This window comes from Chiloscyllium punctatum, chromosome 17, assembly GCF_047496795.1.
Source record: "Chiloscyllium punctatum isolate Juve2018m chromosome 17, sChiPun1.3, whole genome shotgun sequence".
Taxonomy (NCBI): domain Eukaryota; kingdom Metazoa; phylum Chordata; class Chondrichthyes; order Orectolobiformes; family Hemiscylliidae; genus Chiloscyllium; species Chiloscyllium punctatum.
This window is the reverse complement of record NC_092755.1, coordinates 47,353,129-47,904,062: the sequence shown is the minus strand read 5'-3', so window position 1 is coordinate 47,904,062 and position 550,934 is coordinate 47,353,129. Positions and strand designations below refer to the sequence as shown.

The window sequence follows — 550,934 nt, the reverse complement described above, 5'->3', positions numbered from 1 at the left end:
ATACATACACACACACACACACGCGCACACACAAAACTTCCTTCTTTTCATGCTGGACTTTTATGGAAAATTTTAAGAGTGCGGTGTAAAATAAAATTGCCCTAGCTCCGAATAATGCCAAGGAGCCCAGCTTTCAACCTTAACCTTTCAGTACAATTTTAACGCAAACCTGGAAGAGGGATTGAGGGGCTCGCATGTTCCCGAATCACAATCCCAATGGCATCCTGTGCTGGGGCATCAATGTGCACTCAAAAACTGGTTAGCACTGACGTAAAAGTGGAAATACGTCTTATTCAACACAAATGCGATTACCTGGCTCGAGATCAGATTCATTTGGCCATGTGATCTCGTGATGCCATCCTGACTAAGCCCATTTCCTCTGCACTAACATTCCAGTGTGACAGTATACTGTCTGCTGATCTAAATCAAGACCAAAATGAAGGGATAAAACAAAGACTCCTGCATATGGATATGCAAGACACCTATACATCGTTGGTATGTAGTGTATGACAAAACTAATTTACAGAGTCAAGGGTGACTGCAGTGGCATCAAGGAGAAGCATTTATGACAAGAGCAGCTATTACGATAATGTAAACATGATAGATCAGTTCTATTCAGTGGGGTTCCACAAAAGGCAATAAGATAAGGAATCACATAGTCTGTTTTAGTGATGATTATTGGCCAAGACACCAGAAAGAACTCCATTGAGTTCAAAATGTAGAGGGTCATAGAATCCCTGCAGTATGGAAGCAGACCATTCAGCCCATTGAGCCTGCACTGAACATCCCACACAGACACACCCCCCCTCTCCCCCCCCCCCCCCCCCCCCCCCCCACCTTACTTTATTTGGCATGGCTAATCCTCCTAGCCTGCACATCCTAGGACACTATGGGCAATTTAGCATGGCCAATTCACCCTAACATATACATTTTTGGATTATGGGAGAAAACCCATACAGATACGGGGAGAATGTGCAAACTCCACACAGGCAGTCACCCAAGGCTGGGATCGAACCCGGAAACCTGGCATTGTTTTTCTTTTAGCTCAGTCACAGGATGAGGGTGTCACTGGCCAGGCAGCATTTATTGCCCATCCATACTTGCCCAAAGTGGTGGTTAGGAGTCAACCACATTGCTGTGCAGTCTAGACTCACATGGGCCAGGTAAGGATGGACTTTAGTGAACTGGATGGGATTTTCCAACAATGGATTTTCAGTCATCATTAGACTCTTAATTCCAGATTTTTATTGAATTCAAATTCCACTATCTGCTCTGGCAAGATTTGAACTCAGGTCCCCAGAGCATTATATAGGTCTCTGGGCCATCACCTTCTGTTGTAAGGCAGCAGTGCTAACCACTAGGTCACTGTGTCACCTCTTTTCTGTCAATCTGGAGGTTGGATGAGGCTATTGTTTGGCATTTTGTCCAAAGGTAGCTTTTCTAACAGTTCTGTGCTCCGTAGAGTGAGAGGTGCTTTCCCAAGCTTTGGTCACTCACAGCCTTTGTGACCTGGATGTGATATTATTGAGGGACATTAACAGTAGAGAACACCCAAACAAAAATGGTAAGATTCAGAATCATACACTACAATGATGCATTTTGAGACCCGCAATACCAGACTCGTGTTCCAGGCATTGTTGAAGCCTGCATTCGAGATCACATACCTGAGTGCACCCTCAGAACCGTAGTAAGGCTCATTGTCAGTCGTTTCACAGAAGTAATTTCTGTCCCTGTTGTAGGATTTCTTGCCCTGGCAGAGCCGGCACAGATTGGGGAAGGAGGTGCCTGCGCCTGGAGCGCAGGCGGCACTGAAGAATTTACTGGTGGCTGCAGAAATGAAACAAAGGGAATGCCATTAGCGGCTGACCAAAGACTCCAGCACGAACACAGCACAGTTTTCAATCCCGGTTTCTTTATCAGGAATGAGGACAGCTTTGAAAAGACCAATGAGTCAATGAAACGTGAACCAATTGGTTGGTGCCTGTTAATGCCCCACACTGATGCCATCTGACCTCAGAGAACCATCTGCATCACCCACCTATCTCCAACCTCGACCACTTAATATTTAATTCAGTGGCTCGTCAACTTTTTAACTGACTGATTCCTTCTCTAATCGGGGGGAAGGTACAGAAGCCTGAACACATGCACCAGCCGGTTTTGCAACAGTTTCTATCTTACTGTTGTTAAAATACTGAATGGACTCACAAACCCCTCACATTCGCCTGTACCTGTGTTTTTGTTTTTGCCATTGTTTATCTATTATTTACTTAACTCTGCAATCTGCCTGTATTACTCGCCAGACAAAGCTTTTCACTGTGTCTCGGTACACGTGACAATAAATTCAATTCAATTCAGTGGAGGACCACAGAGAGGCAGCTGGACCAGAGATCTATCATTCAAAAATACTTCATTGAGTCTTGAGGCTCTCTCTTTACAAGAGGAGGTCATTTAGAATTCCCACAGTGTGGAAGCCAGCCCATTCAGCCCATCAAACCCACACTGACCGTATGAAGGTCATCACATCCCATGGCCAGTCCATCTAACCTGCACAAGTTTGGACTGGGGGACGAAACCAGAGCGCCCAGAGACAACCCACACAGACAGGGAGAGAATGCGCACACCCCACACAGACAGGCACCCGAGGGTGGAATGCGAACCTGGTTTGCTGGCACTCTGAGGCAGCAGTGCTAACCACTGAGTTGTCATACCACTCATCAAAGGAATGGATCAACGTTTGGCCCATTGTGTTCCACGATTCTGTGAAATCATACCTGAGCTGTCTACAACTCAGTTTATGCATGTTTGATCCATACTCTTTGAAACCACTCAATACTTAATTCAGTGGTTCGCCAACTTTTTAACTGACTGATTCCTTCTCTAGCAAGAAGCACTCAGTTTCCCACTAAACCTACAGGCCCTTCGGCCTATCATGTCTATGCTGACACAAGATGCCAATGTAATTTAAAACCCTTTTGCATCTGTGCTGTCCATATCACTCTGTTCCCCACCTATTCACTTATCTGTCAAAATGCCTCATAAACATTTTTATCTGTTTCTACCAGCTCCTCTGGCAGTACATTACAGGCACTTACCACCCCCTGTGTAAAAAAACGGCCTCTTGCATCTCCTTTAAACTTAACCCCATTTATCTTAAAAATGAGCGACAGGGAGAGGCTGAACAGGCTGGGGCTGTTTTCCCTGGAGCATCGGAGGCTGAGGGGTGATCTTATATGGATTTATAAAATCATGAGGGGCATGGATAGGGTAAGTAGACAAAATCTTTTCCCTGGGGTCAGGGAGTCCAGAACTAGAGGGACATAGGTTTAGGGTGAGAGGGGAAAGATTTAAAAGGGACCTAAGGGGCAACTTTATCATGCAGAGGGTGGTGCATGTGTGGAATGAGCTGCCAGAGGAAGTGGTGGAGACTGGTACAATTGTAACATTTAAAAGGCATCTGGAAGGGTATATGAATAGGAAGGGTTTAGAGGGATGTGGGCCAAGTGCTGGCAGGTGGGACTAGATTGGGTTGGGATATCTGGTTGGCATGGACGGGTTGGACCGAAGGGTCTGTTTCCGTGCTGTACATCTCTATGACTCTATATGTCCTCTTATTAACAGACAGCCTACCCATTCTATCCATGCCTCTCATAATTTTGTAAACCTCTATCAAGTCAGTCCTCATCCTTCAATGCCCAAGTAAAAACAAACCAAGCTTGTCCATTCTCATAGCTGATGCCACCCAAACCAGGCAACAGGTTTTTAAAACTGTATCTGTACCCTCCCCAAATCCTCTAGAGTGTGACAACCAGAACTGTCTACAATATTCCAGGAGTGGCCAAAGTAAAGTTCTATGCAGCTGAAACATGACGTGTCATCTTTTATACTCTATGTTCCAATCAAGGAAGGCAAGTATGCCATACGCTTCCTTGACCAACTTACTTACCTGTGCTGCTACTTTCAGGGAATTGTTGAACTCGATGCCTAGATCCCTCTGTATGTTAATTCTCCTAAGCATACTATAAAATACTGTGCCCTTCTCTCCTGCATTAGACTTTCTAAACTGCATCACTCCTCATTTGTCTGGATGAAACTCCATCTGCCATAGCTCTGCCCAAGTGTCCATCCTCTTGTAAGAAGATGGCAGTTCAAATTATGCACATGAACAGTCATTGGGCAAATGTGAAGCCACTTTGAGGCTAAGGTACTGAGGCCCCATCGATATCTCATTAAATACGAAACCCATTCAGATTTCTTGTAAATGCACTGACCTCTGAGAAACCAGACGCATGTTATTGATGGAAACATATAACCAAGTTAAAGATGGGGAAAGATAAATGTGTTAATGATGGAACAAGGTGCAAGTGTAGTACCAGGTTGAATACTTGTGGTGGAGGCGTAGTTTAAAGAAATCCCATATTGTGTAAATTGTCAGTTTGTCATGTATTTTGTTATAATATTAATTGGGTTAAATAAATAAACATTATTGTTTATTACTATTAAAAGTTGGCTCGCAGTTTCTTTGCTCAATATAAGAGTTAAAACATACCGCGTGTCAGGTGCCGCACTGGATTAATAAAGACCGTTCCCTCCTTGACTACTTGGTCAGGTCCATGCCCCCCAACAACCCACCCTCCAATCCTGGCACTTTCCCCTGCCACCGCAGGAACTGTAAAACCTGTGCCCACACCTCCTCCCTCACCTCTATCCAAGGCCCTAAAGGAACCTTCCACATCCATCAAAGTTTTACTTGCACATCCACTAATATCATTTATTGTATCCGTTGCTCCCGATGCGGTCTCCTCTACATTGGGGAGACTGGGCGCCTCCTAGCAGAGCGCGTTAGGGAACATCTCCGGGACACCCGCACCAATCAACCACACCGCCCCGTAGCCCAACATTTCAACTCCCCCTCCCGCTCTGCCGAGGACATGGAGGTCCTGGGCCTCCTTCACCGCCGCTCCCTCACCACCAGACGCCTGGAGGAAGAACACCTCATCTTCCGCCTCGGAACACTTCAACCCCAGGGCATCAATGTGGACTTCAACAGTTTCCTCAGTTCCCCTTCCCCCACCTCACCCTAGTTCCAAACTTCCAGCTCAGCACTGTCCCCATGACTCGTCCGGACCTTTCCTACCTGCCTATCTCCTTTTCCAGCTATCCACTCCACCCTCTCCTCCTTGACCTATCACCTTCATCCCCTCCCCCACTCACCCATTGTACTCTATGCTACTTTCTCCCCACCCCCACCCTCCTCTAGCTTATCTCTCCACCCTTCAGGCTCATTGCCTTTATTCCTGATGAAGGGCTTTTGCCCGAAACGTCGATTTTGAAGGTCTTTGGATGCTGCCTGAACTGCTGTGTTCTTCCAGCACCACTAATCCAGCACTGGATTAATAGTCTAGCGATAATACCACTCGGCCATCACCTTCACAAGTAAAAGATCTCACTGGTATTATCAAAACAAAAGCTGACTCAAAGCCATATGAAAAGATATTAGACCAGTATACTCTAAGGAGCATCATAGAGGAGGAGATGTAAAGGGGCAGGAAGGTAGAAATAGGAAATTCCAGCACTTCCGGCCGAAACCTAAGATGGTCACCAATTGTGGAGGATTTGGAAAAAATGTTTGAAGGTTGTGTTTAAGAGCATCACAGAGAACTCTGTGATGAGGAGTTATAAGGTAGGAGGAGATTAGAAAGATTGGTGAATATATGCAATGGTGGATGCGAATTTTAAACAGACATCCTCATTAGAATGTCCGCACTGATCATTAACCATCAAAGTCATTCTCAGGTACTGGCTCAGTGATTTAGCTGTGACTGGCTCCACTGAATGTTTTTACAGTTAGAGCCTTCTGCGGGCCCAGTCCCTGGAGATAATCTGCATCACAGCAATGGAATTTACAGGGACAATCCTGGTCTCTCTCACAACCAGATCCTTGCAGACAAGGTGGGGACAGGGTGTTCCTGGAGAGCTGGGAGACTCGGAAGGAATGCTGGGGAAGGGCTGAGAAAATAGCAGAAAGCTACATTCCCGGCTGTGAACCTGGAGCGGCAGAAGTGCGTGCAGGTCAGCTGTCTGCTGATCAGAACGGGAGGCTAATTTATATCAGAAAAGACTCAATTAATGGTGATTTTTCAGGGCTGGGGGCTGCTCCCTGCCTGTCATGTGGAAGGTTTCCAGCCTCATGCTGGCAACCTCCACTTGGTCATAAATTATGGAGGTTCCACAGCTCTGTAAGGGTCCAGGGACAGATAAGGCCAGGTCAGCCTAAAGTCCTAGACAGCTCTCCAGAGGGCCGGCCTTACATTTCCAACTAAAAGGAACATGGCTAAAAATAAAATTATGATTATCTCTAAGAGACAGAATCCTGTATCATTCATGGAAAATGATTTTGGAACTGAAGGTTCCAAGGCTCCGTTTGTTATGTCTTGTATAATCTATATGTCATAGAAAAAGAATCATAGATTCCTTACAGTGTGGAAACAGGCCATTTGGCCCAACGGGTCCAAACTGACCGTCCAAAGAGTAACTCACCCAGACCCATTCCCCTATCCTATTACTTTACATTTACCCCTGATTAATGCACCTAGCTTACACATCCCTAAACACTATGGGCAATTTTGCACAGCCAATTCACCTAACCTCCAAGGCTTTGTCTCAGGCTGATTGATTTGTGAGTGAGTTCTGTTTCTCACAATTGGGGGCTTGGCCGGGATACAAAACTCCAACCGCTCGACACTCTTGGGACGACGGGGGAGGTGCACCTTGCCGATTTTGGTGATCTTCGACTCCCTTGCTTGTCGTTCGCGGTTTGGGCGAGTACGATGCGGTCTGGGAGACCCTGGAAACAAAGCAGGCAGATGCGACGGGTTCGGTCGGGCAACTCATGTGCACAAGACCTGGGTAGGGAAAGGTCTTAAAGGATATATCCAGGCGACCGGGGGCAGTGATATTTGCTGCAGGAATTACCGCAGGACATGGCGCACTGAAATGACCAGGGAACTCTGCGCACAGACCAAGGTAAGAAAAGAGACCTTTAAGTATTGCCTTGGTGGTCGGGATGTATGACAAGTACGGGGAATTGGCGATATATAAAATAAAGCATATGTCCATGGAAAACAGCCCTTGTCAGAAGGGCTAGTAGCTGAAGGGCTACTGAGGGAGCACTTCGTAACTAACTTATGGTCAGAAGTCCAGAAAAATATTCAAAAGCTAGAGGAGTCATTGTGGGAAGCTCAAAGTGTCTGTGAGACAGGGTGTCTGTGTGTGTGTGAGAGAGAAAGAGAAAGATTGTACAGCAAGTAGAAAGTTTAACCCTTTGTGATTCAGTTTGAATGCACATTTGTTTGTTGGTGATTGAATGTTAACAGTTGTATGTCCAGCCATGATTTAGCATATAATTGGCCAGATTAATTAAATTTGCAACAATGAGAGGCACGGGGAGTGTAACGATCACTCTGTAAATAACGTTAAAGGGGATATATCCTGCCCGACAGTTCTTTGGGGAGAATGTTGGGTAATTGGGAACTCAACTCCCAGACGTGGGAGAAAGATAAGGCTACAATGATAAACTATTGTTGTTTTGTTTGGACTAGAGAAAGTATTAAGGCGCCTGGTATTTTTTTAGCCCAAATATGGATCCGATGAGGATTGGCTGTGTCAAGATCTTAATATATACGTCAATCGAAAAGAACCATGCAGTCAAAAAGAGTCCGATTATTTGGCTTGTTGGATAGGGAGCGCGGGAGTAAAATTATGTCCCATGAATACGGAGGAATCAGGGAAAGAACAGACAAAAAAATGAACAAGGGAAACCACAATGGGATCCCTGAACGTGTTTGCTGCCCCCATATACTACTCCCCGCAACGAGCTGACAGCTCCTGAAGTAGAACTGAGTCCAGACACAGAAAGGGGAACAGACTCTGAACTAAAAGATGCAGAACCTGGGGAGGGGGCGCCCAGAGTCACTCGCACTCGAGCCACCACACGTAAAGGAGGGGCAGAGATAATGGAAAATATAAAATTATGTCCCTTACGAGAGGTTCCAATTGGGGAAGGTACAATCGGATATGTAAACGTTCCCTTAACTAGCAGTGACATTAGGGTCTTTAAAAAGGAAATGAAAAGTTTAATAGAGGATCCGGTTGGACTAGCCGAACAATTAGAGCAATTCCTAGGGCCTAATTTATATACCTGGGGAGAACTGATGGCAATTTTAGGAACGTTATTTTCAGGGGAAGAACGAGGTATGATTAGAAGAGCAGCTTTATAGGAATGGGAAAAGAGGCAGCCAGTTGGGGAAGAAGGGGACCCTGCAGAACAGACATTCCCAAATGTTGACCCTCACTGGGAAAATAATGACAGGGAAGAGAAGGAGACAATGCGGGATTTACGAGAAATGGTAGTATTAGGAATTAAAGAGGCGGCACGTAGATCACAAAACTTTGTTAAGGCCTTTGAAGTGCGACAAGAGAAGGATGAAACCCCTTCTGCATTTCTCAAAAGGCTCAAGGAGGCCACAAGGAAGTATTCGGGAATGGATCCCGATAATCAGATAGCACAGGGACTCTTAAAGGTCCAGTTTGTAACTAAATCATGGCCGGACATATAAAAGAAATTACAGAAATTAGATGGAAGAAATGTTATGCGAGGCACCGAAAGTGTATGTGAAAAGGGAAGACGAGAAGCAGAAACAGAATGCCAAAATGATGGTGGCGGCAGGAGAAGAAATAACAAAAAGGAGAATGGGATCAAGGGATAACAGGAAGGGTAGGGGAGGACACGAAAGACAAAGGTCGGACATCGGGGGAAGGAGGCAACAGGCAGGATGTTACAATTGCAGAAAAGGGAAACCGTTTCCCTCATGACTTTAGATGAAGATTTGGGGAGTCAGGGGTTCCTCCCTCCTGAGACCCACCAGGAACCGTTGATAAATCTAAAGGTGGGACCTGAAGGGGAGGAGGCAGTATTTTTGGTGGATACGTGAGCTGCACGGTCATCCCTAAGTTTTAGACCCACCAGTGTTAAATTGACTAACAAGAATCTCAGGGTTTCCAGAGTAAAAGGCAAGGAATTCTTGGTGGTAAAAACAATGACTGCAGATGCTGGAAACCAGATTCTGGATTCGTGGTGCTGGAAGAGCACAGCAGTTCAGGCAGCATCCAAGGAGCTTCGAAATCGACGTTTCGGGCAAAAACTTTTGCCCGAAACGCCAATTTCGAAGGAATTCTTGGTGCCTATTTTTGAGCCAACCCTAATTCGAGGAAATGATGAGGAAGTGACAGGACAATTACCAACTGTAGAGTTCAATGATAAGTTTTTAAAGAACTATATTGTGGCGCTCGGCTCTTCTTTGTCTGTCCTTAGGAAGAAAGGTCTGTTGACCCAGACACCTCCACTTGAGTTCGCTGGACATCGGATACAACCGGGTGATTGGGTCCTGATAAAGACCTGGAAAGATACCAAACTACACCCAAGCTGGGAGGGACCGTTCCTAACCCTCCTGACTACTGAAACAGCCATCCGAACTGCTGAAAAAGGGTGGAAGCATCACACTCGTGTTAAGGGCCCTGTGGACGCTCCTTCCCCTCCAACAGAGTGGCAAGCTCATCCTCCAGACAACCCTCTGAAAGTCAAGCTGAGCAAACAGAATGGATTGAGATAAGACACTATTAAGTATTAGTTAAAAAACTGTATCCCAAAACAATTGTAAGTGTTGCATGGACTCACTCCTCCCTGGCATACAAAGGGTTAGGGAGTAGACAGATAGGGTTGTGAGCTGAAATGAATGGTTAGCTTTATATGGTCACGATAATATTGGCGCCAGCTGCCAAGGGGGGGGTGGGAAAAAAAATCATTTTACTGCTTTTTGTCAGAATTATGCTAAAGTAAAGGGGCATACTGACTGTTGGGTATGTGCTGAGATCCCACACCATGGGGAATCTGGAATTCCTCTCACGGTAAGACCACTTACCAAAAGAGAAGTGTACGATTTACAACAATTTGACTCGGGCTCAAATGACACAACTTGGAGATTTGAAAGGGGTAATTATAACTTTGTGGGATGGTTCCCTCGACCAGCCCCGAAAACTCTGGGTGCTATCGATGGCCTTAAAGTCTCCCCACTGAAAGGAGCAGTAAATACCACTTGTTTCTGTAATCAGAATGATACCGCACCCTTCCGATTCGGAAAATCATCTTATGTCTACACCAGCCAAGCCACTGCCACGACCATTCCCCAAATATTAAACGGAACATATTAGGTATGCAGCCTGAAGGCCTATCCATTTATTCCTGGGGAGAAATACATTCACATGACCGAATGTATAGGAATGCATGCATGTTATGATGTTGATCAAACACTGCCTCAAAGCCAGAAAGGTTGGAGTGGCTGCTGCTACCTCGCTGATATAATTCCCCACTTGAGGCTGTTAAAGAGAGCCCCAAAAATACCTCGGAATAAACAGGGAGAAAGGTGAGTAACCCGGGAAGTAACCGAAGGAGATTCCCTCCTCTGGACTTTGATACCTATGTATGGGACCGCTCGAGCAGGAGTAGAAATACAAAAGTTGGCGGCTTCCCTGGAAGAGTTAGCCAACAATACTGCCGATGCGTTGGCCGAAACCCAATCCCAAGTAGCAGCCATAACGACCGAAATGATTGCCACTCGGCTAACGACTCTTCAGAACAGGATGGCTCTGGATTATATTCTGGCAGAGAAGGGTGGTACCTGTGCACTAATTGGAGAGGAATGTTGTATGTACATACCTGAGGTCTCCTCTAACATTACTGATATCTCCAAACATGTGCGAGACAAAATCGCCAAGATGAGGGAGGCCGGTAATCGGTACCGGAACGAAAAAGAATGGGAATGGGGGAATTGGGGATTGACTGGATGGGGAAGGTGGTTAGTCAATCTGGCTATCTATGGATTATTGATATTAGCGGGTCTGGTGGTAGGGTTCAATGTCCTAAAATGGGTAATGAGCCGACTGATGACATCCCTTGGGGAGGGAACCCAAATACATCATCAGATGCTTTTACAATCAGCAGGTGATACGCACCAAAGGGAAAGTCAAAGAATGTTCCTAGAGTTCGAGGGACGAACAACACAAATGTAAAATGATACCGTGTATAAGTTGTGAACCTCATCACCAAAAGGCGTAATAGGGCAGAACATAAGAAAATGAATTAAAAGGAGACTTAATAAGTGCAAAAACAACAGTTAGAGAAAAAGAAAAAGGGGGAATTGTGGGAGACTAGAAATGCAGTTTCTGCAGGTGGGGGGAGGGGTGTTGCGGGGGTGAGACATTATACAAACAGTCACGGAATTCTTGTAGCATGTAGCATGTCGCATACTTAAGGCTAAGACTTTAATGAATATAGAGGGTCTTTTAAAGAAAATAGTTTTAACTAGGAAATAACTATGAAGGGTTGTAGCTGACCACAAAAAGAAGCAGCAAGAGCATTTCACAATAAAGTATGATAAGAGAAACTGGATAAAAGAACAAGCTGTAACAAACAAGGAACAAAGAATGCAGACAAGGACAGCAGGATGGCCAGGTAAGAAAATAACTAACAAGTGAGGTAATCAGCTTATGATAGGATGGGAAAAGGGAGGTGTGATTCCGCAACTTGTAAATGAATAAGATTGCTTACCTGCTCTGTTTTCGCGCGCATTTCTGCTTGATTGCAGAGGCGTCCGGTACTTGCAAGGCCATAATAAATTGTTCTTGTTTCCAAGGCTTTGTCTCAGGCTGATTTGTGAGTGAGTTCTGTTTCTCACAATAGGGTAAATAGACAAAGTCTTTTCCCAGGGTGGGGAAGTCCAGAACTAGAGGGCATAGGTGTAGGGTGAGATGGGAAAGATTTAAAAAGGATCCCTAAGTGGCAATGTTTTCACACAGAGGGAGTGATATGTGTATGGAATGAGCTGCCAAAGGAAGTAGTGGAGGCTGGTACAATTGCAACATTTAAGAGGCATCTGGAAGGGTACATTAATTGGAAGGATTTAGAGGGATATGGGCCAAGTGCTGGTGAATGGGTTTAGATTAGGTTAAGATATCTGATTGGCATGGACGAGTTGGACCAAAGGGTCTGTTTCTGTACTGTACATCTCTACAACTCAATGATCCCTCCTAAAGAGCAGATTTCTACATTTGTGTTCAGCCAGATCCAACAATGACATAATAAGCAGATAATTTCCTTTTACAAGTTAAGGGATACATTTTAGCCAGACCATGGGGAAGAACTCCCCTTTTCTTGGAAATAGTGTTCTGGTTTGTTCATATTCACCTGAATGTAGGACTATTTGTCACAAAGGGATATACAAAATAATGTTACATCTGCTAAACAGGTTTTGCTTTCTTACTGGGTTAATCAGAGTAAGTATATCATTGCTCACTAGGGACTAATAGTGATAAAATTACAGACATAATGGATTAGGGTCAGTGCTGGGAATATCCATGTAGAAAGTTAGTCTTTGTAAATAAAGTTCAGGGCAGTCGCACTACAACTACAGTGCAGGTGCAAAGTATTAATCTGAAATAACAGCCTTTTCTCACAAAATCTGATTGCAAACACATACTTCAATTTCTTTGCATTGAATGAAATAGAATTAACACTACAGGTGTACTCTAAGGGGAGGTGTTTGCTTAGTTGTACTATCATCAGACTATTATTTCAGCGATTTCGGTATTGTTCTGGGGACCTGGTTCGAGTCCCACCACAACAGAGGTTGGAATGTGAATTCTATTTTTAAAAAATTTGGAATTAAGAGTCTGATGATGACCATGAATCAATTGTCAGAAAAACTAATCTGGTTCACTAATGCCCTTTAGGGAAGGTAACTGCCATCCTTACCTGGTCTGGCCCACATGTGACTCCAGACCTACAGCAATGTGGTTGCCTCTTAACTGCCCTCTGGGCAATTAGGGATGGGCAATAAATGCCAACAACACACACATCCCGTGAACAAATAAAACAATTCAAAAAATTCAAATCCACACCTAAAATTGTAAATTTAAACAGATGTTATCACTAGGGTTAACTACATGGTGTAGAGCAGTGCAAACAGTACTCAGACTGTGTGAGTACATTTTGAACTGGTCTTTGAAGTTGAGGATTTATGATCTAACCAACAATAGCCCTGACTGAATGTAGTTCTTTGGGACAGCAGTCAACAGCATCAGGCGTTAGGTCACCGTAAAAGACACAAAGCATGTCGGTCTGGACTTTAAAGGTGGTGTGCATTTTATTGACCAGTATCTACCATTCAAAAAACACAAGAAAAATAAGTGTACAACTCCAATGTCAACGCACCTCAGTCACAGTTAAAAGGGATTATTTTCTATGGGGTTCAGTGTGATACTAATTGAAATACTTTAAAAGGAATGCTGTGGCAGAAGTTACTGAGGAATTGGGAGTGGGAGAGTTGCAGATTTCACAGCTAATTCAGCACAGCCCGAAACCTTCTGATCCAGAGCAAAAGATTCATGATTTTGAATTCAAAGATTGCAAAAGGGGGTTACCTTCGATTACAGTTTGATTCTTGTGCCAGTGAAGGTAATTCCGGGACAGGAGAAATCCAAGGGGAATATTCCAGCCGGCTGTCCGTCGAGCACCATTATGACAACTTCTCTTTCCTTTTAGCTTCTGGATGTCCAGGCTTTCATTCCGGACCACAGCCACAGAATACAGACAGCCGCCTTGCAGACAGAACAGGAAGGAAGATAGTTACAGCTTAGACTGAGAGTAACAGGAAAAATCCCTTTTTATTCTTTGTGTCATTGAAAGAAGATTGTGGCTCTCAGACATGACCCAGTAAATTTGTTCTCACACTAATCAGGTTCAGCATTATGGATGGATCACTTTTTTAACCTACTATTGTTTAACAATTTGACTGAAATTACTTAATGCGATATATTCCCTTTCACACGCCAAAATTAGAAACAGAGCAGGTAGCAACAGCAACAACAATTTATTTTTATATAAAGCCCTTCATAGTGAGGCCTCACAGTGGCTCAGTGCTATTCTATAGCACTCCCTACTTCCTGTGTAATCACAGTGAATTCTGTAAAGTGTCCATGTTATTTATAGTATTCCCTGCACCTACTATTCTGAGGATAGATTCTGTCCAATATTTACATTGTACAGCTATTCTGCTCTCTATAGAGTGCAGTCTGTACTATATAACACTCTATATTATACTATACTATATAACACTCTATATTATACTATACTATATAACACTCTATATTATATTATACTATACTATATAACACTCCTCCCATTCCATATAAAGTAGCAAGAGTGGATTGTGTTGAGTATCTGTCTTGCATGGTCATTGCTTTCTAATGCCCCTTGTTTAGTGAGGGTGGATTCAATACAATATCCATATTACAAAGTACTCCCCGCTCCCTGTACAGTGAGGGTAGATTCTGTTCAGTATCTATATCACCTAGCACTCCCTGCTCCCTGTAAAATGAGGATGGGTTCTGTACAGTTTGTATTACATAGCCTTACCTGCTGCCTGTGCTGTAAGGGTGGATTCTATAAAGTACCTATTTACATTGCACTCCCCACTCCCTGTACAGTGAGGGTGGTCCACCAAGTGAGCACCGACCATCCAAAGACCATCGCACCATATCGCCATAACTCCACATTTACTGTGACTAATCCATCTAGCCTGCACATCCTTGGACAGAATGGGCAACTTAGCAAGACCAGTTCATTTAAGGTGCACAACTTTGGATTGTTGGAGGAAACTGGAGCACCCAGAGGAAACCCATGCAGATGTAGGGAGAATGTGCAAACTCCACACAGTTTCACCAAGGGACCTGGGTCCCTAGTGCTGTGAGATAGTAGTGCTGAATATAGATACTGCACAGACTCTGCTGTTCATATACAGGAAGGGGGGGGATTGTTTTGTCATACAGATACTTTACAAAATCCACACTCACTGTACAGGGAGCATTATTTAATACATATATACTACAAAGGATCCACCTTCACAATACAGGATACAGGTAATGGTATGCAATACAGTAGAAGAATAGAAGAAGCAGAGACTGTTAAGTGATAGAGCTACTGTACATAATCCACAGTCATTACACAGGGAGCAGGGGTTGCTATGTAACACAGATACTGTACTGTACAAGAAGCAGGGAGAGATATAATGTATATTATAGATACTAAACAGAATCCACCATCATGATACGGAGAGCTGTGTGCTATATAATATAAATTTTGTTCAGAATCATTTAGAATTTATAGGAACCAAGGAGGGCTATGTAATACAGATAATGTACAGAATCCACACCCATTATACAGGGAACAGAGTGTGCTATGTAATATAGACACTGTACAGAATCCACCCTCACTACACAAAAAGGAGAAAGAACTTTGCAATATAGACTCACTACAGAATCCATCCTCACTATACAGGGAGCAAGGAGTGCAATATAACACAGGAAGGGTACAGACTCCATGCTCATTATGCAGGGAGCAGGGATTGTTATCCAATACATTTACCGCACAGAACATCAGAAATTGGTCAGTACATAGTGTCCTTGAGACCTGCAGAAAAAGGAGAGGCTGGATTCTGCCAGGGTGCTTAAAAATGTGTTGCTGGAAAAGCGCAGCAGGTCAGGGTAGCATCAGGGGAGAAGGAGAATCGACGTTTCGGGCATAAGCCCTTCTTCAGGAATGAGGAGGGTGTGCTAAGCGGGCTAAGATAAAAGGTAGGGAGGAGGGACTTGGGGAGGGGCGATGGGAATGCGATAGGTGGAAGGAGGTTAAGGTGAGGGTGATAGGCCGGTGAGGGGGTGGGGGCGGAGAGGTTGGGAAGAAGATTGCAGGTCAAGAAGGCGGTGCTGAGTCTGAGGGCTGGGACTGAGAAAAGGTGGGGGGAGGGGAAATGAGGAAGCTGGAGAAATCTGCATTCATCCCTTGAGGTTGGAGGGTTCCTAGGCGGAAGATGAGGCGCTCTTCCTCCAGGCATCATGTTGCCATGGTCTGGCGATGGAGGAGGCCAAGGACCTGCATGTCCTTGGAGGAGTGGGAGGGGGTGTTGAAGTGTTGAGCTACGGGGTGGTTGGGTTGGTTGGTCCGGGTGTCCCAGTGGTGTTCTCTGAAACGTTCCGCAAGTAGGCGGCCTGTCTCCCCAATATAGAGGAGGCCACATCGGGTGCAGTGGATGCAGTAAATGATGTGTATGGAGGTGCAGGTGAATTTCTAATGGATATTGAAGGATCCCTTGGGGCCTTGGAGGGAAGTGAGGGGGGAGGTGTGGGCGCAAGTTTTGCATTTTTTGCGGTCGCAGGGGAAGGTGCCGGGAGTGGAGGTTGGGTTGGTGGGGGGTGTGGATCTGACAAGGGAGTCGCGGAGGGAGTGGTCTTTCTGGAACACTGATAGGGGAGGGGAGGGAAATATATCCCTGGTGGTGGGGTCTGTTTGGAGGTGGCGAAAATGACGAAGGATGATCCGATGTATCTAGAGGTTGGTGGGGTGGTAGGTGAGGACCAGTGGGGTTCTGTCCTGGTGACAATTGGAGGGGCGGGGTTCAAGGGCGGAGGGGCGGGAAGTGGAGGAGATGTGGTCTAGGGTGCTCCCCAAGCAGACTGTCAAAGTCATTTGGCAGAATGCTTCATCACCAGAGCTTTCCAACAAGCACCAAGATGTCTCTCAGCTGGTGGTGAGATCCTTTATGGTCAGTCTGTGCCACTGCCCACTGCCCTCGAAGCAGCTGTGGGAGGATACAGACTCCTCCTGGCATGAGGCTTTGCAAAGGAGAAAGGTGCACTGGTTTTTGTTGAGGTTCATCCCGAGCAGTTCCGTGACTCTCTGCTCTACAGTCTGTTCCCTGGGACGTACACTGAGACAAACATCAACTGCACCCAGAGGATCATCAACTTGGTGAAAGATGCTCTTTGGTCTGCCCGAAACCTGTTGGTCTTCCAAAACAAGGAGTTGACCTTGACCGAATGTTATAGACTGGCACATAGCAAGGACCAGGACTATGTGCTGAGGGGTGCACTAAAGTGTGGGGTAGCTGCCACTAGGCACTGTGGGGAAAGATCACTATCTGATATCCTTCTGCTGAAGTACAATAAAGGTTCATTCAGTTATTGGACATTCATAGTACTTCGATGTATGAAAATATTGTGTGGTATAAGGAAGACATGCCTGGGGTTTGTTTGTTCTTCATATATAAAGATTGTTCAGAATCAAACTGCTCTATTGACTATCAACGTATATAAAGTATATTTCTGAAATAAAATATACTGTACAGAACATTCCCTCACTGTGCAGGAAACAAAGAAAAATCCAAAAGAATGTTGGAAATCAGAAACAAAAACAGAAATTGCTGGAAAAACTCAGCAAATTTGGCAGCTTCTGTGGATGGAAAATCCAGCGAACCTTCCTCAGATCTGATGGTAGCTGGGAAAAGATTGATATTTATGCACAAGATGGGGTAGGGAAGGGGCTGGGAGTAAACAATTGTTGGAAATAGATTCCAAAGAGAGAGAACAATAGTTGGACCAAGTGGGTAAAGATCAGTCTGGTGGAATGAATAGCAGCTAATGGGGACTGTTAGCAGTTGACAATTGAACTCAATATTGAATCCAGAGGCTGCAGAGTCCCCAAGCGGAAAATAAGGGGCTGTTCTTCCGGCTTGGGCTGAGCTTCCCTGGAGCACTGCAGCAAGCCTGAGACAGGGATATTGGACAGGGAACGGTGGGGGGGCTGGGCAAGTGGCAGGTAACTGGAAGCTTGGAGCATTTTTTACAGACAGAACAGACGTGTTCTGCAAAGCTGCCACCCAGTCTACATTCATTTCCCCCGGGGAAGACAAGACCACACGGTGAGCAGCGAATGCAGGAGGCTGGATTGTATGAAGTGCAGGTAAAGTGCTGCTTCACCCTGGAAGGTGGGTTTGGGCTCTCGGATACTGAGGAGGGAGGAGGGAAGAGGGAAATAGGCAGGTGTTACACCTTCGGCTGTTGCAGGGGATGGCGCCATGAGGCTATTGGGTGTGGTGTTGGGGGTGAAGGAGGAGTGGACCAGGGTGTCCCAGGTCCCTGCGGAATGTTGACAAGAGAAGGGAGGGGAATATGTGTCTGATGGTGGCATCCCACTGGAGGTGCCAGAATTGGTGGTTAATGATCCTATTGCTGATGGTAGGTGATGACAAGGGAGACTGACTCATTGTTGTGAGAGGGAAGAGAAGGGGTGAAGTCTGAAGTACAGGAGATGGGTTGGACCTGGCTGAGGCCTCTGTCTACCAAAGTGTGCTGGGGGATCCTTGGGTGAGGAAGAAGGTGGGCTTTTCGGGGGCACCCTTATCAAAGTTGGGCATCATCAGAACGGAGGGAAAACGTGAGGACTGCAGATGCTGGAGATCAGAGTCGAAGAGTGTGTTGCTGGAAAAGCACAGCAGGTCAGGCAGCATCCGAGGAGCTGGAGATCAACGTTTTGGGCAAAAGCCCTTCATCAGGAACACACCCTCACCATAAGGGAGCAGGGGATACTCTGTCATGTAAACAGGGTATAGAAACCACCCCCATTATACCGGAAATGTTGAATGGTACAATATTAGAAGTAACTCACCATCCTTATACATTTCCTTTGCCGCAACAGTGAGATCATAAAATCTTGCAGCAGTGTAGATATCACCAGCATCTAACGAAATCGCATCTGCCTTGTTTCCCTGGAAAATAATTTGTTTGTTGTGGCTGTGTTAGAAGCTATTTGGATCGAAACATGTCTCTGGTAGTGATGCAAATATTGAAGTATCGTATTGGCTGCCAGTTGTATGTAGCAGTTAATATTTAATCTCATGGTTGTTAACAGAAGTAAATATCAGAGACTGCATATGATCATTGAAGTAACTCTATGAAGGCTGGTATGCCCTCACCAAGTTGCTCTTCATTTACACATGATTTGGAGATGCCGGTGTTGGACTGGGGTGTACAAAGTTAAAAATCACACAACACCAGATTATAGTCCAACAGGTTTAATTGGAAGCGCACTAGCTTTCGGAGCGTCGCTCCTTCATCAGGTGATAGTGGAGGGCTCGATCGTAACACAGAATTTATAGCAAAAATTTGCAGTGTGATGTAACTGAAATTATACGTTGAAAAATTGATTGTCTGTTAAGCCTTTCATCTGTTAGAATACAGTGGTAGTTTCACTTCTTGTGATTTACACATGAAAGAAGTGAAATTATCACTGTATTCTAACAGATGAAAGGCATAACAGACAATCAATTTTTCAACGTATAATTTCAGTTACATCACACTGCAAATTTTTGCTATAAATTCTGTGTTACGATCGAGCCCTCCACTATCATCTGATGAAGGAGCGTCGCTCCGAAAGCTAGTGTGCTTCCAATTAAACCTGTTGGACTATAACCTGGTGTTGTGTGATTTTTAACTTCATTTACACAAGCATAGTACATGACACTGATTCAACTAGTACCTAGCTCCTAGAGTGAGCAGAACTCCTGACAATCCTGTTTATATCTGTCAGCCAGGGCTCTCTGATTGGACCAGGTTAGCATCCCCAATCAGGGAACTCATATTCTATGAGGTTCACCTGCTGACCTCATTCTAATCACTACAATAATCAATGTCATTCTTTTACCATCACCACCTGAGATAAAGTTTTGTAGCTTTATCATTTATTAGTCGGTCTTTGATTTCATGGTAACACTTTTGCTTCCATCTTGCACTTTGGCTGTGGGATACAATCCTACTCCATGACTTGAGAATATCTTCTAAGATGTCACTTGATGGCAGTACTGACAGAGTGTTGTGTTAGTGGGGATGCCATCTCTCTGTCGGCCATTAAACAAAACTGACCTTCTCTTTGCTTCCAGTGAGCGTTGACGATTCTGTGGTTCCATTTGGAAAGGAGGAGGACGTTCCTCCCAGTGTTCTCAACAGCATTCAATGCCTTAAACACCAGCAAAGGATAAAAACAGGGCCTAGTTTGTGGGATATTTCTGCGGACAACATTACTAGAAGGAAAACCAATAAAACTGGAGGATGTCATAGAATCCTTATAGTGTAGAAGCAGACCACTCAGCCTATCCCAACCTTCTGATAAGCATCCCACCCAATCCACATAACCCTGCATCTCCTATGTCTCACCCACCTAGCCTGCACCCTACAGGCAATTTAGGATGGCCAATCCACTTGTGCATCTTTGGACTATGGGAGGAAACCCAAACAGACATAGGGGGAATGTGCAAACTCCACACAGACAGTCACCCAGGACTGGAATTGAACCCAGGTCCCTGGTGCTGTGAAGCAGCAGTGCTAACCACTGGGCCACCCAAAGAATGGGATATACTGGTTCAACTCATCTAGTATACGTCAAAAGCGAGGTCTAGTACCATCATTTCCAAGGTTTTTAAATGGGTTTCCCTAATCTTTCCCGAAATGACAGTCTCTGTCGGCAAAAGGACATGGTAAAGCACAGTGAAACGTTTCATACAAGTACCTACAAATACAGGCATTCACTTTAAGAAGTAAACAGGAACTGAAGGCAAATTAATTGACTTTGTTTCCTTACCCGTATCTTCTTGATGCAATCCTTTGTATTATGCGCTTGAATGCAAGACAACTTGGTGAAAGAATTCTTTGCTGTGGGAGGCAACACTGCTTGCAAGGCTTTGGACAGTTCAGCACATTTTCGCTGCTCTGCCTCAGAAAGGTTGCACCACCTGAATTTCTTCGCTGCAGGGTTCAAAACAATATTTATATCAGGAACCACTTTAATGATTCTATTCGAAATGGGCTAATGGATCTGATGTGGTTATTAGCACAGAGCTTGGGGTCAACATACAGGCTGGAGCAGGTCACAGGTTCGACCTGGTTACAGAGTGGAGACAGTCTGGATCCCACTTCCTGCCTTGTCCAAATTGAATGAGGTTAGAAACACAGCAATATGCCTAAAATAGGTTCTGACACTGACAACCAGCTAACAACGAAAGCAAATCCTGCAGATGCTGGAAATCTGAAATAGGGAGAGAATGGTGGAGAAACTCAGCAGGTCTGGCAGTATCTAAGGACAGAGCTAACGTGGTGAATCAGGCCAGAAAAAGAATCATCGCATCATAGTCACAGAGTTATCCAACATGGAAACAAACTCTTTGGTCCAACTCATCCATGCCAACCAAATATCCTAAATTAATCTGCTCCCATTTGCGAGCACTTGGCCCATATCCCTCTAAACTATTCTTATTCATGTACCCATCCAGATGCCTTTTAAATGTTGTAACTGTACCAGCCTCCACCACTTCCTCTGGCAACACATTCCATACACACATCACCCTCTGTGTGAAAATGTTACCCCTTTTATTTCTTTCCCCTCCCATCTTTAACCTATGCCCTTTAGTTTTGAACCCCCTGCGCTGGGAAAAAGGTCTTGGATGTTCACCCTATCCATGCCCCTCATGATTTTATAAACTTCTAGAAGGTCACCCCTCAGCCTCCAACGCTCCAGGGAAAACAGCCCCTGGTTTGAGTTATAAAGCACGGTCGGATAGCCTGAGATCTTTCTCACTGGAATGTGGGAGGTTGAGAGGTGACCATAGAGAAATTTATAAAATAATGGATAAAGTTAATAGGAGTTGATTTTTCCCTAGATTTCAAGACTACGGGGCACATTTTTAAGGAGAAAGGAGGAAAATTTTAAGAAGACATGAGGGGAAAACATTTGGATAAGTACATGAAGAGGAAAGGTTTGGAGTGATATGGGCCAACAGCAGGCAAATGGGACTAGATTACTTTGGGATTATGTTCAACATGGATTGGTTGGACCCAAGGGTCTGTTTCCGTGCTGTATGAATCTCTGACTCTGTTCAGTCTCTCCCTACAGCTTAAACCCTCCAACCCTGGCAACATCCTTGTAAATCATTTCTGACCCTTGCAAGGTTAGCGACATCTTTCCTATAGCAAGGAGACCAGAATTGGATACAGTATTCCAAAAGTGGCCTCACCAATGTCATGTATACCTGCAACGTGACATATCAACTCCTAAACTCAACACGAGAGTATCATTTGCTTATGGGCACAGTATCTTCTCAAATGCATGAGTCAAACTCTTGTATTTATTCACTCGCTTTAAGTTAGGAAAGTTGAATAGTTCCAGTCTTCATTCCAGACTATCCAGTACAGAACATACTTTCTTCTCTGAGTAAGAGTCAACACACAACTGAGACCAGTGCATCAACATTGAGGTCATTTCCAAGGAAGAGGGAGAGTGCAAGAAAGACCGGGAATGGTCAGATGAGGGATGCAGAGTTCTTGCTGCACTTATTGGTGGCTACTCTCTGGCTCCCACATGGATGGCAGGTGGGATGGAGTGAGCCAATGGGGATATTGGCAGCAATCAGCAGGATATGGAGAAGACACCAACTCCAGGAAGGCCGAAGGAGGGAGTGGTACTTTGAGACTGGAGGGAGGGAGATAATTGAGGCTGGGGAGGGTGAGACGGGGAGTGGAAGTTGAAGCAGATCCTGGGATGTGAGAGGAAGAAGCTGGAGGGAGGGAGAGATTGGGGTTGGGAGAGCAATGTTTAGGAGCAACGGTGAGGGGGTACCGGGCCGAGAGAAAGGTGGGGGAATGGGCATCAGGACTGGGTCAGAGAAGAGATTTGGACCAGTGGGTAGGGTGAGATCCTGAGGATGGCGATTGGGATTGAGGAAAGATAGGTTGTAGTTGGGGAGAGAAGATCATCAGGGTTTGGGGCAGGTGGGAGAATAACCGGTCAGCAGGGAGAGAATTTAGGTTGGGCTGTGAAGAGGAATCTGGAAGTTTGGGAACAGACCCTTCGATCCAAGTCGTCCAAGTTTCCCAAACTAACAAGTCCCATTTGCCTGTGTTTGGCCCATATCCCTTGAATCCTTTCCTATCCATGTACCTGTCCCATGTCTTTTAAATGTTGTAACAGTACCTTCATCTTCCATTTCCTCTGGCAGTTCATTCCAAATAGAAACCATCCCCATTGTGAAAACACTGCCCCTCAAGTCACTTTTAAATCTTTCTCCTCTCATCTTAAAATTATGCCGTCTAGTTTTGAATTCCCCCACCCCAGGGAAAAGACCTTTGCTATTCACCTATGCCCCTCATGAGTTTATAAACCTCTATAAGGTCATCCCTCAACCCCCTACGTTCCAGTGAAAAAGACCCAACCTAACCAGCTTCTCCTTATAACCCAAACTTTCCATACCTGGTTACATCTTTGTAAATCTTTTCTGCACCCTTTCCAAGTTAATGATATCTTTCTAATAGCAGGACAACCAGAAGGATATACAGTATTCAAAAAGTGACCTCACCAACATCCTGTACAACCGCAACATGACATCTCAACCTCCAATACACAACGTACATTGAGAGCTGTGTATAGCTGCTGCAATTTCCATGCATTGACGATAGCATGTTTGAGCATTAGGAAAGTTAGGGTGAATGTCTTGATGGGATTAATTGGGAGATCTACCTAAACTGGATTGGTGGCCCATGCATGCTAGTACATTGTTCAAAACTAGAAATTGGGTAATGTGTCAACTATTATGTCCTATTTGATGAGGTTCTGCGACCATCAAATCTGATTTATTTAATCTATCTAAACTTTGACCCACTCCTTGGAGGTTTGGTGAAGTGAAGTGACCGAGGGCCTGAGCAGTGTCGGTTGGAGGTCCGGTGTGTGGAAGTGACCGAGGGCCTGAGCAGTGTCGGTTGGAGGTCCGGTGTGTGGAAGTGATTGTGGGCCCGGAGCAGTGTTGGTTGGAGGTCCGGTGTGTGGAAGTGATCGTGGGCCCAGAGCAGTGTCGGTTGGAGGCCCGGTGCAGTGAAGCGACCGAGGGCCTGAGCAGTGTCGGTTGGAGGCCCGGTGCAGTGAAGCGACCGTGGGCCCAGAGCAGTGTCGGTTGGAGGCCTGGTGCAGTGAAGCGACCGAGGGCCTGAGCAGTGTCGGTTGGAGGCCCGGTGCAGTGAAGCGACCGAGGGCCCAGAGCAGTGTCGGTTGGAGGCCTGGTGCAGTGAAGCGACCGAGGGCCTGAGCAGTGTCGGTTGGAGGCCCGGTGCAGTGAAGCGACCGAGGGCCCAGAGCAGTGTCGGTTGGAGGCCTGGTGCAGTGAAGTGACTGTGGGCCTGAGCAGTGTCGGTTGGAGGCCTGGTGCAGTGAAGCGACCGAGGGCCCAGAGCAGTGTCGGTTGGAGGCCTGGTGCAGTGAAGCGACCGAGGGCCCAGAGCAGTGTTGGTTGGAGGCCTGGTGCAGTGAAGTGACTGTGGGCCTGAGCAGTGTCGGTTGGAGGCCTGGTGCAGTGAAGCGACCGAGGGCCTGAGCAGTGTTGGTTGGAGGTCCAGTGTGTGGAAGTGATTGTGTGCCCAGAGTAGTGTCAGTTGGAGGTCCAGTGTGTGGAAGTGATTGTGGGCCCAGAGCAGTGTCGGTTGGAGGCCTGGTGCAGTGAAGCGACCATGGGCCCAAAGCAGTGTCGGTTAAAGGGCCGGTGTGTGGAAGTGATTGTGGGCCCAGACTGTTGAACTTTTATCTTTATTCCTTTATTTTCCCATTTAATACTAGGAAGGACCGTTATTTCTTTATTTTTGTAGTTCTATTAAAACCAACCGTAATGCTTAAGTTTTAACTGTGTTTCTCTCTTTGACTACTTGTATCTATGTTTTGTACTTAAGTACTTTCATACCCAGGATGGCGCCGTGTATGGCAACATTGTATACTTTTCACTGGACTCCTGTATTACTGTCTGTGAGTACGGCTTAAATCTATGTGAATAAAGCTTAAATCAAATGAAATCAAAATTCAGGCGCACTCTGTCAGCTATACTTTCCATGAGGGTATAAGATACTTCTTGGTGTCCTTAGTATGAAACTTCTCTTATTGGAAACTTAGATGTGGAAGATATTTACACATCTCATTGCTGCGGAAAAGCTGCCAACATCATTAAAGACCCACTGCACCCCGGTAATGCTCTCCCACAACCTCTTCCGTGAGGCAGAAGATACAGAAGCCTGAACACACGCACCAGCAGGTTCAGGAACAGCTTCTTCCCTGCCGTTATTAGACTGATGAATGGACTCTCTAACTCCAAAAAATGCAGAGCTTGTTAATATGATTCTGCTGAGCACACATCCTGTGCAGTGTAGTCAGTACACCTTACTCTGTTTTTTTCACCCCTTGGACTGTATGCCCTTGCTTATTAAAATCTGCCTGTACTGCACTCAAACAAAACTTTTCACTGTACTTAGGTACACATGACAATAAATCAAATCAGCTCAAATTATATAATCACTTTGGGGGATTTACTTTCCTTTACTTTCAGAATAGATACTGACAATATGTGAAGTCAGTCACATCTTCACAACAATGCACAGAGAGAACATTGACATGAACTTGATACATTTTGGTGAAAACGTCAATCCTTGGAAACAACCTTCAACTACAAGATTTAACTACAACCTGTCAACTATAAGCAGCTATTAAAAACCTATTTGTGTTGAAATTCAAATTGGATCAGGCCAATCTTCATCTCCAGGCATTGTTAATCTGCAGTGGGAGTTACATATAAACGTATGAAATAGATTCAGATGTAGACCATTTGGCTACTTGGGCCTGCTCTCGTTGAAATCATGGCCAATCTCTTTGTGTTTTTGCATTCCACATTCCCAATATAGGCGGCCCAGGGGTTAGCACTGATGCCTCACAGTGCCAGGGACTTGGGCTCGATTCCAGCCTCAGGTGACTGGCTGTGTGGAGTTTGCACCTTCTCCCTCAGTCCACATGGGCTTCACCCCAGTGCTCTTTTTTCCCATTGTACAAGATGTGCAGGTTAGGTGGATTGGCCGTGGGAAATGCAGGGTTACAGGGATGGGGGATGGGGACGGGTCTGGGTGGGATGCTCTTTGGAGGGTCAGCTGAATGACCTGCTTGTACACCGTAGGGATTCTACGACCTACCCCCACCTCCACCCTCATAACTCTTGATTTCCTTGCCTAACAAGAATCGATTCAGCTCTGTCTTACTGTCAGCTCAATGGCTTCATCTCCACCACCTTCTGAAGTAAGGTTCCAGAGTCACACAACCCTCTGAGAGGAAATAATCCCTTCTCATCTCTGTCTTGAAAAGGTGACAGTGCCACTTAGTTCTGGACTGACCTACAAGAGGAAACATCCTTCCTACGTCTACCTTATCAAGACCATGTGTCTCACAAATACACCTAGAACACACTCAAGATGTTTTCTCACTCTCCAGGAAGGGCATCAAACTTAACAGCTTCCAGAAGCTGGGCGGCACGGTGGCACAGTGGCTAGCACTGCTGCCTCACAGCGCCAGAGATCTGGGTTCGATTCCCACCTCAGGCGACTAACTGTGTGGAGTTTGCACGTTCTCCCGTGTCTGCGTGGGTTTCCTCCGGGTGCTTCCAAAGATGTTTAGGTCAGGTGAATTGGCCATGCTAAATTGCCCGTAGTGTTAGGTAAGGTGTAAATGTAGGGGTATGGGTGGGTTGCGCTTCGGCGGGTCGGTGTGGACTTGTTGGGCCGAAGGGCCTGTTTCCACACTGTAAGTAATCTACTCTAATCTAAGAGACAGAGAATGGATTGATGAGCTGTAAATTTGGGTGTCAAAACAAGCTCAAAAAAGCTAAAGTTCAACACAAATCAGAACTCATCTCAAAGAGACTAAGCATGAAGTTATTCTCTTCAGTGTGAAAAACAGTAAGGGACAGCATTATTTAAATGGTAATGTATCAGAAAGCATGAATGTACAAAGGGATCTGGGTGCCCTTATATACCAGTCAATGAATGTAAACAGGAAAGTGCAGCAAGCAATTAGCAAAGCAAATGGCATACTAGCCCTATTGCAAAAGGACTTGTGTTCAGAAGTACAGGTGTCTTACTGCAACTAGTGAGAGTAGAAATAGGGGGATAGAGGATCCATTTTTGGATCATTGGAATCTCTTCTGGGGTAGAAGTGGCCTCTATAAGAAAGACGAGTTGCATCTGAATTAGGAGGGAACTAATCTACTGATGGAGAGATTTGCTAGAGCCACCCAGGAGTGTTTAAACTAATGAGGGGAGGGGTAGTGGAGTTAGGATCCAGAGAAATAGGGAGAAAAGGGATTAGTCAGAAGCTGGTGCAGTCGTGGAAAGGAGCAGGTCAAATGGTCAAGGCAGGCAGGAGCATAGCAGAGAACAAGGTGGGACTGATAAAGTAAACTACATTTATTTCAAAGTAAGAGGCCTGACAGCGAAGGCAGATGGACCCAGGGCATAGTAGGGAGCATGGGACCTGAATATCATGGCAATTACAGAAACATGGCTCAGGATTGGACAGAACTGGCAGCTCAAAGTTCCAGAATACAGATAGGAAGGATAAAAAAGTGGGGGGGGGGGAACGGTGCAAGAGAGGAGGAGGATGAGCGTTTTTCATAAGGGGTAACATTATGGGTGTACTGAGGGAAGATATTTCAAGGAGTACATCCAGTGAAGTTATTTGGGTGGAACTAAGAAATAAGAAAGGGATGATCACTTATTGGGATTGTACTACAGACTCCCCAGTAGTCAGCGGGAAATTGAGAAACAAATTTGTAAGGTGATCTCAGTTATCTGTAAAAATAATAGGGTGGTTATGGTAGGGGAGTTTAACTTTCCAAACATAGACTGGGACTGCCATAGTGTTTGGGGTTTGGATGGTGAGGAATTTGTTAAGTGTGTACAAGAAAAATTTCTGATTCAGTCTGTGGATGTACCTAGTAGGGAAGGTGCGAAACTTGACCTACTCTTGGGTAATCAAGGCAGGGCAGGTGACTGAGATGTCAGTGGGGGAGCACTTGGAGGCCAGTGACCATAATTCTATTAGTTTTGCAATAGCTATGGAAAAGGATAGATCGGATCTAAAAGTTAAAATTCCAAATTGGGAGCAAGGCCAACTTTGACGGTATTCGACAAAGAACTTTCAAAAGTTAATTGGGATATTCACAGGTAAAGGGAAAGTGGGAAGCCATCAAAAAATGAGATAACAAGGATCCAGGGAGAGTATGTCCCTGTTAGGGTGAAGGGCAAGACTGGTAGATATAGGGAATGCTGGATGATTAGAGAAATTGAGGTTCTGATCAAGAAAACTAAGAAAGGATATGCCAGGCATAGAAGTAGCGATTGAGTGAACCCCTAGAGGAGTATAAGAATAATAGGAGAATTATCCACATTAAGGTGGATAAATCCCTGATCAAGTGCATCTTAGAACTCTGTGGGAAGCTAGAGAAGTGATTGCTGGGCCCCTTGCTGAAATACTTGTATCATCGATAGTCACAGGTGAGGTGCCGGAAGACTGGAGGTTGGCTAACGTGGTGCCATTATTTAAGAAATGTGGTAAGGACAAGCCAGGGAACTATAGACCGGTGAGCCTGACATCAGTGGTGGGCAAGTTGTTGGAGGGGATTCTGAAGGGCAGGACTTAAATGTATTTGGAAAGGCAAGGACTGATTAAGGATAGTCAACATAGCTCTGTGCATGGGAAAGCACGTCTCATTAACCTGATGGAGTTTTTTAAAGAAGTAACAGAGGGATTGATAAGGTCAGAGCAGTGGCCCTTGTCTATATGGACTTAGTGAAGTGTTCAACGAGGTTCTGTAAAATGGTCTGGTTAACAAGGTTAGAGCACATGGAATACAGAGAGAACTATCCATCAGGATACAAAATTGGCAAGAAGGTGGGAGACTGAGGGTAGTGGTGGAGGGATACCTTTTGGACTGGAGATCTGTGACCAGCGGTGTGCTGGGTCCATTGGTGTTTGTAATTTTTATAAATGATTTGAATATGAATATGTGAGTTTCAGTTAGTAAATTTACAGATGACTCCAAAAGTGATGGTATAGTGGACAGCAAAGAAGGTTACCTCAGAGTACAAGGGACCTCGATCAGATGTGCCAATGGGCTGGGGAGTGGCAGATGGAGTTTAATTTAGATAAATGGGAGGTGCTGCCTTTTGGTCAGGCAAATCAGGGCAGGACTTATACATTTAATGGTAAGGTCCTGGGGAGTGCTGTCAAACAAAGGGACTTTACAATGCAGCGTTCATAATTCCTTGAAAGAGGAGGTGCAGGCAGATAGGGTAATGAGGAAGGTTTTTGGTAAGCTTGCCTTTATTGGTCAGTGCATTGAGTATAGTATTTGGAAGGTCATGTTGTGGCTGTACAGGACATTAGTTAGGCCACTTTTGGAATACTGCATTCAATACTGGTCTCCCTGCTACAGGAAGATGTTGTAAAACTTGAAAGGGTTTGAAAAGATTTACAAGGATGTTGCCAGGGTTGGAGTATATGAGCTACGGGGAGAGGCTGAACAGGCTGGGGCTGTTTTCCCTGTAATGTCGAAGGCTGAGGGGTGACCTTATAGAGGTTTATAAAATCATGAGGTACATGGATAGGGTGAATAGTCAAAGTATTTTCCCTAGGATAGGGACATCCAAAACTAGACAGTAGAGGTTTAAGGTGAGAGGGGAAAGATTTAAAAGGGACCTGAAGGGCAATTTTTTCACACAGAGGGTGGTGTGTGGTGTGTGTAGTGGTGGAAGCTAGCACAATTATAACACTTAAAAGACATCTGGATGGTTATATGAATAGGAAGGGTTTAGAGGGATGTGGACCAAATGCTGGCAGGTGGGACTAAAGTAGGATATCTGTTCAGCATGGACGAGTTGGAGTGAAGGGTCTGTATCTATTCTGTATATCTCTACGACTCTAAGTATAAAGACCACATGTGGGAGGATTACATATAATTTTGGTCTCCCTACTTAAGGACGAATATATTTGAAATAAAGGGGGAGCTAGGATGATATCAGCAATGGTAGATTAGATTAAATTAGATTACTTACAGTGTGGAAACAGGCCCTTCGGCCCAACAAGTCCACACCGCCCCGCCGAAGCACAACCCACCCATACCCCTACATCTGCCCCTTACCTAACGCTATGGACAATTTAGCATGGCCAATTCACCTGACCTGTTATGTGCCCTGTAGGACTGTTATGTGAGAAGAGATTGGTTCAAATGCATCTGTATTCACTAGTGTTTAGATGGATGAAATGGGATCTGAAGGAGATCTATAAAATTCTAAGAGCACAGGACTGACTAGATGCAGGGAGGATATCTTCTCTGTATGGAGACTCTAGGACCAAGGGACACACGCTCGGGATAGACCATTTAAGATTGACATGAGGAAACATTTCTTCCCTCTAAGGATAGTGAAATCTCCACCATGAGATATAGGACCAGAATTAGGCCTTTTGGCCCATCAAGTCTGCTCTGCCATTCAATCATGACTGACATGTTACTCAATCCCATTCTCCTGCCTTCTCCCCATAACCCTTGTTTGTCTCAGTAATCAAGAACCAATCAATCTCTCTCTTAAATATGTTTAATGGTTTCAGAGCCGTCTGTGGAGTTCCGCAGATTCACCACCATAGATTAGATTAGATTAGATTAGATTACTTACAGCGTGGAAACAGGCCCTTCGGCCCAACAAGTCCACACCGCCCCGCCGAAGCGTAACCCAACCATACCCCTACATCTACATCTACATCTACCCCTTACCTAACACTACGGGCAATTTAGCATGGCCAATTCACCTGACCTGCACATCTTTGGACTGTGGGAGGAAACCGGAGCACCCGGAGGAAACCCACGCAGACACAGGGAGAATGTGCAAACTCCACACAGTCAGTCGCCTGAGGCGGGAATTGAACCCGGGTCTCTGGCGCTGCGAGGCAGCAGTGCTAACCACTGTGCCACCGTGCCGCCCACTATGCCACCGTGCCGCCCATCTGGCTGAACCTCTGCTACAGAAGGTTGTGAATGCCAAGTCACTCTGTATATTCAAGAATGACACAGATACATCTTTAGATTTTAAAGGCATCAAGGGGTAAAGAAAGAAAGAGGCATACGACATTGAGGTAGAGGATCAGCCATGATTGCACAGAATGGTGAAGCAGGGTTCCCAAGTGCCAAGTAGGGTTCTCCTGCTCTTACTTTCTATATTTCTATGATACTGCTGACCTAATAAACCAGCCATTGGCAACCACACAAGATTGCTATTGTGAGAAGCTGGCATCCTACTCATGGATGCACCTCGTTACATAATGATCAGGGAGAACATATCTTCTGTACACCCTGTAAGAGAGTTAAGAATGGTGTTGGAGCTAAATGCCTAAAGCCAAAAAGGTGTGCATGCATGTGTGTGCACGTGTGCATGCATATATGTGCATGCGTGCACATATGTCCATGCATGCATGTGTGTATGTGTGTTTGTGCATGCATGCATGTGTCCATATACGTGCATGCATGTGTGCTTGTGTCTGTGTTGGATGGGGGGAGTGGAAGTAAAGAGTTTAATGTTTATAGTTGAACGTTAATGGTTGGAAGCGCTACTGTGAAGAACTTAGGGGAACCGTGGAGTAAATGGATAATTATACCTTGACTGTGGATAAGTAACTGAGTTTGTATGTACGAAGGTATGTCATAGTGACATAAGACATTATGGAACTGGAGTCTGAGTCAGTAGGGTTTGAAAAGATGCCCTCTCTTACCAAGTCTTTTAAATAGTTATAGAGTTCTACAGTCATAACGGCATATCTTTGTTAAAACTTGCTAATTTTCATGCACAAGAATGTCAACTCATCTTACTGGAGTAATTTCCATTTATCACCATGGTTAGACTCAGGTATATGATTGAACAATCATCAGGCAATACATTAACTGAAGAATGGGCATCTGGAGAGAAAATGCAACATATTCAGATTGAGTACCCATTGTTATTATTGTGGAATTTATTAGCACCAGGGGAATGAAGGGAGGAATTTTAACTTTTACAGGAACAATGTATTTAACAGTTAAACTCCTAAAGGAAGTGGTCATTATTTTGTTTTGTGCTAATAGGAAACTTGTCACTGTATTATTCTACTGGAAAAACACTAAATTGAAATTTACACTTCTTTCATTGTTGGGAATAATTTAAAACTTTCGTGGACTTCTCAAATGTTAATATTGATCTCTCTCTCTCTCTCTCTCTGTGTACCTTCTCTGTGGCTGTAACTTTGCATCCTACACCGTGTTCTGCTATCCTGATGTACTTTGTATGGCACGATAAGCCTGTCTAGCCTGCAAAACAACACTTTTCACTGTATCTCGGTACATAGAGTCATAGAATTGTACAGCATGGAAACAGATGAAACTTTCAGTCCAACTCATGCATGTCAACCAGGTATCCCAAATTAATCTAACCCCATTCACCAGCATTTTGCCTATACCACTCCTATTCATGTACCCATTCAGGTGCCTTTTAAATGTTGTCATTGTACCAGTCTCCACCACTTCCTCTGGCACTTTTAGAGAGAAGCACTAAAGTCTGCCTGACTCCTATAATCAACACAGCACACCATGCATTACAGTCAACATCAACTGTCTACCTTGTGTAAGTCTCTCCTTCCCTTCCCAGGCGTGTCTTGTTGCAGTTTACATTGCTCATTCTATCTCTTCTCTACACTGTCTTTCACATTTCCCAAGTCTTGTTGCTCTTCCTATTGCCCTAGCTTTGTGTTGTTCTTCTTCCAGTCCAGCTCCCACATTCTTTCTTTCTCCTAGCATGTGTGGTTCTTATCCTTTTCCCTCAGAGTTGGTCCTCCTGCCACCCTTCTTCTCACAGCTGAGTTAGTCCCTCCAAATCCCCTTTTTCAAGCTTGTGTTTTTCGCTCTGCTGGTCACCTCGTTGTCTCTCTCACTCTGCACTGCATATTTGTTTCTCTCGGCCTCATTTTTATTCCCTCCATTGTTCCTAAAACATTTATATCTTGTTCTTGTTCTGTTTGATGTACATGTGATGACAATAAATCAACTCAAAAATAAACTGGACTCTGCTGAGTCTTTAGTGCTTTGAGTATTGTCCCTTTTCATTAAATTTTTCCCCTGTGCTTTCTTTTTTAAGTAGGCGATCTTCTTCTGATATTTTCCCTCAGTCTTTGCTTTGTATTTTTCCATCACTTTATTCTTTTCTGTTGAGAAGTGATAGCACAATTAGAAGATCAAGCAGAGAGCTCCTACATGTTTCCTCTGCAACTACACACAAGTTGATGCCAAATGCAGCCTGGGTATGACTCTAGTTTTTCTCACCAGCTTCCGTCAGTATGTCCCAGCTTTGGCAAGACTTATACGAGAGATGAATCCAGTTTAGGTGCTCCGAGCCCCATCTGACCCTATCCCTGTTCTGCCCTGCTCAACGAATATTCTGAATGGTGATGGCTTTTGATAGGCATTCATTAGCAACAATGTGAGTGACAATGGAACACAAATTTAAGACAATAAAATTCAGAGGCGGAAATCAGGATTTTTTTTGACACAATGAGTAGTTATAATATGGAATGCACTGGCTGAAATAATAAATTTGGAAAGAGAACTGGACACACACTTGAAAAGGAAAAATTTGCGAGGTGAATGAAAGAGAAATGGGACTAATTGTATAGTTCAGCCACAGAATCAGATTAGACCAATGGATTGTGCTGTAAGGTACTTCAATAGCACCAATGTGGAGGTAATGTTCGTCCAGGTGCTACCTAAAATGGAGCTCACACCTTTTTCTATCCTGCTCTACAGAACTTACCTCAGCTCCACTGAAAATTCCAACAATACAACATGTTACGTCTGTGAATCAAACAAAAGGACTCTCATTTGGACACCATTTTTCAGGATCTGATACAATCCTGGACCAGACCATCAAATTTATGTTACAGAATGGCAAGGCACCAGGAACATTAGCCAAAGTGTGAGGCCCAAGAAACTGACTAAGAAAATAAAGCCACAAGATTTCATGGTTTTGAATAAAAATAACCTTTACGGTACAATGTTAGAACAATAATACAATATATAACAGATGTCTAACTTACTTTTGAATACCCAAAATGTATTAACTGTGGTTGACTGCCTTTTTTATTCATTCAGGGGATAAGGGCATCAATGGCTGGGTCAGCATTTATTGCTATGGATCTGGAGTCACATGTAGGCCAGACCAAGTAAGGATGGCAGTTTCCTTCTCTAAATGACATTAAACCAGATCGATATTTCCGAAAATAGACATTGGTCGTGTTGTCATCAGCAGACTCTTAATTCCAGATTTTTATTGAATTCATATTCCACCATCTACAGTGACGTGATTCGGACCAGGGTCCCCAAAACTTATCTAGGTCTCTGGATTAACAGTCCAGTGATATTACTATGCCATCACCTCTCCTAACCCAATATCAAATGTCCAATAGCAAACGTGGTCAGGACAGATCCCTTGGATTGCTCAGAAATTAACAATATCAAATCTCATTAAACTTCACAGAGGATCACAATTCCTCGCTTTTGTTGATCTGCCTGAAACTACTGTTTAAAGCCAGTCTGACATGGACTGTCTCAATGATTGTTCAAAGTTCTGATCAATTACTCTACTTTCCTCAGATTACACACTGAAAGAGCACGCTAGTAGTCATTGTTAAGCATAACTCTAGCTTTTCACGAAGAGTTTGCCTCACTAACCCAGTCCTAACCTAGGTTTTTACTCAAATTTCAACCTTGCTTGATTGTATTGGGGAAATACTGCTTGTAAACATTTCAACACCATACTCCCAGTTTTCCTGAAGAATGAATTCTCACAGGCTTCTTCTAAAACCCTCATGGCTTTCCCAACACAGAGCCGGTGATCTTCCTATCTTCACAGCTTCCCAGGACCTCTCCAGAGTCCTGACTCCAAGGCTTCACTGCCTAATAATTCCAGAGGTTCTTCCTTCAGTCCGAAGCCACAAAGCCATTCAACGGTTCTTGATTTCTCACTGAGTCCCCTATCACACAGAATCTGTATGGTTCAGCCACTTTCCCTGTAGAATGGCCAATTGCAGCGCTCTTAACATAGACACCACATCTCTCTCTGCTGGTCTCTGCCTCCTTCTCCCACTCATTGCTTGCAACCCCTCTCCAATAACTCCTGGAACAATCCAGAGTAATCTGTTCAAAGCCTTGCAATACTGGACAAAACTGAATTATGATATCTAATAAGTCTTGGAACTATCTGTACCATAATTGATATGAGTTGCCCAGTACAAAATAAATGGAAACAAATAGAGGATTTTTATCACAAGTCTCAGAATATCCAAAAACACTTTTCAGCCAATCGAGTACTTAGAAGTTTAGTCACTGTTCTAAATTTCATTACCAGTATTTGGAACAGCCAAGTGCATTATAGCAGAAACGCCTGTTCTTACAATGCCTTTGAAATGTCAAAGCAATGTGCTTCACAGGATAATTATAAAGCAAAATTTAACACTGAGACATATAAACGGATACTTTAAGGTAAAAGCTTGGTCAAAAAGGTTTGTTTTAATGAGTGCCTTAAAGGAGGAAAGAAAAACAGAGAGGCGTGAAAGGTTAGGGAAAGAATTCCCTAGCTTAGGTAGCGGAAGGAATGGCCACCTCAAGTGGATGGATACAGTTGGGGATGCTCAAGAGGCCATAATTAGAGGAGCACTTAAAACTCAGGAGAATTGTGGTTTGAAGGGATTGCAGGAGTAGGGACGACAAGAAAACAGAGGTGGGAATTTTCAAATTTCAGGTCTTGCTTAACCAGAAGTTAATGTAGCTCAGAAAATACTGGGGTGACAGGCGAAGAGGATTTCGTGGGAGTTAAAACATGGGCAACAGTTTTGGATGACATCAAGATTATAGAAAGTTTGTGTGTCTAGCCAGAAATGAGTGATTGTGGTTAACTCTCCAGGTAACCAGAGCAGAGCCTGAGACAAGGTCAAGATTCGGCCATATTACTGAGGTTAAAATATGTGGTTAATAGCTCATCCCCGGCTCAAATGTGACACCAAGGTTGCCAACATTTTGGTTCATCCTCAGACTGTTAGGTAGAGTTATGGCTAGGGTGCAAAGTTCCTGACGAGATGTAAAGGCAGTAGCTAGTAAATTAAAGTGTAGTATATTAGACAGAGAAGTACATGCCATTACATTATGCAATGAAGTATATTAACCGCACCGGCTAGATTGTTCTTGCTGTATAAATTCAAAAGAGCAAACTTACCAAAAGCAATTGCAATAAAAGAGATGAAAACAATTGCTCCTTTCATAGTGAAATGTCTCATATTTCTCTTTGCCTCTCACCAGCAATCTCCTGTGACAGATTCCAGCAACTGCAAGGTGTGGTGCAGTGTATGACTCAGATAGAGAGCTGCACACATTCCCACTAAGATACAAATTGCATTCCAAACTGTTCCTGCTGACGTCTGGGTCCAAGGCAATTTTAGGGGCGGAAAGCAGTGTGTTATCCTTTGCTTAAAATAATAATATTCGGAAGCTACTGGCAACTGGGTTTGAAGTCACAAATCTTCATATGGAAATCATTATCTTTCTTTTTTTTATTGCAACCAGATTGCGGTCAGAAGTTGAAAGGGATGGAAGCTGGCAATATTGTAAGCACTTGTCAAAATCGCAGCGCAGTTCTACATTGCGGCATTTTAACTGTTTCAGGGCTATGGTTCTAATTACAGCAAACTTTCTGGATACCAGAAAAATTGTTAAAGAAAGTTCAAAGTCGGTGACAAAAAGTCTTGAGGTCAAATGGTTGGAAAGTTTCAGATTCAAAATTCTCTGGTTTCAATAAAGAAGAAAGAAATTCCATTTTCTATTTCACGTGGTGATAGTGGGTAGTGTCCCTGCCTCTGAGTTAGAAGCTTTGGGTTCAAGTTCTAGTCCAGATGCAATGGTTGTGGAAGGTGTAGTCATGACATGGCCAAACAGGTCAATTTGTAAACCTTTCTGGTATATGGTATTGACAGGCAGTAAGCTCAGAAGATTTTCCTGGTCAGGTGCTTGATGGAAAGCAATCTATACAGACTTCTACAAATGCAACATACAGTCACACAGACTCCTTAGAAGTGGCCAGTAGGTGATTGATTCAGTTAGCTGGACAGTTGGTGTCGATCAGATTTGTGCCAAGAGCATGGGATTCACTCCCATTCTGGCAAGGGTGGATTTAGAATTAGCTTTCTGAGGGTGGTGTGATGGCACAGTGGTTGACACTGTTGCCTCCTAGCTACAGGTACCTGGGCTCGAGTCCACCCTCGGGCGACCGTCTTGTGGAGCTTGCATGTTCTCCCTGTATCTGTGTGGGTTTCTTCTGGGTGCCATGGTTTCATCCCATGGTCCAAAGGTGCGCAGGTTAGGTGAATTGGCCATGCTAAATTGCCTACAGTACCCAAGGATGTGCACACTAGGTGGGTTACCCATGGGAAATGCAGGGTTGCAGGGGTAGGGAGTAGGTCTGGGTGAGAAGCTCTTTGGAGGGTTAGTATGGGCTGAATGGCCTGATTCCACAACAAAGCAGGTCTATGATTGTCTGGTTATATTTTTTTCCTTTCTTACTCCCCCACTATCCGCCTAACTGCGGTAGTGCTTCTATTTTCCCCAGCACCCATGTGTGTGTGTGTGCAAGTGTGAGACACAGTGAGAGACACAAGGTGCACAAATCTTTATTCATTTTTTACCACCAGGAAGAAAGGAAACACCCGAGTGGCCAGCGACGAGCAGTGCCCTTCACATCAAAGGGCAATGCTGTGTGATCAAACAGTGAAGGGGAGGGCAGGGATTAAATCAAAATAGAGTTGGACGGGAAAATAATACACTCCACTCCCTGCGGCGCCCACCTCTCCCTGATTGCCTGGTATTTTTAAATATAAAATCCCCTCCCCACACTAGTGCCAAACAGCAGAAGCACTTATTTCTTCTCCAAGTTTTTTTTCCAGGTTAACTTTTGTTTTTTTGCTTTTTAATTTTCCCCCATACTACTGCCCAACTGCGGTAGTGCTTATACAGTAGCGCCTCGACATACGAACAACCCCGTTCACGTACAAATCGGTTTACGAACAGGATTGTATGTAAAAGTTTGCTTCAATGTACGTACAAAATTCAAGGTAACGAACGAAGCTCCGAATGCAAAAAGCCCGTGTGCGACCACGTGGTTTCATTGTTCTGCTTTGCTACTCGCTTGTTGAACGCAAAAGCGCTCGGGCCCCACCTGATCTCATTCAGTTCGTCTTTGGCGCGTGCGTTGTGAACAGCCGTCCAAGAATTCTTCCGCTCTCCGAACAATGGGAAAAGTTGATTCAGTTCACAAACTTTTCGGTTCGCGAACCGGGTCCCGGAACGGATTAAGTTCGTAAGTCGAGGCGCTACTGTATTTTCCTCAGCACCCATGTCGCGTGTGTGCAGGTGTAGGACACAGTGAAGAAAAACAAACGTATAAATCTTTATTTATATTCTACCACCAGGAAGAAAGGAAACACCCGAGTGGCCAGTGACAAGCAGTGCCCTTGACATCAAAGGGCAATGCTGTGTGATCAAAAAAGTGAAGGGATTAAATCAAAATAGAGTTGGAGAGCGAAATAAAACACTCTACTCCCTGTGGTGCCCACCTCTTCCTGATTGCCTGGTTATTTTTTTTTAGTAACAAGCCTAGGTGCAGGCAAGGCCCAGGCAACAGCATTGGTGCAGAGGCGCAGACAAGCCCCAGGCTGTAGAAGTGGGAGCAGGCCCAGGCTGCAGCAGCTCAAAATAAAGAAAAAAAAACAAACACAAAAAAACCATAAAGAAACCCAAAAAACAAAACAAATATCTTCTCTAAACAAGGGGAAAGAAAAAGAAACTCTCCTCCTCAGTAACAGCAGGAACACATTGACTGCGGCACCAGCCAGCACAGAGTCAATTCCCAGAACTGAGGAGATTCCAAATCCTCTGTATATATTTTTTTTCTTTTTTTATAATCTTAGTGGTAGGAGCAGGGCCAGGCTGCAGCAGCCTGGGTCAAAATAAGGAAAAAACAAATGCAAACCAATGATAAAGCAACCCAACAAAGAAGCAAATATCTTCCCTAAAACTCAAAGTCAAAGAGACTCTCCCTCTCAGTACCAGCAGGAATACACTGACTGTGGGCCAGCCCACAGTCTCCTGTTCATATTTTTTCTTTTTATTTCTTTCACCATATTACTCCCTAACTCCGGTAGTGCTTATATTTTCCCCAGCACCCATGTTGTGTGTGTGGAGGTGTGAGACACAGTGAAAGATACAAGGTGTACAAATCTTTATTCAATTTCCACCACCAGGAAGAAAGGAAACACCCAAGTAGCCAGTGACAAACAGTGCCCTTCTCATCAAAGGGCAATGCCGCGTGATCGGGGAGGGGAGTCAAAATATAGAGTTGGAGGGGGAAATAAAACACTCCACCCCCTGCGGTGCCCACCTCTCTCAGATTGCCTGGTTATATTTTTTTCTACCACCAGGAAGAAAGGAAACACCCAGTGGCCAGTGACAAGCAGTGCCCTTGCGAGAAACAGAACTCACTCACAAATCAATCAGCCTGAGACAAAGCCTTGGAAACAAGAACAATTTATTACAGTCTTGCAAGAACTGGACGCCTCTGCAATCAAGCAGAAATGCGCGCGAAAACAGAGCCTGTTAGCATTCTTATTTAATTTACAAGTTGCGGAATCACGCCACCCTTTTCCCATCCTATCATAAGCTGATTACCTCACTTATTAGTTATTTTCTTACCTGGCCATCCTGCTGTCCTTGTCTGCATTCTTTGTTCCTTGTTTGTTACAGCTTGCTCTTCTATCCAGTTTCTCTTATCATACTTTATTGTGAAATGCTCTTGCTGCTTCTTTTTGTGGTCAGCTACAACCCTATAAATTTATTTCACAGCTTAAAACTATTTTCTTTAAAAGACCCTCTATATTCATTAAAGTCTTAGCCTTAAGTATACTACATGCTACATCTACAAGAATTAACACCCCACGCCCCCCACCTGCAAAACTACATTTCTAACGTCCCACAATTCCCACTTTTTCTCTTTCTCTAACTGTTGTTTTTGCACTTATTAAGTCTCCTTTTAATTCATTTTCTTATGTTGTGCCCTATTACGCCTTTTGGTGATGAGGTTCACAATCTTATACACGGTATCATTTTACATTTGTGTTGTTCGTCCCTCAAACTCTAGGAACATTCTTTGACTTTCTCTTTGTTGCATATCACCTGCTGATTGTAAAAGCATCTGATGATGTATTTGGGTTCCCTCCCCAAGGAATGTCATCAGTCGGCTCATTACCCATTTTAGGACATTGAACCCTACCACCAGACCCACTAATATCAATAATCCATAGATAGCCAGATTGACTAACCACGTTCCCCAACCAGTCAATCCACAATTCCCCCATTCCCATCCTTTTTCATTCCGGTACCGATTACCGGCCTCCCTCATCTTGGCGATTTTGTCTCGCACGTGTTTGGAGATATCAGTAATGTTAGAGGAGACCTCAGGTGTGTACATACAACATTCCTCTCCAATTAGTGCACAGGTACCACCCTTCTCTGCCAGAATATAATCCAGAGCCATCCTGTTCTGAAGAGTCGTTAGCCGAGTGGCAATCATTTCGGTCGTTATGGCTGCTACTTGGGATTGGGTTTTGGCCAACGCATCGGCAGTATTGTTGGCCAACTCTTCCAGGGAAGCCGCCAACTTTTGTATTTCTACTCCTGCTCGAGCGGTCCCATACATAGGTATCAAAGTCCAGAGGAGGGAATCTCCTTCGGTTACTTCCCGGGTTACTCACCTTTCTCCCTGTTTATTCCGAGGTATTTTTGGGGCTCTCTTTAACAGCCTCAAGTGGGGAATTATATCAGCGAGGTAGCAGCAGCCACTCCAACCTTTCTGGCTTTGAGGCAGTGTTTGATCAACATCATAACATGCATGCATTCCTATACATTCGGTCATGTGAATGTATTTCTCCCCAGGAATAAATGGATAGGCCTTCAGGCTGCATACCCAATATGTTCCGTTTAATATTTGGGAAATGGTTGTGGCAGTGGCTTAGCTGGTGTAGACACAAGATGATTTTCCGAATCGGAAGGGTGCAGTATCATTCTGATTACAGAAACAAGTGGTAATTACTGCTCCTTTCGGTGGGGAAACTCTAAGGCCATCAATAGCCACCCAGAGTTTTCGGGGCTGGTCGAGGGAACCATCCCACAAAGTTATAAGTACCCTTTTCAAATCTCCAAGTTGTATCATTTGAGCCCGAGTCGAATTGTTGTACATCGTACACTTCTCTTTTGGTAAGTGGTATTACCGTGAGAGGAATTCCAGATTCCCCATGGTGTGGGATCTCAGCACATACCCAACAGTCAGTATGCCCCTTTAGTTTAGCATAATTCTGACAAAAAGCGGTAAAATGATTCCCCCCCCCCCCCCGCCCCTTGGCAGCTGGCGCCAATATTATCGTGACCATATACTGACCATTCATTTCAGCTCACAACCCTATCTGTCTATCCCCTAACCCTTTGTATGCCAGGGAGGAGTGAGTCCATGCAACACTTACAATTGTTTTGGGATACAGTTTTTTAACCGATACTTAATAGTGTCTTATCTCAGTCCATTCTGTTTGCTCAGCTTGACTTTCAGAGGGTTGTCTGGAGGATGAGCTTGCCACTCTGTTGGAGGGGAAGGAGCGTCCACAGGGCCCTTAACACGAGTGTGATGCTTCCACCCTTTTTCAGCAGTTCGGATGGCTGTTTCAGTAGTCAGGAGGGTTAGGAACGGTCCCTCCCAGCTTGGGTGTAGTTTGGTATCTTTCCAGGTATTTATCAGGACCCAATCACCCGGTCGTATCCGATGTACTGCGAACTCAAGTGGAGGTGTCTGGGTCAACAGACCCTTCTTCCTAAGGACAGACAAAGAAGAGCCGAGCGCCACAATATAGTTCTTTAAAAACTTATCATTGAACTCTACAGTTGGTAATTCCCCTCTTCCACCCAAGAAAGGTAATCCAAACATCATCTCATAAGGAGAGAGGCCTATATCACGCCTAGGTGCAGTCCTAATGCGTAGCAATGTGATAGGTAAACATTTTGTCCATGGTAATTGAGTCTCTAGGACTAGCTTAGACAATTGCTTCTTTAAGGTTTGATTCATTCGTTCCACCGTCCAGAGGAAGGCGGGTGCCAAGGAGTGTGGAATTCCCAAGAGATCTCTAATCCCGCCATTACTTCTTGTAAGACCTTAGAGGTAAAATGGCTACCTTGGTCTGAATCTATACTTTCCACCACTCCATATCGAGGAATTATATGTTCGAAAAGAGTTTTCACTACTCCCTTCGAGGTGGCTGAGGACATTGGAAATGCCTCCATCCACCCAGTTAGGTGATCCATTAGGACTAATAAGTACTTTTGTTTCCCTACTGGGGGTAATTCTGTGTAATCTATCTGTATTCTTTGAAAAGCTCTTACTCCAGGGTTTCTTCCACCTCTTGGCCCCCCTCTCATTACTTTCGTATTAATCTTTCAGCAAGTCGGGCCTCCTGCACATACCTACTTGGCTAATGTGTATATCCCTTTACACCCGTACTTCCTTAACACTATGTCACACATAGCCTGGGAGGTCCAATGACTGCCTTGGTGCAAGGTGGTTAGGATGTTTCTCATGACTGGTTTACTCAACAACTCCCTCCCATCCGGGAGGATCCATCTTCCTTCGGTTGTCTTAGCCATCGTTACAGTTACTGCACTATCCTCCACCCCAATTTTTAAGCCCAGCAATATAATTAAATCCCTACCTAATAGATTCCTTCCAATGTCAGGAATATATAGTAATTGTCCTGTCACTTCCTCATCATTTCTTCTAATTAGGGTTGGCTCAAAAATAAGCACCAAGAATTCTTTGCCTCAAAGTTTGGGAGAAGATTTGTAGCTCGGGTGCTCGTTGTTGTGGTTCTGTTCGCCGAGCTGGGAATTTGTCTTGCAGACGTTTCGTCCCCTGACTAGGGGACATCCTCAGTGTTTGGGAGCCTCCTGTGAAGTGCTTCTGTGATGTTTCCTCCAGCATTTGTAGTGGTTTGTCTCTGCCGCTTCCGGTTGTCAGTTCCAGCTGTCCGCTGCAGTGGCCGGTATATTGGGTCCAGGTCGATGTGCTTATTGATTGAATCTGTAGATGAGTGAACCTGGACCCAATATACCGGCCACTGCAGCGGACAGCTGGAACTGACAACCGGAAGCAGCAGATTCAAATCACTATAAATGCCGGAGGAAAGATCACAGAAGCACTTCACAGGAGGCTCCCAAGCACTGAGGGTGTCACCTAGACAGGGGACGAAACGTCTGCAACACAAATTCCCAGCTCGGCGAACAGAACCACAACAATTCTTCGCCTTTTACTCCGGAAACCTTAAGATACTCTTTAGTCAATTTAACACTGGTAGGTCTAAAACTTAGAGATGACCGTGCTGCTCCCGTGTCCACCAAAAATATGGCCTCCTCCCCTTCAGGTCCCACCTTTAGATTTATCAAGGGTTCCTGGTGGGTCTCAGGAGGGAGGAGCCCCTGACTCCCCTAATCTTCATCTAAAGTCATTAGGTAAACGGCTTCCCTTTCTCGTGCTAATCCCGGGCATTCCCGTTTAAAATGCCCCACTTTCCTGCAATGGTAACACCCTACCTGTTGCCTCCTTTCCCGGGTATCTGACCCTTGTCTTTCATGTCCTCCCCTACCCTTCCTGTTATCCCCTGATCCCATTCTCCTTTTTGTTATTTCTTCTCCTGCCGCCACCATCATTTTGTCTTTCTGTTCCTGCTTCTCGTCTTCCCTTTTCACATACACTTTCTGTGCCTCATGTAACAGTTCTTCCATCTGTCTTTCACTCCATCCATCTAATTTCTGTAATTTCTTTTGTATGTCCGGCCATGATTTAGTTACAAACTGGACCTTTAAGAGTCTCTGTGCTATCTGATTATCGGGATCCATTCCTGAATACTTCCCTGTGGTCTCCTTGAGCCTTTTGAGAAATGCAGAAAGAGTTTCATCCTTCTCTTGTCGTACTTCAAAGGCCTTAACAAAGTTTTGTGATCTAGGCGCCACCTCTTTAATTCCTAAAACTACCATTTCTCGTAAATCCCGCATTGACTCCTTCTCTTCCCTGTCATTATTTTCCCAGTGAGGGTCAACATTTGGGAATTTCTGTTCTGCTGGGGCCCCTTCTTCCCCAACTGGCTGCTTCTTTTCCCATTCCTATAAAGCTGCTCTCCTAATCATACCTCGTTCTTCCCCTGAAAATAACGTTCCTAAAATTGCCATCAGTTCTCCCCAGGTATATAAATGAGGCCCTAGGAATTGCTCTAATTGTTCGGCTAGTCCAACCGGATCCTCTATTAAACTTTTCATTTCCTTTTTAAAGACCCTAACTTCACTGCTAGTTAAGGGAGCGCTTACATATCTGATTGTACCTTCCCCAATCGGAACCTCTCGTAAGGGACATAATTTTATATTTTCCATTATTCCATTATCTCTGCCCCTCGTTTACGTGTGGTGGCTCGAGTGTGAGTGACCCAATATTCTCCCCAAAGGACTGTCAGACGGGATGTATCCCCTTTAACGTTATTTACAGGTCGATCGTTACCCAGGCAACTCCCCGTGTCTCCCATTGTTGCTAATTTAATTATTCTTAATGAGGTCCGGTGTCATCTTCTTCCACACCCCCGTCAGGGGCCTGACTAGACACCTGACTAGACACCTTACTCGTCCGATTAATCTGGCCAATTATATGTTTTATTTTTGAGACTTCAACTGTTCTCCATAAATCACTTTTATGTAAGGATAAAAGAGATGAGTTAGAAACTGATAGTAAGGCAGTCATGACCTGTAAAAAGAACAGGAGTTAATATTTTATTTCACAAACTGTAAAATCCTTAACCTTAAAAGAAATCATGTTAAAATTTCCATAGTAGAAATCAGATTCAAAACAGTCCCGGATCTCAAGCTCCAGGGAACAAAGCACAAACATTCAGTCACCAACAAACAAATGTGCATTCAAACCGAATCACAAAGGGTTTAACTTTCTACTTGCTGTACATCTCTCTCTCTCTCACACAGACACCATGTCTCACAGACATTTTGAGCTTCCCGCAACAACTCCTCGAGCTTTTGAATATTTTTCTGGACTTCTGACCATAAGTTAGTTACGAAGTGCACCCTCAGTACTAGCTACTAGCTAGTAGCCCTTCTGCTACTAGCCCTTCTGACACGGGATGTTTTCCATGGACATATGCTTTATTTTATATATCGCCAATTCTCCGTCCTTGTCGTATGTCCCGACCACCAAGGCAATACTTAAAGGTCTCTTTTCTTACCTTGGTCTGTGCACAGAGTTACCTGGTCATTTCGGTGCGCCCCGTCCTGTGGCAATTCCTGCAGCAAATACCGCTGACCCCGGTCACCTGGATATATCCTTTAAGACCTTTCCCTACCCAGGTCTTGTGCACAAGAGTTGCCCGACTGAACCTGCCACGTCTGCCCGCTTTGTTTCCAGTGTCTCCCAGTCCGGATCATACACGCCCAAACCGCGAACGACAAGCAAGGGAGTTGGAGATCACCGAAATCGGTGAGGTGCACCTCCCCCGTCGTCCGAAGAGTGTCGAGCGATCGGAGTTTTGGATCCCAGACGAGCCCCCAAATTGCGAGAAACAGAACTCACTCACAAATCAATCAGCCTGAGACAAAGCCTTGGAAACAAGAACAATTTATTACAGTCTTACAAGAACTGGATGCCTCTGCAATCAAGCAGAAATGTGCGTGAAAACAGAGCCTGTTAGCATTTCTATTTAATTTACAAGTTGCGGAATCGCGCTTCCCTTTTCCCATCCTATCATAAGCCGATTACCTCACTTGTTAGTTATTTTCTTACCTGGCCATCCTGCTGTCCTTGTCTGCATTCTTTGTTCCTCGTTTGTTACAGCTTGTTCTTTTATCCAGTTTCTCTTATCATACTATAAACTTTATTGTGAAATGCCCCTGCTGCTTCTTTTTGTGGTCAGCTACAACCCTTTAAAGTTATTTCCTAGCTTAAAACTATTTTCTTTAAAAGACCCTCTATATTCATTAAAGTCTCACATTCATTAACATCCCACCACCCCCCCCCCCCCCCCACCACCTGCAAAAACAATGTTTCTAATCTCCCACACCCTTGACATCAAAGGGTAATGTTGTGATCAAACAGTGAAGGGGAGGGGAGGGGAGGGGAGGGATTAAATCAAAATAGAGTTAGAGGGGGGAAATAATGCACTCCACTCCCTGGGGCACCCACCTCTCTCAGATTGCCTGGCTATGTTTATTTCTTTTTTTTACACAAGGTGCACAAATCATTATTCAGTTTCCACCACCAGGAAGAAAGGAAACACCCGAGTGGCCAGTGACAAGCAGTGCCCTTCACATCCAAGGGCAATGCTGTGTGACCAAACAGTGGAGGGCAGGGACTAAATCAAAATAGAGTTGGAGGGGGAAATAATGCACTCCACTCCCTGCGGCGCCCACCTCTCCCTGAACAACTCCAGAGTGTTGGTGGACACCGTGTGCTCCCTTTCCAGAGACACCCGTGCTCTAACATAACCGCGGAAGAGGGGCAGGCAGTCGGCCCTAACGACCCCCTCCACAGCCCGCTGCCTCGACCTGTTTATGGCCAGTTTGGCCAGGCCCAGGAGCAGACCCATGAGGAGGTCTTCAGACTTGCTCTCCCCCTCCATACCAGGTGATTGCCTGGTTATTTTGTTTTTTTTTACCCCCACATTACCCCCCAACTGCGGTAGTGCTGATTTTTTCCCCAGTACCCATGTTGTGTGTGTGCAGGTGTGAGACACAGTGAGAGACACAAGGTGCACGAATCTTTATTCAATTTCCACCACCAGGCAGAAAGGAACCACCCGAGTGGCCACATCAAAGGGGAATGCTGTATGATCAGACAGTGAAGGGCAGGGCAGGGATTAAATCAAAATAGATTTGGTGGGGGAAATAATGCACTCCACTCCCTGCAGTGCCCACCTCTCCCTGAACAACTCCAGGGTGTTGGTGGACACCGCGTGCTCCTTCTCCAAGGACACCCGGGCTCTAACGTAACCGCAGAAGAGGGGCAGGCAGTCGGCCTTAACAACCCCCTCCACAGCCCGCTGCCTGAACTGTTTATGGCCAGTTTGGCCAGGCCCGGGAGCAGACCCACGAGGAGGTCTTCAGACCTGCCCTCCCCTGATTGCCTGGTTATATTTGTTTTATTCAGAGTGAACAGAACCTCTGACATTCCTGTTCTTTATTTTTTCTTTTTTTTTATTTGGTCCAGCTCCCTCAAGAGCCAGATCTCAGAGTGAGCAGAACCTCTGACACTTCTATTTTTTTTTCTCTCTTTTTCCCCCATACTGCCTAACTGCAGTGGTGCTTATTCTTTCCCCAGCACCCATGTTGCGTGTGTGCAGCTATGAGACACAGTGAGAGACACAAAGTGCACGAATCTTTATTCAAATTTCCACCATCAGGAAGAAAGGAAACACCCGAGTGGCCACACAAACAGCCACGCAGCAATCTAAAACTTACTGCAGTGTGGACAATCAGGTCATGGCCCCTTTAAGATTTGCATGTAAGTAGCCATTCAGCAACTTTAAGGGAACCACACAGTGCAACAAGTAAGACATATGTAGTGAAAGGAAATTGGAGGGATCATCACTGACAAGGCCAACATTTATTGTCATTCCAACATTTTTAAGGAGGTCGTAGTGAGCTGTCTTCTTCAATCATTGCAGTCGCAGTAGTGAAGATAGAATTCCCACAGTGTGGAAGCAGGCTATTCGGCCCATTGAGTCCACACTTACACTCCGAAGAACAGCCCACCCAGACCCAACTCCCTATCATATCCTTGTTAACCCTGCATTTCGCTCGGCTAACCCACCTAACCTGCACATCTTGGCGACAGTGGGAGGAAACCAGAGCATCCGGGGGAAACCAGCACAGACCCAGCAAAAATCCTTAAATGGCAATATATTTTGAAGTAAAGTTGGTGCGTGACTTGAAGGGGACTTGTAGGTGGCAGCGCAGGGGAGAGAGAGAGGATGGTGGTTGGCGGTGAGATGGTAGCACTGAGGTGGGGGGAATCAAGAGATTGACCCCAGCGTGGAGGATAGATCAAGCACAGCGTGGAGGATAGATCAAGTCTTCAAAGGGAAAGCCCAGCAAGGAGCAACTGCAGGCTCATGACTAAACAATGAGCGTAATTTGAAACTTTTAACTTTACTTCTTATTTATTGTTTTATACTGAGAAGAACTGTAATATTGAACTATTAACTTATTTGTTGATTTTTCTACTTTTTGCCTAAGATGTTTTTACCTAGGTACTTGTACCTAGGATGGCACCATATGGGGTGACATTATACACTTTTCACTGTACTCCCATACCCCTGTACTTGGGTACACGTGTCAATAAAACCTAATTCTAATTCTAAAGTTCCATGCCTCTGCGGTCCTTGCCTTTCCAGATGGAGAGGAAGAGAATTTTTTTTAAAGAGGGATGTTTCCCTGTGGCATTTCTTTCGCAAGAGAGCGGTGAAGTCAAGGCAACTGAATATTTTTAAGGCTGAGGCAGAAAGATTCTTGACTGACAAGGGAGTCAAAGTGTCTAGGGAGTAGAAAGGACAGAAGATGCTCCAAACAAAATAGCCATGATATCTGTAAAATGGTGGACCAGACTTAAGGGATCAAAAAGCTTACTGCTGCTTCTAATTCATATGTATGTTCATATGTTCTAAGCAGACAGCTCACAGGTTTAGGAGGTTCTTTCAAAGAAGCTTTGACAAGTTGCTGAAATGTATCTTATAGAAGTTAATCACTGTGACGGAGGGAGTGAATGTGTAAAGTGATGCGATAAGGTCCCAATCAAGCTGCTTTGTCCTGGGTAGCTTCTTGTCTTTTGAGTGTTGTTGGAGCTGTGCTCATTCAGTCAAGTGGGGAATATTCCATCACACTGTTGACTTGTGCTTTGTAGATTCTAGACAGGCTTTGGGAAGTCACCCATTGAAAATACTCAGTCTCTAATTTGTAGTCACAAGTACTTATGTTGTTGAACCATTTGTGTTCCTGGTCAACGGTAATGACCAAGATGTTGACAGTAAAGAATTCATTGAGAAAAATGTCAAGGGGCAAGGATTATGTTATCTCTTGTAAATGTGTGGCATGAAGGTTACATGCTACCAATCACCACACGCTTGGACGTTGCCCAGGCCTTTTGCTATGGCCATGAACTTGTTTATTATCTGAAAAATTGCAAATGAAATTAGAAATTCTCAGTGAAAATCTCTATTTCTCACCTTATGACAGAGGAAAGATGATTAATGAAGCAGCAGAAGATGGATGTGCCAAGAACACTGTCCTGTATGATGTCCTTGGTCAGAGATGATTGGTTTCTAAAACCCACAATCATATGATTCCAGCCAATGCAGAGATTTTCCTTCATATCCATTAATTTCAATGTAACTAGAGTTAATGTCGTTCTCAGTTAAATGTTGCCTTCACTTCTATGTCAAACTCTCATGTTTGAACAAAGCGGGCAATTAAATATGGAGTTGAATGTTTCTGGCAGAATCCAAACTGAGCATTGGTTAGCAGGTTACTAGTTACTACGTGCCACTTAATAGCCATGCTAATAACCTCTTCTATCACCTTGCTGATGACTGATAGAGTGGTGACTGGAGTTTTCCTGTGTTTTGCAGGCTGGACATACCTGAGTAAATTTCCAATTTGTTAAGGACATGCATCTGATGTAAGTGCACTGGAACAGATAGACTAGAGGCATGGCCAGCTCTGAAGCATCAGTCGCAGCACTGCAGCCAAGATGTTGCTTAATAGAAAGTCAATTCATGTCAGTGACCAAAGGGGTTAGGTTTAATGGAAACTCGTGCCAGTTAAGAAAATAAGCAGCAAATATTTGGATGATGGCAAGTGGAGGAAGAGAGACCAGCCAGGTGGATGTTAGTACACAGTCAGTTTGAAAGGCAATAAAGGCAGGGATCAGAATTTCAGTAGATGAGCTGTCGCAGGGACAGAGCTGGACACAATGGGGAACATTGGTCGTCTAATGATGAGGTGAATCTCCTTCCCCAAAAGACACCCCTTTTACCATAAAGGGTACATTTGACTCTTCTAGCTGCCCTCTCTCACCATCGCCATCTGCTGCGGTGGGTTCCAGCACAACTGCTCGAGCCCCCTTCTCAGTCAGTGACTCCCTTCACCATCACCACCTGGTGCTGTAGGTTCCAGCATGTCTACTCAAGCTCCCCTTCTGAGTGCCCTCTTTCACTATTGCCACCTGTTATTGCAAGTCACCTCCTACTTCTCGCATGCAGTCTGAAAAATATAATTATGAGCAGTGCATACACAGGGTTTGGACTCTTTAATTCAGCTGGAGAAGATGTTTCCATTTATGGATGAACCCAAAAGTAGAAGCATTAGAATTGATGTATTTTTGGTCCTTGAAAGTTATCAGGCCTATGACAGCGGGGGTGTGGGAGCTGCATGCAAGAGTTTTTTTTTAGATTAGATTCCCTACACTATGGAAACAGGCCGTATGGCCCAACACATCCACATCGACCCACTGAAGAGTAACCCACCCAGATCAATTATCCTACCCTTCATTTATCCCTGACTAATACACCTAACTCTACGGGCAATTTAGCATGACCAATTCACCTGAGCCGCACATCTTTGGACTGTGGAAGGAAACCGGAGCACCCGGAGGAAACCCACGCAGACACAGGGAGAATGTGCAAACTCCACACAGACAGTCACCGAGTTGGGATTAGTACCTGGGTCCCTGACGCTGTGAGGCAGCAGTGCTAACCACTGAGCCACCATGCTGCTCCAGTTGGTAGGCGCCGTAAGCTTGAGAGAATGCGGATGTGGTCAGGGAGAAGCTGACTGCAAAACATCGTAGGTGGGATAGTTCTATTTTCTGTGGAATGTTTAAGTAACACGTACTTACCTTGTTGTTAAGCATTTGTTTTGTGACAAGATTCAGGTCTATGAGTTAGGTAACACCCACCATTAAAAAAAAACCTGTGTGATTTAAAGGTGGCTCGTAGATGGTAGTTCTTTATCAGAGCTCCTTGAGAACTATTGTTGCATTAGAGTCCATGACCTGAAAGGTTTGGCTGGTGACCTCCACTAAGGGGTGTGGTCAGGACCCACAGTTTGGGAAGCCCTGCAAATAAATTCAAGGAAGGATTCACAAGAAACTTTGCTCCTTAGGGAATGGTTAGAATGTTGAACTTGCTCCCTCATGGATCATTTGGTTCAAAGATACTTTTAAGGATATCCAGATGTCTACATCAAGGAGAAAGGGATAGAATGATAAACTAAATTGACTGGAAGGCAGCTTCAGTGGAGCGTAAACACCAGCGAAGATGAGTTGGGGAGAGTTGAGGGAACTGGCCCTCATCTGTAAATGCAGCCAAACCAATTTTGAAAGAAGAGATTAAGTACAAAAGATACTCTCTTACTCCTGACCACTATTCAATAGATACTGCAGATAGTGAAAGTTCATGTAAATATAAACAGAATTCTGGAAATATTCAACAAGTCTAGTAACAAAAAAATTAGAAGGAATAGTCCATTTAGTCTATTAAACCATTGATGATGATCACGGTTGATCTGACTGTAGCCTCAACTACACTTTCCTGCTTATCCCCACTTTGCCTCCCTTGTTAGTCAAGAATCTGTCTCTCGCTGCCTAAAAATATAATGCCGCAACATTCACTACTCTCTGAAGAAATCTCCACAGGCATCTGTGTCAAGAGGCTATCCAATTGCTCCATCGACTGCAATGCTCCTTTTAAATTTTCTTAGTAGACTTACACACAAAGACAGACAAGCCATAGGTATTAAGCATGCAAAAATAAAATGTAGTTCAGGAAAATACAGTTTAATATTACCAGTCTGGATCACAGGATGCAATGAGTTGCTTTCTTTTTCATCCCTTTAATTCCTTTTGAGTTCTTTGCCGATGAAATGAACTTACTTGCACACTGATACTGTCCTTCATTTGCTGATTGAACATTTGCCCTTTCATTGTCTTTAAATGTGTTTTATTCCTCTTTCAATAGGGAATGTGCAGAGTAAGATTAATGGAAGGCAGCTATGACTGAAGATGTTCTAGTACATCCACATTGGAGAAAGAAACACAGAGCAAGATTGTTTCATGCTTTGCAAACCCGTTCAAGCCATTGTCCCTGATCAAGAGTCAATCAAGCAGTTTTTCTTTAATTCAGAACACTTTGGTTCCATGGCGTTTATTTCTGCTCTCGTTGCTCCAGGTAAACACAGCATTGCATACAACTCACAACGCTCCCTAATAAACACGGTTTTTAAAACTGCATTCTCTTTGGCATGGTCTCCTTGGTTTAAGGCATCCTTTTCCAATACATAGCTTGAAAATGAGAAAAATGCGCTCTTTAAGGCAGATCGAGAATCTCGCATGGTATGTTGCCTGCTCAGTGCTTGGGTGCGAGACATCTCTGATCGGCGTGAAAGGATATTGGAGCAGGAGGACAAGGATCCAGTTGTTGTAGTCCACATTGGGACAAACAATATAGGGCAAGGCTAGGAAGTAGGATCTGAGGATTTATCAAGCACTAGGAACAAAAATTAAGGAACAGGTCATCAAGAGTGATAATCTCTGGATTACTACTCAAACCATGTGCAAATGAGTTTAGGGATAAGCAAATTAGGGAAGCAAACATGTGGCTAAAGGAGTGGTGTGAGAAAGAGGGGTTCCATTTCATGGGGCATTGGCATCAGTTTTGGAACAGGAGAGATCTGTATTGATGGGACGGTCTCCACCTGAATCAATCTGGGACCAGTGCTCTAGCCAAAAGGATAAATAGGGTACTCACTAGGACTTTAAACTAGTGAGTAAGGGTGAGGGAAGACGACAGCAATTATTATGGGGAATAAAAAGGGAAGCAGCAGGATAGCATGTGGTTTAATTACACAGCAGACTGTGAAAGAAGCAAACAGGAAGGATATTTCAGAAGATATCAATGGAGATGTTGGAATTCATAAAGCGGGTACAAAAACTACCATAAGAGCACTTTACCTGAATGCTTGTAGCATTCATAAGGTACATCTTTGAAAGTTGCCACCCAGGTAAATAGTGCGGTGAAGAAGGCATATGGCGTACTGGCTTTTATTGGTAGAGGAATTGAGTTCCGGAGTCCTGAGGTCATGTTGCAGTTGTATAAGACTCTGGTGCGGCCGCATCTGGAGTATTGTGTGCAGTTTTGGTCGCCATACTATAGGAAGGATGTGGAGGCATTGGAACGGGTGCAGAGGAAGTTTACCAGGATGCTGCCTGGTATGGTAGGAAGATCGTAGGAGGAAAGGCTGAGGCACTTGGGGTTGTTTTCATTGGAGAAAAGAAGGTTTAGAGGTGACTTGATAGAGGTGTACAAGATGATTAGGGGTTTAGATAGGGTTGACCGTGAGAACCTTTTTCCACATATGGAGTCAGCTATTACAAGGGGGCATAGCTTTAAATTAAGGGGTGGTAGATATAGGACTGATGTTAGGGGTAGGTTCTTCACTCAGCGAGTCGTGAGTTCATGGAATGCCCTGCCAATAGCAGTGGTGGACTCTCCCTCTTTATGGGCATTTAAGCGGGCATTGGATAGGTATATGGAGGATAGTGGGCTAGTGTAGGTTAGGTGGGCTTGGATCGGTGCAACATCGAGGGCCAAAGGGCCTGTACTGTGCTGTAATCTTCTATGTTCTATCATCATAATGGCATAAATCATTGTGAATGAATATGATTTGGTAACCATTACAGAGACATGGTTACAGGATGATCACAACTAGGAATTAAACATCCAGGGGTATCAGACTATTCGGGAGGACAGACAGGAAGGTAAGGGAGGTGGTGTAGCTCTGATATTTAAGGATGATATCAGTGCAATGGTGAGAGATGATATAGGTTCTATGGAGAATAAGGTTGAATCTATTTGGGTGGAAATTAGAAATTCTAAGAAGAAAAAGTCATTGATTGGAGGCCATTTGCCCGAAACGTCGATTTTCCTGCTCCTTGGATGCTGCCTGACCTGCTGTGCTTTTCCAGCACCACTCTAATCAAAACTTTGGTTTCCAGCATCTGCAGTCCTCACTTTTGCATAGTCTATAGGCCACCCAAATAATATCATATTGGGATGGGCAATAAACAAAGAAATAACTAATGCCTGTAAAAATGATACAGCAATTATCATGGGGGATTTTAATCTACATGTCGATTGGTCGAACCTGTGATAGTTTTCTTGAACAGTGTGTAATGGAACCGACGATGTGACAATAGAATCCAATACCAGGGTCCTATGGATGAACAAAAGGAGACTATAACAGGATGAGGGAGGAGTTAACTAAAGTAGACTGGAAGCAAAGACTGTATGGTGGGACAGTTGACAAACATTTTTTTTTCATTTAGATTCCCCGACAGTGTGGAAACAGGCCCTTCGGCCCAACATGTCCACACCAACCCTCCGAAGAGTAACCCACCCAGACCCATTTCCTTCTGACTGATGCACCTAACACTGTGGGCAATTTAGCATGGCCAATTCACTTGACCTGCACATCTTTGGATTGTATGGGGAAATGAGCACCTGGAGGAAACCCGCACAGACACAGGGAGAATGTCTGCGTGGAGTTTGCACAGACAGTCACTCGAGGCTGGAATCAAACCTGGGTCCCTGGCGCTGTGAGGCAGCATTGCTAACCACTGAGCCACCATGCCACCCCAAAGCAATTTCAAAGCCCCACTTTCAAAGCAATTTTGCAAAGTGCTCCATAAAAGTATATACTAGTGAAAAAGGAATCCAGGATGAGTTGGACCGAAAGGTCTGTTTCTGTGCTGTACATCTCTTATGACTCTATGAAAAGGAATAATCTGCCATAGATGTCTAAGAAAATAAGGGAAGCTATCAAATTGAAAGAGAAGGCATCCAAAGTGGCCAAGATCAGTGGGAAACTAGAAGATTGGGAAAGCTTTAAAGGTCAACAGAAAGCCAAAAAAAAGCTATAAAGAAAAGTAAAATAGATTATGAGAATAAACTAGCTCAGAATCTAAAGACAGATAGCAAAAGTTTGTACAAATATATAAAATGTAAAAAAGTAGTTCAAGTAAACATTTGGTTCTTCAGAGGATGAGAAGGGGGATTTAGTTTTGGGATATGAGGAAATGGCCAAAGCATTTTGTGTTGGTCTTCACAGTGGAGGACACTAATAATATGCCAGTAATTGACAAAGAGACGAAGATATATGTGGAACTGGAAACAATCATTATTAGGGAAGAGGGAGTGTTGGGCAAGCTGATGGAGCTAAGGGTAGACAAGTCTCCTGGCCCTGATGGAATGCATCCCAGGGGGCTAAAGGAGATGGTAGAAGAAACAGCAAATGCACATGTGGTAATTTTACAAAATTCACCAGACTCTGGGGCAATTACAGAAGATTGGAAAACAACAAATGTGACACCACTGTTTAAAAAAAGAGGATAGACAAAAGAAGGGGAATTATCGGCCAGTTAGCTTAACTTCTGTAGTGGGGAAAATGCTTGCGTTTATTATCAGGAAGAAATAGCAAAGTATCTAGATATAAATTGTCCTGTTGAGCAGATGCAGCATGGGTTCATGAAGGGCAGGTCATGCTTAACTAATCTACTGGAATTCTATAAAGACATTATGAGCATGGTGGAGAATGGGGACCCAGTGGATGTGGTGTACCTAGATTTCCAAAAGGCATTTGACAAGGTGCCACACACCTTGGTGCAAGGCACTACAGGTAATGTATTAGCATAGATAGAGGATTGGTTGACTAACAGGAAGCAAAGAGTGGGGATAAATGAGTGCGTTTCTGGTTGGTGATTGGTGACTAATGACTAGTGGTGTGACTTAGGGATTGGTGTTGGGACTGCAATTATTCACAATTTACATTGATGATTTGGAGGCGGGCACCACCTGTAGTGTGTCAAAATTTGAAGATGCCACTAAGATGAGTGGTAGAGCAAAGTGTGCAGAGGAATGTGAAACTTGCAAAGGGACATAGATAGTTTAAGTGCATGAGCAAAGGTCTGGCAGATGGAGTACAATGTTAATAAATGGAAAGTCATCCATTTTGGTAGGACTAACAGTAAGAAGGACTATTGCTTGAATGGTAAAAAAAATTGCAGCATGCTACTATGCAGAGGGACCTGGGTCTCCTTGTTCATGAATCACAGAAAATAATTAAGGCGGCAAATGGAATTTTGTCCTTCATTGCTGAAGGAATTGATTTTAAAAGCAGGGAGGTTATGTTGCAGCTCTCTAGGGTGCTGGTGAGGCCACACCTGGAGTACTATGTACAGTTTTGGTCTCCTTACTTGAGAAAGGATGTGCTTGTACTAGAGGGGGTGCAGAGGAGGTTCACTAAGTTGATTCTGGAGTTAAAGCGGTTGGCTTATGAGGAGAGACTGAGTAGACTGGGGTTATATTCATTGGAATTTAGAAGAATGTGGGGAGAATCTTACAGAAATGTATAAAATTGTGAAGGGAATAGATAAGATAGAAGTAGAGAGGATATTTCCACCTGTAGGTGAAACGAGGACAAGAGGGTAGAGCCTCAAAATTAGGGCATCAGATTTATGCCTGAATTGAGAAGGAACTTCACCCAGATGGCTGTGAATCTATGGAATTCCCTGCCTCATGACGTAGTTGAGGCTTCCTCAGTAAATGATTTTAAAGTACATAGAACATTACAGCGCAGTACAGGCCCTTTGGCCCTCAATGTTGCGCCAACCTTTGGAACCAATCTGGAAGCCCATCTAACCTACACTTATTCCATTCTCATCCATATGCCTATCCAATGACCATTTAAATGCCCTTAAAGTTGGTGAGTCTACTATTGTTGCAGGCAGTGCGTTCCACGCCCCTACTACTCTGAGTAAAGATACTACCTTTGCCATCTATTCTATATCTATCACCTAAGTTAACTATCAGCTAAAATAATTAACATTTTGAACAGTAAAGGCATTAAAGGTTATGGTGAGAGGGTGGGTAAGTGGAGCTGAGGCCACAAAAAGATCAGCCATGATCTTATTGAATAGCAGAGTGGGGTTGAAGGGCCAGACAGCCTACTACTGCTCCTAGTTCTTATGTTATGTTTATAGAATATACTTGCTGTTATTTGAACCAAAAGGAATGGAGCCTCTAATCACAGATTGACCTAGATATGCAAGTTTCTATTCCAAACAGGAGATTCCATTGCACCAGATCACTTCCTATTGCACTGAGTTGATGAGCTAAGAAGCACTTCATGTTCATCCAGGAATAATAAATATTTGCCCAAATTATTGTGTGCATGTGCCAGACACCAGATTGTGTTTGTGAATAAAATGATGATGAGAGTTTCAGCATGAAGGGAACCACTATAGAAGCTGAGTTAAAATGACATTTTACAAACTCTCTTGGTAGTTCAGTGGATAAACATACTGAATTGATCTTTCACCTCCCTCTCTGTCTTTTCAGGAAGAGTATGATACACAAAGCTTGTGCTTATGTCTGCTGAGTCGAAAAAATTATTTTGCCTGGAACAGATTGCCAGTTTATCACACAACTTTGGGGGTGGTTGGGGGGGAGACACCACTGACAATATCAGCATCAAGCACAGTTGACCGGTCATTCTTACCGCATACAAAGCTAAGAACTAGGTGCTGGAATTTGACGTTTCAACGTTCCTTCGTCATTCAATAAGATCATGATTGATCTGATTTCTTTTATTCACTCATGGGACGTGGTTGTTGCTGGCTGGCCAGCATTTATTTCCCATCCTTAATTGCCCTTGAGAAGGTGGTGCTGAGCTTCCTTCTTGAACTGCAGCAGTCCATGTGCTGTAGGTACACCCAAAATTCTGTTAAGGAGGGAGTTCCAGGATTCAGACCCAGCAACAGTGAAGGAACGGTGATACATTTCCAAGTCAGGAAGGTGAATGGCTTGGAAGGAACTTGTGGGTGATGTTCCCAGGTATCTGCTGCTCTTGAACATCTAAATGGAAGTGGTCACGGTTTTGGAAGGTCTAAGCATCTTGGTGAATTACTGCAGTGCATCCTGTGGATAGTAGGTAGTGACAGAGCAGCCCTATGGTCTGCTGGTAGTCTTGTTGAGTTATTTGTTATTGGTAACCCCATGGATGTTGATAGTGGAATGGTAGTGGGGCTTTCAGTGATGGTAACTCAATTGAATGCCAAGCATTGGTGGTGAGATTGTCTCTTACTGAAAATGGTCATTCCCTGGCATTTGCCACCTGTCAGCTCAAGGCTTGATATTGCCAAATTGTGTTGCATTTGAACATGGACTGTTTCAGTATCTGAGGAGTTGTAAATGGTGCTGAACATTGTGTAATCATCAGCAAACATCCCCACTTCTGACCTTATGATGGAGGGTAGGTCATTGGTGAAGCAGCTGAAGATGGTTGGGCCTAGGATACTACCCTGGGCAATTCATGCAGAGATGTCCTGGGTCTGAGATGACTGACCTCCAACAACCACAATATCTTCCTATGTATCAGATATGACTCCAATCATCTGACAGTTTGCCCCCTGATACCCATTGAATCCAGTCAAGTTTAGCCTTTATTTAAGGGCCTGTCACTCTCCTCGCCTCTCTGGAATTCAGCTCTTTTGTCCATGTTTGAACCAAGTCTGTAATGAGGTCAGGAGCTGAGTGACCCTGGGGGGGGGGGGCCAAACTGGGCGTCACTGAGCAGGTTATTGCTGAGCAGGTGCTGCTTAATAGCACAGTTGGTGACACCTTCCATCTCTTTACTGATGATCAAGAGTAGATTGCCGAGGCTGGGTGGAATTTGTCCAGCTTTTTGAGTCCAGGTCATAAGTGGGCAAATTTCCACATTGCTGGATAGATGTCAGTGTTATACATATACCGGAAGAGCTTCTCTAGAGGAGCAGCAAGTTCTGGGGTCTAAGTCTTCAGTCCAATTGCTGGAATATTATCAGGTATTATGTGGTATCCAGTGCCTCCAATCATTTCTTAATATCACATAGAGTGCATCAAATTTGTTGAAAACTGGTCTTCATAATGCTGGGGACCACTAGACCTGGCTGAGATAGATCATGCTCTCGACACGTCTGGCTGAAGGTTGCTGTGAATGCTGGCTCTTCCATCATGGAAAATGAGGATATTTGTAGAGCTTTCTGCTCCAGTGCATTGTTTCAATGTCCACCACCATTCACAAATGGATGTGGCAGGACTGCAAAACTAAGATGGGATCACTTAGCTCTGTCTATCACTTCCTGGTTATGCTGTTTGGAATGCAAGTATTTTGGTAGCTTCACCAGGTTGACACCTCATTTTTAGGTATGCTTGGTGCAGCTCCTGGCATGCCCTCCTGCACTCTCTTTTGAAGCATGGTTGATCCCTGGCTTGATGGTAATGGTTGATTCAGGGATATGCCAGGCCATGAGTTTGCAGATTGTACTGGAGTATAATTCTGCTGCTGGTGATGGCCCATAGCACCTCATGGATGTCCAGTCTTGAGTTGCTGGATCGGTTTGAAGTCTGTCCCAATGAGCACAGTGATAGTGCCACACAACACGATGGAGGTTATTCTCAATGTGAAGGTGGGACTTTGTCTCCACAAGGACTGTGCAGTGGTCACTCTTACTGATACTGTCATGGACAGATCCAGCTGTAGCTGGCAGATTGGGGAGGGTGAGGTTGCATATGTTTCTTCCTCTTGTTGGTTCCCTCACCACCTGCTGCAGACCTAGTCCAGCAGCTGCGTCCTTTAGGATCTGACCAGCTCAATAATAATACTGCTGCCAAGTCACTCTTGATGGTGGACATTGAAATCCCCCACCCACCGTACATTCTGCGCCCTTGCCATCCTCAGTACATCCTTCAAACGTTGTTCAACATGGAGGAATACTGAATCATCAGCTGAGAGAGGACTGTAATCAGCAGGAGGTTTCCTTGCCCACGTTTCACTGGAAGACAAGAGACTTCATGGGGTCCAGAGTCAATGTTAAGGATTCCCAGGACAACTCCCTCCCAACTGTATCCCATTGTGCTGCCACCTCAACTGGGTCTGTCCTGCCTATGGGACAGGATGCATCCAGGATTGCTAATGGTGGTGTCTGGGACATTGTATAGTATGATTCTATGAGTATGACTGTCAGACTGTTGCTTGTCTAGTCCGTGAGACAACCCTCCCGATTTTGGCACTCGCCTAGGGTGTTAGTGAGGACTTTGCAGGGTCAATAGGGTTGTTTCTGCCATTTTCTTTTCTGGTGCCTGGGGCAATGCCAGGTGTCCACTCAATTTGTTTCTTTGATGAGACTTTGTAACAATTGATACAACTGAGAGGGCTTGCTCGGCCATTTCAGGGGGCAGTTGACAGCAAACTATATTGCTCTGGATTAAGACTCACATGAAGGCCAGATCAGGTGAGGATGGCAGATTTCCTTCTCTGAAGGACATTAGTGAGGCAGATGGGTTTTTTCAACAACATAATGGTTTCATGGTCATCAGTAGATTCTTAATCCCAGATATTTTTATTGAATTCGAATTCCACTATCTGCTGCGATGGAATTTGAACCCAGGTCCTCAGCACATTAATAGTCTAGCTTTAACACCCAGGCTATTGCTTTCCCTTCAGGTCTACATTCTTACAATCCTCACTAACCTTGACTCCCATTGCTGTATTGGAAAAATCTGCAGCTTAATATTCAGGTAACAACTGTATCTTCCAAGGCAACCAAGTCTTAGGGTGAGGCTTGAACCAGGAGCTTCTCATTCAGACAAGGATGTTACCCAGTGCACCATTAGACATCGCCAGAAAAAGCTGGAAAGAGTTAACAAAACACCACATTTCAGAATTATTTCATCCCAGCCTAGCTTGATTAGGGGGCTACTTTTGTCTAAGAGTCACTGGACTATAGAGAGGAAAATCATCTATTTCCATTCATTACTGCTATTGTATAGATTAACAACTGTACGTATTCAATTTTTACTAGTCTACATTCTTCAGAGGTTGGTTACTGTTCACTTTAGGCTTTACAAAAAGGCCTCCTGTTCACTCAAGTGGTTTTAACTAGTTAGCTCTTCACCTCTTGTTCAATCTTTCTCTTGAAAGAAACTAGGACAAAATAACCTCTTAAAGTTACAGCATCGTCGCAATCTTCACACAGACATGGACCTTCACTCAGACACTCCCCCTCACATTCAGTCATTTGCACTCCCTCATTCACAGAGATCCTCACTTACTCAGTCACTCACATTCATATCCTCAATCATGCCAAGCCAGACTCTTAACTGGAGTCCGACCAGGCTCCTTTCAAGTGCATCATAACTTCACTGTGCTCGAACAGGGTGTTTCTCTCCTATGAGATGTGCAAATTGGGTAGCAAGATATGGGCCTTAGTTAATTTTTGTTGGGAAATTAACTTTCCTCTGCCTTCCTGAACAAAGCTATTTTCGGGTGGCTTTATTTTAAAACACATTAGGGACATTGGGTTAAAAACACACATACACCTCTTTGGTCCCCCTTATGAGGACTATTTTCACGTGCTGGTGCAGATTTTGGAAGCCGTAAAACATGCATCTCCTTGCAGAGTTCGAAACCAGTGGGGGAAACCTGCTGGGGAGTCAGAACCTTTCAGAATGGTAAGTGCAAAATGTTTTCACACCTTTGAATTAGATGCTGTAGGGAAATTAGATGTATCTTCAATGCAGTAATTCATTATAAGGGTCTGTAATGTAATGTTAAAGTAAATTCACCATTACATTGTCCACCATTCAGTAAGTCTTCACATTACTTTTTCCATTGGACGAAATGCCAGCTTGCATTTAGCACTCAGTATCCTTTGCACAGTCAGTAAGGACAGATCACATCCACAGTGAGGCACAGCCTGAGTGAGTATATAGTTTGGGGAATTTGGAGGGAGTGTGGGAATTCAGTGCAGAGGGGAATAGGTACTTTTTTGGCTCATAGCTTGTAAGTGTTTTTTTAAACAGGATAATTTAAAGCCCAAAATCGAGGACCCAGCATAAAAGATTAACATCACAGGTAAACTGTTAGTTTATTGGTCATAGCTCCTCATTTCACTGTCTATGACAGATTATTTTCAGACTGAAGTTAAATAGGGAAAATACTTACAGCTTATGAACCAAAAGACCATTAGGAAAGCTTTAAAAATCAAATTAAGAATTAAGTACAGAAAATAGAGATGCAGGTCCAGGTCATGTTGTACTTTCATGATGTGGGAGCTGGTGGACTCCATTGTGGTTCATAGTTACGAGACCTGTAGCAAGTGTCGATTGCTTGGGGAACTCCAGCTCAGAGCTGATGAGCTGGAGTCTGAGCTTCAAACACTGACACATTAGGGAGGGAAAAGTTACATGGATGCTGTTTTTCAGTCACGCTCCTTAGACTAACTACCCCAAATTCAGTCAGTGGTCAGGACAGTAGGGTGTAACTACAAGTGAGGCAGATAGAGGGATCCTGGAGGGAGTGCTGAAGGAGCCTCATCCTTTGAGTTTGTCTAACAGGTTGAAGCTTCTCGTTCCCTGTATGGATGAGAGTGTAGACTGTAGGGAAGATGAGCAAACTGACCTTAGCACTGTAGTACCGGGAGCTATTCAAGTTGGCGGAGAAAAGAGAAATGTAGCTGTGTTTGGGGATAGCATGGTCAGGTGAATAAACTGTGGCAAGGATTGGGAGTCCTGGAGGCTGTGTTCTCTGCCTGGTGCCCAGATTCAGGATATTTGATTTGGGCTGCAGAGGAATTGGAGTGGGAAAGGAAAGATCCAGTTGTGGTGGTCCACATAGGTAAGAATGATTTAGTAGAGAAGAGGAAAAAAGTTCTGCTGAGGGAATGTGAGGCAGCTCAGGGCTAAATTAAAAAGCAGAACTGAAAAGATAATCACCTCTGATTTACTAACTAAGCTATCACAAATTGACACAGGGTCAACTAGATTAAAATGGCAAACGTGGCTCAAAGATTGGTGTGGGAGAAATGGGTTTGAATTCATGTGACATTGGCTAGTTCATTGACTAGAATTGGGAAGGAGGGAGTTGTTCTGTCGGGACAACCGAATCACGCTGGGACCCAGAGCCCTGGTAAATCACAAAACTAGGCATGTGGGTAGGACATTAATTTAAATAGAGGGGTGATGGGTTCAGTTGCATAGCAAATTATGGAAAAGGTTAAAGGGGGGGGAAAAGAGCTCAACAGAGGTTATTAATGATTCCAGAACAGGTAATAGGACAGAGAGTACAGAGAGGCTCAGAGATCTAACTTCAGGCACAGCAGATAAGGGGACAACTGTGAAAAGGGTGTAGTCAACACAGGGTGGAGTGTGTTGTACTTAACTGCACACAATATCCGAAACAAGGTAAATGAGCTTGAAACACAGATTGATATTGAGAGGTATGATATTGTGGTGCAGAGACGTGGCTGCAAGGGGATCAGGCTGGGCACCTAATAGGAGAAAGTGAGTTCTGCAGACGCTGGAGATCAGGGTCGAAAAGTGTGGCTCTGGAAAAGCCAAGCAGGTCAGGCAGCATCCGAGGAGCAGGAGAATCAACATTTCATCAGGAAGGGCTTATGCTCAAAACGTCAACTTGGGATGCTGCCTGACCTGTTGTGCTTTTCCAGTGCCACACTTTTCGACAGGGGACTAAATAGCTAAGGGTACATGTCCTATTACAAGGACAGGCAGATGGACAGAGGGGAGTGTTGCTTGTTCGTAAGAAATGAAATTAAAATCGATAGCAAGAGGTGACAGAGTTGGAAAGGGTAAAATCTGTGTGGGGAACTACAAAGCAAAAAAGACTGCTATGGGAGTGTGTATAGAGCTGCGAGCAGTTGTCAGGATGAAAATAATTCAGGAGGTAGAAAAAACGTCTAAAAATGGCACTATTACAATAATCATGGGGGACTTCAATATGCAGGTGGACTGGGAAGATCAGGTTGGCAGCAGATTCCAAGGAATTTGTGGAATATCTACAAGATTTTTTGGAGCACCTTTGATAGAGCTAAAGCATGGCAGGCAGAGGAGGGGTCTGACTGAAATTTACAGAATACCGAGAGGTCATCGAGACACAGAAATATACAGCACGAAAACAGACCTTTCGGTTCAACTCGTCTATGCCGAGCAGATAACCTCAATTAATCAAGTTCCATTTGTCAGTATTTGGTCCATATCCCTCTAAGCCCTTCCCATCCAGATGCCTTTTAAATGCTGTAATTGTACTAGGTTCTACCACTTCCACTGGCAGCTCATTCCATACAGGCACCACCTTGTGCATGAAAAGGTGGCCCCTTAGATCCCTTTTAAATCTTTCCCCTCTCACCTTTCACCAATGTCCTCTGAAGTCCATATAGATCGTGTCTACCACTCTGGCTTCAATCCTCTGTTATTTCTTCAAAAAACTCAATCAAGTTAGTGAGACACAATTCCCCACCCTGAAGCCACGTTGACTATACCTAACCAGTCCTTGCCCACCCATGCAGATGCTCTCTCATATGCACACACATACACCCCCCACACTCACACCCACACCCTCACACAGACACATCCCCATTGCGCTCACACACACACACACACACACTTAACCAAGCTTACACACATGGAGTAGGAGCAGCAGAGTCTGTGTGCGTGTGAGTGTGTGCGTGTGAGTGTGTATGCGCGCGATAGAGTGTTTTTGGAAGAAGTAGCAGAAAATTGTTGAGGGACCAGGACCTTGAGTTCATGTCACAATACAGGTGACCCCACTGCACAATATACTCTCTCACACACTCACACACCCATGCAGACCCTCTCGCATATACAATCTCTCTCTTATGTGCACACACATATAACCTGGTATTGTGTGAGCATTAATAACACAACTGTTTTGTGACTGCTCAAGATACAGACTCTAACAATGTACAAAAGTCATGAATACAATCCCCCTCACTATGTTGTCACATTGTTCAGTCAACAATCTTCCAAACAAACTCTATAAAAACTTGAAACACACAAGGCAAGTGTTAAAGGAAAGGCAATATTCTGCGTAAGAATTTTGTCTGATTTCAGTGCTGAGCATTGAATTGCTCGGTTTTATTTGCAATCCCCATTAATAGAATTATAGAATTCCTCCACTGTGGAAACAGTCCATTTGGCCCATTGAGTCTACATTTTCAACATTCTGCTACATCCTCCTGACTTGCCTCTGAAAAACACTGATGCATGTAATTCTGGCATTCAACCAGAGTCCTAACCACAGGAATACCCATCCAAAACTTCAACCTTTTCAAAACATGTTCTTAGTCTTTTCATTTGTCATAATCTAATCAATGATGATATCAGTTTTCCCTCATGCGAAGCACCTTGGGCACGTTTCACATATGACTCCCCCCAGCACCCAGTACCACTCCTGCCCAGCACCTGCGCCCCCTGTCAACACCCATTCCCCGCATTTTCACCCCACTCTCTCCCTTCCCTGCCCAGCACCTTCCTCAGCTCACCTCCCCTGCCCAGCACCCGCACCCCACCCATTCCTACCCCCCCTTTCCAAGCCCCTTTTTCCACATCACCCGTTTCCACGCCACCCGCCCCCACCCTGTCCCCACCACCTGCCCCCGTTTGCACACCACCCGTCCCACGCTACCCGACCCATTTTCATGCCACCCATCTCCACGCCACCCAACCCCCCCTCATCTGCCACCCATCTCCACGCCACCCGACCCCCCCAACCGCCACCCGCCTCCTCCTTTCCGCGCCACCCAATCCCCGCCACTCTCCCCCTCCGCCTTTCCGCGCCACCCCATCCCCACTGCCCACCCCCTCCTCCTTTCCGCGCCACCCATCCCCGCCACCCTTTTCCTCCTCTTCGCACCACCCCATCCCCGCCACCCTCCTCCTCATCCTTTCCACCACCCATCCCCACCACCCCGCACCTTCCCACCACCCCACCCTTTCCACCAGCTTCCCAACACCCATCCCCACCACTTTCCCTTCACTCTTCCCAACACCCATCCCCACCAGCTGGCAACTTCACTCCATTCTTCCCAACACCCATCCCTATCACCCAATACCTTGCTACCACTTCCCCACTCTTTTCTGCATGGAGTGAACATGGAAAAAATGTTTTCATGAATAGAAGAGACTAGGGTCAAAAGAAGCATCCTCAGAGTGAAGGGATGACCTTTTAGACCTGAGATCAGGAGGCATTTTCTCAGCCAGAGATGGTCCATCTTTGGAACCCATTGCCACAGAGCTTTGGAAGCCAAATCATTGAGTGTATTTAAGACCAAGGTTCTTGATTAGTAAGGGAAACAAGGGTGACGGGGAGATGGCAGGAGAATGGGGTTGAGAAACATATCAGCCATGATCGAATGGCTGAGCAGACTCAATGGCCAAATGGCCTTAATTCTGCTCCTATAGCTTTTAGTCATACGATCTTATAAAATATAGAAAAATGTGTTGGCGAACTTTCTTTGTTATTTTAGCACTAAAATTTGAATGTATAGATAGCTTTGACTGTGAGAAAAGTATCCCTTATGTTGTCCCTCAGAGTATTGTGCTAGGAATTCAATTACACCATACTCAGGTAGATCACAAAGTTTAAAAATTTAATGTTTATACACAAATTCCCCAATTTATCTGTTTCTTAGAGCCAGGTTGACAGAATACACAGATCAGGATTATTTACTTAACAAGAATTAACATTTATGACAAATAAATAGATTCTAGCCACTGATAAACAATGATGAACCATCAACATAAACCCCATCTATAAAATCCCCTATGCATGCAGACAGACACAAAAGACTCGGTTTTATGGGTGGATGGAAAGACTGGGAAATTAGTTCAATGACACCTGTCCACATGATTCACTGAGATCCATTTGGCTTGTCAGAACTTATTGCTTCTCAATCTTCCTTCTCTAGGAACTTTCATTTGCTTACATGAGACATAGGGTGACTAGTTTGGATGTATTGCTTACAGCAACTGATGGGGAAATAAAGTGGCTTTCTTCAGGCTTGAGGTGTTTTTCTTCACTGCCTTTTTAAAGAAAGCTCCTTCATTCCGAAGGTCCAATGGCTTCTGACCAAAGATCCACACCCACAGGCTGTTCAGCTAATTGGGACCTCATGACATAGTTGTGGCTGGCAGAATGTCTTTGTCAGCAGCAACTGGTTAGCACTCCATAGACCAAACAGCTTCTTGTTGCCAGGGGAATCTCTCTTCACCCTTCACCTATTGCCTGAACAATGTAAACAGTACTTACAATGAGAGTTAAGTAACTTCCTTTTGAAAAGTGCAACAAACTTATCCATAATCTTTGGTTTTTTTATAGTGTTCCTCCTCCCATTTTCAGTCATAGAGTCATAGAGATGTACAGCATGGAAACAAAACCTTCGGTCCAACCCGTCCATGCCGATCAGATATCCCAACCCAATCTAGTCCCACCTCCCAGCACCTGGCCCATATCCCTCCAAACCCTTCCTATTCAGGCACCCATCCAAATACCTTTTAAATGTTGCAGTTGTACCAGCCTCCACCACTCCACCAGGGGGGGGGTGGAGCATGGTAGCATGGTGGTTAGCACTGCTGCCTCACAGTGGCATAGACCCGGGTTCAATTCCCTCCTCAGGCAACTGTCTGTGTGGAGTTTGCATATTCTCCCCGTGTCTGCGTGGGTTTCCTCCGGGTGCTCCAGTTTCCTCCCACAGTCCTAAAATGTGCAGGTTAAGTGACTTGCCCGTAGTGTTAGGTGAAGGGTTAAATGTAGGGGAATGGGTCTGGGTGGGTTGCACTTCGGCGGGTCGGTGTGGACTTGTTGAGCCGAAGGGCCTGTTTCCACACTGTAAGTAAACTAATTCTCCAAAAAAAAAGTAATTTAACTTCCTCTGGCAGCTCATTCCATACACATACCACCCTCTGTGTGAAAAAAGTTGCCCCTTAGGTCTCTTTTATATCTTTCCCCTCTCACCCTAAACCTATGCCCTCTAGTTCTGGACTCCCCGACCCCAGGGAAAAGACTTTGTCTATTTATCCTATCCATGCCCCTCATAATTTTGTAAACCTCTATAAGGTCACCCCTCAGCCTCAGACACTCCAGGGAAAAAAGCCACAGCCCGTACAGCTTCTCTCTATAGCGCAAATCCTCCAACCCTGGCAACATCCTTATAAATCTTTTCTGAACCCTTTCAAGCTTCACAACATCTTTCAGAGAGGAAGGAGACCAGAATTGCACACAATATTCCAATAGTGGCCTAACCAATGTCCTGTACAGCCGCAACATGACCTCCCAACTCCTGTACTCAATACTTTGACCAATAAAAGAAAGCATACCAAATGCCTTCTTCACTATCCTATCTACCTGCGACTCCACTTTCAAGGAGCTATGAATCTGCACTCCAAGGTCTCTTTGCTCAGTAACACTCTCTAGGACCTTACCATTAAGTGTATAAGTCCTGCTAAGATTTTCTTTCCCAAAATGCAGCACCTCGCATTTATCTGAATTAAACTCCATCTGCCACTTCTCAGCCCATTGGCCCATCTGATCACGATCCCATTGTAATCTGAGGTAACCCTCTTCGCTGTCCACTACGCCTCCAATTTTGGTGTCATCTGCAAACTTACTAACCTTACCTTTTATGCTCGCATCCAAATCGTTTTTGTAAATGACAAAAACGAGTGGACCCAGCACCGATCCTTGTGGCACTCCACTGGTCACAGGCCTCCAGTCTGAAAAACAACACTCCACCACCCTCTGCGAGGTGTCACCATCTATTTCGCTACTTTTTATATCTTCCATATCCTTTTCCACAGTAAATACCAATGTAAAATAGTCATTTAGTATCTTCCCCATTTTCTGCGGCTCCACACAAAGGCCGCCTTGCTGATCTTTGAGGGGCCCTATTCTCTCCCTAGTTACCCTTTTGTCCTTAATTGTAAAAATCCTTTGTATTCTCCTTAACTCTATTTGCCAAAGCTATCTCATGTCCCCTTTTTGCCCTCCTGATTTCCTTCTTAAGTATACTCCTACTGCTTTTATACTCTAAGGATTCACTCGATCTATCCTGTCTTACCTTACATATGCTTCCTTCTTTTTCTTAACCAAACCCTCAATTTCTTTAGTCATCCAGCATTCCCTATAACTACCAGCCTTCCCTTTCACCCTAACAGGAATATACTTTCTCTGGACTCTCGTTATCTCATTTCTGAAGGCTTCCCATTTTCCAGCCGTCCCTTTACCTGGGAACATCTGCCCCCAATCAGCTTTTGAAACTTCTTGCCTAATACCATCAAAATTGGCCTTTCTCTCTTTAGTGGGTGACATGGCGGCTCAGTGGTTAGCGCTGCTGCCTCACAGACCCGGGTTCAATTCCCACCTCAGGCAACTGTCTGTGTGGAGTTTGCACATTCTGCCAGTGTCTGTGTAGGTTTCTTCCAGGTGCTCCGGTTTCCTCCCACAGTCCAAAAATGTGCATGTTAGGTGAATTGGCCATGCTAAATTGCCTGTAGTGTTAGGTGTAGGGGTCTGGGTGGGTTGCTCTTTGGAGGGTCAGTGTGGACTTGTTGGGCTGAAGGGCCTGTTTCCAGACTGTAAGTAATCTAATCCAACTTAGAACTTCAACCTTTAGATCTGGTCTATCCTTTTCCATCACTATTTTAAATCTAATAGAATTATGGTCGCTGGCCCCAAAGTGCTTCCCCCACTAACACCTCAGTCACCTGCCCTGCCTTATTTCCCAAGAGTAGGTCAAGTTTTTCACCTTCTCTAGTAGGTACATCCACATACTGAATCAGAAAATTGTCTTGTACACACTTCACAAATTCCTCTCCATCTAAACCCTTAACACAATGGAAGTCCCAGTCTATGTTCAGGAAGTTAAAATCCTCTACCATAACAACCTATTATTCTTACAGATAGAAGAGATCTCCATACAAGTTTGTTTCTCAATTTCCCTCTATTAGAGATTCTATAATACAATCCCAACAAGGTAATCATCCCTTTCTTATTTTTCAGTTCCACCCAAATAACTTCCCTGGATGTATTTCCGGGAATAGCCTCTCTCAGCACAGCTGTAATGCTATCCCTTATCAAAAATGCCACTCTCCCCCTCCTCTCTTGTCTCCCTTTCTATTCTACCTGTAGCATTTGTATCCTGGAACATTAAGCTGCCAGTCCTGCCCATCCCTGAGCCATGTTTCTGTAACTGCTATGATATCCCAGTCCCATGTTCCTAACCATGCCCTGAGTTCATCTGCCTTCCCTGTTAGGCCCCCTGCATCAAAATAAATGCAGTTTAATTTATTAGTTCTACCTTGTTCCTGCCTGCCCTGACTGTTTGACTCACTTCTGTTCTCAACTGTACCAGTCTCAGATTGATCTCTTTCCTCACTATCTCCCTGGGTCCCACCTCCCCCCATTCCCCCCCCCACTTACTAGTTTAAATCCTCCCGAGCAAATCTCCCTGCCAGTATGTTAGTCCCCTTCCAATTTAGGTGCATTCTGTTCTTCTTGTACAGGTCACTTCTACCCCAAAAGAGATTTCAATGATTCAAAAATGTGACTCCTTCTCCCATACACCAGCTCCTCGGCCATGCCATTCATCTGCTTTATCCTCCTATTCCTGCCCTCACTAGCTCGTAGCACTGGGAGTAATCCAGATATTACTACTCTCAAGGACCCCCTTTTTAAATTCCTGCCTAACTCTCTCTAATCTCCCTTCAGAATTTCAACCGTTTCGCTTCCTGTGTTGTTGGTTCCAATGTGGACAATGACCTCTTGCTGGCCCCTCTCCCCCGTCATGCTGCACCCTCTGAGACATCCTTGATCCTGGCACCAGGGAAACAACACACCATTCTGCTTTTTCGTTGCTGGCCACAGAAACGTCTGTCTGTACTTCGGACTAGAGAGTCCCCTAATACAATTGATCTGTTGGAACTCAATGTACCTCTTGTTGCACTAGAGCCAGTCTGAAAACCAGAAACATGACTGTTTGTGCTACGTTCCCCTGAGAATCCATCACCCGCTACATTTTCCAAAACAGCATACCTGTTTGAAATGGGGATAGCCACAGAAAACTCCTGCACTAGCTGCCTACCTCTCTTATCTTTCCTGGAGTTAACCCATCTATATGACTGTATCTGAGACTTCCCCCCCCCCTTCCTATAACTGCCATCCATCATATACTGTTGCTGTTGCAAATTCCTCATTGCCTCTTACTGTTTCTCCAACTGATCCATTCGATCTGATAAGATTCTCAACCAACAGCATTTATTACAGATATAATCCACAGTAACCCTCAAACTCTCTTTTAAACTCCCACATCTGACAAGAAGCACATATAACTCTACTAACAGCTATTTTTTACTCCTTCACAGTCTACAGACCCAGAAAATAACACCATCTTATTCCTCTACAAAACACTGCCCCAGGTTAAAGTAATAGTTATGGCTTCTATTTTAAGAATAATCCAGTGACATATCTCAAAAAAATACTCAAGAAAGAACCCACTCTACTCACTACTGCAGACTTTCTGTAGGCCCCACTTAAAAACAATACACTTATCTGCTTCTGTGCTGTGAACTTCACCCAAACAGTTCCCCCAAGATCAGTTGTGAATTTTACCGCTTGTTAATTTTCCCAGACTCACTCCAGTGTCCAGCAATACATAAAGTCAAACACCAAAGGCAGTAACTGTGCAGGTTCACTGCTGCCTCTCTCCCTCTCTCCCTGCACTGACCTCACCATGTGCTTCCTTTGTCTGTTCTGAAAAGGGACTGGAACTCAAGTCCACATGGAATTTTTAAGGTAAGTTTGTAGGTATTTGAGAATAAGGAGCTGATACATTAAAAGCATAAAGTGGGTGATTGGAACTAAATAATACAGTTCTTTTAAAGAGACAAAGTATAATTTGGATAAATCTGTGCCCCTCTCAGGCCAATATCTCCTTCCTCAGCAACATGGCCCACAACTGAGCACATACCCCAGGGGTGATCTCACCACACATTTGATTTTCTTGCTGTTTTTTGAGTTACAAACATATCATAAATATTTCCCCACTGACAGAACAGACAAATCATTTTCCTTACACAGTTAAATGCAAATGATATTCAGATCCTGATGACTCTGCTGACTGTCACAACTTGTTTGGAGATCCCAGTCTTCAATTTTTTTTCTCAACTAATATCCAAACCAGACTGACTCTACTTTTCTCCTGACATCTGTTATTTCTTCCACTTTCCCGTCATCACAGCCAGCACTCACTCAAGCACCAGTTACAGCAGGTCTGTGCCAGGAGCGTTAATCCCCAGAATCAGAACAACAGATTTAAAAAGACACAGTCTTTAAAACTATAGTACCTTCAAAAGGTATTTAAAAACTCTGAGTACCTGCTCCCCTTCATTGATTCACAGTTAATCTGGATGGGTATATGAATAGGAAGGATTTAGAGGTATATGGGTGAAATGCTGGCAAATGGGACAAGTCAGATTTGGATGACTGATCAGTGTGGACAAGTTGGACCGAAGGGTTTGTTTCCATGCTGTATGACTCTATGTCTGTATAAATGTTGTAACGGTACCTGCATCTACCACTTCCTCTGGCAATTCATTCCACATATAAATCAATCTCTGTGTGAAAAAGTTGTACCTCAGGTTCCCTTTTAAATCATTCTTCGCTCAGCTTAAAACTATCCCTCTAGTTTTGAATTCCCCCACTCTAGGGAAAAGACCATTGCTATTTACCTTATCCTTGAAAAGCTTTTCTGCATCCTTCTCCAATTTAATAATATTCTTCCCTAAAGCAGGACGACCAGGACTACACAAGAACTCCAAAAATGGCCTCATCAACATCCTGTACAAACACGGTATGACATCCCAACTCCTAAACTCACTGGTCTGAGCAATAAAAGTTCCAAATGCTTTCTTTACCACTCTGTCTACCTGTGATGCAACTTTCTATGAACCCCCTAGGGCTCTCTATTTGACAGCACCTCTGTTCCATATCTCAAGTTTTATCTTCATATATAATATGCATTAAAGAATTTGTCTTTTCTCTGTCTGAATTGTGAATGAGTATGTGTGCATTTGGGATTTTAAAAGGAGTATAGTTTAAGTTGTATTGAAGTAGATTAGGAGTCCTTTCTTTTCTCTATTATTTGTTAAAATTGTTTGATACATTAAATAAAGTTATTTTCCTGTTAATGATGAAACCTGGAGTGAACTACTTTTGTCCTGAACAGCAGTGCATCATGCAAACTGGTCATCTTGGTGGTCTAATTAAGATGTAATAAAGTTAGGGATGGCTTGTGAAACAGACGGGCACAACTATCAATGCACACTTCCTTGTTAAGTTGCGACATTGCTTTGAAACAATACTATGATTCTGTGAGTGAAAGATGTAGAGAGGGAGGGAGAGTCAAATAGTCAACCGGAGAGTTGAGTCAGAGGCATGCAGCAATACAAAGAACAGAGATAAGAATGCAGAGAGAGTGATGGAGAAACACGCACAGAGGCTGTAATGTGACAGATGGGAGAGCCTTGCAGTTACACAAACAGAAGAGAGAATGAAGAATTTAGACTGTGTGACAAGAATGTACAAACACAGGGAATGAATGGCACTTTTCTATGAATATTATCACATGTTCATGGCTAGAAAAATAATTAGTAATCTATCCACACAGAACAAAATGTTTTGTGTATGCTTTTGACACTATAAAAAGCAGCATTCTTTTTCATTTGTTAGGCCTTTATGTTTTTCATTTAACTATTTCTAACTTTGTTACCAAACTAAAATTTTCTCTTTAAACCTTTTCCCAATTCTCCCCAAAGCCATCTCTGCCCTCATGCAACAACAAATAATTCTCTGAAACGCATGGGATTCTTCACCCAGTCCTTGCTCCCCTAAAAGTAAAATGTATAGCTTTTTACACAGTATTGGTTCAACATTTCCAGAAATATTCACAAACTCACCCAATTTTTTTTCTAATTGCCCCTTACTGGTTGAAGGATTCAAATATCTGGATGCAAGTTTGCTAACTAAGCTGGAAGGATCATTTTTCAGGTATTTCATCATCAGTGAGCCTCCAGTAAAGCACTGGTGTTAGTGACCCGCTTTCTATTTATATGTTTAGGTATCCTTGGGTCAGTAACGTCATTTCCTGTAGTGATGTCATTTCCTGTCCTTTGATCCCAAACTCGCTGATTCCAATATCTTTGAAAACACCTTGACTCTTAATTTGATTAGCCTATTTCCAAGTCCTTGCCAAGGTGTCCTTGGCATTGTAGAATTGTTGATTTCTTTTTGTTCATTCATGGGATGTGGCTGTTGCAATGTTCATCTTTTGTTGCCCTTGAGAAGATGGTGGTAATGGCTTTCTTAAAAAACTCCAGTCCATTTGGTAGTACATCCACTGTGCCGTTAGGGAAGGAGTTAATAGTGAAAGAATGCTGATATACTTCCACGTCAGGATGTTGAGCAGCTTGTAGATGGTGGTGTTACAATGCACCTGTTACCCTTGGCCTTTGGTAGTAGTCATAGTTTTAGAAGATGTTATCAAAGATGCCTTATCTGCAGTGCATCTTGTAGCTGGTACACACTGCTGCTACTGAGTAACGGTGGTGAATGTTTGTGAATGTGGTGCCAATCAAGTGGAAAGCTTGGTCCTGGATAGTGTCCTGAGTATTGTTGGAATTGAGCAGTATCCTATCACACTCCTGACTTGTGCCTTGCAGACAATGACAGGCTTTGGGAAGTCAAGCAATTTACTTGTTGCATAATTACTAGTCTCTGAACTGTTCTTGTGTTTACAAAGATAGTCCAAATCATGTTCTGGTCAACTGTAACTTCAGCAGGTTGATAGCAGGGAATTCAGCAATGATAATATCATTGAATAGTGGATTAGTGGTGCTGGAAGAGCACAGCAGTTCAGGCAGCATCCAACGAGCAGCGAAACCAACGTTTCGGGCAAAAGCCCTTCATCAGGAATAAAAGGGCATGCACTGAGGAAGCAAATGTGGCTGTGGTACCGAGTTTGTTTCACAACATGGTTGAAGAGCTTCAGAGCAGAGGAAATGACCTGGGAGTTGCAGTGGGAGAGGGACTCCCTGAGATTCTTGTAGAGAGAGGAGGAAAACTTCTTCAAGGAAGGCATCCTTGCAAGAGGATTCACAGTAGGGTTAAAATCAACAAGGTAAAAACAATGACTGCAGATGCTGTAAACCAAATAGTGGATTAGTGGTGCTGGAAGAGCACAGCAGTTCAGGCAGCATCCAACGAGCAGCGAAATCAACGTTTCGGGCAAAAGCCCTTCATCATTCCTGATGAAGGGCTTTTGCCCGAAACGTTGATTTCACTGCTCGTTGGACGCTGCCTGAACTGCTGTGCTCTTCCAGCACCACTAATCCACGATTTGGTTTTCAGCATCTGTAGTCATTGTTTTTACCTAATATCATTGAATGTCAAGGGACGATGGTTGGATTTTGTCAGGTTGGAGATCTTCATTGCCCGGCAATTGTGTGGTACAATGCTACTTGCTATTTCTCAGCCTAGATAAGGACTGTTGTTTAGGACTTATTGCATTTAGGCATGGACTATTTCAACCCAGTTAAGCCACAGATTATGTGTGCCAGTTCTGTAGATCCTGTGGCCATTAAAAACAAGAGATCAGGGAGCCCTCCTTGTGCTTTGGCCAGCATTCTTCCCTAAATCAGCTTCCCCAAGAAGTGATTAACTCACCATTTCTACAATCACATTTTGTGGAATTTTACTGTGCAAAACAGGTCTCATTGTTTTCAGTTAATTGCATGTGAAATGTTGTGGGATATTTTTGAGAGATGCAATATAAATAGTTATGCTATCATAGCGTGGCCAGCTGAGCCCTGACTTCAGTGATCCATGAGAGAAAATGCATGAGTGCATATGTGCCTTTCTCTCTTGTTTGCATATAAATGAATAACACACCCACAACCTGTGACCTCTGCTCTGACTATACAATTTGCTTTCCACGTTCAGCAGTTATTCCTTAAACTATCTGATTTTCCTCTGCTTTGTGCCTGGGTTATGTCTATTTCCCAGTTACAAAGCATAATAAAAAGAGAATGGAGATGCATTATAGAATGGTACAACACGGAAGGGCTTACTTTGGTGTAACCTTGAGCCTGGTGTCTCAAAAAGGCAGTAGAGCAAATGTAAATGAGGGAAGATTGGGAAATCAGAAAATAATTTTCCTGGCAATAGGCTTGGAAATGGCTCAAACATTTCACTGAAGCTGGGATACCCAATAGAATGAAGATCCCTTGCATTTATATAGCACCTTTCATGACCTCAGGATGTCTGAAAGTACTTTACAGTATTCACTTTTGAAATACAGTTGCTGTTGAAACATAGGGACACATTGCATGGTAGTCAGGCCTGAACAGTTAGCAGTGAGATAATTTATTAAGCTGTAAAAGAAAGAATTGCATTCATATGGTGCTTTTCACAACCATTTAAGTGTCATAACATTCAAGGTCTAGTGTGGGAAAGTTGGACGAGTGTAGGTAGTGGTATATTTTTGATATTACTGACTCAACAAGCTGAAGGGCCTTTTTCTGCATGATATGATTTTATGATTCTAAACACTGACTGTCTCAAAATACTTCACAAAATACTTTACAGTGCTGTACTTAATCAAAAGTGCAACAAATATGTGTACAACCAACAATGCTGTAACACCCAGATGATTTACTTTTGATGATATGGATTTTGTAAACCTTCTGTTCCGCATGCACCGAAGCAGTCAGTATAACGGTTCATCTGAAAGATAGCAAATGTCAGCTTTGAATTTTCTGATCCTGACCCTGGAGTGGAACTTGAAGCCAGAACCTTGTGCTGCCAACAGATCCACAGTTGATTGGTTGAACCAGATTTTGGTCAGTGCTTTGGGAAGTCTGCCTTGCTGTGTCTGCCACCATGGAGGGAGGCTGGTGGATGGGATGTGAGTGGGTGGCTGTTTGATCCCAGACATCAGATGTGATGGAGTACTCCCTTCAGGGGTCAGCCCAGATTGGCAGAGGTTGAGTTGTGTCAGATTGTCCTCACCATGGCCTGGGATGGCTCAGCTCTCTCCCAGGGTGACTCACTCACTCACACCCCCCCTCCTCCTCCTCCTGCTGCTCCCTGAGGCTGGGGAAACCTGCTCTGCCGTCGCCATGGCAACAACCTGCCAGACCCGGGGCATCCTGGGAGGTGATCAGGGCGCGGGGCCTGATTGGCCGATTGCTTATGGGGGCGGGGCTTCGGCCATGGCGGCCTCTAGAGTGGGCTTGTTGTCAGCGCGGCTCCGGGCCGCCGGACCCGGGTAAGGACAGTGCCGGGGGGTGGGTACCGCGGGCCCGGGTGAGGACAGTGCCGGGTGTAGGGTACCGCGGGCCCGGGTGAGGGCAGTGCCGGGTGTAGGGTACCGCGGGCCCGGGTGAGGACAGTGCCGGGTGTAGGGTACCGCGGGCCCGGGTGAGGGCAGTGCCGGGTGTAGGGTACCGCGGGCCCGGGTGAGGACAGTGCCGGGTGTAGGGTACCGCGGGTGAGGGCAGTGCCGGGTGTAGGGTACCGCGGGCCCGGGTGAGGGCAGTGCCGGGTGTAGGGTACCGCGGGCCCGGGTAAGGCCTGTGTTCGCGGCCGGACTGGGCACCGATGAGAATCTCAGCCGGAATCGGGCAAGGCCCCAGCCCCGCAGAGGTGCCTCGTTAGGGTTGTCAGGCGGGCACTGGGTGTGTTCCATGTGGGAGAGAGTGATGGGGGTCGGCGCTCACGCTGTACTGAGAGTTCAGGAACAGCCTCTTCCCTCACCCTCACCCCCCCCGAGATCTCTTCCCTCACCCTCACCCCACCCTGAGATCTCTTCCCTCACCCTCACCCCCTCCCCCGAGATCACTTCCCTCACCCTCACCCCCTCCCCCGAGATCTCTTCCCTCACCCTCACCCCCCCCGAGATCTCTTCCCTCACCCTCACCCCCTCCCCGAGATCTCTTCCCTCACCCTCACCCCCCCCCGAGATCTCTTCCCTCACCCTCACCCCCCCCGAGATCTCTTCCCTCACCCTCACCCCCCCCGAGATCTCTTCCCTCACCCTCACCCCCCCCGAGATCTCTTCCCTCACCCTCACCCCCCCCGAGATCTCTTCCCTCACCCTCACCCCCCCCGAGATCTCTTCCCTCACCCTCACCCCCCCCGAGATCTCTTCCCTCACCCTCACCCCCCCCGAGATCTCTTCCCTCACCCTCACCCCCCCCGAGATCTCTTCCCTCACCCTCACCCCCCCCGAGATCTCTTCCCTCACCCTCACCCCCCCCGAGATCTCTTACCTCACCCTCACCCTCACCCCCCCTGAGATCTCTTCCCTCACCCTCACCCCCCCCGAGATCTCTTACCCTCACCCCCCCACCCCGAGATCTCTTCCCTCTCACCCCCTCCCCTGAGATCTCTTACCTCACCCTCACCCCCCCCGAGATCTCTTACCCTCACCCCCCCACCCCGAGATCTCTTCCCTCTCACCCCCTCCCCTGAGATCTCTTTCCTCACCCTCGCCCCCGCCCGAGATCTCTTCCCTCACACCCCCCCGGATCTCTTACCTCACCTGGGTTATCTCTGACAGGAGAGTTAAAGTCGGTCACTCCTGGTAATGACAAATGGCCCAACTTAAATGACATCCCCTAGCCCCCTCTGAGAGTGAGGGATCATGACCACTCGAAGTCCACTTTAGGCGAGATACGAAGGCATTAGAAAGAGAAAATGCAGAAAATTTACAAGAATGGTTTCAGGAATGAGGAACTTACTTATGAGAGTACAGGTAAGTGGAACTGAAGCACCCATCAGCCATGATGACTCGGTGGATTCAATGGCTTGAATGGCCTTGCTTCCACTCCTACGTTTTATGTTGGAGAAGCTGGGAGCATTCTCTTTGGAGAAGACTGTTGAGAGGAAGATTTAGTAGAGGTGCTCCATATCATGAGGAGTCAGGATTGATTAGGTACTGGTTGACTGCTTGAATGTTTGCAAACTGGTACTAGGAATGGTAGGCATTATCATTTTGCTAGAACTTTTCAGCAAGGGGCAGTAAAAACATTCCTGACTGAAGGGAAGAATTCTGGGAGAGTTGAGGGTCAAATAGGGTTTTGGAAACCGGAGAAGCACCGATACCCATGATCTCTCTCCCTGGCCCCAGTTCGATGCACATTAGCTGTCTTGGATTTGAACTGGAATTCTGGATTAGTGGTGCTGGAGAAGCACAGCAGTTCAGGCAGCATCTGAGGAGCAGTAAAATCGCCGTTTCGTGCAAAAAGTCCTTCATCAGGAATACAGGCAGAGTGCCTGAAATTGACAATTTAGGCCTGTGGCTCATTCTGACAGACCATAAAGTCAGGTTGAATGAACTTTGCTTGGACTCCCTTTGGTTTTAAAACACTCCTGAGCTAATTAAGGTTTAACATTGGGCAAGGATTAAATAAAGTAGGCAGAATGTATTTGCTTTGTTTTTGACTGTTCCTGTGAAGGCATTACAACAGATCCCCTCAGCAAAGGAAGCTTTCACCTTGGAAGAATCACACAAAGAGGAGGCTTTGCCTTGGTAATAAAATGTTCACTTATGCCTGGGCTCTCTGAGATTGGAGCAGAAGTGCAGCTGTCAGTTAGGCCTTCCAGAATGGCTTTTATAGAATCCCTTCAGTGTGGAAGAAGGCCATTCAGCTCATCAAGTCCACACTCGCCCTCCAAAGGATATCACACCCAGGCCCACAGCCCTACCCTATTCCTGTAACCCTTAATTTCCCATGGCTAATCCGCCTGCACATCTTTGAACAACTGTGGGAGGAAACTGGAGCACCCGGAGGAAACCCATGCAAACACTGGGAGATGTGCAGACTCCACACAGTCACCTGAGGGTGGAATCGAACCTGAGTTCCTGGCCCTGTGAGGCAGCAGTGCTAACCACTGAGCCACCGTACTGCCCAATTCCTTGGCAGCACAATTTCCCATTTTCTCCAGTTTTTAGATGAGTCATTGTTTGTACTGTATTTTGATAGTGCTGTCTTTCTTTTCTGATTTCCAGTATGCTGTGGTCTGTACACCAACCCTCGCTGACTGCAGGCTGTTCCAGGCCGTGCATTCGGAACTTTTCCAATTGTGAGTATGCAATTTTCCGGATTACATTATGTTAACTCCGAATCGCGTTTTTCAGGACCTCAGTCATGTTGCTGACCAGTACTGGAGATCAATGGTAGTTTGACTCGATGGAAATGTATACTGACCCAGGGAATGTGGATGATGGGCTTCTGAAATGAACTCAAGCAGCTAGTTGGCACACTGAGACTTCATAGATGCAATGATAAAAATTGATCAGCTGGCTTTTAACTGTGTAAGTGTTAATCAGGGCATCAAAGATCTCATGGGTGGAACCCCCTTCCTCCTTTTTGAAAAAGTGTCTTTGGATCTTTCAAGTTCATATGGGAGAGCAGTCAGGATTTTGAATTTTAAACACTCACTTGAAAGGTAGCACCACTGACGGGTGAAATGATGTGTTCCATTCTGTGGAAAGGGTGTTGAACCCAACACTCAGTGACTCAAAAGCAAGGTGATCGACACACTGAACCACGGCAGACACTAAATCTAATTCAATATCGGTTCAACTATGTTAGACTAGACTCCACATGGGACACTATAAGCCAGTAGTGCTCCAGGTCCGGGTTAGTACATTCAACTTAGAAAAATTATTAAATCTGCCATGGGTGGGGGGGGGGAAGAGAACCATTTGGTGCAATGAGGTTTATAAATGGCTGATCTGAAGCTTGCTGTTAGCATGCTGCACAGTTTTGGATCTTGGCGGACAAGTTGAAGGAGCTAAGACACCATTCTTGACCTTTTGGTTCAGTCCTGATATTAACTGCATCAAAGTTTGTGCGAAGATTTGTAGCTCAGGTGCTCGTTGTTAGAACAAACAGTGTGTTAGAACAAACAGTCTTACAGCAAATTCAACCCAAACTCTGGGTCAGATATGTAGATGATACCTTTGTAATAATTAAAAACACAGAAATAGAGAACACACACAGGATCATCAACGCCACACTCACAGGAATCCGATTCACTTGAGAGGAAGAAAAGGACAACCAACTCCCATTCCTAGACGTGATGGTACAGAGAACACTGAACGGAGAATTCACCACAAAGGTATACAGGAAAGCCACACACACAGACCAAGTCCTGAACTACAAAAGCAACCACCCCAACACACACAAAAGAAATTGCATCAAGACCCTGTTCAAAAGGGCCACAACACACTGCAGTGCACCAGAACTGCAAAAAGAGGAAGAAGAACACCTATACAATGTATTCGCCAAAAACGGATACCCCCGCAATTTCATCAACAGATGCCTAAGGGAAAGACAACGGAACGAGGACATGCCACAACCCAAAGGACTAGCCATGTTACCATACATCAAAAATATTTCTGAACTGACAGCCAGACTACTGCGACCACTAGGACTCCTAACAGCACACAAACCAACAGCCACTCTCAGACAACAACTCACCAGGACAAAGGACCCGATACCCAGCATGAGCAAAACCAACGTAATGTACAAAATCCCATGCAAGGACTGCACAAAACACTACATAGGACAACAGGAAGACAGTTAACGATCCGCATCCATGAACACCAACTAGGCATGAAACGACACGACCAGCTATCCTTAGCAGCCACACACGCAGATGACAAGCAACATGAGTTCGACTGGGGCAATACTACTATTATGGGGCAAGCCAAACAAAGAACAGCCAGGGAATTCCTAGAGGCATGGCACTCATCCACAGATTCAATCAATAAGCACATCGACCTGGATCCAATATACTGGCCACTGCAGCGAACAGCTGGAACTGACAACCGGAAGCAGCAGGTACAAATCACTATAAATGTCGGAGGAAACATCACCGAAGCACTGAGGATGTCACCTAGACAGGGGATGAAACGTCTGCAACACAAATTCCCTGCTCGGCGAACAGAACCACAACATTAACTGCACCAATCCATACAACTGGAGCTTGTATGAACTTTACCCTCTACTGCTGTCAGTAGCCTAAGCCTCTCTGCAATTGGCAGGCTGTGTCATATTTTCCTCTTTGATAAATTGACTCATCTGATCCCCATAAAGAATGAGTTCAGGCCAAGGGCCCGTCTGGTGCAGTGGTAGTGTCTCTACCTTTGAACCAGAAGGCCCAGTTGAAGTCCCATCTACTCTGAGCTGTGTACTGGCATCCCTGAACAGATTGATTAGGAAAATACCTCGAGTTGAAGCCAGAGCCAGTGTTGTTCCCAACATGCGTACAAGATCAAAATAATACACTCTGGACCTCTGTGTGTAGTCACTTCCAGTCATTTGAATTCATTTAGTCCAGGAAACTAGAAAGACAGGCCCAGATTTTGCGTCATAGTGAATACAAAACCTCACTGAAGGAATTTCAGTAGCTGGATGAGAATTGCATAATCATGGTCAGCCCTATTCAACTGGGCATCTGTAAGGTATAAGGATAAGTGCATGGGAAATGGAGGATTACAGGGAAAGGGGGCTGGGTCCGAGGGATTCTCTTTGGAAGGTGGTTGTAGACTTATTGGGCCAAATGGCCTGTTACCACACTGTAGGGATTCTATGAAAGATACAACTATTCCAGTGCAGCAAACAGCTTTATTTATGGGATAAAGCATCAAATCCCAGAATTACTCAGCAGGCCAGGCAGCATCAGCTCAGAAAGAGAAGCGTTTTTCTTTCAGATTGGTGATCTTTCATCAGAACTGTCAAGTTGCATTTCTGCTGAAGTTGGATGGCCACAAGGTAGCTTAACCATTCCCCACAGAAGGAAATATCCTCTCAGCTTCTAACCTGTCAAGCCACACCAGAATCTTGTTTCAATAAGATCACTTCATCCCAATGAGTGTAAACTTGACTGGCTTAATCTTTCCTCATAAGACAATCCCCTCATCCTAGGAATCAACCTAGCGATTTTTCTCTGAACTACTTCTAATGCAAGTGTATCCCTCCTTAAGGAAATCCAAACTGTACACTGTATGTTAGGTGTGCAGTTGTGGCAAGATTTCCCTACTTTTATATTCTATTTCCCTTGAATAAAGGCCAGCATTGCCTTCCTAATTACTCACTATATCTGTATGTTAACTATAGTCTCATCAAGTCATACAGCATGGAAACAGACCTTTCAGTCCAGTCAGGTGAAAGTGAGGACTGCAGATGCCGGAGGTCAGATTTGACAAGCGTGGTGCTGGAAAATCACAGCCAGTCAGGTAGCATCCGAGGAGCAGGAGAGTTGATGTTTCGAGCATAAGCTCTTCTTCAGGAATTCCAGCACCACACTCTTCAACCCTTCAGTCCATACCAAACAAGTCCCACCTGCCTGCTTCTGGAATATATCCCTCCAAACCTTTGATTCATGTATCTGTCCAAACATCTTTTAAATGTTATAATTGTACCTGCATCCAGCACTTTCTTAGGAAGGTCATTCCACATGCAAACCACCAAGTATGTTTAAAAAAAAAAGTTGCCTCATATCTTTTTAAAATCTCTCTCTTCAAATCTTAAAAATGTGCCCCCTATTCTTGAAATCCCCAATCCGAGGGAAAAGACAACTACTATTAACTCCATCTATACCTCTCATTATTTTATAAATTTCCATCAGGTTGCTTCTCAACCTCCAATGCACCAGTGAAAAAAGTTCCAGTCTATCCAGCCTCTCTTTATAACTCAAATTTTCCATATACAGCATCATCCTGGTAAATCTGTTCTGAACCCTCTCCAGCTTAGTAATATCCTTCCTATGACTGAGTGAATAGAAGATGCCTCACCAATGTCCTCACTTTCACCTGACTGGACTGAAAGGTCTGTTTCCATGCTGTATGACTTGATGAGACTATAGTTAACATACAGATATAGTGAGTAATTAGGAAGGCAATGCTGGCCTTTATTCAAGGGAAATAGAATATAAAAGTAGGGAAATCTTGCCACAACTGCACACCTAACATACTCGGAGGACTGAGCAATGAAAGCAAGCTTGCCAAACATCTTTTCAACCACCCTGTCTATGTGTGATGCAAACTTCAAAGAATTATGTACTGCACCCTTAGGTTCCTCTGTTCTACAACACTATCCAAGGCCGTACCATTCATTATATAAGTCCTACCCTAGTACGTCTTTAGTAGATATGCTCATGATATTATTGCGCCACATGTATATCAATACATTGTAACATGTGACCTGAGGGAGTAAAGGTTCGTGCTTCATTTTACTTTCTGAATCACCATTGATCCCCTCAATCGCAAAGTTGAAAATGTTCTGAAGGTTGATTTGTAACCTTTTGGCCCAAACCAGTGTGGACTGTTACAGTTGGTAACTAAAAGAATTACAAAAGATCATTATCCAGGATGACCTGGCAGTATTAAATACAAAGATTCATTCATTTTGGTCATACAGCGACAAATTTGAAGGTTACGTCACAGCAAGTCTCTTTTCAAGGACAATCGGGTTCTAATACCAGGAGTGTTATGCTGGGCTATAATGTCCACTAGGCACACATGGGTATTGAAAACACAAGATGGTCTAGCATGTGAACCTGTGTTCTGGTCTGGGCTGAGTGCAGGAAAGGCATGCTAAATATATCAACCTCTGCACTCAAGTCATGTTCCATCCATTCATTGGATGACAGTAACAACAGATTAATTCACAATACATGGGGAAGGTTACACTCACATTGTTTCTCTAAGTTTCCCAACGTTTAATTACTTAGTAACATGAGTGTGACCATTGCTGATGCAAGCTGTTTTTAGTTTTTGATGTTGCACAAAGTGTATCTGACAACTTGCCACAGCTCACTGGCAAACTCAGCAGAGATGATCAATATCACATTGTCACTTGACTATCAAAGCTCAAAGGATCAGCATTACCAAATCAATGATTCCAGTAAGATGGCAGTGGGACAGGACTTCTGAGCCTGCAGCCTGTCCCCTGTGTCTGTTTTTTTAGTTTTGTTTTGTTTTCTCTTCTGTTTTGTTTTACTTACCTCTTGGTGAAGAGCTCAGTAGTGGCAATGATGAGTCGACCAGCAGTGCAGACGTGTGGCGGCAGCGTCAGAGGTGATTTTGGGCCCAGTACGCGACCAAGCTGCAGACTCATGGCAGTGGTGTTTGGGCTAGTTTAGTACCTGGCGGCTTGGTGCCATCAGCGAGAAATCATAGTGATGTCGGTGAAGGCGAGATGACGCTGAAGAATGGCGACTTGCATTCCAGCAACAGTGTTGTGAAGAGGACTTGTACCTGGTCACCAGACCCATGGTCCATGACATAGCACTTAACAAGAAGGACTGCAGAGTTGGGCAGTTTCTTTAGTTCTTTTTTTCTGCCTTTATATTCTTTTGTTTTGGTTTATTTTTCTTTGTTTTAAGATGGCACCAGAGAGTGGTGACATGGCACAACACTTTTCACTGTATTTTGTAACAAGATACATGTGACTGTAAATAAATCAAATCAAATAAGGGTTGAGCAACAAAGTAAATTTTCTTGTCTTGCAATGCTGCATTTTTGTGCAACACCAATTGAGAAAAAATTGCCACTCCCATCACAACATTCCTTGGAAGACTCCCGTGAATCTCCTTCCACGGTAAGAAGAATGAATGATAAATGACGTGCATGTGTATACAAACCGCCAACACTCTCTCTACTGGCACAGTGTGAGAGTTAGAAATGCAAATGCAAATTTGGAGACCAGGAAATGTTTGTAAAATATGCAACCACCCAGATCAGACAAAGACATTATATGGTGCTACATTATGAAGGAACAAAAACCAGCCCAGACACTGCATAGCACGTCAATCATTTATGATTATGTGGAACAACACTCTACTGTGGTGTTGAGAGACACCAGTCATATGCAACAGAGAACAGCATGGACCTCTCATGGTGGGTATGTGATCACCAGAATGGGATGAGTTGTCAAATCTCCAAAGCATTACATTGAAGTTTAAAATGTTAGTTTGTAACTGTTTTACCTGTTTGTATAATAATTGTATGTACAACCATGTTTATCTGTGTGGGATAAGCCTTTATCTTAGAAAAGAAGGGTCTGTTGTATTATGTCCCATGGTCAATACGTCAGAATACTTTTGAGGCATGCTCCAGATATTGTCACTACACCATAATATGTGACCTGAAGGCATTAAAAAACATCATACTTCATGTAACTTCTTCAATTAAAGTTTTTAACAGCTTAATATTAGTTCAGGCTGATGATTTTAGGAATGTAACGTATCTGTATTGTTAGTTGTAAGAAATGTCTGTTGGATTATTTAATACCACTGTATCCATGCCACATATCTTATGCTGCAGGAGATGACATGGGAATTGCAGCATCAGGTAAAATACCTGTTGGAGGGGAATTCACACCACTAGCACTTTGTGGTTCATTTACCAGGGCAGCCAGATCCTCTGTACAACAGCATTTTGTATTCTGTCTATTCAAATAATGCTTTCCATTTTTCCTTACAAAGGGACCACCTTACATTTTTCTAAATATTTTCCAGCCAAATTATTTCACACTGACTTTAATTTATTTCTGTTGGTAGATTCTTTGTATCCCCACCTTGTTTTCATTCTCTGTTTGTATGTCTGCAAATTTATGTGTGATGCAGTTGATCCCTTCATCCAGGTCATATTTTTAGATTGTTAATAGTTGAAGCCCTAACATTGATCCTTGTGGCACTATACTAGTTAAATGTTTGCTAACCTGAAAGATCTGTTTGCATAATTTTGTTTGATTGATTTATTGTTGTCACATGTACCGAGATACAGTGAAAAACATTGTTTTGTGTGCTATACAGGCACATCATACCATACAGAGTATGATACCAATACAGGGTGACAGAGCAGAGTGCAGAATATAGTGTTACAGCCGCAAAGGAGGTGCCGAGAGAGCGATCAGAATTAACGTTTGCGAAAGTAGATCTAAAGTCAGATAACAGCAGGGAAGAAGCTGTCCTTGAATCTGTTTGTATGTCTTCTGCCCACAGGTATTTGTGGAAGACAGTATAACCGGGGTGGGAAGGGTCTTTGATATCAATTTCTTTCCTGAGGCAGGAGGAAGTATGGATGGAAAGCTGGTTTTCCTTCAGCCATCTTCACAATTTTCTGTAATTTCTTGCTGACTTGTGAAGAGCAGTTCTTGTGCAGATCAAGGCTGTTCAGACGAGTCAAGCCAGTTGATTCTGGCAGATGCAAACAGAAGATCAGTGAACAGTAATTGGTGAAGGAGTTCTTTGACTCCTACCATCATATTGATGACACATTGTGGTGCATCCAGATAGGATGCTTTCAGTAGTGCATCTGTAAAAATTAGCAAGTTTCCTTTGAATTAGTTAAGTCACTGTCCATACTAATGTATACCCTTCAATGCAATGAGTGCTTGGACAAGAACCTTTTATCAAGAATCTTATCAAAAGTCTTTGGAAAACCAAATACATTGTATCTACTGGTTCCCCTTTATCCACTCTGCTTATTATATCTTCAAAGAACTCTAATAAATTTGACAAATATGACTTCCCTTTCACAGACCATTACGGTGTCTTGATTGTGTTGATAATTATAATAAAACTTAAGTTACAAACGATATAAAGTGCCGTTCAATTGGCAAGAGAAATTGTCAATGTGAATATCCGCATTTTCGAGCATTGTGGGGCATTGTGAATCATGTAATTGATTCCAAGTGATGACTGGATGACTCTTCAACTTCATTGATACTAGTGACCAGTCAACTTAGTTTCCTCCATGCATATTAAGTGGTTGCATGCACTGAACACTTCAAAAACTTCTGTACTTCCTATGCAAAACCTTTGATTCTGCAATACTTGTGTGCAGAATGACTTGTTCTTCTAACCATGCTGTTCCAATGCTGCTATGATAGTGGCAAAGTTAAAGTTTGTTCAGGTATTTCCTCTCTTCAGAAGCCAAGATTATTTTAACTCTTATCAATTCCTACTCTCAACATTGTTATTCTGTCATCAGTATGATGGTAGGAGTCATCATAGAACTCTTTCACTGATAACTATTCACTGATCTTCTGTTTGGATCCGCCAGAGTCACCTGGCTTGAATCGTCTTAACAGCCTTGATCTGCACAAGGACTGAATGCCACAAGAGAGATAAGAGTGGTTGCCCTCAAAATAGGTGATATTAGTCTAAGTGTTGCCCTGGGCAAGTTGAGATCAACTAGCCTACGCAAGGACTTGGGCAATATCCAGGTTTGAGTTGACCAATGTAGGTAACATTTGTACCAGGAAAAATGCCCAGAAATGGCAATCATAGCTATTTCACTTCAATCAACAACAACACGGCCATTACCGAGTTCCCGACCATTAAAATCTTCGGCTTCAACCTTGTCCAGAAGTTTAACTAGATAATGATCTCTCCCATATTTCCTGGTTGAGATGGAGTTGTATTCATGGGGTTTGGCTCAAGTACCTGTTATTGCACCATGAACCCTGATTCTGAGGGAGTAATTTCAGAGTTGAAGTTTTCACAATAGACATGTACCTACTTCCTGTAGGAGTAGGATAGCAAGAGGAATGCTAACTGTCCCACATCCTAACCTGAGAGCACTGTGTCCATACCCATACGTTTGTTCTGACTTGAATTCAACTACCTCTGCAAAGGCAATCTCGGCTGAAACCTTGTAGCTTGTATGGCTGCTGCTTTTCTGTTTTAGTGATGTTAAAGAATGGTGTTTCCTGCCTACCTGTGTCTGATACTCTGTGCATGATAGGTACAAAAACCTCAGCCTCAGGCACACTACCTTACATAGAATGAAAGAGTTATGGTGTGCACCAGATGTTAAAAGTGAGCACACGGCTATATGTGATTTGCGATTTTTAAAAAAGACACCAGCTTTGACGCTAGAAGGTTCCTCTTGGGGGCACTGTTGAATTGCCAGGAGTTGTTAGATGCATCATCTGCTCTTGTACACTCCCTAGTGGTCTCTGCTTAGAACTGCACAGGGCTTGCGAATGATGGAGAGCACACTCTTTTAACTTGGGAATCATTTGAGTTTGTAGGTTTGTATAGTAAAGAAGAAGGTGTAGTTTTGAATGTAAGGATGTTGGCAGCTGCCTGAGTGTAGCTTCACCTAACTAAATATCTGTATTTAGGAATTAAGGAGGAACCTGAACTGTTGGTTTTATTTAGGGAGGTGTTACAAGAAATTGTTGGACAAACTCAGCGAGGGAAATGGGAGCGATAATTTGTATCAAGGATTAAGATGTGGTAGGGAGAGTCGAAATGTGGCTGTATGAAGATCAGAATTGACGGTTAAAATTTGCAGGTGAGAAAGAACAGGGAAGAAAGAGATAGTTATACAGTGCTCAGGAGAGCCAACATGGCTGAACAAAAGAAAGTAACAAATGTTTAGATAAAAACAATTTATGAATTGAGATCAAAGGTTAAAAGTTATAAATGATGTAGAATAATTTACAGACCATCTAAGAGGATGAAAGGAATAAATATATGTGCATTTAATCAAATAAGATTTCAGCTATTTCAAAATTAGCTGGAAAGATGAGAAAAGGAGGAACAAATTAAGAGATTGTGTTTTCAATCCACTGAGTGGAATTATTGCTGAATCTAGTAAAAGGACATACACCAGAGCAGAGAAGAGAAGTAAGCATTTGGGGAGTATACATGCAATAGCAATCACAACCTAAAGTCTAAAATAAGTCTAAAATAACTGCAGAAGTAATTATTAAGATGAAGGCAAAATAGTTTGAAAAGACTGTTAATTAACGAGTTTTGAAAAGATTTGTAGCTCAGGTTGAGGTTCTGGATGTAGTTTGATTAGATTAGATTAGATTACTTAGTGTGGAAACAGGCCCTTCGGCCCAACAAGTCCACACCGACCCGAAGAAGCGCAACCCACCCAGACCAACTCCCCTACACTTCTCTGTTCCCCTAACACTACGGGCAATTGCTCGCTGAGCTGGAAGGTTCATTTTCAGACGTTTCGTCACCCTACTAGGTGACCTCTTCAGTGGGCCTCCAGGCGAAGCACTGTTGATAATTCCTGCTTTCTATTTATATGTTTGTGTTTCTTTGGGTTGGTGATGTCATTTTCCTGTTTGGGGGTGGGGAGGGCGCTAGCTGAACTCTCCATCAGTGAGAAAGAGGCCATATGGGAAATGTTTGAAGCTGTTCAATCCAGTTTAGGACAATTACATTCCTCTGTCTTAACAAAGTCAAGAGCAAACTGACCAATTAATAATCAAAATGAATAGAGAGAAAAGACAGATAAAGCAAGTACTAAGTAATTCAACAATAAATCAAAGGGAAATGAAAGGAACTGCTAAAGTTTTAGGAAATTTTTTTTTGAATACTGCAAAGAGAATGATAAAAGTAACTTAAATATGTAAAATAAATAGCAATGCATTTGATAGAAACTTTGACGTATGGATAGGACTGCTGAAGTGTATACAAAGTAAACTCACTGGCAATGACTACAAAGGGTAGAAATATTGTATAGTTACTTTCTTTTGATGTTTCCTCTGGAGACTATCAAGCGTTGCATGATATAGGAGAGATGTAAAAATGTAAGATGCATTTAATTAAAGCAAGGAGATAATTTGATTAATTAAACTTAACAGACAAAACCATGTCCAGATTTTCAGTAACCATATCAACAATTAGAGCAGAGATGTTTTGGACATGGGCAGAATGTAGCAAATAGGACTAGTTCAGTTTAGGAAACCTGTTCAGTATGGACACGTTGGGCTGAAGGGCCCGTTTCAGTACCGTATAACGCTGTTACTCTATATGGAAATGTATTAGGAAATGGACTAATACTAGTTGACAGCTAATATTATACCTTTATTTGAAGAGAGACCTAGAACAACACTAGGGAGCTGGAGGCTATTTAGTGTAATGTTGACAATAGGAAGGGTATTTGATCTTTCCTCAATGATGTTATTAAAATAAGATCTAGAAGCCAAAACTAAGTTGTCATGGATTCAAGAGGGAAGATCATACTTGCCTGAGATTACTAATAAATAACAGTAAATGGGTATAATGGCGTAGATGTAATATATTTGGATTTTCAAGGTCTTTGAGGTACTGTATAGGTAAAAACAGAGTCTAGATTAGAGTGGTGCTGGAAAAGCACAGCAGTTCAGGCAGCATCCGAGGAGCAGTAAAACAGACGTTTCGGGCAAAAGCCCTTCATCAGGAATACGAAGTACTGTATAGTAAATGCATAACTAAGAAGTGTGCATGTGGAATCAGGGCAAGTAACAGATCAGATAGCAACTGGTTATAGAACAGCAAACCGAAGAGTGGTTAATGGTATTTTAACAACCAAAACGTGAGGAGTTATGTTCTGTAAGTAACAATGCTGGGACCAATGTTCATGACCTATAGCAATGATCTAGACTCTGGAACGGGAAGCATAATTTCTAAATTTTCAGACCATTCCAAATTTGGATGTGTAGTTATGTAATGCTAAAGAAAAATAGAACATGAAGCGATTAATAAATTTGCTGAATAGGTTTGTAATTGGCAAATGAGTTTCAATGTCGATAGATGTCAAATAAAAAAATTGAGGCGGCCATGTACTTGTGGTAAGAGTGTAAATGGTGTTGATTATCAAATGGATATGAGGGAAACAGTAAAAGTAGTAATGTGGTTGAGCAATCTCATAAGATAATGGTTAAGCTGAGGTTGATTTCTAAAGAGGGGGAATTGAAAAAATATATTGAACTTGCATAGAAAGAGTGGCATGGTTGCTCAGTGGTTAACACTGCTGCCTCAGTGACAGGGACCCGGGTTCAATGCCAGCCTCAGGCGACTGACTGTGTGGAGTTTGCACATTCTCCCAGTGTCTGCGTGGGTTTCCTCCGGGTGCTCCCATTTCCTCCCACAGTCTAAAGGTGTGCAAGTCAGGTGAATTGACCATGCTAAATTACCCACAGTGTTCAGGGAAGTATAGGTTGGATGGATTAGTTAGGTGAAATGCAGCCCAATAGACTAGGGGAATGGGTCAGTGTGGACTTGTTGGGCCAAATGGCCTGTTTCTACACTGTAGGGGTTCTATGATTCTACAAAAAGATTTGAGGATGAAAGTGGAACTGAGAAATTATAAACATTAGCAATGACCAGACTGACATTTTTTCTTTCGCTTCTGAAAAGGCGAAGTTTGAACGGTGATTTACAGAAGTATTTAAGGTAATGATGGGTTTGACCGGGTGGAAGTGGAGAAGATGTTTTAACTTAGACTTGAGTATTAATACGTGTGGTGCCTAATAAATGCAATAGGAATGCTAAGATACATTCTTTAGAGAGTACTTAGAATGTGAACTCTGCCACCACAAGCTGTAGTTAAAACTAGATGTGTTTAAAAAGGAAACTGGATAATTGTGATTGATCCATGGCTCAGTGGTTAGCACTGCTGCCTCTCAGCGCCAGTGACCCAGGTTCGATTCCAGCCTTGGGTGATTGTTTGTGTGGAGTTTGCATACTCTTTCCATGTCTGTGGGTTTCAGCTAGGTGCTCTGGTAAAATGCAGGGTTAAAGGGATAGGGTAAGGTTCTAGGTCTGGGTGGGATGCTGATCAGGTGTCGGTGCAGACTTGATGGGCTGAATGTCTCTTTCTGCACTGCACGGATTCTACAATTCGAAGCACTTGAGGTCATGAGATAGACAGGTCTGATATCATTAGGAAAGAAATGGGCAATGGGAAGGCTTGTGTGGAGCATAAATACTAGCACTGAGTATTTGGGCCAAAGGACTACTGTATGTCGTCGGCTTGATATGTAAAATAAACCATGGCCCATTTAGTTTCCCTTCTCCTATCATTCTAGCTATACAGTAGAATGATAAAGGAGTTATTGGTTCAATGAACTAGTTTGCAATAAATCCAGGCTGAAGGTGAAGAAATCCCAGTGGCAGACAGTCAATCCATATTCTGTATCCCAAGATGTCACCCTGTTTGTTGTCTGAAAGAGGTCTATTTAATTTGAGTGGACCAGTGCCAACTGCTTCTACAATCTCCCTAGGGAGTCTATGCTAGTGCTCTTACCTGCATGAGAAGCAATTGGAAATACATTACGTATGAAGCAAGCAGGCTGTGAGCAGATAATGCGAAATAATTTAGCTATTTGATTCCTCTGATAATCCTAAATACACTTACACTATCATTTTTTGACCTTTACTTGTGAGGATGAACTCAGTCTTGATTACCCAATACCTCTGTTCCCTCAATCATTCTGATTGTCCCTTTTTTATCCTTTCATTGGCTGCAATATCCTTTTTGTGCGATGACGATTAGAGCTCTGCACAATAGGTATAAGTGTGGTTGCCACAAAGCTTAAGAAGACCTCAATGATTTAGCTCAGTATTGACCTTTAAGAACATTGTGTTTTTTTTTCTTTATTCTTTTGTAGAACAGGTCATGTTTAAATCTGGAGGGTTTAGTTTGGGATACTTTTCATGTGCAGCCCTTGATTTGTACCTGAAATTCCTGTTGCCAAGTAGGGCAGGTGACTGAAGTAAAAATGGGGGACCACTTTGGGTCTAGCGATCATAATTCTATTAGTTTCAAAATAGCTACGGGAAAGGATAAACCTTGCATAAAAGTTAAAGCTTTTAATTGGAGTAAGATAAATTTTAGTGGCATGTGATAAGAATTTTCAAAAGTTGATTGGATTAGACCGTTAACAAGTAAAAGGGCATCTGACAAGTAGGGGGCTTTCAAGAGTGTGATGACAAAAGGTTAGAGGCATTATATTCCTGGTAGAGTGAAGGGTGAGGCTGGTGAGATTAAAGATCAATCGATGAATAAAGACATTGAGGTTCTAATCAAAAATAAAAGAGAATCTTATTTGAGATATAGACAACTTGGTTCAATTGAATCTCTTAGTGTGTGTAGGGGCGTTCTGAAGGAACAAATCAGGAAGGCAAAGGGGCAATAGTATTGGCAGATAAGGGTACTACGTTAAGAACTAGGACAACTAGAGAGAAAGTAAGACTCCTTAAAGATCAATTACAATTTTTAAAAGACAGTTGGATAAGTACAGGAATAGGAAAAGTTTGGAGGGATATTGACAAGGCGCAGGCAGGTGGGACTAGTTTGGGATTATGTTCAGCATGGAGTGGTTGGACCAAAGTGTCTGTTTTCATGCTGTATGACACTGTATAACTAACTGTTCCTTCACTCCTGTGTTTAGAAAGCTATAGTCATCGAGTCAAACAGCACAGAAACAGACCCTTTGGTCCAATCAGTCCATGCCGACCATAATCTACAAGTAAACTAGTCCCAACTGCCTGAGGTTGGCATAAATTCCTCCAAAGATTTCTTATTCATGTGCTTATCCAAATATCTTTTAAATGTTGTAACTGTACCTGCAGTCACCATTTCTTCTGGAAGTTGATTCCACACATGAGCTAGACTGTGCAAAAAATTGCCCCCATACCTTTTTTAAAATCTTTCTCCTATCACCTTAAAAGTTTGCCCTAGTCTTGAAATTCCCCACCTGAGGTAAAAAGACACCTGCCATTCACCTTACCTATCACCCTCATGATTTTATAAACCCCTATAAGGTCATCTCTCAACCTGTGCTCCAGTGAAAAAAAATCCCAGCCTATAGATCCTCTCCTTATAACTTAACACCTCCATTCCTAGGAACATCTGGTGAATCTTTTCTGAACCCTGTGCAGGCTAATAATTTTGTTCCTATAACACGGTAACCAGAATTGAACACAGAACTCCAGAAGAGGCCTTGCCAACATCTTGTACAACTTTAACATGATGTCCCAGCTTCTGTACTCAAAAGGTCTGGGCAAGCGTGCTAAATGCTGCCTTAACTACCCTGCCAATATATCATGCAAACTTCAAAGAATTATGTACCTGAACCACTAGAGGTCTCTGTTCTACAATACAGTAATCCCCCAGACCCGTGGGCAATACTTTCCAAGATCTACCATGGAAGCCTGAGACTGCAGATAGCTGCAAACCCATTCATTTAAGTGGGAAATTTACCTTCCCAGCAGCCCCATGGTCCTTGGTTCTGGAAGCTTCCCTGTAACGTGTATGGGCCGTGGTAAACTACGGGTAACTGAAACAGCGGTAAACGATTTCACGAATGCAGCGGTCACCCAGTACTACCCAAGGCCCTACTTTTAGTTCTGTAAGTCCTGCCCTTGTTTGTTTTAGCAAAATGCAATATCTTGTGTTTATTGACCTAATTGATCAAGATCTCGTTTGTAAACTTAGATAACCTTCACTGTCCACTATTGGATGTCACCAGTCATGCACAAACTTACTAACAATGCGTTCTACATTCTCATGTAAATCATTTATGTAAACAACACACAAAAGTGGACCCTATACTGATCCCTTTTGAATACTGCTGGCCACAGGCCTCCAATCTGGAAAACAACCCTCCACCACCACTGTCTCCTGCCATTAAGCCAATTTTGTATTCAATTGGCAAGCTCACACTGAACCCTATGTGATCTAACTTTACTAAATAGTCTACCATATGGAACCTTGTCAAACGCTTTACTAAAGTCGAAGTAAAGAATGTCAACCGCTCTGCCCTCATCAATCTTCTTGGTTACTTCTTCAAAAAAATCAGTCAAGTTTATGAGACATGATTTTTTTATGTACAAAACCATGCTGACTATCTAATCATTCCTAGCCTCTTCAAATGCATACAAGTCCTATCGTTCAGAATCACCTCCACCAATTTACCCACCACCAAAGTCAGATTCACAGGTCTGTAGTTTTCAGGCTTCTCCTTACAGCCTTTATAAAAATAAAAGCACAGCATTAGCTACCCTCCAGTCATCCAGCACCTCACCCATAGTTAAAGATCAGATAAATATTTCTGCAATGGGCCACAATGTCGTGGGATACACTTGATCAGGTCCTGGAGGTTTATCCAGATTTATATTTTCTAAGATCTCCAGCGCTTCCTTTTCTGAAATGTGAACTGTTTTCAAAACATCAATATTTATTTCCCTGAGTCCTTTAGCCTCTGTTTCATTCTCCACAACAAAAAGCTGACAAAATATTCATTTAATATCTCTCCCATCTCATGAGATTCAACACAAAGATGACCTCTTTGAGCTTTAAGGGGCCCTACTTTCTCTCTAGTTGTTCTCTTGCTGTTAATGTACGTGTAGAATCTCTTTAGTATAACTTTAACCTTATCTGCCAAGATTATCTCTATCCCCTCTTTGTCCTCCTGAATTCCTCCTTAAGAATGTTAGAAGAAGGTTGAGAGGTGACTTAATTGAGATGTATGAGATAATCAGAGGATTAGATCGAGTGGGCAGTGAAAGCCTTTTTCCTCAGATGGTGAGGGCTAGCACGAGGGGGCATAGCTTCAAATCAAGGGGTGATAGATATAGGACAGATGTCAGAGGTACTTTCTTTACTAGGAGAGTAGTAAGGGCATGGAATGCGCTGCCTGCAACAGTTGTAGACTTGCCAACTTTACAGACATTTAAATGGTCATTAGGTGGGAATATGGACGAGAATAGAATAGTGAAGGTTTGATGGGCTTCAATTTGGTTCTATGTTCTATTGTCACTGAACAATTTGTACTGCTCGAGATTCATTTGAACCCCAGTTGCCTATGTCTAACATATGATTATTTCATATTCTTGTCTGGAACCATTGTTCCCTACTCCTAACAACCTTACCCTTCACTCTAATACATACATAATAACCCTGAACTCTTCTTATCAGATGTTTGAAAGTCTCCTACCTATGAGATATCACTGTCTACTCCAGTCAACTTTTGAAAGTTCTTGTTTTGTACTATTAAAAATTACCCTACTCCAATTAAAAAAACATTTTATGGAAAGCTTATCCTTTGTCATAACTATTTAAAAACAAATAGAATTATGATCACCAGACACACAATGTTTCCCTACTATCACTTCAGTCACTTGCCCTGCCATATTACCCAAGAGAACGTCAAGTTTTGCTCCTCCTCCAGAGGGAGCATTTACATATCGATAAATGTATTCAAGTAATTTTTTTTGAACAAATTCCTCACATCCTAACCTTTAATGCCATGTTACTCCCAGTCAACGTTTGGAAAGTTAAAATCACCTACTATTACAACATATTATATTATTCTTAAATCTATCTGAGATTGCCCTATATATTTGATCCTCAATTTCCCTCTGACTATTGTTTGGGGCCTATTGTACAATCCCATCAAGGTCATCATTCCATTCTTATTTCTAATTTCTACCTATATATTTTCATTGGATGATTTTTCAGAAATATTTTCTCAAGTTACAGCAGTAATGTTTTCCTTCATCAAAAATTCCACTCTCCATTCTCTTCTTTATAGCCTTTTTTATTCCCTTTTTTTATAGCTCCTGAAACTCAGAACGTTGAGCAGTCCTGTCCATCCCTGAGTGAAGTTTCTGTAATAGCTGTGATGTCCCAATCCCATGTTCCCAAACGTGGTCAATTCATCAGCCTTACCTGAAAGACCGTTTGCATTGAAATAAGTGCAGCTTAATTCTTCAGAGTTACTTCGTTCTCGACTGTATTATATGGTTCAATTTCTTTCCTCCAGATCTAACTCCAGTTTGGGAAGTCAAAAACAATTATGCTACTTGTGTTTGTGAATACAGTGCAAATATTACAAAGTCATTGTACTTAACAAGCGTGGAGACTGTCTGTTGGTAGGCTCATCTAATCTCCATTTGTTTTTGGTCCAAGCAGATCACCGGATTCTGCAGATGATCACTTTTGGAATTGTGACTCGGGTCCGTCCTTTGCACTTGTTGGTGGCCACAGGTGGCGGGTATGTGGGATACTATCAATATCATAAGTACAAGCGGCGTGAACTGGAACACTGCGGATTAGACGAGCTGGTGAAGGAGAGCTTAGCTCCTGCATGGCAGGTGGGTCAATGGACATGGTGACTGCACACCACAAATGCTACATGTTTTATTGCAATAAGACAGGCTTCCCTTGCTTCAAGTCATGGATGGAGATCTGAAGCACAGAGAGACGTTCTTTTACAGGCATTTTCCAATAACTTAGATGTGATGCCATTGTGAAACTATGTGCTTCAAATCATTTCTGCACAGATTTAATGGCTAAATAATTTATTTTCTTTGAGATTCTCTTATATAATACTTCTTGTTAAGCCCCTACCCTCATGTTTCTCTCTCCTGGGTGGTTTATGTAAACTGGGAAGAGCAAATTTATTTTCATGCACAATATTTTCTTTATATTATCTTATTTCTTTACATTATATCCTTTCATTTTTTTTGAAAATAGACTAATTGAATGCGAAAAATGTACTGTGGTTCAAGCATAGGATGATTAACGTTTAGCTTGGAAATTTACGGAGAGCTTGAATGAGTTAGTATAGAACTGATTATAGACTGTATGGGAAGGAAACAACTGGTAAAAGATTGATTCAAGCAACACTGCAAAGTAAAGAGCAGCTGTCTAGGGCTGAGCTTGGGTGAAGTTAGGGAGTTCACCAATTAAAGGAATGATTGGGTAGATGACTAAATTTAAATAAATCTACATTGCTATGAGAGAAATGAGTTACATCTGGACAGGGCAGGTTCTGACACACTGTTAAAGTAATGAGATTGAAACTGAAGGTAAAATAATAAATGTATATTTAGGAATGTTCACCAAAAGGATTTTGAGAAAGTTGGGGAACTTGATGGATGAGTATACAAGGATAATAGGGCTGAGCTCTGGTAAAGTTAGGGATTTCACCTACAATTATGGGAATGATTGGTTATGAATAGGAAAGATTTAGAGGGATATGGGCCAAATGTTGGCAAATGGAAGTTATTAGGATGTTTGGTCGGCATGGATGAATTGAATTGGACCGAAGGGTCTGTTTCCTTGCTGTACAGATCAATGACTTTGACTGTAAAAGGACTTCAGTGGAACGTAAAATAGATGTAGTTGTGGGGTGACTTCAAAAGAGGAGTTGACAGTACTGGAGTAATGGGCATGGGCAAGTGAGGATTATGGAGAAAAGGGCCTTCCTTGGAGATAAATGTTGCTTTGAGAAACATTGGAAAAGAGGGTGTTTCAGAGGTCTTGAATGGTGCAAAGTGTATTCTGTCAGATGACTGCAAGGTGGAATGGTACCGAAGTGATGATGCTCAGGGGACTGAGGGTACATTTTGGTGGGATGTGGTTTGGGAGAATGATCCTGGAGGAATAGGCTTCAGGGAAGTGAGAGATACCACTGGGATGGGCTTTAATGGGGACTGGATTGCCCAGGCTTTTTCTTGAATTGTTCTCTAATAACCAATTAGGAGTTAAAATGCGCCACCAAATCACAGTTTTAACACAGACAAGCTATTTGGCTGCTGTGTCTGTGCTAACTGCTTGGAAGAGTTCCCTTTTATTTGTCTGTAACCCGCAATGCAATTCCTCATCCTGAAGTACCTATTAAACTCTCTCAAGTTTATTTATAGAACAACTTTTTGTTGTATCTCTGAGTGAATAGACTTTCCTCTTTCCTCCCCTCTAGATCTGTGACAAATGATTTTTAAGATCTGTAACCCCTCATTAAGCCAAATGCTAGTGGGAACAAGTCATTTTCTGTCTAGTGTTAGATTATTTAATCTCTGCAGATATCCCTAGTTTAGAGAGCTTTTTAAGAATTTTTTTTGTTTTAGAGGTGTTCCATCCTTGACTCGTTAGCCCTAATGTCAATTTTCAGTTTAACAGTTATCATTGCGCATGCATTAAGAAACATGCCAAAAAATTTGTTTCTTAGCTAATCCAGTTTACAAAATGTACTGCAACTTTCATGGGAAATGTTAATCTTCAAATATAATAGACAATTCATATTGTCAAATGTAGCCTGGAAGATGAGTTTATAGAATAGATTTAGAACACTACTTCTGGGAACAGTGTGTTCTGGAACCAACCAGGGAACAGCATCTTTTAAGAGTGAAATGTAATGTAACAAGATTAATTAATGACTTTTTAGCAAAATATTTTGGCGGAGTGCGATTATAGCATAGAATTTTAGACTCAGTTTAAGGGTGAGAAATGTGGCTCGAAGTCTGATCTTTAAATTTAAGGTAATCACAGGAGCACAGGCAAACAGTTTGCAAAAACGTAATGGGAAAGTAGGTGAAAAGATAAGATTGTGGAGAATCTGTAGCAGACATTTAAGAAGATATTTCATGACTCTTACCCTTTTCCAAGCAGAACAAACAACTACTCAAGAAGGAAGCAACATTTGTGGCTATTTAAGGAAGTTGAGGATAATATCAAAAATGTGGAATGCTTCAAAAATGAGTGGTAGTTCAGAGAGTTTGGAAAGTTGTGGGAGCACATAAATGGAGACTGAAACAAAATAACCAAATTACAGTGAGAGAAAACAAGCTAGAAATGCAAACACAATCAGTAGAAGCTCTCTATTAATGACCTGGATGAAGGGTCCCACTGCATTGTAGCTAATTTTATTAATGCAAAGGTAAATAGGCAAGTGAGTTGTGAGTAGGATACAGAAATGTAGCAAATGGTGTATAATGTGTGGAAAGTGTGAGATTACTTTAGAAGGAAGAATGTCAAGTTTTAAGTCTTACTTAAATAGGGAGAGGGATTGGAGAATGCTCTAGATGTAATATGGTCTGGTTGTCCATATTCATGATTCATTAACAGAAATATAGGCATGTCCAGCAGCTAATTAGAAAACCAGATTGAATATTGACTTCATTCAACTGTACGAGACGTTGGTGAGAGTGCACCAGAGAACTATACACAGTTTGAATATCCTTAAGGAGAGATATATTTGCTTTGAAAACAGTTCTGTAGATTGATTCCTGGAATTAAGGGGTTGTCTAATGAGAAAAGATTGAGCAGATTGGGCCTGCACTCACTGGAGGAAAGAATAATGAGGTCACTTCACTGAAACATGGAAGGTTCCAAAGGGGCTTGACAGAGCAGATGCTGATTTTTTTTTTCCCTTGTGAGGGAGTCTAGAACTAGTGGGTACAATTGGAAAATTAGACGAGGAGGAATCTCTTCTCTGAAGCGGTTGGACTTTGGAATGCTCTTCCACAGAGAACAGTGTGGATGCTGGACCATTGAGTGTGTTAAATGTGCAGATAGAATTGATTGGATTGTGGGGAACTGGCAGGTACATGGAGCTAAGCTGTAGTCAGATTAGCTGACTGGCTACTTCAATTTTCTTTATCATTGCACTCATATGGAGATAGATCTGAATATTTTGGTTTTGTTTTATGTTTCAAAGTTTGCTGCCAGGCTGTGACTTTGTTTGGGTGGGAAGGAGAATTGCACAGTTCAAATCTGCCATTGCATAATGGTTCAGCTAGTTTTCTGATGTAAAGATGCATTTTCTACTAATGTTTTTTGGCGTGATAGTTTCCGCATCTGCTGCCGTTGTAATGAACCTGGGCAGTGCAGTGTCCAGTGAGAGAAAGGTGGGCCCTTTTGGTATGTTTTCTGATGGCAAAATTAATTTTGTTAAATGCGTTTTGGCAACATATTGCGCACACTAAACGAAGGATACAATTTTAAAAACCTAATATTTAGCTCGTCACTTTTTAGAAGGTTTTACGTTGTACTCACGTTTCTTTAACCTGATGTCACTACTGAAGTTGTTAGTTTTCCCCACGTTTCCAGTTCTCCTTGCACTTTGGAGGCTGAGTCACTAATCTGCAAAGCCTTAACTGTTCTCACTTTGACCTGCCCTGCCTTTCACACCACCTGAACCAGCTCCTCACCGGACATCACCAGACCATTGTGTAAGCTGCACATTGGAGTTTGCTTGTGAAAAGCTCTGTGTTAACACTAAATCAGTAGGTGTCACGAGTCCTGCAGTATGGTGCTGCATGGTTGAATTATTGTTTTTCTTTTCAAAACTGAACATGATATGAGATGGAATTTTGAATGAGCTGCCAGGCTTGTGCTTCAGATGCTCTGACTGTAAACAGAAAAATCACTTATTGTTCAATATTTGTTTTAAATGCATGTGTTAAGCTGCACAATGACTCTGTACAGCATAATGTGTTGGTACATAGAGATGTGATTTGTCCCCTGGAACAAAACGGCTGTTGCTATCGTTAATGTATCGAATTTTTGTTTCATCGTGATCTGTAAGAGTGTGATGATAGGTTAGATGCTTGAGCGTTGGGATTGTCTGTTCAATCTGTTGACAGACCTTTGTGTCCTCTGGGATCTCCAACTTAACCTGTGTGCCTGCTTCTGATAGCACCAGTCCTATTGAGAACAGGGTGAAAGACCTTGTCTGCTGTGCAGTGTTGTCAGTATTGATGTATGGTTTGGTGTTAAGGCTCTCTGAAACCTGTTTGATGAGAAACTTACTCTGTTCTTCTAATTGCCCAATATTGACTGGAATTGTAACCTTGAGATTTTTCATTTGTGAGAGAACGAAATATTCTCAACTGCTTGCTTTTTACGTGTGTGTATTTCTCAATGCTGCATTGTCAAAGCTGAACACTATAGTTTCTACCCCACCCCAGTCTGTACCAGTTGACAGAGTTGCAGTGAAATCTATTCTGAGTTGGGTTCCAAGCAAATTTGTTGATCTTTGAAAATTATAAGTTGCTGTCCTGTTTAAACTCAAGGTATGTATGACATGTTGACACTGTGAGTTGTCATATTGTTGAGTCTTAAGCATTCTCCTCGAAAGTACGTACATTTCTATAAGTAAAGATCATATTTATTCATTTTGCATGACATTTGAATGCTAATATCTGCAGGAAATCTATCTAGTGCTGTATGGAGCATTCTGGTATAAGACTTGAAAGAAAATTGATGCATTGTCATGAAAATTGCAACATCTAGTTAAGCCTTATGATTGATTAGTGTTGAGTTTTGATTGCTTTAATGATCCATTGTGCAAGCAAGCACCTGATATGTTATTTCCCCTTGTTTAAAATTGTTTCAGAAATAGCAGAGATTACTAGATGGCACATTTAAGCTTGGTGTTGAATATTGCTTTAGGTATGGAAGATGGTATAATCCTAATATTGCTTCCTGTTTTTTCATACTGATGCGAAAACGGTTTTGAGAAAATACATGTAATTTCCCAAATGGTGGGTGCCACATGTTAACTATTTATAGACATTGTACTCCCTCCATTTCAGAAGCTGAAATGTCTGTGTTTGCATTAAGCAAGCTGTATTTCCTTAAATTAATTTGCATAACCATGATTACAAAGCTGATTGTTCTCGTTCAATGGCCTTTGAATGTGGGCTGAGCTTATACTTTTGCATGTTCCCTCAAACAATGGAACAGCATTGGAACAATGGAACAACACGGGCAAGCAAAGATAAGGTTACTGCAAAATCTATTCCAGGCCGGTGGTGTGATGCTGTTTTGGAGCACAGTTCTGACTCATTTCTTCCTGTACATCACAGCTTCCACGTGAGGGAAGTAACAAGTCTAGAGTGATTGTCTGCAGACTGTCTTAAAGACAAGGACGGTGAAGAATTCATCTGCTTTGTGTTGTGGCAGCTGCTTTTTAAAATTTCTTTTAGTGTATACAGCTGAACAGTAGTTTCAGAAAGACTGGAACTTGTATTGCATTCATTGTTGTTCAGGTTGATGTGATCCAAGTTCCTCGGTTGACCCTTATTAATGGTAAATTACTTACTGTGGAATACAATTACTGCATCACTTTTGAATGTGGGAGATAATGTTTCTGGACAATGCTTTCAGTTATATTTATTTACAAACAAAATAAGAACTGGGAGCAGGAGTAGGCTGTCTGGACCTTCGAGCCTGCTCTGCCGTTCAATAAGATCATGGCTGATCTTTTTTTGGACTCGGATCCATCTACCCATGCTCTTATCGTATTCCTTAATTCCTTTATTGTTCATTTTTTTAAAAAGTCTATCTTAGCTTTAATAACACTAACTGAAGTAGTGTCAACTACTTAGCTAGGCAAAATAATACTTAACAGTAAGATATTATACCGAGGTTCGAAATAAACAACAAATAAGTAAAACAGTGGCGTCGGGATTATGTTACAAAGGGTTAATGCAGTGCCTACAGCACATTTTTTTTTAAACAAGCTGCAAAATCTCTAGAAAATGCAGGGAGATGTTTTCTGAGACCTTAAAATTGTAAGAGTGCATTTTCGATGTTGATGAAATTAGTCCTTCACCGTTTAGATTTAAGATTATGGGACAATGCCACAGTGATGCAGCCTGAGAGCTTTTAGAATCACTCAAAATCCGAAGAACCAGACAATGAACTGCATAAAAGGAACATGGGAACAAGACTAATTCATCGAGGCCTTATTGTCATTCAATGTGTGACCTAACTTTGTATCCACCTTTTGTTCCATGTCTTTTAGATTTTTATTAGTCAAATTTAATCCAGATTTATAATTAACAATTGGCCTAGCTTGTATGATCATTGCCTGAAAAGCATTCCAAACCGATATATAATGTGTTGCTGGACTTCACTCCTGATTTTAATTTTTAAGCTTTATCATCTCGTCCTAGTTTTGTCAAAGTCAAAAGTCACACAACACGAGGTTATAGTCCCACAGGTTTATTTGAAATCACAAGCTTTTGGAGCTCTGCTCCTTCATCAGATGGAGACTTAAACCTGATGCAGGATCAGTGCTTTGAAAGCTTGTGATTTCAACTAAGCCTGTAGGACTATAATCTGGTGCCGTGTGACTTCTCATTTTGTCAACTCCAGTTCAACACCAGCACCTCCATGTCGTACTTTTGTCAACCAGGGAAATGTTTCTCCATCTACCCTGTTAGATCCCCTTAATATCATCCCATTACCACCTTTAATTCTAGATGGTACAAACCTATTTTGTAACTTAATCCTTGAAACCACACAGATATTTGGATTAATCTATGCTGTACTCCTTTCAAAGCTAATTCTGCCCAGACTATTGTCAGTAACTCGGTGTTGTCAGTTCAGGTGTACAAGTATCACACCCTGACCAGTCCTTCAGTTATAAATGGCAGCATTTCATTTGACATTTTGAAGCTCTGATATTTGATGATCTAGATCCCCAAGTCTAACCAAGTCCTCTGTTCTCTTGTTCTTGGGTGCAAAGTGAATGACTTCATACTTGCCTATATTGAAATCCACTGCCATTTTTATCTATTCAAGTTATCTGTTAATATATGTTTATCATTGACAAACTTGAATATATGACTTGAATATATCAATCTAAAGGAATGATCCCTGAATCTAAAGAACTTCGGAAAATCATAATTAATGAATTTCTTTTCCTTAAAGCCCTGGATGAAAACTATCTGGTCCTGAAAATTTGTCACTGGCATTGTTTTCTTCAGTTCTGTTGCTTACTTTATTTGTGGTGAATCTCTATCCTTGATTCAACCTTAATTTCCTTTAATTGCTATCCTATTCCTCTACTGGAAACATGTCTGCACTTTCCTTGTTTCATTTATATTGCTGTTGTCAATTTTTGGAAAACGTGCATAGCTCTTAGCCCCAGCTGTTTTATCTAGATAATTATCAAGTTTCTTGTCTTGATTTTGATGTTCCTTTACACGTTTCTTTCTGTATTTACTCTTTATAGCTCTCCCCAGCCTATCTGTTTTGTCACTTTTTGCTGTTCTATATGTTTCCTATTTATCAGAGTCTCTCCCTTTTCGTATGTTTTTCCTTTCTGTTATCCCTTACCTCATTAGATGTCCATGGCTACTTTTTTTATATAAGTAGATCTCTTGCACCTTAGATGTATAAGTTTGAGTAAAGTTTGAAATGGATGCTGCCACACTGGAACAAGCAGATAAGTTTAAAAATTTAAGGCAAATGATTACAGAAGTTGGCAAATGTGTCTATTTTTCACTCATTCATGGGGTGAGGGTGTTGTTGGCACCCATTGCACCTAAGGTCTACTTTGGTAGGTCAGCAATCATTGCGCAAGAGTCAACCTATGTTGCTATGGATCCGAAATCGTATGTATGCCAGACCAGGTAAGGATGGTAGTTTCCTACCCCAGAGCACATTTGTGAGCCAGGTGGGGTTTTCCTGACAATTGGCAATGCTCATAATTAGATTCTTAATCCCAGCATTTTATTAAATTCAAATTCTACGTTTTCTGAGGCAAGCTTCAAACCCAGGACCCCAGATATTATCTAGGTCTCTGAAATAGCAATCCAGCAATGTTATCACTAAACAGACACCACCACCACCACCACAACCCCCCCGCGATATAAGGGACAGAAGTTAGATGAGCGCTAAAGCAAAAGCAATTTTGTGAAAATGTGTTAACGACAAGAAATCTCCCAATTTGTGACAAGGAAACAGCACAATATCTATCCACTTTCCTGTTTGTCTCAACAACTTGACAATCAACAAAAATCTGTGGAAGAAAGTAAAAACTTTTTGAAATGTGGATGAATATTCTATAGACAATAAAACAAATTTGAACAGGTACTTGACATTGCAAGAGGGAAAAGAACTAGAAAAAGTGAAATATGGAAAAGGGAGTGACAGTATTTTGGTAATTTTATAAGAGCTGTAAACCCACCGTGATGATTTGGAGAGCGGAGTGGAGGTGTTGACCTTAGCTTGATTGGGTGACGGTGTAACAGAGCAGTTGGAGATGTGCTCACTTGTGAATGAGGATAACACAAGGCAGATGAGTGTGGCATTCCATGGCAGCTGACTCCCTGGCAGAAGTAGCTCCAATTGAATCTATCTTTTGAACATTTTACTCAGTAACAAAATCGCTTAATGTGGGCAGGTCTATCCCATCCAGTGACAAAAGCCTTAACTTAAACCTCAAACTGTGGCAGCTGCTTTCTGTTTTTATCTTTCACCCTTTCATATGCAATATTAAATTAATTTATAAAGACTGCTGTGAGGTAAATGTTGCCATACTGGTAGACCATTAACTATATCCGGCTCGTCATAGTGAATCGAAAATAACCTGCACTGTTGCCAGTTCAGGGATATTGCTGCAGAGCACGAGTTAGCTACCTTGCTGATGTGAGCTCGTTTGCTCTGTCAATCTGTATGAAAAGTTTAAACCCTCTGTTATAACTGATCTGCCTTCAAAGCTTTGAGTTTCTGTACTGTCACTCCGCATTCACTGCACGAGGGCCTGTACATAACTGCCATCACTTTACGAGAATCTTTAATATTTTTTAATTCTATCTATAAAGTCTCTTTTTTTATCTCCTCTCAAAGAAGTTATTCCTCCACAATTACTAATTCTACACTTGCATATCTCCAATTTTCTCCCTCTCACCAGTTTGTTTGGTTAATTAGCTTTCAGTTCCTGACCATTGTGGCAGCCATATCTCACTAATGGCTAGCATGTTGCACCATCCAAGTTAAATTTGCAGCTGAAGTTCATTCAATTTGTTCCTTCTGCTCCAATAATGTACCAGTTAATGAGTCCAGGATACTGCAGCAGCGCACAACCATCCTCCGATGCATAGATTGCATCCAGAGTAAAGCCCAATACCTTGCCAAATTTCAAAATCTTTGTCCTCCGTTTTGAACTGCAGTGAAAAGTCCCTTTCTATTTTGACTCTACTTCAACTTTATTTTAACATTGGTAAAAATTTCCCTTTTTTTGGTTTTCTGGGTGACACCTGTCCTTCACTGACTGTGTTTATTATTGGGAGGGAGAGCCTGTAATTTCCCAGAGGTGTTGGGTTTTTTTTAACTGCACCTGTCCTTGTGGTGGTGGTAAGTTGGAAATCTCAGCATACTGAGTGTAACAATAAAGGAATAGTGATTTATGTCTGGGTCAAATTGCATATCACTTGGAGGGAAAATTGAAGATGTTCTATTGGAGTGCTATTCTTGTCCAGCTTAACAGTCCTTACATGGAAGGTGCTGCTGAATTGCTGCCATGTATCCTAGGGATGGCAGACACAACTGACGCGGTACGCTTAGTTGATCTGAAAAGTTTTGGGGTTTTTTTGATAAATATGAAGTTAGAAATTGAGTACTTTAAACATTACCAGCATTGGGCACTACCAGTACAGGTGAATGCTGAATACATCTCCCTTACTCTAACCAAAATAAACTTCATTGGAAAGAATGTAATGATGTACATCTCTTTATTTATTTACACCAATAGTGTTTTATTTTTCTTTCTTTCCCCACTCTTTTCTTTGACCTCAAATTATGGAGCATTTGATGATATGAAGTCTCAGTAATAATGGTGGCAATGCCTCCAAACTTGTATAGGACTTTAACCAGTAGAGAAAGGGGATAGCATTTCATCTCACCATGTGTGTCTGTTGTTTGTTATACCTTGTGTAGTTGCCCTTGTACACAGAGTTTTAAAGTGTCAATGTGGATGGCATCAGTAGCTAAATTTGCTGATTTGATGTCTGAGGTATTGTACCACTTGCCTCTGTTAGACTGAAGTTAATAAACTTTCTGTCAGGCTATCCCTTTATATCAATTCTGATTACAGTACAATCCAGCTGGTTGCTGTGTTATGGGAATTTTCGGCTATAATGTAAGGTGAAGTAATTTGTGCTTAACAAAATAGTCCCTACTTAGTGCACCTGCCAGCTATTTCCCTGTTTTTGCTATTTTTACAATCTTATTTTTGCACCTTTTACTTAATACTGTAGTTTGAGTTTAAAAATGGATCCTGTTTGTATTTGAGGTTAACTGTGATTGGAGCTCATGACAGAAAATATCCAGCACCAACTGTGCAGTTTAACTTTCAGAAGCAAGTAATTTACAGTAGCAACAATACAAAACATGTACTATAATACCATGTAAGACTGAACAACACAGTGTGGCACTGGAAAAGCGCAGCAGGTCAGGCAGCATCCGAGGAGCAGGAGAAGTCGATGTTTCAGGCAGAAGCCCTTCACTTGGAATGTTCCTGATGAAGGGCTTATGTCCAAAATGCTGAGACCCCTGCTCGAATGCTACCTGTCCAGCTGTGCTTTTCCAGCACCACACTTTTAAACTCTGATCTCCAGCATCTGCAGTCCTCACTTTCTCCTGTACAGGACAATATGATATAAATGTTCAGTACTGTCCATAAAGTGTTAGTTTATCTTCATAATTCAACTATTCTCCCATTGAGGAAATAGTGGGACAATGGAAGACCTAATGCTACAGTGCCCATTTAAGGGAAATTTGTAAGCCAGGCACTAAGACCCATTCCCCTCCCCTCCCTTTGTTTGTCTTCCCCAGGAACCGTTTCCTCTGAGACACCTTGGTCCACTCTTCCCCTGCAACAGCCGAAGGTGTAACACCTGCCTATTTCTCCTTCGTCCCTCCTCAGTATCCAAGAGCCCAAACCCACCTTCCAGGTGAAGCAGCACTTTACCTGCACTTCATACAATCCAGCCTCCTGCATTCGCTGCTCACAGTGTGGTCTTGTCTACCCTGGGGAATTGAAGCACAGACTGGGTGGTCACTTCACAGAACATCTATGTTCTGCCCACAAACAAATACCCCAAGTTTCCAGTTGCCTGCTATTCCCTTCTTCCCCCCAGCACCCCCCTTCCTTCGCCACACCCCCCCCCCCCCCCCCGCATTCCCTGTCTCAGGCTTGCTGCAGTGCTCCAGAGAAGCTCAGCACAAGCTGGAAGAACAGCACCTCATTTTCCGCTTGGGAACCCTACTGCCCTCTGGACCTGATATAGAGTTCAATCATTTTAAGGCCTGAACTCTCCCATGTCCTAGCCCCACACAGTAGGCCTTGTAATCACATAGTCTGCAAATACACATTACCTAATGTTAGCCACTAACAGTCTCCATTAACGGCTATTCACCCTCCTAGCCAGATCCTCTCCTTTGTCTGTTCAACTGCTCTTCTCTCTCTTTGGGTTCTATCCCCACCTATCGTTTACTCCTTACCCCCTCCTCCTACCTTCTGCATCTACAGAGGAACCTCGATTATCCGAACCAGATGGGCGGGCTCTATTTCATTCCAATAAATGATTATTCAGTTAATTGATTCAATGCCTCTCCTCTGGGGCTCGGAGTTTTCTGAAGTCTCCGTTTTCTTCGCTCTGCCTGCCTTGCTCTCACGCGCGCTCTCTCTCTCTCTCTCTCTCTCTCTCTCTCTCTCTCTCTCTCTCTCTCTCTCTCTCAGGGTTTGTTTCTGAACAGGGGCACATATGTGTGAAAGGGACCTGCAGCATTGCTGACACCCCTCCAATCAGTGCAATGGGATTGAGCACTTACTATGTTCTCTCCCTGTTCAGGAGACAAGGCAACATCGTGCGTGAGCCTTTGCCCCTGCCCTAGCTGATTTTTGTTTTTAATTTTATTTTTTTTTCCCCACCCCCCCTCCCCAAAACCCGGTCCAACCTCACCCCTGTCCACCCTGACCCACATTCCACCCCATCCCCCTGCACCCTGCCTGTCATCGCCCCTCTCCAGGGCAGCCAGACTGGACACCAACAGTAAGACTGCTGCTGCCTTTGCGGGGGGAGGTGAGTCTCCAAATTGTGTGCATGTCTACACACATAGCCTCACACACGTTTTACTGCAATATTTTGACAAGTTGCACCTTTGCCCTGTACAGGAAAATATTGGAGAGATTATTGCGGGTAAGGGGGTTTAGGGTACACCCCTGTGTGGACCCCAAGGGAAAATGTGGAGAGGGAGAGGGAGAGGGAGAGAGAGAGAGGGCGGAAGGTCAGTCATTTGGAGATAGTGCTTGGGCTCCCATCGATATCCAGGACTGCTCTTGGCAGCGTTTTCAGTAAGCATTTTGAATCATTGTAAACAAAAGATGCGATTAGTGTTTTGGTAACACCTCTTTGATGTAATGATTCTATTGAGACCTTCTGATAATTGATATTTGGATAATTGAGATTCCTCTGTAAACTGAAATTTTCTTAGCTACTATCAGTTATGAGGAAGGGTCACTGATTCTGAAACATTAACTGATTTCTCTTCACAGATGCTGCCAGATTTACTGTGCTTTTCTAGCAACCTATGTTTTGTTTCTGATTTACAGCATCCACAGTTCTTTTTGGTTTTTACTAAGCAATCTCTAATCAAGTAAATTGCAGAAAGTCTAATGGAACCATTGAACCCAGAAAGATTCTCATGTTCTCCGAGTTTCTTTGAAATGAGTTGTCTGTTATAAGCAAAAACAGCAGTGTTGTGTCAGTAGCGCAGATTCTTATTGTTATAGATTTTATTTCACAGAATTGTAAATGCGAAAGTAAATACAGAAATTCTAAAACCTTAAGCTAAATGCAGGAACTACTTTATTTACAAAACAGTGTGCTTCCAATTAATTTTGTCTGAACTGCTTTAAAATGTAGCTTGATATGTGTGCTAAAATGGTGTAAAAATGCAAGTCTTCTATAACTCTTCACCACTTGAGGGTTGGTAGAACCTTTGTAATTGTAGAATTAGTTGATTGTAACAATTAACAGCGTTTATCAGAATTCTCTCATGCGTCAGAGATTATCATTTTGTTCAGCCATTTTAGATTTCAACAAAGCAAGTTGAATCCATCCCTAATTAAAGTTACCAGCGCTTTTGTTTATATTTATTTCAAAACAGTAAATTACTACAAATAGATTTATGAAATAACACACACAAAATGGTTAATCCCCTGACCTTTATGCTAAACTATATTGATTCAGAATGCATGCAGCTGAGCCTTTTTGTGAGTGTAAACACAAAAAGCAAATTCAGTTTATGCCCCATCCCTTGGTTAGACAGAGTGGAGTATTACTCTAGTCCAATATTCCGTAACTCATGACACCCAAAGAGCACCTGCAAAAATTACTCAGCACAGAAGGAAGCCAGTCAGTCCATTGTGTCTATATTGGCTCTTTACAAGGTGAATTAATCATCGTTCTTAATATCCTTCCCTCATACCCTGCAAATCTTTTCTTCTTTACCAATGCTCTAACTTCCATGCTTCCCCTTTTTATAGCACTATTAGTTTTCTTGCCACTTTTGTGTCCTATTTGCTTAAATATATATAAATATAACATGACTCAGTGGGTCAATTGGCTTTCGTCTGTGCTGTTGCAGAATGTCATGGTGCAGTGCAATCTGCAACCATTGATAGCCCCTCTCTCATGTGCCTAGGTGACCATACTCCCAGGCTGTTCTATCATCACTCAACATTCTTTTCAAAATGTATGCTCCCATTTGTACTTTCACACTTATTTTCTAACTGGTGCAACAATAATGAAAGAGTATAAACCTTGACTGACATTCTTTCCTTCCCTCTACCCTCTCCTCCTTACTGCACCCACCATCCTTTCCCCTGTCACCTGTCCTTGTCGCCCTCTTTCATCCCATCCCAGTCACTCTCTACCCGAGCCCCCCTGCCCTATCACACTCTCTTCGCCTCACCTCACCCATCCTGTTGTGCTTTTCTTCCCGCCCCACCACCAACCTTGTGCCCTCTCCCTATCTCCATTTCCCCCTCCACCCTGGTTCGAGTCCCTGCCAGTCCAATTGCAGTGGCTTTCTTGTGCCCTGGCCAAGACCTAATTCTGCACTGGCCTTGATAGAGTAATGTTGAATGCATACATTGGAGCCAAGTATCAATTGGTTTGAGACTATCAAAACCCATTTCATTTAATCACGTTAGAGCTGTCCGAGCGAAAATGCTTTCATTTCCTCAGTCAGACAAGTGTTCAAAGTCCGGTCCAGAGGTGAATTAATTAATACATCGCTCAGTTAAGTATTAAGTTTCCTGATAATTTATATCTCCAGTAGTGACCTTGAATTGATGGAAATGAAACCTTTCAATAGTCCTTTTTTTTAATCATTTACATCACAGCTTCCAGTATGTAAATACATTCCTACATTATCTCCTTTCTTTAATCTGAATTTGGAAGAAATTAATTTATATAGAAAAACCTGATGTTCATATAGACGAAGATCCCAATTTTGGGTGTTGGTCTTTGCTCCCATGAGAAGTTTGAACAGTTCATCTACTTCACCCACACCTTCTATCCTTACCTCAAATTCACCTGAATCAATCTGACACCTTCTTCCCCTTTCTCGACCTCTCCGCCTCCATCTCTGGCACCCAACATCTATTTCAAACCTGTCAGCCCATATAGTTACCTTGACTACACCTCACTCTCACTTGCTGTCGCTCGCGCTCAACTCTCTCAACCCCATCCCAAAAAATACGATCCTGTACTCCCAATTCCTCCACCTCTGCTATATCTGCCCCCAGGATGAGCAATTCCACTCCTGGACATCACAGATATCCTCTACTTTGAGGACTGTTATTTCCCCTCCCCTGTGATTAAAAATGCGCTCAACCACATCTCCTTCATTTCCCACACCTCTGCCCTCAAACCGCACCCCCCACCACAACAAAAATAGAGTCCCCAGGTCCTCGCATTCATCTCACTAATCTCTGAATCCAGCTCATCGTGCTCTGCCATTTCCGCCACCTGCAGACTGACCCCACCACCAAAATGATATTTCCTTCCCCACTCCTATCCACTTTCTGCAGAGACCGTTCCCTCCATGACTCCCTCGTTAGGTCCACCCACTCCTCCAACCTCTGCTTCACCCCTGTGACCGCAGAAGGTATAACACCTACCCTCACACCTCCCCTTTTACCTCCGTCCAAGGCCCCGAAGAATCATTCCAAGTCTGGCAGAGATTCACCTGCATTTCCTCGAACCTGATTTATTGCATATGTTATTCTCGATGTAGTCTCCTCTACATCAGAGAGACCGAACGCAAACTTGGAGACTGGATCATGGAACTTAAATGGTCTGTACACTTCACCTTCTGGGTGCCAGACATTTCAATTCCCCTTCCCACTCTCCTGATGACATGTCCATCCTGGGCCACCTCCACTATCAAAATAAGGCCATGTACGAACTGGAGGAAGAACACTTCAACTTCTGCCTCAGAAGCTTACAACCATATGACCTTAACATATAATTCACCAGCTTTCAAATCTCCCTGCCCCCACCTCATCCCAAGTACGGCCCTCCCTCTCTGCCCAGCTCCCTTAACCTGACCTAGCCTGTTGCCACCCCGCTGACCCCCCATCCCCTCCCACTATTTATTTCTGAGCCCCCTTACCCGTTCCCAGTCTTGATGAAAGGTTCTGATGTGAAATGTTGACTCCCATGCTCCTCTGCTGTTTGCCATTCCGGGGTTTTTCCAGCTCCACACTTTATCGATTTTGCCGTGTGGTTACCTAACTCAACAATTTCAGGCATGCTGTCGTTAGCCTCAGGGGCTCTGAATTTGGCACAGGAACATTTTTTCTCCTGATCATTAAACATCCTAAGTCACCCCACAGGAGTATAATCAAATAAAGTTTCACACCGGGCCACCTGGATATTAGTGTGAGTGGAGGTACTTTTTTTTAAGGAGACTCTGATGGAAGGAGAAGCTGGGAGCTAGGAATATAGAGAGGCTTAAGGAGAGAATCTTGTTGTTCAGGGTCCAATAGGCCAGTAGTGAAGTGGTAAAAATCTAGATGTGCAAGAGGACTGATTTGGAGGAGCTCTTGGATGTCAGCAGAAATTGGATAAAGTCAACAGGAAGGAGCAAATTGATGGATTTGAAACTCAGGCTAAGAAGGCTGAACAGGTGGGGGCTATATTCCCTGGAACATTGGAGACTGAGGAATGACCTTACAGAGATTGATAAAATCATGAGGGGCATGTCTAGGCTGAATAGCCAAGGTCTTTTTTCCCAAGTTAGCAGAGTCCAAAATGAGAGGGCATAGCGTTAAGGTGAGAGGGGAAAGATTTAAAAGGAATCTAAAGATGGGGGCAATGTTTTCATCCAAAGAGTGGTACGTGTATGAAATGAGCTGCCAGAGGAAGTGATGGAAGCTGGTCCAGTTACAACTTTTATAAGGTATCTGGATGGGTATATGAATAGGAAGGGTTTAAAGGGATTTAGACCAAATGCTGGCAATGGGACTAGATTAACTTAGGCTATCTGGTCAGCATGGACAAATTGGGCCGAAGGGTCTGTTTCCGTACTGTTCAATGATTCTGGTAAGTTTAAGTTCTAGGTATTGCTGGGCCATGTTGTTTGAAGATGCCACCTTCTGAAACTTCTCCCTCACCTGTGGGGTGGTGACCCTTAGGTTTAGTTCACCACCAATTGCCCCCTAACCAGAGAGCAGTCTATGGATCTCTGGCAATTCTCATTTCACTTCACGCAGTGTAGGCCAATAAGCATGGGCGACATTCATGTACTGTATCTTTTTGTTAAAAACTTTGATATAGAGGTTTATAAAATCACGAGGGGCATGATTTGGAGATGCTGGTGTTGGACTGGGGTGAATAAGTTAAAAATCACACATCAGGTTATAGTCCAACAGATTTAATTGGAAGCACTAGCTTTTGGAGCGCTGCTCCTTCAGGTGGTTGTGGAAGAGACAATTGTAAGACACAGAATTTATAGCAAAAGTTTACAGTGTGATGTAACTGAAATTATACATTGAAAAAATACCTTGATTGTTTGTTGAGTCTTTCATCTGTTCGAATACCATGTTTCATATGTAAATCACAAAACTATTTTTTAGAAGTTACGTTCTTAGGTTAACAATTGGTGTTAGCCAGATAATAGGTTGAAGGTGTTAGCCCCCTGTGTTCTCTGTCTCTGCCTGGGGTGGGAGAGTCCAGAACCACAGGGCATAGGTTCAGGGTGAGAGGGTAAAGATATAAAAGGGACCCAAGGGGCAACTTTTTCACACACAGGATGGTGCATGTATGGAATGAGCTACCAGAGGAAGTGGTGGAGGCTGGTACAAATACAGCATTTAAAAGACATCTGGGTGCGTATATGAATAAGAAGGGTCTAGAGGGTAATGGGACTAGATTAGGTGTGATATCTGGTTGGCATGGGCGAGTTGGTCCGAAGGGTCTGTTTCCGTGCTGCACATAGAACATAGAACATTACAGCGCAGTACAAGCCCTTCGGCCCTCGATGTTGCGCCGATCAAAGCACCCCTAACCTACACTAAGCCACTATCCTGCATATACCTATCCAATGCCTGCTTAAATACCCATAAAGAGGGAGAGTCCACTACTGCTACTGGCAGGGCATTCCATGAACTTACGACTCGCTGAGTGAAGAACCTACCCCTAACATCAGTCCTATATCTACCCCCGCTTAATTTAAAGCTATGCCCCCTTGTAATAGCTGACTCCATACGTGGAAAAAGGTTCTCACTGTCAACCCGATCTAACCCCCTAATCATCTCGATGACTCTAAGTGAGGATGCAGAGGAAGTGATTGTATTCCCGACCAGAGTTAGCACTTTGAAAGCAAGGGGAAATATTACAACAGCATTATCAGGAAGTAGTGACAAATCTTAGTGTGGAATCTCCAAGAGGTGATCAAATAAAGTATATATGATGGCTAAAGTTATATAAAATGTTAGACTTTTAATGGATTTCATAGGGTAAATGCAGAAAAGGTATTTCTCCAATGGACAAGGAGACACAAACTAGAGCTAGAAAAGGGGACAAGTTTTTCTCACATTGTGAAAATCTGTATTGTATCAAAATACAACTACATTAAGGAGAAAAAGGTAACAACTAGGGAGAAATAGGGCTCCTTACTTGGCAAAACCGCCAATGTGTGGAAGTGCAGGAGATGGGGGAGATACTAAACGAGTGTTTTGTTTGTGTTTACTGTGGCAAAAGATATGGAAGATACAGAATGTGGGGAAATAAATGGCAACATTTTGAAAAATGTCCATGTTACAGAGCAAGAGGTGCTGGATGTCCTAAAATACATTAAGGCGGGATAAATCCCTGGATCTGATCAGGTGCATCCCTTACCTCTGGGAAGTTCGGGAAGTGATTGCTTGGCCCCTTGCTAAGATATTTGTATAGGTAGTTCTGAAATGAGGTGTATTTTGGCAGTGCAATTTGGCTATAACATTGCTGAAGAATTAGAGGAGTATAATTTGGAGAATACTTACCTCCGTTGGCAATAGTGTGATGCTGGTGACGCTTCATTCTGTGCACAGGCCAGTGTACGTGCTGAAATTTCTGCACACGTGCCAGTGTTCATTCTTTTCTGCAAAAGAGCCTCACATGTGATGTCTAAGCCGGTCTTCATGCTGTTCTGTGCACGTCCTGACATCATTGTGCCATTTTGCGTTAGCACAATGTCAGCGCCAAGACCAGTGCCTTTTTACAGATGTGCGATGTGAGCTCTGGTGTATGGGCTGTCCTGCATATGTGCTGATATCAGCTGCCAACAGAGCAGCTTTCTGTGAGAGGTACTGTATAGAGAGCAGTTTTCTTGCATTTTTTAAAAACGTACTGTGTTAAATTTACTTTTGTTAATAAGTATAATTTCAACCTTCATTCAGGCTGTGGTATACTTTGCATTAGATGTTTGGTGATTTTTCTTTTGAGTGATCATGAGGTTTTTTTTTTGCTGGTATGCCCCAATCCCACTTTTCCCATCAGCCTCATTATTTTTAAGTGATTTTCAATTCAGCGAGGTTTTGCTATAACGCACTTCTGGCGTTATAGGAGAACTACCTGTATCATCAATAACTACAGGTGAGGTGGCGGAAGACTAGAGCTTGGCCAACGCACCACTACTTAAGAAAGATAGTAAAAAAAAGCCAGGCAACTATAGATCGGTGAGCCTGACATCGGTGCTGGGCAAGTTGTTGGAGTGAATCCTGCATGTATTTGGAAAGACAGGGACTGAGTAGGGATCATCACTATGGCTTATTGTGTGGGAAGTCATGTCTCACTAAGTTGAGATTTTTGAAGAAGTGATAAAGAAGATTGATGAGGACAGAGTGGTGGACGTGATCTATATGGACTTCAGTAAGGCGTTCGACAAGGTTCCACATTGGGGACTGGTTAGCAAGGTTAGATCTCACGGAAGACAGGGAGAACTATCAATTTGCATATAGAACTGACTCAAAGGTAGAAGACAGAGGATGGTGGGGGAGGGTTGTTTTTCAGGCTGGAGGCCTGTGACCAGTGGAGTGCCACAAGGATCGGTACTGGGTCCTCTACTTTTCATCATTGATATAAATGATTTGGATGTGAGCAAAAGAGGTATAGTTAGTAAGTTTGCAGATGACATCAAAAGTGGAGGTGTAGTGGACAGCAAAGAAGGTTACCTCAGTGTTATTTATATGAATGTGAGGTGCTAAGTTTTGGAAAGGCAAGTCAGGGCAGGACTTAAACACTTAATAGTGAGGTTCTGTGGAGTGTTGCTGAACAAAGAGACCTTGAAGGTCTGTAGTTCCTTGAAAACGGAGTTGTAGGTAGATAGGATAGTGAAGAAGGCTTGCTTTTATTGATCAGTGCATTGAGTATAGGAGTTGGGAGGTCATGTTGTGGCTGTACAGGACATTGGTTAGGCCACTGTTGGAATATTGTGTGCAATTCTGGTCTCCCTGCTATAGGAAGGATGTTGTGAAACTTGAGAGTTCAGAAAGGATTTACAAAGATGTTGCCAAGGTTGGAGGGTTTGAGCTATAGGGAGAAGCTGAATAGATTGGACCTATTTTCCCTGGAGTGTTGGAGGCTGAGGGGTGATCTTGTAGAGGTATATAAAATCATGAGGGGCATGGATAGGGTAAATAGACAAAGTCTTTTCCCTGGATTGAGGAATTCCAGAACTGGAGGATATAGGTTTAAGGTGAGAAGGGAAAGATTTAAATGGAACCTGAGGGGCAACATTTTCACACAGGGTGGTGCGTGTATGGAATGAGCTGCCAGAGGAGGTGGAGGCTGGCATAATTGTAGCATTTAATAGGTATCTGGATGGGTATATGAATAGGAAGGGTTTAGAGGGATATGGGCCAAATGCTGGCAAATGGACTGGATTGATTTAGGATATCTAATCAGCATGGATGTGTTGGACCAAAGGGTCTGTTTCCCTGCTGTACATCTCTGACTCTATGGCTGCATGAAGGTGGAAGAGAGAAAGGAGAAAAAATTCACTTTTTGTGAAATAATGACTCCTTGGTCCAAAAGGTTGAGATGTAGAACTCTGCTGATTACTGAAGATACAACCAAGAGGTAGTAGAATGGTGGCTCAGTTGTTAGCACTACTGCCTCAGTGTCAGGGACCTGGGTTCAATTCTACCCTTGAATGACCGACTATGCAAACTCATTGTCTGCATGGGTTTCCTCCAGGTGCTCCAGTTTCCTCCCATTGTACAAAGATGTGCAGGTTAGATTGGCCATGTTAAATTGCCCACAGAGTCTAAGTTGATTGGTGTATGTGGAAATGTGGGGATAGAGAATAGGGGCTGGGTCTGGGTGGGATGCTCGATGGAGGGTCGATGTGGACTCAATGGACTGAATGGTGTTTTTTCATACTGTTGGGACCCTATGAAGAGAACCTATGGAATTGCATTGTTTGGTTTACAAAGGTCTTTGTGTAAAACAAATGTTGTAAAGCATATTTTCAATCTGGCATGAATGAAATATGGAACCTTAAATGTGTGATAGGTGCATAGGAGCAGGAGTAGGACATTCAGCCCCGTGAGCCTGTTCCACCATTCATTTCGATCATGTCTGATATGTAGCCAAACTTTGTATATCTGCCTTTGGCCTATATTCCTTAATACATTTCCTTAACAAAAGCTAATCTATATTAGATTTAAAATTAACAACAAATGGAGCATTCACTGCTGTTTCTGGAAGAGAGTTCCAAACTTCTTCTACCCTTTGTCAATAGATCTTTAATACAGTTCTCCACTCTCATTCAGTTGCTTCTTAACAACTTTGTATGAGTAAAGCTGTTGTTTCAGTTGCTTGGGATAATGCCTCATCACATCCTGTCACCAGATACAATCTCATTGTGGGATGTTGACATCGTAAATGCTGAGCTGTCCGATTTTCTGTTTCTGTCATTTAGTGCTCCCGGATATTTCTGTATTGTAAATTAAAAACTGAGTTCATGCGTTTTTTTTAAAAGGTAAATCTTTACTTTTCAAACAACTGATATGTCCCTTGGTTGCTAGTGCTCTATTCCAAGCCTGCTGCTGTTCTGAGTGTGAAAATTTCTATTTATTAGAGCGCAAAAGTGTTGCAGTGAAAATCCATATGTACAGAGCACTATTACAATGCAAGAAAAGAGAATGTGTTAAGGTGCAAATAGGGATGGCACCTCCTAGTATTTCATGGTGTTCGCCTGGACTTAAGTATTCTAATGAAACTTTTGGGATGTGGCATTAATTAATGCATAAAAGTTCAGACCTCATTTACCATTAGATACATTTAATTCTAGACCTTTTGGAATATGTCCAAGGAATTTGTATCTGATGTTGAGTTGTACAGTATAAAAAAAGCCACTCAGCCCACCATGCCTGTGGCCACCTCTTTGAAAGAACTGTACAAATATTTCCACTTGCTTGTTCTTTCATCCTGCCTATTCGTTCATTTTTAAAAATCTATCCAATTCCCTTCAGTGGGAGCAGGTGGAAGGAAAGTTGATTCATCAGAGACAGCGCACAAATCTCAAATACCTCATCTGCCTGATACGTCAAGCTGGCATGTGGTAGGGTCTACAGGTTGCATTGTTCTTGTCAGCCATCTCCCAAGCCATTTGGCAACAAGTCATCCTCAATCCAGGCAGGCTGACTAAGAGGAGAACACTGTTTGATTGAAAGGTCACACTGCAATGATTCATTAAGATTCCTTAGCATATTCCAAACCCACAACTACTTCTGACTAGAAGAACCAAGGCAGCAGGTACGTTGAAATGCACTGCCTGCAGGTTCCCCTATGTGCCACTCACCATCCAGACTTGGAAAAATATTGCATTCATCCCTGGAATTTCCCCTCTAAAAGCAAATGGATTGCCGCAGATTAAGGAGACAGCTCAACACCACCTTCTCGAGTCCTGATGAAGGTCTTTTGCCCAAAACATTGATTTTCCTGCTCCTCAGATGCTGCCTGACTTGCTGTGCTTTTCCAGCACCACTCTAATCTGGATTCTGATTTCCAGAATCTGCAGTCCTTTTGCCTACCACCTTCTCAAGGGCAATTAGAGATGGGTAATACGTTGCTGATCCAGCCCATGTCCCTGAGTTAATAAAAAAAAGCTTTGCTTGTTGAAAGATTAATAACCGAGTGAATGTGCTCATTTCACAGGTCTTATGACCTGTAGGAAGGTGGGATTTTTGAGGTCGCTTGTAGTAACTGTCACAGTTAGGTAACAGTGTTTTTAGGGATGGGAATTGACCAGAACTCTTCATAGGAAGAGCAGCCAATTGATCTACAAGTGAAACTTATGACCTTCAAGGAGCAACTTTGAAAAGAAAATGGAAATGTTAAATAAGCTTGAATTTGTTTTCTATTTAGTAGATGTAGGATAATAGTTTGGGTGCAAGAGCCGGGGTGATTTTTTTTTAAAAAGTGCTTGCTATCTTGGCATTTCCTGGGCAAAACCGCGATAGCTGAGATGAGAAGAGGGGCTGTCTGCATGAAAGTAGGAGGAGAGCATTCTCTTCCTCTGTCTGACACACAGCAAGCGGCTCAGGGCTGTTCAGTCTCCCTCTGGTGTTAGTGCTACACTGGATACGGCGGAGCGTGGGTGAGTCTGACTGCCGGCACCGGCCATCCCTTTGGAAAATAAGAGAGCCCCAGGGTTGGCGGTAGCGAGGGTGGGGTTGCAGCTAAGGAAGCCCTTTGAATAAAGACAGAGAAAGAAAGAGCTTAGTGTTATCCGAGAGTGGGGTTGGGGGGGACTATTCCCTCCGCCCCTTTCCCCCCAACATTTCTGACAGAACAAATAAGACCAAATGTCTTCAGAAACGCCGCAGGCTTTTTTTTCTCTGGAAGGAAAATTAAAATTGAACTGAGGTGTAAGCACTTTTGAAATACCTTTGTTTTTAAAAAAAATATATAAAACAGCTACGTTCAAAATGGTGACATTGGAAATGCTGATTCTCGTCAGCTATTGTGTGCACTGAACAAAGAGGCTGTTTAATAGTTTATACTTGAGACGGGGTTTGGGGAAGGGGGAATGATTAGTCAAAAGCGGAATATTTATCAGGTAATCGACTGAAATCGCACGGTTTATTAAACGATGGCGCGATGGTAACGTGAAAATTAACACTGTGAAAAACGAGTAATTCAAAGTAGGTTTCTGAATGCACTCTGTGTCGTGTCCTTTGGGTTGGGTTGTGTAGCCGCCTGCACTCTACCAAGAGATTGGTTTGAATGAGGAAGGCTGGCCATTTGGTTTCGCCCTTACAGAATACCGGCACTGGGCACCCCCCACCGTCAGAGCATCCGGCTGCTTTCTTGCACTAACCCCACTGTCTGTCACCCTCGGGAATCCTGCATTGACTGTTCCCAGTGCTGACCCTTTTGCCCTACGGTTGAGCCATGTTTGAGAATATTGTCCCCTCCCCCATGTGCATTTTTAAGTGTGTAACAGCTGTTAATCTCAGGTTTCCCTTTCCAAAGCATTCATTCTCTGCTCTCTCAGACTATACAGAAACTAGCAAAATGCCCCTTTTTGATATCTCCAGACAGCAAAGTCATGCTCTGCAAAATTACCATAACTGTGCACTGAATATTCTTGTTCCCTAATATATCTCAGGCTACCACAGCTCTTGCAGGGTTCTGACAATAACTACCATATATAAACGAAAATAACAAAACGTTTGTTCAGATTACAACTATTGTTGAGATGCAACAGACAATTTTGACAATATTTTCCTGTCATTTATTCACTTGTTCATCTTAAATAAATGTACTTAACCATTACTAGGTCTACAATGAGGTCTGATGTTGTGATGCATCATTACTTATGAAGACTGGAAAAGAGAGATTGCAGGGACACATGAGATAATTCCAGTAGCCAAAATAATTAATGAGAAATGCAAAATGTGACCATTCCCAGTGAAAAAAGATGCTGTTGAAAGTCAAGGAATGTCGGAGTCTCATTTAAAAGTGGTAATACCCTAAAGCTGAAATGAAACATTGAAGCAATCCAAAATCCAATGTTTGTGAGCAAAAGCTCATTGGTGTACCCTAGAACTATGGGAAGCTAGGGAAGTGATTGCTGCCCCCTCGTCGAGATATTTGTATCATCAAGAGTCACAGGAGAGGTGCCGGAAGACTGGAAGTTGGCTAACGTGCCACTGTTTAAGAAAGGTATTAAGGGCAAGCCAGGGAACTATAGATCAGTGAGCAAGTTGTTAGAGGGAATCTTGAGGGACAGGATGCACATGTGTTTGGAAAGGCAAGGACTGATTAGGGATAGTCAACATGGCTTTGTACGTGGGAAATCATGTCTCACAAACTTGATTGTTTCTTCAAAAAACTCAAAGAGGATTGATATGGGCAGAGCGGTAAATGTGATCTATATGGACTTCAGTAAGGCATTCAACAAGGTTCCCCATGGGAGACTGGTTAGCAAGATTAGATTTCATGGAATACAGGGGGAGCCATCCATTTGCATACAGAACTGCCTCTAAGGTGGAAGACAGAGGGTGGTGGTGGAGGGTTGTTTTTCAGACTAGAGACCTGTGACCAGTGGAGTGCCACAAGGATCGTTGCTGGGTCCACTACTTTTCATCATTTATATAAATGATTTGAATGTGAGCATAAGAGAGATAGTAAGTTTACAGATGAACAAAAATTAGAGGTGTAGTAGACAGTGAAGAAGGTATACCTCAGAGTACAACGGGATCTTGATCAGATGGGCCAGTGGGCTGAGAAGTGTCAGATGGAGTTTAATTTAGATAAATGTGAAGTGCTGCGTTTTGGAAAAGCAAATCCGAGCAGGACTTATACGCTTTATGGTAAGGTCCTGGGGAGTGTTCCTGGACAAAGAGGTTCATAGTTCCTTGAAAGTAGAGTCGCAGGTAGATAGGATAGTGAATAAGGCGTTTGGTCTTTTTTTTACTGGTGAGAGTATTGAGTACAGGAGTTGGGATGTCGTGTTGCGGCTGCACAGGATATTGGTTAGGCCCACTGTTGGAATATTGCGTGCAATTCTGGCCTCCTTTCTATCAGAAGGATGTTGTTAAACTTGAAAGTGTTCAGAAACAATTTACAAGGATGTTGACAGGGCTGAAGGATTTGAGCTATTGGGAGAGGATGAATAGGCTGGGGCTGTTTTCCCTGGAGCATTGGAGGCTGAGGGATGACCTTATAGAGGTTTATAAAATCATGAGGGGCATGATTAGGATAAAAACAATCTTTTCCTTGGGGTGGGGAAGTCCAGAACTAGAGGGTCTAGGTTTAGAGTCAGAGGGGAAAGATCTAAAAGGGAGCCAAGGGGCAACATTTTCATGAGAGGGTGGTACATGTATGGAATGAGCTGCCAGAGGAAGTGGTGGAAGCTGGTACAATTGCAACATTTAACCAACATCTGGATGGATATATGAATAGGAAAGGCTTAGTGGGATGTGGGCCAAGTGCTGGCAAATGGGACTAGATTAGGTTAGGTCAGTTGGACTGTAGGGTCTGTTTCCAAGCTGTACACTCTATGATTGCTGACCGATCTTGTGCCAGCAATTTTTGACAAGATTTGTAGCTCAGGTTGATGATAAGCATGTAAGTTAGCTCACTGAACTGAAAGGTTTGTTGTTAGATGTTTCGTCACCATACTAGGTAACATCATCATCAGAGTCCCTGGTGAAGTGCTGGTGGTATGTCCCGCCTCTCTCTCTTTGTAGGTCTTGGTTTCTTAAGGTCTTGTGCCAGCTACTTTCTTCAAATTAATAACCTTTGTTGAAATATCTATCCTGATGAAGCAATTCTGAAATGTGATTCTTTAATCAGTGTAGCGGTGGCAGTTGATATGAATTCCATAACCACATAATTCATTTTAATTGCCAGTATGTGGCTTGTGACTCTTAATTTAAAGTGTGACTCAATTGATAACATTCACTTTGAGTCAGAAGGTATAGGTTGAAGTCTCGATGCAGAAACTCAGGGCTGACATTAGTGAGGGAGCACAGCTGTGTTGGCAGTGCTGCTTTTTGAATGAAATGCTGAACTGCCTGACTTGGGGGTGCGATGTAAAACTTCCAGAGCACAGCAGACACGTTCTCCCAGGGGCCTGGTCAAAGTTTATCCTTCAACCAACAGCACTGAAACTGATAATCTGGTCAATATTACACTTTTGTGAGTGTAGACCTTGTTATACACAAATTTTCTGCTACATTTCTTGCATTGTGGCAGTGACTCAGCTGTAATGTACTTTGAGACATGCTGAAGACATTGGAACCTTTGCATCTTTCAGCCTATATAGCATCCTTCTGTCTACCTGCAGAACCGTTCTGTAGCAGGTGTAACTTACATTTAATTAGTGCCTTTAATGTCGTAAAATGTTTTTGAGTGCTACACAAGCATGTTATCATGTGATATTTAATATTTAAAACCCTGTAAAATATCAGATTTTAGATGTCATTATAAAGAAGTGGAAAGATGGAGTGGTTTAGGGCAGATAAATGCATGATTGTTGTTGGTGCGTCAGAGGAAATTGGAGATGTGTAGAAGGCTGCAATTCAAGGAGCTCAAAGATTTTGGAGGGTTTTGGCGGCTGCAGGATGCCATAAAGACAGAGAGAAGCTAGATTAAGGAGCGCTTGAGAATGTTAAAATGGAGGCATTGTTGGGCTGGGAGCCACTGCTGGTCAGTGGGCACAGTTAAACAGGACTTGTCTTGAATTATGCATCCAGAAAAGATTTTGGATGAGCTGAAGTTTCTAGAAAGTGGAAGATGGAGGCCTGGTCACAAGGTCATTGGAATATCACTTTCATATTCTCCATGCTCGGTCCTGATTTGTAAGGACAGAATCTAAAAGTGTTTCTCTGAATGCTTTCATGATTGAGTGCAAAAGCAAAGCATCTACCACTGTGATAAGTGGAAATCTTGGTAAGAACAATCATTGTTATCACAGAGGATTCAAAAAACCAACCTTTAATTGATTTAAAGGCAGTGAATTTGTCACAAAATATGTCTGTGTTTTTAAAAACCCTTCCAGCCACAATTCTTTTAATGCAGTGCTGTCTTATGTAGCTTGAGTAATTGTGGAATGCATGAATGGTGTTTATTCACAGTACAGTCTTTGAAGTGAAATAGTAAAAGAATTATGTTTTCTTGATCTAATAATAAACTTAGATAATAGTGCTGGCTGTGAATCTTAAGGAAAGCCAGTTTAAACAAACTTGTAGCTTGTTACAAAGTTCCAAGTTTCTAGAAAATTGCCCTAATCATGCATTCTGATCTGGTGGATGTGAGCTTATCATAATGTAACAGAATGCAATGGAATGGAAGAAATATTTGGATGGGAAAGTGGGAATCATCAACACTCATCTCTTGGGTTTCTGTGCTGTCCTTGCATCCTTTGATTTTGAGTTCAGTCCAGTTGGGTCTTTTGGTCACGTTCTCATGGTCGAAAGGTTGTTTGTTTGAGACCCATTCTAGGGACTTGATTAGAATTTAGAATGGTACTCCACTGTTGTAAAAGTCTTTTGGATGAGTGATTAAACCAATGCTGCACCTACATCTCAGGCAGCCATCAATAAATCTTTGTGCCATTTTGACAAAGTACTGGGTGTGCTGGCCAAAGTGTGTCCTCAGTCAACATCACAAAACCAGATTATCTCTCTTTTGTTGGTTGTGGGACCTTGCTTTATGCAGAAGCATCTTGTGTGTCTCCTCAGTGACTACACTGTAAAAGTGCTTAATTTGCTGTAAAGTGCTTCGAAATGTTCTGAGATCATTAATGGGGCCATATTCATCCAAACTCTTTCATTACAATGTCTCAGAATTTGAAGTAAAGCTTGTCTTCACAGCAACTCATGGGTTAGATTCCATCTTCCTGTAGGACCTCTCTTGATATTAACGTTGGGGAGGGCCCCAAAGCACTTCTATTGAAAGCAATGATTAATCTGGGGTCTGATCAGGAGCCAGCCTTTTATAGGAGTGCTCATTATTGTTTCCAAAAGTACAAAGACTCTTGCTGTTAATTCTTCGTGATGTTGCATTTCCCTTGTTTTTTGGTTAATGATTACTTCAGGTTTCTCCTGGCTGAGGTGGCTTTGTTGGCCCTCTTGATAAAAAATCTCCTCGATTAGAGCTCATTTGCATTAATGCTTCATGAAGACTCTGGTTTGGTATCTGAAGGAAATTAATACAGTGCTGGTTGGAAATATAGAGATTTAATCTGAGCAATGCATTTTAGGTATCTCCAATTTAGTGAAGGTAATGTTTACATTTGGAAGGGTTAACAAAAGCTAGCAATAGATATTCACCCTGTATCAAAAGTTGAATTAAATTTAATAGAAATTATATTTTTAAGTTAATGTGACTTTTTATTTAAAAAAATCTTGGGGTTCCCACAAGGATGTATATGATTGGATTAGAGTTCCTACAGTGTGGAAACAGGCCCATTGGCCTAATCAGTCCACACCGACCTTACCAAGAGTAACCCACCCAGATCCAATTCCCTCTGACTAATGCACTTAACACTTTGGGCAATTTAGCGTGGCCAGTTCACCTGACCAGCACATTTTTGGACTGTGGGAGGAAACCGGAGCACCCGGAGGAAGCCCACGCAGACACAGGGAGAAAATGCAAACTCCACACAGATAGTCACCCGAGGCTGGGATTGAACCTGGGACCCTGGTGCTGTGAGGCAGTAGTGCTAACCACTGAGCCACCATGTTGCCCAAATTGCTAAACAGAAAACTGCTGTTCCTTATAAGGCTAATCGCTCAATCAGTTCTGCCGGGCAAGACCTGTTCGGCAAACAAGCAACCAGATTCAAATCAACTGCATTGCTCAAAAGTTGGGGTCATGCCTGAGGACTTCCAGCAGGTCCTGGAGTGACCCCAAAGCATTCCTGTCAAAAGCAGGCATACTCGTCAAAATTCAGGCTGGTCATCAAGCAAAGTAGAAAAAGGCTCATGTGTTTCATTGCCTTTCCACATCTTGAAGTTTTGTCAGAAGAATGCAGAGATAAACTCAGGACATTGAGGGAGCGTGCCAACCTCTGGACAGTGCATCTGCCCAACCCTTCCTTTATCTGTATGTGACACTGTGCAGGTTGTGCTTTGAACCTTTCAGCCATTCCCACTCTAATTCAACCAGAGTGGAAATAATCAATGAGGTAAAAACAATGACTGCAGATGCTGGAAAGCAAATACTGGATTAGTGGTGCTGGAAGAGCACAGCAGTTCAGGCAGCATCCAACGAGCAGCGAAATCAGATTTCGCTGCTCGTTGGATGCTGCCTGAACTGCTGTGCTCTTCCAGCATCACTAATCCAGAGTGGAAATAAGTCATCCTAAAAACCAAGGGAATGTCTTAGAAGAACCATCTCTTGGTCACCATGCTAAAGTCCCAGTACTAAATAAAGTGAGTTGCTGGTTGGCTTCCCATGAAGGGTGTGTTTCCAGACAGTCTTCTGTTGCCAATAGTATTACTGAATTCTTCTAATAATTACTACAGAATCTTTGTTCCACTGATTCTCAGCCAGAGCTTAGCTGCTCCATTGTTGAATCTCAATACTGATTTACTTCTGAGCAAATTCCTACCAGTGTGTTTAAAGCTTTCATAAAAGCTTTTTATGGGTCCTATCTTTCTGTTTTAAAATAAATAAACTTCATCAAATTTTGGAAGATGAGAATTAAAAACTGACTTTAATTCTTGCCAGTTTTAACATCCATCTGTGCAATTTGAAAGAAGGTGTAGACCATCCTGCACTGTCTGTTAATTGCTTTCCTATGACTATACAGTCACCGGGATCATCACATCTCATGTTTGCACTTGTTGCGGTGTTTTGCTGTAAGGAGTGGTTGAAAGTGACTCAATTCCACCTTTTTAAGGGACACTTCAATAAATTTGTAGGAGAGGGCTGAGCTGCAATTGGATTTAATTTAAATTAATAGGTCTCATAGTCTCTTTTCATTCTGTTGACTTTGATAGAAAGTAGTGGATGGTGAAAGAGGAAAAGGGAGATGATGTGCTGTTTATGATTCCCATAGCCTTTCAGCACTGGAGCTTTCCTCACCTTATACCTTGGTCCCTTGTAGATTACAGGATAAAGATAAATTGCTATGATTATTAAATAACTCGATCATTGTATTATGGGTCCGCCAGTTTTGTAATAAATGCACTAGATGGATTTCCTGTGGCAAGCTTGTTCGAGGTGTTGTCTTTAGAAATATGTTCAATTTTGCCTCTTGGAGATCATCACTTCAAACCTTTACTCTCTCACTCCCAAGCATTAGCTACTGGGGCGATCCATGCAAATCCTCCGCTCTGTTTGTCTAAGGCTAAGAGCATAGTGATTGATGACTACTTCCCCTGCTGCTGGTGGTCAGTGTGGTTTTGGCTGCCGTTGTGCATCGAGGATCTTCCCCATGTACTGAACCAGCTAAGGCCCGTCCGAGGGGTGTCTCGGCATTCCATTTAAAAAAGGTGCTGATTTAAGAATGCTTGCTCAAGATGAGATTTCAACAATATCAATTGAGCAGAATACTTTCTACAAAATGGCACTCCCAGGATTAGATTGCCCTTCTCCTTTAAGTACTCACTGAAATCTTTTGGCATTAAGACAATCGAAAACAATCTTTTACACATTTGAAATGTATTTGTCTGGGAGACTGTAACTTTAAATCCCACAAAGAAAATCTGACTGCAGGTTACATCTACTCAAAGGCCATTTTATTAAAATAGTGCAGATTTGTTTTTGACTAGTGTTGCTTTCCTGCTCAGGTATTTAAAGATACTGTTTTCCCTAATTGCATTGGTTATATATGTGCCACTGTACCATTCATAAAAATACCATTCATTTCCAGTAGTGCTGCTCTGCCTGACTAGCTTTTTGATTTTCTTGAATGAGGAACACCTACTGGATGTAGCCCTATCTGTTGGTAATGTGACTCAAATCATAGCTGTTAATAAGAAATCTAGATGAAGTAAAGGCCCTGTTATGCAAGACACCATGAAAATTGAATAAGAAAACAGATGATTATGTGGCCACCACCTCTTGGCTCAAAAAGTCTGGGAGTTACCTTGGACCAGAAACTGAATGGATTCCACCACACAAACACGCATTGTTGCCGTGATGAGAATGAATGCTTAAGTTGCTGGATGACGTGCCAATCATGCAGGTAGCTTTGTTCTCGGTGGTGTTGAGTTGCTCGAGTGTTGTTGGAACTGCACTCGTCCAAGCAAGTGGAGAGTATGCCATCACACTCCTTACTTGCACCACAAGAACAGAGGGCAAATGATCAGAAGGCGTGACCACCTAAAAGAAATCAGGGTATGATTGCATACTCAGCAGTAGCAGACACATAGGGACATCACCATCTGTAGTTCCCCTCCCAGCTGTACACCATCGACACTTCAAGTTTAATCACTCTTCCTTCACTGTTGCTGATTCAAAATCCTGGAACTCCCTCCCTAATAGCACTGTGGGTGTACCTACAAGCCATTTATTGTATCAGGAAGGTGGTTCACCACAACCTCCTCACGGTAATTGGGAATGGGCAATAAATGCTGGCGTTACCAGCAACACCCACATCTCATAAAAGTATTTAATAAAAGAAATGGAAGACTGATTAAGTAAAGTTTCATGATATTTGGCATTTTGGAAAGAATTAGTGTGGAACAAAGGTGCCTCATTGCTTTTTGAGTGTACAATGTGTGTGTAGCACCATGCATTTGGAACTAAGAAACAATAAGGCAGGTATCCATAAGGGAGAGAAACTGAAGACATTGTTGCAGGATTGAGTTTAGTAATGTGAGAGAGAATGGTTGTCAAAAACTGCAGTCTTTTCTCACCTCCCAATTAGGGCTAAGAGAGGGGTGTTGGAAGAAGTTAATTCAACAACATCTGCACTTTTTTTTGTTTCTGGATGATTGGTAAAAGAAACCTTCGGGACAAAAGAGCAAACTGAGCTTCTTTTCAACAAAAACATATTGGGATGAGTATAACATCCAAGGGACTTCATTGTCAAACAAAACTGAACACCAAACCACCAAGCTTAGTTAAATAGAAGTGTTACAAAGGAGAAGAAAGATGTTCAGAAGTTTGGTGAAGGACTTAAAGAGCTTATGAGCACTGATGACATGGCCACAGTTGGCATAAACAATGGAAGAGATGCCCCTTCAATGTGCCAGACCCAGTCATCAATGATGCCACTGTTATGCCTGCCATTCAGCTGATGCAGAGAAGGCGAGGTGAGACCCAGTCAAACCATTTCCTTACTTTAAAGAGTGGCTGCAGTAGTAATAATTTGCCTGAATTCTGGAGATTTTTTTTCCACAAGCCTTGTTATTCACTCAAAGAATTGAGATGTATTGGGTGATCTGAACATAAATAGTTCATAAATTGGTACTTTAGCTGATTTAAGTGAAATGAGTTATGTTGTCCCTAGGGTGGTGTTTAGAAACAGAGGCTTGATATAAAGTCATCAACTGCAAACAGTACTTAAAGGGCCCAGCATCAAGTTGCGCCATTTTACATGCTCTTAACCTCATTATTTGTAGCTTTGTAAGAGAGAGCCGATATGTATTTAACACTTGTTGCAAGCGCAGAATGTTTGAAACCATTTCCAGCCAGAGGGGTGTATTTAGGAGTGTGGTCATGCAGCAGCCAATTTACAGGCACAATGGGATTGATGGTCAGATAATTTAGTAGTGATGTTGGGATATTGACCAGGGCACTGGCAAGTACCCATCTTGTTCGTGTTTGAAAAGTGTATGGAATCTTTTCTGTTCATCCTTTTGGACAGACAGAATTCGGTTTTTAATATCCAGTTCAAAAAGTGGCACATCTGAGTGCAATGATTGCAAAGTATTGCACTGAATGGTCACCCTGGATTATGAACATATCTCTGGATGGCGACTTGACCAAACTCTTGAGTTAAGAGTGCTGTTGCAGAGTTGCATTGACATTTACACCATTTGTCTTTTCCTTCTACCTGTGTGCACTTTTTAATCCAAATCTATTCTGCACTGAGCAAGGTCAATGCTGTAGTGCCCATTTTGAGTGGCAAGAGGATATACTGGCTGCAACAGACCCTGACAGGAGACTCATGTCCTTATCTGCAGCTTTCTGTTAGACTTCATGCAGCCATCCTTTTTCAGGCGACGATCTTTTGGAAGGGAAAATACCTGAATGAACTGTGAATGCTGGAAATCTGAAACAAAAACAGATTGCTGGAAACTCCCTGTTAGCACAGTGGCTCAGTGGTTAGCACTGCTGCCTCACGGCGCCAGGGACCCAGGTTCGATTCCCGCCTCGGGCGATTGTCTGTGTGGAGTTTGCACATTCTCCCCATGTCTGCGTGAATTTCCTCCCACAGTCCAAAGACGTACAGGTCAGCTGAATTGGCCAAGCTAAATTGCAATTGGCCAAGCTAAATTGCCCATAGTGTTTGGTGCATTAGTCAGGGGTAAATATAGGGTAGGGGAATAGGTCTGGCTAGGTTACTCTTCAGAGGGTTGGTGTGGACTTGTTGGGCCGAATGGCCTGTTTCCATACTACAGGGAATCTAATCTTAGCAGATCTTGCAGCATCTGTAGAGAGAAGTCAGTTAATGTTTCGGGTCAAATGACCCTTCAATTCCGTTTTTGTTTCAGACAGTCTTATGGAGTTGTTTTATAGTTTTCAGAAACAGCATTTAGCGGCTTCTGTGTTTTTTTCCTCCCCTGCAGTAATTGAGCACTTCAAAGTAGAAAGCATAAGAGGTTTTGATGAGCTATCACACAGCACTCTGTGCTCAACAGTCAGCTGTGACTGAACTGCCTGAACTAATAAACTAATCTTGTTGAAATGAACAGCAGATTATTTTATTAAATGTGACATTAGTTTGAGGTGTTGCATTGTCAAAACCTCTGTGCTGCATGCAGTAGGATTTCAAGGAGTGAAATAGTGCTAGTAAGAGCTATTTCCCTATTAATACCAGAATGCTAACATAGGTCCAAGAGCCTGGATGAGTGAACTAGGTGCGAGAGGTCTAATCCTCCCCAAGGCAGTTGGAGAATTTACATTTCGTTAGTTGAGATCTGGCATACAGAGCTTGCATCTTTAAATGTAAATGCAGCACTTCAGAATTGCTGTAAAAACCCATCTAATTCTCCAATGTCCCTTCGAGAAAGCCTTACCAGATGTGGATTATACTGTACCAAAACCAGAAATTGCTGGAAAAGCTCAGCAGCTCTGGCAGCAACTGTGAAGAGAAATCCAAGTTAATCTTTCGGGTCCTCTGAGAAAGGGTCACCAGATCTGAAACGTTAACTTAGATGTCTCTTCACAGTTGCTGCCAGACTTGCTGAGCTTTTCCAGCAACTTCTGTTCAATAATGTTTGAAAACCATACCAGTAGTGGCACCTAGTATGCTAGTTGAAGTAACTATAAGCATTCTAATCATAGGCAGCTTGCTATTGATAGGCCTAATGAATCAGATCAAATTTATGCAGTCTTGCCACATCCAGTCGCAAATGGTGGCAAGTCATTAAACAGCCAATCAAAGGTAATGACTCTGTGAGTAACTCCAATCTTAATAATGGAGGAGTCCATCATGTCAGTGCAAAAGAAAAGACTGAAGCAGTTGTGGCAGCCTTCAATCAGAGGGCAAATGGAATTATATCCATCTCCTTTTTCCTCCTTCCGAGTGTCCCACCATTACAAATGCCAGATTTCAGACAGTTTGATTAATTCCACGTGCTACTGATTTTTATGACTTCAAGGAATGTGGACATCGCTCCCTCTGCCAACATTTATTGTTTATTCCAAATTGCCCCCTAGAAAATGGTGGGAAGCGGTCTTCTTCACAGCAATCCATTCGATATAGTTACACCTACAAGAGTGTTTGGGAGGGAATCAGGATTTTGACCGAGTCATTGAAGGAATAGTTCCAAGTTAGCATGGTTTGACTTGGAGGGGAACTTGCATCTAATGGTGTTCCCATGTATCTGCTGCTTTAGTCTTTCTAGGTAGTTGAAGTTTGAAAGGAGTACTGGTGAGTTACCACAGTGCATTTTGAAGATGGTTCACACTGCTATCACAGTACATTGGGATAGCAAGCACATGTTAAAAGTGACAAGTGAAGTTAAACGTAAGTCGTAGAGATGTACAGCATGGAAACAGACCCTTTGCTCCAACCTGTCCACGCTGACCAGGTATCCCAACCCAATCTAGTCCCACCTGCCAGAACCCAGCCCATATCCCTCCAAACCCTTCCTATTCCTATACCCATCCAAATGCCTCTTAAATGTTGCAGTTGTACCAGCCTCCACCACTTCCTCTGGCAGCTCATTCCATACACGCGCACCACCCTCTGTGTGAAAAAGTTGCCCCTCTTTCCCCTCTCACCCTAAACGTAACTTCATCCTGGGTGGTTTAGCTTCGTGAGTGTCAGAACTGCATCTATCCAGGCTAGCTAGTACTTTGTACAGGGAGTGGGTGGCGAGTTACATGCTGCAGAATTCCTAGTCTCTGACCTACTCTTATAGCCCCAATATTTAAGAAAATCATCTGCAGGGGAAGAATTGGGAGCAGAATTAAGGTCCTATCTGGTTCAAAGGAAGGTGGTTGTGGTAGTTGGGGACTAATTGTGTTAGCTTCTTGTGTTGCTGCAGGAGTTCCTCAGGGTAGTGTCCCAGGCCCAACCATCATCTTCATTGATAGGTAGGTCTGTATACTGACATGCAAGACCTGGGTAACATTTTGGCTTGGTCTGATGAGTGACGAACAACATGCATGTCGTACCAGTATTATCCTGAAGAGTCCTAAAGAAGGGTTCCACCCGAAACGTCGACTTCTCCCCCTCCTGATGCTGCCTGGCTTAGAGTCATAAAGATGTACAGCATGGAAACAGACCCTTTGGTTCAACCCGTCCATGCCGACCAGATATCCCAACCCAATCTAGTCCCACCTGCCAGCTCCTGGCCCATATCCCTCCAAACCCTTCCTATTCATATACCCGTCCAAATGCCTCTTAAATGTTGCAGTTGTACCAGCCTCCTCCATTTCCTCTGGCAGCTCATTCCATACACGTACCACCCTCTACGTGAAAATGTCGCCCCTTAGGTCTCTTTTATATCTTTCCCCTCTCACCCTAAACCTATGCCCTCTAGTTCTGGACTCCCCCACCCCAGGGAAAAGACTTTGCCTATTTATCCTATCCATACCCCTCATAATTTTGTCGACCTCTATAAGGTCACCCCTCAGCCTCCGACACTCCAGGGAAAACGGTCCCAGCCTGTTCAGCCTCTCCCTGTAGCTCAAATCCTCCAACCCTGGCAACATCCTTGTAAATCCTTTCTGAACCCTTTCAAGTTTCACAACATCTTTCCGGTAGGAAGAATATGTTCTTCATGCCTCCTGCCTGTGTGTACCTGTATTATCACCTCAAAAGAGTTTAACTACCACCTTATTAACATTCAATACAAATAGCTTTGCTGACTTCACTTGCCATTTAACCTCCTGACTGTAAATTTAACTGGGTGAGTATTTATGTGCTGTAAGAGCAAGTCCAATGTTCTGAAACTCCCAAAGACTTTTTTGCCTTACTCTCCCCTTGCCTAAATGAGTACAGTGGCAATGAAACTTAGACAAGAACCATACAGAGCATTCAAGTTTGGTCTGATAAGCGACACACAATATCTGCATCACAAGTGCCAAACCATGACCAATGTAACCACTTTGCATTAATTTTGAATAGCATGAGCCTTCCAAATTCTGAGGGCCCACTTGCTTGTCACCCCATCGATCTTTAAGCTTTCACTCCCTCTATCACTACTGGACTGCAGCTTCAATGAGTACTGTTTGCAAGATGGACTGCTGCAACTGACCCCTCCAGTAGCATTCCCAATCCCAAAACCTTTAACATCTAGAACAGCAAGGAGAATGAGAAGACCTCTCTCCTTAAATTCCCCTCCAAGTCACACACCGTCCTGATGTGGAAATGCATATGGTTTCTTCATGGTCAAAATTCTGCAGCAGCCTCCCTGGCAGTACGGAGGATATAGTCATGGACTATTGAAGATGGCTCAATGTGGCCTTATCAAGGCTGATTAGGAATGGACAATAATGCGTAGCCAACAATACCCACAACCAATGAATGAATAGAAAATGTAAACCAATCAACTCAATGAAGATTGAGAATTAATAAAAGTGAGAGAGACTCAGTAGGGAGAGCAAGGGTGAGAGTTAAAGTATAAATATTTTGAAAAGACTAAATTTAGACTAAATCATCTAGAAATTTAATTTAACGATCTTCAAAAGAAACTGTTTTACTGAATTACTTGGATGTTATAGTTTTTTTTATTAATGTGGTTGAACTGATGAATGACGGTACGGTAAATGAGGAAAATATTTTTAGTAATGTTTAATTAATTTTATTTGCGTCTGCTGAGAAACACCCAGTCAGCAGTTAAATGTGAGCAGTGTCCTTAATCTTATGTCTTTGACATAAAAGCCATTTTGATTGTAAGGTTTCAGTAGACATATGTAATTTTAAAATGTCAAGTATCGTTACTAGATAGTATAGGAAATAATGTTTCACTGTAGGAGTCCAATTAAAGTTTCCCTGCTCCAGTTAGCAGTTTTATCAGAAATGTACTGTGGTAAACTTAAAATTTTTTTTAATCATTCTGCTTGATGTTTCTTATAGATGTTTTTAATTAACTCGTTCAGACTTGTTATGACACTCAGGAGCAGGTGGGACTCTAAGCCAAACCTTCTGCTTAGAGTCTGCCACTGTACCATAAGAATCTTAAGACTTTTCTTATCCCCTTTGGGATGTTTAACTAGTCAGGTTCTAGTTGCACATAAAGGCAGAAAATGCGGGATTTGCATGCCACACCCAGTAAGCATTTGAAGTGATAAAAGATGGATTAATGTTTCAGCTATGTATCCTGTATGCATCCTGCAGAACTGAAACTTGAAACTGAGCAAAAAGGATGAAGAATTCAGGAAACCCTCCAGTCGGGAGGGGGAAGTTAGTGGGGTGGATGAGGCATTCCTTAACGTTGGTTACAGAATTAAAGCAGTTCAGACCCATAACATCTTTGCTATCCTTTCAGTTCCTCTTTAAAACTTATGATTGAATGTGTTTCCACCACTCCTGCATTCTTCCCAGAGCCATCCATTATTTCCTCCTTAAGTATTAATCCAAGCCCTTTTTAAAACTTATGATTGAATGTGTTTCCACCACCATCCGACATTGTGTTCATGATTGTAACAGATGAGGAAGTTGGTCAAACACGAAAAATTAGCTAGTTTTTGTATGTCCATGAAAGAAGCTGCAGTTAACATGCAAATGGAACAAGTGGTTAAGGGCAAGATTAGATTAGATTAGATTAGATTAGATTAGATGAGATTCCCTACAGTGTGGAAACAGGCCCTTTGGCCCAACCAGTCCACACCGACCCTTTGAAGAATTTCCATCTGACTAATGCACCTAGCAGTATGGGCAATGTAGCATGGCCAATTCACCTGACCTGCACATCTTTGGACTGTGGGAGGAAACCAGAGCACCCGGAGGAAACCCACGCAGACACAGGGAGAATGTGCAAACTCCACACAGACAGTCGCCCAAGGCTAGAATCGAACCTGGCAGTAGTGCTAACCACAGCCACCATGCCGCCCCAAATTGCTAAACAGAATATTGCTGTTGCTTATTATAAGGCTAATCGCTCAATCAGAAGTCATAAAGGGTCCATGTAGAAACATGTTTTCTTCCTTTACTCTTTAATGGCATATGGGTGACTCTGATAAAGTCAGTGTTACAGTTCTGTTTTGCGTAAACACCAACATTGGTCAGTGCAATGTTTGTGGGACAAGAGTATGGTGTAGATCTGCATAGCAGTCCCAATGCACTGCATTGTGGAGCAGTAGGGTATGGGTCTGTACTTCACTCCTCGTAAGGTGTTGCTAATAGTTAGAGAGGCTTTCCTCAAAGAGAGAAAGAGAAAAGCCAGTGGAATGCATTTTAATTGGTAACAACAATTAGCTATACAGAGAAAGACAAAAATTTGAGAGAGGAGTCTTGCAATGTGATGCTTGAACATGCACCAACGAAATGTCATGCAGGACCAGTCTTCATTTTATAGAATGCTTGTAGTTCCAAAGAGACCACTCTGCCCCTTTTTCCAAGGAGCAATTTGCCTCGTGCCACTCACCCATCTTGCTCCTGTGGTCCTACAGATTCTTGAATTTTAAATAATCAGTTTCTTGAACACTTCAATTGAGCCTGCTTCCACCTCATTCTGTGGCCATACATTCCAGATAATAACCACTTGTTGCTTAAAAATATTTTGGCTCATTTCACCATTGCTTCTTCAGACAGTGGCCTTAACTCTGCCTTCTGCTTCCCAATTCTTCCACAAGGAAGAGTTTTTCCCTATCGTGGGAATGGTTTCTCCCTATCCACACAGTGTAGACCCTCTCCTCCCACTTTGAATAGCTCTATCAAGTCTCCCAGGAGTAGAGAAATTTCAGTTCAGAACAGATCTAAGGTTTCCAATCTGTCTGCGTAACTTTGGTTGCAAGAATGAGGGGTTTTTTTGTCTTTTTTTTTCTTCTGGACCCCATTAATGCCATCACATTCTTCCTAAAGTATCCAGATTACTCTTACCTCTGCGTTCTTCTTACCAAAGTGATTTCACAAACAGCAATGAGATCAAGAACCAGATTATCTGAAATCAAAGTGTGTCGTTGATGCTGGAAATTTGAAATAAAAACAGAATACTGAAAATGCTCAGCAGGTCTGGCAGCTTCTATGGAGGAAGAGTTGATGTTTGACTCTGATGAAAAGTCACGATTTGAACATGTTAGCACTGCTTCCTCTTTCCACAGTTTCTGCAAGAACTCCTCCTTGTGTTCAGGTTTTCTGTTTTTAAGGAAATGGCCTGATTTTGTTTGAGGGAGGAATGTTGGTCACGAGAGTTGCTTGCTGTTTCTCAGCTATTGCTACATTATCTTCTATGCCCACCTGAACGAGTAGATGGAGGTTAATTTCATCACCATCAAAAGTCGGCATTTCTCAACACTGTACAGCAGTAAAGTGTTACTCTAGATTTTAAAGACAAATCCTTGCTTGTGGCTTGATTCCACAACCTTTATTTTGGCAAGTGCACTAGCAACCAAGTTAAATTCGTTTTTTTTTAACTATCAGTGCGTGTTGTGAAATAACTGTTTAATTGCAAGAGTTAACATTTTTGTTGAGGTGTGAAGTTTCTGTAAATCAATTGCAGTTTAGAAAAAGCTTAGTATTCTAATAGATACTGAGGAATGATTTTGCACTTTTAATCTCATCTGGATGTTCTGATGATCACCTCAATCTTGTCTTGTTTGTCTGAAAAGATCAGCTGAATCAATCTGAACTGCTGCATTGAATTTGCTCTCCTTGAATCAGTGGCATGTTCAATAAGAAAAGGCTGTAGCACACGAGACACCTTCCGTGTTTGAAAACCCATGTATTTTCTATTGCATAACCTCTGCCAGATAACTCCTGGAATATTCAAGCAATGTGTGCAGCAATAAGCAGTATAAATGGACATTAGATGTGTGGATTTTATTAAACCTTTTCGATCTTTGCACCAAATCTCCACTACCATTTTAGAATGGTTACAGCACAGGAGGCCATTTGGCATCTTGTGTCTGCCCTGGTTCTTCACAGGCATTTCAAATCATGCCACATCTTCCTGTAGCCCTGTATTTTCTTCTTTTTCAGGTAATAAACTAGTTCCCTTGTGAATACCTCTCTTTGAATCTGCCTCTACCACACTGAGGCATTGCAGCCAAGACTCTAACCACCACTGCATTTTAAAAGAAAGTACATGAAACCTGTGCCATTGTTGGAGCCCTCCCCTATTTTTGTGTGCAATCAGGAAGCCATGTGGAGTGTAAAGGAGTTGTATTGTACCCACCAGAGCTACGTAAACATACCCAATATTACAACTAGGAGAAAGTGAGGGCTGGAGATCCGAATTGAAAAGCATGGCAGTGGAAAAGCACAGCAGGTCAGGCAGTTTCCGATGACTAGGAGAATTGATGTTTCAGGCGTAAGCCCTTCCTCATACATTGCTGTCGATACTCCTGCTCTTCGGATGCTGCCCGACCTGCTGTATTTTTCCACTGCCACGCTTTTCTACTCCAGTACCCAACATTGCAGCCATGGTGTCCTTCCAACCTTGGGCTGTGTAGAAAGAGTTCAGTGAGCTGTGTAATGTGATAATAAAGTACTGATGAGTCATTGGCGGTGGAGAAAAAGTAAGAGCATTTCTATAGTGTTAGTTGCAACCAACATGTTTTACAATTACTGAGGTACTTTTGAAGTGTAGTCACCGTTTAATGTTGTAATATGTAGCAGCCGTTATGCACACTTTCAGCTCCCACAAACACCAGAAATCTCTTGTTCAATGTTTCATCTGAAAGATAGCACCGCTGACAGTGAGGCACCCCTAAAATACTGTACTAAAGTGTCAGCCTTGAATTTTGTCCTCAAGACTTGGAATGGGACCTGAAGCCAGAACCTTGTGATTGAATAACAGAAACAATGGGATATAAGAAGTAAATTTAAGAAGCATTGGCTTAACTCAAATTTTATTTACCACTATTAATCAAGTGTCCGTACCTGCTGATAACCCTGCTTTTAATTTGTTTGGCCCTATTGAAGAATGTTTCTTTCTGATGTTTGTTGTTAAACCTGTGCTAGTGCAGTTGAATGTAATGGAGTTTTCTTTTTGTACAAGTTGTCCATGCCATCCAGAAATCCTAAATTAATTTAGTGTCATTTACCAGCATTTGGTCGATATCCCTCTAAACGCTTGCTATTTATACACCCATGAATGTATATATGAATGTTGTAAGTGTACCAGCCTCTACCACTTCCTCTGCAATTCATTCCATGCACATACCAATCTCTAGATGAAAAAGGTGCCCCTTGGGTCCTTTTCAAATCTTTCCCCTCTCACTTTAATCTATGCCCTCTGTTTTTGGATTCCCCTACTCTGAGGAAAAGACTATTTATCCTATCCATGCCCCTCATGACTATATAAACCTCCATAAGGTCACCCTTCAGCCTCTGATGCTTCAGGGAAAACAGCCCCAGCCTATTCAGCCTCTTCCTACAGCTCAAATCCTCCAGCCTTGGCAATATCCTTCTAAATCTTTCTTTAAAGTTTCACAACGCCTTTCCTATAGCAAGGAGACCAGAATTGCATGCAGTATTCCAAAAGTGGACTAACCAAGGTGCTGTACAGTCACAGCATGACCTCCCAACTTCCAGTCTTTTGGCCTTTATCAAAATTGGCATGTGATAGCTTATTCCCTGTCTCCTGCTGTCTGTACTTGCTGCTCCTCAAAGACCCTACCGGTTATATTCTCTTCCGGGCAGTAGATTTAAAAGTTTGAATACATGTATGAACAGATTCAAGATCAGCTTCGTTCCCATTATTATTCAACTTTTTACAGACCTCTCAAATGTTAATGTTGTTCTGTTTCTGCACCTTATCAGCGGCTGTAACATTGCATTCTGCACTCGGTTTGGTTACCGTGATGCACTTTGCATGGTACAATCTGTCTATAGACACACAAAACAATATTTTTCACTTTGTCTTGGTACATGTGACAACAAAAATAAAATCAAATTTAGCTCAGATTGTGACAAGACTGCATTTGTATTGAGGCCAACTCAGACTCTCCCACTCAACACGTATACAATACATTTGCAGCCTCATCAGCTCAGAGCTTTAATTGAATTAAACACAAAAGCAGCCTTGTTTCTATGTTGTGCATGCTGTACTTTACTTATTCGGGAATATGGGACTAGGAGTCAGCTATTCAAGCCTTCAAGCCTGTTTTGGAATTCACTTAGATTAAGCTTAATCCGTATCTTGCCGCCTTGGTTCTGTAACTCTTTAATACCCTTGACAAGCAAAAGTCCATCAAATAAAAAGATAAAAATCACACAATGCTAGGTTATAGTCCAACTGGTTTATTGGGAAGCACTAGTTTTTGGAGTGCTGCTCCTTCATCAGGTGGTTGTGGAGTATAAGATCGTGAGACATAGAATTTATAGCAAAGGTTTACAGTGTGATGTAACTCAAATGATACATTGAAAAAGACCTGGATTGTTTAAGTATCATTTGAGTTGCATCATGCTGTAAACTTTTGCTATAAATTGTGTCTTACGATCTTATACTCCATAACCACCTGATGATGGAATAGCGCTCCAAAAGCAAGTGCTTCCAAATAAACCTGTTGGACTATAACCTGGTGTTGTGTGATTTTTAACTTTGTACACCCCAGTTCAACACCGGCATCTCCAAATCACAAATAAGAGAAAGTGTTGGAGAAGCTCAACAGGTCTGGCAGCAGAGAGAAAGAGTTAACGTTTTGAGTGCAATCTATGTCTCCTCTTCAGAACTGACAAAAAAAATCATTCAACCACAGTCTTGACATTTTCTATTGCTCCCAGCTTCAAGAGGTTTTGGGGTGAAAAATATCCACAGTTTATGCATCCTTTTGCATGAAATGGTTCCTGACATCTCTCTTGTAAAAGCTAACTTTAATTTCAAGGTTGTTCTGGATGCTCTCAACCTCAACTAGATAAATTCATTTTGAACCTGTGATTCTACTGTTTGATTCCAGGCAGTGAATGTTGCTACTAAAAGGAACCTGAAAGAAGTTGCTTTTCTTTTTGTGACCCTGGTTTTTGCCCAATATTGATAATCTTCAGATGGTGCTGGTTTTGGCTTGGGGCGGTCTCGGTTCATTATCGTCATTCGATAGTTGATGAGTTGTAGGAGAAAAGCTTGGGTACAAAACCAATCTTCAAAATGGGTGTCACCTTCATTATCGATCTTATTGGATGTGAAGTCACAGAGAAAGCCCTGCATCATATGAGTCCTGTGCATAGAGAAGGCATGAGCTCATTCAGGTCCATGTAGCAAGTTACCATTGTCCTAGCATTGAAATCTATTAACTCAGCAAGTGTCAGTTGGCATCAGCTTTGAGTTCAGAGTTGCTGACAGTTGCAGCTTAATTACGTATACACCAGGGAATTTTATTTTTTGACTGTGATGACAGTTTTATGGTGCGTGTATTTTGTAAATTTTCTGTAACCCAGTGAGCTCCACATCAACATTTCGTGTTCAAAATGGAACTTGTTCAGTTTTTAAAAGATTCAATCTATTTTAGCTTGCTAGCTCTTAGATTTGAGGATTATTTCATAGAAATGAGGAAAGTTGTAGTTTTGTAGTCCAAGGTATTGTTTTTACCTTGACTATTAGCTTCTTTATCTGGCTAGGTTGGTGAATTCAGGATGTGGTTCTCTTAAGTCCATTCTTGAAGTGGCTATTTCCTTCCATGTAAATGTTAAGAATTCTTTCAACTACAGAAGTTGTCACATCTGAACCTGGCTCTGCCCAAAGAAATCCCTGCAATCCTTGTGTTTCTTTATCCCCATCTCCCTGAATCCCTACCCAGGGACAATGACAGCAAATGTTGTATCCCCATCAGCACCCAAAGTGAAATTAATTAACTCATTGCAGAATGCTCACATAGCCTGTGCTTTTGCATTTCATTCCCAACTAGGCCACTGTCAAATCTAGGTAAACTGCATTAAAGGCTACTAAATTTCTGAAGGGTATCACATTCCTGCTTGATCTCTCCTCACTGTACAATCGCACTTCCTTGTGAAGACCTAGATTGATTTTCCCATTGATAGCTTGGTATTGTCACGTCCTCACTAAAGCTTCTAATTCTGTACCGGCAGAAAATTAAAGCCGTTGCAGTTCCCGAACAGACAGGGGGTCTAGACATTCTGATGGAATGAAGGAGACCCACTCTTGTGGTGTCTACTATTCCTAGAAAGAATCCTTGAGACCTGAATGAACTGATGATTGATTTGGCCAGATAAAATATGTGGAGCATGCTTTGAAAATTTGCTCCAAATGTGTCAAGTCCGATGCTGGGAAATAATTTCAGGAATGCATAAACTGCAACTTTTGTCGCAAAATTGGGAGGAAATGTTATTTCACTTCCTCCAGGCTTTTAGGATGAATCCAGGCCATGCTAACGACGACTAGATTTCAATTACTTGAGCAATGCCTGGTTTTACACACTCTTGACTCCAGCCGTAAATGACATTTACATCTTGCAACATCATCTAGCTCAACAGTGCTGCTGCATGAATGCAAGTTACACACAGTGGCCCAAGGTGGGTCAGCTGCTTACTTGTGTCTCAGTTAGGTTGCTCCCCTGTGTTTTGCACAGCTGGAGTCTGAACACCAGCTCCAGGAACTGAACAGTGTTCAGGAATCCGATATGCTTTAAGTCTTGCTGCCTGTTGAGAGAGAGTGGCAGTGCTGGACATGTTGGAACCAAGTATGCTAAAGGTTAAAATGTCAATGCTTTGAATTCAGGTTTCAGATTACTGCTGGCAGCAGGATCAAACAGGAAACTGTTTTTTTCCTTTTGCCATGATCCTGCTATTTTATCTTAAAAATGTGTTGCTGGAAAAGCGCAGCAGGTCAGGCAGCATCAAAGGAACAGGAGAATCGATGTTTCGGGCATAAGCCCTTCTTCAGCCCTTTTCCTGCAACACATTTTTAAGCTCTGATCTCCAGCATCTGCAGTCCTCCCTTTCTCCTGCTATTTTATGTCTAATTCTAAGATGTTTTACCAAACCCTGTGTCACTTATCCTTGTTTCATAATTCCCACTAGGCATTACATTTTGTGACAGAAAAGCAAAAGTTGCATTTTTAATGGTATCTTTCATTGTACAGCTATTTTTATGACCAGTTTATTGATGTTTTTGAAGTATTTTAAACTGCTTCAGACTCACTTATTTTATGCACTTGCAATTTTCTAACTTAGTGTTAAAAGAAATTAGAGTTTAAAAAAACTAGAAGGCAGGAAACAACTGCATATTTAAGGATAATAATGGCTGTTTTGATAATAAAGAATGGCATGAAAAATTCCATTAATTTGTTTTAAGTGTTTGAATGTTTTGAAACTGAGAATCAAGATCCGTGGAGAATTTCAATGAAAAAGCTTGCTAAACATAGTTTGTGCTGTTACTTTTTACCAAGGGCAGAATAAAAACTGCATCTGTGTAAAGTTCTGAGACCTTCCATGTGGAAAAAATGAAATAGAACCTCAAAAAGGTGGTGTGGATGGATTAATGAGATGAACTGAGAAAATAGTTGAAAAAGTACATCTTAATTAGACTTCTGAGGGGGAAGCCATGAGATTTCACGGGATTTCTGAAGCTGGAATGGACAAAAGGCAAAGCAAAGGGTTGAGAGATTAGGAGTAGAGTCATAGAGCATGGAAACAGACCCTTCTTTCCAACTCATTCATGCCAATCAGACTAAATTCATTAGTCCCATTTGCCAGCATTTCGCCCATAACCTTCTAAACCAATCAGAGCAAGGAAATTGGTGAAACAGGATGGTGTTCCAGGGAGCCACCTTAAAAACCAGGATAATGATCTTTAAGTTGGATTTGTAAAGATGTGAGGAGCCAGGAGCGAGAACTGTGCAGATATAGAGCAAATGTAGTAAAGTTTTAGGAGCCAGGAGAGTTGGATGTGTTGGAAAACTGGAAGTCCAAGCGGACCAAAAATAACTAACTTTTGTGTGTTATATAGTGCATTTAATATTGAAGTGGCTGGAAAGTTTGAGATTTTAAAAAGGGAATGCTAAAAGAAAGGTTAGGAAGGATGAATAAAAATTTGGGTGAGAGATAAATGATAGAGTCTTAAAACAAAATGGAGAAACATGCATTTGAGGAAGAGAACTTCAGACAATTGGAACTTTGACAGTTGAGCACTAAATAGAATGAAGGGTCGGGTAAGGTACAAAAGGCTGAGGTGTGAAGGGGAAGATCTTGGTGTGAAGGATGCTAGACTGTGGATAGGTTTAAAAACAATGAAAATTGAGAACTGGAGGACTTGGAGCTCAGTCAGCGAGAACAGGAGTGGTCTCTGAATAGAGCTTGGTGTCAGATTAAGTACACCAGCAGGGTTTGACATAAGCTTATGTTTCTGGAGGTTTGCAAGTTGAGGGATAGCTAAGAGAGCAGCAGCATAATACCTGAAATACAAGCCCTGTTCTGCCTTTTAGTTAAATCATGGCTGAACTTTAATTCAACACACACTATCCACTTTTTGATCTGTTGCCCTTGACATCTAATATGATAAAAATGTATTGATTAGTTTTATGAATTTCAAGTAAATTGACATCCACAGCATTTGGAAAGCGTTCCAAATTTTCACAACTCCTTGTGTGAAAGATTGATTTCTGATTTCAGTCCTAAGTGACTCAGTGGTTAGCACTGCTGCCTCACACCAGGAGCCCAGGTTCGATTCCAGCCTTAAGTGACTGTATGGGTTTCCTCCTGGGTGTATTCAGGCATGTGTAGGTTAGGTGCATTAGTCATGGGAAATGTAGAGTTATAGGGTAGGCGAATGGGTCCGAGTGGAATACTTTTCAGAAGGTCAGTGTGGACTTGTTGGGCCTAATGGCCTTTTCCCACACTGTAGGGATTCTAAGATTCTATAATTAATTTGAAGGTTTTGGGTTTCCCACCAAAGAAAAACAGATTTTTTGTATCTATCCTTTATCACATCTATCCTTTAACCTGGGTCCCTGGTATTGTGAGGCAGCAGTACTCACCACTGAGCCACTTAGGACTGAAATTAGATTGCCTTGACCTTTAGAAGTCTAGAATGGCAATACAAATTAAGTGTCCTTAAGTTTAATTTTTTTCAGCCTAGTAATATTCTGATGTTCCAAGTTCATTATATTCTTCCTGAGCACCCTAAACTAAGCTGGGTGTGAGTGAAGCTGTACATAACTGAAGAATCTGTTCCCCTCATTTATAATCCAATGCCACCTTAAGATAAAGGCTAACACTCCTTTAGCCTGGTGATTACTTTTTTTTAATACAGGTCTGGATGTGATAAACGTAGGGTGAAGCAGGTGCATTGGCCATTTTAAGGGGTGAATTTAAGTGGTTTTCAGGATAAAGATAAGATAAGACTTAGCTTGAGGGCACAACATTTGCAGACAGTCTGGTGATTTCTGAGAGAATGGCTGAGGAGCCCAGAGATTATGGTGAAGGTACAGAGTTTGTAGCATGAGACAAAAGTTGATGGCTTAAGATCTTTTTATAATAAACACGTGAATCAAATGAGAGAAGAGCAGTAAAGATGGGCAACATATGGGTGAGGGTATAAGAAAGTTTAGACTGTTGCTTCAATCGTGTCCTGGTGAATTCCTTATTTTGGCCATTGTGATACAATACAGCACAGGAACAGACCTTTTCACCCACCAAGCCTGTGCTGATTCACCAATGATGTGGTCAGGTCTTTGTATAAACAAAATGTTTACTGCACAAATGAGCTGAGGATCTCTAATGTTTGTCACTTGACTACTTTGGTGTCACTTCTGAAGCTTTTGCTAAATGAGACTGAAGGGATTCTTATCTCGGCACCAATTAATGATAGCACTACTTTCTGCTGTGCTGTCTGGAAATTCACTAAGACTTCCATCTCTACATTAAACTAGCTGTTCTATCACTGTAACTGCAATGTTTCTTGTACTTAACCAATAATTCAAAACCTACCTTCCTTCCTGATAGGACTGACTGCCCCCCCCTTTCCCCAGAAGCTGCTAATCTCTCCCCCTCCCCAGACAGACTGAACCATTCTCGAGATCCCTGCCTCTCCTGAGGGATCAACTTGCTGCAGCTCCCTGTGTCTCCTGAAGCTGCGTCCTCATTCGTGTTCTCCGTTTTGGCTCGGTCAATAACCCAATGATCTCTTGAGTCAGAACATTACATTAGCGCTTCCATTGCCTTTTCAGGAAACTGAGCACAAAATTTGGGTTTTCAAGCTTCCTTGCTTTTCTGAGGTGAGCTATTAAACCCTCTGAAGTAGGTGTATTAAATCCCATACCATTATTTAGAAGAAAAGTTGTTGTGTTCTCGCTATCCCAGCTAAAATGTATCCTTAATCAGCATTACTGAAGGTTGATTATGTGATCACAATCTCATTGCTATTTGTGAGACCTTACTGGGTGAAAATTGATTATTACATTCCATAAAACATCTGTTGCTTAGAAAGCATATGGGGAACACTAAGGCCATTTGCAGAACCCCCAAATGTCCCTCTTCCTGAGATACAAAATAAGATACAACCCAAAAATACACTTACCTGCAGCTCAGATACTGTACCTGCTTCTTGTAATAGCAAAGCCATGAAGGGAAATCATGATGTAAATATTCATGCCTTTCCAGAATTTTAGACAGCTCTGTTTAAGGCAGCAGATACTTCAGTTTGAATGTTTCCGGCTCTGCTAGATTTTCAACCACACTGAACACCAGCCACTTCCTAAAAGGTGCCAGTGCAACCTTAATATAGAATTAGCTTGTTACAATCTCCTTTTCATTTAAAACAACAGAATATTCAGCTGTCAGCAGCAGCTTTCACTTCTTGCACGAGATTTCCAAAAGATAATAAACTTTGAAAACTGACAGTTTTGCTAGGTAGCCCCTACCCTTGTGATTGTTTTTTGAACACAGCCCACAGCCTCCAGTCTCCTAAGATTTTCTGCATGTTATAGCTGTGCATCTGACTGCTCACCGCCCCTCTTCCTGGTCATGTCAAATATTGAAAGAACAGGTACAACATGGGTTAGACACAACTGTCTCCTCCAAACTCATCTATCAAACAATCCCAGAGCATATACAGTATAGAAGCAAAATACTATTAAACTGAAATTAAACAAAAACTGCAGTAAGCAGGTAGAGTAGCAGAGTTAACCTTTCAGGTTTGTGATCTTTCATTAAAACATTTCAACTGATTTTGCCTGACCTTAGTGTTTCCAGTATTTTTCTTCTCTGTTTCAGTTTCATTTGCACTGCAGGATAGGTCCAGAGTAATGCTCTGTCTGCAATGCCACATCATTCCCAAGATGATAAAGTAGATAGATTGGGTAAACGCTAAAACACACCCAGGGCAAGTGCATCACGTGTTAGAATCAGCATAAAGCTTATGTGTTCTGAAGACTGTTCACATTGCAGTCTGTGTTCAGAGGTAGGATTCTATACAGTGTGGGTACCTGGGGCTTTATCACTTTATTTTTCTTTTGGTTGTAATCTGAAATGGACTGGCAGAGAGTCGAGTGAGACCACTGGCCTGCTGCTCAAACTTGTGAAAGTTTCCTTTCTGCGATAGCTGTTAGAAGTTAAGTAAGTTCCACCTGGTAGTAAATTGTGTATCAGCGCAGCAGGTTTTTTCGTGAAAAGTTAAGTTCAGTGTTAATGATTTGCCACTAAAATTTTATTGATTACTTAAAGAAAAGTTACAATGCTGTTATCTTAACCACATGATGGACTTGCCCTGGGTGTGTTTACTCTATACCCAATCTGTCTATTTTATCATCCCATGAATGATGTGGCATTGTAGACAGCGTTACTCTGAACCTATCCTGTGCCGTAAGTGAAATTTAATCAAAGAAGAAAATACTGGAAATACTCAAGTCAGGTAATATCAGTTCAAAGGTTTTGATGAAAGATTACAGACCTGAAAGGTTAGCTGCTTACGGTATTTTTTAAAAATTTCAGCTTAATAGTATTGCAATAGTTTCAAAGTACTAAGTGATGTGTTTTAACAGATGACTGTTACAGCATGGTGAGCAAATAGGTGGAGAAGATAGACTGTAAAGTTTAGGATTGGGAGTTGCTGGCAGGAGAGGATCAATTTAGTTTTAGACTAACAATGATTTTTACATATTGATGGGAAGAATATGGAGGCATTGTACTCAGAAAAATAATTATTTAAATGGGATAGAGGAAACCGAATGCATTGGTAATCAGTGCAAAGGTCACTGGAAGCATAGATGCAGGTTAATAAAGCCATTACATACAAATCAATGGGCCATTCAATAAGATAGCTGGTCTGATTGTAAACTCAAATCCATGTTTCTGATTACCACTGTTAATTCTTTATTCCCTGCTTCACATTAATCTATCTACCACTGCCTTTGAAATATTCAACAGTGCTTCCACCACTGTTCAGGAAGAGAGTTCCAAGGACTCTCCACCTTCTGAATGAGAAATTACTGCCTCATCTCTGCTTTAAATAGGCAACCCATGATTTTTAAAGTAACTCCAAGTTCTAGATTCTCCCACATGAGGAAATATCTCCTCCATATAGCCTGGTCAGGACTCCTTCAAGATTTTATACATTTCAATCAAATTGCCACTTTCTTTTAACTCCAATAAATATAAGTGTAACCATCCAACCTAAGGGAACCTGCCCATTGTACACATGGTTGCTCAGTGCAGCCTCACAGCACCAGGGATCCATGTTTGATTCTGGCCTTGGACGACTGTCTGTGTGGAGTTTGCACATTCTCAACGTGTCTGCATGGGTTTTCTCCACAATCCAAAGATGTGCATATTAGGTGAATTGGCCATGCTAAATTGCCCATTATGTTCAGGGATGTGTAGGTTAGATGCATTAGTTAGGAGAAAGTGTAGAGTAATAGGGTAGGGAAATGGGTGGGTTCATGTTCGGAGGGTCAGTGAGGACTTGTTGGGTCAATTGGCATGTTTCCACACTGTAAGGATTCTATGAAACCTCTTTGAACTGCCTCCAATGCATTTTCCCTTTTCAAATAAAGGGGGACCGATATGTTGTATAGTACTCCAGATGTTGTCTCCCAGTGCCTGAAGCATAATCTTACTATTTTTAGGCTCAGTTATTCGCATGATCGTACTAACCTTTTGCAATTCATGCACAAAGACACCCAGATCCCTCTGCACCTCAAGCCAGACAATCTTGCATCATTTAGATAAGGTACTTCTCTCTTTTATTATTCCTGCCAAAATGGGCAATTTCACACTTTCCCACATTGAACTTGGTTTGCCACACCTTTGCCCATTCACTCAACTTATCTATTATTTTATAATCTTCTTGAGTCCTCTTCACAGTATTCTCTCTTACTTGCCTTTGTGTTGTCAGCAAATTTTGCAATCATTCCTTAATGCAATCATTTTAAAAAGGCATTGGTGTTAATTTATAAAGGAATAGAATTGAAAAACACAGATTGTTAGTTATATTAAAAATTGGATAAATTACATTGTACACTATGAATCCTAAAGGAGATGCAAAAATAGTTTTACAGGAACTATGCCAAAACTGAGTTTTTTCTTTATCTTTTTAAGGGGATGTGGGTGGTTCTGGCAATTTGTTGTCCATACCTAATTGATCTTCCTCAGTCTTTTTAATGAGCAAGTACGAGTGACCTCCACTAGCTCACAGATATTCCACTGCTAATGATCATTTTCCATATGAGGTTTGACAAGTGCTTTTCTGAAAGCTGAAGAATTATGACTTTGTGGTGGTTGTATAATTTGAGGTTAATAGTCAATGGAGCATGTGAGTGAAGCTGAGTAGCCAGTACAAAGGCAGAAGTGTCTACTCATATGATCTTAGTCGGGAGAAAATATAAGTTACTATTGTCCAAATAATTGTAGAATCCAGCATGAAAGAATCAGTGAGGGAGACTACATTATGTCACCTGCTGAAATGGATTCTGCAGGGCGCTCCCATGCCTATGAACAAATATCCACTCCCAAAGACCCCCTTTTTTGTTAAGCTTGCAATATCATCTCAGTTCAGAATAAAAACAAGTCCATTCCTTAAAGAAAACAGGTTCTACACAAACACCAGGTCAGAAATTAGGGTCAGCAAGTCACTTGTTTAAAATAGTTCATCCAGATAAACTCTAGTTCAATTATTGGACACACGTCATTTTGAAGACAATTGGTCAGGAATCTTTCGACCTTAGGACTAATAGGGTTTTGATGTCAGCCCTGTTGAACCCAAAGTCTTATTTGGTCAGGAATTGTTTATTTGAATAGCATATGTTACTTGCACTTTGTGACACATTAATGAACACTTTTTCATGTTCAGAATCTACTGAAATAAGCTGGAGGTCAATCTTAAGATTTATAGAGCTGAATTAATTATTCAACACTTTCTTATAAAATCCAGCAATGAGAAACAGATACTCTGGGAGTTACTGTCCTATTGTTTGAAACACATTAGATGATAGAAGCATTGAGAAAGTGTAAAATAAAAATTTACGTGGATGATATCAGAACTGAGACAGTATAACTATCAGGAAAATTTGAAGATTCCAGAAAAAGGACGGATAAGGGAAGATCTGATTTGGACTCTTTCAGATTATTTGAGAGATTTATAAAATGATGAGGGGCACAGATAAGGTGAATGGCAAAGATTTTTTTCCATAGTGTAGAGAGTTTAAACTAGGGACATACTTTTAAGGTGAGAGGAGAAAAATTTAAAAGGAACCTGAAGAGCAACTTTTTCCACAAAGGATGGTTCGTATATGGAATGAACTGCCAGAGGAAGTGGTAGATGCAAGTTCAGTTATATTTAAGACATTTGGACAGGTACATGAATAGTAAAGGTTTAGATTAGATTAGACTACTTACTGTGTGGAAACAGGCCCTTCGACCCAACAAGTCCACACAGACCCTCCAAAGCGCAACTCATCCATAACCCTACCCCTATGTTTACCCCTTCACCTAACACTATGGGCAATTTAGCATGGCCAATTCACCTAACCTGCACATTTTTGGACTGTGGGTGGAAACCGGAGCACCCGGAGGAAACCCACGCAGACACAGGGAGAATGTGCAAACTCCACGCAGTCAGTCGCCTGAGGTGGGAATAGAGGGATATGGGCCAAATGCAGGCAAGTGGGACTAGTTTAGTTTTGAGAAAGTTGGTCAGCATGGACGAGTTTAACCAAAAAATCTTTTCCTGTTTTTGTGCTGTATGACTCTGACTATAAAGTTATAAAGGGATAGGGGTAGTATTGAAGAAAATGTTTCCATTTGTGGAGTTGATATAAATATGATAAATTTAATGGGGAATTTGAAAAATGTATTTATCTAATTCAACTGAATTATTATGTGAATTTTAAGCCTTGCAGACAGCCCAAAAGAGATGGTTCCAGGATTGATGGATTTTAGCTGTATGTTTAGGTTGGATAAACTGGATTGTTCTTCGTGGAGCAAAGGAGATTTTAAAAAGTGTCCAAGTTTAGATTAGGAAGACGAAAGAGACGCCTTTCTTATTATCTGATGGAACAAGGACTAAGTGATGTAATGTTTTGGGCAAGAAATGAAGGGGGAATTGATGAAGAACTTAATGCGGCAAGTGATCATAACTTGGAAGTCTTTGCCTACAAGGATGGTGAAAACAGAGATAATGAATGATTTTGAAATGAAATTAGATAGTTGTTTGAGAGAAATAAACTTTCAGGGGTAAGGGAATAAAACAGCAATAATGAGACTGACTGGATTGCTCTACAGAAAGCTGTTGTGGACTTGATGAACCGAATGGCCTCATTCTGTGGCATCATCACTCTGGCAAGTTTACTTAACTTAGTTGAAGTGAACAGAACATGTGGGAATATCGCACGGAGGAGTACAAGCATGCCATTTAGCTCCTTGACTCTATTCATGCATTTGATCCAAATAATATGCATCAGAGTGTGGCCTTAACTGCACTTTGCTCTCATCATACCCCTCAACTCCACTATTTTTGGAAAATCTTATCTATCCACACTCGGTTTTCCAGTAAAGAGAATTCCACGAGCTTACACCCCGCAGAAAAATATCTCCTCATCTCCATCTTGAAGGAAATACCCCTTACTTTTAAAACTGTGTCCCCTGGTTCTAGACTTGCCCTTTAGTTTTAACCTGTGGTCCCTGGTCCTGGTGTCTCCAGCTTGCAGTCAGGGAAAGGCAAAGAAAGATGTTCAGGTGTAAGTGAGGGGCTAGCATGGTCCGTATGGGCCGAATGTGCTGCTGAGGCTGCCTTGGTGATGAGTGTTAGTGACTGGCCGCTCTCTCTGTTGATAGGTGTCGCATCCGCCTCGACATCCGGGCCGTGTGCTGGTGACAGGCGGAAGTGGAGGCGGGCCGCGCTTCCGGTGCCGGTGAGCGTGGGGGTGACGTCACCGCCGGTCCCTCTTCCCACCCCCCCCCGCCCTCCCGGGAAATCCAGGCTCTAATCCCCGGGTCATGTGTCAATCAAACCAGCAGCAACAGCAGCAGCCGGCGGCGCTGAAGGGAGGGAAATGGTGAGATGTCGTAAATCTTTGCATAATACTGCCACTACATGTTACAACCTGCACAGAGTTAAAATTCATGTCCGGAGATCCCGTTGCACCGATGCAAGCCAGGCAGAGCTCCGAGAAGCCGACGGCTCGGTGGTGTCTAATGGTGCTGCTAGCTCTAGCAGGCGAGCACGCTTCAGGTACAGTGGAGGATATCTCTTTATATCTCTCTCTGTGTAATAGGACCTGCAGAGCCTAAAGCCCCAACCTGACCCAGTAATCGCCGTTACTTTGCTGCTGTGTAACAGCTTGCAACTTCAATAGGTTTTGGATGGGGAGGTAGGAAAGGGTGTGTGCTGGAATTAGCTGGAGGCGAGAAGATATCTGCTGGAGGATGGGAGATGCAAGTGGATTCCTTCCTTTGCGGCGGGGTGTGGAGAGAGGGGGGAGAGAGTATCTGCTAGAGTTTGCCTGTGTAAGAGGATACCTACTGGAATTAGCTTGGGGCTGGGAGCAGGAGGAAGAGGGTAAAGTGTTGGATGAGTTTGATGACATTGGGGGTTACCAGGGGAATGCAGATGAGGGAATCCAGGAATTGTGAGGAGTAGAAAGAATGGCAGTGTGGACTGTAAGGAGGAAGTTGGATGCAGTACGATCTGATAAAGAGAGAGGAAGAATGCTGTGCCAGCATGAGAGATTCTAAGAGCGAGGGGGATGGGAGAGGGTTACAGTAGGAGTTGAGCAGAACAACAAAGGCAGAGCTGTGAGTCATAGCTTTACAAGCAATCAGCTTGATGCTGAAAGGGATGCAGGAGAACGCGGGATTGGTGTTCCTATGCAGTGATGCTGCTGGCTGATGATTGGCCGGGTATTCTCTGCAGTAGAGAGGGGAGGGATGGAAATGGCCTGAGTTTTGGGAAGTACTGGGCAAAGTAAGTGAGTAGTGTGCCAAACGGAGATGGTCCGTTACTGGTGAGTGCTGTTTCCTTTTGACGGGTTAGGATGACGTGACAGGGTTGGCAGCAGGAATATTGGTGATGGATGATCAGCAGAAGGTGTTTTTAATGCTCAGATTTCATGAATGATTTATAACAATAAATTGAGGAATTAAGATGAGTTGGGAAACAGTGAGTACTGGCAAGGGAAAGGCCCATTCATCCGTCACCAGGAATATAATCAGGCATTCGAGGGGTTGTGACATTGTGTGGGTTAAAATGGGGGGGGAGGGAGACATTGATCAGTCTAACACCTGACCAGATCACTTTCACATTTAGTTTGGAGAGAGATCCTTTTTATTTGTACACCCAATTAAGGTACCCTACCCTCCTGAAGTAGTGATGAGCCCCTCGTGCAGGTTCTGCTGCTTCTCTCTATCTCCTCTGCAGGCTGTTTATGTCTCAAGACAGAACGTCTCGACAATATTCGGCAGTTCTCATTGTGTGCTCACACTGATGGCTTTCACAGCTTCTGTGCCCCCTGTCTTCCCTCCCCCCCCAAGAATAAGTCCTTTCCACTCTCCAAGCTTTTAGCAGTTTAACCCTTCAACCACTTGGTCCATGTGGGACTTATGTCAAAAGATGTCTTAACCACATTCCCAGTAACAGAGCAATATCCCTTGTGCTGTGAATTGCTGTTTAAAGATTTATTGGATCACTCAGGACATTGTTTCTTTACAGGTTGTAAAATGTTTGACTGGGAGTTGTAGGCTATACAGTGTCTTGAGTACGTTGTGATTGTGTTCAGTGTATCTGGGACACAGTAAATGTGATTATTGATGAGTCTGTTGATTTGCCTTGACAAAGTCATTCTTGTCTCCAAGTAGGGCTTGATGTTAAACTGACACTAAAGACGGTAGATTTTTAAAATTCTGTTAAAATTCAAAAGCAAATAACTGGGACAAATTTGACATTAAACAGGTCAAAAAATTGTGCGATTGGCTTTCCATCTCTCCGTTGCCCTGGGGCCCCATGCCTTAATCTCTCACCCAGCTGTGCCCTGAGTTTTTATTCATCCTGCTTCAAACTGAGCTGTAGTGCCTCAATAAAACTGCTCATCAATTTTCTCCCCTTGCTGTCCCTCGCGGGGCGGAATCTTTGTTCATCTAGTGCAGTTCAGTTCTGAAGGCACACCTTTCATTGGTGTCACATTCTGTGGTTGTTGCAAACTGCATCTCTTCAAGTAACAGCTGTTGGTGAGAGATTCTGAAGTGTGCTCTTTGGCTTTACCTGTGCCACCAGTTCACAAGTATCATAACTGGAGCTGAGGGCAAGCTGGCATAGTTTAGCTCACCTTCCTCCTCTGCCCCTGACAAAGTATGCCAGGCATTATAGCCGGCAGATCATTGACCACAAGAGGAGGGCAGTGCTGTACTGTGGTTAATCCTCTTTGTGATTACCAGTGCATTGCACGACTTGTCTGCCGCCTTGGTGCCGATTTGTTCCACAGTTTCTTCCAAATTAATTAACCAGTACTCATTCCTCTATGGGCACAGTGTGTTATTTGTTATAACTCAAAGGGGACACACTTGACTTAACATGTTCTGTTTCATCACTGAGTACTGTGAAGCCTTTGTTGTTCGTCCAGTATTCACATTCCACTGCAATCCACAAGCTTTGCTTCTCGTGCCCGAGATGGCCTTAGGGGGATTACGCGCCTCTTTCTTTCGGCACCCTCTGCCTTTTATGATTAGCCTCAGCCTCCCTAGGCATGCGAGAGGAAATCTGCACCAGGATTCCTGCTTCCAAAAATATCTGTGGGAAGATCTGTGAAAATGGATGTTAGGCAAGAGCAAAGCCTGAAATACAGATGAAGTGCTGGAGAAACTCCGACCTGGTGGCGTCTGTGTTCCGACTCCCAATATGACTTTTCAGAACTTTGCTGGCTTAGTAACATGAGACTAGGGGTCAGCTATTCAAGTCCTCAAGCCTGTTCTGCCATCAGCTAAGATTGTGGTTCTATCTTGTCCTTCTCTGTTCCACCTTGGTTCTGTGACATTTTAATATCCCTGACAGACAAGAACCCAGCAAGTAAGAACAGCTGGAGAAACTCAGCGGGTCTGGGTCAGGTCGTCTGTGGCTCAGGTCTGTCTCCAGACCTGCCTGAATTCAGAGTGCGAGCGTCCGAAGAACCTTGCTTTTACTTCCGTGACAATCCTGTGCTGGGTTCCCTGGCACTGCCTCCCACAGTTGAACACACTTGCTGACATTCTGTCTGAGCTCACTGGCAAGCCACCAGGTTGTCTTGTTTGGTGCTGCAGCTCAGTAAGGCTCGATAACTTAAATGGGGTGAATTCTCCCATGTGATGTAGGCCCCGTCACTCTTCCCTGTTCCGCTAATGAGAGTTTTCCTCAATTTCAAGCTTCCGGTTCCAAAGTGAGCCTGAAGCAGCCATCTCGATCACCAGGTGATGGTCCTCACAAGGAAACTGTAGGGAGGGTCAGTGCCAACAGAACTTACTGTCCTTCCATCTCTTCGCCAGTTTCAAACTCCAAGAGTTTGTCTCTTCAGATTAGCCAACCTTATTAATTTATTCAAATTAAGTCCTTGGTCACTTTTGATGAGAGCAGATTTTTGTTAACAATGGTTTCTCAAAGATGGCTGGACTCTGTTACGAAAGCAGCCCTTAGTTTGTGTGCCAGTCACTGGATGTTTCTGTCAGGGAGAGAGAGTTCAGTCCATCATACTGTTCTGACCCGTTGCAGAGGTCTGTTCCCTGATCCTCCTGCCCCATTCCCCTGCCCTTTATCATGCTTCCAAATACTTTGTCCCACTTTCTTGAGTTTATTCAAAATCTTTTTCTAGCCTTTCAATTCTTTTGCTAATCTTGTATTTATTTTGCTTAACAAGCAGAGGAAGTCTTTTTTTTTCCCCCCCCAATTTGCTGTCAGTCACTTCAGAGCCATCTTCTCTGAGTGGACATCTCTTACTGAACGGTATCCCAACTTTCCTGGTATCTCCCTTAAAAAATTAAAGCATCTCCTCACGTGGGCCCATTCTAGGGCAGTTTTTTACTGCTCTGTCTGTGTAAGGTCTTGTTATCATTCCTCATAGTAATATGTGCCCAAAGCTGGACACAGTGTAACAGTGATCTTAACCAATGTAGAGCACACTAGGTCTCCTGTCCTGCAGAGTGTAATGCCAGTGTGTGTTGGCAGTGATATTGACTGCCAGGTCATTTCCACTTGAGACTCCGAAGTCAGTTTGCTCTCACAATCAGCTGTTTGAGGCTATGCACTTCTCCCCAAAGTCCTCGCAATCTCTTCAGATTGACGTTTTTTTAAAGGTCTCTATCACCTGAGCAGCATCGAGGGGGTGTGATGAGCCGAAACCCTTGGAACCCCATTCTTAGGACCTGCCTTTGAGACTTCAATTCACAATATTGGTAGGGAGCAGTGCAAGTGAATGCAGCGAGAGGAACGAGCTATACCAAGTTACAACTGTTCTATTGACTGTACGACAGAAATTTAGGAAGCTTTAAATGAAATGGACATTAAACCAAAAACTGAGAGCCCTTTTCATGATATCAGTGCTGCAGTCTGACCGTAATGCCAATGTACACATTGTTTGTCCTCCTCGAGGGTTTTGAATAGTGGGACTGGATAAACGAGGTCTCTAAATTCTGATCGTTTTTAAATAGAAGTAAAATTTGGTTGTCATTCTTGACCCTGACACACACACTTTCATTTTTACAAAATTGCCCAAATATGGGTCCCCTTTTAGAAATCTGATGGGGATGAGAGGATCTTAAAGAAAATTTGGGAAATAACCAAGTAATGTGTATGTCTCTAACCGTTCAGGCCAGCTAACATCAAGCTCTGAGCAGAGTGGTTTTGAGGCGATGTTTAGGGGTGTAATGTTAAGGGGCTGTTTCGTTGCCTGACCAGCTGTATATGTATAATTCCACAGGTTACATTTTCCCCAGTTGGCTTTGCGCCGCAGGCTAGGTCAGCTGAGCTGTATGTCCAAGCCTGCCCTCAAGCTCCGTACCTGGCCTCTGTCTTTTCTGTATTTCTTCCTGCCATTTAGTGTCCTTAAGCCTCTTACTAAAGTAGGATGGCGACCAACAAGCAGGGTAAGTGTGTGGAATTTCTGGGTTTTGGGTTCGTGATATGGGAGTGTGTGAATCCCAACATTCAGAGTTTTAGTGTTTAATTTGCAGTGTATTCTCCCGTTTAAGATGAAGTGGAATTTAAAACTAAATATTGACTGATGTTATGTGGCACATTGTTGATACTTAGGTAGCAGCATTTTAAAATATGCTTACGCAAAGTGTCTGTGTGTGTGTGTCTGTGTCTGTCTGTCTGTGTGTGTCTGTGTCTGTCTGTCTGTGTGTGTCTGTGTCTGTCTGTCTGTGTGTGTTCTGCATTCCCCCCAAACCCCAGCTTTATTCAATTCCTTGACACTCCACTGTTGATAACTGTATCATAAGCTGATTTTGAAATTCCCTCAAACCTCTCCCATCTTTTCTTCCTCGTTTGGTACCACTGACTTCTGTCCTAATCTCCCTATGTGTGACTCAGTGCCAGTGATTGTCCAAATGTGTTTCTGTGAAGTGCAGGGAACCTGTTACAGACCCTATATAAATGTAATTTATTGTTTATGGTTACCATCGTTCACTTAGACTAACTTTGTACAGATCTGTTGCCAATTTTGGGAATTTGTAACTGGGTGGGACTTAAACCTGGATTGATATTCAGCAAGTGCATTTTTCGAGCGGCCATTGAAGGGTGGTGTGACAGTTCAAGCAACAATTAAAATGACAGCACCATTCCCAGTAAGTTGGCCAATTCCTGGACAGCAGTCCCTGGTTGACATGGAGGCTGTGTGTGGGAGCCATCCTGTCCATATTCATCTGAGTGCTCCCCTTAGAAATACAGGCTGAAAGAGTGAGGCAGGGCTTCCTTTTATATTAGCTAATAACAGCATTGCTAATCTCTTGGGGCAAATGTTTTGCCTATTAAGGACCATTATTCAGTTTGTTTCTGCTCGTAAATTGATGGTCACATATGCGTTAAATGCCAAAACAAAGCAAGTGAAACCATTGGCTTGGAGTGGTGGCTAGGTTTAGATAAATGATCGGACCATTTTCTCTTCATAAAAGAGCTGGGAAGTGCAGTACTGAACTGTTGTATTGTGCAGGTATGACTGACTGACTGTGGGCCAGTGTCGCATTCTTGGCTCAGCTCAGGCGTTCAGTTCCCACTGTCAGTACTAAAGAGCATAAAGCTTCACTAGAATTCTAAACAGACTGTTGGTTTCCATCTATTTCCATGACTTGAAGCAAGGCTTGCCATAGTTTTAGTGGTCTATGTGGAAGATCCGCAAATGTTAATGTTTGTGTTGCAGGGACAAAACACACTGCAGCTGCTGGAATCCACAATAGACAGGCAGCAGGCTGGAAGAACACAGCAAACCCCGCACAGTGTCAGAAAGTGGAAGGCTAAGAATTTGAGGCAGATAATCTAATGTGCAATTCCCTGGGTAGCAGTCACTAATTCAATCATATCGTGAAGAAGAAAAGTTTGGAAACAGACCTTCAGTATTGACCAACTTTATTACTCACGATATATCACGGGAGCATTTGATTTTCAAATATTTTCAATACTGAAGGTCTGTTTCTGAAATTTCCTTCACCATACGATGACAAAGTACTCAAACATGCCCCCGTTGGACAGCTGTCCATCTTTAAGACCCTGTTTAAAACTCGCCTTTCTGACCAAGCTTTTATCGGTATCTCCCTGTGACTCCTCAGCAGCAGTATCATCTGACTGCACTGCTGAGAAGCGCTTTCGGACCTTATCATCTGTTACATTACAAATAATTCAAAGTCAAAGATTTGGGACTTGGTTTAAACATTTCCCCGTTAGTTTCCTCCTTCCTTAATGAGGAAAACACTGTCTGAGTGTTATTTTCCCTGAGGGATTAGTAATGCTGGTTTTAAAAAAAAAACAAAGCCCTGTCCCACTCTGAATTTGATTTTCTCAGGGAAGCACTCTCATTCAGTTGGAGTCTGTGTGGGGAGGATCGTGTCCAGGGGTGAGATGACCTATAAGGAATGGTTGATTGTTTTTAGAAACTAATAACCTTATGCTATTATTTTGGATTTCTACATGTTCTCTGTGTAAGTGTCAGGCCTCACTCTTTGGTTCTTTAATCTTCAGTGAATGGGCGCATGTCACGTGTCTACATGCTCAACAAGTGCTTGTGATTTCCTGCTCTGTATGTGGCACAGTTTCTTTACTCTGTTAAAGTTTTTCAGGAAGGTCAGGCAGCATCCAAGGAGCAGGAGAATCGACGTTTCGGGCACAAGCCCTTCTTCCTGAAGGGCTTATTCTCCTGCTCCTTGGATGCTGCCTGACCTGCTGCACTTTTCCAGCAACACATTTTCCAGCTCTGATCTCCAGCATCTGCAGTCCTCACTTTCTCCCAAGTCTTTCAGAAGTAAAGCACGTGGGTGTTAATAAAATGTCGGGATCATGGTCTGAGCTTATTAATGTTTCTGTGTCAGCCACTGGTGCTCTGCTCCAGCTGTTTTATCTATTCCATTTCGGGTTCACACTGCATGTTTTCATCTCAATTCCTGATGCTGTTTCACTCTGAGTTGCTTGAAATGCCTATCATGTTCACTATGGGTTGTGATGTACACCAGCTTCATTCCATCTGGAACATTGTGGCTGATGTTGTGGTGTTTGTGTGTAAACCTCGAAACTCAACCAGAAACACATCCGTTAAAATAAAGGCTCTTTAATGAATAAAGCATGATACTCAGTCCCAATCAAGGCACTAATCTCCATTGATTCCAGTGCCGATTTTGGACAATCTGATGCTGTTTACAATAGCAAATAATTTGGATGGCGATAGGAGCTTAGATTGTGATCAGGGGGCAATGTTTAGAAATTGAATGTTGGCAAATTAGAGAAAACTGAGTTGAGAGTTTTTCAGTTCACTTCTGGCATTAGAGGTTGAGGTCAAAACTGTAAGTTTTCGATTGGTTTTATTAGAAAGAGTGTAAATGGATTTGACGGAGTGGGTAAATGTACTTTGGATTACACTGATGTGGTGGGGAGTAGTTGCTGGCACTTGCGTGACTGTTCCTTGTTTGGGATTATGTTCTGATGCTGTGTAATGGGAAGATGCAGCTGCAAGCAGGTCTATTACAAACAGATAAATTATCATCTCAGCAATTGCATCTGCAAGAGATCGTCTGAAGGATTCCTTTTGACTGTCATTTAGCTTAATGAGCCTTCTGTAGCACTTAGTGCAGATACAGCGACAGCTATTGCATTTCTAACTGTTTAGGCACGGCCTGTTTATGGGCTGGTTCCCAGGTTGATCCCACAGTAGGACACTCACTGACATACTGATGCAGAAACTTGACACTGGTGGATTTTTCAGGCAGAGCATGATACCTACTGTTTGCTGAGGAGGAGGAGGATGGGACTGAGGTTGGAGAGGAGGCAGCAACATGCCATTTATAGGGGCAGGGCTGTTGGAAGTTTCACTCTTCCTCCAGCACACAATAGCATGAAGCCCTATTTTGATGCGGTTTAACAGTCTGATTCAGAATGAATCCACCAATGAGGCAACAATATTGAAAACGTAGACCGCAAATATCAAATGGGGCAAACTGATGAGTGCAGAATGTAAATAACCAGCACAGAGATGGTTAGGTTTTGAGTGTTTGTTTGTCAGATTTATGAGCCTTTTGGGTGCCCACAGCGTCTAATCCTGGTGACCTAGGTTTTGGGAGTGTCAGCCATCCTCACTGCACTTCATGCACAGTGGTCTCCAGCCGCCCTTCCCCCTCTAAGCTTATTAAATGTAATGTCACTTCCCAAGTGCATGCTTGTCTTTCCCGGCCCTCCACGTTGAATCTTTCCAGTTAGGTGTCTGGGCCCCGTGCAGTACCAACATGGCTGTTAGCAGAGTCCAGCTTGTGAAAACCTATCTGCAGTCTTTGTTGGAACATCCCTGTACCTGTGTGTGCCTGGTGGATTGTCCTCTTGATTAACTATACAGAAAGAAATCATAGAGAATATCTTAACCCAGTCCTTTACTGTTACCCCGGTTTGTCCCCCATCTCTCACTCCTCCCTCTCATGACTCTCACTGTCTCTCTCATGTTTCACTGCTCTCCATATCAATTTGTCAGTGCCTCTTCCAATCACTCATACGGCCATCAGTGATGTACTTTATCTCTAAGTTTAATTCCCTGCTCTACCTCTTTCCTCTTTCAAGACCGTCCTGACACTAACCACCTTTAGATCAGCTGTCATATCATATCTGCATGGCCTGCTGTTCAATTCTGTAAAGCACCTTGAGATGTTTTGTTATGGTAAAGTTGCTTTTATAACTGAGGAAGTTTTGTCAAAATTCTGCACACAGTGGATCAATTAACATCTGGGAAGATAGCCAACAAGGTGGCTCACAGCAACAGGGCCTCTGATCCAATTCCACCATCGGGCAACTCTGTGTGTGGGGTTTGCAGCCTTTCTCTCTTTCCCCCCCCACAAATACCTGTGTGGATTTCCTCCGCGTGCTCTGGTTTCCTCCCCATAGTCCAAAGATGAGGTGCTGCATTTTGGGAAAGCAAATCTTAGCAGGACTTATACACTTAATGGTAAGGTCCTGGGGAGTGTTGCTGAACAAAGAGACCTTGGAGTGCAGGTTCATAGCTCCTTGAATGTGGAGTCGCAGGTAGATAGGATAGTGAAGAAGGCGTTTGGTATGCTTTCCTTTATTGGTCAGAGTATTGAGTACAGGAGTTGGGATGTCATGTTGCAGCTGTACAGGACATTGGTTAGGCCACTGTTGGAATATCAAGTGCAATTCTGGTCTCTTTCCTATTGGAAAGATGTTGTGAAATTTGAAAGAGTTCAGAAAAGATTTACAAGGATGTTGCCAGGGTTGGAGGATTTGAGAAGTTCAATAGGCTAGGGCTGTTTTCCCTGGAGCATTGGAGGCTGAGGGGTGACCTTCTAGAGGTTTACAAAATTATGAGGGGCATGGATAGGGTGAATAGACAAAGTCTTTTCCCTGAGGTCAGGGAGTCCAGAACTAGAGGGCATAGGTTTGGAGTGAGAGGGGCAACTTTTTCACACAGAGGGTGGTGTGTACATGGAATGAGCTGCCAGAGGAAGTGGTGGAGGCTGGTACAATTGCAACATTTAAAAGACATTTGGGTGGGTATCTGAATAGGAAGGGTTTGGAGGGATATGGGCCAAGTGCTGGCAAGTGGGACTAGATTGGGATGGGATATCTGGTTGGCATGGACGGGTTGGACTGAAGGTTCTGTTTACATGCTGTACATTTCTATGACTCTTTGTGCAGGTTAGGTAGATTGGCCATGCTAAGTTGCCCATAGTGCCTAGGGATGAGCACTAAGTGAGTTAGCCATGGAAAATGTGGGGTTATGGGATTAAAATGGGAGTTGGATCTGTGTTGGATACTCTTTGGAGGGTGGGTGGAGAATTGATGGGTCAAATGACCTCTTTCCACTCTGTAAAGATTTTATAATTCTGAAGTAATATTATAGACTTCAGCTGCTCATTCAAAGTCAGATTTGCCAAAGGGCTCCAAATGTGCTGTATTAATTGAAAACAATTAATCTGATGAAGAGTCATCTATTCTCGATGTTAGCCAGCTCCCCCTCCATGGATGCTGTCTGACTTGCTATGGTCTCCAGCAGTTTTTGTTTTCAGTACAGATTCCAGCATCTGCAGTAATTTGCTCCAACATTGTGTTGTATTAATGGTCTGTTTAGATACAGGAACTCACCAAGCTGAGTGTTTCCAGCAGTTGGGACATCGTTTTGATTTCCAGCAGCTACAGTTTTGTCTTTAAGTTAAACACATGATCCACATCTTCGCTCAAGCAGCAAACTACTCCAGCCAGGTCGGCAGGAGAATGCAGGTGTGAAACTTTATGCACCTACAAACATATTAGTGTGAAACACATATTCACAGGTTTGGATTGAATTGACCTTCACTTGTTTAAATTAATTTTAAACATCCCTGTGCTGTCATTGTTAAAAAACTATTTCTCACATTTAACATGATGAGATATGGCTGGAAGATTTTCCTCATTGACACAGCAATTAAAGAAAGTCTGTGTACATTTTTGAATAAAGTTATGAGCAACATGGTGGGTCAATGAGTTAGCACTGCTGCCTCACAACGCCAGGGTCACTGGTCCGATTCCAGCCTCTGGTGACTGTCTGTGTAGAGTCTGCACATTCTCCCTGTGTCTGTTTCCTCCGGGTGCTCTGGTTTCCTCCCACAGTCCAAAGATATGCATGATAAGTGAATTGGCTGTGCTAAATTGCCCACAGTGTTAGCTGCATTAGTCAGGGGTAAATATGGGCTAGAGGAATGGGTCTGGGTGGGTTACTGCTTAGAGAGTTGATGTGGACTTGTTAGGCCGAAGGGCCTGTTTCCATATTGTAAGGAATTTAATTTTAAAATCCAGTTTTATTCCTTTAGTGGGTCATCAGATGGTCTGTTCTGTTAAATGTGTGTTTCTGACCTTGCCTCCTGTCCTGGAAAACAGCCTTCTACTATTTCCCCTTGGAATATTCAATGGGGTTTTACAGTACAAAGTCAGTTCCTGTTGCTTCCTTCTGAACTCTGCTAGTGTTGAGTGTTTACCTGTTCTTCTGACTGTCTTGCAGGTTGGCCTGTATAAAACTATTCCCACACGGTTACTATCCCGTGCATGGGGTAGACTGAATCAGGTGGAGCTTCCTACCTGGATGCGTAAGCCTGTCTATAATTTGTACATATGGACATTTGGGGTTAATATGAAGGAAGCAGCGGTGGAAGATCTACAGCATTACCGAAATCTCAGCGAATTCTTCCGCAGAAAGCTCAAACCACAGGCGCGTCCTGTCAGTGACTCTCACTGCGTGGTAAGAACTTTGCTAATCTTTGGGCTATAGCAATATGATTCTGAAGATTTAGCCCCAGCTTCTAAAAAAAAACTCTGGTTTAAAAACAAACTCTCTCTTTGTCCTTGTTCTGTTAAATATCTGTCCATTCTGTTTATATTGTCTTGAGAATAATTCAGCACTGGTCCACGTGTGATTTTTGGATTGCAGAAGCCTGTTATTTCTCTAAAGTAAGTTTTCGATGTAATGTTAATGTGACCTGTGTCCTTTGGAGGGCTAGCAGTGCCAAGGTATATTCCTGCAGGAAATAGGTATCCTGCTGTTTGCATCTTGAGTCTTGCACCTCATTTCAAACGATTCAAGTTGATGTGTAACCACATTGCATGTTAATGCAAAGATTGCAGACTCTTAGTTTTGTGCAACTGCGGTTTCATTTTGAAGTAACTTTGAGCTGCAGAATGTCAGAGGACTAGTCCCTTCAAATGTAACAGAGCACGAGCAGGATTAATATGGTCAGGAGGAGAACCTTCTCTTGTCATTTACTAGGATCATGGCTGGTCCAGTCCACTTTCCTGTCTGCCCCTCAAACCTCTCAACTCCCTGAAAGATCAAATATGTTTCTGTCCTGGCCTTAGATGTATTCAACGATGGAGCAGCTATACCCCTTGACATCGAGAAATCCAGAGATTCTTCACAACCCTCTGAGTGAAGAAATTTCTCCTCATCTCAGTCATAGAGCACAGAAATAGACCTTTTGGTTCAACCAGTCTATGCAGACCATAATCCCAAACTGAACTCGCCCCACCTGCCTGCTCCTGGCCCATATCTTTTACAAACCTTTACTATGCAGGGATTTATCAAAGTGTCTTGTTTTTGTAATGGTGCCCACATTCACCACTTCCTTAGGAAGTACATTGCACATACAACCCACCCTTTGTGTAAAGATTTGCCCTTCGCGTCTTTTTAAAATCTCTCTCCTCTTGCCTTAAGAATATGGCCCTCGTCTTTAAATTCCCCACCCTAAGAAAAATACACCTCCCGAAAACCCTATCTATACCCTTCATGAATTTATAAACTTTTATAAGGTCACCTCTCAACCTCCTACACTCAAGAGGAAAAGGTCCATGCCTCTCCAGCCTTTCGTTATAACTCAGACCTCCCATACTCAGTAAGATCAATTTGCCCCTTATCCTGAGACTGTAAGATCCTCTCAACTCGTTGGTTTACCATGAGAAACCACTTCAGAACCTAGTATGTCTCGTGTCAGTGTGGATTTTCAGAAAATCAGGAGACAATTGCATGGAGCAGCTACCCTGATGTATTGGGGCAAGAGGAAAATGCAGCAGATCGTGGAAAACTGAAATAGAAAGAGAACATGCTGCAAGTGGCAGCATCTTGTAGAAAGAAACAGCTAAAATGCTGGCACAGGCTCCAGCTAATGCTGGGGAGAGAGATGGAGTTGATGTAGCAGTGATGGGTTAGCACCAGACCTCAGGGAGTGTGCTACTGCACTGACATGTCAGCTTGAAGAAGTTTCACTGAAATCGCAGCGTTTCCAGGGATGCCAGTACCATGACGTAGTACTTGAAGTGTAAAGGAATGAGTATAAGGGGCATGCTGCTATTTTGGAGAAAGCTGGAGCACGCTGAATTCCGATGCTTTTCCTGATATTTACTGACAGCCCCACGTTGAAGAGTCACTGGTGGGTGTACTTGATCCAGGCCAGGATCACCTCCATAATTAGCCATAGTCTTTACAGCCTCAGCTATTCCATCCAGTGTGATTGTCGCCCCGTTATCCGGTTTAACTGATCTACATCTCATAACTGACCACGCAGCGTGGGGGAAATCACCTACTGATGATCACTCTCCCCTTTCTTCCCATTCTCTAGATCAGTCCTTCTGATGGAAAGATCTTGCATTTCGGGAGAGTGAAGAATTGTGAGGTGGAACAAGTGAAGGGCGTGACTTACTCATTGGAGAATTTCCTGGGCCCTCAGACCTGGTCAGAGAACCTGGAGATTAGCGACAGTAAGTTCATGTTTCCAGCACAAGTTTAGGTTGATTGGTTTTCAGGCAGTTTCCAAAGCCCTCAGTTAATACTCCATGCAGTATTTTCTTATCCCTACAGTGTGGAAGTAGGCCATTTGGCCCATCAATTCCACACTGACCTTCCAAAGAACATCCCTCCTAGACCCACTCTCACCTTACCCTATCCCTATATTTCCCATGGCTAACCCACCTAACATACATGTCCTTGGAAACTGGGCAAGTAGGCATTGCCATCCACCTAACCTGCACAACTTTGGACCGGTACACCTGGAGGAAATGTATGCAGACACGGGGAGAACGTGCTAACTCCACACAGGTAGTCGCCCGAGGCTGGAATCGAACCTGGGTCCCTAGCGCTGAGAGGCAGCAGTGCTAACCAGTGAGCTATCATACCGCCCCTATGCAGAGCAAAGCGTTTGTCTAAATGGAGCTCTGCGTGTCAGCCTCCCTTATGTAGAAAAATGGAATGAGGAAAGGTCGCTCTTAGCTGGGTGTGGAGCTTTAGGGAGGCACTGTTAGGTTTGGTTCAATTGAATTGCCAACACCACATGGTCACCTGTCAATGACAGTGTGTCGGGTAGTAGGTGACAGAATTGGTGTACAGGAGATCGCTATGGTAAGTAAACAAAATCAAAGTTGATTAATCTTGTTCTGGCCATATGTTCCTGGGTTCTCCGCATTGGCTCTGTTTTGTGCAGGATCACTGAAGCAGCAGTATGCCAGTATAGGTTTTGGGGTTTCCTGTCAGCACTCCTTCATCCAACCACTTCTTGGGAGCGGAGAGGTTGGTGTGAAGCATCAGAAGCCAGGAAATTTCCGTTATAGGAAGGATGTTGTGAAACTTGAAAGGGTTCCGAAAAGATTACAAGAGTATTGCCAGGGATTAGAGGGTTTGAGCTACAGGGAGTGCCTGAACAGGCTGGGGCTGTTTTCCTGGAGCGTCAGAGGCTGAGGGGTGACCTTATGGAGGTTTATAAAATTATGAGGGGCATGGATAGGGTAAATAGGCAAGGTTATTTCCCTAGGGTGGGGGAGTCCAGAACTAGAGGGCATAGGTTTAGAGTGAGAGGGGAAAGATTTAAAAGGGACCTAAGGGGCAATGTTTTCATGCAGATGGTGGTGGAATGAGCTGGTAGAGACTGGTACAATTACAGATTTGATTAGATTAGATTCCCTACAGTGTGGAAACAGGCCCTTTGGCCCAACCAGTCCACGCTGACCCTCCGAGTAACCCACCCAGTCCCATTTCCCTCTGATTAATGTACCTAACACTATGAGCAATTTAGCATGGCCAATTCACCTGACCTGCATATCTTTGAACTGTGGGAGGAAACTCACGCAGATACTGCGAAAATGTGCAAACTCCACACACCGTTGCCCTGAGGTTGGAATCGATCCTGGGTCCCTGGTGTTGAAGGCTTCATAATGGGTATACGAATAGGAATGGTTTAGTGAGATGTGGGTCAGGTGCTGGCACGTGGGACTAGATTGGGTTGGGATATCTGGTCGGCATGGACAAGTTGGACTGAAGGGTCTGTTTCCATGCTGTACATCTCTATGACTCTATAACTCTATATGGTAGGTGGACCCAGCTGGTGTGAGCTTATGGAGTCTGATGTCTCTGAGGGCAATCATACGGCAGGGGTGAAAAGGGAACTAGAGATAAATCTTTGGAGATTTGAGGTGGTCTTGAGTCCTTCCTTCCAGCTATCCAGTTGGGATATACAAGCATCAGAACAGTGCTTCTGAGTAAAACAGTGAAGTCTGGTCACTCCTTCCAAACTTCAGTCTGAAAAGACCCTTAACGTTTCCAGAGAGATTCTGCAAAGCAGCTCAATGTGGCACGGAGCTGTAGTATTATTCCAGTGAGGATTAATATGGAACCTGATATACATAAGTGAATGTTATCAATAGTAACTGAATCCTATTCAAATCCACAATTTGCTGTAATCCTGCAGATAAACATGAGACCAGTTTTCAGGACCATCTGGTGACGAGGGAAGGCAATGATCTCTACCACTGTGTTATTTATTTGGCACCAGGAGATTATCACTGTTTCCATTCACCTGCTGATTGGAGAGTTGCGCACAGGCGCCATTTCCCAGGTAAGCCTTCTACTGTTTGCTTTTTAATTAAAATCAAGTGCCTTGATTGTTTAGCCTGAATCTCCAGCAAGAGTTAGTTCCTGTTTCTGAGCTGAGAGTTGGATCAATCTGTGGCCCTTTCGCTTGTGGAATCTGGGTTTAAAAGTGCAGCCAGAGTGACAGGCTGGATGTTTGCCAGGGCTACAGACTGTAAAGGACTCGGTCTGAACACATTTGCTGAGCCCATGGGAACAAACTGTCTTTAATATGTCTGCAGTTAAAAAGCTTGTGTTGGTTACAGAGCAAAATGTGGTGGATGGATTTTTTTTCTTTCCTCTCAGCTGGAGAGGTATATTGTTGGGGCAGAGGAGAGGGATCTTCACTTTTGAATCCTGCTGTGCTCTACCTGACTTAGAAAATCCTGACACTGAACATCTCAACAGAATGGTGTTTCATTCCCCATCCGCTTGCTTGACCACAAAGGAGATTAATTTTTAACTTTACTGCTGCGTCATGTTCCCTAACTGTGAATAGAAGTAAGCGGCCAGTATTTGAGAGAAATAAAAGGGAATCTATCCTTCAGTTCTGAAGATGGCAGTAAGGGGAACGATAGTGAATGCACCTCATCAAAGGCAAGCTCACTCTCAGCTCCTGCTGCTTTGCCCACGGATCTTTCTCTTTAGTGATGGACCAGCTGACCTCCTGCAAAAACCCAGGCGATGGAACCTCAAAACTAGCCTGAGCTCCTTTGCCTGTGTATTCATGTGGCTGTTAGCTGTGAATGTTACTACCCCTAGAGAAAAGGGCAGTCAGAATGTGATGTTGGTTTACCAAGTAAGAGGTCCGATTTCCTAAAAGGAAGTTCCTACCCTGTCCCACTGTAGGTTTCAGGTCTAGAGCTAATTATTCTGCATCCGGAACCCCGGTCTATTCTCACCCAAATTAAAGACTCCCCTTTGCTGCCAGTTTTCTTTCTCTGCATGCCAACTCCCTGCAGAACTGTAATTGTGCCAGGACCTTGAGCCAGCTATCTCCTCCTTTCAGAATCCTTCTCCATTTTCTAAAGCTGCATGATTTTAGCATGGGTGCTGGGTAACAGCAAGGAGTGAGAAATGTGTCACGTGATTGGAACTAGACCATAGCTTATCAATCAGTAAACTAATCACAGACTAGCACTCACCTCTAATCCTATCTTTTCTCATTTGTCGGCTACTCTAGTCACTCAGCTGCTTAAGCACATTCCCCAGGTTTAACACACTCCTGCTTCTGTGCTAACCCTAAATAGCTAGGCCCAGGTCTGAGTGACAGAGACATTTTATTTTTGCCAAAAAATGGAACCGAGTTTTAATTCAATTGATGTATATTGCCAGTGTGACTGTTTTAGTCCATAGTCCTAGTCATCAGCACAGAAACAGACCCTTCAGTCCAATCAGTCCGTACCAAACATAATGCCAAACTAAACTAGTCCCACTTGCCTGCATTTGGCCCATATCCCTCTAAACTTTTCCTATTCATGTACCTGTCCAAATGTCTTTTAAATGTTGTAACAATCTGCATCCACTACTTCCTTCCACATATGAGCTATATGCTATCTTAAAAAGTGTCCTTTATAAAACTTTCCTCTTTCATCTCTAAACCTGCCCTATAGTTTTGAACCCCCCCTTCCTAGGGAAAAGATGTTTGCTATTCACTTTATCTGTGCCCCTTGAAATTTTTAAACTTCTATAAGGTCACCCCTCAACCCCCCGAGCTCCAGTGGTGAAAGTCTCAGCCTATCCAGCCCATCTTTACAGCTCAAGCCCTCTATTCCCCACAGAGTCCTGGTAAATCTTTTTCTGAACCTTCTCCAATTTAATAATATCCTTCCTATAGCAGGATGGTGAGAATTGCACACACTACTCCAGAAGAGGCTTCACCAGTGTCCTGTACAACCCTCAACATCGTGTCTCAACTCCTGTACTCCAGGATCTAAGCAGTGAAGGCAAGCATACTAAATGCTTTCTTAACCACCCTGTCGTCTTGTGATACAAACTTTGAAGAACTACGTATCTGAACTCCTCTGTTTGACAATGCTACTCATGGCTCTACCATTAATTGTATAAGATCTACCTTGTTTGTTTTACCAAAATGCAATAATTAAACTCCATCCGCCACTCCTCAGCCCATTAACCCAATCCATCAAGATCTCTTTGTAATCTCAGATAGCCTTCACTGTCTGCTATATCACCAATTTTGATGTTACTTGCCTTCTATCCAAATTGTTTATGTAAGTGAGAAAAGTGGACTCCACACCAATGCCTGTTGAACACATACTGGTCACAGGCCTCCAGTCCAAAAAGCTATCTTCCACCATCCTCTGTCTCCTACCGGTAAGCCAATTTTGGATCCAATTGGCAAGTTCGCCCTGAATCCCTTGATCTAACTTTATCAGTTAATCTACCATGCGGACTTTGTCAAAAGCTTTGCTAAAGTCCATGTAAACAACATGTACCACTCTGCTCTGGATGTCACTGAGCTGGAAGGCTCATTTTCAGATGTTTCGTCACCACACTAGTAACATCTTCAGTGAGCCTCCGGTGAAGCACTGGTGGTATGGCTCACTTTTTATTTGTGTTTAGGTGTCCTTGGGTTGGTGATGTCATTTCCTGTTCCTTTTCACAGAAGGTGGCAAATGGGATCCAAGTCGATGTGTTTGTTGATAGAGTTCCAGTTGGAGTGTCATTCTTCCAGGAATTCTCAGGCATGTCTCTGTTTGGTTTGTCCTAGGATGGATGTATTGTTCCAGTCAAAGTAGTGTCCTTCCTCATCTGTCTGTAAAGATACTAATTAGAGTGGGTCATGTCTTTTTGTGGCTAGTTGACGTTCAGGTATCCTGGTGGCTAGTTTTCTGCCTGTTTGTCCAATGTAGTGTTTGTTACAGTCCATGCACATTTTGTAAATAACATTTAGTTTTGCTTGTTGTCTGTATTCAGGTCTTTCAAGTTCATTAGCTGCTGTTTTAATGTGTTGGTGGGTTTGTTGACTACCATGATGTCAAGGAGTCTGAGTAGTCTGGCAGTCATTTCCGAGACTTGTCTTTGATGTAGGGGAGAGTGGCTGGGGTTTCTGGAAGCGTTTTGCCAGCTTGTTTGGGCTTGTTGCTGAGAAATCGGCGGACCATGTTCATTGGGTACTGGTTGTTTTTGACTACACAGTATCTGTGATTTTCCTCTGCTCTTCATAGATCCTCTGTGCTGCAGTGTAAAGGGACTCGTTGAAGTAATGTTCTAATTTATCACCCTCTGAGAAAAACAGCAGGAAATGACATTACTCCAGGAAATTCCATCACCAACCTTCCAAAATGAACCTTCCAGCTCAGCGAGCAAACTTACATCCAGCATCTCAATCTGAGCTACAAATCTTCTCCAAACTCTGCCCTCATCAGTCGTCATAGAGATGTACAGCATGGAAACAGACCTTTCGGTCCAACTCGTCCGTGTTGACCAGATATCCTAAAATTAAACTAGTCCCCTTTTGCCAGCACTTGGCCTATATCCCTCTAAACCCTTCCTATTCATGTACCCATCCAGATGTCTTTTAAATGTTGTAATTGTACCAGCTTCCACCACTTCCTCTGGCAGCTCATTCCCTAAATCTTTTGGGTTACATCCTCAAAAAAAAACTCAAATCAAGTTTGTGAGACAAGATTTGCCCCTCTCAAACCTATCCCTAATCATTCCATGTCCCTTCAAATGCATGTCAATCTTATCTTTCAGACTCGCCTCCAACAACTCATCCAGAACTCTTCTCCGGCCCTCAGGTCTGTAGTTCCCAAGCTTCTCCTTCCAGCCTTTCATAAATAAAGGCACAATGTCAGCCACCCTGCAGAACCCCAGCACCTTACCCATGATTATAGATGAAGCAAATATTTCTGCTAGGGTTCTGTCATTTCTTTCCTAACTTCCCGCAATGTTTTGGGATACCCTCAATGCGGTCCTGGAGATTTATGCACCTTTACGTTTTTTTCTAAGACCACCAGCACTTTCTCTTCTGTAATGTGAACTGATTTCAAAATATCAGTATTTATTTCTGCAAGTTCTCCAGCCTCCATTTCTTTCTTCACAGTAAAAGCTGATGCAAAATATTCATTTAGTATCCCCCTCATTTCCAAAGGTTCAACACAAAGAAGACCTCGTTTATCTTTAAGGGGCGTATTCTCTCTAGTTGTCTCTCCTAATGTACTCATAACATCTCTTTACATTCTCCTTTACCTTATCTGCTAAGGCTATCTCATATCCCTTCTTTGCCCTCATGATTTCTTGGGACCTGTTATAAATCCGAGGTCCCTCAGCTCAGCTCAGTATTGCGTGTGGCAAGTCACCACTGTCTCTCTGGTTGTTCCCACTCTTGCTCTGAATGCAGCATCCAGAGATCACCCATTCTTGAGGTGGATGTGGATTTGCTGAAATCACATGGGCCACTTCACTCAATGTTATGCAAACTCTGAAAGCTGCAGCCATAGAGCGGTTTGCAGCAGTGTGCAGGGTGCTTTATTATTACATAATCTTTAAATAGGATTCACAGAGCTGCTGCTCATCATCAGCTGGCTCACCAGATTCTGGGTCTAAATCTGGCACTGCAAAAGGAGGAGAAACGTGGAGCTAAAAATAACTCCCAATTTCCTACAGTTCTCTCGGTCAACCCAAAAACCAGAAAGCATTGTGGAGCTTTTTCAGTTTGCGATTGAATTGATTGTCACGTGTACCAAGGCACAGTCAAAAGCTTTATCTTGCGAGCAATACAGGCAGATCACAGAGTTAAGTAACATTGATAGTAAATAATAGGAGTGGGATGCGGCTGTGTGAAACGTGTCAAGAAGCTGTAACTGTTCTGGGAGGGGGATTTCATGAGATGTGTTCAAGCGGAAGAGATTTGCTGGAAAAAAATAAGTACTGTTTCTACTGATTAGCAACAGCTTTAAAACGGTTGGGAAAAGGACCAGAGGGGAGATTTAAAATTATTCTTGACGTAGCAAGTTATGATCAGAAATGTACTGCCTGAAAGGATAGAAAATTCAATTATAACTGGCAAAAGGAAGTTAAAAGAATAGTTAAAAAGGAAGAAGTTTCTAGGCCGTGGGGGAATCAGGAGGAGTATGATGGGATCCATTCCTGTTAGATTATTTCATTGTGCAATATTAGCATAATATTCATTGTAATTTGCCAGTCATTTGCTTTAAATCCCCATTGAAAGGGACTGATGGTGGTGCATCAATAACACTGTTGTGGTAAGAGGCTGGCAGTGAATTGACATGTCATAAGTTATCCCAAAACTAATGCAATGCTTACATATTTAAGACGATACAGCAGGAAGGCCCTTTAGTATCTGTCGTTTGTACGTGAGAGGATTGTTCTGATGTGTCCCTTTGTATGTGCTCAGGCTCCCTTATGTCGGTTAATCCTGGTGTAGCTCGTTGGATTAAGGAGCTGTTCTGTCACAATGAGCGCGTTGTCTTGGCTGGAGAGTGGATACACGGCTTCTTCTCACTCACCGCTGTCGGGGCCACAAACGTTGGATCGATTCGCATTTATTTTGACAGTGTAAGTACAGCGGATATGTGGAGGAAAGGAAGGCTCCTAGCATTTGTGATCTATCGCAGCCTGGGATTTTCTCCCCATTCTGTACAGCCTCCACTGTAGGTGCACACTCCTGATCAGAGAATTGCACTTTAAATTTAAAGAGCTTCTCAATTATTTAAGAACCGGTCTAATGGTGAGGGGAAAACTGATGTGCGTGAAAAGATGAATAATGTATGTGTGTCCAGGAAAGAGTAAGGTCAAACAGGTTTAAAATCCCCTTGACCCACTTATAGATCTAAATGAGAATGTATTTCTGGCCTTGCAAGAATAACCACTAGCTCCCTGACCGCTGTCTCCCACCTGGTCCTCTTCCCCACCTCTTCAAGCTTTGAACTTTGTGCTTAACCTGATCACTAGAGAATCGCTGGAACTCTACAGTAGCTCAAACTGTCCCAGTCAGACCAGATCACTGCATCTTTATATCCTGAAACATTAATTGGTTTGGACAGCAGATGGGTACATTCAATCAGTCCCATTGTGACAAAAATCAAAGAAATGCAGATGCTGGAAATCCGAAACAAAAACAAATTGTTGGAGGAACTCTGGCCTGGCAGCATCTACAGAGAGAAATCCAAGTTAACATTTCAGGTCCAGTGACCCTCCTTCGGAACTTCACTTGACCTGAAGCATTAGTTCTGATTTCTGTTCGATGATACTGCCAGACCTGCTCAATTTCTCCAGCAATTTCTGTGCATAAATTATGACCTTGAGACAATGAAAGTCTTAACAAACTTGGGCCTTTCTGCTTCTGTCTTTTAGTAAAGAAATTTGCTAATGAATATCAGAGAAACCACTTGGGGCAAGAAAGAAACAGAGCCAATTAACTCATAACTCTAATTCTCCCAGCAAAGCTCCAGTACAGTTAACTCACCCACCCACTCAGTAACCTCCATTTTATTTTGAATCTTCTTGACATCTTTGCAAATTCTTTCTGATCCTATTTTTTTGAAGTGAGGTTTTGGTCGTCTTTGTGCAGTTTAATGTTCTGCATTGATATATAAAATAATGCATTGTTAAACAGTTTTAAATCCTTGTGTCGTGTTAATGGTGAGTATAACCTTACTGACTGACCTTTGACACCTAATTCCTGCTTCCAAACAAAAACAATAAAATACTAGCTTGTTCAAAATGCCTTACGATTTGGCACCTTGCCTCCCTCCTGGCCTCTTGCCTCCTCCCAGACAGTCATCCAGCTTCCCCCCCCCACCCTTCCCATTCTTGATGAGCAATTGAAGTATTTTTCTGCATAGGATCACTGGGAAAAAGTTTGGGAGGCACAGTTGTAGACTATAATATAGATCTGGTACTGGGATGTAAATGCAGTTTTTGTTGTTTGGTTGTGATAAATTATTAAGGATTGCTGGAGAAGTGAATATTCACTGTCTCATTTGTCTTATGAAGGACCTACATACCAATAGTCCCCGCTACATGAAGGGCTCTTACAACGACTTCAGCTTTGCCGCAAACAACAACAAAGGGATTAACATGAGGAAGGGTGAGCATCTCGGGGAGTTTAACCTGGGCTCCACCATTGTTCTCATCTTCGAGGCACCGAAAGACTTTACTTTTAACCTTAAACCTGGACAGAAGATCAGGTTTGGTGAGGCTCTCGGTTCCATATAATACAGTTCCCATCAATGGCATCTCAAATTGGATTGGAGCACTGAGGAGTGAGGTTGGACTAAAGAATGGTGAAAAATGGCCATAACGGAAATGCGGTTTTAATTCCTCCTACTCCTCGCCTCATCATTACTGCAGAAGTATCTCTCATTGCCTCCATCTGAGGGACCAGCTCTACCATTATGGATTCTCCTGAAAGGTGTACTGACCCAACCCAATTGAACTTTCAGAGCATAAGCAGTGCCGTAATCTCTCCGTACAAAGGGAGAACCTGGCAGGTCACCAGGAATAATGAGACTTGGAAAATGGGCTGAATTTAAGGGCCCTGGTCTCTTTGGCAGTGGCAGGAGATTCCGATCAACTTGTGCAGGAACTGGGGATGCTCGAGTATTTGCTGAATAGCTCCATGCAGGTGAACCAGTGGGTCATTCTAACGTTTAGTTAATGCAGTATTTTTATATACTAAAAAGAAATCAATGCAGTTTCTCATCAAATCACATTTCAGAGAAAATAAATTTAATGACTATACCAAAACTTAATGCAGCTCATCTGTTTTTTTTTGGTCAATGTGGTGTGTTTTTCTAGAACTGAGGGGTGAAGTGGGCTACTATATTTTGGTTTCAGTTTTTAACTCGGACACTAATTTCCATTTCCTCATTTGAGGATCAAAGTCTGGTGCAAGATGTAAAACAGGTCACCTAACACATTCTAGAACAGGATAACTGACAAAGGGTCAGTTAGACTCAAAACGTCAGCTCTTTTCTCTCCTTACAGATGCTGCCAGACCTGAGATTTTCCAACATTTTCTCTTTTGCTGTCTAGAATCGGCTTTTGTCTGGGGTCTGAGAAAATCTAAATGATGCAAAATGAGTTTATATTTTCTCTAAGTCTGCTGATTCTGTAATAATGTCTATGCAGTGGAACAGCTGAAGGAATTTCATCTCCCAATCTGTCCATTACTTTTAATGTGTATCACGTACTTGAATTCAGAGGGAGGTGCCTTGCGGCGATGGGCAAATTCTTTTGTCGTTAACATGTCCCCATGTTCTGTACCTTCATTGGGCATTACATAGTCCATAAGTGAGAATAAGGGTGATTGGTTCACGGTGTTAAATTCTAACTTTCTCTGATGCCACAGTGTTCCGAGGATGGTTGTCTGTTTATCTGTTGAAGCCCCGAACCTGTAGCTGTAGCAAACTCTCTGAAATATCTTTTTGGAACCTGAGACCACTTTCCAGACTTACACTCTCACAATCAGAGAGAATGTGGGAGGCAGAAGGGGTGTCATCACTTAACTGCAGATAATCACAAGGAACAAGATTTTTAAAAATTTAATTGTGCCAGTCGGTTGTATTTTTGTGATTTTTTTTTGTGTGGTTGCTTCAGGAGTACCTGGCTTAAACAGTGTTGAATATTCACTGCAGTTTGATTTCCCTGTGGAAGAGTGAAAGCTGCCACAGAGACCAATGAATACAATAAAATTCTAGTGTTTCACGAGACTTGTTCACTGATTTCATTCGGGTTTGTTTGAAAACTTCCACATAGCTCACATGTTTTTTTTTAATCATACCTGGACGTAATATAGCACAACTGTATTATTGATATTTCTTGAATGTTGGGACTGGCCGATTTAAGGCTATCCAATGTGGGCAGTTTGAGAAATAGTTTAAACTTCACCTTGTATTCATAGAATCCCTACAGTGTGGAAACAAGTCCATATTTGGATGAGATTCTTGATTTAATAATCTTTATTTTGGAATATATTTACATGATTACAGATTGATTTATAACATTCTACAGTTACAAATTAACTAAATACCAGTTATTAAATCAGTAAATGCTACACCTGCTTGTCCTTCACCATATTGTGTAAAGACTGTTGTGAAAATAAGTTCAAAATTTGCTTTCATAACTCCATTTGGAACATGTGCTTCAAACTCTATGCTGGTTTCCCTCTTTCAGGGGCTAAGTCTGACTGAGATTTTCTGCTTTGGCAAAACACATCAGAGACCGCAAACTCGAAAGTGATGATTACTGATCTTTCTCGGTCAGGATTTGCCGGATCTCCTGAACTCTCGCAACGTGGCCCTGTATGTAAGGTTCATCCTTGCGCAGCTTCTTTGAAAGCTTTTCAATATCAGTCTCCAGCTAAACAAATAAATCAAAGCATAAACAGATCCCGTTAGTTCCACCAACTGCACAGTCAGCATAAACACATTAAATATTGTTGTGGCTGTTTGTGTTTGTACAGATGGTGTCAAAGTAAGAAGGTTTCATGATATGTAACAGTATTACTTTGCTTTTTCCGACTGTGTTAGATCAGGCAGTGGTGAATTTCTGCACATTGGTTCTCTAAAAGAGGAAGAGAAGGTTCAAACCCTCAGAGCTACAATCCTGTAACTTCTGCTTGCCAACATCCCATGTGATGGTCTCCTGCTTGTTAAGATGTCTACCATTACAAACATATCTATATTTGGTAATTTCTTTCTAGTGTAACAGATTTTTTATAAAAAGCTGCCTGACAATATAGAGCAGATGACGACGGTCATTTCTGGAAACCCTGCTAAGGTGACTGTTGCCTTACCATGAGGCACAGATGGCATGTTCAGAGGATGATATTTTTACATACAATTTCAGGCGGTATCTCCATTTGTACATGCTATAGTTCATTCTTGACCCAGAAACTTGGCAAAGTTATCTACCAAAGTAATTAAATTCTAAAACCATACCACACCCTACAAGACATTAGTAAATCCACAGGAGAGCATATAATGATTTTTGGGGTAATATAACTCATTTGCTAACATAAAACCTACACTGTTGAGTCTATTTCCCCATTTAGCATCTACACACCAAGATACCAAATGACAAAGGGAGACCCTTAGGAAACAAAGGTAAAACATTTTTAACCTCATCCTCACCACTGCAGGCTGATGATGCCTTTGTCCATGACAGTATTGTTCAGAGTGATCACTACACAGTCCTGCCTTTGGAGAGTATCCTCAAAGTATTGTTGTGTGGCACTATGACTGAGCCAATTACCACCCCTACAGTCAACTGAGAGTCGACTAATAAGTGATGGAAGGTGCTATCACCCGTGCTGCCGTGCAGTAACTACTCAGCTTCCATCAGGGTCATTACAGCTTTGGTCCAAATATGTATGAAACAGCTCAATTTCAGAGGTAAGTATGATTACCCTTGATGTTAATGGAAATTAACGGTAAAAGCTATCTGCTGGTTGGAGATCATTTCTGCTGAACAATTACCAAGTGGCATTGGGTGCATATATTCAGAAAATCTGGTTCCATACAGGTGATTAACAAGGTGGTACAACACAACACTGGCAGCAAGGTATGTCTTAAGAATGTACACAACCCAAAACATCAATGAAGTGTACAGTTCACAGAGCAAAAAGCCAATTTAAGGGAGAGACTAAACTTGCCTCAGCATTAATCTCAAATTCCACATTGATAGTGTAGGTTTTATAACCACTAACAGCACCTATCCTGAAAAGGTAGGACGATACACCCTCAAAGCTAAAATTGACAGAGGGGCTAGTGCCAACATACTACTGTAATGTACCCTAGCAAGTAGCTTTGTACAACCCACAGGCGACCATCTGACTATTTACTAATTCTACACACTGCAATGCCATGACACAATCTCAATTTGGCTTCAGCAGTAGCAGGATGCTCATATGCATAGATCTCCATTCACTGACAATTTACAAGATTTAAACTACACTCACTGGGATGGAACAGACCAGAGGTGATTCAATTGAATCAGATGAAGTTGAAGATTTATCTGTTCCGAAGGTTTATTTTGACCTGAACCAGTGTAGGCAGTTTCAATTGTTAACTGCTGAAGGTGAGCAACTACAGGAGTTGCAAAAGGTATTTTTGAGGAAGTCCTGACGATAATAGGGGGATGGAGCTGGGGGAAGGTAATAGATCCATTCATCGTCATGGAAATAATTACATCCTAGTGACAGGTTACTTCTCCAAATGTCTCACAACATGATTCAAGATACTTAAAATTATTCAATGACTTTGCAACACAAGAGTGCTACCATTGCTGAGACAACAACTTATTTTCAGTATGTATGGCTTACGGGGATTGGATTGGGTTTGACACAGATTGAAGTTTATTGGTATAGGGTACGTCACTCCACTGTCCTTGCTCAGTCTAGTAGAACGAATGGTACGTTCTATCAAAATCAATGATCAACAAGAGTTGAGTAACAAACAAGGTTTGCACAGTGTGTCACTGAATTCTCATGCAACCGAATAGAGGAGACTTATCATCACCAGCACAAGTTATGGCTGGAAGGCAAATCGGCAACCTCATCCACCAACCAGTTGACTAATTATTCTGAGATAAGGGCTTATGCCCGAAACATCGATTCTCCTGCTCCTTGGATGCTGCCTGACCTGCTGCGCTTTTCCAGCAACACATTTTTCAGCTCTGATCTCCAGCATCTGCAGTCCTCACTTTCTCCTAATCATTCTGAGACACAGGCTAGTCTTTTTCAAAGACAAAGGTAAATGAAAGAGGCACGCAATGAGATAGAAACTACCCAAAACAAGCACTAAACAGAGTGCAAGTCAGAAATCCAATCACTAAAAATTAGGTACTATCCCACCGGTTTCTAGGATATAAAGACAGCCCAGATCCTATGGAGACATTACTTGAATTCCCTCCCTAACAATACTATGTGTCCACCTAGACCAGGAGGACTGCAGTGGTTCAAGAAGGCAGCTCACCCCCACCTTCTCAAGGGCAACTAGGGACAGGCAATAAATGCTGGCCCAGCCAGCCATGTTCCCAGCCCAGGTGTGAATTTTTAAAAATAGTGAATATGGTGCTATATACTGAATCATTAAAGCCAGCGCAGATCAATGAACAACACGCCGATCATGAACTGAGAGGAAACAAACTCTGACAATGGTGTTTGTACAATGTTAATGAGTGACAGCTACCAACAGGAAGACAACCAAGTCAGCAAACAATGGTAATGGGGCACAACACGTACCATTCCAAACAGGTATACAATCATAGGATCAGAATGAAATCATGCCAAAGCAAATTTAAGTTCCTGAAATGACAATTATACAAACAGGTGAAAGCAGAGCTAACAACACATGGCTATGCACAACCATCAATATCTGTTTGGAATACTTAAAGTTAAGACTGCATGTTAATGGAAACATTACGCATCCTCCTTAAGAGACATGCTATCACTGCTGCATGTGACCGGAGGGTATAAAGGTTTCAGTCTGCAACCTAACTGGGGCCATTTGAAGCGTGACACTTAGTATTAGCCCACATACAGGAATGCCTGTGTCTGTTACACACCAGGAGGAGTAACAAGTCCGTTCAACCTTTCAGTATGTCTAGTTCTTACGTTAACATAAGTATTGCCTCATCAGGTACAAATGCCTGAAGGCAAACGGCCATGATGCAGTGGAAGAAAATCAGAAAAGCAGAATAATTACTAAAAGGGGGCAGACCGGGAAATGTTGATGTCAAAAGGGAACTGGGTGCTCTTGTTCAAAAGCCACTGAAAGTTAGTACGTAATTAGGAAGGACAATGGTATATATTGACCTTTACTGAGAGGATTCAAATACAGAAGTAGCCTTGCTGCAATTATACAGAGCCTTGTGAAGACTGCACCATGAGTACTAAAGACATTTTTGATCTCCTTACCCAAGGATATATTTGCCATAGAAAGAGTGCAAGGAAGATTCGTCAAACAGATCCCTGGAATAGAGGGATTGTCCTTTGAAGAGAGATGGAGGAGACTGGGTATACGTTCTCCAGAGGTTAGGAGACTGAGAAGTGATCTCATTGAAGCAGATTGACAGCATCGATAGGAGGAAGAACGTTTTCCCTTGCTGGAAGGTATAAAACCAAAGGGTATGTGTCAGAGTAGAAGGTAGGACTGTGATGAGAATTTCCTCACTCAGAAGGTGATGAACCTTTGGAATTCTCCCCCTGAAAACTGTGATGGTTCAGCCACTGAGTATGTTCAAGACAGAGATTGATTCAAAGCCATTGTCCTGCACTATCCCCATGTCCTTTGATAATAAATGTATCAAAGATCAGCCATAAGCAAGCTCGAATGGCTTGCCATTTCACCTATTTCTCCTATTTCTTATTTTCCAATGTCGCTGAAATCAATAAATTTTAATCTTCCACAGGTTGAGGGTGTCACTGGCAAAGTCAGTATTTGTTACCCATCTCTAACTGCCCTTGAACTGGGTGGCTTGACAGACCAGGTAAGGATGGCAGTTTTCACAGAATTCCACACCAACCCTCCAAAGAGTAACCCACCCAGACCCATTCCCTACCCTATTACTCTACATTTACTCCTGGCTAATATACCTAATCAACACATCCCTGAACACTGTGGGTTATTTAGCATGGCCAATTCATCTAACCTGCACCTCTTTGAATTTTGGGAGGAAACTGGAGCACCCAGAGGAAACCCACACAGACACGGGAAGAATGTGCTCACAGACAGTCGCCCGAGGCTGGTATCGAACCGGGGTCCCTAGCACTGTGAGGCAGCAGTGCTAACCACTGAGCCACCATGCTTTCCCTGAAGGGAACGAGTGAATCAGATGGGTTTCATATGATAGTTCATAAAATCTGGAAAGTGAAACTAATCTCCATGGTGGTGACCATGACAACTGAGTTCAAATTCCACTAGCTGCCATGGTTAGATTTGAATCTATCCTCCCAGAACAGTAATCTGGTCATCTGGGCTACAACCCAGTGACATTACCATCACAGCATCACCTATCATCATCTAATAAATAAATTGGTAAAATGCATTTCCCAACCCTGGATAAACTCCAATAGTCTCTGGGAGAGGCTGAATATGGAGTGAATAATCAGCCTCAGATTAAAACTGAGGAATAGAAAGTTGAATATTCCAAAGGAAATGCTGAATGACCTGCTTCATCAAGGGTGAAATGGCATTGCAGTTACATCCCTAACCTCTTTGTTAGGTGTCAAACAGCTTTCTGTGCATTGGCAGGATCTTGTCTCAGAGCTTTGGGGCTGTGCAGTATGTGATGTGTTAAACCATTAAAATGCTGGAGTCCATTATGAAATATTTTAATAGCACAGTAGTTGGAAAACAGCGACAGGGTAGGACAGAATCAGCACGAATTTACTAAGAGGGAAATCATAGAAGCAGGAATAGGCTACTCAGCCCTTTGAACATGCTGTTATTCAATGCGATCACGGATGATCATCCATTTCAGTTCCCACTTGTCCCCTTGCATTTTGATTCCTTTTGCCCTAAGAGCAATATGTAACATCTTCTTGAAAACTTTTAATGTTTTGGAATCAACTGCTTTCTGTGGCAGAGGATTTCACAGGTTCCCCACTCTCTGGGTAAAAAGCTTCTCTACACCTAACTCCTCAACGGCCTACCTCCGTATTACTAAACCATGACCCCTGGTTCTGGACTCTCCCGGTCTCATCAGGGACAACCTTCCTGTATTTACCCTATCTAGTCCAGTTAAGAGTTTTATAGGTTTGCATAAGATCCCCACTCATTCATCTAACCTCCATCCAGAGGTCAGTTAGCTCAGATGGTGAGATGGCTGGTTTGTGATGCAATGATACCAACAGTTCAGTTCAGTTCCTGCACAGTCCTTACCATGAAGGACTATGGTCAAGTTTTTTCAAGCGATGACCAAGAAAGTAGATGAGGGCAGTGCAGTAGATGTTGTCTACATGGACTTTAGAAAGCCATTTGACGAGGTACTTCATAGTAGGTTGTTGGATAAGGTTAAACCTCATGGTATCCAGGGAGAGCTAGCCAATTGGACACAAAATTGTCTTGACAGTAGAAGAGGGAAATGGCAGAGGATTGTTTTTCAGACTGGAGGCCTGTAACCAGTGGTGTGCTACAGGGATCAGTGCTGAGTCCACTATTGCTCGTAAATTATATAAACGATTTAGATGAGAATTTAGGAGGTATGGTTATTAGGTTTGCAGATGACACCATGATTGGTGGTATAGAGGACAATGTAGGTTATCTGGGAATACAGTGAGATCTTGATCAAGCGGGCCAATGGGCTTAAGAATGGCAGATGGAGTTTAATTTAGTTTAATGCAAGCTGTTCCATTTTGGTGGGTCAAACCAGGGCAAGACTTACACCATCAACAGTAGGACCCTCAGGGATGTTACAGAACAAAGAGATCCAGGGGTACAAGTTCATAGCTCCTTGAAAATAGATTCTCAGGTAGACAGGGCAGTGAAGACAGCTTTTGGCATACTAGCATTCATCAGTCAGAGCACTGGTTCCAGGAGTTGAGATGTCTTGTTGCAGTTGTATGAGACATCGGTGAGGCCACATTTGGAGTACTGCGTGCAGTTTTGGTTGCTCTACTATAGAAAGGATATTTTAAACTAGAAAGAGTGCAGAAAAACTTCACTGAGATGTGAGTTATAAGGAGAGGTTGGATAGGCTGAGACTTTTTTCCCTGGAGCATAGGAGACTGATGGGTGACCTTATAGAGATCTATAAAATCATGAGAGGCACAGGTAAGGTAGAAAGCTAACAGTTATTCCCAATAATATGCTTCCTTGCTTTTGCAACCCATTGCAAAAAATCAGTGCTTCTTTATGTTCCTCATTTTTGGTTTGGACCTTTGAGCTTGAGAGTTGAATTTTGGTCTGAGTAGCAACCTGTCTTTTCTCAAAAAAAAAGGAAGAGCAAAGGGCATAGTTTTCAGGTGAGAGGGGAGAGATACAAAAGAATCCAGAGGGGAATTTTTTCACACAGTGGGTAGCGAGTGTCTGGAAATGGATGTCAGAGGTAGTGGTGCAAGTGAGTACAATTTTGTCATTTAAGAAATATTTAGGCAGGCACATGGATGGGATAGGCCTGGAGGGATACGGACCAAGTGCAGGCAAATGGGACTAGTTTAAATTAAGAGAGTCTGGACTAAACATCCAGTCTCTCTTTATACACCAGTCCTGCGATCAGTCGGGTAGAGCTCTGCTGCACTCCCCTCCTCTCCTCCCCTCCCCTCTCCCCCCCCAATCACCAGAACGTCCTTCCTCAGATAAGGAGACTAAAACTGCACAAAGTACTCCAGGTGTGATCTCACCACAGGGCTGTACAAATGCAGTAAGACATCCCTGCTCCTGTGCTCAAATCCTCTCACTGTGAAGGCCAACATATCATTTGCCTTCTTCACTTATTGTATCTACATACTTACTTCCCAGAGTGATATGGTGGCTCAGGGGTTAGCACTGCTGCCTCACAGCGCTAGGGACCCGGGTTCGATGCCACCTTTGGGCAACTGTGTGGCGTTTCCACTTTCTCCCTGTGCCTGGGTGGGTTTCCTCTAGGTGCTCCAATTTCCTCCCACAATCCAAAAATGTGCAGGTTAGGTGGATTGGCCATGGAAAAATGCCCATAGTGACCATGGATGGGTAAGTTAGATGGATTAGCCATGGGAAAGGTAGGGTTACAAGGATAGGGTAGGGGGCTAGGTGTGGGTGGGATGCTTTTCGTAAGGTTGGTGTGGACTTGTTAAGCCAAATAGCCTATTTCCACATTGTAGAGATTCTATGTCTAGTGTACAATGACAGTCAGAGCTCATAGCAATCCCAGCCCCCACATTCCCAATCTATGGCCATTTCGACAATAATATGCTTCCTTGCTTTTGCAACCCATTGCAAAAAATCAGTGCTTCTTTATGTTCCTCATTTTTGGTTTGGACCTTTGAGCTTGAGAGTTGAATTTTGGTCTGAGTAGCAACCTGTCTTTTCTCAAAAAAAAAGGAAGAGCAAACAAACTGCTATTTGTTCAGGAACTGCTGCTGGAAAATTAACTGCAGGTTGATTATTATTCTAAGAACAGTACAGATGTTTCAGCATCCTTATTCTCAAGGACTGGCAGCTGCTTGGGTATTAAAAGGGGCAATCAAAGAGAATGTTGAAAATAAAGAAAGAGAAAACAAATTTTGAACTGGCTTGGACTGGGCTTTGGGGAGATGGCAGTGGGCGTGTGGATGGGGTTGGATGGAGTTTTTGTTGTTCTCTAGTTGTCCTCCAGTTATTGAATTACTGAAAGTTCTGAGAAAAGAAATCATTCTGCAAAATGTAAATGTCTCCAGTGGTTTGTGAAAGCTGTTTGCATTGACCTTGAAATTCAAGCAAGATATACAGTCCTTTGTGCCTGTGAACAACTCATTATCTGCGGATTGCGTAAGGGTCTAGCAACCAAAACTACTTAAGGGATAAATTGAAAATGAAATAAAAGCATTGTAACTGTTCACTTAACTGTCTCTGTCTGCCTGTCTCTGAATAAGAGATTAGATTAGATTACTTACAGTGTGGAAACAGGCCCTTCAGCCCAACAAGTCCACACCGACCCACTGAAGCGCAACCCACCCAGACCCATTCCCCTACATTTATCCCTTCACCTAACACTACGGGCAATTTAGCATGGCCAATTCACCTAACCTGCATATTTTTGGACTGTGGGAGGAAACCGGAGCACCCGGAGGAAACCCACACAGACACGGGGAGAATGTGCAAACTCCACACAGTCAGTCGCCTGAGGCAGGAAATGAGCCCGGGTCTCTGGTGCTGTGAGGCAGCAGTGCTAACCACTGTGCCACCGTGCCGCCCAAAATAAGTAGGAGATATGATGAAAGAAAATTGGTTTAAACCATATACATTAATTAGATTACTTTTTTAAAACTTTGCTCTGCTGAAGTTGCAGTATTCAAAAGATGCCAACGGTACCAACCTAATCTATCAGTTAATACTGTAAGTTTAGAACATAGAACAGTACAGCACAGTACAGGCCCTTCGGCCCTCGATATTGTGCTAATCTTTTATCCTACTCCATGATTAACCTAACCTACATACCCTTCTTTTTACTATCATCCATGTGCTTTCTCAAGAATCACTTTAATGTGATTCTATCTGACTGTATTACCATTGCTGGCAGTGCATTCCACGCACCCACCACTCTCTGTGTAAAGAACCTACCTCTGATATCTCCCCTAAACCTTCGTCCAATCACTTAAAATTATGCCTCCTCATGGGACAGACATTTCTGCCCTGGGAACAAGTCTCTGACTATCCACTCTGTCTATGCCTCTCATCATCTTGTACATTCTGTCGAGTCACCTCTCAGCCTTCTTTGCTCCTAACTGCCTCAAACTTTCTTCATAAGACATGCCCTCAGGTCCAAGCAGGTAAATCTCCTCTGCACCCTCTCTAAAGCTTCCACATCCTTCCTATAATGATGTGACCAGAACTGAACACAATATTCCAAGTGTGTTCTAACCAGGGCTTTATAGAGCTGCAGCATAACCTCGTAGCTCTTCAATTCAATTCCCCTACTAATGAAAGCTGACAACCATATGTTTTCTTAACAACTCTATCAACTTGGGTGGCAACATTGAGGGATTAATGGACATCGACCCCAAGATCCTTGTTCCTCCACACTGCCAAGAATCCTGCCTTTAACCCTGTATCCTGCATTCACATTCAACCTTCCAAAATGAATCACTTCACAGTTTTCCAGGTTGAACTCCATCTGCCACTTCTCAGCCCAGTTCTGCACCCTGTCAATGTCCCGTTGTAACCAAAACAGCCCTCCACACTATTGACAGCTCCACCAACCTTATCATCAGCAAACCTACTAATCTACTCATTCCACTTCCTCATCCAAGTCATTTATATAAATCACAAAGAGCAGAGGTCCCAGAACTGATCCCTGCGGAACACCACTGGTCACCGAGTTTCAGGCTGAATATTTTGCATCTACTACCACTCTCTGTCTTCTATGGGCCAGCCAATTCTGTATCTAGACAGCCAAATTTCCCTGTATCCAATGCCTTATAACTTTCTGAATGAGCCTACCATGTGAACCTTATCAAACGCCTTGGTAAAATCCATATACACCACATCCACTGCTCTACCTTCATCAATGCATTATGTTACATCCTCAAAGAATTCAATAAGGCTTGTGAGGGATGACCTGCCCCTCACAAAGCCATCTTTCCTTTTCTTTGCTTTTCCAAATAATCATAAAGTCTGTCTCTCAGAATCCCCTCCAATAATGTGCCCACCAAAGTCAGTCTGTAATTCCCAGGGTTATCCCTATTCCCTTTCTTGAACAAGGGCATAACATTTGCTACCCTCCAGTCAGCTGGTACTACTCCAGTGGAAGTGAGGACGCAAAGATCATCACCGAAGGCGCAGTAATCTATTCCCTTCCTTTCCATGGTAACCTTGGGTATCCCCTGTGGTCCAGGGGACTGACCGATCCTGTTTTTCAAACTTTCCAGCACATCCTCCTTCTTAACATCAATCTGTTCGAGAATATCAGCCTGTTTATTAATACCTTATGAGCTGAATAACTTCTGTCAAACTGGCAATAGTGATCAACCCAGCCAGTTCAATGCTCATGAATCAGTTATACTTCCACATATTTACCTGTTTTAGTTCCTGTCTGATCTCCAGCACATCCTCCCCTTTGTGTACAGCATTTACCTGCAGCCAGTTTCGGAGTACTGAGGCCTGTTTCCGCCAGGATCTTCAAAAAAGAAAGTGCCTTTTAAAAAATAATTTTACAGAGTAGGTTATTGTTCGGAGATTAGGGCTGGGATGGCTTCACAACCCCACGCTAGGCAACAGATTGGGGATGGGCTCACAGGCCATTTCAAGAACGACAGAGCGAGGATTGGTTCCTATGCCTTTGCTCAGAAACAGAATGGGAATAGGATCACAGGCGGTTTCTACCAGGATACACTGGGGGTGGGTTCAGAGGCCATTGTCCAGGGATGGGTTCCCATACCGGTGCCGGGGAACAGAATGGGGACACATTCACCATGGTTTGTGAGGGGAACGAACGGAATCAGACTCGCTGTCCATTTCTGTGAGAGGGTAGTTAGATGTTGAATGACACTACCTCTATTTGCCAGACTCTAGCGATTTCAGAAAGGGTAGATGAACAAACAGTAACAATGAGAGAATCCATTCAAGCCAATATAATCTGACCATGTGCAAACAGAAATGAGGAAGCAGAGTTGGGACTGATGAATGGGCAGTGCCCCTCTGACACACCACATTATGGACCTCAATATTTGCATTTCATATCTCCACCTGGGTCAACTGATCACTCACGAGTACAGGAGTGATCAGAGGACAGTGAACACAAATATGATTCAAATATAAAACCAGTTTCATGGTATGCAGCTTTAGAGAGATACTAATCAAATATTCAATAGTTGATGATCAATATCTAATTTGAGGATGACCGTAGCCGAAATATCCATTCAGTCCTCATAAGCAAACCAGCCTTCCTTAACAACTTTGGACTTGAAAACTGTGCTAAGATGTTCTAGGGAACTGATGAATTAAATTAACTGCGAAACTCTTTGTTGACTATACAGCTATCTGCCACCTTGCCTGAACCTAATAAATCCAACAACAGTGTCGCCAAAATAAAAACAAGCTCTGAAAGGAACAAAGATGAAGCACAAGAACCTCAGGTACATTGCTGCAGCAGAAATGAACGCTGCAAACTAAAATATTGTAAGAATCAGGAGCAGGAGGAGGCACTGGAGCCCACTCCATTTGATATGATCTCGGCTGATCTAATTTTGGCCTTCACTTTACTGAGTGCCCCACTATAACTCTCCACTCCCTTGTAGAGGAAGTTGTTAAGGAAGGCTGGTTTGCTTATGAGGACTGAATGGATATTTCGGCTACGGTCAGGCAACTGTGTGGAGTTTGCACATTCTCCCCATGTCTGCAGAGGTTTTCTCCATTGTCGAAGAGAATTCAAAAGACTAAAGACTCAGAGCAGAAATTCCTTACAATCATTGTTTTAAACGTGCAACCACTTTTTAAAAGGAAAATCAACGCCGGTGTTTTTAGATTGAGTGGCACTGCTGCCTCACAGCGCCAGAGAGCCAGGTTCAATTCCACCCTCAGGCAACTGTGTGGAGTTTGCACATTCTCCCCATGTCTGCAGAGGTTTTCTCCAAGTGCTCTGGTTTTCTCCCACAGTCTAAAGATGTGCAGGTTAGGTGGATTGGCCATGCTAAATTGCCCATAGTGTCCAGGGATGTGCACAGTAGGAGGATTAGCCATGGCTAATGCAGGGTTACAGGGATAGAGTGGGGGTTAGGTGGGTGTGTCAGTGCAGGATCAATGAGCAATTTACCATGGCCGATCCCCCTAACCTGCACATCCTTCGACTGTGGGAGGAAACAGAGCAGCTGCATAAAGTGGCATTAGAGGGATTATAGCAAAGCTTCATGCGACTAGTTCCAGGGAGGCAAAACTTCAGATTTGCACAAAGATTGGAGAAGTTATGACTATGCTGCTTGGAGAAGTATAGATTCCTCAGAGAAGAGATCTGACAGACTACTCAAAATTTGCAAGGTAGAGTAGATAAGGAAACAATGTTCCAATAGTGGAAGAATCAAGAACGTGAGGAGGTGCTTTTATGGTAATTGGTTAAAAAAAATCTAATGATGACAGGAGGAAAAACAAAGTGAGTGCTTGGGATCTGGAACATGATGCTTGAGAGAGAGGTGGAGACCATAAGAATTAGGAACAGGAGTAGGACATCCAGCCCCTTGAGCCTATCCCACCATTCGACAGGAGGCAAAATCAATTGAGGCTTGTAAAAGGAAATGGGTTACCCGCTGAAAAGGACAGATATGCAGGGCTTAGGGGAATGGCAAAGGAGCTGGACTAGGTGAATTGCTCCTTGGAAAAGGTAACATAGGCTCGATGGGCCAAATAGCCTCCTTCTACACCATAACCATTCCTTGATTCTATAAAATCACTTCATAATTTTTTTTAACACGTCTTATTGTGCCTTAACTCAACCTCAAACAAGCCTGGATTTAGGTTGGGGCCAAAACCCAGCTGCATAGCTTCAGCTACTGAAGACCTCAAACTGAGGTGCAAACGTATCAAATTCTTCCAGTTACTGTTAACAACACCTACAGTTGTATCTGAGCTCTCAGGAATGTCAGGAAACCCGACTCTTACAGAAGACGATTACAACACTTTGTCCCAAACTGCTCCAGGGATAATAGAAGCCAAACACAGACTGCTCACTCAAGAACATACCTGAGGTTCTGTTTGTTGTCATTGAAACGCTGCATCTCCTGATGTATCTCGTGTAGTTCTGCCTCTAGCCGACATTGTTGGTTACATCCATCAGAATCATTATCTGAATCTTGGGACGAGACGGCAGGGGATGAGGGTGGGGAGGGATTTTGGTGGAGGTGGCGGGGAGGGGAAAGTTGCAGTTCAATGAAAAATAATCGCATGTAGCTGTTAAAGCAGAGGTGTGGTTTTCTCTCTCAAAAACATACTCCAGCCATTTACGGACAATATTCAAAACACTGCTGTGAAAAATGACATGACCTACACAATGAGGTATATAGTTTTTGTGGGTTTTCTCCTCACACAAAGATTGACATTATTTCTTCCTGTATTGTCTACAGGAATAGTTCCAGAAAACTGGAGGATAGCAAATGTTGTCCCCTTGTTCAAGAAGGGGAGTAGAGACAACCCTGGAAATTATAGACCAGTGAGCCTTATTTTGGTTCTGGGTAAAGTGTTGGAAAACATTCTAAGAGATAGGAGTTAGGATCATCGAGAAAGGAATAATTTAAATAGGAACAGTCAACGTGGTTTTGTGAAGGGTAGGTCGTGCCTCACAAACCTTATTGACTTCTTCGAGAAGGTGACCAAACAGGTGGATGAAGGTAAAGTAGTTGATGTGGTATAAATAGGTTTCAGTAAGGCATTTGATACGATTTCCCACGGAAGGCTATTGCATAAAACACGGAGGCATGGGATTGAGTGTGATTTAGCGGTTTGGATCAGAAATTGGCTAGCTGAAAGAAGACAGGGGGTGATTGTTGATGGGAAATGTTCATCCTGGAGTTCATTTACTAGTGGTGTACTGCAGGAATCTGTTTTGGGTCCACTGCTGTTTGTCATTTTTATAAATTACCTGGAAGAGGGCGTAGAAGGATGGGCTAGTAAATTTGCAGATGACACAAAGGTCATTAGAGTTGTGGACAGTGCTGAATGATTTTGCAGGTTACAGAGGGACATAGATAAGCTGCAGAGCTGGGCTGAGAGGTGGCATATGGAGTCTAATGTGGAAAAGTATGAGGTTATTCACTTTGGAAGAAACAACACAAATAAAGAGTACTGGGTTAATGGTAAGATTCTTAGCAGTGTAGATGAGCAGAGAGATCTCGGTGTCTATGTACATAGATCCCTGAAAGTTGCCACCCAGGTTGATAGGGTTGTTAAGAAGGCATACAGTGTGTTAGCTTTTATTGGTAGAGCAATTGAGGTTTGGAGCTACGAGGTCATGTTGCAGTTGTACAAAACTCTGGTGTGGCCGCACTTAGAATGTTATGTACAGTTCTGGCCACCGCATTATAGGAAGGATGTGGAAGCTTTGGAAAGGGTTCAGAGGCGATTTACTGGGATGTTGCCTGATATGGAAGAAGGTCTTATGAAAGGCTGAGTGAATTGAGGCTGTTTTCATTAGAGAGAAGAAGGTTGAGAGGTGACTTAATTGAGATATATAAGATAATCAGAGGGTTAGATAGGGTGGACAGGGAGAGCCTTTTTCCTCAGATGGCTATGTCTAGCACAAGGGAATGTAGCTTTAAATTGAGGGGTGATAGATATAGGGCAGATGTCAGAGGTAGTTTCTTAACTCAGAGGGTAATAGGGGTGCGCAACTCTCTGTCTTCAACAGTAGTAGATTTGCCAACTTTAAGGGCATTTAAATGGTCATTGGATAAACATACAGATGAAAATGGAATAGGATAAATAGTCTTCAGATTGGTTCCATAGGTTGGTGCAATATTAAGGGCCGAAGGGCCTGTACTGTGCTGTGATGTTCTATGAAACCTCATATTTAGATAGCACATCTACCTTGTGATGTTACAGATAAATGATGATGCATATCATTCCTCGTTATATAAAGGCCCAGGACCAGCACGGTTACAGTTTCTAGCAACACTAATTTCACTAGAGAAGACAGAGTTAGTAAGAATTATGTGAACTAAATAAATCTGAGTGTCTAACTAGATTAGCATTACCTTCAGAATCTGTGTAATTCATTATGCTTCCTTTAACTCAGCACGGAACAGAAGCACAAAAATCAGTAGGCGAGTTCATGTGTTAAAATACCAGTCTGTTATAGTTGATATCTTAAAAGCCCTCAACCAGAGTAATGAAACTAACCAGGGGCCAATTAGAACTGCAAAGACATGATAATCCAGCCCAGGTCACTCAGTGCTAATTGCACTTCATATTTTTACTTGTAGTTTGGGTTTGAAGTTGCTGGTTTTGAAGGATGTGAATTCATGATTGAATTTTAGACTGCTCATCCAAACAGCAGGAGATTTCCAGAAGTAATACATCAAAGGCTGGAGCACATCAGGGAGGGAGAAAGGAGGGAATGCTTTGTATCTACAGGAGGACCTCTCCCCAAGATCAGATGTTCCAAAGTTTCAAAACAATTGCTTTTGACGTAAAGCCATCTTTGGTTTGAGCAAATGCAGCAGTCAATTTGACCACAGCAAGACTCCACATACGGTGCAGTGGTAACATTAACTGTGGAATAAATGATGGGGCAAGATATGGAGATTTCCTGCACACATTCTTCTTCAAGATAGAATCATTGCTTCCTTTAATTTCAACTGAACAGATAAAACAAGGCCTCTGTTTTCATGTTTCATCCAAAATGCTCCTTCTTTTGAATAACAAGCAACTTTTCTGAGACATACAGGAATCTTAGGGGACTAGACAGGGTAGATGTGGTAAAGTTGTTTCCCCTTGTGGGAAAGTCTAGGACCAGAGGGCATAACCTCAGGATAATGAGTCACCCATTTAAGACAGATTTCATCTCTGAAAGGATAGTGAATCTATGGAATTCTTTACCACACGGGTCTGTGGAGGCTGGGCCATTAAGTATAGTCAAGACTGAGATAGACAGATTTTTAATCTGTAAGGGAATCAAGGGTTATGGGGAAAAAGCAAGAAAATAGAGTTGGAGATTATTAGGAAAGCCATGAAGTCAATGAATGGTGGAGCAGACCAGCTGGGCTGCGTACCCACTTCTGCTCCTACATCTTGTGGTCCACTACTGAACCAAATGAAGGTCCAGATATGATGCACATTTCCTAGAATGAAATCATGACCGAGTAACTCCAAGAAAGGAGAGTTACCACAGAGTCAAGCTGACATGTGATGGACTTTGGCTGGGACAGCAAAGAGATGTCATGTTGACATTGTATTGACTGGATACCATCTCATTTTAAACATTACCTTCTGTAATTACTGATTAAAATCAAAAATCAATAAATTTTATTCATTAAAAATATGCCTGGTAGTTATTCATTTACCTGTGTCCTGAGAAAACACACTGCGACATCCAGGCCTGATCCTAAATTCATCTTGAGAGAGCAGCTGTGGATTTGTGGGTGACTGCCAACTCAAACCTTTCTCATCCTTGTGAATGTGCTCAGCATCAGCAATGTGACTGTGCCTGTCCTGCTCCATGTTTATCTAAAAGTAAAGGAGGAACATTCAGGGAGATCCACATCCCTTCTGGTTGAAAGAACTCACGTAATACAGTGTCTCATATTTCTCTCAGATACATCTCAAAATGCTTCACAATATATTATACTTGAACAGCTGTAACTAACAAGGAATTTTGAAAAGGATATTACTCAGACTCGCTCAATATTCAGAACTCTGATAATGATTCTTCATCGACTGAATTTCCAGCATGTCAGGTTGACCTTTGACTTTCCTGGAAACCATTGATGGCTAATAGAACTATAGCTCCTTGAAAGTAGTCACAGGTAGATAGGATAGTGAAGAAGGCGTTTGGTATGCTTTCCTTTATTGGTCAGAGTATTGAGTACAGGAGTTGGGAGGTCAGGTTGCGGCTGTACAGGACATTGGTTAGGCCACTGTTGAAATATTGCGTGCAATTCTGGTCTCCTTCCTATCGGAAAGATGTTGCAAAATTTGACAGAGTACAGAAAAGATTTACAAAGATAGCGCTGTTTTCCCTGGAGCATCGGAGGCTGAGGGGTGACATTATAGAGGTTTATAAAATCATGAGGGGCATGGATAGGATAAATAGGCAAAGTCTTTTCCCTGGGGGGGGGGGGAAAGATATTTTTTTTTAAAAAAGAGACCCGGGGGCAACTTTTTCACACAGTGGGTGGTACATGTATGGAATGAGTTGCCAGAGAAAGTGGTGAAGGCTAACACAATTGCAACATTTAAAAGGCATCTGGATGGGTATATTAATAGGAAGGGTTTGGAGGGATATGGGCTGGGTGCTGGCAGGTGGAACTAGATTGGGTTGGGATATTTGGTCAGCATGGACGGGTTGGACCGAAGGGTCTGTTTCCATGCTGTACATCTCTATGACTCTAACTACTTTGAATGCTGACAATAAGTGCATTTGAGAGTAATTTGCTTTAAGAGACCCTCAAGAATTACCATTCTCAGGTATAATAAAACTCATCATCAGTGTGTAAAAGAGAAAAGTTAGAAGCCCTGGGCTGCTTCTACAGAAATCATTCACTGACAGAAACAAAGAACTACCTATGTGTATATAGGAGAATACTGGGGCCAGCTGTCTTCACTATACCCCAGCTGGGAACAACTGCTTCACACCTCCCAGTTCTCGCTGACTCAGCAACTTCCAATTCAAGGGGAGAATGTCCATTTATAATGGTAACAAACCCTTAACTCATTCCAACACACTTCATAATCAATGACTTTTAAACCAGTCATTGCTGTAAAGACTTTAGTGACAAGACAGGTAGACTGTTAGTCTTCACAGAGGATATGTTTGGAACATCAAGCTTTATAAATAGTTATACTTCAAGCTGTACTTCAATTTCAAGATACAACATATATGTTAGCATTTCTAGCTGAATGCAGGGCCCAGATTGTCATGGAGCTGGACTTTGAAAGGGATAGTCAATAGATAGTCACTATAGTTCTCGGTTGCACGTTTCCTAACCTATCGGTGAACTTTAAAAACATGAACCTGTGTGCAGCTGTCTGAAAGTCAGAAAAGGAGGAGGCAGAAACTGTAAGTCATGGACCTGAAGCAAAGGAAATGTTCACTATGCAGAAAGCAGTAAGAATTTGTGTAAAAACGAAAGAGAGAACTTATGAAGATTTAAAGTAGAATGGAAGATTGACCTTGCAGGGGTTAGAGGGAAGCAATCCCCAGTCTAATTCTCACAGTTCGGGGAATGGACGTGACCCAGCTGACAAAGGAAAAGGAAGTCAGCCCCTGAGACTGATTCGCCAATTAAGGTGAAGAATAAGAGATAACAGGAGTGGGAAATTTTCAATCATGTTTATAACTAAATGAGGACCGCTTGTCTGCAGACAGAGTACAAGCTGCTGACTGTATAGTGTTTAGTGTTGCTTTTAATGTGTTTATTACAATAAAAGTCTTCAAACTTTAAAGCTTGTTGTGTACTTTATAGAAATGATGTTAGGCTATTGTATATTCACAGTTTCTCATATAAATACTCATGGTTTACAATCCAATAACAGCTAATCACAGACTCATATAAACTACCCTGACCACAAAGGATTTGTATATGGAGTCACATATTGGTGAGATATAGGTCATTAATAGTCATTATTCTCTCTACATGATGAGCTGCTATGCTATTAGACTGAAGCAATAGGTTCTGCTTTGATACTCAAACCAGTATTTTGCACTTCAGTAGTCAGCCTGAGGAAGTGAGAGAATACAGGAGTAGATAAACTGGGATATAATGTTTGAGTTTTCATAAATGGAATGTGCACCAAGATTAGATGTCAAGTGGGTGTCACGTTAATTGGGATAAACGACAAGAATCAGTATTTCTAGAGAGAGAAGGTGACTCACAAACACAACACACAGATGAGTAACAGTCTTACATTCACATTCTCTTTCCCAGGTAACAGGAATGCAGACGGGGGCAGCAGGAGTTCCTTATGCACGGGTTGTTCCTGGCTATCCTTGGCTGCCCTTGAAGGAACAAAGTGGGCAAAGGGAAAGAAGCCCTGTGACAGCATCATTTGGAGATTCCCTGTCTCTTCTGCAAACCGCAATGACTGACTGGCAGCACCATTTTTCTCAGAGTGGACACTTAGACTGGTGTGACCCCGTGTGTCAATGGGTTTGCTTTGTACCGAAGTCTCCATTCTGGCTACTGACAAATCTGTCATTGCTGACATTGTGGAGTCCAAGGTACTGCCGCTGAAACCAATAAAGTAATGATTTTAAATTAATTGTGGTGTATGAGTAATTCAGTACATCAACATGAATCTGAATAGTCTATTGGCAGATAGCATTTGGAAACTACGGTCAGTGTTGAAAACAAACCATATAATTAGCCACACCTACTGGAATTTCGACCACAAAGTCTATACCCACTAGAATTCAAACTCACCAAGTGTCAATTCCCACTGGAATCCTAACCCACCAAGATTCTGATGTCGCTGCAATTGCGCACTGTAAGTATACAATTTCAGAACAGCAACCCTCACAGACTATATAGAGGTTCAGGTTGTAAGTTTGCTAGCTGAGCTGGTAGATATGTTCTCAGATGTTTTGTCACCATGCCAGGTAAAATCATCAGTGAACCTCTGATGAAGCACTGGTGTTCTCTCCCGCTTGCTATTTGTGTGTCTTGGTCTGTTGTGTTGGGTGATATCAGGTTCTGTTTCTAAGAGGTTGGTAAATGAGGTCCAAATCAATATGTTTGTTAATGGAGTCCCGGATTAATGCCAGGACTCGAGGAATTTCCACGCGTGTCTTTGTTCAGCCCATCTCACGATGGATGTATTGTCCCGGTTGAACTGGTGTCCCTCTTCATCTGTGCATAAGGATACTAATGATAATTGGTCATGTCTTTTAGTGGCTAGTTGGTGCTCATGCATCCTGGTGGCTAGTTTCCTGCCTGTCTGTCCAATGGAATGTTTGTTGCAGTTCTTGCAGGGTATTTTGTATATGACGTTTGATCCCCTGGTTGTTGGTATGGGGTCTTATAAATTTATCAGTTGTTTCCGAGTGGTGGGTGGTTTGTAGGTTACCATGATGCCTACAGGCAGAAATAGCCTGGTTGTCATCTCAGAAATGTCTTAATGTATGGCAGGGTGGCGAGAGTCTCTGGGCATGTTGTGTGTTCATGTTTAGGTCTGTTGTGCAGGAATCGGTGGATTGCGCTTATCGGGTACCCATTATTCCTGATTACCTCGTACAGGTGTTTTTCCTTAGCTTCCCGTAGTTCCTGGATGCTGCAGTGTGTTGTGGCTCATTTAAATAATGTCCTGATGTAGCTCCATTTGTGGGTATTGGGATGATTGTGCCTGTTGAGTATTTGGTCAGTGTGTGTGGCTTTCCTGTAAACACTGGTCTGCAGCTCTCCATTGGCTTTGCATTCTACAGTGATGTGGAGGAAGAGGAGTCTGTTGTTGTTCTCTTCCTCTTGGGTGAAGTTTATACCAGTAAGGATGTCGTTTGTGGGTTTCTTCTATTTTGTTACGTTTTGGGATAACAAAGGTGTTATCCACATAGCGGACCCAAAGCTTAGGCTGGATCGTGGGAAGGGTTGTTCGTTCTAACCTCTGCATCACTGCTTCTGCAAAGAGTTTGATTTTGGTGATCCCATAAGTATCCCGTTGATTTGTTTGTAGGTCTTGTCGTTGAAGGTGAAGTGGTTTTAAAGGCAACTACTGGCTCCCAGCCGACTGAACAAAATAGTGCTAGTAAGAAGAAATTTCCAATCTTTAGATGGATGCTGCCTCTTCCTACAAGCAGTGGAAAGCACTGACTGCATTTTCCACAGTTTATGGAACCAATTATCTTCCTGTGTTACTCAGAGATCTGGTTTGGTCTGCATCCTGTTTAGTTAAGAGTGAGCTAATTATACAACACAGCACTGCCTTCTTACTCACAGGGGATACTCAAGTACGCCTCAACTTGAAAGGCCCTTCAATTTTATTTTGTGCTGTCATCCCTCCCTCTGTTCCTCTCAGACTTGACAAACAGTGAATGGCAGGCGGCTACACTTCGGAGAGCCACTCCATCTTATTTTCACACCTGTCCTTGCGTATACACACACCAGCAATCTCCTGGAGTTGCTAAGCAGTTATCAGGAATGAGGATTCTGACTGACCTGCTTGAAAACTAACTCCCAACTCACTCTCACTGTCACTGACCAATAACCCACTGGGTAGCCTAGAACACTGCTGCAGAGTGGCTGACTCACCTAAGGATTGAGCCTGGGAATTGTGACACAATACAGCACTAACATTTCCTACGAGAGGTGTTCCCTGATCAACTGCATCTCTTTCAGTGAGAAGCTGTCAAAGTGGTTCCTCAATTAAGCAAAATGCTCAATATCACCCACTAGTGTCAAGTTTACAGATGGGTAAATCTTAAAAAAAGTGATATTTTCTACCAGATAATGACATTGTTTCTATCTATTCATGAATAACTCTCATACAATACATAATAAACAAGACAGAACCTCAAGAGTCTAGATTAGAGTGGTGCTGGAAAAGCACATTAGGTCAGGCAGCATTCGAGGAGCAGGAAAATCGACGTTTCGGGCAAAAGCCCTTCATCAGGAATAGAGGCAGGGTGCCTGCAGAGTGGAGACCACCTGGACCATCTCTGACACTTCCCTCCCTTCCTGGACCTCTCCATCTCCATTAATGACGACCGACTTGACACTGACATTTGTTTTTACAAACCCACCGACTCCCACAGCTACCTGGATTACACCTCTTCCCACCCTACCTCCTGCAAAAATGCCATCCCGTATTCCCAATTCCTCCACCTCCGCCGGATCTGCTCCCAGGAGGACCAGTTCCACCACAGAACACACCAGATGGCCTCCTTCTTTAGAGATCGCAATTTCCCTTCCCACGTGGTTAAAGATGCCCTCCAATGCATCTCGTCCACATCCCGCCCCTCCGCCCTCAAACCTCACCCTTCCAACCGTAACAAGGACAGAACACCCCCCCCCCCCCCCCCCCCCCAGTGCTCACCTTCCACCCTACCAACCTTCGCATAAACCACATCATTCAAAGACATTTCCGCCACCTCCAAACAGACCCCACCACCAGGGATATATTTCCCTCCCCACCCCTTTCCACTTTCTGCAAAGATGCAAAGACCGTTCCCTCTGTGACTACCCGGTCAGGTCCACACCCCCTTACAACCCACCCTCCCGTCCTGGCACCTTCCCCTGCCATCGCGGGAATTGCAAAACCTGCGCCCACACCTCCTCCCTCACCTCCATCCAAAGCCCCAAAGGAGCCTTCCACACCCATCAAATTTATTGTATTTATTATATCCGTTGCTCCCGATGCAGTCTCCTCTACATTAGAGAGACTGGACGCCTCTTAGCAGAGCGCTTTAGGGAACATCTCCGGGACACCCGCACTAATCAACCCCACCACCCTGTGGCCCAACATTTCAATTCCCCCTCCCACTCTGCCAAGGACATGCAGGTCCTGGGCCTCCTCCACCACCCGACACCTGGAGGAAGAACCTTATCTTCCACCTCGGAACACTTCAACCCCAGGGCATCAATGTGGACTTCACCAGTTTCCTTATTTCCCCTTCCCCCACCTCACCCCAGCTCTAACCTTCCAGCTCAGCACCATCCTCATGACCTGTCCTACCTGCCTATCGTCCTTCCCACCTATCCACTCCACCCTCCTCTCTGACCTATCACCTCCATCCCCACCCCCACTCACCTATTGTACTCTATGCTACTTTCTCCCTATCCCCACCCCCCTCTCATTTATCTCTCCACTCTGCAGGCACCCTGCCTCTATTCCTGATGAAGGGCTTTTGCCCGAAATGTCGATTTTCCTGCTCTTCGGATGCTGCCTGACCTGCTGTGCTTTTCCAGCACCACTCTAATCTAGACTCCGGTTTCCAGCATCTGCAGTCCTCGTTTTTACCAAGACAGAACTTCAATACCAGCACCTGGACGAAGACACTATATTTCAGTCAACCCATTGCATTTGATTCCTTTTATGAACCAAGTTGGCTGAACTCAGTCAGAGAGATGGGTAAGTTCTACAAGGTCCAAATTTCCTGGATATAGGGAGGAAAATTAAACTCCACCAGGATCTTCATTGCTGATTGTTCACCAGTAGTCCTTGTAGTGATGGACAAGATCAGATCAGGCTAGGCTAGGTTGAGATGACCTTCATCATCAAATAATTAACCAGAACTGTAAACAGATAGTTCAAATCTAAGCTCCCACAGAATCAAAGCAATGCATGAGAACTACAGGAAGGTGGTGACTCTTCACAATAGAAAGCGGAAAGAAAATCCAATTAAAGTGGAGGATCATAATAAATAATAAACTCAATTCAAACATGTGAAATCAAAAATATGCAGATTAAAGAAATAATTTTAAAAATTCCATTTAGACCACACATTTTACATCACCAAAATTTTAAAACTTAATTTACAGTTTTTAAAGTAACAGCTGTAGGGGGAAGTGGTATGGTCTTGGACACAGACAGATTCCAAATGAACAGACCATCTATTTTAATGACGATAATCAAGAGATACGTATGAATCAAAACACTGGCAGGATTTCTGCCTTTTATTCATTGGTGCCCCAGAAGATTTTACTAACTGCTTGAATGTACAGAAAGGGTCACAAGTTTATCATTCCTGCAGTAGCTCCAGTTTGGTGGTGCAGCCATGGCTCAGTTGGTAGCACAGATATCTCTAAATCAGAAGGTCATGGTTTCAGGATTCTCTCTAAAGGTTTCAGATACACTTCAAAGCTACTTATTTGGTAGTAAAATGCTTTGAAGTATCACAAGGTCCTCCAAGGCTCTGCAAAACTGTATGTTTGTTCTTTTTTTGCAAATCTCTGCCATACAACTAATGCCCACAACCTCTGCATTTGAACATGGACTGCTTCAGTATCTGAGGAGAGATGAATGGTGCTGAACATTGTGCAATAATCAGCTAACATCCCCACTTTTGACCTTATGTTGGAGGGAAGATCATTGAAGGAACTCCTGTGGAGATGACTGACCTCCAATAATCAAAACCAGCTTCCTATGTGCCAGGTATGACTCCAACACGTGGAGAGCTTTCCCCGATTTTCATTAACTCCAGTTTTGCCCAGGCTACTTGATGCCGCACTTGGTCAAATACGGCCTTGACGTCAAGGGCTGTTACTCTCACCTCACATCTGGAAGTCAGCTCTTTTGTCCATGCTTGGACCAAGGCTATAATGAGGTCAGGAGTGAGTGGCCCTGGGGGAGCCCAAGTTGGGCATCAGTGAGCAGGTTTATGCTATGGAGATACTATTTGACAGCACTGTTGATGACACCTTCCATCACTTTACTGATGATTGAGAATATACTGATGAGTGATAATTGGCTGGGTTAGTCTTCAGTACTATTGCCAGAATGACGTCAGGGCCCATAACTTTGCAGTATCCTTGCCTCCAACCGTTTCTTGATATCACGTGGAGTGAACTGAATTGGCTGAAGATTGGCATCTGTAATGGCAGAGATCATCCGCTCAGCACTTCTGGCTAAAGATTGTTGCAAATTTTCAGCCTTATCTTTTATCCAGATGTGTTAGGCATCATTGAGTATGGGGATATTTGTAGAGCCTCCTCCTCCTCCAGTGAGTTGTTTAATTATGTACTACTATTGATGACTGGGTGTGGCAGAGCTTAGATTGGTTGTGGGATCACTTAGCTCTGTCTTATCACTTGCTGTTTATGCTGTTTGGCAGCTTCAGTAGATTAACACCTCATTTATAGGTATTCCCAATTCTGCTCCTGGAATTTCTTCCTGCACTTTCCAGGATTGATCCCTTGGCTTGTTGGTAATGATTGAATGGGGGATATGCCGAGCCATGAGGTTGTTGATTGTGCGAGTATAATTCTGCTGCTGTTGATGGCCCACAGCACCTCATGGATGCTCGATCTTGAATTGCTCGTTTTGTTTGAAGTCTGTCCCATTTAGCACAGTGCTAGTGCCACACAACACAATGGAAGGTGTTCTCAATGTGAAGATAGGCCATCATCTCCACACAGATTGTATGATGGTCACTCTTACTGATAGTATCATTGCCAGATGCATCTGCAGTAGGCACACTGGTGAGGATGAGATCAAGTATGTTTTTCCTTCTTGTTGGTTTCCTGTAAGAAAGACTCTGGAGGATCAACAGAGTCGTTTTCACCATTGTCATTTCCAGGGCTGAGGTCGATGCCAAGTGGTCTGCCCAGTTTCATTTCTTTGTTGAGACTTTGTAACAATTGACTAACTGAGTGACTTGCTGGGCCTTTTCAGAGAATAGTTGAGAGTTAACCACATTGCTGTGATTCTAGAGTCACAGGTAGGCTAGATCAAGTGAGGACGGCAGATTTCCAGATGGGTATTTCCGACAATCAATAATAGTTTCATTAGATTCTTAATTCCAAATATTTAAAATGGAATTCATATTCAAATGTTTAAAATGGAATTTATATTAAAATCCCATGGTGGGATTTGAACCTGGGTCCCCAGAACATTAGCTGAGTTTCTGGATTAATATGCCCAGAATATATAGCATTCGCTTTAGGCAGTAACACACAGTCTCAAAGGTCCGTGAAACCATCAGTGTTCAAGCGTTTTAAAGGCTTTTGTTGCACTGACACATTAAACACATTGATGCTGTTTGTTAACAATAAAACACTTCTCAGAGGAGGCTCCTTTCCCACACTTGCAAACCTCAATTGTGAAAGTCTAAAATTAGAGGAGGTGAGACAGGGAAAAACACTGAATTTTGTTGCAGAAGTAAAATATGCAGATATTGGAAATCTGAAATAAAACCGAAAATGCTGGCAAACTTCAGTGAGTCAGGTAGCACCTGTGAAGAGTTAAATAGATGCGTCTTTCTCTTAACAGATGTTGATTAGTTCCAGAATTTTATGTGTTTTACTTGAGTTCTTCTGTCTGCTTTGTTGGATGAACATTATTTGAAGATATTTCAATTAATACCTCTTAATAAATGCTCCCAGGTCTTTATTAATTAACTCCCCCGGTGAGTACAAACTTCACTCTTTTTGATCAGGAAGGGGAGGGGAGGAAGAGAGAAGTAGGAAGAAAGATCATGAGAAGAATAGGGAAAAAGAGAAAGATAAATTGGGACAAGAGGGGAAAATGTTGGAGACAATGTGTGCAATACCCTATTGTTTTGTAAATATGCACATAAAATTGGGATTGATTTAATCTCATATGATTATGGTCTTTTGTTTCAGAAACAGTGTGCAGATTTGTACCGTAGCTAGAACAATTACAAATGAAGTCAGTAAATTCCAGGTTACTTCAGGCGATAGACCATATTGAGAAAGTGTGTGTCAATAAGGAGAGGGCCTTTTGTTGCTTAAGGACCACTCATTAAAGGCATCAAAATAGGAAACAGCAGACAGTGACAATGAGGCGAGATCGCAAACAAGGCTGGAGAGCAGTCTATTGTTAGCAACCAGCTTCTGGGAGGTTAGTTCATAAGTTGTAGAGGCATGAATGATAGAATCAACAAGGTGACAACATGATGCTTGTAGTGAAACAACACAGTCTATTCATTCAACTAACTGTAGCTTAGACATTAAGTGTCGAAGCTAAGTCAAATACAATGAAACATGATCAAATTCATTTTCAGAGGGGAGTTGCAGGATACAACAGGAAAGAAAAATGGCAGTGGATGGAAAAGGGGAAAGGAGATCGGGGCACAGAAAGGTGAGGGGAGGAAAAGGAAAATGTTGGAGTTAATCAGTAGGCAATGTTAGAGTGATGACAGATAACATGCAGTAAATGCTCTTGTTTTACTTAGGTTCACGAGAGAAGCCCACAAACAAACCAACAATCGATCAACAATTTTGAGGAGTTCATCCCTTGGACATACATACCTGTTGTTGCTCCTGTGCAGGAGATCCTTTTTTTGCAGTGATTCAAATAGGAACCCTGGCTTTCTTGGCTGTAACCTTATCGAACATGCAGGGGGTCTATTAATAAAATGGAGGACTGCATTAATCTTCAAAAGATAGTTTCCATAGTCTTTCCTCTATATAGTTTATAATGAAGTTTCTGCCTTCTGAATCATTTCAGAATATTGCAGTATAGATTATTCTCTAGATGCTCAAAGCCCATCACAACTCTGTGCCAATGGTGTTCCTGGTCCATTAATGAGGAAGTTGAATAATATAATTTACCCCAGAGGTGTGGAGTCCGTATTTTCTTTGTTATGTAGGACCAAAAATGTAGGAGCAGAATTATGCCCTTCAGTACTGTTCCACCATTAAATTAGATCGTAGCTGATTTTATCTACCTCAACTGACAAAGAATCACCTCACGTTCCAATGTTCCAATATGAGGAGACCAGGTTTTCAGGAAGCTTAACACAACCACATGGATAATCTCACACACATGAGGCTGCAATATGACGAAGACCTGATTTCCCAAAACATCTCGGATCCATTTTTTTCTGGAAAAAGCAGAGTTACAATAGCTTTTCAAATGTAATTTATTCAGTTTGTGGGAATTCTCTCTTCTAATTTCCAGGTTTCTCCACACGTTCTCAACTTATGAATCACTTCAGATCAATAACAATGTCCCAATGTATCCTGACAGGAAGTCACTGAATTAACTTTAGAGTCAAAGGGCTTACCACACAAACTGAAATATAAATTACTTCACTTACAAATTGGTGAAATCCACGTCCGAATCAGGCAGCGTTGTTGGTAAACCATCATATCTGATGGGATTCGCTGCAACCTTTGAAAACCTTTCCTTTGGTTCACTCTTCAAGATCCCAGTTTTCATACTGACACTATTCTCTTTACAAACTTCAGAAACTGGAAGCCTGAAAGCCACAGATTTTTTGCGTGTCACAGCACAGGACTTGTGCTTTGACCTCTCCCTCTTGCAGAGCGCTTTTTGTTTCCAGGTCATAGCACAGCGATAGACAACCTGATGGAGGCTATATGCAGTCTGTGGAGACATATTTGAAGTACAATGAAGGTAGAATTAAGCAACACGTGTTACAATTAATAGATTGCACAAACTTCAGAAAATCCACTTTGTGTTTGGTGAACTTTATGAAGAGCACAAAAATCACATGGTTTCAAACAACTTGGATGGCTCTAGAAGATCATATAGTTGAGAGGAAGAGGGCATAATCTTGTGTAAAATGGATTCACTTTAATGCAGCACTCCTTTAATAATGTATGAACTGATCAGCAAATTCAGCGGACTAAGAGAAACAAAGTTGTAGATTTCCAGAAATTACTGGTCAACTTATACACTCTTAGATCTCACATTAGTTTTAAGAACCTGCTGGATTTACACATTAATTCACATTTAACTCACTGTACAAAGTTGTTGATGATTAAGAGTACAAGGACCTTTTTAAAACACATATTAATAGCATTTCCATTTGTTCATGAAATACCAACAAACCTTTCTGCTTCATTAAAGTGATAATTTAAACTTTTCAATCTCATTACCGCAAGCAGTGAATGCTTCTAATTTAAAATTTGTAAATATCTCTTTTTTCTTCTTTAGCCTTTCATTCTTTCTCTTGGTTCAATCTTCCTTGTCCCTGTTCATTTCTCCATAGAAAACTGCCTGTCAGGACATGTGCACATCTCAAAGTACATCTCATAATTTCCTAATCATGCCTCTAATTTTTGTACAAGTAGCCATATGTCATTATCATGTGGTGACTTTTCTAGTAAAAATTCAATCCATTCTTCCATCTTCGCAAATCTGAGCACAAAAATCTGTATTTGCACTCCAGCATATGACATGGAATTACAAGTACATAGTACAAAAAATTAAGAAAGCGCTGTACTGTTGGAGGTGCTGTCTTTCAGATGAGACATTAAACTGAAGCCGTGGCTTTCCTCTCAGGTCGATGCAAACGATGCCACGGCATGACTTAAAGATGCAAAGGGGAATCCTCAGGCTGATATCATGTTGGTGTTCAAGTCAACTGTTCCTCAACCAACATAATTTAAAACAGGTAACCTGGTCATTATTACATTGCCAGTTGAGAGAGCTTGGAATGTTTAAATTAACTGCCGTGTTTCTTAGATTATGCCAGTAACTTGACTTCAAAAAGCACTTCATGCAGTAAAACAATTTGGGATGACCAAGCATCATTAAACATCAAAGACTGTCTTTCCCTTTTTGTACCTTAATTGGCAGTAATTCATCCTTCACTGATTAATGAGATATACAGTCTGAAGTCCCAGGTGGTCCTTTGCTTTTGCTGGGTGATTGTCAGCTTGGGGTTCGAATGAGCACTAAACTGTTTCAAGCTGAAGGGAAACCGTTTAACAAATGAACATTTTGAAATGTTCTGCAGCAGCAAGATAGCCATTTAGACATCTGAATGACCGTAAATTGAGAGAGGGGAGTGTGCAACAAGACCTGGATGCCCTCGTACACCAGTCAATGAAGGTAAGCACGCAGGTCCAGCAGGCAATAAAGAAAGCAAATGGTATATTGGCCTTCACGGTGACAGGATTCAAGTACAGGAGCATGGATGCCTTGCTGCAGTTATACTGGGCTTCCATAAATCCACACCTGGAATACTGTGTGCAGGTTTGGTCTCCTTATCGGAGAAGGATATTCTTGCCATAGAGGAACTGCAGTGAAGTTTATCAGACTGAGTTTCAAGATGGCAGGACTGATGAATGGGAGGTGGAATTGGTTAGGATTAGAGGAAATTTCTGACAGACCTATAAAATTCTAACAGAAGTAGACAGGGTAAAAGCAGGAAAAATAGTCCTGATGTTGGAGGAGTCCCGAACCAGCCGGATATGCGGTAAGCTATTGAGAACTATTTGACACGGTGGCACAGTGGTTAGCACTGCTGCCTCACAGCGCTGGAGACCCGGGTTCAATTCTCGCCTCAGGCGACTGACTGTGTGGAGTTTGCATGTTCTCCCCGTGTCTGCATGGGTTTCCTCCAGGTGCTCCGGTTTCCTCCCACAGTCCAAAGATGTGCAGGTCAGGTGAATTGGCCATGCTAAATTGCCCGTAGTGTTAGGTAAAGGGTAAATGTAGGGGTATGGGTGGGTTGCACTTCGGCGGGTTGGTGTGGACTTGTTGGGCCGAAGGGCCTGTTTCCACACTGTAATGTAATCTAATCAAAACTGAGATGAGGAGAAATTTCTTCACCCAGTGTGTGTGGTGAGCCTGTGGAATTCACTACTCTAGAATGCAGGTGAGGCCAAAATATTGTATGATTTCAAGCAGGAGTTGGGGTTAAAGGGATCAAAGGATATGGGGGAAAAGCAAGACCAGGATATTGAGTTGGAAAATCAGCGATAATAAATTATCATTAACAGCATAGCTGACTTAAAGAGATGTATGGCCTATTCTCTATGCTATGTATTATTTTGGGATGCCTCAAATGAGGTATAATGCACCCAACTCCACATTCTTCACTGTTGAATCCCAAGGAGACCATGACTGTACAGCTATTTGTCTATTGTTACACATGCACTGGAAAGTAAGAAGGTTGCACAAATACAAGTTTTCTAAAACTGGGGTCAAGTACAGGAAGCCTCAAATTGTTTACACTTGACCCAGGAATACTTGATGATGACAAGTATCAGAGACGAGAAAATATTCCTTACAGTTTTTCTGAAAAGATGCAACAGTTATAGCAGAGGAAGAACAGTACTATCACCTGGAAAACACCATTGATTAAAGACTCCCAAGATTCTTGGAGAATTGTGAGAGGTAGGGTTCTGTTTCAGACATACCTTCATCTGATGCTCAGCTGCAACTTGACTGCGAAACTGCACCATGTCAGAAGTGTACTGAAGAATTGCAGCCACACCCAATCTTAGCAAGTGACTGCGATAGGTTTGGACTGCTTTTGCAATGCGTAACTTTTTCCTGCGCTGCTCCTCTATATACATCAGCCAGGCATCAAACACCTGGAAAAGGAAACAGACTGAAGAGATCTAGAGATCTTAACGACAGGAACAGCACAACTTCAAGTCTTCACTTCAAAGAGAAACAGACTCTGAAGGACATATATGCAGGAGCTAACTGCATTACAACAGTGAATATCAAAGATAAAAGCGCTTAATTGGCAGTACTTGATTACAAGTACTCAAGATTGCAAGCAATTGATGTGAATGTTGCCAATTTGAAAAGGTATAAATTGCTACAGCATTCATGTTCCAATCTTTCACTTGTTTCAATCAGGTAAATTCACTCGTTTAGATTGTTATTTTCCAAATAATAAGTTACTCCAAATTTTACCAAAATACAATCTCATACTTACCAAAATTGAAATTTATATGCCCGTTCTGCAAGATTATTAGTAGTTTATTGAAACTTGTAAATCTCCTTGGTGTTCACTATTTATCCCAACCTGGTGTCATACACAAGTTATAAAACAAGTGAACAACTGTTGTCACAACACCAATACTATTGGGAAACACACTTTACACATTCAGCAATTCTGAATGGTTCTCTTTATTCCTGCTTTTTGTCTTTCGAACAACTAGCCATCCATTCTAGTAATTGTCCCCCGACTCTCTCAAGTTTTCATGTTATTCATTAGGCTGTTGTAAGATACCCAATTTAAGAATTTGTATAAATTGAGATATGTTACAGCTACTCCTCCATTCTACATACTCTGTTCCTACTTCAAATAATTCAATGAGGTCAGCCAAGAAAGGCATTGAAATCCTCATTGACAATTCATTAACACATTTTTGATTAATTTTCTAGTTTCTCCTTCAGTCAAATTGTTATTTTGCCTCTTGCTACTATTGTTAAGCGGGTTCCCAGACACCTCAATGTCAATCAACTGACAAATTAGTTGCACACCTGGGCAGCAAAAATTCCCTATATTTTACGAGCAAAGAATAACTTATTCTATTTTCATTGTGTTTCAGCAGTTGTTGTTCAAATTATAGGTAAGCTCAATGCATCTGTGAATTAATTTGTACAATACAAATCAATTAGGAGAGCACAGAAGTGACTAATTACAAAGTCCTTTACAATATACTGTCACTTAACTGGTTCAATAAGTGTTACATCACATTACAGCACAGGAACAGGTCATGTAGTATGACACATTCAATGCCAGTGTTTTCACGCTACAAGAGCCTCTTCCCACCATTTGTCTAGCTCCATTCACATTTCCTCTATTCTTGCATTTCTAATGTGTGTATCTAGCTTCTTATTAAATACAGCTACGTCAGTCACCTCAACTACTGCGTCAGGCAGCAAGTTCCACATTCAAAACACTCTGTGGACTTTGCCAGCATTGAAGTGTGTAAGACTTGCCCAAATCAGGACAATGTTAAAAAAAACAACTGGCCAGGACAAGGAAGTCACATGTGTACCAATGTGCAAAATAACAATCCCCATTTCATTATTATGAAAGCCATCTGCTACTAAAGTGACCCAACACAAAAGAGGTGGGTTGAACCTGAAAAATGCAAAACCTGCAACAACAGTAAGAGGGACTGCAGAATCTTTTGAGAATTAAGTAAACTAGAAGAGGAAGGAAAAGGATCTCGAATAAATAGGTTGTAAACAATCAAATAATTCAGTTAGTCATAAACTTAGTCGCATGAAAAGCAGGGTAGAATGTCTACTCTTGTACATTATGTCAGAATGAAATTAGCCAAACTAGCCTATTTGAAAATACAACAAATAACACGGACTGAGATAGGAAAAGAGGAATGGTAGCATTTACAATGGACAATGAGCGGTCAAGTGTCACAGATTGAACATTGTATGTACCTCGGAAAACAAAGTTAAAAATCACAAAGTTATAGTCTAATGGGTTTATTTGGAAGTATTACCTTTCGGAGTGCTGCCCCTTCTGTGGAGATGGATCATAAGACACAGAATTTATAGCAAAAGATTACAGTGTCATGCAATTAAAATGATATATTGAATAAACCTAGATTGCTGTTAAGTCTTTCACCTTTTAAAGTAGGTTGCAGGTTTTGGTTCACTAATATGCAAATCCCAGAGTTTCTTTTAAGCCACATTTTCGAGATAACTTAAGGTTTTATAATGAAAACAATGACATCTCAGCTCAGACAATGCATTAAAGGTGTGAGGTTACAGTCTGTCTGTATCCCAATCTTGAGTCAGACTGGTTCTATTTCCAAAGTACATTCTATTTTGCTCAAAAAGTAATACATTCTATTTTGCTGAGATGTCACTTTTTAAAAATAAAACTTTAATTTATCTCTAGAATGTGACTTACAAGTGGATGTGGGATTTACATACTAATGAACCAAAACCTGCAACCCATTCTACAAGATGAAAGACTTAACAGCAATCGAGGTTTGTTCAATATATCGTTTTAGTTGCATGACACTATGATCTTTTGCTATAAGTTCTGTGTCTTATGGTCCTGATCCACAGCTACCTGGTGAAGGAGCAGCACTCTGAAAGTTTGTACTTCCAAATAAACCTGTTGGACTATAACCTGGTGTTGTGTGATTTTTAATGTTGTACATCCCAGTCCAAAACCAGCACTTCCACATCATGCCTAGGAAAACAGACAGACCTAGCACAAATTGGGAAGGAATAAGGCAGAAATGTTCCCTGTATAAATATGGGAATATATGATTCATTGTGTCTGAATCATTATCTACGTGCATACATAAAGACATATACAATTTTAAACATGAAAATGTTGAAGCTGTTCGACTAATAAAGGTGGCAAAAGTGAGCACTGCTGGAGATCAGAGTCAAGAGTGTAGTGATGGAAAAGCACAGCAGGTCAGGCAGCATCAGAGAAGCAGAAAAATTGATGAATCAGGCAAAAGCCCTTCATCTGGAATGAGGCCGGGAGTATTGGGGGTGGAGAGATAAATAGGAGGGGGGGTGGGGCTGGGGAGAAGGTAGTTGAGAGTGCAATAGGTGGATGGAGGTGGGGGTAAAGGTGATAGGTCAGAGGGGAGGGTGGGGTGGATAGGTGGGAAGGAAGATGGACAGGTAGGACAGGTCATGAGGACAGTGGTGAGCTGGAAGGTTAGAATTGGGGTAAGGTGGGGGATGAGAAATTTGGAAATTGATGCCATGGGGTTGGACGGTCCCGAGGCGGAAGATGAGGCATTCTTCCTCCAAGCGTCGGATGGTAGGGGAGTAGCAATGGAGGAGGCCCAGAACCTGCATGTCCTCGGCAGAGTGGGAGGGAGAGTTGGAGTGTTGAGTAACGGGGGCGGTGGGGTTGATTGTTGCGGGTGTCCTGGAGATGTTCTCTGAAGTGCTCTGCAATGTAGAGGATACCATATCGGGAGCAACGGATACAGTAAATGACATGTGGAAGTGCAGGTGAAACTTTGACGGATGTGGAAGGCTCCTTTGGGGCCTTGGATGGAGGTAAAGGGGGGAGGTGTGGGCGCAGGTTTTGCAATTCCTGCAGTGGCAGGGGAAGGTGCCGGGAGGGGAGGGTGGATTGTTGGGGGGGGGCGGGGGGAGGGGGGGGGGGGGCATGGATCTGATGAGGTAGTCGCGGAGGGCACAGTATTTACAGAATGTGGATGGGGGGAGGGAATGTGGATGGGGGAGAGGGAATGTGGATGGGGGGGAGGGAATGTGGATGGGGGTCTGTTTGTAGGTGGCAGAAATGATAGAGGATGATGTGATGTATACAGAGGTTGGTAGAGTGGAAGGTGAGGACTGAGGGGTCTGTCCTTGATGTTGGAAGGATGGGGTTTGAGGGAGGAGGTGCGGGATGTGGATGAGATGCGCTGGAGGGCATCATCAACCACATGGGAGAGGAAATTACAGTCTTTGAAAAAGGCCATCTGGTGTGTTCTGTGGTGGAATCGGTCCTCCTGGGAGCAGATGCGACAGAAGTTGAGGAATTGGGAATATGGGACAGCATTTTTGCCGGAGGTAAGGTGGGAGGAGGTGTAATCCAGGTAGCTGTGGGAGAAGGGTTTGCAGAAAATGTCAGTGCTGAGTCGGTCACCATTGATGGAGATGGAGAGGTCCAGAAAGGGAAAGGAGGTGTCAGAGATGAATTCCAGGTGAATTTAAGGTCGGGGTGGAATGAGTTGGTGAAGTTGATGAATTGTTCAACCTCCTCGCGGGAGCACGAGGTGGCGCCGATGCAGTCATCAATGTAGCAGAGGAAAAGGTGAGGAGTGGTGCCGGTGTAACTGCAGAAGATAGACTGTTCTACATAGCCGATACAGAGACAGGCAGAGCTGGGGCCCATGTTGGTGCCGTGGCTACCCTTTCTGTCTGAGGAAGTGGGAGGATTCGAAGGAGCAATTGTTGAGGGTGAGGACCAATTCAGCCAAACGAATAAGAGTGTCAGTGGAAGAGTACTGGTGGGTATGTCGGGAGAGGAAGAAACGGAGGACACGGAGGACTTGGAGGCCCTGGTCATGGCGGATGGAGGTGTAGAGGGATTGGATATCCATGGTGAAGGTGAGGCATTGAGGGCTGGGGAAACTGAAATCTTGGAGGAGGTGGAGGGCATGGATGGTGTCCCGAACGTATGTGGGGAGTTCCTGGACCGGGGGGATAGGACAGTATTGAGGTGGGTGGAGATGAGTTCGGTGGGGCAGGAGCAGGCAGAGACGATAGGTTGGCTGGGGTAGTCAGGTTTGTGAGTCTTGGGAAGGAGGTAGAATCGGGCGGTGCGGGGTTCCTGGACTACGAGGTTGGAAGCTGTGGGTGGGAGATCTCCTGAGGTGATGAGGTTGTGTATCGTCTGGGAGATGATGGTTTGGTGATGGGAGGTGGGGTCATGGTTGAGGGGGCGGTAGGAGGTGTCCTCGAGTTGGCGTCAGGCTTCAGCGGTGTAGAGGTCAGTGCGCCAAACTACCACTGCACACCCCCCTTGTCCACTGGTTTGATGATGAGGTTGGGGTTTCAGCAGAGGGAGTGGAGGGCTACGTGTTGTGAGGGTGAGAGGTTGGAGTGGGGGAGGGGGGTGGACAGGTTGAGGCAGTCAATGTCTTGGCGGAAATTGGAAATAAAAAGGTTGAGGTGGGTAACAGACCAGCACTGGGTCTCCAGGTGAATGGGGTGTGTTGGAGGCTGGCGAAGGGGTCCTCAGAATGTGCCAGTAGTCATACTTGTCAAAGTGAAATTTACCAAACCAGTGCAAAAGACAAGGGAATATAAAATGATATTAAATGCAATAGGGAATAGGCATGCGCTTTGAAGCTGCCACTTAACGTGGATAAATATAGCTAGTTCTGAGAAGATTTGTAGCTCAGGTTGAGGTTCTGGATGTAGGTTTGCTCGCTGAGCTGGAAGGTTCATTTTCAGGCGTTTCGTCACCATACTAGGTAACATCTTCAGTGAGCCTCTGAATGAAGCACTTGTGGTGTAGCCCGCTTTCTGTTTATATTTTGAGTTTCTTGGGTTGGTGATGTCATTTCCTGTGGTGACATAATTTCCTATAGTGATGTCATTCCCTGTTCTTTTACTCAGGTGGTGGTAAATGGGATCCAAGTCAATGTGTTTGTTGATAGAGTTCTGGTGGAATGCCATGCTTCTAGTAATACTCATGCATGTCTCCATGAAAATGAACCTTCCAGCTCAGCAAGTAAACCTACATCCAGGATAAATATAGACTTACACAAATGCAGAGGTAGAATGTTACCTAAGTACACTATACAGGGGTCAAAATTAAAGACGGTTAAGTGAAAAGTAACAAAGAGTTTTATATTACATGAATCTCACCAGGTTCATAACTAGACCCCTGTAAAGATATAACAAAGCATGGCCCAATAAAAAGCAAGGAGTACTGTAACATTTTTGCATATGATTGGGAATAGCATATGATTGGCAAATTGCTTTATGCCAGAAGTGAGAAACAGATTCATCAAGAAAATCAGCCTACCATCTAAAAGGTAACATGTGACCAATTGAACAACTACAAGATTTTACACACAGATTTCTTTGCTGAGAGTTTCCATTTTTAGAGGAACTGGGAAATCACACCCAAAATGCAATGTGCAGGTTAAGTACAGATCTTATGTTTAATCATGTCAGTAATTCAAAAATTATGCCACTGCTACATGGACTCAGCAATCTAAAAGGTGAAAATGTTTGGGGTAGAGTACTGAACAGTGTCAATGATTCTTTTTCCCCCAAAATATTGAATACTTACAGATCACCCTAGTATGAGAATTGCCAGTAAAACCAATGCATTGCTGGCACAGTATGTGGTAGATTTTGAGTGGGCACTGTTGCTACCTTCACTCTTCATCTGTCTGGTACCTCTAATTTTCCTAAATTTCTACAGCAAATGGGTACTTAAGGCCTGCCTGAAAGTTATTAGTAGCTAATTGGGCTTGTTCCAGACCAACTTGTTTCATGATCAGTATTCACTGACATTGCAATGGAATCCTGCAATAATCCCATAGGAGCATATCTGACAGTCAAGCCGGAACCTACAATGATGGATCACTATCACTTGCCATGTGCACTTCCCTTCGAATTCTAAGCAATGCTTCAAATATGAAGGGAGAAAATTAAATTGATGTTTGTGAAAGTTTTGAAAGGAAGTGAAAGTTTTGTTCTTGCCATCTCTTACCTTCCCTTGAAGTGAAAGAGACCAATGCCATAAAGCTACTGCTGTCTTCTTGGTCTCCTGATGTTTCAATAACAGCTGTAGAGAAAATGAAGGAAATCAAATGAGAATCTCTACGAACTGCAGAAACATGTTGAGCGTGAAAAGCGACTAATATAGAAAGATAATCAAGGCAGTCTTAATTTCACCATCTTCCGACAACTTTTCCCATCATCTCTTGGAGTGGAGATGAAGCAAGGGCAAGGTCTTTATCAGAGGGGCAATTTCTTTCCTTGCTTGTCTCAGGGCAGTGAACCACCAGGCACTTCACTCAAATGACCACCGTTCCTGTGCAATGACGGTGAAATGGCTCTGCATCAATAGTGCGAAACAGTTCATCAAAAAGCCAGCTTGCCTTCTACAAAAAGTGTGATGTGACCACTCGAAGGCAAGTGCAAGATTTTCATGTGTCTTAGAAAGTATTGGCGAGCTATTCAACCAAGAAGGCAAAGGGCCAAGCCCAATGCTTTTCTTTTCTTGACATTCATACCCGAGACCCGGACCCTGATTAGCAGAGTGGGGGTAGAAACCTTGACTGATTAATTTTATAACATAGAATCATACAATCCCAACAGTGTGGGTGCACACCATTTGGCCCATTAAGTTCAAACTAACCCTCCAAACAGTACCATACCCAGACCTACCCCATCCCACGCCTTCCTTGTAACCTTGCTTTTCCCATGGCCAACTCACCTAGCCTGCACATCTTTGGACTTTGGCAGGAAACCAGAGCACCCAGTGGAAACCCACACAGACACGGGGAGAATGTGCAAACTCCAAACACAGAGTTGCCCTAGGGTCGAATCAAACCCGGGTGTCTGGCGCTGTGAGGCAACAGTGTTAACGACAGCCACCATGCAGACATATGTTCACACTTCACGTTGAATCACAAATGAATGACTGATTTCCAAAAAGAATAGTGGCAGCCTCCAGCTGTACCCATGAACCAATTCTTTCAACAGAACTGATGTGATTGTGGAGAATCTATGAGATTAGCCAACAGAAGTTAAATGTAAATGTTATGGAGAAAGGATAGAACAAAAAGACAAAACACAGGATTACCCAAACTTTTGAAGTAAAATGGTGCATGCACAAATTGTGTAAAATAAACTCAGATTAATGTAAGGGCTACACGAAATTACTGCATGTGAAGTTTTCTATTTCCTTCTTACTTTTACTTTCCAGTTGGTAAAGTAGCATCGATAAAGTCGCAATGCTTGAAACCAATCTCCACGTCGCTGCAATAACTGGAACACAATCAAGAACAAGAAGTTTGCATCGGTCTCTTTTACAACAGTCCAGACAAGCATCACAAAAATCATTATTGTTGGATATCATAGGTCAAAAATGTGGGAAAGATTCCTTCTTTCTCTCCATTGTAGTGAGCAGCTTTTAAGTGACCACTTTTCATGTGTAAACCCAGATAACGCCAGCAACTTATTCATAATGGAGGGTATTGTAGGAAGTCTCAATAACACCCACTTCTGTTGCAAATCCAGATCCTGCACATGATTTATTATTGAGCAGACTTGTTTCTTACCCCAGTGTCCTAGCCAAATCCACCTCTCATTTAACAAATTAACTGGCCCAATATCTCAAAGCTATTTGCAACTTCCAGACGTGCAAACTGGCTGCTGCATGAGCCTTAATTTCCAGGATAATTCCTTGGCTATTAAGTGCTTAGTGACCATAAAGCTGCTCAACTAATGCAAGTTCTTTAATCTTGAAACAATGTGTTTCCGGAAGGTCCATAAAATGTTAAGATTTTTGTTTCCACTCAATTGCTTGGGGCTAGAGGGTTGACAAGGTATATCAACTGTCAAAGTGTCAGGAGCAGAGGTTGAAATTATTCCACAGGGAACTTTGATCATTTAATTGCTGTGCAGCTCTGAACAAGAAGAAATGGCTACGATTTTATTTTGACTGTTCAGAGTACGCACAGATCGCACTAGCTATTACAGGGAATCTGTTACTATTATTAGCCACAATAAGCCAACAAATAATTTCATATTTCTCAGCTCTACTTACACATAAACACCCTACAGCTGGCCAGTTTAATAATCCGATCCACAGGCCCCTTACATGCATCACTTATGCAGCTGTACCATTGATCTGCAACAAGTGGGACTGAATGGTCCATAGAATCAGAATCTGGCATGAAGAGCGACAGAGTCCAGAGGATAGCAATAAGGATAGCAAGAGGGACACAGTCATCCCCATCTCCCCCCTCCCACCACCCCCAAAAACTACACCACACCACAGTGTCAAACACAAATCAAAGGCTCATGTTCAGGGACAGTGATTGCCAATGCCATGTTGAATCCAGATGGTGCATTCCCTTCACAGAGAAAATTGGAAATAAAAAATAAAATGCTAAAAGCGTTCTGTTAGATTTTGAAGTGTTCTGAAGCTTATACAATGAAGGCTATAGCATCTCCGCTGGCCCCAGCCTTTAATTACAGACAGTGTTCTGTCAGCAAACTATCAGTAAGGAGATAACAGGTCAACTAATTTCAGTGACGTCCCATGAAGCTGAATTTCTAATCTCAAATTTTGACTGTGTAATTTAGTATAATTGCTGGATTCTCTTTGACATGTAGGTTCCCCGTAAAAAAATTCTTTATACTCACGACTGCCCTCAAATAATAGGCATGATGCTGTTTCCAGGACAACAGACACTTCATCATAATCTTCTGTCCATAGTGTTGGGCAGCAGCCTTCATTTTGTCTCGTAAAATTACTGAGCTTCGACTGATCTGCTTCCAATGGGAAAACGCATGCTGCAGCTGAACTAGGGTGGACAGAAACAAAGTGGCCATCATCTCTATGTAACAGCAAAACTCAAGAAAGAAACTGGCTAAGTCAAAGTGGTGAGGCAGGATAAAAAAAATCCAATTCAGACTACTCATGCCTAAAGAACCAATCTGTGAAATGATGGAGAATATACATTAATCAAATCACTGCTCATCACACAAACACTTCCTCGTTCTATCTTATTTTAACATTTATTTCCTTTTGTTTTCAATGAAACGGTCAGGAGTTACTGCTGCCATTTATCATGAGCACTCCTTCAGGGATGTGAGAGAGAAAGAGAAAGAGAAAGACAGACAGACAGACAAACAGATAAACAGACACATGCACGCACACATGGTATTGGTCAACTGTTTGGCTTACTGGGTCATTTCTCAGTTTCTGCTTTTTATCATTCCCAAGACTCCCAGCTGTCACTAAACTTGAGATGCACAACTGTATTCATTTCTTGAAGGAGATGTCCTGAAGGGACTAAGATGACTGGAATATCCCACCTTTCTGTTACTTAGTTTGGGTGAGCGAGTTAAATGTGCTCAAGTAATGATCTTTGCTCGTCTTAGCAACCTTTTAAAAGGAAGAATAAATGTTACCACAAATCAAGATAGTAACAGAAAAAATTAATTAAGTGGTGAAAGTAATAGTTGATGGTTTTAAATTAATTTGGGAGGTGACGGGGAAGAGAAGCAAAAAAAGCAGTAGAATTAAGATCACAGGTCAGAGATCAGGAAGATAATAAACAGCAATAAAAATGGAAGAAGTTCCAAATATCACAGGGACCAAACTGAGAAAATGGCAAAACATACAAGGCAAGTATGAAATTGTATTAATGTCATTGTCTATGATTTAATTAATAAGCTACAAACACAATTTGCAGCATGGGATTATGAGGTGGCTGTAATAGACACGGTTCAAAAAAAGCCAGCAATGTGTGCTTAATATTCATGGCTGCCAAGCATTTAGGGACAAAAGACTAAGAAAATTAGGACAAAGTGTGGGTTGAGAGAATATATGGCAGATTTAATTATAGATTATGTTACAGAGCTAAATAGAAACAATGACTTAATGTTAATCCATTTGTCTTCAGTTGAGGAATAGAGGAAAAGATGTTACACACAAAGGAGCCCATTATAGATAATGAGCAAGTGATAGATGAACAGATTCTTTTGGCAAATATCAAAGGAGAGTAACAAAATAAGACTTCTAATATTAGAAAACTTTCAGTATTCTAACACCAACTTTGAAAACAGCGTGATAATGATTATCCCTTTCCTAAATACCCGAAGGAGAGAAATATCTGACATGCATTTTCAGGGGAATGTCAGTAAACAATGAGGGTCCATTGTGACCAGGAAGGAAGCAAAGTTGGTCCTTGTTCTGTGAAATAGTAGCATGTGTTATAGTTAAAAATAATCTAGCAAATGGTGAGCACAATATAACTTAGTTTAGAGAAATCATGAAAAAAGACCAGCATATGAAGAAGGCAAAATTGCTCAGCTGGGTTAGAATGAATTGCAGAGTTGAAAAGTGTGGTGCTGGAAAAGCGCAGCAGGTCAGTCAGCATCCGAGGAGCAGGAAAATCGACATTTCGAGCATAAGTCCTTCTTAGAGTGAATTGCAGTTATTTTCAGAAGATATCTAATGGAGGTAGACTGGAAAATTCGATCAGAGTAAAGCAGTTATCAGGGCAATTAGGGTACTTAGGGAAGAGATCATTCATCAGATGTAAACTAAATATGTTTTGCTAAAAAGTGTCCAAAGATAATGTATCCTTAAAGCAAAAGGAAAGAAGTGTTAAATTAAATAGAAAAAGAGGAAGCCCATGACAAATGTCAAGAGAAAGATTCACTGAATAATCAGGAAGATTTTTTAAAGTAGAGGAGGGAATTGATGAAGATAATATGGTGAGCAAAGACAGAACACAAGAAAAGATTACGAGGCAACTTATAAGTGAACCATAAAACATTTTAGACACATTTAAGTGGCAGTGTTCAACTAGGGGAAGAGTTAGGACTATTAATATCCAAGGGAAAAAAAACTTATTGAAGCAGAGGAGCTGGCAAAAGTATTGAATGAATATTTCATCTGCATTCACAAAGAAAGCAGCTAATGTCTATACAAATGAAAAATAAAGAACAGGATACTAATAGTGAAGTATTGCTGGAAAGATAAGCATTACTGAAAGGTATGAAGTCAACTGGTTCAAATTGGACAGGACGGTGGCTGGGTGGTTAGCACCGCTACCTCGCAGCACCTGAGAGTTGAGTTCAATTCCAGACTTGGACAACTGTGTGGAGTTTGCACATTCTCCTTGTGTCTGTATAGTTTTGTGCACATGCTCTGGATTCTTCCCACAGTCTAAAGATATGCAGGATAGGTCAATTGGCTATGCTATACTTCTCTGCAGTGTTTAAGAGAGGTGCAGGCCAGATGGATTAGCCATGATAAATGCAGGGATAAAGGAATCAGATGCTGTTTAGAGTTCAGATGCTGATTCGATGGGCCAAATGGCCTCTTTACACACTGTACGGACTCGATGATTCTATGAAATGGAATGCATGCTAAAAAGGCGTGAATGGAGAAAGCAAAAGCACTCATCACTAATTTTCATTTCACAATGAACACAGGATTAATGCAAGAAGACATGAGGTCTGTTAATGTATATTACTTAGCAAACAAGACAAGAAGGCTAAACCAGGGAACTACAGGCCAGTCAGTCTAACATCCACCATAGGGAAGGTATGGAAAGTCATGTTCATGGGTTTCACATGGAAAGACACAAATTCATCCAAGGTTTACCTGCATGGACTTGCTGAAGGTAAGGTCTGACTGAATAACTTGACTAAATTTTTTGATGAGCTAACTATGAAAATTGAGCAGGATGCTGGAAAAGATGTTGCACATATGTACTTTCAAAAAGAATTCCAAAACTATGTTAGACTAACAGGCATACAGGTTCCACATTCCTTTCCTTAGTAGAGCAGTGACATCTGTTACTCAAGAACTTTAGGACCCTGGAACAACTCTGCAATGATATCAAAGAGCTTTTCCACGTATACAGTGCTAACAGAATAGATTTCGATCAGATCTGGCAACTTAGGACTAGATGTACCTGAGGCATTATGGGCCTTCAGCAGCAGCAGAATTGTACTCTGAAGTATCTGCAATTCATGGCCTGGCATCACCGTGTTCCACAATTAACATCAAGCCAGAGGTTCCATGAAAGTGCAGGAGGGCATGCCAGGAGCAAGAACCAACATACCTAAAAGTAAGGTATCAACCTGATGAAGCTACAAACAGCACAACAAACAGTAGAAGAAGCAAGTGATAGATAGAGCCAAGCAATTCCACAACGAATGGATCAGGTCTTAGCTCTGTAGTCCTGCCTTAGCCAGTCTTGAATGGTGTACAATCAAACAACTAATTGGGAAAGGAAGCTCCACAAACATTCCCATTCACTCGGATGGGAGAAGAGCACATCACTCAGCTCTCTTGCAACAGCTGTCATTCCAGCCTCCTCCCCAATATCACCAATGCCATTCTTCAGGCAATTCAATTCACTCATGTGATACCAAGAAACAGCTGAAGGCAATGGCCCTGACAACATTCCAACAATAGTAGATTAGATTAGATTACTTACAGTGTGGAAACAGGCCCTTCGGTCCACACTGACCCGCCGAAACGCAACCCACCCATACATTTACCCCTTTACCTAACACTACGGGCAATTTAGCATGGCCAGTTCACCTGACCTGCACATCTTTGGACTGTGGGAGGAAACCGGAGCACCCGGAGGAAACCCACGCAGACACGGGGAGAATGTGCAAACTCCACACAGTCAGCCTGAGGCAGGAAATGAACCCGGGTCTCTGGCGCTGTAAGGCAGCAGTGCTAACCACTGTGCCACCGTGCTGAAGACTGGCTTTCCAGAACTTGACTTGAAGGTGCCGGTGTTGGACTGGGGAGGACAAAGTGAAAAATCACACAACACCAGGTTATAGTCCCAACAGGTTTATTTGGAAGCACTAGCTTTAAGAGCACCACTCCTTCATTAGGTGGTTGTGGAGGTGAAGATCATGCTCACAGAATTTATAGCTAAAAGATTCCAATGTCATGGAGTTGCGATACAGTAAACAATCTTAGATTAAAACTTTCATCATTGATAATGGAATATGCTGGTTTCTGTTCTTTGATATGTAAATCCCAGAACCTCTCTTAAAGTACATTCTCAAGTTAGCTCAGCTTTTTAAATCCACATTTTTCCCATATGGTTGCAGGATCCCAAGGCAGAATATGAGGCATTCTTCTTTCAATTGTTGGGTGGTAATCATTTGGAGGTGGAGGAGGCCCAGGACCTGCATGTCCTTGACGGAGTGGGAGGGAAAGTTGAAGTGTTCAGCCATGGGATGGTGGGATTGGTGGGTGCAGGTGTCCCAGAGATGTTCTCTGCAATGATCCGCAAGAAGGCATCCTGTCTCCCCGATATACAGGAGACCACACCAAATGCAACAGATGTAGTAAATGACATTGGTAGAGGTACAGGTAAATTTCTAACAGATGTGGAAGGATCCCTTGAGGCCTTGGACGGAGGTGTGGGGAGTGGAGGGGACGCAGGTTTTGCACTTCCTGCAGTGGCAGGGCAAGGTGACAGGATTGGGCTGGTGGGCAAGGCATGGAACTGACGAGGGAGTCTTCGAGGGAATGGTCTCTCCAGAACACTGATAGGGGTTAGGAGGGAAATATATCTTTGGTGGTGGGGTCATCTCTACCAATGCAACAAGGACAGAACCACCCCAGTACATCGGTTTTGGAGCCAGGGAAACATTGCCTAAGTGCAGATCATTATTGTTTAAAAACAGCAGCATGGAGTAGGTCTGACTGGAACAGGAAATAGCAAGATAACAAGGCGAGGAACAGGGAGAGGGCGCAGCTTAACACGTGGCTGCACAGCTGGTGTAGGAGGGAGGGCTTCAGATATGTAGATAATTGGGATGCCTTCTGGGGAAGGTGGGACCTGTACAAGAAGGACAGGTTGCATCTGAACTGGAAGGGGACCAATGTCCTGGGTGGAAGGTTTGCTTGAGTAGTTCGAGAGGGTTTAAACTAGTATGGCAGGGGGGTGGGAACCTGAGCTGTATACTGGAGGTGAGAGTTGATGCAGATGAGGCAGTAGCAAGAGGTAGACCAGCTAGTGGGAAGGATTTTCCTGGCAAGGAACCAAGGTATCAGTTAAAGTGTGTTTGCTTTAATACAAGGAGTATCAGGAATAAAAGTGATGAACTTAGAGCATGGATCAGTACCTGATGCTATGATGTTGTGGCCATAACAGAGACATGGGTTTCTCAGGGGCAGGAATGGTTGCTGGATGATCCAGAGTTTAGAGCATTTAAAAAGAATAGGGAGGGGGGAAAAAGAGGAGGGGGCGTAGCACTACTAATCAGAGAGGGTATCACAGCTACAGAAGCTTTCATTGTCGAGTAAGATCTGCCTACCGAGTCAGTATGGATGGAAATTAGGAACAGCAAGGGAGCAGTCACCTCGTTAGGGGTTTACTACAGGCCCCCCAATAGCAGCAGGGAGATGGAAGAAAGCATAGCTCAGCAGATTTTGGAAAAGTGTGGACGTAGTAAGGTTGTTGTAATGGGTGACTTTAACTTTCCCAATATTGATTGGAACCTCCTTCGAGCAGCAGATTTGAATGAAGCTGTTTTTGTAAGGTGTGTTCAGGAGGGTTTCCTAACTCAGTACGTTGACAGGCCGACGAGGGGAGAGGCCATTCTAACCTTGGTGCTTGGCAATGAGCCAGGGCAGGAATCAGATCTTGTGGTGGGAGAGCATTTTGGTGATAGTGACCACAACTGCCTCACATTCTACATAGCTATGGAGAAGGAGAGGATTAGGCAAAATGGGAGGATATTTAATTGGGGAAGAGGAAACTATGATGCCATTAGACATGATTTAGGAAGAATGGATTGAGAGCAATTGTTCCATGGTAAAGGCACTATAGACATGTGGAGACTGTTTAAGGAACAGTTGTTGCAAGTGATGAATAAATATGTTCCTCTGAGACAGGCAAGAAGGGGTAAGATAAAGGAACCTTGGATGACGAGAGCGGTGGAGCTTCTCGTCAAAAGGAAAAAGGTAGCTTACATAAGGTGGAGGAAGCTAGGGTCAAGCTCAGCTCTACAGGATTACAGGCAGGCAAGGAAGGAGCTCAAAAATGGTCTGAGGAGAGCCAGGAAGGGGCACGAGAAAGGCTTGGCAGAACGGATTAGGGAGAACACAAAGGCATTTTACACTTATATAAGGAATAAGAGAATGGTCAAAGTAAGAGTAGGGCCGAACAGGGATAGCATAGGGAACTTGTGTGTGGAGTCCAAGGAGGTAGGGGAAGCCCTAAATGAGTTTTTTGCTTCTGTCTTTACAAAAGAAACGAACTTTGTAGTGAATGAAACCTTTGAAGAGCAGGTGTGCATGCTGGAATGGATAGAGATAGAGGAAGCTGATGTGCTGAAAATTTTGTCAAACATTAAGATTGACAAGTCGTCAGGCCCAGACCAGATTTGTCCTCGGCTGCTTTGGGAAATGAGAAATGCGATTGCTTCGCCATTTGCAAAGATCTTTTCATCCTCGCTCTCCACTGGAGTCGTACCTGAGGACTGGAGAGAGGCAAATGTAATTCCTCTCGTCAAGAAAGGAAATAGGGAAATCCCCTGCAATTACAGACCAGTAAGTCTCACTTCTGTCGTCTGCAAGGTGTTAGAAAGGATTCTGAGGGATAGGATTTATGACCATCTGGAAGAGCATGGCTTGATTAAATGCAGTAAACACAGCTTTGTGAGGGGCAGGTCATGCCTCACAAACCTTATTGAGTTCTTTGAGGATGTGACTCGAAACGTTGATGAGGGTCGAGCTGTAGATGTGGTGTATATGGACTTTAGCAAGGCATTTGATAAGGTTCCCCATGGTAGGCTCATTCAGAAGGTCAGGAGGAATGGGATACAGGGGAACATAGCTGTCTGGATACAGAATTGGCTGGCCAACAGAAGACAGCGAGTGGTATTAGAAAGAAAATATTCTGCCTAGAAGTCTGTGGTGAGTGGTGTTCCACACGGCTCTGTCCTTGGGCCTCTACTGTTTGTAATTTTTTATTAATGACTTGGATGAGGGGATTGAAGGATGGGTCAGCAAGTTTGCAGACGACACAAAGGTTTGAGGTGTCGTTGACAGTATAGAGGGCTGTTGTAGACTGCAGCAGGACATTGACAGGATGCAGAGATGGGCTGAGAGGTGGCAGATGGAGTTCAACCTGGATAAATGTGAGGTGATGAAAGCTCGCATTTGAAAGCTGAGTACAGGATTAAGAATAGGATTCTTGGTAGTGTGGAGGAACAGAGGGATCTTGGGGTGCAGGTACATAGATCCCTTAAAATGGCCACCCAAGTGGACAGGGTTGTTAAGAAAGCATATGGTGTTCTGGCTTTCATTAACAGGGGGATTGAGTTTAAGAGTCGTGAGATCTTGATGCAGCTCTATAAAACTTTGGTTAGACCGCACTTGGAATACTGCGTCCAGTTCTGGTCACCATATTATAAGAAAGATGTGGATGCTTTGAAGCGGGTTTAGAGGAGGTTTACCAGGATGCTGCCTGGACTGGAGGGCTTATCTTATAAGGAGAGGTTGACTGAGCTCGGACTTTTTTCATTGGAGAAAAGGAGGAGAAGAGGGGACCTAATTGAGGTATACAAGGTAATGAGAGGCATAGATAGAGTCGATAGCCAGAGACTATTTCCCAGGGCAGAAATGGCTAACACGAGGGGTCATAGTTTTAAGCTGGTTGGAGGAAAGTATAGAGGGGATGTCAGAGGCGGGTTTTTTACACAGAGTTGTGAGAGCATGGAATGCATTGCCAGCAGCAGTTGTGGAGGCAGGGTCATTGGGGACATTTAAGAGATTCCTCAACATACATATGGTCACAGAAATTTGAGGGTGCATACATGAGGATCAGTGGTCGGCACAACATCGTGGGCTGAAGGGCCTGTTCTGTGCTGTACTGTTCTATGTTCTATGAAATATGTCAGACAAGAAAGATTAAAAAGCATGTGAAACACTGATCATCCCGCAGAATGGCTTCAATAAACCATAGAGATTTACAGCACGGAAAGAGACCCTTCAGTCCAACTCCCCCATGTTGACCAGATATCCTAACTTAATCTAGTCCCATTTGCCAGCGCTTGGCCCAGATCCCTCTAAACCCTTCCTATTCATATACCCATCCAGATGCCTTTTAAAATGTTGTAATTGTACCAGCCTCCACCACTTATCCATGCCCCTCTCCAGGGAAAACAACTCCAGCCTATTCAGCCTCTCCCTATAGCTCAAGTCCCCCAACCCAGATGAAGCATATTTTCATGGAATTTATCTGTGACTGAGAAAGACAGAATCAACCCTTTACTGAATAGTTGTCACATACAGAGATGACAATTAAATAATATGAATTCCAAACAATCTCTGCAAAAGTCTGAGTTTTTCTCACTCCTAAATGAACTCCCAGTGGTAGCTCATGTGCTACTCACAACACCATCTCTTTATAACCCACTGGCAACACAACTTGATAAACCTCTGCTCATTTCTCATCAGCCTGAATGGGATGGTCTCCATTTCCTCATTAAGACATCATTTTTTAGATGATAATATGCAGGGATATTTTCAGATTCATTTCCTGTGTATGCCTTTTGATACAACTGCTTTAAATTTTCATCATTCCGCTGTAACTCAGTTCATTTATCTGAGCTAAAGATATCTGCTTTGTCATCTATCTGTTCCCAGTTTGTCTCAACCATCTGATCCAACAGGGTCTCTGCCATTTTCACTTCAACTTTCTTATCTGAACTCTTTGATCTTTCCTGTTTCAACCGGTGACTTTATGATTTTGTCACCACACAGTCAGGAAAAATTCCAGGATATGCGTCCAGCAATATTTCAGTTGCCAGAGTTTCCATTGGTTTTTCAACCACAGTAGGCAGCACTCTTACCAGTGAATCAAAGATATCATTAGCAAGGACAAGTTGTATTCCAGGAGCTGAGAGTTTGTCCAGTAGTCCTACCGCAACTTCTCCACTCTTTACAGGACACTCTAACCTCACTTCTCACAATTCAGCATTTCTTGTCTCAACATGAATAGTTAGTAGTACCTTTTCTGGCTATAGTCCTTCAAGAGGTACATATTTCCTCATCTTTCAGCATCACAGATTGAGAGGATCTTTGTATCTCTTAATATTGTAACCACTTTACCTGCTCCTCCTGGCTTATGCGAGTAAACTTTACCTTCAGAGGTATATGGTTTAAGCAGCTCTGGCACCTCCAACCAGCTTGTACATTCTGGTGCAGCTTTCTAGCCTCCTCTGTGCTTTCTGTTACCACTCCAAGAAAATTCACTGGCTTATCCTGTTTCCTACATCTGGTTTCCAAGTGCTTTTTCTAATCCACCAACACTGATTTCACGTTGCCTACTTTATTGCAGGGAAAACACCACAGCTTTTTAACTTCTCTTTCCCCTTTAAGGGTTTCCTTTTTACCCTGTGGTAAGTTATCCTTACAATCTTCACCGAGATCTATCATTTTCTTTCCATGTGAGGGTTTCTCTTATCCACAATTTCTATCCCATTTGGATTGAAATTAGTTTTGGAAGCCAACCTTTGATTTATGGACCAACTCAACGATCAGCTATTTCAACTGCCAATGTTGCCGTTTTAACTCTCTGCTCTTCCACACGAGTTCTCACTACTTCAGGAAGTGAATTTTTGAACTCCTAAGTGTCAATTTCCAAAGTTCAAACTCCCTCTCTTTCTTCCTTTCCTTTCTCTCCTTTTCGCTCTCTTCTGCATTTAATCATAATTCAAGTGGTTTCATTTCTGTTGCCCTTTCCTTGTGTTTTGCCTCTAACTCAAGTTACTTCATTTTCCATTGAATTTTAGCCATGTCTGAAGATTCTGATAGCTTTTCCAACAAATTTAAATGCTGAGCTACTGCTGTAATTATCTCTCCTTTCCTCATGGAAGGACCCTTTACTCCCATTTTTCTGACATTACAACAACATTACAGATCGTACTCCAATGACAGTGAAGCATTTTGAGATGCCTTGAGATCACGAAAAATGATACCGAAACCTTTGACTTCGTTTTCCAAATTCATCCTCTTGATGCTCAGGGCTTTCACAAATGCTGGGATAAATGGGGACTGGTGGTGGAGATTCAAAAACACAAGAACCTTGATCATTATGAACATGCAAAGGTCTTTACATCCCCACTATAAGGATGCAGTATCCAATATTGATCATCCTGCAAAGGAACATCCCAAAACATTAGCTACAAACCACATAATTGTTTGGATCACTTGACTTGGTTACTACCTGGAAGTAATGCTTAAGCAATTATACACAGATTCATTTAGAATCATAGAATCTAGGTACAGCACAGAATGAGGCCATTTGGCTCATCATGGCGGTGTTAATTCAGGAGTGCCCAATTTCATTTCACTCCCACTCTTTGCTCAAAGCCTGGGAATTATCCCCTTCAAGAATGTATCCAATTTTCTGTCAAAGCTTTGACTGAATTGGCTACCATTACCCTCTCAGGCCGACATTACCGAAGTACTGAGGAATCTGCTGTGGATTTAAATCGATCAGACCTGGCGTCCTGCTGATGTGTATTTCAGATCAAACCACTCTGTTCTTTTATGTTTTATTATGCTATCTCTGATTCTTTAGCCATTGACATTTGTCTCCTCTGGTTACCAACTCTTCCACCAGAGGAAATAGTTTCTCATTGGTTTATCAAAACTGGCCATTACTTTTTCAACAATTTCTGTTTAACCTTATCTACTCAAAGGACAAGCATATCTTCTCCGAGCTCTGCCCAGAACTAAAGTTCCTTATCTCCAGTACCATTCCAGGAAATCTGTTCCAATATCCTCTACAAGACACTGAAATCCTTCTTCAGGTCGAGTGCTTGGTATTAGATACAAAAGTCCAGCTCGGGTCAATTCAGTGAGTTCAAAGGTTTTATGTAAGCACTGTATAGGACAGAGTGTACAAGAAGAAACAGCGGTTGCAATGTGATAAAAGGAAAGCAATAATCTTGGATAATTTAAATCTATACGTAAACTGGAAAAAAAATCAGATTGGCAATGACAGCCTGGAAGATGAGTTCAAAGAATATCTTCGAGATAGTTTCTTAGAGCAGCCTGTCCGGGGACTAGCCAAAGAGCAGGTTATATTGGATTTAGCACTGGGTAATGTGACAATTAATTGATGACCTTAGAGAAAGGTTATACATAGGTAGCAGTTACCAGAAAATGACTGAATTTTGCATCCAGTTTGAAAAAGAATGGGCGGAAAACTCATAATTCATACTTAAAGAGCACGAAATCTGAGTGACCCAAGACACTACCAAAAGATCATTGAGAAGCAGCAGCAGAGAGTTATGGGTACATGTCAAAATAAATATATTCCCACATAAAGAAAAATTCCAAGAGGAGGACCCATATCCTATGGTTAACTGAAGCAGTCAGGGAAAGCGTCAAGCCTCTTGAGAAAAATCATGCAATTGCGCAAAGGTGAGTAGCAGGTCAGATAATGGGTCAGAAGATAAAGAACTGCTGAAAGGTTAATCAGGAGAAAGAAATTAGATTACAAGAGGAAATTAAGAATTTCAGAAGTAAAAGAAATGTGAAAAGAAGAGTTTCTACAGATATAAATGAAGGAAAAGTGAATGCTGGTCTATAGAATGAGAATGGAGAGCGAATGGTAGATAATAAGAAAACAGCAGATGAAATGAACAAATATTTTGCTTTTCTTTATGACTGAGGCCACCAAAATCATTCCAGTAACAGCTGTAAACCAGGAGACAGAGAAAGAGAGAATTTTTGTGAAATTACAATCACTAGATTCCTGAAAGGTTCCAACAGAGTGGAAAGTAGTATGTATACAACTCCTCTATTCAAGAAGAGGGGGGAGGCAGAACAAAGGAAATACCACGCACGTTTGCTTGAAATCTGTCATGTGTGAGATATTAGAATTGATCATGAAGGAAGTTATAACTGGGCACTTAAAGAAACTCAAGGTAATTGAGAAAAGTCACAATGATTTTGTGGAATCACGTTTAACCAATTTATTGGAGATCTTTGAAGGAGTAACATGCGCTGTGGATAGAGGTGAGCCTGTAGACGAACTATACTTGGATTCCCATAACATATTCAACAAGATGCCACAAAAATAATTACTACACAAGTAGGAGTGAGCAGCTTGCCTTATAAAGAAAGGTTGGGTAAACTGAGCTCATCTCCAGTAAAGCTTAGGAAAGTGAGAGGTAATTTGATTGAAGTATACTCATCGGTGAGTTCCAAGGATCCTGGGGATATTGTTTAAAAATTAGAAGCTGCTCTTGTAGGACTGAGATTAGAAGGAACTTTGGAACACTCTGCCTCAGAAAGTGATGGAGCCAGGATCATTGAATATTTTTATGGTAGAAGTAAATAGATTCTTGTTAGACAGTGGAATTAAAAGAAGATGATAGGTGGGATTGTGGAATGCAAATTACAAACAGATCAGTCATGATCGCACTATATAGCGGGCAACTCGCAGGGTTGAATGTTCTAGTTCTGCTGCTCGTTCTTACAATCATAGCTCAACTTTAAAAGTCTTTCTCCAGCCACTATTAATAAGACAAAGAATCCTTTATAACAGCCTTCTGATCTCGCCTTACCAACTTCAAGGACCTGCAATTCCAGGACTCTTTGTTCCCAAATTCTCTTTAATATGGTACAATGCGGATTACACTGCTCCTCCTCATCCTACCTACCAAAATGAATCACTACATATTTTATGTTTGTTTCATCTGCTATACCTTTGGCCATTTCACTTGCCTGGAAGACTCTTCCTGAAGTCTATTATCCTCCTCATTTCTACTATATTTCCAAGTTTCATAACATCAGTAAACCTGGAAATTATGTCCAGTATATCCAATTGATATCAAAAAGCTATGTTCCCAACACAGACTCCTGAGAAAACCAGGATACAATTCTCTCTTGTCTAAAAAAACTGTATACTGCACCCTTTGATTTAATTTCCTTAATCAAATTGATATCCTGCACGTACTGTGCTTTAAGTTCCTTAGCCTTCAAATTTGTCAACAAGTATACATTGCCAAATTTTATCAAATGCCTTTTGAAGATCCACACACAAATTTACAAAACAAACTATGTCCTGATGCTTTAGTTTTACTCATATGATGTTTTTATTGCTGCGGAACAAGGCATGAGACTAGATGCAAAAGATGAGGTGATACTCTGTCACTGATCTGAAATAACTAGCCCTTTAACTTGTAAACTATAAAAAATTCTTCAATTCCATATTAATGTACAAATATTTTGCCCTTATGTTATTTTACAAAAACAGATTATTTAAAAGACTTGCGAATGCAGAAATATTTTAGAGATTGATAGCTTTTAAGCCTTCAAAATCACTCATTTTACAAAAATACTAAACTTAATAGATTCATTACACTTAGCTGTTAATGATCACCTATAATGATATCATATCTTTTCATAGAACATCTTCCATTTACTCATCATTCTTTAATTATCCTTAATGAATACACCTCACTAAATGGGTTGAGCATAGGATCCACCAGGACAAGCTCACAGATCAGGCGCCTGTATGGACTTTAGACTATTCAATAAATCTCTGGTCCATATACATTTATAGTTGCTCCGTTGTACTTTAACTGGATGAATATCAGAGGTTTCATTCACTCTAATTCATAATCAATTATTTTCTTCCTGCCTTCTCAATAGTTCTGCGCAAAACAAAATTCCAGGATGATAGACTGGTTAGCAAGGTGAGATCACAAGGAGAACTAGCCATTTGTGTTCAGAACTAGCTTGAAGATAGAAGACAGAGAGGGTGGTGGAAGGATGCTTTTCAGACTGGAGGCCTGTAACCAACAGTATGCCACAAGGATCAGTGCGAGGTTGAGTGCTTTTCATCATTTATATAAACAATTTGAATGTAAACATAGGAAGTGTGGTTAGCAAGTTTGCACATGACACCAAAGTTGAAGGTGGAGTGGAAAGCGAAGGAGGTTACCTCAGAGAACAATGGGACCTTCATCAGATGGCCAATGGGCCGAGGAGTGTCAGATGGAGTTTAATTTAGATAAATTGAGGCGTTGAGTTTTGGAAAAGCAAATCAGAGCAGGAATTGTTCACTTAATGGTAGGGTCCTGGGCAGTGTTGCTGAACAAAGGCACCTTAGAGTGCAGTTCATAGTTCCTTGAAAGTGGAATTGCAGGTAGACAGAATAGATGAGGGGTTTTGGATGCTTGACTTTGGATGCTTGGTCAGTGCATTGAGCATAGGATTGGGAGGAGAAAGTGAGGACTGCAGATGCTGGAGACATTTTCAGCATAGGATTGAGAGGTCATGTTGCAGCTATACAGAACATTGATTAGGCCACTTTTGGAATACTGCAAGCAGTTCTGGTCACCCTGCTATAGAAGAATATTGTGAAACTTGAAAGGGTTCAGAAAAGATTTACAAGGATGGTGTCAGGGTTAGAGAGTTTAAGCTATAGGGAGAGACTGAACAGGCTAGGGCTGTTCTTCCTGGAGTGTCGGAGGCTGAGAGGTGACCTTAGAGAGGTTTATAAAATTATGAGCAGCATAAATAGGGTGAATAGCCAATGTGGAGAAAGTGAGGACTGCAGATGCTGGAGATCAGAGCTGAAAATGTGTTGCTGGAAAAGCGCAGCAGGTCAGGCAGCATCAAAGAAGAAGGAGAATCGACGTTTCGGGCATAAGCCCTTCTTCAGGAATGAGGAGGGTGTGCCAAGCAGGCTAAGATAAAAGGTAGGGAGGAGGGACTTGGGGGAGGGGCGTTGGGAATGCGATAGGTGGAAGGAGGTTAAGGTGAGGGTGATAAGCCGGAGAGGAGGTGGGGGCGGAGAGGTCGGGAAGAAGATTGCAGGTCAAGAAGGCGGTGCTGAGTCTGAGGGCTGGGACTGAGATAAGGTGGGAGGAGGGGAAATGAGGAAGCTGGAGAAATCGGCATTCATCCCCTTGTGGTTGGAGGGTTTAAAAATATGCCAACTGATTAGGCAGACATGAGCTGGCAGAAATCTGCAAAGATAAAGCTTTGCTGAAGGCTGAGACTCAATTTATGATGAGGTTTCAACAGAGAGAAATAATGGAAAAGGTCAATGATAGATAGGACAGGAAGGCTCTAGGATATAAATTAAAGCATTACAATAATCAGGATACTGTAAAGACCATATCTTTGTATTTCCCTTTATTTTTTGATTGCGCAGTGAAATAGGAAAAGGACAGCTTCAAAACCAATTATTGTGGAAGAAATTGCTACAATGTTAAAAAGCAAATTACTAAAGCTCATTGCAAGTTGTGTTTACACTGCTGCTTTGCTCATGCATTGGGGGAGGTGGTTTGTGGATGGGCTGGCAACAGGAGGTAGTACAAAGTGAAATTAGGCCAACAACAGATTGCTGACAATTTGGAGGAGTTGCTATCAGTCATGGATACCAAAGACCATCGGCCTGACAACAACTATCTGATTGGTTCCTGGGCAGCTGACCAGCTAATGGGTGTGAACAATATTAGCAGAAACCTTCAGACTGCTCGAGGACAGCTCGTGTGTTTTTCTCTCCAATAAAATACCTAAAGCCCAAAGAAATCCCATTTATTTTACCTCATTAGTTGCTCTAAGTTGTGGCCTTTAACCAGTAACTATGAGATTTTGCAGTTAATATATCTAAAGTTGACGGTTCATAGTTGTGTACCTGTGGTTAGACCAATTCATTCATAACAAATGGTAGTTCCTGTGTAGTACAGACATCTGGTCCATGTTGTCTGTCAGACAGCTATGTTGGATACTTTGCATCCTTGGATAAAGTTTTCAACTTTTGTGACAATTTTCAGAACAGCAGAATTTGATTTCTAGCACACCACCCCAGTGGGGCAAGACAATTGATTTAAGAGATGAAATTTTGCTGTCACATTTCTTGCCCCCAAGAAAGCAATGCTCACCATTAGGGAGTAAGCCATTCTGAACCTCAAACCTGTCCTAGCATTCAACAAAAAAAAAAGCTGATCTGCATCTTTATTCCATGATCCTGTCTTGGTTGTATAAACCTTAATAACTTTGCCTAACAAAAATATATCAGTCTCAATATCAACATTTTCAACTGACTAAGTCTCAGTAGGTTTTCAGTGGCGAGTAGGCCCAACTTCCACGACCTCTTGTCAAGGTGCATTTCCTGGCACCATCGTTAACATCCTAACTCGAATCTTAAGGATATGACCCTTGCTCTGGGCTCTCCCTCTGGAATAACTTTGATCTACAATATTAACCTCTTAAGCAAGTTAATTACATAGTTGCTAATTTTATACTCTTCAACAAATACAAGTCTCATCTGAGCAATCTGTTCTTTCACTGAAACCTTTTAGTCAAGGATGGCAAAGGTTCATCTTGGAGTGCCGTCACTAGCGGTGTTCCGCAAGGATCTGTTTTGGGACCATTGCTGTTTGTCATTTTTATAAATGACCTGGAGGAAGGGTTAGAAGGTTGGGTGAGCAAGTTTGCGGATGATACGAAAGTCGGAGGAGTTGTAGACAGTGAGGAAGGATGTGGCAGGTTACAGCGGGATATAGAGAAGCTGCAGAGCTGGGCAGAAAGGTGGCAAATGGAGTTCAATGTAGCTAAGTGTGAGGTGATTCACTTTGGTAAGAGTAATAAAAAGATGGGGTACTGGGCTAATGGTCGGATACTTGGTAGTGTGGAAGAGCAGAGGGATCTTGGTGTCCATGTACACAGATCTCTGAAAGTTGCCACCCAGGTAAATAGTGCAGTGAAGAAGGCATATGGCGTACTGGCTTTTATTGGTAGAGGAATTGAGTTCCGGAGTCCTGAGGTCATGCTGCAGTTGTGTAAGACTCTGGTGCGGCCGCATCTGGAATATTGTGTGCAGTTTTGGTCGCCATACTATAGGAAGGATGTGGAGGCACTGGAACGGGTGCAGAGGAAGTTTACCAGGATGTTGCCTGGTATGGTAGGAAGATCCTATGAGGAAAGGCTGAGGCACTTGGGGTTGTTTTCACTGGAGAAAAGAAGGTTTAGGGGTGACTTGATAGAGGTGTACAAGATGATTAGGGGGTTAGATAGGGTTGACAGTGAGAACCTTTTTCCACGTATGGAGTCAGCTATTACAAGGGGGCATAGCTTTAAATTAAGGGGGGGGGGTAGATATAGGACTGATGTTAGGGGTAGGTTCTTCACTCAGCGAGTCGTAAGTTCATGGAATGCCCTGCCAGTAGCAGTAGTGGACTCTCCCTCTTTATGGGTATTTAAGTGGGCATTGGATAGGTATATGGAGGATAGTGGGTTAGTGTAGGTTAGGTGGGCTTTGATCGGCGCAACATCGAGGGCCGAAGGGCCTGTACTGCGCTGTATTCTTCTATGTTCTATGTTCTATGTATCATTATGATAAACCTGCACTAGTCAGTGGTAATGGATTGAAGACAGGAAGAGAAGCTTTGATGAACACCCAGTGGTTAACATTAGATGGAAAAGAATGGAACCAGGTGAAGGCAAAGTCTAGACAATAGAGAAGCACTGAAGGATGATGATAAGGTGAAGAAACAGAACTATCATAGCAAACCTAGAGAATAATGATAACAAATGGCATTTATGTTTGGCTTCAGCCATTACTCTGTGTAATGGGGACAGAAGAAGACCAGAAAAATCCAAACATAGAGGTTTAAGGAAAACCAAAAGAACTGTACATTTGTAAATCAGAAACAAAAACAGAAGTTGCTGGAAAAGCTTAGCAGGTCTGAAAGCATCTGTGAAGAGAAATCAGAGTTACTGTTTCAGGTCTGGTTACCCTTCCTCTGAGGACCCAAAATGTTAACTCTGATTTCTCTGCACAGATGCTGTCAGACCTGCTGAGCTTTTCCAGCAACTTCTGCTTTTGGTTTGTGATGGAGGTTTAAAGAACAGGGACAGAGGTTTAGAGTGTGACAATGTGCTTACGAATTTTGGAGAGGAAAGAAATGTTTTGTCTGATAGGGTTGGTTGATAATGGCAGGTTTGAAAGAGAACAGTTGAGTACTTGAGATGAGGAAACTAATTGGGTACCGAGTAGGGAGGTTGGGTGTCGGTGTATTCACAGGAATGGGACAAGGGAGCAGGTAGCAAATTGCAAAGACAAGTTAATCTCAGCGAGACTATGAGAAGAGATAGGAGTGAAATTAGTATTAGATGCAGGTACGATGCTAGGACAGGAATAAACCTTGGAAAAGGTTGGCTTAACAGGCAAGATGAAGCAAGAGATGCAACAAAGGCAGCAGAATGAGTGTCCCCAATGTTGAGCACAAACAATCCCATCCCTTCCTCACAGTTATATTGGGGGAGATGGTGGAGAGAACAGGGGCCAGCAGTTTAAGGAAGTGGCTGGTAGTGGAGAAGTGAACCAGATTTATCTCTGCTCTACAAGTCATGGTCAGTTTTTTCAGAGGACATAAAAGACCCAGTAATAAGGTTTGATGTAGCTCCACCAGATTTGACAGTAGGTAGATAAAACAGTTTATACCAGAGAAGCTCATATTTGCACCATTGGACTTGAGGACCCATCATTGGGAGCACAGAGGGGGTCAATAAGGGTTCATACAATTAACCTGTGTTGCCACTGTCTCAAAGAAATACAGGTTTTTTTTAGACAGAATTCATGGCATCCAAGGACTACAGTTTACCCAGTTATTCTCAAAGTACAGATTTCTTCAACTTTGGGGATGGAACTTGATTTGTTCTATTACTGCAAAGACGTGGGCCCACGATGGGTGGCACAGTGGTTAGCACTGCTGCCTCACAGCGCCAGAGACCCGGGTTCAATTCCCGACTCAGGCGACTGACTGTGTGGAGTTTGCACACTCTCCCCGTGTCTGCGTGGGTTTCCTCCGGGTGCTGCGGTTTCCTCCCACAGTCACAAAGATGTGCCGGTCAGGTGAATTGGCCATGCTAAATTGCCCGTAGTGTTAGGTGAAGGGGTAAATGTAGGGGAATGGGTGGGTTGCGCTTCGGTGGGTCGGTGTGGACCTTGTTGGACCGAAGGGCCTGTTTCCACACTGTAAGTAATCTAATTAGTTTAATTAGTTAATATCCCAAAATATAGAAACTGGAATGTCCAACATACTGGTTGCACTCAAATAACCAATGACACTGTCCTGAATGTCCATGCCTCATACCTCCTCCTTCACTGCGCACTCTAGGATAAACAGCATCTAACGGTAGGCATTTTAAAGCTTCATTGAATGTCTTTGAGGAAGGGCTATTTGATCTTCACAGTCTTCTGCACAAGAACAATTGAAATTATATAGCAGAGATCTGTTAATGAAGTATACACATTTTCTGCAGCAATCCCTCACACATTCTCACAGAAACAAATGAAATAGATATATATATATATATATATATATATATATATATATAAAACCTATTGTTTGGTCATGTTGTTAGGCTAAATTTTACAGAATACAATGGGCAACTATACAAAAACATTTCACTGATACAATAAGTGTATTTTTCCACTTACGAAAATCAATACGTTGTCTTGCTTCCAGCACGAGTTCCGCCTCCTGTTGTCGTTGATACATTTGAAGTGCGATTGCATCTCTCCAGTACTCCACAGCCTACATAACAATCAATCACAGAACCATCACCAAATTCAACAGGAGAAAAACATCCCCTTCAACCTCTGCTTGCTGATTAATCAACTAACTTTATATAATAAAACAAAGTGATGCATATGCAAACATAACCAAATTAAAAGCTTGCTCCAGAATATAGATCAATTTAACAGTATTACAGAGAAAACTTAACTCAGTAACCTTCACCAGGTCATCCTGTGCAGATGCAAAGCAGAAGTCAGAAACTGCCTGTAAGGAAGAGTAAGCCTTCATGCTTAGGTGTAAGTACAGGTGTACGTATTCATGCTTCCACCTGTCCCTCCTGACCTTTGTTGAAACAGGCATCCAATGATATACCATCAATAGTTATCCAAATGACTGTTCATCCATGAGTCTAGACTGAGTAGGAGCACACAACTGCATCGTTTGGACATCAGTGCTCAATCCAAGCACTTGATAAAGATCAGCAGCAAAAACTTTAAGCTAACTTTGATCCTGGCTGGTCTATTATCCCCATCATCTCAATCCACATAATACTGGATTGAGGCCAACTGAGGACCCAACTACTCCTTCAGCTGAGATCAGCCAAAAGCATGAGAAGATTCCAACTTGGGCATTTTCTTGATATCAATCAGTTCTCAAACGAGCAATGCAGTTACACCACCTGCTAAGCAGAAGCTCAGGTTCATGGAATATATGGGTTGGAGTGAGAGCATAAAAGGTCATCCAAAGCTACTTCTCAGCCCTCCCAACATCCTCGCAATAAAGTAGCACTCAACTAGACTTCTGACCAAATGTAACCTCTTGTGCAGTGAGCATTTACAGGAGAAAAAGAGATAAACAAATCAAATACCACAGAACAAGAATTCAAAATGAAAGTCACTTGGCAAGCAACACCACCAGGAAAAAAGAAAATGTCATAGAGTCTTAGAGATGGACAGCACAGAAACAGACCCTTCATTCCAACTCGTCCATGCTGACCAGATGTTGTAAACTGATCTAGTCCCATTTGGCAGCATTTGACCCATATCCTTCTAAACCCTTCCTATTCATGTACACATCCAGATGCCTTTTAAATGCTGTAATTGTACCAGCCTCCACCACTTCCTCTGGCAGTTCCACCACACTCTGTGTGAAAAGGTTGCCCCTTAAGTCTCTTTTATGAACCTGCACCCCAAGATCTCATTGCTTGGCAACACTCCCCAGTAAAGTTAGAATAGATTTGCTCGTAGAAATCTTGATCTCTCATATACTTAAATCAATAAATTTCTTGCATCTTCCATTTACAAATGGAACTGTACCTTGGCTAAAAGGACATGGTGATAATGCTGATCTGCTCTGGCAGCTTTCCTAGCTTCATCAGCCAGCGTGCGTGCATTTTCTCTCCAGGTGTAGAAAGAAAATCTATACGTAAGAAGAGAAAAAGGCTTAGAGAGTCAATAACCCAACCTCATATGATCCAAGGAAAGCAGAAGGTAAAATCTCAAAGGAAGACCAATCGTTTTGAAGGGCTTATATAAATGACAAATTTTACACGAAGTTTGAAAGCAATGAATAGTTCATTATAAACTAAAATTAAATCCAAGCAAAGGAAGAAATGAGAGCATGATGTCAAGTTGGCTGTGGTGAACTGGGAAAACACAATAAGATTTGACAGGAGACAAGCAATAACTAGTATCGAGAGTGTGGTGCTGGAAAAGCACAGCAGGTCGGGCAGCATCCAAGGAGCAGGAGAATCGACATTTCGGGCAAAAGAAAGGCTTTTGCCCGAAATGTCGATTCTCCTGCTCCTTGGATGCTGCCTGACCTGTTGTGCTTTTCCATACCACATTCTCGACTCTAATCTCCAGCATCTGCAGTCCTCACTTTCGCCTAAGCAATAGTTAGATTTGAAAGAAAACCTACAATGTCTACTACAGATTTACATTCGTCTAAGGCACTGTCAGCTAAAGTGACTCAAGCAAGATTAAAAAAAAGTTAAAATTAGTATAGGATAGTATAGTATAGAAGTGTCATAAGAATACCAGAAACCGTGGCAAGTTTGAGGATTGGAATTAATTTAGGCCCCTGCAAAGGAGAAGCGAGAATCTGATATCGGAAAAGGAAAAGAGAATATAAAGTCAAACTATAAAGGCAGACTATAAAAGCTTCTATTAGTTTGTGAAAGAGAAAAAATAACCAAGGGTAATTGTCTGCCCATTACAGGTATAAAAAGAAGTATGTATACTGGAGGTCAAGGAAATAGTGGAGAAGCTAAAATTTACTTAAGTGTAGGAGCAAATTACTGCAGATACTGGAATCTGTACTGAAAACAAAAATGCTCGAGATCACAGCAAGTCAGAAAGCACCAATGGTGAGACAGCAAAGTTTTGAATCTTCAAAGGAGATACTGAAAATCACCCAGAAATCCTCAACGACCAAGGGGCTAAACAGCCAAACAATATGAGTATTTGTGAAGCAATCATACTTAAAAAAAATCAGCTGGATTAAAGATTAATAAATCTCCTGGACAGAGGAGCTTCATCTCAGACTGTTAAAGGAAGTAGCAATAGACATAATAAATGCTTTGATAGTTAGCATTCATAATTGCAAAGATTCTGGAAGGATTCCTGCTGACTGGAAGGTAGAAAATGTAAGAAGGGGACAAGGGAGAGTGTTAAAAACTACACACCTGATATCTTGGTTTCAGCAACAGGGAAAATGTTAAAATCTGCCAAAAACATTGTGATAATGGAACATTTGTTAAAAATGGCAAAACTGGGCAGAATCAAGATGGATTTATGAAAAGGAAATCATGTTTGGCAAAACATGGGTTTCTTTTGAGAATGTTACGTGTAGTACAGAAAAAGGAGAATCAATAAATGTGATGGATTTGGATTTTTAGAAGACTTTTGCTAAGGTTCCATCCAGGAGGTTATTAAATAAAATTGGAGTGCATGGGATTGAGGGAATATACTAGGATGGATTGAGAATTGATTAAGGGACAAAAAGCAGATGCATCATTTTCAGCATGATAGTGAGGTGTTGCAAGGTACGTGGTCAGTCCATAACTTTCATAATCTATATAAATGATTTGGATGTAGGAGTCAATTGTAATAACTCCAAATGTGCTCATTACAATAAACTGGGTGGAAATATAATTTATAAGGGAGATGCAAGGAGGCTTCAAGAAACTTCGACATGCTAAGTGACCGGGCTAGAACATGGTTGAGAGAATATAAATAATGAGTCAATCTATTTACTTTAATTAAAAAAACAGAAAGGAAAAATATTTTTTAAATGGTGAGAGGGTGCCCAAAGGGATCTGAATGTCCTTGGCTATAAGACATGTGCAGGAAGCAACTAAGAAAGCAAATGGTATGACAACATATATTTCTCGAGGATTTGAGTACATAAGGTGTCTTTCTGCAGTCATACAGAGTCTTGTCGAGACCTCACCCTGGAGTATTGTGCACAGAGAAGTATGTCTTTCCTTACCTCAGGAAAGATATACTTCCCACAGAGGAAGTTCAACAGCAGTTCATCAGATTAGATTGGATTGCAAGAGTAGGACAGAGAGATATAGGCTCAGCAAATTTGCAAACAGCAAATTCCGGGCTGACAGCAGGAGTTCTAATGCAAGGGCCATTGACTGACCAAATATACCTCCAGTGAAAACAGCAACAAAATCCTAGAATTATTTAAAAACCAATTGGATATCACAAGGGCAACTTAGGACCATTAGCTGCAATGGGCTAAATAGCCAGTAATAAATTTCTGATGCAAATTACATTTCCCCAGCCTGCATCTAGATTAGAAAAATATCCCATTGTGGTGATGGAAGTCACAGAGGCAACGCTTTACTAAGCAAACTGCAGTCATTAATATTAAAATGGGAGCTATAGATGGAATGATATGAAGTTTCTATCACATAAACTTCAATTCACACAGGACATTTGGCATGTTATTTGTCACATATTTATTGAGTGCAGAAACATCATTGCAACTCTTCATCACCTTAATAAATCTCTTCTCTGTTTCTTCTCCTTTTCATCCACCTTGCAAAGAATTTGTTGATTGTTGCAATGGAAAACCTAGAAATCAGACAGTGGGGGGGGGGGGGGGGTCATTCTGCAGTTTTCACGGTCATATTAAGATTTTAATAATGGTGTTACTCAACAAATTTATTGGAAAAAAATCAAAAACTTACACAAAAGATCAGATGCAATAAAGATAACTCTCCTCCATTAATGCTAAATCTAAACTGATTCTTGAAACTTGATTTTTCAGTTCTTGCAAGCTAATGGACTGTCACAGACTAGGCGGACGGATTTTATTATCCTGAGGAGTTCACATTGTCTCAACAGGTGACACATGCAGTCAAATATCAATCTACAACTAAAGCTTTTGGGTTACATAGCATACAATCAAAGGGTCTATAAAGAACCACAACCTTGGTTGACTCAGAAACCTTCCTCATGTCTTCAACAATGAAAACCTAGTCACTTTTACAAGATGACAGGAGCTTCACATGAAGTGGTTTGACCCACTATTTGATTGAAACACTGGACAATTTGAAAGACTGAATGCAATGTTAAGGGAGCTCAGTTCGTACAGATTATTTTTTTTATTCTAGGGTATGGCCAGTCTGGAATTTGCATTTTCTGTATCTTGTGGAAACAGTTTGCAGTAATAAATTTTAACAGCACGATCAAATCCAACAAATAATCCCACAAATAAAGATGATCGGTTTTCTCATGTTGCTACGTAGGTATTTCAAAACAATTTTGTCATTGGGTTCCTACTGTTTCTATCATGGGTGTGGAGACATAATGCAACTGGATATTTTTAAGAAGTTGTATGTAATTGTATGAACATATCACCTTCATCTCCATCTGTCCAGAATGCATGCAAGAATCCAGGTTTATCTTTCTCTGATAGGGACCGACAAATTCTACCAACCAAAGGTCAACCACAGCAGATGTGTGGGAACACCAACACTTGCAAGTTTTCTCTGAGGTACCCTCCATCCTGACTTGGATCGCTGCTCCTTTACAGTCGCTAGGTCAAAATCCTGTAAATCACTCCTTTACAGCATTGTAGGTGTACAAACACCATATGAACTACAGTGGTTCAAAAAGGCGGATAACCAATCAGATACAATTAGGGATGGAAAATAAATACTGGCCTGGTCAGTCATACCCACAACCCATAAAAGAATGAAAACAAAAATGCCCAGAAAACCCATCGTAGCATGACAATCTCAACATGGATCAGAAATGGAACTGTTCTTCTTTCATATATAGTACAGTATAGTTAAGTTTTGTGTTACACAAAAACACCATTTTAACCAAAACATCTCAAAAAAAACACTTGTACTGTAATGGAAACGTAGTCTATGTATCAGGTAAAAGCATGAGACCAACCTTCCACTCACGCAAGGCTTTTGACAGCAGCTTCTTCTGAAAATGCACATCTGCACACACGTGTTTTTTCCATTTCTCATGTTTTTTCTGCACATACTGGGAAGTGTAAGAAGTATATCGAAGTATAAATACACTGATGCTGAAATCATCAATTCCACTAATAGAATCACCATTGGAGAATGAGAACAGTAAGCTTTTGGCATCCCTGTTATAATTTTAAGAAAAACTATTTTAAATCAATCTATAATTTAATTTGATTTTTTTGGTCTACTTTCTCCTTTCATGAGGGGACAATGCTTTCTCCAGGCATCCTACCACAGGTATTAGGGTTGCCATTTGTGAGCTTAAGCTGTAAGTGCCAGAATATTACTGCAGAAAATATAGCTCATGGTTTAGAGGGTAACATATTAGTGTGGATTAGAAGATTGGCTGGCTGACTGACAGAAAACAGAGAATATTCATGATGGGTTTTTATTTGAAACAACAGAAATTTTGCAGAAACTCAGCATGTCTGGCAGCATTATGTCTAACGACCCTTCTTCAGAACTGATTTATCTGATTGACAGGATGTGATGAGTTGAGTGAAAAAGTCTGTGTCAAAGTCTCAATTTGTTGCAATTAATATAAATGACAAAGATTAGTAGAAAAAAGGCATGAAAAATAAACTTGCAGATGACAGTAAGATAGGTAGAAAACTTTGTTGTAAAAAAGACATAAAGCAGGCTGTAGGAGAATTTAGGCTGGCTAAGTACAGAAATCTTGCATATGGAGTATGATGTGGTAAAACGCGAAGTTGTTCACTTTGGTAAGAAGAGCAAAAAAAGCAAAATATTCCTGAAATAAACAATGACTGTGAAATTCCATGGTATAAATGGATTCATGGGTTCTAGCACACGAGTCACATAAATTTATCAAGCAGTTACAGCTTATACCTGTAGTCAAGCTGGCAAATAGGGTGCTAACCTTTATTATGAGAGAAACTTAATACTACAGTAAGGATGCTACACTTCAGTTATGTAAGGCAATGATAATGATATATTTCAAATATTGTGTGCAGTTTTGGTCACCTTATTTAAGGAAGGATTTAAATGCATTTGAGGTGGTTCAGAGGAGAGTTACCAGATGGATATCTGGAATGAGTGGGTTATGAGGATAGTTTGGACAGGCTGAGCTTGTTTCCACCAGAGTTTAGATGGTTGAGGGAAGAGTTGGTTGAAGTTTGTAGGATCTTGAATGGTGTTAACAAGGTGGACATGGAAACAATGTTTCCTCTTGAGAGCAAGTTGAGAACTAACAGCCACTATTTTAAAATTAGAAATTGCTCTTCTACACAGAGATCAGGGGAATTTTTTTCTCCGATGTTGTGGAACTTTGGAACTTTCTGCCTCCGAGGGTGGTGCAAGCCGATCATCGAATATTTTTAAGATGTAGAGATGCTGGTGTTGGACTGGGGTGGACAAAGTTAAAAATCACACAACACCAGGTTATAGTCAAGAATGTGGTGCTGGAAAAGCACAGCAGATCAGTCAGCATCCGAGGAGTAGGAGAATCGACGTTTTGGGCATAAGCAGGCTCATAAGACACAGAATTTATAGCAAAAGGTCACCATGTCACAATACTGTAATCTTTTGCTATAAATTCTGTGTCTTGTGATCCTACTCCACAGGTACCTGATGAAGGAGCAGCACTCCGAAAGCTAGTACTTCCAAATATACCTGCTGGACTATAACCTGGTGTAGTGAAATATTTTTAAGACAGAGAAAGATTGATTCTTGAACAAAAATACAAATTACCTCAGAAACTCAGGAGGTCTTGCAATACCTGTGGAGAGAAGGCAGAGTTAACATTTCGGTACGGTGATCCTTCTTCAGCTGTTCTGTGAAGGGTCACTGGACCCGAAATGTTAACTCTCCTTTTTCTCCACAGATGCTGCCAGGTCTGATGAAATTCTCCAGCAATTTCTGCTTTTGCTGCGGATGTCCAGCATCTGCAGTCATTTTTTTTTATAGATTGATTCCATAGTCTAACCAGAATCAGAGAGTTTTGAGGTAGTTGGGAATAAGGAATTTGAAACACAAATTAGCTATAATCTTATTGAATGAAATCGCAGACTCAAGGAGCGGAATGGTCCATTTCTGCTCCTGCTTTGTCTGTGCATAAATCCTTTATTCAGGGACTCGCACTCCCATCCAGTTATATCTCAGTGCCCAATCCTATAAAGGGGCATGTGGCTCTAGAAAAGACAGCTGGTGATGCCTCAGCTCCCATGCTGCTGTGAAATCTGACAACAGAAAAGTGCAGATGCAGGTAAGTGTGGGGCTGGATAGGTGGCCAGTGCTTAGAGCTTGTCAGTTTTATCAAAGGTCATTCTAGTGTTGAAGGACATTGGTGACAATGGGAAAGGCCCTTTTAATTATTTCCTTCCAGAGTTTATTTGGCTTCCTGCTTCAGCTGCTGGGCTTCCTGACTTCTCTACCAATGCATCCCTGGGAAATTTGGAAGGAGGTGGAAGTATGTTGGGATACCTAGCTGATGGCATACATTCCAAGTCTCCCCATGTATCAACACATCTCCAACAACCTGGGAAAATTTCACCCAATGTCTACACAAGTGTTCTAGCAAAACAGCAATCAGGAGTGAGATCAGTCATTTCTTTTTCTCTACCACTCATCAAGAGTCCTTCAACAGCATGTTACAAATCTAGAACTTCTACCACCTAAAAGGACAAGGCTAGAACATGCATGAGAAACCACCATCAAGTTTCCTCTTGTGCCACACACTATCCTGACTTGAATTATATTGCTATTCCTTCAGTGTTGCTGAGTCAAAATCCTAAAATTCCTTCCCAACAGCACTGAGGGTCTACCTACACCACAGGGACTGCAGTAGATCAAGAATGCAGCTCAACATCACCTTCAAAGGGCAATTAGGGTTTAACAATACATACTGACCTTGTCAGCGACACAACCCATTAACACATATAAATAACTGTTCCAGGTACCAAGTCAGAAAAGTCCACCTGCTTTGAAAATGTGTCATTCATTTATCACAACTATCATCACTGTGACTAGCAAAAAATGGCTAATTTTCTGCTAAGTCGGGGGCAGTGGTTGGCTCCATGGATACTAGAAACTCGAAACAGATTGTTCTAAATATGTCGCCTGACAACAAGCAAATTTTCAATCCAGGTTTCTATCCAGTTAAATGACATTGTATGCAAACTGACTTAACCTCCAACTCAAATGCATTATTCAACAAATTCATCTCAAACATTATACAGTACTCAAACTGATTTTTTTTTAATTTCCTTCCACAGTGTCCCTGCTTCTTTCTCATGCTATTAGAGATATCTTGGATTGACAGCTAAGGGAAGACTTTGGATCCACAGAGAATACTGTACGAGAATTGACAACGAGATAATCCACATGCTGGTCAGAGACATCAAGGCTCTGCTCACAAGGTAGACAGGCAATGAATGTGGAAAGCACAGAGAGACTTTGCTGCAAAAGACACTGCAATTGAACAGCTGGGGTTTGAGCAGAAAAGCACAGAACAAGGTTGACAATAATATATAATTTTGTTCAGTCTTGCTCAAAAAGTATGCATGTGCAAGGAGCTTAAGCAGCCAGAACTTCAACACTCTGCTGCACATGTTAGAACTAGGGAAAGAAGCTTAATTCAAACTAAACAAAGCTTTCAATTAGTTTATTCAAAAGTACTTTAACAGATGAGCTTGAATTCTGTTTAACAAATACTTTTAAAATTATAACTGAACATCTGACTCTGATTGTTGAATGGCTTCTGTAACTACAATATACCTGAGGGAAATATCTCTGACTCACTGATATTTTAACCAAGACACGGAAAAATATGTACAGGGATTTCTGAAATTTTATTTCAGTAAAATTTGGTTGTTATTCCTCACCACATGTGACTGAAACAAATGGTAAACTCCTTACCAATCGCCAAGCCCTCCAGGTTCTGCGCAAGCGACATCTCCACCAATGTCTTACAGCTCGTACTTCATGGTCTCGTCTAACGTAGAGACAGAGATAATTAAGAGAAGACATCAGAGTAAGAATGGACCACATGGCCCCGTGACCATTCAAAAAGGTTATGTCTGATCTAACGCCCTACCTTCACATTCCCACACCCTTACCATTTCCCTCAATTCTTTTACAGAACAAATATCTGAATACTCCAACCCTGAATGTATTCAATAATGCAGCATTCAAAACCTCCTGGCTAGAGAATCACAAAGGTCCACAGTCTTCTGAGTGAAGGAATTGCTCCTAAATAATCCTTAACCTTAAACACACCCATTCCACCCCCATCCGCACATCCCTGACCCTAACCACCCCATGTTCTGAATGCCCCAATCTAGGGAAATAACCTATTTTAATCTTCAGAATCTTGAAAGTTTCAATGAGATTGCCCCACAAGGTTCCAAACTCCAGAGAGCTTAGGTATTGTTTACACAGCCTCACAGGATAATTCTCTTATCCCAAACTTGTCGAAGTTATCAAAATTTCTTTTCTCTGCATTAACATTTAAAATCTATACAGATTTTAAAATAATATTGTTTTTTCTATTCTAATTATCACAGTAAGTAATCTTATATTTCCCTACATTATATCCATTTTCCATAATGATGCCCAATTACTTAACCTATCCATACCTGCCTGTTTATGCCCTCATCACAGCTTAGATTCCCTCCCAGCTTTGTATTGTTAGTGATCTTTGGTACAACACTTAAGGTCTCCTTGTCGAAGTCATTTATTTAAATTGTAATACCTGAAGTCCCAAGCACTGAATGTTGCAGAACTCTCACTGCAGCCGGAAAACTTCAAAATGCTTATCTAATCTTTATCCCGATTCCTGCTCACTAAACAATCCTGTACCTATGCCAATGCATTACTCCCAATTCCAAATGCCTTTATCTGCTGTGTTAACTTTTTGTGTGATTTCTTTTCAAAATCTACGTACACAAAGGAACAAAGAATGAGATTGGATGATTTGATTTTAACCTCAACTCTATTCCTGCATGCCCCCATAATCCTTTATTTCCTGGGTAATCAAGAATCTAACCATCACTTCCTTGAAAGTACTTAAAGATTTTGCATCCAATGCCTTTTGAGGAAGGGATGAACTATATCTACTGGCTCTGCCTTATCTATTTCATTAGTTACATCCTCAAAATCAAGATAAATGCGCCTTTACATAAAACAAGGTGTGATTAGACAGGGGAAATGATGTGTTTCTAAGCGTAATGTTAAGATTTCCTCAATATTAAATTCTAGAATTTTTCAGACACTAGTTCAGTTGGTTGGATGGCTCATTTGCAATTCAGAGTGATGCCAACAACATGGATTCAATTCCCACACCAGCTGAGGGTAACATGAAGGGCTCTCCTTGTCAACCTTCCCCCTTGCCTGAGTTTTGGTGACCCTCAAAAGTTATACTCCCCACCTGGTCTAATGGTTTAAGACAATGGCAACTTTGCTTTCATCTTCATCTTGCACAACAAAAAATGCATATCACTTAGTTCTTCCAAATCACAAAATCTTTTCATATTGCAGCTATATAACACTGTCCAATTTCCACCAGTTTACAGTCCAAAAAGAAAAGGATACGATTATATGATTCCTTACAATGTACAGCTAAGATCAGTGACAGACCTGGGCTCTTGAGTAATTTCTCACTTAAAGCATGTGGCTGTGGAATTCACTTCCAAAGTCAGCAATTGAAACAGAGAACATGTCAAAAGTTCATAGTATGGTGGGTGAATTTTGGGGAAAAAGTGGATAGGGGAACAGGAGATAAAATGACATTAGGATTACAGTGCACATAGTGACAAAAGTTAACACAAAATTGGTTGGGAGTAACAGCCTGTTATAGTTTTATATAATGAACAATACTCTCTGCAGACCAAGCCTAACATTTGAGGGATTTAATTTCTAATTATACTGCTGGGGAGTCAGTTCCAGCGATGGCCACATTTCTATTCCAGCACTCTAATATTTCCTGATGTAGTTGGCTGAGTGTCAAATTCTGAACTTAACTATATAAAAAGCCTTGTACAAATGCATGCTATTGTAATGCACACAAAAATCTCATTCAGATATTGATCAATATCTGAAAACGTCAGATGGAGGGTACAGAGGCTGTACACTCTAGGAAGTATGAAGGAAGAAACTTTGGCAATTACAATATTGCCCCTTCAGTCATAATATGAATGCTAGAGCTGCAGCCTCTTGGTGCTGTGCAAAAGCTACATCTTTGTAAATATACACTTAAAACCAGCTCGCGTGAGAATACTGTTCACTCTAGGAGGTAGCTTTGTGCACCCCAACAGCTCTCTAGCATGCTAGAGAAGTGATCATCCTTTCCCTGAGAGTACATAAAATAAGTGTTGGGAGGCTACTTGACTAGAAGAGGATCACAGGTTAACTTGATCACCCAATGCTCATATGCCTTGCAGTATCAAATCTGGGACTTATTGACTCATTCCCTTGTGACACCACAAGAGTCATATACCCACTCAGCTATTACAGCCCAAAGTTTAGCGTCATCTGAGTTTAGAAACATGGAGCAGAATTTCCAAAGTACCCATACCCTGCTATTTGTTCTGCCACAGTCTTTTTCCAAAAGTGCAATGATTTACGCAGCAACTGATGTTTAAAGTGATCTTCAGCAATGGCCTCCTTCTCTCTTTCCTCCAACAAGATGACAGTCTTCTCACGCCAGTTCCACCAGAACCGCAGCAACACACAACGAGTATAATGAATCACAGCCTGCAGAAACAGAAATAGTTCCATCAAAACCCTCCCAATCGGACACCAGATTCCCCTCCTCGTTTCCATATTAATTGATATTGTCACTGGTTCTCTTCCTTCCTGTGCCTTCTCTTCCTGCTTCAAATCTTTTAACCTTACCTCCTCTCCATAAACAGTAACCCTTGACTTTCAGCCCTTGCCTTTCCTTCACCATGCCCAAATCCATGTTGACCTTGTTTGAAATCCAATGTGGTTTCCAGCCAACCATAGTACCAAATTGGTAAAATCACAAATATCCCATGTGACTGTGGCAAGCATGAACAGGCCATCATCAATCTGACCAGCCTGCAACCTTTGACACAGTTCACTGCACCATCCTTTTTTCTGGTGCCCTCGACTGTCATTCAGCTTGGTGGGATTTCTCTCACATGGTTCCTCTTCTATCTGTCTAGTCATAACCAGAGAATGGCTCCCCTCTTACTCCAACACCATTACCTCTGGTGTTCTCCAGAGATCGACACTCACCTCCCACTCCCTTTTACGTCTCATCTACACGCTGCCCCTCTGTGAAATGATCTGAAGTCACAACATCAGTTTCAGCTTGTGCACTGACAACACTCAACTCAACCTCAGCATTCCTTTGCACGACCCATCAATTGTCTCTAACATCTAACATCCGGCACCAATGCAGCAGAAATTTCACATTATAAAATAGACAGATGACTAACATAATTGTTTTTGGTTCCTTCTCCAAACTCTATTCTGTGGCCACATAATCCATTTTCTTCCCAGTGACTGCCTGATGACTGTTTGCAACCTCAGTGTCATTTTTGACCTTGAGTTAAGCTTCTCACCATATTATCTGTGACACCATTAACTTTGTTTATTTCCATGTCCATAATATCACCTCCTGAATATCCTTCTACAACTCTCACCCATGCCTTTGTTTCTTCTGAACGACCATTCGAATGCACCCCTGGCTGGTTTTCCTCGATAAACTTGATGTCATCCAAAACGTTGTTGCCTGTGTCCCTCTTTGCACCAAGTCCCATTAGGCCTCTGTTTGCTGACTGACATTGACATCTGATTAATCAAAGCTTTGATTTCAAAATTCTCATCTGTTTACAAACCCCTCCATGGGTCACATCTCCTGAATATTTTACAGCCTCCAGCTGTAAAACCCTCCAAGGTCTCAATGTGCCTCGAATTCTGTCCTTTCTGGACCTCTCCAGTTTGAATTGCTTCAGCACCAGAGGCCAGGCCTTCAACTGCCTAGACCCCAAACTCTGCAATTTCCTCCCAACAATTCTCGTCCCCTTGAAAGTAACCACTTCAATCTACCCCAATATCTTTTTACGTAGCTCAGTCTCACTCCTGAGAAGTGAAGTGTCATGGGGTATAACGTGTTAAAAAAGGCTTTACATAGAGATATATTGTATTGGTTACCAAGAAAAACCAGTGAAGAAACAAAACAAAATCATATCATTGGAATAATACACCACTGCAAATCTTTTTCACAGGTAACAAGCCATTTTTGAATGCAATAACTGCAAAACGACATTTTAAAAAAATGTGGCAGCTAACTATATCTCTGAAGATCCCAAAACTGACAGTGAGATGGAAGAACAGATAATCTATTTGAGCACAAGAAATATTGATCATAATACTGGGAGAACTCCACTGCTTTTCAAATAATGTTATAGGAATTTATGCACCCACTACAGAGGGCAGACAGGGCCTCAGTTCAACATACCATCCCAAATACAGAACCTCAGCAGTGAAGTACCCACCTAGTACAGTATTCCATCAGTACAGCATTGTAGTAAGAATCTAAATTAAGTGCCAACAGCTATGGTCTCCAGTTTGAACCCAAAACTTTCTGAGTCAGAGGCCCAACCCACTTGGGTCAAGGTTGATATCTTAATTAGTTCCATATTTATACCTGTTCATTCCAACAGCAGAATGACTATATTGTTTTTGTATTCACAGCAGAAAAGGAGGACAGCTTGCCAGAAATCCTGAAGATCCGAGCAGAGGATCAGTGACAGGGCGCAAACAAAACTATCTTAAGTAAATCATAAATAACAGGAAAATTACTGGAACTGAAGAGTGGCAAATCCCCAGTACCGTATGGTTTTGATTCATAGGTATTAAAGGAGATAGGAGAGCACATTGCCATGCTCTAACCATAATCTTTCCAAGTTCCCTGGATTCAGGAGTTGTACGTCTGGATTGGAAATTTGCTCCTGTCAATCTATCCTTTAAGAAGGGTGACAGAGGGAAGCCAGGGAATTACTTAGCCTGACATCTCTGGTGAGGAAATTGTTAAGTCTATTACCAAGGATAGGGTAACAGATCACTTCAAAAAATTTCAGTTAATCAGGGAGAGTCAGCACGGATTCAAGAATGACAAGTCATGCCTGACAAACCTCAAGAGTTTTTTGAAGAGGTAACAAAGGTGGTGGACAGAGTTAAATCGATGGATCCTGTTTACATCCAGAAGGTTTTTTATGAAGTCCCACAAACTAGGCTATTACCGAAGATGGAATTGACGGCATGTTACTGACATGGATCAGAAATTAGTTAAACAGCAGGAAACTGAATTGGAATCATGGGGGAAAACTCAGGTCGTGACCAGTGTAGTTCGCTGAGATCTGTGTTGGGGCCTCAATTATTCACAACACTCACCGATGACTTGGATAACAGCATTAAAAGGCAAACATCCAAATTTGCTGAGGATGTAAAATTGGACAGCATTATAAACAATGTTAACAACAGTAAGTTACAATAGGAGTTTGATAGATTAGGTGAAGGGGTAAAGCTGTGGCAGATAGATTTTAATAAAAGTAAGGGGGGTTATCTATTTCAAAGGATACATTGAGTATTTTTTTTTCTTAGAAGGCAAAAAGTTAAATACAGTGGATGCCCAATGAGATTTGGGAGTTCAGGTGCATAACACTTTAAAATGTCACAAGCAGGTGCAGAAAATAGTCAGCAGGACTAATGGAATTCTGCCCTTCATGTCTAACATGCCGGAGTATAAGGATGCAGACATTATGTTGCAGTTATACAAAACCCGAGTTAGGGCCCACTTGGATGACTGTGAGCAGATCTGGGCATCGCATCTTCGGAAGGATGTTTTGACCCTGGAGGGAGTTCAACACAGGTTTACAAGAATGATATCTGGACTTCATTATGAGGACAGATTAGACAAATTAGTCTTTATCCTCTCAAATTTCTAAGCTTTAGGGGTGATCTAATTGAAGTTTTCAGGTTACTAACCAGGAGAGACAGGGGAGATAAAGATAAACTATTTACACTGATTGAAGATTCCAAAACCAGGGGACTGTAATCTGAGAATTACAGCCAGACCATTCAAGAGAGATGTTAGAAAGCATTTCTACGCACAAAGAGTAGTGGAGGTTTGGAATTCTCTTTCTCAAATGGCAAACAATGCCAATTCAATTGTTAAATTTAAATCTAAGCTATACATATTTTTATTAAGCATGAGGATAGAACATAGAACAGTATAGCAGAGTACAGTACAGGCCCTTCGGCCCTCAATGCTATGCTGACCTTTTATTCTTCTCTAAGATCAAAATAACCTACATTCCATCATTTTACTATCATCCATGTGCCTATCCAAGAGTCGCTTACATATCTCTAATCTATCTGACTATTACCACCACTGAAAATGTGTTGCTGGAAAAGCGCACCAGGTCAGGCAGCATCCAAGCAGCATGAAAATCGACGTTTCAGGCATGAACCCTTCTTCAGGAATGAGGAGAGTGTGCCAAGCAGGCTAAGATAAAAGGTAGGGAGGACGGACTTGGGGGAAGGGGCATTGGAAATGCGATAGGTGGAAGGAGGTTAAGGTGACAGTGATAGGCCGGAGTGAGGGTGGGGGCGGAGAGGTCAGGAAGAAGATTGCAGGTTAGGAAGGTGGTGCTGAGTTCGAGGGTTGGGACTGAGACAAGGTGGGGGGAGGGGAAATGAGGAAACTGGAGAAATCTGAGTTCATCCCCGATCTCCAGCATCTACAGTCCTCACTTTCTTCTATTACCACCACTGCCAGTGCATTACATGCACCCACCACCATCTGTTTAAAGAACCTACCTCTGACATCTCCCTTAAACCTTCCTCCAATCACCTTAAAATTAAGCCCCCTCGTGATGGACATTTCCACCCTGGGAACAAGTTTCTGGCTACCCACTCTCTCTATGCCTCTCATCATCTTTTACACTTCTAACAAGTCACCTCTCATCCTTCTTCACTCCAATGACAAAAGCCCCCAGCTCCCTCAACCTTTCTTCATAAAACATGTTCTCCAGTCCAGGCAGCATCCTGGTAAATCTCCTCTGCACCCTCTCTAAAGCTTCCACATTCTTCTTATAATGAGGAAACCAGAACTGAACATAACATTCCAAGTGTGATCTAACCAGGGCTTAATAGATCTGCAGCATAACTCGCTGGTCTTAAACTCGATCCCCCTGCTAATGAAAGCCAACACACCATATACTTTCTTAACAACCCCATCAACTTGGGTGGCAACTTTAGGAGATCTATGGACGTGGATCCCAAGATCCCTCTGTTCCTCCACACTGCCAAGAATCCTGCCTTTAACCCTGTATTCTGCATTCACATTTGACCTTCCAAAGTGAATCACTTCACGCTTTTCCAATTTGAACTCCAAGCCCCACTTCTCAGCCCAGCTCTGCATCCTGTCAATGTCCCGTTGCAACCTACAACAGCCCTCCACACTATCCACAACTCCACCAATCGTTTGTGTCATCGGCAAACTTATTAACACACCCTTCCACTTCCTCATCCAAGTCATTTATATAAATCACAAAGAGCTGAGGTCTCACAATATATCCCTGCGGAACACCACTGATAACCAAGCTCCAGGCTGAATACTTTCCATCTATTACCACCCTCTGTCTTCCATGGGCCAGCCAATTCTATATCCAGACAGCGAAATTTCCCTGTATCCCATGCCTCCTTACTTTCTGAATGAGCCTACCATGGGGAACCTTATCAAATGCCTTGCTAAAATCCATGTACACCACACCCATTGCTCTACCTTTATCAATGTGTTTTGTCACACCCTCAAAGAATTCAATAAGGCTTGTGAGGCATGACCTGCCCCTCACAAAGCCATGCTGACTATCTCTAATCAAACTATGGTTTTCTCAGAATCCCCTCAATAACTTGCCCAACACTAATGTAAGACTAACTGGTCAGTAATTCCCAGGGTTATCACTACTCGCTTTCTTGAACAAGGGAATAACATTTGCCACCCTCCAATTATCTGGTACTACTCCAGCGGATAGTAAGGACTCAAACATCATCATTACAGACGCAGGAACCTCTTCCCTCGCTTCCCGTCGTAACCTTGAGTATATCCCGTCTGGGAGAAAGTGAGGACTGCAGATGCTGGAGATCAGAGCTGAAAATGTGTTGCTGGAAAAGCGCAGCAGGTCAGGCAGCATTCCAAGGAGCAGGAGATTTCTCCTGCTCCTTGGATGCTGCCTGACCTGCTGCGCTTTTCCAGCTATATCCTGTCTGGCCCAGGCGACTTATCTATCCTCATGTTTTTCAAAATTTCCAGGATATCCTCCTCCTTAACATTAGCCTGTTTGAGTATATCAGCCTGTTTCATGCCGCCTCACAAATGACAAGATCCCTCTCACTAGTGAATACTGAAGCATACTGGACCACCCCACCTCCTCCGGCTCCAGGCACAAGTTGGCCTCACTAACCCTGATCAGCATGACCCTCACTCTGGCCATCCTCGTGTCCCGTACGCAAGTGAGGGGCTTCCCTTAATCCTAGCCGCCAAGGGTTTTTCATGCCCCCTTCTAGCTCTTCTAAGTCCATGCTTTAGTTCCTTCCTGGCTACCCTGTAACCTTCTAAAGCCCTGCCTGATCCTTGCTTCCTCGACCTTAAGTAAGCTTCCTTCTTCCTCTTGACTTGATGTTCCACATCCCTCGTCACCCTCGACCATCTCTTCCTTGCCTCAGTGGGACAAACCTATCCAGCACTCACACCAAGTGCTCCCTAAACAACCTCCACATTTCTCTTGTGCATTTCCCTGAGAATATCTGCTCCCAGTTTATGTTCCACAGTTCCTGCCTAATAGTATTGTAATTTCCCCTCCCCTAATGAAATATTTTCCCATAGTTTCTGCTCCTATCCTTCTCCATGAGTATAGTAAATGTCAGGGAGTTGTGATCACTACGACCGAAATGCTCTCCCACTAAGAGATTTGACACCTGACCGAGTTTGTTGCCAAGCACCAAATCCAATATGGCCTCCCCTCTAATTGGTCTATCTATTTATTGAGTCAGGAATCCTACCTGGCCACATCTGACAAAATCTGCTCCATCTAAACTATTTGCACTAAGGGAGTACCCATCAATAAAGTTGAATTCACCCATGATAACAACCCTGTTACTTCTGCAAATTTCCAAAATCTGCCTCCCAATCTGCTTCTCTGTGTCTCTGTTACTAGTGGGGGATCTATTGAAAACTCCCAATAAAGTGACTGCTCCTTTCCTGTTTCTGACTTCTATCCATATTGACTCAGTAGACAAACCTTCCTCGATGACCTCCCTTTCTGCAACTGTGATACTATCCCTGATTAGCAAAGCCACTCCTCCACCTCTTTTACCTCCACCTCTATTCCTTTTGAGAAGCTGAAATCCCAGAACATCCAACAAACATTCCCACCCCTGTGATATATCCAAATTTCCGTAATGGTCACAACATTGTAGCTCCAAGTACTGATCCACGTTCTAAATTCATCACCCTTATTCATAATACTTCTTGCTTTAAAATAGACACTTTCAACCGATCACACTGACAGCAACTTTGCCCTATCAATTGTCTATCCTTCCTCACAGACTCTCTGCATGCTGTATCTGCCTGTTCACCAGCTACCCCATCCATTGATCCATAGTTCCGGTTTCCAGCTCCCTGCCAACCGAGGTATAAAGTGATAAGGGCCCAAGGCAGGCATATGGAGTTAGATTAGCCATGATCTTATTGAATGGCGGAACAGGGTCGAGAGACTAAATAGCCTGCTTCTTTTCCTATGTTCCAATAATGGCTCCAGTAGAACAGATCAATTATACCCCCAAACTTTTTAACAACAGAACATTTCCACAAACCATATAGCTTATTTTTGCACCTTCTGTTATGACTAACTGTTGAAAGGATGAAAGTATAGTTACCAATCTTTCTGCCGTTCGATTCTCACGCTGACGATCCAACTTTTCCCACCATGTGTGAAAAGCCAATTTCAGCAACATCTCTCTGTGAGGGTGAATAATGACATATTACAGGGTAGCTTTCAGTCACACCATTCAAAGTACTTGAGTTGCTGGATAATTACCCAGCAGTGTCCTTCCCATGTCATTGTGATGAATTCATTTTACTGAGGTGATTGAGCATTGACGACCCAAACCAAACCAATTGTTTGAACACTGAGATCCTGTCATCCATACAGATCACAGCTGACCTGTAACAACTCCATTTACCCAACTTGGCTCCATAACTTACAAATCCCGATCTAACAAAAACAAGCTATTTCAGTTTTAAATTTTCAACTGATTGCCTACCTTCTTGAACAGACAACCTCAATTATCTGACTGAAACGGGTAGGGAGTATTTTGTTCTGACAACTGATCATTCAGAAAACTGATCTGATCATAAACAAGCCATAATTTACGAGTGCCAGTTATCAAACATGCCTTAGTTATGCGACAATGCACGCTAGAATGCCATTTAACTGATAATTGAAGGCTGAATTGCCTAATGCCGTATTGACGGGACCTTGAGATCTTGTTCGGATAATCCAAAATTTGCATAACTGATGTTCAGATTACAAGGTTGTACTATATTCACATTTCCATCTGCCTTTGTGCACACAAGTGCTTCCTGGATTCACCTTTATCTGATTCGAGCTGTAATGTTCAAGTTAAGCCCTTATTCTGGATTCACTCACCACAGTTAAGATTTTGGCTTCCTGCAAGCTCATAGTTCACTTGGTACCAAGCCTTGCAGTAGCTGAACAAACTGCCTACTACGTACAATGCTAACAGCGTCAGCAGGTACTACAAAGAGAGCTTCAGCCTGCTTACATTGTTATTTATTTCCAGCTGGAGCCAGTGAATCACCATCGGGTGCTTTGATGCTCGGAAAGAGATTGTGATCTGAAATTAATGCACCCAATGTTAAGTCCAGAAATCTCTGAAATATGTAATTTAAAGATGAGGTTCAGTTCAAGTTTCCACTGAGGAGCTTTAGAACTATTTAAGAGATAGAAAACAGAAGGGGAGCAAGGTGGAGAATTAAAATGGCGTGAGACTGTGAGGGCTGACCAAAAATATTCCACAAAGCAAATTCTGGTTTACCCAGTGTAGAGGAAATGGCATTCAAACTAATGAGTACAATATATTAAATTATAAGTACAGGTAAACGTTAATTGCTTTTCACCCAGAAGGTGTGACATTGACAAAGTAGAAGTGAATAAGGCAGATATTGCATGGGAAGATGCACCAGGAAGGAGAAACTCTTGATGGGGTAATTGAGCAAGGGAAAAGGGTACAGTTTCTTTGGAATCCTGTGACTGGTGGTGACATCCATGGCAGAGGATGATTCATTCAATGTAGAATGCAGTGGAAATTCAAGGGATAAAGGAAACCTAATATGGAGGGAGGAGAAGAGGTGAGAGCAGAATTGGGGGAAACGAAAATTATACAATCAAGCTCTCCGCCAACCCCGGTCAGTGGGGCAGACATTCTTCAGCTGAGGAAACTGCAGGGCATACTGAAGCATCAAAATTGCTATTAAAGAAACCTGCAATGGTCCTAGCTGCACTGTTTTTATGGGGTATGCAGAATATTCTTTGTTCCAGTCTTACTCAGATTACTCAATTCTTTTTCCTGGTACACTAATAGCTGTATCATCACCTTTTTCTGCTCTTAATCAGAACTGGAAAACTTTGTCATTTTTGTTCCAACTTCCACCCTTCTGTCAATTCATGCGGTCCTTCTAAGGACAAGTCTTTTCCATTCTTCTATTTCTTTGTTTTCATTTCCGAGGATATACAGGAATGGACACAAAATATTGGGCCTGTCAACAATGTCCAGATCCCACGAAAGTGTGAAAAAAGACCAACATTCACCAAAAGTCAATTCGCACTTTCTTTATCATTCATTTAGGGAATTTGGGGATTGCCGACTGGGTCAACACTTATTGCCCATCCAAGTTTCCCTAGAGAAAGTGGTGGCGAACTTCCTCTTGAACTGCTATCGTTTATCGGTGTTGCTCACCCCCACAATCCAATGATGAATAAGTATCAAGGAATGTCAGGTGAAGAGCTCAGAAAGCGGAGTTGTTATCTCTCTATGGTCAAGTTAGTTGCCAGTTTGCACATATTTAAAAACAGGTATATGGGTGAGAGTGGGGAAATGCATCATAGAATCAGGTGTCTTCAGTAGAGGGATTAAGCAGGGCAAAAGCCACTCTAAACACATACCTGTGAAATTCCCACGCGGTCTCTTTCATCTGATTCAGGCGTTTCTTCTCACTGGCAAATACTTTCCACCTCTTTAGATACAAAGGTAATAAGTTCTGACAGTAATGAGCATGAGCCTTCTTATCCTGAACCTGAAAAAAGCCCAAATTGCATTACATAGAGAAGGAAGATCCAGTCTCTAAGAGGTTCATTTTTGTTTCAACAAATCAGAAACAAGCAAAAATATCTACAATGACAGCTGGGTAAAAATCCTTCAGTCTGTCTATCTGTCCCAATATATAGATTTTCCACCATCCAAAAACACTAATCTTTGGCTAAAAACCAGAAAAAAATCCATAATTTTAGGAATAAAAATCTTACAATTTTTTTCTCTCCCACCCATCAAGGCAATCAAACTAGACTTTGACAAAAATACAAATTGCTGGAAAAGCTCAGCAGGTCTGGCAGCATCTGGGAGAGAAATCAGAGTTAAACACTTCAGGTTGAATGACCATTCCTAAACCTGGAGTTCACTCCAGCCGTGATTGCAGGACATATTTTAAAACGACCTAATGTCCACCGCCACAAAGAAACAGATCCACCTCATTCTTGAAAGAATTCAGTGAATCAGAGTCCACATATGAGGGATGCTTCAGTATTCTCTCAGAGTGGAACTACATCTCAATATGTGGTGGGTAGTGGCAATGTCACTGGACTCATAATATTACATGAATCTTTTGGGGACATGGGTCTAAATCCCACCATGGCAGATGCTGAAAGTCAAATTCAATGAAATCTGGACATAAAATCTAATCTATTGACAACAGAATAACTGCTGTTAATGTCAAAAAATCTGGAATTATACCATCCTTAACTGGTCTGGCCCAGATTTGACTCCAAACCCATAGCAATGTGGTTGACTCCACAGCCTCTGAAATGGCCTTTCAAGCCACTCAGTCATACCAATTGTGAGAAAGTCTCAAAAAAAGAAACTAAACCAGATAGACCACCTAATATCAACATAGACACCAGAAACAATAATAAGACAATAAGACATAGGAGCAGAAATTAGGACATTCAGTCCATTGAGTCTTTTCTGCCATTCAATCATGGCTCATAGGTTTCTCAACCCCATTCTCCTGCTTTCTTCTTGTAACCCTTGATTCCCTTGATACTATCTATCTCAGTCTTAAATTTGCTCAATGACCTGGCCTCCGCAACCTTCTGTGGCAATGAATCCCATAGATTCACCACTCTCTGGCTGAAGAAGTTTCTCTTTATCTCTGTTCGAAAAGGTCTTCCCTTTACTCTCAGGCTGTGCCCTCAGGTCCTAGTCTCTCCTACCAATGGAAACATCTTCCCAACATCCACTCTGTCCAGGCCATTCAGTATTCTGTATGTTTCAGTTAGATCCCTTCTCATCCATCGAGTATAAACCCAGAGTCCTCAAACATTCCTCATATCTTAAGCTTTTCGTTCCTAGGACCATCTCATGAACCTCCTCTGAACATGCTCCAGGGCCAACACACCCTTCCTGAGATATGGGGCCCAAAGCTGTGCACAATATTCCAAATGTGGACCAGAGCCTTATAGAGCCTCAGAAGTACATCCCTGCTTTTATATTCAAGTCCTCTCAAAATAAATGCCATCATTGCATTTGCCTTCCTAACTACTGGCTCAACCTGCAAGTTTCCCTTGAGAGAATATTAGGCTACAACTCCCAAGTCTCTTTGCACTTCAGACTTCTGAATTTTCTCATTTAGAAAATAGTTCAAGTCTTTATTCTTTCTACCAAAGTGCATGACCTCACACTTTCCCACATTGTACTTGATCTGCCATTTCTTTGCCCACTCTCCTTACCTGTCCAAATCCTTCTGCAGCCTCCCTGCATCCTCAATGTTACCTGTCCCTCCACCGATCTTTTGTATCATCTGCAAACTCAGCCAGAATGCCCTCAGTTCCTTCATCTGGATCGTTAATGTATAAAGTGAAAAACTGTGGTCCCAACACTGAGCCTTGCAAACACCACTCATCCTTAGAAGAACCCTTTTATCCCTACTCTCGGCTTTCTGCCTGACAACCAAGCTTCCATCCATGCTAGCAGCTTGCCTTTCACATCATGGGTGCTTATCTTACTCAGCAGCCTCCTGTGTGGCACCTTGTTAAAGGCCTTCTTGAAGTCCAGGTACATAACATCCATTGGCTCTCCTTGGTCTAACCTGCTAATGGTAAACACAGTCATGGTGACCCTGCAAAGTCCTCCTTATCAACATCTAGAGGCTGGTCGCAAAATTGGGACAGCTGTCTCACAAACTAGACAAGAACACCCTGACACAGTCACACCCACATCACAGTACAATCCCTGGGCATGTCCTGCCTCAACAGCAGAGATATGCAGTCGGGAATGAGTTGCCTGGGACTCCTCAATATTGACATTTGGCATCTGGTCAATCGTGCATGGAAATCTCCTGTTGACTACCACTTACTCCACCATCTCAACTATTAAATCAATACTCATTTTGTTGAATACCACTTGGACGAAGACTGAAGGTGGCAAGGGCAGAGAATATTCACTGCAAAGGGGATTTTAATGCCTATCTTAAAGAGTGCTTGAACCAAGGAAATATCTGCTTAGCTCATCAATCTAATTTTTGCAAATGCACCCATCCATTACTGAATTAGTAGGAATCATAATTATAATTATAATTATAAAGACAGAAGTCCTGTTTTAACATTAAGGATATCTTCCAGCCTACTATGCATTACGACCACCATACTATAAATGGGACAGACATCAAACACATCCAGCAACTCAAAACTGGACTCATGAGATGCTGTTAGCCATCACAAGTAGCAGAATTATATTCAACTACCATCAAGCCAGGTGATCAAGCTTGGATCAAATAAGAGTACAGGAGGGCACACCAGGAGTAACATCAGGCTCACCTAAAAATGAACTGTGTAGCTGCAAAACAGAGCTAATTGAATACCAAACAGTGGAAGCAGTATGCAAAGGACAGAGATCTACAATCCTAGAACCAACAAATCTGTATAAATTATACAATCCCGTCACGTACAGTTGTGAATAATGATGGTCAATTAAAGTAAGAGGAATTGGGAGATTTCGCAAATATCCAATCCTCAAACTCAAAAGGGAAGGTTGAATAATTTACAAAAATCTTCAACCAGAAATGTTGAGAGGATAATCTTGACATCCTCTTGAGGCTCCCAGCATCTCAGTTGCCAATCTTCAACAATTCCATTCACCCCATTTGATACCAAGAAATGGCCAGATACAATGAATACTGCAGTGGTTATGACAACATTCTGGTAATAACAGTAAACATGTGCTCAAGACCTAGCCATGTCCTTTGCTATGCTGTTTCAGCAGAGCAACAAGACTAGTATTTACCCAACAGTGTTGAGGGGTGAAGGGCCTGCACTGTGCTGTGGTGTTTTATGTTCTAATGTGGAAATTTCCTATTTATGTTCAGTGCAGGAAAGATTGGACAAATCCAACCCCAGCAATTACATTCCATCAGTCAATTCTCCATAACTCAAGAAGTGACAAAAAAAGGTCATCAACAGTGCCAACAAGCAACAAGCAACATCCAAAGGAATAATTTGCTCAATTTGGTTTCTGCCAGGGCCAGTTTCTGATGTCATTACAGCATCAAAAAGTCTGAGCAAAGCTGGAGTCAATGTGAACCAGGGGAAAAGCTCTCCATTGGTTGTAATCATATCTAGCACAAAAGTAAGACGGTTATAGCTGCTGGAGGTCAATTATTTTTGCAGGCATTCCTCAGGGTAGTGTCCCATGCCCAATAATCTTCAGTTGTTTTGTTAATTATCTTCACTCAATCATGAAGTCAAAAGTAGGGATAATCATTCATGATTTCTCAGATACTCATGTGCAGCAAGAGCTGAGCAACCTGGCCGGGTAAGAGACAAGTAACAATTTACCCACACAAAAACACAAGGAAAGACCATCTCCAACAAATGATAATCTAAACATTGCCTTTTGATGTTCAATGGCATTACCATCACTGAATCCCACAGTCAACATCCTCAGGGTTACTACTGGCCAGAAATTGAAATGGACCAGAGACAACAACAGGTCAGAGGCACAGAGCCATCTTCTCCAGAGCAATGAAGATGGCAATAAATATTGACCTAGCCAGCAAGATCTACACCCCATGAATGAATAGTGTTGCAAAGTTAGGTAGAGTATTTGTAGATTGGAAGGCAGGATGTCAGAATTTGACACTTGTAAAATGATAAGGGGGTGGGGGAAGAGTACATGGTCCATTTAAAAGATTCTGTGGGTTTTTTCCATTGCTTAGAAATTTAAAAATTAGCTTCTGTGGACAGCAGCTTGCCAGCTGGCAGGTGCTCCAATTGAAATACTTGTTTCAAAAAGCTATACTGTTAGCAGGCAAAGCAGTATTTTTATCAAGACAACAGATTTTTAAATTCAGCCAATTAATTTAAAACAGGCACTTGGAGACTAAGGATCAATTAAATTTGAACCTGATGGTTTTGACAACCTAGAACCAATCTTATTGTAAGAAATTAATAGGTCATCAAGGGCATTTGAAAATTAGCAGAAAACTTGCCATCTGGAGAGATTAGCTCTCTCAGCTCTCCAAGTAACCATCGTCTGACTAAAGGCACTTTTAGCTAATACTCCTGACAAAAGAATTTGATAGAGAGAGGTATTTCTGATGCAAGAATTTGAAGGAGTAGGCATTCCTGAAAGAAGATCAATAGAGAAGGTGTGGAGCATTCCAGAAGGCAAATCCTGGCGGTAACTGCTGAAGACTAAATTCTATTGTTTTGTTATGTAAGTGGGATGTGTATTTATTGGAACTGTTTACCATTAGAATTTCATTTTATTCGGGAATAGTTAGTAGCTAGAGGAGAATTATTCAGTTTGTCAGTGGTTCTGTTAATTTCTTTAATGTTGGAGTTAGATAAATAAATTGTCACTTGTTGATTATAGATTGAGTGAAAGGATTTAATTTCATTTAACCACTCCTTTATAACAGATTGGGGGTGAGAGATAGGTTATACCACTTTTCACACTTCCTTTAACAGATTATGAGGCAAGGCAAGCCTCTCTGGGTGTTTCAGTTTTAGTTATTTGGGAGGGGGGGGAGTGGGGGAGGGGGTCAACCTCCACTTCATAACAACAGAAAAATATCTGGCTTTACACAAAATTTAAATTTCTAATCCTCCAATGCCTATTTATCCGGAACTGACTGTCAACTAGAACCCAAGCTATTCCATTTATTATCTTCAAAGCTCGATCCAGATCACCCTTAAATCTAGACTTCGCTCAAATATAGAATCCAAATTCTTTAAGTCTATCCTTCTAGCTGAGGATTCATTCCTGGTTTTGAGAATGTCTTAAACCTATCATAGGTGAAAAGAAATATTAAGCTGTTTTAGCACCCTCAAAGTTGTCAAAGTCAGACAAACCTCGGGAAGTTAGCCTGTTTTGGGAGAGATGGAGAGAATCATATCTGGTCAACGTGAATAAAGTCACCAAAAGGAAAAGCTTGTAACCTCTTCAGTTGAACAAAAAATTTTAATGTAAAGATAGGAGTGGCACTTCACTAGTGTTCAGTATCTGTAAAGGATATTGCAAGGGTTAAAAGAGTTAAGACTTGCTTTTTGCTGTTTATGATAAGACCCTTAAAAATTGTTTTCACAGAGTTTCACAGAGTCCCTACAATGTGGAAATAGGCCCTTCCCAACAGGTCCATACCGACTGTCTGAAGAATAACCCACCCAGACCCATTCCCCTACCCAATATTTACCCCTGATTAATGCACCTAACTTCCCTGAACACTATGGCCAATTTAGCATGGCCAATTCACCAAACTTGCACATCTTTGGATTGTGGGAGGAAACTGGAGCACCCAGAGGAAACCCACGCAGACATGGGAAGGATGTGCAAACTCCACACAGACCGTTACCCAAGACTGGAAATGAATCTGTGTCCCTTGCGCTGTGAGGCAGTAGTGCTAACCACTGAGCTACCATGCTGCGTGCATATTTGTCATTTATATATTTGTGTATGGCTTTTTTTCTTTTGTGTAAAAATTTCTTTTTTTTTGTGAAGGAGGCATTGACAGCATCATGTGAACATGTTCACTAAATGACCACCACAGTAACCAAATTGTAAAACATAAAACTTATGGTCTCTCAAGCCAGATTTAACTTTGGGTTCTGACTTATCTCTTATTACTATCAACTGGGATGGTACCAAAACTAACAACAAATTCTGCCATGTGCTGTTAAACGTGTACGTAAAAAGCTGATGGCATAATTCCCTGTTCCTGCACTGTCAGCAATCCTGCAGATGGCAATTTTTTTAGAAATCACTAACCTATTAAGATTTTCCGCACTTACGATGTAAGATCAGAATTAAAACACCGATGAAAAAGTCATTCATTGATAATGAAATGTAACTGGGTTTATAACTAAGCCATAACTATGAGTGAACAATTTTTCCAGCCTTGAAAACCTATATGTGTTTAATGCAAATTATTTTTATGATTTAATAAACTCTAATGTATACATCCTAGCCTTCCTTTTAGCCTCTGAAATTTATGTTAAAAATTAGGTAAGTTGTTAGATAATCATTTACTCCCTGGTTAGCTGCAAAAATGCTTGAATTTGATTGGCTGTGTACCCTGTTCAATGATATCATGGATGGCTGGAGATTTTTTTGGAGTGGATATCAGATTGAAAGTTAATATTCAGGAAGTGTGAAATTCATACCAGAAAGATTGCTACATAGTGTTCTTCAAAATCAGTGACAGTAGCACTCTTGACGACAAATTCAGAGCTATTACCATCGCTATCAGTATTTTCCATCAGTAACCAGCTGGTTTAAGTAAATTCTGCAGCAAATATAATGAATATAGTTAAAATGGTGTAAACTTTGGTGAAGGATAAATACCATGAAAATACAGGCTCTCAAGTTAATAAAACCGATATCCCTGGCTGCAATGTCTTTCCACCCCATGAATATAGATGAGAAGCAGTCTTTTAAGACCTCATCCATGACTACTGGCTCCACACACAGGTTGCCCCTTGCTCTCTTTTATGAATTTATAGACATCTACTGCCCCTTTAAGGGAGTTGAAATTTCTGGCTGGCACAGAGTGTGCTGAAAGATTTAAAAGTGTAAGATTTGGTTGACACAAATAGCTGGAGCTATGTTGCCATGGTACAAAACAAATTCAAATTCGGCAAATCGGTTTAAATTGTGCGATACGAAAATCCAATTGAATTTAAATTTACTGTTTGGGATGACATCAACCCAATGAAATGATCCAATGTTTTGGGGTATAAAATCGGACATTTTGAACAGTTAGAAGGAGAATAGTAAAGAGCTGCCAAGCACCAACATAACAGCCAGCAGAATAGCTCTCTGAAAGGTACCTGTCCATAAGAAATTTGTGCAGCAGAACCCAAAGCCAATCGAGAGAAATCTATCGAGAAAGTTTGACATCCGAATATGACAACTGGGTTTGAAAGTGATTTGCCATAAATTTCAGAGGGAATTTATCAGACCAGTATTGTGGAGTGGGAGGTAAAAATAGGCTTAAGAGAAATGAGTTGTAAATAGTTGTTGTTTAATGTTCTCTTTTGGACTTAAAGAATAAAATTGTTAATTTTTTTCTTTAAATAGTAAGATCTGGGATAGTTCTTTGCCTCTCGAAATTTAACAGATTACAGCATGAGACGAGCTTTACTGAATATCTGGTTTAAATTAGGAGGGTTTACCCCATGTCGTAACAGTAATAGGTCCCACACTTTCCCTAGTAAACCTCTTACTCTTAACATACTTATAACATATGATATTGGATATAGTGTTTAATAAGTAAAAGCTTTGTTTAATCAAACACAAAAAGAGCATTTACTGAAATTTCAAAAATATATTTTTGACCTCATTTAAAATGTTACCTGCTCCATTTCCCAAAGGAAACATTAACCTCAGTGACTTTTAAGATTTGAGCAAAATAAGATACAACAGAACCTCTATTATCCGAACGAGATGGGCGGGCAGTATTTCGCTCGGATAATTGATTATTTGGTTAATCAATTAAATGCCTTTCCTCTGGGGCTCAGAGTTTTTGAAGTCTGCTCCTCATTCAGGAGACTGTAGCAGCACACAGCGCGCGAGGCCCCACCCCCAAACCCCATCCAACACCACCCCCCTGCCCCACCATCCCCAAACCCATCCAATCCCACCTCTACCCCCAACCCCTGCCCGCCCCCTGCCTTCCAACCCCGTCCAACCCCACCCCTGCCCCCAATCCTGTCCAACTCCACCCGCCAATCCCTCCCCCACCCCATGCACCCCAACCCCATCCAACACCACCCCTGTCCCCAAACTTTTCCAACATCGCCCCTGCCCCCCATCCCGTCCAACACTGCCTCCCCGCCCAACACCACCACCCGCCTGCCCTGCCCCCTGCCCCCCAACCCCGTCCAACCCCCCTGCCCCCAACCCCATCCAACACCACCACCACGCATCTCTGCCCCCTTGCCGGGCAGCCAGACTGGACACCAACAAAAACACAGCTTGCGCGCGCACGCACACACACACACGCACACAATTTTTTAAGGCAACGTTTTGACAGGTTCCACATTTGCCCTGTACAAGATAGTGTTGGAGAGATCATCTGGGGAAGGAGGGGTTTAGGGTACACCCCTCTTTAGAAAGTGTGTGGAGAGAAAAAGGACGGGAGGTCAGTCATTTGGAGACAATGCCTGTTTAATCACTGTAAACTAAAGACACGATCACTGTTGGAAACATGTCTTTGATGTAATGTTCCTGTCGGGACATCGAGATCGCCTTCAGATAATCCGATTTTCGGATCAGTGGTATTCGGATAATCGAGGTTCCTCTGTATATGGAAGTTTGTGGATGCCTCTTAGTACGTCAGAAGGGGGCAATCCAATCGTGGGATTCAAATAACTTCGCAAGCCTGAACAACTGGTTACTGGCTCAAATTCACAGCTTAAAATATCCTACTGTTCAGTTATGATTCTACTGTTTTTGTCATAAGAGCTAATTATGGATGAATTAAGTAATATTTCTCCAGGGAACAGTGTGCCTGGTAGCTATTACCAGGTATGACTAAGTGTGATAGTTTGGCTATTGTTAGCACTCTCATTTCTTGGATGTGGGTTTGCTCACTGAGCTAGAAGGTTCATTTTCAGACGTTTCGTTACCTTACTCAGTAACATCATCAGTGAGCCTCCAGATGAAGCACTGGTGGTGCAGCCTGCTTTCTATTTATATGTTTGGGTTTCCTTGGGTTGGTGATGTCATTTCCTGTGGTGATGTAATTTCCTGTGGTGATATAATTTCCTGTTCTTTTTCTCAGAAAGTAGTAAATGGGATCCAAGTCAATGTGTTTATTGATAGAGTTCCGGTTGGAGTGCCATGCTTCTCGAAATTCTCATGCATATCTCATTTCTGATCTGAAGACATTGGATTTAAGGACCAAAGCAGAACTTGAGGCATATTACAAAATTATGCTCTAACATACAGCAAGAGAATGATGCAATTCCAGAATTGCATTTCTTCAGCAGAGGCATAAACAAGGCTCCAGTTGTTTACTTGCATCGTTCAGGCAGATTTAAAAGATCTCTTGGCACTTTTCAAAACAGATCAAAGTCTACTACTGCTACCTTGGACAAAATCATTCGCTTCTACTCACATCTACCAATGGATGAATTAGATATTCATCATGTGGAGATGCCAGTGTTGGACTGGGGTGGACACAGTTAAAAATCACACAAAAAGTCTATGGGCTGAGTTTGCATTTGCAGAATTGTATTTGCAGATACATTCTATTTTAATCAAAAATTTTGTGCCTACACAATCTGTGGACAGTCAATTCATGGGATATTTTATAAATCCTACTTTGGAAATAAATCAAGATTGGCATACTCACACTTTTAATGCATTGTCTCAGCTGAGATGTCATTTTTTATAAAAAGCCTTAAATTATCTCGGGAATGTGACTCGAAAGAAACTCTGGGATTCACACATTAATTAATTGAATTAATTCTAAAAGTTGAAGGACTTAACAGCAATCTAGGTTTGTTCAATATATTCCTGATGAAGGGCTTATGCCCGAAATGTCAATTCTCCTGCTCCTCGGATGCTGCCTGACCTGCTGTGCTTTTTCAACACCACTCTCTCGACTCTGATGTCCAGCATCTGCAGTCCTCATTTTCTCCTTGTTCAATATATCGCATCAGTTGTATGACACTATGATCTTTTGCTATAAATTCTGTGTCCTATGATCCTGCTCCACTAGTTAGGGTGAAGGAGCAGTGCTCTGAAAACTTGTATTTCCAAATAAACCTGTATGTTGCGTGATTTTTTTAAACTTTGGATATTCATCTCATTTATATTTGTATGATTTTGTGTACAAACTGGCTGCCAACATTTATCATCAGTTAACTCATTAGGGTTGAATTATTCTGTGTTTTACATTGATGGATCACAATCATAATAAGAAAGGTCTTGGAATGTATAACCATATGAATGAAGTAGAATTGTTAGGACGACAGTACGGTTACATCTTGAGTAATGTTACAGTTTTTTGGGTGCGAATATCGAAGGCATGTTTAGTAAGTTTGCGAATGACACTAAAATTGTTCGTGTAGTAGACAGTGAAGGTTTTCTAAGATTACAAAGGATCTTGATCAAATAGGTCAATGGGTTGAAAAATGGCAGATGGAGCTCAATCTGGATAAATGTGAGGTATTGCATTTAGGTACAACAAACAAAGGTAAGGCTTATACAATGAATGGTAGGGCCTTGGATGGTGTTGTAGAATAGAGGGACCGAGGGGTGCAGGTACGTAATTCTTTGAAAGTTTGTGTCATATATAAACAGGGTGTTAAAAAGGCTTTTGGCACACTTGCCTTCATTGCTCAGTCCTTTGAGTATGAGAGTTGGGAAGTCATATTGAGGTTGTACGGGATATTAGACAATAGACAATAGGTGCAGGAGTAGGCCATTCTGCCCTTCGAGCCAGCACCACCATTCATTATGATCATGGCTGATCATCCTCAATCAGTATCCTGTTCTTGCCTTATCCCCATAACCCTTGATTCCACTATCTTGGTGAGGCCTCTTCTGGAATACTGTGTCCAGTTCTGGTCGCTCAGTTGTAGAAAGAATATTATTGAGCTGGAAAGGGTTCGGAAGAGATTTACCAGGATCTTACTGGGTATGCAAAGTTTGAGTTATAAAGCAAGGCTGGATAGACTGGGACCTTTTCCACTGGAGTGAAGGAGGTTGACAGGCGACCTGATAGAAGTTTATAAAATAATGAGAGGTATAGATAGAGTTAATGGTAGCTGTCATTTCCCTAGGATTGGGGATTTTGAGATGAGGGGGCACATATTTAAAGTGAGTTGAGAGAGATTTTAAAAAGACATGAGGGGCAAATTATTTACACAGAGGGTGATTCACATGAGGAATGAGCTTCCTGAGGAAGTGGTGGATACAATTGCAACGTTTAAAAAAACATTTGGATAAGTAGATGAATAGGAAAGGTTTGGAGGGTTATGGACCAGAAGCAGGCAGATGGGACTAGTTTAGTTTGGCATGGACTGGTTGGACTTAAGGGTCTGTTTCCACGCTACAAGGCTGTATGAATGCATAAGTGAAGGATGGTTTTTAAAATACACTTGTCTACAGGGATCATTTCACTAACTATGGTATTAAAATATCTTTTTTCAAAGTATGTTCAAAGTAGAATCAACTAAAAGCTCCTCACTTTCACTAATGCCAATTATTAAACCACAGTAAAACAACTCAGAACAGTTCAGGTTGTCTATTTAACAACTTAATCAGACAATTAGAGCCCTCAGAAGTAATTTAATAAATCAGCATTACACAGCGGATCACAATATAATTTAGTTGCAAGGTTCAGCAGGGATTTTGTTACCAGCTGAGAATTAATTGTTCTTCACAACAGTTCCAAGCTACATTCCATATTGTCCAACTGCACTCATGAACATGGAATACAGCCCCACATTGAAACGTTCTTCAAGTGAGAGATGTTATGGCTGAGCTAGTTATCCAAATGGGGATATGGATCAAATCCTGCCACAATAATTAAATTTAAATTCAATTACTAACATCTGGAATTGAATGCTAGTTTCAGCAATGATTACCACGAACTCATGCTCTTCAGAGCAGGTTAAGTGCCATCCTTATCTGGCCTTGTCCTATGTGACTTCAGACCTGCAGCAATTTGGTTAACACTTAATTGTTCTCTGAAATGACCTAAAAAAATCCAACAGCTCCAGAGCAGTTAGGCATGATCAACAAATACTGGCCTGGCCAGCAAAATCCAGTGGAAGAATTTGAAATGAAATGAAATGAATAATCCTCTGAAAGATGAATCCAGTTGGTCCCATACTTGTTACTATTTTCACTCCCGTGACACTGCAGGTCCATGGGGTTGGGCAAAGGTGTGGACCTCAGCTCAAGAGAATCATGCTTGAGAAATCTGGCAACAACAGGCCTGAGGTGAGTTCCAAACACAAAGGAAGGCACAGGACTTCTGGGTGGCGCTGTGAATCTCTTACTGAAGGAAACCCAACCAAAAGGGTATTGAGAAAGTTTAGCTCAGGGATTCAGTAATGACACAGGCCTCCATCATCTGAAGGAGACAGCAAACAGGCAACTAAGTGTATGGAGGAGTAGCCCAAAACCCAGGGAGACTGGTGAAGGGTGGAAATAGGCTGATGCTGAGCAAGACTGTTTTCTTGAATTGCTTTAAATTGTTTTTAACTGTCATTTCAAAACAAATGAAATGCTTATGTTTTTGCTGCAAAGCATATTTCAACTGTGACATGTTAACAGAGGCTGAAAATTAATAATTTGAGATTCTTTAAATGAAAGCAACTGAGTCAATCTGGGTTCTACTGATCTACCTGTTAAACCACTGGAATTACTATATAGAACTACTTCAATTCTCTTGTTCAGGATCATGTTCTTATTCCTCACCTGATACCACTTTTCCTCTTGAATGCCTTTTATCCAACAATGGAAAGATTTCCTCAGCAATACCTCCCTGGAAAAGAAAGATGCAGTTTCAGAAAAGTTAGTGACATGAAATAGAGTTGTAGGATTCCAGGCATTTTAGTGTCAATAAAGTATAATTAACTCAAGTGATAATTGCTTCTAATACTTGCTTACTTTCAGTGAAAAAAGAAAATTAGTCCTAGATCTTTCCATTGACCAACTGCATTGCAATTTGAAGCAACTTTGTACATTGCACAAGGACCCACAGTATAAAGGACAGTACAGCACAGGGACAGGCACTTTGGCCCTTCATGCCTGTGATGCCACACTTTGCCCTTCCATACTAAAACCGTCTTCACTTACAGATAACCTGAATGTTTCCTGGTATTCCCTTCCTATTTAGGTGTTTGTTCAAGTGCTTCTTGAGAGTTGCTACTGTGTCTGCTTCCACCACCTCCACTAGCAGCGCATTCCAGGCACTTTTGTGCAAAACACTTACCTTGCACATCTCTTTTAAACATCCCCCCCCCCCCACCCCCTCACCTCACACCTTGAACCTGTGTCCCATAGTAATTGACCCCCTCCACCCTGGGAAAAAGCCTCATACTTTCCGTTCTGTCCATGCCATTCACAATCTTATTAACTTCTATCAGGTCGCTCCTCATCCTCCTGTGCTTCAGTGAAAACAACCCCAGTCTATGCAACCTTTCTTCATAGCTAAATTCCCCCATACCAGGAAACATTCAGGTTATCCTTTTCTGTACCCTCTCCAAAGCATCCAGATGCTCCTGGTAGTGTGGTGACCAGAACTGTATGCAATGTACCAAGTGTGGCCTAATTAAAGTTCCACAAAGCTGCAGTGTAACTTGTCTATTCTTAAAAATGCCCCCTTTCAATGAAGTCAAGCATGCCATAGGTATTTTTACTACCTTATCTACCTGCACTTCCATCTTCAGTGATCTGTGGACATGCACACACATATCTCTCTGCATACTTTGAAGGGTCCTGCCATTCATTACATAATTTTCATGTGCACTTGACCCTCCAAAATGCATAATCTCAGACTTGTCCCGATTAAACTGTCCATGTGTCATTTGCCTGCCCCTGCCTCCACCTGACCTATATCCTCCGCATTATCCGCAACTCCACCAATCTTTGCATCGTCCTCAAACCTACTAATTAGACCAGCTACGTTTTCCTCCAAGTCATTTATATAGATCTAAAAGAGTAGAGATCCCAGCACTGATTCCTGTGGAACACCACGAGTCACAGCCCTCCATTCCAAAAAGCATCCTTCCGCCCCCTACCCTCTTTCTCCTGTGACTAAGTCAGTTCAGTATCCACCTTGCCAGCTCACCCCAATTACATGTGACTTCACCTTTTGTGCCAGTCTGCCATGAGGTACCTTGTTAAAGGCTTTACTGAAGTCCACATAGACAACATCAACCACTTTTCCCTCATCAATCATCTTCATCACCTCCTCAAAAAACTCAATCAAGTTAGTGAGGAACAACCTCCCCCTCACAAAACCATGCTGTTTATCGCTCATCAGTCAAGCGATAAAGTATCTACAATGGCTGAGGGGTGAATGGGTCAGCAGCAGCAAAAGCAATCTCTCTCTCAGACAGGTCAGATGCAATCAGTGCCTGGCCAGAAAGAAATCTGAGAACATACAAAATTTGACAAACAGCTAACAAAATTTCATGGTCCAAAAATAAAAGCAAAATACTACAGGTGTTGGAAATCTGAAACAAAAATAATGAATGCTGGAGAAACTCAGCAAGTCTGGCACCACCTGCTTGATCGATTGAATAAGTTTTCTGCATTTATAAACAGTCCAGCAAGCTGTTCTAACATGTATGTACTGTCATGTTCGTCTGAATACAAAGACTCCCAGTTCAACATGCACTATCCTGGAAAAGGTAAAATGCCAGATTACAAATACAGATGAGTTTTGGAAATAAAAATGGTACATTTCTGAAATCTTTTGGCAAACATAATCAGTCCAGGAGATCTTTGTGGCCACCCAAAACATTAACTCGGATTTCTCTCCACAGATGCTACCAGACCTGCTGAGCTTTTCCAGCATTTTCTAATTTCATCTCTATTTTTACTTTTGTCTCTGATTTATAGTATCTGTAATTCTTTCAACTTTTAAACACTGAAAATAATCAGTTAGAGAGTCATATAGGACAGAAATAGATCCTGCAGTCCAACTATCCACACCAACAATGTTCCCAGCTTAAACTTAGTTCCACTTGCTTGCATTTGACCCATAGCCTTTCAAACCTTTCCTAATCATGTATTTATCCAAATAGCTTTAAAACTTTGTAACTGCACCTGCATCCACCACTTCCTCTGGCAGTTCATTCCACACATGAACTACTACTCCCTGTGTAAAAAGGTTGCCCCTCATGTCCTTTTCAAAACTTTCTCCTCTCACCTTAACATTTTTCCACCTAGTTTTGAACTCCCTCACTCTAGGGAAAAGACCCTTGCTATAGATATGCAGAAAGAAACAGAATTCATATTTCAGGTCACTGACTTGAAATATCAACACTGTTTGACTCTCCATGTTACGCGACCTGCCAAGCATTTCCAGAATTTGTTTTTATTTCACGTCTCTTTGTACAGGAACAAAACCAGCTCACAAACTAACAACTTATTTCAGACATTATGGCTGACTCAACATTGAGGTCAGGCACCTTCAGTTACTGTTGCCATCAGATGGTTGGCCTAAACCTTCAGGTTGTGGCACCTTCAGAAGCCTGAGGACCACCCTCATAACATCTTCCAGATGCTGTCAAATTAGCTGTGATCAGATATCAAACTAATTATCTAACTATGCAATGATGTGTTTTTATGCAGTAGCACTCTGTATCTGAACAGATAGGAGTCATCAGAAAGACATTCAGGTTCAAGCGTCTGACACTCAAAAGTCTGACCAAACAGTTTTGTGGTACTTGATCACAGGAACTGACAAAAGATTTCTGAATCAAAAGTCTACACAATATTAGAAGCAGATTTGGGAGATTCAAAACAAGGTACTCGCAGAGTAAGTAGGAACAGATCAGCCTTAGAACATTCAAGATATTATCACTTTTCCATGATGTCTGATAATTGAGAGTCAGGAAACTAAACAGTTAACCTTCCTCAAAGTACAGGAATACCTGAAATGGTTTTGGGCTTGTCCTGTCAATGCTCGAAGTTCAAGCTCCTCTTGCTGATCCAGACGTAATTTCCACTGATTCCAGCACCTTCGCAGCATCTGTCAGAACAAAAGTAATTAAGACACCAGAAATGCAGGCTCAGGTCCCAGTATTTATAGAACTGCGTAGTTAAATGAGCCCAGGTGAAGTGATGGGGGATTTTGTCAGAAATACATTCATCAGCCAATTTAATGTAGGTTCATGAGTGCACTTTCCATTGTTTTCCCACCTGCGGGTTATGCACATTTACACTGAAGAAACTCACTTTATTTGAAAGTGGGGGGGGGGGGGGGAGCGTGTATTAATAGATTGAATTTCATGAATTCAAAGGAGCTTGTGCAATTATGCTTCTTTCTTGAAACAGGCTGTCATGAAAACCAAACCATTAAAATCACTGGAGGTCAAGGAACATCTTATATTTAAACCTGAATTCAGACAAACTAAAATCTGGTTTTAGTCCAGGCCTCAAACGTCTAAGCAAACATGATTCCTAAATTGTAACAGCTTCAGCTCTAGTAAATGCAATTCACAGAGTCATAGCACCAAACAGCATAGATCGCAGCAGATTCACTAGGTTGATTCCAGAGGTGAGAGGGTTGGCTTATGAAGACGGATTGAGTGGACTGAGACTATACTCATTGGAATTTAGAAGAATGAGAATTATGCTAACGTATAAAAATGGGTAGGGAACAGACAAGATAGAAGCAGGGGGGCTGTTTCCACTGGCGAGTGAAACTAGAACTGGGGAGCATAGCCACAAAATAAGTGGGAGCAGATTTAAGACTGAGTTGAGGAGGAATTTCTTCACCCAAAGGGTTACGAATCTGTGGAATTCCCTGTCCAGTGAAGCAGCAGAGGTTACCTCATTGAATGTTTTTAAGGCAAAGATAGATTTTGAAACACTGAGGGAATTAAGGGTTATGGCGAGTGGTCAGATAAGTGGAGTGGGTCCATGAAAAGGTCAGCAGTGATCTTATTGAATGGTGGAGCAGGCTCAACAGGTCAGATGGCCTACTCCTGCTCTTATTTCTTATGTTCTTATGTTTGTCAGCAATCATGCTCACTCCACCTCTCTGGAAGATAATGCAATTCATTCCACTCCCCTTTCTTTCCCCACTGTCCTGCAAAGTTTTTGCTTCAGGTGACAATCTAATTTATTTTTTCAAGTTATTCAAGGATCCCCTGTAACATCTATTCCAGACCAAAAACAAATCAAAATATAAAAAATTCTCCTCTCCCTCCCTTGGATTCTTTGCCAATTATCTTAAATCGGTGTCTTGTTATGGAATTTAATCAATCAGTTTCTTCTTCAAGATCTTGCATAATTTCAAACGCCAATTGAGTGATAAAGAAACGGGAGTTCGAAAAAACACACTGAGCAACATTTGAAATTCTTGTTCCTTAAATCAGAGATTTCTGCTTCAGTAACAAGAGGAAACAAGTTTTGAATCACAGGCAGCAAAAAAAGTTGTCCTTCAAAGTTTTGAATGAAAAATAACTTATGAGAAATGTACAGTTTACTGCAAAAGGAAATGATTCATATTTCTTGAAATTGTACAAGACAATAAAGATTACTCTGACTGTAATTTTATCTGCCAAGAAAAGATGATCATTCAGCAACTTCACGATAGTTCCTACATTAAGTATTTGTGGAGACAATGGGTCTCTGAAGATCTGATCTCATTAATCTGTGTAGCTAAAAGGAGACATCACAACTGACAGCACAAGCTTGGAAATTATCCAGAATGTGCTCCATAATGCCTGGGAGAAAAGGTCCTCATCTGTCACTTATGCAGAAAGTTTGTCTTCTGCTGTGAATTAACAATTTGCGCCACCTTAATCCAGCATCTGATTCTTAAGATTTTTAAAAACACCATTTGTTATATAAGTAATATTGCCTATGTGGTCACCAACACAAAGTGACATATCACTTAGATTTTCTTACAAAGCTGTTCATCACTGTCACAGTTTAACTGTATATTTCAGCCACAACTGGAAAAGAGGCTGCAAAACCTCACACTGATTTCCCCCAAGCATGGACAATGCATTGAAGGAAAGATAGTTGGAATTAGTATACTGAGCAATGCCAGGGGAGCTCAACTCACTAAGATGGGACAGTTACTGTTGCACTGTATTCCAATACCCTGAAATAATGTTGTGAAACTTGCAATGGTACAGAGCACATTGTTCTCTAAAGTGCTCTCCAATGCCTCCTGCAAAAAAAACTTACTTTTGCTCAAATATACATCTAAAATCACTGTGGCCCTCAGTCAAGTTGTTATTCCTCACTCGTTCCAGCAGCTGTCAGTGAACAATTGGACTGTGAAAGACACCTCATCATGCCAGCTTCTGGTTCAGTATTGTGCATTTACTCTGGAGCAGAGGTCATCAAATCACAATCAGGAATGGGAACTAACTAACCAATCATATCCATCTTCTCAATTAATCTTCAATTCTTCACCTTGTCTAAGGTGGGATCAGTTAACCTCAAGTTCTTGGCATCAAACTTGAAGCTTCTGATGACATTGTTCAAAAGTTGCCGCATATTTCTCAACAATTAAACTCTATCAATCATACGTGCTGCAGCTGCCTTGAAACAATGGGCATGCACAGACTTAGTACATGTTGAAGCCACTGTCTCTTGGAACTGCAGTTTCACAATAACTAGTTTGTTAAACACATCTGAACCAATGGAGAAAAACCATAGTGATTCACCCGAACAAAATGCAGTGTGAAACCACTCGCACACCATGGAGAACAATGGACAGCTGGAAGTGTAACAAAGCTTTACTGAATTGAATGTCATTGCAAATCCAATTAAGACGAACTCCAGGAATAAATAAAGATTCTGCAAAATTCCTAGAATTAGATCAGCTTTTACATATTCTGCTTCATGAAGCAGACAATGAAAATGAGAACAATACCGGGACAAATTGAAGAATGAGATGGACTAGTTATGTTGTACTCTTGTTATGAATGAATGGTGACAGAAACTAACCTCCTACGAAGGAATGATTTGTTGGATAACATAACTGGAGAACTGAAATCTGCCTATAACTGCTTAGAAGTGACACAACTGTCAAGAAATCACTTTTAGTCCAGTAACCACAAAAATGCATTTAACTCTTGTATGGACATTGTCACTGGTGCACTACACCACCAGGCAGTTCATCAATTTTTGATCTAATTAACATTGTTTAATATTACTATGTCACCAGCACATTTTACAGCATTGTGCTCAGAGGATTCTCCAAGTGCTTTCTGAATTGACTGGGCAGATGAAGCTTCTCTGCCCCCTCCTCTCCTCCCACCTAAAAGATGAAACTATAGGAATAGTGGACGCATTGATTGTAATTTTCCAAAATCCTTGAAGTACAAGAGGATTAGAAAACTGTCAATGTGACACTCATGATTTGGAGATGCTGGTGTTGGACTGGGGTGTACAAAGTTAAAAATCACAACACCAGGTTATAGTCCAACAGGTTTAATTGGAAGCACACTAGCTTTCGGAGCGACGAAAGTGACAATCACCCGCTCCGAAAGCTAGTGTGCTTCCAATTAAACCTGTTGGCCTATAACCTGGTGTTGTGTGATTTTTAAATGTGACACTCCTATTCAAAAAGGGAGAAAGACAAAAAACAGGTAACTATAGGCTGATTAGACAATATCTATTCTTGGAATTTATTATTAAGGAAATAATAGCAGCACATTTAGGAAATTATAACCTAATCAAGCAGTGTCAGCATGGCTTCATGAAAGGGAAATTGTGTTGGACTCATTCATTTGTTTTTTGAGGAAGTCTCACCCAGAGTACGAACAAGGGAACTATTGAGGTATTGTTATGGACTTCAAGGTGTTCAATAAGGTACCTCACAAAATTTGTGAGCCCATGGTATTAGAGATCATATATTTGCATGGATAGAGAATGCGGCTAATGGGCAGGAAACGCGTGGGGATTCAAGGTTATTTTTCAGACTGAGAACCGGTGCCCATTGGGTTTCCAAGGGGATCAGGGCTGGGACTGCAACTGTTTACAATCTACATGAAATGACTTGGAGGAAGGAAAGCACAAGAATTGTAGCCATATTTGCAGACAATGCAAAATAGGTTGATAGCTAAATTGGGAGAGGGATACAAACAGTTTACAGGGTGATACTGATAGGTTAAGTAAGTAGGTTAAAAGTTGGCAAATGGAGTATAATGCAGGAAACATGTAGATTTTGGAAGGGAAAACAAAAAAGACACAGGGGAAAATACAGGAAGCTAGATGTGAACAATATCTGATCAGCCTGGATCCTACTGAATGGCAGAAGAAACTCAAGGGACTGCTGTTCCTATTTCTTACAGCCTATGGTTTCTTCCAACAACTTGTCCTGTTCTGTGATTCCTCTGCTCATTTTCCCCGTAATGCTGTAATGAGGTGTAATGAAAATACTGCCCTCATGTTTGGAGAAAGTCATCTGATTAGAATCTTTGAAGTCACACATAGTCCTTCAGCGTGTGCAACACTTCAATTTGTAGATTTAGGCAACTTCAAAGCATTCTAGAAAGCATCAAACACTTCCACAACCACAAGAACAGCCAGGAGAATAAATCAAAAGAGAAAATGCTGAAAATCTCAGCAGGTCTAGGCAGTATCTGTAGGGAGAGAAAAGAGATGAAGTTTGAGTCTAACTGACCCTTTGTCAAAGCTTTGACAAAGGGTCAGTTAGACTCGAAATGTCAGCTCTTTTCTCTCCCTACAGCTGCTGCCAGATTTGCTGAGATTTTCCAGCATTTTCTCTTTTGGTTTCAGATTCCAGCATCCGCAGTATTTGCTTTTATCTAGGAGAATAAATGAGTTGCTACCCTGAAAAGGCTGATAATCCAAACTACAATTTTGATCTAAAATGGAGACTAATATTTCTAAAATCCTTATTATACTTTGTTGATGTGTGCTCAAGTTGTCATTTGGCTCTATTTCTTGTCCGAACTGTTTTATTCCATGACTTAGATATAGCTACAGTAACCCTGCTTAAGTACTTCAAGAGACATCTGCTAAGATAGCTAAGGATCAATTTTCCCAAATATTATTGGCTGAAGAGGAGACCCTTATTTCATATTGCTTATGGAATTTGCAGGTTTAATGTATCAAATAATTGCACACCTTGATTCAATCATTTTTCCCCATATGTGCTCAAACTCACTGGAGATAAATAAGAAACTCTTACCCAAACATGGAATTGTTGGTGTGCCAGGTTATTCAACATCTGTTTCTGTCGAACGCTTCTCACATTGAACCTCAGAGCAGTAACACTTGATTGCTGGTAAAAGATAATTTTTTAAAATAATGACATAGAACAAAAAAAACCTTCCAATGCTTCTATGGGAGCAGCTGTATTTCTTCCTACCAGCAAGGTTAACGGAATATGGTAGACTACTTGAGGCGATTGTGAGAGATAAGATATACATGCATTTGGAAAAAGAGGGACTGATTAGAAGTAGTCAGCATGGCTTTGTGCATGGGAGATCATGTCTCAAAGAAATTTTTTACAGTTCTTTGATGAAGTGACCAGGAAGGTTGACGAGGGCAAGGTAGTCGACATAGTCAAATGGATTTCATTAAGGCCTTTGATAAGGTTCCACATGGTAGGCTGCTCTGGAAGGTTGGATTCTGTGGAATCCAGGGTGAGATGGCAAATTGGATACACAATTGCTCGATGGTTGGAAGAAGAGGTTAATAGTGGAAGGTTGCTTATAGGACCTGAGGCCTGTGACTAGTGGAGTGCCTCAGGGGTTGATATTAGGCCCATTACTGTTTATTACTTATATCAATGATTTGGATGAAAATGTACAAGATATGATTAGTAAATTTGCTGAAGACACTAAAATAAGCAGTATCGTGGACAGTGAGGATGATTAGATTCCCAACAGTGTGGAAACAGGCCCTTCAGCCCAACCAGTCCACACCGACCCTCCGAAGAGTAACCGACTCAGACCCATTTCCCTCTGACTAATGCACCTAACACTACGGGCAATTTAGCATGGCCTATTCACCTGACCTGCACATCTTTGGACTGTGGGAAGAAACCGGAGCACCAGGAGGAAATCCACGCAGACACGGGGAGAACGTGCAAACTCCACACAGAGAAGTCACCCAAGGCTGGAATTGAATCTGGGACCCTGGTGCTGTGAGGCAGCAGTGCTAACCACTGAGCCACCGTGCTGCTCCTAGGTTTTCAGAAATTGCAGCAGGACCTCAATCAGCTGGAGAAGTGGGCTGAGAAATGCCAAATGGAGTTTAATATAGATAAGTGTGAGGTCTTGCATTTTGAAAAGTCAGATCAAGATAGGAGTTTCATGGTGAATGGTAGGGCCTTAAGGAGTGTGCGGAACAGAGGGACCTTGGAGTTCAGGTCACTATGGAATGAGCTTCCATTGAAAAAGTGATTGAAGCGGGTATATTAACAACATTTAAAAGGCATTTGGACAAATAGATGAACAGGAAAATTTTAGAAGAATATGGGCATGGAGTTCAGGGGCATGGTTCGCTGAATGTGGAATCAGAGGTAGATAGGGTAGTGAAGGCGGATTTTGGCACACTGGCCTTCATCAGTCAGGGCATTGGGTATAGAAGTTGGGAAGTTATGTTGCAGTTGTACAGGATGTTGTGAGGCCACACTTGGAGTATTGTGTTCAGTTTTGGTCATCTTACTATATGAAGGATGTTATTAAACTGGAAAGAATGCAGAAGAAATTTACAAGACTGTTGCCTGGTCTCAAGGGTCTGAGTTATAGGGATAGGTTGGACAAACTAGGACTATTTTCTTTAGAGCGTAGGAGACAGAGGGGAATCTTATAGAAACGTATAAGATCATGAGAGGCAGGGGATAGGGTGAATGCACTCAGTTTTTTTCCCCAAGATTGGACAATCAAGGACTAGGAGGCATCAGTATAAGGTTAGAGGGGAAATAAAAGGGAATCTGAGGGGCAACATTTTACACAGAGGGTGGTACGCATATGGAATGAGCTGCCATTGAAAGTGATTGAAGCGGGTATATTAACAACATTTAAAAGGCATTTGGACAAATATATGAACAGGAAAATTTTAGAAGAATATGGGCCAAGCGCAGGGAAATGGGGTTAGCGTGGACAGACATTTTGGTCGGCATGGATCAGTTTGAACCAAAGGGCCTGTCCCCATGCTATAGGACTCTATGACTCTCTAATTGAGAGGGGGTAATTGAGAGGAGTTACCGAGAGTTGAGTCCGTCCTAAGGCTCACGACAAGGATAGATGGGTTACAGTTAGGGGGAGGAAAGAGGACAGACAGACAGTGCAGAGATCCCCTGTCGACATTCCCCTCAGCAATAAGTAGACTGTTTTGGATACTGCTGGGGGGTGGAATGACCTACCAGAGGAAAGCCATAGTAGTCAGTTCTCTGACACTGAGCCTGACACTGTGGCAAAGAAGGGAAGGGGGCAGAATAGAAAAGTACTCGTGGTAGGGGACTCGATTGTTAGGGGAATCGACAGGAGATTTTGTGGTCAGGATCGGGATTCCCGGAAGGTATGTTGCCTCCCTGGTGCCAGGGTCCGGGATGTCTCCGATCGGGTATATAAGGTTCTAAAAGGGGAGAGCGAACAGCCAGAAATCGTGTTACATATTGGCACTAATGATATAGCTAGGAAAAGGATTGAGGATATAAAAAGTGATTTCAGGGAGTTAGGATGGAAGCTGCAAAACAGGACGAACACAGTAGTGTTCTCTAGTTTACTACCGGTGCCACGAGATAGCGAGGCGAGGAACAGGAAGAGGGCGCAGCTTAACACGTGGCTGCACAGCTGGTGTAGGAGGGAGGGCTTCAGATATGTAGATAATTGGGATGCCTTCTGGGGAAGGTGGAACCTACAAGAAGGACGGGTTGCATCTGAACTGGAAGGGGACCAATGTCCTGGGTGGAAGGTTTGCTCGAGTAGTTCGAGAGGGTTTAAACTAGTATGGCAGGGGGGTGGGAACCTGAGCTGTATACCGGAGGGGAGAGTTGATGCAGATGAGGCAATAGCAAGAGGTAGACCAGCTAGTGGGAAGGATTTTCCTGGGAAAGTTAAAGTGTGTTTGCTTTAACGCAAGGAGTATCAGGAATAAAAGTGACAAACTTAGAGCATGGATCAGTACCTGGTGCTATGATATTGTGGCCATAACAGAGACGTAGGTTCCTCAGGGGCAGGAATGGTTGCTGGATGATCCAGGGTTTAGAGCATTTAAAAAGAATAGGGAGGGGGGAAAAAGAGGAGGGGGGTGTAGCACTACTAATCAGAGAGGGTATCACAGCTACAGAAGCTTCCATTGTCGAGGAAGATCTGCCTACCGAGTCAGTATGAGTGGAAATTAGGAACAGCAAGGGAGCAGTCACCTCGTTAGGGGTTTACTACAGGCCCCCCAATAGCAGCAGGGAGATGGGAGAAAGCATAGCTTGGCAGATTTTGGAAAAGTGTGGACGTAGTAAGGTTGTTGTAATGGGTGACTTTAACTTTCCCAATATTGATTGGAACCTCCTTCGAGCAGAAGATTTGAATGGAGCTATTTTTGTAAGTTGTGTTCAGGAGGGTTTCCTAACTCAGTACGTTGACAGGCCGATGAGGGGAGAGGCCATTCTAACCTTGGTGCTTGGCAATGAGCCGGGGCAGGTATCCGATCTTGTGGTGGGAGAGCATTTTGGTGATAGTGACCACAACTGCCTCACATTCTACATAGCTATGGAGAAGGAGAGGATTAGGCAAAATGGGAGGATATTTAATCGGGGAAGAGGAAACTATGATGCGATTAGACATGAATTAGGAAGCATGGACTGGGAGCAATTGTTCCATGGTAAAGGCACTATAGACATGTGGAGACTGTTTAAGGAACAGTTGTTGCAAGTGGTGAATAAATATGTCCCTCTGAGATAGGCAAGAAGGGGTAAGATAAAGGAACCTTGGATGACGAGAGCAGTGGAGCATCTCGTCAAAAGGAAAAAGGTAGCTTACATAAGGTGGAGGAAGCTAGGGTCAAGCTCAGCTCTACAGGATTACAGGCAGGTGAGGAAGGAGCTCAAAAATGGTCTGAGGAGAGCCAGGAGGGGGCACAAGAAAGGCTTGGCAGAACGGATTAGGGAGAACACAAAGGCATTTTACACTTATGTGAGGAATAAGAGAATGGTCAAAGAAAGTGTAGGGCTGATCAGGGATAGCATAGGGAATTTGTGTGTGGAGTCTGAGGAGGTAGGGGACGCCCTAAATGAGTTTTTTGCTTCTGTCTTTACGAAAGAAACAAACTTTGTAGTGAATGAGACCTTTGAAAAGCAGGTGTGCATGCTGGAATGGATAGAGATAGAGGAAACTGATGTGCTGAAAATTTTGTCAAACATTAAGATTGACAAGTCGCCAGGCCCGGACCAGATTTGTCCTCGGCTGCTTTGGGAAACGAGAAATGCGATTGCTTCGCCACTCGCGAAGATCTTTGCATCCTCGCTCTCCACTGGAGTGTAGCTGAGGACTGGAGAGAGGCAAATGTAATTCCTCTCTTCAAGAAAGGAAATAGGGAAATCTCTGGCAATTACAGACCAGTAAGTCTCATGTCTGTCATCTGCAAGGTGTTAGAAAGGATTCTGAGGGATAGGATTTACGACTATCTGGAAGAGCATGGCTTGATTAAATGCAGTCAACACAGCTTTGTGAGGGGCAGGTCATGCCTCACAAACCTTATCGAGTTCTTTGAGGATGTGACTAGAAACGTTGATGAGGGTCGAGCTGTAGATGTGGACTTCAGCAAGGCATTTGATAAGGTTCTCCATGGTCGGCTCATTCAGAAGGTCAGGAGGAATGGGAAACAGGAGAACTTAGCTGTCTGGATACAGAATTGGCTGGCCAACAGAAGACAGCGATTGGTAGTAGAAGGAAAATATTCTGCCTGGAGGTCAGTGGTGAGTGGTGTTCCACAGGATTCTGTCCTTGGGCCTCTACTGTTTGTAATTTTTATTAATGACTTGGATGAGGGGATTGAAGGATGGGTCAGCAAGTTTGCAGACGACACAAAGGTTGAGGTATCGTTCACAATATAGAGGGCTGTTGTAGACTGCAGCGGAACACTGACAGGATGCAGAGATGGGCTAAGAGGTGGCAGATGGAGTTCAACCTGGATAAATGCGAGGTGATGCATTTTGGAAGGTCGAATTTGAAAGCTGAGTACAGGATTAAGGATAGGATTCTTGGCAATGTGGAGGAAAAGAAGGATCTTGGTGTGCAGGTACATAGATCCCTTAAAATGGCCACCCAAGTGGACCGGGTTGTTAAGAAAGCATATGGTGTTTTGGCTTTCATTAACAGGGGGATTGAGTTTAAGAGTCGTGAGATCTTGTTGCAGCTCTATAAAACTTTGGTTAGACCACACTTGGAATACTACATCCAGTTCTGATCGCCCTATTATAGGAAAGATGAGGATGCTTTGGAAACGGTTCAGAGGAGGTTTACCAGGATGCTGCCTGGACTGGAGGGCTTATCTTATGAAGAGAGGTTGACTGAGCTCAGACTTTTTTCAATGGAAAAAAGGAGGAGGAGAGGGGACCTAATTGAGGTATATAAGAGAGGCATAGATAGAGTCGATAGCTAGAGACTATTTCCCAAGGCAGAAATGACTAACACAAGGGGTCATAGTTTTAAGCTAGTTGGAGGAAAGTATAGAGGGGATGTCAGAGGCGGGTTCTTTACACAGAGAGTTGTGAGAGCGTGGAATGCGTTGCCAGCAGTAGTTGTGGAAGCAAGGTCATTGGGGACATTTAAGAGACTGCTGGTCACAGAAATTTGAGGGTGCACACATGAGGATCAATGGTCGGCACAACATCGTGGACTGAAGGGCCTGTTCTGTGCTGTACTGTTCTATGTTCTAATATAGACATGAGGTGTGAGGGTGAGGAGTTCAAAGAACAAAAAAGGTTCAATTCTCCCTCACAGTTCAACTCGCTGGTTTCCACTGGGGGCAGCAGATAGAATTCCACTCAGTACTTCTAGATCAAAGAATAAATGACCAGGACAAACCCCGCAATTCATACATAAGCACTTTTGTTGATGACTTACCAGCAGATGATGGTGGTAATGATCATCTGCCAATCTGCACAGGTTGGTCTTTTCAGCAGCAAGAGAAACATCTGGGTTGAAGTTAAAGCATTCACAGCTGACTTGCAATTAAGTTAACATTAGAGATCACCAATAAGAACAGAGGGATAAAAAAAAACAAAGAGAAATGGACAGAAATCATAAGTGAGCATAAATATCGGCCATGACAGAAATGCAGGGTTTGAAAGCATGCATGTATTTCTGTTATCAGCACTGCTCAACATGTTATGATCTAGTTAAAAGGGACTAGACCATAGACAATAAGAAATAGCAACAGGAGAATAAAACCAAAGCCCCCTCAATCTTCTGATGACACTCCAACACCCCCCAACCAATCCCACTGATAACCATTTGTGACCTGACCTCCCCCCACAACCACGTAATGCCTGACAATTCAATAACCATACCCAATCCTGACTATGGTAATAACCTCTCCACACCTCAAAACACCAGACTAATCAGAACTAACGAGGTAAAAACAATAACTGCAGATGCTGGAAACCAGATTCTGGATTAGTGGTGCTGGCTTCATCAGGAAGCTTTTGCCCGAAACGTCGATTTCGAAGCTCCTTGGATGCTGCCTGAACTGCTGTACTCTTCCAGCACCACTACTCCATAATCAGAGCTAACTACCCATTTACTCTAACCCTGACCCTCCAACCCTACCCATCAAACTAACCCAGTTGCCAACATTCATTAACATGAACAATGGACATTTAAGCCAGTCTTAGAAAAATAGGGTGCTGTTAAAAACGCAGTATTGTCCATTCTTTCCCAGATGCTCCAGCTTTGCAGAGTTCTTCATGAACTGTGTCAATCCTAATTGAGATAGATCAATGGAAATCAAGCCCTGTTATTCCTACAGTCATTGTAAAAATATTAAAGATTTTAAGGAGTATGCTAGGTTCTCCCAACATACCTATCTTCCAAACACAAGTTGATGGAAAGCACAGATCAGGATTTTTGTACTGAACAAACGTGGTTGTGGGGGAGGTCAGGTCAGGAATGGTTATCAGTGGGATTGGTTGGGGGGTATTGGAGTGTCATCAGAAGATTGAGGGGGCTTTAGTTTTGTATTGGAAGTCATAAGTTGTGTGCTTACCCAGGAGTCAGATAACAGCTTTCCTGTATAACATTTCCTGGGTGACTCTCCAGGTGTGCTTCATGCAACTGCTGGATGCCTCAGATTCTAACTAGAGCTTTATAAAGTCTCAGAAACACATCGCTGCTTTTATTGCAAGTAGATTCTAGCTACAAGCAAACAATAAATAAGCTGTTGGCATATAACTACATTAATTTGAATTCTATTCACCACACATATACACACAAATAGACAAAAAAAAGGATGTCATAAACAGAGGGAAGGACTAGGAAGGCAGTCCAGTGCTTCCTTATGATCCTTGTGCTGTTCAGAACATTGCTTTTTGATCATCCTTCTCCAGATTCTTCCACCCGCTTGCAGGAGGTGGCTCATTCATTTGCAATAGGTCTCTGATTTATAATTTAACTATCACAGTTTATGGCAACTGCTGAAAGGAAGGTAAACACTTTTTCTTCAGACTTGAAGGGTTTTTACTGCAGAGAACAGAGAGCTCCTGAGCTGGTCTGATATGTTTCCTGTATCTGGTCATAGCCCAAAATTGTTCAGCTATTTGAGAAACAATCTCACAATTGTTAGCAAGCAGTAGGTCTTTGTTGTCGATAACTGGTCACTAATCCAAAGATCAACCGACTGTCTGTACCAACCAAAGCTCCAGTTCAGCTGCAACAACTCCTTAACTGTCACTCAAAGCTATGACTATTTGCTTTCAAAGCAAGCAGAAATTCATTAGCAATTCTTTGTTTTTTAACGGTTTTATTCTCATTAAAAATTTTGCAATTAAAAGTAAAGGAAACTATACAGACATGGTCTTAACACTGTATGGTCCACAAATTGCAAAGGCTGGACTCTGATTTATTGGTCTCAGTGGTCCTTTAGTACACATAGACTAAAGAGGTTCAAGTCTGTGGGTTTCAGGATGAAAGGATACAGTGACTCCAGCGGATAAAGGTCCTCCGCAGAATGTTCCTCCTGCCCAGTTCACGGAGGTGATCATCTTGTGCACGGATGCTCCTTTGAAGGCACCAGGCCGCGTGCCATGACAAGAAGTATTGCTGAACAACAGAACGCTCATATGTCTGTCTAGCCAATCCTGTAAAGCAGAAAAGAGTGGAAACTAGGCCATCGTGAACATTTAGCAGTTTAAGAGAGGTGACAGGCTGAAAGGGCAATGAATTTGGGAGGTGGGGGGGGAACGTAATGAGATCAAAGATCTAAACAGTCTCTCTTCACCATCTCCCCTCACCCACCACTGTGTCTGTCCCATTTCCCACACCTCTGTTTTCACCTGGCCTTTGTCGTTGATGACTGGTCATTAATCCAAAGATCAATCGGTTATTTGTACAAACCAAAGCTCCATCTATGCACAATCCCAAAGCTCCAGTTGTCTGCAACAACTTCATAACCCACTGCTCCATAACTTCCTTCCCAGAGGTTATCTAATAATTAAAATGTTTAAACACCATAAGCAGATCTTCCCTCAATCTCCTATACTGAAGGAACAACATGTTTCTGGAAACTACCCCTACAATCTGACTCTCCAAGCTCCTTTTTCGTTCTGGTAAATCTGTGAGGGTCCCCCTCCAAGGCCAATCTGTTTATCATGTACAGGTTCTGCGGAGCATTCATTTGCCAACAGGGAGTTTATGAATTTGCAGAGCTGGAAGAGCATAATGCTGACACAGTCCCTGACTCAGCCAGTCTTTGTTCAACTAACACAAACAAGCAACAAGTGAATGATGTTCCCAAATCACCCCTGCTTCTCTTAACTGACACAGATGTTAGGCTTCATGGTCTATAATTCTCAAGCTTTTCATTGCAGCCCTTCCTGAATAAGAGCATAATATTCGCTACCCTCCAGTCTTCTTGGATCTCACCCATAGCTAATAATGATGTACAATTATCAATCAGGGTCCCCACAATTTCTTCCCCAGCTTCTTGTACTGTTTTCGGTTATGTCTGGTCAGGACCAGGAGATTTATCCACCTTCATACATTCTAATATGTCCAACACCTCCTCTACTGTGATATGGACTGTCCCCAGGGTATCACCACGAACTTAGCCAGGTTCCCAGGTCTTCATGTCTTTCGCCACAATAAACACAGAGGAGAAATATTCATTGAAGACCTCACCCATCTCCTGCAGTTCTACAAATGTGTGTACATTTTGGTCCTTGAGGGCTCCTATTCTCTCGTTACTTTTTTCCTTTAACATGTTCAAAGTACCTCTTTGGATTCACCCTAACCTTCTCAGCCAAGGCTATTTTGTGTCCTTTTTTTGCCCTCCTGATTTCCTTCTGTAGTAAACTCCTATATTCCCTGCATAACTCCAGGGATTCCCTTGATTCCAGCTGTCTGTACTCGAGCCATGCCTCCTCCTTTTTTCTGATCAAAGCCTCAATATCTCTTGTCATCCAGGGTTCCCTATTCCTGCCAACCTTGCCCTTCACCCTCACAGGAACATATAGACCTTGAACTCTAGCAATCTCACTTTTAAAAGCCCCCACTTGCCAGAGGTCCCGTTGCCTACAAATATACTCCAATCAACTCCTGTAAGCTCCTGTCTCATTCCATTAAAACTTGCCTTGCCCCAGTTTAAAACTTAAACCTGTGGACCAGTTTTGACTCTCTCCAGAACTATTTTAAAATTAATAGAACCATGGTCACTGGTCCCAAAGTGCTCCCCCACTGTCACCACCGTCACCTGTCCTAATCTATTTCCCAAGGGCAAGTCGAGTTTTGCCCCTTCCCAAGTAGGATCCTCTGTATACTTGAGGAAACTTTCCTGAATGCACTTAACAAATCCCCCCCCCCCTCCCTCACCTAAGCCCTTAGTGCTGTGGCAGTCCCAGTCTGTTACAAAAATTAAAACCCTCTACTATGACAATCCTATTGCTCCTGCCAGCCTCCCCAGTCTCCCTGCATATTTGTTCCTCTAATTCCCATTGACTATTTGGGGGTCTATAGTACAACCCCAATAATGCCACCACCCCCTTCTTATTTCTTAGCTCCACCCACAAAGCCTCACTGGATGATCCTTCAATTATTTCATTTCTGACCACTGCTGTGATATCCGCCCTAATTAAAAATGCAACTCCCCCTCCCCTCTTTCCTGCCTAAAGCACCCATACCCTAGCACATTAAGCAGTTCTGACCCTCCCTTAGCCATGTTTCTGTAATGGCTATAATATCCCAGTCTCATGTACCTATCCACGTCCTGCGTTCTTATCCACATCCTTAGTCTCATCTGTCAGCCCTCTTGCACTGAAGTTGATGCAATTTAATTCAACAGACACTCCTTACTCCCTGTCGTGTTCCACGCTGACCTGACTACTGTATCCCCTTCCAGCCTCGCACTTGCCTCCCTGTTGTTGAGGATCTCACCCCCTTGCCAATCTAATTTAAACATTCCTCTCTAGCACTAGCAAACCTGGCCACCAAGATATCGGTTGCCCTCCAGTTCAAGTGCAACCCATCCCTCTTGAACATGTCATCTCAGCCCCAGAAAAGATCCCAATGATCTAAAAATCTGAAGCCCTGCCCCCGCACCAATTCTTAGCCATGCAATCATCTGCCATATACTCCTGTTCTTACCCTCACTAGCACGGGGCACTGGAAGTAATCTAGAGATTAACACAGACAAGGTCCTGGTTTTTAAATTTTTTCCTAGCTCTCTATAATCACTCTGCAGGATGTCATCCCAATTTCTATCTGTGTCATTTGTGCCCACATGCACAATGACTTCTGACTGCTCACCCTCCCCTTTGACAACATTCTGCAGCCACTCCAAGACATCCTGGACCCTGGCACCCAGGAGGCAACACACCTGGATTCCCGTTTGCTGTCACAGAATCTCCTGTCTGTCCCACTAACCATCGAGTCACCTATCACTAAGGTCCTATTTACCTTTTCTCTTTCCTGCTGTGCCCCAGAGCCAGTAATAATGCCATCAACCTGGCTACTGCTGCCTTCCCCGAACAGTCATCTGCCCCCAACAGTATCCAAAACAGTATACTTGCTTTTGAAGGGAATGGGCACAGAGGATTCTTGCACACTCTGCCTTTTCCCTTTGCCTTTCCGAGTGGTCACCCAGCTACTCTCTGCCTGTACCTTAGGGGTGACCACCTCACTAAAACTCGTATCTATGACAGTGGTTATCTATCTCCTTGACAGTGAGCTTAAGGATTTCTACAGGTCACTCAGTTCTCATCGAAACAACCCAACCCAAGTCCAATTGTTCTCTCCATGGTTTTTGTTTTAACTGACTTGTTTGCACTTGTTACATCACACCTTCAAGGCCATTACATGCTGAGGTGAAGTGTGATCTTCAGCCTTCTGGCTCCGAGGTAGGGACAATGCCATTGTACCACAAGACCTTCACTGTTCCCTCTTTATTTATACACAAATAATTAACACCCATCATACTTTAGCCTTAATTATTTGATATTAAGGCCCATAACCAGTCCAATAAATTCATTTGAAATTAATAATAAAAGCAAAATACTGCAAATGCTAGAAATTTGAAATAAAAATAGAAATTGCTAGAGAAACTCAGCAGTTCCGACAGCATTTATGAAGAGAGAAACAAGAGCTCTGTATGATTTTTCTTCAAATCCTTTAAGGGGTGCTCTTAAGTAGAATTATACTGGACCCAAAACGTTATCACTGTTTCTTTCTGCACAGAGGCTGCCATACCTGCTTAGTTTCTGCAGCATTTGTCATTTTACTTTATTTGATATGAACATGACCAAGGGGAGAAAGTGAGGACTGCAGATGCTGAAGACCAGAGTTGAAAAATGTGGTGCTGGAAAAACACAGCAGGCCAGGCAGCATCCGAGGATCAGGAGAATCGACGTTTCGGGCATAAGCAAGACTCACTGTAAATGACTGGCACTGATTGGTCCTGGAAATTAATTGTCACACATGTACGTTTTAATTCTGAACAGTAAATGCATGACCCATCATAAGGCAGAAGTTTGGGAAACCTACAGGCACTTGGGGTTGAATTCTACATCTTAGACACTTACTGTATTGACACCTCTTGTCCCTGCAAACCTGGACATATACAAGCCAAGCCAGCAGACATCGCTGCAGGCAACGTCGTTGGTATATTTGCTGTGCTCGGCCATCTGTCTCCCGCTCTTGTTGTGACAAATGCAACAATGCATTCCACTGAAGCCAAGCCTGCACTCAAAACAAAGAGGACACTGAAATGTAACTGAAAGAGTATATAACAGCAACTGTCTTCCAGAACTGAATCACCTTGTACCCAAATGCAACAGAAAATTTAGTAAGTATTACATATTGATATTTAAAAATGCTGTCAAAGACACAGAACTACGCAAATCAAACATTAATCAGTATCTAGGAGAAAGTGAGGACTGCAGATGCTGGAGATCAGAGTTGAGCGTGTGGCGCTGGAAACACACAGCAGGTCAGGCAGCATCTGAGGAGCAGGAGAATCGATGTTTCGGGCATAAGCACTTCATGTTCCTTATTCCCAAAATGTTGATTCTCCTGCTCCTCGGATGCTGCCCGACTTGCTGTGCTTTTCCAGCACCACACCCTCGACAGTAATCAGCATCTCAAAAATACTCAGACCCATCCTAATAATATTTTCGAGACGAAAGATTTGTAGATGTACTAACCTCAGGAAGGCTAATAGCAGGAGGTGCATGATAATTCATTTCACCCATTAGAGCCAAAAGGTGAAAAACCAAGGTTCCAGGGCACTGTCCAGTGACTGCTGCTGGCAACTGCATATGCCAATGTCAGCATGAGAGAAGATCTGACTTGCCTTCAATATCAAATAGCCTGTAAATGTTCACTGTCAAACTGCAACTCATTAAGAAGCAAAGTATCAGATGGGGATGTGTGGGAAAAGGAATAAAAATGGATCTGAAGCAGCATGGTGATGATGAATATTCCTATCTTTATTAAGGGTTAAGTATTCTATTTCACTCTGCTCACATTGTTTTGCCCAGTTTTGCTAACAGATCCCTGCATCACTATCAGAGGGATATCGCTGCCACCTGCTGGTTCAACACAGATCACCTAGCAGTCCAGTTCACTCACCCAGTCACATGAAGAGAGTCAATGAAACTGCATATCAATCACAGAAAAATAATTAATAAATTTTAATCATAATCGCTGTTTAGATTGATGATTGTTCTATGTAACTAGAAAACAAATGCAACATTTGTTTGCAACAATGCTGCTGTCCTGAAAAGCTAGATAACATTTTTTAACTTTATACCTTACCAATTTTTGGCAATCCCCCTCAGCTGACTGAACAGGGGACTAACTGGTCCGAATACTATCTATTAGCTCCGCAGGTTTCCATGCTTCATGCCTGATGTGCTAGATTTTGATCTGTGACTCTGCTGCTACAGTAAACGTTTGGTGAAATTGACATAAATGCAGCTCTTGGAATTAAATACAATGCTGGAACATTTAAACTGGGAAACCTTAAGAGCTGGAATGCTTAGAGAATTAAAACAGTCTGAAATCATGTGCTTCAGGCAACAAAACTAGTCAAAGGAACATTTGCAGCTATTCAAGAAAAGGATTTTACTTTCATTTAAGCCCAACAATTTTTTAAAAATCATAATGTGTTTGTGGAGTTTGTCAGTCTAGCTGGCTTGTCTATTGTTGAACCTCTGAATGGGGGAAACATCACACACCTTAACCTTTCACTTGCTGTGAGTACATAGCTGCATAATGAACAAAAGACATTGGGTCAGTCTGGCTGTTAAACCCAAGCCAGAAGAGCTAGAAACTCAATCACATTTCTTTGTCAAATTGCCCAGTTTTGTCTTTTTTTAAAAATTCATGTTCTGTGCTACAAAGAATATCCACTATATTTCTGACAATCCTATGCAAAACAAAATGAAATTCACTGGGCAGCCATTTTGTTTATTTAAAGTCCTGTGTGTTCTTATCCCACAGTAATGCATTGGTATTGCACCAAAAAGGATTTTATTTTGAAGAAAAGGAACAGCTCACCCTGATTGCTTAGCAAACAAACTGCACTATATGATGCAGGGCAAGAAATTCTCTCAATGTGAATTCCATGTGGGTTGCTGTCAGTCTCCTCAACAGCAGCCAACTGCAGGGGGGATATTATTCAGACAAGTTTACCTCTTGCAGTGTCAGTGAAGGGGATAGAATCAGCCAAAATGTCCTCCATGGCTGTCATGTTGACATTCACTCTCAAGACTTACGCAGTATGACCACTGGCTAATGACCTTAGAGCTGTATTTCAAGAATTGATAGCAAGGGAAAACAATGACTACAAGTGGACAAAGAATATTCTGCAAGTTCTACACAATTTTAAGAACTTCAAGATTTTCAACATTACAAACATGTGTAGAAATTACCAGATGTATATAGCATGTATCTCAAACAAAGCTGAGATCGACAGGAAAAACTTTCCAAATTCTTTAGTGTGCAAATCATGGTGACACATGAAGAATATACACTCATACCTACCCTATGCTGCAAGGTTTTGGCCCAATGCTGCATTGCCAGGCCATCCATTCTGCGATTTCTTTCCTTTCTTTCCAATTGTTTGGTCCAAATGAACCACGCAGCCCTGAGAAGAAACAGTACTGGTTAATATGACAAAGCTTATCCTTTAATATCTGACCAACACGGACTGGACTGACATCAAATATTGAGAAGGATGCATAATAGGATCGGTTTGAAATTGAAGAGGTCCATCAAAGTAATAAGTCTACACCAATCAAGTACTTCAACTATTTAGAAGTCGCCTCAGATATAACCTGAATGGTGACTGACAAGAGATTCAATAATGCAATAGTGAGCCCAGGACCAAGTATCAAACATAGAGTTGACATGAAGATCAGAAACCATCATCCATGCTTTTGTTACTTCCAAGTTCAATGATATGAAAAGCTTTCCTGAACAGCACAAATTATAGACCAATACAATACGAAAGGAGATCCAATGAGACTGCACCATCTTTATTAAAGAGTAATCCAGTTAATTCCACTTTCCACGGCTTTCTGCATATTTTTAAATTTTCCTTTTCAAGTACGTACCCAATTACCTTTTGTAACTTCCAAGTGAATCCACTTCAGGATGCATCCATTTCACGCAGTGCGTTCCAAATCAAACCATTTGTTTTCCCTCATCTCACATTAAGTTTTTCAGCCAATTAACTTAAATTTGTGCCCTCTTGTATTCCATCCTCCATCAATTGAAAACAGTTGCTCCTTACTCCAATTACTTAAATCTTTCACATTCCCCATATCCTGAATTACACTGACCTACACTGGCTGTTCAGTTTTGCTCCGCCCAGAACATGGAATCAGAATCCCTACAATGCAAATAGAGGTCATTTAGCCCATTGAGTCTCCACTAACCCTCTGAACAGCGCCCCATGCAGAGACATCCTCCACCTCCCCCATCCCTGTAACCCTGTATTTACCATGGCTAATCCACCATGGGACAATTTAGCATGGCCAAGCAACCTAACTGGCACATTACTGGACTGTGGGAGGATACTTGAGCACCTGACAGAAACCCATGCAGACACAGGGAAAACGTGTGACCTCCACAGACAGTCTGCATTCACCCAAGGCTGGAATCAAACCTGACTCCCTGATGCTTTGATGCAAGCAGTACTAACCACTGTGTCCCCTCATCCTGTTGATCTCTAATTTTGGGAGAGAGGGTAACATGGTAGTTATGTCACTTGTTTAGCAATCTAGAGGCTAAGGCAAATGCCATTTAGGCAGTTGGCCATGTTTTAAGTGAATTAATTAAATCTGGAATTGAAAGCTCCTCTCATTAATGGTGTCCAGAAAACTACCACAAATTGTTTTAAAAGCCCATATGGTTGACTAATATCTTTTAGAGAAGAAATTCTGCTAGCCTTACCAGGCTTGGCCTACATGTATTGACTCCACACATTAATTCAGTTGATTCTCAAGTGCTTCTGAGGACAATTAGGAATGGTCAACAAATGCTAACCCACATCCCATGAAAGAAAATGAAAAGAACTTTCTCCAATCCAACAACCCTCTGATAACTCTGCATTCCTCAAACTCTGCACCACTTGCAACATCCAACAATCCATCACTGTTCTAACTGCTGTCCAGGTCTTAAGTTCTCATATCAACCTTCCTAAACCTCTTCACACTTCTCTTCTTTAGGAGGCTCTTTAAAACCTGTTACTTTGGGCCAAACTGATGTTACTACCTTACGAAAATCTTTTTGTGTCTCACTATGCTGTGTGGAACACTCTGGTTTGTATAACTATATTCTGTTTGCTAGAGAAATGCAACTTGTAATTAAGGACATGACAAAATTAGGCATGCAGCCAGAAGTGAAAAATAATGTCCATATCAAAACCAAAGCTGGGACTAAAATGGCACAAATACAAAACGGAAAAACTAACTTTTGTTAAGTGGACAGAAATATGAACAAAATTTAAATTATGATGCTGAAACAGCACATAGAGAGCCTTATGCAAAGTGTAAAAGTGCTATGAGAATAATAATTTGGATTTCATTCTTGTGTAAATTTATGAATCCAGACACCGATGGTATGTGACCTATACATGTACATAAATGCATTTGATCTTTGGTATATCTGGCTTGCCTGCATTGGTGCCGCCACTGATTAGTCAAAGCAAATTCTTCTGACGTCATTCCTGGCATTCAAAAGTTCGCAGATGTAAACTTTAATTGAAATAATTCAAGTTGTTGGTTTGCACTTACTGAAGAGTTGCTTTCACACGGAACTCGTTAGCCTCAAACTGCATCATGCGTTTGGTTTTCCGTATCTTTACGTACAACGTCCAGTTGATCCAGAACTTCCGAAACATCTGTGTATCAGCTGAAGGAAACAAAAAGGAACATCACTGAATAAGCTCAAGCTCAACCAGGATAATTGCAGGCTACTGCTACTAAAACTCTGCTTGTCATTTAGGAAGAGATACATTCCCTGTAATAGCAGACAACAGCAGATGGGCAGGTGGACTATAGATTAGATTAAATTAGATCAGATTAGATTACTTACAATGTGGAAACAGGCCCTTCGGCCCAACAAGTCCACACCGACCCTCTGAAGAGCAACCCACCCAGACCCATTCCCTACACTTACTCCTTCTCCTAATACTACGGGCAACTTAGCATGGCCAATTCACCTAACCTGCACATTTTTGGACATTTATAGTTAGAGAAAATTTTATTCTATGTGCACCTCGTCTTGAAGAGACTTCACCCTTAAAGATTCCTTAAAGGTGAAGCATTTCGCCTGAAAAGATAGCATATTCGTCGATCTGAACAAGAACATTACAAAATATTACAGAATTTACAAAAAATTCCATTTGTTTCATTACAGCATATTCCACTTCATTTAATGGCAATAGTCCTAATATTAACAAAATACATCTGCCATCAAGTATGCAGCCCAAAGGCAAAACATTTCAAAGTGAAAATTATAGAAAATGCAATCGATATAGAATTATTCTCAATACACCATGTTCCATTCTGAAGTGCCTTAATACATTTTGAATCCTCAGAGTTCACACATGCATTCTTTGTAATGCACACATACCAAGCAGTACCAGTTTGTAGGCCCTCACTATATTACAATTGAAAGGTCCCAGCCAGCAAACTTGACGCATTGCATGTCTGCAGCAACAGCCCTAAGTTTTAGCATGTCACACAGCACAGCATTGAAACCATCACTACTTTTCTTTCATTTTTCTCAGTTTTGGAACGGAGTTGCTGTTGAGAATTGAACATGAAACTTTGAACAGCAGTTCATTTCAAAACAAAAGGAGAGAACAAAAGACCAATGTTTCGTGTTGGGAACTGGCCTGGAAAGGTAATGCAGGATAATTACTCCACCTGAGACAATTTGACACAGAGATGCTGTTATGCTTAGGGACTGTCATCTGGTTGGATGTTGAATTGGTTCATCAAGGGATGACCGGTGCTGGTCAGGCAGCCACAGAGAATGTTGAAAAAGAGAAAACAAAGAGTGAACTGCATCTGACTAGGTTTTGGGCAGGAGTCAGTTTTGCTTTGGAAGCTGCCAGACTGGGAAGCTGTTTTTTCAGTTTGGTTGTCTCGAGTTACTGACTTGCTGAAAGTTCTGAGAAAAGAATTCCAGTTGTAAGAAATAAATAACTCGAGAGGACAGTGGAAGATGTTTGCATTGATAGGTGACTTTGGAATTTTAGCAAGATACACAGTCCTATGTGCCTGTAGTATTTTCCATCATCAAAGGGACTCATAAAGGCTGCTAATCATCGTTGAAACTGACAAATTATGATTCCTTTATTTTCTTAGTTAATTCATCCCCTAACTGTGTTTACCTATCTACCAGTGTGTAAGTGGGGATTTATATCCAAAGAAGATTGAGTTTAGATTGTAGATATTAATTAGATTGCCTTGTCATTTATCCTTTTAAATAAGTAAATTGTTAATTTTTGTTTAAGTTATGAACTTGGTATCCAAGATGTGTTATTTGTAAAATCTGCCAAGGAACAATCTCATTAGATGGGGAATCCCATGATCAGGAGGCTGACTTGGTTTGGCTTGCTATGTCTGTGTTATAACATCATTGGGAGCTCAGAGTTAAGATCTCAGAAAACAGACAACATAGGTTTGTAATTGGATCTTGGTAAGTTTAAAAGCGGGTTATATGACACCAAGCTTGTCTATAGACTGAAGACAGCACTAGCATTTGTTGAAGATTTGTTTGGAAACGTCAGACACTTCCTGGCACTAAAGCTAAACTAACAGACCAAATCGAAACTTACTGTAGCCAGCTAAAAAGGCAGACATTTTCAATTTAATGTTGGATTTAATGGAAATACCAGAAAGCCAACTAGTATAAACAGCATAATGGATGAATCAGTGAATATTCAATTGGAGTTTAGGCAATTCAAAGTGAGAAAATTGGAAATGGAATTCCAAAGAGATTGAAAACTAACAAAAACTGGAATTCCAAGGGGCAGAAAAGGAGAAAGAATTCCAAAGAGCATTTGAACTTAATTTTAAAAACTGGATATAGAGAGGCAAATAAAGAAAAAGAAAAAAAAAAGGACAAAAGGAAGAAAAAAGTGGGAATTCAAATTACAAATAATGCACATTAAGTAAGCTAAATCAGATGTTTGGAAGAGCTTGGAAGAGGAAAGGACTTGTCATAATCTACAGTTTTGTCTGGAGATGTTTAAGATTGTGCAGCTTTGCCAAAATTTAAGTAAAAGTCTCTGGAGATCTGCAGATGCCCTTTGCACTGACCAGTGACTTCAGAATACAAGCAAGATATGTTCCTGTAATACTAGCCCTCATCAAAAGATTTCATGAAGGCTGGTATTCATCACTGAATGGTTATTAAACTGAAAATTACAATTCTTTCATTTTCTTTCTCATTTTATCCCTTAACTGTCTGTTAGTATGTGGATGGGGGTTTATATTCAAAGAACATTGGGCTTAGATTACAGACATTAATTAGGTTGCCTTGTAGTTTCTCTGTGTTATGCTGAAGTTACATTCTCAACAATAAATTGTTAATTTTTGTTTAAGTTAAGAATTTGCTGCCCATGACCTATTATTAATGAAATCTGGTTAGGAACAATTCAGCAATTTTGAGGATCATTGAGTGTTTTAATTTCACTGTGCTGTGCATCCTATGATTGGGAGGCTGATTTGGTTTTGCTTGCTCGCCTTATGTTATAACAACATAGTCCTGGACATTGAAATTTGCCTGTCTGTAACACAGTTGAGGACAAGTCCTTGCACTGAAAGACCAGGAAATTTCAAGCAGACCAAAGAGTGTCTTTCACTGAGTTGATAATCCTCCAGCCACAGTTGCTGTTTGTCTCAGTTTGTCCTGAGTAAGAGCCTATATATAGCACCACGACAGGACGAACCTCAATAAAAAACACTTATCCCTTTCCAGATCTCCTTTGCAAAGGCACATTCCTGTGAAGGAGGTGAACAACCCCATCAACTGTGAGCACAATATGAGGAGGAGTGGGACTCTGAGAATGCATGAACTATCTGACAGGAAAGATCCTTCTCACACCAGCCAAGCTAGCACTGGGGGCTTGTTTGCAATTTTTGCTAAATGGCCCTAACAGTCTGCTAAGAAAGTTATCCAACAGGATCTACTATCTCCTCTTTCCACATATTTTTCTCATTGTCAGCCTTTTCTTCAAAACCTGCAAGTTCAAAATGCAAATACACAAAGAGGCCATTGGTCCATTTAGTCTGCACCGACACTCCAAAGAGCACCCCACCCAGCCCTATCCCCATAATGTCACATTTACCATGGCTAATTCACCCAGGATACACATGCTACATCCTGTGGCAATTTACCATGGCCAATCTACCTAACCTGCATAGCTTTGGACTCTGGGTAGAAATTGGAGCAGCCAATGGGACCGCAAGTAGAAACAGGGAGAACATGCAAACTCTACAATCACCCAAGACTGGAATTGAAGCTGGCACTGAGAGGCAGCAGTGATAACCACTGTGCAACCATGCCATCCCACCTCCCACCCCGAAAGTTGGAAATAAAGGAAGAACAAGAGGGAAATTGTTTTTATTCTTCCAAGTGTGGTTTACTTTGAATGCTCCAAGATCTGGCAAATGTGCTAGAAAGTCTAGATTTGCCTTTGTAAATTTAAAGTTCTAATTCACTGACTCCAGAAATAGTAAGTCAGTAGTCTGTGTTCTCAATATAAGAATCAGTGCCTCATCAAAAACACCCACTAGATGTCATCACAGCACTTTATAAACAGTTTTAAGACTGCAAGCTGAAAAAACTGGAAAAACACTGAAGGCCTGCCATAACCTGTACAGGGAAAATACACTTTGCATGGAGACCCTTTGCTATAAAAAAAGAAACCACAAATCAATTTCCCTTCTCTCGAAATTCTGCATGCTGCGTAATTTTTATAATTTTTATTGTACACCACAATTGAACACTTAATACTTAAGCAATCACAGATTATTCCAGATCAGTGGTGATCTCAAACCTTGTCCTCAAAATGTAAAACAGCTTATTTACAATATTTGTCACTGTTCACGTGGTGATTGCTCCTTCTTCATCAGTCAAAGCTGAATAGTGCTTGTTTTAATTGGCTATAAATGGAGAATAATTTTCCTTGAATGGGACAGTTAAAGTGCATTTGAAAAGCGCTATTTTAAAGGGAAGATTCTCAGTTCAAGACCAAATCATAGAGTGGTGACAGCATGGAATGAGGCATCTAATCAATCAATTCCATGCTGGCTCTCTGTCATGTGGCTCCAAAGTCATTCATGTGCTCAGCATCAAATTTGGTAACTAATATTTGAGGAGATACAGAGACAGTAACAGGAAGAATCCCATGTGCAGGAAGAGAAAGCATACTTAATTCATCCAGTGACTTAGACAGGAGAGGACTGAAACCACAGAGACACAGACTCTTGAAATATACATATCATAGTATTCAATGTATACATTCAATAGTATGACTCAAAGATATATTTCATCAAGAAAAGGAAGACTAAATGAAAAAGATGCATCATGTGCAGCTAACAAAACAAATTAAGGTTACTATCAAAAGAAAACATGACAATTCCATGAAGGTTACAGGCTGCTGGGAAGATTGGAAAAAAAAGATTTCTCATCCATTGCTGGTTTCTAAAATCAGTCAAACAAACAAGTAATATAAAAACAATAAATAAAGGCTTATACAAGTATATAAAAAGGAAACCACAATGCTGGAAATCACAGCAGGTCGGGCAGCATCAACGCAGAGGTAGTAAGTTAACGTCTTGAGTCTAGATGACTCTTCATCAGAGCTGACTGGAAGTGTGGAGGGGACAGCATTTATGTTACAATTAGGGAAGGGAGTTGGAGTGTAGAGTGCTGGAGAGAAAGGATGTTCACAGTTCAAATTAAGCGATCAGAATGTGAGAATAGTTGAAAAACGGTGTCTAACTGCTAGACTGGAAAGAACATACAGTCCCACTGGAGTGGGGGTGGGGAGTGAGTGTGACAGAGAACATAACAAATAAAGCTAAAAGAAAGGGAAGGAATGGAAGTTGGTTCACAATTTGAAGGTGTTGAACTCAATATTGAGCCCACAAGGCTGTAAAGTGCCTAGTCTGAAGATGAGATGATTCCATCCCATTCCCCCAGTTCCTTTGCTTACGTCATATCTGTTTAAATGATGCCACTTTCCAAAACAGTGCTGCAGACATGGCTTGTTCCTTCCATAACCATGGTTTCCCAACCGCTATGGTTGACAGTGCCTTCAACCACATCTGTCCTTTCACCCATGCTTCCACCCTTGCCCCTTCTCATTACATGCAACAGCACGATTGGGAACCCTTGTCCTCATTTTTCATCCCACCTGCCTTCGCACATCAAAGAATCATTCTCTGCCATTTCAGACAACTTCAGCAGAATGCCACCGATAAACACATCTTTCCCTCAATCCCCCGTCTGCATTTCACAAAGATCATTCCCTCCAGAACATGCTAGGCAATTCATCGACCACTAACACCAACCTCCCTCTTCCCACAGAACCTTCCCATGTAACTGCCTCACCTCAACACCTCCCTGCTCACCATCCAAAGGCCTAAACAGTCTATCCAGGTGAAGCAATATTTCACCTGTATCTCCTCCAATTTTGTGTATTGTATTCGCTGCACCCCATGGAGGGGAAAGTGAGGACTGCAGATGCTGGAATTGAAGAGTGTGGTGCTGGAAAAGCACAGCTGGTCAGACAGCATTCAAGGAGCAGGAGAATCAACATTTCGGGCATATGCCCTTCATCATTCTCCTGCTCCTCGGATACTGCATCCAATGTTGCCTACTTTACGGGTGGGAAACCAAACACAGACTGGGTGACTGCTTTGCAAAACATTTCCAGTCTGTGTGCAAGCACAGCCCCGACCTTCCCGTAGCGGTTATTTTAACACAGCATCCTGCGCGCCTGCTCACTTGTCTTTCCTCGGCATGCTACAGTGAATCAGTGAAAACTGCAGGAGCACATCTCATCTTCCAACTGGGCACAATATTGTGTTCAACACCTTCAAATTGTGAACCAACTTCCATTCCTTCGCTTTCTTTTAGCTTTACTTGTTAGATTCTCTATCACTATGTTTTCTCTCTCTCTCTCCCATCCCAGTGGGATTATCTGTTCTTTCAAGTCTGGCAGTTAGACACACCATTGTTCTGCCATTCTCACATTCCAATCACTTAATCTAACCTGTCAATATCCTTTCTCCCCCACCACTCTACACTCCATTCCCCCTCCACAAACTATAGCATAGATGCTGCCCCCTCCATACTTCATGTCAGCTCTGATGAAGAGGCACCTAGACTCGAAACATCAGCTGTTTCTCTCTCCATTGATGCTGCCTGACCCGCTGTAATCTGCAGCGTCTGTCGTTTCCTGTACAGTTTCCAGCACCTATAGTAATTTGCTCCTATAAAGAGAAAAGTTGCTCAAGTGAGTCCTGCTCCCTTAAGAAGTGAGAAGTAGTGAGTTAATAATGGGAAACAAGGAAAGGCAGAGACCTGGAATAAATATTTTGCATGCATCTTCAAAAGTAGAAAACACAAATAGTGAAAAATCAAGGGAGGAAGGAAATTAAAACAATCACTCTCAGTACAGAAAAAGCATTTGGATAGCTAAAAGCTGATACAAATCTGGGTCTGCTGGTCTGCACCCCAGGGTCTAAACAGTAGCTGCAGTTATAATCTTCAAAGATTTCCTACATTCTGGAAAGTATATAATCCAGTTCAGCTAATGTCTGAGTTCGGGGAAAACAACAGAAACCATTCTGAAGGATGTCATAGTAGGATATTTAGAGAAATTTTAAAAACTCAACAGAGCAAACATAATCTTATGAAAGCAAAATTGCGTTTCACATATTATCAGCATTGTGTGAGGATGCAAAGCAGGGTTGAAAAAGAGGCAATAATGAATGTACTGCATTTGGATTTCCAAAAGGTAGTTGAAAGGTGGTATATAAAAGATTACAGCACAGTATAAGAGCTCATGATGTTGAGGGTGAGACAGTAGCATGGGTAGAGCACTGCCTAACTAACAGGAACCAGTGAGTTAGGATAAATGTGTCATTTTCAGATTGGCAATCTGTGACTACTTGAGTGCCACAGGGATCAGTGCTGGTGATTCAATAATTTGCTTGAAACAAAGGGCCAAATGTAATGTAAGCAAGTTTGCCGACAATACAAATACAAGAAAGAAAGCAAGTCGTGAGGAGAATACAAAGAGTCTGCAAAATAATATTGATAGATTAAATAAGTGAACAAAAAAAAAGGACATCCTGAAGTGTCCACAAGGGACCAAGTATACACTGCACATAATTGAGATTCCCTGCCACCTTTATGTTATGTTCTCATCATCTCCATGCTTTAATGGTTACTACTGCATGCCAGAAAGATTTATTGGCTTTAATTAATACTTATGACACCATTAAGGAGGGTGCTTGGAATGAAATGACCAAGATTTAACTTTCTGTCATGGGTTTATTTCCTGCTCTCCAAGCCAACACATGATCCTCATAGTTTAATATATTTCCATTCGCCGAGCTGGGAATTTGTGTTGCAAAAGTTTTGTCCCCTGTCTAGGTGACATCCTCAGTGCTTGGGAGCCTCCTGTGAAGCGCTTCTGTGATGTTTCCTCTGGCATTTATAGTGGCTTGTCCCTGCCGCTTCCGGTTGTCAGTTCCAGCTGTCCGCTGCAGTGGCCGGTATATTGGGTCCAGGTCGATGTGTTTGTTGATAGAATCTGTGGATGAGTGCTATGCCTCTAGGAATTCCCTGGCTGTTCTCTGTTTGGCTTGTCCTATAACAGAGAACAGCCAGGGAATTCTTAGAGTCATAGCATTCATCCACAGATTCTATCAACAAACACATCGGCCTGGACCCAATATACCGGCCACTGCAGCAGACAGCTGGAACTGACAACCGGAAGAGGCAGGGACAAGCCACTATAAGTGCCAGAGGAAACATCACAGAAGCGCTTCACAGGAGGCTCCCAAGCACTGAGGATGTCACCTAGACAGGGGACGAAATGTTTGCAACACAAATTCCCAGCTCGGCGAACAGAACCACAACAACAACACCCGAGCTACAAATCTTCTCCCAAACGTTAATATATTTCCATTATAAGACAGGCAGCAAGATGGCATTTTTGTTAGACTAATGGCAAAGTGGCACAAACAAGATAACCATTTTTGGATATCAGCACTTAGCTATGATTCTGGACTGAAGTTGCACCACCACTTCAGCCTCAGTAACGACAAGTGCCATTAGCTTCCTTGATGTTCTGATCGCAAATTATGGCCCAACAGCCAGTTATTAGCATAGACTGGTGCTTTATTCAGCTCATCGTTTTTTAATTGGCCACCAATTACTCCAAGTAGACACAGCCAGAGGTCTGCAAGAGTTGCTTAATCAACCTGTAGACAGGAATTCTGGTTCGGTTCAGTTAGAACAAGCCTTTATTAAATAGCATCTGAAAATTAAGGATAACCAAGACTTCCTAATCAACTCCAACATAAACATCTTCATCTCATACCATGTGAAATCGCCTTCGCAAGTTTTGTTTTCTTCATCTGCTGCTGAAGGATGTATGTGTGCCAGGCTCTCCATGTCTGATTGTACATGTGATATCTGTTATGGGCAGGAATGTGAAAATTACAGAAACAACTTCAATCAGATTCTACAGCACGAAACAAAAGGAAGAGTAAACCATATGGAGTGTAGAGTCTACTTCATTGTTCAATATAATAATGGATAATCTTGGGCTTCAATTTCACTTTGTCGCCCGTTCCCCAAATCTCTAGGTTTCCTGACAGACCAAAAATCTGTGAGGATGCACTTCACATCCAGTTCTCTCACTATCACACAGCTTTGCATCAAAATCCCACTCTGACTCATTTTGCAGGACAACTCCAGGCATTATCTGTATTTTGCTACCACAATGCAAAAATATCCATGCATGAGCACAGATTAATTAACGGTTTCATTATGGGGTATTAAACTTAAACAGAAATCCTGTGCTTTTACAAAGCACCCAAGCATTTTCTGATTCACTCAAAACATCCTTCCCTGATCTTGGGCAAAGTTGCTCACATGACTCACCACTGCCCAACATGAGAACAGCTATTTAGATTAGATTCCCTACAGCATTAAAACATTCCCTTCAGCCCAACAAGCCCACATTGACCCTCCGAAGAGTAACCCCGCCTCCAGACCCATTTCCCTCTGACGAATGCACTTAACACTATGGGCAATTTAGCATGGCCAATTCACCTGACCTGCATATCTTTGGACTGTGGGAGGAAACCGGTGCACATAGAGGAAACCCACGCAGATACAGGGAGAATGTGCAAACTCCCAGGCAGTCACCTGAGGCTGGAATTGAACCTGGAACCCTGGTGCTGTGAGGACTGCAACACCGTGCCGCCCCAATATACTTAGAAATCCCTCTGGTAGTGCAGACACATGTGAACAGGACAGAACTGGCAATGTGACTTTCATTCTTCTGTCATTTTAGTGAGATATTGGGGGTGACGTTTCGCTCATGTGAACTGTGGAGCAGAAACAAAAAAGCTACCTGTAGTGACAGTCTGCACGAACCATCAGTTTCCATTCTACTCGCACACTCCACCACTGCTCCTTCCATTCATGAAAGGTTTTTCGCAAAGTTGCATGACAGTAATGGGATCTGGCAAAAAGAACAACATGCATTTTGAAAAGGTCATCTCATATCTATTAACAGCCAATTCAGGTTTATGCCAAAAACTTAGCAAAATTGATCTGTGACCTCAATACAGCCTTTTGCAACTATATTCCAACTTGCATGCACATCATTTGCCTCTTTGTTTCTCTCAAAGGAAACCTGTGTTTTATATGCAAGTTTAAAGCTTTGCTAAATTGCATTGGTATGTAAACCCATACCTGATTGACCTTTTACCCCTCGTGTTTCAAAGATTATGAGGGTTTCTGAATCCTCTAAATGAAATGCGCCTTCTCATGCATTAGCTACATAATTCATGGACCATTTACACATACATTCTGCAATTAACATTAATATTATTAACATCTAAAATAAAGCATCATGTTGCAGTTACTGGAAAATGTAAGTAAACACATGAAATGCTAGAAGAACTCAGTAGGTCTGGACCCCAAGTATTAACGCTATTTCATTCTCAACTGGCACTGCCACAACTGCTGAGTTTCTTCAATATTTTCTGTCCAAATTATCACTAACAACTTACTGTAAAATTTAATAACGCATATTTAGTCAGTCTTTTACAATGTTGACTCTAACTATCCACCCAATCAACCCCAATTTGGTCCCCATCCCAAATTTTGAAATGTTATTTCCAATTTCCAAGCCAAAATAATTATGTAAAATGTAAACATCAGAGTACTGTGTTACTACTGAGACTGAAAGAATCTGAAAATGTGTGAACGTAGATTTTAAAAGAGCTAGTATTTGAATAGCCTTATTGATTTGTTGAAGAATGAACAAAGATAAAGCGTACATGTTACGTGTCATATTTGGATTTTAAAAAGGCCGTTCAACTACTGCAACCTCATGACTAAGGTCAGAGCACATGAAATCAGGATAATTAGCAGAACTGATTGCAAACTGGCTGCAAAACAGATCAGAAATAGGGGTTAAGTTTAATCCCTCAGATTGGTAGGAACTGATGTTTTACAAGGTTGCTGCTGAAACGAGGTAAACCGCTCTGAAGCTGGTGGAATGGAATAAAGGGGACAGTTATCATAGCTCCCTCATGCACCAGGTTTCACAGCAGTATAACGCTAGTGTGGAAGCAGCCAGTTTGCTTTAATGGCTGTGGAAAATGTGTCTCAACACACAGACTCAAATTCTTGATTTGAATTTCTTTGCAAAACCTCAAAGTTCCCTTCAGTTTTCTTCAAAGGCACTCATTCATCACATAAATATCCATCCCATCTCGAAAGACAAGGGTAGCAGATATCTGGGAATGCCACCTCCTGCAAGTTCCCCTCCAAGTCACTCTCTATCCTCACTTGGAAACATACAGCCTGGTCAAAATACAGACAATCCTTTCCGAAGGAAATGGTGGGTCGAGAGCGCGTTGCTGGAAAAGCACAGCAAGTCAGGCAGCATCCGAGCAGCAGGACAATTGAAGTTTCAGGCATAATCCCTTCATCAGGAATGAGGCTTGTGGGGTAGAGGTTGAGAGATAAATGGGAGGGGGTGTGTGGCTGGGGGTAAGGTAGCTGAGAATGCAATAGGTGGATAAAGCGATAGGTCGGAGAGGAGGGTGGAACGGACGGATGGGAAAGTTGATGGACAGGTCAAGAGGGCGGTGCTGAATTGGAGGCTTGGGACTGGGATAAGATGATGGAGGGGAAATGAAGAAACTGGTGAAATTCACATTAATCCCACATGGTTGCAGGGTCCCAAGGACAAAGATGAGGCATTCTTCCTCCAGGCGTCGGGTGGTTAGGGTTTGGCGATGGAGGAGGCCCAGGACCTGCGTGCCCTTAGTGGAGTGGGAGGGGGAGTTAAGTGTTCAGCCACGGGGCGAGAGGATTGGTTGGTGCTGGTGTCCCACAGATATTCTCTGAAACAACCTGCAAGGTTGCATTCTGTCTCCCCCATGTAGAGGAAACTATGAGTCAACCTACAACAATCCCTGCTGGAATTGCACTATTGCCAACGGACGTAAGCGTTCTCCAAAATATTGTTCCCTAATTTGCCAGTAACATTATAGCCAAATTGTGCTGTGGAAATGCGTGCTATCCCAGAACTACCAGTATTTCAGTGTCAGTCACAATGCCATTTTGAACTCTGCCATTTATGCTATTTTTACCATATATCATGACACACAGTAATTTACATGGTATCACGACAGGATTGGATTTCTATATGCAACCTAATATTATGGACCTGTTTCCCAACTAAAAAGAGATAGAAGCATCAAAGTAAATAGTTCCTCACCTTGCTTGGGATGGAAGGATTCTCCCAAATGTCTTCCATATCCACAAATGCAGAAATTTTCTCGCAAGGTGCCTGGGATAAGAAAACAATGTTACCATTTGGGCTGAAAAATTAAGTCAATGATCTGGGTGGCGTAGTATGTAACAAACCTTGACACACCGGCTAATAAACTTTAAAAAGTTGTTGAGGTACCAATGATGAATTTTGTAGCTTCATGCTCAACGGAAGGATTGCTATTTCTTCCCACTCCCCAAAATGGAGCAGAAAGAGCATAAAATTCAAATCATTTGGCATGTATCTACTGTATCGCTCTCACAAGACAACATTGCTCCATCTATTTGAGACAAGCCTGTCAGTGTCTCATGGATCCTATATTTGCTAATGATAAAAAGCTAGACAGAAAAGAAAGTCATGAGGAGAAACACAGAGTAGCTTCAAGGAGATATAGACAGGATATGAGAATGGACAATAGTGTTGCAGATGCAGCGTGATATGGTGAAGTGAAGTTATTCACTTTGGTTGCATGAATAGAAAAGCAGATTTTTTTCTGAACAGTGTTAAAAATGATGAGGGGTGGGATCACCTACCTTCCTCCTCCTGGATATTTGTACCGATTGCATTTCATAACATATTTCATTCATTACATGTATGCATACATGGAAGTTTATTGCTTGCCGCTGCACAAAATTGATAAATAATACCCCAAATTTGATACAAATTTTAGAATTTGAATTATTTAGTGCATCGTGACAGATTAACCTCCCAAGGCAATTACAAATTCAATTTATACTAGAAAACTTTTGCATAAGGTAAGCATGATATAACAAAGGAAATCAGAAACTTTGTTGTATTTTTAACACTGATCTATAAACTGAAAAAACAGATTCTCTATTTTTCAACATGCATGTTATACAATCTAAAGACAGTGCAATGATGGTAAGCATTTTTAGCAAACCTCTAAACAGCCAGAAGGTTATACTAGGATTCAATTTGTGGACAATAATGCTTTATGTAGGATACAATCAGTTACTATAGGAGAAAGCTGGAGATCAGTCAAAGAGTGTGGTGCTGGAAAAGCATAGCTTGTCAGGCAGCATCCGAAGAGCGGGAGAGTCAACATTTCAAGCATAAGTTCTTTTCTTATGAAGAGCTTATCCTCGAATCAGTTACACTGTTAAACAGGAACCAGCCAACACACCTATACAATTCATTCCTTTTTTTAAAAGAAGAAATCTGTACACTAGATATGGTTACAATTCAAGTTTGGTTAGTGGAATGAACAATGGGGATTATTGCATGGAAAAAGACAGTTCAGCTCAAAACCCCAGTCCAGAGTCCCAATCTGCTGTACTTCAATCTCTCAGTTGTTCAAAAGACATTTGGAATAATTAACGATCTTCAAGTGCTGAGAGAGAGCATTAGCTGCTCATGGTTATATCCCTCATTTTTAATAACTCTCTGCATCAAAACAATTACATGTCTATTTGTTATCAATTCAACCAACCAGTGGAAATTAGATTTTATCAATTACCTTTCAAACTTACTTGAAACTTGTTATAGAATCAGAGTTATGCAGTATGGAAACAAACCCTCCAGTCTAACTTGCCTTGCAATCAGACATCCTAAACTAAGCTAGTCCCATTGCTAGCATTTGTCCCACATCCCTCTAAACCCATACCATTCATGTACCTATCCAGGTGCCTTTTTAAATGTTGTCATTGTACCAGCCTCCACCACTTCCTCTGACAGCTCATTCCAGACACACACCACCCTCTGTGTGAAAAAGTTGTCCCTCGTGTCCCTTTTAAATCTTCCCCCTTTCACCTTAAACCTATACCCACTAGTTCTGGACTCCCCTACCCTGGGAAACAGACCTCGTTATTCGCCCTATCCATGCCTCTCATGGTTTTATAATCCTCAGAAGGTTATTGGATGTTAGATTTTCCTTGGCATCCTCTGTCTCAATAAACGCAGTCTGCAGCTTTTATTTAAACTTATTATATCTGTTGTACTTCTTTCTATGTCCAGCATTTTACTAAATCTTGACTTGTGACTCAAATATGTTTGGTATAACGAAGTGCCAAAACAAGTACTATAAATGTTACCTCACAAAGTTACATCCACTTCACATTTGTACTTTCTCTGGACTGTGTGCATCAAAATCACGCACTGATTTACAATTTCAATTCACAGACCGCAGGAAAGTCTGTGGTGTAATGATGCTAGTCAGTAACTGGAGGCTGCGGGAAAACCATAAGTTATCTCTTTTCATAAAATCTGGTTAAAATGATCAGCCAAGGACACAGGACAACAGAAAAGTTGACAAGAGTAAATAAAAAATGCTATTGTCACATGACAATAAATTTTTAAACTCTCTGGGCTTCAGGAATAAAGGAAAACAGTAGGCAATAAAGAATTCACAGCATTGAGGACACAGAAAATAACAAGTCAGAATGGTCTTCAATTCAACTGTGTCACTGTAAAGAGAAGAAAGTTAACAATAGTAGCTGCTGAAGATTATTGATTATAATTGGAAGGAATTCTTCATGAGGCTTGAAAACAAAAATATCTACCAGAAGTTAATTTAGTACCAGCTTACGTGAAAAGCTTGCCAGCTTTGAAAAACAACTTCATCTCATTGGTACAATACTTTGGATTGCATTATTTGCACCTGAATGAGGGGAATTCATCCACAGATGAAAGTGAAATAGAAAAGGCCCACAGTTCAACAAAGTCCATGGAAAAGTTGAGATAACAACATTACTTCAGATAACTAGCGCGATAAAGAGAAACAGCAGGAATAAGTTCTTTACACACCATGATCAATATTTGCTTTAATCTACCAAATATGAGTTTGTATACAAAATTACTGTCTTTTGAAGAACTCCAATCAGATGCAAAACAATCCAAAAAAGCCTTTTCTCACTCTGACTTAATTTGAGTTACTTTGCATAAATTTGAAAGTTTTGTTTTGAGTCAAAAATCTGGCCTTTAAAGTGGACTAAGATTCTTTCAGGGTCCATTAACTGCAGATTTTACCTTAAGCGCAGTTCCTTTAATCGCCCACCTCTGTTCCAGGTGTAATTCACTCTGTCCCGAATCAAGCTCTTTTTGACACGATAAACATTAATCCCACCACGCTTTATGGAATGTCCCTGGGATATGCTTTTGGGAAGCTGGCTTTTCATTGTCGAATCCACCAACATATCCCTGGAGAATCAAAGGACAGAATCGTGTCAACCTTTACCAAAACATCACAAGTAACACAATTAATCTCATTAACAACAAGTTAAGGAACTGAGCTTTTCAGCCAAGATCACATAAAAACAGTGAATTGCCACAGGTCTCCATCCTGTGCCAGCTTACATTCCAGTGAATTCTCAGATCACACCGACATTTTTCAATTCTTTCATGGGATGCATGGTGAGGAGCACAGCTGTCCCCGCAAGGGTTTGGTACAACTGAGTAGCATGGTATAAAACAGAATGTGCTGGAGAAACTCAGCAGGTCTGCTAGCATCTGTGGAAGAGAAACAGAATTTCAAGTCTAGTGTGACTATTTTTTTGTAACTGTGAAGAACTAGAAAATTGTGATTGTTATGCTGTAAACAAAGGGGGAGGAGAAGTAAGTTGAACAGATTGTGAGGGAACCCAGAGTTAATGATGAAGGCAATGATAGCCATGAAGAGTGAGTTCTAGATATGCAAAATAGGTGTAAATGTTAGCTGTAAAAAGGATCAAATGGGTCCCCATCTAAGAGGAAATCCAAATAAAAAACAGAGCAAAGGCAGGTGAGAGGATTTACGAAAAATTGAGGACAGAGACATACTCTAAAGTTGTGGAACTCCGTTTGTGTCCTAAAGGCTATAAAGTGCCTAAATATAAAATGAGGTGTTGTTCCCCTAGCTTGAATTGAGTTTCATTGTGAGAAGGTCTATAGTCTTAAAACCTGCCTTTAAACATTTAAACGAAAAGGTAATGCTGAAATATAGAACACATTTGCTGCACACTAGAAAATAGACAGGCAGGAAGGCTCAGAAAAGGGGGGGAAACTCAAGGAATGCAGAAGATAGGGACATCCGTGCTCATCAAGTGATAACAGGATACTCTAAGGCAATTAAGAATGTTTGTCTTAGCATCGGTGAATCTGTGTGAACAGGACACCAAGTGATAACTTTCACTGCCGTTCCCTTGTGGAATTAATGACAGTGTTTGATTCTGACCCTGAAACGAAACTCGGTACTATCAAAAGCCTTGTACTGTAATTAACAGTCAGACCCAGTCAATTATAATGAATTTTTATTACCACTTGCAAGCGGGGCAGACACAGAGAGTAAAACATCCTTGCTGTTACAAGACAAGGTTTTGCAGAGAGAACAGTCTCTGTATAGTGCTGACAAGGGAAGGGAAGAATGTGGCATCCTGCTGTAGCGGGTGCAAATGGCAGAAGATAAACCTTTGAATACAGAGGCAGTTTGGGTGCAAAGTGAGAAAGTGAGAACAAGGGGTAACCTATTGTTCTGGGAAAGCGGGGAAGGGCGAGGGCAGAAGTATAAGATATGGGTCAGACCCGATGCCTCTATCAGCCATGGCAGGGGCAACATCAGATGACAAAAAGAGGAATCAGAGACACCCCACTGAAAGGTGGTAAATCTTTGAAATTACAGTTTAAAATACCAGTAAAAGTCTAGTCCATGTAGATGAGACCAGTATGAGGTACTAATTCTGTCCGTCAGTAAAAGTTAATCCTTGTACTCCTGTTCTAAACCAGAAGTCTAACATCTGGCAAGTGAATGCAAATGACAAAATCTTCAAAGCTCCATGGTGGTGATAAAATATCTCAACAAGTGGCACTTTCAGAAAGATATAACGATCCTCAAGAGAGCGCAGAGAGGATTGAACAAAATGGTTCCAGTGATGAGGGGCTTTGTTTTAGTCACAAGGTTAGGTTAGAAAGGATAAGGGTTTGTTGCCTTTGCAGCAAAGGAGATAAGGAGAGGATTTGATGGAAAGAAACAAAATTATGACAGGTAAGGTCGACCAAGAAAAACTCCTCTTATTAGTTCATCATGCAAGGACTGGGGACCACAGATTTAAGATTTTGAGCAAGAGATGCAGAGTAATGTAATACACTGTATCTAAACATACTCTACAATGTACTGCCTGACAGAGGCTAATTTAAATGCTTTCCAAAGGATGTTTGATAATAATATAAAGGAAAAATCTGCAGTACAGGGAAAGGCCAGAGAGCAGGACAAACTAACAGTTCGTCCAAAAAGCAAACATGGTCATGTCGAGCCAAGTGGCCTCCTTTTATACTGTAACAATTCAATGATTCTATAATATACAGGACATTACACCAGAATTTGTTTCATTGACATTTTTTCTCAACTTACCTTTGATGATCTTTCTTTACTGAATGATCATTCTTTGCTCCTAAATCCTTTCTAACTGGAATTTTTGCAGAACTTGAAGTAATCTTATTTGTTTTTTGCTCCATCTGATTTCACGAGAGTGAGAAATAGATCAACATGATCCATCAACCATCCTGCAATAAGATCCGTGAAGTTTCTTTGCAGCAAGTCCAATTGTGTTAGCTGCCAAATCTTTGATTAAGTCCTCTTGGTTTGACAACGTGCTGGAGTATTCACTTGGAAGCAGCTACAAAAATATTGTGATGATAATGATAGTTCATGCTCATGAGTCATCAGAAAGGAGCAGTTAGGCTTCAGAAGGTAGGTGTTTGAAAGGATGTAACAAACGTTCATATCTCAGATAATTCAGGTGATCACTTTGTTTTCTTTGTTCACTGTGTCCTTTAGAATAACTAAATTATTATGAATGGAACTCAGTGCAATGAGAGTTCAAACAAAAATGTTGCATAAATCATTGGTTTTTACCAAATACTTGCATTTTTGGGGGGGGGGGGGTAGAAAGGCCGTGTTTCGCGCCGTTCTGTAAAAAGGAGGAGGCGGCTCTGGCCGCGGTCGTACTCAGAACCATGAATTACCGAGAGAAAGCGGTTAGGCCTCACCAGATCCCGGGGGGAGGACAAACCGTTCGAAAGGCCGCCATTACCGCCATCCCAGCGGGCAACGCGCCACCCCGTCACCATAGCAACCGGACGCCGGAAGTGGGCGATAAAGATGGAGCCAGCCAGCACTACAGTGGGAATCACCGCAGTCAGGGGGTGTACACTGTCATATCCTGACCGCTGGAGTCTGATTTCTTAAAATCTAGTTCTAGGTATGCAATGTATATTCATGTGTGGTGCTTCCTCGTGTTTTGTAACTGCTAATACGTTAAGGCTGCTATAGATTTAAAATTAGAAAATTGCCAGCTTTTCAGATTAATCACCACCATTCGGGGTCAAAAATCTTGACGGGAAAAAGGTATATTTGAGAAAATAAATTTGCAAAAGACTCGGCTTCTACTTCAGAAACCTGGCCAGCATTCCAGGCATGAGGTGACAGAAAGATCACAACCGCTTTGGATCCATGTGCCATCAAACAGCCTTCACAAAACTACCGTCAGGGAATCAGAGGTAAACTCTGGTAAGGGTTATACCGAGGAGAACAAAGGCAAAACCCAACCATCTTCAGCTGCTTCATCAATGACTTCCCTTCATCATTGTGCAATCAACAGCTACCAGTGGTGCTGGAAAAGCACAGCAGGTCAGGCAGCATCCGAGGAAGATTCCTGATGAAGGGCTTTTGCCCGAAACGTCGATTTTGCTGCTCCTTGGATGCTGCCTGAACTGCTGTGCTCTTCCAGCACCACTAATCCAGTATTTGGTTTTCAGCATCTGCAGTTATTGTTTTTAACCACACATACAATGTTCAGCACAGTTTGTACCTCCTCAGATACTGAAGAGTATGTGATCAGCTGTCAAGAAGCAAGTAATATTTACGTCACACAAGCTACAAGCAATGACCAACTCCAAAAAGAGAAAATCACCCTTGACATTCATTGGCATTACCATCTCTGAATCCCTGCTTTCAATATCTTGTGAGTTACCTTTGGCCAGGTGCTAAACTAAACTGGCCTAGCTTTATAAATTTTAGAGTGGTGCTGGAAAAACACAGCAGGTCAGACAGCATCCGAGGAGCAGGAAAATCAATGTTGCGGGCAAAAGCCCTTCATCAGGAATCTTCCTCGGATGCTGCCTGACCTGCTGTGCTTTTCCAGCACCACTCTAATCTAAACTCTGGTTTCCAACATCTGCAGTCCTCACTTTTGCCTAGCTTTGTAAATTGTGAGACTGTCAAACACCCAGAATCATCCAAAAAGTAACTCACTTCTTGACTTCCCACCATCATCTAATAGGCACAATTCAGGCATGTAATGGAATACTTCCCACTTGCCTGGATGAGTTCAGACCCAATAACACTCAAGAAGCTTGAGACTATTCCGAACAAAGCAGCCCGCTTGGTAGGAACGACATCCAGAAATATTCACTACAGATGCAAAGTAGTAACAGTGTGCACCATTTACAAGATGCACTACAGAAATTCACCAAGACTCCTGAGACAGTATCTTCCAAACCCATTCACTTACTACATTCTCAAGGGCATAAGGGCAATAATTGCTGGCCTACCCAACAATGCCCACATTTCAGGAACAAATCTAAAATATATCAATACATGTGACAATTGTTCAAAGGAAAATGGGAATAGTAGAAACCAGGACAAATCAGAATAGAAATCTGCAGAAGCTATGCCAAGACTTGAAAAAGCACATGTTACATTTCCCTTAGCTGACTGTATTCAATTTTAATCATCATTTTCAAATTAAGGACTGAGGGTAGAGTGTAAATTTATAGGGAAGAACAAGAAAGATCCCAAGTGTGAAGAGAATAGGCTCTGGGAATATATTTGAGAAGCTCAAGCTCTTCTGCCTTAGTAGAAGTTGTTTAAAGAGGGTACGGAAATCTTCAAGTTCTTATAGTATATGTAGAACCAAAATATTTCTTCAAAGTAAGTTAGGCTTATGTATATAGAATCATAGAACCATACAGCACAGAAACAGACCCTTTGATCCAACTGTTCATGACAACCAAGTTTCCCAAGCCAAACTAATCCCACTTGGCTGTGTTTGGCCTATTTCCCTCTAAGCCTTTGCTATTCATGTACCTGTCCAAATGTCTTTTAAATGTTGTGACTGTACCTACATCTACCACTTCCTCTAGCAGTTCAAGTTGTCCCTTATGTCCCTTTTAAATCTTTCTCCTCTCACCTGAAAAATATGCCCCCTATTTTTGACTCCCCCACCCTACAGAAAAGAGCTTTGCTATTCAACTTATCCATGCGCCTCATGATTTTATAAACCTGTATAAGGTCACACTTCAATATCCTATACTCCAGTGAAAAATGTCCTAGCCTATCCAGCCTCTCTCAAACTGGGCAGCCCTGGCAACACCCTGGTAAATTCTTTATGAACCCTCTACAATTTAATAATATCCTTGCTATAGCAAGGTGACCAGAACTGGACACAGCACTCCATAAATGGCTTCATCAACATCCTGTACAACCTCGTGATGCCTCGATTCCTATATTCAAAAGTCTTATAAAGTGGCTTTAAACTAATGAAATGTCACAAGGTGCCGTACAGGCAAAGTAATCATGCAAAGTATGACACTCATCTATATTAGGAGATATTAGGTCAAGTGATAGAAAGCATGGTCAAGAATGTCAGATGCCTTAAATAGTGAACTACAAAGGTAGAGCAGTGTGGGCTGGCAATTCCCAAGGTTAAGGCCTGGACAATTGAAGACAGAGCTACCATTGGTAGAGCAACTATAATACAAGAGGCGATGCAGTAACTCAGAAGGTTGAAGGAGATGAGACTGGGTGTAATTGAACTGTGTTATCGAGGTGGAAAATGGCAGTATTAGTAGTGGTGCAAATTTGAGTTCAGATGCTCACCTTGAAATTAAATTGCAACCCAAGGTTGTAAACAAATTGGGGAGAAGGATAGAGTCCATCGCTAAGAAACTGAGATTGGAGTGGGAACCAGAAACACGTCTTCAGGCTCATGGATTTAATGTAAAAATATTGAGAAAGAAATTGCAATATGTACTGGAAAAAAATCACTTCATTCGAAGGGTTAGAGACATCTGTAAAAAATGTTCCAAGTAAAACAGAAAAGTGCTGTCAGATGCATTCAATATGCGAGTATTGGGTCTTGGGTGTGGGAATTTACAGGCTAAGTGCTTCTTTCTCATCCCAGTAAAACCATACAATGTTAATATATTTTCATGGAAGGTATTCCTGAAAGCAAACAGAGTCTGACAAGAGTGCTGTAATTCAAAATTTAAATTATATACTGTCCTTGAGACAGATATCTGGGGAGGGGGTGCAATGTAGATTCACTATAATGACTTGATTATTCACTGTCCACAAGTGTGATAGATATGGGAAACTACATCTCAAAAGAAAATTGGCTGGGTGCTTGAAATAAATAAACTTGAAGGGCTATAGGAAGTCATTCAGCAGTGGGACTGACTGATTCTATGAGAAAGCAAATAGACTTGATGGGTCAAGTGACCTCCTTTTGTGCCCTAAATGATTCTATGACTTTGATATTGGGGTTTAAATAATTAAACTATGAGGACACTTAGCATAAACTTGCATATTCCCTGAATTCAGTGGGGATATCCAAATATATTATTAACTGAATGGCAGAAGAGGATCAAAGAGGTGAATTCCCAATTGAATGACCCAGTTTATGAAAGTCACAAATTCTGATGATGGTGTACAACCAAAACATATATTTGTCTTTTCTCTTTTCAGTCTCTAACTGATCTGCTGTTTGTTTCCAGAATATATGTTTTTGTTATTTAAAAGGCTCTATCTATAATAGTTGAAAACTTCAACATAAAGTAAGCTTTCTTCTTTATTTAAACTCACTATATTAAAACATCACACTAGCAAAAAGGCCATTCAGCCATTCAGAAACCTCATTTCATAGACCTCATGACATGTCAAATTGCAGTTTCAATCCAATTACCTAATAGGTGACTTTTTAAAAATTTTCCCTTAATCCAAATTAAATCAATATTGAATCCTTGCACTTGTCATAGAATCATAGAGATGTACAGCATGGAAACAGACCCTTCGATCCAACCCGTCCATGCCGACCAGATATCCCAACCCAATCTAGTCCCACCTGCCAGCACCCAGCCCATATCCCTCCAAACCCTTCCTATTCATATACCCATCCAAATGTCTGGAATTATTCTAGTTTTGCAATTTGTTATCCACAGTTGATATTCTGCTTCCCCTCCACCAGTTTTGGAAATCATTGAATCTCATTGAGTTTTTGATTATTTTGCCTATGAATTACAATCCCGCTCAGAGCTCAATGTTTAATTAGCTCTTTTAAAGCAATTAATTAATGTTAATTCACAATTTGAGTCATAACTTAAGTATTCAAATTCTTGATATCAGGAAAAAAATGGCATACATTTTTATTTGGGGCTCATTAATTTTCTTCTTATTCTCTCAAACTTCCTCCATCTCTTTTCTGCATTCACACTCTATAGTTCATAAGTTATCTTAAAGCACATTAAAGAACTGAATTGTACTTCCATTGAAAATATGTCCACCAATGATTTTATCATGAAAAACTTGTCCTTCATCTCTGAACCCATAATGATACATTTATGTATAAATGTCCTGAAATATTGAATTAGTTTTAAAAATATTCAAGACACCAACCAACTGCATATTCATAAATTCAAAAAGAATCACTAGGTTATGAGCACATGGTGAGTGTACATGGTTGTGTATATGAGTCGAAGAGTGTGGTGCTGGAAAAGCACAGTCAGTCAGGCAGCATCCGAGAAGTAGGAGAATTGATGTTTCAGGCATAAGCACTTCATCCAGTTGTGTATATCTCAGCAGATACACAGGAGGTTCAATCTTTTCTTTAATTCTCCTCCAAATATTGACTTTATTGCCTCTGTGACAATGTTTAAATCACTTGTTTTCATTCAACCTACAAATAACTTTCCATCTCATTACAGTCTCGTTTTGAGATTTATTGAAAGTTGTGTGAATTTTGATGCAATGAGCAAATACACAAAATTTAATTCTATAATAAGGAATTGAACATTGAAACAGAGAGATCCAAGGCACAGCAGATTGAAACAGTTTTGTCCTTTGCGAGACTCTGAGATGGGGCATGTGCTTTTCTAAAATCATTCATTGTTCAGTTCTGAAGAAGAATCATACCAGACTCAAAATGTTAATTCTGTTTCTCTCTCCACAAATGCTGATAGATCTGTTGAGTTCATCCAACATTCTCTGTGGTTGTATTTATTATGCTATCTTATTATGTTTCTGATCAAAGGTAACTCCCAAAATGTTGATGTTTGGAGATAGTTAGATTCTGTTTTTAGGGAGATGGTCAACATCTAGCATTTGTGTGGCATGAATATCACTTGCCACTTAATAGCTGAAGTCTAATTGTGGTCCAGAGTTTGCTGCATGTGAAAATGAACTCCTTCAGCATCTGAAGAGTTACAAATGGTACTGAATGTTATACATTTATCATTGAATAACATCACTCTCACTTTATTACGGAGGAAAGTTTACTAATGAAGCAGCTGAATGTGTACCCAGGACATTACTCTGAGAAAATACTCAGACTGAGATGTTTGGCCTCGAAAAGCCCGAACCATCTTCCCTTGTGCCAGACGTTCCTCCAACAAGTGTTGTGTTATGTCACAGTCAGTATTCCTTACAGAGAAATACTCATGATATCATCACTACATCATAGCATGTGTCTTGAGGGTGTAAAGATCTCATACTCCATCTTACCTTGGATCACCTGAAGCATTGACAACCTATTGAAAGCACACTACTTTGCTGTAAATTGCCATGTTTGGGGTTTGCCTACAACAGAGTGTTTTACCTGTGACAATACTTATGTTATCTTGAATAGCATAAGAAATTGGGTATGGGTATTGTGGTACTGAGAAATCCAACAGATATTTATTATCAGTAACTATTATTTACAAACATGGCATTCGTCAGGCACAGAAGCATCTGGGCTAATAAATTAAGCTATTAGCTTACATGATGATGATACCATGAGTATATTGAAATATTGTCCAACAAAACACAACAACCATAGAGTTATAGAGATGTACAGCACAGAAACAGACCCTTCAGTCCAACCTGTCCATGCTGACCAGATATCCCAACCCAATCTAGTCTCACCTGCCATCACCCAGCCCATATCCCTCCAAACCCTTCCTATTCATATACCCATCCAAATGCCTCTTAAATGTTGCAATTGTACCAGCCTCCACCACTTCCTCTGGCAGCTCATTCCATACACGTACCACTCTCTGTGTGAAAATGCTGCCCCGTAGGTCTCTTTTATATCTTTCCCCTCTCACCCTAAACCTATGTCCTCTAGTTCTGGACTTGCCAACCCCAGGAAAAAGACTTTGCCTATTTACCCTATCCGTGCCCCTCATAATGTTGTAAACCTCTATAAGGTCACCCCTTAGTCTCCGACGCTCCCGAGAAGCATTTCTCCAATTCACATTGATTTCAGTTTTTCTCAAACTTCTTCATGTCACACTCAGATCAAAAGTTGTCTCGGTGTCAAGATGGGATTATTTTTTGAGGGGAGATGGTGATATAATGTTCGTGGATAAGTAATCTAGAGACGCTGATTAATAATCTGAGGCTATAGTTAAACCCCACCATGGCAGCTGGTGGAATTGAATTTCAATGGAAAAAAATCTGGATTATAAAACTAACCTTACTGATGGTGATCACAACAGCCATCATCAATTCTATAAAAAGCCATCTGATTCACTAATGCTTCTTCCTTGTCTCACCTGGCCTACATGTGACTCTGGACCTTCAGTAATGTGGATGACTCGTAACTGAAATTTCTAAACAAACTATTCTGTTCAGGAGCAATTAGAGATGGGCAACAAGTGCGCACATTTGCTCCAAAATAATAAAGGAAAATTGTCTGGAATTCAATTATTTTATCCAAGTTTTTAAAAAGGCTGTAAAGACGTCTGCAGATGAGTGATTGTGATCAAACTCAAGCTGAGCTACAATGAGTTTTTTTAAAAATTTTTTACGGGATATGGATTTTGGTGACGATGCCAGCATTTTTGGTCCATTCCTAATTGCCCTTGAGAAACTGACAGTGAACTGTTATGGCCCTTGAGATGTACATATACCCAGAGTGCTGTTAGGATGGGAGTTCTGGAATTTTGACCTAGTGACAATGAAAAAAACAGTTAGATAATTCCTTATCAGGATGGTGTGCAACTTGGAGGAGAACTTGCAGGTGGTGGTGTTCCAATGTATTTGCTCCCTTTAACTTTCTTGGTGATAGAGGTCATCGGTTTGGAAAGTGCAGTTGAAGAAGTCATAAGGAATTGCTGCCGTTCATCTTGCAGATGGTTCACACTGCTGTTACTGTGTGTCAGTGGTGGAGGGAATGAATGTTGAAGGTAGTGGATTGGGTTCCAATCAAGCAGACTACTTTGTCCCTAATGGTGTAGAGCTTCTTGAGTATTCTTGGAGCCTCACACAGCCAGGCAAGTGGGGAATATTCCATCACACCTGTAACTTGTTCCTTGTCAATGATGGACAGTCATGGGAAGCAGGTTCTGAATTATTTGTCACAAAAGTCCAGCCTTAGACTTGCACGTACAGCCACAGTTTGAGCATGGTTGATCAAGTTCAGGTTTTGGCCAATGGTAACCCCTAGGATACTAACAGTGGGGGATGCTGCAACCATTGAATACTCAGGGATGATGGTTAGAATCCTTGCTGGTGAGGATGGTCATTGTCTGTCATACTATGGTGTGAATATTACAAACCAGCTATCAGCTAAAACACGAATGTGGACTAGAACTAGACAGAGTTGCATGTGTCACACAGTGTGTTTGAACTCTTACATCTAGCAAAAAAACTGTGAGTTGATTCATTAAAACTATTTGTTTATTTGACACAATTAATATTAGAACAACAAATACACTATGAATTAACAATAAACACTACAAATGTATCTTATGCTTTAACTTAACTTTGGATTATCATATACCACCACACTAGAGCTCCACATGGTGATATCGTCTGGTTTTCTTCAAACGGTTTCAGAGGTATCTTCTCTTTTGGTGGTTATTCTCGAATTACCACACTGACCGTGGTTTTGCGGCGATTCTTATACTCCAAAGTCTTCATGCTCTTTTAGGAAGGTCTTGAGTATCTTCTAATGGGTCAATCAGATTCAATCACCCTAACTGATCAGACCCAACCAGGTGTTGGCATGTTGATGGCAGGATAGGCCTTAAGTGTCCATTACTGAGGGTGCTGGGTGCTGGGTGCAGGTAGCATCCTCTGAGATGCCTCCATGTCTGGCACACACCACGATGTTTCCAATTATCCCTGGGACGACATTCCAATAATCCATCTAAACCCAAATTTGGGTGTGCATTGTAGGGTCTGCAGCTACTAGGTTTGTTTGCAAACTGTCTGTTGATAGCTGCAGCCTTGTCTGGATTCTGCAGACAGTCGCTTTGGTTAAGGCTGGTTTTCATTTCCCAGCATGCTTTAATCATTGTCCATCTTTTGTAATTCCATGATAAGTGCATTATTTTCCATCATAAGTTCATTATTTTGCGTAGCCATCTGGCCACAACACATTTTGGTATGAGCTATTTCACTATCTGAGGAGTTGGGACTGGTGCTGAACATTGTGCAAGCATCAGTGAACATCCCCACTTCTGACCTCATGATAAAGGAAAGGTCATTTAAGAAGCAGCTGAAGGTGTTTGGTCTAGGACACTCTCTTGAGGGACTCCTGCAAAGATGTGCTAGAGTTGAGCTGACTGACTTCCAACAAACATCATCCTTTGTGCCAGCTATGATTCTAACCAGCAGAGAGTTTTCTCCTGATTGCCATTGACTTCAGTTTACTCAGGCTCCTTGATGGCATCCTTGGTCAAATGTGGCCTTGATGTCAGCTTTCACCTGACCTCTGGAATACAGCTATTTTGTCGATGTTTGACTGAATTCTGTAATGAGATCAGGAACTGAGTGACCCTGGCAGAACCCAAATTGAACATCATTGTGCCGATAATCCTTTCTACGTGGTGCTTGGTAGCCCTGTTGATGATCACTTCCCACTCTTCTGATGACTGGGAATAGTCTTGCTTTTTGTGGACAAAACATACCTAGGCAGTATTCCACATTGCTGGGTAAAAACCAGTGTTGAAATTGGACTGGACAGCTTTGCTAGAAGCATAGCTAATTCTGGAGTAGAAGTCTTTCGTACTATTGCTGGAATGTTGTCAGGTCCTATAGCCTTTCCAGTATCTAGGACCTCCAGCTGTTTCCTGATAACTCCTGGATCAAATCAAATTTTTTGGAGACTGAAGATGGATGTAAATGCCTTTGTACTGATCTGCTCGCCTCCTCCGTCATTGAGGATGGGAATACTTGTGGAGCCTCCACCTCATGTTATTTGTCTAATTGTCCACCACCATTTGCAACTGGCTGTAGCAGGACTGTAGAGCTTAGATCTGATCTGTTGGTCTCCAGAATTAGCTATGCTTCTAGCAAAGCTGTCCAGTCCAATTTCAACACTGGTTTTTACCCAACAATGTGGAATATTGCCTAGGTGTGTTTTGTCCACAAAAAGCAAGACTATTCCCAGTCATCAGCAGAGTGGGAAGTGATCATCAACAGGGCTACCAAGCACCACGTAGAAAGGATTATCGGCACAATGATGTTCAATTTGGGTTCTGCCAGGGTCACTCAGTTCCTGATCTCATTACAGAATTCAGTCAAACATCGACAAAATAGCTGTTGGTCGTAAGATCACTTAGCTATGTCTATCACTAGCTACTTCTATTATTTTGTAGCTTCACCATGTTGACACCTCAATTTTAGGAATGCTTGGGTGCCGCTCTTGCCACACCCTCATGTACTCTGCATTAAACCAGGGTTGAACCCTGGCTTGATGGTTGTGGTAGACTGGGAAAATATGCTGGGTCAAGTGATTACACATTGTGGTTGAATGCACTCCTGTCGATCCACAGTGCTCCTGCATGCCAATGTTGAGTTGTGAGATTTGTTTGAAGTCTGTCCCATTTAACACAATGGTAGTGCCACACAATATGAGACAGGGTATTCTCAGCGTGAAGGTGGGACTTTGTCTCCACAGGACAGTGCAGTTGTCACTGTAACCAATACTGTCATGTGACAGGCAGATTGGTGAGGATGAGGTCAAATATGTTATTCTCTCTTGCTGGTTCCCCACCACCTGCTGCGTACCCAGTCTAAGAGCAATATCCTTTAGAACATTAGGGGAGCATATAAGATCATAAGGACATAAGAACATAAGAAAGAGGAGCAGGAGTATGCCATCTGCCCCATCAAGCCCACTCCACCATTCAATAAGATCATGGCCTCAATTCCACTTACCTGCCCTCTCACTATAACCCTTAACTCCTTTACTGTTCAAAAAATTATCTATCCTAGCTTTAAAAATATTCAATGAGGAAGCCTCAACTACTTCAGTGGGCAGGGAATTCCATAAATTCACAACTGTCTGGGTGAAGAAATTCCTTCTCAATTCAGTCCTAAATCTGCTCCCCATAATTTTGAGGCTATGCCCTCTTGTCCTAGTTTCACCCTCCAGTGGAAACATCTTCCTGACTTCTATCTTATCTATTCCCTTCATTATTTTATATATTTCTGTAGGATTCCCCCCTTCATTCTTCCAGATTCCAATAATCCCAGTCTACTCATTCTGTTCTCATAAGCCAACCCCCTCAACTCCAGAATCAACTGAGCGAACCTCTTCTGCACCCCCTTTAGCACCAGGATATCCTTTCTCATGTAAGGTGACCAAAACTGCACATAATACTCCAGGTATGGCCTCACAAGCACCCTATATAGCTACAACATAACCTCCCTCCTTTTAAACTTAATCCCTTTAACAATAAAGGACAAGATTCCATTTGCCTTCCTAATTACCTATTGCACATGCAGACCAACCTTCTATGATTCATGCACAAGGACACAAGGTCCCTCTGCACAGCAGCATGCTGCAATTCTTTACCATTCACAATAATAGTCCTTTTTACTGTTATTCCTACCAAAATGGATGACTTTGTATTTATTAATATTGAACTCCTTCTGCAAGGCCTTTGCACAGTGGCTCAATGGTTAGCACTGCTGCCTCACAGTGTTATAGGGACCCGGGTTTGGTTCTAGCCTCGGGCAACTGTGTGAAATTTGCACTTTCTCACTGTGTCTGCATGAATTTCCTCCGGGTTCTCTGGTGTCCTCCTACAGTCTAAGGTTTAGGTGGATTAGCCATGGATAATGCAGGGTTATAGAGATAGGTTCGGGATTAATTCTGGGTAGGATGCTCTTTGGAGGGTCAGTGTGGACTAGATGGGCCAAATAAACTGCTTCCACATTATAGGGATTCTATGATTCTATGTTAGTGAAGAGAACATTACAGGCTCAAAAAGGTTGTGTTTGGTGGAGCTGTTTCTGGTACCTGGGTCGATGCCGGTTGGTCGATCCAGTTTAAAATTCATTGTGGTTTGGGTGGCTTTTTAGATAATTTCAGAGGGCAATTAAGAGTCAACAATGTCAGAATTAATGAAAGAAAGGTAAAGAGTTTTAGAAAATAATTTCAGACCTTTCAGCACAAGCAACTGAAGGCATGACTGCCAATGGTGGAGTGATTAAAATCAAGAATGTCCAAAATTAAAAGAAGTTAGCTATTGAGCTGGGGGAAATTAAAGAGATTAGGGAAGAGTGAGGCCATGGACCAATCTGAAAACAACATTGATAATTTTGACATTACATCGTTGCTTAATTGGAAGCCAATGCATGTCACTGAGTAGAGCAGTCATAGAGTTTTTTACAATGCAGAAGAATTATCTGCATCCAAACTGACTTCTTGTGAACCAATCTAGCGTTAATCCCATTCCGCACTTGATCTCTGCAAGTTGTTTTATGGTTCAAGTGCTCATCCAATTTCCTATTGGTGTTTCTGTTTGTGAGCAATGAGTTCCTGATCATTACTGCTTTTGAGTTAAAATGTTCTTCTTCACACCTCTGACATCTCTTGACCAAAACCTTCAACCTGTGTCTCCCTTCATCTTTTTACTATCAAAGAATAGTCACAGTTTTCTGTTGCTTCTTTTATCCAAACTTGTCATAATCTTGCCCGCTTTTATCAAATCTCCCCTTAATTTCTGCTCAAAGGAGAACACCAGTTTTTCTAACTCAAGTTTGTATGTAAAATCTTTCATCCCTGGAACCATTCCAGTAAATCTCCTCTGGATCCTCATGCCCCTCCTAAAATGTGGTGGCCAAGTAAATGGGACTTAGTGCAAATTATGTATCTATATAATGTTTTGATTTATGGGGGAGTGGAAGAACAATAGAATAGAGTAGTGAAGTCACAATGTAACAAAAACTCGAATGAGGATTTCAATATCAGGTGCTCTGGTGCAGGTCAGAGTCACGTGACAATCTTAGTAATGGTGTGAGGATCAGAGCTTATCTGGATCAGATATGACATGAAGTTAGTGAACAGTCTGATTCAGTTTCAGACTGTTGCTAGGAAGAGGAGTGAATTGGTGACTCAGAAATGGAGTTTGTGGTGGGAACCAAAGACAATGGCTTCACTGTTCAGAATATTTATTTGAGGGAAATTTCTTCTCATCCAGGCCTAGATATTGACAAACAGCCTGACAATTTAGAAATACTTTAGGGGTTGAAGAGGTGTGGTGAAGCAGAGTTGCATATCATCAGCCCATACATGGAATCTGTTGGTGTGTTTTTAAATGGTGCCACTGAAGTGAAGCATATAGATGAGAAATAAGAGCTGGTAATGATTGAACTTGAGAGACACCACAGACAATCTTTATAGACGGGTATATGAATAGGAAGGGTTTAAAGGGATATGGGTAAAATGCTGGCAAATGCGACTAGATCATTTTGGGATGTCTGGTCAGTATGGATGAGTTGGACTGAAGGGTCTGTCTCGGTGCATTATGACTCTATGACAATGTTGGCAAAATGGGAAGAGAAATCAATGATGGTACTTGTCTGACTACAGCTAGAGAGACAAGAGGAACTGGGTGAGTTCAGCCCTACCCAGCTGGATTGTAATGTTGGAGAGGTTGGCATGGCCAACCACGTCAAAATCTGAATAGTTTCAAAACCAGAGAAGGAATAGTTCACCCCAGTCACAGACACACATGAATGTTATTTGTGACTTTGGTAGGAGTTGTACCAATACTGCGATGGAAGCAGATGAGCTCAATCTTCTGAAATGATTGTAAGAAATGAGATTTCTCGATCACATTCAACCTTACCCACAATCTCACAGGAGAACTGAGATCTCTGGATTTTAAATAGTCCTTCTACATATATGCACCCAATTTGAGACTGTTCATGCACAGTCATGTGCTTTGCTTGAGAAGGAAGCTAGAAGTGGTACCCTGTGAAACATGTTGCTTTGAGTCTGAATCTTTAAATGATTACCTAAGTGCTGATATGTATGCATGAGTTGCAGGATGACATATGATATGGTACAGTGTTCTGAAACTGGAGAGAAAAATACAACAAACAAAGTTTGATACAAAAAGAGAGGATGCTGTAGAAACTCAACAGGTTTCGCAGCATCTTTAGAGAGAAGCAGAGTTAATATTTTGAGTCTGACAAGACTCTCCTTCAAGCATGATATCTGGGCATATCTGTTTTCTCATGGAGTCCTAAATAAGGCATTAGGATCCCCACTAGTATACATAATGGCAAATGTCCATCTTAGGCAGCTTTCTGTATATCTGAAAAATCATATGACTCTATTTTGGACATCTTTGGCAGGAGATGTTGCTGTCTAATATTTGACCATTGTGACCAGATGCTAGTTGAAGTCTGTCAATGCTTCCAAGCATCAAACAGAATAGTGATACAGTTTTTTATAAGAAGCTCTGAAATGTTGAGCTTCAATAAACCAAGAACAACTTGTTTAGCTCTATACCAAACCTCTTCATTTGTAAGAGTTTATATTTTAATTCATGCAATGGTGACTGTGTCATAACTAAAATGTCTTGCTATAGTGATTCAAACAGTGAGATCTTGAAAAGAACGATGTGTCCTATTGGCAGAGAGGTTGGAAGCACATTTGTCTCAAATAACAAATCTTCCCTTCTTTGGCAGTCCCACAGGGTCCAGGATGACTTGCTTCCACACAGGCTGCGGGGTTTTCTTTGCTGATTGAATAATCCAATCCTGGAGCTGCAGGCTCAACCATAGGTGGTGCAAGTGATGATTGATGAGGTAGGAGGGTGGGATGTTCTGATTCTGTGCACTCCTTGCATTTGGCCTCCATGTGCTCCACTTGGTGATACTGAAAGTGGTGACATTTTCATGGAAGCTTTTTCTTCAGTTTGTGCATTCTTGGGCAAGCGATTCCCCTACATTGGTAGGGATTTTACATTTGTTTGTAGCATTTCCTTTACCCTCCTAGTGATCATTTATCACTGTGAAGCTCAGACCAGACCTCCATGTAGATAATATGGCCCACCCACCACAGTGAGTTGTGTTTACATTGGCCTGGGAGAGAATGCTTATGTTGGTGCACCTATTTTTAGATTAGATTAGATTCCCTACAGTACAGCCCAACCAATCCACAACGATCCTCCAAAGAGTAACCCACCCAGACCCATTCCCCTACCTCATATTTACGCCTGACTAATGTGGGAGGAAACAAGAGCACCCCAAGGAAATCCATGCAGACATGAGGAGAATGTGCATACTCCACACAGACATTTGCCCAAGGCGGTAACCGAAACCAGACTCCTGGTGCTCTGAGGGTGCAGTGCTAACCACTGAGCCACCATCCCACCCCAGTGGATTTTCAGGATTTTGTGAAGGCAGCACTGGTGATAATTCTTCAGTGATTTGCGATATCTACTATGTATGGTCTATGTTTCTGATGTACGTAGGAGGGGGGGTAACATAGCTGCGCTATAGAGCATGAGCTTGGGAGCTGGATTTGAGGTCCTGGACTTCAATATTCTGTTCCTCAGGTTGCAATGGTGCATTGGAGTCAATGTTTGATTTCATTGACAATGTCTGCTTGGACGAAGAGGAAGCTCCTAGACTATGGGATGTGATCCACATTGTCCCGAAGCACGCTGTGCATTATGTGTACCTGATTGAGAACCCCTTGGGAAAGCTGATTTGCCCAGACATCTCATGGCTGATATGTTGTTGTCTCCACTCCACTTTCCTGTATGTCCCACAGAGCCCTTGCCTGCATTACCAAAAATCTATCCAATATTGCCTTGACTAAATTCAGTGGCACAGGACTTTGTGGGGAAAGAAATTCCACAGGGAGAGGAGTCAGTGGTTGAGGAGAAAGAAGCATTAACAATATCAACTGATATGGGTTATGACATGTGAGATGAGTTAAACTTAATCATCCAGGATGATGTGTTGCATTGAATGTTCCATTTGGCTGCCCTTTTCAATGGACAGCCTCTGAAAAACACTCAGCCACCCACTTCCGGTATCACTGTCAATCAAACCAAAAAATTGAATGAGATTGACCTGATGACGTTGCCCATCCGGCCCCACCTCCTCCACTCTGATTGGTTCCGTTATCCAAAATATAGTCGTCAATCCTGGACGCTTAAGGGTCCTTTCCCTTTTGAGGAAGAGAGGGGGGTCTTCACCAAATTATTAAAAGCGTTATCGAATACTTTTTTTAAAAATAAGTGTGGATTTTTTTGTGTACTAATTGATTTTTTTTTGTTTTGATTGTGGGGGCAGGCAGGCGGTTGGTCTGTACATCCGGGTGTGTGAAGCGGCTGTTACCGGGCTTCAGGGAGGTAGGCCGGTCCCGTCGGCTCCGGCTCAGGCCCGAGCGGGAGAGGCGACTAGCGAGGGGCCGAGTGCCCGTATCCCCCCCCCTCCCTTCTCCCCGGGACGGAGCCTGCGCTTGGCCTCCTACCTTCGGGAGTTGGTCTGTGGGGTGGCGCTGGGGTTTGAACCCCCTCCAGTGCCCGGCGCGGGTGGGCCGCTCTCCCTCCCTCGTTTAAGTCTCTCCGCTCGGCCCGGGCCTGGTGACCGGCGGGGCAGCCGGGGACACCCTCTCTTCCCCACTTCCCCTCACCCGGCAAACTTCCTCAGCCAGAGGCCTGACCTGTCAGCTCCGGGGTCTCTGTCTTGTCAGGTGTGTATATTATCTAACCCCGGTCTTTGTGGTGTGTGTGTGTGTGAAACAAGCCTATCGCTTATATCGTGTTTTGCTCATAGCTTCCCGCGACTTCAAATGAAATAGCCGGCTATTCGGTCCTCGTGTGCCTTGGCTGTGGGAGAGTGGGGCTAATTGTTCTGTTTCTTAAAGTTGGTTTATTCCTAAACTGGAAAATGTCTAGGGGAGGACTGGCTGCAGTTGCTTCTGGCCATTGGGCGAACAGAGAACCTGTGTCATTGCTCGTTGAATGTCTGTGCGGTGCCATAGCGTAACACTACTGTCGCAACAGTAGTTGGTGGAATTGAATCTTCTTTTTTTCGTTTTGTAGCTTTTTGTGTTCCGAGCTGTTTTAACCTGGGCTCTTTTTTTTAAATTGCAATAGCTTTAAGTGCTCAATTGACTCGAGTTTGAAGCTTTTGTGTTTGTGATTTGAAGGTATGTTCACGAGCCCTATGGCAGCCATGGATAAAAAAGAATGGATTGAAGAAAATGGAGAACCATTAGCTAATGCACCAAAAATCTGGGTAATGAAGAAACCATATCGATATTCAAAGGTATGTAATGTGGGGATAGCTAGGACTAATATTTAAAACAAATAACATGGGGTTGACATGGTTGATATTTTTTTAACTTGGCTTTAGGTCTCAAAACCTGCAAGATCAGGTTGCTAGATCATGACTAAAAGACAATGTTCTTTTCAAGAATTCGTCTGTGACTGTCTCCAGCTGTTGTGTAATTAGTCCTAACTTAATCCAGCTGAGTGGAATTGAATTTGTTAATTCAGTAGCCATTGACCAGAGTTTTGTGGTTTGACTCAAGATTTTGTGATGTGATGTCACAAAGCTGCAGTCATTGGTCCAATGTGATCTGTAAAAGTAATGTAGCATGACCTCTAGTTTTTGACACTTATCTATCCTCATCTTCCATAACTTTCTACCTATGATCTTTGAGTACTGCTGGTTAGACATTCGAGAAATAGTCTGTGGGAAGCAGCCTCTTTTGATCTGTTGTAGTTTGTGTGCTGTTAGGTAGGTTCTCCTGGATTTTGACAAGTGGTGTTAAAATAGATGAGAAGTAACTACAGCTACTTCTAGTCATCGGATTTATTGATTTGTAAGACTAGTTTGTCATAATGAGCTTGTTGAGCATCCAATGCTTTGGAATATGTTTACTTTGCAACTATGTTTGCATGGAGCAGAATGGCTTAAGATTTTAAATGTAAATAATACTTGTGGGGTATTTGTTATCTAAATAAGTTGGAGAGTTGCTTTATGAAGATAATTAAGCATTTCAGAAATGGGAATCCTTTTATGTTAATCCATTTAAAATTTTCTAGGTAGGAGAATGTATTGGCAAATGTAGAAAAATATTGATTTGTTGGCTTGAAGCTAAAGTGTCTGAGAATTTCTCAAAAGCTGATGAGTTTAATTGTCACTAGAAACCTTCTTTTTATAAATCCACCTGAATAGTTCAAGTTGTGTGGCTTAACTACTAAGTGTTTTAAGTAGCTGATTTGTTGGAGACTCTAGTATTTTATTTTTAATGATACTAAATATGAATTTGTATTTGACTTGTCTTTAGGATGATTTGGATTTTAATGTTTTGGCTTGTGGTATGAAAAGTAAGATGCTTTTTATACATGAGAATTTGAATGCACTGTTAAATGCCAGTTTCAGTTTATATTGATATGCCATTCTAAAGTAGGGACAGTTTCATGTTTTGGAATTGCCCTTTTGACCTAGCTTTCATGTTCACAGCTGCTTTTTGTAAGGCTTTGTTGCATTTCCTGGTTTTATGGACTAGACCACATTCCTTTCTCCATCCCTCTATATCTCTGAGAGAGAGTGTAGACTTCAATTCCTTAAAGGAAAGTGTAAAGCACTGTTCCAGATGTCATGTGATTTTGTATGCTACTAGACTTTAAACACAACACACTCTTCATTGTTAATATACAAACAAAAGATGAATTGGCAAAACTTTACCTCTTGAAATACTTGTTGAACTACTACTCAGCTGTTCCAATATAGTAGCAATCCATAAATACACCCTTGGCAAAGGCACATTGAGCAAAAGAGATTTTCCTCCCATACGATCTCCCTTCTAGTCCAGGGGAAAGGACACAAACAATCTTGCAGCAGAGAGAACTCCAGTGTTTTTTTACTGCAGCAGAGAGCTGCATCTAGCAGCTTCAATTCTAAAACCTCAACTGAAAGCAAACCCAAAAGCTGGGTAAGTGAGCCTGACTCCACCTACTCGTGCTGCTTTTGTCTTTAAACAATACTTTGAGCTCACAGCTGTTTGCCCAGTGCTTCTGAACCAGACACTGGTGTTGCTGTGGCAATATCTCAAAGATAACCAGGACAATAAATCTCTCAAGCACAGTACTGTCCCACCTCTTCCAAGAACATCCTTTCTTGGATAAAGGAGACTAACACTGCATACCATATTCCAGGTGTGACTTTCCAATGCCATATACAAATTGCAGCAACACATCCTTTTGTTTCAGCAGTCATTGAATGAAAGAGTGTTTTTCTTGAGATTTGAGATTGATTTTTGGAGTTAGAATGGAGGATCTAAGATTGACCAATAACATTGAACAGGACTAGACAAGTTAGATGCAGGAAGAATGTTCTTGATGCTGACTAAGTCTAGAACCAGAGTTCATAATGAATGGTGAGATGAGAACTTTTTTTACTCAGTGGTAAGCCTGTGAAATTGTCTACCATCACGTGTGCAAAATTCTTGCAGCAGGGTGTATATAATAGCTCTTGTAGCTAAAGATATTAAAGAATATGGGGAGAGGGCAAGATAAGGGTGTATTGAGCTTGATATTGAATGGTGTGACTGTGCAGGAATGGGCTCCTTGAGTACAATCTTCAAAATATAGTTTGCATCTAGGCTGACCCAACATCCCCATATGCCCAACGTCCCACATGTCTTTACTCTTTGGTAGTGCATCTTATTCTTGGCCCCTCTGGCTTGAGATTGCCCAAGCCCCCACCCATTATTAAGGGTTTAGTTGCATCACCATTGGAATGACTTTTGTTCCAATGACATGTTTTCTTGAATTGCAGTTGTCATGTGTACCAAGGCACAGTGCAAAATTTTGTCTTGCGAGCAGCACGAGCAGATCACCTATCTAAATAGCATAGATAGGTAAACAGTGGCAAAAACATTGGTGTAGGTGAATGTTAAGAGTTTAAGTCCATTCAATATTCTAACAGGGTAGAAACATTTTGAAACTAGCTGTGTTCAGGCTTCTGTACCTTTTGCCCAACGGTAAAGGTTGTAGAAAAGCATTGCCAGGGTGGGATGGATCTTTGAAAATGCTGGTGGCCTTTCCTTGACAGCGGGCCTGGTAGGTGGTTTTTGTAAATGGGAGGTTGGGCTTTGCGATTCTGTCTGAGCCAAGTTCACCACTCTAATAGTCTTCGATGCTGAATGGCACAGTTACCATACCAGGTAGTGATACATCTAGACAAATTTCCTCTTTTTTTTTTCGCCTGAGGAAGAAATGTTGTTGTCGGGCCTTTTGTAACCAGTGTCCACGTGAAGGTGCCAAGAAAGCTTGTGGAAGACCACTCCCAGGAACTTGACACTCCACTCATTCCACTTCTGTGTGCTTTTAATGTCTAGGGGGGCATGAGTAACATCCTGTTGACAGTCATTAATAAGTTCCTCAGTTTGCCGGCATTGAGAGCTAGGTTGTTCTCCTGGGACCATTTTTTCCCAGGTTTTCCACCTCCCGTCTGTAGACTTTCACCACTGAGATTTGGCTGACTGTGGTGGTGTCATCAGTGAACTTGTAAATGGCATTAGTCTGGTATTTGATGCAGTCATGGGTGTACATTAGGGGGTGGAGTAAGCGCCCCTGGGAGGCTCCAGTGTTAGTGCCGATGAAATATTGTCTCCAATCTTCACTGAGGCCTGTTCCTCAGGAAACTGAGGATCCAGTCCCACAGAGTGGGACTTCTTCTGAGATACGAAGTTTTGTGATCAGTCTTGAGGGGACAGTGAATAGGATTTTTACATAGCTGTTCTTGATGTCAAGGTGTTCTAGGGAGGAGTGAAGGGCAACTGATATCACATCTGACATGGGTCTGTTGGTCTGATAGGCAAATGAGTGGGTGAAAAGTAGTGGGGAGGTTGGAATTGATTAATGCCATGACCAGCCTTTCAAAGCACTTCATGGCCACTGGGTGGTAGTCAGTGAGACATGTTGCATGAACCTTAGACACAAGGATGATGTTGGCCCTCTTGAAGCAGGCAGGGACAGTGGCCTGCTGCAGGGAGAGGTTGAAGATGTCCGAGAAGACCTCTGTCAGTTGATCTGTGCATGCTGAGTGCACAGCCTGGTACTCTGTCTGGTCCCATCACCTTCCTTGGATTCACATGAAGGAAAACTGATCTGACATCTGTGACTATTGGGATAGATTTGTCAGGACTTGCTGGTTTAGGTGTTACCTCTTGACAGAAATTCTACTCCGAGCATAGAAGATGTTGAGAAGATCTGGGAGGGATGTGTCATCTGCTATCTTGCACGTTCTCTTTTTAGAACCTGTGATGTTGTTCAGCCCTTGCCATAGTCACTAGGTGTCTGTCTGGGTCTCTAGTTTGGATCCGTATTGTATGTCCTGATTCATCCAGGGTTTCCTGTTGTAGAACACCCAGATTGGCTTCCTGACAGTCAGTCATTCTCTTGATTGACTATATTCGTATTGTCCTTTTTTTTTATATGGGTTTGTAGAATGGGAATTGAACTTTGCTATGAGATGAGTTGGACCATTTGTGAAATTGTCATCCCACTTCCCTGCTTTGTTGCCTGGGTCTAGAATGGTTTGGTTTGTTTTTCAAACACTTATGCAAATATCCCCTTGTTAGAATCTACATCAGATTGTCCTCTGCAATAAAACTGTATGGCTGTACCACCTCTCCCTTGGTTAGAGTCATAGAGATGTACAGCATGGAAACGGACCCTTTGGTCCCACTTGTCCAACCAGATATCCCAACCCAATCTAGTCCCACCTGCCAGCACCCGGCCCATATCCCTCTAAACCCTTCCTATTCATATACCCATCCAGTTGCTTCAATGTTGCAATTGTACCAGCCTCCATATCCTCTGGAAGCTCATTCCATACACATACCACCCTCTGCTTGGAAAAAATTATATCTTTATATCTTTCCTCTCTCACCCTAAACCTATGTCCTCTAGTTCTGGACACCCTGACCCCAGGGAAAAGACTTTGTCTATTTATCCTATCCATGCCCTTCATAATTTCTTAAACCTCTGAGGTCACCCCTTAGCCTCCGACACTCCAGGGAAAAGAGCCCCAGCCTGTCCAGCCTCTCCCTGTAGCTCAGATCCTCCAACCCTGGCAACATCCTTGTAAATCTTTTCTGAACCCTTTCAAGCTTCACAACATCTTTCCGATAGGAAGGAGACCAGAATTGCACATATTCCAACAGCAGCCTAATCAATGTCCTGTATAGATGCAACCTGACCTCCCAACTCATGTACTCAATACTCTGACCAAGGAAGGAAAGCAGACCAAATGCCACCTTCACTATTCTATCTACCTGTGACTCCACTTTCAAGGAGCTATGGACCTGCACTCCAAGGTCTTTGTTCAGCAACACTCTGTAGGACCTTACCAGCAAGTATTTAACTTCTGCTAAGATTTGCTTTCCCAAAATGCAGCACCTCTGATTTATCTGAATTAAACTCTATCTGCCACTTCTCAGCCCATTGGTCCATCTGGTCCAGATCCTGTTGTAATCTGAGGTAACCTTCTTCGCTGTCCACTACACCTCCAACTTTGGTGTCATCTACAAACTTACTAACTGTACCTCTTATGCTCGCATCCAAATCATTTATGTAAATGACAAAAAGTAGAGAACCCAGCACCGATCCTTGTGGCCATCCACTGGTTTTCCAGTCTGAAAAACAACCCTCCACAACCAGCCTCTGTCTTCTACCTTTGAGCCAGTCCTGTATCCAAATGGCTAGTTCTCCCTGTATTCCGTGAGATCTAACCTTGCTAATCAGTCTCCCATGGGGAACCTCGTCAAATACCTTATTGAAGTCCATATAGATCACATCTACTGCTCTGTCCTCCTCAATCCTCTTTGCTGCTTCAAAAATCTCAATCAAGTTTGTGAGACATGATTTTCCACGCACAAAGCCATGTTGACTATCCATAATCGGTCCTTGCCTTTCCAAATACATGTACATCCTGTCCCTCAGGATTCCCTCCAACATGCCCACCACTGTCAGGCTCACTAGTCTATAGCTCCCTGGCTTGGCCTTACCACCTTCTGAAACAGTGGCACCACGTTAGCCAACCTCCAGTCTTCTGGCACCTCACCTGTGACTATCGATGATACAAATCTCAGCAGGAGGCCCAGCAATCACTTCTGTAGCTTCCCACAGAGTTCTAGGGATGATTGCTTATATTGGAGAGCAATGTTCCTCATCCTGATCATAGTTCAATATATATCCCCCTCCCTTCAATGTGTTCTGTCTCAACTAGTTTAACACTGTCACTGCTGTGCTGATGGCATTCTTATGTTTTGTTTTATTAATACCTTAACACAATCTACCAGAATTTGCATTGGCCTCATCGGCTCTTGTATCAGATATAAAGCACAGAAACATGCCAACCAGATATTCCAACCCAATCTAGTCCATCAGCCAGCACCTGGCCCATATCCCTCTAAACCCTTCTTATTCATGTACCCATCCAGATTACTTTTTAAAAATTTAATTGCATCAGCCTCCACCACTACCATTCCATACATGTACCACCCTCTGTGTGGAATAAGCTGCCTCTGAGTCTCTTATCTTTTTGTTTTACCCACCCTAAACCTATGCCCTCCAGTTCTTGGACCCCCCCACTTTGTCTATTTATCTTATCTATACCCCCTCATGATTTTATAAACCTGAGGTCACCTCTCAGCTTCTGCCACTCCAGGGAAAACAGCCCCAGCCTGTTCAGCCTCTCCCTGTCACTCAAATCCTCCACCCTGGTAACATCCTTAGAAATCTCTTCTGAACCCTTTCAAGTTTCACAACATCCTTCTGATAGGAAGGAGACCAGAATTGCATGCAAAATTCCAAAAGTGGCCGAACCAACATCCTGTACAGCTGCAACATGGCCTCCTAACTCCTGTGCTCAGTACTCTGATCAATAAATGAAAGCGCACCAAATGTTTTCTTCACTATCCTATCTATCTGTGACTCTACTTTTCAAGGACCTATGAACATGCACTCCAAGGTCTCTGTTCAGCAACACTTCTGGGGACCTTACCATTAAGTGTATAAGTCTTGCTAAGTTTTGCTTTCCCAAAATGCAGCACCTCTCATTTTATCTAAATTAAACTCAATCTGCCACTTCTCAGCCCATCTGATCAAGGGCCTGTTGTACTGAGTTAACCATCTTTGCTATTCGCTATCCCTCCAATTTTGGTGTCATCTGCAAACTTACTAACTATACTCTTCTTGTTTACATCCAAATCATTTATATAACTGACCAAAAGTAGTGACCTAGCACTGATCCTTTTGGCACTTAACATCTGCTTTAAATTAAGCTATGAAAATGTGTAGTTGTTTGCAGCTCAAACCATTCAGCCAATCATATCAAAAATAGCTTTCAGCAGAGCCCTCCCATTTCTTAGAGCTTTGTGGCTTTATCTGTAAGTGCTATCTAAGTTCATCTTGAAACTGTTAATTCCATTTCCTCCACCCCTCTAGGCAGCAAGTTCCAAGTCTGTGCCACTTGCTATGTGAAATCCCTTTACTGTCCCTTGTCTGGAACTGTTCACTTGTCTATCATAAAATGATAGACCTTTCCTACGTGTGCATCTCTTGCAAACATCCCAAAAACTAAAAGCTAAAAAGAACTAATGGTTAATCGACTCTGCAAGCTTGCCAAATACCCTAACTTGCTAACGTGTAGCATTCAGAACTGAGTGACTTGTAACTTAGCCAGGACTTTGTTAATGCTCAGCGGCACAGTGGTTAGCACTGCTGCCTCACAGTGCCAGAGACCCGGGTTCAATTCCCGCCTCAGGTGACTGACTGTGTGGAGTTTGCACATTCTCCCCGTGTCTGCGTGGGTTTCCTCCGGGTGCTCAGGTTTCCTCCCACAGTCCAAAGATGTGCAGGTTAAGTGAATTGGCCATGCTAAATTGCCCGTAGTGTTTGGGTGGGTTCCGCTTCAGCAGGGCGGTGTGGACTTGTTGGGCCGAAGGGCCTGTAAAGCAGCATACTGTTGAGCTGAAAATATTTAAATACAAACTATTGAAAATCTGATCTGTGGAGAGCTAACTAGCTGACTTGAGCCTGATGTGACTCATCAGAATGCATAACCTCTCTGCTTTTGTAGTCCAAAAATCATTTTAGTCCAAGATTTCTCTTGGGCCACTCAAGCAGATTGCACATGCCTCTCCCCTGATCCTGCTCACCGCATTCTTGTTTGTCATGTAAAAATTCTTCTGGTTCTATTCACATGGATACCAACATGTTTCCTAATTGCGATTCCTCTGGGTACCTTGAGTGGAAATATCTGAACAGCTTTGGAGGTTGAGGCATGGGTCTCTGTTCTTGGCAACTTTTTCCATTTGAAGAAGGGAAAAGAAAACTTCTGAAGTATAAATTTCAATGGTTGGGGGAGGTGGTAATCAAGCAAATAAATGAGCTCAAAAGGCCAAATTTCACTAATGTAGTTAATTCTATACCCACTTTTAAAAATGTTGCTCATCTCAAACGAATAATTGGATCCAAGCAGTGGTGAATTGTTGTATAATTTGACTCCTAACTGTTTTGTTAGTGTCCCAAGTGCAAAGCAGATTGGAAAATTTGTTAATTGAAACAACTTGAGCATTTCTATGGCCAGTAGCTGAACTAATGCCTAGGAAACAATCTAACTGATCAAACAATTGAGTGACATTCTTCTTTGGTTAGAAAAGCATAGTTAATCAGTCTCCAAGTTTGAGCTATTACTGCAGATGCTGGAGACTAGATTTGTGTGTAGCACAGCAGGTCAGGCAGCATCTGAGGAGCAGGAGAGTTGACGTTTTGGGCTTATGACTGGATTGCTGCCTTTGTTGCTCCTCCAATGTTGCCTGACCTGTTGTGCTTTCACTTTTGAGCTTCCTTTGGACTCAAACATTTTTTTTGTTTCTCTGGACAAAGTTACAACTGTTTATGCACCTGTTTAGATTCTAGATCTACAATTGGGTGGATGGCCTCTAGTGAACTGTAAGTAGGTGCTTCATTAGCAGTGATTGGGCTGACGTTCAGGGGAGTAAATACAACACTCTTGCTCAAAACTAGCAGCTAATGGTGTTGGATTGGTAGTCTCCCTCTGAAGGATATGTTTTGAGTGTCAGGCCCTGCAAATCATTGATTTGAATTAAAAACTTCCAGACAGTGAAGTTGTGCTGTAGACAGCTAATTAGCTCTGCTAAATGGGCCATGTAGTACATGTTGCCTTGGAGATGAGTTTTGAGGGAAAATGTCCATCGGAAACAATTACAGGATCCAGTTGGAAAGTTTTCTTGAATTACTGTTGGCACTTGCAGAGCTGACTGAGTGTGACAATGCTATTGTTGATCATTGTGTGTGTTGGTGAGTTTTTCAGGGAGGTGGTGATTAGTATCTAACTTTCTTTTTATATTTTTGTCCTAATTTGATATTGAGATGTCTTTCAATAAACTTTCATTGCTGTTTCAGATTTGTAGGGTTTGACTAAGCACTTGCTGTTTGGAAGTATAAATCTCATGAGAACAACCAGCAACCTAGGTGTGGTATAGTAGACTCACTCATTACCAGTATTCCAATCGATTGGACCTACGGATGGAGAACCCTTTGTAGTGAGCATTCTTGTAAGAAATGTTAATGCCATACTGAGAGAAAATAACAAAGTTACTTGAGTATTAGGCAATTGTTGGACCTTTATTTCAGGTCTTCAATAGACAGGAGTTTTGAGTTCTGAGTTGGGCAATGCCCCACGTGTGTTGTGGGAATGGAATTCGTATTAGTTTTAGAAAGGCTTCACTTGCAGGGCATGTTTGTAGGTTTTTTAAATGGATTTTTTTTTTATTTCTTTCTCCTTCTTTTTCTTTCTCCCCCCCCCATTAAACTTCAGACCACAGTCTGGATGCTGTTGATTACAATTTGAAATAATGGGTGTGTCATGCCGTTATCTTATGCCAGGCCAAAGTGTATGCAGTTTAACTTTTCCAAGCAAATGCTAATATTCCTGGTTTGTTCAACCTCTGCATGTTAGACTGTCCAAAAAAAGCCAAGATCTTTTTGAGCAAGGTTCCAAACTTGTGTTTTGAACAATGCAGCTGCCAGAGCAGATGTGAATTTATCAGCGATCCATTGGGTGCATCTAAACTCCTTGCTGAAGTAGGTCCAACATCCACAATTGTTTTTAGTCACTAGTTCACTGTTGAATGGGATAAAGGTAATTTTAATCCAGCTCACTAAATTGGAGGTATTTCAAGTTTTAATGTATTTTGCTATGTTTCAACCAATTTGAGTCTGCCACTAGACACAATGGTGCAGAATGGAGAGCAATTCTGATTCAGGGTGTGAGGTATTGGGTTTTGGCCATATAGCATGGTAACAAGAAGTAGGAATTTCCATTTGGGAAGGAATGAAGGTGACACTACCAGCAAAAGCTGTCAGCGCACGTGTTGGTCACCTAACCACTTTGAGTCTGCTCTGCTGTTCTAGGTTAATGGTTGATTATCTTTGCACCAAAGTCATGGGGTGGCATGGTGGCTCTTTAGCACTGGCACCTCACCGTGCCAGGTACAGAGTTTGATTCCCACCTTGGGTAACTGTTTACCTGTGTGGAGTTTGCACACTAGGCTTTGTCCCACAGTCCAAAGATATGCAAGTTAGGTAAATTGGCCATCCTAAATTTTCCCTAGTGTTCAGGGATGTGCAGGTGAAGTGCATTCCAAAATAAAAGGGTCAGGGAATGGGTCTAGGTGCATTACTTTTCGGAGGATTGATATGGACTTGTTGGGCTGAAGGGACTTTTCCACACTATAGGGATTCTTTAAATTCTTTTCTCACATCCCTTGATGCCATTGGTAATTGGATCACGTTCAAATGGTGAACTGAGATAATTAGATTTCTCAGTCTCCTGGGGTAGAAAATTTCCAAGTTTCACCACCTTCTGAAGTTGATCCTGATGTGTCTGTAATAGCTTGTCTTTTAGTCTGAGATTGTCCTGAGTCCACAAGAATGGTGTAGGACGAATACTTTTCCATGTCAACTCTTGTCTATTCCTTGAAGTGTGTTTATTAACTAACTCTTTCTGCTAAACTCCTGAGAATACAGGTGCAGAATGCTCAATCTCTTCTCCAAGGGACCATGGAATCATATGGTGAACCTTCATTTGCATTCCTTCTGTGACGTAATATCATTGCTTTTGAAAGGTCGCAGAACTGCACATGACACTTGGTATCAGGCTCTCTTGTTAAATACAAATGAAGTAAAACTCCATTGCCTATACTTGGCTAGTGTGTACATTCCAAAGTAGTTTGCTTTTCATTAAGCATGTATTGAGACAATATAAAATTTATTTTGAGCACTTTTCTTGCAGGAAAAATTACTAGAAATCAAAGACTACCCGTATGCCAAGCAGAGACCTGCATGCCTTCTGGAAAAATATGACAGGTAAACTTTCAAATATTAGCTCTTCAATAATTGTTGGTTAGTGGATTCTAAAGCATTTCAGGCTGCAATGTGACATTTGAGCAATACCATTTAGTTTGAAATTGTATTATAAACATAGCTGGTTCTTAAACTGACTTGGCTTTCAAAAATTTTTAAAATAATACTGTTAGCAAAACTTTTTAAATAGTTTGAAGATGCCCAACTCCTCTGAAGTGAGGAATAAAAACACCTTCACAAATACTTCAGAAAGTTTGCTATAGTTGCATGAAGATGTAATCCAATTTTGTCCACCATTTATATAGCCAACAAAGTAGAGCCCTTTGTCAAGCTGCACAGCAATAAATAACCTAATGTTTTCTTCGTGACTTTGAGACAGACCAATGTTTTAGTCTCACCATTATTTAATGGTCAGCATGTTGGGATTTTTATTTTAAAAGTCAAACCTGTTTCATTTTTCTTTAGTGAAGTATCACCTGGGAGTTCATTGTAAATCCTGGTATTTGTTTAACAAATGAGTCAACCAGCTTGGGTGGTTTCTTTTAAGAATACTTTGTGCCCAAGCTGCAGTTTCATTGTCAATTCTGGGCAAGACACTTCCCAACAAATGTTGGCCCTTGAAGGGCATGCAGAGGAAAAGCCAAGATTAGAGCTGAGTTAATGAATTTACCTTCTATGGCAAGTTTGAGCAGCTGGATTTCTTCAAGCAGTATGTTATGGGGAGATGGGCTAATAAATGTTGAAGTAAATGGGTCTTGAAGAAGTAAGCAAGGCTTTGAAGTGGCAGTCATTAGTTAGTAACAAAGTCAGATGTACAGCACAAACACACCCTTCAGTCCAACTTGTCCATGCTGACCAGATAGGATTGGATTAAATTTAGGCTATTTGCCAGCACTTGGCTCATCCCTCCAACATTCCTATTCATATACTCATCCAGATGCCTTTTAAATGCTGTAATTGTGCCAGCCGCCTCCACTTTGGCAGCTCATTCCATACACACTGCATGAAAAATTGCCCGTTTTGTCCCTTCTCACCTTAAACCCACCTTTTGGACTCCCTGACCCCAACCCCCCAGGGAAAATACTTTGTCTATTCACCCTATCCATGCTTCCTTTTGGTAGGGAGACCAGAATTGCACACAGTATTCCAAAAGTGGCCTAATCAATGTCCTGTCTATCTGCAACATGACCTCCCAACTCTTATTCTTGATGCTCTGATCAATAAAGGAAAGCATATCAAATGCTGCTTTCACTATCCTATCTACCTACAACTCTATATTTTGAAGGAACTACAAACCTGCACTCCAAGGTCTTTGTTCAAAAACATTCCTCATGACCTTGCCATTGTGTATAAGTCCTGCCCTGATTTACCTTTCCAAAATGTAGCACCTCTCATTTACCTAATATTAAACTCCATCTGTGACATTTGCTCTGGACATGGAAGATAAGGAGAAACTGGTGTCCTGCTTTGTGGACTGTCATCTGGAGGTCCTGATGGACAAGGTAGTGCAGAGGAGGGATGCCCTCTTCCCCCAAGAGCACCAGTCTCTGCCAGCCTGGTCTAAGGTTGCCAGCTTGATCAGTACGGTTTCCATGGTTGAGGAATACTCCAATACCACCAAGGACAGTGACCTTCTGCACTCCAAGGGTTGGTGCCACAATATTCTCTCTGCTGCACTAAATTGACTCTGCCATTGCATCTGGCTCATTGTTCTACCATGCTCAAATTGCTAGCAATGTCTGACCAGCTTTCATACCCAATACACTCAACTTGCCTCCACAGCCTTCTGTGGCAAAGAGCTCCACAGCTTCCCCAGCCTCTGGCTGAAAACAAATTTTGTCTTTTTTTTTAAATGGTGGTCCTTTCACTCTGAGGCTGTGCCCTTGGGTCCTAGTCTCTTCTACTAGAGGAAACATCTTCTCATGTCCACACTATCCAGGCCTCTCCGTATTCTGAAAGCCCCCACTCATCCCTCAAAACGTCAGAGTACAGACCTGGATTCCTCAACCACTCTACATTTGACAAGCCCTTTTTCCCTGGGATCATTCTTGTAAACCTCCTACAAAGCTGTCACATTCTTCCTCAATATGTGGTTCAAAACCACACTCAATATTCCATATATGGTCTGGCCAAAGTCTTTTGCAGCCTCAGCAGTACATCGTCTTTGTATTCTAGCCCTCTTTGAAATGAATGCTAACATTGCAGTTTGCTTTGGAATACGATATTTAATTCTGGTCATACTGTAGGAAATATTTACAAGGATGTTGCCAGGATTGGATGGTTTGAGCTATAGGGAGAGCCTGAATTTTCCCTGGAGCTCAGAGGTGACCTAATAGAGGTTTATCAAATCATGAAGGGAATGGATGAGGTGAATGGTCTTTCCCCAGGGTAGTAGAGTCCAGAGCTAAAGGGCATAGGTTTAAGGTGAGGGGAAAGATTTAAAAGGGACGTAAGAGCAACCTTTTTCATGCAGAGAGTGGTGTGTGTATGCATTGAACTGCCAGAGGAAGTGGTGGAGGCTAGTACAATTACAACATTGAAGAGGTATATGAATACAAAGGGTTTAGAAGGATATGGGCCAAATGCTGGCAAATAGGATAGATTAATTTAGGATAAGTTAGAACATAGAACATAGAACAATACAGCGCAGAACAGGCCCTTCGGCCCACGATGTTGTGCCGAACTTCTATCCTAGATTAAGCACCCATCCATGTACCTATCCAAATGCCGCTTAAAGGTCGCCAATGAATCTGACTCTACCACTCCCTCGGGCAGCGCATTCCATGCCCCCACCACTCTCTGGGTAAAGAACCCACCCCTGACATCTCCCCTATACCTTCCACCCTTCACCTTAAATTTATGTCCCCTTGTAACACTCTGTTGTACCCGGGGGAAAAGTTTCTGACTGTCTACTCTATCTATTCCTCTGATCATCTTATAAACCTCTATCAAGTCACCCCTCATCCTTCGCCGTTCCAACGAGAAAAGGCCGAGAACTCTCAACCTATCCTCATACGACCTATTCTCCATTCCAGGCAACATCCTGGTAAATCTTCTCTGCACCCTCTCCAAAGCTTCCACATCTTTCCTAAAGTGAGGCGACCAGAACTGCACACAGTACTCCAAATGTGGCCTAACCAAAGTCCTGTACAGCTGCAACATCACCTCACGACTCTTGAATTCAATCCCTCCGCTAATGAACGATAATACTCCATAGGCCTTCTTACAAACTCTATCCACCTGAGTGGCAACCTTCAAAGATCTATGTACATAGACCCCAAGATCCCTCTGTTCCTCCACCTGACCAAGAACCCTACCATTAACCCTGTATTCCGCATTCTTATTTGTCCTTCCAAAATGGAGACCCTCACACTTGGCAGGGTTGAACTCCATCTGCCACTCCTCAGCCCAGCTCTGCATCATATCTAAGTCCCTCTGCAGCCGACAACAGCCCTCCTCACTGTCCACAACTCCACCTATCTTTGGACCAAAGGGTCTGTTCCCATGCTGTACATCTGACTCTGACCCACTGGTGCATTTTGATCAAGATTCCCTTGTACTGTGGTAACCTTAGCTGTCTACTTCACCAATTTTAGGGTCATCTGTAATCATACCTCCAATGTTTGCATCCAAATCATTTTTATATAAATGACAAAGTAGTGGACTCAGCACTGATCCTTGTGGCACACACTGGTCACAGGCCTCCAGTCTAAAAAGTGACCCTCTGCTACCCTCTGTCGTCTTCTACCTTTTGAGCCACTCCTGTATCTAAGTGGCTAGTTCTCTCTATTCCATGTTATTGAACCAGTCTACTATAGATCATGTCCACTGCTTGGCACTCATCAATCCTAAGTGTGTTGTAGTAAAAGTCAGGTTAGTGAGACACTATTTACCCCACAAAGCCATGTTGACTATCCAGAATCAGTCCTTGCCTTTCCAAATACATGTGAATCCTGTCCCTTAGGATTCCTTCCAACAACTAAACTACCACTGATTGTCATCAGACCTGTCTGTAGTTCCCTGGTCTTTCCTTGCCTCTTTTTAAAAATAGTGGCACAATGTTCGCCACCTCCAGTCTTTCTGCAGCTTTCAATGATACGAATATCTCAGCTGGAGGCCTGAGATCGCTTCCCACAGAGTTCTCGGGCACACCTGATTAGGTCCCTGGGATTTATCAATTTTTTTTGTTGTAAGACATTCAGCACCATCTCTGAAAATATAAACATTTTAAGATGTTGCTACTTATTTCTCAATGTTGTGTATCTTCCTACACAGTAAACGCTGCAAAATACTTGTTTAATGTCATCTTTATTTCCTGTGGTTCCATAATAGGCTGCTTTGCTGACCTTTTGAGGGACCCTATCATCTCTTGGTTAACTCGTTTTGTCCTTCGTGTATTCCTAAATCTTTTTTTGGATTCTCCTTAACCCTACTTGCCCAAGCTATCTCGTCCCTTTTTTTGGCCCTCATGATTTCCCTCAAGACTCCTACTGCCTTATACTCTTCTAAGAATTCACCCAATCTTTGTCTATATATGACATATGCTTTCTCTTATTTTCCCCTTGGCTAAAGCCTCAATTTCTCTTGTCATCCAGCATTATCCACGCCTTGCCTTTATCCCTAACAACAGGAATATATTATCCCTGGACTTTCGTTATCTCCTTTTTTTATTTTTAAAGGCTTCCCATTTTCTAGTCATCTCTTTACCTGCAAATATCTGCCACCAATCAGCTTTTGAAAGTTCTTGCCTAATACTGTCAATTGGCCTATCTCCAATTCAGAACTTCCACTTTTAGATCCAGTCTATCCTTTCCCATCACTGTTTTGAAATGAATAGAATTATGGTTGCTGGATCCAAAATGCTCCCTGTACTGGCACCTTAGTCACTTGCCCTGTCTTATTTCCCAAGAGTAGATTGAGCTTTGTACCTTCTCTCCTAGGTACGTACATATACTGAATCAGAATTTTCTTGTACCTAATTAATGCATTCTTCTCCATCTAGATCCTGAACACTATGGCAGTCCCGGTCTGTTGGAAAGCTTAATATCCCCTACCATCACCCACCTTTAGTTTTTCAGATAACTGAGATCTCCTTACAAGTTTTGTTTTCTCAATTTCCTGTCTGTAATCCCAATAAGGTGATTGTCTCTGTCTCTTTCTTATTTCTCAGTTCCACCCAAATAATCTCTATGAATGTATTCCCAGGAATATCCTCCCTACATACAGCAATGATGTTATTACTAATCAGCTGCCACTCCCCCTTGCCCCCTCTGTTTCCTCCCTATAGCATCAGTATCCTGAAACAGCTGCCAATCCTGTCCATCCCTGTACATTGAAATAAATGCAGTTTAACTTATCAGCCCTACCTTGTTCTATGCTTTTGTTTGTTTGACTTGCTCCCTTTTCCCAACTGACTTCCTTCCTCACTATATCCTTGGATTCCACCCACTAGCTTAATTCCTCCTGAGCAGCTCTGGCAAGTCTTCCTGTCAGTATGTTAGTGCCCTTCCAACTCTCAGGTCATGTCGACCCCAGAGATTCCAGTGCTCCCAAAATGTGAACCCTTCTCACCTGCACCAGCTCCTCAGCCACACCTGCTTTATTCTCCTATTCTTACTGTCACTAGCTAATAGTACCAGGAGTAATCCAGATGTTAGTACCCTCCAGGACCTCCTTTTTTAAAATTCCTGTTGAACTTTTTTCTCTCCTCCAATCTCATTATTTTTCCCTTCCTATGTCATGAGAACTAACATGAGGACAACACCCTACTTGTTGCCCTCCCCCTTTTCTTTTTGAGAATATTCTGCACCCTCTAAGATATATTTGATCCTGGCACCAGGGAGGCAATATACCATTCTGATGTCTCATGCTGGTTGCAGAAACATCTGTCTGTGTGCCTCTGTTTAGAGTCCCCTATCACAATCTGTCACTTGGAACCTGATGTACCTCTCATACGTTTTAGAGCCAGTCTCCGTACCACAAACCTGTCTTTATACGCTGTATTTCTGAGTCCATCACCCTCTACATTGTGTCAGACAGCATACTTGTATGAGATGGGGATTGCTATAGGAGACTGCTGCATGACCACCACCTCCTTTTTATTTTGTTTTTCCCCCTCTTTCCCCACCACCACCACCTTTCTTTTTTTCTCTTCTCCCCTTCCCCCTCCCCCTTTCCTGGAAGTAAACCCATCTACCTGACTGGTTTTTCTCCCTTCCTACAGCAGCCATCCATCTCACCTTAGTTTTTTAAAATGTCTTATTGCCTCTAACTGATCCTCCAACCAATCCGTGCAATCCAATAGGCTTTGCAACCAAATACACTTCATGCAGATGACATTTCCAATAACATGGCAACTCTACCAATTTGCCAATTCTGACAGGAAGAACATATCACTCTACTGAAGGCCATCTTTGCTTCTTAACAACCTACACACCTGGAAAGTAGCAGTCTCTCTGCTCTTTTTAAAAAAACTGCTCCAAGTTACCTTAGTACCTAGGCCTCTAATAAATTTTTTTTTAAAGTATCAAACAAGACAGACTCTACTCACTTTTGTAAAACTATAATAGCAAGGGTACACTTAAGCTATTCAGTGAGTGAGCTCACAGCTAAATGGTTTCTGAAACGTCACCTGTGAATTTCACTTAATTTTCCTGATACCTGGAAATACTTCTACAGCAGAGGGAGTAGGTGAGCAGATTGCTGGGTCAGGCAGCAGTGTAGCTTTGTCTGTTTGTGGCACTTACCAAGTAGTCTGTGCCTTTGTCTTTTTTAAAAATGCTGTTGTTTTAATCTTTCCCCAAAGTTCCAAAACAGCACAACAGTTTAAAACAATTTACTTCTAGAATTTGAGGAAATCTGCTCCAATGCTGAAAATGAGTAGCTTTCAGAGCCACAATTTTCTTCCCCTGTCCTCCATCCTGGATGATTTAGAGGGCTTCATGTTGGTTTTTTTTTTGTAGACTTGAAGGATTATGGGCAACTGGATAGTTCTGTAAAAAGTCAATAACAAGACATGGCAAACTTTGAATGAAGTACTTAGCTGCTTGTCTTGTACTAATTGGTCAGAGGAGATAACAACATTTTACAACTGTTGGCTTTCATTTACAGCTTTGATTAATGTTTGATCAATTTGCTCTAGGAGCCTTCCAGCTTATTCCTGGTGTTGAATTCATAACAAAGTTTTGCAGCATTGAAAATTGAGCAGTGTCTGGTAGGAACCTCTGCAGAGTATGCTAGAGAAGCTTTTGAGTTAGCACTGCTGCCTCCATCACCAGGGATCCAGGTTTCGTTTCAGTCTCTGGCAATGATCTGTGTGGAGTTTGCAGATTCTGCTTGTTTGTGGGTTTTCTTCAGGTGCTCTAGTTTCCTCCTACAGTGCAAAGATGTGCAGATTGGGTGGATTAGCCATGCTAAATTTTTTTGGTTAAAAAGGCATGTGCAGACTAAGTGGGTTCACCTGGTGGGATGCTCTTCACAGCATTGTGCAGACCTGATTGGGCCAAATAGCCTCTGTGTGCACTGTAGGGTTCTAAGGTTCCAGAAGCAAACTGACGTGTTTGACATGCATCTGAAAATGCAGAAAGTTGAGTCAACAGCCATCTAAGCATTGTATACCTTATTATCCTTTTATACCTCTTGAAGAACTAACCACTGGCTAAATTATTTTTCAAAGTAATTTCCTTTTATTTACTTGTGTGAATAGCTGTTTTAGTTTTTTTATATAAAGGTTGTTACTTGGATATTTACCTTGCTCAAGTAAGTCTGTGTTTTAGAACAGATCTGCTTCATTGAAGGAACCTTTTTGGATCTTTATTTTGAGCCTCCTGTAGCTGCCATAGCTAATTGGTCTTTTTGGTAACTGTTGAATTACTTAATGGTTTGGCAGTGAAACTCTATATTTTGCATTTCTCCAGTTTGTCAGAGCAATTTTTAAGGGAATTGATAAGAGGCCTTGATATTATGGAAACATTTTTCCAAGCACATTGCAGTTTTGAGGTCCTGCCTCAAAGGATGGTGATGCAGATGTAGTAGTAATTTCAAAAAGTAACCTTGATGGGAGAGAGAAGTGGGACTGTTTGAAATGCTTTTTCTCAAGTGAAAGTGTGATTGACCAAATGTTTGACTGCAGAACTAAAACTAGCCTCCATCCAAATCCTGTAAAGTTTACTGCAATCACGTTAACTAGGTTTAAAGAATGGAGTTACCGTTTGTTTGTTAACATACCCTAGCTTCAAAGTGTACAGGATGTATGCAACAACATTTAACACTTATGTATAAAATGAGTATGTTTTCACATAGTTTTTTTTCCTGCTTTTGGTTTCTGTAGTGAAGGTATCTGGGACCCTGAGAAATGGCATGCATCTTTGTATCCCAGCTCTGGCAGGAGTTCACCATTGGATGGAACAAAGAAAGATTTAACTTCCGATCCAGACAGGACCGTTCTCAAGCGAAGAATGGCAGGTGACTGTCATGCTTGTTTTGCTTTTGGGCAAGATTTTGTTTTCAAGTCTATAATCTTAGAAGTTGTAGGTGGCTTGTAAGGGGACTGATGTGTGTTTGAGTTCACCAGTGTCCAAAGATGGTAATTAACTTTATTGCTACTATATTGGTATCAAGCTCTTGCCCTTAACAGAGGGTGACTTAACTCCCCAGCCAGCCCCTGGTATTGAATACTTGGCACTTTATTTTTTGCATATGATGAATCTTGGTAGCTCTTTTTTTTTTAGAAAAAGAACCTGAATGGTAACTTGACAGGTGAGGCATCATAATTGGCAAGCTAGTTGTTGGACAGGAAATAGAGAGCCTGCATCAATGCTATTGAGACAATACTAATAGTGGGGGGACTTGCAGGAAGTGGTGTTTTTGTGCTTCAATAGCCCCATCCCCATGGATGGTTTTTGAAATGTGGTTTTGTTAAACCCAGAGGCACTGGTCACTGGCCTTCAGGCAGGAAAGCTGCTGTAGTCTAAATGTGACTCCAGACCAATAGTGCTCTGGCATGAGCCTCCTTCATGAAAAAAGATGAGCAATAAATGCTGACCTTTTAATGGTAACTTTCAAATCCCACGAACCAGAATTAGTTCTGGAAAGTTAGTGAAGTATTGTTTTGTTTTGGCGTTTGTATTCTAAAAGTTTTCAAATATTAGTGTTGTCACCAGTCCTTTCTTCCTTGGCAGTTTCATTTTATGTCATGTACTTAAGCATTTCAGTATTTGCTTTTTCTCTTACAGTACCTTAAGTGGTCATGGATTTCTTTTACTGATTTCAGCAATTTGTAATATGTTGCACTGGGTGTTTTAAAATTGAGGTTATTTCCCCCTTGTGATCTCTTTGAGTTGGATAGCATCAAAAAGTGTCTATATATTTAAAAGAAACTGCACACCACATGATTGTGTAACAAACACTGGTTGTGTTTTTGCAAAGTTTTATTGTCACTACCCATTGGGGAAAGTGCACTGATACTTGAGGCCTACTCACCCCCAGGATCATCTCTCAAATTGGAGATTGAATCAAATAACGCACTTCCCAGTTTTCTGATCTGATCAAATCCACTTAACAAAACACAAACCAGATTTCTGTGGTAATGAAATACTTCGTGCAGCACAGGAACAGGCCCTCTATCCAAACCTGCCACCTAAGGATCTGTATCCCACAGTTCCCTGCCCACTCATCAATCTGTCTAGATGCATCTTAAATGATGCTATAGTGCCCACCTCCCACCCTCTCTGGCAATGTGTCAGACACTTGCCACCCTCTGCATGTTAAAAAAAAATGTTCCACTCCAATCTCCCTTAAACTTCCCCTCTAACTTTGAACTAATGACCCCTAGTAATTGACTCTACTTTCTTTTTTGGGGGGTGGGGGTCAGAAAGTTTCTTGCTATCCATCCTGTCAATACCTCTTTTTTTTGTAGACCTCCAATCAGGTCAACCCTCAACCTCCATCCTTCTAATGAAGACAATCCTAATCTACTCCAGCTCTCTTCATAGCTAGTGCCCTCCATACCAGGTAACATCCTGGTGAACTTTCTCTGCACCCTCTCCAAAGCCTCCACCTCCTCTTTGGTAATGTGACCAAAACTCTGCACCGTATTCAAAATGTGGTCAAACTAAAGTCCTGTACAACTATAACACGAATTGCCAACCCTTGTACTCAATACCCTGTCTGATTTTAAGGAAAGCATGCTGTTTGCTGCCTTGACGATCTATAGACCTGCATGGCCACCTTCAGGGTACAATGGATCTGAATACCCAGATCCCTCTACATCAATTTTCTCCAGTTTTTTTACTGTGTAGTTTACTCTTGAATTGATCTTCCAAAATGTACCACCTTGTATTTGCCCAGATTGAACTTCTGCCATTTTTCAGCCCAGTTCACAATTTACCTATATTCTGCTGCAGTCTCTGCTACCCTACTAGATAAGGCAACACTGTTTTAGTGGCATGAGTCCATAGGATTAAATTTGGTGTCCTTTATCATCTTTCCAAGTTCGTTTCAGTTCTATCCTGCATATACTGTACTTTTTGGCTTGCTGATTTGTCTCCCAGTCATTGGTTAGTGATAGCAGCTTACAGATAAATGCTGAGTGAGAACTCTTAGCATGTAATTCTGAGATTGTTACTTTTTTTTTGTCTACAGGAACAGTGTCGTTTTATGCACAGTATGTCTACCTACACAGGATCTGATTTGATCTTATCATTCTGAGCATTCCTGTAAACACCTGTTAACCTGATCTGTCATAACTGGGTTTATATTGTCTCCATTGAAGTGAGGTGGACACAAATGCTGTTGACTTGCACAAGAGATACTTGTGGTGAATTAGAGAATTTTCTGGCTATAAGCTAAGAGAACAAGAGGGAGGCTGACCAAATGGCCAAAGCTTTTTATGTAGGCATCATTCCCCAATTCCCAAACTGAATAGTCTAACAATACTATTTATTCCTTCAATGTATTTTAATTGTATTGATTTCCTATATTGAAATGTATTTTGGGTTCCACACTTACTGTGGCAGCTAGTGGAAATCTGCAGTATTAAACCAGTCTCAGTAATGACTAACATGAAGCTATTGTTTAAACACTAATCTGGTTCACAATCTTAGGCATTTGTGTGCAGTCTTCTCTGGTCTACCTTTCCTAGATTTATAGGAATATGATTGACATTTTACTGTCCGGCAACAAATGCTGGCCTTGCTAAGCATGCCCATCTTGTGGAAGATAAAGTCATAAGATTTCTGGTGCCAGAATTTAACCTGCAACTGAGGTCTTTTTTTCTCATATTTTTGAGATGCTCACCTGGCACTGTGTGGCCAATGATTATCATCCTTGTGCTTGTACGCTTTCCAAAACCAAAAGTCAAGTTTGCACTTGCAAGCAGTTGGTGTGTGCACTAGATTTCGCTTTCTTTTTTTTTTCCCCACCACCCCCCCCTCGTCGTCTTCTGTTCCACCCCCACCCCTGCTTGAGTTCCTCATTCCTTTTGTCTGTTGAACCAATGCATTTCTTGTTTTAATAAATTATCAATGCTCTGCAGTTTTTCATGTTTTGTGCATAGATGTTCATGTGCCAAATTTAGAAATCAACTTGGGTTTGACATTAAATTGTGCCACTACCAAATTAGTGAACAGTATCCAGTTCAGTTATGGAAATTGTGCTGCTGTGGACCTTTTTTTTGATCATGTCAGAATTTTCATAACCTTGAGGGTTATCACGTTTTTTGAACATCTGTTTGGATCTACTGCTTTTGTTCTTAGAGCCTGTTTTTTTTTTTGAAAAACAAAGTCATTAAAGCATGCCTGTATCTATGTTTGTTTTGTTGACTAAGATTTTAACTAAGTTTTATTTCTTGACTTGAAAAATATTAGTTTCATCTATGATGGTAGCATTCAGCAATTGCATCCTTTTTAATTGAAGTTGTGTAGTATGCTGATGCTCAACTAGACATAGTTACCCTTTCAATTAATGGCCTGTTATGGACTTGATGTTTTGGAGGATTATGATATTGACACTCATCTAGTGGCTTTTTTTTAAACTTGAGGATTGCAAGTGTTTGTGGCAGTGGTTTACTGACGTGACAAGTTGGAGAAATAGAAAATGATCCTTTTTCAGCAGCATGTTCTTTGAGTCCTGGATCCTTGATGTATAACTTACAATCATTTTATCTCTGTCTAGATCCACGTGAGCGAATCAAAGAAGAAGATATTGATGTTGTGCTCAGTCCACAGCGCCGGAGTTTTGGCGGAGGCTGTCATGTGATTAGCACTTCAAACTCCCGGAGATCTGGAAGCCCACTGGAAAACAAAGAAAATGAGAATTCTCGTGGATTGGGGGCCCAGCGGAGAATTGGCAGTGGACGGATAATTGCATCAAGAACCTTTGATCGAGATGGCAGAGAGAAAGACTTGCGTGAGAGAGATGTGCGCGAGGGGAGAGATTACAAGGAGAAACGCTTTCGGGTTAGATTTGATCCCACATTTCACTTGACCTTTTTTGTGTAATCTTGTGTAACAAGTCAATAGTAGCCATTGGCTGAAAATGTAATTTGAGTAAGTCTAAATTCACTTGACGACTGATTTTTCTTTCTCTCATCTGGATAGTACTAAAGCAGGAACTTAGGTGTGACACAATGGATGTATTTAAGTGAGACTACTGTCTTTGTCAAAAAGGATGTCTGAGGAAATGTTGTTTGACTAGACAGTTGGTTACCATTCTAAGTCCTAAAATCACATGGAAGCTACTAATTGTACAATTATTGCTAACATTGAGACAAAAGTCATTTTTCAAAAACTACACTGTTAGCATAATGTAGCAGCCTCAAAGTAGCTTTGGACATGTTGTTGTGAACTGAAAGCTAACCACTCAAGGGCTTTCACTTTTCTGATGCTGCTCATGAATTGACACAACTGAAAGCTGAATAGTTTTACACTCTACATTGTCAATTAATCCAGCAAAATACCTTTCACTTATTGACCAATTATTCCAGTGTCCTCCATTAGGAACTTTGCACAGCAAACTTTTTATTCACCTGCACTTGTGACCAAGTGTGTGGTTGACCAAATATTCCAGAGGTTCATTATAATCCATCTAAAAATACACTATTTGAAACTTAATGTATGGTGTATAAACATCACTTATACTTTGCAGCATAAATCATAATCTAACTTGTTTTAGAACTTAGTGGTGGAGAGCCTTATCACACCCTCCACTGAGTACTTGACCTTGTGGAGATCATGATCATGTAGTAAACTTCTGGTATTTCAGGTGTATAATTTTTTGCCAGTTTGAAGTGCTGGTTCTTTTTAGGTGCCAGTTAAATTAAAGCTTTGTAGTATTTCATTTAAATTCCCTCCTTTTGTTTTAAAGGATGGGAGCCCATTGAACTTTGGTTCCCCAATGACGAACGAGAGCATGGAATTTAAAATACTGGTTTGCTGTGATGTTTCTAAATACTGAGCATTGTTGCTGTTATTCCTCCAAACATAATTTTAACTCCAGGGGACACGTTCCTTTTTTTGTTTTGGCAGAGGGAGTATGGTGATGGCAAACGTATTTTTGGTGAACGAAGGCGATGTGATTCCTACACCGAAGAGGAGCCAGAATGGTTCTCTGCTGGTCCCACTAGTCAGTCAGAAACAATTGAACTGACTGGCTTTGATGATAAAGTACTATTGGAGGATCCAAGACGGCCAAAGCGATGGAGGAAACGATCAGATACTCTTAAAGAAGGTAACTTTTTTAAAAATTATGGAATTAGCGTTTGATAGTAATGAATATTAAGTAGAGTTAACCTGCCTTTCTGCAACTTGGAAAAAGTGGTGAGAGTTGACTTGTAATGTCTTGGCAAGCAGTTCAATTTACACTTTATTGAAATGAAAAAGTATCTGAGAAACGAGATGGAAGTGGACTTCTTTCCTTTAAAAAGGGACTAGGTTGGGGGCCTATAGACAACTAAATTGACCATCTTTATACCTGGGTAGAAGAGAGCCTCAGAACTGAAGCCACAGAGCTTCTTCCCAGGGTTAGTTGCTGAGGTGGAAACTGGCCATTTTCAAGACTGGATGCAAGGATGAAGTACACTTTCTGGTGTTAAATTTCTTCAGTGTAATTAAGGGATGTGTATCACAGATATCATATAATAAATCCTTATTCCTTCTAACAACTGGATTCTGCTGAATGAATTTCATTTGGGTTAGAGTTGTTGTAAATTGTATGACAGTGATGCTAAATTTGTACCCAGCATTGTACACTTCCAGTCTGTCTAGTGAAGAGTGGCGAACATCAGGAAATGCCAAAACCAAAGTGAATGTTTCTCTTTGAGATAAAGGGTAGTTGTCAAACTTGTTCTGGACCTGAATGTAATTCCTTGTCCGTGGTAAATCTCTGGTTCTTGTTGCATCATTACTTCATTGATATTGACTACCTGGCTGTGAAGTGAAGTTGAATGCTGATTGTAGAAATGATTATTGTAATTTATCTTCAAAATGAGCTCTAGTAAAGATCTAGTTCTATTTATGCTAATATATTCAAGTACCAAAACCAGACTGGAGTTCAAAAGATGTGCCACTACTGAAACATAACCTCAGGTATTGAACTTCTCGCTCCAGTGTTATTATTTATCTTAAAGTTCCAAGGAATTACGGTTGTATTTTATGTTGTAAACACTGTTAATTAAGTATAATCTGATCATTGTAGGCACAGAATGCAATGGTGATGGTCAAGAGACAGATACAACCTCCACAGTTCCTGCAACAGAAGCTGACCAAGAAGTTCCTCAGGAAGCAGTTCTACCAGAGCAAACACCAGGAGATTTTGACTTCAACGAATTTTTTAATATGGAAAAGAGTGTACCTGGACTGGCTTTGGTGAGAAGACACTTCTGGTGTTTTTGGGTGTGGTGGTAAGGGAAAGCGGTGCGATGATATTTCAATCCCTAGAAGCTAGCCATTGTTTAGACAATGGTTCACTGCAGAAGCAGACCTTGGGTAATACTGGTCACATTTTTTAATACCATCCTGTATGTTGCCATCTCCAAATCTTAGCAAGTGCTGTTGTCTGGTATTTGAATTCACATTTCCTTCCACTTCACTCCCTATTGGAATGTTGCTTATGGACTTCATTCCATTAGTGGGTGTGGAGATGATGCAAAGTTGCAATGGCGAAGAGCATGTAACTAACAAGCTGCAATTGAGGCTTGCTTCATATCAACCATGCCAACCTTTCCCATTTATCAGCACAGTGCTGTTTTCTGCTTCTCCATTGATGGCCCAGTCTTCATTTGGAGGATTTATCATTGCATAATTTTTGGATTACTGTTTTGGTGTTCTGGACAGGTAGTAACCAATTCACTGCAAGAACCACTCATCTCCTTTGTGGCATTAAGCTATAATATTCATTTTAGTTTACAAATGTCAATTGGGCTTGTTTAAGATTTTTGGTTTTTTGAAGACAACCAGTGTACTTTTTAACAAGGTGAGTGTGTTGGTCAGCAACAGTACACTGCATGTAAGGTGTGGGTATTCACAGCATGAAATATTGACTTTTAATAGTGGTGCTATCCAATGTCAAGTGCAAAGAAATATATGAAGTGCTGTTCTAGTTGGTTTGATTTTGTTAATTTTTCTTGTTGCTTGAGTATTTTGGCAATTTAATCTCATGTTTCCTGTACTTGAAAGCAGCAATGATTTGCATAAAGCAGATCTTTCAATAGCTGTCCATCATGCACTCAAAGTAATCTGGTTTTTGGTGCACAAGTTTTTATAGGCTTGGTGCATTTATGATTAACAGTCCACTTTATATTTCTTTGCTGATATATCGTAACTAATGGAGTGCCTGTTTCATTTAACATGTTTGGGTTCCAATTAGGCTTGGAATTGGAAGGGGGTTGAAGGTTGGGTCACAGACTATGTAGCTGCAGTTGATACTGCTCCAGCTGAGGAGTGGTATATGAAGATTCTTTCTTGGCTTGACCCCTGAACTTGGCTTCACTACTTGTTTTTGTAAGGTTGATTGGATGTTTTAAATATGTAAGTAAGCCGTGTCCTGAATTAACAAACTGGCTCTGCCTTCATTTATAAGTTCCTTAGTTAATGGAATGAGCAAGTAATACTGGCTGTTTTTCTTGGTTGCTTATGCTATAGTACTGCCATATCTTTTGAATATGGCATGACAATATTTTTAGGAGGGGAGGAACATATCCACAATTTAAAAGGGTGAAAACTTTTTTAAAGTTGATTCCTGAGGTCAGGGTATTGTTTGTTGAGAGCCCAAGGAATGGGTTGGTTTTTTGTACAACTATAGCTGTAATATGTCATTGGAGTGAAATATCCATGGCTGAATTTGTGATCCTGCACATGAGCCAGGATTTACTTCTATGGCAAGGATAAGAATTATTTGTATTGCCTGATGTGAAGGACTGCTCACCCTGCAAGAAATCTGTCTTGTAACATCAATTTGACTTGCAAGATTTTACAAACAAACCTGGTTTAGATTGGTCTAAATTAGCTATAGTGAGGATAGCTTGGAAGGTTTTTCAGCCAGCTCCTTGGGGCTAATTTCCCCACTTCAGTCAGCCAGTTTCTTCTTAGTGGTGACCTGGGGTAATGGCAATAGCAAAGAGAATGAGGATGAAGTGCCAGAATGTGCTGAAAGTTTAGGGCTGGTTAGGAGTAGAATTGTGTACAGATGATGTAGGTTGTAGAGGATTAGGAACATCAAAACCAAATATTAAGTTAGCTTGCTTTTTTTGGATATAGGTTTGCTCACTGAGCTGGAAGGTTCATTTCCAGATGTTTTGTCACCCTTCTGGTGATGTCAGTGGGCCTCAGAGTGAAGGCTTTGGAGGCCCACTGAAGGTGTTGCCTAGTATGGTGTCAATGTCTGGAAATGAACCTTCCAGCTCAGTGAGCAAACCTACATCCAGAACCTCAACCTGAGCTACGCATCTTTGCAAACTTGCTAAGCCTACTTTTTCCTGGAGTATTAGAAATGAACTTCAAGGGTCACAAATGGAACATGGACAATAGTGGTTGGAACAACAGTTTGTGGATATTGGTGCTCAACCTCAGGAAGTGGCTGACTACTGAGCATGTGATTTAGAAAGGAACACCCAAATGTGTATGTGAACATGTGGTTGGGAAGGGTCAATTTAACTGTTGACATGTCTGAGATGGAATGAAAACTTCTTGATTTAGTCACCCATGTTTGTCCTTTTTGTTTTTAAATGAATGTCCCTAGTTGAGGGTTGGTTGAGTAATCGAAGTAGTAACCAAATTGTTTTATTCAAATGTAGAAATTGTGCATTTTGTTGGTAAGCAACATATTGGCAAACCAAAGTGTGTTTTTATCTTATTGCATTGTTTTAAAGATGTATTAATTTCAGTGACTTGAGCTGGTTTTAAGCACTAGAGTAAATTTTGTGTTCTGTATAAACTTCCCATCCATCCCTTCTGGTAACTGTCATTGTGGATAAACTTAACTAAGGGTTTTAAATTGCTGCAAAAGAATCAGATAATCCACTGTTTGAGCTTTTTAATCAGTCACAGATGTAAAGCACAAACAGACCCTTCAGTCCAACATGTCCATGCCAACTGGATATCCTAACCTAATCTAGTCCCACTTGTATCCCTCAACCCTTCCTATTCATATACCTGTCTGGGTGCCTTTTTTTGTTTAAATGTTGCATTTGTGCCAGCCACCTCTTCATCTGGCAGCTCATTCCATACACCTACCACCCTCTGCATGAAAAAGTTGCCCCTTTTTTGATCCCTTTTTCTTTTTTAAATCTTCACCTCTCGCCCTAAACCTATGCCCTCTAGTTCTGAACTCCCCACCCCACGGAAAAGATTTTTTTTATCTATCTATTTATCCTATCCATGCCCCTCATGATTTTATAGACTCTAAAGTCACCCCTTATCCTGACATTCCAGGGAAAACTGCCCCAGTGTATTCACCCTCTCCCTGTAGCTCAAATCCTCCAACCCTGGCAACATTCTTGTAAATATTTTCTGAACCCTTTCAAGTTGCACAACATCCTTGTGGGATTGATTTTTATTGACCAGATTAGGTAGAGACTGGGTTCTTCCCTGAACTAAACTAAACCAACTGGGATTCAAAACAGCCCAACAGCTTTAAGATCTTTTCTGGAACTGGCTGTGGCCAAGACTACTTTTTTAGGTTTGTTGGTTCAGTATGGGGAGCTTTCACTACTGCAGCAAGTGCTTTCTGTTAAAGTATTGTTCTTCTAACTTGAATATTTCTAAAGTAGTAAAACAACCGTACATGTTATGAAAGTTGAAACCCAAATGTAGGGGCATTCAAAATGAACCTGGAGGTGTTGACCCTTCAACTGTCCAAAGTTCTCAACCCTGGCATCACTAAATCATCAAGATAGTTTTTTGGGTCCATCTTTACATGGAAAGATTCAGGAAATGTGGTGCATATTAATTCAAAATATCTTCAAATTTCACCAAACAAAAACCTGTTTCAAGGAATCTTAGTGAATGTTTTGACACAATGGGTCAAATGGCCACCTGTACGAAAACAAATCAGATTTGTTCATGTGCATTTCTTATATAGACTTATAAGGTTCAGATGTCACAAAGAAAAGTTGTTGAAATTTTTATTCGGGTAAAGTACATCTGACATTATGTTGGCCTATTTCCTCAAAGGGGTTTGGAACACGAATGTAGGGTAGTTTTAACCAATAATTCAAGCTTGAGATCACAAACTAGTCCTGCATAGTTTGGCCTCATGTTTAAGGATGTACATTTTTAGTAATTTTAAAGGGTTGTCCTATAATGGTAGGCTGCATAAACTTTTAGTGCAGGTTCTCTGGGCTAATAGTCACCTCACGAAACATTAATTTTCTGAAGAGGCTTAATGTAAACAGACTAGAAAGTTTTGAACCATGGTGCACAACTTTTTCAGTTCAAATGGCCAATTCACTGAGAATTAAAATTCCTTTGCTAATGGTTGTTAATCTTTTAGAATTTTAGCTCCTTAGTCATTTAAATATGACTTTAAGCCTGAAATGAGTTTTCAGTGCTCAGTCTGGTAAATGGGCAAGGAAGTGGAGTTGAGGCAGGGATGAGCTGACTGCATTTGATAGTGCTGCAGACTTGATTTAGTTGTGATACTATTTCTTATCCAATATTTGTGTCCAGTATGTCTTGCTGGATCTAGGGAAAGCAAGACCACACTCCTGATCTGGAAACACTAATTCTGAATAGTTACAAGTCTAATGATTTAATGTGCTTGCACCCTTGAATACTAAATTCATCACTTAAGGATGCCAGTCAAAGCTCAATTGAATGTCTATTTGTTATGCCCATCACTAACTATGAATAGATGTTTACTGAAACTGAAATGGTGTTATGATTTTTTTGGGAGGGGGTGATGTCTGTTGCACTAATTGAGCAGCCAGCCAGCGATGTGGAGATGCAGTCAGCTACCCCATCTATCGTGTTGGGAAATGGAGTTCAAACTCATCTTCCAAATTTAGTGCCAAGTCGCTGTGTGACGTAAGTTCAAAGCTCTTCTCTGTAGTTTGCTTCTTGAATTTGGTTTGATTGTGGTGTAATATATTAAATCTTTCAAATTTTAGATGATAGAAGAGGTGCTGGGTGAAGGATCAGTATCATCTAGCCGTTTCAGCCAGTGGTTTTCAAGTAGCTTGAGTCGACCAGGTAGCCGATCTAGTAGTTTACGATCCACCCCACATGAAGAACTTGAAAGACTTGCTGGTAAGACTTTTTTTTTAATGCAGACAAATGTGGGTTAGCATGTTTCTTAAACTCCCTTGTCAGAGAGTGCTGGAAAAATTTAAAACTAATGCATCAACTATCAGCTTTTCAGGATCCTAAGATGAAATCCATCATGACCCAAACAATAAATGGCTTGCAGGTCCAACAATTCAGTCTAAAGTGGGATGAGTAAAATATGGAGTCCTTCCCATTTTCTGAATTATAGTTACTCCTGGGATGTAACTTGTATCCTCTACAGTAAACACCAATGCAAAACATTACTCATTTCAGTTCGTCTGCTATTATTTGGTCTGACTTTCTATAAGAAATGTTCACTCTCTCGCAGCACAGAGGCTACTTTTTTTTTAAAAGTAACTTCTATTCAATATGTAACTGAAAGTCAACAACTATTCTCACCTTGCCTTTCTAACAAGCTTTTTTTTTTAAACGCCTCACTCAGTTGGTGTTAGGGGGTCCTGTGCATTAATCCCACATGATTTCTCACCTTTGCCATTCTGACTGTTTCCTCCATCATGCTTTCCTAAACTTGGGTCATCCATTCTCTTCCCATCTTTCTCCTAACTTGTGATTTCTAAGCTTCCTGTAACCCTTAAATCCATGTCCTAATGTCGTCCTGCAATCAGTCTCTATTGGCTACTAGATTGTACTTAACCACTTTTTTTTGCTATTTGCGCACTTGTTTTGAAAGCCACATCTGCTTAGGTACAGAACCTTAGTCTTATTAGACTTTTGTCTTTTGGTTGGCTCTTAAATTCATAATGTTCATCTCTCTCTTTGTTCTCTGCAAGTAAGTCATTAATACAGTGTCATTCTCCTTCCTACTGTCCCCTACCATGAATTCATGAATATGCTCCTCTCTCATGTGGTGTTCTGTGCCCTGGTCAGTTAGTTTGGCTGCACTGCAGCCTTGATGCTTGTCCAGATAAGCTAAAAACATTTGTCCAGCATGTGCTGAGGCTCCTGCCCTCTGGATCCCCTAAACCAACTTCATTCAGTTTCCAATCCAGATGAAGTCTGAACTGAGATTGTTTGCTTGAATTTCAAATACTTGCTCAAGATGGTGGTTCTGAACCAACTTGGAACTTTCCACTTGCTTTGACTGTGACACATTGCTTATGACATTTCCTGACATTTGTGAGTTTTAAATAACTAATTGTATTCAACTTAAAGATAATGTTTTGTTACCCTTGCTAACTGGCTGTACAGTTTTTTTGATTTGCAGGAATATGAAATAACTTATTTTAGTTTCTAATTAACCAGCTCCTTCTCCTGTAGAGGATGAATCTATTCCTCCAAGTTTGAAATGGTTTAGAATATTTTACTTCCTGAATCACTTAACTCTGACACTAATGTCTCACTAAGTTGGCTAGTTTTGTATGCTGTCTGGACAAAAGCCCAGACGAGAATCCAGTTTCAGCTGAATTTAAAGCTATTTCACTTGAAAATGCTGTCTAAGACTGGCAACTGTACAATTTAATCAGTATATTTGTTTAATGTTAGTTTTGTACAAACAAAATTAGACTTGCCCAAAAGTTCTGCGGTCAGTCCTTGCATCCTCCATTTACCATCCCCAGCTGCCCCTGAAGGGTTGTAAGCTTTCTCCTTGAAGCATTGCTGTCATTGTGGCTCAAACCACGCTCGTTAGAGCCAAGCTGTAGGTACTTGATCCAATAATCCAATGTCCAGTTATAAAGGTGAACTAAAATTGGTTATGAAATAGCAGTAAGTAGAAGAAATTGATCTCCAGGAAGCAATATGGTATCTAGATAGATGAGTGGTAAATTTTATCCTTGCATTATCTCAAACGAAAGGGTCTTGCAAGGCTAAGGAATTTGAAGAGAAGAATTTCTACGGTAGTGAGTAAATACTAATTGAGAATAGTTATCTAATCTTTGGGCCTGATGGCTGCCATTCTAAGTTCTGAGAAATAGGTAGAAACATTGAATAACCATTCATATTGCTGAATCTCCCTAAATTGCTCTTGAGAAAGGATCTCCTCTGTAGTTGGAGACAACTTTACTGGGTCTGATTGGCACAAAATCAGTTGGATCTGACTTGAAGGAGCTTGATGTGGTAGCCATTGAGATGTTTCCATAAATGGGAATGAATTTTGAAATCTAAGTGCTTACCAAATAAGGGGACTGCAAGAGCAGGGTGGGTGCTAAATAACTCCAGATGTGTCCCCAAAACCTGCCCTTTATCTGAGAGGCACAAGTCTGATATGTGAATGAAATGTTCTGCACTTGCTTGATGTATGCAACATTAATAATAACCGTGACCATCCTGGAAAAAGCAATCTGCTTGACTTGTGCCCATCCATCACCACCTTTTTAGATGTTATGTCAATCTACCAGTGCACAGTGGGCTAGTGTATCACTATAAAGTGCAGTACCACAGCTTGCCAGTGCTTCACCACCTACCAAGCCAATGAACTTTATCAAGAAGGACCAGGGCAGCGATTACATGGCAGCACAGCATGCAAGTTTCCCTGCTAAGTCTGAGAATTCTGACTTGAAATTATCAGTTTGTTCAGTATTGTTGAGTCAAATCCTGGACTTCATTCCTACACAAGGACTACCGTTCAAGAAAGTGCTCATTGCTGCTGCTGCTACTACTATCATCTGCCTTCTAAGGATGGTGCAACTAATGTTGGCATTGCTAGTCTATACAAATAAAAGGACAAACTCTATCAAATGCCACTTAAACAGCTTGGTTTCTGTCCTTAGAGCAGACTATACCAATGACCTTCAGGTAAACTTTGCACTCTGTCCTGTACTTGAGCTTTATTCTCATCATTTTGAGGGCTGGAGTTGAAAATCTCATGTACAGTCAAGTAAAGAGGAATTGAGTCAAATGTAATGGGGGGGAAAACCAACACCTGGAGACTGGCATATCCATTAAAAGGGTGTAGATTCTGGTTGAAAAGTGGTTGCATTGATAATGAATAAATTGGTTATCTTCCATAGTCTCCAGATTCTGGTAAGATTCCAAATACCAGTTCTGTTCAAAAAAAGGAAACTCAGTTAGCCTAAATGTGAGTTTGAAGGAAATGGTGAATTTTCTCTCAGAAATAAAAGGACCTTCAGAAAATATAATTGAGTCATTGGCCTTTGTTTGAGGGAAATGATTCCACAGCTTTATTAGAGCTGTATATAAAGTGGAACCAATAGAGATGGTCTTTGGGAATTTCCAAAATGTCTTCGATAAAGTGCAGTAATTTCCTTGTACTAAAAGATAAAGGTTCAGTGCCAGAGTAGTAATTGCATAGTTTGGATAACTAATAGAAAATAGATTTTGGATAAACAATGTTGACCAAATCCAACCACTCAATGCCACAGGTATCAGTGCTGGGGCATCAACTCTTGTTCATCATGACTTTGAAAGCATAGGTTGTGTTGGAGCTGAAGTTTCTGATGTGAAGCTGGGTAGGAAATAAAGTCCAGGATAAATTCAAGTTAGCATTCAGCCCTTATTGCATGAAAATGGAATTTGCAAGTATAGCCTCTCCAATTGTAAGGAGTATTGGAGTGAAATGATCTTCCTGAAACAGACCCCAAGGGGGCTAGGCAAGTTGAATGCTGAGACTCCCTATCCCTCCACTACCACTACTACTACCACCACCATAACAGATGAAACAATTTAAAAATGAGGCCTCCCATTTAGATTAGTGAAAAGGAATTTATTTCAAGAGGCTTGTTGCTGTTTCACATGCTCTTCCACAACACCGTGAAGCTTGTTCAGGGCTCAATCAAAAATTTGGTTTAAATGATCATCAATTTACATAACTTTTTAACTAGAGCTTTCCATCCAGTTAGGTATTTCTGAAGTGTTGCTTCTCATGACTAGGTAATTGGCACTAAAGTTATAGAACCTCTAGTCCTGCAGTGTTGATGTGATGTAATTGGCATAAGCATGACTGACTTTGGTCGCCAATGTGTAGGTTAAAACTGAGTGGATTAAGTACATTGGAGGCTTATGCACCTGGCTGCACCTAAGAAAATGGCATTTTGCTTACGTAAACTATTGCTTGCAACTACATAAAGTGGAAGAGAAGAGCTTCGTAGATCTGCCTTCAGTCCTGCCCTCTCCCTTGACCCACACTAGCAGCATTGCAAATGCTGGTGACAATCATTTGATCCTTGAATTTCTAAATAGCTTCATGGCTGATTGCGTACATATCCAAAATGTAATTTGTCACACTGTTTGCATTCTGACTAGGTCTTGATAGCTGAACCTTTTTTTTATCATTGCAAAGAACCTTAAGCTTTATTTTTGCTTTGGACAGGTCTGGAACAGAGGATCCCAACACCTGTTTCACAACTTGGTAACTACTTTGCTCCTATTCAATCAAGAGAAGATAACAAGGATGTTAATAAAAAGGTTGATATTCTAGAGATTCTACGAAAAGCAAATGTGGATGTGAAACCATTGCTGTCCAATCTCTCTGCCAATAAGGAGAAGCTGAAGGAGAGTTGTATGTATCTATTTTTATTTTTGAGTCAGAACATCACTTTAAAGTCTGAAATGATCCAGTTGCTTTTCTGTTGTTTTGAATGTGTTTCCAACCACATCTTCCAAAACATACTTTCTAAGCTGGCTTGTTGGATTTCTTCATGGCATCCTAAAGACCTTTTTTTTTAAAAAAAAAAAATCCTGAGTCTTAATTTGGCTGATTTTTATTTTTTTGCCAAGACAGCACTTCAGTGGTCATGTGATCATGCTGAACCTGTGCTTTTTCAAGTCTTTATGAACTGTGGGGCTGCTTTCTTCTGTGAATCTTGAATTCCAAACTTCCAGTTGTTAGCATGACAAAGCAAATGTTCACTTAACTGTTTGTGACTCAGTCAAAAGCTTCTGTATCTGAACTTGTGATGTAAATATCCGTTGTCTATTGTGGAAGTTGCAGCTTGGACTAATACCATGTGAAATACATGTCAGTTTGCACATTTTAAATTTGAAAATGCATGGTTCCTTGTATCACTAACAGTAGTGCTCTATTTCTAACTCCCCAAGCATTGATTTTGTCAGTGCTTTAAATAATCTGTTTTCTGAAACTGTCATCTGCTTTACAGCACAGACTGGAGTGGTGTTGTCTGTGGAAGAAGTGGAGGCAGGTCTGAAGGGACTCAAAGTGGAACCAGAAAGGAAACTTGCCACTCCATTTATGGTTGAACATCTGGAACAGACTTTGACCTCCTCTTCAGGTTCCAAGCCAGCTCAGAGGGATATGGACATGACTGCTTTCAATAAATTGGTTAACACTATGAAGGCAAGTGGAACTCTGCCTTCACAACCAAAACCTCCTGTAAGTAGATGGTTGACGACTGCAAATTTGCATTTTGACTTTTTTTTTTATTTTTAATGTCGTGGCTTGACCATTTCATCATAGTGATGGGCATAATAAGTAATAGTCATTACAAGAATTGAGCAGAGTCTAATGGTTGAGATTTTGTGAACATGCAGCCTCAATCGTTTTGGGCCATCAGTTAGCTTTATTCAACACCCTCTGGCATCCTCTAGTAAAGCATACAAAAGACTTGATTTTCTTTATTTGCAGCCTTTGGTTATTCAATATTTGAGCAGCTATTATGTCTGGTCGTGTCAACTTGTGCACAAAAGGCTTCAAAACTTAGTTGAATTGCAAGCTTGATTGACCGTGTAATGTGGAGACTTCCACAAAGTTCTCCCTTTTGTGGCCTAGATGAGAGTTTATTTATTGAAATTGTTTTTGAGCATGTAATTCAAAATAGTGTCTTTTTGAAATGGCAGTGTAGTTACAAACTCTAGTGAGCAACTGGGAAGCTTCTCACCTTGTCCGTGCGGGTGTTCTTTCTGCAGTTCATGTTGTTTTTCAGACCTACAGTGGATTTCATTGCTAACTTGTCACTTTGACCTAATTCCATATATGTTTTTAAATTTAGCAGTCTGGATACCATAATTTCATGTGGCATGTATTGAAGGACCCAAAATTGGCATTTGAAGTGCAGATGTTGACAATCTGGTTGTAGCTGAGGTTAATTGACAATAGTGCCACTTTTTTTTTATTTTGCACTTCAGTACTAATTTGCTTTGACTTGCTCATGGCATTTGTTTCAGCAACCCTCAGCACAACTTGTTTGACTCTGGAGTGGGCATTTTGATACAGTTCTTGCTGCTTGTTTTAGTCTGCTTTCCAGGCCAAATCTCATTTCTTCATTGGCTCAGGTTTCCTTATACCTCTTACCCCGGCCCTTCACCCTCGTTCTTTCTGCTTCACCATACCATGTCTGACTGTTGTGTAGGAAAACTTCATCTTGCTGAAGTGCTCAACTCTGTCTTTTTAATCTGTTTTTACATCCTAGCTAGCTGGCTTAGTAAAGAGTTTCCATTGCAAGCCATATTAACATCCCACTATCCCTACTATCTTTTGACCTGGTCAACCATTGTAGGCCCTGTAGCACTTCTCCGGCTTGGTACCAACACTTGAATGACAGCCTACCATGAAATGTCTTGATCATACAGCATGAAAACCAATCCTTCAGTCCAACTAGTCCATGATGAACATAATGTCAAACTAAATTAGTCCCACCTGCCTGCTCCTGGCCAGTATCCCTCCAAATCTTTTCCAATTCGTGTACTTATCCTCTTTTTTTTTAAACTTAGTCTAATTAGATTTTTGAATCTTTAGTTACACATTTTGGCTTTGTCTGCAGCAGGACTGCTTGACCTCTATCCATGTTTTATCTGAATACTTTTTTTTGAGAAATTTCTGGTTTAGCATTGGGGGTAGCTTGGTTGAAATTACCCATGGTGATGGGGCTATTCAGTTTAGTGAGGCCATGTCAGCTTCCTGCAAGTTCATGGACCAGTCCCACCATTTCCCTGCTGCCTCCTTCCTCCATTTTAAGCTGTTGTGGAGTATATATGCACATTTGACTGTGTTTATGGGGCATGTTTCCGATGTCTTCTAGTTCTTGCACTTTTTTTTGTCTATAGTGTGATATGCAAGCAAAGTCATCTTGCAGCTTTTGTGGGAGAAGTTTACATTCTAGTGCAGCTCTGACTTTTAGTCCTTGCTGATTTTTGTTAAGCTATTTCTCACCAAGGCACTGGGAGAAGTGCAGCCATTTTACTGGCGGTATATACTGTCAGCTAATCATATACAGCTGAGATCAAATGCACAACTTTTAAAGGCACTCAATTAGAGGTGACTTTAAATTTTTCATGTTCATCGTAATCAAATATTCCTATATTTGTGCACTGAGCTTTTACAGCTTTGTTCTGTAATTTTGGATCTTCAGTCTTTGTTCCCTTGGCTACCATGCATTTTAGATAATGTTGTGAAGCAATTTGTCCCAGGTTTACCATGTGATCCTTGCATCCAGCAGGCGTTCAATCCAAATTTGTTTATACTTAAAACCCAGGCAACTGAACTGGAAGGTGTTGTGCTTTACCTCTTGCATGTTCCACTTGTGTTGAAGTCAATGAGCCACACTTTCCTGTCTGATCAGGAAGTTGTTAATTGTAGTAAAGGTATTTTCAGTTACGTGTGCAAGTAATAGGGAAATAAAATAGCTTAGCTTAGTACTAGAATGTTATCCAAACAATTTAGCCACTATTTTAAATGCTGATGTGTAACAAAAGGGGAGTTGACCTAGGATCATGCAGTTTTGGATATGGCTAGCTTCTAAATTTACAAATAATCACAACTGGTATCACTTGCTAGTTCTGAATTTGTTTTGTCAGCAGTTGCTCTCCATTTGTAAGTAACTTGGTATTTGAATCTCAACTTGTTCCACATTTTAATTACTGCTTTCAGTGCTGAATTTGTACTACACAGTTCTGAAGTCATTCACCATTACCCAAGTTCGCATGAGCTTGAGACAGTTTATCAGGAAGCAAATATGACCTTCCACTTTGTTCTGCAAGTCATCTGTCTTTCTGTTGGAAATGGTCTGTGGCCCATTCTTCCTCTGGTTAGGTTTTGTGCTCATGTGCTTGGATCAAATTTTGAATTTTTATACAGGAGATTCTACCACCCCATGTAATGGGGCCTCCATCACCAGATATTTTAGGTGACCTGCTTGGCAACCAGAATCATTCAACATCAACGTCACTAAATCAGCGAGGCCATTCCTCTCCAATACCAACATTCCAGCAGCCATCCCCATCAGAATTCTTCAGGGTCAAGTCACCAGTTGGTGAGTGCAGAGCCTCCACTCCAAATACTGATTTTTTTAATTTTTTTTTTCAATATTAAGTATTTCCAAGAGTAATATAAATACACTGTCTGTCTGTCTGTCTGTCTGTAACAGAGTATTAAAGTCAATTGAGAATTTGAATAGAATTATGAAATATTTAAATGAAGCCAAAATTACCTAAAGATTAAAAGTAGGTAAGGGCTGTTTAAATATGAAAATAACACCTATAGCCAAAGTTGATTGTGGGGCTCAAGTGTTGCTAAAGTGAAGGGCTTTAAACCAAGTCAGATTCAGCAACAAGTTGATTTCTATTGCAGTCGATACTTAGCTGTACAGTGAACTTGAGGCTTTGGAGATATGGAGTTTCTTATTCCTCACTTGACAGTTACAGTACCTACTAATTGCTTGGACCTGTGGCAAAACAACTGTTAATTTGTGTATCAGTGTGGATAAATCACCACCAAGTTAGCTTTTTTAATTCAGCTACTTAAGTCTCTAGTATTGAAACAATAATTTAAACTTTATTGCATTTAGCAATCAAAATAAGACCCCTCAAGTAAGCAAGCTAAGCTGTTCAGTTCAACCTGGCTATTGCCTGATGGTGGGATTTGGCTTCTTCCCTGAAACAACATCAGAAGCTTTTTCATGAGCCAATCACTTCGAGTGGTGGGAGCAGGGGAGTTGATGTCTGCCATTGCTGTCTCTGAACATGCAACCCCAACTGAGGTTCTGACCCTGACTTAAGGAAATCTTGTCTTTAAGTATTGGCTCCACTTAGACTGGCAATATGACAATATTTAACTACCCACTAATGCAAAAGGTATTCAACCATCCCACTGCCAAGCATGCGAAAAACAAAGCTCGACAGAGGGTCAGATTTGTTGACTGACAAGTAGCATTAGGAAAACGTTATTCACTTCCAGCTGAACCGCCATTTTGTAGTTTCTGGTGGTAAGGAATTTTATATATTTGACTAGGATAACTTGTTTTCCTTGGACCATTGATTTTACAACTTCAGTTGGGGCTTCAAACCAATAGCTTAATTCTGAGTGGATTTGTTTTCATTCCTGTGCTGCAATAAGCTTCTATTCAAATGTGTTTTTTTAAACCAGCATTGATGTTACCTAGCAGCTTCATGAACTCTTTCAAAAAGTTTGTCCTTCAAATTCAACATGCTTTCCCTCCCTTTTTTTTTCTTCTTTGCCTTGGAAAAATTTTTCTTTGAAAAACTCAGCTCTTCAGCTGTTCGATAACCTCAATTTACTCTGCATCAGCTAATAAATCTTTTTGCAAGATCCAATCCACTGAATTGTTTTACAGAAGTTTGCTGATTGAAACTTCCATTAGAAGTATTACATGAAATTGCCCAAAAAAAATGCATGACAGTAAACTGGAAGGACTGACTAATGTCATGTCTCATTTCATCTTTGATCAAGGTCCTTTTTTCTCCATTGAAAACCTTTTTCAGACTAGTAGCCATTTGAGACCTTTTTTCTCGTTGTGAATCTAATAGGACAGAAATGTCTGTATTGTCCTTCCAACTTTTTCCTTTTCTTTTGCAGGTTATGCTCCAAATGCTCCCCACCTCCGTGATCACTTCCAAGGATTACCTTTGCCCAAAAACATTTCACCTATTCCAGCTCCACAGGTACTAGGAATTTGAATTCCATCTGATTTTTGGTAATTTGCTTTTATTCCCTCTGAAGAAACTGATCAGTTCAAAATGGTAACATACACTTAATGTTGGGGTCTTCGAGTTTAAGAGCCGCGAGGTTTTCCTACAGCTCTACAGGTCCCTGGTGAGACCACACTTGGAATATTGTTCTGGGTGACCTACTTCTAGGAAAGATGGAGGCTTTGGAGAGGGTACAAAGAAGGTTTACCAGGATGCTGCTTGGACTGGAGGGCTTGCCTTATGAAGAAAAGTTGAGTAATCTCTGACTTTTCTTTCAGGAGAGGAATCCTGATCGAGGTATACAAGACAATGAGTGGAATAGATAGTTAATAGCCAGAGACTTTCCTCAGGGCAGGATTGACTGGCACAAGGAGTCATAGTTTGAAGATATTAGGGGGAAGGTTTAAAGATGTCAGAGGAAGGTTCTTCACACAGTTGTGAATGCATGGAATGCGTTGCCAGCTGTGATGGTGGAAGCAGTGTCATTAGGGACACTTAAGCAACTGCTAGGCATGCACATGGATAGCAGGAATGTGTAGGTTACATTATTATGTTATACATTAGGATTAAACCTCTGCACAACATCACTGGCCAAAGGGCCTGTTCTGTGCTGTACTTTTCTATGTTCTTTACCAGGGCAAGTGCCTGTTTTGGTCATTGTTCCTTTTTTAAACTTATTCTATACTGATGAATGTTTGAATTTCAAGGTTTGCTCTTGAATTCTTAATCTTGTTTCGGAGACCAAATGTCCAAATTAATACAGCAGGCAACTGCGCCTCACCAGCTAAGAAGTGACTCCGATCCGGTTTACAAACTTTTTAAACCCCTTTTTTTATTTGATCAGATCAAATTTATGCTGCCAATTCTCTCCAAAGCTCAAATATTGATTCGACATCAATCAAATGCTATAATTGATTTTCAAATTTGCATTTTGAGTTGAGACCACCTTGGCATTTTTTTTTGGAAGTTTGCAAATTTCAGAACTGTGCGTCTGTAATTTACAAATGTGCCTTTTGGTCATTGTAACCAGTCAAATATTGAACTCTTCCATTTTTAAATCGTCAAATTGAGTGTTCCACCTTTTGGCATTCAGTGCTTGCCATGAACACTCAAACTGAACTAGCTTTTATACTCCTAGGCTGTTAGTCCATCCCAACTGGATATGCGACAAGGTGCCATGGAAGGCCTTCCCTTTGCACAAGATTTGCACATGCCAGGTGGAGATGTTTACCAACCTGGATATGGGAAGATGCATCATGATCACAGGGATGGCTATAGGCTCAGGTATGAAATTCCAAAGTAACACCTGTCTGTTATCATAAATGGATAAAGTAATAGATTAATTGCTCTGCTCCATCTAATGAAGGGTTATTTGAGGGTTGATGTTTGAGTCAGTATTGTTTGTCAAACCACACCAGTTTCATGGAGCTTAAATTGAGCAATATTTAAAAGCAATTGCGAATCAGAAGAGACCACTTATAGCATTACTTGCTAGTTGTTTGAAACAAATGTAGTCTGCAAAAGGTGACCAGTTCCTTTTGCGATGTTGATCTAAAGTTGTTACTGCCTTTTAATAGCAGTTGTATTACAGAAGCTTTTACATATGGAAGTACAAACTAGGAGCATCTTGAGACCATTTGGTCCTTTTTTTTTTTGTTTAAAGCTTCTGCTCATCTGTAAGATGGCAGTAGTTAGCACTGCTGCCTCACAGCGCCAGAGACCCGGGTTCAATTCCCACCTCAGGCAACTGTGTGGAGTTTGCACATTCTCCCCATGTCTGCATGGGTTTCCTCCAGGTGCTCCGGTTTCCTCCCACAATTAGAAAACAAATGTACAGGTTAGGTGAATTGACCATGCTAAATTGCCCAGTGTTAGGTGTAGGGGAATGGGTTTGAGTGGGTTACGCTTTGGTGGGTTGGCGTGGACCTGTTGGGCCGAAGGGCCTGCTTCCACACTAAGTAATCTAATCTTACACTAGTCATTTTGAGCCGCCTTTTGAGAGCAAGATAAATGCCTGTCGTCAGTGTTTATTTTGCAACTAACTGATTTAGTTGTCTCTAGGCTAGAGTACAGCAACACTTTCAGCATCTAATTTTGGGTCATTGTGTAATTGCATGTATCCTGGTTTTAGGCAACAACGAATTAGTAGATCACCTGGGCCAGCCAGTCAACACCGACTCAATGCAGCATCACCATCGCAAGTTTCCTCATTTACAAACATGGTAAGGATTTATTCAGGACCTTTTTTCAGATGCATTCGTAGACTGGATGAAAAGTTATTTCTAATTGGATTGAACATGAAGGATCACTGACGCAAGGTTACACAATCTCAAGCCCCTGGGTAAAAATGACCAAAGTAGATGTGGAATTAGGACTAATATATTCATTTTGCATGTTCCATTAAACTGTCTGAGGTGACCAGTTGGCACAAATTGCCACAAGCTGCTACAATATTTAATCTATCCTTTTTTTCCTGTGTTTACCCCTTCCATGATCCTTTGGTATTAACAGGTTGGACTAGCAAATGACCTGACTTTGAGACTGTAGATCCAGAGTTTATACCTTTTTTTTTTCTTCAAACAAAAGTCACCTTTTCTGGTACAGTTGAACAGTTTTGAGGTTGGTTTTTTTTTTGATCAATGAGGTAAAAGGTTATCAGGATAGCTGGGAATGCAGGGTTGAATAGCCTCCTAATGATTATAGCCATGTAATTTTATGTCTACAGATTTTTCATTCTCTTTCTTTTTTTTTCCCTCCTTCCCAAATAAGCTTTCTCCATCGTTCACCCCTACCTCAGTAATTCGGAAGATGTTTGAAAGCAAAGACAAGAGCAAAGATGGAAAAGAGAATCGTCCTGTGAAAAACTGTACAGAGGATGGGCACCTTCTGATAGAAGGTATGAGATGGTCTTAACACATATTAGCTTTTATTACTAGTCATTCAACCTGTCCCTCAGTTGGGGTAGACCAGCTAATGTAGACTCCAGCAGGACTCTCTTTTTTTTTTTTTTTTTTTTCCCCCCTTCCAGTTTAGGTGAAGGATATAGCTAGTTACCAATCTATCTGTTTGGCCATTTACTAGTGCAGTGGTCCAGCTTCTAAAATATACAACTGATTTACTTCAATTCATGTTTGCTATCTCAAACATGCTTAAGTCTAAATTTAAAATCCACCAGTTGTGATGGGATTTGCAAGTGTCTGTGAAGCATTAGTCTGGGCCTCCTTGATTAAAGTGAGTAAAATTAGGGCGCACGGTATTGGGGGCAAAGTACTAGATTGGATAGAGAATTGGTTGGCTAATAGGAAACCAAGGGTAGTGATTAATGGCTCCATTTCGGAATGGCAGGCAGTGACCAGTGGGGTACCGCAGGGATCCGTGCTGGGACCGCAGCTTTTTACAATATATGTAAATGATATAAAAGATGGTATCAGCAATAACATTAGCAAATTTGCTGATGATACAAAGCTGGGTGGTAGGGTGAAATGTGATGAGGATGTTAGGAGATTACAGGGTGACCTGGACAAGTTAGGTGAGTGGGCAGATGCATGGCAGATGCAGTTTAATGTGGATAAATGTCTGGTTAGCCACTTTGGTGGCAAGAACAGGAAGGCAGATTACTACCTCAATGGTATCAAATTAGGTAAAGGGGCTGTTCAGAGAGATCTGGGTGTTCTTGTCCACCAGTCAATGAAGGCAAGCATGCAGGTACAGCAGGTCGTGAAGAAGGCTAATAGCATGCTGGCCTTCATAACAAGAGGGATTGAATATAGAAGCAAAGAGGTGCTTCTGCAGCTGTACAGGGCCCTGGTGAGACCACACCTGGAGTACTGTGTACAGTTCTGGCCTCCAAATTTGAGGAAAGACATTCTGGCTATTGAGGGAGTGCAGCGTAGGTTCACGAGGTCAATTCCTGGAATGGCACGATTGCCTTACACGGAAAGACTGAAGCGACTGGGCTTGTATACCCTTGAGTTTAGAAGACTGAGAGGGGATCTGATTGAAACGTATAGGATTATGAAAGGATTGGACACTCCGGCAGGAGGAAACATATTTCCGCTGATGGGGGAGTGCCGAACCAGAGGACACAACTTAAAAATACGGGGTAGACCATTTAGGACAGAGATGAGGAGAAACTTCTTCACCCAGAGAGTGGTGGCTGTGTGGAATGCTCTGCCCCAGAGGGCAGTGGAGGCCCAGTCTCTGGATTCATTTAAGAAAGAATTGGATAGAGCTCTTAAAGATAGTGGAGTCAAGGGTTATGGAGATAAGGCTGGAACAGGATACTGATTGGGAATGATCAGCCATGATCATACTGAATGGCGGTGCAGGCTCGAAGGGCTGAATGGCCTACTCCTGCGTCTATTGTCTATTAGCGTTTTATGTTACCACTGTTCCTTCATTTGGTATCATTGGCAAATGTTGAAATGTTCTAATATTCCTAGCCTACACATTTAAGAAACATTGCCTACCAATTGCTACAAATAATTATTTCCTAACCTTGTTGCCATTTTAATCAATATTGACATGAAGTCTCCTGGTCCATTTGGCTTGTTTTTAAGGGACAATCAGACCATGTAGAAACCAGAGTAAAAACAAACCTTTTTCAGCCCATTTGAGTCTGCTCCACTATTCAATAAACTCGTAGCTAAACTGATAACCCTAAATACTAATTCCCTGCCTCTTCCCCGGCACTTGATTTCCTTTTTTTGTTATTGCTTACAAATCTGTCTCAATCCTTTTTGACCTGGACAACAGTATCACTTTTACTTCCACTTTCTAAGACTTGATGAAGTTCAACTGAGTGAATAAAAGATTTACCTAGCAATGTCTTATAAATTCATTGACCTCCTAACTTTCACCAGGATAAGTTTTTCCAGATTAATTGACTAGCCTGTTACCAGAAATGCCCATTTCCTTTATTTCTTTTCAAGAGGGTGACGTGTTTTTGCTGCCCTTGCACATCTCTAATAACTGATGAAAAATAGATTGTGGCAAGCCATCCTCCTAGCTTCACTCACTTCCTTCGTAAGCAACTGGTGATTCAAGACATCTAGACCACTGATTTCTGTTCTCAGCATAGCTGCTTCTGGAATCATCCTTCTGTTATCTCTACTTCTACCAACTATTTTGGCAAACTCCTCTTCCATCAAAGTACTGAAGTGTTGTAAGCTTCCACCTGATTCCCCTAATGGCCCTTAATCTAACTTTTTTTTGTCTGTGCTGATTTTATGCTGGCCTGCAGAAGATGCAGTCAATCCTCCGGCTTCACACCATTTGTGTGTACAAAATTTCCACATACACTCGCAAACCTCTCTTCTCCACCACCTCCTTTTTCCCCCGCCCCTCCCTCAGAATAAAAGCCAAACAGTAGATCAGTTCTTGATGGAACATAATTTTGAGCATTGTGGGCCTAATGTTTTAATACTGCACTGGCTCCTGCAGATCATCTGTCTCCTGGCTCTCCATTGGAAAACACGGACAGAGGGACATCCCCTATTGGAGGAACAAGATCGACTTATCACAGATCAGCTTGTACAACTCCCCAGTTAAACCAGATGCGTTTTACCAAAGACCAAGACTACAGGCCTAGATCCACAGGAAGGAAAACTCCTCCTACCAGAGCTTCTCCAGTTCCTGGATCCCCTTTCCCGCGACCTATTTGTCCTGTACCCATTATGTCACATGTTCCACTTGTGCGCCAGTCTCCTCCTCACTTACCACCAAGTGTAGTTCAGAGGATGCTGGCACAAGGAGTGTCACCACAACAGTTACATCCAGCACTGCTACATACAGGTGAGTGAGCAATTCAGTACTTTAATCTTGGACTAGAATCAGGGACATGTAATCCTATTTTCTAAATTTGAGTTCAATGAGAGGATCCACCATTGACCAGGACACGAGAGATGAGGAAAATCTGTACTCTTGAAGTTTTCACTCACTGCATTAAGCAAGAGTTGGGAGCATGTCTTATACAAATTTAGAATCCATCTCTTTAAAACTTAAGTGTCTTTGTCCTGTACCAAAGACAGAAACTACTGAACTGGCGGCTTTTTTTTTTCTTTCAATGGCTCTCTAGCCCTTGAGGATCTCTAATAACCAAGAATATGAATGTTCAGCTAGAACAAGTCTGGTGCTTAGCAAACACTTTTTATTGAACCAAGGATTTGTGTGGGGGACATGCACAAGTGATCACTGAATCTTTTGAAGGCTTAAACTTGCAGTGCTGAACGAGGATCATCCCAAGATAGAGGATGTGAACAGGAAGAGAACTCATTTCAGTGTGGTGGGATGGATCTAACCATTGTCAAATTGAAGCAAACAATCCCACAAAAAGCAAGTGGGACCAATGGTCTTTTGAGATGCTTCAGTTATTGGCTAGGTACATTTTATCAATGGTGAACATTTTTTTAGAGACACCAAAAACACTAGGCACCATTTTTATATATGTACGATTTTTCAACTAATAATTCTGTATCAGATGGATTTGAGTGAGAACCAGGTCTCCTCCCTCTCTTTTTTTTTCCCTTCTTCTTTCCTCTCTTTTCCCCTCCTCTTTTCCCCCCCCCCCCCCACCCCCGAGGAACGCCAAACTGGAAGAGAGCATGAGAATGATAGTTAACATAAGTGAACACCTCTTCTGTAAATATGAATTGGATTGTAAGAGGTGGCAAGGGTCTTATTCAAGACCACTTGATGTTTGCTTAAAGGTGAAGCCATAATTTTGTTCACAAAAGCAGAAATTGCTGGGAAAGCTCTCTGGAGAGAAATCTGTTAATATTTGGGGTCCAGTGACAATTGTTTGACTGATTTCTCCCTCTAGGTGCAGCCAGACTTGCTGTGCAATTTCTGCTTTTGTTTGATTTCCAACATTCACTGTTCCTTTTTTTTTTAATCTAATCTAGAATTTTAACTGTCAATCCTAATTTGCCTCATTACCTGGTGGTCTTTGAATAACTGGTCGTCTGGTTTGACCTCTTATTAATGGTTTGGCACATCTGAGTGGCTCACTTTTACTGTTTTTGAGGCCAGTTCAGTCATTCGCTGCTGTTTGGTTGGAGGTTTGTGCATGTCAAACCAGTAATGGCAACTTTTTTCCCAAACGAACATTTTGAGTTAGTTTTTAATCTGTTTCATGGTTGCCATTATGGAGACTGGCTGTCGTTCACTTTTTTTTTTGAGTTGATGTTTGAATTCCACCAGCTGTCCCATAGCCCAGTATTCTCAAAGGACTAAGTTGGGCTTCTGGAACTGCTAGTCAGTTAGTGATTAAGTATTGTCAAGCAACAGTAAAGATTGCATCTGGGGAGGGAAGGGCAGGCTGGCTGGCAGGCACACTATCACTTTAAGCAAGTGCATTGTAGGCTAGTCCTGCCAGATACAAGCCATTCAGTGAGTAGTTTTGGAAACCATCAGGGTTTCTTAGAGATTTAGTGAGCCATGAATTTCTTTTAGTGAATGATTTGAAAGTTTGTGGATTTTCAGGCAGCTAACAACAAAGACTTGTTTGGTTAACACTTGAGGTTCATTGGGTAGAAGAGTCTGTCCAAATGTATGATGAAAAGTGAGTCACTACTTTTTTGGTGGGCCTCAGAATTGTGTATTTTTACAGTATAATTTTAATGTGTTGGACAAGGAAGCAGTGAGTATGATTTGGACTACCTGAAGCTATAAGGATGTGGAAAATAAAATTAGTAACTGTTTTACAGCAGAAGGGGGAGGGGTAATTTGATTTGACCATGGTAAAGTGTCCAGCACCAATCTCTTTGAAAGTGGTAGGACAGTTGGTGACGAAGCATAAGTGATGTTGAGCTAGAGTATAAAAGCAGGAAACTGTGCTGACCCTTAAGGTGAAAGTGAGTACTGCAGATGCTGGAGATTGGAGTGTGGTGCTGGAAAAGCACAGCAGGTGTCAGGCAGCATCTGAGGAGGAGGAAAATTTGATGTTTTGGGCAAAAGCCCTTTATCAGGAATGAAAGTGCCTGAAACGTCGATTTTAACCTTTTCTAGCTCTAGCACAATTTTAATTGTGTCCAGTGCTGTTCACTACACTTTACTTGCATTCTTAAAGTTTTGTTGAGGGTGCAGAGGAAACTTAATCATTTCACAGATGTGGGGTTTTGGTGCAAGTTAATTGGAAAAGCTGAGGTGGCTTTCCTTAAAGTGAAGAACTTTATGAACATTGCCATATTAAAATAGTAATTAAGATCTGTTCCTATTGGTATGAAACTTGAACACATTTTGAAGTTCTGTAGAGAGACTGAAATGAAGGAAAAGCTAGAGTTCAACCAATGTAGCAATGACTTGGAGCTATTTCCTTAATGAAGGTGGGATCAAATTTTCCAAAGGAAATTGCCTTGAAGCACCAATTAACTAGTATGTGAATGACCAAATTTCAGGCCACAAGATTAAGCAGGCAATAGCATTGACTTGACTGCTTTGAAGAGTTGGTGTAGACTCAATGAGCTGAATGACCTTGTTGTTAATGATGGTTCTTGCAGTCACAATATTTCTGACTTGCAAACTACAAGATGCAGAGTTATTGTGGCCCCAATTGTATACGTAGAGGAGGGTTGATATTGAGTTTTGGCTTTAGGCTGTGCTCATTTCAAGACCCTAAAGGAAGGAATTAAATTTCAGCAAAAGACATGGGTGCAGCTCATCAAACTTGAAACCGGCTGAGTCAGTAAGAGCCATTGTGAGCAGAGTACTAAATGTTTGTATAATTTTGTGCATGTGAGAGACTGCCCATCTCAAATTTCAAGTGCTGTAATTGGTGATGAAACCGGCTGTCTGACAGCTCCCAGTTCTTTTTTGAGGCACCTAACTGGTACAGGCTAAACAACAGTTTTGATTGATCTCCATTTTCCAAAACTTTTAACTTGCATAAATCTAGATCGAGATCAACTCTTCACCCCTAAATGTCAGTATGTAACTCTCTAAATGCAGCTTGTTGCTGTTTATTTTTACAAGAGATCTCCAGTAAACCCTCCAGACTATACTCAATGTAACTCTACTAGTGACTGAAACTTTTTAAACTATTTCTTCATCTCCCCAGCAGGTATGTTTCCATCAGGCATGGATCTGTCACATTTGCAAAGCCTCCCTCCAACCCTGCTTGGGCAGACATTCTACCCTCTTCCAACAAGTGGTCTTCCTCTTCTAAATCCTCGTGCTGCACTCTCCACGACACAAATTCAGGCTTCTGCAACACCTTTACAGCACCTGGCCATGATCAGACAAGGTAATGAGTATTTCACACTTGCCTTGAGGCTTCAAACCTCCTGGATATGCACTTTTTTGCAAATTTGTTTTAATTGAAACAAACTGAGTTTCCCTCTTGGCCATGTTTGAGTTTTTGTCTCTAGAATGGCTTCTGTTTCCATTCTGGGACCTCTGGTAAGTGGTTTGGCAGGATTAAGATATTTGTAGTAATAGGAATGCAATGGTACTCCTTTGGACTGCAGAGGAGGATTGGAGGGGAGGGTGAAGAAATTGACAATGGATTTTCATATTCAGTAGCAATCAAAATGAGTTGAGAGCACTGTATACACTGTCAATTCCCCAGGCTGGTGCATTCCTTTTGGGGTGTCAGCAGTTGTCTGTGGCACTGGCCATTTCCCAAGTAATAAATTATCTGCTCAGTCAGCATTTAGCTATTAAAAGCCATGGTTCATTTGAACCAGCAAAACTCATCCTGCAACATCAGGAGTCAGTAATTCAAAGCTGTTCAGCAAATACAGACATAACTTCTGGACTTCATTGACTCCAGTGTGCTGTCAAGGCATTACTACCTTCTGAATACAATGAATGGAAAATCGGTTTAATAACTGCTTCAGGCTTTTAAAACTCAGTAATCCCATTTAAGTATAGTTACAGGTGAGTCTTAAGTGTATGAAGGTTAGAATTTACTGCTAATTTTTTGCCCTTGAATTAGTTTCTTGCTAATGCAATCACTTGGTTTGAAGGACATTTTAATGTAAAACACTTCAGTACCAGAAAAAATTAAGGATATGAATTTGCTGTACTGTTGCATACAAGACATTGCTTTTGAATTGACACCAGACCCAAAATCATGCCAGAGAAGGCATGATGCAGAATGTTGAACTTATGAGCAATTTTCTTGAGGGTGAGTGCTGCTTTGCCACTGATCATTGAATGATGTTTCCCCTTCCAGCCAGAAGTGATCTGAGGCTGTGGCTGGAGGTATTGAGACAGGAAAGGTAAGGCTTTGGAGTGATTTTTGAAAATAAGAATTGGACTCTTTAAATGAATCTCAAGCTCCCTGTCTCAAGTAGATCTACTGGGTGACTGAAATCAGGCAGAGTATGAACAACTCTGGACCTCCAATTTAAGCAAGGTAGAAGATGGTCCAGTTTGTCACTAAGAAATATCACTTCTCAAGAACACTGACCATGAGGTTTCATACTGAAGTTGGCCTCTGTTTTTACATCTAATATACAGCTATGCAAAGGAAACCCCCTTGCATTCCAATCAACCACCTACGGCAAAAGAATTAGAATGGGTGTTCAAAAATCCTGGGATCAATTTTTCCATCTGAAGTGGGTTTCTTTTGGGACATGGGCATAATTGATTTTGTTCATCCCTAGTTGCTCCCAGCTGAGTGGCTTGCTAGGTCACTTCAGAAGGTGTTAAATCAACCACTGAAGCCCAGACCAGTTAAGGAAATCAGACTTTCTTCCTGGAACAAAGTAACTAACTAACTCGGTTGGATTTTACTATAATCAGTGGACGTTGACAGCATTTATGATAGGTCAGTGGGCTGTGTATGGGATCACAAGTTCATTTTGAGCTCAAACAAGATTAAAATCATCAAAGGATATTTTGGTCAAGATAGTCCATTCCATTGTTCTCATTTTACCCACTAAAACTGGTTTGTGAGAGGAACTGAACTGATCAGATTTTTTTTTTCTTATTCCAAGGAGTTGGGTGCTGCTGGTAAGGCTCATACTTGGCTATTTCCAATTGCCCTAAATGGCTTGTTAGTACTTGAATTGTCAATTCAAATCATCAAATTTTTAAAAATTTCAGCAGAAGAAAACACAGCTCAATTATAAAAAAAATTTTGAATTTTAAAAATTTGTGTTTGTAACTTTTTTTTTCTTCTTCTTTTTGTCTCTTTTTTTTCACCCCAATTTCCCCCCACCCCCACCCCAAACCAAAACAGTTGGTTCCCAGTTTTGAAATTCCAGACCTAGGACCAAAAGGTTGCTGTACAAATCAAGTGATGCATTGTGAACTGTTCAAGCTGTCTCTGTAGAACAGCAACCCACCTGTCAAACCTTCTAATCAACTGTTCAAATATTACTACAGATTGAGCTATAGGGTGCAGCTGAATGGGCTGAGGCTGTTTTCCTTGGAGTGTCGGAGGCTGAGGGATTACCTTAAAGGTTTATAAAATCATGAGGGGCATGGATAGGGTGAATAGCCAAGTCTCTTTGCAGGGGTGGGAGAGTCTAGAACTAGAGGGCATAGGTTTAGGGTGAGATGGTATAGATATAAAAGGGGCCCAAGAGGCAACTTTCATGCAGAGGGTGGTGCATGTGTAGAATGGGCTGCCAGAGGAAGTGGTGGAGGTTGGTACAATTGCAACATTTAAAAGGCATGTGGATGGGTATATGAACAAGAAGGATTTGAGGGATATGGGACTAGAGTAATTTAGGATAGCTGGTTGGCATGCACACATTGGACTGAAGGGTCTGTTTCCATGCTGTACATCTCTTCGACTGTTTTCTAGAGGAGATGGATCTTGAATCTTGGACTTTTAACCTGGGCTTCCTGACTCCTGGATTGCTGGAGTCGTCATTGGGTCTGGAAAGATCCTTTGCAAAGCAATAGACAACAGCTGTCAAGACTAACAAGTTAAATTAAAATAAATGCCAGCAGGTGTGAATTTGATTTCTTGGTATGCTCCTTTCAATGATGATCCCCTCACCTTGGATGTAGTGGGAGGATAACTTTGGGTGTTTACCACCATGGTACAAGCCTTTCAAGAGAAATGGGCTCTGGGGCTTGGGAGTGAAGAGCATCAGAGCATTGCAAAGGAAATTTAACATTAAAAATTGAATGTCAGTGTCATTTTTTTCCCTCCTGCAATTCCTCCAATAGTGTCCATCAAGGGTATATAACTTTTTGTTTCTTACAAAAACGTGAAGTCAGTCAATCTCTTGTCTGGAAAATCACTTTCTCACCCCACTTAATTTGCTGAGTTGCCACTTGACCACTTTGTCCCTGTACTCCTAAAGTATGTAATGTTTATTGACAAGAGGTATAATGGCTTAACACTTCATACACCACCTCATACAGTATATCTCTGCTATAAAAGTTAAATACTTCAGTACCTGCATATGAAATGGTGATGTAGTTTGCTTGTGAAATGATCCCATTTCTAGGATCTGTTATTGAACTAGTACTTATGAAACTTAAAGTCTCTTCTGTTTTTTTTTCACTTCAGTGCTGCAATCTCCCAGTGCAGGTGGCCAAGGCCCTGGAGCCCACCTGCATCTGAATCAACAGACTTCCACCCTGAGACCCCTGCATCATAGAAGTGGATCTCCAGTTAATCTTTCCAAGTGGTTTGGCAATGATGTACTTCAGCAACCATTACCATCTATGCCAAGCAAAGTGATAAGTGTAGATGAACTTGAGCTCCATCAATAGTATGCCATGTAACACATTTGGTGCAACAGTTTTACGAAGGTACCTGCAGGTGTCCAAGTATGAGGGTGTCCTTGACGTTTTTTTGTTTTGTTGCCCCAGTGTTGTTTCTTGGTCCCTGTTTGACTTCCTAACTGACCATAGGAACATGACTACTTAAACACTGCCACCTGGGGTTATAACTCAACTGTGCCAGTGAAACATGGCAGCAAGTTCTTTGGGGCAATTGCCTGCATTACACCTTTTTTAAGAGAACCCAGTGAGCACTTCACTTTCCAGTGAAAATGCAACCAAAAAGGGTTTTGGGGGATTTTACAAACCATATAAGTCACCATAAAAATTGTATAGACCCTTGTGTACAGGAACTTGTGTAAAATAACACTGCTTACATCTGTACATAAGCATCTGCAGTGGCTGACTTTGTATATAAATGCTGCTGGAAGGACAAATGTAATGACACTTGTGTTCCAGTTTTGAAATATATTTTGTAAGTTTTTTTTCTTTTTGCAGCATGAAAGATTGTGTGGGAATTTTAATTTCCAATGCACTACGTGGTTCCTAAAGTCTGTTGGTAGTGACCAGTAGGTAGGAACTAAGCAGGTGTCGCTGTACCTGGGAGTGTTTGTGTATATACTAATTCCTTTTAATACTGGAAGCAGGAAAAGGCAAAGAGACTATGTATTTTTTGGTTTTTTTTTGGGGTGTGAGAAACTAGGTGAGACAAGAGACTAAACCTAAATCTGGGCTGGGAACTTTTGTTTCAGTGTGAAGCTTTCCAACTCTACCCACTTGATCCTAATGTCCACAAAAGGGACCGTGTTGGGTCGTTTCAGTTACCACCTTTTTTCTTTTGAGGGCCCTGGAATCTGACAGTTGCTTGCCAGTAGAGGGTGCTAGACCCCACAGCACCAGTATGGACACTGTTGCCTCTTTTGTGCTCATTTACTGAATACCTTTATTTTGTGTGCCTTTGTTCTGTGGCTGATATGCTTTCATTTTTGTCCCATGGTATCCCCTTGCCCTTCCTATCCAATTTGATGTAGAACCCCTTCATTACACTGAAGAACATTGCTTTGTACTGTTCAAAAAGACCTGTGACTTTTCTGGAATTTACTGTTTTAGGGAAAGGAAAGCACAAATTGATTTACAAATGAAGAAAATAAAATTTCACCTCTCCATGTTTTTGTCTTAATCTTTAAATTGCATGCCAGAAATTCTGCACTAAACCTAGAATCCCAATAAGTTTAATTCTATTATAGACCCACTAATAGAGGGAACTTGAAAAACAAATTTATAAGGAGATCTCAACTATCCCTAAAAATAATAGGGTGGTTGTGGTAGGGGATTTTAACTTTCCAAACATTAGACTTTGACTGCCATAGTGTTAAGGGTTTAGATGGAGAGGAATTTGTGTGTACAAGACAATTTTCTGATTCAGTCTGTGGATGTACCTACTAGAGAAGGTGCAAAACCTGACCTACTCTTGAAATAAGGCAGGGCAGGTGACTGAGGTGTCAGTGGGGGAGCACTTTTGTGGGGGGGGGGGGGGGCAGTGACCATAATCCTATTAGACTTAAAATAGTGATGGAAAAGGATAGACCAGATCTAAAAGCTGAATTTCTAAATTGGAGAAGGGTTAGTTTTGATGGTATTAGGCAAAACTTTCAAGCTGATTGGGGGCAGATGTTTGCAGGTAAAGGGACGGCTGGAAAATGGGAAGCCTTCAGAAATGAGATCCGTCCAGAGACAGTATATTCCTGTCGGAGTGAAAGGAAAGGCTGGTAGGTGTAGGAATGCTGATCGAGTGGAGAACTTGAGTTTGGTTAAGAAAAAGAAGGAAGCATCTGTCTATACCTGACATGATAGTGAATTCTTAAGCATACTCCTACTGCCTTTGTACTAAGGGAAATCAGTAAGGCCAAAAGGGGACGTGAGAACCTTTTGGCAAATAGAATTAAGGAGAATCCAAAGGGTTTTTACAATACATGAAGGACAAAAGGGTAACTAGGAAGAGAATAGGGGCCCTCAAAGATCAGCAAGGTGGCCTTTGTGTGGAGCTGCAGGAGATACTAATTAGTATTTTGCATCAGTATTTATTGTGGATAAGAACATGGAAGATATAAAATGGAGGGAAATAGATGGTGACATCTTGCAAAATGTCCAGATTACAGAAGACAGTGCTGGATGTCTTAATGCATAAGTGGATAAATCCCCAGGACCTGATCAGGTGTACCAGAACTCTGGGAAGCTAGGGAAGTAATTGCTGGGCTTCTTGCTGAGATTTGTCATCAATAGTCACAGATGAGGTGCCACAAGACTGCAGGTTGGCTAATGTGGTGCCACTGTTTAAGGTGGTAAGGACAAGCAAGGGAACTATAGACTGGTGAGTCTGATGGTGGTGGGCAATTTGTTGGATGGAATCCTGAGGGACAGAATGTACATGTATTTGGAAAGGCAAGGACTGATTAGGGATAGTCAACATGGCTTTGTGCGTGGGAAATCATGTCTCTCAAACTTGATTTATTGAAGTAATAAAGGGGATTGATGAGGGCAGAGTGGTAGATATGATCTAATGGACTTCAGTAACGCATTCAACAAGGTTCCCCATGGAAGACTGGTTAGATCTCATGGAATACAGGGAGAACTAGCTATTTGAGCCATTCTCTATCCAAAGGTAGAGAGGGTGGTGGTGGAGGGTTGTTTTTCAGACTGGAGGCCTGTGACCAGTGGAGTGCCACAAGGATCAGTGCTGGGTCCTCTACTTTACTTTTCATTTATGTAAATGATTTGATATGAACATAGGAGGTATAGTTAGTAAGTTTGCAGATGACATCAAAATTGGAGATGTAGTCAACAGTGAAGATGATTACCTCAGAATACAACTGGATCTTGATCAGATGAGCCAATGGGCTGAGAAGTGGCAGATTGAGTTTAATTTGGATAAATGTGAGGTGATGCATTTTAGGAAAGCAAATCTTAGCAGGATGTATACACTTTATTTTTAATGGTAAGGTCCTAGGGGCTGTTGCTGAACAAAGACCTTGGGAGTGCAGGTTCATAGCTCCTTGAAAGTGAAGTCGCATGGAGATACGATAGTGAAGGTGTTTGGCATGTTTTTCCTTTATTGGTCAGACTATTGAGTATAGGAGTTTAGAGATCATGTAGCTGTACAGGACACTTTGGTTAGGCCACTGTTGAATATTGTGTGCAATTCTGATCTCCTTGCTATTACCAAGATGTCATGAAACTTGAAAGGGTTCAGAAAAGATTTACAAGGATTCGATTACTCAATGTGGAAACAGGCCCTTTGGCCCAACAAGTCCACACCGACCATTCCCCTACATTTACCCCTTCACCTAACACTATGGGTAATTTAGCTCCAATCCCCCAACCCTGTGCTATGTGAGAGGCTGAACACGCTGGGGCTGTCTTCCCTGGAGCTTCAAAGGCAGAGGGGTGACTTTCTCGAGGTTTACAAAATTGAGGGACATGGGTAGGATAAATACAGTCTTTTTCCTGGAGTGGGGGAGTCCAGATCTAGAGGGGATAGGCTTAGGGGGAGGGAAATGTTCTTAAAAAAAGACCCAAGGGGCAACTTTCTCACAGGATGGTATGTGTATGGAATGAGCTGCCAGAGGAAATGGTGGAGGCTAGTACAATGGCAAAATTTTAAAAGGCAAGAGGATGGATATATGAATAGGGAGGGATATGGTCTGGATGCTGGTAGGTGGGACTAGATTGGGTTGGATGAGTTGGACTGAAGGGTCTGTTTCTGTGCTATGCATCTGATTCTAGGACTCTAAATTCCAAAACACAGATCACTGAAGCAGTTGTTACCAGTTTTACAGGTACCATTTTGATTGTGATCACAACTCCATGGCCACCTCTCATGGAGAGGGATAGGAGCAGATGGTATGGGAAAGTATTTAATTGGGAGAGGGGTGGGTACTGGGATTCTTAAATTGAACAGACGTTCTCTGGGAAATGTACAACAGAAATGTGGGGGTTGTTAAGGGAGCACTTACTGATGGTGCTGGACTGGTTTGAATCACTGAGGTAAGGAAGGGATATTAGGATGATGGAACCATGGGTTACAAGGAATGTGGCGCATCTAGTCAAGAGGAAGAAGGAAGCTTGCTTGAGGGGGAAAGGATCTGATGGGCCTTTAGAGAGTTGCAAAGCAGACAAAGGAACTGAACGGACTGAGGAGAGCTAGAAGGGGGCATGAAAAAGCTTTAGTGGGTAGGATTAAGGAAAACACATTACACTCTGGTCCTACCCTTTGTTCTTCACAACACTGGGATAGTGGAGGGAACTTGCACTTTGAGGTGGAGGTGGGGGAGGTCCTTGGTGAATACTTTGCTTCAGTATTACTACTGGGAGGGACCTTCCCATTTGTGAGGACATCCCAGATGGGATCGACCCAAAGTTGATACAGGAAGGGAGAAGAGATTACTGCACCTTCGGTGATCATTGTTGTCTCCATTGGAGTAGTACCAGATGATTGGAGAGTGACAAATTTTATTCCCTTGTTCAAAAAAAAAATGAGAATCCTGAGAATTAGACCAGTCAGTCTTATGTCTGCGGTGGGCAAATTTATTGGGGATGATTCTGACCCAAGATTTATTACATGGGAAACCATAGTTTTGATTAGAGATACAAAGCAGTGCTGATTGAAGGGCAGGTCATGCCTCAGCCTTATTGAATTCTTTTGAGGATGTGACATGCACATTGAAGGTAGAGCAGTGGATGTGGTGTATATCAACTTTAGCAAGGTGCTTGATAAAGTTCCTCATGGTAGGTTCACTCAGCAAGGAGGCATGGGATACAGTAAAATTAGGCTATCTGAATACAGAATTGGCTGGCCTATATTCAGCCTGGAGCTTGGTGACCAGTGGTGCTTGTCAGGGATTGGTTTTGGGACTTCTGATTTGTGATTTATCTAAAGGACTTTGAGGAAGTGGAAGGGTGGATAAGTTTTTGATTTAATATGAAGGTTGGTGGAGTTGTGGAGAGCTTTGTAGGTTTCAACAAGACATTGACAGGATGCAGAACTGGGTTGACGAGTAGCAGATGGAGTTGGACCTGCAAAAGTGTGAAGTCATTCATTTTTGGAAGGTCAAATTTGAATGCAGAATACTGGGTTAAAGACAGGGTTCTTGGCAGTATGAAGGAAAAGAGATCTTTGGTCTATGTCAAAGTTGCCACCCAAGTTGATAAAGTTATTAAGGTGTATGGTGTGTTGGCTTTCAAAAGCAAGGGGATTAAGTTTAAGAACTACAAGGTTATGCTGCAGCTATATATACACCCCTGGTTAGACCACACTTGGAGTATTGTTCAGTTCTGCTCACATTTATAGGGAGGAATTAGAAGCTTCAGAGAGGATTTACCAGGATGCTGCCTGGGCTGAAGGGCATGCCTTACAAAAGGTTGAGGGAGGTAGGACTTTTCTCATTGAAGTGAAGAAGAATGAGGGGTGACTTCATTAGAAGTGTACAAGATAAGCATAGTGGATAGCTAGAGACTTTTTTTTTCCCCATGGTGGAAATGGCTATCACGAGGCATAATTTTAAGGTGATTAACATCTCCCCTAAACCTTCCTCCAGAGGTAGGTTCTTCAGTGATGGTGGTAGTAGTCAGATACATTTGGGACATTAAATAACTCAGGTAAGCACATGGAAGATAGAATGAAGAGTATGTAGGTTAGTCTGATTTTAGGATTAAAGGCTGGCATAACATAAAGGACCAAAGGGCTTTGTTGTGCTGTTCTATGGCTGAGCTTGGTAAGGAGTATTGCACAACTGCCACAGTTAAATGTAATTTCAATTTGCACATGCTCTCCCACAAAATCTAGTATTGGTATACTGAAATAGGGTGAATATGAAGTTCTACATTAATACCTTTTGCATATCCTAATACTTACACTTCCTACATGAATATCTTCCTATCTGCAGGAACAGCAGACAATTCCACATACCTAATAAGCAGCTCTGATGTGTGTGACTAAAATTGTGATTTCCCTGCTAAGATCTCATTACTTGGGGTTCAGACATTTTCTTGATACCACTAGCTCCCTGCTGCACTGAAGTCTATCTGGATTTTTCACAAGGTGAACCCAAAACATTCAATTGCAAGATGATTCAATGGAAAGAGACCCCTAACCCATTAGCAAGTTTTATTTTGTACTTGCTTATGGTATTGTTCAATAGTAGTGGACAGTATTGACATTCAATTCCATTAAACATTATGGTTCTTTCCATAACTGGAAGAATTACAGATGCTGCATGTCAATCAGACAGCATCTGAAGGAAAAATCAGTTAACATTTCAAGTCATAGAATCATAGATTGTAAAGCACAGTAAAAGACCCTTTACTCCAACTTGTCTATGCTGACCAGATATCCTAACCTAACCAGTCACATTTGCCAGCACTTGGCCCATATCCCTTTAAGTCTTTCATATTCCTATACCCATCTCTATCCCTTTTTTTTAAATGTTCTAATTGTACTAGCCTCCACCACTTCCTCTGGCAGCTCATTCCACCCATGTACCATCCTCTGGGTGAAAAGGTTGCCCCTCACATCAGTTTTATATCTTTCCTCTCACCTTAAACCTATGTTGTCTAGTTCTGGACTCCCATCCCAGGAAAATACTTTCATCTATTTATCCTATCCATGCCGCTCATGATTTTCACAAACCTCTAAGGTCACCCCTCAGTCTCTGACACTTCAGGGAAAACAGCCCCAGCCTAATCAAATCCTCCAACCCTGGCAACATCCTTGTAAGTCTTTTCTGAATCCTTTCAGGTTTTGCAAAGTCCTTCTGATGGGAAGGAGACCAGAATTGCATACAATATTCTAAAAGTCACCTTACCAATGTCCTGTACAGCTGCAATTTGACCTCCCAACTCCTATACTCTGCCAATAAAGAAAAGCATACCAAATACATTCTTTACTGTCTTTTCTATCTACCTACCTGCAACTCCACTTTCAAGGAACTATGAATCTGCACTCCAAGGCCTCTGGTCAGTAATACTCCCCAGGATCAGACCAAGTGTACAAGTTCTGCTCTGATATGCTTTTCCAAAATGCAGCACCTTAGTTATCTAAGTTAAACTCCATCTGCCACTCCTCAGCCCATCTGATCAAGACCCCATTGAACTCTAAGGCTAAAAATCACAACATCAGGTGGTACCTGATGAAGGAGCAATGCTCCAAAAGCTAGTGTGCTTCCAATTAAACCTGTTGGACTATAACCTGCTGTTGTGATTTTTAACTTTGTACACCCCAGTCCAACACCAGCATCTCCAAATCATTGAACTCTGAGGTAGTTTTCTTTGCTGTCCACTACACCTGCCATTTTAGTATTATCTGCAAGCTTGCTAACTATCTACCCCTTATGTTCATACAGAATCAGATGTTAAAATGCAAAACATTTGGAATAGAATGCTTCTAAACCTGCCTACTTCTGATCTGAACAGAACTAGGAAGAGGGGAAAACAACCAAACTTCTGGCAAATGGTTAAACATGGGGGGGAAATAGGCTCTCCTCTAACACTTCTCAGTGGTCTCAATTGTTTTTCTTCTTAGCATATAATTATCACACTTTGATTAAATTATAGTTCATTAAAATGAAGATAATTGTTGAGATTGTCTTGTGAATAAAATAATTCATTTACTAAATAAAAAACTTAATACTATGTGTCTGTTTAACAGGGAGAAGTAGGGCTATGCAATTTAAAAGTCCTTAGAGTCTGAAGTGTTTGATTTTAATTCGGAGACCCTTACTCAACTGCTTGTAGCAAGGAAAATGTTGTCCCTCACGCAGAAGATAGATGAGGGGCTTAAGGAGTAAATGAAAGGTGCAGATAAAGCCCAAAGAGAGAATAACTGTTAACAGAGACTATTTGTGGCTAACAGTAGGTAGTGTGTAATGGCAAACGGTGATAACCAGGCCTGGTATGTGAGATTTGGGCTAGGACATGGGTGAGTCCAAAGGGAGGGCCACAGTGTGGGAGATGGGTTGGACGCAGTTGAGCGTCCTGTTGACAATGGTGCAAGGAATTCCTCAGTTGAGCAAGATGGACTTCTTTAAGACTTCCTTTGCAACATATACAGGTAGACAACCCTTCATCTGAAATCCACAGGCTTTTTCGTGAAGTCTTTTCCCTCCGTAACAAGGTTGTTTGGCATGCAAACAGTTAATCCAACTCTGCAACCACTCTTATGCATGTCACATGAAATTGGGCATGGCCCAGCACTGGCAATTGTACCTCGGTCTGTAGTCAGTGACTCTTCAGTAAGTTTTTTACATTTTACAGTCAAACTGTCATTTATTTCAAAATTTGCAAACCAACTGGTTTGTGTTTTTAAAAAAAAAAAGAATTTTATACCCCTACAACAGAGATAGAGAAAGTGGGAGAATGAAATTGGATCTTTGCAGGAAATAAGGTACGAGAATGTTTGGTCCAAGTAGCTGTGGGAGTCACTGGGTTTATAGTGGATATTAGTGGCCAGTTTATCTACAGCAATGGAAACCTGCTGAGGAAAACAAGAGGGGAGTTAGACCAGGTAGAAGTGAGGGTAGGGTGGAAATTAGAAGCAAAATCAATTAACTTTTCCACTTTCACACGAGGGAAGCAGTACTGATGACATCATTGATATATCAGAGAGAGTTGTGGATGGGGGCTGGAAGAGAATCGAAACAAAATGTTCCACATACCCCACAGAGGCCCATAGCCAGAGGTATGCATACCCCTTTGACCTGAATCCCATTTCAGTCACTGTCCAAACAGTAGAAGTACATGACACTTGAAGTGGAAGCAGGGAAGTTAAGTTTGTCAAAAATGAGATTGTTGTGTGAGATTTGTTGTGCATATGCTATCAATTTTTCATATCAATGTGGAGTGTAACACCACTTCTGTAATATTGTCTTTTCACCAATACACAACTTGATGACCAGGTGCATGAATTCATAGTTTTTAGCTGGATAAATATTGCATTTTGCTTGCAAAGAGCATCCCACCTCCTCCTCTAATCCTGTATTGCCTGTGACTCAACCACCTGGCTGGTTAGCATGGCATATCTGTGGTGAGTGAGAGAAAACTGGGACACTTGAAGGAATCCAGACAGACATGGGGAGAACCTACATGGAGTTCTCCCCATGCATAGTCACCCAAGGCTGATGCTTTTCTCAGAAGACTGGTGCTAGTTTAACTCAATGGTCTCTTACCTCAAGATTAAGAGGGGACCATCATGACCTCAACCAGTAAAGGAATTGATTGTGTGCTGTTGGTGTTATTATTTCCAGGCCAAAACAAGTGTTTTAAAATGACCGCCTCAACAGCCCTCTTCAAAGAATTCCACAGATTGTCAACACTCAAACTTCTTGCATGTGACCTTTTGAGATTATACACTCCAGTTCTACATTGAGAAATAGCCTTACTGTATCTATCCTGTTTGTAAGTTCTCCAAGAGTCTTACCTTTCAATCAGGTCACCTTTTTATTCGAAGTTTCTAGTAAGTACAGGCCCAATCTATACACTCTCTCAGGATAGTCCCTTAAACTTGGTATCAGCTAAGTAAGATTTTCGGCACTGCTTCCACTGTCAGTATTTCTTTCCTTAGATCCAAAACTGTTCAGAGCATACCAGCTGTGATTTGACTGGTCCTTTGTATTGTTTTAACATTACTTGCCTAATTGTGTGCTCTATTCTCTATGAAATAAAAGGCTAACATTACTTTCCTTCACCATTACCCACTCAGTTTGGATGATTGCTTTCTGCAGCCTTAAATAAAATTTGGCACTTCTTCCAAAGTGCATAATATTTCCTTCCTACCAACATTTTTTGGCCAACTCACTTAACCTATCTATTCCTCTGCAGGTTCTGTCATAGTTCTTACCTATTGTTGTCATCTGCAAGCTTGAAAAGAGAACTCACTATTTCCTTCTCAAAGTCCATATAATAAACACTTTATACCAACATAGTTGAACAAGAACCTAGTCTTCAATTACATGGGTTGTACCCAGCCAGAACTGAGACCAAAGACAAGTTTATACCTACTTCTGTGGAAGTTTGTTCTGCCTTGATCCCAAACTGGTTGTGTTAAAAGCCTTTTGAACAGGGTTTAAACATTAAAGCTACAACACTTTTAGCATTCTTCTTCCATTCCTCTATTTGCTTTTTTTGTTTAAGTGCAAACTTTTTACTTTGCAGTTAAATTTATTTCATGCACCAGTCTTTTTTCTATTGCATTCCCTTTTGTATCTCCTTACTGAGCCCAACATTACTTTCTAAGGTTTACTATAATAAATATAACTTCAGTCCAACATTTCTATCTGAATTCATACCTGCTGTTTACTTACTTCAATCACTACCTCTTTCATTTGAAAGTTTTGCCTTAAAGGAAACCAAATGCTTTTAGATACATTAATTTCTTAAGTTTATTTCTCTTGGGTTCCTACTACTTATTCAGTTTCAGTTAAGAGCATTTTCTTTTTGCAAGTCTTCATGCCTTTATCATGTTCCTCCAGCTCTATAAGCAAGTCTTGAGAACAAAACGATGAAATGTCTCAGTTATAGTTTGCGTTTCAGGAGCAATATGTTGCTTTATTACTTAGCTACTGGAAAGTTCATCCTGTTTAACAAAATCTCATTTCCCACTGTTTTTGCTGCACTTAAGTCTAACAGTTCTATCTTCCCATCTGTAACTGAAGTTCTTCAAATCTAACATCCCAATAAGTCTCCATTCACTCAATTGCTTGGTCTCCTTCAGAGGTCTGACTTGTGCTTTATGAAGTTACTATAACAGTCATAATTTGATACTATTTAAAACATTAGACATTCCAGTAGTGGGTTTATAAGTTCACATAGCTGGTGTTGTGATGATGGTCATACTTTGAATTCAAGTGCCACAGGCAGTGCTGCTGACTGAATTTCAATCATGGTACCAAATGTTGTGTTTGGCTCCTCTGGTAGGATTTATTAGCAGAATTATGCAAGTGATTGCTAAAACAATTGTTTGCAACCATAATGGATTAAACAATTTGTCCAGTGAAGTAGTTAACATCCTCCATTCAGAACAGAACACTTGCACTGACTTGGGAGTTTATAATACAAGAAAGTTCGCACCATCAGGAAAACAGAAGAAAAGAAGCATTAGTCAGGGATGGAAAGCATATGTCCCATTTTACTTTTTGACTATTTGAATTACATCCTCATCTTCCAGTACATGGTCCTTGCCAACTTTCTGTGGATTGTACTTCACAGAGGAGCCCCACACCAAAGCACTGAAAACGAGAAAACAACAAAAACAATTGTTACACTCAAAATTCACCTTAAGTCCAAGCCATCCACCAATTACCAATGTGGAGGTAACTATAGAGTATGCTGCTGAAGAGAACAGAACCAGACAAAGGAGTAAAACTTACTATTTGAATTCTTTAATTAGGTTCTTATGAATTTTCATGCAGAAATCCTCAACAGTAGTTTTTCTATGTGGTAACACAACTGGTGAAGTATAGTCAGGTAACTGTCCCTTGGGTTTGGTGTAACTGTATAAAAAAATGCAGATTATTTAGTTAAAGAATCCCAAGAATGTAGACAACAGTCAAAGTTTATCATCCACGTGGCCAATACCTACATCCGTACAAGTTGTAAGTAATCCCATAACTTTTCCAGTAGATCATCAAAATTCCAGCGGTGATGAGCAGAGATCGGCACACAATGTGGTATTTTGTAAATGACATCCAACTCCTCCAACGAGATCTGGTCAATTTTGTTTAAAACATAGATACAGGGGATGTACACCCTGCAGCATACAACACAGCAAGTCAGTATGTTAGCCAAAATGATAAGTTTATTTCAGTCTAAGTGCTGATAAAGTACAGCAACCTGATGATTGGTTTTGGATTCTTGATTTCAAATTTTAAACGTACAACAATTTTAATCAGAACATCTTAGTTTTATCAAGTAGTCAGTTTCCTGTTCATTCTAGTTGGCCACTTAAATAGTCAAGAGCATATTGCTGGAGAAACACAGCTGGTCATACCGCATCTGCAGAAAGACCAACTCAAGAAAAGTCATTGGAGTCAAAACATTAACTGTTTTTCTCTCAAATCTCCAATTTCTATGTTTCATGATACCACGGTGTCATAGAGATGTACAGCACAGAAACAGACCTTTCAGTCCAACTCATCCATGCCAACCATATATCCTAACCTAATCTAGTCCCATTTGCCAGCACTATCCCTCTAAACTATTCCTATTCATATACCCATCCAGATGCCTTTTAAATGCTGCAATTGTACTAGCCTCCACTACTTTCTTGGCAGATCATTCCATAGACACACACCCACAACCCTCTGCGTGAAAAGGGTGCCCCTCAGGTCCCTTTTATAGCTTTTCCTTCTCACCTTAAACCTATGCCTGCTAGTTTTGGACTCCCCCTCCCCAGAGAAAAGACTTTCTCTATTTATCCTAACCATGTTCCTCGTGATTTTGGGATCATTGCTGTTTGTCATTTTTATAAATCATCTGGAGGAGGGGCTTGACGGCTGGGTGAGCAAGTTTGCGGATGATATGGAAGTCGGTGGAGTGGTGGACAGCGAAGAAGAATGTGGCAGGTTACAGCGGGATATAGATAAGTTGCAGAGCTGGGCAGAAAGGTGGCAAATGGAGTTCAATGTAGCTAAGTGTGAGGTAATTCACTTTGGTAGGAGCAATAAGAAGATGGATTACTGGGCTAATGGTAGGCTACTTGGTAGAGTCGATGAGCAGATGGATCTTGGTGTCCATGTACACAGATCTCTGAAAGTTGCCACCCAGGTAAATAGTGCTGTGAAGAAGGCATATGGCGTATTGGACTTTATTGGTAGAGGAATTGAGTTCCGGAGTCCTGAGGTCATGTTGCAGTTGTATAAGACTCTGGTGCGGTCTCATCTGGAGTATTGTGTACAGTTCTGGTCGCCATACTATAGGAAGGATGTGGAGGCACTGGAACGGGTGCAGAGGTGGTTTACCAGGATGTTGCCTGGCATGGTAGGAAGATCGTATGAGGAAAGGCTGAGGCACTTGGGGCTGTTCTCATTGGAGAAAAGAAGGTTTAGGGGAGATTTGATAGAGGTGTACAAGATGATTAGGGATTTAGATAGGGTTGACAGTGAGAACCTTTTTCCGCGTATGGAGTCAGCTGTTACTAGGGAACACAGCTTTAAATTAAGGGGAGGTTGGTATAGGACAGATGTTAGGGGTAGATTCTTTACTCAGCGGGTTGAGAGTTCATGGAATGCCCTACCAGCATCAGTGGTGGACTCTCCCTCTTTATGGTCATTTAAGCGGGCATTGGATAAGCATATGGAGGTTCTTGGGCTAGTGTAGGTTAGGTAGGCTTCGGTCGGTGCAACATCGAGGGCCGAAGGGCCTGTACTATGCTGTATTTTTCTATGTTCTATGCCTCTGTAAAGGTCACCCCTCAGCCTCTGGCGCTCAAGGGAAAACAGCCCCAACCTATTCAGCCTGTCCCTATAGCTCAAATCCTCCAAACCTAGCAATATCCTTGTAAATTTTTTCTGAACCCTTTCAAATTTCACAACATCCTTCTGATAGGAAGGAGACCAGAATTGCACGCAATATTCCAAAAATGGCCTAACCAATGTCCTGTACAGCAACATGACCTCCCAACTCCTATACTCAATGCTCTGACCAATAAAGGAAAGCATACCAAATGCCTTGTTCACTATCCTATCTACCTGTGACTCCACTTCCAAGGAACTATGAACCTGCACTCCAAGGTCTCTTTGTTCAGCAACAATCCCTAAGTGTACAAGTCCCGTTAAGATTTGCTTTTCCAAAATGCAGCACCTCACATTTATCTAAATTAAACTCCATCTGCCACTCCTCAGCTCACTGGCCCATTTGATCAAGATCTCGTTATATTGAGATAACCTTCGCTGTTCACTACACCTCCAATTTTGGTGTCATCTACAAACATACCTCTTATATTCACATTTAAATCATTTCTATAAACGACAAAAAGTAGTGGACCCAGCACTGATCCTTGTGGAACACCACTGGTCACAGGCCTCCAATCTGAAAAGTTACCTTCCACCACCACCCTCTGCCTTCTACCTTCAAGCCAGTTCTGTATCGAAACGGCTAGTTCTGCCTGCATTCCATGAGATCTAACCTTGCTAACCAGTCTTCCGTAGGGAACCTTGTCGAATGCCTTAGCGAAGTCCATATAAATCAAGTCCATTGCTCTGCCTGCATCAATCCTCTTGTTACTTCATCAAAAACTCAATCAAGTTTATAAGATATGATTTCCCACACAAATCCATGTTGACTAGGATGTTGTGAAATTTGAAAAGCTTCAGTGTTGGGGCCACAGCTGTTCGCATTATATATTAATGATCTGGATGAAGAGACTGGGGGCATTCTAGCAAAGTTTGCAGATGATACGAAGTTAGGTGGACAGGCAGGTAGTACTGAGGAAGTGGGGAGGCTACAGAAGGATCTAGACAGTTTGGGAGAGTGGTCCAGGAAATGGCTGATGGAATTCAACGTGAACAAATGCGAGGTCTTGCACTTTGGCAAAAAGAATAAAAGCACAGACTACTTTCTAAATGGAGAAAAAATTCATAAAGCCAAAGTACAAAGGGATCTGGGAGTGCTAGTCGAGGATTCTCTAAAGGTCAACATGCAGGTTGAGTCTGTGATTAAGAAAGCGAATGCAATGTTGTCACTTATCTCAAGAGGGTTGGAATATAAAAGCACCGTTGTGCTACTGAGACTTTATAAAGCTCTGGTTAGGCCCCATTTGGAGTACTGTGTCCAGTTTTGGTCCCCACACCTCAGGTAGGACATACTGGCACTGGAACGTGTCCAGCGGAGATTCACACGGATGATCCCTGGAATGGTTGGTCTAACATATGAGGAACGGCTGAGGATCCTGGGATTGTATTCATTGGAGTTTAGAAGATTAAGGGGAGACTTAATAGAGACGTACAAGATAATACATGGCTTGGAAAGGGTGGACGCTAGGAAATTGTTTCCGTTAGGTGAGGAGACTAGGACCCATGGACACAGCCTTAGAATTAGAAGGGGTAAATTCAGAACAGAAATGCGGAGACATTTCTTCAGCCAGAGAGTGGTGGGCCTATAGAATTCATTGCCGCAGAGTGCAGTGGAGGCTGGGACGCTAAATGTCTTCAAGGCAGAGATTGATAGATTCTTGTTGTCTCAAGGAATTAAGGGCTACGGGGAGAATGCAGGTAAGTGGAGTTGAAATGCCCATCAGCCATGATTGAATGGCGGAGTGGACTCGATGGGCCGAATGGCCTTACGTCCACTCCTATGTCTTATGGTCTTATGGACTATCCCTAGTCAGTCCTTGTCTTTCCAAATACATGCAAATCCTGTCTCTCAGGATTCCCTCCAATAACTTGCCTACCAACGACATCAGGCTCACCAATCTATAGTTCTCTGGCTTGTCCTTACCATGTTTCTTAAATAGTTAGCCAACCTCCAGTCTTCCAGCACCTCACCTGTGACTATCGATAATACAAATATCTCAGCAATCACTTCCCTATGTTCCCACAGAGCTCTAGGGTACACCTGAACAGGTCCTGCGGATTTATGCACTTTTATGCATTTCAAGGCATCCAGCACCACCACCTCTGTCATATGGACATTTTTCAAGATGTCACCATCTATTTCCCCACATTCTAAATCTTGCATTTCCTTCTCCACAGTAAACACTGAAGCAAAATACTAGTTTAGTATCTCCCTCATCTCCTGCAGCTCCACACAAAGGCCGCCTTGCTGATCTTTGAGGGGATCCTACTCTTTCCCTAGTTACCGCTTTGTTCTTAAATTTATAAAAATCCTTTGGATTCTCCTTAACCTTATTTGTCAAAGCTATCTCATGTCCCCTTTTTACCCTCCTGATTTCCCTCTTAAGTATACCCCTCCTGCCATTGTATTCCAAGGATTCACTTGATCTATCCTGTCTGTCTATACCCTGACATATGCTTCCTTCTTTTTCTTAACCAAAACCTCAATTTCTCTAGTCATCCAGCATTCTCTACAATTACCAGCCTTTCCTTTCATCCTAACAGGAATATACTGTCTCTGGACTCTATCTGATTTCTGAATGCTTCTCATTTTCCAGCCAACCCTCTACCTGCGAACATCTGCCCACAATCAGCTTTTGAAAGTTCTTGCCTAAAACCATCAAAATTAGCCTTTCTCCAATTTAGAACTTCAACATTTAGATTAGTGGTTATTGACTCTGTATTCAGAGTGGAGTAGAACTTCGTGTCAAACTTAAGTTGAATGAATTTTATTTTAAGGAAATACTGCAAAAACTTTTAATTATAGAGAATGAATAATCAGCAATGTTTAGTTTATTGTACAAGGTTTTGCCAGCTGAGGCAACGATGGATCCAGAAAGAAAAAGGTGGAGTCTGTTGATTTTTCTGTGGAGTCAATTTAACCAAAACATGCACACAGAGAACATAGAACAATACAGCACAGATCAGGCCCTTCGGCCCACGATGTTGTGCCGAACATTTGTCCTAGCTTAAGCACCCATCCAATTGCCGCTTAAAGGTCACCAATGATTCTGACTGCCACTCCCACAGGCAGTGCATTCCATGCCCCCACCACTCTCTGGGTAAAGAACCCACCCCTGACATCCCCCCTATACCTTCCACCCTTCACCTTAAATTTATGTCCCCTTGTAACACTCTGTTGTACCCGGGGAAAAAGTTTCTGACTGTCTACTCTATCTATTCCTCTGATCATCTTATAAACCTCTATCAAGTCACCCCTCATCCTTTGCCGTTCCAATGAGAAAAGGCCTAGCACTCTCAACCTATCCTCGTACGACCTATTCTCCATTCCAGGCAACATCCTGGTAAATCTCCTCTGCACCCTCTCCAAAGTTTCCACATCTTTCTTAAAGTGAGGCAACCAGAACTGCACACAGTACTCCAAATGTGGCCTAACCAAGGTCCTGTACAGCAGCAACATCACTTCACGACTCTTGAATTCAATCCTTCTGCTAATGAACGCTAATACACCATAGGCCTTCTTACAAGCTCTAACCACCTGAGTGGCAACTTTCGAAGATCTATGAACATAGACCCCAAGATCCCTCTGCTCCTCCACCTTACTAAGAACCCTACCGTTAACCCTGTATTCCACATTCTTATTTGTCCTTCCAAAATGGACAACCTCACACTTGACAGGATTGAACTCCATCTGCCACTCCTCAGCCCAGCTCTGCATCATATCTAAGTCTCTTTGCAGCTGACAACAGCCCTCCTCACTATCCACAACTCCACCAATCTTCTTTTCGTCTGCAAATTTACTGACCCACCCTTCGACTCCGTCTTCCAAGTCATTAATAAAAATTACAAACAGCAGAGGACCCAGAACTGATTCCTGCGAAACTCCACTTGTAACTGGGCTCCAGGCTGAATATTTACCATCTACCACCACTCTCGGACTTCGACCGGTTAGCCAGTTTTCTATCCAACTGGCCAAATTTCCCTCTATCCCATGCCTCCTGACTTTCCGCATAAGCCTACCATGGGGAACCTTATGAAATGCCTTACTAAAATCCATGTACACTACATCCACTGCTCTACCCTCATCCACATGCTTGGTCACCTCCTCAAAGAATTCAATAAGACTTGTAAGGCAGACCAACCCGTCACAAATCCGTGCTGGCTGTCCATCATCAAGCACTGTCTTTCCAGATACTCATAAATCCAATCCCTCAGTACCCTTTCCATTACTTTGCCTACCACCGAAGTAAGACTAACTGGCCTGTAATTCCCGGGGTTATCCCTATTCCCTTTTTTGAACAGGGGAACAACATTTGCCACTCTCCAGTCCCCTGGTACCACCCCCGTTGACAGTGAAGACGAAAAGATCATTGCCAACGGCTCTCCAATTTCCTCTCTTGCTTCCCACATAATCCTAGGATATATCCCGTCAGGCCCGACACTTGTCGACTATTTCAATTACACATTATGTCAAGATTTATAATAGAAATCACCCATGTGAACATATCACACTAATTAAATACCTTGCTTGTGCAGAAGACAATGCATGACATGTTGTTGTAGACAACTTTGATTACGAATGACAACTCAAGGATTTAGAATGGGAATGTAAATTAAGGTAAGAAAGAATCATGTTTGAAATAAAAACAAAGTGAAGGACTCAGGATGTCAGACAACATGAACGAAGAGAACATTTTAGGTTGGGATGAAAAGTGACCCTGAACTGAATCGATAGCAGTTTCTCTTCCACTATTGCTGCCCCATCTAAGCATTTCCACCATTCTCCTTTTTATTTCTGATTTCCTGTATCCATAGTAGTTTACATTGTAATTAGTGACATCCAATTATCAGTGGCCTCTGACCCTAATCTTTACAGAGAAAAAGCAGGTTTGCATCTGGTTCACTTAAAGAAACCAATAGGCAAGTTTTCTCAGCACTTCTCAACATCTCAAAACACTCTCAATGAAGAGTGCATGATAACTATGACATGTCTCTCAGCATTGAGAACTCTCACCTGAGAAGTAATGACCATTTTTAATCACTTATTTCCAAGTAGTAGTCATTAGATTGTAATATCAAATCGTTCAGAACAGTATCTAATACAGACTCCAATAACACTTACCGATTGCCCTCAACCACGTCAATTAGATCATCTGCTGTTGAATCGCTACGTAAAGTGACATCCGCATTATGGATTTTGTACTCAGCAAGGATGCTTTTTACAGTATCCATGTCCAACTCACTCTGCACACACTATCAAGAGGGAAGGAGGAAATGAAGAGACATTATACATGATTAAGCAGACTGCAAAAGAAATTCAAAAACATACCAGATTGTACACGCTTATGATCAAGTACAGCATAATTTTGCCGAGTGATAACTAAATCAACTGATCATTCAACTTAATTAAATAGCCAGCAAAAATGCTTCTTTAGAGAGTAGGAAACTTGGGGGAGGGGAATCTTACAGAAGTGTATAAGATCATAAGAGACATGATAGGGTCAATGTACTCAGTCTTTTTTCCAGGGTTGGGGAAATCGAGGACTGGGGGCATGAGTTTAAGAATAAAAGGGAACCTGAGGGGCAATTTTTTTTATATATACACACAGAGGATGGTACGCATAGGAAATGACTGCCAGCGGACGCAGTTGAGGCTGGTACATTAACGACATTTAAAAGGCATTTGAACAAATACATGGAGAGAAAAAGTTCAGACGGATATGGGCCAAGTGCAGGGAAATGGGCTTAAGTGGGTGGACAGTTTGGTCAGCATGGACCAGTTTGGGCCTGTCTCAGTGCTGTAGGGCTCGGAGTGTATGAGATGCAGCATTTTTACCCTACACATTCAAAGGGATGCTGCTTCCTATGGAAATTCCTCTTTTAGTTCATGATTTCTACCACACATTTTCCTTCAAGTATTTGGACAGAGCAACCTTTTGTTAAAAATTAAGTTCACTTTGTCAAACCTCCTCACTTTGAATGTGGCCCAGCATTCCTCCCCAAGCAGAATTACACGCAGACACGTAGTGCCAATTGGTTTAAACTGTATTAAACGACAAACTAATTTTGAATCAATTTGCTGAAATGTGCACATCACACAATTTAAAAAAGCCAGAATATTCTTAGCTAATACACCATACAACCCAACATGAATTTGAAAGCACGCACACAATTGCTAAGCCTCAGTTGATTTCCAATTAACACCCACAACCCCTGCACCTCCACCGTTGCCCCCCCACCCCTCCAACTACAACAATGATAGAACTCCCAGTCCTCACCTTCCATCCCACTAATCTCTGGATACATTGCATTATTCACTGCCACCTACAATCAAAACCCAAAGATACACTTCCCTCCTCCACCCCTCTGCAGAGACCCTTCCCTCTGTGACTCCCTGGTTAGGTCCACATCCCCCCCATCAAACCATCCTCCACTCCCAGTATCTTCCCTTGCCACCAGAGTTAAAAAAAAAACCTCCACTCAAGGCCCCAAACGATCTTTTCACATCCGACATAGATTTTCCTGTACATCCATCCAACCATCTCATCTACTGTGTCCATTGCTCTCAATGTGGTCTCCTCCACACCAAGGAGACAGGATGCCAACTCATGGAGTGTTTCAGGGAACATATCTGTGATACATGCACGAAACAACCCCACTGCCCTGTGGCCAAACACTTCACCCCTCCTCAGGACATACAAGTCCTGGGTCTCCTCCAGTACAAAACCAAAGCCACCTGCCAAGTGGAGGAAGAATGCCTCATCTTCCACCTTGGCATCAACCTAGTCTTCACCAGTTTCCAATCTCCTCCTCCTCCTCCTCCTCCTCCTCACACCGCCCCCCGCCCCCCCCCCCCCCCCCCCCCCCCATCTCAGATCCAACCCTCCAACTTGGCACTGCCCTCAACCTGTCAATCTCCCTTCCCACCGACCTATCACTATTACCCCTAGTTTCATCTACCTATCGTTTTCCGAGCTACCATCCCCCCAGCCCACCACCCTATTTATCTCAGCACCATTCCCATTCCTGATGAAAGGCTTATTCCCAAAATGTTGACTCTTATGTGCCTCAGATGCTGCCTGACCTGCTATGCTTCTCCAGCATTCACACTCTTAATACCCACAACAATCAAACCAGGTCATAGTTTAGTTCAATTCTGATTTAATTTCAACCTTTTGCCATTCAATTCTTCTCACTCACTGTAGATGTCAAATTAATGCCTCCTTTGTCCTTCTTCCTGAACCCAATGTTGGGTGGCTGCTTGTTGAGTCGGATTCCAAACCCTTCCACCTCATTCTCAATTATCTTCTTGTGCGCCAATGGTTTCAGCACATCCAATACAATCAGAATCAAGTTGCATGTTCGCGCCACTAAAAGATATGGGAGAGAAAATGCAATGACCACGTTTAGCAGCTGAACCTTCCAAAAACAAAACGGACACATTGCAAAATCTCTCTTTCCCCGTCGTTACTGATTGCCTTGTTCTGCATGTGTGCAGGGATAAATACAGTACAAAACTTCACAAAATTATGCAATTTCATCGTTAGTTGTATCCAAGTTAAAGCATACAACATACCTGCAATTACTTGGCGCCCTCGGCCTTTACCATCTTTGGCTCCCTCAATGATACCAGGAAGATCGAGCAGCTGGGCAGGAAATATAAATATTTAAACAGTGGATGTACAAACAATAGATAAATGAAACATTGCAGAAATTAAACTGCTTTCAACTCCATAGCGTTTCACTGTCTCACACAGCCTCTCTTTCATAACTTACTGTCCACCTGAGGCCTAATTTAACAGACCACCTTGTTCATGTTTTCAGGAATTGATTCCAAACCCATCATTCTTTTCACTGTTCACTGCAACATGCCTCATCAGGCCTGTTATTGACTTTGAGATTATGCTACTTTGCAGTCTGTACAATTGGGTTTTATATTTGCCCTTTTTCTTTTAAGAGGAATCTCTATTCATTATGTCCACAATATATTTGTGGAACCACTACTCCCTGCTTTCATACAGTACTTAAGGAGACATAGCCTGGATTATCCATGCACAATTATGATCAGAAGGCCACTTTTGTGAAATCTAACAGCAGATTCTTTTGACATTTGCTGTCAACTACAGTGAATGGACGCTCCCTACACTCAGCAAAGGGGAAACTGACTTAATGTTATGCTCATATTGTGTGGGAGAACTCGTAAGAGTGAAAGAAAAACTAAATTTCATTTAGTCAAGGTTTCTCATCCTCTAACTGCATACACCTCAAATCTGCCTGTAATACTGGGTTTCCACCTCATACCTGTATCTTGGCTCCTTTATACCGAATCACGCCTGGTACAGTGGTCAACGTCGTAAATTCATAGGCTGCAACCTCAGAGTACACTCCAGCCAAGTTGCTCAGTAATGTTGACTTTCCAACAGAAGGGAAGCCCACAAACCCAATCCGGGCATCTCCAGTCTTTGCCACATCAAATCCTCATAACAGGAGAAAAAAAATAAGTTCACATCAGGGCAAAGATTCAAAAACATTAGTTAAAAAAACAGGAAGGGTGCTGTTCAACCCTTTGATTACCATCATTCAACCCTTTCAATTCCAACTTCCCACTCTCTCTTCATTCCCAAAAACCTGTTCTCCGGGTATACTCGATGACTAAGAACACACAGTTGCTTGGGTTGAGATGTTCAAAGGACTCAATCTTTTGAGTGAAAGGTTTCTCATCCTCAGTCTTTATTCTGAGATTGTGACTCTACAACGTCTAGATTACTCAGCCAAGGAACCATTCACCTGAAGTCTACCCTGTTAAACTCTTGAAGCATTTTACATTTCTCAAAATGATCACCCCTTACTCTTCCAAACTCCAGGCAATATAAGCCCAGTTTACTGTGTGCAGTTCTGGTCGCCTCACTTTAGGAAAGATGTGGAAGCTTTGGAGAGGGTGCAGAGAAGATTTACCAGGATGTTGCCTGGAATGGAGAATAGGTCGTACGAGGATAGGTTGAGAATGCTAGGCCTTTTCTCATTGGAACGGCAAAGGATGAGGGGTGACTTGATCGAGGTTTATAAGATGATCAGAGGAATAGATAGAGTAGACAGTCAAAAACTTTTTCCCCCGGGTACAACAGAGTTTTACAGGGGACATAAATTTAAGGTGAAGGGTGGAAGGTATGGGGGGGATATCAGGGGTAGGTTCTTTACCCAGAGAGTGGTGGGGGCATGGAATGCACTGCCTGTGGGAGTGGCAGAGTCAGAATCATTGGTGACCTTTAAGCAGCAATTGGATAGGTACATGGATGGGTACTTAAGCTAGGACAAATGTTCGGCACAACATCGTGGGCCGAAGGGCCTATTCTGTGCTGTATTGTTCTATGTTCTATTTACATAAACTCTCCTCATAAAACAGGTTCATTACATTGTCTCATAAACCTTTGTTGCACACCATGTATCCTGCCAGGTCACCTAAGAATTTGAACCCAGGCCTTTGTATCTAGAGTAAAGGACACTACCACAGTGCCTCAAAAACTCTAGTTGTGAAGCGATGCAACTATTTTAAATCAACCGGTTCAGATATATCATGATCTGTCAATACTGCATCATCCAAATGAGGTCCACTCAATTGTACAGTTAAATCTGACTTTCCTCTTCCATACCACCCAACTATTTCCTTGCATGACTCAATTTAGATCTCATGTCCTCCAATCTGCATACTGCTCCACCCAATGAGCATACCAGTAAAGGTTGATGAACCCACCCTCTGCAGCATGCTTCTGAAGTTCCTTTCTCAGCCCAACTATTACAAAACCATTATCATCTCCAGCACTGTCCCCAGCACCAATAAAGAAAACCTTCAAACAACCAAATGCAGTCTCTCACTCTTCTCAATCCTTGCCAAGTTTCACACTTCCTTGTATTTAACAAATCTGATTTTAAGATCCTCAGCTTTGTTCCTGAAACTACTCTGGTCCCATTTCATATCATACAACTATTATTCATCACCTAACTATCACTGATAACTTGATCAAACACAGCAGTGCAATGATTTGGAATACTCTTCCTAAGTCATTTTTCTATAAGATGTATTAAAGCAAATTAAAACAGAATAATTTATGAATGCATGGAAATATTAAACTTTTCACAAATTCCATTTTAAATGTCTAAATACCAGTGTTCTAGATTCTGAAAGCCAAAGCATTCCTCCCTGTTTCTCAAAACATTTCCAAATAAACTAAGTGACTGTACCTTCACCCGGTCCTCCACCACCTCCACCTTTCGGGGTGATAAGCTCTCGTCGCAGTTTGGCCAGCCGAGCTTTCAACAGCCCGAGGTGGTGAGCTGTTGCTTTGTTTTTCTGTGTCCGAGCCATCTAACCAAGAGAGCGAGGAAGACGTTTATAGGCATAAGTACAGGAGAATGCTCCAAGAATATGCTAATAAAGTTGAAACATTTACTTCACCTGATTTCAACTATACCTCCTTGATTATTCCCAAATATTATATCAAAGATCGCACCAGGACTGAACCCCACCAGTTGTATCAACGGTGGTGCACCTTTTACTCTCTAAAGTTACCTAAACTCTTCTGCACTTACGGAAGGCATGTGAACACCTTGACCCCCTTGTACAACAGTCAGACTCTACAGATTCAGATACAGGCTGTATTCAATGCAAATTTACAAAGCAAAATGTGTAATATCAAGATTAAAATGCAAGCAAGTGGTTTACAAAAGTTTTCTTGATAGATCAGTGAACACAAAGGAGACATTTCATGGTAACTTCAAATAAAGAGTTCTGTATCAAATGTCATAAACCACAATCAAATGGGAAAGCAGATTTGACAAGCCAAATAGTCCAACTCTGCTCCAATATCTTACAGTCACTAAGATGACAGTGGCAGTAATCCAGGATAAATGTGGATAAGAAGCTGGCTGAAGGGTGATGGTCAGTTGATTTGGGTCACTAAAGTTATATTACTTTACAAGAAAGGAAACAGTAGAGAGTCCCAATTGGGCTACATCAAGAATTACAGAATCTCTAAAATGCACAAAGAGGCTAATTGGCCCATCAAATCTAATCCACCTAGCCTGCACATGCCTGGACACTACAGGGCAATTTAGCATGGCCAATCCACCTAATCTGCATGTTTTTGGACAGAGAGGAGACTAGAGGACATAGTGGAAACCCATGCAGATTGGGGAGAACATACAAACTCCACACAGACAGTTACCCCAAGCTGGAGTCGAACATGGATTCCTGGTGCTATGAGGCAGCAATGCTAACCACTGTTCTGCCATGCTGCCCTAATTTGACAGGATTCATGGGTGCTCAGTTTCACAGTGTGAAAGGAGATTAATCCTTGCGTAATATTTAATGGGTTAAATTGCAAGAACAGTTGCAAAGGCGAAGTACATGTTCCCTTGAGCATAAACAACGAAGATACATCCAATTGACAGTCATAGAATTATACAGCACAGAAACAGACTGTTTGGTCCAAACAGTCCATGCTGACCACAATCCTACCTGCCAGCACTTGGCCCTTAGCTCTCCAAACACTTCTTATTCATGCAATTATCTAAATGTCTTTTAACTGTTGTAATTGTATCTGCATCCACCACTTCATTCCACACATGAACTGCTGCTTAAAATTGCCTATGTTTTTTTAAAATCTTCCTCCTCCACCTTAAAAATATGCCCCCCTAGTCTTGAAATCCCCTACCCTAGGGAAAAAACACCTGCCATTAACCTTCTCTATACCCCTCAAATTTGTAAACCTCTAACTTCATTTATCAACCTCCTACACTCTAGTGCATGAGATTCCAACCTATCTTTATAACTCAGACCCTCTATTCCCAGCAATCTCCTGGTAATTCTCTTTTGAAGCCTCTCTTGCCTTCTTAACTATCTTATCTATATGTAATGCAAACTTCAAAGAATCACATACCTGAATTCATAGGTCTCTCTGTTCTACAACACAGTCCATACCATACTTTTAATTTGTTAAGTCTTTTCCTGGTTTATTTTTCCAAAATGTAATAGGGTAAGCTTATTACTATCACCAGGCCAAAAGATAAGCTATGTCTGAGATTTAGCCAAATTAAACTCTATCTCCTATTCTTCCGTGGTGCTGAGAGTTTTGCTCCAATTATCCTGTTTAGTTTAGAGGGAAGAGTCCAGAGGAAGTGGAAGAGCCTCAGAACTAAAGCCAGGCTGTTCAGGATAGAAATGAGTAGGCATTTGTGGAGGGGAAATCTGAAACCATATCCCTCAGAAAGCTGTTGAGGCTGCAGGAAAATTTCATGAGAGTGAGATTAATGTTGATCCATTATTGTCAGTGAGCCAAATTCTTTCATCAGAATCTTAAAGTGGCAGGAGCACCACCAAGAGATTTGGAATTGTGCACGGATCTACCGATCATGCACGTGCATTGTAGTGATATGGACCTTTGGAAATCTTCAATTGGATTAATGGTTAGAACTTTGCCACAAAGAAGCGCACTTAAGACTTTTTAAATTCCTGATGAAGGGATCCTGCCCGAAACGTCAATTTTCTTGCTCCTCGGATGCTGCGTGACTTGCTGTGCTTTTCCAGCATCACTCTAATCTCTACTCTTAAGACTTCTTCAGTCAAGTTCCATCCAACAGCTTTACAGTTCTCAAGGCTCTCGATCAGGTTCTGGTGATAAGGTATTGATTGATTTGCTGTACAACAAATCAGACTTATACTTATTTATCACTTCACAAGAGGACCCAGTTAGTTGCATCATGACCTGGATTCAGAATTTTAATGTGAACAATCACATTTGAATCTGAAGAAATAGTCAAGGAACATTAACATCAGCTAAGAGTGCTACCTTCCCTCATACAAGGTATTTATTGGATTCTATTTTAAAATCTTACATGGAAATAGTTTCCATTACAATTACTAGGTCCTACAAACTAAATAAATAATGACCACATCTCCAAAAAGCACACACTATAAGAGGGTAAGCTGGTTACGGTCACCAGGCCAAAAGATAAGCCATGTCTGAGATACAACAATGTCTCTTAAAACTTGAAATTAACGGGAATCAGAATCGAGGCATGCTGCTGACCAGAATGCCTGCAGTCACGCAGTCAGAAAAGTTCATAGACAAAGCAAATCATGGGAGAAAGGATTTTTTTTTGGCTGTGTCCTATTAGAAGCAAAATACAGTCTATCTCAGATTAATGCTACTTATCTGTTTCAGTTGTGAAAATGATTCAATAACTAATTGACCTCTCCAGACACAGCAGATGATAGTGATGAGTGATATTCCTCAGGTACAATCAAGGAGATATACAGCACAGAAAAATACCCTTCAGTCCAACTCATCCATGCAAACAAGACATCCTAAATTAATCCAGTCCCATTTGCCAGCATTTGGCCATTAACCCTTTAAACCCTTCCTCTTCACATACCCATCCAGATGCCTGTTAAATGTTGTAATTGTACCACTCTCTACCACTTCGTTTAGCAACTCACTCCATACACATAGCACTCTCTGCATGAAAATGTTGCCCTTCAAGTCCCTTCTAAAATCTTCCTCTTTCACCTTAAACCCATGCCATCTAGTTTTGAACTCCCCTACCCTGGGGAAAAAAACCTTAACTATTCAACCTATCCATACCCTTCATAGTTTTATAAACTTTGATAAGGTCACCCCTCAGCCTCCGACACTCCAGGGAAAAACAGCTCCAGCGTATTCAGCCTCTCCCTATAGCTCAAACCCTAGCAACATTCTTGTAAATCTTCTCTGAACCCTTTCAAGCTTCACAACATCATTGCTACAGAGGGAGACCAGAATTGAATACAGCATTCCAAAGGTGGCATAACCAATGTCCTATACAACCACAACATGACGTCCCAACTCCTGTATACAGTGCACTGACCAATATAGGCAAACATACCAAACACCTTCCTCACCACCCTGACTACCTGCAACTCCATTTTCAAGGAACTATGAACCTGCACTCCAAGGCAAGGGGGAGATGGGGAGAGGGAAGAGGGAAGAGTAATGTTGCAGGTGATGGGGATGTCAGGCAGGGAGAGGGCGAGAATGGAGATGATGGGAAGGGGGCAAGGAGGGAGAGGAGAGAGGGGGCGAGGAAGGAGAGGAGAGAGGGGGCGAGGAAGGAGAGAGGGGGCGAGGGCGACGAGGTAAAGGATGACCTCTACCCTCTACCCTCTCCTCTCCTCTCCCCGCCCCCACCCACACCCACACCCACACCCACACCCACACCCACACCCACACCAGGCCACTCTCTCTCCATCCCTGACCCCACTCGGTGTCAGATCCATGCTCTCATCCCCACCCCCCACCGTGAGGCCCAACGCGTGAAAATTATAACTCTCGAGCTAGCATTACCTCGGCCTCAATCTCAGAGATTTTCTGTAGGATGCTCATTTCGACCAATGTCCGCGGGCGCGGTACACAGCCCACTACCTGAGCGAGTAAACCCCGTCAGAAGCGCACCAGCTCGCCCCCCAGCAAACCCTCGCGAGACTAACTACTCAACGGGATTGGTGGGGGGGGGTGGAGCTTCTCTACGCATGTGCATTGTCTCTCTCTCCCCGCCCCCCAACTTGGCGCGAGGCTGATCGTTAGTAACGGTTTCAACGGTCACTGAGGCTTGTGAGGGAATACAAAGTTGTACATTTCAATTTTCAGAGCACAGAATTACAAAAATACGTTAACCAACATCAATGTAGTAGTTAACTAAGAATTGTTATGCAGATTTAAAGAAATTACTATTTTGTCCCAACCTTAATCTAGGCATATCCAAGCTTTATGAGAGCAGGTCCATCCATTTAACCAAGCGGTGGGTTAAACCTGGTTTAGTTTACTTGATTTTGAGAGTGCATGATAAACCTTCAGAGCCGGTGATAGTGTTCCTAAATCTGGTTCAAGTTCCACAGATATGCATAATCACATCTCCGAAGAGATTCGTTGAAAATAATTTTAGAAAGGCCTTACTCTGTCACGTTTCGTCGAATTTCGGATGCACCTGGGATCTTGGTGAATTAGGGAGTTCGTGGAAAGGGGGGAAGGAGATGCTTCTTTTCCTCTCTACGTTGTTGAGCCCTCAGTAATTAGTTCTCTGGTACAGGAGAAGAAACAGTTTGGTGAGTAACTGGTAGTTACTCTGCATATTCTAACTAATAAGTAGTTTTTTTTAAGTTACAGAGTGGCAGGTCAGTTCAGCCTAGTGGAATGTGCATCTTGTGAAATGTAGGGTGTTATACATGTCCCAGTTTTCCTGGATGAAGACATCTGCAATAAATGTTACCGAATGCAAATTTGAGCTCCACGTATACGAAGTCAAGTAATGGCTGGAGTCACTGTTGTGCATCGACAGGGCAGAGAACTACATAGATGGCATATTTTTATTAAGGAGGTCGTCACACTTCAGGCTAGGATCATACAAGCTGAAAGGAAATAGGTGATTAGGCAGATGAAAAGAACCAAACAGTTAGTATGGAAGTCCCCTGAGTCCATGTGTCACCACGGGTGATAAAGGACAGAAGAATGGTAAAGCAATATTGATAGATTATTACAATCAGAGATCAGACCGGCATTTACATGGCAGTAAAAAGAACTGCAAGACATTGAGTTCCGTCCTGGTGCCAGGGTCAAGAATGTCTGCAAGGCATCCCTTCTGCAATGGATGGCCAGCCAAAGGTCATGGTCCTCATTCGTACCAATGACAAAGGTGGGAGGAGAGATAAAGTCCAGAAAGTAGATTTTGGAGAGTTCATAAGGAAATTAAAAATCATAACTTTGGAAGTAATTCTGAAATTACTACTCAATGCTACCCCCCCATTGGTGAGCATCAGAATAGGAGGATTGATCAATGGAACACATAGCTGGACAATTGGTAGAGGAGGAGTTCAGTAGATTTCTGAAACAATGTTCTGGGGCAGATGGGAATGCTGAATAGTTTACACCTTTACAAAACCAGGACTGATATTTTCACAGGGAGATTTGCAGCTTCAATTGGAAGCAGTGTAGCTGGCAATAAGAAGTAGATAGGTGGTAAGTAAAATCAGGAGTCAGGCAAAAGATTTTTAAGTAAACTTAGAATGCAGGATAATGGAAAAAATGAAGTCACGGCCACTCATAGAGATGTACAGCATGGAAACAGACCCTTTGGTCCAACCCATCCATGCCGACCATATATCCCAACCCAATCTAGTCCCACCTGCCAGCATCCAGCCCATATCCCTCCAAACCCTTCCTATTCATATATCAATCCAAATGTCTGTTAAATGTTGCAATTGTTACCAGCCTCCACCACTTCCTCTGGAAGCTCATTCCATACACGTACCACCCTCTGTATGAAAACGTTGCCCCTTAGATCTCTTTTATATCTTTCCCCCTCATCCTAAACCTATGCCCTCTAGTCCTGGACTCCCCGACCCCAGGGAAAAGACGATGTCTATTTATCCTATCCATGCCCCTCATGATTTTGTAAACCTCTATAAGGTCACCTCTCAGCCTCCGATGCTCCAGGGAAAACAGCCCCAGCCTGTTCCGCCTCTCCTTATAGCTCAAATCCTCCAATCCTGGCAACATCCTTGTAAATCTTTTCTGAACCCTTTCAAGATTCACAACGTCTTTCCGATAGGAAGGAGACCAGAATTGCACGCCATATTCCAACAGTGGCCTAACCAATGTCCTGTACAGCCGCAACATGACCTCCCAACTCCTGTACTCAATACTCTGACCAATAAAGGAAAGCATACCAAATGCGGCCTTCACTATCCTATCTACCTGCGACACCACTTTCAAGAAGCTATGAACCTGCACTCCAAGCTCTCTTTGTTCAGCAACACTCCCTAGGACGTTACCATTAAGTGAATAAGTCCTGCTAAGACTTGCTTTCCTAAAATGCAGCCTCTTGCATTTATCTGAATTAAACTCCATCTGCCTTAAGCTCCATCTGCCCATTGGCCCATCTGATCAAGATCCTGTTGTAATCTGAGGTAACCTTTTTCGCTGTCCACCACACTTGCAATTTTGTGTCAGCTGCAAACTTACTAACCACACCTCTTATGCTCGCATCCAAATCATTTATATAAATGATGAAAAGTAGAGGACCAATCACCGATCCTTGTGGCACTCCACTGGACACAGGCCTCCAGTCTGAAAAACAACCCTCCACCACCACCTTTGAGCCAGTTCTGTATCCAAATGGCTAGTTCTCCCTGTATTCCGTGACATCTAACTTTGCTAACCAGTCTCCCATGGGGAACCTTGTCGAACACCTTAATGAAGTCCATATGGATCACATCTACCGCTGTGCCCTCATCAATCCTTTGTTATTTCTTCAAAAAAACTCGATCAGGATTGTGAGACATGACTTCCCACGCACAAAGCAATGTTGACTACCCCTAATCAGTCCTTGCCTTTCCAAATACATGTACATCCTGTCCCTCAGGACTCCCTCCAACAACTTGCCCACCATTGATGTCAGTCTGGTCTATAGTTCCCTGGCTTGTCCACACCACCCTTCTTAAACAGTGGCACTACGTTAGCCAACCTCCAGCCTTCCGGCACCTCACCTGTGACTATTGATGATACAAATATCTCAGCAAGAGGCCTAGCAATTATTTCTCGAGCTTCCCACATAGTTCTAGGGTACACCTGATCAGGTCCTGGGGATTTATCCACCTTTATGTATTTCAAGACATCCAGCACTTCCTCCATTGTAATATGGACATTTTGCAAGGTGTCACCATCTATTTCCCTAATTCTATATCTTCCATATCCTTTTCCACAGTAAATACAAAATACTCGTTTAGTATCTCCCCCATTTTCTGTGGCTCCACACAAAGGCCACCTTGCTGATCTTTGAGGGGCCCCTATTCTCTCCGTAGTTACCCTTTTGTCCTTAATGTATTTGTAAAAACCATTTGGATTCTCCTTAATTCTATTTGCCAAAGCTATCTCATGTCCCCTTTTTGCCCTCCTGATTTCCCACTTAAGTATACTCCTACTGCCTTTATACTCTTCTAAGGATTCATTCGATCTATCCTGTTTATACCTGACATATGCTTCTTTCTTTGTCTTGACCAAACCCTCTATTTCTTTAGTCATCCAGCACTCCCTATACCTACCAGCCTTTCCTTTCACCCTAACAGGAATATACTTTCTCTAGATTCTCGTTATCTCATTTCTGAAGGCTTCCCATTTTCCAGCCGTCCCTTTACTTGTGAAATTCTGCCCCAATCAGCTTATGAAATTTCTTGCTGAATACCGTCAAAGTTGGCCTTTCTCCAATTTAGAACTTCAGCTTTTAGATCTGGTCTATCCTTTTCCATCACTATTTTAAATCTAATAGAATTATGGTCGCTGGCCCCAAAGTGCTCCCCCACTGACATCTCAGTCACCTGCCCTGCCTTATTTCCCAAGAGTAGGTCAAGTTTTGCACCTTACTGGATTAGTGGTGCTGGAAGAGCACAGCAGTTCAGGCAGCATCCAACGAGCAGCGAAAACGACATTTCGGGCAAAAGCCTTTCATCATTCCTGATGAAGGGCTTTTTCCTGAAACGTCGATTTCGCTGCTCATTGGATGCTGCCTGAACTGCTGTGCTCTTCCAGCACCACTAATCCAGTATTTGCTTTCCAGCATCTGCAGTCATTGTTTTTACCTCAAGTTTTGCACCTTCTCTAGTAGGTACATTCAGAAAATTTTCTTGCACACACAAAACAAATTCCTCTCCATCTAAACCCTTAATACAATGGCAGTCCCAGTCTATGTTTGGAAAGTTAAAATCCCCTACCATAACCATTCTATTATTCTTACAGACAGCTGAGATCTCCTGACAAGTTTGTTTCTCAATTTCCCTCTGACTATTAGAGGTTCTATAATACAATCCCAATAAGGTGATCATCCCTTTCTTATTTCTCAGTTCCACCCAAATAACGTCCCTGGATGTATTTCCGAGAATATCCTCCCTCAGCACGGCTGTAATGCTATCCCTTATCAAAAACGCCACTGCCTCTCCTCTTTTGACTCCCTTTCTATCCTTCCTGTAGCATTTGAATCCTGGAACATTAAGCTGCCAGTCCTGCCCATCCGTGAGCCATGTTTCTGTAATTGCTATGATATCCCAGTCCCATGTTCCTAACCATGCCCTGAATTAATCTGCCTTCCCTGTTAGACCCCTTGCATTGAAATAAATGCAGTTTAATTTATTAGTCCTACCTTGTCCCTGCCTGCCCTGACAGTTTGAACTCACTTCTGTTCTCACCTGTACCAGTCTCAGATTGATCTCTTTCCTCACTATCTCCCTGAGTCCCACCCCCCCCCCCCCCCCCCCCCAACTTACTAGTTTAAATCCTCCCAAGCAGCTCTAGCAAATCTCCTTCCCATTATATTAGTCCCCTTCCAATTTAGGTGCAATCCGTCCTTCTTGTACAGGTCACCTCTACCCCAAAAGAGATTCCAATGTCTAAAAATGTGAATTGTTCACCCATACACCAGCTTCTCGGCCATGCATTCATCTGGTCTATTCTCCTATTCCTGTCCTCACTAGCTTGTAGCACTGGGAGTAATCCAGATGTTACTACTCTCGAGGACCTCCTTTTTAAATTCCTGCCTAACGCTCTGTAATCTCAACCTTTTCCCTTCCTACGTCGTTGGTTCCAATGTGGACAATGACCTCTTGCTGCCCCTCTCCCCCTTGAGAACATTCTGCACCCTCTCTGAGACATCTTTGATCCTGGCACCAGGGAAGCAACACATCATTTTGATTTTTTATTGCTGGCCACAGAAACATCTGTCTGTAGCTCGGACTAGAGAGTCCCCTAACACAATTGATGTCTTGGAACCTGACGAATCCCCCATTGCATTCGAGCCAGTCTCAATACCAGAAACTTGGCTGTTCGTGCTATGTTCCCCTGAGAATCCATCACCCGCTACATTTTCCAAAACAGCATACCTGTTTGAAATGGGGATAGCCACAGAAGACTCCTGCACTAGCTGCCTACCTCTCTTATCTTTCCTGGAGTTAACCCATCTACGTGACTGTATCTGTGACTTTTCCCCCTTCCTATAACTGCCATCCATCACATACTGTTGCTATTGCAAATCCCTCATTGTCTCTAACTGTCTCTCCAACCTATCCATTCGATCTGATAGGATTCGCAACCAACAGCATTTATTGTAGATATAATCTGCAGTAACCTATAAACTCTTCAAACTCCCACATCTGACAAGAAGCGCATATCACTCTACTAAAGGCCATTTTTGCTCCTTCACAATCTACAGACCCAGAAAACGATACCGTCTTATTCCTCTACAAAATACTGACCCAGGTTAAATTAACAGTTATGGCTTATATTTTAAGTTTAATCAAGAGACATATCTCAAAAAACATATAATCAAGAAAGAAGCCACACACTTAAAACAATTCACTTATCTATTTCTGTGAACTTCGCCCAAACAGTTACTCCAAGATCAGTTGTGAATTCCACTGTTTATTAATTTTCCCAGACACACTCCGATGTCCAGCGATACATGAATTCAAACAGCAAAGGCAGCAACTGTGCAGGTTCACTGTGGTGTCAGTTTCTTTCTCTCTCTCTCTGTCCAGCATTGACCTCACCATGTGCTTCCTTTGTCTGCTCTTCTCCCTTTTAAAACTGCTGTTGTTTTGACTTTTGTTTTCCAAAGTTCTAAAACAATGCAACAGCATATAAAAAAGTAATTGCTGCTCCTGGAATTCAAGGAAATCATCTTCAACACTTAAAATACCTCAAAAAAGGAGTAGCTGTTACAGCCAGAAATTTTCCCGTCCTCCATCTTGGATTACCCAGAAAGGGAATATTTTAGATTGGAAGAACAAAATGTGGAATCTGGATGAAATGAAGAAACATTAACGGTCAGCATGCATTGGAAAGACTGGTTTATAGGCCGTGAAACAATAGTGTGGGCCTTGTATTAATCAGGAGATTAGAGAAACATTCCCCCACATGGGGAATATTGTAAGCATTGGTGACTTCAATCTGCGTATAGACTGGACAGTCCTAATGAGCAATAATGCTATGAAGAATGAGTTTCTGAAGTGCATTATGGTTTTCTAGAGTAGTATGTTGAGAAAGTGACTGGAGAAGTAACTATTTTAGATCTAGTATTATGTAATGAGTAATGGCTAGCCACTTCACCAACCAACCCAATCACCCCGCGGCTCAACACTTCACCAACCAACCCAACCACCCCGTGGCTCAACACTTCAACTCCCCGTCCCACTCCACCAAGGACATGCAGGTCCTTGGACTCCTCCATCGCCAGACCATAGCAACATGACGGCTGGAGGAAAAGAGCCTCATCTTCCACCTAGGAACCCTCCAACCACAAGGGATGAACTCAGATTTCTCCAGTTTCATCATTTCCCCTCCTCCCACCTTGTCTCAGTCCCAACCCTCAAACTCAGCACCACCTTCCTAACCTGCGATCTTCTTCCTGACCTCTCCGCCCCCACCCCCACTCTGGCCTATCACCTTCACCTTAACCTCCTTCCACCTATCGCATTTCCAACGCCCCTCCCCCAAGTCCGTCCTCCCTACCTTTTATCTTAGCCTGCTTGGCACACTCTCCTCATTCCTGAAGAAGGGGTCATGCCCAAAATGTCGATTCTCCTGCTCCTTGGATGCTGCCTGACCTGGTGCGCTTTTCCAGCAACACATTTTCAGCAGTAATTGATAGTCTTGTAAATTAATCTTTAGGAATGTGTAATATAATATTTACAACATAATGTACTTTTATCATAAGGTAGTTCAAACTGAAGCTGGGTGAAAATCAGAACAAATGATAAAATTAAATTCTGAGCAGCAAAATTGACTGAAATGATTGACAAATTACATTAAAGGGTATAGTTCAAAATCACACAAAACAAGGTTGTAGTCCAATAGGTTTATTTGTAAGTACTAGCTTTCAGAGCTCTGCTCCTTCATCAGATAACTAGAGTCATTGTGATGTACAGCACAGAAACAAACCCTTCAGTCCAACTCGTCTATGCTGATCAGTTATCCCAACTTCATCTAATCCCATTTGCCAGACTCTAATCTCACATCTTTAATACATTGTCTGAACTGAGGTGTCACCTGTTTTTATAAAACCTTAAGTTATCTCGAAAATGTGGCTTAAAAGAAGTTCTGGGATTTATGTATTAATGAACCAAAACCTGCAACCCATTCTAAAAGATGAAAGACTTCACAGCAATCAAGGTTTCTTCAATGTATCATTTTAATTGCATGACACTGTAATCTTTTGCTATAAATTGTGTCTTATGATTCTGCCTCTTTAGTTGACTGATGAAGGACCAGCGCTCTGAAAGCTAGTACTTCCAAACAAGCCTGTTCGGCTATAACCTGGTGTTGTAATTTTTAATTTTATCTACCCCAGTTCAACACCGGCACCTCCATATCATTAAAGGGTATGACTGTACACAAGAAATAGATAGCCTTTAAAGAGTTATTACATAATTTTCTCATGCCACTCTCCCCACCAACCTCACTGAATCCCTAGTACTTTCCTCTGCAACTGTAAAAGATGCAAAACCTGCTGGCACACCACCCCACTCATCTCCATTCAAGGCCCCAAACAGTCCTTCCAGATGAGACAGAGGTTCACTGCCTCTCAACCTAGTTTGCTGTATCCAGCGCACCAGATGGAGTCTCCTCTACATGGTGAGAGCAAAAGTAAAATTGGCACGTTGCACCAAGCATCTCAGCCAGGCCTGCAGGGACCAACATGACCTCGCAGTCACTGCCCATGTTAATAACCTTTCCCAATCCCTTTCCAACATGACCATCCTCGGCCTCCTCTACTTCTACACCGAATCAGACTGCAAATTGGAGGAACAACACCTCATCTTCTGCATGGGCACCCTTGCAGCCCGGAGGACTCAACATTGAGTCCTCCAATTTCAAATAAACTCCCTTCCCATCCCACAACCTCCTTTCCAGCCCTTTCTCTCCCTTCCATTCCTCTCACCAACCCTTCCTTCCAGTTACCGACCAGATTCATTCCTCCCATCGAACAACCAGGTTGTACCCTCTAACCTCCACCTTTGCTACACTACTATTTGAGAATGAAAGGACAGAGAAAATGGTAGAAGGGAAAATATGATTGGATGTAGGATGGATTTATGAATGAAAATTTATGTTTGATGAACCTTTTCGATTTTTGTGAACATGGTATGAAAAAGATTGATAAAGGAGATTTGGTTTTTGGATTTGGATTTTCAGACGAATCTTGATAGGGTCCCCCACAGATGGTTGGTTCACAAAATTAAAACACATCATATGTATGAGATAATGTACTTTTATGGATTAAGTGTTGTCCAACAGGGAGAAAACAGATTGTGACAAGTGGGCTGCCACAAGGATAATTTGACAACATATAACAATCATTTGGATGCAGGGACCAAATAGCGCAAATTCCAAGTTACAGACGATACAAAGGGAATGTATGCTGTGAGGAAGATGCAAGCTGACTTCAAGAGGATTTGGATTGACTATCTGAGTGGGCAAGAACATCACCAATGTCTGGAAAACTATGTGATTATCCATTTTGGTCAGAAAACAGGTGAGCAGAATACTTCTTACACATGGTAAAAGGTTAGAAATTATAGATATACAAATGGCTATTTATCAGTAAATCACTGAAGACTAACATGCAAGTGCAAGAGGCTATTAGGAAGGATTGTAGTATGTCAGCTTTTATTACTAGAAGATCTGAGTATAGGAATGGTGAAGACTTGCTTCAATTATATAGAAAATAGGAACAGGATTAGGGCATTCAGTCCCTTGAGTCTGCTCTACCACTCAATATGATCATGGCTGATCATCCACTGATACCCTGCTTTCACTTTCTCCCATACACTTTGATCTCTTTAGCCCTAAGAACTATATCTAACTCCTTGAAAAAATTCAATGTTTTAGCCTCAACTGTTTTCTGTCACAGAGCATCCTGCAGGCTCAGGAGAGTTTAACACGATTGTAAAACAAAATCCAATTCTCTGTAAGTCGGTAGTAGTGGAGACCATTTCACCTCCAGGGATTTAATTTTGTCCTATGGGTGGTCCAAAACAATTATCAAATTAAAGTTATGACGTTAAAATAAAATTAGGAGGAATGCTCCTTTTCACAAAGGATAGTGGAAATATGGAACTCTCTTCCTAAAAGAGCTGTGAATGTTTGATCATTTGAAATGTTGAAGGTTGATGTGGATAGAACTTTGTTAAGTAGTGATATGTGGGTTAGGAAATAATAAGTAATAAGTTAAGACAATGTACCAATTAGCCATTATCTGATCAGCAGATGGACTTCAGCTGTTAAGAAGGCAGTTCACCATCATCTTAGCAGTCAGGAACGGCCACCATTGTATGGTAGAACAATTGTGCAGGATTGAATGGTTAAATTTTGATCTCATTGCTAAAGGAAAGCTGTTGTTAAACTTTAAAGGGTTCAGAAAAGGTTTACAAGGATATTACTGGGATTGGATTGTTTGAGCTAAAGGGAGAGGCTGAATAGGCTGGGGCTTTTTTACCTGGGCATTGGAGGCTGATGTGTGACCCTATGGGGGTTCATAAAATGATGAGGAGCATGGATAGATTGAATAGCCAAGATCTTTTTCCTAGGGTAGGGGAGTCTAGAACTAGAAGGAATAGGTTTACGGTGAGGGGGAAAGATTAAAAGGGAGCTGCGGGTCAACTTTTTCATGCAGAGGGTATGGGAACAAGCTGGCAGAGGAAGTGGTGGAGGTGGGTATAATCCTAGCATGATACATGGCGAGGAATCACTGAAACAACTTCATAGCGATATCAACAAGTTTCATCCCACCATCGGACTTACAATGGACTACTCTTCAGAATCAGTCTCATTCTTAGACACACATCTCCTTCACTTCACTCTACTACAAGCCCATGGACAATCTCATGAAGTTGCACTTCTCTAGCTTCCACTCTAAACATATTAAGCCATCCTTCACAGACAAGCCCTGCCATATATAGGGTTCTCTCAGATGAGGAGGACCAGAACAGACACCTAATGGTTTTGATGGCTGCCCATATAAGAACAGGATTCAGTGCTCAAATCATTGATCACCGAAAAACCACAAAGATCTCAAAAGACAAACTCAAGATACGACCAATAGAGCACTCTTCTTCATCCAGGACTTCCCTGGAATACAGATACCATGCCATGTTCTTCACAGCCTTTAACATGTCATCAATGACTTTGAGCATCTCGCCAAGATCATTCCTATGTCTCCACTTCTCACCTGTAGAACAGCCACCAAACCTTAAACAGACCATCATTCGCAGCAAGCCAGCCTTCAGAACAACATCGACCACAACACCACAGAACCCTGCCATGCCAATGTCTGCAAGACATGACATATCATTCACATGGATACTACCATCACATGTGGGAACACCACCCACCACATGCACAGCAGATGCTCATGTGACTTGGCCAATGTTGTCTATCTCATACCCTGCAGGCAAGGATGCCCCAAGACATCATATATTGGTGAGACCATGCAGATGCTACAACAACGGAGAATTGACAACTGGTCACAGGGTGGAATAATTCCAAAAACTATTGAATGTCAATCCCAATAGTGACTTGTTCAACAGCACATCAGTCTACCTTCCTTCTCATTTCAGACTCTGTAGTAAGATAAAGTTGTTGGAGTGAACACTAACAGGCATTTTTTCTACTATGTTATGAGCATTGTTGATTAGGCCAGCATATTGCTGTGTATTCCTAATTAGCTTGGGATAGGTGGTAGTAAGCTGCCTTCTTGAACTGCTGTAGTTCTATGGTGAAGGGGCGTCCACAGAGCTATTGAGAAAGTTTTCCAGGAGTTTGGCCCAATGACAGTGAAGGAACAGTGATATAGTTCCAAGTCTGGATGATGTGTGACATGGAGGGGAACTTGCAGGAGCAGATGTTCCCTTGCAATTCCTGCCCTGACCAGGCTAGGTGGCAGTGCCTGTGGGTATGCTATTGAAAGAGACTTGGTGAGTAGTTGCGGTGCAAATTGAAAATAACATAGACCACTGCCATTGTGTCAGTGGGAAGGGAGTGAATGTTAAACATGGTGGATAAAATGCCAGTGAATCAGGCTCACTGCCTTTATTCCTGATGAAGGGCTTTTGCCCGAAATGTTGATTTCGCTGCTCGTTGGATGCTGCCTGAACTGCTGTGCTCTTCCAGCACCACTAATCCAGTATTTGGTTTTCAGCATCTGCAGTCATTGTTTTTACCTTGTCCTGGATGGTGTCAAGCTATTTGCACTCATCCAGGCAAATGGAGATTATTCTATCCCACACCTGACTTCTGTCTTCGAGATAGTGGGCAGACAATGGGAGACACCAGGTGAGTTACCCACTGCAGAAGTGCCACCCTCTGACCTGTTTTTGTAACCACAGTATTTGTACAGCTGGTCCAGTCCAGTTTCTGGTCAATAACACTCAGGAGGTTGAAAGTGGGAATTCAGCAAAGGTAATGCCATTAAACATCAAGGGGGAATAATTAGATTCTATCTTGTTGAAGATGGTCATTCAATGGGCACTTGTGTAATTGTCTACATATTTTTGTCTTTTCTAAGACTATAAATTGAAATGGAAATTGGAGTGCTATATAACTGAAACATCAGGAAGAAGTTTGCAACTTGAAATTCAAGTGCTGCATATTTTTGAGCTGTGCAATACAATATTACCTTTTGGAGCAGTGAGGGGGAGAGTTCAAGACTGAGTGGCACTAAGAATGCGTTAATTTGAAGAAATTCTGCCTGATGCAAGCCCTGATTGATTGATTGATTAATTGGTTTAGCTTCAGAATGTTAGAAGCTTTAATTACCGTGGTAGCCGAGAGAGGAACATCCAAAAGCCTGCAACTAGAAAGGATATCACTCTCCCCCCCCCCATCCCCCCCCCCCCCCACCCCCATTCTGTCTCTCTGAATTGTGAACAAGTACGTATGTACTTGAGGTTTTTACAGAGGCATAGTTTAAATTCCATTAGAAATCCTTTATTCTGTCTGCTTTTGTTAAAGTTAAGTTTTACAATAATTAGTTATTTCTGTCCATGACAAAATATACTTCCATTCCGAGCAGCATTCAACCAGGCAAATTGGGTCACCTTGATGGTCCAATTGCGATTTATACCTTTTGGAACGGCTTGTGAAAAGATGGGGTACAATTATCAGTGCACTGTTCCTAGTTAAGTTGTAACACTTATGTTACAAATGTACTATCACTTATCAGCCCAAGCTTGGATGTTGTCTCAGGCTTACGACGTATGGATATTGATGGTTTCAGTATGTAAAATGTAGCAAATGGTGCTGAACATTGTGCAGTCATCAAAAAATATCCCGCTTCTGACCTTATGATGGAGTGCATCCATGATGAAGTAGCTGAAGGTTGATGGATTTACATCTCCACCCTGAGGAACCTGAGGCTGAGATAACTAACCTCCAACATTTAGCTTGACGGTGGGATGCAGAAGGTAGCAGTGGAAGGATGCTTGTCGGGACTGGAAGCCTGTGACTAGCCCATTGCTGTTTGTTATCTGCATCAGTGATTTGGATTAGAATGTAAAAGACATGATTAGTAAGTTTGCAGATGATACTAAAATAGGCAGCATGCGTGCACAGTGAGGAAGATTATCAGAAATTGCAGCAGGACCTTGATAAGCTGGGGAAGTGGGCAGAGAAATGAAAAATGGAGTTTAATATAGATAAGTGTGAGGTCTTGCATTTTGAAAGTCAAATCAAGTTGGGAGTTTCATGGTAAATGGTAGGGCCTTAAGGAATGTAGTGAAACACAGGGACCTTGAAGTTCAGGTGCATGGTTTTCTGAAAGTGGAGTCAGAGGTAGATAGGGCAGTGAAGAAGGCTTTTGATGCACTGGCCTTCATCAGTCAGGGCATTGAGTACAGAAGTTTGAAAGTTATGTTGCTCTATACAGGACTTTGGTGATTTGCCTTTCCAAAATGCAGCACCTCATATTTATCTAAATTAAACTCCACCTGCCACTTCTCGGCCCATTGGCCCATCTGATCAAGATCCTGTTGTACTCTGAGGTAACTTTCCTCATTGTCCTCTACATATCAAATTTTGGTGTCATCTGCAGACTGACCGTGCCCCCTGCGTTCACATCCAAATCATCGACCAGTATATAAATAATAAAAAGCAGTGAACCAAGCACTAATCCTTGTGATACTCCACTGGTTACAGGCCTCCAGTCTGAAAAGCAACCCTCCACCACCTGTTGTCTTCCTCTGTCTCCACCTTCGAGCCAGTTCTGTATCCAAATAGCTAGTTCTTCCTCTATTCTGTGTGATCTAAGCCTGCTAACCAGTCCACTATCTGTAATCTTGTTGAACATCTTACTGAAGTCCCTATCGATCATATCCACTGCTCTGCCCTCATCAATCTTCTTTGTTAATTCTTCAAAAAACTCAATCAAGTTAGTGCAACATGTTTTTTCCCATGCCATGTTGACTGTCCCTAATCAGTCCTTGCCTTTCCAAACAATTATGAATCCTGTCCCTCATGATTCCATCAAACAGCTTGCCCACCACTGATGTCAGGCTCACAGGTCTGTTTTTCCCCTGGCTTTTCCTTACAACCTTTCTAAAATAGTGGTTTCATGTTAGTGAATCTCCAGTCTTCTGGAACCTCACTTGTGGCTATTGATGATACAAATATCTCAGCAAAGGGCCCAGCAATCACTTCCCTTGCTTCCCACAGAGTTCGAGGGTACACCTGAGCAGGTCCTGGGGATTTATGCATCTTAAGACATCCAGCACCACCTCCTCTGTAATATGGATAGCTTTCAAGTTGTTACTATTTATTTCCCAATGTTCTCTATCTTCCATTCCTTGTCAACAGTAAATACTGAAGCCAAATAGTCCAAAGATGTGCAGTTTAGGTGGGTTGGCCATGCTAAACATTTAGAGATAGTGAGAACTGTTGATGCTGGGGATCAGAGTGGGTAAAGAGTGGAGCTGGAAAAAGCACATTGGGTCAAGCAACATTGGAGGAGGCAACTCGACTCTGATGAAAGGTTTTGACCTGAAAAATTGTCTCCCCTCCTCCTCTGATGCTATGTAACCTGCTGTGCTCATATGGGGATTGGGCAGGGGAGGGGCTTGAGCCTGAATGGATGCTCTTTGGAGGGTCGGTGCACACTTGATGGGTGAAATGGCCTTTTTCTGCACTGTTGGGATTCTGTGATTCTATATGTATCGGTGACTAGGTAGAAGTGGGTACTGTTGGAGATTAGAGTCAAGATTAGACTGGTGCTGGAAAAGCACAGCAGGTCAGGCAGCATCCGAGGAACAGGAAAATTGATGTTTTGGGCAAAAGCCCTTTATCATCTGCTGTGCTTTTCCACCACCACTCTAATCGGTGACTAAGTGCACAATCCCCAGTTGTCCTTGACAAAACCGATGACCCACAGCAGCTCATGGTTGCCCTGTCCTATTCAAATCCTGTCCCATTTAGCATGGTGCTGCAGGAAGGTAATCTCAATGTAAAGGTGGGACTATCTCCATTGGACAGCAGTGGTCACTCCAACCAATATTGTCACACATCTAAACAGATATATTTTAGAGGACAAGATCAAGTTATTTTCCCTTTTGTTGTTTCCTTTACCACATACTCTACATCCAGTCTAGCAGCCAAATCCTTTAGATGAAGTCCCCTATCAATGTACATTCTTTTCCCTTGCCTCTCTTAGTGCTTCCTCCAACTGATTTTTAACATGGACAAGTACTGATTAATTAGCAGAGGAAGGGGCAGTCAGTGATAATCAAAAGGAGATTTCCTTGCCCATGTTTCACCTGATATCTTTGGGTACAGAGTCAATGTTGAATGCACCTTAGAAAACTTCTTCCTGACTGTATACTACTGTTCTGTCTTGCAAAGGATTGTGTGTGTGATTGTGACATCTGGGACTTTATAAGTTATGAATCTGTCAGCATAACTGTGTCACGCTGGGGGACAGCTCTCCCAATTTTGGTGCATGCCCTCAGATGTTAGTAAGGAACACTTTGCAGGATCGACAGTGCACAATCAGGAAAGGGAGATCCATCTGTAATGAGACGTAACCCAAGTGAATATATAGTTCAGGTAACCTGGAGGCATTGTGAGAATTCAGTGCAGAGGTATGAAATGCTTTTTGCTCACCTTTTTGGCCCTTAGATTATAAGGTCTTCTTGCAGGATATGTTAAAGCCCAGGATTGGGGCCCCAGCACAAAGAGTGACATCACAGGAAAACTGTAAATTCATTTATTGGTAATACTAATTTGACTATCTATCACACAGTACTTTCAGATTAAAAGTAAGTAGGAGAAGTATAACCTCACTGGTAGGAAATCTTTAAAGGTCAAATTAATAACTAAGTAAATAGAATGAGGATGCCAGGCGAGGCAATGTGTTGCATCTGCATGATGTGGAGCTGGTGGACTCCATTGTGGTTCATTTTGACCATATCTGGAGCAAGTGTTGGTTGCTTGAGGAACTCCGGCTCAGAGTTGATTAGCTGGAGTCTGAGCTTCAAACATTGTGACACATTAGGGAGGGGGTAATTACCTGGATTTCTTTTTTATCAGAAGGCAGTCACACCACTTAGATTAACTTGTTATGAAGGTGTAGCTGTGTATTGTACCTTAAAGAGAGAGGAACCTAGCAAGGACTGACCAAAAGTACAGAAAGTGCTGAACAAGCTAAAAATATAACACTTGGTTCAAACAAATCGCTGGAGTTCCGATGCCATGGAACAAAAAAAAAATTCAGCTAATCGGTTTAAATTATACCCCAAATACCAAAATCCAATTAAATTTGAATTTAATGTTTTGATGACATCAAACCAATGAAATGATCCGACGTTTTGGGGTATAAAACTGTATATTCTGAACAGTTTGGGGAGAACTGCCAAGCACCAACAAGTGTAGACTGCTAACCAAATAGCTCTCTGAAAGATACCTGTCCATAAGAAAGGTTGTGCAGCAGAAGACCGAAGAAGAGACGACCCAGGAAAACCCAGAGGAAAATTGACACAGCTGATTGGTTTTGAAATGTGATTTTGTTTTGTAAGTCTTATTCAGGGTTTTTTTTATCAGACCAGTATTGTAGAGTGGGAGGTAAAAGATAAGTTTAAAAGAAAAGAGTTGTAAATAGTGGTTTTAATGTTCTCTGTTGAACTTAAAGAATTCAATTGTTAATTTTTTACTTTAAATAATAAAATCTGGTATAGTTCTTTGCCTCTCGAAATTTAACAGATTACAGCGCAAGGTGAGCTTCTCTGTGTGTCGGGTTTAAATTAGCAGAGGGGTTTAGCCCATGTTGTAACAGTTTGAGAGGCTTTCGTCCATGATTTGAACAGGTTTAGACAGATCCAATCTGAGATTTGGACAGATTTGAATAGACTTGGGATATGAAAGAAAAGTCCTGTAGATTTAAACACTTGCCGGTTAGTGTCCCAGATCTTTAAATAAAACATAGGTGAGACAATTTGTTTAATTTTGGTTAATTGTGGTTGGTTAAATTAAAGGTGAGAGAAATGGCTCTTAAAATTGCTGAAGAGATTCTGAGGTTTGAAGATGATTGCCACATTTGTCAAGAAAGTTTAGAAAGAAAAGAATAGATCATACTCTTAGACCTAGCAAAGAGGTTTGGATTGGGTTTAACCAAGGACAGAAGTAAAGCTGAAATTGTAAGGGAATTAATAACTCAAGCACCTTAGGTGTGTCAGAGAAACAGACAAGTGCAGTAGAAACAGACAAGTAGAGTTAGAAAAACTTAAATTGCAATTGAGAAAAATGGAGTTAGTAGATAAACAAGGGAAGAGAAAAAGAGAGAAGGTACTCAGCTGAGCAAAGAAAGAGAAGAAACAGAAAGAGCAAGAAGATTCTTAGCTGAGCAAAAAGAGACAGAATTTGAACTTGAGAACTTGCGACTTAGTCAGCAAAGTCAAGTTAACTGGATGGAGATTAAAAGAGAAGGTAGTGATATATACAAATATGTCCAACCTCTGTCACATGTTCATGAGAAAGATGTCAAAGCCTTTACTTCATTTGAAAAATTGGCTTGGCAGATGGGGTAGTCCAAGGACTTATGGGTAATGCTAGTACACACTAAACTGGTAGCCAGAGCTAGTGAGGTATTTGCTGCGCTCTCAAATGAGGGGTCAAGAGATTATGTAGAGGTCAAACAGGCTATTTTAAATGCTTATGAATTGGTAAAAAGTGTTTAGACAGCTATCCAGAAACAAAGAAGGATACAGGTCAGACTTATGTTGAGTTTGAAAGAATTAAACATAGTTGTTTTGATAGATGGGTGGGGGCCTTCAAGATAGATAAGACCTATGAGGCTCTAAGAGAGATTATTCTGCTGGAGGAGTTTAAAAACTCACTTCCAGCGATGGTAAGAATTCATGTGGATAAACAGAAAGTTCAGGAAGTGAGAAGGGCAGAAGAGTTAGCAGTTGAATACATGTTACTGCATAAGACAGGCTTCCAGCCAGAACTTTGTCCTATTGGGGAGAGAAATTGGGAGAAGGGGAGAACCCACACTATAAAACCAAGAGTAGAGAGCACTGGTAAGAGTTTATCACAGGTTAAAAAAGAAGCCCAAGAGGGTGGAATGGAAGTGAAAGGTCTCGGGTGTTTCCATTGTGGTAAAGTGGGACACGTAAGAAAGGAACTGTGGGAAAAGATGGGATAAAAGAAGCCATGCCAATGACATTAGTATAAGTAGTAAAGGAAACTTTAAGAAGAGCTGAGGAGCTGCAGAAGAGTGCACAGCCTAGGCAGAGGCTGGGTATGAAATTAGAGCCTGACCTCTATAAAGAATTTGCCTCTGTAGGTAAAGTTTACTCAGAAATAAAAGGGGGAGAAGGACAAGAAGTCATAATTTTAAGAAATACAAGATCTAACCAGTCTCTAATAGTAAGAGATGAGCGAACTTGTACTCTTTCTGATCTGTTACCTGAGAGTGTGGTAATTTGTGGGTCAGATGGACAGAAATTTAGCGTTCCCTTATGTAAGGTCAGGTTGGAGTGCCGTCTTAAGACTAGGGAAGTAACAGTGGGAGTGATTGACAGAGTGTCAGTTCCTGGAACCCAGTTTGTTCTTGGCAATGATTTATCAGGGTCCAAGGTGGTCGTGACACCCCTTGTTGTGGAAAAGCCCAAGGAAGACCAAGAAACTGAAGAATGAAAAGAAAAATATCCTGGTATTTTCCCAGACCGAGTAGTAACAAGATCCCACTATCATAACTCACTGCACGAAGGAAAAACTAAAGAGAAATGTGGAGAAGTTGAGGTTCAGTTAGCGGACACCCTGTTTGACGTCTTGGTGCAGGAAAAGCCTGAAAAGGCAGAGGGAAGTGTTTAGCCCTGAAAGGTAAGGGACTTGCAACAGAAAGACAAGACGATAAGAGATAAATATTTGAACACATAATCCAAAAAGCGGCAGAGAATATTCCTGACGATTATTGTCTGAAAGATAGAATCCTAAAACGGAATTAGAGACCATGACAGGTTAGTGCAGAGGAGAAATGGGCCGAAGACACCAGAATGTGTTGCCAGTAGCATACAGATAGGAAGTGTTACGGGTAGAACATTAACTACTTATAGGAAGTCACCTAGGTGTATGAAAGACTCAGGCTCAGGTACAAAAATATTTTTATTGGATTGGAATGCATAAGAATGTGGTTAATATTTGCTGTACGTGTCATACATGCCAAATGGTAGGTAAGCCAGAGGCAGTCATAAAGCCTTTGTTGCCAATTCCCACGTTTGAAGAACCTTTCAAGTGGGTTATAATTGATTGTTAAGGTCTCCTCCAGAGAATTTAAAGAGAGAAAGAACTGGAGAAACAAGTGATATTTACTGTCCTGGCAGAATGAGGAATCAAATCCAGATGCTGTGGATTTTGATGTGCCTCAAAATATGTTTTAAAAATGAAGAAGTCCTGGAAGAGTTGGATCGGTTTGTAAACTATCTGTCTCAGGAGCAAAGAATACAGTTGAAAGGTTTGTTACTTCAGTGTGAGGACATATGTAAGAATCAGATAGGGAGAACTAATGCTATTGTACATGAAATAGATGTAAGGAATGCTGTTCCGATAAAACAACACCCCTATTTGCTTAATCCTTTCAAAGCCAGACAGGTCCAGAAGGAGATGGAGACCATTCTCAAGAGGATATCATCGAACCAAGCCAGAGTGAGTGGAGTTCGCTGATCATCTTAGTTCCCAAACCTGACGAGACTCAATGATTTTGCTTGGATAATTGCAAGGTCAACGCCATTACAAAATCAGACTCATATTCAATACCGAGATTTGAGGACTGTATTGGGAAAGTTGGACAAGCCAGTTATATCACCAAGGTGGACTTACTGCATGGTTACTGCATTTATCAGAGACGGTGAAAGAAATTTCTGCATTTGTAACCCTAAATTCAAAGTGATGCCCTTTGGAATGAAGAATGCACCTGCCACATTCCAAAGACTCATGAACCGAGTTTGGCTGTGCTAACAAACTGTGCAGTCTATTTCAATGATGTAGTGATCTTTAGTAAGCCCCGGAAAGATCACATGGCGCAGTTGGCAGAGCTCTTTGAATGACTACGAGAAGCAAAACTGGTAGTAAACTTAAACATAACTGAATTCACAGACGCAGAGATGACGTTCTTGGGACATAACATTGTTGATGGAAGATTGACCCCACAGAACACAAAGACAAAGGCCATCGAGGAATTCCCCCGACCAACCTCGAAGAAAGAGGTGCTTTGATATTTGGGACTAAGCGGATTTTATCGGAAGTTTGTTCCAAACTTCAGCAGTGTAGTGGCACTATTAACCAGTTTGCTGAAGAAGAACACAAAGTTTCGATGGATAGAACAATGCCAGGAGGCATTTGACAATATAAAAGCAATATTAACCACTGCACCAATTTTAGCTACACTAAACTTTTCGTAACCTTTCAAAGTTGCCATCAATGCTAGTGACATAGGATTGGGAACTCTATTGCTAGAGGAAGGTGATGATGGGATTGAATTGCCAGTTGGTTACTTTTCGAAGAAACTCAACATCCACCAGAGGAAATACTACACGATCGAAAAAGAACTATTGAGTTTGGTACTGGCCTTACAAGATTTTAATGTGTATGTCACAAGCAATGTGTCAGAGACGGTTATGTGCACAGATCAAAATCCTCTTACATTCTTGGAACACTTTAAAGACAAGAGTATGAAACTATTTCGTTGGAGTCTTATGTCACAGACTTTTAATTTACAAGTCATGCATGTTGTGGGTCATAAGAATGTAATCGTAGATGCGTTATCATGGATTTAATTGATAACGTATAGACAAGGTTGGTATCTATTCAATGTTTTATGTGGGGAGAAGTTAAGATGAACTAGAATTAAAGTCAGATATCTATCATGATAATGTGGTTAAGGAACAGCAAAAAATGGAGCCATCTTTTCATTATCATGGTTCTCAAAGTTTGGGAGAAGATTTGTAGCTCGGATGCTCGTTGTTGTGGTTCTGTTCGCCGAGCTGGGAATTTGTCTTGCAAACGTTTCGTCCCCTGTCTAGGTGACATCCTCAGTGCTTGGGAGCCTCCTGTGAAGCGCTTCTGTGCTGTTTCCTCTGGCATTTATAGTGGCCTGTCTCTGCCGCTTCCGGTTGTCAGTTCCAGCTGTCCGCTGTAGTGGCCAGTATATTGGGTCCAGGTCGATGTGTTTGTTGATAGAGTCTGTGGATGAGTGCCATGCCTCTAGGAATTCCCTGGCTGTCCTCTGTTTGGCTTGCCCTATAATGGTAGTGTTGTCCCAGTCATATTCATGTTGTTTGTCATCTGTGTTTGTGGCTACTAAGGATAGCTGGTCGTGTCGACCATTAAACAAATGGAACAAAAACAAATTCAAATTTGGCCAATCAGTTTAAATTATGCCCCAGATACCAAAATCCAATCAAATTTGAATTTAATGTTTTGATGACAACAAACCAATGAAATGATCTGATGTTTTGGGGTATAAAACTGGACATTTTGAACAGTTAGGGGGAGAACTCCAAGCACCAACAAGTATAGACTGCTAATCAAATCGCTCTCTGAAAGATACCTGTCCATAAGAAAAGTTGTGCAGCAGAAGACCAAAGAAGAGACGACCCAGGAAAACCCAGAGGAAGGTCTACAGAGAAAAATCAACAAAGCTGATTGGTTTTGAAACGTGATTTTTTTTTGTAAATCTTAACTTTTTTTATCAGACCAGTATTGTAGAGTGGGAGGTAAAAGAAAGGTTTAAGAGAAAGGAGTTGTAAATAGTGGTTTTAATGTTCTCTGTTGAACTTAAAGAATAAAATTGTTAATTTTTACTTTAAATAGTGAAATCACGTATAGTTCTTTGCCTCTCAAAATTTAACAGGTTACGGTGCGAGGTGAGCTTCTCTGTGTGTCGGGTTTAAATTAGCAAAGGGGTTTACCCCATGTCGTAACAAACTACATCAGATTCAGTCAGTGGTCAGGGACGGAAGAGTGTGATTATGTGTGAGGTAAGTAGAAGGATTCAGTAGGTAGTGCTAACTAGCCTCAGCCCTTTAGATTTGAGATTCTTGCTCCCTGTGTAGATGAGAGCCAGGACTATAAGGAGGATGATCAAAATCACCATAGCACCGTGGTATAGGAAGCCATTCAAAAGAGGGGAGAAAAGAGAAATGTAGTTGTAATTGGGGATAGTGTAGACAAGATAACAGAAATTGTTCTCTGTGGCCAGGGTTGAGAGTCTCAAACACTATGTTTCCTGCCTTTTGCCCAGGTTCAGGATATCTTCTCTGGGCTTCCGAGAAACTTGCGGTAGGAGGGGAAAGGTTCAGTTGTTGTGGTCTACTTAAGTACCAACAATATAGGTAGAAAGAGGTTCTACTGAGGGAATATGAGCAATTAGTGGCTAGATTTAGAGAGGCAAAGGCCTAGTGGTATCTTCTTGGGCTGTTAATCCAGAGACCCAGCTAGTGTTCCAGGGACACAGATTCAAATCTGCCATGGCATATGGTGGAATTTGAATTCAATAAAAATCTGGAATTAACAGTGTAACAATGACCAATGATTATCAGGAAAACCTATGTGGTTCACAAATGTCCTTTACAGGAGGAAACTGCCATCCTGACCTGATCTGTGACTTCAGACCCAAAGCAATGTGGTTGACCCTGGACTCTGGGCAATTAGGGCTAGCCAGCGATGCTCTCATCCCATGAATTAACTTCATGTAATTCATGATTCATGTGTGGCTCAAAAGTTTGTATTGGAGAAATGGTTTTGAGTTCCTGGAACATTGGTATCTGCACTAGGGAATGGTATGGGCTCCACCTGAATCATACTGGAACCAGAATTCTGGAAAATCACATAACTAAGGCTATGGATAGTCAGGTGTGGATTCATTTAGAGTCACAGAGTAATAGAGATGTACACCATGGAAACAGACCCTTTGGTCCAACTCATCAATGCAAACCAGATATTCTAAATGAATCAAGTCCCATTTTCCAGCACTTATCCCATCTCCCTCTAAACCCTTCCTATTCATAAAATCTTCCAGATGCCTTTTAAATGTTGCAATTGTACCAGCCTCTGTACTTCCTCTGGCAGCTCATTCCATACATACACCAGCCTTTGCTTGAAAAAGTTACCCCTTAGGTCCCTTTTAAACCTTTTCCCCTCGCACCCTAAACCTGTGCCCTCTAGTTCTGGACTCCCCACCCCAAGGAAACAATTTTGTCTATTTACCCTATCCATGTCCCTTATGATGTTATAAACCTCTATAAGCATGGAAAAGTGGAGGAGAGGGCTCAGCAGGGGTTATTAAAGTTTCCAGAACAAGAAGTAGGATAGAGAGTATGGAAAGGCTCAGGAATCAAACTTGAGGCACAGCAAATATGGTACAACTGTGAGTAGGGGACAGTCAATGCAGGACTGAGTGTCTTGTATATATATTTTGTTCGTAAGAAATGAAGTCAAGTCAGCAGCAAGAAATGATACACTTTCGAAAGGCAAGTTATGTACAGGCTTTCTAGCAGTAGTCAGGATGTGGAGAAGAAATTAAATCAGGAGATAGAAAAGTCATCAAAGAAAGACACTAGAACAGTAATTATAGGGCACTTCAATACACAGGTGGACTGGGCAAATCAGGTTGGTAACAGATTGCAAGAAATTTGTGCAATGACAATGAGATTTCCGTGGAACAAGCAGATCTGGATTTGATGATGAGCAATGAAGCAGACTTGATCGGGGAGTTTATGGAAAAGAAAGCCCAAGGGGGCAGTGACCATAATATGATAGAATTCACACTGCAATCTGAGGAGGGGGAGCTGTAATTGGATGTAACACTTTTATAATTGAGTAAAGGTAACTGCAAATGCTTGAGGGAAGAGCTGATCAAAGTTGATTGGAAGGGGAGCCTCGCAGGGAAGACAATAGAGCGGCAATAGCAGGGGTTCTAGGGGTAATTTGAGAGGCACAGCATAAATTCATCCCAAGGAAGAAGAAACATTCTAAGGAGAGGATAAGACAACCATGGCTAACAAGGTTAGAGACAGCATAAAAGCAAAAGGAAAACCATATAAAGTAGTGAGGATTAGTGAAAAGCTTTGAAAAGCCAGTAGAGGACAACTAAAAATGCAAAAACGGAGGAGAAGATGAAAGATGGGGGTAAGCTAGCTGGTAATATAAAGGAATGTTGCAAGAGTTTATTTTAGATATATAAAAGATAAGAGCTAGGAAAGAATGGACATGGAAATGCTAAAAAAATTAGGCTGGAGAAGTAGTAAAGGAGAACAAAGAAATGGAGGAGGAACTGAAAAGATACTTTGCATCAGTCTTCACAATAGAAGACTCTAGTAGCATATTAGAATTTCAAGGGAGTCTGGGGGCAGAAGTGAGTATAGTGGCCATTTCTAAAGAGAAAGTACTGAGGAAGCTGAAGGTGGATATATTACCTAGAATGGACTGACCACACCTCAGAGTTCTGAAGGAGATAGCTGAGAAGATTGTGGCAGCATTAGTGGTGATCTTTCAGGATTCACTGGAGTCAGGGAAGGTCCCAGAGGACTGGAAAATGGCTAATGTAACACCTTATTTAAGAAGGGAGGGTGGTAAAAGACAGGAAATTAAAGGCCAGTTGGTCTGACTTTGGTTGTCGGTAGGATTTTCAAGTCCATTATTCAGGATGAGAATGCCCAGTGTGTGGACGTACAAGTAAAATAAGACCATAAGACATAGGAGCAGAAATTAGGCCATTCAGTCCATCAGGTCTGTTCCACCATCCAATCATAGCTGATGGGTATTTCAACCCATTTTCCTGCTTTCTCCTGTAACCCTTGGTCCCCATGGCAATCAAGAACTTATCTATCTATGTTTTAATATATTCAATGACCTGGCCTCCACAGCCTTCTGTGCCAATAAATTCCACAGATCCACCATTCTCTGGCAAAAGACGTTTATTCTTATCTCTGTTCTAAAGGGTCTTCCCTTTACTCTTAGGCTGTCTCTCGGGGATAATGTCTAGGCTGTTTAGTATTCTGTAAGTTACAATCTGATGCCTCCTCATCCTTCTGAACTCCATCGAGTATAGTCCCAGAGTCATAGAGATTTACAGCATAGAAACAGACCCTTCGGTCCAATCCATCCATACCGACCAGATATCCCAACACAATCTAATCCCACCTGCCAGCACCCGGTCCATATCCCTCCAAGCCCTTCCTATTCATATACCCATCCAAATGCCTCTTAAATGTTGCAATTGTACCAGCCTCCACCACTTCCCCAGGCAACTCATTCCATGCACGTACCACCCTCTGTGTGAAAAAGTCGCCCCTTAGCTCTCTTTTATATCTTTCCCCTCTCACCCTAAACCTATGACCTCTAGTTCTGGACTCCCCGACCCCAGGGAAAAGACTTTGCCTATTTACCCTATCCATGCCCCTCATAATTTTGTAAACCTCTATAAGGTCACCCCTCAGCCTCTACACTCCAGGGAAAACAGCCCCAGCCTATTCAGCCTCTTCCTGTAGCTCAGATCCTCCAACCCTGGCAACATCCTTGTAAATCTTTTCTGAACCCTTTCAAGATTCACAACATCTTTCCAATAGGAAGGAGACCAGAATTGCACGCAATATTCCAACAGTGGCCTAACCAATGTCCTGTACAGCTGCAACATGACCTCCCAACTCCTCTACTCAATACTCTGACCAATAAAAGTAAGCAGACCAAATGCCTTCTTCACTATTCTATCTACCTGTGACTCCACTTTCAAGGAGCTATGAACCTGCACTCCAAGGTCTCTTTGTTCAGCAACACTCCCTAGGACCTTACCATTAAGTGTACAAGTCCTGCTAAGATTTGCTTTCCCAAAATGCAGCACCTCACATTTATCTGAATTAAACTCCATCTGCCACTTCTCAGCCCATTGGCCCATCTGGTCAAGATCCTGTTGTAATCTGAGGTAACCTTCTTCGCTGTCCCCTTTTGGTGTCATTTGCAAACTTACTAACTGTACTGCTTATGCTCGCATCCAGATCATTTATATAATTGACAAGAAGTAGTGGACTCAGCACTGATCCCTGTGGCACTCCATTGGTCACAGGCCTCCAGTCTGAAAAACAACCCTCCACCACCACCCTCTGTCTTCACCTTTGAGCCAGTTCTGTATCCAAATGGCTAGTTCTCCCTTTATTCCATGAGATCTAGCCTTGCTAAACAGTCGCCTATGGGGAACCTTGTCAAACGCTTTACTGAAGTCCATATAGATCACATCTACCGCTCTGCCCTCATCAATCCTCTTTGTTACTTCTTCAAAAAACGTAATCAAGTTTGTGAGACATGATTTCCCACACACAAAGCCATGCTGACTATCCCTAATCAGTCCTTGCCTTTCCAAATACATGTACATCGTATCGCTCAGGAAGCCCTCCAACAACTTGCCCACCACCGACATCAGGCTCACTGGTCTATAGTTCCCTGGCTTGTCCTTACCACCTTTCTTAAACAGTGGCACCACGTGAGCCAACCTCCAGTCTTCCGGCACCTCACCTGTGACTATGAATGATACAAATATCTCAGCAAGGAGCCCAGCAATTACTTCCCTAGCTTCCCACAGAGTTCTAGGGTACACCTGATCAGGTCCTGGGGATTTATCCACCTTTATGCATCCTCAAATGTTCCTCGTATATTAAGCCTTTCATTCCTGGGATCATTCTCATCAACCTCCTCTGGACCCGCTCCAGGGCCAATACAACCTTTCTGAGGAATGGGGCTCACAATTGCTCGCAATATTCTAAATATGGTCTGACCAGAGTATTATAAAGCCTCAGACATACATCCTTGCTTTTATATTCTAGTCCTCTTGACATGAATGACAGCATTCTATTTGCCTTACTAACAACTTTCTCAATTCTAATGTTTCCCTTAAGAGAAATCTGGACTTGGGCTCCCAAGTTCCTTTGCACTTCAGATTTCTGAATTTTCTCCCCATTTAAAAATTAGTCCATGCCTCTAAACCTCCTACCAAACTGCATGACCTCACACCTTCCCATATTGTATTTCATCTGCCACTCTTTGTCCACTCTCCAAACCCGTCTAAATCTTTCTGCAGTACCCTGCTTCCTCAATATTACCTGTCTCTTCACCTATCTTTGTATCATCTACAAACTTCACTAGAATGCCCTCAGTTCCTTCATCCAGATCATTGATGTATGAAGTGAAAAGTTGTGGTCCCAACACTGACCTTTGTGGAACACCACTAGTCACTGGCTTCCATCCTGAGAAGGACCCTTTAATCCCCACTCTCTGCCTTCTGCCAGATAGCCGATCTTCTATCCATGGCTAGTACTTTGCCTCTAACACCATGGGCTGATATCTTACTCAGTTATCTTCTGTATGACACCTTATCAAAGGCCTCCCGGAAGTCCAGATAGATAACGTCCTTTGGCTCTCCTTGGTCTAACCTGCTTGTTACCCCCTCGAAGAATTGATTTGATTCCCTACAGTGCGGAAACAGGCCATTTGACACAAGTCCACATTGACCCTCCAAAGAGTATCCCACCCAGACCCAATTCTATGAATTTACGCCTGCTTAATGAACCTAGCACTATAGAATTCTAACAGATTTGTCAGGAATGACTTCCTCTTGATGAAACCATGCTGACTTTGCTCTATTTTACCATGCACTTCAAAGACTTGAGAAATCTCATCTTTCACAATAGACTCCAAAATCTTACCAATAGGCTAATCAGCCTATAATTTCATTATTTTTGCCTTACTCCTTTCTTAAAAAGGGATTACATTAGCAATTTTCTAGTCCTCTGGGACCCTCCCTGACTCCAGTAATACCTGAAAAATCAAGATATCCCACTATCAACTATCTCTTTAGCTATCTCCTTCAGAACTCTTAAGGTGAAGTCCATCTGGTCCAGCTAATGTATCCATTTTCAGACCTTTCAATTTTTCTAGCACCTTCTCCTTGATGATGGCCGTCATACTCATTTCTGCCCCCTGACTCTTGAAGTTTTGAGATATTACTCATCTCTTCCACTGTGAAGACTAACACAAAGTACTTATTCAGTTTTTTTTGGATTAGATTACTTACAGTGTGGAAACAGGCCCTTCGACCCAACAAGTCCCTCAATTATTTTTTTGTTACCCATTACTGCTTCTCCAGCATCATTTTTCAGTGGCCCAATGTACACTTTTGTCTCTCTTTTGCCCTTTATATGTCTAAAGAAACTCATGCAATCTTTCCTAATAATACTGGCTAGCTTACCCTCATATATAATCTTTTCCCTGTTATTTCTTTCTTCATCGTCTTCCATCGGTCTTTGTCGGCTTCCCAATCCTCTGGCTTCCCACTGCCTTTTGCCATATTATATACTTTCTCTTTTGCTTTTAAGCTGTCCCTGACTTCCTTGGTCAACAATGGTGCTTCATCCTCCCTTTACTATGCTTTGTTTTTCTCTGGTTGAATTTTTGCTGTGTGTCTCGAATTACTCCCAGAAACTCCTGCCATTGCTGTTCTACTATCTTTCCTGCTTGGCTCCTCTCCCAGTCAATTCTAGTCAGCTCCTCTCTCATGCCTCTGTAGTTCCTTTTATTCAACTGTAGTACCGTTACATCTGATTCCATCTTCTCCGTCTCAAACTGCAGAGTAAGTTTGATCATATTATGGTCACTGCCTCCTAAGGGTTCCTTTGCCTTAAGCTTCCTTATCAAGTCTGCCTCATTGCATGGCACTAAATCCAGAATTGCCTGTTCCCGAGTGGGCTCCACCATAAGCTGCTCCAAAAAGCCATCTTGTAGACATTCCACCAATTCCTTTTCTTGCAATCCACTGCCAACCTGATTTTCCCAATCCACACGCATTTTAAAATCCCCCATGATCATCACTGTAACCTTGCCTTTCTTACACACCTTTCCTATCCCTTGGTGTATCTTATGCCCCAAATCCTGACTACTGTTTGGAAGCCTGTAGATAACTCCCAATATGATTTTTTAACCTTTACTGTTCCTCATCTCTACCCACACAAATTCTACATAAACTGATGCTACTTTGTTTATTGCTATTGATTGACTTTCTTTTTTTACTAACAAGGCACCCATGTTGACAGGATTGTTAAGAAGGCATACGGTGTTTTAGCTTTTATTAATAGAGGGATCGAGTTCCGGAACCATGAGGTTATGCTACAGCTGTACAAAACTCTGGTGTGGCCACACTTGGAGTATTGTGTACAGTTCTGGTCACCGCATTATAAGAAGGATGTGGAAGCTTTGGAAAGGGTGCAAAGGAGATTTACTAGGGTGTTGCCTGGTATGGAGGGAAGGTCTTATGTGGAAAGGCTGACAGACATGAGAGGAGAGAAGAAGGTTGAGAGGTGACTTAATAGAGACATATAAGATAATCAGAGGGTTAGATAGAGTGAACAGGGAGAGCCTTTTTCCATGTATGGTGACAGCGAGCATGAGGGGGCATAGCTTTAAATTGAGGGTGATAGATATAGGACAGATGTCAGATGTAGTTTCTTTACTCAGAGAGTAGTAAGGGTATGGAATGCTTTGCCTGCAACAGTAGTAGATTCGCCAACTTTAAGTACATTTAAGTTGTCATTGGACAAGCATCTGGATGTACATGGAATAATGTAGGTTAGATGGGCTTCAGATTGGTATGTCAGGTCGCGCAACATTGAGGGCCGAAGGGCCTGTACTGCACTATAATGTTCTATGTCTATGTTAACCCCACCCTCTCTGTCCACCTGCCTGTCTTTTCGATAGGATGTATTTCCTTAGATATTTAGCTCCGAATCTTGATCCCTTTGCAACCATGTCTCTGTGATGCCCACCACCTCGTATCTGCCAATTTTGATCTGCGCCACAAGCTCATTTACCTTATTTCATATATTGCACGCATTCAGATGCAACACCTTCAAGTCCTGTATTGATTGTCAGCTTCTCATTGTTATTCATTTGTCCACTGTGTTTGAAGTTTGATGCCTAACCCTTTCCAAGCACTGTCCTTTTTGTATGCTGGAGATTTTATTAACCTCTCCTGAAATGTCCTATCTTTTCATTTTTTCATATTTTTTAATGCAGTTGAATCCACTCTCACTGATGTTAACCAGCAGCATGGCTTCATCAAGGGGAGGTCATGGCTGACAAATCTGTTAGAATTCTTTGAGAGGTAACAAGCATGTTAGACAAAGAAAAGCCAGTGAGTGTGATCTATTGAATTTCCAGAAGACTTTTGACAAGATGCCTCAGAGGAGGCTGCTAAGTAAGATAAGAGTCTAAGCTGTTAGGGGTAAGGAACTGGCATAGACAGAGGATTGGCTGACTAGCAGAAGGCAGAGAGTGGGGGTAAAGGGGTCCTTATCAGGATGACAACGGCTGACTAGTGGAGCTCTGCAGGGGTCAATGTTGGGACCACTCTATTCACTTTGACGATCTGGACAAAGGTACTGAGAGCATTGTTGCTAAGTTTGCAGATAACAGAAAGATAGGTGGAGGAGTGTGGTGTGGGGGTGAGAAGGGTTGGTGAGGGTGGGAGAAGGCTGAAGAAGGTCTTGGACAGGATAGGAGAGTGAGCAAAGAAGTGGCAGGTGGAATACAATGTGGGAAACCATGAGGTTATGTACTTTGGAAAGAAGAATAGAGAATCATAGAATCCTTATGGCCCTTTGGCCCAACAAGTCTACACTGACCCTCTGAAGAGTAACCCACCCAGACCCATTCCCCTATCCAATTATCTTATATTTACCCCTGACTATTGCACCTAAACCTACACACCTACACACCTACACATCGTGGGCAGCATGGTGGCACAGTGGTTAGCACTGCTGCCTCACAGCGCCAGAGACCTGGGTTCAATTCCCGCCTCAGGCGACTGACTGTGTGGAGTTTGCACATTCTCCCTGTGTCTGGGTGCTCCGGTTTCCTCCCACAGTCCAAAAAATGTGCAGGTTAGGTGAATTGGCCGTGCTAAATTGCCCATAGTATTAGATGCAGGGTTAAATGTTGGGGAATGGGTCTGGGTGGGGCGGGTCGGTGTGGACTTGTTGGGCCAAAGGGCCTGTTTCTACACTGTAAGTAATCTAATCTAAAAAACTATGGGCAATTTAGCATTGCAAAATTAACCTAACCTACACATCATTGGATTGTTGGAGGAAACCCACACAGACACGGGGAGAATGTTCAAACTCCACGCAGTCGCCTGAAGCTGGAGTTGTACCCAGGTCTCTGGCGCTGAGGCAGCAGTGCTAGCCACTATGTCGCCCCAAGGTTATAGTGTATTTTACTAAGCAAGGAAAGGTTTTGGAAATCTGAGGTACAAGCAGACTCAGGGATTCTGGTTCAGGATTCTCTTCAGGTTGACGTATAAGTTTAGTTGGCAGTTAAGAAGGCAAGTGCACTGATGCATTCATTTCAAGAGGGCGAGAGTACAACACAGATTTACTGCTGAGGCCATATAAAGCTCTGGTCAGACCACATTTGGAATATTGTGGACAGTTTTGAGCACCATATCTAAGAAGGGATGTACTGGCAATAAAGGGGGGTCTAAAGGAGGTTTACAAGAATGATCTCAGGAATGAACACTGAACACTCTGGGTTTGTACTTAATGGACTTTCGAAGGATATGGGGTGATCTCAATGAAAAAGGGCAAAGTGGCTCAGTGGTTAGCAGGGCCAGGTTCGATTCCAACCTTGGGTGACTGTGTGTGTGGCGTTTGCACATTCTCCCCGTGTTTGCATGGGTTTCCTCCCAGTGCTCTGGTTTCCTCCCACAATTTAAAGATGTGCAACTTAGGTAAATTGGCTATGCTAAATTGCCCATAGTGCTTCAGGGATTTGCAGGTTAGAGGCATTAGTCAGGGGAAATGTAAAGTAGGGGCATGGTTCTGAGTGGATTACTCTTCCTGTTGGGCCAAATGGCCTGTTTCTACACTGTAGGGATTCTTTGAAAAAAACTCACAGAGCACTAAGAACCCTGGATCGAGTGGATGTGGAGAAGATGTTGCCACTAATAGTAGAGACAAGGACCTAAGGCCACAGCCTCTTTGAAGGGACACAGGTTGAAGAGATAATGCTTTAGAACTAAGATTGTAATATGGTCAGCCAAGTGGACCTCATTGAATATAAGTTCCCTGATTCGGGCTGTTACAGAGTCACAAATATGTAGAACATTAAACCTTCGGTCCAACTCATCCATGCCGACCAAATATTCCAAATTAATCTGGTCCCATTTCCCAGCATTTGCCCCATTTCCCTCAAAACCCTTCCTATGTGCCTTTTAAGTGTCGTAATTGTATCAATCTCCACCACATCCTCTGACAGCTCATTCCGTAGAAGCACCTCCCTCTGCATGAAAAGTCCCTTAGGTCCCTTTTTAAATCTTTCCCCTCGCACCTTAAACCTATGCCCTCTAGTTTTGGACTCTCCCACCCCAAGGAAAAGACCTTGTCTATTTACCCTATCCATGCTCCTAATGATTTTATAAACCTCTATAAGGTCACCCCTCAGCCTTCGATGGTCCAGGGAAAATAGCCTACTCAGCCTCTCCCTATTCCTCAAACTCTCCAATCCTGGCAACATCCATATAATTCTTTCCTGAACACTTTCAAGTTTTACAACATCTTTCCTATAGCTGGGAGACCAAAATTGAATGCAGTATTCCAAAAGTGACCTAACCAATGTCCTGGACAGGCGTAACATGACATCCCAACTCCTATACTCAATGCACTGACCAATAAGGGCAAGTGTACCAAACGCATCTTCACCACTCTCTACCCTGTGACTCCACTTTCAAGGAACTATGAACCTCCACTGCAATGTCTCTTTGTTTGCCAACCCTCCCCAGGACCTTACCATTAAATGTATATGTCCTATCCTGGTATACTACACCAAAATGGAGCACCTCACATTTATCTAGATTAAACTCCATCTGCTACTCCTCGACCTCTCGGCCCATCTGATCAAGATCCTATTATATTCTGAGTTTACCTTTTTTGCTGTCCAACACACCTTCAATTTTTGGTAAGCTGGTCCAGTCAGGGAGACCTGGTTGACAGATACAAGCAGGTGTGTCAAACATTCTGACACCCTTACAGGTGGCTCTGAGGGAACTGGACCAGTGTCAAGGACTTTCCATGTGTAAATAAAGGGTAATATGGTGACAGGATACCGGCTTCAGTGGAGTTATTTCAGTAGCAACAAGATTAAAGCATATTCCTGAAAAAACTTGCTTCAGGAGGGTAAGAGAGGAAGGGGTTTGGTGTTTTTGATAAGGGATAGCATTACTGGTGTTCTATGGGAGGATATTCTTGGGAATGCATCCATAGAGGTTATTTAGGTGGAACTGAGAAGTAGGAATGATCACCTTATTGGGGTTGTATTATAGACCCCCTGATAGTCAGTGGGAAATTGAGAAATAAATTTGTGAGGAGATTTCAATTATCAAGTAAGAATAATAGGGTGGCCATGGTAGGGGATTTTAACTTTCCAAACATAGACTGGGACTGCCATCATGTTTGGGGTTTAGTTATAGAGGAATTTGCTAAGTGTGTACAAGAAAATTTTCTGATTCAGTATGTGGATGTACCTACTAGAGAAGGTGCAAAACTTGACCTACTCTTGGGAAATAAGGCAGGGCAGGTGACTGAGGTGTCAGTGGGAGAGCACTTTGGGGCCAGCGACCATAATTCTATTGTTTTTAAAATAGTGTTGGAACAGGATAGACTGAATCTAGAAGTTGAAGTTCTAAATTGGAGGAAGGTTAATTTTGACAGTATGAGGCAAGAACTTCCAAAAGCTGTTTGGGCGCAGATGTTTACAGGTAAAGGGATGGCTTGAAAATGGAAAACCTTCAAAAATGAGATTATGAGACTCCAGAGATAGCATATTTCTGTTACGGTGAAAGAAAAGGCCGGTAGGTGTAGGGAATGTTAGATGAATTGAGAAATTGAGATTTTGGTTAAGATAAAAAAGACAGGAGAGATTGAGAAATCAGGAGGGCAAAAAATTATGAGATACCTTTGGCAAATAGGGTGAAGAACATCCAAAGGGTTTTTATAAATACATGAAGGACAAAAGGCTAACTAGGGAGAGAATAGGGTCCCTCAAACATCAGCAAGGCAGCCTATGTGTGAGAGATTTTAGCTTTCCAAACATAGACTGGAAATGAGGGAGATACTAAACAAGTATTTTGCATCAGTGTTTACTGTAGAGAAGGACGTGAATGATGTAGAATGTAAGGAAATGGATGGTGACACCTTGAAAAACGTACTGTCTGGTCATTATAGACCAATTCAACCAGTGGGTAAAAGCATTGCTGACCAAAAGCTGCAGTGCGACCACTGTGGCCAGAATATTAGTGCAGGAGGCAATCCCTAGGTGGGGGGTTACCTCTCCAGATCCACTCTAACTAAGGACACATTTTACAGGCAAAATCATGAAGACAGTCTGCCAATTACTCAGCATTAGACAAAAAATTCACATTCCCTATCACCCCCAGAGCTCAAGAATGGTCGAAAGAATGAATAGAACGCTCAAAAATACTTTAGCTAAGACTATGCAAACCTCAGGCAGAACATCGGCTAAAGTGCTGCCAACCATACTAATGAGATTAAGAGCCACCACAAGTCAGGCAACCAGGCTAACACCATATGAATTAATGACCAGGTGAGCAATGCAATTGCCAGAGACAATAATCACAGGTGGCACCGATGCGGGTCCACTAAAAGACAAAAGTCGGCTATTTGTCATAGAATTATGTGCCCAGTTGAAAGGGATGCGGAAATCTGTAATTGATAAACAAGACAAAAAGGACAAGGCAGGGGAACTCGAAGTCTTCTCTGAGGTCCAAGCAGCAGGAAGCCACGTCCTACCTTTTTACCTAGTGCAAGCACTGCCTGACAAACCAGGCTTTGCCATACTATGTGGTAATAAGGGGGGGGGGCATCTGTGCCTGTAGAGCTATTAAAGAAAAAGGCACATGGAAGCACTGGACCCAACTAAAACCATTTAAAGACTCCTGTGACCAAACTAATGTCATTGACATTTCCCCAGGTGCAGACAGGAACAGCGGACAAGACGGTCATCCCGGGGTGGATGTTGGTTGGGGGGTGGGGTGGGAGTGGGAGCTGGGATGCGGGGGTGGAGTGGGTAGTACCGAAACCACAACAGAACAAACCACTCAGAAGCATGACTGCACCTCCTGATGAAAACAAAGACTTTAACTGTTAACTTCATTTTAACTGCAAAATGTATATAACTGTATGTATTTCACTATATTTAAATGTCACAATTGTTGGGAGCATGTCAGGATTTGAGGATAACCTCTTCTATAAAACCCACCTAAGCTTACATGGGAACCGAATTGTATGTTACCCACTAGCGCGACCAGTGGCATACCTATTTGTGGCCACCCTGGTGTGGACCCCTCACGACCTGTATACAGTAGACACCTCAGGAGCGCGTGTAAAGGGCAGTTAGGGAAATACAAGCAGTGACTCCAAGGTAGATTTTTGTAGCTGGACAGGACCACTTGGCCCATGGGGCCAGGCCCCCCAGCCTAGGGAAGGGGCGACCCATTTAAAACCCGGTAATTACCCACTCTGTTTCACAGGACAGGGATGGGGATGCGTTTATGCCCTGGTTCCCAAAAATGACTCGTGTCCAAACAGTGCATTTATCAGCACTATACAGTCACTAGGAGACAGTTTATCTGCACCTGCAGCAAGCGGGCATGCTTGAATGTGACCACGGACAGACAATTCAAATGTGGTCAGTACAATGGCACCCATGTCAGCTCTGCCACATGGACGTATCTGTCGATACCTACCAGCAAGGGGGATCAGGGCAACATGAGTGGACAGACAAATGGAATACAGGGCAATGTCTGTTGCTGAGCAGCAAAGGGATTTGTTTTTCTATTTAAGGTGACGTGACAGATACCCCAGACCTCCCAAACCTGTTCGCAGTAGGGACAATTGCACCCCTTACTGTACCATGGCCCAGTGGGGGACATATTCAGAGAAGATAGTAACCCGCTCCATCAGTCAGGAGTTCTGTGCTGACTGTCAGGCCACCACCACTTTGGGGTTGTCATTGGGATATGGATTCTGGGATCTCTAGCTTTGGGAGGGGCGCAGCAGGGGTTGTCAGCGCTAGAAAACAAAGTTATCTTGTATGTGGCCTGACTATCCTAGGCAATAGTACCTCGAAAGCTCTGGAAGCAATTAACAGAGAACTGGCTGAGCTCAGACTCTACACACAGCAGACATGTTACACAGTGGATTATCAATTAGCACAGCAATGGGGAGTTTGTACAATTACTGGTGACAATAGTATTACCAATGTTATTGATGCCTCTTAAAACATTACAGAAGCCATCTACCCGAGATGAGCTAGACAGCTTTTGACAGGGAGCCACAATTACAGACAGCTGGCTAAATTGGTTGATAGGTAAACCTTGGTGACCCTATTTGGCTTACGGAATAGTTCTTCTCATGGCACTTATGCTGTCATGCTGTGTGGGGCTCAGGTGTTTAAAGCTCTGCTTTAAGGTACTACTGATGAGAACTGTACCAGCAGCGAGTGTCACCACAGAAGAGCCTCTAACTAAATTGGCACTCTATGATACCCCTCGAGAGGAGGAGCTTCTAGAGATGATCTACCTCTACATGTAAATTGGGTGGTCTGAGGGAGATCTCCAAAGTCGCCTCCTTGACCACAAAGGGGGGAATGAAGTGGAAGATAGCACGGGACAGTGGGACACTAGGCACACGGGCACACAAGATGGCTGCTGAGCCATCAGTTGGGCACTTGACACATAAGATGGCCACTGCACCACAATATGGAGAGAGACAGCAGAACAAACACAGACACTGCCTGGGGCCACCAGAATGTTAGCACAATGCACTCACAACCTAGTTGATTAGTTAAAGGCGGGTCGGGAGAGAATACACATGAGTAATGTACACTGCCCACTGAAATGTCTGGGTCCAGTCAACACCTTTTATAGAAATGCAAAAAGCTTGATACGGACTCAATACAGTGCGCTAATAGGCAGGGCTGCAGTAATTGTCCTTCTCAGGAAGAGTGATTAGTGCCCATTACTAGAGCAATGGACATCCGCGCAGACATTGAAACTGATAATGTCTGCGCTGAAACTAACAAGAACTGCTCCGAAAGTAACAAAGGCTGCGCTGGAACTGACAATGACTGTATCAAAACTACCAATGATTCTGCAATGATTACCATAAACAAACCATGTTACAAAGACAATAAGCTCATCACTGACCTATTGTATCACAAGATGTATAATAGGATCTTGACATGTGCTCTGGGTTGAGAGAAGAATTGCAGCTGACCACTGTGCTGTTGGTGTCTTTCTCTCCCCAGAGGTCTGGTATTTCCTTGTGCACTAAATTTGTCATTGAAACCCAACTCTGACTCCAAAACTGGTGATTTTCCCCATAACAATTGGCAATGCGTGCAGGGTCCTTATTAGTGGTGCACTGATCGAAGGCCACAATCAGGGCATTGGGGTAAGAACCAAGTTGTACCTGCAAATGGGAAAAGTCAGACCGGGCCAAGGACACAGAGAAGAATCGCAGCTAACCATTGTGTTCATGATTTGGAGATGCTGGTGTTGAACTGGGGTGTACAAAGTTAAAAATCACACAATACCAGGAAGCTAGTGTGCTTCCAATTAAACCTGTTGGACTATAACCTGGTGTTGTGTGATTTTTAACCATTGTGTTGTTGGTGTCTTTCTCTCCCTGGAGCTCCGGTATTTCCTTGTGCAATAAACTCTAAAACTGAATCCAAGACTGGTGATTTTCCCCATAACAGAACCTTTTATATCCTTCACCTTTCACTTTAAACCTACGCCCTCTAGTTCAGGACTCTCCCACCCCAGGGAACAGACCTTGCCTATTTATCCTATCCTTGCCCCTCATGATTTTATAATGTCATTCCTCAGCCTCCAACACCCCAGGGAAAACAGCCCCAGCCTACTCAACCTCTCCCTATAGCTCAAATCCTCCAACCCTGGCAGCATCCTTGTAAATCTTTTCTGAATCCTGAGATCAGAATTGCACGCAATATTCCAAAGGTTGCCTAAACAAGGTTCTGTACAGCCACAACATGACCTCCCAAATCCTATACTCAATACCCTGACCAATAAAGGAAAGTATACCAAATATCTTCTTCACTATCCTACCTACTCTACTTTCAAGGAACTATGAACCTGTACTACAAGGTCTCTTTATTCAGCAACACTCCTCAGGATCTTACCATGAAGTGTATAAGTCCTGATCTTATTTGCTTTTCCAAAATGCAGCTCCTCACATTTATCTAAAATAAACCCCATCTGCCAGTCCTCAGCCATTGGTCCATCTGATCTAGCTCATGTTGTACTCTGAGGTAACCTTCTTCACTGTCCACGACATTGTCCACGGGTGGTAGTGGCCCTGTAAAATCCACCTGAAGGTGTTCCCAGGGTTCCCTAGGTCTGGGCTGGTGTTCCATCCTAACCTTTATGGGTCTCCCTGGGTTATGTTGTGCAAAAATCATGCATTTGCGGCATATTTGGCCAGGTCTCTTCCCATTCCCTTCCATCACCACTCTCTCCCTAGGCTTGGCCTTCATGCTATCATGGCCTTTCTACCTGTGGTGCAGTTCAAGGAATGTGTTCTGCATACACACTGGTGCTACCAGCTTGTCTGCTCGCCTCCAGACACTACCCTCCCCTTTGAATGCCCCTGCAGTTTCCATTGCTCCCTCTCTTCCTGCAGGGTGTCCTCCTGTAGCTGGTGAAATTGGATAGCATATTTCGCTAATTCAATAGTGGCTATTGCAATCTCTTTAATGGTTTCTTGCTCTAGGGCTTTCTGAGCTGCTCGGTCTGTTGCTGGTTTCCTTTGAAGTTTAGCCAATTTGGGCTCTCTTTTGCTGGCTCTTTTTGATGGACTTTTATTTTTATTGCTGCAGCCTCTTTTGGCTGTTCACATGCACACAATAGTGCCTGAATTCTTAGTTGGTGTCTAATAGGAGATCTCCCCGCAATGGTGATTCTACTTGGTGATGCCACCATGTAGTCATGGACTACACCTAAGGCATACTGACAGTCTGTATATATGTTCACGGTTTTTCATTTTGCTAGTTCCAGTGCTTTGGTGAGTGCTACCAGTTCTGCTACCTGTGCGCATTGACTTACATCAATCCTTCCAGACATAACTGTTTCTAACTTATCATTTACCACAGCCCAACCTGTTCAGGGCGACTCTGCTACATATTTTCGTGAGCCATCCACAAAGAGGATCTCCTCACCTCTGTTAGGGGGTTATCTTTTGCTTGCCCCTATCCTCATCCCCATCTGTACCCCACAGTTGTTCGGCTACCCTGCATCTACAATTCCCTCAGCTGGGTTTTCTCCCATATCCCTAACTATTACCACGAACCGACTTGGGGTAAAAGAACTGCCTCTGACTTTGCCCTTCTCATATTGGAGACGGCCCTCAGTTTCCCTGCGTTTAGCTTCTCTACTAGGGTGTGTTTAATATGGAGGATGACGTTCCCTGTTATTACTATGAGCTCGCTAACCCTAACGGCCCAAGCAGCACAGTCTAAGGCTGCTATGCACCTATACAACCCGGTGACAACTGGCTCTTCTGTAGTTGAGTAGTACCCTATGGGCCCCTTCTGCTACCGTGGTCTTGGGTGACCACTGCGGAGTAAAACCCTCCCTCATTATTACAGTGAATATGAAAATCCTTGCTGGGATCTGGCAGCCCTAGCCCGGGGGCCGATACGAGTCGAGTTTTAAGCTGACTGTATGCCTCCTCCTGTTCTAACCCTCAGGTTACAGGTTCCAAGGCGGGCTTGTCTCCTTTAATTACTCTCTGGATCAGTTAGTCAATTTTGCGAACTCGTATAAAGCTCCAACTGTAGTTGAATAGCCCCATGACCTTTCTGACTCTCCTGACAGTGGTAGGTCGTGGCATCTGTTGGATTGCCTTCTTGCAGTTGTAGGGCATTTTGGTTGCATCCCTGCGATATAAGTTGTCCCAGGTAGAAGACTTGTGTTTTGCCAATCTGTGCCTTTGAGGGGCTGACTTTTAACCCTGCGATTGCCAATTTATGCAATACTCGCCCTAAAGCTTCCTGGTGCCCTGGGCCAGATCCTGAGGCAATTAGGATATCACCTACATATTGGAGGGCAGTGCTACTCTCTGGTAAATCTATTCTCTTCAGAATGTCACTCATCACCCTGTGAAAAATAGTGGGGCTCTTGTGGAACCCTTGTGCCTGTTCCTTACTTTAAAAGCAAATTTGTTCTGGGACTCAGGATGTAACGGGATAGACCAGAAATCATTAGTTATGTCTAAAACAGTAAAAATTTGTGCTCAGGTGCCAAGCCATTTAAAATGATGGAGGGGTCTGCAACAATGGGGTGCAATTTGGGGGTGACCTGCATAATCAATGGTGAGCCTGTAGCTCCCATCAGGCTTTTAGTACTGACCATGTTGGGGAATTGGTTATACTTGTGGTTTCTTTCAGGATTCCCTGTCTCACTAGTCCTTGCACTTTCTCCACAACTGCTTTTTCTGCTTTTGGGTTTTATTGGGTATTGTTGGTGGGGCTTATGCTCCGGTCCTGGAACCCTTATTGGGTCTATGTTAACTAGATTTGTATCTAACTTTGTTTCTGCCCATGCTCCAAGGTCGGAGGCTCAGATGGCTCCGAACTCCCCCCTTTTCGAGGTTCCAGTCCCTACTGGTGACGATAGCCACTTTAAACGTTTCAAGGTGGCTTGTAAGTTTCCCAACTTCAGTCTTCCAACTGTCCTGTCTGGGCCAAATCAATTTCCCTTTTGCACAATAAATTAGAACATTATATTCTTTCATGACATCATTGCCCATTATGGTGCCCTCGTAATTTTGGCATACATAGAATCTCATGGGGATGTATATATTGTTTATTTCTACAAGGGTAGTTTCGCTTAGGTAGGCTGGTGTTTTATCCACTCCTACCCCAGTTAAGTGAATCATTTTATTTGTATGGGGTAAGGGTAAGTTTGTGATAGATGGGGCCGCTCCTGTGTCTACTAGCATTTCACATTTCCTCCTTCCAATTACTGCGGGTAGTGTAAATTCACCCCCCTCCCTTGCCCTCACGAATGGGGGCAGCTGGTTGTCAGTTCTGCTGACCTTGGGACTCCTGCAGTTCCGCAGTGTTCCAGGTGGTGTTTGGGGGTGCCCCATACTTTTCCCAGCACACGGCTTCTATGTGTCCTGTTCTTTTGCAGTGGCTGCAGTAATTTACATTGTTCCCTGGTCTATCCCCCGCTCGTGGGCCCCTACACTCTCTAGCAAAGTGTCCCTGCCAGCCACAGTTGTGATAGGATCATTTCATTCTATTCTAGCCTCCATTCCGGTCGGCTGCTTTGTCACGTCTTGCCTTTATTGCAGGAGCTTCTGCATTCTGCACCCCACTAGCCCACTCAACTAGATCATCATAATCCTGGGACATTATTACTCCCATTTTAGGATGGCTTGGTGGGCGCTAGAGAGCCCACCTTTAAAAGCTTGGAAGAATGCCCGGTGCCCCCAATCTGGGTTTGCTTGCCCTGAGCATTCCTGATAGACCCTAAACAATCATTCCTCATATTCAGAGGCTCCTTCCCCTTTAAGTTGCTTGGTCATTGTGATCTTGCTGCAGTTCATGGGAGTGTTTCCTACACCCTCTGGATTTCTTCTTTAAAGTCGGTGAAGGAGGCCTGCGGGGGCATCCATCTCCGCTGTGAGGGCAATGGCATGTGTCCACCATCCTCCCCTAAAGTCTCGGGCTGCTGTGGTGTCAGGCCCACCAGCTACCTGCCTCCACTTGTCTGCTGGGCAAGCTGCCCACCAGCTGGTGTATGTCCCTCAGGTGTAGTTGGTGCCCTACACTATCCAGCTCTTCCCAGAACCTGGTGTTTGCGCTCTGGGGCTGTAATTTGCCCAGGGATCGTGTTGTAGGATGGGAGACAGTCAGTTTCTCTCTCCTGTTGTATTTTATCTAATGTAACTTCTAGGTCCTTTATCCTGCTCTCCAGCTCTTTAACTTGTTCTTGGTCCTTTCTCCACCTACTCGTGGAGGCACTCACTTGTTCAATTAGGCTGGCTAATTAGTATTCTAAATTACCCCTATCTTTTTAGTTTTATTCCCTTTCTGCTTGTCTATCCAATCTCTCTATTGTGCTAATGTCCGGGATGGGTCCCAACCACTTTTCTTCATTTGTTTTGTCAACCCTTGTCGGTCTGCCTTGTATTTCTCAATAAGGGAACCTGCAGTTTGCCCTTTAAAACTTTGATCTACCATTTAGCAGATTGTGTACCCATTGATACCACTAACATAAAATGTTCCTAACCAGTGGGGACTTCCCCTTGGCCAATAACACTGTCCCAGCACCATCTGTACGGCTATAGCAGCCTCCAAGCAAGGTGTGCTCTCTACCGGTGGGACTTCTCTACCCTCACGGCCACCACTATTAGTCGGTACCTAACGGTCAGCTAGGAATGCTGGCTCAGTAGGGTATGCCCTCTACTGGTGGGACTTCTCTACCCTCCTGGCCATCTCTACTGACCAAACACCTTCCGATAGGCCCAAAACCTAGCTCTAGCCCGGTGGGACTCTTTACCCTCCTGGCCACTGCCACGATTCAAGCTCTGTCGTTTTACTACGGGCTGATAGGGAATCACAGTTACTCACAGTGTCCACGCTCCCCACCTTGGTAACGTGTACTCCCCTGAGGTTTAGCTCTTGGTCAGAGTGATCAGCTCCTGTTCCTCACCGCATTGGAAATTACAAGTACAAACAGCAGCCAATTTTTAAGTTTAACTGTACCTGGACTCTGCATTGTTCGCCCCGACAGACTCCAGTGTTACCTGACAGTGTTACCAGGCTTCTGGATAGATATATGAATAGAAAGGGTTTAGAGAGATATGGGCCAAATGCTGGCAAATGGGGCTAGATTAAGTTGCACCGAAGGGTCCATTTCCATGTTGTACATCTCTATGACTCTATATGAGTTGTGGGGTATTCTGTTGGAAGTGGACAAGGCAATTGAGTAAAGGCAATTGCATAGACTGACTCAGGATGTACCCTGAACAGGAAGTCAGCCCACAGCAAAACCCAAAAACAAAGCCAAGTCTTGGCCAAACTGTTAAAATTTTCTTGTGCTTCACAACTCCGAGTGCTCTGGGCACCTCAATTCCCACTTCAAATCCCAACCTTCGCATGGGGGGCCTGCCCCCCTCCCCCAACCTTAACAACCGGCTTAGGGCAGGGCTTTTGAGACAGGCACTACATTGTCCTCTGGCTGTTTCAGCACAAACAGCAGGTTCTTACAGCAGTTAATACAGTTAAACACTTATTCTCCACAGACATACACTAAAAAGAATTTTTAACTCAGTACTGTAGCTAATGAGACATTACAATCGGTAAAGCTTTTAAACTGTGTCCTTGGCCCAGTCTGACTTTTCCCATTTGCACGTACAAATTAGTTCTTACCCCAACCCCCTGATCGTGGCCTTTGATCAGGGCACCACTAGTAAGAACCCTGCTTGCATCACCAATTGTTATGGGACAAATCACCAGTCTCGGAGTCAGAGTCGAGGTTCAGTGACAGAGTTTATTGCATGAGGAAATACCAGACCTCTGGGAGAGAAAGACACCAATAGCACAGTGGTCAGCTGCGATTCTTCTCTCGATCTGGAGCACATGTCAAGATATTTTATACATCTTGTGATACAGTAGGTCAGTGATGTGATTATTGTCTTTATAACATGGTTTGTTTATGGGAATCATTGATAGTTTTGATACAGTCATCGTCAGTTCCAGCGCAGCCTTTGCTACTTTCAGCGTGGTTGTTGTTAGTTTCAGCGCAGACATTGTCAGTTTCTGTGTCTGCGCTGAGGTCCATTGCTGTAGTAATGGGCACTGATCACTCTTCCTGAGAAGGACAATTACTGCAGCCCTGGCTATTAGCACTCTGTATTGAGTCCGTATCAAATCTTTTAGCATTTCTGTAAAAGACTGGACCCAGACACTTCAGAAGGCAGTGTACGTTTCTCATGTGTATTCTCTCCCCGACCAATGTTAAACTAATCAACTAGGTTGTGAGTGCATTGTGTTGGCATTCTGGTGGCCCCAGGCAGTGTCTGTATTTGCTCTGCTGTCTCTCTTCATAATGTGGTCCAGTGACCATCTTATGTCTCAAGTGACCAACTGATGGCTCAGAGGCCATCTTGTGTGTCCGTTTGCCTCGTGTCACCCTGCCCCGTATCATCTCCCACTTCACAACTTCTTCACGCAGAGGGTGATGCGAGTATGGAATGAAGAAGTAATGGAGGCTAGTACAATTATAGCATTGAAAAGGCTTCTGGATAGATATATGAATAGGAAAAGTTTAGAGGGATATGGGTCAAATGCTGGCAAATGGGACTAGATTAAGTTGGACCGAAGGGTCCATTTCTGTGTTGTACATCTCTATGACTCTATATGAGTTGCAGGGTATTCTGCTGGAAGTGGACATCCTTGCCAATCTGACTGAACTTGATTAACACCACTTGAGTAAACACAATTGCATAGACTGACTCAGGATGTACTCTGGATTAGTGGTGCTGGAAGAGCACAGCAGTTCAGGCAGCATCCGAGGACCAGTAAAATCGACATTTCGGGCAAAAGCCCTTCATCAGGAATATAGGCAGAGAGCCTGAAGGGTGGAGAGATAAGTGAGAGGAGGGTGGGGGTGCGGAGAAAGTAGCATAGACTACACCCTTCAGGCTATCTGCCTGTATTCCTGATGAAGGGCTTTTGCCCGAAATGTTGATTTTACTGGACCTTGGATGTTGCCTGAACTGCTGTGCTCTTCCAGCACCACTAATCCAGAATCTGGTTTCCAGCATCTGCAGTTGTTGTTTTTATCTGACTCAGGATGTATCCTGAACAGAAAGCCAGCCCACAGCAAAACCCGAAAACAAAGACAAGTCTTGGCCAAACTGTTAAAGTTTTCTTTAGGATCTGGGCTGGCAAGCCATTGTGGTTGCTGTGGGTATGCAGACTAGACCTGAATTGAGTAAGAGAACTCATAGGAAAGTACACCTACATCTGGTTTGGAGCAGTTAAGTTGCTTAACAATGTCCAAATCAGAATGAAGCAAAACAAATGGTCATCCACTTCCAATGGAAATCGATACCAGTGCTGCCATTTCAGTGATTGCAGAACCAGTCTTTAACAAAATTTACTCTCTATGCCAACACTTAAGTTTCCTCAAGACTTCGGTTAGACTAAGAAACTATTCTGAGGAACCTTTATGGATTAAGGGTACAACTTCAGTTCCTGTCTTGTTTGAGAAGTAGCTTGTTCAGTTACCACTGATCGTGGTAAAAGACTCATGCCAAAGCTCAATGGGGCAAAATTGTTTGAGAGAGACTCACCCACATTGGCTTAGCATTTTTCAGTGAGAAAATAGCTGCCTAAGTGAAGTCCTAATTAAATACCTAGATGTCTTTCAGGAAGGTCTAGGGACAATCGAAAGAGCCTGGGGTAACTTGCATATGTACCACGAAACATTTCCAAGATTCTCAAAGGCCATAAGACAAAGATCAGAAAGCTGGGAAGCAAAGGAATAATCAAATCAGTCCAGTTTGCAGAATAGGCAGCTCCGGTTGTACTGAATTTGAAGCCCAACACAGCTGGATAAATATACAATCCCTCGCATAGAGGATTTATATGCAAACTTGGCAGGAGGGGGCTGCCTTTCATGAAGCTGGACGTGAGCGTACTTGTAATTGCAAAAAGATGAGGATTCCCTGAAGTATGCTATAATTAAAACCCAAAAGGGTTTGAACCATTATATGACACTGCAATTTGGGGTATCGTCAGCCTGTGCAATTTTTCAGCAGATGACAGAGAACATTTTGCAAGATCTACCCCAGGTCGCCTGGATGACATGTTAATGACAGAGAAAATCGATAAGGAGCTCTTAGAAAACTTGGACATAGTCCTTACATGAATCTTCAAGGCGGGGGTATGTCTGAAAAGGGAAAAACATGTGTTTCAGACATCCCAAGTAACCTACTTTGGTTACAAAGTCAATAAGACCAACTTACACCCATTGGAAGATAAATTAAGGTGATTGAGGTGCTCCGGCTCCTATGTCGATACTGGAGCTTAGGTGTTTCCTTAGGCTGGTTAATTAGATTCCCTACAGCCACTTGGCCCAACAAGTCCACATCAACCCTCTGAAAAGTAATGCACTCAGACCCATTTCCCTCTGACTAATGCACTTAACATTGTGGGCAATTCACCTGGCCTGCACATCTTTAGACTGTGGGAGGAAACCAGACCACTCAGAAGAAGCCCACGCAGACACAGGGAGAATGTGCAAATCCACACATACAGTTATCGAAGGCTGGAATTGAACCTGGGTCCCTGGTGCTGGGAGGCAGCAGTGCTGATCACTGAGCCACCATGCTGCTCCTAATTATTATGGAAATTTCATTCATTACCTGACATCCATCCTGGTATCATTGCATCAACTCCTAAAAGAGGGTCAGCCTTCGAAATAGTCACATAGTCACATTTCGGTTTACCCTTTTGTGTTTTCCTCTTTCAGTTCTTATACCTTCTCGATCCTTACTCAAATTTTACATTGCATGCCTTGGTTCTTCATAGCATTCAGGGAAGTGAAGAAACAGCTATCATCCTTAAGGTATTAGCACACTATGATCTCAAGCGAGATCTGGTATTGACGTGCGGTGCTTTCCTGCACGGCATTTGGGGTAACATTAGCTCATAGGTGACCCAATGAAGACGAACACCCAATAGCATATGCATCGAGGATTTTGGCTAATGAGGAGTGTAAATGTGGCAAGGTAAAAATGGAAGGTTTGATCATCCTAGTTGGAGTGAGGACTTTCCAACAAAACCTTTATGGATATAAATTATTTGAATGGAAACAAAGTTTCATTTAATGCCATCATTTTCATATAATTAAAATATAACCAAATAAAATGTATAATATAGGAATATTGTTCAAAGGAAATTGCATACACTCCTTAGTGAAATTCGATGTGAGACTTTGCATCAAAAGTCAATTTTGTAATTATATTTTTCTCATTTTCTTCTATCATATAGAATGTTGGAAATATATCACAATTATATCCACTTTAAGGCTGTGGGTTCAAACCTACCTTCAGGGTTCAAGCACATAAATCTGTTGATATTTTATTTTGTACTGAAGCAATGCTGCATTATTGATAGTACCGATGTGGCATTAAATAACAGCTATGTTGCGATGAGTATAAAAGATACCACAGTGTTACTTGAAGAAGACCCAGGGAATTCTTTCATTATTTTGGCCAACATTGGGGACAGGACAATTCTCCAAGACTACTCAGTCCCTATTCAGTGAGATCTTAGCTGATCTGGCTCCTTAATTTTCCATTCGTCACTCTATTTCAGTTGATTGTGTCACCTGACAAAATATATCAATCTCAAACTCTATAGTCTTTTGAACAGAGAGAATTTCAATTTTGGTTTACTCTTTTGTGTTTTTCTGAATCAGTTCTTGTGCCTTCTTAATCCTTGCTCAAATTTTACATTGCATTCCCTGGTTCTTCATTCTCTCTGTATCAAACCCATTAAATCCTTTCAAGGATTTAAACATCACCATGAGATCACCCCTCAACGTTCTGTTATAGAATCATAGAGATCCATGCCGACCAATATCCCAACTCAATCTAGTCCCACCTGCCAGCACCTGGCCCATATGTCTCTAAGCCCTTGCTACTTATATACCCATTCAGATGCCTTTTAAATGTTGCAGTTGTACTAGCCTCTACCACTCCCTCTGTCAGCTCATTCCATACATGTACCACCCTCTGCGTGAAAAAGTTGCCCTTTGGGTCTGCTTTATATCCTTCCCCTCTCACCCTAAACCTATGCCCTCTAGTTCTGGACTACCCTACCCCCCAGGAAAAGACTTTGTCTATTTATCCTATCCATGCCCCTCATGATTTTATAAACTTCTATAAAGTCACCCCTCAGCCTCCAACACTCCAGGGAAAACAGCCCCAGCCTGTTCAACCTCTCCCTATAGCTCAGCATCCTTGTAAATCTTTTCTGAACCCTTTCAAGTTTCACATCAGCATTCCGATAGGAAGGAGACCAGAATTGCACGCAATATTCCAAAAGTGGCCTAACCAATGTCCTGTACAGCCGCAACATGGCTTCCCAACTCCTGTATTCAATACTCTGATGAATAAAGGAAAGCATACCAAACGCCTTCTTCACTATCCTATCAACCTGTGACTCCACTTTCAAGGAGCTATGAACCTGCACTCCAAGGTCTCTTTGGTCAGCAACACTCCTGAGGACCTTACCATTAAGTGTATAAGTCCTGCTAAGATTTGCTTTCCCAAAATGCAGCACCTCACATTTATCTAAATTAAACTCCATTTGCCACTTCTCAGCCCATTGGCTCATCTGGTCCAGATCATGTTGTAATCTGAGGTTACCTTCTTCGCTGTCCACTACACCTCCAATTTTGGTATCATCTGCAAACTTACTTACTCTACCTCTTATGCTCACATCCAAATCATTTATATAAATGATGAAAAGCAGTAGATCTAGCACTGATCCTTGTGGCACTCCACTGGTTACAGGCCTCCAGTCTGAAAAACAACCCTCCACCACCACCCTCTGTCTTCTATCTTTGAGCCAGTTCTGTATTCAAATGGCTAGTTCTCCCTGTATTCCATGATATCGAACCTTGCTAACCAGTCTTCCATATAGATCACATCTACCGCTCTGCCCTCATCAATCCTCTTTGTTACTTCTTCAAAAAACTCAAGTTTGTGAGACATGATTTCCCACACACAAAGCCATGTTGACTATCCCATATCAGTCCTTACCTTTCCAAACACATGTATATCCTGTCCCGCAGGATTCCCTCCACCGACATCAGGCTCACTGGTCTATAGTTCCCTGGCTTGTCCTTACCACCTTTCTTAAACAGTGGCACCACGTGAGCCAACCTCCAGTCTTCCAGCATCTCACCTGTGACTATTGTTGATACAAATATCTCAGTGAGCGGCCCAGCAATCACTTCCCTAGCTTCCCACAGAGTTCTAGGGTACACCTGATCAGGTCCTGAGATTTATCTACTTTTATGTGTTTCAAGACATCCAACACTTCATCTTCTATAATATGGACATTTTCAAGATGTCACCATCTATTTCCCTACATTCTATATCTTCCATGTCCTTATCTACAATAAATACTAATGCAAAATACTTGTATAATGTCTCCCCATCTCCTGCTGCTCCACACAAAAGCTGATCTTTGAGGGGCCCTATTCTCTCACGAGTTACCCTTTTGTCCTTAATGTATTTGAAAAAACCATTTGGATTCTCCTTAATTCTATTTGCCAAAGCTATCTCATATCCCCTTTTTGCCCTCCTGATTTCCCACTTAAGTATACTCCTACTGCCTTTATACTCTTCTAAGGATTCATTCGATCTATCCTGTTTATACCTGACATATGCTTCCTTTTTTGTCTTAACCAAACCCTCTATTTCTTTAGTCATCCAGCATTCCCTATACCTACCAGTCTTTCCTTTCACCCTAACAGGAATATACTTTCTCTAGATTCTTGTTATCTCATTTCTGAAGGCTTCCCATTTTCCAGCCATCTCTTTACCTGTGAAATTCTGCCCCAATCAGCTTATGAAATTTCTTGCTGAATACCGTCAAAGTTGGCCTTTCTCCAATTTAGAACTTCAGCTTTTAGATCTGGTCTATCCTTTTCCATCACTATTTTAAAACAATACTCGCCCTCCTCTCTTGCCTCCCTTTCTGTCTTTCCTGTAACATTTGTATCCTGGAACATTAAGCTGCCAGTCTTGTCCATCCCTTGGCCATGTTTCTGTAATTGCTATGATATCGTAGTCCCATGTTCCTAACCATGCCCTGAGTTCATCTGCCTTCCCTGTTAAGCCTCTTGCATTGAAATAAATGCAATCTAATTTATCAGTCCTATCTTGTTCTCTGCTTTGTCCCTGCCTGCCCTGACTGTTTGACTCGCCATTGTTCTCAACTGTATCAGTCTCAGATTGAAATCTTTCCTCACTATCACCCTGGGTCCCATCCTCCCCAACTTATTAGTTTAAATCCTCCCAAGCAGCGCTAGCAATTCTCCCTACCAGTATGTTAGTCCCCTTCCAATTTAGGTGCAAACCGTCCTTCCTGTACAGGTCACTTCTCCCCCAAAAGCGCTTCCAATTATCCAAAAATGTGAATCCTTCTCCCATCCACCAGCTCCTCAGCTATGCATTCATCTGCTCTATCCTCCTATTCCTGCCTTCACTAGCTCGTAGTACTGGGAGTAATCCAAATATTACTACTGTCAAGAATCTCCTTTTTAAAGTCTTGCCTAACTCTGTAGTCTCCCTTCAGAATCTCAAACTTTTCCCTTCCTATGTCATTGGTTCCAATGTGTACAATGACCTCTGCTGGCCCCTCTTTCCTTTGAGAACATTCTGCACCCTCTCTGAGGCATCCTTGACCTTGGCACCAGGGAAGCAACACACCATTCTGATTTTTCGCTGCTGGCACAGAAACATCTGTCTGTACCTCGGACTAGAGAGTCCTCTAACAATCGATCCTTTGGAACCCAACGTGCCTCTCATTACATTAGAGACAGTCTCAATACCAGAAACTTAGCTGTTTGTGCTACGTTCCCCTGAGAATTCATCACTCCCTACATTTTCCAAAAGAGCATACTTGTTTGAAATGGGGATAGCCACAGAAGACGCCTGCACTACCTGCCTATCTCTCTTACCTTTCCTTGAGTTAACCCATCTATGTGACTCTATCTGAGACTTTCCCCCCCTTGCTATAACTGCTATATCCATCACATCCCTGTTCTCAAGGGAACAATAGTCAGGTGTATGTAAAGTGTCCTCATAATTTAACCCCCTCACCTGTGATTATAGCTCTTAGTCAATATGCTCAACTCATGTAAAAGCAAATTGCTGGAGAAACCCAGCCTGTCTGGCAGCCTCCGTGTGAGGACAAAAGTGAATATTTAAAATTCTGATATGACTTTATTGGTCAGGTGTTGGAATGTCACGATGTGGCTGTACAGGTCATTGGTGAGACCACTTTTGGAATACTGTGTACAGTTTTGGTCTCCCCCCTATAGGAAGGATGTTGCAAAACGTGTGCGGGTTCAGAAAAGAATTATAAGCATGTTCCCAGGATTGGAGGCATTGAGCTATAGGGAAAGGCTGAATAGGCTGGGGCTATTTTCCTTCAATTTTCAGAGGCTGAGGGTGACCTCATAAAGGTTTATAAAATCATGAGGGTCATGGATAGGTTGAATAGACAGGGACTTTTCCCTGGAGTAGGGGAATCCAAAACTAGAGGGCAAAAATTTAAGGTGAGAGGGGAAAGATTATTTAACAGGGACAAAAGGGACAACTTTTTCACACACAAGGTATATGGAATGAGTTGCCAGAGGAAGTGGTAGAGGCAAGTCCAGTTACAACATTTAAGCGGCATCTCAATAAGTATATGAATCGTAAGGGTTTAGAGGATATGGGTCAAATGTTGGCAAATGGGACTTTATTTAGGATACCTTGTCGGTATGGACGAGTTAGACCAAAGGTTCTGTGCCCATGCTGTACAGCTCTTCAACTATATGATCTATTTAGAAAACTTCCGAAGAAGAGTCACATTGGACAAATACTGTTACTCTCCTTATGCATGCTGCCAGATCTGTTGAGTTTCCCCAGCACTTTTTGTTATTATTCCCCAAAATATATAGTATTGTTGTTTGGGACCTTGTGTGCAAATTGGCTGCCAAGACAATGAAATGTGATCATACTTTTAAAGTACTTTTCTTCAGAAACAGTATGAGGCATCCCAGGAACTGGACAGGCACTATGACGAATCTCAAATTGCCTTTCAACACGTTTTTTTCTTCAAAGTGAGTGAATCCAGCTTTTCAAAGTTCTGAGTGCAGGAGAAGTCTTTATCACCAGTGTAGTGCTTTGTCTAGAACTGGAATGTGTGTGGGTGTGGGTGCCAGTGTGTAAGTGTGTTAGGGGAAACGGCAGTACTTGATAACATAAGGCTATATCTCTGATGGATTAGTGGTGCTGGAAGAGCACAGCAGTTCAGGCTTCGAAATCGACGTTTCGGGCAAAAGCCCTTCATCAGGAAGGGCTTTTGCCCGAAACGTCGATTTCGAAGCTACTTGAATGCTGCCTGAACTGCTGTGCTCTTCCAGCACCACTAATCCAGAATCTGGTTTCCAGCATCTGCAGTCATTGTTTTTACCTTATATCTCTGATGGCAAAGCTAAATGCATAATCGTCCAGAATGCAATTGCAGTATTCAGAAAAAAAAACTATTTACTTCCACATCTAACCAAAACTATTTTTTTTAAAAAACCTAAATGATTGGCAATAAGCTCGTGGCTGCTTTGCACAAGTTAAAATAAAGCATGTGTAAACATGCAGTCTACTGGAGTAGCTGCGAAATGGGAATAATGAGTGTAGGGTCAAGTAGAAAGTGCTTTGTTTTGCGTCTGAAAGGAATACACGTGGTCAAAGCGTAAAATCTTCGTTTATTAAACTTCTTTTAATGTTGTAGTTTGAAAATATGTTCTGCAGCCAAGCGAAAACAAACCACATTTTCAAAAAATGCCTCGAGGAGACGCATATTTGTTTATTATCGAAAAGAACTGCGCGCCATAAAGAATCTGTGTTGATCAGCACGCGTTTGTAGTATTGATTAGTGATGTATGTATGGATGGCACACTAATGTTTTGCAATCTACAAAAACTCACACTTCCAAAATGTACAGACCCCTTGTCTGATTTAATATGTGGAAACAGGAAGGACAAAAGCACATCTAGGAAGTATTGGGTATCTGACCCCGAAGGACAGAACATATCTTTGTTAGAGACTAAGAAAGTTAACTGCTTTTCCAATTTGATTTTTTAATTCAGAGAGTGTGATATATTGCATTCTGAAATAAAGTCAATGACACTTTACAGTACTCGATCGTGCAAACATTTAATTGTTTGAAGAAATAATGCATCATCTATTTATGAGTCTTATCTCGCGCAGGAGACTTTATTGCATTTATATTTGTTTTCTTGATCTTTCAAGTAACAGAAACACTGAAATGTAGCAGCAGCTTGCTCACTCACCCCTTTGTTTTGCAAACTACTGTGTTAAAAATTAACGTAAAGTTGTATGAAGGTTACACACAGCTGAGTGGTTCGGGGGGGGACAAATGAGTGAGATTGGGAGGGAGAGAAAGGGAAGAATATGAGGGAGGGGGTTACAGGCGTTGAAGCTACAGAAAACGTGCGCTGAGACAGGATGGTTATCAAATGTAGAAGAAACAGGGAAGGAGAGAGAGAAGGGGGAGGGGAGTGAAGGAGTGGGAGGATGGGAGAAGGGAGGAGTGATGAGGACAGGAGAAGTACTATGGGGATGGAGGGGGAGGGGTTATTGGAGGGGGTATGGGGAGGAGGATGGTGAGGAAAAGGAAGTAGTGGGGCAAGAGAAGGGGAAGATGTAGAGTGGTTATGGAAATGGAGAAAGGGGCTGGGCTGGTGAAGGTGAATGTATGTGAGAAGAGAGGAATAGTTAGTGGGGAGGGCATAAAGGGTGGTAATATAGGATCTGGGTCGTTGATGTGAGAGGGTCTGAGTAATGTAGAGGATGTTCAGCTAGGTGATATGGGGGAGGTGGAGTGCTACCTGGGTAAGGGAGGGGATGCTCTGGTGAGGCTGGGGAGAGTGGGATATGTGAAGGTAGGGCGAAGGAAAGTGGTGGAGACTGTGGCTGGAGGGGTTTGTGATGTGATCTGGTGGTGGGGTAGAGGAGATTGTGGGGTTTTGAACAGCAGAAACGTTGATGTATAGGGATTGTATTGGGGAATCTTGAGTATTGGAGTTGATGGTCAGGGTGGGGTGATCTGGGATAAGAGGCAGCTGGGTCCTGGCCAGGGTTACAAGAATTGTGGTGGCCACAGAAGGGATTTGGTCTGGTCTGGGAGAGAGTTGGAGTTTTGAGCCAGGGTGGATATGGTCAGGACATCTGTGGGGCAGGGAGGGTGGATGTTTGGCTGGGGTAGTGGTGGTGCGGAATGGAGTCCAGGACAGGAGGTTTCATGGAAGCAGAGGGTTTGGTCAGGGAAGGAATTCCTTCTCTGATCAAGCCCTCTGCTACCTATGCCTGGCCGGGTGGTGGTCAGAGAGAGAGAGAGGTCGAGGACACATCAGGTGTGGAGGGGGGAATGCCAATATACTAAGACCCAGAATATTAGCCGAGGGACAGAGGGGTTTGAGAGATTTAGATGTCTGGGTTGGTTTGTGGGGAATGGGAGTAAGGCCAAGGGTGTGGGGAGGAGATGAGAGTCTAGGCATGGAGAGTTTGGGGGTTGTCTTGGGCAGAGGGGGATGGTGTACAACAGAAAGAATGAGGTAACTGTCTGGGTGGGGGTTGTCATTGGGGTGATGGGTTATGATCCTGACTGTGATCTGAAGCAATGCGGGATGGTCTGGGGCAGCGGGGGGATGAGTATGTGTCCTGCCAGGATGGGGGATGGGGGTGGTGCGTGTCCGGCTGGGAGGCGCGGGGGCTCCTGCCCGATAGCGGGGGGGGGGAGGGGTCGCCGCCGCCAGCGGAAGCGCCCGCGCTGCCATGTTGTTTGGAGGCGGCTCCGGATGGTGGGGGCCCGGGCTCGGAGGTGAAACAAAAGCAGCGGAAGGATCTCCCCCCCCCCCATCCCTCCGCGGCCCACGCTCAGGCTCCGGCCTAAATCCATCCCTCAAGCCCGGCTGTCGGTGTGGCTTCAGTATCCCAGAGTCAAGCGAGGCGGGGAGCGTGCTGCTTTCTAAAAACAAAATATCTGGAGTGCTTTTCCTTTTATTATTTATTTCTCTTGGGGAAGGGGGGGTGGAGTTTTCTTTTATCCTGTTTGTCGCTGAGTGAGTGAGTGAGCGAGCAGGCGGGCGGGCTGCCATGGAAAGAGCTGCCGAGCAGGCCTGGAACAGCTACACCTACCAGGTGAGCCAACACAGTGCCGACATGTTGAAGAAACTCAACGGCCAGAGGAAGAACGGCGGCCGCTTCTGCGATGTGGTGCTGCGGGTCGGCGACGAGAGCTTTCCGGCTCACAAGGCCGTGCTGGCCGCCTGCAGCGACTACTTTGAGTCAGTGTTCGGGTCGGCGGCGGCGGACGAGGCGGCGGGCCGCGAGCTGGAGATGCACACCATCAGCGCCAAGGTCTTCAGGGACATCCTGGACTTCGCCTACACCTCCCGCATCGTGGTCAGGCTGGAGAGCTTCCCCGAGCTCATGACAGCTGCCAAGTTCTTGCTGATGAGGTCCATCATCGAGATCTGCCAGGAGGTCATCAAACAGTCCAACGTCCAGATCATGGTGCCCCCAGCCCGAGGCGATATGATGCTCTTTCGCCCCGCAGCCAATGTGGACTTCGGCTTTACCCTCGATCTTGCCGCTGCTACTTGTGCCAACGGGACCTTTGTGGGTGAGAATGGACACCTACTGGGGGCTGGTGAGGTCAAGGTGGGCAGCCCTGGTGCCCCTGCAGCTAACCTGCCCTCCTTGCCTGGCTCACTGCCTGCTGTGGATGGTTTGGTGACCTCGCCTGCTGCGCCTACACTTGTGGCTGGTCAGTTCCAGGCCCCAGTGAACTCGGTGGGCACCGATCATGCCAAGGTTAAGAGGGGACGTGGGCGGCCTCGGAAATCCTCCCTGCTGGATCTGCCATTGCTGACGGCCCCTTTGGCCATGAGAGATGAGGGTTTTTACCCCTGCAGCTTTTGTGGGAAAGTCTTCAAGAATGCAAATCGCCTGTTGCTCCACGAAGCTCAACATACTGGGCTGAGTGTGGAGCTGGCGTCGGGAGAAAATCAACTTCCAGGACTCAGTGATGGTCTGCTGGCATCTTCGAGTGGCCTCGATCTTCCTCGTAAAAGAGGGAGAATGCGGAAAAATGTGGCCTGTGAGCTTTGTGGCAAAGCTTTCAGGGACGTTTACCACTTGAATCGGCACAAACTGTCACATTCAGGGGAGAAGCCATTTGAATGTCCTATCTGCCACCAGCGATTCAAGCGAAAGGACCGGATGACTTATCACATTCGATCTCATGATGGAGCGGTGGGCAAACCTTACATTTGCATCAGCTGTGGAAAGGGTTTTTCCAGGTGAGTAGAAAGAGTTAATTTCTCTTTAACACTTAAAATGCCGAATAAGGAGAAATTATCTGGTTAGCACAGCAAGCTCTGTGCAAGTGATGAGAACAAACCAGACTGAAAAACTGAAGGTAGATTGGAGAAATTGGAATTCTAAGAGTGTTAAGATTTCCAAATTATCTCCACTTGCATTGTGTCAAACACTTAAGCAGTAGTTATAATTCTTTGACTTTCAAACTCTTGCACCTTAAATGTAACATTGGTCACATAATTGATGGTAAGTGTTTCAGGACATTAATTTGGGAGTGCATTGTGAACTATCTTAATTGCATTTCTCCTTTCAACTTCCTTAAAATAAAATTAAAATGTCAACCTGGAAAAAAAGAATGGTAGAAAATTTGAAATTGCTGGGATTTTGAAAGAGGACGTTATCTAACTCTCAGAATTGAAAGTCAGGTTGAATCCAGTTTGAAGACGTATTCAAAAGAGCATTGTCACCCTAAGTTAAAGCATACTTTTTTACTGAGTGCAGCATTCCTAAGCAGTTAGAAAGTCATGTTATGTTATATTGTCTACACTTAAAAATAACAGGTGTATTGTTTCAAATCAGACTTTGTGCTTAATGTAGATAATTATTTTTCAATTCTGGATGCAGTGTGGGATTAAAAAAAAGAGGGAAATATTTAATCTGTTTCATTAAAGTTCAATAACTTATGGTGAAGGAGTATAGCTAAACAAAGGTAACAGGGTCTATTAGACAAAGAGCAGCATGGAGTTAAAATTCCTATTGTCTTTCAGCGATAAAGTTTGAATCTCTGAACTTGCATAGGAGCCTGTAGTAAAAGATGGTAGCTTTCTGTTCTGAAAGTATGTGCGCTGTATTTATTTTAAGACATTGCTTAACAGAAAGAGCCCTATTTTCCAACACACTCTCCACCATTTTGTAAGCCCTTTGCAAGTACTAACACCACCCCCCCCCCCCCCCCAAGCTTCTGTCTTCCAGGCCGCCCCCAAGTGTTATCCACAGAGCATTGCTAGGCATGCTGTTACAGGCTGTGTGATCATCAATGAAACGCCAATAACCAGAAGGCATGTACAAACAGCACTATTTCACTCAACTTCTGAATTTTGTTTTTTATTCTCTACCCTCCAAATTTACCCAGCTGAGATTTTAGAAATTTTTCTTATTCACCCTCAGAATGTAGGAATCTCTGGCTAGGCCAGCATTTATTGCCCATCCCTAATTGTCCAGAGGGCAGTTAAGAGTCACATGTAGGCCAGACCAGGTAAGGATAGTTGTTTGCTTCCCTAAAGGACCTTAGTTTCCTAGCGTACATGTTAATACACCTGGTTGCACTGATGATGGCTGATTTCTTTCTTGCTTCTGAATTTTTATCACATTGTTTCTTTTGTCCTCAAGATCTTGTGGTATGCAGGAGGGCCAGGTGAACAGTAAACTTACAGGCTCAGCTAGTAGCATTATAAAACTGGAGCAAGGAGCAACACATGGGCCAGGAAAGAAAATGGGAATAAGTCTGATCTTATTGAGTGGTGGAAGTGGATTCTCTTGCTCCTAGTTCTTGGGTTCTAGGCACATGTACTGCTTCACACTATTCACTTTGTTTGTTATTTAGTTTTTACCCATATTTCAGATTGCATCAATTCAGTTAGCTGGGATTCAATTACATCTGACCCCAGGGTTGAAATTTTCATATTGTGGAAAAATATCAGTGGAGCAATAGGGATTTTGATTTTGATTTACGGAAAGTAGGTAATTAGGTTCTCTGACCTCATTTGAATGTTGTTTGTCAACATTGTTTAGTATAGGCAAAAGTGGGGGCTGCAGATGCTGAAAACCAGAGTTTAGATTAGAGCAGTGCTGGAAACTGATGAAGGGCTTTTGTCCGAAACGTCGATTTTCCTGCTTCTCGGATGCTGCCTAACCTGCTGTGCTTTTCCAGCACCAATCTAATCTAGACAATGTTTAGTATGACTTATTGCTGGTTGCATGTATGTATCTATCTCGTTTAAACATTTGCAGGGTGAATTAAAAGCACCACCCTGGAAATGTTTCTCTTGATCACTGTTTGGTTGTGAGCATTGCTAGCAAGTTTGGCATTTATTGCCCACCTCAAATTACTTTGAGAAGGTGAACCACTTCCTTGAACCATGTGATATAGGTGCTTTCACAGTTCTACGAGAGTGTTCCAAAATGTTTACTCAGTGAAAGTGAAAGAACAGTGATAATGTTTTTAAGTCAGAATAGTGTGTAGCATGGAAGTGAATGTATGAGTTATTGTGGTCTGCTGCCTTCATTCCTCTGGGTGGTTGAGCTCAGGTTTTGACGATGCTGTCGAAGAAGCCTTGCTGAGCTCCTGCTGTTCAGAATATGTTATGCACATACAGAGGAACCTCGATTGTCTGGAGAAGATTTCAAGGTCCCAGTAGAAACATTACATCAAAGACGTGTTTCCAACACTGATCAAGTCTTTTGTTTACAGTGATTAAAAGTGAACTCGAGTTACTGAAATGCTGCCAAGAACAGTCCTGGACATCGATGAGGAGCCCAGGCACTGGACCCCCCCCCCCCCAACTTTCCCTGGAGTTCTACACAGGCATGTACCCTACCCCCCAGACATGGTTGGGGCGGTGTTGGATGGGGTGGGGGTGGGGGGTGGGTGGGCAGCAGGGTTGTGGACAGCTGGGGGCTCGTGTACAGTGTGCTGCTGCCTCATCTCCTGAACGGGGAGCGGACTTAACAGAAAACTCTGAGCTCCAGAGGAAAGACGTTGAATCAAATAATCAGTTATCGCCTTTGGATAATCGAGGTTCCTCTGTACACACTGCTGCCACTGAGACACAGTGACTGAGGGAGTGACTGTTGATAGGCTGCCAATCATGTGGGCTGTTTATTGGATTGTCTCCAGCTTCTTGACTGTTGTTTGACCTGAGATTGTTCAGGCAAGTGGAGTGTATTCTATCTCAATCCTGACCATTACCTTATAGATGGTGTCATTATTTGAGTTACTCATTTAAAATTCCCAGTCTCTGCCCTACTCCTATAAACACAGTATTTATTTGGCTGGTTAAATTTAGTTTCTGTTAAATGGTAAATTCCCAGCATATTGATAGTCAGGAATTCAGTGATGATAATGACCTTGAATGTCAAAGTGAGATGGCTAGATTCTCTCTGTTGGAGATGGTTGTGTAATGTGAATGTTACTTGTCAGGTCTTGCTGCATCTGGACATGACTATATCAGTAGCTGAGGAGTTATGAATGGTGCTAAATATTATGCAATATAGCGAACATCTTATGTTGGAAGGAAGGACATTGATGAAGTGTGGGACAGTAGCCTGTGAAACTCTTGCAGAGATGCCCAAGTGATGTAATTATTGGCCTCTGACAACCAACACCATCTTTTATGTTGGGTCTGTTACCATCCAGCAAAGTGCTCTCTTTCATGTTCCTGCTCAGTCTCGTTCTCTCTTGTGGCTACATTTGCTGTTATTCTTCTGCACTCACCCTCATGCTCTCTCTCTCTCTGTCATTCACTGTCTTGTCGTTTTGCCCTTGCTCTCCTGCTTGCCGTCATTCCTTCACACTTTGTCTCCAGTTTATACTCATGCTCTCATTTGAATCCAGAATGTGATGACATCTGAAGCTTAGAGTCTCTTGATGAACCAGTGAGCATTGGTGAGCATATTATTGTTGTATAACTGGCATTTGATAGCATCGCCCATCTTCCTTCATTTTGATGATTAAGTGTGGATTGGTGGGAAGGTCATTGGCCAAATTGGAATTGGTCCTGTTTTGTTGAGGGCAACAGTTTCTGTCTCTCCACCTCGGATGAATTGCTGATTGTGACCATTTGGTCCCAGCTGGGTAGAGGTGGGGAGTGGGGTGAAATTGAATGGATCTGAGACATTTATAGAGAGGAAAACATGTGACTGCTTCCCAATGACTGAAGAGGAACAATTGGAAGTAGTTTGAAACCCAACAATATTTTTCTTCTTCTCTCGCAATGAAGCAATGAAGACATAATGTCTATTTAGAAGTAATTAAGTATTTTATCTTAAGGATCCAAATACCGTGGGACTTCAGGCCATATGCAAAGTGTAAATTCTCATTCAATTAACTGGCTGGGCTCATAGCCCTTAGTCTTCTGATTTAAGATTTGTTCCACATTAAGCAATGTTGTTCAGAGTAGCCTTTTAAAGGCTTTGAGGCCAGACAATTCAGCAAATATTATGAACACAATTACATTGAATATTTTAGCGCCACGAGAGCCTAACTGTCTGAGTTATAGATATACTTAAGGAAAATAGAAGTTACACTTCAGAAGTATTAATTAGTTGTAATGTATTTTCAGATTTCCTGATAATAAGGAATGTGTAGGATCAATCCAAGTTTGTTCTTTTGCCATCACTGAAGCTTTCCACTTTAATCCTGCTGAACTGTTAATGACGTGACTTTGCCAGTTTGTTTTGAGTGTGAATTTTATTTTTTCCCGAGCAATGTTATAACAGGAGACTCCAGTCATAGGCTTGGATTCTTGTAATTTACTAACACAGTCTATGATTTGTTCACACTGTGAAGTCCTGACTTCCATTATGTTGCTGTGGGCATTGCTCCAATAGACACTAAATATGTATTCCCCATCACACTAGGAAGATGGGAGGGGTCGCCAGTGATTGAAGTAACACAATTATTTAACAAGTTTCTTGCAGTTCTTACAAGGTTGAAAATAGAGCAGTATAGCACTGAAAACTAGCTTGAGTAGGCCTTGAAAGAAGGTACACAGGACAGCAGATTGTAGGACCTTTCATTGTGGTGAGGATGGTGGCCTGCATATAGGTCCAGTCAGATAATAGGATTACCAATGCTTCAGAGGATGCTAAAATCTAATTGGCTGAATGCACCTTTGAAACTAGCTGCACCCTGTCTGCAGTTCGTCATGAATTATCCACCAATGAAACCCAATACAGATGGGAAGGAAGCATTTGGCTACAAGATTTTTGCTTAATGAAATTTCTTTTCATCGAGATGACCCAAACAGAGTGACGAACATTGTGATGACACAGACATTTTCTTCCATTTTAAAAATTAAAGTTTTCCAACAATCAAGACTGATCACCTGCTCGGAGGTTCATTCCAAAGTAATGCCCTGGTTTGATTAGTCAAATATAGTTATTTTTAAGAACTATTTAGATTAAAACAAGAAAAAATGCATGTTACAACATAACTTGTGTAGTTGTGGGGCTGAATGATTAATTTGTACACTGATTGTGGGTGGAATCCCTGTATGATAGCAGCTGGTCTGTTTAATTCTTATTAATATTTTTGTTGGAATGTTGTATCACTGGGGATATAACCATCTGTAACAATATTCTGAAGCCAGTTACCTTTAATTGTTGAGAAAATGTGGAGCTGGAACTGCACAGCAGGTCAGACAGCATCAAAAGAGCAGGAAAGTTGACGTTTAAGGGTCCTAACCTGAAACATTGATATACTATAATTTAACTTTAATTTTAATTGGAAAATAAGTTTCTATTTAATAGTTTAACATTGTGGGCCTTACTATGTATTCCCTTTTAATTGTTGACCTTCCATTCTTTTTTTCCTCCCTCTGTATGGTTGAGATGTCTTTGGTGCCATGGACTAACTCTGAAATTAGTTCTCTTGAGGAAAATTGTAAGTATCTATGGAATTTGAAGGTCATGTTGAGGCATCATTTAGTTAGTAGGTAAGTCCTCGCTAACAGCATGTGAAATATAGAAATTTACAGAAAGAATCAAAAGTATATTAATCTGATTATCATAGTGATCTTAATTTAAATTTTGGAGAGTAGCTCACTTTCTTACTCTTCAATGGTTCGTAACGTACTTTACATAGGCTGATACAAGTCTTTCCTAAGAAAGAAGGCTGGAGTTGCAGCCAGCACAAATCAAACTGTGTGCAGTGATCTGCTGTAATTTCAGTTATGAATGCATTCTAGTAATGGAAATTTAAAAAGCAATGTCCCTTTTCAATTTCAGTTAGAATTACTCGTGAGTTTTAATGAGAATAAAAAAAGTCTGGTAAAGTATTAATATCTATAATTAAAATAATTCCCCGAAATAGAAGTTGATTGTAACAAAAAGGCTGCTGATTTTTTTTAAACTAAAGGAGAACTTACTGTGGAGTAAAAACACCATTAAGATTGTTTAAAAGATGTTGTGAATTTCAAAATTTTGGAGTAATTGATATTTTAGAAGTGGCTCAAAGTTTTAAAAAGCTAACTTGTCAAACTGAAGCAGACTAAAATTTCAAACACATCTTGAAAGCCATGGCTGAAATAAAATGTAATACTGATGCAAGATAAAAACTTTGATGTTCACCAGGTGATGGCTCTTGAGTTGTTGCATGGTAATCCAGTTTAGCAGATGAAATAACATCTAATAATCAATTGAATAAGAATACTGAATTCTGGTAGGAAGAATAAAGAGACGATATGATACCTGGAAAACTAGTGAAAATGGAGCAAAGCAGACAAATTATGCTAAGCCAATTTTTGGTTATAGTTATCTTGCAATGATAATAAAGATATAGCCATGGAGAAGGTGCAGGAACAACTCAAGGGTTAAAATTGAAACCGAGATGATGTGTTTATCAAAAAGATAGCGTAAACTGGAGGTCACTCTTTGAGAAAGGAGAAGGCTGAGAGTAGACCAAATGGAGGTCTTTACAATTTTCGAGTTTGTTCGGGTAGTTTTGGTAGTGTTATCACTTTGTAGGGGAGGCCATAGATAAAGAAAATAATCAGCAATTAATCTCTTGGGGAATTCAGGGAAATTTCTTTATCTAGGAAGTGTTAAAATGTGGAAAACGTTACCATAAATTGTTGAGATAAATAGCATATATGCATTTATGAGGAAGCTAAACATGGAAGTACAAATAAATAGAAGGCTGTGCTGATCAGTTAGGATCAGCAGGAGGTGATTTATCTGAAGTATAAACACAGGCATAGATCAATTGAGTGAATTACCTGTTGTCGATTCAATGTTATTTCAATGTAATGTTATTTGTATTCAGACATTTGATTTGTTTCATACCTTCCTTAACTTCAGTGAAATTTACAATTCAAAAACTTTTTTTTTCCTGCCATATACATTTTTGAGAGGCTTCAGGGATGAATTATTTGCAGAGCTATTATTTAAAACAGGGAGGATGGATGGAATAGAAAAAGGTAAAATACTCAATAGTTAATTGCTGTTCTTAGGGTTAGCACTGGATCATTATTTACATTTCAGATCGCATCCCTATCTAGTTCCGAAAATTGGAGCCCTTAATAATTAAGGCATCACCACCTCCTAACTCTCCCACATTCCCACCCCCCCACCCAGATCATGTGAAAGGATCATGTCTTTAAAATGAATATCAAATTATTTGAGTGGACTGTATGGATGTCATTTTTGAGGACTTGAGCATTCGTTACACATTTACAGCCATTTTGGTTATCATGTGCTTATAGTGGGGTGTTGAATTCTGTTGCCATGATTTTTTGAGAAGATAAAATCTCTCACGAGACCATTTAGTCCATTGTGCCTGTACCTGTTCTCTCCTAAGAAATAAGTTAATGCAGTTGAATTGATCATCTGCTTAGATATGAACTAGCACTTGAGATTATGGCTTTTATGAGGTATGTACAATTGTCTTTTAGTTTATTTGTTCCTGGGAAGAGGGCATTGCTAGTTAGGCCAGCATTTATTGCCCATGCTTTTCAGTTCCAAATAATACCTGTATGCGCTTTGAATTGTGTAAGTTTTTCACGAAGATACTTCCTACTTTTAATTACGGCTTTCAATGAAGTTTAAATTATAAAGTTCACAATGTAAAAAAGAATCAGCGTGCATAAAATAAGATATTGAATATTGTGCTTGTGTTTGTAAAACAGAGGCCATGCACTTATGCTGTTTCTCTCCAAACACAGTTCATCTAGTGACATTCCCCACCTTTTTCTCTGTAGCCCTGCTCATTTCTTTATTTTCAGATAATGATTTTTTTTTAAAACACCATATTCAGTTAGCCTCTATCACAGTCTCAGACAACGCATCCCACTGAGAATCATAGAATCCCTATGTGGAAAGAGGCCATTCGGCCTATTGAGTTAGCACCGAACCCCTGAGCAGCTTCTCATCTAGACACCCACCCTATCCTTGTAACCCTGCATTTTTGCCATGGCTAATCCACCTAACCTGCATGATCCCAAAAGATAGGTTTTCTTCATATTTGATATTGCTTTTTTGTCAATTGATTTCAACTTGTGAACAATGATTCTCTATCCTACCACCAAAGGATGCAGTCTGTCATTGGGTTCTGTCCAGACCCCTCATAATTTTGAATATTTATATCAAAGCTCCTTTCAGCTTTCTCTACTCTCAAAAGAACAGTCCTAATTCCTGCAATCTGTCTAAGTAATTGAAATTCCTCATCCCTGGGAACTAGGATTGTGAATTGTTTTTTGCACTCTTACAAGAACCTTCTTGTCCCCCTAAAGTGTGGTATGTGGAACTGAATGTAATGCTGCGGTTGAGGCCAAACTAGCGTTTTCTACAGATAGATCCTAAGTACCTTGTTTTTGTACTGTCTGCCCATGAACCAATATGCTTTATTAACTGCTCTTTAAACCAGTACAGACATCTTCAACACTTTGTGCACATCTGCATCTAGTCCCTTTGCCCCACACTGCTTTAGAATTATATTATTTCTATTGTAGTTCCATGTTCTTTCAATCAAAATGAAACACTTCAGTTCGCATTAAATTTCAATTGCCACTTGTCTGCCATTTCACACCTTTTCTGTTCTTTTCAAGTTAACATTGACCTCCTCACAATTCACAATAGTTCCAAGTTTTGTGTTACATGCAGTCACAGAATTGAAAATCATTTGACTCGGTCTTTTCTGACTCACTGAAGGTACAGTCCAGCAATTACCATTCTCTATTTTGGCACATTTTTACTCAGGTAGCAACCTAACTCCCTCGGGAAAGCTTCGATTGAACTTGCCTCCAGCATTCTCTTAGGTAGTACATATCAGATTAACCTACCCATGAGGACAGCTTCAACGGGATCTTGGGTTCATGTCAAACTCTTGCATTCAGGTAACCTCACCACACCAAATAAATACTCACCCCACTCACAAGAATATACTCTGTCACACTTGTGCATGCGCACACTCTTGCCCCGTGCACACATACTCACTCCTTTCTCTCCCCCCCCCCCCCCCCCACCCCATCCACACACGAGCACACACACATACTCTTTCCATTTCCCTCTCCCTCACATGCATACACAGCTATAAGTCTACGAGGTGAATTTGTATTTGCAGATACATTCTTTTTTTTTGAAAAAGCACACAATTTGTAGGCAATGTGACATTTTATAAACTTCTACTTTGGAAAAAGAACTAGTCTGACTCCAGGTTGGGTTAGTGACAGACTCTAACCTCACACCTTTAATGCATTATCTGAGCTGAGGTGTCGCTTTTATTTAAGATACTGGTAAAACCTTAAGTTATTTCGGTGCTGTGACTTGAAAGAAATGCTGGGATTCTAAGTGACTAAAGACTTAACAGCAATCTAGGTTTGTTCAATACATCCCTTCAGTTGTATGACACTTTGATATTTTACTATAAATTCTGTGTCCTATGATCCTGCCTCACTGCCTACCTGATGAAGGAGCAGCACTTTGAAAGCTTGTACTTTCAAATAAACTTGTTGGACTATAACCTGGTGTTGTGTGATTTTTAACTTTGTCCACCCCAGTCCAACACCAGCACCTCCACATTATGTGAAAAACATTATTCCTTGTGTCACCATTGGTTCTTTGACTAATTACCATCGACCTATGTATTCGATTCTTCTGCCATTGGGAACATTTCCCTGACTTACTCTGTCCAGATTCTTTTTGATTTTTGAACACCTTTATCAAATCTTCTCTCCGTTTTCTCTTTTCAAAGGAAGTCAATTTCTAATGTCTCCAATCTATCTACATAACAGAAGTTTCACACACGTGGCGTTATTCTCATGTTTGCAAAAGTTGAAATTACATCCTGTGTGCCAAAGACTAGGTCATTAATAAAAATTATGAAGAGTTGAGTTCAAACTCTGAAACCTTCCCTCCAGTCCAAATAATATTCAGTTACCACTGCACTGTGTTACTTGTCATGATGCCAATTTTATGCCCATGTTGCTACAGTCCTTTTATATGCTATGAGCCAAAACTTATTTCTCAACTCTGTTTTGTGGCACTTCCTCAAATGCTGAAATCACTTTGGACAGTTTGTTTAAAAATATCTAAAGTGGCAATGAGTAATTTGTTTGAAAAATGCATCATTATCTGGCAAGAGCATATTTACAAACTATGACTGAGGCACTGAAGCTGTGCTCCTAACTTCTTATATTGTTTAAAACTAATGTCCATGTTTTTAACATTAAAATTGAATAGTCCTCTGTTTTCTAAATGTTCAGTTGCCACAAATGTAGCTTTGAAGTTTGGTTTATCTTTAAATTTTCAGTCACCAAATGGTTCTGCAATGTACAGGCAATGGACTGTGCTGGTGGTCTGGAATGTTGGAGGTGAATTGAGCTGGGAGTGAATTCTTGACGAGTATTTCACAGTCAGGTGGAAGGGAATTCTGGAATGTAACAAAGCTAAACCATTCTTCCAGTAGTGCAGGACCATTCAAAAATCTTCAATTTTCAAACAAATATGACTTGGGCGAATATATGTTTAAAATATATGAAAATATGAAGAATTTGCATTTAGATTGTGCTTCTCATGTAATCCCAAAGTGCTTTTCAATTGGTGATTAAATCAGGCTCATCATTGTTTTCAAACAATTAATTTGCACACTGCACGATCCCACAAGTAACAACTAGATAAATGACTTGTTGAATCTGCTTTTTAGTTAGGCCACTGCAAGAGCTCCATGTTCTTTTTGTGGGTAGGATAAGTCTTGGTTTAACGTCTGATTAAAAAGACGGTATTTCTGGTAGTGCAGTCCTGTCAGAAAAATCAGTGTATGTTATATATTCAAGCTCAAGGGATGAAACTTGGAACATGGAGGTAGGTGGGCTACTGACTGAACCAAATATTGTTTTCCCTGCTTCTGTTGACTATGTCTGTAGGTTAGTTGTCACTTGCACTTGGGTAAAGTTATATATATATTTAAATGTTCAGTCGCTAAGTGAAGTTGTTACTATATTTGTTGATAGGAATTTCAGTTTGACAGGTTTTTAAGCATCACTGTGGTCCTGAACCCATCTTGAATGTTCAGATTTCTTGGTACATAATTTTCACCACCACTTGAAACTCATCTTATGCTTTATAACTCCCAGATTCTTGTGTGTGAGAAATATAACTCTGGGAAGTCAATAATAACACCTAGGGCAGTATGAGAACTCTTGTAGTATGATAACGAACTATATTTTTATATGAAAGAGAGTTTTTAATTACCTTTTGTATACTTATCAAAACATTGACAATTGAATCCACTGCTACACACTGGACTGCAGTTGCATTGGAAACTGTGTATTAACTCGCAACAGTGACTCCTGATTGGCAATAAACTCTGACCTTATGTTGCTTAAACACCCATTTACTTGAGCAGGTTGAAGGGCAATAATTTTATGTTCATAAATATGGGTGTAACTTTGTATTGTCATGAGACACTCAATTGCAAGATCACAAGATGTGTTGAGTTGAGGATGGCCATTCAGTCCGTCAGAGCTCGTTTATTTAGAATGTATTGTTTATTCTCCTGACTGCAGCATTCATCTGCCTCTTAAATGATGCAAAATCTGTTCTGTTCATGACTGTCTGATAGCAGTCTTTTTTTTCAAAATTAGTTTGCCCCCACCCCTCGCAACTTGCTCTTGATCGCACTGTCCTTCAGAATTATTGCCCATATCTGATCCTGTTTTCCTTTGCAAAGTCGTTTATTATGTTATTTTGTCTCAAACCTGCAGTTTTATACTTGAATCCTTTCGATAGAATTTCTATTCCTTGCAAAATTGAGAAATGGCCCTTATCGAGGCACAAATGACATCTCATATGACTAACTGTGATAAACTATCCTTTTGCACCCTTCGCTAATATCTGCAGCCTTCAACAGTTGTTTGATTTTGCCATTCTCATCTAAGCACCCTCCCACAGCCAGTGGCATTTTTTTATTCATTCATTCATGTGATGTGGGCATCACTGGTTAGACCAGCATTTATTGGCCATGCTTGATTACCTTTGAGAAAGTAGTGATGTTTCCTTTTTGCACAGCTGAACTTCATGGGGCATAGATATAAGGTAGGAGATTCCATGAATTTTCACCCTGTGACAATGAAGGAATGGCAGTTATGGTTCGAAGTCTCAATGGTGTATGGCTTGGAAGGCAACATTTAAGTGTTAGTGTTCTTGTGCATCTGCTGCTCTTGTCCTATCTAGTAGAGTTCACTGATTTGGAAGCTGTTGTTTTTGGATCTTCTTGAATTGCTGCAGTGCAGATTGAAAATGGTATTATGTCGTTGTGCCATTGATAGAGGTAATGCATGTTCAAAATAAAAGATGAGGTATCAATAAAGCAAGCTACTTTGTGGAATTTGTTAAGTGTTGATAGAGCTGCTCTCATCCAGGCAAGTAGAGAGTATTCCTTCACAGTCCTTATTTATACCTTGTATATGGTAGAAAGGCTTTGGAACGTGAATTACTTGCCTCAGAATTCCTAGTCTCTGAGTTGTTTTTGTAGCTACTATAATTTTATGGCTGGTCAAGTTCAAGTTCTGGTGAATAGTAATCCTCAGTCTTAATTGTTGGCAGTTTAACAATGGTAATGCCTTTGAACCTTGAGGGGATGTGGTCTGATTTGGGCTTGGTCATTGCCAGGCATTTGAGTGGCTTGAATGTTACTTTCCACCTATCAGCCCAAGCACAAATGTCTAGGTCTTGCTGTGTATGGACTGCTTCAATGTCTGAGGAGCCACCAAAGGTATTGAACATTGTATGATCATCAGTGAACATCTCCACTTCTGACCTTTTACGATGGAGGGGTGATGAAAGTGTTTGAGCCTAGGATACTATCTTGAGAAACTCCTGCAAGAACAATCCGGCAGAGATGTTTGCCCTCCAAAAGTCACAACCAGTTTCCATTGTGCTTGGTGTGACACCCACCAATAGAGAGATCACTTCTTAATTCTAATATACTTTATTTTTACTAGGGGTGCTTAGTGCCACATGTGGTTGAATGCAAATTTGATGTCAAGCAGTCACTGTCACCTAAATTATGGAGTTTAGCTGTTTTGTCCATGGTTGGACCAAAGCTGCAATGATGTCAGGAGCTGAGTGGCTCTGGCAACATCCAAACTGGATGCCAATGAGTTGGTAATTGCTCGTGAGTGTTGCTTGATAGTACTGTCAACAACCTCTTCCATCACAAGGGCAAAGCCCGCCTGTTCCTCACCTTCCACCCCACCAACCTCTATATACATCACATCATTCTCCGCCACTTCTGCCATCTCCAAATTGACCCCACCACCAGAGATATATTTCCCTCCCCACCCCTACCCGCGTTCTGGGGAGACATGCCCTCCGTAATTCCCTTGTCAGATCCATGCCTCCCCACCAGCCCACACCCAACTCCAGGCACCTCCCCCTGCCACCGCAGGAAGTGCAAAATCTACACCCACACCTCCCCCATCACCTCCGTTCAAGGGCCAAAAAGGATCCTTCCACATCCGATAGAAATTTACCTGTACCTCCACCAATGTCATCTAATATATCTCTTGCACCCAGTGTGGTCTCCTCTACATCAAGGAGACAGGATGCCAACTTGCGAATTGTTTCAGAGAACATCTCTAGGACACGCGTATCAACCAACCCCACTGCCCTGTGGCTGAACACTTCAATTCCCCCTCGCATTGCCCAACCGTTACCACCTGACGTCTAGAGGAAGAATGCCTCATATTCTGTCTTGGGACCCTGCAACCACACAGGATCAATGTGGATTTCACCAGTTTCTTCATTCCACCCCCCACCCCCAATATTATCCCAGTCCCAAGTCTCCAACTCAGCACCACCCTCTTGACCTGTCCATCACCTTTCCCATTTATCCATTCCACCCTCCTCCCCAACCTATCACCTTCTCCCCACCTTCATCTACCTATCGTGTTCTCAGCTATCTTCACCCCACCTCCCTCCCATTTATCTTTCAGCCCCTCGGCCCCCAAGCCTCATTCCTGATGAATGGCTTGTGCCCAAAAAATCAATTCCCCTGCTGTTGGGATGCTTTGCTTTTCCAGCACCACACTATCGATTCTCATCTCCAGCATCTGCAGTCCTCACTTTCTCCTTCCATCAGTGTGGTAATTGGCTATGTTGGTTCTGTCTTGCTTTTTGTGTACAGGACATAGAATCCGTAAAGTGGGGAAAGCGGCCATTCAGCTCATCATGTTTGTACCAACCCTCCAAAGAGCACTTGGACCCAGTCTCCCCTATCCCCATAATCCCAGATTTACCATGTATGGTATATCCACTGATTATCCATGGAATAATCCACTTAAATTGCCCCAGGGATGTGCAGGTTAACATGGCCAGTCCACCTAGATTGCACATCTTTGGACTTTGGGAGGAAACTGGAGCACCTGGCCAAAACCCAAATGGATACTGAGAGAAGTGCAAACTCCACACAGTCATGCAAGGCTGGGATCGAACCTGGGTCTCTGGTGCAGTGAGGCAGCAGTGCTCACCACTGAGCTGCCCAGACCTGAGTAATTTTCTACATTGTTGGGTAGATGACAATATTGTAGCTATACTGGAATGGTTTGTCTGAACGTGTGGCTAGTTTTTAAAAAAATTAATTCATGGAATATGGCTACAACACATGGGCTGGCATTTATTGTCCATTTCTAACTGCCCTTCAGAAGTTGTGGTGAGCTGTTTTCTTTATCGTTATACAAATAACTCTGTTAGAGCAGGTTTTCCATGTTTTGACCCACGACGCTGAGGGAACATTGATATATTTGTATATATGTCAATGGCTTGTAAGGGAACTTGCAAGTGATATTGTTCTTCTTATTTGCTGTCCTTGTACCTTTTAGGTGGTATTGATCATGGGGGTTTAGAATGTGCCATCTAGGGACTCTTCATGAATTTCTGCACTGCGTCATTTAAACGGAAGCATTTGTGGTGGAGGGAGTGAATGTTTGTAGATACGCCAATCAAAGGGACTACACTATCTTTGTATTAAGCTTCTTGAGTATTGTTGGAGCAGTGCTAATTCATGCTAGAGGAGGGTATTCCATCACATACCTGTACCTATGTCTTGTAGATGGTAGACATGCTTTGGGAAGACAGGACTCCTAGCCTCTGACCTGCCATTTAAACTATTGTATTCATATGGCTAGTCTGGTTCTGTTTATGGTCAATGGTAACCCCCAGGATAGAGTCATAGCGATGTACAGCATGGAAACAGACCCTTCGGTCCAACCCGTCCATGCCAACCAGATATCCCAACCCAATCTAGTCCCACCTGCCAGCCCATATCCCTCCAAATCCTTCCCATTCATATACCCATCCAAATGCCTCTTAAATGTTGCAATTGTACCAGCCTCCACCACTTCCTCTGGCAGCTCATTCCATACACATACCACCCTCTGTGTGAAAATGTTGCCCCTTAGGTCTCTATTATATCTCTCCCCTCTCACCCTAAACCTATGCCCTCTAGTTCTGGACACCCCGACCCCTGAGAAAAGACCTTGTCTATTTATCCTATCCATGCCCGTCATAATTTTGTAAACCTGTATAAGGTCACCCGTCAGCCTCTGACACTCCAGGGAAAACAGCCCCAGCCTGTTCAGCCTCTCCCTGTAGCTCAGACCCTCCAACCCTGGCAACATCCTTATAAATATTTTCTGAACCCTTTCAAATTTCACAACATCTTTCCGATAGGAAGGAGACCAGAATTGCACGCAATATTCCAACAGTGGCAACATGACCTTCCAACTCCTGTACTCAATACTCTGACCAATAAAGGAAAGCATACCAAACGCCTCCTTCACTATCCTATCTACCTGCGACTCCACTTTCAAGGAGCTATGAACCTGCACTCCAAGGTCTCTTTATTCAGCAACACTCCCTAGGACCTTACCATTAAGTGTATAAGTCCTGCTAAGATTTGCTTTCCCAAAATGCAGCTCCTCGCATTTATCTGAATTAAACTCCATCTGCCACTTCTCAGCCCATTGGCCCATCTAGTCCAGATCCTGTTGTAATCTGAGGTAACCCTCTTCGCTGTCCACTACACCTCCAATTGGATGTTGATAGTGATTGATTCGTTCACAGGTAATGCCATTGAAATTCAAGGATGACAGTTCTATCTTGTTGGAGAGGTCATTGTTCAGCATTTACCAGTTGTCAGCCCAAGCTGATTATTGTCCAGGTCTTGCTGCATTTGGACATAGACTGCTTCAGTATCTGAGGAGTCGTGAATGGTGCTGAATGTTTTGGAGTCGTCAATGAACATCTCCACTTCCCATGATGGAGGGAAGATCATTGATGCCACCAACTCCAGAAATTTGTTTAACATCCTTTTCAGGTTGGTTAGAAATATCCACCCTGAGCTACTCCTGCAGAGATGTCCTGGACCTGATATGACTGACTTTCAGCCATCACAACCACCTTCCTTTGTGCTACTTATGACTCAACCTGTGGAGAGTAGTTAAGGATTGTAAGTCTGTAGTACTACTAGGTAAATACTACCAGGGACCGGAGTCGTTGTAATTCCCAATGCTTCCAGCTTTTCTTAACATTGTGGAATGCATCAAATTGGCTAAATACTGATATTAATGATGCTGGGGACCTCAGAAGAAGGTTGAGATGGATCATCCACTTAGCATTTTCAGCTGAAGAGATGGCAGATGCTTGTTTGTTTTTTGCACTGATGTGTTGGACTCTACCATCATCGAGATGGAGTTACTTGTGGAGTGTCCTCTCGTTTTGCTTTTGGAGGTTGATTCAAAACTACTTCAGGCTTTGATGGTCAGCTGTTTGTCATTTTTATAAATGACCTTGATGAGGGCGTAGAAAGATGGGTTAGTAAATTTGCAGACGACACTAATGTTGGTACAGTTGCGAATAGTGCCGAACGATGTTGTAGGTTACAGAGAGCCATAGATAAGCTGCAGAGCTGGGCTGAGAGGTGGCAAATGGAGTTTAATGCAGAAAAATGTGAGGTGATTCACTTTGGAAGGAGTAACAGGAATGCAGAGTACTGGGTGAATAGTAAGATTCTTGGTAGTGTAGATGAACAGAGATCTCTGTCCGGGTACACAGATCCCTCAAAGTTGCCACCCAGGTTGATAGGGCTGTTAAGAACACATACGGTGTGTTTAGCTTTTATTAATACAGGGATTGAGTTTCGGAACCATGAGGTCATGCTGCAGCTGTACAAAACTCAGGTGCACTTGCGTGCAGTTCTGCTCACCGCATTATAGGAAGGATGTGGAAGCTTTGGAAAGGGCTCACAGGAGATTTACTAGGATGTTGCTGGTATGGAGGGAAAGTCTTTGGAGGAACGGTTGAGGGACCTGAGGCTGTTTCCATTAGAGAGGAGAAGGTTGAGAGGTGACTTCATTGAGACACATAAGATAATCAGAGGGTTAAATCGGGTTGACAGTGAGAGCCTTTTTCCTAGGATAGTGACGGCTAGCACGAGGGGGCATAGCTTCAAATTGAGGTGTGATAGATATAGGACAGCAGTCAGAGGTAGTTCCTTTATTCAGAGTCGTAGGGACATGGAAAGCACTGCCTGCAACAGTTGTAGTCTCACCAACTTTAAGGGCATTTAAATGGTAATTGGATAGGAATATGGACGAGAATGGAATAGTGTACGTTAGATGGGCTTCAGATTGGTTTCACAGGGTAGCGCAATATTGAGGGCCTATGGGCCTATACTGCGCTGTAATATTGTATGTTCTCTACGTTCTAGTGTCCCTTCATCTGGGTCAGAAGGTTTGGGCTCAGGTCTCGCATGTCTCAAACATGTTTCGTAACATGTTCAAACCGATTATTTTAATATTATTATATATCTGCTGTGTGGTGAATCAATACGTGGATCAAAATTTTACTGCTTCATGCATGGGTAAACTGTTGGCAGTACATTCTCATTTTTTAAAATCACTCCTGGGACACTGGTGTTGCCGGCTGGCCAGCATTTAATGCCTGTCCTTAGTTGACTTTGAGAAGGTGGTGTTGAGATGTCACCTTGAGCTGCAGCCAGTGGGGAGGGAATTCCAAGATTTTGATCTAGTGAAGAGAAGGAAAGGAGTTATATTTCCAAGTCAGGATGAGAGTGAGTGGCTTGGAGGGAAATTTGCAGGTGGTGTTAATCTTCAGAATTATTTTTATGTTTGGGAGGAAATTTTGGATCTGATTAACGAGCCAAGAGTTGGAATCTTTTTTTTCCTGAGAAAATAAGGAGACCGTATTGATATGCTTGATATGTAATTTACACATAACATTGCAATCCTCACTGGCTTGAGTATGCTACATATCAAAAGCTCAGAATGAATTGTGTGTATGTAGGCAATACTGTGGATGTGCACAAATGTATTTGGAGATTCAGCAGCACAGAAACAGATCACTTGGTGCAGCTGGTCTATATCAGTATAAATCTCCACACAAATCTACCACCTGACTTGGTCCAGTCCTGACCAATGCCTGGATGTAGTTATTGGCATTTGTATAATACTAACTGATTTTTTTAGTTTAAAACTGATGTGGAACTCTTCTACTTATCTGCCTGTTTTATTTTTAATTTAAAAGTTAGTTTTCACTTTTGAGTGAGCTCATTGTTTTATGTTCACCTGCACAGACATTCACCAAGCCAAAAATCATTTTGATTATTTGACTGTGGCAGATTTTTCACTAAAATTATAGTAGTGTAAAGAGTATAAAGTTAGTATATAAAGTTGTATACTAACCAAGTAAACCAGTAGTATAACATTCATGTTCACACTTCCTCAGTTCAGAATGATCTCCAGTTTTAAATCTCAATAAAGTTGCATCACTGGACATTGTTGAAACCATTGTTATTTTATTTTACTTTGTTATTTTTAGTTTGGAGCTGTGAAGTGAGATCTGAAGGTGACCTTGGACTCTGAGCTGCAGCTTGTTTTTTTGTAAATAAAAAGAACAAACAAATTGATATTTGTTGATTTAGCCCAGGCTTGTAGATTGGTTCTTGTTCAAAGTACTCTGGTTGTTTTGACTCTGGAGAGATTCAAGGTTTGTGTAAAGATTTGTAGCTTGGGTGCCAGTTACATTTGTTGTGGGTATGTTTGTTGAGCTGGGAAGTTGGTCTGCAGCAATTTTGTCCCTGTCTAGGTGGTATCCTTAGTACGGTGGAGCCTCCTGTGAAGCACTGCTATAACTGTGGGGGTTGGAATATATTTGGCTTCGTTTCTGCTGCTTCCAGTTGTCATTCCGGTTTGTGCAAAGGTCACTATATTGGGTCTAGGTCAATATGTTTATAGATGGAGACTGTGGATGAAGGCCATGCTTCTAGAAATTCTCTAGCTGTTCTCTATTTGGCTTGAATATTTTTGTTGTTTTGTCCTGGTCAAACTTGTGGTCCTGGTCATCTGTGTGCATAGCTACTTGGGACAGCTGGTCATGGTGTTTAGTGGCTAGTTGATATTTGTGAATGCAGATTGCTAGTTGTCTGCCTATTTGTCCTATATAGCGTTTAATGCAGTCCTGCATGGCATCTTGTACACCACGTTTGTCCTGCACATGATGGGTCCTTTGTTCTGGTGAGTTGTCTGTGCGTGGCTGGCAGTTCACATGTTGTCATGAATCTGAGTGGTCGGAGAAGTCTGGCTGTCAGTTCTGAGTCATTTTTTAGATAAGGTAAAACTGTTAGTGTGTTGGGTTGTGGCATGTCCTCGATGCATTGTTTGTCTGCCAGGTATCTGCAGATGAAGTTTGTCGGGATATCCGTTCTTGGCAAAGACTTTGTCGAAGCGTTCTTCTTCCTCTCCACAGGTTGGGAGTGCTACCAGTATATTGCAGCCCGTTTGAACAGGGTCCTACTGCAGCTTCTCTTGTATGTGTTTGAGTGGTTGCTGTTATAATTCAGGATCACTGACCACTGCAACAAACGACCAGAACCAGCAACCGCAAGCAGTGGGAACAAAACCAAATAAATTCCAATCGACATAGTACAGCATTGCTTCACAGGAGGCTCCACAGTACTGAGGATGTCACCTAGAAAGAGAATAAAACAACTGCAAACCAACATCCCAGCTTGGCAAACATCTCCACAGCAACCACTCCAGAGAGGTATTATGCAGTTGGCCGATTTTTGAATGGCAACTGGGGCCTTATAGGAAGACAACCAGTCCAGCAAAGTGAAACCAGAGCTTTTTGAACAGTGCCTCGATCAGAAGGATTTTGGCTACCACAACTACAAGATGGAGGTTTGATTTGCTTCCTGGTTGTCCTCCTATTATCAACTCATGGAAAGTTCAGAGAATATAATCTCCATTATAAAAATCAAATGAGTGTTCCTTAGAGCCAACGAGAATCTATCTGCATGCATTGGTGTCTTCAGAAGCCAAACATGGTACAATCTTATGTGCCTGTGATGTTGTGGATCATGGAGTCTGCTAAGTGAGCTGGCCAGGTGCATCTCTTCAGTTTTTCTTTTTTGGTTTATCCATTAACTGTGTCTGTGTAGCCGCATGGCTGCATCGTAATTCCTACATAGTGCCAGAATGTTCAACAGCTAGGTCTCCACAAGGATAGTGGGAATTAGCAGATAGTGAGGACTGCAGATGCTGGAGAGTCATAGTGGATAAAATGTAGAGATGGAAAAACCACAGCAGGTTAAGCAGCACCAGAGAAGTCCTGATGAAAGTTTCTAACTTGAAATGTTAAATTTCCGCTCCTCTGATGCTACTTGACCTGCTGTGCTCCACACTTTATTGACACCAACTTCATAGGGACAATGCCCACTTTGCAAGAAAGAACCAAGCATTGCTGGTTAAGCAGAAGTCTGGTAATAAGGACCCTGAGCTCGGAATTCAGTAAAGGACAATAGACTCAGCTGAGTGACTCTAGCCTGGTCAGCTATTCGTCAGCAGTGCAAGGGTAATAGTTAGGTCTCAGTGGTGAGTCTGAGGTAGCTTTGTTTGTAACCTGCTATGTTTTTTTATACTATAGTATTAAACTGACCTGATAAAGAAGTAGATTGCAGTAACAGTATAGGCTGTAATCATTCTGTTTGCTGATGTTGGTTTGGAGAAGGCGACAGATGACATCTGTTTGTGGGAATCAGGGTTGAGAATCAAAGAGGATTAGTTTTAAATAATAGACATTAGAGACCTTGTAATTTAGCCTAGCTCTGCTGAAGTTACTAATTATTAATTAATTGTTAAATCTTTTGTTTAAACTGTAAACTTGATGTCTGGTATTGATTATTCATAGTCTGGTACTGGTTTTTCAAAAGATTGGTTAGGAACCATTGTGGTCAATTTTGAGGGTCATTGAGTATTATAATTTTGAGTATACATAGATAGGGAGGCTGATTTGGTTTGGTTATCTGTCTTTGTGTCAGAATGACATGGATTGCCAAAAGTTGGTCCTACCTCCTTAACTCTTTACTATGAATTATGGCATCCCTAATGTTTCCAGAGTACTCCATTCCTTTATGGGAGCAAGCAATGATGAGTTATGATTAACAATAATTCAAAATATTTCGTACATAAACTTGATAGAGGGAGAGAGAAAAAAGCAGACAGGGACTGAAAGGGATAACTGTAAGGACTCACCTGAGCTGAAGAGCTCCCAGAATGATGAAACAATAACTAGATTCAAATACAGTGTAATTGTTGGCAATTTTTAAGGTTGTTAAAAAAGCTGCTCACATTTGGTCTAAGGATGAAAGTGGTGTACATGATTCCTGATGTTTCAGTAAAACAGTCACAGTAAGGCATAATGTTACTGAGTTTGAAAAATATCACCACACCTTCACTGTCTCTAGGTTATAATCCTGAAATTCCTTAATAGTGAAATGGATGAACCTAATCTTTTGTAGCGGTTCAAGAAGGCAGCTCATCATGATTTCTCAAGAGCAGTTATGGATAAGCAATAAATACTGGCCTTCCGCTGTTCTGAACCCAAGATCAGATATTTTAAAAAATGAATAAAGCAAAGAGAAACATCAACCAAACAGCTTGACAAGCACAGAAGTTGTAAGAGATTATTTGGCCAATTACTATGAAGCACAGAATTAAAGTAAAATAGGCATGAGAGAGAGAGACAAAAGGAAAACCTGCAGTTGGAAAACACAAAACAATGTATAATTGGTTCTGCAGTTGATTTCTTTGTAATCTGTTAGCATATTATTTACCTTGCTTGTCAAAATGAAATCTGAATTTTCTTTTTCACTGAAACTTAGTAAGAAAGTTGGAAGAAAAATGAGTTATGTTAGATATGTTGTTAGAAAACACTCCGGTGACTGATAGGGATGATATTAAGGATTGAGAGAGTAAATTGTTCTTCATGGATGTATATGCATGTATTTGCTGGAAAAAACCTCTGTTAGAAATGATGCAACTGTCCTTTAGTGGTCAAAACAATGGCAGGTGAAATTTTAAAAATATCCAGTTGCACCTGGGAAGAAAATGTGAGCAATGTTTGTATTCTGAGTTGTATTGAAATACCAATGAACAAAGTTTGAATTCTATTTGTTCTCGTTAGAGTTTGAAAAGGATCACCCCACGTTCACTATCTCTAGGTTATAATGCTGAAATTCCTTAATAGCAAAATGGATGTATTTATATCTTTTGTAGCTATTCAAGAAGCCAGCTAACTACCATTTCTCAGGAGTAATTAAGGATGAGCACTGAATACTGGCTTTGTGCTGTTCTGAACTCGAGATCAGATATTTTTAGAAAACGAATAAAGCAGGGAAAAATGAACCAAACGTTTCAACAACCACAGAGGTCGTAAGAAATCGTATGCATTCCTACATTGCGGTGATCAACCATACCTTGAGTATTGTTGCCATTTATGATGCTATAAATGGTCCCACCGTAATGCTGTGACGCCACATTGGAACCCCAAAATGCTTATGGGACTTTCAGCTCTTAATTCCAAAACTCTTTTTTTTAATGGAAGACAACAACTATAGAGATTGGTTAATTAGTGATCTCATAATGAAGACATTGAATTTTACATTAATTTGGAAGGAGATCTTGGTGGATTTTTATTCTGGGGTCTTAAATGAAGTTGTTAGTGAGGTAGTTTGATGCGTGGGTTTTAAGTTTTCAAAATTCCCTTGATCCAGGGAAAGTTCTTTCAGATTGCAAGATAAAAAATGTGAATGCTTTCCTCAAAAAGTGAGGGAAGCAGAAAGTTTCAGAAAGGAGCAACTGATGAGGAAAGTGTAGGCCTGCATAACACATGGCGTTTCTCCCTCCCAAAGCGCAATTGATGGCTACTGATTAACCCACTCAGCACTACTGATGGTTTCAATAGCACCTCCAAACCCACGAACTGTTCAGTCTAGAAAGGCAAAGTCACAAGGTGTATAACAACATCGTACTTATTTGGACATATATCACCATTCGTTCATTATTACTGGGTCAACGTTGTATGTAGGTAGCATTGTTGGAGCTTTTTCTTCACCATATGCTTCGCAGCAGTTCAAAGAGAAGACTCATCACTAGTTTTTCAGCAGCAGGAAATTATGGGCCAGTTAGCTTAACATCTATTCGCACATCAACCATGATCTCAATGGAGCAAACCCAATGGACTGAATGGCCTAATTTTGCTCATCTGTCTTATGGGCTCCCTCAAGTCCAAATTTAGTTTAAAATTCGGAATTAGATATAACTTGAAAACCAGTGTAAAGAAAACAGGAAGTTAAGATATCTACTATACAGAAACTGTATTTCTGCCTGACTGTTAGTTGTCAACCAGTTGCAACTGGTTGCCTAATTAGTTACTAATTAGTATTGCAGTAAGCTAAGTTTTAATAATCAACCTGTTAGAGATGTTATTATACACGTATAGAGTAGGTAGGACTTGAATCCAGTCCTCCCACTACCCTGCAAGAGGCCCTTCAATTTGAATTAATTTTTAACTTTTTAACACCTATTTTTCTAATTGACCTGTTCAGAGATGTTACTACACACCTGGAGCAGGTGGGACTTGAACCTGGGTCTCTTGGTCCAGGGATAGGGGTGTACCTCTGTACCACAAGAGGGCCCAGTAAGCTGAATTAATAAGTCAAACTTGAATGAGAATCATTTACAAATTAACAGGATTGGCTACCACAAAGTGATTACAGAACTGAATACATCTTCAACAAGAGTGCAAAAAGGTTGGGGGGAGGAATAGTGTTCTTACTTCTACCCCAGGAGGCTCAAGTTCAAGTCTCCCCTTTTAGAGGCTGTACATTAGCATTGATGAAATAATTGATTTGAAAATATCTGAACAGGAGTGCTAAAGTTAGAAAATTGTTAAGGTGCAAATCAGTGCAGTCGGGAATGGGTTTAATTTGACTAAATCAGCAATTTAAGGTAATAGACCAATTAATCTAATAAAACAAAAAGTTGTGATTCAATTAAAAATAAGGAAGTAATATAAAGTAAGGTCAGACAGGTAAAACAAGGCAGGTGTGTAAGATAATAACAATATGTGGGAGTACCTGCAGCTCAAGGAACCTTGGTCAGAGCTAATACAAATATACAAACAAGGAGAAGGTTACCCCCTGAAAATGCCCCCTTAATCCCTACTACCTGTCTTCTGTTAGTTAATCCTCTTATCCATGCTAATATACTACCTCCAACCTCATTCTCTAAATGGCATATGTTCACTATCGCTTCTGTCTCTTTTTATTATACTGAAAGAAGCTTTTGCTGTCTTGCCTTGATATTACTTGATTTACCTTCAAAGATTGCTCTCACCCTCTTTATATTTTTTAGTGTCTTTTGCTGTTTTTAAAAGCTTACCTAATCCTCAGGCTTGCAACTGAACTCTGCCACATTGTATGTTCTTACTTACCATCTGATGCCATCATTAACATCTTGGTGGCGTTCTCTCCTTTTTTTGAATACTCCTTCTTCACTTGGATTTTTGTTGGCTATGAGCCATGAACAATTTACTTAAATATCTGCCATTGTTCCTCAACTGTCTTTGCTGCTGAACCTTCCCCTCAGTCTACTGCAATCAACTGTGTTCTTATTCCTTGGTAACTACCCTTATTTAAGCATAGCTCACTTATTTCAAACCCAAATTCCTCCCTTTAAAATGGAGTGCTAAATTATGCCATGTTATGATCAAAGTTTGAGGAGATGTTTTACTGACACAATTTATGGAACCCACCACATTACATGTTACCAGTTCCAAAATAGCCTGATCTCTGATTGTATCCACAAGGTTTTGTTCTAGGAAACTGTCCTGAATACACAATCCAAATTTTTCTGTATGGCTTCCTCTGTCAACCTGACTATCTGTATTGAGGCATAGCAGAGAATTCCCATTTGCACTAAATAGCATTCTGTTAATAATGCAGTTCTGTAGTCACTTTGAGCTCCACACTATTGTTTGGGTATTGGTTTACCTGTGACATGAATATGTTCTTCTTTTTGGGCATTTGCTGTTTTGATTGTAAAGGCAAACTCACTCCAGGTACAGAAGATCATGTATTTTCTTGCTTGTGTGTGTAACAACCATGAGAACAATGAACCTGCTAGGTATAGTTTCCTGGTCAGGACTGTTTAGGGCAATCATTGGGGCATGTTTGCTAGCCCATTTCTCAAGCAAAGTGAGTAGAAATTAAGATGACTGCTCTGTCTTGGATTCCATTCCTGGAGAGCTACTTCTGCCCCAAATGCAAGAGTTTGGTAACCATCAGTGATAAGAGCAGATTTGTGACTGGTGACTTACAGATTCACAGCCCTTTTTGCCTTGTTCATCTGGTTAACTATGCTTTTGAGACCTTGAAATTTTTTTTAAAATAGCGTTTCACCCTCTGGATCTGCTCCAATCAACTTTTGGGGTTTTAGCAGGAACGACTTTGTTGGAGCGATAGGCTGTGAGCAGAGCCATAACTAATCTGCTGCTTTCCTGACATGCAAGGGCCACTACCAGTGGGAGGCTACTACTCATTGGAACCCTTTAGGAAACAGAGGAGGAAATGTTAAATCCATGAGTTGGTTTCACCATCAAGAACTGGAATGGGGGATACAAGATTGCGGAGATCTAACAGGTCTGCCTAACTGAGCTCTGCACCACAACTCAGGCGAAATAGTGCTTTTACCCTCCCCACCTAAGCTGTTTTGGAGAAAATCAATATTGGTAGAGCTGCAACATAGCTTTTTTTTTCCAGCAAGGGAAGATGACTAGAGGCAAAGGATTAACCAAATCACAACATGACATTTGCCTGCAGCATCGGACATGTTGCGGCCACAGCATCAGCATCCTCTGAAACCCAGATAGATTCACCTGCTCAACAAGATTTGGCTGCAGAGTTCGTGAAGCTCTGGAAGATGATCAAAGAAAGTCTCACCAGGCTGGAACTGATCTCAGTCATGCTACAGAAACATGATCAGCAGCTGGAAGGACTCAGGAGGCGAGTGGAAGGGGTCAAGTGAGTGGATTGTGGCGTTGGTGACCATGGTCAAGTCCTCGGTGGAGCAGATCCAGGCCCTCGAGAAACAGGTACAGGCCTTAATAGAGCAGGTCCACAACCTCAATCTTAGAGGTCGAACAAAGAATATCTGGGTTGTCGGGCTGCTGGAGGGAAAGGAAGGCAAGCAGCCAACAGTTCTTTTGAAGACCAGTTGCCGCGATTTCTTGGCTGGGAAGCTGAGGCGGACCGAGTGCGGATTGACAGAGCTCACCGGGTTGTGGTGCACAGATCCAGTTTGGATCAGCACCCCCACCAGGTCCTAGAGCGATTCCAGTGTTGCAGGGACAAACAAATGGTGATGGAAGCCTCCTGTTTGCTGGGGAAGGATCCATTGGCCCTGATCTACAAAGGATCCAAGATTGTTTTTCCAGGACTTTTCTGTGGTTGTGATCTGGAAACGGGAGTCCTTTGATGAGGTGAAGAAGAGACTGAGGGATCTTGATATTCAGTACTCTGAGATACCTGGCGGCGCTCTGTTTCATCCATGGTGGGTGAAAAAGCAAAAACGTTCTGGACGCTTGAAGATAAACCAGATGGTCTAAAGGGTTGTGGAGAATGATTTTTTTCTTTCCCTTTACCTTTTTGTATACTTCTCGTTTTTTATTACAGAAAGTGTTGTTGGATTTTTTTCCAGTGTTAATTGAGGTTAATGTATGGCTGAGAATGGGTGATGCCTTCTTTTAATTTCTTTGTCCATAATACCTGTTTTTCTCCTTTGCTTGAGTCTGGGGCGCACTCAAGCTAGAAGGAACTATGGAGGTGTATGTGAATATTGTTAAGTGCCCCCTGTGGGCAGGGGAAACAGTCCCACATAAAGTGTCTCTTATATTTTTGTATTTGGTTTAGTTTAATGTGTTGATTTTTAGTAGATGCAGCTTTTGAAAGTTCTGTTAAAGCAGTTTTAGTGTGTGTTTATGTGTGTGTTTCCTAGGCTTGATGAGTCTTTATTTACTTAGCGCGTTGTAAGTGGGGTTCTTCATCTTGGAAGTTCAAGGGTTGTAATTGACATGGCTAATTGTCTTAAATGGTGCACCTGGGATATTAAGGGGAGTCGCTCGCCGGTCAATAGAAAAAAGTCTTAGGAAGGATAGGGTTGATATTGCCCTATTGCAGGAAGCCCACCTTGATGATAAAGAACATCTAAAATTGCAGCAGGGTGGGTTTGATCAGGTGTTCTTTTCATCATTTAACACTAAGAGCAGGGGAGTGGCTATACTTGTTCGGAAGAATCTCCCACGTAAGTTACTAGATCATGTTAAGGATGAGTATGGGTGGTTTGTAATCCTTAAAGCCTTTATACATGGTGAAGAGTATGGCGTTCTAAATGTCTATTGTCCCCTGACGCACCTTAAATTCCTGGCAGATGCACACTCCAAGTTGATTGCCCTTGAAATGCAAATTACTATCATAGAGGGAGATTTTAATCACCCCATGGACCCTACGGTAAATAGAATACCCAAATGCCCCCCCAAAACCTCTCCGCAATCTAAACAACTGGTTGACTTGTGTGTATAATTGGGAGATGTCTCCACCCTACAAGTAGGGACCTCACCTTTTTTTTTCCTAATCCACGTAAGTGTCATACTAGGATTAGTCTTTTCCTCGCACCCGCTTCCCCCCCCCCCTGCTTTTCTGGATTTGGTGATATTCTGTACCATTGGAAATATTGCCATTTTCGATGAGGCAGCAGTATATTTGGAGGTCAAGATTAAGGGCAATGGAACAGGCTCACGGCACTGGCAAATGAATGGATCCCTTTATTCTCAAGGACAGTAAGTTTATTGAGTGCTTCTCGAATGAGTTCAAAGCATTCTTGGTCATTAATTTAGGTACGGCTAGCAACCCATCTATACTCTGGGAGACTGCTAAGGCCTATGCTAGGGGCTTAGTTACCTCTCACTTGGCCTGTCGCAAACGACAGTAAGGAGAGCAGCAGCGTCTGCTGGAGGCATACCTGAAAGCAGCCGAGACAGCATACTTTGATTGGACATTGGTGACTAAATTACAGCCGGTTACAGTTCTCCAGGTTACTTTGAACTCCATGCTCACTCAGACAGCGAAGAGTGACCTCTCTTTTACGAAACAAAGATTGTTTGAACATGGTGTTAGGCCGTGCAAATACCTGGCATATCTGGCCACGAAAAGGACCCCCCTCCTCCACCAAATCTATTCTATCAGTCAGGGAAACCACTGGGATTCCTACTTGTGACTCTAAAATGATCAATGCTGCATTTCAGTGAGATTACTCTGAATTATACCAGTTGGAATGCTGTGAGGATAGATTGACTAAGATGGAATCTGTTTTAAGAACCTGGACCTTCCAGGTGTGACCTCTGAACAGGTGTTTCTGCTTAACAGTGCAAGGAATGCAGGAGGCAGTAAAACAGCTCCAAAATGGAAAGGCATCCAGCCCTGATATCTCCCTAGTGAATTCTACAAAATTTGTAAATATATTGTCAGGGCCGATGCTGGACATTTACAACTACTCATACAATCATGACTGCCTCCCGCCATCCCTGAGAGAGGCTAAAATTTCTCTTATCCTCAAGAAAGGGAAGACCCCAGAGGACTGTTTTTCGTATAGGCCCATCTCGCTTCTAAATTTAGACTTTAAAATTTTGTCCAAGACCCTTGCTTAAGATTAGAGAAGGTGTAGCACTCTATTGTTATGGAGGACCAGATGGATTTTATAAAGTGCTACAGATCCTCCAACTGTATTAGATTACTGAATATGGTCCAAGCGTGTCAGCAGGGATCGGTTCAGGGATTAATGACCTCCTTAGATGCAGAGAAGACATTTGATAGGGTGGAGTGGCCATATAATTTTTACATCCTGGAACAGTTTGGTCTAGGTGAGGGGAATACCTGACATTGAGGGTAAATCACAATTTCCTTTTAAATGGTTGCAGGGGGTTTTCATTACTTAGCCATTTTTGTTTTTCCCAACTTTGATCAGTTAAGGCTAATTTTATTCACTAGCTTAACAAGATTGAACAAGATCTTCCAATGATGGGAGGCCTTTCCAATATCTTGGTTAGGTTGAATAGTCTTCATTAAAATGAATGTCCCTACTGATTTGCTATATCCCATGTGAATATGGTCCCTCTGATATTTTTTTCCCCAGGCAAACATTGCAGAGACTTACTGGCTGGTTTAGTTTTTTTATTTGGCACCACCAGCAGCCCCTCATTACGCTCACCAAATTGCACCTCCCCCAAGGGCTTTGGGGAATAGACTTCCCATTGAACATAGAACAATACAGCGCAGAATAGGCCCTTCGGCCCTCGATGTTGTGACAATCTGTGAACTATTCTCAGCTTGTCCCCCTACACTATCCCATTATCATCCATGTGTTTATCCAAGGATTGTTTAAATCTCCGTAATGTGGCTGAGTTGACTACATTGGCAGGTAGGGCATTCCACGCCTTTACCACTCTGTGTAAAGAACCTGCCTCTGATATCTGTCTTAAATCTATCACCCCTCAATTTGTAGTTATGCCCCCTTGTACAAGCTGACATCATCATCCTAGGAAAAAGACTTTCACTGTCTACCCTAGCTAATCCTCTGATCGCCTCTATCAAATCCCCTCTTAGCCACCTTCTTTCCAATGAGAACAGACCCAAGTGTCTCAGCCTTTCTTCATAAGACCTTCTCTCCAGACCAGGCAACATCCTTGTAAATCTCCTCTGCACCTTTTCCAATGCTTCCACGTCCTTCCCAAAATATGGCGACCAGAACTGTACACAGTATTCCAAGTGTGGCCACACTAGCATTTTGTACGGTTGAAGCACAATATTGCAGCTCCAGAACTCAATTCCTCTACCAATGAAACTTAACACACCAAATGCCTTTTAACAGCACTATCAATCTGGGTGGCAACTTTCAGGGATCTATGTACATGGACTCTAAGATCCCTCTGCACATCCACACTACCAAGAATCTTTCCATTGACCTAGTACTCTGCCTTCCTGTTGTTCTTCCCAAGGTGCGTCACCTCACACTTAGCTGTATCGAACTCCACCTAAGAGATACCACCTTCTGTCTTTTGTGAGTGATTGGGCTTGTGAGGATCCGATGTCAATATGGTTGGATATAGAAACCTCTCAGACAAAGTGCCCTCTTACTAGCATGTTCTTTATGGATAAGATGAGGACAGTTGCGGAATACTGTCAGAATCCAGTCATGAAGGGCAATGCAACAGAGTCAGGGCAATATATCTAAAGCCTCTTTCCTCACCCCTGTAGTTGGTATGCTGGGATTCTGGCCAGGAATAATGGGTACTAGGTTTAAATTTTGGGTAACTAGGGGAGTCTCCTGTCTGGGTGACTTGTTTGAGGATGAGATTGTGATGTACTTTGACCAAATAAGCCGCAAGTATGGGTTATCTAGAAGCGACCTTTTTTGTTTTTTCCAGGTGAGGGACTTTATCCAAAAATGAACTACCTTACAATCTGTAGTGTTTTGACCAACCCCTACAGATCCGATACAGCGAAGAGGGTGCTTTATGCCAAGAGCACTCTCTTGGTTAGTACTCTCTATCGTTTACTGGGAGGTGATTCCTCGGATAATATTGAGAAAGTATGTGAAGTCTGGGAGAAAGTGTTAGGAGTTAGATCTCCTCCAAGTCATGGGAGGACATTTGTGAGAATGTGAGAAAGATCTCGATCTGTAACAGGACACCTGCCATACAGTTGAAAATTCTTCATAGGGTCCATCTGGCCCCAGATCATCTTTCGAAATTTAAGGTGGGAGTATCCTCAGGGTGCCCCAAGTGTAAAATAAGTACTGGTACACTTATGCACTGTCTGTGCTCCACAGGCTTCATAAGTACAGGAGTGATCAAGGAAGTCTTGGGGTCCGAAGTTAAGATGATCTCGATCTCTCTTCTTCTGGGCCGGTCCAACTTACCCGCTCTAGATATGCATGGGAAAAAGCTTTTTAATATCCTCACTTCCTGTATGAGGAATGATATTCTAATGTGCTGTGTGTCCGAAAACCCCTCAGATCTGTCAGGTTGGCATAAGTTAGTCATGGAACACATCCCCTTCTCCTCCCCCCCAGACTTTCTCACATGTGCACCAAAAAACTGCAAATTTTTATGAAACATGACAGCAATATTTTACAGATCTGCTTGCTGGACCAGCAACCAAGACAAATTAGCATTAAGACACTGGTTGAATCAAAGTTGGATGCAACTAGACCAGCTGAAAGGCATAATGAAAACTGAAAAATCAAATGCCAACATTCTCCTTACAAGATGATTGGAACTTGGCTTAGCCTTTCATAGCATACTTTAGGCCCTTGTGAGTAACTGGTGAGGAAAGTGAAGGCCTGAATCACAAAGTTTCTCCCTCCTAAGGTGCCATTTGGAGACTCCCCTAAGTGATTTTAGCAGCACCTCCAGACCCACAACACTGTTCAGTCTAGAAAGACACAATCAGAAGGTGTATGATGTCATCATACTTATTTATTTACTAGAACATATATTTCCATTCCTTCATTATTGCTGGGTCAAAATTGTACATAGTAGCATTGTTGGAGTTCCTTCTTCACCATACAGTTTGCAGTAGTTCAAGGAGAAGGCTCATCAGTTGTTTTTCAGCAGCAATAAGTGCCAGGCTTGCCAACAATTTCTTAGAATTGATCAAAAAATGTCCTGGTATTTGATTATGTACTGATGTGCCCCGAGGTTCTGTGTCTTGTGCATGTGTTTAAGGAAATGTTGTTCAAAAACAAAATCGTCTTATATTTCAATACCTTGCTAATTTTGATGTTTTCATTTACAGACCGGATCACTTGAATGGCCACATTAAGCAGGTTCACACTGCAGAGAGACCCTTTAAATGTCAGGTGAGTTCACCTTTATTTTGCAAAGCCCTATGTGTGGAATTGATCTGTCTAAGGGCAGATCTTCTACTCATTGCTCAACATTTTGCAGTTCTACAGTTTCCTCATCAGCTGCTTGTAAGACCCTTTAATGTTTCACTTTAGTAACCAAGGTGACTAGGCTGAAGATTCCATGCTGCAGTTTCCAGTTGCCTTTCTCGTTTGCATAAAGGAAACGCTAGTTCTCTACTTGAAGAATTATCTGCCTGTAAGCATCTGTTATCTAGCTCATCAACCATCATCATCAAAAAATTGAAAGTTGCACCGTTGACTGTCGCTTGTAATCCTGCTCATGGGACCCTTACCTGGAGTTAGTGACTCTCAAAGAGCAAGGATGATTGTCCTGTGAGCCCCAAGTGAGCTTCCCCAGACATAATGAATGTTGGTAACTCCATGCCTCCTTCTGTAGCATGAGCTGCCTCTGCAGTAATTTGATGGGAAGAGTTTTGTCGAAAGCGTGGTCCTGTCTTCATTCATTATCGACCCATTAGAAACGACTGGATAATAATTATGTGTAGGAGCTCTAATTAACATTAACTTTTTCTGACTCAAGGACACTTCAGATTAATTCCAGCAATTTTACTAAATCAAAAACACAAGAACTGTGGATACTGTAAATCAGAAACAAAAACAAATTGCTGAAAAATTCAGCAGGTCTGGCAGCATCTTTGAAGAGGAATCAGAGTTAATGTTTCGGGTCCAACTCTATAAATGCTGCCAGACCTGAAGAGCTTTTCCAGCATTTTTTGGTTCCAGCAATTTTACTGCTGTTTTACCAAGCAGTAATACAATCTTAAATGGTTATTTGAAATTATACTATTTCGTGAAATTATACCGTGGGCGGCACGGTGGCACAGTGGTTAGCACTGCTGCCTCACAGTGCCAGAGACCCGGGTTCACTTCCCGCCTCAGGCATTATTTTGAAGAAGGGAGTATTGATCAACATTTATCCCCCAAACAATATCTTAAAAACTGGTTATTGGATCATTATCACTCTGTGTGTGGGAGCTTACTGTTTACATATTAGTTTCTCTCTTACAATCGTGACAACGCATCAAAACTACCTCATTAGCTGTAAATCACCAAGATAATTAACACTTCTCAAAGATGCTAAAACTAACACAATTTTTTAAAATCTTTTTTAGATTAGATTAGATTACATTACATTACAGTGTGGAAACAGGCCCTTCGGCCCAACAAATCCACACCAACCCGCCGAAGCGCAACCCACCCATACCCCTACATTTACCCCTTACCTAACACTATGGGCAATATAGTATGGCCAATTCACCTGACCTGCACATCTTTGGACTGTGGGAGGAAACCGAAGCACCCGGAGGAAACCCACCCAGACAGGGGGGAGAACGTGCAAACTCCACACAGTCAGCCTCTCTTCCCCCAGCTCTCCGCATTTCCACACTATTGTATAAGTGCAGCCCCCTCTGCACTTCACATGAAAAATCATCTGGACTTGAAAGGTTAGCTTGTTCTCTCATCACGGATGCTGCCTGACTAGTTAATAAATCTGGAATTAAAATCCACTCTGAGTAGTCCTGGTATAGCACAATGTCAAAAAAAAGTCACCTGGTTCACTGATGTCCATTAGGGAAGGAAATATGGGGAGGCAATGGCCTAGTGGTATTATCATTGGAGCGTTAATCCAGAGACCCAGATAACATCCTGGGGAATTAGGTTCAAATCCAGCTCAGCAGTTGGTGCACTTTGAATTCAATAAATATCTGGAATTAAGAGTCTGGTGATGACCATGAATCCATTGTCGATTGTTGGGAAAACCCGTCTGATTCACTTATGTCCTTTAGGGAAGGAATCTGCCATCCTTACCTGGTCTGGTCTGCATGTGAATTCAGATCCATAGCAATGTGATTGACTCTTAACTGCCCTCTAGGCATGGCTTTGCCAGCGACATCCTCATCCTGAGAGAGAACTTTTGAAAAATGTGTTACCTGGATTGGCTTCAACATGACTCAGCAAAGTGGTTGACTCTTTATTACCTTTTTTATTACTCAGTTGTATTAAACCACTACAAGGCCTAAGGAAGATAATTGGGTAGACTGCCCAACCTCAAACTACAATGGCAAACGCAGTCCTGTCAACCCTACAAAGTTCTTGGTAACATCTTGATATCTGTGCCAAGATTTGGGAGAGCTGCCTCTCAGACAAGAAAAGCAACAGCCTGGCATAAGTCCTAATCACAGAGCCAGACTTTAGAAATTCCTAAACGTGACCATGACCAAATATATAGTCTTTGGACTTAAAACGCCAACTCCGTTTCTTTCTCTACAGGTGCTACCAGATCAGTTTCTACAGTGCTTTTTTATCATGCTTCTAGCATTTTGAGCACTTTGATTAGAGCTTTCAACATCAACTGTGAATCCTATGATCTCATGGGATCTAGTCAAACAAGAGCAAGGAAACCTGCAGGCTACCACTGGATGCACATCTCAGCTAATGAATAAGTATTTCTCCATGTTGAACACCACTTGGAAGAAGTAATAAATATGCAAGAGCACAGAATATATTCTGGTTAGGGAACTCCACTGACCATCACCAGGAATTACTTGCTAGCACCATACAGACTGAACTGGCTGTGTCCTAAAGAGTCTAGGTCTGTATCAAGTGTTGAGGGAACCAACTAGAGGGAAGAAAACCTACTTGATGTTGTCCTCATCAATCTGCCTATCATAGATGCGATGGTAGTAGAAGTGTATCTACATGATCCTTGTGACACCAAGTTGTGTGTCTGTGTTGTGTGGCACCATCACTATCCTAAATGGGATAGATTTCAAGTAGATCTAGCAATTCAAAAATGAGCATCCAGAGGCACTGTGGGACTGGACATCTAAAAAGGAACCAAAATTGCATAACATCCACGCAGGATGGGCTAATGATTTTCTGTTCACAATTGTAAAACATTTGCTTTGTATGTCACCAAAGTGTATCAGTAAGTAAAAAAAAAAAGAGGAATATGGGATAACAGCACATAGCACATTCAAGGATAGTTTTATCTCAAGCAGCACGCCTTCTACAAAGAAAACTATTGAGTAGATAGCTGTTTTGAAGGCTCAACAGGATTTTTTTTCTAAACTAGCACCAAAGCCTAAGGCCTGCAAGGAAGCATCATTTCATGTGTGCCATCTTCTGGCAAAACATGATCATTTGTTGTTGGCGAAGTAATTAAAGTAGTACTGGCTGTGGCAGTTGACTCTTTATTCAGAGACTTTAAGAACACTGAAGGAATAACAACAACAATTCAAAGCATGTTACTTGGTAATTCCATAGTTGCAAGATGAGTGGATGTTTTGTCCAAAGATGTCTTTCAGCAATTACAAGAGGACCTGAAGGACTGTGAATGCTCCTCACTGCAGTCAATTAATTGATCAACATGATGGACATGGCCCAGATACTTATTTTCATGTGCATGGGTTTTAAAGGCATAACTAAAGATGATTTTCTCACTTTTGTCTGTGAGAGACAGACAAAGGATGAGGATCTCTGCAATAAATTCAGAAGGTAGTTGTTTGAGAAAAGCATTCCAATCAAGAAATTGACTTGCATCGCACCTGATAACATACCAGCCACCTTTGGCACAAATGCAGGCTTTGTTGGAGAAATGACCCTCTTTTGCCAATTACCATTCTTTAATCCACCAGTAAGCGTTATTGAGTAAAGTATGGACTTTTCTTATGCATTGAAAGTTGTTATTAAGTTTGTAAATCAGATTCATCCAAAAACCTTTCACCACTGCTTGCTTGAATTCTTATTACATAAGACCACTAAATCGTAAGAATTAGAAACAGGAGTAAGCTATTGTGGACTGCAAAATCATTCAATAGGATCATGGCTGATTAAAAATTCCTCCTATCTACTTTCCTGCATTTTACTTCATAAACTTGATGCAACTAATGGTGAACTAATCCTCTAGGCTGTTGTGAGGTGGTTAAGTCAAAAGAAGATCCTTCAAAGATTTTCTTTTTAGATCTGATGTCTGAAATAGCCCTTGTTCTTAAATCAAGGAAAAATCTGCACTGAAGTGTCAGACAATGCATGGTTGTTTGACTTTGGATTCCTTACAGAGATAATGTCAAAACTGAATGAGCTCAACTCTTAACTGCAGGAAAAGGACATAGACTCAGCAAATATGCTGCAGCATTTCAAGTCTGAACAAAATATGCAAAAAATCAAAGGCAAAGGTAAACGATCCCACCCAAAAAAATTGTCTGTGCACACCTGAGGAAGTTACAAGAGGAATTCAACAGATGATCTCAGAAATTAAATGCTGGAACAAAATGTTTGGTCAAATCTATTTCTTCAAGTAGACGTGGGTGCATTGGCTATCAATTCCATCAGGTATCTAAGCATTGGAGTTGTCACAGAGAAAATTACTACTTGTAATGATTCTGAACTGAAAGCCACACCAACGGATGGTGAATTCTGGGGATTCGTAAACAGAGAAAAATACCTCCTTCTATCATCCTGTACTTTTAAAACTTAAGAGTTAAGTGGACTAAAAGTAAGACCACATTCTCCCAAATGAAGAGAATCCAGTCGCAAGCATTACAGTCATCTCACATCTATTTGACATACTATATATGACTAGCAATCTTAAGCTGCAACTGACAGATAATGTGCAATCATAGGTATTACACTGAGACTTGATGGTTAGAGGACGTATATATACACACTTGGTTTTAGTTTTATCTAGCACTAAAAATAAATTGTTTATTGTATATCTTCTTTGTGATAGATGATGGGTTTTACTTAAATTCAAAAAGTGATTATGTGCTTCAGAAGAACCTAGAAGAACAAAGACAGCAGATACAGGGGAACAGAACCAGCTGCAAAGTCCCCCCAAATCACAACCATCCTAACCTGGAAATGTAGGACTGTTCCTTCATTGTCACAGTGTTAAAAAATCTGATACTCCCTAGTAACATTGCAGGTGTATCGACATCACATGAACTGCAGCAGTTCGGAAGACAGCTCCACCACTATCTTCTCGGGGCAATTACGGATGGCCAAAAAGTTCTGACCTAGCCTGTGATGTCCATTGCCTGAAAAACAAATAAATAAAAGGTCCACCTGAGAGGACAGGTGGTGACTTGGTTTATGCCTCATCCAAATGACTACACCTCTAGTTGCACTGCACTCCTCAGCATTGCATTGGAGTATTAGGCTTGATTTTTGTGCTCCATTCCTGAAGTTAGTCTTGAACTCTCAATCTTCTGACTCAGAAGCAAAAGTGAGATTAACTGAGCCACAGCTGACACCACTGGTACTGTCAGGCTACCAGAATGATTTCCATTTTATTCACATGTTCCTACAGACCTGCGAAGCTTCCTTTGCGACCAAAGACCGCCTGCGTTCGCATTTGACATGCCATGAGGAAAAAGTCCCCTGTCAAGTGTGTGGGAAATATCTACGTGCAGCTTATATGACTGATCATGTCAAAAAGCATAATGAAGGACCAAATAACATCTGCAACATCTGTAACAAAGGTAACTTTTAAAAAATAATCTAAAGATCAAGGTGTGCTGTTTACCTCTAAAGGTTGTTACAATAGAGATGAAGTTTGAATCTGATATGTTTTGTTGCTCTGAGGAATTTGTCTTTAACTGCATAAAAATAATAAAGCCAGAGTATAAAGGAGTCTAATTTGCATCAGGCTTAGTTGTGAAACATTTTTATGCTAAAGTTGAAAAAGCAACTAAATATTTTAGTACTTTGAAAGATGTTATTAACTTCTATGTAATTAAGCAGTAAGTTTAGCATGAGCCTGGCCTTGTGGAAAATATACAGTACTAAGTGTCACATATGCAACTTATTGATCATGCTTTAACCTAATTACCTCAAAAATGCATTTGGAAATTATGGTTAACTGCACATTGATAGCAAATGTAGAAGATTTACCAGTAGATAAACAACTGCCAATGGGAAGACTGGCAAATAGAATGGGAATCTATGATAGCTGAAATTGAGTTTGATTATATCCTTAAATTTTGTTGAAAGTGTGGTGCTGAAAAAGCACAGCAGGTCAGGTAGCATCCAAGGAGCAGGAGAATCGATGTTTTGGGCTTATGCCCGAAATGTCGATTCTCCTCTTCGGATGCTGCCTGACCTGCTGTGCTTTTCCAGCACCATACACTCAACTCTGATCTCCAACAACTGCAGTCCTCACTTTCTCCTTTGAGAATTTTGTCAACAAATGGAGTGATTATAAACTGACTACTGTAGATTTACTGTTTTGGTTTTTTTAAAAAAGCTTACCTCTAAGCTTAAACCTTGTTTTATTCTGTTGTTGCCAAAGTGTGATGGGATATTTAAGAAGCAATTAATAGTTGGATGTCAGAACAGCTGAGGGTGAAGGTAAAGATGTTTTCTGGAAGCTTTTTGAGAAGGCCACATGATTTTACTAATCCATCCAGTGAAATTGGAAACTAGGATTTGATTGATGACTTGTGACTTAATCTATCCACTTCAGTTCTGAGCATCTGATCGTTTAGTTTATTTAGCCTAAGACTTATTTTTTTTACCTTGTACCCCATCATTTCAGTCTGTCGATTTCATAGTAAAGTAAGTATTGATGATGGAAAATAGTAATGACGGTCTGTTTTCCTCCTCATTTTAGTTGATAAACGCAATACTGTACTATTCATTTGTACATGATACAAGACTTACTTTATCCTACAAATATTCTGACTTATCCTAAAACACCCAAGATTACATCAGATTATTTTTCTCCAGATTTGTTCTTGTTTTGTTGTTCTTCTTCATACATCACTCTTGCTGTTAAAATTGGAACAGAAGTTTCAGGTTGCATAGTTGCAAATGCTGTCTCCAAACCAACCAGTTCACGTTTTGTCCTTTGTGTTAGACTTGCATTTATTATATAAAGTTTTGCATGACCACCAAACACATCAGTAAACTGTTTCTATGAATTTGATTGAGGGATAATTTTTTTTCAGGACACTGGGGGTAGCTGCCTTAATTGATCAAGATAATGCTGTAGGATCTTTAAAATTGGATTTGCATATTGTTTGTTGGTGTATGAGAATATTTGAAAATGATTCCCAATTGGCCCACACAGATCCCTTTTTTTTGAGTTCTGTGCCTGAAGGCAGGCAGTTCCTTGGCAATTATTCACTGTTAAGCTGCAGTGAATCATAATTTTTCCCTAAGAGTGGATTGTGGAGACACATTCTAAGCCCATTCCAGCCAGAAGGAGGGAGGGTCAAACATCATACTGTTGACATTAATCTGATCCAGGCTGTAGCCATCTAGCTAACTGAACTAACCAGTCCCAAGATTCAGTTAGGACCATGACTTATTTTTTCTATATGTCAATCTGCTATCTGTGTTCTGTTCTATTAGTAGTGGTTGTTGATTTGCAGAGTGTGAGCTGAAAATCTTGAATTTGTCATTCTAATGGGAAGGCCTTTGAACACTCAGTTGCTCTCTAGTTTTATTTAGCTCAAGAATTTGTGCCAACTGTGTTCTTTTTGTGAAGAAAAATCAAAAGTCTCCAATTATCTCGCTCCTACAGGAAAAATGCACAGTAGGTGGCAGGTAGGAGAAAGCAAATTGGATGGTTGATTCATGATTATTTTCTGGGCTTACCTAAGCTTGAAATGCCGCTGTGTTTGGTCAAACTGATGTTTATCGACTGTCACTGTTTAGATTAGAATGCCATGCAAGTGTACTCTATGACTGGTGTTGCTGCTTTTCTGCACTGTCTCCGTCTACAACACAACTTTTAACAAACTCATCCATTGTGAGCAGACCCTTGGTCAGTCTCTTTTTTTTTCTCAGGGCTCGTTTTTTGCTATGTTCAGAACCAGAAGAATGGTGTTAAATCTAAAAAGCAGCTTGGCTTCAACTTTATCTAATTTCATCACCAGTTTGACACCATAGGTTTACACAAAGAGAAACGTTTGGATATATTGCGAATTTACCATTACTTTGGGGGAAAAGTGACACTCTTACATCTCAAGTTCTGTATAGAGCCAATATGTGTTGTAAAACATCATAGTCTACCTCCCAGATCCCTGCTTATTTAGATTTTATACCATAAAAATTGGTAATCTTTCTATGCTGAGTGATATTCACAATGCAACATTTTCTTTGGCATATCCCATGTTGGTTCAAATGTTCTCAGGTTATATATGAGAGTTTTAGGTGCAAAAGTCCATCTACATAACCACAACAATGCTTTCTGGCCCCAATCTGGAAGAGTGCTTCTATTTTGCCAATTTGATAACTTTTCTGTTTACAGTGTTAGCCATCATGTTGCCTTGGAATTACATTTATATTGAACCAATTCTGAGTGTGATATTTTTATCCAATAAATGATGCAAAACATCTGATAGCTATAACCAGGATGCTCCAATATGAGAGTAATACAGTATTTCCAGTGTTTGAAGGGTCAATGTAGGACTTTTGAGAGAGATTATTTAGATGATCATGCCAACAGTGATCCAATTTCAGAGGAAGCAAAGTTTTCCAGATAAATCTGTTAAACTGAGGTTTATTTTGCAACACAAAAGAAATCAAGAATAAACTGTGCAGTGTGGCATCCAGTTTAATGCAGAATTTAATGTTTTGCAAATATAATATTAGCTAGTTGAGACATTGCAAAGATCAGGTCAACCTCTTCATATTTCATTTCTTGCTCATACATTTCGATTAATGCTTTAGTCAGAAGTATCAAACTACTGAAATCTCCACACTGAATCTCTGAACTAATGTGCATTCAGGCGTATTTGGATGGTGAGCACTATAATGGGTTGATCTGAACCACTCCTCTCTAACTTTCCACCAGGACGTGCAGTTTGACTTGGGACAGAAGGATTTGTTTGCCACAGTGCAAATCTGAGTTGAAATTCTGTGTTCAGAGTCAAGTAACTTAAACCAATGCGTGATGAATGTGAGACTTTCCTGTATTCCTTGAAAGTGTATATGATGTAGATTTAAAAGAATACATAAACTTAGCAAAAACTTTGACAACTGATCAAGTTATACATTGCACTGCATTCATTCTGAGCCCTTGGATGACTGTGTGAAGTGAGTGAATGAATGCAGAGCTGGTAGGTAGACTAATGGTGACCATAAAGCAAACAATTTTCATTGTCATAAAAACCCTTCTTGTAAGCTAATGTCCTTTAGGGAAGGAAATCTACTGTCTTTTCCTGTCTGGCCTACGTATGATTCCAGACCCACAACAATGTGATTGACACTCAATTGCCCTTCAGGCAATTAAGAATGGGCAAAAAAGTTCTGGTCTCATCAGTAATGCCCTCAACCCATGAATGAATTTTGTTTTAAGTTAAGCATGTGACCCCCTCCAGTACCAACACCGCCACCATTACCTCAGTTCCACCAGTGTTTGATCTCATCCTTTTTTTTTTGAAGGCATTCACCATATGGTGCTAAGGTCCCACAAGTACCGACTGCTTTCTGATATTCCATTGAACTGCCAGTTGTTAGTATGTGACCCTCTTCAGGCTATCTCACCATCACATGGTATTAATACTGGGGCCACTACTGCCTGAACTGTAAATGAACGGAACTTCCACCTTAGTGAGGCTTGCTGTCTTTTCAGCTGTTGAATCGGGAAAGAGAATAAATATTTAACATCTTTCTGCATGCTATTGCTCGTGGCTGGCTGCTCTGGCGACTTGTTCGTGTTCAGTAGTTCCTTTTCTGTTATTGGCTGTCAACTGTTGATGGCCTGTTCTGGGTAGTCAATCACTATAGGATTTCACTGTTTCTATTTGTGATTCAATTTATTAACTCTGCCACCACTGTATATTGTTCCTTGTCAGTATGTATCTTTTTTTAATTTCATTTTTCTAGCTATATTTCCTTCTTCTCTTGCTCATGTATCTCCTCTACTGCTGTGGTAAGAAATATTGCATTGTCAATTTTGCAGAGATCTCCATGCTGAATCTCTGAACTAATGTGCATTTGGGTGTGTTTGGATGGTGAGCAGTAGGATGGGTTGATCTTAACCACTCCACTCCACTCCAACTTTCCACTAAGAGTGTAGTTTGACCTGAGATGGAAGGATTTGTTTGCTTCAGTGCAAATCTGATTTGAAATTCTGTGTTCAGAGTCAAGCTTCTCAAACCAAAGTCCAGTTTTGTACTCTTGTAATTACTTAATGCCTCATGTTTACATTCTATATACAGCCATGTACTGAATGATCAGGTAAACCAGACTTCTGACAGCATCCGCCTGTACTGATGTGTTGCAAAGACTAAGGGAAAACTACTGTAGTTAATTTTCTTTTAGGTTGACGTGTCTTCATTAAGTCCTCTCTATCCCATGCCATATACCAACAGGTGGAAACTATCTACCTCTGTCCACCAGATGTGGTTTCCACTAGGTGTTCCCTCTAGTTAGATATTCAAAAATATAAAGTTGATCTAAATTGGGAGACTAAAGGGCCATCCTTAACTTGGAGCTTTTTTTCACTTTTTCACAGTGAATGTAAATCCCTGGAGCCAAACAATCATTTCCTCATTCACTGAGTTTAAGATGATTAATCCATCACTTAGAGTCTGTAGATGAGACATGTCTTTGTAATATGTAGCATTGTTTTGCGTACTTCAAGTGCATTAGATATTTGAATTCAGACCCTGTTGGTGGAGGTTGACAGCTTGTCCTGAACCTCTTCAGTAAGGGCCATCTCACTATGTAGTTCAAAGCCTGCCATTCAAGAGATATTTTTAGCACAAGGAGCTTGTTAGTGGCTTCCTGTATTCCCCGATCCTGGATCCTTGGGATGTCTGCTGGTAGATCTTGCTCAGGAATGTTGCTTAAAGAGAAATTAAGTTAGAAAGCAAGCTTTCTTCACCCAATGTCAGTTTGGGAAAGCATTTTACAAATTTGGACTTTGCATGTCCAATCTTGACTCTTATCTGGAATGAATATTTGGGGCTGCAAAACACTGGTATATTAATATGCTGATGATACATGTCCCATTTATGATGGTCTTGCTGAGACCAGCTTGAGGGTGATGGTACCATTAAATGTACCATAAAGCATGAGAATGTAATAGTTTGTAGTTCCCCCGCACTCCATATAATGCGCTAGTGCCAATATACTAAGCCTGGTGGCAGCACTACTGTCTTTCTCTCCCAAGTCAAAACAGACTGCTTGATAAGTGTCACATTATACAGGGCAAAAATGAGAAGCGAGCTGCTCAGAAGAAAATGTGTTGGACATAAGCAGCCCCCCTAGAGATCAGACTGGTGGGATATTCTAATTTTGAATGTACGGAAGGCTTGGAAAAGTTTGGGTTTCATCTGACGGAGTGACAGAATTTCTTCTGTCTTTTTCCTCAGGTTTTTCTACTGCTTCCTACTTAAGGGTCCATATTAAAACCCACCATGGTGTCCCTCTGCCCAACTCGCACACCTCTGACCCTTGTGAAAGGCGATGCAAGCCCCAGCCTCAGATCACGATTCACAAGCAAACACAGAGCGGGGAGATGGCTTTTCACTTTGACAGAACACGCTCGTTACAAGGCAAGCCAACTGCCATCATTCTTTGTATTGTGTGAGTGGGCAGGTCCATGCAGAAGTAGTCATTGTTTGACTCAAATCCTACTGTAAATCTATACTGGTACCTGCTGAGGAATAAATGTTTTACCATGGAGATGCTGTTATCAGTGGTTAGATAAGAACTGTACAAGTATTAATCTGTGTGACGGGGAGTGACGGCACAGGTATGTATCTGAGTTCCCTTACCTAGTGCAATTATCAACTCCAACTGTTTTTAAGTGTGGCTTAATCTTATGAGCAGAGGAACAAAATATCCTTGAGAATAACTAACAAATAAAATTGCTATCTTTGTGTCTCTGGTTGGCTAGAACACAACATTATAGAAGGTTGTTTTTTTTCTGGAGAATGACTGGAGCTAAAGAAACATCATTCAACAACTTGGGAAGAGGGTAACAAGAATTATTGCTGACAAAATGCTAATGTAAATGGAGTGATTGATAATGGAATCTACACTGACATGATTGGAGACATCAGGCAAAGCCAAGAGCACAGTCATCGTCTAGACTGCAGTAGTGTTAACAGACAGATTTATTCAAAGGAAACATTCATGACATTTGGGCAATATCTCCCACGCCATCCAATTTGGAGGTTTCTGTGCTGTCCTATCTATCATCCTAATGCAGGATCCTGATATAGAATTTGCAGAAAGGCTAGCAACTTCTGAGGTCTATGCGGTTTCATTTCTTCCCTCAATTTTGTTTTCTCTGTCAGCAGATATTACACAAAACCTGCAGCATCAAACATTCCCTGTTGTTCTTTGCCAGCCACACTTGCACATTTGAGTAGAATCCTGTGGATAGCATTGTAAGAGAGGTATTGTGGCTTTCGTCCCCTCCCCTGCCCCCCATGGTTGCACGGGTCTTTGTTGCTCATCCACCCACTCGCTGGGCAGTCAAATGTTAGAAAATGTACGCATTCAAAATTACATGCTAGATCTTAGTGCTACACTAGGCAGTGTCTTTCCTAACTAATTGTCATAAATACTACCAAACACTCTTAAAAAGGAATTATTTGCGCTCTTGCAGTATTCCACTACCAAGCCCCCAACTTAAAACAGTGCATTTGCACGAGCAATAAGACAATATACTTGTATGTTAAGGGTCACATATTAAAAACTAAACATAATGTGAGGCCCAGTTCATGCAAAATCAAAGAAGCTGCTCCCATCTTAGAGCTTGTTGCATTCTTTTGACAGTGAGAGCACCGTTGAAATTTAATTTCTACGTGGTTACCATCTTGCATTCAATTCTCAATGGCTCCAGCTTAACGCATTAATTTACTACGTGACAGGGAACATGTGCTCATATTCACATGCAACAGCTTGGACAAAGGGGAGATGTATATTTGTAGTTCAGCAAAGAAGAATTATCACCTTTGCCTTTCTAAGAATGCCTGTTGTAAAAAGAAGTGTTGACAGAGATCCAACTGCTCTGTGGCAAAGGACTGAGTAGACTTTGGAAGAGATAGCTGAAGTTGAGGTGAACTGAACTGACTAAAGTGAAGGTATTTAACCAATAGGAATTGAAATTGCACAGTGAGATGTATGTTTGTTTGTAATTCCTTTCAGTAGTTGTCTGTGACAGATTTAGATTTAAACCGTTGGCTTTAAATGGATTGATCATCTTTTAAGTTGGGAACAGAGCAATTTCCAGAGAATGTGCTTAAACTATTCATTGACCAAATCAGTACAATAGTTTCTTTTGAAGAATTATGCAATTTTGAAAAGAAAGCAACCTTTGAAATTTGGTTTAAAATAATGCTAAGTTGTGGTATTTTAAGTTCTAATGATGTTGAATAAAAATGTTTTCCAATGCATTTGTCATTTCGAAACAAAACTTGAGCTGACCCAAATATTTCAGTGACTAGAAGTGAGGAGGTGGTGTCTCATGAATGTCACTAACACTTCAAGAAAAGGACGGTCTAAATAGATGAAGTTACATGCAGCGCATTCAAATTGCCTGGCTCATCTGAAACTGATATTTTCAGATGAGGTGTCCTGAATTATTTTAAGTCATCCTACTTCCTGTTTTCTGCTTTATTTTGTCAAAATTCATATCCACATGCCAACGTTTTAAATTATATTGCTTCAGGTTGAGTGAACCTGTATGTTACTCATCATTAAAGAGCTGCTTTCTGATTTCCTCTCAAGCTTCGCATATTATGTCATAGACTTTCAGTGATACATTATGCCTGGTAGATGTGAATGTATTGTTTAGTTTACATTTTCATTTTAGTTAATATAGCTTTGATTTTTAAAATTAAATGCTTTTAATTTGTATATATTTCCCCAGTTGTGAAAACAGGTAATTATTGTTAAGATTCTGAGACTAGCTATATTGTCTCTTCAACCCTGCAGATCCCTGTGTTGCTGTAGTAATTACATTGTAGCATGAGTGGCCCCATAAGTTTAATCTTGGATTTTCCTTGTGGCTTTTCCCTTGCACCTTATTCAGGAACATAACATCAGAAACTTCCCACACCAGATTGGGTGCATTAGTCGATCACTCTGCCATCTCTATAACTTATTCTGGGAAGTTGAGAGGGTTGTAGTGTGGGGGAGGAAAGAGAAAGAGAAAAAAATATAGGCTAGAATATTTTTCCCTCTGGTCTAAACTCATGGGCAAGTAAATAGTGCATAGTTATTCCAGGATGTTTGCTGTCAACCAAATGCAAATGTTGTAGCTCTTCCAAAACAATTAATTTAGGTTTAAGAATTGTTTATTGGTGAATGTTTGGAGTGTAGTATGTAAATTAATGGAAAGTCCTTAGATCAAAAACATATTCTGCAAAGTGAAGCAAGCCTTAAAGCCACAGCCAGGTCACAGAATCAGATGTTATGGAGGATGTTATGTTTGATTTCTTTATGCCACTGCAGACTGTGGCTAACATTGATTTTGCTGTGTTTCTGCAGATGGTGAGATGGATGGATTGAAATGTCAGCATCAGGACTCACAGGACAACTCTGACTCATTTGGAGATCTCTCTGACATCAGTGACCTTAAGTCTCCTTTGAAACATGACCAGGATGAGTCTTTTCAATGTGACCTCAACAATGGAAAAGTTAAAATGGAAGCCAGTGCCGAGCAGTATGCTGAACCGAAGAAATACAACTGCCCGGACTGCGGCTCAGTATTTAAATCCAAGTCCTATCTGAACAAGCATATGCTGAAGGTCCATGTCAAGCCCACTGCTGGTGCACTGGCTGACTTGCCCACTGGCCTAAGCTCACCCTTTTCACCCCAGCAAAACATGTCTCTCTTGGAGTCTTTTGGATTTCAGATTGTACAGAATGCATTTGGCTCTTCTTTAGCTGATCCTGATCCTGGCCCAGAGCCTGAACCAAGCACTGAGGACTCTGCTGAGCAGAAGTGAGGTCTCATCCAGGAATAGCTTCTCAAAGTACAAAAGATGGTCGGCTTCCAAGGAATGGCAGTACTTAGATTGTCCAAATTTCTTTTTAAAAATGACAGAAAACAGAACAATGGGTGCTGGATCTGTAACCAGCCTGGCCATCAGACTTGGTGTTCTCCAGGATATTTTCTTGGGTTGAAGACAGTTCGTTACCCTTTCATATAGAAGGTGTCAATTGCCCACAAGTTGGATGTAGCAGGTGTATTTGTAGCACTCTCAGTGTGCGAATTGGGGTTTATCTCCAGCAGCTAATTATTTCCAAAGAACTGCTTTTATAGATGGTTGTGGTGTGTCCTTTTGGCAGACATAAGTCATGCCAGCTCACATGTCTGCCCAATTAAATTAATAATTGGTAGGGCAGGCTCGAGAGATTAAATGGCTCACTCCTGCTCCTGTTTCTTATGTTCTTATGTTTTAAAATTCCAGAAGTATACACTAAAAAGTCATTTAACTTCAAAAACTACAGTATGGAATGGCTTAGATACAGGTGTTAAGATCAGTTTAGTCCAAATATTAAGATATAACTCCAAAACCCAAAAGGAACAGTTCTCACACAACACAGTGATTATTGTTAGGTGTCATCTTTAATTATTAACACAAGTCATAGAACTGTTGAGTGCTTTTGTGAAGAGCAAGTGGCTATTTGAGTCACCCATGTGCTAGTCTGGATGATGAGGGATAGTACGTTAACATCTTAACGGGTACTACCAAGCACTAAATTGCTGACCGCAAAGCATGTGGCAAAGTCATCTGTTTGCATCAAATACTGCTGTTTGGTACTTGTAACTAAATTGTAAAAAACAGAAACCAATGTTATGATTTCAGTCCAGGAAATATTTGTAAACATACTTACAAGTGCGCACACACAATGATGAGAGAAAATTCCAGTTAACCTTTAGAGCAGAGCGCACTGTCAATTTCCAAAGTGAATTCTACCTGCAATCATTAGCTGCTGATGGAGAGAAAACCCACATCCTTTTATCAGCATTTACCCTTATTCAAGGCCCTAATTTTTGGAAAGTTGAATCCTTTGTTTTAAGGCTTGTGTGCTTTTTTCCCCACTAATGCACAAGATGGTTTATGGACATGCAAAAATCCTTGCATCTAATCTCATTTTTTAATGGAAACTGTGTTCTAAGTTGCTAAAGATGTATCACCTTTGCTGGGCATTTTAACCATTAGTGTTGTCTCCTTTGGCACCAAATGCAGGCAGGCTTTCAGCTCTTCAGAGCAATGAATAACTGCGCACAACATTGGGATGAAAGCATTCTCTTGCCAAATTTATATTGAGGAGATTAACTTTTTGTTTTAAAATAGAAAAAGGAACCTGTGATAGGAGCTAGAGATTAACAAAGTTTTGTGCCCAGATTATGTGAAACTTGAAGTTGGTTTTGAAGGCTTCAGGGTAGAATGAAAACAGATGGAACAGTAAAAAGGCTTTTCTTGTACAGGTCAAGTCTTTGGAGTCCAAAGGGACAACTGCACCAGATCTTCAGTTAGTTAATGGACTGTCACATGGGGCCCTTGATTTTTATTCATGTTTATTTATCAACTAGGAATGGAGTTGCGTTAAGCAGTTTGATTTTATTAATATGGTAATGTCTTTGGTACTAATGCCTTTGGTAAAATTAGAGAAAAATAGTCTTCATACAATTGATGATGTTGTTCCAAAATCCGTATAATGTGATTTCCACCTGAAGTGTGCATTTAAAAAAAAGGTGATTATGCTGTGAAACTGCAGTTTGATCAGCATAGCAGAAGCTATAAGAAAAGAATGGTCAGTACTTAACAGAATTAACTAAAGTGAGATTAACCATTATCTTTACAATAAAACAATAGTAAACGCAGATTAGCGTTCAGATCTTGCCTGACCTGAAATGAAACTGAAATTGCATTTTCTGTGAATGGTGTAGTTGTAATACAGTCAGTTCTTCTATAACACATTGGTTGCTTTCTGGTGCAACCCTGCATTATAGAAAAATTGTGCTTTAAAAATGGCTCTTAAAGTATTGGTGCTGTAATCATGTTACAGCCAACACGTGTTTTAAAACTTTGTGTTGTAAAAACAGCATCCACAATTAGTCGTGTCACAGCAAATTCACATTGACAAAACACGTTATAACAATGTCCTATATCAAAAGTATTACTGCAATCAGAATGGTGATTTTGAATCCAGGAGTTGCCTGTCAGGTGTAGGTAGTTGAATGCTGCTGTACACTCCTGGCAAGCTAAGAGGTGGCAGTGCAGTAGCCAAGTAACTTGTCTGAGAAAGCAGATAAATAGCCTTAATTTTTGCTAATTATGCTGATGTCAAGTCCTATTGTCACTGTTTTTTTTGACATAGCTTAGCACCTGAAAGGAACAATTGGAGCATAGCAATGTGGAGATGGGGTGAGCGAGAGAAAGAGAAGAAAAAAACATTTTTATTTTAATAGTCTTTACAATTCTATTTTAGTCATCAGAACTAGCGTTTTAAACTAAACCTATGTTTGGGTCAATGGCATGCTTGAGGTGCCTGTTGAGCTTTGATGTAGGAGACCACATCAATTTTGAAACGATCTAGGCCTGTGTAATTTTCCATCCAACAGCAGGAACAGTTTCTTATCCTTTTCATTTGAGTTTGAATGGGGTGAAAGGTTTGTCATGGTTAGTCCCACATTAAATTTAATATTATGGATACTTTGAGGGATGTCATAATTTATGTTTTGTCTTGTTTTATATATGTATATCTATATATTTGTATATTTGGTGAGGTTTTGTACTTGGGAATAAGACACTTTACCACTTTGGTGACATGCTAATTTGGCACACTTCCTCAGGTCAGGTCTGGCACAGACCACATGCTGCCACAAAGTGTATCAAAAGCAAATTTTTCTATTTCCATGTCAACTATTTTTACAGATTCTCTGAGTTGTGTTATTAATTTGTAATTCAGAGGCACTCTACAGGAACTGGTTGAATATGGTGCTGAATTCCCTTTCATTTACTGCCTATATTGTAGGGCCAGCAATCTTTTTATTGCATCTGTCTGGAACATGTTAAAGGAAGCTGGAAGAACACAGCAAGCCAATAGGTCGACTTCTCCACCTCCTGATGCTGCCTAGCTTGCTGTATTCTTCCAGCTTCTTGCCTGTCTACTTTAGATTCCAGCATCTAGTGGCTGCCTGAATACTAGCAGCTAACTAGCAACAGGGAAGACACGTACTTGTAGTTGAGGTCAAGCAGGAAGAACAGGAGAACAAACAAACAAACAAACAGTTTCTGTAAAGCTGCAGTGAGATCCAGCTGTCCTCGTTACTGTTGATATCTGCAGGTTCTCAGTAATTTTGGAGCTAGAACATGGGCATGGATAGAAATTTCTATATTTACATTAGTTTTGGGTTGGGCTCTGCAAAAACAACCCATCTTTTTTTGACTCTCACCAGGAACATTTTGAAGCCAGGTCTCTTGTGCTAGATATAGATTATGTGTACACTACTGACTTTTTTCCTTCCTTGTCTCAAAATCCAGAAGTTTGTGCTGATTATTAGCAAAATGCCCTTCATTGCTAATGAATGAAAGATACTCTGATAAACCCAAAAATATTTCCCAATAAATGTCCTGTTTAGGTTAAGATTTCTGTTGGCTTGATTACATTTAAAAGACTGACTTAAGTGCTTTGTTCCGTTGTTTGAGTTTCCACCAAGTCTGAATGATATTGCTTTGACCCTTAGATACTACCCATGTGCATCGTGAGTAGAGTAGTTGGAGCCAGATTGTAGTATGGATGTTGTGGTTCCCTCATGATGAACTCTGAGCTGGTATGGAAAAATTGGCCTCTGGTTCCTGTCCTTAATGACTTTGTCAGTGACGTTTCCTTGAGGTATGTACAGAAGTTGAGTATTTATGTTAAGTTAGACTATGCTTTTCTTTGAAGCCCCAGAAGGTACCCCAACAAGACTGATCCTGAATTCTTTGCAATGACCCTTCCAGAAATTGCTAATGGACTGATCAAGTGCAGACAGAATTGGGATTGGCTTCATTTGTTGCACTGCCCATTTGGAGCTTGATAGCCATTCATTGTTTGCGTTTGCATACTGAGATAGGAAGGGACATGAGGCTGCCATGCAGCAGTTGAACTGTGTCCAACAAGATCGGTGTCTTTCATAAGATAAGGTGAGTATTGACACGTAGATAAACTGCAACTCTTACGAGGGCTGCATAAAACACAGAAATGGAAGCGTTTAAAATCTGTAATCCAACCCGTTCTGAGATTAGCACGAATCGAAGCTGCACAGATTTAATTTGTATGAACATATTTAGTTTCTGAGAAATAGTGATTTGTGGAAATGCGAACCTCTAAACAGAAGATGTATTTTTAAAAAAATCAAACTGCCATTCTGAAAAAAAAAGTTACTGTAGAGATAAGCTACTGGTGGAAGCTTGTTATTAGAATGGATTAATTTGAGTTGGGAATTCATCTTGGGGAGGTTTATTTGATTTGTGTTCAAACTGCAAGATGGCAATTTTCAATTGTGGATAACAAGTTTCAGAATGAAAGGTCCTTTACTTGGCTAGGCGAGGAATGAACCCCACTGTGGGAAGGAGGTTTGAGATGGGTATATGTTACATCTTTAAAGTGTATTCTTTCAAATTAATCAACTTCTCTTTCAAGTGTTTCTCCCTTTTAGCAAGTAATTTGCCTTTGAGCAGATGCCATGTCTGTGACAAAGCATTTAATGGCAGGCACAAATTGCTTAGAACATTAGAGTCTGGGCAAATGTAACATAAGAGAGTTGGGTACTGTTTCTTAAGTTGCTTTAACCTGAATTGGGTGAATTGCTGAGTTTTACTACTGCTAGGATTGTTGGATCAACAGGGTGAAATGTTAGGTGCTGCAGAGACTTGAAAAGATTTTTTTTCACAGGATTGCAGTCCTTTCTGATATATGTTGAGTGCTTTATAACAGTGTGGAGTTTTCTTTTAAGCAAATATTTTTATTCTGAATTTCCCTTAAGTCTGCAAAGTGATGTGATTTTCACAGTGAGAAATACTCGTGCGGTGCATGTTTGTCAATATTCCTCAAGAAGAAATAATGAAATTACAAGTAAATAAAGAAATAATCGTAGGCAGGAACTTAAGTGACCCCATTTCTTCCCCCCAATAATGTTAAAAACCAACAGTATTTTCTAAGGATGTTTGTTTTAATTGCTATACATTCATGAGATGTGGGCATTGCTGGCTAGCCATCATTCTATACCCATCCTTAATTGCCATTGAAAGGGTGGTGGTGAGCTATCTTCTTGAACTGCTGCAGTCCACGTAGTGGAGAGACACCTAAAATGTTGTTTGGGGGGAGGGGGGGAGGAATGTTCCAGGATATTGATCCAGCAACTATAAGAAATAATGATAATAGTTCCATAACCTATTAAATGGTATGAAGAAAAGGAAAAGAATTGGGATTAAACTGGGGTCATGGCTGACCTCTGTGGTTTAATTCTACTTCTCATTTCTGAGTTGGTGGGTAATAGTCACTGCATAGAGACAATATTTTGGGTTTCGGAGGGGCATCTGAAAAGTAATTTGCAAGGATGAATACTGTAGATTCTCTCCATTGATAGAAATTGGTCTTCATGTTAGACAGGATGTGAGTAGGTGGGGTCAAAAGTTGGGAAGGAGATTGCATGATGTGTTGGATAACTTCAGGTCAATTTGCTTTCACTGTCTGAAATGTTGACTTGTGTTGCAATTGGCAGAACTGTTCTGGGTAAAAACAAAGCGCTCCTGTGCACTGTCTGTTGAGCAAAATACAAGACCCATATTACAGAAGTGTATAATGTTGGAGATGGGCTGTTTAGACCTCGACATTTCCTTATGGGAATAGGACAGTTTTTGGAAAAAAAATTGATACACACACACACACACACACACACACACACACACACACACACACACACACAACCAAAGTATATCCATCTCTTTTTAAATTCGTCTATTGAGGCAGATGCTCCCAAAATAATGGGTGGGTCATCCTGTCTTCTATTCAGATTTGTACAAGCTTGACTGTAAGAAGTTGCCTGCGACTGCAGTCAAACAATTCATTTCTCCCTGTGTGTATATATATATAGTTTGTCCTTTAATGTATCTGTGCTATTTGTCTCCGCTCAAAGTCACACGTTGCAAGTTTGAGCCAGTCTCTGGGCAAGGACATTTATCTGCCAGTTAGTACTGCTGAGGGAAAAGCAGTTGCTATGCACAGTGGACATCAGCCGTAGTCCAGTGGCTAGAGCTTTCCACTTGAGTGAGAGGGAGTTCCACTCCAGAGATTTGAATTCTGTCTTGAGGGAGTTCTGCTGTCTCAGCTGGTTGCCTTTCAACTGACTTGGAAATTTGACTGCTCTCTGAGGCAGATGCAGAGATCCTATGTTTGGGGTGAGGGATGGGAAATGGTCTTTGGTATCCTAGTTAATGTTTAATCAACATTGTTGAAAACAATTCAAGCTTCTCCAGATTGTGGGCCTTGCTTTGTGCAAAATGACTATCAGATTTCCCACATTAAAACACTTCAGAAGCATTTCATTAGCTACCGAGTGCTCTGGAACATCCTGATATTAGTCAACACTATATAAATGAAGATCTTTCTTTCAATCCTACAATCCCAATTCATTTGTATATTCTCTAAGAAACCAGTGGCCAAAACACCTCAGGGTGAAACAGCAGCTAAGTTAACTGATGGCTTCGTTGTTAAGGACACCACTCAGTTCTGCATTGAGCTGCACAGGTTTGTGTTTAATTATTGTTCAGTATTGAATTAGTTTTAGTATCCTGATGTATGGAGGATCAAGAAAGTAAGTTCCATTTGTGATTGCAACTAGAAATTGCTTGTGTAAAAACATAGATGAGGTAGGAATGTCTACCTTTTCTGTGGCTGCAAGCTGACACTTCTTGTCAAGATTTAATTATGAAGACTGACAATTTAAGCAAGGTCCAAGAGGGCTATAGGTGCCCTTAAAAAAATTTGGGGGATGGGGAACAGAGGTATTGAATCACGTTTCTTTTCTCCCTCATTTTGTGTTAAAACCTTTGTAAAAGGATCAGACAATGAGCTGGTGTCAAGTGGACAAGATATAGTCAGCTCAACGCTGCAGTGAAGCAGAAAGCCACTGAAATGAATCTCGGTTGCTCTGAATTGCCATCTAGTGGCTGTCTGAATACTAGCAACTAACTAGCAACAGGGCAGAATACATGTAGTTGGGATCAAGCAGAAAGGAGAGAGGGGAACAAAGTTTCTGTAAAGCTGCAGTGACATCCAGCTGTCCTCTTTGTTGCTGTTGATGATTGCAGTTTCTCACAGTAATTTTGGAGATAGCATGGAGAGAAATTTCTATATTTACATTAGTTTTGGTTGACCTCTGCATAATCTTAGTCTAGGTACAAAAGGAGGCAATGATACTTCTTTGGGATCTTTAAGTGACACCCTCTTCTCTCTTTATTATAACTTGCTGTAAAATTGTAAATGTGTTCTTTAGAAATTTAAATGACTTTGTTGAACAATACAATTAAACAGAATGCTTGTTCAGCATATCATCCCCCTGCCAACTTATTGGTAGAATCCATTTCTCTGCTTTTCTCCCGTAGCTCAGTAAATCTCTAATTCACATCCTTATCTGTTGAATGTTACTGTTGAGTCTCACATTATTTAAAAACAAACATTTCTTGCTGTCATTTCTTTTTGCTCTCAGGTTAACTCTGTATTCCCTAGTTGCCAACCCTCTTACTACTCATTCCTTCTTTATATCATCAAGTCTGTTCATGATTTTCAGTACCTCCATCAAATCATCTCTTAATCCTCTTCTATGGAGAACAAATATAGCTTCAGTCACACAGTGCAATTGAACTCTTATTCCTAGTACCATCCCAATAAGTCTCTGGTGTCCTCTTCAAGGCCATAACTGTATGTTGAACGCTATCTAGCTGAGGCATAGTAAGTGTTTGTAATAAAGTTTTGGCATAACTTTCTTGCTTTTAAAATCATCCATTATTAATAAAGCCATGGATCTCCAATGCTTCTTCATAGATTGCCAAACTTCTGTCACCTTCAAAGATTGATATATAGTTTACCTGCAGTTTCTCCAAATCCACCACATTTTAAAATTCTAACATTTAGTTAATGTTGCTTCTCCCGACTTCCTACCAAAATGAATCACTTCACACTACTTTGGTGTTTGCCCATTACACCAGTCTGACCATAATCTTTCTCATTATTTAATATATTTCTGTTTTATGTCACCTACAGACTTTGAAATTATGGCCTGGTGATGGCATTTCTCCTTCGTAAATGAACAGAAGAAGTGCAGTTAGTGTGAGGGTGCATGGAGCAACTGTTTGGAGAACTGTTCAATAGCTGGATGTATTTGGGAAAACTAAGAGTAAATGCTGGATATATTGGAATACCCTTTTCTGCTGATGTTTTTTGACCATGGGATGTATCGTAACGACTTATTTCTGTGAATGTCCTGTGTGATTTCAGTGAGTTGTAATCAGGAGTAATGCTGAACCATTTCTGATGCTCAGCTTGCATGTCCTATCAGCGCACGCACACACAGAGTCTGTATGACAGTTGATATTTACAATGTTGCATTGACGCTGTAGGCTGCCAGGACAGTTTGAGATTTTAATTAACCCATTAAAGTGTATTTCTTTTAAGTGCTTTGAGGCATTTAACAGAACCACTGGAGATGAATTCTCTCCAAGGTTCTTGGTCATTTCATGGTTGACATGAAAAATATTGACACTGTTAGTGCTGTTAGATTTCCCTCCTCTCAGTGTCTCACATTTGCATTCTGTGTACCTCTTTTTACCAGTGTCAACTTTTCATTTCCAGATTTTCTAAACAAATTAAAATTCTGACATTTCGAAGATATGTCTCAAAAGCTCATCCTCCGGGTAGCGGGTCCAGTCCATTGACCTGACATTAACGTACCCTATTTAACCAGCCTACAACTATTTCTGATTATTGTGAAGCACATCTAAAAATAGACTTGATCCTAAATATATATATATATATTATGGATTTCTCATGTGTAAATGAGCACCGAGCTAGGAAAAATTGCTATAAGCTTGCACATTCTTCATCAAGCATGAACAAACAAGAATGTTAACTGCAAATATAAACCAGCGGAAGAATACTGTCACTAAAGTTTGTCTGCAGTGAAATGGGTGTTTGAAAGCAATGTGCTGTGTCAACTTGAACTGTGATGTAATAGGCCCAGGTGCATATAATGTTCTTTCAGAGTCGAAGCTGAATTTAGCAAGTGCATTCTGAATTATATTGATACTGGGCTTGTATGCTCACAAGTACAAGTCTGTTGATAGTGCTGGAAAAAATTTAAAAGAATGAATTGAAAACATTGCAGCATAACTGCATCAATATGCTTCTTATTTCTGTATGAATTTAAGAATCATAAAATCATAAGAAATAGGAGTAGTAGGCTATACAACCCATCAACTGGATTAGTGGTGCTGGAAGAGCACAGCAGTTCAGGCAGCATCCAATGAGCAGCGAAATCGACGTTTCGGGCAAAAGCCCTTCATCAGGATTAAAGGCAGTGAGCCTGAAGCATGGAGAGACAAGCTAGAGGAGGATACAACCCATCAAACCTGCTGTACCTTCTAATAGGATCATGGTTGATCTGATTGTGGCTTCAACTCCATTTTACAACCTGTCCCAAAAACCCTTCTTTTGTCAATCAAAAATCTGTCCAATTAAGCCTTCATTGTTCTCTGGGCTAGAAAATTTCAGACTTGTGATCTTCTGTAAGAATAAATCACTCCTTATCTACATCCTCAACAGGAGATCTTTTTTTTTTGACTTTGCAACCCTAGTTCTAGATTCCCCAATGAGGGCAAACGTCTTCTCAGTATCTACTCTGCCAAGCACCTTGGAACCTTTCATGTTTCAGTTAGATGACTTCTGATTCTTCTGAGCCCCATTGAATGCATGCCAAATCTGCTCAACCTTTCCTCGTGAGACAGCACCTCCTTTAAATGCACCATCGAACTATTTCAATGCAAATCTGTCCTTCATTATGGAACCCAGAACTGTGTTCAGTACTGCAGGTGTAGTATCCCCAATGTCCTGCTCAGTTGAAGCAAGATCTCCTGAAATTTGGAGTGTGTTCCCCTTGCAATAAAGGCCAATATTCTATTTGCTGCCTTAATTACTTGCTGTAACTGCATGCTAATGTTTTGATTCATGTTCTAGGAGGCCCAAATCCCTCTGTATAGCAGCATTCTGCAATCTCTATCCGTCTAAATAATCTGCTTTTGATCTTCCTGCCAAAATGGACAACCTCTCATTTACTCTCTTTTTGCCCACACTCTTTACCTTTACATTTTTTATTGAGAATGTGGTTCTGGAAAAGCACAGCAGGTCAGGCTTATGCCCGAAACATCGATTTTCCTGCTCCTTGGATGTTGCCTGACCTGCTGTGCTTTTCCAGTACCACACTCTCAACTCTGATCTCCAGCATCTGCAGTCCTCACTTCCTCCTTTTTTTTGTGTCCTCCTGATATATTACTTTCCTACTTGTCTTCGGTACCATCAGTAAATCTGGCTACAATCAAATTGGAGTCCAAGTCATTGATAGAGATTGTAAATGACTGAAGCACTGGTCCCTGCAGCAATCTACTTGTTAGTTGCCAACCTCAAAATGGCATTATTCCTTTGTAGTTTTGAAATGACCGAGAGGGAATGGAATGGGCAGTTTGTAAATCCAGCGCTGTCTGTGCTGTTTGTTCCTCACTTCTCTATTTCAGAGTAATAATGTTGCATTGAACCAAAGTCATGGAGAGCAGTGACTTCGCAAGCAAATTACTTGTCCTTCTGTTTGGATAAAGTCCCAGAAAAGCCACTTTTAATGTTCTGTATCTGAAATAGCCAAAACCTTTTTTGCAGTTTGCAGAGTAGAGGCTTGGGAACCAATTGTCCATAATACACTGGAGTGCTTTCCTTACTGTGATTATGTATTGACAAATAATAATATAATTAATTATTTAACAAATTCCCTTGTTTATGGGAGAATTCCCTGGTGCTTTAATTTGCCAGGTCACTGCTATTACTAGTGAAGGTTACTTCATAAAGTTGAATGGGTCCTCCTGGCGGATTCCAGTACTTGGATCTGTCTTCTAAGAGAATTGTTCGTTAATGTTGAAAATTATTATATGATGTTACAGAAATGTAGAGGAGCATTGATGCATTTTTTTGGAGAAATGGGAAAAAATTTTGTTACCCTTTAGAATAAGGCATTCTCTCTTTTCCGTATTGAATACCATTTTGACCAGACAGAATTTACAGTCAACCTTAACTCCAATAGCATGATACACCAGATAGTGTATACTCTAATCATGACTTGAAATGTAAACTCTGCTCTGTTTCACATTCGCTACCTTTGACACCACCTCCCTTCCCAAAAACACCCCCAAAACCCCTTCCAAAAAAGCTTTCTGGTCCCACTCCACGGAAGTCATTGATGAAGATACTGTGCATGTCTGATGGGTCATTGAAGAAAGGACTACTGTGAGCAAATTGATGTAGCATTAGAGGAATGACTCCATTCACTTCTCACAACCAAAACAATATGATGTATGCTTGGTATAGTTGTTGACATTTTGCTTGTGAGTCACTAGCATTACCATCTTTATTCCTCCTTCCTCTCCCCCCCCCCCCCCCCCCCCCCCCCCGCAACTTAGTGACACAATACTGTCAACAATCTAGTGCAGTTAATGGGATTGATCTATGTGGCATTACTGTTGATTCCAGGCAGTCTGCTTGCAGATATGAACATTGATTCAGGGGTACTGAGTCAGGAGCTTACTGCTTTGGGCCCATCCCTTCAGGAGCTCCCAGATTGAGTAGCCTAAGCTGAGAGAGAATACAGTATGCAGCCACTGTAGGTACAGGATTTCACTCAGGAGTTAAAGCAGGGTTTCAAGGCTGTTTGTAAAGAAGTGTCTCGGGTACCTGACACAGTGTAACCTCAACTGGTGGATTGTGTGTGATTGGAGTGTGTTGTTCCTGATTGGTTGGAAGGAGATTGTACATTAGCTTAAGACCTTTTATTCTTCATATGTACCATAATGGGTAGGTGAATGGAAAATCGGAGATTTAAATGCTAAATGTTTGAACTAGTTTGTATGCTATATCAGAACCCTTTATTCTGTTAATGCCAATAACTGCTTGCTACCGTTCTTCTTGTAATGTGTACAGGTTTGGTAGATCTTGATAAACTTCCTGAGGTCGTGCTAAAAGCCTCTGTGATGCAAACATATGTTATATTGATCATGTGACTGTTCAGAAAATTAATTTTTCTTTCAATGGTTTTTTCAGTACTATGTACAAGCCATGACTTGATTGCAAAGCTACATGAGAGAAGAGCCTTTGTTCTGGTCTGTGATGGCTTGTAAACTGTAGAAAGCTAAAGTAGATGATGTAATGTAATCTGTTCAATATTTTTATACTGTGGATGTTGGGGAGCAGGTGGATAATGCTTTACTAAGTCAGAGTAGTGTATTCATGATCTCCTAAACAAATACCTTTAGTTTGTGTTTCCGTGTAATTAAAAGCAATTTTTAAAAATATGTTTAATAGTAGTGTGTGTCTTGATTATTCTACCTGTTTTAAAATTGTTAGAGCAGTGGAATATTGAGTTTATCTTACAGGAGTGCCCTGTCCTATTCATAGTTTCCCTCCATGGAGTGAAAAGTTCCTGCACTCAGATAAAATGTGTGTTCTACTATTCCTATTTATATGGGTTATGTTCTAATTAACTTAAAAGTAGCAACTACTGTCTTGCTTTAAGTTTGTTGGGCTAACTATTGGGAAGTTAGCATTTCGGATTCACTGACACATGCTGCTGATCTGAATTGAATTATGTGTCAGCACAGAATTATCACTAGGATTTCAAGCAATTCTTCCCTTTCACCTTCCTCACTTACACTGCAGGGCAAAGGTTTACAATTTGCCCTTCCTGTATCAGACTCCATCTAGAAAGTGTATTTCAGGCCATAGAATGTATTTAGGTAGGCTGTTGGGTCCAGATGTAAAACACAACTACAGGCTCAACCACTTCACATATTTCACAGGAGCAAAGTTATAGTTAGCTGAATGGAGCATCACTTTTTTTTATGTGGATGGAGAAGGCACAATAGTTGCCATAGACCATTTTGGAAATGGGAGTTCCTTCATTGGAGAAGGTGATCGTTTTATACCGGATAACTCATGCCTGGTCCAGATATATCTGTGAAGCTGATTTATAGCATTCCAGGAGAGTTGGCTGAAATCAATTTCTAGACAGTTGCTCCCTACGGGCCTCAAGGGAGATTAATCTTTAACAATTATGTAGAACAGTTTCACTTTTTCTTTATCTCCCACCTCTTTCCATCCAAGTACATTATGCTGTCCAGTGGTGAGATCTAGCTAATCTGGCCTTGAAATAGGAAACAGGAGACAGATTGGAACTTTACAACGTCATTTCCATGGCCGGACACTGAATGCACCTTAATTCAAGACAACACTCCTGTGTTTCAAGAAGGCTGTGCTTTTCAGCATGATAAACCAGGCTTTTGTGAGTAACAATGCAGTGTTTACAGTGACCTGTACAGTATGCAACTCTTTTTCCCTTCTCCATTTAAAATTTTCAATTCCAGCTTAAGTACAAGCTACCAAAAGTAAGGGACCAATATGAATTCAGTGCTTCACAATAAATTGCTTGGAGAAGGCCTTGTCTTTTCTCATTTGCTGTGTTTTTTAGTTGTGGTGTAGCTAGTTGCTGAAAGTGAGAGAATTGTTGGAACAAACCTTTATTCTCTAGCAAACTTTTCCTGAAGCTCTTAAGATTTAATTTACTTAGAATGTGAGACTGTTCATTTGACAATTTGAGAGGGGAAGAGTTTTTTTAAAAAAAGATGAATGTGATGGTTATATGCCAATGAATCAGCATCTCGGCCCCAATAAGTACTTGAATGGCTTTGGTACTGAGTGGCTGTGCCTCATCAACTGTTGTATGTTGACATTCTGACCATATACTGGATCTATTAAGTGTGCTGTTGTTCCCTTGTAGGCTTAACTCTGACTAATAGGAAGAGAATTAATGAATTTTGGATGATAGAGTCAAAATGATTGTGTTTCCCAACCATCTGCTCTTACCATTATCTGTCCTGATGGGTGCCCAAGCTTTTTACCTTTGAGTCACCTGGATATGTACCTCAGGGGCCATCTGTTAGCTACAATATAATCTAATCTGTGGATGCTGAGATGTCTTGGTGTGCTAGTTGATCCACTATGGGGCAATAGGGCCAAGCAACAATTCCTGTCACCCACAGAGACACAATATTCAAACACATAAAAGTACAAGTGCAAAATGTGCAAATAGGAGTGGATTGACTGAGCCTCATGGACTGGATTGACAGGGTCTTTGAGCTGGATGTGATTTGGATATGCCTGTGACAAATGATTAAATGGATAGTGTTGGAGACATAACCTGATTGAATTCCTCCCCCTCTACTCTTTCTTTCACCCCCTCCCCCAAATACAAATTTTGGTCCTGGCTGTTAATATAGAATGTGGAAATAAAGCTAGCTGTGAGAATGATTTAGCCATATTTATGTATATAAAGTAATTAAGTAAAATCTGACCACACTGTAGTTCTACATAAGAAAAATGCACCTGCTTTATCTTGTCTTCAAATTGGATATTAATTGTGAAGTATGTCAGACTATACATGCGTGCTGCAGACCTGTTACTATGTGCCTTCAATGGGATATTTATATATATATATATAAAATGTTTTTTATATATATATATCATACAGACACAGACACACACACACACACACACACACACACAGTATAATACTATTGATTGGAGTACAGTTTATATGCAAAATTTCTGTTCTTAGTCTAAGATATTTGTATCCTTTATCCCAGTCATTCTGAATCAGATTTTTAAAATGTAGCAATGTTATCCATGTTTGTCTGTTACGAAACTAGAAGTGTTTTTATTTACGTTTGGTAAAGTGACTGAATGCATGCCTGTACCACGGGTATGTATTGCTTTTGTACTAGTTTGCAAGTTATATCCTCTGTATCATGTACTTACAGGGATGGATGTAATCATAAGACTTATTAATAAATGTCTAGAGTTACTGTGGAGTGTTCATGTCTTCATCAGTGATATCTTGTGGTGCAGCTCACAATAAGCCTGCAATATATCTACAACTTCCCTGTCATCTCACTTATGCTCATGGCCTATGTTTTCTCTTCAGCTTCTCCATCTTGTCAAAGGTTTCTGTAATTTCTTCTCATTCTCAGAGGGCACATGGGTTTGTTGCTGATGCAAAGGATAATGGTACTAATGTAGTTCGAGGCATCCCTGTCATCATCTCTCCTGCTCTCCTCTCATCTGTATCCCCAGATTCCTTTGCCTCATAATCAATCATTTACTATTGCCTCCACAAGTACTTCATCACCTCTCTACCTCTTCCCATTGAATATCCTTGCTTCTCTTCACGTTTTTCCCAGCTTTAGTTCTCATTACTACGCCATCCTTGTGTATGGATCCTTTCTCTTCTTCACCACCAACCCTTCCACTGCATATTCTCACTTCCTGCTGTACAGTTCATTTCTTCGCCAAAACTTTAAATGATCAGACTTTGAACAATGAACTGAGAAACAGGCTTAAAGATCATAGAATCTCTACAGTGTGGAAACAGGACTTTCAGCCCATCGAGTCCACACCGACCCTCTGAAGAGTATCCCGTCCTGACACACCTCCCTACTCTATCCCTATAGCCTTGCATTTACTATGGCCAATCCACTTAACCTGCATATCTTTGGACTTTGGGAGGAAACCCATGCAGACATGGGAGAACGTGCAAATTCCCTACAGTTGCCTGAGGCTGGGATCAAGCCTGTGTCCCTGGTGCTGTGAGGCAGAAAAGCCACCTTTTTTTTAGGACCATGAAGATTCAAGATGATAAGGATTGAAAGGGTGTAAACTCGTGACTAGAACAGAGGGGCAATGAAGCTGGGATTGCTGCCAGTACCAAATTGGACAGATGAGGTAAACCTACCTCAAGACTTGAACTTGGGGACAGTGAATGAACATTAGTACATAAGAGAAAGGAACAGAAAAAGGCCATTTGATCAAGGCTAAAGTCTCTCAACTTTATTCCCACATAACCTTTTGATCCTATCTACTATTAAATACACTCAATCACTTGGCCTCTATGGCCTTTTTTGGTAATGAGTTCCATTGATTGAAGAAATTCCTCCTCATCGCCATTCTAAAGGGTTGTCCCTTCACTTTGAAGCTGTGCCTTCAAACCCTTGTCTTTCTTACCAATGGAAACATCTCCATATCCAAGCTGTCCAAGCCTCTAAGCATTCTGTAAGTTTCAGTGAGATCTCCCTTCATCCTTCTAAAACTCCATCGAATACAGATTGAATCTTCCAACTGCGCCTTACAGGAAGGAAATTATTCTTTTCAAGTGTGTATCCAATTCCCTTTTAAATGTGACAAATGAATCCATCTTCCATTTTCTTTAGATAGTACATTTGAGATAACTATTTCTTCAGTAATTGTCTGCCACCCCATATCTAATTATTTGAGATTTTTTCTTAAGCTGTTCTAATGTTGCCAACCGTTTGCAAACATATTCATGGATTGTTGTTTATTATTGTTGAGGGAAAAGCACAAGAAGTGAAAGTCAGTGAAGTGGTGAGTTCACATGTTGTGGAGCTTGAGATGTTTACTATTATGGATCTTGTCAAGAAGGAATTTACAGTGATGTACGTTTTGCAGATTGGGACAGGGAAGAATTGGGAGCCAACAGAACAGAAAGTGGGCTGAAATTGCAGATGACCACTGAGAAATGGTCCAGGATGAGGTTACAGAGATGGGGATCAGTGTTGGGATGTAATCAAGGAGAAGATTACAGAGAGGGGGTTGGATGGGATTGCAAAGGGTTTACGAGGTGCAATGTTTCACAACTGAGCTTGAGGATAGGCTAATTGGGACAAGCCTTAGTATGGGTGAGGACATGGTGATGTGGGTGAAGCATCAATGTAGAGTAGAGTTGCAACATGCTGCATGCAGTGTGCTCTATACATTGTAGAAACTGTGAAGTCAGCAAGGAATGTGTTGGTAAATCCAACAGTGAGCAGGGAAACGCATGGACTATCAGTTGGCTGCAGGAAGGGTCATGGGAAAAGGCTGAGCGCGTTTCGGGAATTGATCGAGCTGTCTTGAACTCAGGATGTTCTAAACCAGAGGCATAGCTGACCACTTGAAGAAAACCCACCAATATTTTCCAAGGGCAACTAGGTGGATCAATAACAAAAGTGTCTGTGACAGTAACGTCTGCACCTGAGAAAGTATCTAAGTCTATAATTTAAGAAAAAAGAGTGGCTATTTGTTCATTGATGTGTACATTGTTTTACCATTATTCTGGTGTTGGTGAGTTAGTTAACATATTAAAGAGCTCTCTGAAGGAAAGGTGTAAACATACAGTAATGCAGATGGTGGAGATTTGAAATAAAAAAAAGGTGCTGGAAAAACTCAGCATGTCTGGAGTATCTGTGGGGAGACGAAAGAGTTAATGTTTCAAGTTCAATATGACAACTCTGTGAACTGAAAGGTTCGCGAAAAGTGATGTTTTGCATACTGTGGAAAAATGGGGAAGGGGAGCAATTGGAACAGATAGGTCAGGTGTCCAGAACAAAAGAAATATTAATTATACAGAAAACATAACAACAAAAAATAGGTGTTAATAACAGAAAATGGGTCCTGAGCACAAACGCATGCAAACAAGACTGGAGGTCGTAACCAAAATGGAGAACAGATCCCATAGTTGAGATCAACTTCAAGGTTTGAAATCTATAAAATGTGTAAGTGGAAAATGAGATGCTGCTCATCCAGCCTACATTGGATTTGCTGGAACACTGTAGCTGGTCTCGGACAGAAATATAATTAGAAGAGCAAGATGGCATATTAAAATGGCAAGTGATTGGAGTGAAGGTGTCAGTAAAGCAGTTGTGATCTCGCCAATCCAGAAAAATCACTCATGAGCAGTGAATACATTAGTGGAGATCAAAAGTCTCCATGTTAGCTCTCCACAGATGTTTACCATACCTACTGAGTTTCTCCAGAATCTTCTGTTTTTATAATCTGAAATATAACAATGAATATCCAGACAATTTTGCAATATCTGTACATTTTAACAATTCACCTTTCCAATCTATGGGAGTTTTGGCCATTTCCATTTCCCTATCCTAGTTTCATTGCTGTTTTGCAGTGATCTAATTTTAAACACTTGTCAAATGTTAACGTTCTGATTGAGCACTGAACCAATAGATAAATTGTTCCACTTGCTGGGCCTTTTGAATCATGGCACAAACTTCTCGGAAAATGGGTGCAAAGGTCCAGTTTAAAAAATACTAAATATTTCAAACGTCATCTACTGGGTGTGAAATTTGAACTGCAAATAAAATATTAGCTGCCTGTGACGCATATCGACAACGTAACTTGGATGTGTTGCCAGTGGGTTTAAGGATAGAAACCACAAGTGCAAGTTACTTTATTTATGGTGATACAGACTGTCCCCTCAGACTTAGTTTCTGATGTAAACAGGGGTTTCCTGAAATAAAGGCAGAAACACAACATCTGTGGAGAGAGAAAGAAAGTTAATGTTTCAAGTCTGGTACCAGATCTGCAAAGCAGACTCGAAATGTTAACTCCCTCGTAGCCCTACACCCGGATGGAAAAAAACCCACCATTTCGATTGGGACAACACATCTATCCTGGGACAGGCTAAGCAAAAACATACCAGAGAATTCCTAGAGGCCTGGCACTCCAACCATAAACAACATATAGATCTAGATACCATCTATTAACCCCTCAAAATGAACAGGAAATTACATCACCACAAACCCCAGGAGCCCCATCGAAGACAAACATATAAATAGAAAGCTGGAGACAACAGCTTCACTTCACTTGGAGGTCGCCACTAATGATGATACCTAGCCAGGTAATGAAACGGCTGGATATCAAACCTATAGCTCACAAGCAAACCTATACCCTAAAATCTCTTTCTCTCTTCCCAGATGCTGCTAGACTTAGAACATAGAACAGTACAGCAGAGCACAGCACAGGCCCTTCGGCCCTCGATGTTGTGCAGATCTTTTATCCTACTCTAAGATCAGACTAATCTATATATCCTTCATTATACTATCTTCTAAGTTCCTATCCAAAAGTTGCTTAAATGTCCCTTATGCATCTGACGCTACTACCACTCTCTATGTAAAGAACCTACCTTCAACGTCTTTCCTAAACCTTCCTCCAATCACCCTAAAATTATGCCTCTCATGATAGCCATTTCCACTCCAGGAAAAAGTCTCTGGATGTCAACTCTATCTATGGCTCTCATCATCATGTACACCTCTATCAAGTCACCTCCCATTCTCCTGAGCCTGAGCAACCTCAATCGTTATTCAAAAGGTATGCCCTCCAGTCCAGGCAGCATCCTGGTAAATCTCCTCTGCACCCTCTCTAAAGCTTCCACATCTTTCCTATAATGAAGCGACCAGAACGGAACACAATATTCCAAGTGTGATCTAATCAGGGCTTTATAGATCTGCAGCATAACCCTGTGGCTCTTAAACTCAATCCACCTGCTAATGAAAGCCAATACACCGTATGCCTTCTTAACAACTCTGTCAACTTGGGTGGCAACTTTGAGGGATGTATGGACATGGACCCCAAGATCCCTCTGTTCCACCACACTGCCAAGAATCCTGCCTTTAACCCTGTGTTCTGCATTTATATTTGACCTTCCGAAGTGAATCACTTCACGCTTTTCCAACTTGAACTCCATCTGTCACTTCACAGCCCAGCTCTGTATCCTGTCAATATCCCATTGCAACCTACAACAGCCCTCGACACTATCCACGACTCCACCAATTGTTTGTGTCATCAGCAAACCTTACAAACACACCCTTCCACTTCCTCATCCAAGTCATTTATAAAAATCACAAAGAGCAGAGGTCCCACAACATATCCCTGCGGAACACCACTGGTGACCAAGCTCCAGGCTGAATATTTTCCATTTACTACCACTCTGTCTTCTATGGGTCAGCCAATTCTGTATCCAGACAGCCAGGTTTCTCTGTATCCCATGCCGCCTCACTTTCTGAATGAGCCCACCATGGGGAACTTTGTCAAACACCTTGCTAAAATCCATGTACACCACATTCATTGCTCTACCTTCATCAATGTGTTTTTTCGTATCCTTAAAGAATTCCGTAAGGCTTGTGAGGCATGACCTACCCCTCACAAAGCCATGCTGACTATCTCTAATCAAACTATGGTTTTCCAAGTAATCATAAATCCTATCTCTCAGAATCCTCTCCAATACTTTGCCCATCACTGACTAGTCTGCAATTCCCAGGATTATCCCCATTCCCTTTCTTGGCCAAGGGAATAACATTTGCCACCCTCCAATTATGTGGCAGTACTCCAGTGGGAAGTGAGGTCACAAATATGTCAAAGGTGCAGCAATCTCTTCCCTCGCTTTCTGTAGTAACCTAGGGTATATCCCATCTGGCCCAGGGGATTTATCTATCCTTATGTTTTTCAAAATTTTCAGCACATCCTCCACCTTAAAATTAACCTGTTCAAGCGTATCAGTCTGTTTCACGTTATCCTCACAAACAACAAGATCCCTCTTAGTAGTGAATACTGAAGCAAAGTATTCATTAAGGATCTCCCCTACCTCCTCTGACTCCAGCACAAGTTCCCTTCGCTATCACTAATCAGCCCTAACCTCACTCTGGCTATCCTCTTGTTCCTTGCACAAGTGTAGAATGCCTTGGGATTTCCATTAATCCTACCTACTAACTCTTCGTCACGCCCCATTCTAGCTCTCCGAAGTCCATCCTTCAGTTCCATCCTGACTACCTTGTAACCCTCTAAAGCCCTGTCCGATCCTTGCTTCCACAACCTTAGGAGAAAGTGAGGACTGCAGATGCTGGAGACCAGAGTTGAAAAGTGTGGTGCTGGAAAAACACAGCAGGCCAGGCAGCATACGAGGAGCAGGAGAATCGACGTTTCAGGCATAAGCCCTTCTTCAGGAATGAGGCTGGTGTGCTAAGCAGGCTGAGATAAAAGGTAGGGGGAAGGGAATTTGGGGGAGGGGTGCTGGGAATATGATAGGTGGAAGGAGGTTACACCTCCTCCTACCCTACCCCCTGTAAAAACGCCATCCAATATTCCCAATTCCTTCGCCTCTGTCGCATCTGCTCCCAGGAGGACCAATTCCACTACCGAACAGCCCAAATGGCCTCCTTCTTCAAAGACCACAATCTCTGCTCCAACGCAGTCGACGATGCTCTCCACCGCATCTCCTCCACTTCCCGCACCTCCGCCCTTGAACCCCGCCCCTCCAATCACCACCAGGACAGAACCCCACTGGTCCTCACTTTCGACCCCACCAACCTCTGGATACATCATATCATCCTCTGTCATTTCCGCCACCTCCAAGCAGACCCCACCACCAGGGATATATTTCCCTCTCCACCCCTATCAGCGTTCCCAAGAGACCACTCCCTCCGCGACTCCCTCGTCAGGCCCACACCCCCCACCAACCCAACCTCCACACCCGGCACCTTCCCCTGCAATCGCAAGAAGCGCAAAACTTGCACCCACACCTCTTTCCCCCCCCACCACCTCCCTTCAAGGCCCCAATGGATCCTTCCCTTTCTGTCGCAAATTCACCTGCACCTCCACACACATCATTAACTGTATCCGCTGGACCCGATGTGGTCTCCTCTACATTGGGGAGACAGGCCGCATACTTGCAGAACATTTCAGGGAACACCTCTGGGACACCCGCACCAACCAACCGAACTGCCCCGTGGCTGAACACTTTAACTCCCCCTCCCACTCCACCAAGGACATGCAGGTCCTTGGCCGCCTCCATTGCCAGACCCTGGCCACACGACGCCTGGAGGAAGAGCGCCTCAGCTTCCGCCTAGGAACCCTCCAACCACATGGGATGAATGTAGATTTCTCCAGCTTCCTCATTTCCCTCCCCACCTTATCTCAGTCCCAACCCCCGGATTCAGCACCTCCCTCTTGACCTGCAATCATCTTCCCGACCTCTCCGCCCCACCCCCTCTCCGGTCTATCACCCTCACCCTCACCTCCTTCCACCTATCGTATTCCCAGTTCCCCTCCACAATCTTCCCCCCCCCACCCCACCTTTTATCTCAGCCCGCTTGGCACACCAGCCTCATTCCTGAAGAAAGGCTTATGCCCGAAACGTCAATTCTCCTGCTCTTTGGATGCTGCCTGGCCTGCTGTGTTTTTCCAACACCACACTTTTCATTCCTCAATGTTAAGTAAGCTTCCTTCTTCCTCTTGGCTAGATGTTCCACAGCCCTTGTCACCCAAGGTTATTTCAACCTACCATCCCTTCCTTGTCTCAGTGGGACAATCCTGTCCAGCATGATCAGCAAGTGCTTCCTAAACACCCTCCACATTTCTGTCATGCATTTCCCTGTTCCCAATTTAGGTGCCCCCACCCTTCCTGCCCAATAGCATTGTAATTCTCCCTCCCCCAATTAAATACTATCCCATACTGTCTGCTCCTAACCCTCTCCATGAGTTTAGTAAAGGTCAGGGGGCTGTGATCACTATCACCAAAATGCTCTCCCACCAAGAGATTGGCTCGTTTCCAAGCACCAAATCCAATATGGTTCCCCTCTAGTCAGCCTACCTACACATTGAGTCAGGAACCCTTCCTGGATACATCTGACAAAAACTGCTCCATCCAAACTATTTGAACTAAGGAGGTTCCAATCAATATTATGGAAGTTAAAGTCACCCATGACAACCCTGTTTCTACTGCACAACCCTGAAACTTGTTGAGTTTCTCCACCCCTTTCTGTTTTTCAGATTTCCAGTAACTGCAATATTTTGCTTTTAAAGGAGGTTTTGCTATATCTGAATCTGAGAATAAAATTGCTCATCTCCCAGTTCCAACAAACTCCAAGCACAATTCTCAGAATATGAAAGTTTTCCAAATATTGTCCAAAAATATTTCAAATGATTCATGTGGGGGCAGCATGGTGGCTCAGTGGTTAGCACTGCTGTTTCACAGCACCAAGGATTCCAGTTTCAGATGACAGTCTTTGTGGAGTTTGCACATTCTTCCCGTGTCTATGTGGGTTTCCTCCAGGTGCTCTGGTTTCCTCCCACAGTCCAAAGGTGTGCAGGCTAGGTCAATTAGCCATGCTAAATTGCCCAAATATAAGATAGGAGAATGGGCACTCTTTGGAGGGTTGATGTGGACTTGTTGGGTTGAAAGGCCTGTTTTCACACTGTAGGGATTCTAAATTTGTTAGAATCATAGCCTGTTCTTCTCCACAGGAGACTTCGAACAGTTACCCTGATACTGTTTTAATGTTTTCCTTGCATTGTATAGATTACCTTCATTAAGCTGTACGTACGTGACCCAATCCAACATTGGAAAAGCATACGTTATCATTGCATCCTACAGTGTGAAAACAGGCCCTTATGGCCCAACAAGTCCACACCAACCCTCCGAAGAGTTTCCCATTACTCAGCATTTATCCCTGACTAATGCACCCCTCAGTGCAAAGGGCAGTTTAGCATGGCTAATTCACCTAACCTGCACATCTTTGGACCATGGGAGGAAACTCTACACAAATAGTCGCCTGAGGCTGGAATCTAACCCGGGTCCCTGGCGCTGTGAGGCAGCAGTGCTAACCTCTGAGCCACCATGCAGTTTCTATCTTGCCTGTTCTTGGAAATATTATGATCTCCATCAAAGTTCTTCACATCCATTGAATTATTTCAGTGTCGGTGTGTAGGTCAGCATAACAATGTTACAGTTAGACTTAACAATTGATAAAGATAAGGACTGACCATTTTGATTTGGTTTCAGGAGAAGCTTGACCCTGACAGCGCAAGAGCTCCCTTACACACAAGCAAAATGCAGTGGATGCTGGATATCTGAAATGAAAAGAAAATGCTGGAAATACTTTGCAAGCCAGGCAGCATCTGGAGAGAGAAAAATGGAGTTAACATTAAAGCTCAATGTCTTTTGGCAAAAACCCTTCATGGTTATTGTTTAGAAGGGCTCTTTACCTTTATTCAACTTGTACATTGAGAAATATCAACGTGGTATCAGTTGCCTTAACTCCAACTCCCCACCACCCAGTCAAACCTATCTCCCTCTGAACCGACTGCACTCTGTGCTGTCAGACCCAACCCTTACTTTGTAATCAAACTGCCAACAAGAGCGATGCTGTTGTTGTCTGTCATACTGACATCTAGCACAGACTTCCCTAGCACTGTGGCTGACAGGGCCCTTAGCTGGATCCAACCCATCTCCTGCACTTCAGCCTTCGCCCCTCTCTTCCATCCCATAACATGGATACAGTCCCCCTTGTCCTCACCTACCACCCCACCAGCATCCACATCCAAAGGATTATAAGCTCTCATTTCTGTAACATTCAGCAGAATGCCACAATCAGAGACACATTCCCCTCCCCTGTCAGCATTCCACAGGGATGTTCCCTCCTGGTCTATTCCTCCTCCACTTCCAACATCTCCCCACACCCTCACAGCACCTTCACCTGCAATCACAGAAGGTGGAACACTTGCCTGCTTACTTCCTCCCTCTTCATTATCGAAGGACTCAAATACACCTTCCCAATGAAGCAGACACTCTGTCCATAAAAATGACCCAGCCCTGCCTGCCAATTCAACACACCACCATGTCCCTGGCCAACATATCTTTGTCAGATTTGCTCCAATGAACCTCAATGCAAGCTCATGGATTGACATCTTATTTTCCACTTGGGGACCCTGCAGCCTCTAAGACTCAGCATCAAGTTGAATAACTTTAGAGCCTGATTCCATCCTTCCACGTTTTTTACCCACCTCCACATTGGTTGACATTGGTTGCTTTCAGCATAGCCTACTCATTCTCTCCTACTCTCAGCTTTCATTACTATTTATTTAGCTTCTCTCCTCTCCTGGTTTACTATCAATAATCCCCTTGTTTACCTACCCCTTTCATATCCCCCTCTGCCTTTCTGGACTCTATCTCCACTTATACACTCACCTGTCTCATCCTCCCCAACTCACCTTCAGCATAATGACCACTTTTTCCAAGCTCCATCCATTCTGATGGAGAGTCACCAGACTCAAAACATTAACCTTAGTTTCTCCCCACAGGCCTGCTGAATTTCACCAGCAATTTCTGTTTTGTCTTCATGATTACTAATGTAGGTTTTTCAACGTCCTCACAAACAGTTCTTAATTGAATTCTCTATTTTGAAAAGCAAATTTGCATTTGCTGTATATCAGAAGAGCAGCATAATGGTAATATTATTGGGATGATAATACAAGGGAAGCTGGCACCATTGTGGTAATGGACTGTTAATCCAGAACTCCAGGCTAATGTTCAGAGGGCATGGTTTCAAATCCTACCATGACAGATGGTGAAATTATAAATCTATGCAAATCAGCATCCTTCTCTGGTTGGGTTTGCAGACCCACACTATGTTTGACTCTTAATTGTAATATGACATGATTTAGTAAGTCGTGCAAAGATGCTTGGAAATCTTATAGCAAACCACTACACTTTCTTCTCTTCAATACTATAAAGTCCTCCTCACTGACATTTGGTGACTTATGCCAAAGTTGGAGAAATGTCCCACCAACAGATCAGATCTAACCTCTGCAATCCCACCATTTTCCAGTCATGGAGAGTGGTGGACAATTAAACCACTCGGGGATGGGGTTTCTCACAGGTGGAGTCCACATCAGTGCACAAGACAAGACAAAAGCATTTGCAACCATCTTTAGCCCGAAATGTCAAGTGGACAGCCCACCTCAATGTCTTCAGAGGTCCCCATCATTACAGATGCCAATCTTCAACAAATCCAATTCACTCTGTGTAATATGGGGAAACAGCTAAAGGTGCTGGCTATGGTGTAGACAACATTATGGCAACAGTACTGAAGACTTGTGCTCCAGAATAAACAGTATCCTGAGCCAAGCTGTTCCAGTACAGATACTGGCATCTGCCTGTCATTGTGGAAATTATCTCAAGTATACACAAAAAGCAGGAAAAACTGAACCTGCTGAGTTAATGCTCTATCAGTCTCCTCTCAATCATCAATGAACGCTAACAAATGGAATATACTCAGCAATAACCTCCTCATTGTAGACCAGTTTGGATTCTGCCAGAGCCACCAAGCTCCTGACTTCATTCATATCTTGATCCAAAAGTGGACAAAAGAGCTGAATTCAAGTGAAGTGAGAGTAACTGACCTTGATATCAAAGCAACATTTGACTAAGATTAGCAGGAGCCTGAATAGAATTTAAGTCAATGGGGGTTAAGGTAAAACTTCCCACTGGTTGGTTTCCACCTAGCACAAAGTTAGATGGTTATGTTTGCAGAAAGCCATTTGTTGCAACCCCAGGACATTGCTACAGGAGCTCCTTAGGCCCTACCATTTTCAACTACTTTGTTGATGACCTACCCCAAAATAAGATCAGAAGTGGGGATGTTCATTGTGCACTCATCAATGTTCAGCACTATTTGCGACTCCTCAGAAACTGAAGCCGTTCATGTTCAGAATTCTTTGGCTAGTAACTCACCTCCTGATTTCTCAAAACCTGTCCACCAGCTACAAAGCACAAGGCATAGAGTCATAGAGATGTACAGCATGGCAACAGACCCTTCGGTCCAACCCGTCCACGCCGACCAGATATACCATAATGGAACATTCCGTATTTGCCCGGACTTGCACAGTTCCAAGTCAGTTCGGACAAAGCCACCAACTTGATCAATTCCCTGTCCACAATGTTAAACATTTATACTCTCCACCACCAATGCACAGAGGCAACAGTGTGCACTATATACAAAATCGCATTACAGCAACCTATCAAGCTTTCTTAGCATCTTCCAACTCCTCAACCTGGAGGGCAAGGGTAGCAGATACATGAGAACACAACAACTTGCACGTTTCCCTCCAAGCCACCCACCATCCTGACTTGAAAGTATGGCACCATTCCTAACAGCATGATGGGGTTCCCTATTGTACATGGACCCCACCTTCTTAAAGACTATTAGCGATGGACAATAAATGCTGTCCCAGCTCACTTCTCATGAATAAACTTAAAGATAAAATATGGTTGCAATTTGTTGTGTACCCTAGCAATTTGTAAACAATAAAGCACTCGTTCCCATTGGAAGTCCTTATACATATCCCACCAAAGGTTGGTATAACGTTACTCAATAAATTGTGCACCAAGTGGATATAGGTACAGGCTATATTACTGCTGAAGGAAGTCTGGGATGCCTGTCTATTTTAAATGATGAGGAAATCACTGCTGTGGAAATCTTTTAACTGAATCTTAACTCCAACACACCCAGCTCACTGAGCTATTCTGATTCCTGGTTCACCATCCCTCCAAATTAAAGTTTTCAGCCTCTTGTTTGAATGCCTACACAGCCTCACCCTACCTTCCTAATCACCCTCTATTCGATAAGCTGCCCACAAAGCTCTGCTTTCCTGTCTGACTTTTACGACTCCTACGGCCTCCATTGTCTTCACTCAATAATTGGCTGCTTTGCCTCCGGCTGTCTACTCACAGGGTAAACAAAGCAGCAATATTGGAAATGTACACACTGGTCAATTCAAAATGTACAAGCTGAGACCAACTGTGTCATTTGCCAGTTTTTCTTGATTTTTCAGATTAGATTACTTACAGTGTATAAACAGGCCCTTTGGCCCAACAAGTCCACACCAACCCACTGAAGTGCAACCCACCCAGACCCATTCCCTTACATTTACCCCTTCACCTAACACTACAGGCAATTTAGCATAGCCAATTCACCTAACCTGCACATCTTTGCATTGTGGGAGGAAACCCCCGCAGACACAGGGAGAATGTGCAAACTCCACACAGACAGTTGCCTGAGGCAGGATTTGAACCCGGGTCTTTGGCGCTGTGAGGCAGCAGTGCTAACCACTGTGCTGCCCACTGAGAAAGGAAGTTTTCCATAGAGTCCCTACAGTGTGGATACAGGCCATTTGGCCCAACAAGTCCACACTGACTCTCTGAAGAGTATTCCACCCAGGCACAACCCCCTACCCTATCCCTGTAACTTTGCATTTCCTATGACCAATTCACCTAACCTGCACATTTTTGGACTGCTGGAGGAAACCCACGCAGACACGGGGAGAACATGCAAACTCCACACAGACAGTTGCCGAGGGCGGAATTGAACCTGGATCCCTGGTGCTGTGAGCCACCGTGCCATTTCCTTCTGGGAATGTGCCTTAAGCTCTTGAATTACTGACTTAAAAGACTTCCACTTCCCTTTCCTCCATCCAGACCCTGCTTAAAACCATCTTGAGCCTTTACTTGTATGGTCCTAATGTCGGTGTGTTTGGCTCACTTTCTACTTCACTTGCTCCATCCAGTTCCCACACTACCTAAGGTGCAGGGAGCTATCAGTTGCGTAATGTGACCAGTCCAACACCTATTCTTGGCCCTGACAGCCAACTCTTATAAGCCGAAAGACCTTTTATCTTCTCTCACCATCCTCCCTGTTTGAACAGAGAGTTCTTTTGGACTATGCAGTGAAGTAATACGCACGGACGGGGGATGTTTTGAAGGAATAAACAATTAGCTGTTCAGTGATCCATTAGGTGGGTTTGTTCAATAATTGACTTGATGGGCTCATCAGTGTTACTCTGCTCAGGAACTGGCTGCAAGGTGAACAGGCCCCTGCTGAGGCCTGTTAAAGGTTATCACCATGTCAACAAGCGATGTTAATATTTAACTTTATCAATAGCCTAGTTAGTTGGAAATTAGGTTGGGAAAGAAAATGCTAAAATGGCAATTTTACTTTTTAGTAAAAACTCTTTTTCAATCAGCAGCAGTGATCTTACACATTCTTTGAAGAACTCATCTCTCTTCCTGGTTACAAATTCTGCTTCCCACCAGCAGCATCACCATACAGTTGGTCTGCCACAGCCTTTCAGAGTTCCTTGAAAAGTGTGTTACAGGTAGACAGGGTGGCGAAGAAAGCATTTGGTAAGCTTGCCTTCATTGGTCAGAACACTGAGTACAGGAGTTGGGGCATCATGTTGCTGATGTACAGGACATTGGTTAGGCTATTTTTAGAAAACTGTGTTCAGTTCTGGTCTCCCTGCTACAGGAAAGATATTGCTAAACCGGAAAGGGTTCAGAAAAGATTTACAAACATGTTGCCAGGATGGGAGTGTTTGAGTTATGAAAGTTTGAGAGACTGGTAAGGCTGGGACTTTTCTTCCTTAAGTGTAGGAGGCTGGGGGGAGCTCTTACAGAGGTTTATAAAGTCATGGGGGGCGGGCATAGATAAAGTGAATAGCCAAGTTCTTTTTCCCAGGGTAGGGGAGTCCAAAACTCAAGAGGTGGTTAAAGGTGAGAGGGGAAAGATTTAAAAGTGCATTTATAGAATGAGTTGCCAGAGAAATTGGTAGAGGTGGGTACAGTTACAACATTTGAAAGACATTTGTATGGGTATATGGATAGGAAAGGTTTAGTAAGATTTGAGCCAAAAGCTGGCGAAGGGTCTAATTCAGTTTGGGAAGCCTGGTCAGCATTGACAAGCTGACCAATGGGTCTGTTTCTGTGCTGTATGACTCTATGACTGAAGTTATCTAGACATTTTATAATGATATAGTTCTGCTCTACCAGGGTTGTTACACATTGGGATCAATTTAGCCACTTCACATTTGGGACCAATATTTTTTAATTGACATCCCATAGTGTTCATGTTGGCTGTAAGCAGGAAATGGAAGATCAACAGTTAATTAGAGCATCTTGGATCACTGAACAGCTAATTGTTTATTCCTTCAAAACATCCCCCGTCCGTGCGTATTACTTCACTGCATAGTCCAACTTAGTACATCTCAGAACTAACTGCCATCAGTAACTGTTAAAGTTCGTGTGAATCAATCTCTGAGGTCATTCATGGGTAATGAGAAGATGGCACCTGAGAATGAGACACAGTGGGGGTGAGTTGGTTCTTTTGGCTAGATGGCTGGTTTGTGACGCAAAGTTATGCAAACAACCCACGTTCAACTCCAGCATCAGCTGAGGTTACCATGAAGGACTCTCCTTCTCAGTTTTTCTCCTTGCCTGAGGTGTGTTGACCCTTGGCTTAAACCACCACCAGTCACCTGTCTCAAAGCAGAGTGCAGGCCTCTCTGGTAGGTCAATGGTATCTTGACTTTACTGGGCCTTCAGGAGAACATCAGAGAGAGTAAAAAAAATTTACATTTATATATTGCTTTCCATTGCCACTGGACTACCCAAAGTGCTTAAGAACCAATTACATACTTTTATTGTGTTGTCAGCATTGTAGGAAAAGTTTTAGCCAACATATTCGGATCAAGATCCTACAAACAGCAAGGGGTCATGACCAGATAAACTGCTTGTTATGATTTTAATTGATGATAATCCAGTTACTGGGAATAACTCCCCTTCTTCTTCACCAGAATGGTTCCACGAGATTTGTTATTTTCCAGCCTCAGAGGACCTCAGTTTAGCTGAGCTTCGTCTGAAAGACTGTACCTTTGAGAGTGCA

At 42.0% G+C, this 550,934-nt stretch overlaps 6 protein-coding genes and 1 long non-coding RNA gene across 17 annotated transcripts in view; 4 read left to right on the top strand and 3 right to left on the bottom strand.

Moving 5' to 3' along the window:
* sxph (saxiphilin) overlaps nt 1-36,319 on the bottom strand; it is a 101,385-nt gene extending 65,066 nt beyond the window's left edge. The window contains exons 1-5 of the mRNA XM_072587086.1: nt 36,133-36,319; nt 20,582-20,745; nt 18,614-18,713; nt 13,534-13,710; nt 1,665-1,827 (exon numbers count right to left, since the gene is read on the bottom strand). Coding sequence (XP_072443187.1) covers nt 1,665-1,827; nt 13,534-13,710; nt 18,614-18,713; nt 20,582-20,745; nt 36,133-36,193 — 665 coding nt within the window. The 5' untranslated portion in view covers nt 36,194-36,319. The remainder of the gene's footprint in view (nt 1-1,664; nt 1,828-13,533; nt 13,711-18,613; nt 18,714-20,581; nt 20,746-36,132) is intronic.
* A 40,933-nt stretch (nt 36,320-77,252) lies between these two features.
* pisd (phosphatidylserine decarboxylase) lies at nt 77,253-178,879 on the top strand. 8 transcript variants are annotated; one of them, XM_072587081.1, is made up of 8 exons: nt 77,253-77,328; nt 80,074-80,147; nt 97,792-97,973; nt 165,792-166,028; nt 167,899-168,037; nt 170,017-170,163; nt 175,561-175,721; nt 177,162-178,879. In XM_072587081.1, exons 1-8 carry the CDS (start codon nt 77,273-77,275, stop codon nt 177,381-177,383), a joined length of 1,218 nt encoding a protein of 405 aa, XP_072443182.1. In that variant the 5' UTR covers nt 77,253-77,272; the 3' UTR covers nt 177,384-178,879. The 8 variants fall into 8 exon arrangements, with proteins under 8 accessions (XP_072443182.1, XP_072443180.1, XP_072443183.1 ...); XM_072587079.1 differs by having other exon boundaries at nt 97,789-97,973; XM_072587082.1 differs by lacking the exon at nt 77,253-77,328 and adding an exon at nt 78,798-78,816.
* A 238-nt stretch (nt 178,880-179,117) lies between these two features.
* sfi1 (SFI1 centrin binding protein) lies at nt 179,118-317,986 on the bottom strand. Its single transcript, XM_072587076.1, has 32 exons — nt 317,299-317,986; nt 314,943-315,113; nt 311,904-311,975; nt 309,519-309,629; nt 308,478-308,572; nt 299,635-299,752; nt 297,380-297,482; nt 294,916-295,072; nt 290,821-290,982; nt 288,752-288,822; nt 282,868-282,960; nt 277,619-277,716; nt 274,431-274,497; nt 261,389-261,519; nt 259,080-259,161; nt 251,683-251,861; nt 249,027-249,102; nt 245,068-245,163; nt 243,659-243,735; nt 240,964-241,066; nt 239,569-239,665; nt 219,731-219,891; nt 218,273-218,347; nt 217,065-217,139; nt 210,280-210,456; nt 207,204-207,493; nt 206,413-206,508; nt 198,398-198,719; nt 195,835-195,997; nt 192,521-192,629; nt 189,866-189,965; nt 179,118-179,528 (listed from the first exon to the last, which is right to left on the bottom strand). The coding sequence occupies exons 1-32, from the start codon at nt 317,400-317,402 to the stop codon at nt 179,412-179,414; spliced, it is 3,948 nt and encodes a 1,315-aa protein (XP_072443177.1). The 5' UTR covers nt 317,403-317,986; the 3' UTR covers nt 179,118-179,411.
* A 15,662-nt stretch (nt 317,987-333,648) lies between these two features.
* Nucleotides 333,649-389,346, top strand: eif4enif1 (eukaryotic translation initiation factor 4E nuclear import factor 1). Of its 2 annotated transcripts, none has more exons than XM_072587074.1 (18): nt 333,649-334,159; nt 334,619-334,737; nt 345,808-345,881; nt 354,208-354,341; nt 358,050-358,333; nt 359,402-359,603; nt 360,570-360,739; nt 365,479-365,617; nt 369,924-370,112; nt 370,711-370,943; nt 373,644-373,818; nt 375,381-375,466; nt 376,632-376,777; nt 377,625-377,715; nt 378,263-378,389; nt 380,936-381,286; nt 384,549-384,734; nt 387,966-389,346. In XM_072587074.1, exons 2-18 carry the CDS (start codon nt 334,621-334,623, stop codon nt 388,169-388,171), a joined length of 2,910 nt encoding a protein of 969 aa, XP_072443175.1. In that variant the 5' UTR covers nt 333,649-334,159; nt 334,619-334,620; the 3' UTR covers nt 388,172-389,346. The 2 variants fall into 2 exon arrangements, with proteins under 2 accessions (XP_072443175.1, XP_072443176.1); XM_072587075.1 differs by having other exon boundaries at nt 333,650-334,159; nt 384,552-384,734.
* A 9,990-nt stretch (nt 389,347-399,336) lies between these two features.
* Nucleotides 399,337-416,255, bottom strand: drg1 (developmentally regulated GTP binding protein 1). Its single transcript, XM_072587073.1, has 9 exons — nt 416,118-416,255; nt 411,979-412,102; nt 410,041-410,216; nt 409,316-409,385; nt 408,940-409,109; nt 406,862-406,992; nt 399,810-399,977; nt 399,598-399,720; nt 399,337-399,456 (listed from the first exon to the last, which is right to left on the bottom strand). Exons 1-9 carry the CDS (start codon nt 416,154-416,156, stop codon nt 399,357-399,359), a joined length of 1,101 nt encoding a protein of 366 aa, XP_072443174.1. The 5' UTR covers nt 416,157-416,255; the 3' UTR covers nt 399,337-399,356.
* Nucleotides 416,256-416,374: 119 nt separating this feature from the next.
* On the top strand, nt 416,375-437,429 carry LOC140487804 (uncharacterized). Of its 2 annotated transcripts, none has more exons than XR_011962944.1 (3): nt 416,375-416,875; nt 425,182-425,346; nt 435,944-437,429. It is a non-coding gene; the product is annotated as an uncharacterized lncRNA (long non-coding RNA). The 2 variants fall into 2 exon arrangements; XR_011962943.1 differs by having other exon boundaries at nt 435,940-437,429.
* A 33,626-nt stretch (nt 437,430-471,055) lies between these two features.
* patz1 (POZ/BTB and AT hook containing zinc finger 1) lies at nt 471,056-535,400 on the top strand. Of its 2 annotated transcripts, XM_072587070.1 has the most exons (5): nt 471,057-472,620; nt 505,125-505,188; nt 510,569-510,740; nt 516,588-516,770; nt 519,718-535,400. In XM_072587070.1, exons 1-5 carry the CDS (start codon nt 471,413-471,415, stop codon nt 520,176-520,178), a joined length of 2,088 nt encoding a protein of 695 aa, XP_072443171.1. In that variant the 5' UTR covers nt 471,057-471,412; the 3' UTR covers nt 520,179-535,400. The 2 variants fall into 2 exon arrangements, with proteins under 2 accessions (XP_072443172.1, XP_072443171.1); XM_072587071.1 differs by lacking the exon at nt 516,588-516,770 and having other exon boundaries at nt 471,056-472,620.
* Nucleotides 535,401-550,934: the final 15,534 nt, after the last annotated feature.

What these genes read in the sequence shown, in the direction of transcription:
- pisd (XM_072587078.1), top strand. Translation starts at nt 154,146, where the DNA reads ATGGTGAGATGTCGTAAATCTTTGCATAATACTGCCACTACATGTTAC. An exon ending in GAACCTGGAGATTAGCGACA is followed by an intron (nt 168,038 to 170,016) that starts GTAAGTTCATGT and finishes GTAATCCTGCAG; the next exon opens with ATAAACATGAGACCAGTTTT. An exon ending in GCACAGGCGCCATTTCCCAG is followed by an intron (nt 170,164 to 175,560) that starts GTAAGCCTTCTA and finishes GTATGTGCTCAG; the next exon opens with GCTCCCTTATGTCGGTTAAT.
- drg1 (XM_072587073.1), bottom strand. Translation starts at nt 416,156, where the DNA reads ATGAGCATCCTACAGAAAATCTCTGAGATTGAGGCCGAG. An exon ending in AGGGCGCCAAGTAATTGCAG is followed by an intron (nt 409,110 to 409,315) that starts GTATGTTGTATG and finishes CATATCTTTTAG; the next exon opens with TGGCGCGAACATGCAACTTG. An exon ending in TACTTACAACTTGTACGGAT is followed by an intron (nt 399,721 to 399,809) that starts GTAGGTATTGGC and finishes TTTTTTATACAG; the next exon opens with TTACACCAAACCCAAGGGAC.
- eif4enif1 (XM_072587074.1), top strand. Translation starts at nt 334,621, where the DNA reads ATGTTCACGAGCCCTATGGCAGCCATGGATAAAAAAGAATGGATTGAA. An exon ending in AACCATATCGATATTCAAAG is followed by an intron (nt 334,738 to 345,807) that starts GTATGTAATGTG and finishes CTTTTCTTGCAG; the next exon opens with GAAAAATTACTAGAAATCAA. An exon ending in ACAAGGAGAAACGCTTTCGG is followed by an intron (nt 358,334 to 359,401) that starts GTTAGATTTGAT and finishes TTGTTTTGGCAG; the next exon opens with AGGGAGTATGGTGATGGCAA.
- patz1 (XM_072587070.1), top strand. Translation starts at nt 471,413, where the DNA reads ATGGAAAGAGCTGCCGAGCAGGCCTGGAACAGCTACACCTACCAGGTG. An exon ending in TGTGGAAAGGGTTTTTCCAG is followed by an intron (nt 472,621 to 505,124) that starts GTGAGTAGAAAG and finishes TTTCATTTACAG; the next exon opens with ACCGGATCACTTGAATGGCC. An exon ending in CTGCAACATCTGTAACAAAG is followed by an intron (nt 510,741 to 516,587) that starts GTAACTTTTAAA and finishes CTTTTTCCTCAG; the next exon opens with GTTTTTCTACTGCTTCCTAC.
- sfi1 (XM_072587076.1), bottom strand. Translation starts at nt 317,402, where the DNA reads ATGGAGCAAAAAACAAATAAGATTACTTCAAGTTCTGCAAAAATTCCA. An exon ending in CGTGTGAAAGCAACTCTTCA is followed by an intron (nt 297,483 to 299,634) that starts GTAAGTGCAAAC and finishes GTTTCTTCTCAG; the next exon opens with GGCTGCGTGGTTCATTTGGA. An exon ending in CAGAGAAGAGATTTATTAAG is followed by an intron (nt 241,067 to 243,658) that starts GTGATGAAGAGT and finishes TCTTACGTATAG; the next exon opens with ATTTTCTTTCTACACCTGGA.